This window comes from Puma concolor, chromosome B4, assembly GCF_028749965.1.
Source record: "Puma concolor isolate L17-30 chromosome B4, mPumCon1.1.hap2, whole genome shotgun sequence".
Classification (NCBI taxonomy): domain Eukaryota; kingdom Metazoa; phylum Chordata; class Mammalia; order Carnivora; family Felidae; genus Puma; species Puma concolor.
Genome location: NC_141673.1, coordinates 105,082,472 through 105,648,710, shown reverse-complemented (window position 1 = coordinate 105,648,710; position 566,239 = coordinate 105,082,472). Strand labels below are relative to the sequence as shown.

Below are 566,239 nucleotides of genomic sequence, written 5' to 3'. Positions count from 1 at the left end.
TGCTTAACCGACTGAGCCACCCAGGCACCCCTTGCTTAATACTTGTCTAGTTTTATTCTCTATACTAAATTTTTGTTCTATCCTGAATCAATTGGTGTGAGGAGTGTCACGTTTCTTTAGATTATTCCTCTGTTGGCTACATTTCTTAAATTTCTTATAGCATACTCATTCATTCTTCAAAGTATCTGAGCATCTATGCATATGTAAATATAGTCATTCCAAAACCTCTACTATGCAACCATAATTACTTATGAGGATATAGCTCATGTACTGGCTGTAATAATTTTCTATTGCTGTGTATCCATAATATCACAGTTTTAGCCATTTGGCACGGCACACATTTATCACCTCACCATTTCTGTTGGGCAGGAGACAGGGCACAACGTTGCTGGGTCCTCTGCTTCTGGGTCTCACTAAGGCTATAATCAAAAGTGGTGGTTGAGGTTGTGGTCTCATTTGAAGCTTAGCTGGGGAAGCTCATGTCGTTGTTGTAGCATTTAGTTCCTGTGGGTTGTTGGACTCAAGGCCTCCATTTTTGTTGGCTGCTGACAAGGGGTCATCCTAAGTTCCTTGGTGCATGGATTTTTCTAGCATGGCCAATTGTTTCCTCAAAGCCAGCCAGGGGAAGAGTTTACTAGCAAGACACATGTTACAATCTTATATAATCATGTGCACATAATCACATATATCCTGTCACCTTTGCTGTATTCTGTTGGTTAGAAGTAACAGGTCCTGCTTACACTCATGGGGAGAAGGTCACAGAGGGTGTGAATGCCAAGAGGCAGTGATTGTGGGGTGCGACCTTCCTTCCTACACACAGTCAGCATGAGTAATATGCTGTATCAGCCTAAGACCGAAGTGCCTGAGAAAATTAGCTAACTTCCTTAGGCTTAACAACATTCACAATTTCCGTACTTTCCCATTCAAATCAGATTGAAAAAAAAAAAGTGTAATGGCTTTTTTTCTAGTGTTCATGAGAAGAAAAGCAGTAACTTTTTTTTTTTTTTTCACTTGAGCTAAACTTCTATAAAACTACTCCAATTTGGGGTAATTATAATTGTCCTTTGGCCAATCCCCCTCTTACATTCAATGGAAGTGATCTTTTCTGCTTCTTAGAGAAAGAGAAACCTCCAAATCTCCTCACATCTACTACAGTGTGTTCTGAGTTACTTGGCCCTACTGGTAGTTCTCCTCTGAAAACATTCCAAATTGTTCCCATCTTTTTTATTGTGTATGCAAAGCATTCTTTTAGTCTTTAAGCTATAACTCTGGAGGAAGGAATCAAATCTCCTTGAATTTTTTAATTCATGAGATTCACAGTATGCATAGCGAAGAGTCTTTGCAAATTTGCTTCCTCTTCATTCATTTTCTTATCTTTGTAGCCTCATGCTTTTGGAAGCTGTCAGCAAAAATTGCTGTATTTTCCATTCCTAATTTTCATTCACAAATATGGAAATGTGAGGATTTCCTCATCATTGAAATTATGCTCTTATCTTTCCCATGTATCCTGAGAGTTTCTATTTTGTTTCTAGGGATGGATTAGTTGGGGATTTAGTAAGCTGATTTCTTGATATGTGGTAATAAAAGATAGGAGGCAAGAGACCAGAAGCAGAATTTAGAGTTTTAAAGTTTCATCCCAACTTTGTAAACTAATAATAATTTCTATTTATTTATTTATTTATTTATTTATTTATTTTCAATGTATGAAGTTTATTGTCAAATTGGTTTCCAAGCTAATAATAATTTCTATCCATAGCACCTGAGGGACTCAGTCAGTTGAGCATCTGACTCTTGATTTCCGTTCAGATCATGGTCCCAGGGTTGTGGGATTGAGCCCCACACTCAGAGCAGAGTCTGCTTGGAATTCTCTCTCTCTCTCTCTCTCTCTCTCTCTCTCTCTCTCCCTCTCTCCCCCTCCCTTCCTCGGCCCCTCTCCTGCTTGTGCACACTCTCTTTAAAAAAACAAAAGAAGAATGGGGTGCCTGGGTGGCTCAGTCAATTGAGCGTCCGACTTCAGCTCAGGTCAGGATCTCCTAGTTTGTGAGTTCGAGCCCCGCGTCAGGCTCTGTGCTGACAGCTCAGAGCCTGGAGCCTGCTTCAGGTCCTGTATCTCCCTCTCTCTCTGCCCCTCCCCTGCTCATTCTCTCTCTCTCTCTCTCTCTCTCTCTCTCAAAAATAAAATAAAAACAGATGCCTGGGGAAGATGGCGGCGTAGGAGGACGCTGGGCTCACCGTGCATCCTGCTGATCACTTAGATTCCACCTACACCTGCCTAAATAACCCAGAAAACCGCCAGAGGATTAGCAGAACAGAGTCGCCGGAGCCAAGCGCAGATGAGAGGCCCACGGAAGAGGGTAGGAAGGGCGGCGAGGCGGTGCGCGCTCCACGGAGGGGCGGGAGGGAGCCTGGGCGGAGGGGCGGCTCGCCGGCCAAGCAGAGCCCCCGAGTCTGGCTGGCAAAAGCGGAGGGGCCTGACAGACTGTGTTCCGACAGCAAGCGCGACTTAGCGTCTGGGAGGTCGTAAGTTAACAGCTCTGCTCGGAAAGCGGGAAGGCTGGAGGACAAAGGGAGGGAGAGCTGCTGAGCCCCCGGAGGACAGAGTTCAGTTTGGTGGGGAACAAAGGCGCTCGCCAGCGCCATCTCCCCCGCCCATCCCCCAGCCAAAATCCCAAAGAGAACCAGTTCCTGCCAGGGAACTTGCTTGCTCCACGCAAACACCCAACTCCGTGCTTCTGTGGAGCCAAACCTCCCGCAGCGGATCTGACTCCCTCCCGCTGCCACAGGGCCCCTCCTGAAGTGGATCACCTAAGGAGAAGCGAGCTAAGCCTGCCCCTCCTGCCCCTGTGCACCTTGCCTACCCACCCCAGCTAATACGCCAGATCCCCAGCATCACAAGCCTGGCAGTGTGCAAGTAGCACAGACGGGCCACGCCACCCCACAGTGAATCCCGCCTCTAGGAGAGGGGAAGAGAAGGCACACACCAGTCTGACTGTGGCCCCAGCGGTGGGCTGGGGGCAGACATCAGTCGGACTGCGGCCCCGCCCACCAACTCCAGTTATACACCACAGCACAGGGGAAGTGCCCTGCAGGTCCTCACCACGCCAGGGACTATCCAAAATGACCAAGCGGAAGAATTCCCCTCAGAAGAATCTCCAGGAAATAACAACAGCTAATGAGCTGATCAAAAAGGATTTAAATAATATAACAGAAAGTGAATTTAGAATAATAGTCATAAAATTAATCGCTGGGCTTGAAAACAGTATAGAGGACAGCAGAGAATCTCTTGCTACAGAGATCAAGGGACTAAGGAACAGTCACGAGGAGCTGAAAAACACTTTAAATGAAATGCAAAACAAAATGGAAACCACCACGGCTAGGATTGAAGAGGCAGAGGAGAGAATAGGTGAACTAGAAGATAAAGTTATGGAAAAAGAGGAAGCTGAGAAAAAGAGAGATAAAAAAATCCAGGAGTATGAGGGGAAAATTAGAGAACTAAGTGATACACTAAAAAGAAATAATCTACGCATAATTGGTATCCCAGAGGAGGAAGAGAGAGGGAAAGGTGCTGAAGGGGTACTTGAAGAAATAATAGCCGAGAACTTCCCTGAACTGGGGAAGGAAAAAGGCATTGAAATCCAAGAGGCACAGAGAACTCCCTTCAGACGTAACTTGAATCGATCTTCTGCACGACATATCATAGTGAAACTGGCAAAATACAAGGATGAAGAGAAAATTCTGAAAGCAGCAAGGGGTAAACGTGCCCTCACATATAAAGGGAGACCTATAAGACTCGTGACTGATCTCTCTTTTGAAACTTGGCAGGCCAGAAAGAATTGGCACGAGATTTTCAGTGTGCTAGACAGAAAAAATATGCAGCCGAGAATCCTTTATCCAGCAAGTCTGTCATTTAGAATAGAAGGAGAGATAAAGGTCTTCCCAAACAAACAAAAACTGAAGGAATTTGTCACCACTAAACCAGCCCTACAAGAGATCCTAAGGGGGACCCTGTGAGACAAAGTACCAGAGACATCACTACAAGCATAAAACATACAGACATCACAATGACTCTAAACCCGTATCTTTCTATAATAACACTGAATGTAAATGGATTAAATGCGCCAACCAAAAGACATAGGGTAACAGAATGGATAAAAAAACAAGACCCATCTATTTGCTGTCTACAAGAGACTCATTTTAGACCTGAGGACACCTTTAGATTGAGAGTGAGGGAATGGAGAACTATTTATCATGCTACTGGAAGCCAAAAGAAAGCTGGAGTAGCCATACTTATATCAGACAAACTAGACTTTAAATTAAAGGCTGTAACAAGAGATGAAGAAGGACATTATATAATAGTTACAGGGTCTATCCATCAGGAAGAGCTAATAATTATAAATGTCTATGCACCGAATACCGGAGCCCCCAAATATATAAAACAACTACTCATAAACATAAGCAACCTTATTGATAAGAATGTGGTAATTGCAGGGGACTTTAACACCCCACTTACAGAAATGGATAGATCATCTAGACACACGGTCAATAAAGAAACAAGGGCCCTGAATGAGACATTGGATCAGATGGACTTGACAGATATATTTAGAACTCTGCATCCCAAAGCAACAGAATATACTTTCTTCTCGAGTGCACATGGAACATTCTCCAAGATAGATCATATACTGGGTCACAAAACAGCCCTTCATAAGTTTACCAGAATTGAAATTATACCATGCATACTTTCAGACCACAATGCTATGAGGCTTGAAATCAACCACAGAAAAAAGTCTGGAAAACCTCCAAAAGCATGGACGTTAAAGAACACCCTACTAACGAATGAGTGGGTCAACCAGGCAATTAGAGAAGAAATTAAAAAATATATGGAAACAAACGAAAATGAAAATACAACAATCCAAATGCTTTGGGACGCAGCGAAGGCAGTCCTGAGAGGAAAATACATTGCAATCCAGGCCTATCTCAAGAAACAAGAAAAATCCCAAATACAAAATCTAACAGCACACCTAAAGGAAATAGAAGCAGAACAGCAAAGGCAGCCTAAACCCAGCAGAAGAAGAGAAATAATAAAGATCAGAGCAGAAATAAACAATATAGAATCTAAAAAGAGTGTAGAGCAGATCAACGAAACCAAGAGTTGGTTTTTTGAAAAAATAAACAAAATTGACAAACCTCTAGCCAGGCTCCTCAAAAAGAAAAGGGAGATGACCCAAATAGATAAAATCATGAATGAAAATGGAATTATTACAACCAATCCCTCAGAGATACAAACAATTATCAGGGAATACTATGAAAAATTATATGCCAACAAATTGGACAACCTGGAAGAAATGGACAAATTCCTGAACACCCACACTCTTCCAAAACTCAATCAGGAGGAAATAGAAAGCTTGAACAGACCCATAACCAGCGAAGAAATTGAATCGGTTATCAAAAATCTCCCAACAAATCAGAGTCCAGGACCAGATGGCTTCCCAGGGGAGTTCTACCAGACGTTTAAAGCAGAGATAATACCTATCCTTCTCAAGCTATTCCAAGAAATAGAAAGGGAAGGAAAACTTCCAGACTCATTCTATGAAGCCAGTATTACTTTGATTCCTAAACCAGACAGAGACCCAGTAAAAAAAGAGAACTACCGGCCAATATCCCTGATGAATATGGATGCAAAAATTCTCAATAAGATACTAGCAAATCGAATTCAACGGCATATAAAAAGAATTATTCACCATGATCAAGTGGGATTCATTCCTGGGATGCAGGGCTGGTTCAACATTCGCAAATCAATCAATGTGATACATCACATTAACAAAAAAAAAGAGAAGAACCATATGATCCTGTCAATCGATGCAGAAAAGGCCTTTGACAAAATCCAGCACCCTTTCTTAATAAAAACCCTTGAGAAAGTCGGGATAGAAGGAACATACTTAAAGATCATAAAAGCCATTTATGAAAAGCCCACAGCTAACATCATCCTCAACGGGGAAAAACTGAGAGCTTTTTCCCTGAGATCAGGAACACGACAGGGATGCCCACTCTCACCGCTGTTGTTTAACATAGTGCTGGAAGTTCTAGCATCAGCAATCAGACAACAAAAGGAAATCAAAGGCATCAAAATTGGCAAAGATGAAGTCAAGCTTTCGCTTTTTGCAGATGACATGATATTATACATGGAAAATCCGATAGACTCCACCAAAAGTCTGCTAGAACTGATACATGAATTCAGCAAAGTTGCAGGATACAAAATCAATGTACAGAAATCAGTTGCATTCTTATACACTAACAATGAAGCAACAGAAAGACAAATAAAGAAACTGATCCCATTCACAATTGCACCAAGAAGCATAAAATACCTAGGAATCAATCTAACCAAAGATGTAAAGGATCTGTATGCTGAAAACTATAGAAAGCTTATGAAGGTAATTGAAGAAGATTTAAAGAAATGGAAAGACATTCCCTGCTCATGGATTGGAAAAATAAATATTGTCAAAATGTCAATACTACCCAAAGCTATCTACACATTCAATGCAATCCCAATCAAAATTGCACCAGCATTCTTCTCGAAACTAGAACAAGCAATCCTAAAATTCATATGGAACCACAAAAGGCCCCGAATAGCCAAAGGAATTTTGAAGAAGAAGACCAAAGCAGGAGGCATCACAATCCCAGACTTTACCCTCTACTACAAAGCTGTCATCATCAAGACAGCATGGTATTGGCACAAAAACAGACACATAGACCAATGGAATAGAATAGAAACCCCAGAACTAGACCCACCAACGTATGGCCAACTCATCTTTGACAAAGCAGGAAAGAACATCCAATGGAAAAAAGACAGCCTCTTTAACAAATGGTGCTGGGAGAACTGGACAGCAACATGCAGAAGGTTGAAACTAGACCACTTTCTCACACCATTCACAAAAATAAACTCAAAATGGATAAAGGACCTGAATGTGAGACAGGAAACCATCAAAACCTTAGAGGAGAAAGCAGGAAAAGACCTCTCTGACCTCAGCCGTAGCAATCTCTTACTCGACACATCCCCAAAGGCAAGGGAATTAAAAGCAAAAGTGAATTACTGGGACCTTATGAAGATAAAAAGCTTCTGCACAGCAAAGGAAACAACCAACAAAACTAAAAGGCAACCAACGGAATGGGAAAAGATATTTGCAAATGACATATCGGACAAAGGGCTAGTATCCAAAATCTATAAAGAGCTCACCAAACTCCACACCCGAAAAACAAATAACCCAGTGAAGAAATGGGCAGAAAACATGAATAGACACTTCTCTAAAGAAGACATCCGGATGGCCAACAGGCACATGAAAAGATGTTCAGCGTCGCTCCTTATCAGGGAAATACAAATCAAAACCACACTCAGGTATCACCTCACGCCAGTCAGAGTGGCCAAAATGAACAAATCAGGAGACTATAGATGCTGGAGAGGATGTGGAGAAACGGGAACCCTCTTGCACTGTTGGTGGGAATGCAAATTGGTGCAGCCGCTCTGGAAAGCAGTGTGGAGTTTCCTCAGAAAATTAAAAATAGACCTACCCTATGACCCAGCAATAGCACTGCTAGGAATTTATCCAAGGGATACAAGAGTACTGATGCATAGGGGCACTTGTACCCCAATGTTCATAGCAGCACTCTCAACAATAGCCAAACTATGGAAAGAGCCTAAATGTCCATCAACTGATGAATGCATAAAGAAATTGTGGTTTATATACACAATGGAATACTACATGGCAATGAGAAAAAATGAAATATGGCCTTTTGTAGCAACGTGGATGGAACTGGAGAGTGTGATGCTAAGTGAAATAAGCCATACAGAGAAAGACGGATACCATATGGTTTCACTCTTATGTGGATCCTGAGAAACTTAACAGGAACCCATGGGGGAGGGGGAGGAAAAAAGAAAAAAAAAAAAAAAAAAGAGGTTAGAGTGGGAGAGAGCCAAAGCATAAGAGACTGTTAAAAACTGAGAACAGGGGCGCCTGGGTGGCGCAGTCGGTTAAGCGTCCGACTTCAGCCAGGTCACGATCTCGCGGTCCGTGAGTTCGAGCCCCGCGTCAGGCTCTGGGCTGATGGCTCGGAGCCTGGAGCCTGCTTCGGATTCTGTGACTCCCTCTCTCTCTGCCCCTCCCCCCTTCATGCTCTGTCTCTCTCTGTCCCAAAAATAAATAAACGTTGAAAAAAAAAATTTAAAAAAAAAAAAAAAACTGAGAACAAACTGAGGGTTGATGGGGGGTGGGAGGGAGGAGAGGGTGGGTGATGGGTATTGACAATAAATTGACATATATTAACAACAATTTGACATATATAACAACAACAATTTGACAATAAATTTCATATATTAAAAAAATAAATAAAATAAAAACATAAAAAAAGATTTAAAAAAATAAATAAATAAAAGAAGAAGAATAAGGATTACTGATAGATGAGTCCTATATATCCACTTGCCTATAGACCTGTTTACATCTCAGCAAGGGGTGCTGGCTTTGTGTGTTGTTTTACAGTTCTTTTCAGGGATATATTTAATATTCTGCTTTAAGTTCTGCTTTAAGTTCTATGTATATATGCACATATATATACATATATCCTATCATGTCTTAGAATGACATAGCCCTAAGATTTCCAGCTTTTCAAATGTCAACTTTTCCATGCTTCTTCTGCCAATAGACTAAATTGTTTCTAAAACATGGCTAATGCTTGCATGAAAAATGTGTCTGGGAAATATTATATATAAATAGTCTAGTTCTGCCTTGTTTTTTCTAGTAGTACTAATTAGGCTACCATTGCATAATAAATATTTGTTTACCAAGCAAAGGTTTGTCTGATTTGTGGGATGTGTTGAGGCTATGGGAGATGACGAGTGGACAGGTGGAGGGAGAAGGAGATACTGTGCTGACTTCACATGAAATTCCCAGTTTTGAAGGTGTTTCTCTGTTAAGCTGTATTTTTCTTTTCTTTAATTTTTTTTAATGTATTTATTTTTGAGACAGAGAGACCGAGCACGAGTGAGGGAGGGGCAGAAAGAGAGCGAGACACAGAATCTGAAGCAGGCTCCAGGCTTTGAACTGTCAGCACAGAGCACGATGTGGGGCTCAAACTCATGATCATGACCTGAGCTGAAATCAGCCTCTCAACCCACTGAGCCACCCCGGTGCCCCAAGCTGTGTATGTCAATAGTTGTTATCTTCACTCTCTCTGGTTTGCAGAAAGGGAGGAAAGAGAAAAACATTTGCATTAATCTCAAGGAGAACAGGTTTTTGATAACTAAGATCATGATGAAGGGAAGAACAGTAGATGAAAAATACAGTGTTAGAGTATTTTGATGTGGTTATAGAAGAAGCTAGAATGAAATGTGAAAAACCCTGGCATTAGGGCCTTTCTAATAGAAATTGAGGTATAAGGTGCTCCCTCTTCTGCCCCCCCCCCCCTCCTTTTCAAGGTACTCCTTTCCAAGTGATCAAGAAGCACTACTTTTCTGGCTAAAAAAGTAGAGCTGAAGCCCAATGCCAAAGCAACTGCAGGCTCTGGTCTGGAAAGCAGACTGAGAAAAAGGTGGCAGGAGGGGAAGGGCAGAGTCATTACCACAGATCAGGTGCAGAATGGAGATCTGTGAAAATCAGAATGGAGTGGCATGTCACAGGATGAGACTCATGCCATCAGGCCTGCCATAAGGGACAGAGGAAATCCACAGCCTGTCACGGGAGAAGGATACCACGGGTACAAAATAAAGTGGAGGAAGAATGAAGAGTGAGTGACCCATGTTAACACGGCACAAGGTGAAACCACAGTCCCTCATTTCTTTAAAGTAGCAGGATAGGTTCCTAGAGCAGAAAGCCAGCAAGCATTCCTCTTGAATTCATGTCTAAAACATATTCTCAGGGGCACCGGGGTGGCTCAGTCGGTTAAACGTACGACTTTGGCTCAGGTCATGATCTCACAGTCTGTGAGTTCGAGCCCCGCGTCGGGCTCTGTGCTGACAGCTTGGAGCCTGGAGCCTGCTTTGGATTCTGTGTCTCCCTCTCTTTCTGCCCCCCCTACTCATGCTCTGTCTCTCTCTGTCTCAAAAATAAATAAAAACATTAAAAAAATGTTAAAAAAAAAAAAGGCACCCGTGCAAGTGAGGGACCCCAAGACATCACTAGCTTCAAGGTGTACCTATCTCTGCTGGGTGAAACAGAGGGATCTGGGGGAGCCCTGGATTCAAATCCCAATTCTGTTACTTAGTAGCTTTGAAATCTTGGGCATTTACTTCTCTCTGAAGCTCTCTGAGGCTTACCTATAAAATAGGGATCATGCCAATCTTTCTGGTTTGTCAATGCAAACCAGGAGAATGTATGTTAAAGCGCCTGGCACAGTGCCACAACTGCTAATATTGATGACTCTATAGGGTGCTACATTTTGGTAGGTATAGTTGTTGATGAAGAAGTGAACACTGATTATTCTGGTCATTCTTGTTTAGAGCTCTAATTCTTAAACATGGAGGAATGTGTCTTTAACTCATTTCGATGTTTCAAGGATCAGCTGAGTGGACTGAATACTTTGAGACTGTTTTCTTTATTTAGAAGACGGCACTGTATCATCTTAGAGAAGCTTCCATTCTAGGGATGCTAGGTCTGCACTGTAATCCTTGATGTCAGGATTGGGAAAATAATAACTCTTGGAATGACTGGAGCTGCTGAGAGAAAGAACTGTGGGCAGATCAAGTAGAAGGGGAACCATGAGAGCCACTTTTTTCCATTATGGCCTGAGGTCAGCTGTGAAAGATGCAGAGCTGAAGTGAAGCCTAGACATGATCTGGGCTTACTCTCTGATTTTACACATGAGCAACTGGGGCCTAGAAAGGTGAAGTTCACTGCCCAAGGTTATGGGGCTGATTAGAATCATTTCCAGGACTGGGATCGTGAAGTTCTGCCTCCCACGTTATCTGTTTTTTTTTTTTTTTTTTGTTTGTTTGTTTGTTTTTTCCCACCACACTGAAATTTGCTCTTGCCTCATTCTGCACTTATGCCCTTTCTTTCTGCCTCCTCCATGCGCTACCCCCATTGGTCACCTTGGAGGACTTGCCACACAATTCCCATACTGACTTATTTAGGCTTCAGCTTCTAAGTCTGCGAGTGTGTATGTGGAATTCGCCAATTGGTGGATTTCTTGATTGGTGGAAACCAAGAACTGAATCAGCAGTGTGGAGCCACCGTTGAAGCAATCACAACATGGAACAGTCAACAACAATACGGCACGGCAGGGTCCGGAAGTTTTGAGCACTCCAGCTTGACAGAGATGTTAAGAACCTGGAGAGCATCCAGGGACAGCACTGAAAACAGTGGGTGGAGTAAGAAAGGAGGATTCTTAGAAGAGATAAAAGGGATTTGTGATTATTTATCTTGGAGAAGAAAAGGCTGAGGGTGGCTTTCCAAAAGAATTTCAAATATAAGGCATCTTTCCTGAGGATGGAATGAGAGCTAACTGCCACAAGAGCATTTAGGCTACAGAGGTTTTCAACTTCAGCTGCTCATTAGAGTCATCCAAGGAGCTTTTGAAAACAGTCAATGTCCAAGCTGCACTTCACAACAATAAAATCAGAAGCTTTAGTGTCGGGAGCCAAGTGTCAGTGATTTTTAAAATGCTTTCCAGGTGATTTCAATGGGCAAACAAGAACCTGGGCTAAGAGTGAAGACAAAAGCCCCTTACCTGCTAAGGGTTATGTGATTTTGGAGAGGCCCTGAGTGGAGTGTGTGATCTTCCTATTTGGAAATGGTTTAAATATATAATAGACCCTTAGCTTCTTGGAGTGTAGATAGATATAGATAAACACATCTGTAAATATAGCTGTCTGTATCTACATCTATCTGTCTGTCTATCTCTATACCCCTTAGAGATAGGTTTTGATGTGGTAGCCTTTTTCAGATGCAGTAGTTCTCAATCCTGGTTGTGCATCAAGTTTAATCTTTGTTAGAATCAAGATCATATTTGTGAGAATCAGGGTCAGTATGCATTAAGATCAAATTGTGGAGCTTTAAAAACACAGAGCTATCAGGGCACCTGGATGGCTCAGTCAGTTGAGTGTCTGACTCTTGATTTTGGCTCAGGTCATTATCCCAGAGTCATGGGATTGAGCCCCACATCAGGCTCTGAGCTGAGCGTGAAACCTGCTTAAGATTCTCCCGCTTTCTCCCTCCCTCTATCCCTCTCCCCTGTTCACACTCTTTCTGTCTTAAAAACAACTGCCCCCCAAAACCAGAGATATCTAGGTTCCACCCCAGAATAGTGAATCAAAATCTCTTAGGCAGGACCCAGACTATAAACTTATATATGTTATATATATAGTTAGCTAGATTTATATATAGTTAGCTAGACTAACTACATATAGATGTAGTTATATATAGATATATAAATCTAGCTAACTATATATATGTGGTTATTACATATAACTACATTATATATATGGAGTTATATATATGTATATATGTGTATATATATAGTTACTACATATAACTACATATACATAATGTAGTTATATACATATAACTACATATACATAATGTAGTTATATACAGCTATCTATAAATTTATGTAGCATAGCTCTATGGGTAATTCTGATGTACAGTCAGTGTTGGGAATCACTTTCTTTTTTTAAAAAAAATGTTTATTTATTTATTTTTGAGACAGGGTGAGCGGGGAGGGGCAGAGAGAGAGAGAGAATCCCAAGCAGGCTCTGCACTGTCAGCACAGAGCCCAAAGCGGGGCTCAAACCCACGAACTGTGAGAACATGACCTGAACTGAAGTTGAAAGTCAGACATTCAACCGACTGAGCCACCCAGGTGCTCTTTGAGGAAAAGTGTTTAACTGGAGAGGAGGAGCATGTTGGAAGGGAGAAGGGAGCAGAGTTGGCAGGGGTTCATGGGCCAGATTATCACGTGCACAGCCATCCACCTTAGTTTTAAACACTCTAACAGAGCAGGCAGCCTCCTGAGCTGCTGAGATCTTAGTGTAAAAAACAAGGGTTAGCGACACCTCAAGGAGGTCATGCTCTCATAATCCTTGCTTTCCTAGTTGCTCCAAGGCCCACTGAAGCAAGGTTTTCTCCAGACTCCATGTTCACGCATTGTGATTTCATATTCAGAAAAATTTACATATTAATCTGATAGAAGAGTTGAGAGGAGAATGGCCAGATGATGTCTATGTATTCCAGGAAATTTTTCTTTCCTTTTTTTAATGGAAGGAAGAGGAGAAAGATGCAACAAGAGTGAAGAATGTTGGGGTAGGGCTTCCTTCGAAGGCCAGAAAATTCCGGGAGATGGCAAGGGAGAAGCTGTGGCCAAGGCCTTTGAGAGGAAGGTGGGTTTCCTCCTCTCCACAGAGTTACCAGCTCCCGCTGTGTCATTTCAGCTCTGCGAGGCTCTGCATGTGGCTACCAGTGAGAAAAGAAGCCCCGTGACAGCTAAGACCTGCATTAGCACTGCCAGAACCTTGGCGTGGCTAGGCCTTGACACCCACAGTTGGGCCCCGTGTTCTCCTGTTGAACATAAGGCATTTCCCACATCATCATCAGACAAGGCCACTTTGTGATCATGATGGAAAAGACAAAAATAAGACCACTCTGTGATCATCTCTGAAAACAGACAAAAACATGAACGTTATCCAAATCACAAAAAATGGCCAAACGTCTCCCTATGCTGGCTAACACGAATGACCACTGCTTCCCTACAAATTCCCATTTTTAGCTTCGCTTCATTCTTCCTGCTTTCTAGATAAAATTTAGCAAGAAATCTGGTCAGAAAATGATCTCTGCTTCCTAATAGCAACCAATCCACAGCAAAGCTCTGCTTCCCGAACCATCCTCAAAATCACCTAACACAAATTCATTTTATAATCAATCCTCTCTAACACCCTCTTACTGAGATCTCCCACCATCCTGATGGAGCACATTCTCCCTTGTTGCAATGAGTAATCAACCTGTTTCACTACTGGTGTGTGCCTGGTGCCTTTGGCTGGTTGGTATTGCTACAACACAGTTTGGGTGTGGGCCCTATTCTTTTCTAGTTTGGGGGAATAAGGATGGAGGAGACCCATATAGTCACACTCCTTTTTGGGGCCCCTTCTCCCTCTCTGGACTAAGGAAAGAGTCATCAGCAGTGACACATGAGATTATAGGCAGTACCTTGAGTTCCATATCCTCCAACTAAGTGATCAGTGCATCAATATATGTTCTTGCCTATCGTAAATAAACTCCTGTGGTGGTATTTAAAAATGGTTAGCCTAAAAGACTGTCCAAAGGTTGAAACTGTCGTGTTAACACGTTGCCACTCTGCCCTCCCTCACCGTAGCTCTGGGCTGTAGTGTCAGTGTGTGGAATCTATGTTGAGAATTTCTCCATTCACTCAGAGCCCCTTATCGCTCACGGTTAATCAGCCAAGAGTTTCCTGCTGAGACTAGTTAGTTACATAAATGTTGCAAACTCTCCTCTCTATTCTGAGAACGAGACAAGAAAATCAGGGGAACAGAGATCAGAAGAAACTGCATACAACTAGAAAAGGACTACAATTAATTTTCTGGAGTTAAAGAGAAAAGTTATGATTTTCCTTCCTTGGTAGGGAAGGTAGAGTAGTGGGGCAGGATTGTCAACACGTCGGGATAGGAGACAGCCTCTAATTAGATTGTTAAAATAGTCTTCAGGTCTGATGAAATTTTCAGTTAAAGCAACAATTTTTCTTGTCATTTCATTATTCACCTCTTTCCTAAGAAAGCTATGTTTAATCCCATGGGCTAGCAACAGCCCAAATAAACACAGTGCTACAGCTGTGCTTGGTAGCCTTTTTCTTGTCTTTTTTTCCCACCCCTCCTGGAGTTAAAGTGTAGCATGGTATTTATAAGTAGTGGACTTTGAAATCTTGCAAGCCTGAGTTCAAATGCTGCCCCACCATTTTCTAGGTATGTGACCTTGAGTAAGTTATTTACTTCTCCCTAAGCCTATGTGTTCTCATTTTTAAGAAGTCATAATAGCTGTTTCTGTCGTTGTGTCTCTCCCCCAAATGTGGGGCAACCCGATGGGTGGAAGCTTGCAGCACGGGAGGTGAAAGAATTCACCCGAGGCAGAACAAGGGAGATAGAAGTTTGTTGAATGCACTGGAAGGGAGCTGCATGCAGGACAGCAGAGCAGAGACTGTTATGAGGCAGGGGTGTGGGCTGTATTTAAAGGGGAGGAGGAGGAGGTGTGGGAATATATGTAATTTTCCTTTTGTGTTACCTGTGTCTGGGTTTATGTAACCCATTGGTCAGCTAGGGATTATGGATACTTTGAGGTGGGTCACCTGATAGCCCTGTCTGTATTCAGCCAAGAGGCTGGGGTCACCTCACTCAGGCTTCCATCGGTCAAACCTGTTGCCCAAAAACGGCCTCTACATCTGTTTCATAGGCTTTCTCTGAGGGTAAAATGAGATGGTGCACGAATAGCACTTACACGGTGCCTGGCACACTGGAAGTGCCTGATACAACTAGTAATGGTGATGATTGACATTAATATTCTTTGTCATTAGTTTTATTTCTTTAAGACCTTGGGCTGACAGAAGTTAGGCTATCCCATGTGGAATCGAACCCAGCATAGTGAAGAGTCATCAACATTTTCAGTATTACCTGTGTTACCAGGGCTTTTCACAACAGGGTCAATCAAGTACTTGAAAAGCAGTAGTCAGGGAGCAAACGATAGTCTTTGGGAAAAAAAAAAAACAAACAAAAACAAGCTTTTTATATAAATTAGTTTTAGACTTAAAGAAACATTGCAAAAATAGTCCGGTTTCCCTTCACCCAGCTTTCCCTAATGTTAACATCCTACCAAACCGTAGTACGGTTGCCAGAATCGGGGACGTAACATCGGCAGAGCACATTCAAAACTAAGTCCTTCTTCATATGCCACCAGTGTTTACACTAATGTCCCTTTTCTGTTCTAGCATCCTACCTAGGATCCTATGTGGGATCCCAGGTTACATTTAGTTATTATTTCCTTCAGTCTCCTGCGGCCTAAGACAGTTCCTCAGTTTCCTTGTCTTTCGCGACTTCGATGCTTTTAAAGAGTAGTAGTCAGTTATTTTGTCCAGTGTCCCCCACTCTGGGGTTGTCTTATGTTTTCTCATGACCAGACTCAATCTTTGGTGAGGATACCACAGAAATGTGTTTTTCTTAGTACATCATCTCCTGTGGTTCGTGATGTGCTTATTGATAGGTCTTATTATGGGAGATGTTGACCTTGGTCACTTGGTTATGGTGGTTTCTGTCTGATTTCTCCACCATGAAGTTATTGCCTCTTAGTAGTTAATAAATATCTTGGAGGAGATACTTTGAGACTATGTAAACTCTGTTCCTCCTCAAATTCTCACCCACTAATTTTAGCATTCATTGGTGGATCTTTTCTCCAACAATTATTACAGTGGTATTTGCCTAATGGTGAGTTTCTATTTCTTGCTTTCCTTCTACTTTTATTAATTGGAATTCTACTGTATAGGAGAGCTCTCCTTTCTCCCCCATTTATTTACTTCATTGATTATATACTTATATTAGCATGGACTTGTGAATATATTTTTTCCTTTGGGTTAAAACCCATTATTATCCTTATTCATATTGTTGCTTGAATTGTTCCAGTTTTAAAAAAACATAATTTGTTGTCTAGTTTGTTCACTACTTCCTTTATTCCCTTTCAGGGTGATATTTGAAGACATCAAAGAGGTCAAACAGTTCCTCACCCCTGTGGTTAAACAGAACTAACTATGCCTATTAATTTAAAGATTTCCAGAGGAACCCACCACTTCCCTCACCAACCAATTCCAGTGTTGACACTGGAGTTGCTCAGAAATATTCTTTCTGAAATGAATCATTCTCCTAAAATTTATTTGCCCTTGTGTCACTCCTAGTAGAGACAAAAAATTGCTGGGGGAGTATATCATGGCATATTGGCATTTAAATATGCCCAGGTCAATTGGATAGAAGCCAAGACCTCCCAGGCCCACTTTCTCCATCGTTCACTTTATTTCATGCATCCTGTTTGGGGAGCACATCCTCCCATTTTCCTCACTAACAGGCCTGAGTGAGTCTTAGAACTTATGCAGACTCTTGAGTGAGAATTCTGGAGTACTGGTTCTAGTGTTACCTTTTCCCAGATTCTCTGACCCAGGAGACAAAAGGATAATGGCAATGTGAAGGAGATGCAAAGCTAGTCCTGCCTGATTTGTGCTTAACCCCAAACAGGGAGTTATGAAGAATTGTCATGAACACTCATTTTCCAGTGGTTTTCAAACTTTTTAAAACTTTGGTCAACCTAAACAAGGCAAATGACCTACAGCATTGGGGCGCCTGGTGACTCAGTTGGTTGAGTGTCTGACTCTTGATTTCAGCTCAGATTGTGATCCCAGGGTTATGGGATTGAGCCCTGCATGGGGCTCTGCACAGAGTGTAGGGTTTGCTTAAGATTCTCTCTCTCCCTCTCCATCTGTCCCTCTCCCTTGAGTGTATTCTTTCTCTCTCTTAAAAAAAAAAAAAGACCTACCACATCAATTCCTACTTTGTGGAACAAAAAGAAATTGAGGGTAACAAAGATTTTGAGAGGAATAAAATAGCAAAAGAGCAATCAAAATGGTAATACGTGGGGCGCTTGGCTGGCTTAGTCAGTGGAGCATGTGACTTTTGATCTCAGGGTTATAAGTTCAAGCCCCACATTGAGTGTAGAGATTATTTAAAAATAAAATTGAGGGGCGCCTGGGTGGCGCAGTCGGTTAAGCGTCCGACTTCAGCCAGGTCACGATCTCGCGGTCCGGGAGTTCGAGCCCCGCGTCGGGCTCTGGGCTGATGGCTCAGAGCCTGGAGCCTGTTTCCGATTCTGTGTCTCCCTCTCTCTCTGCCCCTCCCCCGTTCATGCTCTGTCTCTCTCTGTCCCAAAAATAAATAAAACGTTGAAGAAAAAAAAAAATTAAAAAAAAAATAAATAAAATTGAAAAAAATGGTAATATGCAAGTGGTTATGTAAAAACAATAGGATCAACCAGCAAAACAAAACATTCCTTAACATGAGAGCAGCAACTCAAAACTAGCTCAGCCTGATCTTAATGATGCCCTGATCCCTGACAGTCTTTCCTGGAAACTGGGAACGCCAATTTTTGCACATAGAGGACATAGGAGGGGCTGTGCAACATTGCTAAAGGCTGTATGGTATCTTTATATATGTGATGTATATATATATATATATATATATATATATATATATCTGAGGCCTCAGTAAACTCAAGTTATCTGGTCTTTTTTTTTTTTTTCTTTTAATTTAGAGAGAGTGTGAGTGAGGGAGAGAGGCAGAGGGAGAGAGAGAATCTTCAGCAGGCTCCACGCTCAGCACGGAGCCCATGTGGGGTTGGACCCTCTGGGACCATGACCTGAGCTGAAATCAAGAGTCAGACGCTCAACCCACTGAGCCACCCAGGCGCCCCTATCTGGTCATTTTTGAATACAAATACCAGAGTTTCCAACTTAACAGTTCAGTTACAAGGTCATTAGTAAGTACCACTCAATGGTAAATAAAAATAGAAGTTAACAGTGTTGGCTTTGAAGACAGACTTTTTTGCAACCTCTCTCAGAGAAGATATTTGGTCTCTTGTTTTACAGTTAAGTAAGATGGAGGGATGGTTAGAAGGGGAGAGGAGACGGAGCTGCTGAAATACAGGACTAATAATCTCTGTGAGGCTCCTTGGGTATTATCATAACGCGCTGCCGTGCCCCTTGCTGCCATCCCTGGAGGGGATGTCGCAGATGAGACAGAAGAGAAATAGAAACTGTGTTAGAATCTCGGATTTACCTTCTTTTCTACTCCTCTGTGTCCTTTCAGGCACATTTTTTTTGTTTTTAATCCCATTCAGTCATCCACCTCCACCACATGACTATTTCTTACTGTCTGCCCTGACATTCAAGGCTTGCTCTGTATTAGGCCCTTTACATATGCCCATTTTCTCCCGAAACCTCAACTCAACCCTGCAATGTAAGCACCTTTTCATAGATTTCTTGAAAACAAGGTTCGAGCAACAAGACCACAAACTGGAAAGTGATGGAGGCAGGACTCAGCCCTGGACCGTCTGGTCTCGGCGCCGAGGCGGTGTCCTGGCACTGCACTGCGCCCCAGCCGGTGGCTCTGGGGGGCTCTGCTGGCCAAAGAGGCAACCTGCCTTCACCACAGCCGGGCCCTGGGCTGCTCCTGCCCCGACACTGAGTGCCCGGGACAGCGCCCGCCCCCTCTTCACAGCCGGCTCTTTCACTTAGGAGGACTTTAAGGCTTTGCTTTGTTGGAAAGTTTGGCACTTTCTTTTCTTATTGGTTTAAAGAGTTATTTCAAAAAATCAATTCTAGCACGTTATTTAAACATTCAAACCGACCCCAAAGCTTAAAAATTTAAGCAGAAGTGGAAAATGTCCCTTACTTCATTTTTCATTTCCTGACCCCAACCCCTTCTCTCCAGATAGAGCTACTATTAATTGTTTAGTGAATGCTTTTTCTGACTTCTCTTTTTTTTTTTTTTAAGATTACTTACTTTGAGAGAGAGAGAGAGAACAAGTGGGGGAGGAGCAGAGAGAAGGAGAGACAGAATCCCAAGCAGGCCACCACACCACTGGCGCAGAGCTCGATGCGGGGCTCGAACTCATGAACCAGGAGATCATGACCTCACCTGAAATCAAGAGTCAGATGCTGAACCGACTGAGCCACCCAGACACTCCCAGCTTTTCTATATGTATATAAATGTGTGTGTGTGCATGTATGTGTGTTGAGGAAGTTTTCCTGGCTTCTTAGTTGTCTGTAATCTATATATCTTTACTTTTTTGTTTTCTAATGAAAGTTTTCTTTTATTGAACTTTATGCATGTAATTTTGCCAGTAAAACAAAAAGTACAAAATAAAAAATAGATAATATGGTACAACTTTCAATGATCGATAGTTTTTTCATTCTATCAATGTATTTTTTTTTAATTGAGGTGTAGTTGATTCACAGTATTACATTAGTTTCAGGTGTACATATGTATCTTTATTCTAATCACAGTCTACACCAAATCAGAACCTACAGAGGTGTAAGAGAAATGTACACTACAATTTTTTTCAATGTTTTTTTTTTTGTTTGTTTGTTTTTTTTTGGGAGAGAGAGAGAAACAGAGTGCCAACGGGGAAGGGACAGAGAGAGAGGGAGACAGAATTCCAAGCAGGCTCCAGGCTCTGTGCTGTCAGCACAGAGCCCGATGTGGGGCTTGAACTCACGAACCATGAGATCATGACCTGAGCCAAAAGCGGATGCTTAACCAACTGAGCCACCCAGGCACCTGAGAAATGTACATTTAATCTGCACAGCACCCAACCCAAGGGACACCTATTCCTGATGTGTGTATAGGAGTACAGGAGCACTGGGGCTGGAGAAAGGGTGGAAGGTGGGATCCCTCTAGGGTGACCTTGAGGTTGCCGGTGGGGAGGGGGCGGGCAAGAGCACATGAGCTCTGGGGGAGAAGACTAGCTGCCCAGCCTCACAAGCAACTGGCCTGACCTGCCAGGGTGTACTCGCACTCCCCAGGCTGTGAAATGACTCCGGTGTGTAAGTCTGCTGCTCAGGGGGAGGGAAAGTGGGGTGGGGAGGCAGGAGGAGGAATGTGGGCAGGGCCAAGTTTAGAATTACAAGTGCAAGTGCCGCAGAGGAGTTGGAACCATACTTTAAATAGCCAGCACCTTCCCCTTCCCCCTTAGATAATTCTTCTCCCCCTGACTGGACCTCTGGCAGCAGCTGCACTAAGGTTCGTAATATGTTCTCTCTCTCTCTCTCTCTCTCTCTCTCTCTCTCTCCCTCCCTCCCTCTCTCATTTTTCTGTTTCTGGGTCTCAGACTATAGGATGGGATCATAGGACTTACAACCAAAGGATTTTTTGATCCTCCTAGAATATATGTTTCTGACATTCATGTGTGTACATGCAAAGCCTAGATGCTATATTCTTGGCTTTCTGAAACTGCAGTGGCTGTTGACTTAAGGGACAATGTGATTTAGAGAAAGAGAGCCCTAGATTGAGCAGAAAGGAAAGCTTTTTTCTCTGTGAAATGAGACAATGAGCAACTCTTTGACAAGATTGAAAGAAACTACAAATTTGAGTACCTGTTATTCTGCTAAGTCCTTTACTTTATATGCATAACCTCATCTAATCCTCCCCACTTTTACAGATGAGTGAACGAAGGCTCAGAGTAATTAATTAACTTCTCTGAAGTTGGGCAGCGAGTGGTACAGCACAGACCTAAGATTTGTACCCGGCTTCTCTGATTCTACAACTCATGACCTTTTTGTTGCACCACACAACCTCTGAGAAACAGTACCCTAATGAGGCAAGGGACCCAGGATAGGGCTACTGTTTCTTCTAGGGTCTGAGAAGATGAAGGAGTGGAGGGAGATGGCGTGCCATCATCGGAAGACACCCATCGGATGGTAAAGGGAGGCTGAGAACCGGCACAAGACGTTAGACAACCTTCTCAAAAGGACTGAGGAAGCTTGCTTCTTGGGACCAGCTGCTTGGATTTCTCCTTCTCAGTGCACACTCTTTGGAGCCTATTCCCTAATTTATCAAATAAGCAAAGATCCCTACTGTTCCTTGACTTTCTCTCTAACTTTTTGAATCCTGAAGGTAGCCCCCGCTGGGGAAACTGAACCATAGGAGAGTCTGGCCAGATGGGGCTCCCAATGAGAAAGTTCTGTTAACATGAATTTTTCTTGAGGGGTACAAAAATGTCCATCTGCTTACTTCTCCGGAAAAGGGGCCACTGTGAAAAATCAGGGAGAGTCATTAGAAGATGCTTATTTAGACATGCTGAGAGACACCTGGGTGGCTCAGCTAGTTGAGCATCTGACTTGATTTCACCTCAGGTCATGATCCCAGGGTCATGGGATCGAGCCCCATGTAAGGCTTTGCACTGATCATGGAGCCTGCTTGTGAGGAGAGCCTCATTCTCTCTCTCTCTCTCTCCCTCCCTCTGCCCCTCTTCCCTGCTCATGTTTTCTCTGTCTCTCTAAAATAATTAAAAAAAAAAGAAGACATGCTGATAACCCTGGGCAGCCAATTAAATCGAGAGATTTAATTGAAAGAGCAGGGACAGAGTGGGTTCAAGTCCCACTTGTGCAATTTACTCGCTATATGACCACAGATATGTCATTTAACCTCTCTGAGCTGCACCTTCTTTATTTACAAAGCAGAACTAATACTGCTTACGTTTCAGGGTGGTTGTGTGGATTAAGTGAAATAAGTATATGTAAAGTGCTTTGTAGTAGTTACTCTTTACGTGTGAGCCATAGCAGATCTTATCTTCAATCTCAGTAAGAGTCTAGAATAGGGCAGGGGAACATTTGGAACTGTGGCCCTTTATTCATTTCATGTTGTCTTCTCTACTGAAATAGATTCCCACATGTTTCATCACCAACAAAGAAAAAGAGCCCATAGTTCATCTTTCTCTTATGTTGACTTCAGAGAGAGGTAGAAAGATAGCTGGGAAGGTCAATCCATCTTAATTCAGAATTCCAGGGCCCACTCAGCTTCTCCCATTCCTTTGGAAGGATTTCTTTTCTTTTTTTTTTTTTTTTTTTTTGAAAGAGAGCGAGAGTGCGCTTGAGGCGGGGGCAGAGAGAGGGAGAGAGAGAGAGAGAGAGAGAGAGAATCCCAAGCAGGCTCCTTGCTGACAGTAAAGAGCCCGACTCAGGGCTCAAACTCACAAACTGTGCGATCATGACCTGAGCTGAAATTAAGAGTTGGACACTTAACTGACTGAGCCGCCAGGAGCCCCTGGAAGGAGTTTTTTAAAACTTGCTTTTGGGGCGCCTGGGTGGCGCAGTCGGTTGAGAGTCCGACTTCAGCCAGGTCACGATCTCGCGGTCCGTGAGTTCGAGCCCCGCGTCAGGCTCTGGGCTGATGGCTCAGAGCCTGGAGCCTGCTTCCGATCCTGTGTCTCCCTCTCTCTCTGCTCCTCCCCCGTTCATGCTCTGTCTCTCTCTGTCCCAAAAATAAATAAACGTTGAAAAAAAAAAAATTAAAAAAAAAAAATAAAAAAAATAAAAACTTGCTTTTATTTTAATGTTACAAAATAAATCATGTTCTTTGATGAAAACATAGAAAATAGAAATAAGGAAAATATTCCTATAATCCAACCACTGAGCGAGAAACATTTTGGTGGATATCCTAGTCTTTTTTTTTAACGTTTATTTATTTTTGAGACAGAGAGAGACAGAGCATGAACGGGGGAGGGTCAGAGAGAGAGAGGGAGAGACAGAATCCGAAACAGGCTCCAGGCTCCAAGCTGTCAGCACAGAGCCCGATGCGGGGCTCGAACTCACGGACCGTGAGATCATGACCCGAGCCAAAGTTGGACGCTTAACCGACTGAGCCATTCAGGCGCCCCTATCCTAGTCTTTTGATGCATACACTTTATAAAATGTTTTCCAAGCATGATCATATCATATGTGCTATTTTATAATTTTTCACTGCACATATCGTGAACACTTTCATTTCATTACACTTTCTTCTGCAACACAATTTTTCATGATTATATATTAGTCCGTTGTATGTATGGGCCATAATTTCTTAACCTGTGTGTGTTTTCTAATTTTCTGCTGCTGTAAACAATGAACATCCTCAGTGCCAAATCTTTATCCACAGTCACAATTATTTCCCTAGAGTAAATTCCTACATGGGAGATTGGTGGGTTTGAGGATCTTTTCCGCTGTCCCCATACAGAATACAGACACTGGAGCACGTGCTAACACAGACAAAGCTGGTTGTAGGATGGCGTGGAGAACTTAGCCCAGGGGCCATGTGAACTCTTCCATGTCCACAAGCCCCAACCCAAGAGGCCCTCCCTAGTGGAAAGAATATCTATACGTCAGCATCAATGCTTTCTTCCTGAAGAGTAAAGGAATATACATTCTTAGCAGGTGTTACCCAGGCTTTACCAATACGAGATGCCAAGGAAGATGTGGGTCTATAGGCAAGGGGGTAGAAATTTACTTTCTCCTGGTGCACTTATTCCCTCGGGAGTTTGCTGGTGAAGGAAGGGGAAGGCTTTCCTCCCAAGGTTCCCAGCAGTAATAGAACACTCTGCTTGTTTTTCAGGTGGGATGGATAGCAGGATCTCGAGCACAGCCAGCAATGGGGAGACAAAACCAGTATACCCTGTCATGGAAAAGACGAAGGAAGATGGTACCCTGGAACGGGGGCACTGGAACAACAAGATGGAGTTTGTGCTGTCAGTAGCCGGGGAGATCATTGGCCTAGGCAACGTCTGGAGGTTTCCCTATCTCTGCTACAAAAATGGGGGAGGTGAGAGCTACTGCGCCACCCCACCCATCCCTGGAAGGAGGATGTCTCCATCTCCTGTAATTATTGCCCCTCTGGGGACTCCCATGGGTGCATAGAATGCTGGAGTTGGACAGCCCCTTACAAGTCAGTAAGGACACTGCAGGAGACTGAGACCTAGAGAGATTATGTAACTCTCCCAGGGGTCTTTCTAGAATGCTATGGCATCATAGACATATGAACATAGGTTTGGAACCAGATGTATCAGAATTTGGATTCTGGCTCTGCTACTTACTCTCTGTGTAGTCTTGGGCAAGTTATTGAGGCCCTCAGAGCCTCAGCTGCTGTTCCTGTAAATTCAGATAGTAGTACCTGCCTTTAAGTTGCTGTAAGGATGAGAGGTAATGTGTGTAAAGTGCTTAATAAATGGCAGCTGTGTTGAAGATGATGTTGATACTGAACTGTCCTGTGGTCTTGAGACTCCTTAGTCTTTGTGTTTTCCCTTTCTCTGCTGGCATTGTGACATTCTCTAAGCCAGTCATTACCCAACCCCTACCAGTGTCATAACCTTTGATACTAGTGGCTCTGCCTTCAAAACTTCCCACTGAAAGTTTGTGTGTATGCGGTATTAACTCTAACTCTTTCCTAGGGCTTTTTTGGCTTCTCATTCCTCCTATCCCTTCCAGCCTCCTAGAATAACTTTGCTACCCCACAGCAGTGGTGGTAATTTTCCAACCAGTAACTCACTTTCAGGGAATCCCAGACCTCTGTGGGACACCCTGGAGGGATTTCTCAGGTACTGAAGTGTTCTGGCTGAGCAGTAGGTTACGAACATCTCCTTGTTGATGGGTAAAGCTTATAGGTGTTGGGGCTCCCAGATCTGGTTTGGAAGTGAGGTTGCAGCCTGGGCTGCGGGAGGGGGAAGTGCAGAGGTAGGTAACACGGGGAAATGCTGAGGGCAGTGGTTATTCTGGGGCCATGAGGATTGGAGGGTACCCTAATGTGACACCCAGCCTTGTGCAGGGGAGTCGGAGCCTCCAAATGCATTGAGCTCAGTCTCCCGGTGGTTTCGGACAGTGGAGGTGGGAGGGCCAGAGAGGAGGGTACAGAGGTCCTCTGAGCCCATGGAGCCTATTCTCAGGATTGTGGCAATTGGAGGATTGGCCGTGGAGTTGGAAGTTAATTTGTATGTTTCCAGAGGGGTGGGTATGGGCTGATGCGTCCTTTCTCCCCAGGGATTTCTGGCCAGCAGCCTGAAATCACAGGACTTTGTTCCGTGTGCCCTGTGAGGGAAGGAAGGAGGTCTTCCCACTTTGAACCTAGTCCTGGACACTCCACACGCTTCCCTTCAGAGAACTGGGTGGAGGGACAAGGCTGGTCCAGGGAGGAGGAGGAATCTGGGGGCTAAAGCTGGCCACTGAGACTCTATATCTGGAGCCTAGTAACCAGCTTAGCTCCTCACATGGCAGGAAGATTAGGAGGTGAGCGGCTTTCCCCAAGCCTCTCTGGAATTGGGTAAAGGTTGGCCTGGGAATTAGCAGGAGTGGCATGAAGAGGTGGGAGGGAGTGATATCCAGGTCTGGCGCAAAACCCCTGGGCTGAGAAAGGTGAAGCGAAGGGAACAGTAATAGGAGCAGTGGGGGGTGTGGGCTCACCCTGTTGAGGGAGCTTGTCTGGCAGTGTTTGGATCTGAGCTCTGCCTTGGGACTCTGTGGTGAGTCTGTGTAGGCCTGGGAGTGTGTGACATTGTCTCCAGGGGAAATGCAGGCCCAAGAGGAGAAAAGAATCGGGGGCCCGTGGTTCTTGCTATGGGCTTGTGAGGGAAGAGGGTGGGTATGATGGCTGTGGCTGCTTCCTCCCTGGAGAGAGCCTGCCTTCCGGCATGCTGATTCCGATTGAGAGTGGAGACATTTTCAGGGGTCCCGGATCCAGTCAAACTCTCGGTTTAATCCCTAACACTGCCACCCACAATCTCTTCCCTTGATCAAGTGCAGGGTCTTAGGACTCCTCTTTTCCTTGATGGACGACAGCAGCTGGAGGGAAGTGTTCTGAGGGGCTTTGGAGCTAGAGACTGATGCCCAGGTTTGCTCTGAAGGGCATGAGTCACCCAGGGCCACCGGGGGAATTAATGGAAAGCCTCCTTTGCCAAGGTAAGGGGGACTAACCGAGGAGATGTGTGCTCGTGAGAGGGACCTAGATATGCCTGGGTTTTGGGGTTCCCAGCAGCTTAACCTTTCTGTCACCACTCAGCCCCCTTCATCTCCCAGCAAAACAAAGTTCCCACAGAGAATGGGTCCCGACACTTCCTCTTCTCACCCCCTTGTCTGTCAAGGAACAAACTGATGCCTCTTTCTGACCCTTTGCTACCAGTATGGGGAAGGAAGGTGAGGAGAATGGAGACCACTTACATTGATTTGACCCTTTTCCTCCTGCTTTAGTGATTTTATTTAAACCCATGGTCCTCCAACTGGGACCTGGACTCTCAGGGGATGAGAGGAATGTTCTGACCAAGTTCTGGAGAAGGATGCTGGGGTCCTCTGGGGTGTATCATGCTCAGGTAATGGACCCTATCGGCCTGCTTCTGGGCTTCTGGGCCCTTTCTTCAACTTCCTAGCTTTAAACAGCCACTTTTGTGCTTGGGGCAGGAGGGAAAGATAAGCTTGGCCCTTTATTATTATCAATATTTGTCTAGTGGTGAGGTCAGAGATTAAAAAAGTCCCTAAAATATAATTTTAGTTCCAAACTTAAGAAATACAAATGATGTCTTCTTGGGTTCCTTCTAGCTTTAACATTTGGTAGATCCAATTTGAAGTGAGTTCCAGAGCAGAGAAAGGGCTGAAGCAAGAAGATGATAGAAAAGAAGGTAAACTAGTTAAACACTAGAGTTGAAAACCAGAGAAGCTGAGACAGTGATTTAAAGAAGCCCATCTAAAATCAGAAGAAACTGGTAGGCTTTTCAGAGAGATGGATGAGCAAGATGCCTGCCTCAATCATCTCCTAGCTGAGCACAATCCCTGCTGTCCGGGACCTGTGGCCAATCCACCCCCAGATATCTTTTTGGAGTCTCCAGTCTCAGCCAGTTGCCCCAGCACACAGCCCACCAAGCCCCGACCCTGCCTAAGTCATTCAACAGCAGTTACAGGGTACAAACTATCTGCCTAGAATTATTCTAAGCTGTTGGGCTACATCTACAAACAGAACAGAACAATTCCCTGTCCTTGTGGGGCTTACATTCTTGAAGAGGGAGCCAGACAATAAACAATAAATGTAGTAAATAAGAAAATTATATATAGCATATCGGAAGTTAATGGGTGCTGTGGAAAATGACCAAGTAGAGCTGGGAAAAGAGGATCAGGAGTGTGTGTGTGTGGAGGGGGCACATCGAGAACATTTGAGCAAGGTTTGCCAGGAGTGAGAGGGCTGGTCATGTGGATATCGAGGGTAAAAGTGCTCCAAGCAGAGGACACAAAAGATTTAATAGTAGTAAAGCAAGAGGCTGACTGGCTTATTTGAGGAGTTGCAAGGAGGGGAGTAAATAGAAGCTGAGGTCAGAGAAGTAAATAGGACGAGGGTGGCAGATCATGTAGGTCCTTGTCAGCTATTGTAAGACTTTGGCTTTTGCTCTAGTGACATGGGGAGACAGGGCAGGGTTTTGAGCAGGAGCGGCATGATCTTACATTTTAAAATAATCTCTTTGGCTGCCGTTGAGAACTGATTGTACACGAGTCGGGGCAGAAGCAGACCAGTTACGAGGCTAAATATTTCGGAGTCATCCTTGAGTCCTTCCCTCCCGCTCCCAGACTGTTAGATCTACCTAATTACCCAGATTCTGGGGGCTTCAGAGCATGAGTCTTCAGCTGGAACCTCTCCAGCTCCCTGGACTCTGGCTGCCAACAGACTTGAGGAACCCAGAGTGCCTGGGACTGGAGACCCCACATGATGTATGCAGAATCTGACACCTCTTGTCACTTCCACTGCTGCTGCCTGGGCTTAGCGGTCCAAGGATTGCAGACTGAGCACTGCGAAGGAAGGAGTTGCCATTTACTGTGATGTGGAAGGCCATAAGAGGAGCAGGTTTTAAGAAGAAAATAAGGAGTTGACTTTGGGGAACACTGAGTGGAGATATCTGTCAGATATCAAGTGGAGATGTCGACTAAGCAGTAAAACATATGAGTCTGGAGTCTGTGAGAGAGATGTGGATGGGAGATATAAATTTGAGAGTGATTAGAATTTTGATGGTGATAAAAGAGAGCAAGGACTGGGGGGAAGGGGAGGGACCATCAGGAGACAGAGAAGGAGAAACCAGTGAAGAAAGATGATACCAGGATGATGAAGTGTTTTGGGAGGCAAGCATCAAATGCTGCAGATAGGTTAAGAAAGATATGGAGTGAGAATGAAGTGTTGGCTTTGGTGGCATGGAGGCCTTTGGTGACCTTGTAGGAGCAGTCCCAGTGGTATGGCGGGGCAAAGGCCGCTTGCAGTGGGTTCAAGATAATGGGGAAAGAAAATGATTAGAAATAGGAAATATGGGTGATTTGGGCAAAACTTGGGAGTGGGCAAAGTACATTTCTGCTGTCTGTGTTCTCCCTCCTGGGGAGGGATAAGACAATATGAGTGCCGCGTAGTAGTGACAGTGTGCCCGTATGTCTGGCGGTGGTGGGGATGGGTCTCCTGACTGGAGAAGTGGCCCAAGAACTATTTCTCAAGCTCTCCACCCTCAGTTCCCTGGAGGGAAAAGCAAACATGACCTTCCACCAGGGCCTATCCCTTAAAGTTCTAGCCATGCAGATGAAAAGTCTCTGGATAACTCAAAAGGCATGATGTTGGGGAAAGGTGGTAGGAGAGGGTTTTGGCAAGAGAATTCAACTCTACCACAAGGGAATTTAAGTTACTTGCCTGCCAATCTCAGCCCAGACAAAAAGACCATCTGCCAAACATTTTATGCTTAATTCCTTTTCTTTTGAAAGATTTTATTTTTAAGTAATCTCTACATTCAACATGAGGCTCAAACTCACAACCCCAAGATCAAGGGTCTCATGCTCCTCTGACTGAGCCAGCCAGGCGTCCCTATACTTAATTTCATTTTTTTAAAGTAGCTCCACACCGGCTGTGGAACCCAACACGGGGCTGAACTCACAACCCTGAGATCAAGACCTGAGCTGAGATCAAGAGTCAGACACTTAACCTACTGAGCCACCCAGGCACCCTCACCCCCCACACTTAATTTCTAAGTCCAGGTTGCTGAAAAACAGGGGCAGAGGTCACTTGTGCTAAGAATCGTTGGTTTTTGCTAGTCATAGAACAGCAGCTGGAGATCAGTTACCTTGTGCGAGGACAGGTGCTTCCTTCTTCCTTGTACCCCGCCTCCCCCCAAGCCCTCTCTGCTTCTGATCTTCAGTCCCCAGACACCCAGATCCTGGTGGCTTCAGAACATGGGCCTTCCACTAGGATCTCTCCAGCTCCCTAGACCTGGCTGCCAGCAGACTGAGTTTCTCAACACCTGGGATGCCTGGAGACTGCATGTGAGGCTACAGCAGAATGTCCCGCAACTGGATCTCTAGGAATGGGGATCTTAGAGGAGCAGGCTGTGGGGGAAGGGCAGCTCTAGACCATAGGGAGATGAAGGCAAAGAGGATTAAATGGTACCTGGCCTCAGGGAGAACTGGTCACCTTGCTGTTGCTTGTCAGTATGTAAGAACAGAGAGAAGAGAAGAACACTTTTTTCCTCCATGTAACAGTAATAGCTATTTTAGTAGTGTGTGATGATTTGTTACCATTTTCAGTTAATTACTCACCCCCCAGGAGTGGTCAGATTAGTGGTGACTGCAGCACATAACTGTTCATGTATGCTCACTGCTGTGTTGCTCATGTGGAATCTCATCTGTTTATGTTTTAAAATATTAGCTGGAACGTTACAGATGACACCACAGTGTGCTGCTTTTGTGAAGGGTGGCCTACAGAATGATTCCCCTCTAGGTTGGGCATGTGGCCTCTCCATCTCATGGGGGAACAGGCCAGGACCTTTTAGAATTTGGAGAAGGAGACTAACCCACAGGAATAGGGAGCAGGTAACTGAACTCCATCCTCCACCTCTAGGACTAGCTCCATCTTTTAATGGTGGTGACTGGGGCTGTGGGGAAAGAGGCAGAGTGCCCCCAAAGGACTCCCCAGTCTGCACCTGGCTCCCTCTGGGTCCCATCTCTCTCCTACCCCTTCCCTTTGTAGGACTAGTGGCTCTGCTTATTGAGTGTGAACCTTGCCCCTTGTGGCCAGCTGCCCACGTGCTCAAAGAGGCAGAGGAGGAGAGGCATAGAGCTGACCATGGAACCTACTGCAGTTAAACATTGGCTTGGTTTATTGGGAAAGAGCAGGTAGCATAAAGATAGGGAGGTGGGGCTTGAGCTGGGCAAAAATTCTCTTTCTCTCGGTCTTTCTGTCTCTCCCTCTTCTCTCTCCTTTTTTTCTGCCATGCTTTCAACTCTGAGCAGTAACTGTCCATATCAGCTACTAAGTTCTGTCTTCCCTTATTTTCCTTTCCTACTCAACAAGTCTTGGGTTGACTTATGGACTTATTAGGCTGAGGTGTTTATGATCTTTATTTCTTTGCCCTTCTGGTAATCAGGTGCCTTCCTCGGTGCCTGACTTATGGATGTGTAGACTACAGGCCAGAGATTTGAAAGGTGAAGGACTGGAGAGCTCTATTCCCCATTAACTTTCATTTTAAACCGTTTCATTTCCTCCATCCCCAGGTCTTTGGCAACCACCATTCTACCCTTTAATTCCACAGATTTGGCTTTTTAATTTTTATTTTAAGTTTGTTTGTTGTTTTAGTAATCTCTACACCCAACGTGGGGGTCGAACTCACAACTCCAAGATCAAGAGTCACATGCTCTTCTGACTGAGCCAGCCAGGCACTCCAAATTTGGCTTTTTTAGATTCCATACATGAGAACAATCAGTATTTGTTATTCTCTCTCTGAAAATGTAATGTCTTCGAGGTCTATTCATGTAATCTCAAAAGGCAGGATTTCCTTTTCATGTGTTGATATTTAAAGTGCATTTCTTTTAAGCAACATGTAGCTGAACCTTGTTTTTATTTTGAAGCCAATCTGACAATCTCTGCCATTTATTTGGGACATTTAGACTATTTACATTTAAAGCAATTATTCATACAGTTAAATTTAAATAAAATTATCTTGCTTTTTGTTTCCTACTTGTCTTATCAGTTCTTTGTTCCCCTTTTCCTATCCTTCTGCTTTCTTTTGAATTAATTGAATATTTTTTATTATTCCATTGTTGGCTTTCTTCCTTTGATGACTTATTAGCCATAAGCCTTTGTTATGTTAGTTGAATGATTGTTTTAGGTTTTGTAGCATACATTGGGTTTTTTTTTTTAATGTTTATTTTTGAGGGAGAGAGAATGGGAGTTGGGGAGGGGCAGAGAGAGAGAGAGAGAGAGAGAGAGAGAGAGAGAATCTGAATCAGGCTCTGCGGTGACAGCACAGAACCTGATGCAGGACTTGAATTCATGAACTGAGAGATCATGACCTGAGCTCAAGTCAACCAACTGGGCCACCCAGGTGCCCCTGTAGCATACATCTTCAATTTATCACAATTCACCCTCAAGTAATATTATACCACTTTACATATAAGAACCCTACAATAATACATTTCCATCTCTCTCCTCCTGACTTTTGTGCTCTTGTTGTTACACGTTTTACTTTTTCATCTGTTATAAACTCCACCTTACATTGTGTAACCAGTCAGTTAACTTTTCAAAGAGATTTGGGTGATAGGAAAAAAATTCTTATATGTTTACTTGTGTATGTAACATTTCTAACATTCTTCGTTCCTTTGTGTAGATTCATATATCTCTCTGGCATCATTTCCCTCTGGCTGAAGGTTTTTCTCTAACATCGCTTGTAGTACAGATCTTTTGGTGATGGATTCTTTCAAGTTTTGCTTGTCTTAAGAAGCATTACTTCACTTTCATTTCTGAACAGTGTTTTTATTGGGATTTTTATATTTCTATAAAAATTCTTGAACTTTGCTCGGGACCAGTGAAGTTATTTGATACCTTTGGGTTTTGCTTCTAAGATTTGTTAGGGAGCACCAGAGCTGTGCTCAATCTAGGGCTAATCATTCCCCACTTCTGAGGAAATACCTTCTCTTCCCAATGCCTTGAGAATTCTGGGACTATCCAGTCTGGCTAGTGGGAGCCAGCACTCTTCCCAGCCCTGTGTGAGCACCATTACTCTCAATCTTTCTGAATGGTTCTTTCCCTTAGTTCGGGTCATTTCCTCCTATGTAGATGCTGAGTGGCACTCAGTTGAAAGCTAGAAGGGGACTCTCCGCAGATATTTGGATCTCCTTCTGTGTGCAGTTCTCTCTTCCCTGGTACTCTGTGAACTGCCCTATCTACCTTGCCAACAGATAGAGGTCCACAGTGGAGAAAATGCCAGCATTTCCAGAATCAGTACACTTGTCTCAGCCAATAATTATGAAAAACAGAAGGAGAAAGGATTACTAAAGGGAAATCTGATTTCAGTCTGCTAAAAGTCTCTCTCTACCATTAAAAGCAGTCATTTCCTTGGAAAAAATTATAGTCTGTGGGCTGTGTTAATGCTCCTGGATGTCCATTATTCAATGAGCGCCTTGCTGTGGCCACAAGTTTTGTGTAATTAAAGTAATAATTGATGTTCGATGGGGAGCAAGCCTTGGTAGGTATAGATTGAAACTTTCAGTGATAAAAAGGGCTCGCTAGGTAACTTGGTGACTCTTGATTTCTGCTATGGTTCCAGATATCTGGACAGATGTCCCCTGCATTTTGCATGTCCTGCACCCCTGGGGATTCTGACTGGCAATGTGGGGTGGTGATGGGAGGAGATGAATGTGGACTATGAGGAGGGTGGTGCCAGGTAATGGAAAGCCTGTTTCCCACCCCACAGGTGCCTTTTTCATCCCCTACCTCATCTTCCTCTTTACCTGTGGCATTCCTGTCTTCCTCTTGGAGACAGCACTGGGCCAGTACACTAGCCAGGGAGGCATCACAGCCTGGAGGAAGATTTGCCCCATCTTTGAGGGTGAGTAGCCCTGTGCCTGATTCCAGGATATCTGCATACATGGTTATAAACCTTATTTGGAATGACTGGATTTAGTAGCCGTGCTACTAACTTGGGGTATATTAGAAATCTGCCAAGTAGGTCATGGAAATCTTGGGTCAAAGATCAGAGTGAGAATTCATCAGAATGGCAAGCAAAATGTCACAGACTTAAAGACTTTGTGTCTTTATGTTAAACCCCCCACTTGTGGATTTAGGGCTGAGCTAATCCCCTGGTCTCTGAGAGAATGGAGAAGATGGGGGTGAAGAAGGGAAAAAAGGCTTTAGATTAAATAAGTAGAGTGCAAAGCTATCTTAGCTATATAGTTTACACATGCATAACAATGATTTTGTATTTTTCAAAGCATATTTAATTAATTACAAAACAAATAAAGAGAATTTTAAATGGCAAAAAATATCATTAATAATTCTACTGTCTTGACACAATTGCTATTTAGACTTGAGGGTGTTTAATTTCAATATTTCTCTTTCTATAGGATTTTCTTTAAGTGTCTATTTTGAAATAATATATAGTCACAGAAAGTTGCAAAAATAGTATGGGGAGGTCATATGTACCCTTCACCCAACTTTCCCCAAGATGTTAAGATGTTACTTAACTATTAAAAAATATCAGGACCTGGAAGTTAACGTTGGTACTATCCACAGACCTTATTCAGATTTCCCCAATTTTCCAAGCACTCATTTATGTGTGTGTGTGTGTGTGTGTGTGTGTGCGTGTGTATAATTCTGTGTTATCTTATCACATACGTAGATTTGTGTGACCATCACTACAATCAATATACATACTCTTCCATTATCACAAAGATCTCTGTCATGCTACTCCTATGTAGTTACACCTACCCCTTCCTGCCCCATCCTTAGCCCCTGGCAACCACTAATTTGTTCTCTATATCTATAATTTTGTCATTTTGGGAATGTTATATAAATAGAATTGTGCAGTCTATAGTATTTTGAGATTAGCTTTTTTACTCAGCATGATGCCCTTGAGATCCATCCCAGTTCTTGTATAAAGAGTTCGTTTATTCTTTTTTAATGCTGAATAGTATTCCATGGTATGGATGTACCACAGTTCATTTAACCATCACCCACTGAAGAACATTTGTGTTGTTTCCAGTTTGGGGGGTTTATTTCATTCTTTCTGTCTCTCTGAATAGAGCTAACATATCTGTTAATCTGGAACATACACAGTTTATGTTTCCGCTTTTCAGTTTTTCCATCCTCTACCCAACAATTATTTTATTTTATTTTATTTTATTTTATTTTATTTTATTTTATTTATTTTATTTATTTTATTTTATTATTTTAGAGAGAGAAAACACATGAGTGAGGGAGACAGGGAGAGGTTGAGAGAGAGAGAGAGAGAGAGGGAGAGAGAGAGAATGACAAGCCGGCTCCACGCTCAGCATGAAGCCTGATGCAGGGCTTGATATCACAACCCTGGAATCATGACTTGTGCTGAAACCAAGAATCAGACATTCAATCAACTGAGCCACCCAGACGCCCCAACACAATAATAATTTAATGATTGCATAAACTTCAGTTGAGTGGGTATATCATAATTAACAGTTCTCTGGGGCTTTTTAATTATTTTCAATTACTTATAACATTTTTATATTCGGCTATCATGTGTATTTGTTGAGATAGCTTTCTGCTTCTTTTTGGGGAATTATTTCTTTGGGATACATTTCCAGGATGAGGATTGCTGGATCAAATGGACAATCAAGTTGATGTCCCTTGGTCTAGCTTATTAAATTGTTCTATGGAAATGTTATATTGACTTGCCATGTCATTAGATATGAGTAAGTATCTTTCCCCCTTATCTTTAATGACTCCAAGGTATTTGTGGTTCCCAAACTTGTCTGCAAGTTGGAATCACCTGGGGATCTTCAAAACATCCTGAGGCCTGTATCCCATCCCCAGAGATCGTGATTTAATTGGTCTGGAGTCTGGTCTAGACTTTGAAATTTTAAAAATATTCTCAGGTATTTCTAATATTTGGACAAATTTGGAAATCACTGAGTTACATCATTTGTAACAAATTTCATTACATCTGGCTATACAGAAAAGTACCTCATCATTGTTTCCTTTTGCATACCTGCAATTATTAGGAAAGATCTATTTGTATTTCTTCTTATGTGAATTGTCTATTCCTGCTCTTTTTTTTTCCCAAGTAGGCTCTACACTCAATGTGGGGCTTGAACTCATGACCCTGAGATCAAGAGTCTCATGGTCTATGAGATGAGCTCAGCCAGATGCCCCTGTTTCTGCTCTTAACATGTGTTTTTATATTTCAGAAATATATCAGCCTAATTCCAGGGAACATTAACTATTGAAAATCAGGGAATTTTCAGAACCGGTAAAGAAGAAAATTCACAGGAATCCAGGGCACAGCAATGGAAGGCAGAGAGAAAAGTCTCTCCTCACCTGCTGGGGAGATTGAGGAGAGAGTCAATGAGCCTGGACCCAGCAATGTTTAAGGGCCCTGACAGTGGAGTACAAACCCCTTCCTAAACTGGGAGGGGTGGCTTATGAGAAATCTGTCCACTGTCCTTAGCCCAATTCTGCAGTTTTCCCCTCCAGGCATCGGCTATGCCTCCCAGATGATTGTCATCCTCCTCAACATCTACTACATCATTGTCCTGGCCTGGGCCCTCTTCTACCTCTTTAGCAGCTTCACCATCGACCTTCCCTGGGGAAGCTGCCACCATGAGTGGAACACAGGTAAGGTCATCTCTAGAGAGTCCATTTCTAAAAATTTTTTTTTTCAACATTTATTTATTTTTGGGACAGAGAGAGACAGAGCATGAACGGGGGAGGGGCAGAGAGAGAGGGAGACACAGAATCCGAAACAGGCTCCAGGCTCTGAGCTGTCAACCCAGAGCCCGACGCGGGGCTCGAACTCACGGACCGCGAGATCGTGACCTGGCTGAAGTCGGACACTTAACCGACTGCGCCACCCAGGCGCCCCGAGAGTCCATTTCTAAACACCACATTAGCCAAGACTGAGATTATCCTTATGTCCTGAGTATCCCCAACCGTAACTTGGCACACACTAGAAGTCTGCCAAGTAGGTCATGGAAATCTTGGATCAGAAGTCAGAGTGAGAATTCACCAGCATCACAGGAAAAATGTCACAGACTTAAAAAAAAATTGTGTGTCAACTATACTCAAATTAAAAAAAATGATAATGGGGGCACCTGGGTGGCTCAGTTGGTTAAGCGTCTGACTTCGGCTCAGGTCATGATCTTGCGGTTCGTGAGTTCGAGCCCTGCGTCAGGCTCTGTGCTGATGCCTTGGAGCCTGGAGCCTGCTTTGGATTCTGTGTCTCCCTCTTTCTCTGCCCCTCCCCTGCTCATGCTCTGTCTCTCTCTGTCTCTAAAAAATAAATAAATGTTAAAAAAAAATTTTAAAAATAATGCATTCAACTCATGTATTATGAAAGCATGTGTTATGCAAATAGAATTGATTCCTTTCTATGTAGTTTAGCCATTTACTTATTTCAATTTGAAGTATGGTTACTTAGGTGTATATATGTATTGTTTGTCCATTAGTTTTCTTTCTCATGGCTTCTTTCTGATACTATCCTAGGTCTTTCTAACTCACAGGTCATCTGGACTTAACCAGAGAATAAACTGTTTTATATGTCTTCATTACAATTTGTAGTAACAATTAATTTCTCCTGTGCTTATAAGATTGCATGTGACTCTCTCGTAAGACAACAAGAACCACCTATGGCCATAGAACTGCTGAGTCTATTTGACTGAAAGTAACAACAATTAAAAATCCTTAGTGCTGTCCAAGAGAACTTATCGGTGATAATGACAGTGTTCTCTGTACTATCCAGCGTGGTGGGTGCTAGCTACGTGCGGTTATTGAGGACTTGAAATGTGCCTAGTGTGTGTGAGGAACCAAATTTTAAAACTTGTATTTAATTTTAATGAGCTTAAACGCGAACATCCACATGTAGCTGGAAAATACCCTATTGGACAGCACAGATGGAGAGCTGTCCTGCTTGGACCCTCAGCACTACAACTCTCAGTGCTGATCCATCACCAAGGCCCTATATGTGCCATGATTAATTTTTTGTTGTTATTCAGGTAAGGTAGTCAGTTCTGAACTGGAGTCTGAGTCTTTTTCTTGCCAGGGAGGCACATTTTGCAATGTTTAGCAAGGCCCCTCTTGTCCTCAAACTTTTGATCCCTTCCTAGGCATTCTTTTGCTGATCTCTGCCACCTTCATTCCACCATTTTGCAAGTGAAGAGTCAAATCTTGGAGCTTCCTCCCCTGATGCCCCAAGATTCAATAGGTTTCCTTTTTTCTTGGCCTTTAAAGTTAATTTATTTTTGAGAGAGAGAGACAGCAAGCGAGGAAGGGGCAGAGCAAGGAGGGGCTTGAGTGAATCCAAGGAGGCTCTATGCTGTGAGTGCAGACCCAGACACCAGCCTCGAACTCATGAACCATGAGATCATGACCTGAGTGGAAATCAAGAGTTGGCTGCCCAACCGACTGAGCCACGCAGGCACCCCATGTTCTTAAATACATGTAGTATTACCTGCACTGAGCCCTGACTCTACTGTGGCACTTGCCTTACTTTTGGGCTGTTGGTCTGGTTTTCCCACAGGTCAGCAAGATCTTGAGGACAGAAAAGGTATCTTTATCTCTGTATCCTTTGTGACTAGCACAGTGCTGCCTACCTCATAAGCACTTGAAAAAATATTCGTCAGATCACTCCAATTTTATTTTATTTTTTAAAGTTTATTTACTTATTTTGAGAGAGAGAGAGAGAGAGAGAGAGAGAGTGAGGTAGGGGCAGATAGAGAAGGAGAGAATCCCAAGCAGGCTCCAAATTGTCAGTGCAGAGCCTGATGTGGGGCTCAAACTCACAAATGGCAAGATCATGACCTGAGCTGAAATCAAGAGCTGGACCCTTAACCAAATGAGCCACCCAGGTGGCCGGATGAGTCCAATTTTAAAAACCTGTTTTATTCTAATATCTTCTTTATCATATATTTTTTCTTTCTTTCTTTCTTTCTTCCCTCCTCCCTTCTTTCCTTCAACCCTCATTCATTCATTCATTCATTCATATATTCTAATGATGCTGAAATCACCCTTGACAACCAGCTTGTCAGACAGTGATTTGATCCAGATTTCAGGGGAGTTCCTTTTGTAAAAATGTTGCAAATTTTTGGTGGCCTAGGGCTTTTGCTTCAGGGCACTTTTAGGCCTATATACCTTTGGGTTGATTGGAGGATCTCTGAGACAATTCTGAGGAAAATTCAATTCCTGAGCCTTTTGCTTGGCATTTTTGACATTTCTCCTAGTGAGCCTGGTTTTACTCAGAGCTAGCATCTTTCATATACAGGACATCTTGTCCTGTCAAGATGAAACAATACTTTTCTGGGTGTGCAGAAGCTTCAAGGAGAGAGAAAGGGTTTAGTGAAAAGAATGCTTGATTTACATTCATTCAACAGATATTTAATAGAGCTCCTACTATGTGCCAGGCTCTGTTCTAAGCAGTGGGGTTACGAAAATGCACAAAAACAAAGCTCCCTGCCCTCATGGAATTTTTGTTCTAGTGGCAAGACACATACCATAAACAAAATAAATGATTAATATGTATTATATTCAAAGAAGTGCTAGGGAGAAAAGTAAAACAGGGAGGAAGGATTGGGAGTTTTAGGGGTGGGAGTTGTCATTTTAAATAGAGTCATCAGGGAAGGTCATACTGAGAGGACATAGGACTAATGCTCTGAAGGAGGTGGGGGAATCAGCCACTCAGATTTTAGGGGCAAACACTAGGTAGAAGGACCAACCAGTGCAAAGGCCCTGAGGTGGCCCTGTGCCTATAGCATCCAGGGAACAGCAAGGGGGTCAGTGTAGCTGGAGCATTTGACTGGGGGAGAACTGGGAAAGGAGGACAGAAGTGATGGAGGTAGATTGAAAAGGGCCTTGGAGGCAATTATAGGGGTTATAGCTTTTTTCTCTGTATGGGATGAGAAGCTCATTGGAGAGCTTTAAAGTGAGACATGACATAAAGCCACTTAAATTTTAACAAAATCATTCTGGCTGCTGTGTGGAGATTTGGCTAAGGAGGCAGGAGTAGAAACTGAAGGCCAGTCTAGGAGCCAGGGAAGGATGAAAACCTGCAGGGTTTTCATAGGGTGCTGGTAGTGGTAATGAAAAAGGTCAGATTCTAGGTAAGATTTTGAAAGTAAAACATATAATTTGCTGAGCTGGATTCTAGCCCTTGCTTCGTCATTTATGAGCTGGAAATGGCCATTTCTAAGAAGATTCACTTTCTTCAGGTGTATGATGGGGAAACACTATCTATCTTAATATCTCTAGGATTATTATACTAACACAATGTATAAAAGAATGTGAGCCCCGTTGTGAAACTCCAATGTCAGATGCAGATAGTTAAGAACCACTACTTACTGGGCACTTTGCACTCATATTTTCATTTAGTCCCCTGTCAATCCCACAACTGGATATCACTACATGCATTCTAGAATTGAGGGAAGCGAAGTTAGAGAGCCACACGGCAAATAACCAGAGGGTCAGGATTCAAGCCAGAACTTTCTAACTTGTGTCTGTGCTCTTGGCCACTCTGCTCCATCTTTTCCCTAGAAAGCACTTTTATGATCCCTCAAAGGTTGTGACTTTACACAAGACAGTGACCTAGAAATATTTGTATACTTTGAAGAAGATGTCATGTGGAATATCTTTCCTGATGCCATCTGATCATGCTTTAGTAAGAATATGTACCCAAACGTTTAGAAGCCCACACGTACAGTCCTGTGGGGGAAGGTGAAGTAAGCTTGTTGAGTTCATCTTGTGTTCGAGGATGTTTTGTTTGGACAACTTCAGCCTGGTTCATTCCAAAGATCTTACCTTCCCCATGACTCTCTCTAGTCATGCCAAATATTCAATGATCTTTTTCTTGCTTCCTTCCCTGGGACCCACGGGTAGAATCCTGTGTAGAGTTCCAGAGGACCAATGGCTCCCTGAATGTGACCTCTGAGAATGCCACGTCTCCTGTCATCGAGTTCTGGGAGTAAGTGAGGCCCCTCTCCCCATCCCAGTGTGGGTTGTGTTCAAAAGAAGGGCACAGGGATGGGCTCATGCAGGGCTGACCCTCAGGGGACCGCAAGAGAAGAATTTCCACGTCCTTCTTTGGTGGCCTAAGTGGTCACCTAAGTGGCCTTTTTTCTGGTGTGCTTGTATTTGTGGTTAATGCAGAATTGGTTTCAGAGATGAGAATTTTGCAAGTCTCCTCAGGCTGTGCCTGCCTCTCCTCTCCCACGCGCCCATGTGCATGTTAGCACACATGCATGTGTGTGCACACTCCTAACACCTCCTCCCTTCTGCTGCATGCATATTGCCTCTTAGCCCCCCTCCCTAATGTTGATAATGACCTAGGACATGATTCCTAATATCAAAACATCCTGAAACCCTGGTTGAGAAGATGTGTGTTTGCACCTCCCTCTCTAGGTTAAATTGGTACTCAGCCTCCCAGAGCAAACTTACCTGGGAACAGTTTATATTTGCCTCCCTTTATATCTACCCCCATCTCTGGGCAAAGGAGAGCCTCATGGATCTGAGTGAAAAGAGCTGACAAGCCTTTGGACAAGAGCCTGGAGGCATGGCTCCACTGCCTGAGACACACGGGCTACAAAACTGAGGCTGGCAGCAAAAGTGGAGCCCGGCTCAACCTTCTCTCCCCAGGAGGCGGGTCCTGAAGATCTCCGATGGCATCCAACACCTGGGGGCCCTGCGTTGGGAGCTGGCCTTATGCCTCCTGCTCGCCTGGGTCATCTGCTACTTCTGCATCTGGAAGGGGGTCAAGTCCACGGGCAAGGTCCGTGCTGGAGAGCTCCTGGCCCCTCTCATCCCAGGACTCCCTGTCCTCCCTGGGGGCCTGGTCACCCAGGAGTTCTCCTAAGCTGTAACCTGGTCAGGGATGGGAGGGAATGATCTCGCCAAAATTTTGTGTGGCTCCCTTCCTTGATTCTGTGTCTCTCCTTGATTCAATCCTGTGGACTCTGGTACATGGGGAAATGGAATGGAAAGGAGGGGGAGAGGAAGGCAGGAAGGACACTTCCAGATCTGTGGAATGTGATCTTGCAATACACCACGTGTGGGAGCACATTGCAAACTGGACACAGTTCGTGGCTCTTGTTTCACCCAACAGTTCTTGGGAGAAAGAATCTGCCCGAGACTGTTAATCTCAAAACGATTCTCAACCACCCTGAGAACCTGGGGTGGGGGGCACTCTTTGCCTTGGGTGTACAAGGTATTGAGAGGGCTTTCTGAGTTCTTCTGGACTCTTGCCCTGGAGGCCTCCAACAAGGCTTCCTTCGTAATCTGGCTGCCCGGGTGTGCTAAGCTCGTAAGCTCTGTGAGGACAGGGATCATGTGTTACAGAGTTTTCATACCTGATAACCCTTGCCGTAATTCTAAGCACACTTGGTGGGAGAATGCCTGAGTTCATTCAGTCACTCGACAAGTATTTACTGGGTATGTGTCAGGAGGAGGGTGGGTGCTTTAAGTGGGAGGGAGAAAGGGATAAGGGAGGTTGCGGCTTACGGCAGAGGGCAGATGGAGCTGAACAGCTGCAGGGGTTGGGTGGGGGAGGAGAGAAACTCTCTTGACCTCTTCTGTGAGTGTGGGGGAGCTCCGGCCTCCTGACTCTGCTGCTGGATCGCCAGGTCCTTCCTTCCAAACTCACAGGTTCCTTGTGTTTCATCTGCCCTCTGGCCAGGTGGTGTACTTCACAGCCACATTCCCTTACCTCATGCTGGTGGTCCTGTTAATTCGAGGGGTGACGCTGCCTGGGGCAGCCCAAGGAATTCAGTTTTACCTGTACCCAAACCTCACGCGTCTGTGGGATCCCCAGGTAAGAAGCCACAGACAAGGGCCATCACGTGGCCCTGGAGGCTGTTTCCGTGCACTGTGGTCCGGAATCCCTGCTCCCGGCCCAAACCCCAAGGCATCCATGGTGGCGTAGGGGGGCTCCAGACATGTGTCAGCAGCTGTTTGTGGTCCCTGCTTGGCTCACACCTCTCAGGGCTGCCTGAGACGTGTCCCTCGGGGCCTTTTACTCACAGGTGGCGGCCCTTTCCCCACCGTCTACCCCGTCCCCTTTTTGCACTTTTTTTTCTCTTGGTGATCTTTCACACTGAGCTTCCTCTCTATTTGTTCACCCTCCACCAGCTCCTCTGGTTCCCTCCCTGTGGCCACGTGGCCCATTCTGAGGTGTCCCGGGCCCCTCCCAGCCAGCTGGGCTGGTATTGAGTTTCCTGTCAGTTGTCAAGAGGCCCCTGCCTCTTCCCTCCCCTTTGGCCCTTCCTTTGTGCCCACACTCTGTCTGCTTCAGCCAGTTTCCTCGTGGCTTGGCGCAGGGAGGGGGATGGTGCTGCTTGCTGACTGGAGGGGTTTGTAAAGCAGGGCCTGAAATAAGAAGCCACTGCCTCTGACGGGTTTCTTATCTTCTCATGTTTGGCAGCCATTTTGAAAGCTGGCAAAGCCAGGAGGTGTCGAGGGCCGGAGGGGAGCGTGGGTAAGCTCCACCCCAGAGCCCCTAAAATGTGTTGCCCAGCTACGTGCCCCGCCTCTGCCTCCCTGGCACGGAGGTCGCCCTCCCTGGGGAGCATGTACAATTTAGAGATCCTCCCCTTGGGTCCTGGAGGAGTTCTCTGAGTTTGGAAAGGGGCCCTGAGGAGACATAGGGCGGGAGGCTCCCAGCACAAAAAAGACTAACCGTTGTATGGCTTTGCAAACATCATAAATAATGTGGTACCAGCACATTCCCTGAAACTGCCCAGGGGGAATAAGAGCAAAGGGAGCGGCACACAGTTCCACACTTTCCTCTGGGGCTGGGCGCTCAGCCCATGCAGAAGCAATGGGTCCCCATGATACAGAATTTTGGGTGATCCAGCAGCTGAATTTTTCTTAGGCCTTCCAGCCACCCCAGCCGAGTTAAGTTCTCCCATCCCAAGTTCTACCGGGCCTGCTGTGGCTCCCAGAAGTAGCCAGAGCACTTGCATTCAAAACCTCCCCCAGGGAATCCATAGCCTTGCATCCTAGGTATTGCTCAGTGACCTGGGGGGATGTGGGCTTATCCCACCCTCCCCCATTTCTTAAACATAGTGGAGGTGCAGATTGCTGTGGCGTCAGCTTCACGTGACGCACAAAGGCTGTAGTCAGGCTTTGGAACAAACCATAAAACTGTAGGTGTTGGCGCTAAAAGGACCCCAGAGATCATCTAGTGCAAACTCCTCATTGAACAGATGAGCAAACAAGGCCCAAGGTCACACAGCAAGTAAGTGGCTGGCCAAACAAAGTGTATTTTTATTTTGTGAATCATAAGCACTTTGACTTATCTGGGACCAAAGTGTTGTGATGGAGAGTCCACAGCGAACAGGAGGTCATGGGGGCAGAGTTGAAGGACAGCTTTGAAGGCCAAGGGTAGACTCTGGCTTGGGTCTGTTGTGCAGGAGAGCTCCGTTGTCGTTCTGGAGCAGCAGAGGTGTGAACCAGTCATGAAACTGCAGTCTGCCTTTGTTGGGAGGTCAGGGTGGGAAGGAAGGGCTGTGTTCAGGCAGGGAGACAGGCAGGTAGGCTGACACAGAACTAACTAGGAGAGAGGGGTCTGGGATTTCTGGAATGGATTTATGGCTTCTGTGATCAGTGCCTCATTTGTCCTGATCAGCTATTTATAGCCAACAACTATTGAGTGCTAACTATATCCCTGTCATTGTTAAGAGGCTTACATCCATTATTATAGCTTATCCTCACAACAGATCAATGAAGTATCCTCATTTCATAGATAGGAAATGAAGGCTTAGAGAGTTTAATGAATTTTCCATCTTCATGTCTGCAACTGGAAGCTGGGCCTGAACGCTGACAAATCCCATATACTTTATGATCTCTCTTTTAAAAAAAAAATTGTTAATGTTTATTTATTTTTGAGAGAGACAGAGTGCAAGCAAGGGAGGGGCAGAGACAGAGGGAGACACAGAATCCAAAGTGGGCTCCAGGCTCCAAGCTGTCATCACAGAGTGGGGCTAGAACCCACAAACCGCGAGATCATGACCTGAGCGGAAGTCATACGCTTAACCGACTGAGCCACCCAGGTGCCCCTACTTTAGGATCTCTTGAAAGCAAAGTCCCGTCTGCACATCTTGGTTTTTCTCACAGCTCATTCATTCAGCAACAATTTCTTGAGCATTCATTATGCAGCAGGTCTGTTCTAGGTGTAGCGTTTGTTGTAGAGTAGCTTCTAGCAAACATGAAGAAGGTGGACCAGATAGCCTTCAACTCTGAGCGTTAATAAAGTCACGACTCCGGGTCTGGGTTACCGCAGGGAATAAAACCTCTTTTAATCTGCCTCTGGGATATTACCCTTCCAACCCCAGCCAGCTGTAGGCTGTGCAGATAGCATGTGTCTTCCTGGTCCTCTGAAGCCATGAGGAAGGAGATGTTTCAAGAGCCAGGCTTGGTCTGGGCTTCCCAGCAGCCTCACTGGCAGCCAGGTCCTGGTCTCATGCTGCAGGAAGCCTTTGTTGTCAGCGAACAGAGCAGCGGCCTGCAGGTGTGATGCTCCTGCCAGAGCCCTAATTGAATGTAGTTGGCACTCCCCAGGAAGTGCGATAATTCCAACTGGCATTTGCCTGGCACTTGAGAACGGTGCAAAATTCCTGCTAGCCAACACAAAGACCAAAGACATCTCTCTCTGCCAAGCAGTTGGTCTGGGAGTGGGGAGACAGGCAGAGACAATGCTGGGTTGATCTGGCTTTCTCCTCTCTTTCTGCCAGGCTTGCTGTGTGTCAGGCAGGTCACGGACTCTCTTCGTGTTCCCTGGGGCTCGTCTCTTTCACATTGAGGAGTGGATCTTTGAAACTCAGGACTCTACTGGGCGCTTGTTTCTTTCCCTCGCCTGGCCCTCTGTCTTGCTGCACTTCCATAGATGGATGGGGCAGCAGGCTGAGGGTACAGTGTCCAAAGAGCCCTTGTGGAGCCTTTTAAAGCCCTATGTTAAGCTATTCTAATGAAGGGTCTGTTAAGGGAAGAGGTTGGGTCCATTGATTAGAACGAGTCTTTTTATTTTGACATCGTACATTGAGATCTATGGGACCTCATCATTACTGAAAGGCGAGTTGCCTTTTTAAAATAACAACAACAACAACAACAACAACAAACAGCAGCAACAGCTAACACATTTATTATGTGCTTACTGTTTGCCAGGCACGTAACTGGTTACATGACACAGGGTGGTCCCCACACAACCCTGCGAGTTTGCCGTTAGCTTCATTTTGCTAAAGAAGAAATGGAAGCTAAGAAAACTTAACAAATTTGCCCTAACCCACAAAACTAGTGCATGGGGGAGCCTGGGTTTCATTTCAGGTACTCTAGAAGTCTGCTGTGTTGATGACCATGATATAAATCATCCAAAGAATATGAATTTGAGAGTTTTAAGGGATGCTTTTATTATTCCAGAAGGTGGGATAGGGAACTAATATTTATGTGTTAAGTATTTCATATATATTATTTTATTTGTTGTTATACCCATTGCCCTGATGAGAAAAGCAAGGTTCAGGGAGGTTAAGTGACTTGCCCAAGATCACATAGCTAGTAATGAATAGAGTTAAGAATTGAACCCAGTTCAATTTGACTCCAAAGCCCAGGCTTTTTCCATTGCACACTATTGCCGTCCTAAAAATACTGAATATAATAGTCCTTGGGATTGAACTCAAAGTTGGAAACGTCTCTCCTGGATCTTCTAGAGGTCTCTGTCTTTCTCTGCTCCCCCAAAGACCTCTTTTTTGCCCACATTCCACCAGGTGTTTTTCACACTTGTCTTATTCTCGATGAGACCTCTATTTCAACCAAAGACACACTGGGGTTTTGCTTTAGAAGCCAGGGCTGCTGGCGTGGTCAGGGAGCGGGTCGCCTGTGGCGGGGAACAGGACAGCTTGCTCTGCTTGTCCCTGTGGCCCTTCCTCTGACCCCACTGCTCTCCCCATCCCAGCAGGCCTGTCAGGCTGCAGCTGGGCCAAGAGCAGGGGGCTTGCCAAGCTCCCCAGGAGGGGGCTTTTGTCAGAGGCACCGGGTCTGCCCCTTGCCCTCCGAACTCTCAGACCTCCTGCTGCATTTTTTTCTGTGTTCTCATTAACCTCTGTTCCCACCCCAGTCTTAGTCTGTCCTCCTCAGGGCAGGGTGAACTGCCAAGGCACAATTTTTCTTATTTTTTTTTTCCCGAACCCAAGTTCGCGAAACCTCATCACCATGGGATCTGCAGCCCGTGCCTGTGTGTGGGCAGCTGCAGAATGTCTCTGAGGGCACTGGAGGGTTTCCCTGGTAACTTGTGGGTCAGTCTGCGCCCTGTGCACTGCCCGGCACAGGGAACAAACTTGGAAGATCTGACACTGGGCAGGCTCTCGGGCCATATCCTGGATGACCTGATGGGGAGAGATCGCGGGGGTCCGTGGCTGTGAGCCCCCGGGTAGATCAGGGCGTCTCCCAGCCCTCCATGTCTGTGCCTGGGTCAGGCCTCTCCCCACAGGCTCAGAGCCTCTTGCTGCAAGGCGCTGCGAATGACCTGCTGAGTGAACAGGAACGAAATAGAACAGAGCGACCTCCGGTCACTGAGTTTTCCTGCAGTGACCATTCTCACAGGCTCTGTGGGGGCACTTTTAGAAGAAAAAGCTTTGAGACATCTCAAAGGAGCAAATGGAGGACCCAAGGCACCCCCTCAAATGTCTGTGGCATCACACCGAATTTTGTGAGCCCCTCCTTCTCGTCCTCAGTTTCATTCCTAACTTTTCCTTCTCTAGCTTCTGAAATAAATCCCGAAACTGCCCCTCCTTTTCCCATTATAATTTGCTGTCAGGTTTAAAAAAGTTTTCCTGGTGTTTCCATCTTTGTGTGCTATTTCCTTGTTAGCCAGGGACCCTTCTGGATCTTCGACTGTGCCGCTTGCTGCTGACGCCTTTTCCCTGGTGGCAACTCCCACCTCGCGGAATACCTTGGGGACAGGGTTCACAGGGAGCAGAAGGGGCAGGAGACTGGAGATGGTCTCCCTTTTTCTTCACCGGCTTTCCCTGTGCTGTCCTGCTTCCCACAGAAATGGGACTATAACCAGAGGACTGAGTGCCCTGGATGGGTCCCTGATGCCAGTTCTCAGGGGCAGTGATTCCCACATCTGGCTGACATTAGGATCATTCAGGAAGCTCTGAAAATAACACAGATTTCTGAGTTCTCCTTCAGTCCTAGAGATCCAATATCTCAACTGGGGCTTGCCAAGGGGTCCCTGAGACCCACCACAATGCTGAGGAAAATGGGCACTTGGGTGGGGGTGAGTGTGACCAGAAAGCAAGGGAGGTTGGGGGCCGCGGAGATGGTTAGTGAGGCAGGGAGAGGTAGGTGAGGGACTGAGGAGCTTTGGACAGACAGAAGCTGAGGTTCTGGTGGATGTGGGCTTTGGGAGCTTGACATGGAGGTAAGGAGAGCAGGGGCCTACTTGGGAGCTGCTAGGGCAGGGCTGGGCAGAGACCAGAAATGGCGAACACAGAGATGGTAGGACACCTGCCTGGTGATTTCTGCGCCCGTAGCTTAGTGCTCCTTTGTGGTGCTCACATCCTCTGAAGATGGGAGGTGCCTGGGGAGGGTCTGTGGCCCCAGGACCCCACCTCCTGCAGATCTGCAGAGTTGCCTAGTTCTGTTCGCCTTGATGTTCTTTCTCTTTGGGATGTTATTGTAGCTGTTGAATCTAAATCATAACATGCCGGGGCTGGGTCAGCCAGCTGAGACAACAGTAACAACCATGCCTTATGTTTAGCCACAGAGCTCCTTCCCACCCCCACCCCCCACCCCCCACCCCCCCCACCGAGGAGTACAAAGCCCTTACAGATGCATTTCTATTCATCCTCTTGACTTGGTCAGCTGCGGACTACTTTCTGTTTTTCAGATAGCAGATTTTGAGGCACACAGGGGCAAAGCCATATCTCATGTTGGCATTGATATTAAGGGCCTATATCTGTCCTTGGATTCCTTCTGAACTGGTCACACTGCCAGGAGGGGCGAGGATAGGGGGGAAGTGCAGGCAGAACCCAGGGCTGTATTTCTGTTATACAAAAGTTGGTGCTGGGTCTAGCCTAGTCCTAGGGCTCCCTCCCAGCCTCCTCCATTAAGGGTCCATTAGTCTTTTCCAATGCCCAATGCCCACGCCATCCTGGTAGTGCCCAAGAAACTCCATCTAGGGGCCCAGGAAGTAGAGCCCATTGGGACAGCAGGGTCACAGGCTGAGAGCAGGGTTCTCACCATTGCTAGCCAGTGTCTGGCTCAGCCATGGGCCTGTGTGCCCCCATGGAGTCCAGATGGCCTGGCTCTCCTGGAGTGCAACTTTCTTGCCTTTTCCCCATGTAGGTATGGATGGACGCAGGCACCCAGATTTTCTTCTCCTTCGCCATCTGTCTAGGGTGCCTGACAGCCCTGGGCAGCTACAACAAGTACCACAACAACTGCTACAGGTGACTGGGGGCAGTGGGGCCCAGGCCACCAATCTGCCTCTCTCAACTGCCCCCCTCCAGCATGCTAGATCAAGGGTGATTTGGAGGGTGCACCAGCTCATGGATTCACCTTCCCCCTACTCGTCTTCACCCCATTTTCCAATGCCCCAGGGCCACAAGTTGCTGAAAGGAGCCAACTGCAGCACAGGCAGGGGGATTGCTTCCAAAGGCTGGGATAGTTGCAGTTGGCTGGGAAACCACAGCGAGGGCCCAACCCTCTGGCTAACGGAGAGGTTGGTGGGCTGAAGCCTAAGGAGTAATTCATCATATACAGTGGAACCTTGGCCTGACCTGCTTTGTACATTTGCCCCAACAAACACTGAATCTTTACCTATTTTTACCTCACTGCTCCCCTTCCCATGTCCCCCTCCCTCTGGTTCCCTACTTGGTTCATATCAGAGCATTCAAGCTAATTTCAGTCTTAGCTAAAAAAAAAAAAAAAAAAAAAAAATCATGTCATGAATTACGAAATCAAATTTGGGGGATGGGAGTTATTTGTTGCTTGGGATTGTCTATGTCCATACCCTCCATATTAGTACGCCAAACTGAATTGTGTCCGAGTGGTAGCGTCCCAAGCGGTGTGGTGGCAATATGGCAGGGAGGGGAGGCCGTGTGGCAGTTTGTAGTTTTTAGACTAGCATTTTACTTCCTTAGAGCCTTATTCTTTCATGACTACCTTGACTGACTCCAAGTCTCAGCTAATGGAGTGGGCAGGGGGAGAGCAGAAGCTAATCCTGGCGGGCAGCCCCTCTCTGGCCTGCGTGAAGGGCTGGGGTGAGTGTCTGCCTGTCTGAGGGGCAGTGCTCCCAGTTCCTGTTGGCAACCCCTCTCTGACCCTGCCTGTCTCCGCCTTCCCACCTGCCCCACAGGGACTGCATCGCCCTCTGCTTCCTCAACAGCGGCACCAGCTTTGTGGCCGGATTTGCCATCTTCTCTGTCCTGGGCTTCATGTCTCAGGAGCAAGGGGTGCCCATCTCTGAGGTGGCCGAGTCTGGTGAGTGTTGTGGGGAAGGGTGCCAGGGGCGGCTTCTGTGAGTTTTGCTTGAACCTTTGCCAAGCGGGATCTGTACACGTTTCTATTGTCGCCAACACTGGGGGTGAGCCATAGTCATCTTTCGGTGGACGTGTCCTGGGAAGACCTGGGGAGCACCCTGACCCCAGCTTCAAAGGGTAGAGGCATAGACAGTGAGCATTTCCCACAGCTGGCCTCCACGTCCTTGCCCTGGAGGCAACCAAGGTGATGAGGTTCATGTTTCTCCTTCCAGAAACAGTTTAGGCATATATGAGTAAAAAGTGCACACACACACACACACACACACACAAACATTCATACATGCCTAGCACATATTACTACTGCTATTTCTTACTCCCTTCAAAAAGCTAATTGATAATATACTATATACACTGTTCTGGGCTTTTTGTTTTACTCACTTTACTTTTTTTTAAGTTTATTTATTTATTTGGAGAGAGACAGAGACAGTGCAACGGAGGAGGGGCAGAGAGAGGGGGGGAGAGAATCCCAAGCAGGCTCCTCACTGTCAGCAGAGAGCACAGGGCTCGAACTCATGAACCATGAGATCATGACCTGAGCTGAAATCAGGAATTGGATGCATAACTGACTGAGCCACCCAGCTGCCCTTGTTTTGCTCATCTTAAACTGTATCTCGAAGATAAGTTTATGGTGGCACATAGTTTCCTCCTTTTCACCATGCAGTGCTATTGTTGCTTTTAAACAGAATCAAGGATTGGTCCCCTACCTGGGTAAGCTGTAAATGTCCCTTGCCCTTCCCCTACCCCTATTCTTGAGGGCCACCATCGTGCACTCACTAGCAAGGCAGTGTTTTATAACGTTCCCACAGCACATCCTGTCACGCAGAGTACCAAGCACAGGGATCCCACTGAGTCTTATTAAAAATCATAGCGTTTCACTTTTATTAAACATTTACTAAATGCCAGGCACTGTGCGAAGCATTTTGCCCGCACCATGCAGTGGAAAGCTTTGAGGCAGGTGCTAGAATTATCTCTCTCTCACCAGTGTGTGACACTGGGTCAGCTGCACGAATGTACCTGGCCTGCCGACCCCTTGGCTCTTAAGTTTGAAACCTCTGGTTTGGGGCAAGAGATCCTGAGAGTAAGCCTGAGGATTCAGGGTGGAGCTTGCAGGAACGCAGGTGATATGCCTGCTTTCCATTTTCCAAAGCCCTTCACACTCACAGTGTCTAGGTTCCATCCCTGCCAGTGAGAATACAGTGGGTGGTGCCTTGGAAATTTGGGACCCAGGTAGAGGTTTAGGTGGCTTCTCCTGGGTGAGTTTGGGGGTGATGATGGTAACTTTGGGGTCAAGTTTCCTCTGGCTCCTGTGATTCCATGGCCCCCGCTGGGAAGCCTTGGGATCAAACACGGCCTGGAGCCAGCCCAGGCACTGCTCTGTGTTCCTCTGCTTCTTGCTGTAGGCCCTGGCCTGGCTTTCATCGCCTACCCCCGGGCTGTGGCGATGCTGCCCTTCTCTCCTCTCTGGGCTTGCTGCTTCTTCTTCATGGTCGTCCTCCTGGGACTGGACAGCCAGGTACCAAGAACTGGCCAAGCAGAGCCTGAGAGATGGGTGGGTGTGTGGGGGCTGGAGAAGGGGGAGCAGGGGAAACGAGGCTGAGCCTGATGTCCCGAGGGGCCTTAAAACAGCCGGGGGCTGGGCGAATGTCAGAAGTGGATGCTCTTCTAGGGACCAACAAGAGCTCTGAAGGGGAGGTCCAGACTTAAGTGTACAGGACAGCTTTGGGGACCTGAGACAGGGATGCTGCAGGGCTGACGCTGGGAGCCAGAAGCCAGAGCTAGTTGGTGCAGTGTGTTTTGGGAGCTCTCTTTCCCTCCAATTCTTTTGCCCTCTCATCCAGTTTGTGTGCGTAGAAAGCCTGGTGACGGCGCTGGTGGACATGTACCCCCGTGTATTCCGCAAGAAGAACCGGAGGGAGCTTCTCATTCTCAGCGTGTCTGTCGTCTCCTTCTTTGTTGGGCTGGTCATGCTCACAGAGGTGAGGGTCTGGGAGGCTTGGAGGTGCGGACCGGGTGAGGAGGAGAAGCCAAGCTGGATGCTGCCACCTGTCAGGCGGAGCAGGCTGTGTGGGTTCAGGTCGCGGGGCAGGCCTTCCGGGCTTCAGGGCCCTGGGACGCCCTCCTTTCCCAGCCACAGGAAGCACAAAGCAGGCGGCACCTTCCTCTGGCCTTTGGACACTGGCCACCTACCTTTGGGGGTGGCCAAGGGGTCATTTGGCTCCAGGTAAGCTAAGAGGTGTGAAAAAGATGGTCAGAAAGTCCTGGATTAGGACTGCCTCTCCAGCAAGCTCCTGTGATTTCCCAGGCAACTGAACCAAGTTCCAGGGACAAACTTCAAAGGAAGAAAGGGAGCCCTGGGGAAGGGTGATATTTTCTGTTTTGTCTCAAGGGAGACGGAAGGAGATGGAGCTTGCCAGCTTGACAGTATCGAGGACAGCCCCTGTCCGAGCGTTTGCCAAAAAAGTACACGCTTTTTCTTAGACTTCCGGGTCAATCCCTAAATGTTCTCAGGGATGAGCTAACAGTAGCTGTCTATTTTAGCTTCCTTCCAAAAATCATAATAAAAAATAATTACTGTCTCATATCTGCCTAATGCCTTAGAGCTTACAGACTATGTTGTTTTAATATCTGTCTCCCATGATCCTCACCAGGTCTGCTCTGTGTCTGAGGGTGTGAGGCCGGAGGCCATGGGCCAATCTGTTTCCTCTGGATACATTTCATTTTTTTCTTTCTTTAATCTCTTCCTGGGCAGGGCGGTATGTATGTGTTTCAGCTCTTTGACTACTACGCAGCCAGTGGCATGTGTCTCCTGTTTGTGGCCATCTTTGAGTCCCTCTGCGTGGCTTGGGTCTATGGTGAGTGACTCTTCCCCCAGGTCCCAACCCCAGTACTCACTGTCACCTCAGGGCCTGAGAGCAAAAGACAGTCATCTCCTGCTCACATCCACCTTTTCCTGGGGCACCTCCCCTACTCAGGCTCAAAAATCTTCTGGTTGCTACTGCTACCATTGTCACTCTCCTGGTTATGACTGTACCCAGACCACCCCAAGTGGGTCCAAATCCTGTCCTATCCAAACCTTTTCAGCCCTTAACAGCCTTGGTAATCAGAAAGTTATTATCTTTGCCTAAGCCGAGTCCTGCCCACTGTTGTGCATGCCTATGAATTTCAGGGAAGAGATTCTCCCAGCAGCGATTTGGAAAGACAACCATGGTAGCTTCTGTTCATTGGCCTTTGCCCATCCTGCCTCTGCCTTCGATGCTAAAGAATGTCCTTTCTCCCCCTTCCTTCCTTCTCTTCTGCACGGTAGGAGCCGGGCGCTTCTACGACAACATTGAAGATATGATTGGGTACAGGCCATGGCCTCTTATCAAATATTGTTGGCTTTTCCTCACACCAGCCGTATGCACAGTAAGATAACCCTCAGGGGGTAAAACTACAGGAAGGCAAAGAAGGACGGTGGCCGTAGGAGGGTAGATAGGCTGTTAGCCCTGGAAAGGATGTGTCCATGAGGATTGAGAATCATTTTAGATTTTCACTCGTCCTCCTCTTGGATTCTAGAAAACGATTAGCGAGATAGATTCTTCTTTTCCATTTCACAGAAGGACAGACTGAGGTTCAGAGCTGTCAGATGGCTTGAACCCACACCACAGAGTGAGTCGAATGTCACAGGGCAAGAGCAAAACCCAAGTGTCCTGGGTTGCTCATAATAATACTATTAACCACAGCAATAATAACAGCACCGTCACAGGGCACTTACTTCGCGTTAGGCATAGAGCGTGGTACACATTTTAGCCCACTTTATCTGCACAAGAACCCCATGAAGCAAGAATTACCGTTAGATTCATTTTATAGGTGAAGCTGAAGCCAGAGAGGTGAAGCCATTTGCCCAAGTGAGAAAGTGGCCATGAGCTACTTTGGCAGCTTGGCTTCAGAGCCTGAACCATAAACCACTAAGTGCTGCTTCCTTGGGCTCTATCTTGTGTGTCAGCAGTCCCCCCACGCGCCCACTATAGGCAGGGCATAAATGAGGCCCAGGGGGAAGGAGGCATGACCCTTGCCCTTGAGGCCCTGGCAGCCCCTCCTGAAGGTGCAGGAGACTTAAGCAGCCGAAAACACCAGCAGCCATGTGACCATGTCCTAGCTGAGGGCCGGCCATGTGTATGGGTGCCCGGGGGTGCGGGGACCCTGCAGGAACAAGGTAGGTGCCCTGGAAATACTACTGGGGGTGTGGACTTTGAGTAGAATGTGGATGGGGATTGGGGGTTGATTGACCCAGTTGAGCCTGGAGGCAAATCCAGTCTTGCAAGGGGACTGGTCTCTGCCAGCTCTCCCAGGGGGGCCGAGGGCACAAGGCCCCTGCTCTCCCAGCCCCTTTCTCTTCTCCTCTCATCCTCAGGCCACCTTCCTCTTCTCCCTGATCAAGTACACGCCGCTGACCTACAACAAGAAGTACATGTACCCGTGGTGGGGTGACGCCCTGGGCTGGCTCCTGGCTCTGTCCTCCATGGTCTGCATTCCTGCCTGGGGCTTCTACAAGCTCGGCACCCTCAAGGGCTCCTTCAGAGAGGTAGAGAGCCAGTAGGGCGGGTAGGAGCCCTAGAGGGTGAGGTAGGGCCCCCATGATGATACACAGATGCCTGCCAGCAAAGGAGCCCAGTGAAGGTGCTGGGGAGGCACTGAGTGCTTCCGAGTCTCAGAAAGAGACTGGAAGCTTCCAAGTCACAGGCGGTGATGACAGGGCCGGCACCTGTAGGGCGCATTTGCCTGTGGGGGCAGCAGGCAGACGCTGGTGGTGAGGGAAGCTGGGACATATGCCCCTGACTCCAGCTCACCACCGCCACCTCCACGTTCCTTGCAGAGAATTCGCCAGCTCCTGTGCCCAGCTGAGGACCTGCCTGGATGGAACCGAGCAGAACCCTCTGCCCCCGCCACACCCAGGACATCACTGCTCATACTCACAGAAGTGGAGTCCCACTGCTAGGTCCGCAGGGCCTCGGATTGTGCCCGTGGGCCTGGCTGTGGGGACAGCTGCAGAAGGGGAGGGCAGAAGCAGCCCCGCTGTGCTCTGCCTCCTCCCGGGGCAGATGAGAAGGAGGGTTTGGAATCCACTTTGGGTTGGGCGCCTGCCACTGGAACGTCTCTGCTCCAGGGGTGGCTGTACAGGTGTGAGATGCTGGTATCGAAGGGCACCCCTTTCGCAACAGGCCTTGGGAAGCCGGATGAGGGCCGGTGGGTGGAGTGACAGCCCCGTCCCTCTTACCCTTCATTCCATTAAATCCATGCTCTTCCCACCAACTGCCAGAGGCTCTGCCTGGTTCCTGCCCCTCTGCCTTGCGGCCTTGGCCACTTCCTCACTTTACAGCTGTGGCCTTAGCGGCCCCTCCCTCCTCTCTGTCTCTCCCTGCCTCATTGAGTACTTGTGGACCATGAGCAGAGGGGACTGCGGTGGTGAGAAGGGCAGTGGGGCCCAGCTGAGACCCTCCATCCTCAGACACTCACACCAGAGGGGTCTGTCACATTCTGTCCATGCGTCTCCCACAGCCCCTTCCCTCCCTCCTTCGCTCGGTGGAATAAGCCCGGCAATGGAGGGAGGAACGAGGGCGGCCTGAGCCTTAGCTAGAGGAAAGCAGAGGAAAGTGTGGTTGGGCTTCTTCCCGCCCACATTCCCCTTACCATGTCCCTCCCTGACCCCACCTGCCAAACTTGTGAGTGCGAGCGCGAGCGCGGGTGCCTGCGGGGGGCGGGGGGGACGCGAGGGAGACAGCCAGGGACTGCAGCAGACCTGAGGCCGCAGGCATGAGAAGCCCGGACAGAACGGGCACTACTCCAGTTCAGCCAGCAGAGGGCGCCCACCTCCAGAGGACCACCTCGCTTTTCTGCTCAGCGGACAGATGCCAGGCGCGGCACCGCCGGACGTGGCCACCAGGGGGTGGCACTGCCATGACCACAGCTCGCGGTCAGGGCTGGAGCTGCGCAGATGAGCTCTTGGGGTCAGGCTGCAAAGAGAATGCAAGTGGAGGAAGGCAAAGCCTGTCCTACCTCGGGGTCAGTGGCGTGGCCTGGTCCCCAAGTTCTACCACAGGTGTCTGCAGCCTATACGTGTGGAGCTGCGTGGAGCTGGGGTGCACTTATCTCTCGGGGTGTGTGTGTGTAAGTGCCTGAACACACACAGCTGCATTTCTCCCTGAACATGTGGAGGCTTTGGGGTCGGCCGGTGTCCCCACCTCTGTTCAGATGGTCCTTCTGGCGTTGTTCTGGGGGAGTGCCTGGGATTCTTGGAGCTGCAGACTGAGGGCACACAGCGTCCCCTGGGTGATTTTCCTAGTTTGTTTTACAGGTCAGTTAGTGGGAAAATGCACCGGAATCTTTGCCAATCTTCAGTTTTTTATTTGTGGCTGTTGGGAGAACTCGTAAAAGTTGGTGATCGCGGCCCTCCTGTTGGTCGGTGTTGGCTGCTTCTTCCTGGACAATGGTTGGGCCTCCCTCAGGTGTGCCAGGTGGGAGAAGTCAGTCTGCTAGAGAAACATGCTGCAACTCGAGACACCACACCCCTGGCATCTCGCCCATCTGACGATATTTCCAGAACACCTACTATGTGGTGCTGTGCTATACTCGTGACACATGACACAGTGTCTTCAATAAGAACTTGTGACAGATGCTGTTTTTTTGAAGGAAAAGCAAACTGGGGTCTGGGAAGGAACTCGCTGGTTTAGATGGGGCGGGCTGCGAACCCCGTGCTGACAGTGTGACAGCTGTTTCTCCATCCATCCATGTGATCACAGCTGCAAGCATCTGAGGGAGGGGTGCCAGTGTTTCAGTAATGGCGATTTGAATCCTAGTTAGGAGATTCATTAGTGGTGGAATATGGTGTGAAAATAATCCGTTGGCCTGAGCATCAGGAGATGTGGGGTCCAGTCCTGACCTGCTTCTAACTTGTCTTTGTGGAACTTACCCGAGATCCAATTTTAGTATATGTGCTGCCAAAGTGAGCACAGGAACTTACTTGGGATTCAGATCTTCATGTTTTTCAGACGGAGGTAATACTGTGCACCCGCATGCACGCAGTCTTATTGTAGGGCTCAAATGATGTCACGGGTGTGAGAGCCCTTTCAGTCTTCAGTGCCAAATGGTGTGAGGTCATTAAGCCAGTTGGGGGGACAGATGAGGGGGATATGCTCTAATAACCCAGGGCATTGACAGGCAAAGACGTGAGAGAAAAGCCACTTGCCTGCGTCGGGGCCAGGAACAGGGGCAGGAACTCCTGAACGTCGCTTTAGCCGAGATGGTGGGGCAGGGCCTGCTATCTGTCCCATCTGCTTTCTCTCCCTGCAAGGCCAGATACCTGATCCTGCAGTTCTCCAAGGAAAAAGACACAAAAAGAAGGGGACCCCTCTTGTCTAGCAGCCACACCTGTTAGGGAAGAAAGACAGGCATGGGGAGCCCTGGGCAAGCGATGGCTGAATGGGGAGGGAGGAAGCCCAGCTTACTGGAGTTGTAAGCGGGGCCCTTACAGGCGGGGAAGCTGAGCCCACCAGGCTGCCTTGGAGCCTTGGATCCCACACCTCAGACCTGGCGCATGTCCCAGATCCATCCATGTGCACACAGACACCCAGTCCTCTGTTACCCTCAGATAAGTGTGCCCAACTGAGATACACCACAGTCAGCCCAGTCGCTGGGGTCTGAGCCTTCTTACTTACCAGCTCTGTGACCTTGGGCCGGTTCACTGTTCTGGACCTTCACTTTCTCCTCTGTAAAATGGAAATAATAATACCTAGATCAATGTGTTGTTGGAGTCCAGTGAAAGGTGTAGGGGAGAGCTGCCCCAGGGACACATTCGAGCAAATTCATCCTCTTTCCTGTGGCTCCAGCCCCACGACACTAGGCCAGGAAGAGTTCAGAGGCATCTTTGCTGTCCCTACCGCCTCTCCAGCCGCAGGCATCAAGTCGTACTGGGCCCAGAAAAAGGCTACACATTTATGGGGCTAGCCGTTTTGCAAGGGTGTAAGGGAGAGGTAGCCCTAGAAGAACTCTGCATCCCGTGGCCCCAGAGTCGGGCTTGGCACTAGCTGTATTGTTCAGGAAAAGCGGGACCTGAGTCCTTCAAGCCCTAATCTATCCCCTGGTTCCAGGAGAGCAATGGTTTTCCACAAAATGGAAAACTGGGATGGATTTTTTCCCTCAGCTTGCATCCATCCATCCATCCATCCATCCAATGAACACTGAGTGTCTGCTCTGAGCCAGCACTGCATTAAATGCTGGAGGCAAAAACAAGGAATTATGAAGCAGTCCCCACCCTTTAGATATTTATGCCCTAGGAAACAACACACTGCAGGAACAAAAGTTACATGCTCACACAGTAGGTGCCATGGCAGGCCTTCTAAAAGCATGCATGGGGTTAGATGAAGGTGGTGAGGAGAACATTTTATGGGGTTCACAGTTCTCACTGCTGCAAGATGACTGAGTCATTTAACTGTATTTCATCTTGTCTCTGGACCCTCCCCAGTGTGGACACAGTCTTAGGTAGGCTTTCCAAGTAATTTCAGGATTCCTACCTTTTGTAAAGATTGGGGTCTCTGGCCTCTGGGAGTTTACTAATTGGTCTGAATACCCAGTGGGGGTTGGAAGCTGCAGGGGCCAGGGTGGGCTTGAGTAAGGATGGGCTCAAAGTGAAAAGGAGGCCAGAGCAAACAAGGCAGCTGTTCTACAAGTTGAAGGTAAGGTAGTAAGACTGCCTGTCCGTGCATAGCCCCAGGTCCCTGCAGAAAGTCTGACACATTGTAGGTATGAAATAAAAAAAAAAATTTTTATTTAAAAATTTTGTTAATGTTTATTTTTGAGAGAGAGAGAGAGAGAGAGAGAGACAGAGCACGAGCTGGGGAGGGGCAGCGAGAGAGGGAGACACAGAATCCGAAGCAGGCTCCAGGTTCTGAGCTGTCAGCACAGAGTCCAATGTGGGGCTCAAACCCATGAACCGTGAGATCATGACCTGAGCTGAAGTCAGATGCTTAACCAACTGATCCACCCAGGCGCCCCCAATTTTTTAAGTTTATTTAGTTATTTTGAGAGAGAGAGAGAGATAGAGAGAGAGAGAGAAAGAGATAGAGAGAGAGCAGGAGCAGGGGAGGGGCAGAGAGAGGGAGAGAGAATCTCAAGCAGACTCCGCTGTCAGCACAGAGCCCGATGTGGGGCTTGAACTCACCAACTGTGAGATCGTGACCTGACCCGAAATCAAGAGTCGGCTGCTTAACCAACTAAGCCACCCAGGTGCCCCTGAAATAAAATTTTTGAATGAATGAATGAGCTAGGAAATCTAACCCCTGCCTCGTCTGATTCTCTTTCCTCTCGCTTCCGTTCATAGAGAGGCTGGGTATTTTGTTCTGGGACGGCTGTCGCCACTCTTCTGTAATCTCATGGACTTTGGTGTCCCTCTGCACTACGGTGGACCCAACACGCAGGGACAGGGCAGATGCAGCAATGCAGGTCACACCCTCCCAGCTGAGCCCAGGGGTAACAGGGGTGTGAATTCTGGTTGAGGCCGTGTGGCTCTGCCAGAGCTGACCTTCCGGTTTCACAGAGGCTAAGAGTCTGAGGCCGGAGACTCGCTCTAGCTTTCTCTTGCTGGGGATCCCCACAGGACATGCTGAGAGGGGCCTGAGAGACACCGAGTGGGGCTGCTTGATGGAAAACTACAGACCGAGATTCTCACTTCACACCCCAGCCCTGCTGGGAAGTTCTAAAATATGAAGGGGAAGTTCATGCAAAGGGAAATTTCCCTTGCTCCCCACAACTTCCCCTCCCTCTCAGCACCTGGGGCTGAAAAAGCACCTTCACTGTCTTGAAAGAGACACTGGCTGTTCTGAATGAATGACCGACCAGGGGACGGTCCTGTACCCAGCACCACGAGGGCATGCTCAGGAATAATGATAAGGACCCCGTTCTGGATGAATTCACTCATGGCGGGGGGCATACACATTTATTCAACAAATACCAATTCACCACTGACAGCTGCCAGGCTGTCTCAGCTGTGTGCCTTAGTGCTGAGAGGTCACCAGAACATAATTGCTGCTGCCTGGGCCCAGACACCCATCATCCCAGCCCCTGCGTCCCGAGGACACACAATAAACACCAATGACCGCCCCCACCCCCACTCGCCTTTAAGCACCTACAATATCCTAAGCAATTTACCATATTGTCTTTAACCCTGAAAAGTAGGTAGACATTGTTTTGTATCCTTTACAGATTGGAAGACTGAGGCTCAGATCCTTGCCTAGCTGCCCTGACTGGTGGAACAGAGGAGGGGTTCAAACTCAGGTCCGTCTGACTGTAAACCTGTGTCCTTTCTAGATTAGGTTTCTTGAAGTATGCTGTGGGCACTTTCTCTAGGAAAATCCCAGGGAATAGGGTAGTGGTTGTGAAGGTCCAGAGCCTTGCCTTGAAACCACAGAGGGCAGGTACTTGGTGGAAAACTCCAGTGCGTGATTCACCCTCCTCCTGAGCCCTCGTCACTGAGGCCAACTCCCCTCCTAAGGTTGTCAGTTTCCACCGTGGGGTTGGTGGCTCCCATCCTACTCCTCTGGCGAGAGAAGGCTGCTCCCTGACCTGTACATCTTCATTTCTTCCCTCAGAAGTTGCTGGTGCTGGAGGGGCACGGTGAGAAGGGGGAAGGCGGGAGGGACGAAAGAAAGGAGGGAGATGAGATTGGGTATGAGTCTCTGAGCTGGTCTGGAGGGACCGTCTTGGGACAGCACCCACTAGGAGGGCTGGGGGGGGGGTAGCCCACAGCAGGAGAGAGATGGGGGTGGGGGGCTGGGGACAGAGGACTTGGCTTCCTGAAGTCGGATGTTGTAATCCTGGTGCACAAACTTTTGGCTTCAGTCCCTCCTGTTGCTTGTGGTATTTCTCTGTCCCTTCACTTCCCAATACACTGGTGTGTGTGAGTGCGTGCACACACACACACACACACACACACACACACACACACACAGAGCTGCTTTCTGTCTGGGAGTCCCAGGACAACTTGGACGGGATTCTGAGCTGGGAGGAAAAGGGAAGGAGAAGAGGTGGACAGTTTCCCTCTCAGGTCCTGTCTTTCTGGGTATTCTTGCAAGCCGCTTCCCCGGGACTGTCCTGGGGACCCAAGGCATGGAGCTGAGCTGACCACGGGAGCGGAGATCGGGACTGAGGTGAGCAGGAAGTGGAGGACTGGATGTGCCTTCGCAGTGCCTTAGAGGTGCCTCAGAGGGGCTGGAGGGCTGAGTCCCAGGTGGCAAAGCTTTGCAGAAGTGTGTGTGTCTGTGGTACAAAAACCTGGGACTGGAGGAAAGTCTGATGCTTGGGACTCTTAGGACAAGGGGCATCACCCCAGCTTCCCCAAACCATGCTCAGGGACCATCCTGGGAAAGTACAGAGATCGGGGGCTGGCCCCAGATAAGCGGGGAGAGAGGGGTGGTCACCTGACTGACAGGGAGGGGAAGCAGACAGTGCCCAGCGATGTGGGAAGGGAGAGCAGACAGGAGAAAGCTTGGGCATTCCTGAGGGCCCATGACCTGCAATTAGCCACGCAGATGAGGGGTTTCTGCCCTCCCCCACAGGTGGGGCAGGGCAAGCAGGGAGCCAACTGTCTCCCAGAAGGAGGAAGCAGCCTCAGCTCGGGGTGCCGGGGAGGCATGAGCATGCTTGTGCCAGGGAAGGGCAACGAGGGAGCCGCCGGGAGGTGCAGGCGGCCACCAGCTGAAGCGAGCAGCCCACAGGGTGTGAAGGACTAGACGGAGTCAGGTTTTGGTGCCATGCACACAGGTATGTGTGTGCAAAGGGACGTGACGGGAACGGCACCAGTGTGTGTACGGAAAAAGGAACTGGTATGTGGGTGTGGGCTGCAGCAGGGGCTGGGGCATCCCATTTGCCCCCGTAGCCGGGGCTGGCCCGGGAGGGTGATGGGCTGCACTGGGATCCCGGCGGCACACGGGGGGCGGCATTTCCCCACCTGTCTGCTCCTCCGCTAGCCCCCGGCCAGGCCTCTGTCTTCATGCCCAGCTCCTGAACACGGTTAATTCTGGACTTGCTAGGCCTCTTGAAGATTTCCTCGATGGGCAGACTGAGCCCAGTGTGGGTGTAGGTGTCTTTGCTTCTGGAGGGCATGGATGTGCGGTGAGCTCCAATCCGTGCCCCGTGCCCTGCTCCAGCTTAGCGGGGGTGGGAAGGTGGTGCGAGCGGCTGGAGAGCTGACCGAAACGGGTGGACCCTTGGGAAGGGGGGGATCTCTGGAAGGCATCTCAACTGTGGATGACACCGTTGTTTATTCCTAGCACACAGCGGGGGGGCGGGTAGAAGGGTACCGTGGGGACGGGGTGAGGGAGGCGGAAAGGTGGGGCGTGCCATCCTCTTGGCTTCTTAAAAGTCACCCCAGAAGGAGAGCTCTGTACGGCTTGTTTTTGTGTCTGACATCCTCCTGGACACTTCTTCCCTGAGTCTAACTTGAATCGCACTTGCTGCACTGTCAGCCTGTTTCCCCTTGGCTTTGCCGTGGCTCTAGGCCAGCTTTCCTTCTCACATGCTCTTGCTTTCATTCTGCCATTCCGGTTTTTCATTCTAACACACAAATTATGATCTTCCCAGTAACCTTTAAACATTAAAAAAAAAATGTCATTATCAGCTCATCAATGTATGTTCTCTTGTCTCCCTTCCCCCATCCCGGTACAACCCAAACCTTGTGCCCGAGCCGGGCTCTCAGATTTGCTTCCTCATCCTGCACTCGCCTCTGGTTTTCCCTCCGTTTACTCCTTTGCCCCAGCAGGTCTCCCCTCCTTCAACTGTCCAGGACAGCTGGGCCCTGGAATAGCTGCTTTTGGTCTGCGAAGTAAGGCTTGTCCCTTGACCACCCCCTTGGTGACCTGTGTGCTCGGGCTCACCCTGAGCTGAGCTACACTATAGCTCTTGGTACTTGGTACTTGGTCAGGCAAAGGCAAAAATCTCTCCTTGTCTTTCATGGATCTTATTTTTACTCCCCACCCTCCCAATGCCCTTGTTGAACAGGGATCATTCTCTCTTCCAGGGAGACTTAAAGCCCAGAGAGGAGGTGTGATTTGCCTAAGGTCACACAGCAAGTTAGAGACTCAGCTCCACCGCTTAGTGTATTGGTAAGTTTATTCAAATCATTCAAAAATAGTTTTCCTGAACACCTGGTGGGTGTCAAGTCCTGTTCCTTAACCTCTCTGAGCTTCAATTCCTCATTTATAAAATGGAGTTAACAGTAATACCTACGTCAAAGATTTTAATGAAGATGAAATTCAGTAACGTACACAAAGAAGTGTATGTTTTTGGCACAACGTTAACTTTTGTTAATATTATTATTGGCTAGGTCTGGACTAGAACTTGGGTTTCATGTCTGGTGCTTTTCCATTAACATTTTTGAATTCATTCATTTATTCCTCCACTCATCCATTCATTTGTTTGATAATGAATTGGGGGCCATTGGTCAGGGTGCCCTAACCCCAGTTATGTAACAGCATCTACAGTTCGTTCAGGTACCCGCCAACTTTTCCCCCTGGGGCCAGACTGCCCTGTTTTTCCAACCTGACACTCTGGCTCTCAAAGCAAACCCCCCCCCCCCCCGCCACCTGAGGTCTGACAGTCTCCTCTGAACCTGGGAGCTTTCTTCCCCTCCTCCCTCTCCTCTTCCTCCCTTCCTTCCTCCTCCCTTCCCTCCTCCCTGACACCAGAGGCCCAAGACCTCTGATTTCCACTGGGTGCTTCTCCTCATCTCCTGTCCTGGGCTGCGATTGCAGTGGAACCCTCTGAGTCCCCATACCAGAATTTCCCCCTGCCAGGCTTTCCCATTCCTGGGATAACCTGTACCCTCGAAGTCACCTTCAAAAATTTCCATAACCTCAAATGGCTCCTGCCACGCCTTTCTAACTGACTTGGGCTTGGGCTGTTGCCTGGGTTAAAAGGACCAACAAATAAACACAGACACTTCTTTTAGTAAAAAGAATCCCTTGTGTTTGTCTAGAGCCTTGGAGAAGCATGGAGCACTTGGTAGCTTCTGGTCACTTTGATTCCCCCAGCGCCCCTGGAGGTGAGGGGCAGTGGGTGGGCGCTTCCCTCTGGAGCCCGGGCACCTCCTCTTGGCAGCTCACTGGGAGCCAAGGCGGAGGTGGCCTCAGGGCAGCTGTGTGTAGGGGAGGGAGGGGAAGGCAAACACGGATTCCAGGACAACACCGCAGTGCTGCAATTTATCTCCCGGGGGTTGACAAACGGATGATGACAGGCACAGAGTAAAGCTGAGAACGACCACGTCATTTTTCTGGCGGTTCAGGGAGCTTTGGGCTCTTTAGGGGAGCAGGGACTGAGGAAGAGCAGTGACCCGCTGTCATGGGCAGCCACTTCTGGGTCTCCCACGAGGGGCCACCTTGACCTGGAGATGACCACTACCCAAGTGAGTCTCGCCCTGGGATCTCCCAACAGGACCCCTTGCGTGTTCTCAGGACAGAGGTATGCCGGAGAGAAAAGGAGCCAGGTTTCCCTCGAAGGCTGTAGGTACTTGGTTCTGGTGCCGATTCCGGGTCTCACCTGGCCTTGCTCAGAGGCCCCACCTTCTCCTTCCCTCCCAATCAGACACCCAGGGCTAGCTGGCTCCCATGTTTACCCTGAGCCGATCAATGACCTGGCACAGGAGTGAGCACACAACCGCTAGGGGAAGACCATGCAGTCACCTAAGCCACACTTGCCCTTTGACCTCCTATCACCCCTGGCAGGCTTCGATCCCTCCTGGGCTGGAGGCCGGAGGCTGGGCTGGTGCCACTCAGTGGACCCTGTGGAGCTGGGCAGGTGGGCCCAGCGCGCATGGTGGCTGGCTGTAAAGCTCAAAAGGGACTCAGAATAAAAGACCCCGAGCCCTTTCCTCCCAGTCCACTCCTGCGTGGTCTTCATCTCTCGAGGCCTGGGTTTTTCCATCTGCAAAATGGACAAACTAAGATTGGCTCCCTATTTGGTCTCTGAGTTATGAGAGCAAAGTGTAACTTCAGGTGTAAAAGTCCTTGAGAGTTCGGGAAGAAAATCAACAGTCCGACAATATTAAACAATATTGCAACCATATGAGATATTACAGCAATGTTATACGGATGACAAAAGACGAGGATGGAGAAAGCAGGGGTGGCGGGGCACGCACTGGGGTTACACGGCTCACCCCTTGTCCTCCCACCAGGCGCGCCTGTCTCCCCATCCTGCCCGCTCCCGGCTCGGCGGCCCCCCCATCTACCCCGTGGCTATGGACAGAAAAATGGAAGTCCCCGAGGACGGGCCTCCTGTGGTCTCCTGGCTCCCTGAGGAGGGAGAGAAGCTGGACCAGGAAGGCGAGGACCAGGTGAAGGATCGGGGCCAATGGACCAACAAGATGGAGTTTGTGCTGTCAGTGGCCGGGGAGATCATTGGGCTGGGCAATGTCTGGAGGTTTCCCTATCTCTGCTACAAAAATGGAGGTGGTGAGTTCACTTTGAGGTAGGCGTGGTGGGGAGAGCCGTGCCTTGACTGCCAGGCAGGGCCCACCTGGGCGCCTCCTGCCTGGCGATGCGGTAAACCAGAAGGAGGCTGGAATGGAGTTTGGAGGGCTTGGGTCTGAGTTCTAGTTCCGCCTCAGGGTCTTCCTCTGTGAAATAGGGATGGTGCCTCCCAGGGCTCCGGTGAAGGTTAATCGAGGTAATGGGCAGGACCAAGGAATCTGAGTGTTTAGTAAGATACACTACTAACAATCCTTCATTATTCTGGACAGTGTCAGTGGCTGATAGGATTCGTTCATTCGACCTGTTACTGTGGACCTACCCTGGGCCAGGCAGTGTTCTAGATACAAAACAGAACATATTCCTAGTGCAAGGTGGCAGATGACAGACAAACAAGTAAAATGCGTGGTATGTTGAATGGCGAGTTGTGGAACGGTGAGAAGCAAAGCAGGGAAGGGGTGGGGCAAAGCTGGGTCATCGGTGGGGAGGGGGTGGGGTTGAAAATGTGGAGCAAGGTGACCTGCAAAGCTTTAGCTGAGGAGGTCACATTTGAGGAAAGACTTGAAGGAGGTAAAGGAGTGAATTGTATGGACAGTTCTCAGGTGAAGAACATTCCAAACAGAGCAAACAGCGAGTGCAAAGGTCCTGAGGTGAAAGTGCATCTGGCATGTTTGAAGAGGAGGGCAGAGACAGATGGGGGCAAGAGTAGGGGAAGGGATCAGAGAGGTAACAGGGCCCACATCTTGTAGCCTCTGCTCTGAGTGAGATGGGAACTGTAGAAGAATTTGATCAGAGAGGTGATATTACCTTGTTTATGATTTTTTTAATTGAAGGAACATTTTATTTTTCAGCACTGGTAATAAAAATGAGTAGGGGCATGGTGGGAAGGGGCCAGATTAATCTTTTTACGTGTACAGTTAAATGGTTTTAGCGTATTCACAGAACTGTGCAACCATCACCACAATTGATTTTAGAACATTTTCATCATTCCAGAAAGAAGCCCCGAAGCCATATGCAGTCACTGTATTCCGTGTCCCTGCCAACCCTTGGTGACAACTAATCTACTTTCTGTGGCTATAGATTTACCTACTTGGAATTTTCATACAAATGGAAGAATTCATTTATATGAATTTATTTGTGACTGGAGAGATTCTTTTTTTTTTAAGTTTTTAATTTTTATTTATTTTGAAAGAGAGATAGAGAGTGAGCGGGGGAAGGGACAGAGAGAGAGAGGGACACAGAGAATCCCAAGCAGGAACTGTGCTACCAGCACAGAGCCTGATTCAGGGCTCAAACCCATGAACCGTGAGATCATGACCTGAGCTGAAATCAAGAGTTGGACACTTAGCCGACTGAGCCACCCAGGCGCCCCTGTGACTGGACAGATTCATCTTTCCCTTTTGAAAATATCTTTATTCTTCTTGTGCAAATCGCATATGTATATTGTGAAATTAGAAACATTCCAGAAGGGTAAAAAGAAGAAACATTCCTATTTAAAGATAATCATTGTTTAGAAAATCCTTCTAAACACGATTCATATTTAATTTGACAAGTATTTACTGAGTATCTACTATGTAACTTGTTCTGTGTTTCAAAACTTACAGTTATTATTACAAGCTGCTTGAACTAATGGCTCCAAAGAAATAGCGTTGGGGTTTCCTGGCAGGTCAGGGATATGGAGCCAGGCCTGGGAGTGGGGGATGAATCCTGGCCAGAGATCAGGGGAAGCAAGAAGAACTTGCTTCTTTTCTTTTCTTTTTTTTAATGTTTATTTTTGAGAGAGAAAAAGAGAGAGGGAGCGAGCCAGAGAAAGAGAGAGAGAGCATGAGCAGGGGCGGGGCAGGGAGAGAGTGGGCCAGAGGATCTAAAGCTAGCTCTGCGGTGACAGCAGAGAACCGGATGTGGGGCTTGAACTCACGAACTGAACCGTCCTAGGCCAGTTTCACGGACACACAGGGCGTTAATGCTCCAGCTAAAGAGGACTTAGGCTGAGCCCTCATCTCATAGAGCACGTGGAGGCTCAGAATGTTTAGCGATTTGCCCAAGACCGTAGAACCAGCTGGTAGCTGGTAGCCTGCTTCGCAGGCTCCCGCATCCTCTCCCTGCCGTCCGAAAAGGAGACAGGTTTTCGGGTTCCAGGGCCCACGCTGCCTCGTCCCACCTGGTGGCTGCACTGTGGCTGTGGCCTCTGTACTGTGGGGCGGCCTGGGGAGACAAGCACCTGTGCCAGTGTGCAGTGACGCTGGGCTGAGCCTGGGTCATCTGCGAAGAGGCAGAACCAGACTGCATTTCCTGGCCAGGGTCTGTGTTCATTTCTGTCCCTTGTGTCCTCACTTGAGCTCTGCCCCAACCTAAGTACCTGGAGGAGGCACACTGCCCACCCCTCCGCCGGCCCTGGCGTGTTTCCCTCACCTTTAACAAGAGACGCTGAGCCAGATCAAAGGTCCCAATCTGAGGTCACTGGTGTGTGGGGGTCTAGGAAAGTAGTAACACATGTTCCTCATTGCAGACAACTTGATAATGGATCTGTGTGGGGGACATGACTTCACAGACCAACTCAAATGTCAACTCATTGCTTTAGGCTTTTACAATTGCACTAACTCATTGCGATAATAGGGTTTATCTCAAGCTGACCATAATTCTCAGTCGGCAGTTAAATATAGTTTTTACTGCTAAATGAATCAATTATTATTGCTTAATAGATAATTATTATTAGTTAATAAATAGTTTTGTAGAGAAAAATCTTTCCAAAGGGATAAGAAACAATGTTATTGGTATAATAATGTCTTTGGTCACAAAAAAGCAGGGAGTCACTAAACTAGATCATCTTCAAAAAATGGTTCACTCGGAGAGAGAATTTTATGAATTCTGAGTTTCCAGATGACAATGGAAACTCAGTGGTTCAGGAGTGTGTGCTTGGCAGAGGTAATAAGGCCTACCTTAGAGCAGAGGGAGGGAGATTATAAACACGTCTCAAGTTATCCTGTCTTCACAGATTCCTGTGGGGCATCATCAGGCCTCTGGTGCCCAGAGTCTGGGCAGATGCCAAGAGAAATGTGGGCCAGGGCAATCTCCCCAGGTGAGGATTCTCAGAAGTTCATTAGAGGGGAGTGTGTTTGCAGTGATAGTTCGTTGGAAACCCAGGGAGAAAGCCAAGGATGGAGGAACCATCCAGGCGGTCCAGGACCAACCTCCTCTCACTGCTGCCCATGGCCCAGGCCCTCACTGCCCTTCTGGGTGGACTCAGGCTGACGGCGGCCCATCTCCAGGCCTCCTGAGCTCTCCCCAGTTTCCGTGAGGCTGAAGTCTACATGCCAAGGGTAGAGCTGAGACTGTCTCCTTCAGTAGAGAGAAGGGCCTCCACACAAGCCAGCAGAAGGGGTCCATGGGTCACAGGCCGCCACAGACCAGACTTTGGGAAAGTGCCCTCTGGGAGAGCCCCCAGCCCAAACACTTCTGAACGCTGCCCCTCAGCCACCTAAGCCACATAAACTGGAGTCAGTGATGGTACCAGCACTGGGTTGAGGAATGTTCCAGCAGTACTCAGGATGTACCGGCAAACCTGGGGTTAAAAAAGACGTCAGGACTCACAGAGTTACTGGCTGTTATGGTTCTGTAGGGCCCAGAAGACTCGCAAATCCTTCTGTCTCACTCTCACATATCGCTACTGGCAGCACAGATTGGTATGAGAGTCTGGGAGGGCGATTTGGAAATGCACGTCAAAGACCTTAAAAAAATGTTCAAACCCCAAAGGTGGAAATCCACCCAAATGTCCCTCAATGGACAAATAGACAAACATGTGGTATATACACAAGAGGGAATACTGTTCAGCCTTAAAATGGCATGGATAAACCTTGAGGGCACAAGCACTGTATGATCCCTCTTTATGAGGTGTCTAGAATAGCAATTCACAGAGAAAAAGTAGAATCGTGGTTACCAGGGGCTGGGGAGAGGCAGAGAACAAGGAGTTCCTATTTAACGGCTACAGAATTTCAGATTGGGTTGGGTAAGAAGGTTCTGGAAATTGATGGTGGTGATGGTTGGATAATAATGTGAATGTACTTAATGCCATGAAACTGTACACTTAAAAATGGTTAAAAAGTAAAATTCATGTTATATATATTTTACCACAAAAAAAGCAAAAAAAATATGCATACCCTCTGACCTACAAATTTGTCTACTGGAAACTTATACTGAGGAGCAAATTAGGCAAGTGCACAAGGCTGTGGACAACGGATCACAGCAGAGTTTCCAATAAAACAACCAAAAATGTCAGTGAGAGTACTGATGGAATAAACTAGGGTAGATGCATAAGGCAGAATACTATATAGCCATTAAAATTATGACATATGTATTTATTGATATAATAGGTTCTTGATGTGTTTTTAAATGGTTATCAAGTGATTATAGTAGGTTCTCACTTTTGCAAAAAAAGAAGTATGTGTTTGTGTGTGTGTGTGTGTATAAAAAACTGAAAAGGTGTACAATGCTTTTTCCCTTTGCACTTTCTATTTTGTCTACAAAGTAAAGTGGATTACTTGAGAGGTCTTATGATGCAGTGGTTAAAAGCACAGGCTCGGGGTGCCTGGGTGGCTCAGTCGGTTGAGTCTCTGACTCTCGATTTCAGCTCAGGCCATGATCCCAGGGTTGTGGGATTGAGCTTCTCATTGGGCTCCATGCTGATTGTGGAGCCTGCTTGAAATTCTCTCTCTCTCTCTCTCTCTCTCTCTCTCTCTGCCCCTCTCCCCTACTCATACTTGAGCTCCCCTACCCTCTTCCCCTCTCCACTGCTCACACTTGAGCTCTTTCTCTTTCTCTTAAAAAAAAAAAAAAAGAGCACAGACTCAGGATCAGACCAGCTGGGTTTGCGTCTCAGTTTCCTCATCTGTGTCTTAGTTTTCCCATCTGTAAAATGGGGATAACAATAGTACCTACCCCACAGGAGGTGGCTTTGTTGAGGATTTTGATGCTGGTGAGGCATGTACAAGAATGCCTTACAAAGACACCTGGGTGCCTCAGTTGGTTGGGCGTCCAACGTCGGCTCAGGTCATGATCTCATGGATTGTGAATTCGCGCTGACAGCTCAGAGCCTGGAGGCTGCTTTGGATTCTGTGTCTCCCTCCCTCTCTGCCGCTCCCCTGCTCACATTCTCTCTCTCTCTCTCTCTTTCAAAAATAAATAAACATTAAAAAATTTTTAAAAAAGAATGCCTTATATACAGTAAGCAGCAAATAGGTGCTAAGTGTTATTATTGTACAGTAAACAATATTCCATTCACCCACAGATACACTTCTGAGGTGAGGTCACTATCTTAGTGACTGAAGTGGGCACTGATGGCTTAGGGTTATCTTCAAATTCCATAATTTATCAGATGATTTTTAGGCCTGGCCTCCTATGGGGGCCTGTAGGTCAGTGCTTTATCACATGGCTACTGAAACCCCAGTGCCCGGGAATCTGCCTGAGCAGAGGAAGGGCCTTGTCTGCTAAGACCCCAGTTCAGACCAGAGCCTGGTGGAGGGGAAAAAAAACCCTCTGAAAATTATTAGAGGGAAAATAATTTTTCCAAGGTGTTTTTGTTTGTTTTTCTCTAACATGTAACAAACTTGATAATTTAATAAGCATATCAAATTATACAGAACACATGTTTTTGTTCCAAAAATAATAAACTGACTGAGTTTGTGAAGCACACTGAGAAAATAAATAGTGCGTCTGTTAGGATTTCCACCTAAATTTTTACTCATTTTTCTTCAAAGGCCTTTCCTATCCTGAGTGGGGCTCAGACTGGAAAATTTCTGCCTGTCCCTGCCAGCAGATGGGAGGAAGCCAACTTGGGCCCCTGGGAGGGTGAGGAGGGTGACGAGCACTGGGGCACAGGTCTCCGAGGACTGAGGGCTCAGCTCCTGCCTCCTTCTTCCACAGGAGCCTTCTTCATCCCCTATTTCATCTTCTTCTTCACCTGTGGCATCCCAGTGTTCTTCTTGGAGGTGGCGTTGGGCCAGTACACCAGCCAAGGGAGCGTGACAGCCTGGAGGAAGATCTGCCCCCTTCTCCAGGGTGAGTGTTCCCTTTTGCCCACCTACCAGGGCCCCCAAGGGCCTCTATCCCTCCGTCACCCCATTCCCCTTCCTTTGGGGCCACCGCTTCCTAGTCATCTCCTCTCATCCCGTGCTAAGTGCTGTGGACGACCCAGGAAGTGTCGCCAGACTTTGTGGGGCCCAAAGCTTATAGATGCTGGGGAGGAAGGCATTCCTCAAGAAAGCACAAAATTGCAAGTGAAACTTCAGATGAGGAGCCTTGGAAGGGGTCCTTGCAAGTGAGGAATCCTGAGCTTCATCTTCCTTGGCTTCCTGGAAAGCTGTTCCTGGGTACATGGCGTGGTCCCAGAGTACATAACAATAGTCATGATGATGAAGATGATGTCGTCTAACATCTGCTCAGCCCTGCTATGTGTTAGGGCTCATGTAAGCGCTTTACATGCATTTCCTCATTGAATCCTCCAGTAATAACTCTCTTAGTTATTTGTATATGAGAAAATGAGGTCATTCGCTAAGGATTTGAACCCAGGCCTCCCTGAGCTGCAAATTCATGCTATTTCTTGTGTTCGGGATTATGTTAGGGACAGTTCCTGTTCCCTCTATGGAGTTGCTGGCACTAGTGTGAGCAGTTTGGAGTGTCCCTCCCTGACACCATCTTTAACTGATTGGACCAGTCCCCTGGGGGCCAGTGGGAAACCCAATCCTGGTCTCCGAGAGGTTTCTTGCATATTTGAAATGAGGAGAGGACTCTTTCCCTCATGTCAGTCCCTAAGGGAGCCCAGGGACTAGGCTATCTGGGGTTGCTGCCCAGCTTGGTAGGCTGGACGGGGGTGAGCATGGTAGAGAAACACTGGTTCCTGAGCAGGCCGGGTCCCTGACCACTGACTGGGGGTTTGGTTGGGGTACAAGGCTGGTCTGGTACTGATCCCTCTTGGGTGTCCATGGGGCCCCTGTAGCGGCAGCAGTGAGCGGCTGGGGCAGGGGGAAGCTTGGCCCACATGCATTTCTACTCATGAGTTCTGGCTGCTCCAGGAGTGCTGTGGCCTCAGCCGGAGCACAGAGTTTCTCAGTGCTCTGCTCCAGACCCCAGAGCAGCCTACTGTCCCAGCCAGTTGGGCTCTATCCCAAGGTCCACGCGAGCCCCTGGGTGTCCAAAACAGGGGCCGGCCTCTCTGGCACGCATGTACTAACTCTCCAAGGGAGTCACCACAGACAGGGGGAGCAGACTAAGCATTGGATGGGGGTTGTGGGGAGCGATTGCTGCTCCTTCTGTCTTTTCCAAGCTGAAGAGACTCCAAGGCCTGGGGTCTCAGGGAAAGGCTCACTCAAGGTGTGTGCACCTATGTTGGTGGGAGGGTCCAGGCTGCTTACTGCCTGCCTGCCACCTGCCTAACTGTACCCAGCCCACAGTTCACCTTCCAGGGAGCCTGGGCACACCCTGTGCTCGCCCACCCTCCCTCTTCAATTTGCACACAGGCACAAGCTTCTTCCTCTCAGAGAAGGGGCACCTCCCCTCCCCAGCCTGGCGCCCTGCCTTCTCCAGGGTCAGGTCGGTGTTTACGGGGCGGGTGGTGGGAGCACAGTGCGTTCCGGAGGGCGAGTGGCCGCACAGTGGCCCCTTGTTTGGGTGTGTGGGCGTCCGTGGGCACGCTCTGAATATCCCCACCACCGGCTCCCCCGGGGGACCCTCCTCACCATCAGCAGCCCCAGCCACTGCCCCTCCCGAGGACCAAGTTGCCCTGGCCACGGCCACTTTAGGGCTCCCGTCCCCCAGTGTCTGGATGCTCTGCAGGGACCCAGATGCAGGAAAACACGGATGGCCTCTGGTCGAGTTTGCCAGGCCAGCGGGAATAGACAATCGGGGTGGGCTTGCCTGGCCAAGGGGTGGTATTGTTGACAGTCAGCATTGATTCTCCAACCTGCCCTGGGGATGAGCTGGCCTTCCTTAAGTCGTTCTTGAGCCCGGGCGAGGACTCAGGACTCAGGACAAACAGGCCTGTGATCTGTCCTCTGCCCAGGTTTCACACCTCGGGACTAAGAGCCTCCCTGGCAACGTGCTACTTTTAAAATTACTGTGGCAAAGATCCCACGTTTGCAGGAGCAGACGGGCTGGGTGGGGGTGACTGTGCCTGCCCTTTGGTACCTCCCCCCCCCCCGATAGGGAGCCACAGCCAGCCTCCAGGCTGCTCCTGGGTGTGAGAACGCCTCTGCCAACACTCTGGCCCCGCACTCTGCAGCGAGGTGGCGTGTGGAGACTGACTCACGCTCCAGAGTTCTTGACAGTCAGCGACCACTTCTCCTTTCTTTTTTCCTTGCTGGTTTCTTTTGGTTTTTGCACTTATCTTTTGGTTTTGCACTTTTTATTTTACAAGTAATGCATGATTGTCACAGAAAAACTAGAAAATGCAGATGGACAAAAGGTAAAAAACAAACAAACTTTAAAAAATGAGCTGAAATCCTATCACCTAGATAGACCACCACCGTTAACTTTTGGATGACAATCCTTCCAGACTTTATCTCATCAGAAAAAAAAAAAAAAAAAAAAAAAAAGGTATACATTCAAATATATATTGCAAAAGTGGAAGAATGCCTGAGATGGTATTCTGTAACCTGCTTTTCTTACTTAGAAAAATATGCTGTGGGCATCTGGGTGTCCCAGGAGGTTGAGCGTCTGACTTCCGCTCAGGTCATGATCTCATGGTTCGTGAGTTCGAGCCCCGCGTGGGGCTGTGCTGACAGCTCAGAGCCTGGAGCCTGCTTCAGATTCTGTGTCTCCCTCTCTCTCTCTGCCCCTTCCCTTCTCGTGCTCTGTCTTTCTCTCAAAAATAAATTTAAAAACATTAAAAAATAAAAATAAATTTAAAAAGAAAAATATGCTGTAAATGGCTTCTGAGGCCAACAAGCAAACCACGGGTGTTCTGTTCGTTTAGTACCCAATGTCCTTCTAGCCACAGCTGGCAGCTTCTATGTGACTTTGTTGGGCTAACATTGATCTCTGATTCTATTTGTTGCTCCCCATGCCTGCCCTACTCCTGAAGGCATTGGTCTGGCGTCGGTGGTCATTGAGTCCTACCTGAACATCTACTACATCATCATCCTCGCCTGGGCTCTCTTCTACCTGTTCAGCTCCTTTACCTCTGAGCTGCCCTGGACAACCTGTACCAATACCTGGAACACAGGTATCCATCATTTCAGCCCCTGGGAGGGGGCCTCTCCTTAGGGGTTGGGCCTGTGGTGGCTGGTGATGGCGAACAATGACAGAGCACATGGTATAACTTGCCTCAAAGCCAAGTTCTGTGGCCTCTGGTGCAGTTTTGTGGGAGCCTAGGCTAGGTTCCCATTAGGAGAACCAAAAATCCAACAAGACTGTGAATGTTTTATATAACTGCAGGGGGTTATCCTCACTCCCTCTGTGCCAGGTGCTAGAGATCCAAGGGTGAGCACTGGCAACGTGGCCCCAGCCCTCCTTGAGTGTGTGGTCTAGTGATAGAGACAAGTTAATAAAACAATCACAAATTGCAATGGGTGAAAGAAACATTGCAGAAACTATACAGCAGTGGGAGGGAAAGAGCTAGCTGAGGCCTGAAGGATGAGAAGGACCCAAAATGTGAGCATAAGCCATGTGGGGGGAAGAGCAAGCCCAAGAACTCAGTCCATTCATCTGCTGAGTGGAGAGAGAGTGAGCAAGTTATAGGGGCAGAGGGGATCCGAGGTCTGTGTCAGAGGTTGGTGGGCGGGGTGGCCAGAGAAACAGCCAGATTCACTGGAACAAGAGCAGTGTGAGGCACATGAGGAGGGAGGCACATGGTCCCATGAACCACTTGAGTGGCTAACTCCTGGGAAATGGGGGCTCCAGGGGAAGCTCTTGGGACTGGGAATCATGGGGACTGCTGGGCTGCAAGGTCAGAGGGTTGGAGGGACTAGGATGTGAGGGCATCTCTCCCCATCTGGTCCCCAGCTGATGCACAGCCTCCCGCCCCACCCCTTGTTCCCAACAGAGCATTGCGTGGACTTTATGAACCATTCAGGAGCCCGCACAGCGACCCCGTCTGAGAACTTCACTTCACCTGTCATGGAATTCTGGGAGTAGGTCCTGGGCTTGGATGCCATGTGCTAAGGGCCCCAAGCAGGAAATTTGGATGTCTGAGGTCTGGGACTCGGAGTACAAGCTCAAGCCTTTCTGTGCATGCTTTTCAGCACTTACCCACCTCCCACCCCCACCTCGCACATCACTGAGCCATGAGGGAACACTCACATCAACCCACACGTGTCCACAGGTGCACGGCAAATAGTCTGTCCCAGCTAAGGAGAGCTGGTTGTGCACATTGCTCCCCAGCTTTGTGTTCAGTGATGTGTCATATTGGTGGCTTGAAACTGGCCAAGGAGGAAGCATTTGTACTGCAAAAACTGGCAAACACTATACTCACACCTCCACCCTTCCCCTGACTACACCCTTACATCTGCCCATGCCCACGTGTCCACCTTCGTTCTGACACAAGTATACCTGCACCCTCACTCTTACCTAAAACCCACACTTATTTACCAACACTCACATGTGTCTACCTACACTCTCACACATTTACGACCCCATGTCACCCAAACCTCACACATGTCCACCAATGCTTACGCACACACATTTCCACTACTCCCTACACCCTTTAGGTACTAAAACACATTCAGCCCCTCTGTTTGATACCCATGTAGTTGTGCATCAACCTGAATATCTACTCTCCATCTACTTATCCATTTATTATTTACCACCCTCACTCTCTCTCTCTCTCTCTCTCTCTATCTCTATCTCTCTGTACAACAGAGAAAGCTGGATGGTTAGAAAGACAAAGATACCTATGGGATTACGTGATTTGGTCTTCTAACGGCCAGGGGCATACAGACTACAGGTGGGAACATGGCATGGCCATAGGGGAGGTGCAGGGGGATGGGGTGGGGAAGCCTGGAACCTGAGATGTGTGGGGTCAGCTCTAAGAATCAAGAGACTTGAAGACAAAGGCGATTTGTGCCCCTGTAGCCTTTCACCTGGTTATTCATTTTTTCCATCCTCAGGAGACGTGTTTTGGGCATCACCTCAGGCATCCATGACCTGGGGGCCCTGCGTTGGGAGCTGGCCCTGTGCCTCCTGCTCGCCTGGGTCATCTGCTACTTCTGCATCTGGAAAGGGGTCAAGTCCACTGGCAAGGTGAGGTGTTCTGGCTCCTGGTAAGCTCTCTGCAGCCCCCAGAATCCATGGAGACACTCACAGAGTCCCTCTGGAGAACTGAAAGAGTAGTTTAGGGGAGAGGCATGGTGAGAGCAGGGGAAAATGGTAGGAAGAGTTTAGCTCAGCACAAGGAAAGACTTTCTCTTTCAATATTACTTTAAAAGACCTGTTTACATAAGAAACATGCAGAGCAAATTGAGAAGCATAAAAGTCCCCCTAATCACTGTTGGAGCCAGCATGGTGGCAGTTTGGATCTACTAATCCCTGTTAATGTTTTGCTGTATTGCCTTCTAGTTTCCTTTTTAAGTATGCTTGTGTATATCTGTATCTATTATGTGTGTATATTACACAATTAGGATCATACACTTTTATGACTTGCTGTTTGCACCTAACAACACAACAAGACAATGTTTGGTAAGAACTAGCACACAGAACTATCTTTGAGGTGGTGAGTTTCCAATAATCACGGGGGTTTAAGCCAAGAATGGATAAGAGTGGCTTATTGTATGTGTTGAGAGAGTTCAGACTTGAACACTTATTTTCAACCCAGGGAATCTGAGGTGGATGCCTCATGCTTTTTAAAGCCAGGAGTAGACGGGATGCTGACTTCTCTGATTAGCCTGTTCTTGGGGGGCAGCCTTGCCTTTCCATGGATTGTTGTAATTATAATAAAACTAGAAATAGTGATAATAACACAGATATTGCCATCCCCGTGGGTTAAGGAGCTAAACTTGGTCAGGGGCTGAGTAGACCCATCTGAGTGTCTCCATGTCCCAGAGCTCAGGCCACTGCTGCTTGCCCAACCCTAAGCCTGGAAAAGTGCAGTCTAAGTTTTGCCACAGGTCATTGCGGCGATCTGCTCCCCTCCCTCACCACATCCCACACTCACCAGGGGCATAGGGAGACCAGCTAGGGTGAGGGATTAAGAGAGAACAGATTCTGGATTCTATTTTTTTTTTCTACGCTTATTTATTTTTGAGACAAACAGAGAGAGTGAGTGGGGGAGGGACAGGGGTGGGTGATGGACAGAGGATGCCCGATGTGGGGCGCGAACTCATGAACTGGGAGATCGTGACCTGAGCTGAAGTCAGACGCTCAACCGACTGAGCCACCCAGGCGCCCCTGGATTCTAAAATAGTCTTCGAAATGTTATGGCTGCAAGCTTGTACCCCTCCCTGTCTTTGTTCCCTCTTTGCCCTGCTGATGTATATCTCACAGTCTGCCTGCCAGGGCACCTAAGACCCACTGGAATGTGTAAAGGAAGACAGGTGCTCACACGCTCTCAGCATCTCTAAGAAGGTGTCGGACCCTGAGCTGGGTGTGACTCATGCTGCCTGAGGAGGGGGTGACAGGAGGACCACTGCAGACTCCCTGGTACCTCCTGGCAGCTGTGTCCCCAACAGCAGTGACCTGGCCCTGCTTCCCCTCCAGGTTGTTTATTTCACAGCCACATTTCCCTACCTGATGCTGATCATCCTACTGATCCGAGGCATCACCCTTCCGGGAGCCTACGAGGGTGTCATCTATTACCTGAAGCCAGATTTGCTTCGCCTCAAGGACCCCCAGGTAGGGGTTGTGCTGGGGACCCTTTCCCAGATGCCTCCCACTCCAAACCAGAGCTGTACTTTTGAAAATCTGTAGTTGCTTTTCTCTTGGTTTAAAGGCAATATATTCCCCCCTGCAAAAAAATTAAAAAGGGGCGCCTGGGTGGCTCAGTCGGTTGAGCGTCTGACTTCAGCTCAGGTCATGATCTCGCGGTCTGAGTTTGAGCCCCGCAGCAGGCTCTGTGCTGACAGCTCGGAGCCTGGAGCCTGCTTGGGATTCTGTGTCTCCCTCTCTCTCTGCCCCTCCCCCCCTCATGCTCTGTCTCTCTCTCTGTCAAAAATAAATAAACATTTAAAAAAAAGATTAAAGGCAATATATCCCCACTGGAGAAAAATTAGATAAAGGTGTCTTGTAATCCCACCACTCAGGTATCATCTCTATGAGCATTTTAGTATATTTCCTTCCAACTCTTTTTCTAGTTGGTGTTGTGTATCTTTGTTTTAATGTATTTGAGATATTTATATACAGAGAGATGCATCTTTTTTCATTTAAATTCCACTGTAAGCATTTTTCATGCTATCACATTCATTTGTAGAAGTCATTTTAAATCCTTGCATAATATGTCCTCCATCCATCATCCATTCGGTCACTTATTCACCCAAAGTGTACTGAGGACCCGTTCAGTGCCAGGTGGCTCTCTGACCATGGAGTGGGGCAGTGGGCAAAGCAGACAAGGCCCCGTGTCCTCTGAACGCTCACCCCTGGGGTGGGGGTCCTCACTTTCTCAATCTCTGATTCTTGGACATTTAAGGTCATGTAGTTTTTTATGATCGTATATACAGCTGCATTGGACACCCCATATTTAAATCTCTTGCCACCTCTCTGATTATTTCCTGACGGCAGTCAGCCCTGGAATCACTAAGTCAAAGAGCATGTGCTTTTAAGGTTCTTGAAATGTACTGGCTTTAGAGAAACGTGGACTTTCTCCCCCAGTATTGGAGGGCACCCTTTTTTCTGCAGGGCCCATGAGAGATTCGATAATAATTTAACCTTTGGTAATTTGATAGATCAAAATAGTATCATTTTGTTGTCTTAATTTTTTTTTTATTTTTTACTGCTGTGAGGCTGGACATTTTCCCACAGATTTACTGGCCATTTGTATTTCCTCCTCTAGGACTTGTCTGAGCGCATTCTTTGCACCCCCTCCCCGTGGAGTCCTGGTGGTGTTTTTCTTTATATTTTAATGAAGTGGCCCGTGGCACTTGTTGAATGAGCCAGGTGCTCTCAGTTCTGCCCTGCAGGTAGGCTTTGCCTTCTCGGGGCACCGCCACTCCACCTGAGAAATTCAAGTACTTGGTGCCTACGAAGTGCCCCCAGAGGAAAATTTACTTAAAAAAAAATTTTTTTTAATGTTTATTTATTTTTGAGAGAGAGACAGAGAGTTGGGGAGGGGCAGAGAGAGAAGGAGACACAGAATCTAAAGCAGGCTCTAAGCTATCAGCACAGAGCCAGATGTGGGCCTTGAACTCAGGAACCATGAGATTATGACCTGAGCTGAAGTTGAATGCTCAACCGACTGAGCCATCCAGGAGCCTCTCCCCCAAAAGAGGCAAATTTAAACCTGGCCTGCCAGTGAAGAGATTGTGAGCAGAGAGTGGGGAATAAGCAACTCTGAGGGCACACCCAGGGGGGCCCGCTGGGGCTGAGGGGTGATGGGCGGGCACCCTCCCACTCCCTCTGCCACTTTCTTGGGGTCTCACGTAGGTGTGGATGGATGCGGGCACCCAGATCTTCTTCTCCTTCGCCATCTGCCAGGGGTGCCTGACAGCCCTGGGCAGCTACAACAAGTACCACAACAACTGCTACAGGTAGGGCTGGGCGGCGGGGACGCTGCGGGACCCCGGGGCACCAGACCTGCCTGCAGTGAGGTCGGGGAATCAGCTTCATCTTGCAGACTCAGTGTCTTCCTTCCCTCCTCTTCTTTCTTCCTCACGTTCTTCTCTCACCTTCCACTACGTGACCGTGGTCTTTCGCCCATTCTCTCTTCCATTTCTCTCCTCTCGCATATTTTGCCTTCCTGTTCCCTCTCCTCTCCCCGCTTGCTGTCTTTGGATCTCCCCTCCCTTGATGGATTTCTTCCTCATTTTCCTTCCTGGTTCCTCTGCATTGGCCCCGCCCCGCAGGGACTGCATCGCCCTCTGCTTCCTCAACAGCGCCACCAGCTTCGCGGCCGGGTTCGTGGTCTTCTCCATCCTGGGCTTCATGGCCCAGGAGCAGGGGATGCCCATCTCTGAAGTGGCCGAGTCTGGTAGGTACCACTTTGCTGTCTGGGCCCTGAGGGGAAGGGGGGTCAGGGAACACAGATCCCTCCTACAGGGTCCCAGGCCGGAGTCCCAGCAGCTGGCTTATGAGAACTTTTCAGCCTCTGGGGGCAGAGCTTGGGCCTTCTCATGGGAGGGAAGGAGGTGGGGGAGGGCACTGAGGGCGGGTAGCCCCACGGTTGTGTGCAGGGATGGATAAATGGATGAACCAATGCACAGCCAACTCCCCAGAACCAGAGAGCAGAGTAAGGGGTGAAACTACCCTGATCTCTTGAACCACTCCTCTAAACGCTTTCCCCCTTCCCCCTGCCCCTCCACACACACAGTGTCTTGGGAGAAGGCTCTTCGCCAGGGCAGTGAGAGCCAGGAGCTCTCCTGACTGTGCTGTGTGCCTGCAGGTCCTGGTCTAGCCTTCATCGCGTTCCCCAAGGCGGTGACTATGATGCCCTTATCCCAGCTGTGGTCCTGCCTTTTCTTCATCATGCTCATCTTCCTAGGGCTGGACAGCCAGGTTCGTCACCCCACCCCGACCCTCCCTGCCCTGGTGACCCTCTTGCCAGCTTCTGAGGTTCTGGGCTTTCCCTCCCCCCCCCCCCAACTCCTTTTCCCCTGACCTACATTCCAAGCCCCACTCCACTTTCCAGGGTTTGTCCTTGCAGTTGGTTGGGTGACCCTTGGCCTCAAGACCTTCTTCTGTGAGGGGGGCCACCTGCTTTCTCCCCCCACAGCCCCGCCCCCCATCCTGGGGATGGAACATATCTCCCCCTCCAACCCTCACTGCTGGGACCCTCGGTTGTAGAGATACGGCTGAGGGCAGGGCTGGCCACCCTGTTTCTGCCCCTGTGCCCCTTCCTGCGCTCCTGTGCATCAGCACGGGTGAGTGGGGTGCGAGGCGGCCAGGGCAAGGCCACGCCAGGCAAGGCCCATGGGCAGGCGGTGCCTCTCACCCCGGCTTCCCTCCTGCCTGCAGTTTGTCTGTGTGGAGTGCCTGGTGACAGCCTCTGTGGACATGTTCCCCGGTCAGCTCCGGAAGAGCGGGAGGCGAGAACTTCTCATTCTCACCATTGCCATCGTGTGCTACCTGCTAGGGCTCTTCCTGGTCACGGAGGTGAGCAGAGGGGGGTGGCCTGCAGGCGGGGCTCCAGGCTGAGGGAGCCGTGGGGTGCACTGGTGACCCTTCTCAGAGCCCACCTTCCTCACAGCAAGGTTGTGGGGACCACGAGGCAGAACCTACCTGTGTTAGTTAGCTGTCTTTCCGTGTCGGGTGACGGACACCAAATGCAAGCTAGCTTAAGCAGAAAAGGGAGCCTTGGGGGGGCCAGGAAACTGCAAAGTCTAGGGATATTTGGTTTCAGGCATGGTTGGATCCAGCTGGTCCAATGACATTGTCAGGAATGCCCTTCTTAGCCAGATTCCCCTCCTCATATTAAAGAAGGTGGGTGCAGCTTCAGGCTTACCTTCTGCCACCCACCCAACCCCACAGGAAAGAGAGGGACCTTCTCCAAGAACACAGTAAGTGTCTGGCCCTGGCTGTCCTTTGGGCCTGGAGAGGGGAGCGGAGCACTCTCAGAGTGAGGTGGGGCCAACTTCTAGGAGATACGATCCCGGGCAGGCAGTTCCCAGTGTCCCCGTAGCTGTCAGGTTGTTGTCCCGATGTTAAATGAAGGTCCTGTCTTGCCTGGCCAAACTGCCTTCAGATGCAAGGAACAATTTCCCATGGGCCGAGCAGGATGTGTGCCCAGATGGGTGTGCGCCCTGTCCCTGAGGAGCGGGTTCCCTCCCCCATTGGCCAAGGCCCAGCTCTCCCTGCCTCTCTGCAGGGCGGGATGTATATCTTCCAGCTGTTTGATTATTACGCTTCCAGTGGCATATGCCTGCTCTTCTTGGCAGTGTTTGAAGTGATCTGCATCAGCTGGGTGTATGGTAAGTGGAGGGGGGAGGTGGGGAGAGCCTACCCCTAAGGTTGTGAGAGGCGGGGTGTGCCAGCCCTCTGGTGTCTATAGGTCTTGGTGTTGCTGCCCTGGTTCTTTTCTCTGGGAACTTTGTCCGCCTCTGGGAACCCAGGCATTTCTCATTGTGGCAGACAGAGCTGCGGTAAGGACAAAACTGATTTCCTGCACTAGTGAGAGGAATCAGAAACAACAGTGTGCCGTTTTCTTGATGCGGAAACTGCTGGAGGCACTTCATCAGTGGGAGTCCTAGTCAGAAGAGATCTTCAGGGCCACGTAGTCTGAGCCTCCACACATTCCCACACTCCCTTTCTAGGTTACCACCCAGACCTTGCTTGAATACTTCCAGGAACAGAAAACTCGTTCCCACGTTTTTGAGGTAGCTTTTTTTGTTGTGGCTGTTATGCATTTCTTTCTTAAACTAAAGTGAGTTCTGCCTTCCATTGACTGCCCTCAACCTCCCTGACCCCCCTCAGTGCTGGGGCAACTGGCCAATGGTGCTGAGTGCTGTGACATCCATGCCATTGTTGTGCCTGATGACAATAGAGGAGAAATCTTTATGCATGGAGTCCGTGCACTGCTGAATGCCAAGCAACGTGATGATTGTATCATACATTCTCTCTCAACCCACACAACAGCCTGTGCAGGGGAGGTGAGGCTCAGAGAGGTAGGTCTCTTGCCTGAGCTCACACAGAGAGTAAGTGGGGGAGGCATCATCATACCCAAACCATCTGACTCCACTGCACCAGGTTGGGGGGGAACACATTGCTAGTGTAACAAGGCTCAGGGCAGAGAGGGTAGGTGGGTGCCGTGTAGTGGGCATAGGTAGGAAAGCCACGGGAAGGTTTTTATTTTGCTACCCTAGGCCTTCTTTTTTGGTGTCCTTTCCTTTCCTGGGACAGGTCACCTGTCTTCTCACCTCAAGCATCTGATGTCTTTCTGATTTTCCCCTACTGCTCCTCAGAACTTGTTCTCAAAGAAGATCTGATAAACTCAATCACAGAAAGGTATAAGTAGCTGAGAAACCTTAGTATGTTACTCCTTCCTAGTAACATCTGGTTTTTAACTGGGGGAAAAATTTAGAAGCCAAAGGAATGACTCCCTAATGGTGGCATTTCATACCCATCAGTGATCAGCGGAAAGTTCCTTTTTTTTTTTTTTTTTTTCTGAGGAAGGGCTAGGGGGCCCTCCAACTGTCTTTCCCAATCAGCGGTCCTTTTCTTCTTGGGAGACTGGCTGGATCTGGATCTGGAGCAAACGTGGAAACAGAAGGACAGTAAACAAATCCAGTCAGTGTTTCCACAAACACAAAGCGAGCCTCTTAGCAAGATTTTCTAAGAACACAGAGTGGCTCCTCCAGAGTGTCAAATCTAGACTGTTGTTCCATTCCCAGAGGCTTTCTGGCCTTATGTGAGTTCAGCATGCTATGCTTGGAACAGTGGGAACTTTGCTGTTTTGACTTGAAACTGAAGTCATATCTGAGGCATATATAAGTGAGCGTTTGCACAGTCATTGTGCCCATTTTAGGCTCACACCCACCTCTGTGGTTAGTAGGGTCTTCATTCCTAGACAAGGGGCCAAAGGATTTAACTGGGAGGTTAGGTGACTCTCTCAAGGGCACCTGGCTTTTTGGTGGCAGCCCCTTCTTCCTCCTCGCTCCCTGCCTTGTGGTTGGGGTGCCAGGGACCCATTTCATTCACGTGCCTGGATCCGGTTTCCCCTCATAGGGTAGGGGGAAGAGTGCAAAGCCAGGTGAGTCCTTCCCAGATACCGTGAGTTCTTCCCTTCCTCCTGTTCTCACACTCCCCTCCCACCTGGGCAGGGGCAGATCGGTTCTATGACAACGTTGAAGACATGATTGGCTACCGGCCATGGCCCTTGGTGAAGATCTCCTGGCTCTTTCTGACCCCTGGACTTTGCCTGGTATGTACCCACCCAACTACCCCTATATCTCCTCCTACATCCAGAAGACTCGGGGACAAGGAACAGGATGCCCGGGTTCTGGGGCTCTTTTCCTGCCTGTCCAGTTACCTTGGGAGGCTGGTCCATTTCCACTTCTGGGTTGGTTCTCCTGCCCTTCCTTCCTGGGACCATTTCATCTCTCTGCTTTACCATCATTACCCTCCAGTTTCTGCTCCCTTCCTTTCTCATAGCGCCTCCATCCAGCCGCCAGACTTCCCAGTTATGGTCTCTTTCTGTCTGCCTGCTCAGGGCTCCTCCTCCCTCCCCCCCCCCCCCCCACCTCCTGTCTCAGCCCTCCATGGAGTGATGCCTTGGCCCACAGCTTGTAATGGCTTTTACTATTCTACCTCATTGAAGCACCTCAGTGTATTTATTTATCTATCTGTGTATTCTTTTAAGTTGATTTATTTGAGAGAGAGAGAGAGAGTGAAAGAGAGAGGAACCAAGCAGGCTCCTCACTCCACGCTGAGCCCAATGCAGGGCTCGATCTTATGACTGAGATCGTGACCTGAACTAAAATCAAGAGTTGGATGCTTAACCACCTGAGACACCCAGGCGCCCCCACTTCAGTGTATTTTACTTGTCCTCTGTCACTGGATATTTAAGCAGCTAAAGAGAGGATTTCAAGGGCTCTCTGTCTAATCTGCATCCACCTCTCCCTCTTTCCAGGCCACCTTCCTCTTCTCCTTGAGCAAGTACACACCTCTCAAATACAACAACATCTATGTGTACCCTCCTTGGGGCTACTCCATCGGCTGGTTCTTGGCTCTGTCCTCCATGGTCTGCGTCCCTCTGTTCATCATCATCACCCTTCTGAAGACCCAGGGTTCCTTCAAGAAGGTAGGGGCCAGGGGAAGTGATATATTAAAGGGGGTTGCAGAGTGAGGTTGCAGGCAGGGCACGATGGGCAGGGCGCAGCTCTGAGTGTGGGACAGCTCTTTGGTCTGATGAAATCTCAAAGAGAAGGGTCTTTGAAGACCAGTCCAATGGCTTCATTTCCAGAAACACTCAAAAGACCTAGAGTCCTAGACCTTCAGAATCTGACCTCCAGCCAATCATGTGGGCAGGTTGACCATGGGTACACTGTCAAATGCTTATGGAGGAAACTGAGTCACAATAAGAACTTCAAGGTGCCCAGACAGAGATTTATAGGGCACAAATTCCTTTCTCCCAGGAAATTAATAACCAGCTATCATGGTTCATTCCTGATTTCTTTTCTTAATTCTGCCTGGGGAGGCATGGGCAAAAGCTCCCTGTTTAGAGTTTAAGACATGCCTTCCCAAAAGGGGATAGCGCATGCTCCACAAAGACATTACACTTGCAGAAATCTATCTGGCCTACAAGTAACAGAAAACCCGACCTGCAATAAGCAAATAGGCTTATTTTCTTTTTACATCAAGAGACCAGAGATGGGTGCTGCTGGTGTTTGATTCAGCTGCTGAAAAGAAGTTGTTAGGGCCAAACTCTTCCTCTATTTCTGCACCTCCATCCTGAGCACGTCTTTTTATCATCATGCTTACCACTTCATGGTCACAAGAAGGTTGTCATCATTCCAGTCATCACATCTGCATTCAAGGCAAGAAGGAGGGGAAGAAGATGGCACCAATAACAGTAATAATAGTAGTACTGCTCCTCATAAAAAATAATAGGCACTTATTGATCAACTGACCCTGTGCCAGGCACTATACTATGAGCTGTGTACTATTATTATCTTCGTTTTACAGATAAGGCACAGAGGGGTTAAATGGGTTGCCTAAAAGTTGCATAGGTAGTAACATAGCTGGGACTAGAACCCAGCCCATTCATGCTCTTAATCGCCACGGGATTGATCGTCTCTTCTCTCTTCTCAAAATATTTATTCATGTATTTACTCATATCGTGCTGGCTGCCCCCAGTGTGCCTGGCTCTGTACCAGGCCCTGGGGATACAACCAGGATGAAACAGCTTTGTCTTTCTCACCGGTAGCACCCACTCGTTCCTTCTTCTCTCCACAGCGCCTGCAACAGCTCACCACCCCCGACCCCAGCCTCCCGCAGCCCAAGCAACACCTGTGTCTGGACCGTGGTACCAGCCAGGACTGTGGGCCTTCCCCAACAAAGGAAGGACTAATCATTGGGGAGAAGGAGACCCACTTGTAGGACGTGGCCAGCAGCCAAGTGGCCATTGAGCCAGGAACCTCTGTCAGGGCCACTACAGCAAACAGCCTTTGCCTCTGTCCCTTACCACAGTCCTGCTGAGCACCTCTGTGATGTTCATGGGTGCCCCCGGCTAGAGGCCACGCTGCTCTCTCCTCAGTGAGGGCAGCTCCTTCTGGTGGGCTAGAGGCGGTCCCACTGCACCACGCCATACTGTTGGAACACACCTTCTTATTTATAAAGGAGGGTGGTCTTTTTTGAGTCCACCATCTGATTCTAACATATTACACTGTGTGGAACTCCCACTGTAGGGATGTTCCTGTATCTGGGGATGTTACAGCTTACTATATTTGTGCATTGGGAGGGTAGCACTGATGGGAATATGTATCATGCTTTGGCTTGGAGAGCCCAATGGAACACACCATGTTGGAAGTGACAACAAACACACTATTGGATTCTGACATTCCATTAGAGGGGTGCTTCATTAGGCTTAGTGTTCTGGAGTCAGTCCATGGGGAAGGAACTAGAGAAACAGCCAAGAGGCAAGCCTTCACAAGCCATCATTGTCTTAAGGTGTCCCTAGCTGCAGCCCTAGTTCCACATGCTTCCTGCAATGTTGTCCTCAACTCATGGAGCATTGGAATGGAAAGAACTTAGAGATGATCCCTAGACTGTGCAAATGCATGGTGAGGGTGTCTGTACTTTCCTATGCCTGCAACAGACATTGCTGATTGAGTCTTTCCCACCTCACAGTCCTTTCAAATACAGTGCTCCAGGTGCTCCAGTTGCCACTGTGCTTTTTTTGTCCAACCTCCTGACTTCATGGATGAGGAAACCAAGGACCAAAGAGAAAGTGACTCTTTCAAGTTCTGGCTCCTTAGGGCCAGAGATATGCCTAAAACCTGGTGTCCTTGTTCTCAGGCCGGTGTTCTTCCCCATTATACATATTTAACAAGCATGTATGGATTGCCTGCTACTGTGTGCTAGTTTTCTCTGCCTCACCCCATTTCTGTTTAGTTATGTTGTCTTGGGGTGGGAAGGAGAGTGGTCCCCTCTATAGAGGGGTGAGCAGCTCTCCCCAGATTGGCATCCTTACCTTGGCATTTTCTCTGCCATCCCATACTCATCTGGCCAAATTTCCTCTCTGGATCCTTTTGTTCTTGCCATTTTCCATCTCTCCTTCCCCCCTCCCCCCGCTTCCTTGGAGTCTGAAAGACCTCTGGTCTCCCACAGAGAGAGAGGTGTTGTGTTTGGGACGCTCCTTTCCCCATGTCCCTATAAAATTATGCCAGTTCCTGCCAAAGGCAAGGGAGGAGAAGGAGAAGAGGTGGGGTAGGCCACGCCAAGAGAGTTTCCTGGGGCAGGACCTGGGAGCTAGAAGAAGGGCAGCCACCTGTATAGATAGCCATCTGCAATGATGCACAGATAGATGTCACCCAGAGCCACTGCCCAGTGGCCAAAGTAAAAAGCCATGGTCCAGCCAGGGTGACTTCCATCTTCAGAGTGCCTGGCGTCCTTCATCCAGAGCTGTTAGGGCTTCTCCGCTTGTGAGAACAAGTACGTTGGCACGCTGGGCACAGGCAGATGTCCAGACCCCTGGGTTCTGCCTCCCTTTGACTGCTCTGCACATCTGTGCTTACTTTTGTTGGACTAGTTAGTGGGTGAAGAAGGAGGTCCAGGAGAAAGGGATAGAGAGAAACTGCTTCAGCCAGATTGCGCTCCTGTATGACCCTGGGGACATGTGAGGCAGGTTCAGTGCTTTTTGCTGCCACCTGGTGGTGGATGAGAGCAGTGCAGCCTCCCCTGGCCCTGCCTCCTCTGCCCTTGCAGGCTGGCTGGCTGTTTCTTCCCTGTATAAGCTCTCGCCCTCTGGAAACTAAATACTTCCTATACCCTCCTCCCATGGCCCAAGCAGGGCTCCCCATTACAGTTGGCTTGCCTTGGAACTGCCTAGCTGCAAGGGCATGGGGGGCGCTGAGGTCGGCCAGGCCTCTCAGCCCCCTGCCACCTCCCCATAGTGTGCTGTGTTTTTTAGCCTGGGCCCTTTCAGCCTGGAATATGGCATTTTCTATTGTAGGCGGTTGCCCTGTTCTGGACTCTGGCGGGGCACTCGCTTTCCCCAGCTTGTGGGGCCCTGAGCCTCAGCTTCTATCTCTGCAGACTGTTTGCAGACACCCATGGCCCTCACCCATTTTTCCTCTCTCCACATAAACTCACCAGGAGTTTCTGGTCCTCCGGGTTCCCTGGCTTTAAGCTCCCAGCCTGTCTGGGAAGGTTTCCGCTCTGGCTCGGGGGCCCCACTGGAGACAGCATGTCTGCAACCATTCCCCTCTCTCACTGCCTTTTCCACCCTGGCACCCAAGACAGAGCCTCTGTGATCTGCGGTGGGCGGGGCGTGTCAGAGGACCTTCATGGGGCGGTTGGGGCCGAGGGAACACTAAGGAAAAGAGACCTCAGACCGACTTCATAGCTTATGGAGTACCACTTATCGGGCCCACAACATGGGCAATGAGTAACAATATGACTCTTTTTTAAGTTTATTTATTTTGAGAGAGAGAGAGTGCACACGTGGAGTGGGGGGAGGGGCAGAGATAGAGGGGGAGAGAGAAAGAATGCCAAACAGGCTCCATGCCTCAGGGCTTGATCTCACAAACTGTGAGATCATGACCTGAGCCGAAACCAAGTCGGACGTTCAACCAACTGAGCCACACAGGCACCCCAACAATTTGACTCTTCAAAGTGTCCAGAGCACTTTACTTCAGGAGTTTGTGTGTATGTGTGTGTGTGTGTATGTGTATGTGCGTGTGTATGTGTGTGTATGTGTATATGTGTGTGTATGTGTATGTGTGTGTGTATGTGGGTGTGTGTGCATGCGCATATATGCATAAAGAGCAGATGCAGGGTTATAACTTGGGGTCTGATTTCATCTCATCTAGGCTGTTTGAGTTTTAAACTGGTGGCCTGATCTGGCAACTATGATTTGGCCAGTATGATATTTAAAGAACAACTCTTGAAGGTGAACGCCTCCAGGCACTGTCCAGTTTGCCACAGGCTCCCCCAGTCCCTATTATTCATACCTGACCTTTTCACATAATCTGTGCCGTGGGGGAAGAACTGAGAACTCTGCAAGGGAGGGCACGGGAACACTTGCTTTGAGCAGGATAGGGGACCAAAGGCAAGTGGTCTCAGGCGTCCCTGTGCCTAGAAAAGGGGTGGTTCATGGCTTGTTCACGTATGGATTTCCCATTCTGTAAACCCTCTGATGTAATTTATTGATCCTGGTCAACTCCCCCTCCCACCTGAGCTCTTCCCTTTCTCAAGGAAGGGGGATGGCTAAGTTTGATTTCAGAGATAGATATAAAGTGTCATGGGGCACATGGGTGGCTTAGTCAGTTGAGCATCTGACTCTTGATTTTGGCTCAGGCCATGATCTCAGAGTTGTGAGATCGAGTCCCGCATCGGGCTCCGCACTGAGCATGGAGCCTGCTTAGGATTCTCTCTCCCTCTTTCTCTGCCCCTCTCCCCACTCTCTCTCTCTCAAATAAAAAATAAAAAAAGTAAAAAAAAGAAAAAAATGCCAGGACACAGCAGCTCCCATGGTAGAGTGGACTCCGAAGCCAAAAAGGACAAGGTTAAGCTGGCTTTTCTGAAGTTTGGGGCCTCAGCTGCCTCCCCAGCCCACCAGCGCATCCAAATGTGCTTAGAAATCATCCTCCCCTTTACTGTAGGCAAAAGCATTTTTACCTGACTGGCACTCCTCCACTTTGTGAGGCTAAGACTGTCCCTGCTTTCTAGGCACCCTGAGTTCTTCCTGGGAATCCCTTCCCCACCTGAGGCTGGGCTTCCGGGGAGCCCACCTCCCAAGGCGGTGGTTTGCCATTCCCAGCTGCTCACTTTGCTTTCCCTGTATGTCCCCCTTGCTTGGCTGGACCTTGGTGCTGGCCTGGGATTGGCCCCTCCCCCTCTCATCCAGTGTGCTGCCCTGTGCACGAGCTGAGGAGTGGACTCAGGTGCGCTCAGTCCCCTCCAGCCAATCCCCCTAAGCTGGGAGAGCTCTGGGAGCTGAGGAAGCCTTGAACTCTGCTGACACTGGAGCCTCTGACCCCTGGGGTGTGGACTTCCCATTTGCAGGCTGTGGTCTGTGGGGAGAAACTGCTCCCCCATCTAGCCTGGCACCCTACTTTTGTAGTTCTCCCACCCCGCTCCCTGCAGAGCCCCATAAGGGAGGGCTGGCTTTGGTTTGGGGCCTCCAGGAACAGCCTGGGCTCCTCCTCCAGCTCACCTCCCAAATCCATCCTTCATGTAGAGGCCACCTGGAGGGAGACTCTTAACTTCTGGTTGGGTCCCTTGTGTCTGCTGTCCCTGTAGACAGGAAGCACAGCTGTGCCCTTCTGTTCCATCCCAGTGTGGCCCAGGGATGTGGGTTCTTGAGCCTCAGATCAGAACTCCCCCCACTCAGTCAGAGAGAGAGAGAGAGAGAGAGGGAGAGAGAGAATGCTTACAGAGAGAATGCTTGTCAGCCTTGTAAGCTTTTAGCTGTGGAGGTGAGGGGACAAGGTTATGGGAATGGGGGTTAGGGCAGGGGAAAGGAGCAGAATCAGATGGTGGGGGTGGGGGGAGCTTGAGGCAGAGGGGCACAGACTAATGAGATTTTGGAAGAAGGAGCCGGGACTGGGGTCTGTGGGGGAAATATCATAATCACAGGGCTTGAGCTCAGCTCACTGGAAAGGCTAGCACGTTGTCCTAAAATAGGCAGAGGCACAGAAGGCGCTCTCTGGATAAATCTTATAGTCCACCTCCTACCTCCTACTCCCCTAAGGGCCCTGGTAACCAGCCTCCAAGATGGTCCTTAGTGATCCCTACCTCCTGGCACCCACACCCTTGATCCACAGTGTATCTGATGGAGTGGTGGCAAAAACGGCTTCTTCTGCCTTGACCTCTTGTGTCATTTGGGAAAGCCAATGGCCATGCCATGTGGACACTCAAGCACCCAATGGAGAGGCCCATGTGGAAGGAGCCAAGGCCTCCAGCCAAGGGCCATCACTGATGTGTCAGCCAGGTGAATGGGCCACAGTGGAAGTGGATCCTGCAGTGCCACTCAAGCCTTCAGATGACCACAGGCCTGGCTGACACTGACTGTAACCTCCCGAGGGGCCCTGCGCCAAAAACATCCAGCCGGGTGGACTCTGATTTCCTGACCCACAGTGAGTGTTTTAAGCTGCTGAGTTTTGGAGTAGTTTATTAAGCACCAGCAGGTAACTACTATAGGCCCTTGGCTTCCCTGCATACGAGAATCCCCGTCTCCAAGGATCAGTTGTGGCCTCTTGTCAGAGGCATCCCTCAGCACTCCGGGAAGAAGATGCCTCACTGGTATTCCTCCTGAGTCCTTTGCCTTTCTCCCACATCCTCGCCACCTCTGGCCCTCCAAATCCATCCCCGGACCCTGGGCCTTGCCCTCTTCTCCCGGTTCTGAGGCAGGTGAGGCCTGCCTGCCACCCAGGTCCTCACGTGCCCACTCCCTGTTGACCACGGGCTGATTGGATCTGACAGGGAAGAAAAGCTGGTTAGCCAGTCATCAATACAGAGAGGCTGGGAGGACCACAAGCAGAGGGCTGCTGAGGGCCCGGCAGTTACGTGGGGCTGAGGTGGGTTGGTGCTGTGGGACCCGGCGTCCTGCATTCCAGCACTCTGTGCTTCTAGTGTGACCGCTGGCATGGTGGTCAGAGCTCACTCCCTGACAAGGCCAAGGCTGAGCCCCTCTGCAGGGTGAGCATCCAGCCCTGCTGATGTAACAAGAATCCAGCCCAAACTCCTGATGTGATCACGTCCTGAGGCTGTTTCTGCCCACACCACCTCACCAATCTGCTAAGGGCGTCCTCAGCGGCACCTGAGGGCCTGGCCCTGAGACCAGAGCTCGCACAGTCCACATCTGCAGTGGGTAGGCCCCCACAGAGAGACTCCGTGCCCTCCTCCCCACTTGGCTCCCGGCCTACCAGAGTGCGTGAAGGCAGCCTGCGCCCACCTGGCTGGTCCTCAGCAAGTGCAGTTGGGCTGGGTCTATTGGTGAGAGGAGGGGCCCCGTGAGAGGGTGGGGATGAGGCCAGAGAGTGGCCAGTGCAGGCTTGTGGGGCAGAGGAGAAACAGACCCTACCAGGCTGCAGGCTTTTCCTCTGAATTAATTCTAATGATTTTTTCCTCTTGATTCTTCAGGGCTTTTTACAAATAATTGGACTGTCTGGAAATAGTGACAATTTGATTTCTCCGACCATCATGCTTTCATTTTTCCTCCTTTTCCTTCACTTGGTGACTAACGATGGTGGGAGCAGGTACCGTCCCTTCCTTCCTAGTTATGAAAGGCGTTCTGATATTCCACGCCTAGGTGTGATGGCTGGTGTAGGTTTAGGTAGGTATCACTTATAAGGCCATGACATTTTCCTCTGTTCTAACGTTGCTGGTTTTGTTTGTTTATTTATTTATTAAAAAAATTTTTTTTAGTATTTATTTTTGAGAAAGAAAGAGAGCATGAGCAGGGGAGGGGCAGAGAGAGAAGGAGATGCAGAATCTGAAACAGGCTCCAGGCTCTGAGCTGTCAGCACAGAGCCCGACTCAGGGCTCGAACTCACGAGCTGTGAGAGCATGACATGAGCCAAAGCCATGCTCTCGGATACTTAACAGACTGAGCCACCTGGGTGCCTCAATGTTGAATTTTATTGATTGCCTTTTCTGCATCAATTGAAATGATCATATTGTTTTTCCCCTTTAATCTGTTAATGTAGTGAATTATATTAATGGGTTTTTCTAATATTTAACCATCTTTAATTCCTGGGACTAATCGAGTTCGGTCATGGTTTATCACATTCTTTGTTCTTCACTGCCAGATTCAGTATGTTATTTTGCCTCTACAAGTATTGTATTTATGCTCAGGAGCAAGAGTGGCCTGTAGTTTCTCTTTTCTCATATAAGCCTTGTCTGGTTTTGTTTTTGTTTTTAAGATGACTCCAGAAAAGGAGTTTGGGAAATTTCCTTCTTTTGTTCTCCTCTCTGAAAGAGTTAATGTAAGATTAGAACTATCTGTTCCTTCAGTGCGTGGTAGAATTTTGCAAAATCATTTGGCCTGGTTTTGTATCATTTTCATGGAGGGAGGTGATAGATTTTTAACTACCCATTCAAATTTCTTTAATGATTATACATCTCAAATTTTCTGTTTGTACTTGAGTGAGTTTTGGTAAGGTGTTTTTTTAGAATAGTATTCATTCTGTGAAGGTTTTCTTTCTTTCTTTCTTTCTTTCTTTCTTTCTTTCTTTCTTTCTTCCTTTTTTTATTTAAGAGAGAGACAGCACGAGCAGGGGAGAGGGGCAAAAGGAGAGAGAGGGAATCCCAAGATGGCTCCACGCTCAGCACAGAGCCTGACATGGGGCTCGTTCTCAGAACCCTGGGATCATGACCTGAGCTGAAACCAAGAATTGAACGCTCAACTGACTGAGCCACCCAGTCTCTCCCTGTGAAGGTTTTCAAATGTGTTGTAATACGGTGTATAGTTTGGAGTTTTTCTGGAGTAGTCTCTACTTAAAACCACATTTCTGCAGTGCGGGTAGTTCCAACCCTTGTTGCCTTAACGTACTTATCTGTGACGACTCTCATCTTCATGATCAGTAGTCAAATGGGAGCTTTGTCTATTTTATTAGTCATTTCTTAGAACTAACTTCTGGTTTTGTTAATTCTGTCTATTGTGTATGTCTTTCCTATTTCATTATTTCTGCTTTTGTCTTTGTTATTTCCTTCCCCCTACTGCCCGTAGGATTATTCTGTTGTTATTTTTGAGGCTTTAATTTAACGTCTTAAATGAAAGTCTCCTTATCCATAAAAGGAAGCAGTTGGACTGACTTACCTGTCTGCTTCCAGGTCGGATGTTCTGGGACCCTGTGCCTCCCTGTGATGGTGGCACAGGGGGTGGCACAACCCCCTTAAGCCTGGGGGTTGGTGGGGAGGCCACTTCCTAGCCCAGATGTCTTAGAAGGAAAAAGGATTGGGGGTGCTGGGGGGAGGGAAGTTGGGAATGTGGGAATAAGAGCCAGCTCTCCTGGTGGCTTCCTGCCTTCCCGCAGCTAGTTCCCACAACTTTTCCAGAGTCTGCCTTGAGGTTCTTCAGGGTCATGGAAGCAGGAAGCACCGAGGTGCTCAGGGCTGGCTAATGGGGTTAGGGCGCCTGGTTCCCTCGGGAAAGGAGCCACCCAGACCTGCAGGAGGGATGGAGGGACAGAGGAAAGAGTTTCCAGCCCTCCTCCTCATCTCCCGACCCAGTTCTCTCACCCTCCAGCCTCTTCCAGAATGGAATTTTCCCAGTGGAACCAGTTCTGACTCCAGGCTGGGACATGGGGCCTATCGCTGGGCCTGGCTCCTTCCTGGGAAGGGGAGGGGAGCACATAAGAGCTCAGCCTGTGACTCCAGGCCACTGGGCTCTGTCTGGGCCCCACGTGCTCCTGGAGGGAACACATTCCCCTGTCCTGTGAAGGGTCTCTCAAGGCCAGAAACGCCTGGTGGTGGCCTCTCCCAGCCATGCTTTGCCCAGGGATGGAGAGCTCTTCTGAGTTCTGTCCCCCCTGGCACTCCCCACCTGCATCTGTGACCCTGGCTGCTGTCTTGTACCTCAGTGGTTCACTCTGTGGGTCAGAGGAGAGAGGGAGCTGGTGGCCAGTGAGTAGAGGAGTGAGGGGACCTACTGGGCAGGGTGTTGACAGGGTGCTGGAGCGGTGTGGAGCCCCAAGAAAAGCGGTCCTGAGCATCAGACGGGCAGAGCATCGCTGAGCTAAGGAATAGTGAGGCATCCTCCCGAGCCATTTTCCACAGGCAATCTGACAACAGTGGGCACGAGCCCCTGCTGCTGGTGTTTGAGGAGACTTCCTCCCTGGGACCCAGAGTCTGGCTGGGCCTCTTGCTCTAAAACCCCCTCCATCCATGGGTTCCCTCAAGGTGGCTCCACAAGGACACCATGGGTGGCTGGTAACTGAATTTCATCCCAGGTGTCAACATTTGTTGACTGGTGGTGATTCCTGAAAAGCAGTGGTCAATTAGCCACATCTGTCAGGGCTGGGGAAGGAAGATAGGCTCGCCAAGGCGCACAGTGGTGTTCTGCCTGTCCTACTGGACGAGAAATCAACCCTACTACAGTTTTGTGAAATTCACTCTGAGGTCGGAAAAGGTGCCAATCCCAGGGCCTTGTGGGTAATGGGCCATGGAGTCCATGCAGTTATATTTTATTTATTTATTTATTTATTTATTTAATGTTTATCTATTTATTTTTGAGAGAAAGAGAGAGAACACAAGCAGGGGAGGGGCAGAGAGAGAGGGAGACACAGAATCCGAAACAGGCTCCAGGCTCTGAGCTGTCAGTGCAGAGGCCCACGATGGACTCAAAACCAAGAACCATGAGATCATGACCTGAGCCCAAGTCGGACACTTAACTGACTGAACCTCCCAGGCACCCCCTATTATATTTTAAATTGCAAACCTGAGTCCCCTTGGTTTGGGGTGACAGGGAAGACAGGGAGGGGGAAGAGTGCTGCCTGTGGGCTCATGGCGCCCTGGGGTGGGCTCCTCCCCATCAGGAGAACCATACGGGAGCCCTGGGTCTGGACAGTACTGCCCGCCGGCAGGACAGCATTTCCTCACTGTGGGTGTTTCTCTTCTGGGGCCTGCACTGGTGGCCTGGGTCCTCCTGCTACGGCCCAGCCCTTAACGCCACCCCTACCCGGCCTGCCTCTGGAACAGCCTGACAGCCTGCTTTCAACCCACCTCCTTTCCCGCTGATTATCATGCCCATCTGTCTGGAGTTTTCCAGGAGAAGCCTAATTTTATTATTTCCTCAGTATAAGTAGTTCTTCAAATGCATTTAAGTAAGAGATAGTAACGATTTTCATGTAAGTAAATTCATATATTAGGAAATATCTCGGTTTCTGCCTCAAAACACTGTGGCCATTCAACATTGTGGAGATGGTCTCTGAACTGCTCACCTGCCCTCAGACCTGACCTTGACCTTGTTGAATATGCCTCCCCGCAGAGGCCTTCCTTGACTGTTCACTCTGACACAGCCCTTCCCTGTCACCTCTAGCGTGCCAGCACTCACTATGTGAGAGTAATTGGTCTGTTTGTGTGTGACGGTACCACTCTGTGTGAGCTCCCGGAGGGCAGGAATTTTGTCCCATTCACTGTGTACCCCCCACCCCCAGGCGGGGGCCTGGTGCATGCTGGGGCTTCGCAGCCTTGCTGACTTTCCCTGGATTCTAGCGCTGGCATCTCGTTCTGGCCCATTGCTCTCAGCTACAAGCCTATCCATCCCTGTCTCCCTTATTGGAAACATTCTAAGTCAATGGCTGATGAGTTTGAGTTTCCCCCCAAAGGGTCACTACCAGGGAGAGTCACTGGCCCTGGCTCTCCAGCCCTGTGGAAGATGGATCCAGGGGCCTCTGTTAGAGACAATGGTCTTTCTCTCTTGCTGAGCCAGGAATGGCAGTTCCTTCCAGATGACCTCAGGGGCCGGCAGGCTTGGAGAATGGTGGCTAGCCTGTGTTCTCACACAGAAGCAGCCCTTTTGGCCTTTGGCCCTCTCCCAGGCCTGGGCTGAGCTGGGTCCCCTCAGGGGTGCTCTCGAGGGGCCTGTCCTCAGATTCTTGGGTCAGAGAGTTCCCAGGATGGGACAGGTCCTAGCTGGCCCCAGGCTGCTCCTGGAATTTCCCGTTTCCTGGAAGGAGGGTAGAGGTCATGTTCCTCTCCACTTTTACAGGGGATAATGGGACCCAACCTGGGGAGCTGTCTGGATTTCAGGGTGTTCAGAGTTCTGGTCACCAGGAGAGCTGGTTGCCCTCTTTGCAGGTGTCCCTGGCCCCGCCATCTTGGCTGGTTGCTTTTTTCCCATGGTGCAGTGCCTCTGATGCTTCAGCTTTGCTGGAAGGCTCTCTCCTCTCTCCTCTGCCAGGAGAAATCACTCTCTGTGAAGCCTCTGTCCATGGAGCCTGATGTGAGCATTGCGTGTAGCTGTGAATGCTGGCCCAAGTCCCTTGTGTCTCTCCCTAGCCCTGATTTTCTTGTTTTCTCCTGCATTACGCCAGCTTGTCTTCGTCTTATCCTGCCGCCACCAAATCTCAGCATCCCCTCCAGCAACCCACAGATGTTTGCACCCCCACACTCTGTGGTTCCGTGTACCTTCCCTGGTAGTGTTCCCTCAGTCCCTTCACTTGAGCCTGGTGCCCTCCACACAGGGCTTGTCAAAGCAGACCTGTGATTAGACAGGCTTTGGGGGGTTGACCATGGTCAGTGGGACCCTGGGTCCCCAACATGCCCCTGTTCTCCATTGCAGAAAGTCATGCAGGGCAGATGCGGTCCTGGTCCCTTGTCTCTCACTCTACTGAGATGCACACTGCCAGTCATGGGGCCTCCTCCCCCCAAAACTGCTCCGGTCTCCACGGTTAGGTGCTCTCTTACCTGGCTGACAGGTAAGTTGGTGGGGTCAGCTCCATGGCCCTGCATCCCCAGCTCTGACCCATCATATGACCCCCCACACCCAAGTCTCCTTTAGTTAAGTTGGGGCTTCCTAACCATGTCCCATGGTGGCACAGAGGTACCTCCTCCTGGGGTGAGGGGTGACATCACTGTGGCCAGAAGAGAGCAGACTGGCAGCCCAGTGCTCAAAGACCTCAGGTCGGAGGGCCTCAGAACAGCCTCTGGCTTTGGCCTCTGGACAATCAGACACTCTGATTTAAAGTGGGACTTCCCTCTGAGAGAACAAAACAAATGCAACCAACACAAAATTTGCTCAAGTGACATATTTCAATATAATCTCTAAAACTCTATGAATTGAACAGATAAAATACCTCTGGGCTATTTTGTTACAAAATATTTGCCATTTGGATTAGTCGCTGGGTGCAGCCACCCTGCCTTTCCCTAGAGAGGTTTCTCTCCAGCGGGGTGAAGGGGCATATGCAGGGAGGTGGGGTGCAGCAAGAAGGTATATACAGCAGAACACAGGGACAGATGGACGGATGGTTACCAGGGAAGCCTATTGGACACAAAGACACATTCTGGCAGGCTGTGGGGGCACAGGTGCAGGGGTGGGGGTGTCAAGGATCTCAGGGGTCAAGGGCTCAGGGCTGATCAATACGTGTGCCCTTGGAGGCAGGCAGGCTTCCAGCTCAAGCTGCCAGGGCGGGTCTTACTCCAGGTGTGGGGTGGGACTTGCCTGAAACCATGTGGGAAAGGGAGTTGTATTTCCCATTCTTGATTCTGGAGTTGGGGCCAGATGGATAAAATTGAGCAAGGGGCCCAGATCCTCTAAAATAAGGCCTAGAGAGTTGATAAAGTGGGGCCACCTTGGGGTAATCGGACATGTACCCAGGACGCTGTGTCTGGGGGCCCAGTCAGCCCTCCACTGCCCCCACCATCTTGGGAGCCAGGGGGAGCCGAGAGCATCTGCAGCTGGGCTCACTGGGAGAGCTGGAGGCTCTGCCACGGCTGCTGCCATGGGAGGAGCAGGAGGCTTATCCCAGGTCTTTGGGGATGAGGCTCTGGGGACAGGGACAGCGGTGGGTCTCAACTTTAGCCTGTTGGCTGATCAGGGGAGGGCGGTTATAGGCAATGGGAACTCTTGCTTCCCCAACAGTGAGGGGGCCCCATTGCACCCCGCTTCAGGCCATCAGGAATTAAAAGGTCCTCATAGCTCGGGCTTGGTGTCACGTGCTGCTGACCCAAGGCTGGTCCGCCTCCTAAGCCAGGCCTCCCAGTGCTGCCACTGCAGTGACGGGGGGGCGGGGAAGCCCCCACCTGGGGAAGGGGCCCTGAGATGCCTGAGCATCTGGGTCCTCAGAGAGAGGCTCCAGGCACATGTCAGCCCTGAGGCTGAGCCCTTCCAGGTTAGGGCTGTGGCAGAGGTGGGGGGAGGGGCCAGAGTTGGCACGCCCATCAACAGGGAGGTGGGCACTGTCAGCGAGAAGCACTATGTGAGTAGGTGACAAGGGGATCCGATGGCTGAGACCGTGTCCCTTCTCAGCAGCTCCGGCACTCATGGTCCCCACCCTATGAGCACACTTAGCCGCCTCACAGCCCCTCTTCCTCCCTGCTGCCTACACTCCCTTCCAGCATGGCTTCTCATTTGAGCTTCATCCACTCCCTCCTGAGTCCCCGACTCCTGCGGCCTAGGCCTGCACTTTTTAAGGGTGATCCCTGCCTTGGCCAAGGGCACCAGAGGGGACTGAATCCTTGTGCTCCGTCTGTCAGCCAGTCTGTTCCAAAAGGCTGTGGATTGGAGCCACCTGTTATAGGGAAGACCCAGGACAGGGGCCAGGGCAACAAGGACGGGGGACATTAGCTGGGCAGCCACCGAGGGAGGAGGCGGCAAATTGGTCACAAGTTATGGAAACCAGGCTGACAAAGACACAGCCAGAAATAAACTCACTGGGTGACATCATACTGACGTCTGGGTGACCACACACACACACACACACACGCACACGAAACTAGGTCATCTGGAACCTCCTAGAGTGGGGGAGGACTCTGTGCCTCCTAGCTGGCTCAGGGCACTCCCTTTAGGGCACAGGGTAGGCATCAGGAAGAAGCAGATTCACTTTAGACCTGCCCAATATTCACTGCCATCTCTTGGCATGCTTTGATAATGGGCTCCAAGTGGGACAGGATCTTAATGAAGGACAGCAACGAGCTCTTGGCACAGGACTGGAGAGTCCAGCCTGGTTTGGGACAGAACTTCCTTGAAAGGCCTGGGATTGGGGCAGGCTATGCTGCTGCCCCAGGTCTTTGGGGCTGGGCTGCCTGGGTTCCGTGGGGTCTCATAAAAGCTGACCTGGGAGGTCAGCGAGCCCAGCTTGGCTCTCCTTTGCAATTGTGAAGGCGAAGGGGTCTTTTAGCCACTCCTACTGGAGGCAGGTCTGGCACCTTCTGGGGTGGGGGAGGGGGGTCAGGGATTTAAAGGCTGAAGGGCTGGTTTGGGATGGCAGCAGGGGGCGTGCAAGCACCTCTGGACCACCTGCTCCTCTCACCCGTGGATGTGTGCAAACCTCTCCTGGAGGCCACAGAAATCATTCAAGAGGGAGTCTGGTCGTGGGTCCAAATTCTACCTCTGCTGGCTGCATTTGTCCCTGGGCAAATCACTGCTCCTTCTCCCTGTTTGTACTTCCACATTGGAAGAACCCGTGTGTGTTTAAGTCCAGGCCCTGGGCACTTTGCATTGGCCAGGTCATATCTGGGGCTAGAAAACGAAGAAACCCTTTTAAAAGTTGGATTTTATGGATGTAGGACCTCACAATTCCATGGCTCTGCCGACTTGATCTTTCCCTTTTAACCTTTCTCAAAACTTTCCTGAAGTCTGAGCAGCCCTGGGCAGGCAGGGCCCAGCTCCTGAGAAAGCAGGAAAAGGCCCTGGGAGGAGGCAGAGGGTGTGACCAAACTCCTGAGACTGCTGGGCTTCGGGGTGCAGCAGAGGAAGCCTCCTTACCTGGCCTGAGGCCTGGGACCTAACACACTCAAGACTCAGAAGCCGGTTAGGCCCTCAGCTCTTGCTTTCTTCAGTCCACGGCCCAAGTGGCCAGAGTGGTGGCAGGAGGAAGAGGAGGTCTGGACGTGCCTGGCTGTGTGGGGCCCCAGGAGAGTGAGGTGGTGTCTCCAGATTGGGGGGAAGGGGTGCTCAATGGAGTGAGGGGAGCAGGGTTGGGCGAGGCAAACCCAGGTGCCAGGGATTGGGATTCTCTTTCCAAAATGATGGTGATCAGTGACCAGTAGTGCATCGTGCCAGGGCATGGGGAGCAGCGAGCAAAGGGGCGGTGGGGGCTGCTGGGTGCAGCTGAGGGCCCCCCAGCGGCCAGCCCTCCTGGGACAGCAGCAGGGTGGGGGGGGGGGCAGAGCCTACACCAGGCTCCTGGAGCCGCTGGAGTAGCGGCGCCGGTGCAGCAGAGAGCCAGGCGGGCAGTACTGGTGAGGGTGGTTGTAGGGGGGTGGGGGCGGGGGCAGCGGAGGCTGGTGGATGACCTTGACCGGGGAGCCTGGGCCACCCAGGGGTGTGGAGCCACAGGAGTCGGAGGAGGACGAGGTGTAGCAGGAGAGAGCCTGGCTCAGCAGGGGCTCCATGCGGGCCAAACAGGGCTTGTCCAGGACAATGACCTTGACAATTTGTTGGCATTGCACCAGGGTCCCGGGGGGTGTGGGTGGCAGCGGCGGCAGCGGCGGGGGCTGCTCCCTCAAGGGGCTAGGCTGCGGGTCTGGCAGTGGCACCGGCGCTCCCCTCTCGGCCCCCAGCCCGGGGTTGTGCTGAGACGTTTGAAGCCTGTTGTGAATTGACACCTAGTTTAGAAACAGCCAGAGAAGCATGAAATGTTACAAAACTAATTCCCAGCTGCTAGGACTGGCTACCCTGAGCCTCCCTCCCCACCATTCCTGTCTCCTATGCCCCTAGGAGGCTCCCAGCCCTCACCTGAACCCGCCATCTCTCCACCCACCTGGAGGAAACCTGACTGCTGAACCCAAGTGCCGACCCTGGGTGGGGAAGGGAGAGCCCGTCTCCTCACCTGTGAGATGGGCACCTAGGCCAGCCGCCCCTAGGGTTCTGCAGTGCTCTGCAGTCACATTTCACAGGCAAACCTCTCTCTGCCTCCCTCTCTACCACCTCTGAGCTTGGAAAACAGGGGAAATTGTCTTTGCCCCCTCCTTGCCTCCCAGAGCTGTGTTGAGGGACAGTCAGTCATCTTTGAGCCTTTCAAGCCCCCTCCTCCCACCCGCTTTGTTAAAGGAGAAGCTTCATTGTTCTGTCGAATTACAAAGGTGCCCAAACCCAAAATGCCAGGGCCCCTTGAATACGTGATCTGGACCTACCGGATCCTCCTGGATCCCCAAGGCCAAAACCATGCATGTGAAAGCAGCCCAGACAGCCAAGGCCAGAGTGTGGTCCCAACTGCCTTTCTGGCCCAGCCTGCGTCCCAGTTAAACGTGTCCCGCTGCAGGAGAGGGTACCCAGAAAGGACTCTAATCTTCACCCCCTCTCTCAGCCCCTGGAAGTCACTGTGAACCAGCCTGGCCTCCTCTTGCTGGCAGGGGGAGGTTGAGGAAATGGGAGGAAGGGAGCTAGCACCTTCTGGGAGGGGAGGGGTTAATTCCTCACCCTCTAGCTCCCCAGCCTGTAGGTGCAACATGCCTCAGTCCCCTTCTAACACCTGGCCTTCTGGAGTGGCTGAGACCTTCACCCTGAGGACGCATCCTACTGCCCTTGGGCATCGTCACCGAGGATGGGCTGCCCAGAAGAGCACAGAGGGGGAAATCGATGCTGTAGGGGAGGGGCCTTGACCGCCAGGCCTAGACCAAGATGGCTCAGCTCAAAACTATCTCAGAGACCTAAACCAGCAGATCCTATTGTCAGCAGAAGGTGCAGTCTCTGGGCCTGTGCCCTCCCCTTGGGCTGCTCCACAGTTCCCCAAGCGCCGGCTCCGTCCGCCCCTTCAATATCCACATTGCAGGCTTTGCTCTTCCCTCTCAACCTCCAACTTTGGCAGCGTTTTCTAGGCCTGAGATTCCCCCCAATGAAATGAAGGAGCCCCTGAGTCCCTCAGTGCCCTGCCAGGACACAGGGCAGGCACAGGGCATTGCTGGGGGCCACCTTCCTCCTGGGGAGCCCTCTGTGGACCTCATTCTGGCAGAAGGCCTCTGCCCCCCGCTGCCGGAGGGCACTGGCTCCTTGCCCTGCCTGCATGGATTCTGAGTTATTCCCCACGAGAAAAGTGGCCTGAACGGTGGGTGCAGGCTTTCTGCCCTCCTGCTCCCCCAGACTGTACAGCAGAAGTCTGACCGCCCTAATCCAGACCCCCTGAGCCTGCCTTCTCTTCCCAGGGGCCGTGACCCTCCCGCCCACACAGCACCGCAGCTTTTGGCTCCTCCTCGCCTCTTCTTCACTTCTCGCTTCCTGATCCCCTCCACTGTCTGCACCTCCCTCATCTCCACCCCAGCCTGGATCCCGTATCTCTAATGGTAAGTGAGCAGCAGGAAGTGACAGCAAAACATTCATTTTGACCCCCTTCTCACCTTCCTGCTGATGAAGGGGAGAGAAAAGAGAGAGAAAGAGAGAGAAAGAAAGAGAGGAGATGGAACATGAGTAGCAGGTCAGAACAGCTCAGAGAAGATGGAGAAGCGCCTGCCAGAGGGGCTCGGCCAGGCAATGACGAGAGAGGGCAGAGGACAAGAGAGCTTGGGGTCCAGCTGAGAGGCCGGGAGCAGCGAGGCTGCCCTCCGTGCAGGGGAGCAGAGGCTGGCAGGGCCCTGGGGCTGGCTGGGGTGGCAGCCTTGCAGATAGCCACATGGCCCTCTGGCAGGGTGGGAGGGGAGAACGGGCCATCAGGTCACTTGTCCTCCCTGGGCAGGTCAGGCTAAGGCACGGGCAGAGCTGGTAGAACAAACCGGAAGGCTGGTAACTTTGTGTGTTTATCTGCAAGGCTAGAGAATGGGCAGCTGCAGGAAGATGGGGAGAAGAGGGGGCAGGGGATGGAATACCCACCCTGGGGGCTTGTCAGCTGCCGGGGCAGGAAGCTCCTCCGTGTAAAGGTGCCTCCTCCAGACACAGGTGTGTGGGGGGTGGGGGCCATGGGGAAAGAGGGAAGACATGGGGCTCCCCTGGGGCATCCTGGTGGGCAGGATCCTCCCTCAGACCTCTAAGTGGGGGCTCCTCCAGCTTGGGGTGGGGCTGGGAAAGGAGGTGTCTGTGTGAGAAGCTAGTAGTCCCTGGAAGCCTGGCAGAGGAGTGGGAGGGGAAGGCTCACTGGGGAGCAGTGGGGGAGGACTGGGCCCCAGCAAAGCTTGTAGGGGCCACTGAATGCCCCCCAGGTGACACTTGGGGGCCTGGCAAGGACCAGCTTCTGTGGCTACGTGGCTTGGGGATGGGCAACCCCCCTCCCACACGGACAGTCTTCAAATTTACGTGCTCCCCACCCCCAGTGAAATCCCTAGGATGACTCAACCCTGTTCTGCCTCATCAGCTCCTGCACACACCCCTACGCCATGGCCAGCTTTCCGAATGGACCAGCCGGTCCAGGGAGGAGCTCCACCCTCTCAGCTGCCCCCTCCAGTTCTCCACCTGCCCCAAGAGGCGGCTGAGGGCAGGATCCGGGGTGGAAGTGGTCACTGGGGCTGGACTTGAGGGGTGAGTCTCTGGAGGGGCCCAGGCTCCCTCCTATGGAGGATAGGGCAACTGAGGAAAAGGGAACAGTGGCTTCCCTGATAAAGCGGGTACTAGGGGGATCAGTGAGCGATCTGCTGGGGGAGTGGGTTGGGGGATGGGTGGGGTCGCTACGGAGGCGGCATGGGCATCTCTGCAGGTGTTGGTCTGGGAGCTCGGCCTCGGAGGGCACTCAGCTGGGGAGTGGGCAGAAAGTGCTGTGGCATTATTAGGTGCTGGAACAGTGGCATTACCCATGCTAGCAGTAACTTTTAATTGTATCTCTTGAAATTGGTAAAATGGTGAGTCGGGCTGGGGAGGCATTGATTAATACCTGAGAAGAGAAACAACAGAGACAGTGAGAAGAAGGACAAGCGGGGGTGCACGGAACCACTCACCTGGGCAACCAGGCCTCCACTTACCTCCACCGTGCTCTCCACCGGCTTCTCCCCCAGGGCAGCTTCCCTTTTGGCTTTGAATGCAAAGAGCACAGGGCTCACTCTCCAACCAGCCCGACACAAATCCCTGCCTCTCCCTCCCAGCCCCCACCCCACCCCTCCACCCCCAATACCAAGCATCCTTGCAGTTACACGTTGTGGCCAGAAGACTCTGGGTACCATGCCACTCCTGACGGAGGTGCAGCCCCAGGGCGGGGGCTAGAAGTCGGAGCCCAGTTCTGCCACTTAGTAGCTGTGCGACCTTGGGAGTCCAGCCTAGAAGATCTCTGAGGCTTTTTAAGCGAGCACTACTGAGTTTCAGCAAGCATTGCTCAGTCTTGACAGCCTGAGCCACTGTCAAAGGTTCCCCGGTATGGACTGTGGAAGTTGGTTTTGCGGTGGCATTGGTTCTTGGCTCTCAGAGACACCAGGAGGCTCTGTGTGTTTGTGGGAACTGCACTAACCTGCCTCTTTCAGCCACAGGCACCTTGAGGGAGGGGCCGTGTTCCTTTTGTGTTTCTACCCCTGCTACTTAGCTGAGTGGTGGGGATTCAATGAGCAGGGACCTGTAGAGCACTCACCACAGGGCTTGGCATGCTTAGTTTAAGCTTAGCTGATGACGGCTGTGTAACTGCTGCTGGGACATTCTGACTGGGCTGGCACAGCACCGGGGACCCTGCAGATCTCTAGGGACATCGTGGTAGCTTTTTCTGGCTCAGTCGCTCCTGGCTCCCACCCCTGCCCCCAGCAGGCCACCCAGAGCCCCTCTGCTGGAGCCCCTGTGACTTCTCAACACAGTGTGCATGTGTGTGTGTGTGTGTGTGTGCTCACGCATGAGCAAGTTCCCTTGCTGTGCTCATCGCCCTGCTTTCTGTAGCACAGAGGGAGCTCTGCCGTTATTTGGAACCTAGGAGAACCCCACTGGGGAGGTGACTGATGGACCAGGCCATGGAGACATGCATCCTGGTCTGATTGGGGGGTGCAGCTTCCAGAAGAGGCATGCTGGGATGCAGAGTGGGGTGGGGTGTCAAATGCTTAATCACAACTGAGGTTTGGCTCTGGAGTTTCAACAGCTGTGCAAACAAGCAGCGACTCGTATACTGTGACCTTACAGACATGAAGGGGCCGGCTGAAAAATCAGGCAGGGTGGAGAATTATGACTGCATGATGGCAGGTCAAACCCATACACAGAAGATGATATCAGAGTGAGAATCTCCATGCAGCTAAAACAGCCCCAGGTCTTGTCTGGAAAATGAATCTCATCTCCTAGCTGAGTGACCGGTGCTGTGATGCTGTCTGTCCCGGCATCACGGTGTCATGGCTGTAACTGAGGGTTGGGGACCAGCCTGAAACCCACCGGAGTGTCTCAGCTCAAGCTAATGTCTTGCTGGAACCCTGGTCTTCTAGTGCTTAGCAGGGGATACACAGCAGGCACCCAATAAATGTTGGTTAAGTGAAAGAATAAATGGCTGAATTAATTAATTAGTGAACAGTTCTGATGGTTTGCTGGGGGTTTGTTGGGATGGGAGTTAATTCTCACGCCATTTCGCCCTCTAATTTTTATTTGGGACTGCAGAGTGGGGGTGGAGGTAACTCTTCCCATGCCCCCTGTGGGTGGGGGTAAAGGTGAGGGGCAAGAGGTAGAAAGTAGGAAGATGTCCATGGAAGAAATAAAGCAGGTCTAGAAAACGTGGCCAAAAGTGGTAAAAAAAAAAAAATCTGTGGCTGGCTTGATGCGTCTGGAGTGCATAAGTCAATTTGAAGAAACCATTTGGGAAGTTAGGTTTGGAGGTTTATCTGGGTTTGGGGGCGGGCTGACTCTGGCCTGGGATAGGAACGCACTCGTGGCTCCTTAGGGAAAGGACTGGACGGGCAGATCAAGATTTCCAGACCCTCCTGGCCACTCTCCTTACCGGGCTCATGCTGCTTCTCTTTACTACACCTGTCACCCCCTCCAGTGAACCGGAGTCCCCAGACAGCCTGGGTGTGGGGTGGGAGGGGGTGGGTAGGAGGCTCCCCGACTGGGGTTAGGGCTGTCTTGGCCTGACTCCTCCAGGGAGAATGGTTGTTTTTCACAGGGACCCAGGGCCTCAGGACAGCATGTAAATCGACACATTCCTCTCACGCCTTCCTTCTCACTCGCACCACTAAGGCCCATGAGATTAAGCCTGGAGCTCCTAGCAGAAAGAAATGGCCATGGGAACGAGTACTTTCCTCACCCCAATTCCCCAGGAACCCCAGGCTAGGGGCAGAGGGTGGCCCCCGTGCAGGCCCAGGGCCATCGTAGGCCTGAGGCCTGGGACAACGGAGCAGAACCAGGGCTCACCTGTAGGCGATCCGTGCTTGGACTGTGGGTCCACCTGTGCCCCGCTGGACTTGAAGGACAGCGTCTTTGCTCCCTGCTGCTTCTCCAGCTCCCCTGCAGGACAGAGAGGCCCGTGAACAGAGAGGAACCCAGCCTCAAGCACAGTGAGGTGGAAGAGGAATGAGGAGAGAACAAGAAGAGGGGGGCTCCCTGACACGCTATAAAGTGTGGCCTGAGTCTGGCACCCCACTTCACAGCTAGAGCCTCGGTTTCTCCATCTCTGTGTGGGGGGAAGCTATTAGCTGCTTGAATGTCAGAGGCAAAAGAGAGGGCGGTGGGCTGCTTGGGTCTGAATCCTGGTTCTGGGGCTTCCTAGCTGTGTGGCTTTGGACAATTTACTTAACCTCTCCATGCCTTACCGGAGGGGACAGCGGTGCCCACTTCAAAGTGCTGTTAAGAGGATTACGTGAGGAAATACATCAAAGCCCTTGAGAACGAGGCCTGGCTGGAGGCAGGTGCTCAATAAATATTAGCTTTTATTATAGCAGAAACAAATTACTTGGACCAGCGGACCTCGGTGATGGCTGGTGACAGCCAGCCTGCCCACCTTGTGCCCAGAGGGACAGACCTTCCTCAGGGTTTCCAGAGCTCTCCCAGGGAGGAGATTCCCCACTGAGGGTGTCGGTGCGGTGCAGTCTGTGTGGCCAGGGCATCTGTCTTGTCCACAACCTTGACTCCTCTCCCTAGACTGTCAACCTGTTCCTTCTCGTTCTCTCGCGGTGTTAGAGAAGCGCCAGTTACCATCCTCAGAGGTTTGACGATTAAATCACTCCTTCAGTGTCTCTTTTCCAGGAGACATAACTCAAGTTCCTTTGATTAAGGCCGCTCTCCTGGGTCCCATTTTCTGTCTCTCTAGTTGTCAGGAAGCCAGGGACACTGGACTGCACACTCCAAACCAGAACAGTTTGTCCTGACTGCTTCAAGTACACCACCAGTCAATACTTGATACTTCTCCTGAATGGGGGGTCGTCCCTCCCTGGAAAAGGGCTGTCTTGGCTTTGGAGAAATTAGCATCGTAATTATAAGCACAGAGTCTGAGGACCTTGGTGCGAATCTTGCTTTGTCACCGACTGTGTGAACTTGGACAGCTTCCTTAAGCTCTGTTAGACTCTCCTTATTCGTAAAATGAGGACAATCCTACCTGCCTCACAGAAAATTGTCGCAGGGATTAAACAATATGATAGGTCTGGCATTCAGCCCAGTGCCGGGCATGTAACGCATGGTAGCTGTTACTGTTTTCACTTTCTTTTCTACTTCCTTCCCTCCCTGCCTCCCTCACCAGTACTTCATCTTTTCTCAGCTGTTACTTCCAGCCAGACGTGAGGCTCTCTCTCTGCTCCCCTGCCCTCTAGACAGCAGGAGATGATATTCACTCTTGATATACTGCTTCTGGCAATGTCTACTCCTTTGTACTTTGGAAGGGACAGGGATGTCGCTCCCGGGCTGATGGGGGAAAAGGGATCTCTTCCAGCAAGCATGGGGCCCATTGGTATGCTGTGCCTCCCCAGGGCTGTGCAGAGCCATCTGTAACATTTTGACAGTGACAGAAGTGACATTTGAGGGTGTGTCCTTGAGCATGTTCAAGATCAACAGCCAAGGTGGCGTCTCTGAGCATCCAGTCCAGCCGTTGAAGAGTCTGTCTGTTATCCTGCTGAGCTCGCGGTTGCCCCCAGAGCGCAGACAAAGGAATGTACACCCCTACCACCCAAGCAGTTACCGAGTTGTACGGTCTGGTCTGGTGGGTTTTTGTTTCAACCAGATTTAACGGTTTCCTGACGATATTATACACGGAACGTCTTCTGTCGTTCTCAGAGGAGAAAGTACATGAGCCTCAGAATCAGACTCAAATGCAAGCGCCACCTTCTCCACTTCTAATACGCACGCCCTTAAACACATCCCTCAGTGGCCCTGGGTCTCGTCTGTGAACTGCGGACAAGCACCTACCTTGCGACCTCACTGTGAATGCTGTAGGCAAACTGCCTGGCACGTAGTAGGTGTTCCAAAAACGCTGATTAAAAAGCACTGCCCTGTCATGTTGGTCCCTTGCTCCCAAAACTCCCACTGCCTTTCCTATTGCTTAATGGGTTTATATTAATTTAGAACCACTTCCCAACAGAGTGACCGTATAAGGCAGACCTGAAGTCTGTCTGTACTTTCCGGTTTCGTTTCTGAATCCATTCTTACTAAACTTCCCGATAAAGGCGATCTATGCTTAAGCAGCAAAAGCTTGCAAGTGGGCACAGCTTGCAGGCCACTGCCGCTCTTTTCCTAAACCACAAAGTAACTGGCAAACCACCCGGACCTACAAAGACCCCACATAGTTTCTACAATGCCTGAATTGGAACAATCAAGAATCAAGGCATTCCTTAGGGGAAAAAAAAGAAAACTCCTAGGTGAGGGATAGTCAGAAAAACAGGCTGGACTCTTCAAAAAGACCATCGCATGAAAAAACAAAGTCGGGGGGACTATGATTCTAGATTAAAAGAGATTAAGGAAAATGACACAACCAGATGTAATGCGTGAATGTGACTGGATCCAGGGGGAGGGGCTGTACAAGGCAGTTCGGTGGGAAGAGAAGCGCCTGGGTCCCCAGGCCTTTTGGGTTTGCCTCCTTGCCTTGGTCGGCTGGCTTGAATGTGTTGCTCAAACACCACAGAGTCCCCTGTTCCAAGGGGCACCCCCACAGCCCCACCGGAGCATGTGCACCTCGCTTTAACTGTGATGGTGCAGTGGGGCCGGGGTGGCCTCGGGATGGCAGGAGCGTCCTTGGCTCACCCCACACTCGCTCCACAGTGGGGCGAGGAGTCAGACTTGTGCCGCAAGCAGCCTGTGTTCCCCGCTGACCCTGAGCCCACCCGCCCACCCGGCCACCGCATCCTTACACTCTATCCGGATCTGCTCCAGCTCTGTCACCTCAGCGATGGATTCCTTCAGGTCCTCCACAAACTTCTGCATCTCGTCCGAGCCCAGGGCACAGAAATGCAGCACCTGCTTCTTCTCAGAGCCCGAAAGCGGGGTCACCAGGGTGATGCCATGAGAGTAATCTGGAAAGCAGACCCCAGGCCCCCATGGCCGTGAGCAGCAGTGAGTGAGACGGGAGCTGGCCCAGTGTGGAGAGTTGGATGGGGCTTTTGGGGTGCTTGCCCCTTTCCCCCTCCCTGTAGCTTCCAACTTCTCCCCAATACCCTTGGCCACATCTCCGGGGACGAGGGAGACTCACATTCATTCTCAAAGAGGTGGAACCCCATGCCCAGCAGGCCCACTGACTTGCAGAACGTGTATGTGGAGGAGCTCTTCTTCTTCGGGCAAAGTTTGAGAATCTGTTCAAGAGAGGGAGAGAGACATGCACTGAGCGTGTATACACATGTGTGCACACGCAGGCCCACGAGCACACAGGGACACAGGTGAGCACACACACAAAAAGAAACATGAACACACGTGCACGCTTATATACTTAGGGTACATTCACACGTTGACATCCACGCATACGTACACACACACACACACACACACACACACATATAACAGGTATATAAATACACATACCGTATCACAATATGGGGTTTCTTGTATTGCATAAAACCCCTCAGTGGCTGTTCCCACTGCACTTAGAAGTGCACATTGCCTGCCTCTCCCCATCTGGTCCCTGCCTCACTCTGGCTTCATGTTCAAGCCCTGCTGTCATCCTTTCCGTGGCCTGAATAGGGCCAGCTTGGTCCTGCTGCAGGCCCTTTGCACATGCTATCCCCATTCCGCACCTCTCCCTGCGGCTCTCTGCATGGCTGGATTGCTCTCATTACTTAGATCTGAACTCAGATGCCGCCTGCTTAGAGATCTCCTTGAGCAGCCCATGGAACAAACAAAAACAAACCAAACCACATTGGCCCTAACCCCAGCCCCTCCTTCCTCCCTATCCCGTCATTGGGTTTCATCGTCTTCACACCACCTTTTTCCCAATTTGATACTATCTGGTTTATTTGTTTCCTTCATTATTTCCTATCTCCCTCCCCAACTAAAATGGAAACTTAGCCAGTTGCTCAGTACTTAAACACTTCTTCAGCACCTTCTCCCAGCTGGGCCCTGGAGGCACAGGAGCGCAGAAGCCAGAGAGAGCCGTGCCCCCAGAGTGCCTAACAGAGCTGCGGAGCAAGACCGGTCAGGGGGTAAACCAATGGATTGATCCATAAAGCATAATAAGCAGAAGAAAACCAAAGTGAAGGAATAAATAAGGTAATTCCAGAAACTGACAAGTGTTTTGAAGAGAATGAAATAGGGAAGGAATAGAAGGTGACTGGGCAGGCTACCTTTCGAGGTGCACAGGGAGGGCCTCTGGGAGGAGGTGATGTTTGAATTGAGACCTGAATGAAGACAGGGAGGTGGCTGGGCAAAGTCTGGCAAGGTGGTGGCAAGAACAAAGGTCTGAGATGGAAGGAGCCTGGCCCTTGGGACTCAGCTCTCGAGACCAAGGTGCCAGCGCAGGCAAGCAGTGGAGTGGAGGGCGGGGAGGGGAGGTCAGAGATCCAGGAGGCCTCCAAGTGGGGGGTGCGGGCTTCCTTTGCCTGGCATGGGAAACATGGCAGATATGAGGCCCGATTTGTACTCTGGAAGGATCACTCTGTTGCTCTGTGCAAGGTGGAGCTCAGGGGTGGATGGTTAGATGTGGGATAATTTTAGAGATAGTGCCACCATGACTCATGGATAGAGAGGATGTGGGAGACGAGGGAAAGACAGAGACCCGATCGTGTTCACCGCTGTTTCCCGGCACTTACAAAAATGCCTGGTACATAGTTGACCCTCATTAAATATTGTGGAATGGATACCTATTCCAGAGAACAAAGAATGAGTACACCACAGACATGCACGCACACACGTGCACATACACACACATGCACGCATCCCCTGGGCCCCAGGCAGCGCAGGCCCCGCTCAGGCCCACCATCCCCCACTGGCTGTGGGACGAGAAGCACATCCTTGTCCTGTCCCGCCCCAGGTTTCTTGTACTGTGGGAGAGGCTCATGATCTGTGATCTGGTTCATTCCCACCATGACTGTGGAACCATAAACAAATCACTTGACCTCTCTGAGCCTCAGCTTCATAACTTACAAAGTAGCCCTATGTGGCTAAGCAACCTCACCCCCCATGATGGGACAGTGTCGTGCAAGAGGAATCAGCCCTTAACTGTGGCATTCTGAGTGGCCCTCCCCGCCCCTCTCTGGGGTCAGGGCTAAGGCTGAGCTGGGCAGCAGGTGGCCCCGGCCTGGCCCGTGTACTCACCACCAGCAGGTCGTTGAAGAGGAACACCTCCCTCTGATGCGCGGCCTGCTTCTGCAGCTTGTTGACATCTGTCACCTCAAAGAGCCGGCTGCAGCAGACCAGGCGGCGGTGGGGCACCGACAGCACCTTTGGTGGAGGCAGGAACTTAGGGGAGGAGCCCTGGAGCTCACAGTCCTCCCCACCCCATAGCACCCACTTTCCGGGAAAGCAGATGGAGGCCAAGGTTTCTACTGCAAGGCCTGAACTTGACCATAAACGTCCTCTCTCCTCACCGGGGCTCTTCCCTTGTCATGCTTCTTGGGGAGCAAGGCTTGGGGAGAAGCGTTCATCATGCTGGAGTAAGTGAGATGAAGGCACGGGGAATGGAAATTGAAAAGAGCTTCCAGATTGGTCAAATCTGGTTGCTGTCAACCCCCATGACCCAAGCTGCAGCCTGCAAGGTGGCCCCTTTGTCCCTTTCTCTACTGCACACCCAAATGCAAGTGTGCAAGAGGGAGGGGACTGCAGGGATACCTCAAATCTGCCGCGTGTAAAACGATCTACTGCAGGCCTCGGCAAGAAAGGCTCTGGGCAGAAAAGGGCCATCCCTGCAGAGAGGAGCTCAGTGTAGAGCTCAGACGACATCCTCAGACTGCTTCTTAGGTCAGCAATTTAGGGAGGAGAAACTGGAGACAAATACCAGAACCCACTCTACATGCTTTCAGTTTATGGCATGAAGAGTCTCTGCTGACATATGAGTAGTAAACTACAGAGAATCATTGCCAACATAGACCATATTGCCTGCGACACAGGTCACAACTAAGGGGCACACCAGTGGCTTACCACAGTCTAGAGCCTACTTCAGCCTCTTTCCTGTCTTCTATTCAGTAGGACCTTCCAGGAAAGCCCAGTATCCATCCCATCCTAAGTCTCCCCATCTGGCCATCCAGATGCTTCAACCCTAGACCACTGGGCAGCCTTTCCCAACATCTCACCTCAGCCTCTCTGCTGCCATAGCTGGTAGCACTGAGGAAGTGAGGTAAGGGAAAACGGAGGGTGCAGTGTATGGCACAGAGTAAGGACTCAATTACTATGAAGTGAGCAAATAATGGAAAAGTGTCCCTGAAAGGGAAGGAAGAGATTGGGAGGAGATGTCAGCTGGTCTTGAGACAAAGGCAGGTGCGAGATGGGGGGCGCCTGGCAGCCATGGGAGAGGAAGTGGCTCCCACGGGGTGAGTGCTCTTCTGTGGTGGGCACTTACCGTCTTCATGCCCACAATGGACTTCTCCACCTTGGTGACATACGTGACGTGGTCCTCATTGGACTTGAGCTCCTTCTGTTGTATCCTTTCATAGATGCCCACCACCAGCTCCCTGGGGATGTCGGCACCGTCATCCACACCTATCAACATGGCAAGGGAAGGGGAGGCGAAGGAGGCGGAGGACGGATGTGTCAGAGGCCTGCAGCCAGAGAGGGAAGCCCCCACCAGGCTGATGTTCCGCAGGGGTGGCCTTGATTTTGCCCTGTCCCTGTTGCAAAACCTTCAGTGACTGGCTTCCCAGCCCCACTGAATTAAGGACAGACTCCTTAGCCAGGCACCAGAACTACTACAATATGGTCCCAACACACATTTGCAGTCTCATCTCCTGCTGTTCCATAACCAGAACATCCACTCTCACCTCCCTGGTCTCTTTCCTCATCCTCAAATACAGCCTCCATGTTCCCACTCAGGGCCTCACTTCTGTAGTTCTTCTTGTCTACCCCCACCCCACTCCCTGTCCCCCATGAGAACTTGAAGGCTGATACTGTCTTTTTTTTTTTTAAGTTTTTTTTAAAAAATCCATTTTGAGAAAGAGAGAATCTCAAGCAGGCTCTACACTGACAGTGCAGACCCCAACATGGGGCTTGAACTCATGAATGGTGAGACCATGACCTGAGCCAAAACCAAGAGTCGCATGCTTAACTGACTGAACCACCCAGGTGCCCAGCTGATGTTCTGTCTTATTCTCTCTTGGATCTCCTCCCTCTCACACCTAATCCCCACCCCTGATTAGTTGTTAACTAAGAATGTGTGACAAGATTCTTCCTTCACTTGGAGCGTGGGGAGGTGGTGGTGGTGGTTACATGTTAGGTGAAGAGGAGCCGGACAGCCCCCTGTAGCAATGCAGGTAAGGACACTCTACTCCCATCTCTTACTTCATAGTAATAAAACTCCAGGAACAAAAAATACTGACTTGGAAACAAATTCTTTGGGAGGTAGAAAGAGAAGCCATAAAAAATTTCTTCATTCTACCTTTCCTAAATCTTTTTTTAATGACTATATGCTTCTCTTACAAGACAGAAGCATTCAAAATAAAGCAACTTTGGCAAGTGTCCTCAAAGGAGATTTCCTACCTAGTGAGAGGACATTATACCTTCTATGAGCAACTCTTTGTATCAATCCCATTTCTTCTACATCTGATCTTGGTTCTTCAAGTCAGGCAAATTAGCCCATGCAGCACCCCTGGGGGCCTAAAAGACACCAGGCTGGGGGCAAGAAAGAGCAGGGACCAGGACTGAACACACAGAGGCTCCCAGCCGAAATGGCAGGTTGCACACCTTTGCTCCTTCTGGATATTCTGGTCAAAGGGAATTTTTTAAAGAGGCATATACACACAAAGAGAAAGAGAATGGGGGAAGAAACAAGGGCACCATATGACCTGGAAAGTGGATGCATGAGCAGTCCTGAGAAAGTGGAAATTGAAGCCGGCCGAGAAGTTACAAGCTATTCAGCACACCACAGAACCACCAAAGGGCTCTGGAATGGGTGGCAACAGGAATCCCACTTTTAGTGGAGGTGAGGTCAGGCTGGAAACAGGAAAATAGGTTGATAATCAGTCTAAAAAGGATTTAGATCTCCCTGTCCCTTCCTCTGCTTCAGCAGCAGACTGAAGGTCAGTCCTCTGGAAGAGGTGAACCAGGAACTCTGGGGTGGGGGCACCCAAGCCCAGTCCAAGGTGGGAGTCTGTGCTGAAAACTGGAGCATGGAGTTGATGTCTATGTATTAAGAGACCCTCTCAATCCTTCTTATCCGAAAGATCTTAGAATATTGGCAGCCAGACTCATACCCTCTGGTCAACAGATCGGACATTTCTCTTCTGGGGAATCAACCAACACAAGAGAAAAATCTGAAGATACTGCAGTAAGGGTGTCCCAATGAAACAGCTCAATTTAATCACCGTATGAAAAAGCCCACCACTCAGAACCCCCCACCCATACTCACAGAGTTTTTAATCAGCCTTTTAGCTCACTCTTAAATATTTGAGAACAATCAAGTTTCATCAAGTATATATGGAAAGTCTATAACACAAGAGAGAAAGAAGTACGGGAAAAACAGAAAAAGGAAGCCAGAAGAAATAGAGGCAAGTAGGGAGTAACCAAAACAAACAGATACCATCAGAGATACATGAGAAGATAGTTGCATCTACAAAACAAGACTAAAATGCTATAAAAGGGGAATATTTACAGAAGAAAAGAGTTATTAAAAATGAAAAATATGACAGCAGAAATGAAAAAATTTGTAGGCAACTCACAAGATAAAGCCAAGGGACATCTTCAAGAAAGTCCAACCAGAAGACGAATATGGAAAATAGAAAACTGTAAAAATTAGAACATCAAACCAGGAGATCTAACATCTGAATAACATGAGTGCCAGAAAGTACAGAGAAGATGATATCTGCACCCTCATGTTCACTGTAGCATTACTTACAACAGCCAAGAGATGGAAGAAACCTATGTGTGTATTGAGAGATGATGGATAAAGAAGGTGTGTGTGTGTGTGTGTGTGTGTGTGTGTGTGTGTGTGTGTATAATGGAATATTAGTCATAAAAGAGAATGAAATCTTGCCATTTACAACAACATGGATGGAGCTAGAGGGTACTATGCTAAGTGAAACAACTCAGAAAGAAAAACACAGTATGACTTCACTTATATGTGGAATCTAAATGCAAAACAAATGGACAAAACAAAATAGAAACAGACTCATAAATACAGAGAACAAACTGTTGGTTGCCGGAGGGGAGGCAGGTTGGGGGTGGGAAAAATAAATGAAGGGGATTAAGAGGTACAAGCTTCCAATTATAAAATAAATTGAGTCATGGGGATATAATGTACAGCACAGGAAATACAGTCAATAATACCGTAATAACTTTGTATGGTGACAGATGGTAACCAGACTTATCATGGGGACCATTTCCCAATGTATAAAAATATCAAATCACTATGACATACACCTGAAACTAATAGGACATCAATTATACTTCAATTTAAAAAAGAACCATAATGAGGCGAAACATCAGGAAAATTTAGAAGACAAAGGAGAAAGAGAAGAGCCTGTACATTTTCAGAGAGAGAGAGAGAGAGAGAGAGAGAGAGAGAGAAATAATATGCAAAAGGTGAGGAATTGGAATGGCAGAGTAGCACTGTCCATTAAAAGACAATGGAGCAATGCCCTCAAAATTTTGAGTTCAGTGTTTCCAATCTGGAATTCTATGCCCAGCCAAACTCCCAATCAAGAGTGAAGGTAGAAAACAAATATCCAGACACACAAGTTCTCAAAAATTTGCGGCCAATGTACCTTTCGTATGGAAGAAAACTAAAAATGAGCCAGCTATGAAATCCAGGATACAGGAACCGAACACAGGAACAAGACAAAGGAGGTGCCCGGATGATGGTGGAGGGAATCCCAGGTGACTGCATGCAGCTGGCCCAGCCACCTGTCGAGATAGGAGCAGAGACTAGAGGCTCTTGGGAGAGAGACCCCAAAAAGAATACCTCTCCGTGTTCCACGTGCAGAGAGGAACTTGACACTTAGGTTGGGGAGTTTGGAGATAAATCAGTGGCAGGTATGTAGAGAGTTGAGCAAATGGGAAAAGAACACAAGTATTCACTCCATGGAAAGGAGAAATAGAAAGGGTTTGTAATCATGCTATACTTCAAGACTCAGCTTTGAACTGTGTTTACCTAGTCTTTTTTTTTTTTTTTTCAACGTTTATTTCTTTTTGGGACAGAGAGAGACAGAGCATGAACGGGAGGGGCAGAGAGAGAGGGAGACACAGAATCGGAAACAGGCTCCAGGCTCTGAGCCGTCAGCCCAGAGCCCGACGCGGGGCTCGAACTCACGGACCGCGAGATCGTGACCTGGCTGAAGTCGGACGCTCAACCGACTGCGCCACCCAGGCGCCCCTACCTAGTCTTAATACCATAAACACTGACGTCACAAAAAGAATGCTACAGCTGTAAGAAGATCATGGGGATTCAGGGTAGTTTTAGTGGGGGTGGGTTGGGGAAGGTGGATCAAAGAGGGCTAATGCTCATGTTCTATGAAATTGCTATGGTCTGAATGTCTGTGTTTCCCTTCCCCCTTTCATATGCTGAAACCCTAGCTCCCAAAACTGATAGTATTAGGAGGTGGGGCCTTTAGAAACCAAGTTATAAAGGTGGAGTCCCCGTGAATGGGGTCAGTGCCATGGAAAAAGGACCTCACAGAGCCCACTCCTTCCACCAGGCGAGTGCACTGTGAGAAAGCCCCAGCCGGAACCAGGAAGCGGGCTCTCACCAGACACCAAATCTGCCAGAACCTTCATCTCGGGCTTCCTGGCCTCCAGAACTGTGAGAAACACATGTCTGTTTATAAGCTACCCAGCCAGTAGTATTTTGTTATAACAACCTGAACGGATTAAGATATAAATTAATAGATAATGCTTAACATTTAAAAAAATGAACAAGTAGCAGTGTATAAAAGAAAGCAAAGTATAGATACTATTTCATCCCATCTATATGAAATTCAAGAGCTACACAACTAGTCAATGGGGACGGAAGGTCAGGAGCCTTGGCATTCTGACAGGGGCACTGACTGGGCCGGGACATGAGAGGATGTTCTGGGGCCAGGGGAATGATCTGGAACGAGAGCCGGCTGTGATCACACATGCATATGAACATAAACTTCATCATGCTTTCAGATTTGTACACCTTACAGTTTGCTTTCATAGCAATTTAAAAAAAGGAATAAGAACAAAAAGAAAAAGGAAGAAGAAGCACGTGGTTTCGCGATATAGAAGAAATACGATAAATGGCAAAAAGAACGTTGAGAGTGGCAGAAGAGTGGCGACAGGGGCAGGGACTAATTTTTTTTTGTAGCAAGAAGCCGTGTAGAATGATTTGACTTTATTAAATGATGTGCATGTATAGCTTCGATTCCTTAAGTGCTAAAGAAGAAAAAAAGCCAGTGAGTTGAGCACACATCACATCCTGCCAGTTTAGCTCTGATCCCTGCTAGGTGGTGCACTATGTCATTTAGAGAAGGACTTGGCTGCTGGGTGCCATGAAATTATATGCAAGGCTGATGGCCATGGACCCAAGACCTAAAAGCCTCCGTCTGTCGTGCGGTGGGAAGGGCTGGCACACATAGGCGCCAGCTGTGTGGCCGGGGCCTAGAAGTCAACCAATGGAGGACGTTCCACGGAGGGCAAGGGGCATTGCCCAGGGGCCCTTGCTGGTTGATGTAGGGCAGTGGCCATGACTCCTGGAAACTCCCCCAATGCCTGGCATGCAAGCAACTTTTCCAGATGGCTGTGTGTGACTGGGACCACAGAGCAGTGTCCAGTGCCCCTGGCTGCTAGGGTGACAATCTACAGTCAGCTCAGACACAGAATTCACACTGAATAGAACGGAGCCTGAGCAGCGGCCTCGGCCCTCCTTCCCGTCCTCCTTACCTCTCAGGTTTCGGATAAAGTCCTCTAGCATCATCTTCCGGTCGGGCTTGATGTTGGGGCTGTACATGTCGGTGTTGAGGAGGATGATGGCAAAGGCGAGGATGAAGATGGTGTCGGGGTTGTGGAACTGCTGCACCACCTCGGGGTTGCACATGCAGTAGCGCTGGCTGCAGTGGGGACACAAGCGGGGTGCTGAGGCCCTTCTCCCCCTTCCCTGGGCTCCAGAAGTGGGGGGTCGTGGGGGGGACAGATGCCACTTCTCTGAGGGCATTGGGTCCCTGTAGCCTGGCCCTCTTCCCCACTGAGGGGACAGGGTCCGGTGTCACACAGCCATGGAGCCCGTCACCGCACCCAGATGCTCACCAAAGACTTGCTGGTCCATGGGGATGGGTGGGATGCACCCTGTCTACCTGGAGGGCCCGGCGCTGCTCTAAGCCTAGAGAGCTCAAGGACTCCTGTCCCTTTTCTTTCCTTCCCTCCTCTGCAGCCAGCCCCCCACCCTTCCCGCCCCACCAGGAGGGCTTCTCCCAGCCCCAGACGGACCCCCCAGCATCTCTGGTGCCCCATATCCCAGGCGTGTGTTTTGAGGGCTGTGTGAGGGAAGGGGGATGGGGTCCTACCTGAAGGCCTCTATGAGTCGCTCTACCTTCTGGGCTTCCCCCTGCACGCGGATGTGGGCCTGGAACTTCCGCAGGGCCTCGTCCAGCTCCATGCTGGAGAAGTCCATCTCGTCCACCACACAGCTGAGGGCAGGTCGGGAGGGGGGGTTCTTGAGGAGAGAGGTCAGCCCCTAATCCTCTCTCAGCTAGAGGCAGCTGAGGAGTAGGGTGCAAGGTGTAGCCCCCTCTCCCACTGGACCGCCCACCCTGGTGGCCAGGATTCTCCCTCTGGTAACCTAAGAGGACCCTCCCTTACACCATCTTTCCTCCAGCACAAGAGCCCTGGGAGGCAGATGGCTGACTGCTGTCTCCATAGCTAAGAGCCTGAGACCCAGAGAGGCCAGGGCGGCTATCCAGAGCCACACAGCCAGAAGGAGGCTGATCTTCCACCTTTAGCTCCCAGCTCGTCTCCTCTCAGCCTCAGAGGGTCTCAGAGTCAGGCAAAGGTTTGAAATAGGAGTAAGTGCAATTTACTTATCTGCTCCTGTCCTGTTAGGAGCCTAGTTTCTCGTGCCCATTTGGGCTTCCGGGTGACGGACCCTTCCTCCCGTACCACCTCTCGGGGTCTGCCTCAGGCCAGATGGGAAAGGAGTGAGCTCATCCTAAGCTCCCTTGCAGACAAGGAGCCCTGAGCTCTCAGGGAAGCTGTGGCCTCTGAAGAGTAAATGACAAATCAGCCTAATGTGGGAGGGGAACAGTGTGACAAACACGGCCGGATTCTGAGCCTGGGCTTACCACTGAATTTTTTGTGTCTTTTGGTGAAGACTCATCTTTTAGGGCCTTGGTTTCTTTTTCTGAGGAGGAAGGAGGTCAGAGTCCTGCTCCCCAAGGGCCCTTCTACCTCTGAAATGCCACCTCTATCTAGCCCTGGAGAGTTTGCATCTGAATGTCTCCCTGCAGTGCCTGGGGAAATGGAGGTGGGGACGTGGTTCCAGTCACCCCTACGAGGCAGTGTCATTCCTCCCAGGGCCTCTCCTGTCCTCCTGCTGCCTTGCCCTCCTTTGGGGTGGCCTGTCCCCAGGGCCATGAGCAGCGGGCAGGGATCCAGGTCTGGCCAAGCAGCAGCCCTGATGTGCCTGAGAACTGCAGACGCTCCCATGTGCCACCAGGCTCCCAGAGCCGACTTCCCCCCTTTCTGCACCCATGCTGTGGTCCAGCCTCCTCTCTCCTGGTCGTTTCATACCCAGCACCACAATGCCTGCTGGGGTCAGCAGCCCCTCTGCTTCCACAGCCCCGGCCACCACCGCCACAGGGTCACGGCCTGGTCGCTGCCTTCCTTCCTGCCCAAAAAGGCGAGGCAAGCTCTGGGCTCGAGCCCAGTGTGTGGCTTGGTGCCCAGCATACCGGGGGACTCAGGGAACATTTGCCCAGTGACCGTGTGAGCAGAGGGACGAGCCCTAAGCAGGACCCACTTCCTCTGTGATGCCAGCGCCTGTGCAAGGCCCACCACCTAGGAGACTCAGAGATCCTGACTCAACCCTGGCTCTGGTGTCAGTTTTTAGAAGGAAGCAATGAGAGACAGCCACACAACAGTGGTCAGGGGCCTGGTGGCCCCTTTCAGGGGGGAACAGAGAGGAGAGAGCATCACTGAGACTTCTAGAAAGGGGAGGCTAGGAGCTCCCTCTTGGCTCCCACAGGGGAGATGGCCATCTTCAGGCTGGGAACCCATCCTCCTCATAGTCAAGCCCAGCCTCCTCTCAGACTTATCTGCCTGGATAGTGAGAGAGAGGGTGGCACTGGGGAGGCCAAGGCAAGAATGTGGCCCAAGTATGACAAGTGGCAATGTCAGTGTCTGGGTGTTTGAGATGGAAACTGGTGGTAGCAGCCCCCGGGTCCAGCCTGGAGAGAGGCCACTCTGACTTCTCAGCAGTTCTTGTCGTCCTCCCTGAGCATTCCCAGGCTGGCAAGTGAACCTCAGGAGCAGCATCATGGGGCCCACACCCATGTATCCCCTAGCCCAGCACAGCCAGGAGTTATGAATCGTGCATGACCGACCCAGACAGCGAGGCCGTCAGAGGAGGTGAACCAGTGTGGTCCTGCAGCAAGGGGACCGGAGCTAGAGCCGGGGAAGCAAGGATAGGGAGGGAGGAGACAGACGTAGAGGCAGTGAGAGACACAGAGGATACAGAGTCAGGTCAGAAAGACCAAGAGAACAGGGACAGAGAGAGAAGGCAAGAGAGACAGAAAAGGAGAGGCAAGGAGGCAAAGAGGAGAGAGAAAGACCCACAAAATGGGGGAGACGGAGACAGAGAACAAGAGACAAACAGAGACGAGGGGAGAGACAGAGACAGAAAGAGGAGAGAGAGGTGGAAAAGGACAGGAGATGGGTGTGGAGGACAGTACCACAGACTGGACAGGGGTGGGTGTTGCTAGGCATGGAGCAGAGGGCCCCCCCCCCCCCCCGCTCATCCTGGCCCCCGCCTAACTCGTCAAGGCCCAGGGGGAGGGCAGTGGGCCCCAGGCTGGCCAAGCCCAGAGGACCCCAGGATGGCCCCTGGCCTCCCAGCCTGGCGTCCAGCTGCTGCCCAGGACTCGCCCCATCAGCCTGTCCACCGCACCCCTACCTGGCCTCCATATCCCTCAGAGTCTCTGTCCTGTGCCCCCTGCCCCAGTGCTCCAAGGGCATGACCGCCTGAAGCCCGGGCACCGTGGTGGGGGCCGCCAAAGGAGGCAGAGGGGCAGCTGGGAGAAAGTAGGATCTGCTCGGCCAAGCACGATGGCCTAATTTCCAGGCCTTCGCTCAGGTGACACGCAGCCCGCACGCGCGTTCGCTCGCTGGCTCGCTTGGGGCTGCGGCTAAAAGCTCCAGTAACGAGCCCAGAGCCTGAGACTCAGCCAGGTGGAAACGCCAGTGCACAGACTGGGGAGTGCTGAGTGAATCAGTCACCGGCCACGGGGGCGGGAAGGACTTCATGGGAGGAAGTCCTTCCACATCCTCAAAGACCCCGTGTGAGAGTTGCGAAGTGGCTTGTTAAAATGCAGCTCCCTGAGCCCCACCCCAGATCTACCCACTCGAATATGTAGAGGCGGAGCCTGGGAATCCGCATTCTTCACCAGCTCTCCAGGCGATTCTTTTTTTTTTTTTTTTTAAATTTTTTTTTTTTTTTTTTTTTTCAACTTTTTTTTTATTTATTTTTGGGACAGAGAGAGAGACAGAGTATGAACGGGGGAGGGGCAGAGAGAGAGGGAGACACAGAATCAGAAACAGGCTCCAGGCTCTGAGCCATCAGCCCAGAGCCCGACGCGGGGCTCGAACTCACGGACCGCGAGATCGTGACCTGGCTGAAGTCGGACGCTCAACCGACCGCGCCACCCAGGCGCCCCTCCAGGCGATTCTTAAGAACTGAAAGCCAGTAGCTGAGCTGAGTGCAAGGGAAGGAGGCGGGTCCAGCCCAGGTGGAGCCTTTGCAAAGTGAGTCCAGCAACTCACGGGCCACCAGGGCAGCAGCTCAGGGGCACTCGTGCGTCCCTGGCAGGCTCTCAGAGGCTGCTTCTGCAGAGTGGTGAGGGAGGAAAAAGGTGGAGACGGATGCCGTGCCCCCTCCACACACACGTGGACACACACATGTATTCCTGCCTTACTCCCTGCAGTTGCCAGCTTGGGGCATCAGTGTTCAATGCGGGCAGTGTCCTGGGGCTCTCAGATCCTGGGGAACAAATCTGAATGTGTTCTGCAAAACCCGCAGACAGGAGGGAAGGAGATGTGTTGAGTGACGGCAGGGCACTACTGTCTCCAAGGAAACAAATGCCTTCTTCTCTGTAGAGTTGGGCTTTGGGCCAGGTGACCTCTCAGGACTGCTCCCGCTCTCTGAGAAGGGCCCAGAAGCAGAGCAGAGGGCTCCCGAACATCAGGTGGCCACAGCGCCATTTCTGGCTGGCTTTGGAATAGAGCTGGCAATGACCGATGACCGACTGCTTCTCTCCCTCCTCCCAGGGAACCACTGTATACCTTCCTGGTGGGGCCTGTGGTCTGGGCTGAGGCTGTGCTCTCTCCTGACAGGCCTGTCCCGGCAGCCCCTCACCTCAGGGGCCTCTGCCATCCTGCAATCATCCACAACTCTTTTGCTCCTCCACTCAGCCTGATTCTCTTTTCTCTCCTGAGGTACAAGCCCAGGCTGCACCGTGACCCACTCCCCGCTCCTCTTCTCTCACTCTTTCCCACGGCTTCTCTTATTATTATTTTTTTTTAATGTTTATTTTATTTTTGAGACAGAGAGACAGAGTGCGAGTGGGGGAGGGGCAGAGAGAGAGGGAGACACAGAACCAGAAGCAGGCTCCAGGCTCTGAGCTGCCAGCACAGAGCCTGACTCGGGGTTCCAACCCACAGACCTTGAGATCATGACCTGAGCCTAAGTCAGGCGCTCAATCGACTGAGCCATCCAGGCTCCACGCCGCCCCCCCCCCCCCCCCGCCCACGGCTTCTCTTATTTTGTTGTGTCTACCAGTATGTAAAATCTCCTCTTCCCCATCCTTCTTTGCCACCCTGGAATTGTGGTGGGGAGCAGATTGTTTGACAGTTTTCCAAATCCACCCTGTGGCCTCCACCCAGGACAGCCAAGGACATCAGTCCCTCTTTGATCATCTTTAAGGTGAAAAACATCACATGTTTCTGGGTGGTCTTTTCTGGTGTATAATCTCCCCATTTTGCAGAAGGCGAAACTGAGACCACAAAGGGGCTTGCGCCAGGTTTCCTGCTCTTGTGAGGCCTCTTCCCCCAGGGGGCCGTCTCCACTTCAACGGGGGTCCAACACTAGCGGGGGAAGCGCCCTCTGTGCTCATGTTACTGAGGATTGTCACTAAGTGCACCCTGACTTCATCTTCTCTCTCCATCCTGTGCGATATTAACCATTATCCTGTTATTTTGTATTCCATGTGAAGAAATCAGCTCACAAAAGAGCTGCCCCTGCAGGGGGAGCTGCACACATCACATGCCTTGCTGGCATCTCCTGGGCCAGGCAAGCCTGACTCCTTCCCCATCTAGTGTTAATGCCCTGGGAGCAGCTGTCTTACCCTGATGCCTGGCTGGAGCCAGTGGGGGGCCAAGGGGAGGGACAACTGGGCACCATCATGGTCACAGTCACGTGCTGGGAGTCACTTCACTATCGGCAGTCAGCACAGAAGCTGTGGGGCCATCCCTCAGTTTCAGAGCTGGCCTGGGCACCCAGAAGCCACAGCAGAAAGCAATCCCCAACCCCCTTTCTTCCCCCTTCCCCTCTCTGGTGCTTTCTCTGGCCCCTGGTGGTGACTTTTTTCTTTCTCCCCTCCCTCTCTCCCTCCCTCTCTTCTTTCCTTCCTTCCTTCCTTCCTTCCTTCCTTCCTTCCTTCCTTCTTTCCAACAAACATGCATTTCCTCCTGTATGCAAGACGCTGTGCTTGGGACCTGGTGTAAGTGGCAAACAACACAAACACAGACCCTATCCTGGTGAGAGAGAAACATTATACACAGAGTCAAAAATAATCATTTCATTGTAATTGTGGCAAATCCTATGTAGGCAAAGGACAGGCTTCCGTGAGAGGACAAAAGATGTATTTCATATTTTGGAAAGGCCCCTTTATGGACATGACATTGAGCTGAATGATGAGGAGCTGACCAAGGGAAAGGGAGGGGTGGGGGAGCTTTCAGGCAGAGGGGGGAAAGCATATGCCAAGGCCCTGTGGTAGGAAAGAACTTCCAAGGACCTAGAAAGGTCAATGAGTCTGCAATGCAGAGTAAAGGGGACAATGGAGAGTGGCAGGCTGTGGGGCTAGAGAGGCAGGCAGGGGTTTGACCAGACAGAGCTATGTGAGTCACAAGAGGATTTCGGAGTTTAGCCTGAATACAACGGGAGACAATAGGATATGATCAGAGGAGTGATACGAGCCAGTTTGTTTTATGAAGATTTCTCTGGCTATTGGGGGAGAATGAGTGGAAAAGGGACGGCAGGGAACAAGAATGAAGCAGGGGCCCTGTTAGGATGCTACTGCCAAGGCCCAAGTTAGGGCTGATGGAGCCTAGGCTAAGGTGCAGACCAAGTGGATGGGTGATCTGAGATACATCCTAGAGGAAGAACTGATGGGAGCGGGCAATGGAGGGAAGGTGGGAGGTGAGGAAAAGAGGAGTCAATGGTGAGTGTCCAAGCCCTGGCTTGAGCACCTGAGGGCCTGGTGGTGCTATTTTTTATGCCGAGTCCATGATGGGATGGACACCTATGCTGAAGGAGAGACCGAGACTGCAGATTTGGACACGTTATGTCTGAGATGCTCTTTCCTGTAGTACCAATTTAGTATCTACTAAACCATCGTCCTTAGCACCCAAAGTCTTGTCTTTCCTATTTTACAAATTATAACCCTGCCTGGACCCTTCTTTGCCTCGAGTCACTACCCCTTGCCTCTACTGTTCTTTGGAGCCAAACTGCTAGGTGGTCCCTATGCCTGCTGTCTCCACGTCCTCAATCCCATTCACCTTTCAATCCACTCCAGCCAAGCATCTACCTCCAGCATCCCACGGAAACTTTGCTTATCAAGGGCACGCCGGCCGACATGTTGCAAGTCCAATGGCACCAGCTTTTCATCCCAGCAGCCTCTGGGCAGCACCGACATGGCTAATCATTCCCTTCTTGAAACACTCCTCTCTCTTGCTTCCCTCACACCACCCTCCCCTAGGTTGACTCTTTCCTCCCTGAAGGTGCACCTCCTTCACGAAGGGCCTCCTTCTGCTGCACCTCTACCTTAGGACTAGACACCAGGCTCCTTTTCCCCTCTTTTTCTTAAATGACTTTTTAAAAGTTTATTTATTTATTTTGAGAGGGAGAGACACACGGGAGGGGCAGAGAGAGAGAGAGGGAGAGAGAGGGAGAGGGAGAGAGGTTAGAATCCCAAGCAGACTCCACACAGCAGAGAGCATGATGCAGGGCTCGAACTCACGAACTGTGACATCATGACCTGAGCCAAACCGGTAACCATCTGAGCCACCCAGGCACTCCTCCCTTCCTGCTCTTAACAACCTCTCTCTAGGTGGCCTTACCCAATTCACTGGCTCTGATTGTCCCCTTCAACAGCTCTTAAGTGTTTCTCTCGTGATGCATTCACCCTTTTAATTTTATTATTAGTCACCAACCAGTTAATTCTTTTTGGTTGATCTGTATTGTTTATAAAAGACAACGTTGCTGAGTCCAGAGGGCACACGTAAACCATAGACTCTGCATTTGGTTGGAAGTTGACCAACACATTTCTGAGTGCCTCGGTTGCTGAATTCCTCTGGGCACTCTGGTCTGAATGGCAGTCACGGGGGCAACACTCACAAGACCACAGGTTGTGCTGGCATCTCTTGCAGGGAAGTCAGGCTGCCCGTATTTCACCTTTCAGCTGCTATTTAATATTTTAACATGTTCTCAGTAAATACTTGACACTGTCTGATTTGAGGAATTCTTCAGATGAAATGTCCCCAAACCCAGCATCTCCCCTCCCAAACCGAATAATACATGCATGTTTATTTGGTATAATTTCACAAATTACCCTAGAGAGCCTGAGAGCACAAATATATTCACATGCAAAGACTGTTCCAAATCCTTAGCAGCTCAGGAGGCTGTTTCCTGCGATCTGGCTGCCTCTGCTCTCCTCCAGCCCATCACCTGCCTCACCATGCCTCCAGGCTCCGAGGACTCCTCCCTCCTGTGGCCACTGCCCAGGCTAAGGGTCTCCTCCTTCCTCGAATTTCTCCCCACGACTGTGACTGCAGTAGCCTCCCTAACTGGCCTCCCTGCCTCCAAGTCATGTTCCAGAACAATCCTTCCAGGACACCCATTTGGTCCTGCCACTCACTCCTTTGTTTATATTTTTCAAGGGCTTTCCACATCCCTAGCATGAAGCCCAAGTTTCTCAGCCGAGCAAGCAAGGCCCTGTTAGCCACTCAGCTTCTGCCCCTTTCACGTACTGCCTCCCCTCCTGCAGTCTGGCTCTCAAGCCTGCATGGTTTTGCACACAGTGTTCTTTCTTCTTGCCGCCCACCCCCTACCTGGAGGTCCCTGTTGAGCGATCTGTCTCTCTAGGAGTCCCCCTCGACCTCCATGCTATCTCAGACAGGCGTCTGTCCACCAGTGCAGGTGTCTCCTCTGTCATAACATTTACCTGCCTGTCTTCCCACTCGGCTCTGTGCTCTTTCCGGCACAGGCAGTTCTTTTCCCCTCTGCATGTCTGGCGCACATACGAATTCAGTAACTGTTCCCAGGATGAATGAATGCGTGAGTGAGAGACCAGCTGGGTGAATGAATGGGACCTTGAGCATGTGCTCGGCTGGGGAGGGAGCCCAGGGGCCTGAGCTTCTGGGAGCTCTGCCCGGCGGTCCAGGATTGCCAGGCCTGCTTTGCCAAGGTCATCTGGAGCTCACCCCGAGACTGGACGGAGCTGCCCAGGAAATGGCCCTGCAGATTCCAGACCGTGGGCGGTGAAGCAGGGTGGAGTACATGTGCTTCCCACTTCCTTCAGCCTCACGTGCAAGTGAGTGAGTGATGAGAGCCGGGGCTAACTGGTGCCCATTAAACCGCTTCCAACCGAGCACAGCTGCACCTGCCCAGGGAGGTGCCGCTGTGGATCCGCGAATGAGTGAATCAGGGGAGCGAAGCTTCTGTCCAGGCCTCCCTCTCTCTCTCTCTGTCCTGTGGCAAGTACCTCACAGGGGCTTGGCAAGCAGAAGCACAGATGTTCCCTGTGTCTGCATACACAGGTACGATCTGGCATAAAATTGTTTGTTAATACTGATCAATGCGTGGAGTCAGTGTGTTGCAGGGAAATGAAGCGTCATACACGACTGTGATCAAAATGAATTTCGTCATCTCAATTTTTTTAACCGATAGCAAGACAGCGTCTGGCAGACAAAGGAACTGACTGGGAGCTGAAAATAGGTAATGATAGCAGCAGGGATTTTTAATTGGCCAGAAGAGACAGCAAAGATCTGGAAGGTGAGGCGCACGCAGGCTGAGGCTCGGCAGAGGTGCGTGTGCCGCAGACGGCGGTGGGGCGGGAGGGCCCGGGTGGGGGCACTGTCACTCGGGGAGGAGACTAAGCCCGGGTTTCAGGATTAGGATGGAAAATGAAACCGCCTACTGCCATGGGATATAGGAACCTTGGTTTTATTTCTGCAGTTCTTGGCTCATACAATTCAATTAAAAATATCCCCATCCACCAGAGAGTTATTTTTGTTAGGCACAACTCATAACATGCCCAACAAAGGTCAAGGCTTTTTGGAAAAGTGCAACGTGGCTCAGAAAATAGAGCAGAAGGGAGCTGACGCAAGAGGACCTGCCAGCGTCCCTGATGGTGACATGGGAACAAAGAAAAATCTCGTCAGGGAGGGCCCCAGAAGGGATGGCTGCCAGTCACACCTTGAGGACTCAGGAACCAAAAGAACCAAGTTTAAACTACCCAAGTGATTAGAAGTCAATGCGGATGTCTGAGGTGATTTTCCCTTTGCTCGGCCTGGGGCAGCATCCCTGTCTGCTGGGGGTTCTCGAACTTGAGTGGGCATCAGAGCCCCCTGGCAGGCTTGTTAACCCACAGTTGCTGCCCCCAGAGTTCTGACTGAGCGGGTCTGGGCTGGAGTCTGAGAACTGACATTGCTAACAGCTTTTCAGGTGGTGATGCTGCTGCTGCCGTTCCGGGGACCACACTTGGAGAACCACTGCTCTGTGCCATTAACAGTGGGTGGAATGAGAAGTCAGCTGTTGGTGTCAGACACCCTTGGGGTTGATTCTGGCTCCCATCATTTAGCCTTTTTCAGTTCAGGTCCCTTAGCCTCTCCATGCCTCCCTTTTTCCATCTACAGAATGGAGCGGACAACTATAACATCTAGTGGGCAGGTGGTTATGAGTTTTGAAAGAGACATTTTATTATATTAAGTGCCTGGTCTGTAACAGACCTTAGGAAATGACAGTTTTCGTTAGGCACCTGGAGACCAAGTCTGAGTTGACATACCAAGTAAGTGAGGTTGAAGTCCATTCTAGCATAGGTATTAAGACCTTTCCCTCATGAACAGTTCCATCTGCCTGAAATTCCATCTCTAGACATTCATCTGACTCCTTAAAATGCCCATCTATCAGGGAGAGGGGAAACTGGTTCTAGCTCAGACCTCTTGAGATTTTATGAATCAGTTTCTCAGTCCCGCTTTCTTTTCAGATGAGCAGAGCGAGCAAAGGTGAGTCAAGGGACGGGATAGTACCTGATTTCGTTCAATCTGCCACTGGCCAGGGGATTAGTCATTTCTTCTCTCCCGGCCTCAGTTTCTGCCTGGGTGAGATGAGACGGCTGGACCAGCAGGCCATGCAAGGGGTCTTCCAGCACTACATTTCACCACTGGGGGGTCTGACAAAAACTACAAGGCATTTGGACCACACGTCCCTTGAGATAAGGCACAGGGGAGGACGGCTTGGGTTATAGAACCATTGTGCCTGCCATCATTGATCTCAGCCATTGGTTAGCTCTGTGATTGTGGGCAAGCTACCTAACATCTCTGTTCCTCTGCTCCCACGTTTGGCACAGATCAACGGCACTCACCTCACACAGCTGCTGTGAAGACCGAATGAGATTTTGCATATATGGGTCTTGGCGCAGTGCCTGCTGGCACACAGTGAATGCTTGATAGATGTGAGCTGTCAGTGTTATGTCTCACAGCCTGCTCAGTCGCAGCTGGCCCTCCTAAAAACCCCAGGAGAATGTAATCTCAGGAAGCCCCTTTCCTAGAATCCTGCTCCCAGGAAATCCCACTTCAACGAGTGGTGGGTTGAAGCCACACCTGAGAATCACATAGGGATGTCAAGAGCCCTACAGAGCCAGGACCCGAGCTATCAGGAAGGGGCTGGGTGGTAGGTCTTTGTATGAAAGCCCAACTTAGATGCTAACATGACCAAGCCAAAGGGAGTCTCCACTCTGGACTTGTTCACCCCATGCTTGGGGTCCAAAAAATCTCCACTATAGGAGTAAGTGGGTCTGAAATGTTCATGACTCTTTATTGTTAAGGAAAGTCTCTCATCTGTCAGTGTGTGTGTGTGTGTGTGTGTGTGTGTGTGTGTGTGTGTGCTGGGGGTGGTGGGGGCAAGGGGGAAGGGCACTGGAGAGGTGAGGGGTCAAGATCATAAACTTAAAGACTTCACTTTTAGAAGAGACTCCCGCCTTCCATCCCCTGGGCGGCCGCAGTGTCAAACTTTCAAAGCAGTGGAAATAACCCCAAAGTCTATCCCTGCCTACCCGGGGCCTCTTCCACCCTCCTCCAGACCCACAGGGGTCTGCATGGGCCCCAGCCTCCTCTCTCCTTCAGTGGAATTCTTCAGAAATAAAGTAACCATTCTGAGGTTACACGTGACACAATGGGCAGGATATTCTCAAGTAATTTCTTCCTAGCCATGAAAGGCTAGAGCCTTCCAGCCTGTTGAGTTTGACAGACAATCTGTCTTCATTTCTGAATGTCCCCTAAGAAGAACAAATCTGTTACACTCTGGCCAACACATTTCCAAGGAAATGAAATAATGCAATCTGACTAAAATGTCAAACTCTAATATTGAACAAAATATGGGAGTAGACACAGTGAGAGAAAGAACACCCAGGAAACTCTTCTGGCAACCCAACCCAAGAGCTGCCCTTCGCACACTGCTATGGAAAGGACAGACACTGCTGCCCTTCATGTGTATGTGATTCACGTTGGAAAAGATCACCCAGCCCAGAAAAGAGACCACTCACAGCCAGCGTGGAACATTCCCCCATCCACTGGCCTTCAAACCTGCTGAAGTGAACATTTCAGAAGGGAAATAGAGCAGAGTCAAATTTCCCAGCCATGTGAAAACAGAGAGTGAAGCTTCCAGCACCAACGGATCCTAACCCCAGCTGATGTCTGGCTCCCTTTGCTAAGCCAACACTGCCCCTCTCTCCTCGGCACCAGAGGGGGCTTCCCCAGAGTGCAGGATGGTCCCCAAAGGAGCTCTCCCTTCCCCAGCAAGCTTCAGCATGTTCTCGTTGTCCGGGGAACAGACCTGATCCAAAACCAGACATGGGGTGGTCTGAGGTTTCCCTGGCCAGGGTGGGGAGGTGTTCAATGCCTTGTGTTTTCAAGTGGGAGAAATAATAACAGAAATAGCTAATATTTATAAACAACTTCCTAAGCATCAGTCACTGACTTAAGCACTTTACATGCATTTAAAAATTTTAACTCATATGACATGGGTAATATTTTTCCCATTTGACAAGTGAGGAAACAGGCTGGTTTCTCCTTTAAAAACAAACCAAAGCTGGGGCGCCTGGATGGCTCAGGCGGTTAAGCATCCAACTCTTAATTTCCGCTCAAGTCATGATCTCAACATTCATGAGATCAAATCCCGCATCTGGCTCTGTGCTGACAGTGCAGAGACTGCTTGGGATTCTGTCTCTCCTTTTTTCCCTCTGCCCCTCCCACTCTCTCTCTCTCTCTCTCTCTCTCTCTCTCTCTCTCTCTCTCTCAGAATAAATAAATACACTTAAAAAAATAAGATAAAAAAACCCAAAACTTTCCTAGGTAACCAGTGGAATGGATGTGGCCCTTTGCGCTCAGAATGCCTTCTATTATTATCTGATAATTCCTGGTTAAATACATTCCTTCTTGGAGTGTATCTTCCATGGAAACAGGGTACTAAGCAGTGAAGAGATCAGCTTCCAAGGGCACCAAGGGTCAGATTCTGGAGGCAATGTCACCACATCAGATGTAGGTGCTCAGACATAAGTCAGCACCTGAGGTGGATTCTGCTCAGCCCCTTCTCTCTTCCCTTCCTCCACAGGCCCACAAGCAGTTGGTCGTGGTGGGGGTCCCACCCCATCCCCTCCTAGAAGCCTCTGCCCTCTCCTCTTCTTGCCTGGCTGCATCTTGGAGAGTGCTGGGGCTGGGGCTGTCTCAGTCTCCAAGGGGTTGGGTGATTTATGTCCTTTTATTCAGCAAGCAGCTTTGTACAGAACGGACGCGACATGCTGAATGTCACCAGGCGGGGGCAGGGAAGCTGTGTGGAATCCCAATGAAGCCTTTTCAGCCTGAGCAAAATGGCACTGGTGACTTTGTTACTGTGTGTTTTCTCTGGTGGGAGGAAGGAAGAGGTAGCAGACCCCGAGAGGGTGCAGGATAGCTGGCTTGGGTGGCAGGGAAACCCTCCGAACCCCAACGTCTGGCTCCCCGGCGAGTGCCTGCCCCTTCCTGGCTCTCCATCTCCTGTGGGCGCCCCACAGGAGACAAGCCAGCCGGTCAGCAACACGCACTTGGGTGAAGAGGCTCCTTTCTGTGGAGCTCTCACGTGTAGCGGCTGAGCATGCCAGGGTCTCAGCACCCGGGGCCTGCATGGCTGCAGAACAAAACATGAGGGGCTGAGGCACCCACTGGGGCAGACTGGGGCTTTGGTCTGTACTCCACTCTCCTGAAACCACAATGCCTGCTGGAGGTTCCTTGGCCCTTTGTCTCCTTTCCATACTCCTCCTCTCCTCTCTCCCCTTGACACCTGGGTCTGTAAGTTCCCCCCAGGCCACAGCCAAGCCTATTCCTCACTGCCCCCATCCCACATTCTCACGGGTGCCCAGCTCAGCCCCATTCCCAACACGGAGTAGGCACTCAACGTCTGTGGAACGAATGGAGAACTCTGGTCCCCCAGCACTGCTCTGGAGCCTGCGGGCTGCTCTGGGATGAGCCGGTAGCATGACAAAGCATGACCTAGATGTTTAGGGCAAACAATTCTGCATGATCCCAGTGTGCTACAAAGGCCCTGCGGAGTGGGAAAGACCACAGATTCGCAGGAGTCAAAGGGACCTCTGGGAGCACACAGCCTGACCCTCCCACTTTACAGGTGAGGAAACTGAGGCCCAGGGGAGGCCTCCCAGCATGCGAGGATCAGAGCCAGGGTTCAGAGCAAGCCCTCTCAGGCCTGGCTTTCTCCTGCCACCATACACTGCCCTCTCATCCAGAGCCAGATCCCCACCTCAGCTGCTAGCCGGGTCCCCAGCTCGGGCTGCAGTGCTGATCTGTCTCCAGCCCGCACACTCAGTCTCCGGGGGAGGATGGTAATCAGTTTGCACTGTGCTGTGGAGGCACCACCAGGGCTGGAGGAAAAGCATGTGTTCCTAGCATTCCAGGTCACTGTGGGCCTAGCAGGTCAGAATTTCAAGGCCAGACACACAGGGACTGGGGAAGGCAGAAGAAACAGCAGTCAGGGCCTGTGCCCCCAGAGCAGAGAGACAAAGCAGGGTCACCCAGGGGCGGGGGCAGCTGGGAAGAACTAAACGATGAGGCACAGCACCCCCCCCCCATGCCCCCTCCTAGGGAACGGAGGAGTAGAACGGGGACAATAGCCAATGAAAAGACCAGAGAGATGAGCCAGATAGGAGAAAACAAGGTGAGGAAAGAGACAAAGAAAACCTGATCTTTCTCCTCTTTCTATCATTTCCTCAGGGCATCCCCTCAGGGCCCCCTGCATAGCAGAGGTAGTGGTGGGGAGGAAGGGGAGCCCAAGGGAGAGGGAGAGGAAAGGAGGGGGAGAAGGAAACCCTGCACACTTATCAGTTTACTTTTCTTTGCAGGCACTCAGAGCATCTTAAGACCTAATGGAGGGGGGCGGGGTCGGAATGTCCAAAGCTGCCGAGAGTCAGAGGCAGGACCTGGGTTCGGTCAACTAAGGGGCATCCGGGGATTTCAAGGTCCCTCAGCTGGGTCCAAGCCCCTGCTCTTTGGACTGTACTCAGTGAAACAACTACCAGTGAATTTAGAAATGTGATAGGGATTCCAGAGGACAACTGGTCTACCCCTCATAATCCAAACCCTCCACTCTACAGGTGTGGAAATGCAGGCCCAGAGAGCAGAGACTTGTAGAAAGACACAGCACCAAAACTCCTTCATAAACAGAAGCCATGTCTCTGAGCTCCCACTCCAGGGACATGGACAACCCTGCCAGTCAGCCCATGCTCCCAAACCCTTGAGCAGGAGCCCCCTGCCCCCATGTAGCAGGCCCTTGCTGTTCTGAGAGCAAGTACAAAGGAAAGAGGTCTCTCAGGAACACTTCTGAGGAAACACTTCTGCTGACTACCCAAGAGAGAGGGGGGAAGTGGGGCGGCGGTGGGGGGGGTGCTTCTTACAGCATGGTGACCTTCAAGAAGGAAGTGAGGTTAAGGAGACTGGATCAGGCTTCATGGGGCCTCAACCTCTCTTTGCCAGGGGAGAGGTGGCTCCAAGGCCCCAGGGATGCCACCCCATGCCCTGTGGCTCCCAGGGTGGCGAGTGTGAAGAGACTCTCATGTGCTCAAGCCTCCACATGAACAAAGCTGAACGCGGCGGTCCCCTCATCCTGCCCCCATCTATTGATCTTGGTGGTAAACATATCTTTACAGAATCACTCTATTTCTTGCTCTAAAAACCCTCAGTCTAACTTCTTTGTTCTGCCTCCTGTTTGCCTCCGCCAATATGACACTGAGTCCATGTGGGGAGCAGGCCAGCCTCTGGGGGCTTGGAGGCGGGGCAGATGCCCGCTAGAGGGTGGGCTGAGGCCTTTCACCAGGTAGAGATGGCCCCAGTGCAGACATAGTCCCCTTCTTTTCCAGACTCATTCTCTTGCCCCCTGAGGGTAGCAGGGAGGGAGGCCTTTTTGTCTCCTTTGACCATTCCTGTACCCCTGGTTCCTTCAATGGTACCCTGCCAGAGGGCGCTCAGTAAATGTCTGCAGGACTTTGGAGGGGGAAACAGAGGCTGGTCAAGATTGGGCCAAGACTCCAGGGGTCCTGCTCACTCCCCTGCATCCTAGGGGACCCTAGGTGGATGGGCCAGGGAGAGGGGCACTCACTCCAGCACATCGCGGTTGAACTGCTTCTTGCTGTTACCCAGGAACTCCCCGATCATCTGCCGGCTGAGGCCCTTGCGCTGGAGCAGGAAGTGGGCCACTCCAATGGGGGTGTCAGGGATGAAGCCTCGGGAGATCAGGAACTGGATGCCTTTGTCAGGGTTTCTAGGGGTGCGGGCAGAAGTGGGAAGAAGGAGTAGAGAGTGAGCCAAGGCCATCCATGACTACTTTCTTCCAGCCCATGGAGCCCATAAAGGTGCCTGGAGGTTTCTGGGAAGAATTCCTATGAAATGCTAGGATTCCTTCCACTGCAGAGGGGCTCTGGATCCAAAACACCTCTCTCCACAGCCTCACCTTCCTGCACACCTCCCCCCCACCCACCACACACACACACCAGGAGTGAAGGTAGCATGGGGAGGGAAGGGGTTGGAGGAGGTCTGGCCAAAATGAGTGAATTCCGGAACAGGTGGAGAGGTGTTCTTCTGTGTTCCCTGAGGGCCCTGAGGCCTGCCCTTCCTCCCTGTCTGTATTCTGTTGTCTATACTCAGTTCCCAGCCTGGAATCTGGAAGGACGGTGAGACTGGGGGACTGAGGTGAGCTCTCCTACCACACTGTCCATAGTGTCCATAGACTCCTGCTCTCCACCAGCCTGCTCTCAGGCTCCAGTCTCTACATGTGGGTGTGGGTGCCGTGTCTTCAAGCAAATGTACTCACAGTATGGTCTGCACATCCATGCTGTTCCCTGAACTGTGTCTTATTGGTTCAGGAGAAGACAAGTACGGAGAGCGAGGGTAAGCATTTAGAACCTTTTATAGCACTTTGACATTTTCAGGATAACCAAGCATGTGATTGTTTTTCTAGCAGTTCATTTTTATTGCATTTTACAGAAGTATCAGCCCACAATATGTCAGGTAAAAACCCAAACTGGTCCTTCACCACAGATAGTTTGAGAACCACTATCTTGAGGGATCGCGGTATCTGTGTGCGTGTGAGCGTGCACGCAGAAGTCGTGCTGTGGAGGTGTGAGGGTGGGGGCTGGGCTCACCAGGGGGCAGCCTGACTTGGAGGAAAGAACGATGGACCAGCAGCCAGACCGGCCTGAAGCTCACCGGCTACGTAACCGTCACCATGTGCAACTCGCCTGACCTGTGTGAGCCTGTTTCTTTTCTATAAGATGGCACAGTAATGCTACCTGTAGATATTGTTCAGAAGTTAGCAAGATGTCTTATGCAAGGTGAGCCATGAACGGGCGCTATTCCCCCCCTCAAGCTTCTTGAGACCGGGGGATGCGTCCTACTCGTCTTTGTGGTCGCCATGTCATGGCACTCAATAGATAACAGCTGAGTGAATAGATGCACGTCCGTGTGGCTGGAAGGGGTGTTCTATTTCCTGGCTCAAGGCTCTGAGGAAGGGGTGAATGGAGGGTGGAGATGAGTGAACCTATACTCGAGGCTTCCATGGTAGCGACATGTGCTTGCCACCAGCTGCATACATTCTAGTTGCTAGGACAGTTTTGACTGGGTGTCTGGCTGGGGATGCCATTTTTCTGCTTCCATTCTCCTGTTCTCTTTCTGTCCCCCCTCTGTTTGCTTCACCCCAGCTTCCTTGTCTCCCCCTTTTATCCATGTCCCTCTCCTGCCTTTAATCTGTATTCCTTATTCTAGGTCACTCCTCTCCCACCCCACTGGCCTTTGCTCACTGCCTCCTCGCCCATCCTCTCCTGTCTCCTTGACATCCTCCCCAGAAGATAATGCTGTTTCCCTAACTCCGTGTCCTACCTGAATGATTTCTGCTCAATCCTCATACGACCAGTACTATTATTCACTGAATACTGTATTTTCTTTTAAATTCTCTCGCTTTTCAAGTCCTAGCTTCATCGTAAGCAGTAATAGTGGTGAAAGCACGGGGCTCGATGTGTCGTTTTGTCCCTAATCCTTAAAATACATTTGTGACAATGAAAAATAGAACGTGTATTCCTACACAGTGTCTCAAGGAGCAGGCAGGGCACAAACGCCACGTGGGGGGGAGGGAACTGGGATGATGAGGACAATTACTTGGCTCCCTGCTCACCTTTACAGGTCCTCCCCCTCCGGCCCCCGCCCCCGCCTCTCCTTTGGGGCCCGGGAGTCCCTTGAGCTCCAGGGCGGGTGCTCACTCACATGTTGAAAAGGTTGAGGCCGATGCGATAGAGCCGTTTGCGCAGCGTGTCTGTGGAGAGCGTGGGCGACTTGCAGCTGGCGGGGTTCTCGCAGTGGTAGCGCGGCAGGCTCAGGATCATGGCCTGCAGGGCCTCCTTGGAGGCTGAGGCTGATGCTTCCGAGCCCGACTTGGCCGACTTGGTGGACGTGCTGCTGCTACTCAGCTGCTCCGAGTTGTCGCCGGCCTCGGCCTCCGTCTCCTTCCCCGCCTCCCCGGCCTCCTCCTCCTCTGCCTCTGCCTCCGAGACCGCTACCGCGGCCCCCTCCACCACGGCCTGGGCAGCCCCAGGTGGGTGCGCGCCCAAGGCGGCGCTGGCTCCGGCCTCTGCGCCCGTGTTCTCGGCGGGAGCACCCCCCTGACCCGCGGTGGGGGCCTCGGGGGGCTCCTGCCCCGGGGCTTGGCCCTGCTCCGCTTTGCCCGCAGCCGCGGGCTCTGCCGGGGCCTGGGCGGTCTGCGCGCCCAAGCAGTTGGCCACCGACAGAGCCGTGGCGGAGGAGACAGAGATGTTCTGGTTGGCGATCTGCACGGTGACGTCCCGGAAAGCCATCATGAGGGTGCTGCTGTGGCCCTGGGGCAGGCCGGCGACCTCGGCGGCCTCTTCCCCGGGCGCCGGGCGGGCGCTGTTGAGCTCCCGCATCTCGGCCTCCAGGCCGGGTGGCCCCGCGCCCGCGTGCAGGGCCTGGTGGAGTTGGTAAGCGCCGCTCTCTTGCAGGGAGCACATGGTCTTGAGGCTCCAGGTGCTTAGGGCGTCGTCGATGGACTTGGCCAGGGACTGCACCTGCTCGGTGAAGGAGTCCTCCAGCTCGGTGAGCGTGCCCGCGAAGGTGGGCGGCAGGGAGGGCGAGCGCACCAGCGGCAGCCCCATGAGGCCGTAGCCCTCCATGAGCGCCTTCTCGGCCGCCAGGCTCTCGGCCGTGGGCGCCCGCACCTTGCGCAGGGAGATCCGCCGCGGCAGGCGGCTCTCCAGGAGGGAGTTGCGGATCTTCTCAAAGTTCTTGCTGAGCTGGTACTGGCGGAAGGCGGTTTGGATGGTGCAAGCGGCGCGCCGGGACACAAGGTGGCCCCCGTACTTGTGTTCTAGCATTTCAATCTGCGAAAAGAACCAGAGAGGAAGAGCGCAGTTAGGACTGGGAGTCACCGACTAAGCTTTGGCGGGGCCCGGCAGTGCACAGCTGGCGGGTACGGAAGGGCCAAGTCTGAGAACTCCCAGCGTGTCATGGATACTTGCCAAGATTCCTAGAGAGGTAGGATGTGGGACTGGCTTCCAGGGATTGGCCATGTCCCGGGGGGCAGGGGACAGGTGTGTTACTTCTGCTTGTTGTGGTGGTTACTTATTTTTTTTATTTACTTTTTTAAATGTTTATTTATTTTTGAGGGAGAGAGAGAGAGAGAGAGAGAGAGAGAGAGAGAGAGAACACATGGGGAAAGCAGAGAGAGAGGGAGACAGGCCGAAGCTGCCTTCAGGCTCTGAGCTGTCAGCACAGAGCCTGAGGCGGGGCTCAAAGTCATGAGCTGTGAGATCATGACCTGAGCCAAAGTCAAAGGCTTAACTGACTGAGCCACCCACGAGCCCCTGTGGTAGTCATTTTTAAATGCTCATATCAGAGATGCATATGGAAACACTTATGGGTGACACACAAGTTATCTTGAATTTGTATTAAAATACTTCATCAAAAAAATGGAACTGTTAGATGAAACAATGTTAATCGTAGTTATCTGGGAGTTTACTACAGTATTCTTTCTACTTGTGTGTACATTTAAAATAATAAAATAATACAAAATTAAAAATTAAAAAGAAATGCTAAAAAAAAACCCAACTCGCTGCTACACCTTGTTCACCTGCTTTCTTCCTCAGCATTCACATCTGTGCATTGAGGAAATCCCTGACCCTGGGATCATCATAACGGTTGGGACTGGGGTTTGATTAACGCTGTGTTCCTAGCAACCAGCCCTAGGGCTGGCACATAGTAGATGCTAACTAGATGAGATATGAGCGACCAATAATATTTCACCATGTTTCCCAGGGTCATGGAATGGGACAGATAGAAAGGCTAATTTTGTCCCTCAGTACCATGCTTCAACCTGCCTCCTGTTGAAGGAGGCTCACCAGGGACGGCAGCTGGAGTGACTGCCTCTCACAATGCCAACAATTTCCTGGGCTCCTTCCCTGTGGGTGCCCCCCACCGCTGGACCAGCAGAGGCACCCTTCTAGACCAGAAAATCTCATAGATACAACCCCAAACCCCAGGGATAATCCCAGGTAAAAGAAGATGACCTCAATCTTGCCTTCAGCTCTTCTGTCTTGCCATTCAGGGCCCTTCCCAACCCCAAACCTAGTGGCATTATGCTGTCTCTCTTGCCAAATCCAGCTGTCCTCTTGGAAGATAGTTGGGAAACTTCAGCTTATTGAGGTTTGAGTGGCCAATAAGGCCTCCTGTATGACTCCCCTCAGAAGTGTTTGCATGTCACGAGATACAAGGCCTTAAGCAGAATGTCTTCATGATCCTCATATTAAAGGGCTTTCAAGATACTCTTAAAACTCACACCAAGTGTATTAGTTAGCTATAGCTGCATAACAAATTACCACAAGCTCAGCAGCTTAAAACAATACCCACTTATTTTTTCATAGTTCTGTACGTTAGTAGTCTGGGCATGGCTCATCTGGGTTCTGTGCTTGAGATCTCACCTGGAAGAAATCAAATGTCAGCTGGGACTGCAGTCTCACACAAGGTTCAGGGTCCTCTTTCAAGCTCATTGCTGTTGGCAGAGTTCAGTTTCCTGAGATTCTAAGACTGAAGTTCTCACTTACAGCTGCCTGCTGTTCCTGGCCACACAGTAGTTTGGCCATTCAGGGCCAACCAGAGGAGTGGCTCTGAGGCTTCACCTCCTTTTAAAGGGTTCACCTGATTAGGTCAGGCCACCCAGAATGATTTCCTTTGGATTTGGTCAAGGTCAACTGCATGGTAACCTAATGACAGAGTGATATCCTATTATACGCCCTAGTCCCATCCCCACTCAAGGGAAGGGAACAATATAGGATGTGCACACCAGGGGGCAAGAATCTCAGAGAGGGGCATCAGGAATCTGGGGGACCATCAGAATTCTGCCTATGGGGTTTTATCAGGTACCCAGGATCTCCAGAGAAACATAGAAATTTCTGACAGAGGCATTTCATCACTGCTTTTGCAGAAATCATGTCAGAGGGGAGAGAGCTCAGCTCAGTCTCCCTGCAGAACCCTGCTAGGCTCCCTGAGGTCTGGAATGGAGATTGGCCTTGACTAGGCAGGAGAGCCCTCCAAGGGGGAAGTTATAGAGAGTGAGGGAAACTGACCACTTAACTTTCTCCTTCCGTCAATTTCTGTCACACTCTTATCCCTCCTCAAGTCCCATGAGAAACTGACACCAGGCAGGAATTCATATTTCTTTCCCACCTGGCCTATTCACATTTCAAGGGAAACCTTACACCCAAAAGCATTCTCTTCAGGTTATGAGATGCCATTGGCAACAGAGGGAAGGTATGAAATCCCATTGCCTGAAATGTTTCCAGAATGGTAAAGATGTCCATCCCCCTGGCATAGTTTCATCCTATCTGGAGGCAGAAGGCTGGCTGAACTAACCCTAGAAGACTTCTACTAGCCAATGTCCCCAGTGTCACCCAAGCAGAGAAGAAAACAAGATTTTAAATATCTTGAACCTGGTTCATCAAATCTTCCACTATACTGTAAGCCCCACGAAGGCAGAGACTTTGCCATGTTTACTGCTTTATCCCCAGTGCTTGGAGAATGCCCAGCACACAGGAGGCCTTCAAGGAATATTTATTGAATGGATTAAAGAATTAATTGCAAAGTTATCTTTGTGACTCTCAAAAACCACCCTAACTAACCCATAACTTTCTTTTCCTGGAGCGGATGCATTTCACTTGTGTTTCCAAACTCCACTGTGTCACTGGCCCCTTTCCACCTGCCTACAGACCCTCTCAGATCTCCCCAAGCTAAATCATAACTCCTCTTAACTCCCCAGCTCTGGGGCACTAGCCCAATATCTTTCTTTCTGTTTTCCACCAAACCTCTTGGAACACTAGTCTACACCCTCTGCCTCACTCCGTGAGCAAATGGCGAATGGCTGATCCAAGTTTATATGCCCTGAGCCCACAGCATCAGTCTTCTGCTCCCACTGGTTTTCTAAAATGACTCTTATGAAGGTAACCAGAGACCTTTCTTCATGAAACCTGAGGGTCCATCCTCAACCTTCCTCCTCCCTCTTTTCTGTAGCTCTTCATATTTTTATCACCTTGAAACTCGGACCTCGGCTCTCATGACCCAGTCTACCTTGGTTTGCCTGCTTCCATACAGCACTTCCATCCTATATTCTGACCTCAAAATCCCTAAGCATGCCAGTTACAAGTCATATGAGTGCCATCTTCCATTCTGCAGAGACATTTGAATTATTTTCCCATGCACTTCTGGACATCTTCCATGACTTTTACATTGGAGGTCATTAGAGCAGCCTCCAGTAGCTGATAATTAATAACTAATTAAGAGGGAAACTATCTCTGGCAGAGCCTTTGTGGCAACTCTAAGTTGTCCTGCAGGCTAGTATCTTCTCACCTCTTGTGTGAGAACCTTGTCCACTATCATAACTTCACTGTACTTTAATCGGCTGATGAACAAGCCTTAGGGGAGATAATCAGCCCCAGATCTGCTTCTTCTCTGCTGGTTGGCCTTGGACAAGTTTCCTAACATCTCCAACTCTCAGTTTTCTTATCTGTTATGAAGCTAATCCTGCAGACTCTGTAGCTTGTTATGAGAATTGAATCATTTCATATGAACTTGTCACATAATCAGTGTGCAGTAAGTGGTAGCTATTTGATGACAATGATGATTCGGTGAATGACTCTCAAATTTCAATTCCTAGGCTTGATCCTAGATCCCTCTGTTCACCTATATAAAGCCACTGCCTTGCCCCACCTCCCCGAATCAGCTCTCGATGATTTATTTGCCTTACAGCACTTTGGCTGTTATGCTATCCAGTCTGGGAACCTTGTATTTGTCCATGCATCCTCCTTTGCCCACCCTCTGCATTTGTCAGCCTCCAAGCCTTTATTCCACCACCTGCCCCACCCCCAAAACCTTTTGCATCATCCTGGCCTTTCCACCAAACTGTTGCCACATGGGGCTCTCTTCGACTCCCCCTTGGACCACCCTGGCAGCCTCCCTACTGCCTCCCTGCTCCCTTCTCACACCCACCCTCCATCCTACACTACATTACCCTGATGAAGGCCCTTGAGAAGCAGATGTGAATACAGACGTTCAGCTGCTTGAGAGCATTGCCCCAAATAAGTATATAAATGCTTCCTGCTGGCCTTCCGACACTGAGCAATCCGGCCTCAGCCTACCTCCCGTTTTTTACTACTACACCAAGCCTCTGTACATGCTGGCTCGACCTCTGCTCCTCCCCCAGCCACACTAGGCTTCCCTGCTCTGAGCATTTGCTCAGCCTTGTCCCTCAGCCCATGATGTTCTCTCCTTTCTTCAGGACCTGCCTCAAATGGGCATCCTCTGTGAAGCCTCCTCAGTTCCCCAACCAGACAGGGATCTTACCACTTTAGGTGCCTGTGGAGAACGTTGTTTCTTACTTCTCTTGGATGCCCAGTTTTCTCCACTAATCTTTGTGATATTTAACTAACCCACCCTTCCTTCTCTCCACACCCCCTACCCTGACTCCAACAGAGCATCAGTTATTCGAGGCCCCTGATCCATGGACAGCACCTAGCCCAGAGCCTAGCAAGGACCAAGTGCTCACTATGATATTTGAATTCAGTTGTTGGATCTTCTCCATTTGTTCCAGTGCATTTAACACAACCATCTCCCATTTATTCCAGCCTCGTGCCTGCTGCAACCCCAGCCTGCACTGTCCCCCACTGTTTCTTTCCATCCTTCGCAGCCACCCTCCATGCTCTCTGTATTCCCATGGACTGTATCTTACAGGAAGGATGGTATTATCTGTCTCTACATTCTTGGTGCCCAGTGTTGAGCCAGAGCCATGGTTAGGGCTTAATAAATGTTTGCGGACATGAACTAAACTGAACTCTGTCCTATGTCCCAGGGGAAATAAAAATCTAGGCTCTCTTCCGGATCCGGGCTTGGAGTCAAATGCTCCATCCTCCCCCTCCCCCACAACTCTCTCAGACACATACATATACATTTCCCTCCCATAGGGCTCGGGAACTTGGCAGCGTCCCAGGTCAGTTCTGTCCACCCAGCCTGGCCCTCCCAACAACCCTAACCCTTTTCTTTCTTTCTTTTTTTTTTTTTAATGTTTATTTATTTTTGAGACAGAGAGAGACAGAGCATGAACGGGGGAGGGTCAGAGAGAGGGAGACACAGAATCCAAAACAGGCTCCAGGCTCTGAGCTGTCAGCCCAGAGCCCGACGCGGGGCTTGAACTCACGGACCACGAGATCATGACCCGAGCCGAAGTCGGCCGCCCAACCGACTGAGTCACCCAGACGCCCCTAACCCTTTTCTTAACCAAGGCCAGGTCAGAGAGCTAAGAGAGTTGGATATGGGGGGAGGGTGGTCCCCAGGGTGGGGAGGGGTCTTTGGGCCCACAGGCCTAAGAACAGCTCATCTCACTTCTCCCTAAACCCCATGAATCATGGGTAATTGTAGCCTCGCTTCCTCCCAAGAGAGCAATCTCTCTGCTTCTGCCAGAAGAAGCTGTGGAGGGGGGCTCAGGGGGCTCTGTCTGCCTAACGAGCCTCTCAGTGTTAATTAGAACATGCTCCCTCTTTTCAGGTTGCTGCAGCAGCTGAGCCTGAGAAGGGCCGCTGAGAGATGGTCGCCAAGTCAGGGTGAGGGAGGAAGAGCAGCTAGCTGGGGGGCTGCAGTGCTGGGGAATGAGGGAGCCAGGTCGGGGTGGGGGTGGCTTTCACATGTGAGCAAGGATTTCCTCTGATCCAAGATTTCCCAGCTGAGAATGTTAAAGCATTACATGGAATGAGGCTGCAGAACTTGGCAAGGGAAGCCTTACATGAGGCTTAGGAGCAGACAGTCTAGGGTGGGGAGAGAGGAGCTTGGAGATGCTAAGAGCGGCCCCAAGGGAAGCCGGCCTGCACTGGGCAGGCTGTGAGCCCCGCGTCTTCCCTGTGTGCCCACCTCCCTGTCCAACTGTCCAAAATACAGCAAGCATTCAACACAGCAGGGCACTGAGGCCTGCCTAAGAGCAGGGCTGCTCTTGGGAACCTCTTCTGACTACAGCCAGCTAGGGGTAGGGGGTACGACAGCTCAGCTACTCCTGGATCACAGAGACTGTCTCAGGTAGAGCTGCTGCGGGGAGCCTGATTTGAACCCCGGGTTGGGCTCCTTGCTGTCTCCAGTGCTCCCACAGAACCCTGTGCACTGCTTCCTTGGAACCTACCCCTTCACTGGGATGAGGAGGCTGTGGAAGACTCTGGATAAAATCAAGGACTGTGGAGTCCCAGTCTTGGCTGCACCAGGAATGCACACCTAGGGATGTGTCTTTGGGCAGGTTACTTAATATTGCTAAGCCGTGATTTTCTCATTCTTAAAATGGAGATAGTCGTAGTACCTAGCTCACTGGGATATTATGCAGGTCTGGGGAGATATTGCATGGAAAATGTCTGGCACATAGTTAATGCTATTAGTGCTAGCTAGTACTGGTTACGAGTCAGTGCCCATCTCTGGAATGAGCTCCCTGACAACTGTGCTTGTGTCTTTTGTATTGTGGTGTCCCAAGCCTTGCACAGAACAGCAATGCAATTCTGTTCCCTGAACCAGATGCAAGTGAACAGAAGGACTATCCCTGATGAGCATTGCCTTCACCATCATGCTCTGGGGGTTGGTCCTCAGGTGCCCTCCATGCCCTGGTGGGATTCTTGCCTTCAGAGGAGAAAGGAGCCTTAGATATTCTGGTACAATCCCTCATTTCACAAGTGAAGAAACTGAGACCCAGAGAATTGGAAACATGGCCACCCTAACCCTAACCCTATTCTCTCCCCTTGAAGGTATCCCCTGGTGAGGCTGGACCCTGAGGCTTAGGTATGGGAGATCTGTTGTGGAAGGGTCTGCTCTCCAAAAAGAGAACATGGTTTCCACCCAGGACCTGACTTGGGTGGGGGGCAGGGCCTGGATGCTACTGACCATAGCTGCATGGTCCCCTGGCTTGGACAGCATACACAGTGATGCCATTTGGACAACCCACATGAGCTCCAGTGGGCTGTTCCTCAACGGTGGCACAGAACAGGATACAAACTCCCTAGAGAACCTGAATGAATTTGGAAACCACTCGGGTGCCCTATGTATCCTTGCCACACTGCTTTTCTAAAGGATCCTCCAAAGGAATCTACATGCTCCCTCCTTGTCCCCCTAGGTTGTAGCCCTGGGCTTACTGTGAGATGAAGTGAGGGAGCTGAGGGCAGAGGGAATGGAGGATGGAAAAGCTGTCCCAGAGAAGCTGGCACTTCTTCCCACTGTGATTGTGGGGCGAGGCCCTAGGGGCTGGGAGAACAGGGAAACCCAGAGGCGGGTTTTGTTCTTTCTTTCTTTTTCTCATGTGTTCCTCCAGTACAGAGCATGTCCTAGGCACCAGGGACTGTGCTGTGTGGGGAAACAAAGGTGAGCAGGAGTAGCATCATCACCTAACACAGAACCCTAGGGAGTGCTCACTCCTCACACAGACCATGAAGTAGCTGGCCACTCCGAAGGTGTTCTGTGCACAATCCGCTCAACTGTGTGACAGCCCTGAGAATGACATAGTCCTTGCCTGTACGAGTGGAACAGCTACCAGATGGCATGGAGTCAACAGTGGAGCACGCAGTGAAAGCACACACCCAGGCTTGGGGATGCTGACCTGAGACATGAAGTATGAGTAGAGATCACCCAGGTGAAGTGTGATGGGGGACAGGTGGTGAGTATTCCCAGCAGAAGAAATAAAATATGGCAAGGCCCAGAGGCAAACCATAGCACAGAGATCTGGAGAAAGGTGAGTGGGGATGGCAGGAACCCTGCGTGGCAGTGGGGCAGGATGTGGGGTTGTGTCAGGTGGTAGAAGAACCAGGAAAAATCTGTCCTACACACAGTGAGGAGCCATGGAAGGCTTTCACACACACAGGCTTTCATCTGATGTGCTGTCTATAAAGAGGGCTCAGCTACAGGGTGGAGATCAGGTTAGGAGAGGCACAGCTCCAAGTAGGGGAACCTGTGGGGGTTTCCCCAGGGGCTCAGGTGAGAAGTGATGGTGGCCTAGCCTGGGGTGGGGGCAGTGGGGTTAGTAGGAGAGGGTGGAATTTGGGAAATAGTAAAGAAGTAGCATCAGTGGGCTTGGGGATGGAGCAGATCTGGGGCGGGGGAGGGGTGTGGGGAGAGAAAGGAGCCACAGGCAGTGCCTGAGATTCTGGACTGGCTGATGGAGCAGGCCTGGCAGGTTGGTGGACTGGGGAGACAATGATTGCCCAAGATCTTTCTAGTGTAAGTACTATAGGATTTGCACAACTGGTGGAAATGACAGAATCAGATACTAAATCCTAGATCTTAAAGAAACCTATAGCAAAGTCAGGTCCGGGACCCAGGCTTCATTCGCCTCTCCCCCTTCAGGTCACTAACTTAGTATTTTTCCCTTTCCATCCCTGAGCATATCTTCTTCATGCCAGGGACAGTGTCAGGCATGATATAATGATGGGGATATAATGATGAATAATGAGTCATGGGCCCTGCCTTCTAGGAGGAGTCAAGTCAATAGGAAATGATGATACAGGGCTGAAGGGTGATGACAGCACCCCCTGGGTACTAGGGGATTTCTGGGAAGGGGCATCCAATGCAGCCTTGGGAGGGCAGGGAAAGCTGCCAGGGAGGAGGAGGGAGAACAAATTGAGGCTGAGTGCCAAGTGAGGGGGGGAGCAGGAATGTTAGTGGTAGAGGCACAGAGAATAGCGTGTATGAAGCCCCAAAGAGTTAAGAGACAACTGAGGCCTGGAGAACCTAAGCAACTTGTTCAAGATCACACAGTTCATTTGCAGAAGAGACAGGAGTTGAGCTCAGTCTCTTATAAATGTGTGTCGTATTTTTAATCACTTTTCTCTAGCCCCCTCACTTTTTGCCCTCTTCCTTCTGCCCCCAGCCTATGCTTGGCCTAGAGAGATACATGAGCCAGAGGAGATGCGCTATTCCCTGAAGCTGTATTCACTCAGCATAAAGGTGCCTGTCACACCCTCAACTTTCCCGCCCCACCCCTGCTGGCTTGACATGCAAACCCATCTCTCAGAATGGTGTCTACTATAAAAAGGCCCATGATGCCAATCAGAAGCCTGTATCGCTCTCCATATGCCACCTAGGCAGTCAGAATTAAACTAACTCTCCTGCCTAAGCTGAAGTACAGGTTTCTTTTGGTATTAGTCACCGGATATTCGTTAAATTGCACAGCAATTTTTTGGGGGGCAAGTAGGGAGCACTTTTTTCTCTTTGTTACCCCACTCTCTTATTGCTTTGCACATCATAGTTGTTCAAAAATTATTCACTCAGAGGGCTCTTACTATGTTCAAGAAACTCTGCTAGATGCTGGGGGAAGGGTACAAAGATGGGTAAGACATGATCTCTGTCCTCAAGGAGCATAGTCATGTGGAATTGAGAATACTTCTTATCTGGGCCAACTGACCACCCACATCACACTGTAGTGTTCCAGATGGACTGTCTTCCAGCCCCTGCCTGGGCATTCCCGGTAACACAGAACTCACTACCTCACAAGCAGGACTTTCTATATTTTTAACAGCTCTAATTGTTAATTGAGCTAAAAGCTTCCTTTTCTGTAGCTTTCATACGTTAGTACCACTATTTTTGACTGGAATGATAGAAAATATATCAAATCCGTTTTTCACATGCCAGCTCTTCCATATTTAAAACTTGTTTTCACGTCTACAATTTCTCCATATGACTCCAGCCAATCCTATTTTCCTTCTTAGGAGAACCTTGGAATCCTCACGATTCTTACTTCTGTCTTAAATGAAGCCCCAAGAACCAAGGGCAGGCTCCAGACAGGCCCTGACCAGAAACCAGTGTGGGGCTCCAGCCAGTGGCTCCCCTATACTGAGGCTTATCCACCCTCCTGTGAAGGCTGCTATACTCACTTCTCTGGCAGCCATTTCACTGGTTATTGATTCATCTTGAGCTTGCAGTCAACCAAAGCCACAAGTTCTCTCTCCCAGGACCAAGCCTGCCTATCTTATACTAATGCTGTGGGCTTTTCAAAGCTAAGAGCAGAACTTTAGCTCTTTCCCTGTTTCATTTAGACTTTTTCATTTAAATCTTTATGTCTGGATGAGATTTCTACAAAATCTTGGATTCTATCACCAAGGTATTAGCTGTTCCCTTTAGCTTTGTGTCACTAGAAAGTAGTGCCTTGTCAAAAATGGTTGAACTGAACAGGACCAAGGACAGTGCACCGCTCAAGGCACCAGGAAACGGCATGGATGGAAAAACCAACGTTTTTTGAGAATTCTGTTTGAAAACAACCCACCTGACTATAATTGTCATCCGATTCACTTCCTATCTTGTCCACATATATATCATGGGAGATTTTGTTAAATACTTTACTGAAAACCAGATGTTCCACCTCCAGCCGACCTTGATGCTGAAGGAAAGAAATGAAGTTGGTTTGGCCTGATTCAGTCTTAGGGACCTTTCTACTAGCTTTCCTTCCCCAAACTCACTTTGTCCATGGAGTTAAAGAATGTTTCTTTAAAACCTACACATTTGGAGATGATTCAAGGTCTAATTCCCAATTTCGAACCAGTGCCCAGAGTGCTTAACTGGCATTCCCAGTCACAGACTTAACTAGAGCAAGACCAAGGGGTGGATCCTATGTCTATGGCTCCAAGTTCAATGTTCTTTCTTAACAAAATTCAGTCATGATATCTTTCTCTAAGCATATGCACATGAGTATACACACACACACACACACACACACACACACACACACAAATGGAATTTGTTCTCCAATAGGGGACTTTGGTTTATCTTGGGAATCCTCAGTCTACCCAGAGGACACCACCATCTTTGCATCTCATTTGAACCTAAGTGTGCCTACACATGGGGCTTGCTCCTTGGGTGGACATGTGAGTGGGTTATCTCTTCTAAGCAGCAGTGGAGGTAGGGGCTTCCCCAGAGAACAGTGGGCCACCTGCCTAGACATTTGTGAGGGCAATTTAGGCATCCTGCACATGGCAAGAGGAGCAGACCTCTGGACACGCTGCCTAAGGGACAGGCATTGCAAGGGTGTGGCCCAGGCCCTGTTAAGGCTGCTTGCCTGACAAACTGGGCTACAGGGATGGGCAGAACACTTAGCTCAATTTGGAAGAACTAGTGGCAAAAGAGGCGTGCCTACAGCACAGCAGAGATGGGCCCAAGTGGGGAGATACCCTGGATAGCCCCCGAAGGCAGGGCCCCTTCACCACCCTCCCCGCCCCCCTTGGAGGCCCTGGGTACCTGTTTATTCTTTAGGTCAAGGGAGAGCTCGTAATCGGAGGCGTTAGGGGCGTGGGAGCAGAGCGCCGTCGCCAAGGCAGGCTGCTGCCGGCCGGGGGAGGCCGCGCGGTGGGAGCCAGCCCTCGGGGAGGCACCCCCCGCCCCCGGCCGCTCCTCCTCCTCCTGCAGCTCCTGGGCTTGAGCCTTCGGGGCATGGGCACTGGGTCTGCCGGCTGCCACCGCCGCCGCTGCCACCACGGAGTCCTCCATGCCCCCACCGGCCTGGGCACAGGAGCCATCGCTGTGAACAAAAGGCAACGGTGCTCGGTTGGGGGGGAGCGGGACAGGGTGCATGTGGGTGCGGGGTGAGGAGAGAGACTGGGCACTCTGGCCTGGCCTTTCAGGCAGCGATGGGCCTTCCTAGTGGTGGGGGCTTGGGGTGCCTCCTGAAGTCACCTCTAGGGAGGGGCTACCTTGGCAGGGAAGAGCTTCAGGCAAGGAAGAGAGCCTGAATTTGGAGAGGGTATCCCAGGCAGAGGAAAGGAGCAGCTATGATCAGAGCTCATGAACCTCTGCTTGCTTAGAACCTCTGCTCTGCAGTAAAGCAGAGTAGGTAGGAGTAGACTTCCTGGGTTGGAATCTGGACTCTGACTCTTATTAGTTATGGGAACCTGAACAGGCTGCTTAACCTCATTGTACCTCTGTTTTCCCATCTATAAAATGGTCACAGTAATAGTACCTCCTTCATAAGGATGTTGGAAGGCTTATATTAGCTAAAGTTAAGACAGTGCCTGGCTCAGGGTCCTTGCTAAATTTAAGTGTTAACTATCATCATTATCAGTGGTCTGGTTCCCTGGCCAGTGGCTTAGGCAGCTGGAAAGAAGCTGATCCACACACTGAACCAGCTCCATCTTTATGCTGCCCAAATGACTGTGGGGAAGGAGTGATGCTTACAGGCCTGGTCTGAGCATAAAGCCCCTCCAGGCCAGGCGGACACCAGCTTTTTAGGACTGGGTCTGTGAAGAGAAGGGTGGTTGCCCTGCTGGGTCTAGGGGAAGATCTGTCTTTGGCTCCTGGCCTCTCCTCCCCTCCCATGGAGCCCCCAGGAGGCTGAGCCATAGCTGCTGCCCACCTCCTTACCCTAAGGAGATACCTGCTAACTGGAGCCGTCATACCCCAGCCTGCCCTGGGGAATTAATACACTCAGGTTGCTCCCCTCCCTGGCCAGTCTCCTAGTTCCATCCCTCCCTCAAGGCCAAGTGCTAAGTCACCTGTCCATGAAGCCTTCCCAAGCAACTCCAGCTTTGACTGCTCCATCTGCTAGCATGCTAGGAGCTGCACTTAGAGAGTCTATCTCTATTTCCCAGGAGCAGAAGCATCATGGCTACAGCATGGGCTCAAATCCATACTCTACCACCGTGTGGCTTCAGTTAAGTTGCTTTTCCTCTGAGCCCATCTCTGGCTTCCTCATTTGTATGGTGGAGGTACTAGTACCTATTTTATCAGGTTATGGTGAGGGCAGAGGAGTCAGTATATATATGTGTTTAGCACACTGCCTGGCACAGAGTAAGTGCTCAGTCAGTGTTAACTCATGTCCCCCATCTATCGCCTCTTAGAGTCCAGGACCTATATTCTATTTTATCCCTGCTCCCCAGTTAATGCTGGGCAGATGATCAGTGCTCAGTTAATACTTGTTGATGGATGAATTGAAGGGAGAGCAAGAGTCAAGGGACAGCAGACAGAGATAGAAGATCAGGACTAGAAGGGACCCTAATGTCACCTAGTCCAGCCCTCCAATCTCCCTTTCTTATAGAAGGTGGGGTGACCCTGGCCCAAAAGCCAGGCAATACTTAGGGTTTTTTTTTTCCTCTATAGTTTTGCCTCCATGTAAGGTGCCCCCAAATCAACAGGCAGAAAAGAGACCTCTTCATGTTGCTTTCACCCAACTTTGGAGCCTCCTGGTACTAGAATAACCAAGGATGAGTGGTGAACCCTTCCACTCAATCTCCATCTATCCTCCCCATACTCCTGTCCTCATTGCTCCCATAAAGGAGAGTGCATTGGCTGGCCCTAGCAACAAGGAGCCCCAAACTCCCTAAGGAAACCCTCTATATGCATGATTCTTTCCTCCATCACTTTCTGTATGGCCATTAATCGAGTTGTATAGTTGGATGAGCTCTAGTTATCTGATATGGTTTTTTTTTTTTTTCACCAGTTTTCACTGGTTGAAGATCTGACTGCAACTCATCTTGTCATAAGACTTACCCATTCTTCCCATAGGGCACACAAATATAGCCCTTCCCTCTCCTATCACAACCTGCCTCCAGGGCCTGGGGGCACCATTCAGTGTCATACATACATCTCTTCTCCAGACTGTTCTTGGTGCTAATGCCCAAGCCTCTTCACCCTAAAAGGTTTTCCAGAATCTTTAGAGAACCGGTGGCTACTCAGGACTACAAACACCTTTAAAAATAGCCCTATGCTTTCTTTTACTGTGGGAGTCTGCTTGGCAAGAGGTTCTGGGGGAGTTGATACCCCCCAATAACAATACTCAACCAGTGATGATGAAGGCAGGTGAATAAATACTCTGGCCTCTCATCCCTTGAGCAGAATAACTCCAAAGCACATTCCATGCCATCTCCCAAAAATGCCCAGTGGCCAAAATCATGACCTGATCATTAATGAACATGTATTGGCTTCCTTCTCTTCTGTGTCTCATCCCCCACCCCCACACTGGCATTTCTTGGAGTCACCTTATCCCAAATAAACTACTTGTGTTAAACCAAAAAAGATTTTAAAAATAGCCTTCTTTGTGGTCCACCCCTCTGAATATAGTCAGACTCCAAGGCCTTGTCTCCTGAACTCATTCATAGTGCCTGGGAGTTAGGAGACCCCTCACTGTCATCTCTAGCACATGCACATGCATGCATGCACACACACACACACACACACACACACACACATCCCAATACACACACAGACACACACACACACACACACACACCAACGCATACACTGATGCATACATAATGCTTCTAACTAGCTCTGTGGCTTGGGTAATTTGTTCATCCTTCTGTGTCAGTTTTCCTTACTTGTCACATGATGAGAACTTACTTATCTCTAAGCTTGGAATTCTGCAAGCTTGGATTCCAGTGCCAAAGCCAGTCCACCAAGGCCCACCAGCCCCAAGGTTCCAGACTGTCTGGCTGATGGAACCAACTCTGCCTTTGCCCACCTCTATGCAAAGGGATCTGAGAGACTATGACACACCCCCCAATCCGAGTATATGATGAAAAGTATTAGAAAGAGGACTTTGTCCTTGCCTTCCCTCCTTAGATTTCTCCACTCACTTGTGTGGTATAAAGTAGCTATGGGAGACTCAAAACTAATGTCATCAATATGGCAAAGTTTAAGATTATACAGTACAGAGAAAAGAACATGGGCTTTGGTGTCAGGAAAACCTGGGTTAGAATCCTCTTTCTGCTACTTACTATGTGAACTTGGGCAAGTTGCCTAACCTCCTTGTGCCTCTATTTCCACAAAACAGGCATCCTAACTCCTTTGCAAGGTTGCTGTGAGGAATAAATATAGCTTGCAAAGAACTTAGTACAGTGCCTGGCACACAGTAGTCCTTGATAAATGATGACCACAGTGGTGGCAGTATTTGGAGCTGGAAACCTACAGCATGGAGTCTCAAAGGAATTCCCAGAAAAACAGCATGGAGAATTTCTATGTGGAAGGAGAAGGGGTTCTCAACATTTAGCCCTCTTCAACCTTCACAAAACAAACAGTAAGGTTTTTCCATCATAGCTCATGTTCCCAGACCTCCAGACTAACTCCCATGGTCTTTAGGGAGAGAAGCAAAGGCAAATTGGCTTACAGAGGCTTCCTCCCACCCTTGTTCTCCACCCACTGGAGCAACAACACGGTGAAGGACCTTGGTGTTGGGGATCACAAATCATGGGATCCATCACCTCTGATGAATCCATACACATCTACCACCTACAGGAAGTCTCCTTGGCTGTACCAGTCACAATATGAGGTATGCCCTAGGGAGACATTTGTCCAATGCTCCTTGTGTGGATCTGTGTTGTAGTCACTTTTCAGGGAGCTGTACAGGCCTGAGTACTTAAAACTTCTCATCAAAAGAATGTTCCCAGCCTCTCTTTCCCTCTCTGTACCCCATCTATAAAAATGGGCCAGTGAAAGAGTTTAGAATATTCATCCTAGCTGTTGCAGCTAGAAGGCCATATACTTCAACTTAGAGATCATCTACTTCAATCCCAGTCTCTTATGGAACCGTAAGCCCATTGTTCCAATGTCCAGAACATCACACTTTGCAAGACACAGGCTGTGCCCCCTTGAGTGTCTAGAGTTTACTGGGCTGACCTGATATCATGAAGCTGCTGTCCCCAGTGGGTCAGATTTCAGGCAGCCTGGCACTTGGACAGGAATCATGTGAATGGTATTCACTCCATGACCTGCATAGATTCTTGTAAGGAGAAGAGAGGGAGAGGACGGGAGAGAGAGGCTGGTGATGTTAGCTATCTTGGGCTCATTATCCAGCTGTATGGAAACAGATTCCTTGAATGGCAGCCCACTAGCCTAGAGATACTTAGTGTAACTGATGACATAAAGGAGATGCTAGTCACAAGAATCTTTCCTGGGTTGGGACACCCACTTGAGAAGGGAAAAAGAATGTAGGTGGCACCAAAACAAGAGGGTTCTGAGAAGGCTTTGGTGGCATCCATATGACATTAGACCAATAAAAATACAAGGACTCAGGCCATGAATGGGGGTTATTCCACACATGAGAAAAAGACAGGATTTGAGCATGGCAAATGAAAGTCTTTGAGAAATTGAGGGAATAGCAGTTGCTCAGAGGAATACTACATGTGCCCAAGACCAGAATGACCTGTGTGTTGGGACTGAACATCACATCAGAGAGTGTCACCTATGTGGGAAGCTGACTTGTGCTTGGAGGGATGATAGGGGCCCGGAGAGCATGGCATATATATGACTCCCCTGGAGTTCTAGTGACCACTCCATCCTATCATAGCTGCTATCAAAGCTGATTTCATAAAATGTAGATACTTTAATGTCAATACTTTGCTCAAAACCCATCAGTGACTTCCCAATACTCCTGAGATGAGGTCCACCAGCATGGACTTAGAAGCACTTGTGATCTTACTACAACCTCCCCTTCCAGCCACATTTCCACCAAGTGATCCACCCACTCTGTGCACACTGAAATTCTCCCCAAATCTGCCAAGCCCTATCAGACCACTATGTCTCTCAATAACCTTCTTCTGCCTTGAGATGTCTTCTCTCCATGATCCTAATCTCCCACCCCCATTTTCTCTGCTTTGTCAACTCTTTCAGGACGCACTCATTGCCCCTGGGAAGAATCAGTCCCACCCTCCAATGTGCTCTCATAATTCTTGGCACTCGCCTCTATTTCAGCAATGACCACTTTGTGTTCTAATTATTCATTGATGTGTCTCTCTCTATTAGACTATGCCATGTACACCTTTTTATCACCAGTGCAATCACAGCAGGCTGGCTCATAATACATGTTTAATAAATGTTAAATGAAAAGATAGATGGCTGGACAGGTCGATGGATGGACATCATTTAATCTCTACTACTTTCCCAAGGGCAGAGATACTGAGGTAGGGTCAGTGATGCACCACCCAGACTCTCCTTCAAGGAATGACTTGTTGCCCAGCTCTGGGAGACTGCCCTCTGCTGTCAGCCCCTTCAGCTCCTTCAGGGAGTGTCTCAAAGGCAGTGTCTCCTTGGCCCAAAGTCACGTCCTTCCCAGAGATGTCGGAATCCAGTGACTGATTGAGGCAGGGATATAAAGGCTCAGCCATTGTTACTTAACATGGGGCAAGTTGGTAGGTCATTCTCCCTCCAGAGCTCACCTGGGACTGGCTGAGGATTTTGTTGGACTTCTGTCACTTGGATTTTTCTTTTGCCCCATGCTATGTTCCTGCCCTCCTTTCCGTGTGTGTTGATCCCAAGCACATCCTCTAGGAAACATTCAGCACCCTCAACTCAGAGTCTGCTTCCCAGAGAACCAAATCAGTGACATAACCAGCTTTTCTTTCTTCTTCCTTCTTCTCTAGACAGCAAAGATTACCTGGGTCTGCCTGCCCACACACCTGTAGAACCTTTCTTGTTTCCCAACACCTTTGAAACACCTTGAAAGAGCTCTGGGCTCTCTTTCCAGAAAAATGCACATGATTTCATACATGCCAAATTTTACCTTCACATTCTGAGGCCTTAGAGACTCCATAGACCCAGGCTAAAAACACTATTCTGGAGAGATGATCACAGATTATCTGCCATATGCTGAAGACTGTGCCAAGGGCCATAGGCAGCTCTGGTCGTACAAAGTGTTTGGCTACAACCCACCTGGGAGCTTTCAGACACTGTTTACTGTTATCCTAGCACCGACGGCATCCTTGTTCACAAGTAAGAGAGCTTGAGTGGAGTGAGGCCCCTGGTTCTGCAACTTGTTCGTTAGCTGACTTGGGCAAAATACCTAACTTTTCTGTACCTCAGTTTGCTCATTTGCAAAGTGGGGATGTGAATATCTCCTTTCAAAGAGAGTGAGAAAGGTAAAATTAATTCATAGATAGGCTGGTATGCTGGCCACAATGGGAAATATGGCCTCTTTTTTTTTAAGTTTATTTATTTATTTGGGGGGGGGAGTGCACCCATGAGTGGGGGAGGGGTAGAGAGAGAGAGGGAGAGAGAATCCCAAGCAGGCTCTGTGCTGTCAGCACACAGCCGGATTCAGGGCTCAGTCTCAGCAACCATGAGATCGTGACTTGAGCCAAAATCAAGAATTGGACGCTTAGCTGACTGAGCCACCCAAGTATCCTGGAAATACAGTCTTTCTATGCACCTGGCAGGACCCTGTGCTCACACAGCCTCTGCCAGGGAGCTGACTCAGGTCAGTGAGTGTCCTCCCTGGGCTCCCAGGCAAGGCCATGTCGCCCCCTGCCAGGAGCTGGAAGGATGGAGGTAACTGGAGAACTGTGCAAGAGCCAGGAGAGGGCACTTAGGTCCATGCTGCCCTACTGGAGGCTGGCTTGAGTGATGGCCTTTGGCATGAAGGTGGAGAAAGGAATGAGGAGACACCTAGAGGCCCACCTCCTGAGGGGCTTGTTGGTGTTGGTGCTGGTGGGTGGCCGAGGGAGGCTGTTTTCCCATCTGTGCAAGGCTAAAGCAGTGATTACTAGAGACCTTGCCAGGAGGGTTTGGGGGGGCTAAAAGATTCCTCATGTGGGAAGAACCTCCAGAAGTCCTGTCCAATTGCACTACATTAGCCCAAACTCTGCCAGCCTTTCTTTTTTTTTTTTTTCAAGCTTATTTTTGAGAGAGAGAGAGAGAGAGAGAGAGAGAAAGAGAGTGAGTGGGGGGGGGAGGGGCAGAGAGAGGGAGACAGAGAATCTGAAGCAGGGTCCAGGCTCTGAGCTGTCAGTGCAGAGCCCAATACGGAGCTTGAACCCACAACCTGGCGAGATCATGACCTGAGCCAAAGTCAGATGCTTAACCAACTGATCCACCCAGGTGCCCCTGCCTGCCTTTCTTAAAGTGCTTTTGGGACAAAGAAACTAGGCATTTTGCAGAAAAAAGCTAACAACATGGCTCGCATCTGAAGATTTTTCAGCCTTTACTAAAACACTTCCTTATCTCCCATGTCTGAATCAATAAGGTGATCATAGATGGTCAGAATAAAGGCACCAAGCAAGGAAAGCCAAGCATCCTCTGGGTCCCAGATAGTACTGGGGAAATCTGAGGTGAACAGAGGGCCAGTGCTGGAAACAGAGTCACTCTGTACTCATTCTAAGGACAGGCTAGAAAATGCTACTCCAGGTGGTGGAAGGAACACTGGGCTGTGAGTCAAGGTCCAATCTGGCTTCTGCCCGCAGCATTTGGTATAACCTTGGGCATGCCACTTCTCTCTGGACCTCTGTCTCCTCATCATGAAATGGACAGTCTCTGCAAAATGCTTTGACATCTGGAAGGAAGGAGAGGCTCAGCTTTCTCCATTTCTCCTTTCCTCTCCATGGGCCCCAGGCCCACACTGCACCATCCCTGCCCAGTGGCTGGGCTCTGGCTCCTCTGCCCTCAACACCCAAGGACACAGCATAAGCCTCCCTTTACTTCCCTTACGTCATTTAATCCATGGCAGCACCTGCCCCAGCCCATGGCTCCTTGACCTCCATTATCCAAGCTGGAAGCCAGGTCTCAGAATAGAAACCCCTGGAGGAGGGCAGCTGTGGCTTTCTGGGGTTCATCCACTTGCAGAAACTGCCCTGGATTCATTGACTGTGACAGATGCTTCTCCTTCCCCTCTCCCAAGGGCCCTGAGAGAGTAAGTGATGCTCTCTCTTGTCAGCTCCTTGGAGACTCTGGGCTTTGGTCTCATAGCTGTTCCAAAAAAGTGCTGTCTGGTTTGCTTTGTCTGTAGGGGTTTCCTGTCAAAGGAACCACAGTCCTCTGGACTTGTGCCTTCCCCATATCCAGGCCCACAGTACCGTGGTGCTCACTCAAGGATGGTCACAGAAGCAGCCCAGGCAGACTGTCCCCAGATGTCCAGTGTGGGCATCAGCCTCCCCTACTCAGCCCACCCCACAAGGGAACAGCAGCACCTGGGCACATCAGAACCTGCTGTCCTCCAGGGAAATCTCATCTAGAAGTTTCCTCTGGACACCTCCCTCACAGGCTCCTAAACTGGCCACACTGATTAATGCCATCTTCTTGCCACTGGAATCCTAATATTTTGAGCATTTTATTTTCTCACAAATAGGCATAGATCTGGTAACAAAATCAGGCTCTAAGGACATCCTACCCGCTTTCTGCCCCTTCCCTGACACACAGCACACAATTTCACAAATGCATGTTTCTCTAAGCCCAGACACAGAACTCACTGTACCCCTAAATGCACCTCAGATTTCTTCACCGTTTATGTCTGCTTGTGTTATCGTCCCTAAGAGAAGATGTTTCCCATGCCTGACATCCTCGTGGCACCCAACCCTGCAAGGAAGCTCCAGAAACACTGCCTTTAAAACCATCTCTGGACACACAGCCTAAAGTCGTCACACAGCCAGTGCAGGGAACACTTCGTATTTACAGCCTAGTGAAACTCTGGATTTTATTTCATTTTTTCTCTTATTATGAGCCATTTTACATATGGAAATATGAGTAACATATGTAAAGTGTAAAGAAAAATCTTCACTTGTACCCAGCTCAAGAAATGGCACATTAGAAGCCTTTGACACCTCACATATTCCTTCTCCTCTTCTCAAAGGAATCTTTGTCCTGAATTTGTGTTTATTATTTCCTGCTTTTCCTTGGGGGCAAATTTCCTCCTTGTCCTTACGTAAGTGGCGGTGGCTGCTTTTGCAGCAGCACCAAGCCTGCATAGTGTGCTCACGGGGCAGGTCCGGGAACACTCGAGATCTTGCAGACCCCACACAGGTCAGGAGGCCCCTCTCCAAGGGCAATGGCCTGCAACTCCATGCTGGCAGGACAGAAAAGATGGCAGGGATCTGGCCTCAGCTGAGCTGCACCCATTGTCTCAGCAAGGAAGACTTTTAGTAAAGAAAATGGACTCATTCTTTAAGGACCTATTCCCCCGCCCCACCACCACCACCACCACCATGGTCTGGGTATGTTACCATGGGCCACGGTGACTCTCAGGAGCCACATAAGTGATGCTGGGAGAGGTGTACTCAAGAAAGACATCAGCCCATGAGCCAGCTGGGAGCCAGGTCCAGGATGTGAGTGCTTTGGGGTCCCTGAGAGGAGGGAACACAGGAGGCCACAGGCAATGTTGGCCAGTGCACAGATGGGGACAGCGCTGCAGCAGGTAGGACTCCATGCCAGACAGCCTGGCTTTGCACGCTGGCTCTGCCATCGACTTGCTGTGTGACCTTGGGCAAGTTGCTTAACCTTGTGCCTCGCTTTCTTCTCTATGGGAGAATTAAGGTAGAGAATTAAGGTGTGTAAAATGCTCAGTAAGCCCTATATAATGAACAACTATCTTTTTCCTTTTTAGGATTTCCAACATGCTATTCTGTTCAAACAAGAAAACAAAAAAGCAAAAACCTCATTCCGTTTCTGAATACGAAAAGGTAGGAAGGAAGTGACTTCAGAATAAAGAACAGTCCTTAACTTGAACTATCTTTCTCTCACGTTCTTGTGCGAGAGTTCTTTAAATGGAAAAGTAGTGCTCTTTTCTGCACAGCATAATTTCTGAAGCTCTGAGTTACAGAGGATGCCAAGAGAAGCCTGCCAGGAGGTATAAGGGCTGGGAGGCAGCAGGATATAACGAGTGGGAGATGAAGAACCAGACTGACCATGGTTTAAAATCTAACAACTCACTTGCTGTGTGGCCTTGGCTAGTTCTCTAACTTTTTGGAGCCTGTTTCCTCTTCTGTTGGGAGAGTTGACAAAACAATGTCCATAAAGCTTCTGGGACCTACTGATGCCCTGTAAATGTAGGTTTCCTTCCTTCATCTGGGCATGTCGCACTTCCTCACCTTCTGGCTCAAGAGCGATGACTCCCTGGAGAGCAAAGACCTCATCTAATCCTTCTTGGGTCCCTCTGAGGGATGGTAATGATCGCAACACACACAGTGCATCCCAGAGGCTGGGCCATGCCCAGCTATTTTGTTTCCTCATGGCTATAAAGTCCCTTTATTCCATCTTCCTCCCGTCCCACTCAGATCGGCCCTACCTCACCCCAGCAGAGCAGATGTTTTTTTGGATCTTGAGCTATTTCCAGGGAAAGACAGTCTCCCAGCTCCTCACAGACTCAGCTTCACCACAAGCCAGGGAAAAGGTCTCCGATGGCCTACAGGTGTCTGTGGCAGTCAGGTGTGTGCTGACCCCAAACAGGAGTCTTGTGACACAAGAGATGGAAATGGCAAATGCCCGGTAGTGTAGGACGCTGCTCTGGCCATCCATCCAGTTTCTACGGAACAAGATTATTGACCTATTTCCTTTCAGTCACCTTCATTATCTTTTGCTTTCCGACTTGAAGTTCTTCCTAATGTCTAGCTTCAGTCATTCTTGCTACCGAAGAAACCTTCACAAGCTCACAAGTATCAGAATGGCTGTGCTATTTTCTACATGTCTGCGGGTTTCACATGTCTCTCCAAACGTGTTTAGGATGAAGGGACAATGCATAGCACACTGGCTTTGGGAAGAAGCCTCAGAGATCCCAGCTTGGGGAACCACCCACCCCTCCAGGCAGGGCAGGGGTCAGTGCCAGGCCATAAACCTTTCCCTGAAAGGGTTCGACCATTTCCTCCTTTTTAAATAAAAAAATTTTTAATCTTTATTTATTTTTGAAAGACAGAGTGTGATCAGGGGAGGAGCAGAGAGACAGGGAGACACAGAATCCGAAGCAGGTTCCAGGCCCTGAGCTGTCAGCACAGAGCTCGACGCGGGGCTCGAACTCACCAACCATGAGATCATGACCTGAGCTGAAGTTGTACACTCAACCGACTGAGCCACCCAGGTGCTCCCATTTCCTCCTCTTAAGAGAACAGACAAACTGTTAGCTGGCAAGAATTTTCTGATAAAATGCCTCTGCTCTTAATCTCATCCTAGCCTGCACTGTGACAGCCTGGTGCTGGGTGAAATCATTTCCTCTCCTGCCCTGATGTCTAAAAAATCTCCTCTCTGGGCCCGTTGGCCCTACTGGATTGGCATTCATCTGGGTCTCTAGTTCCTTTGATCTTTTCCCCAAATTGGTCCCTTAATTCTGAGAGTCTCTCTTTCATTCAGATATTGGGCTCTTTCCAGCAGCCTATGTCCCAGGCTAGGCTTGAATAGAAACATCTGAAAGATGCCTCCTTCTCCGTGCCCATCACCTGCCATCCAAAGGAGGGACTAGACCCTCTTTCTGAAGGGCATGTCTCAATGACTCTGAACAACATTCCAGGTAGTGTGTCCCCTCCTACTTGCCATACCAGGGGCTCTGCCATTAGACCCTCAACTCCTAAAGTAGTCAGCCCATTCTTTCTAAACATTTCCTAGTCATACTTGAGTTTCTAGTCCCCTTCTCTGGGACTCCTGGATATTGATTGATTTCTCCCTCTTTGCTCCTGAAAAATCCAGCTTTCAAATAGTTAGCACTTACTGAGTGGTTCCTATATGCCAAGCACCTTTCCAGGAATCATCTCATTTAACCACCTCAACCACTGTAAGAGGTAACTGCTCCTGTTGTCCCCATTTTACAGGTAAGCAAATTGAGGATGAGAAGGTTTATGTAATTTAACCAAGGTAACAGAGTTTGTAAGTTGCCAAGCCAGGATTTAGACCTGGATTTGAGTTGCTCTGTCTGTGTTCTCTACCGCTCCACATTCTAGTACTTCCTTGAAGTCTTCCTGAATTTATCTGCGAGCCCAGGGTACTATTTTACTACCTTCCCACTTCTCAGATCTTCCTGTCCAACCTAGAAGGGCATCCACAAAACTCATCTGGCGCATCCCTCTGCACTTGGAGAAGAAAAGAGACTCTCATATTTTTAAGTTCGTTATTAATCAGTAATTGTGAGTATCCTGTTCACTGGTATCATTGCTCATTATGAATTAATAAATTCATAGTAATATACAAGTCTCTTATAATGCTGTTTCTGGTGAGCCAGGTCCCCTGAAATCCGAGGACCTCAGGGTCACCTAATCGCTTCTCCAAACCTGCCAACCTGCAGCCTAGACGTGGAACATGGGAACCACGCTGAGATCCTGCCAGTCTGTGTGGGTGGTGGAGCATGGCCGAGGCAGCGCATTCAAACAGTGACAGGCAGGAAGCAGGCTTTAATGCCCCCCGTTTGTTGCAGCCCCTCTCTTTATGCGAGCTTGTTTTGATCTGTCAGCTTCTTCCTTTGGAACCTGAACAAGTTGCTTCTTTCCCCTATTTCCCCAGCTGGAAAACGGACACAGTAATTCTTGCCCCTGTGGCCTTTAACAGGTTTGTGGTGAGGATCAGACGGGTGAACGGTTGGGAAGGAGTTTTACAACCCGGAGCACCCTGTACACATGTTAGTTAAGGTTATGACCAGCTTTCCACCGAAACTTCCTTCATTTTCCATCATTTCTGTCCTTGGAATGAAGGAAGCTGCATGCATGGCAGAAGGGAAGCGGGTATCGGGCTCTTTCCTGGAGCATCCTGGGGGACAAAGTCCAGCGCCCAGGCAGCACAGGCCCTTGGATGCAGAGAGTGGGGTGAGGACCAGGGAAAATGACAGAAGGTGGTTGTGAGAGCCTGGACAACTCAGAGCGAGGCGAGGCTTTCCTCCTTTTGAAAATTCCCTTTTGTGTTTTAACAATCAGTAGAATGGAGAAAGACAGAACCCGTGCACCGGCTCACTTGACGCTTCTCCTTTCTTATGTGTGCTCGCACGAGTTTGGATGTTGCCGTTCCCATCTGCTTCTTGGGTCCACTGTCCCCCATGTTCCTGTCACGCCACTTGCCCTTTGTTTTGCTTTGTAAACGCTCCCGGGTGCTCCTGCTGCCTCGGCCCAAGGCAGAGTGTCTTCTTACAGAATTACTGCCACAGGGACCCTGGGCATTAGACGGTTCACCCCCTTATGTAGTAGCTGGGGAAACTGAGTCATTGAGCTGGTGGTAGAAAGCCCCAGCTCTTCAGGAAGCCTGAGTTCTAGACCCTGTTGGGCACGTCACCAGCTGGGAGAGCTTGGGCAAGGCACCTTCCTCCGGTCCTCAGTCTCCTATCTGTGTGATAAAGAGTGGTGTATCACTTGGGTCCCTTCCATCCAGAAACCCTCCGTTTCAAAAGCAATAGCTCCTGCTAGCTCTTCTGCCTGTCAGGGACAGCATCATATGCCAGTCTTCCTTCACAGACAGCTGTCTTTCCTGGTTTTTGTTTTTGTTTTCTTTTTGTGGTTTTTTAATCATCATACACACACATACACACACACACAAAATCTCTAAGAATCTCCTTCCTTAAGCTGTTCCAAGGCCTCTGTCAAAGGCAGTAGAATCGTTAAGAATGCCTGGTCTGATTAAACCACTTGCTTCAGACTATGATGATCTCCTCTCTTTTGGTTTGATGAAACAGATTTAAAGCCCTTTTTGTCATATATCAGAAACACTCACTGAAATTATAAATTATTGTCATGGTCATGTTATTGGTTGAAAGACAAATGAATGGGTGAAGATGACTTTTCAGAGGAGAAAACAAACCCAAACCAAAAAGGCCTAAGAGTGAGGTTAGAAAAGTCTCTAGGCTTGGGGCGCCTTGGTGGCTCAGTCGGTTGGGTGGCTGACTACAGCTCAGGTTATGATCTCATGGTCTGTGAGTTCGAGCCCTGCGTCGGACTCTGTCCTGAGCGCTCAGAGCCTGAAGCCTGATTCCGATTCTGTGTCTCCCTCTCTCTCTGCCCCTTCCCTGTTTTCTCTCAGTCTCTCTCTCTCTCTCAAAAATAATAAACAATAAAAAAAATTAAAAAAAATAAAAATCTCTAGGCTTGCAAAGAGAGGTTACTCTTTCTGGGAATGAAAAAAAAAAAAGGAATACCCAAAAGACTCAAACAAGAAGTTTCTGGGAAATGAAAAAAAGAATCTCTTTCTCTAAATTGGACAAAACTGTGCATTAATGAACACCAGCGGAACAGAGATAGTTAGATGTTCCTTGTGGTGGCTTTCATTTTGTTGTTCTGGGAGTAGTATACTTAGTTATGTTTATTTCTTTAAATAATAAAGCCTGAAGCTTTTTCTCCCCCTGAAAATATTCTCCCAGTTATTCCTGTCTTCAGCTTGGTTGCTCTGATGTGTTTACCTCCAGGTGCCTAGAGTCCTCAAAGCCTCATTTGTAGGGTGGAGGGCCAGCCTTCACCGTCGCTGACCCACAAACCAGGCTTTCTTTGAGGAGCCCCCTCTAAGTAGCCCCCTTCCTGTGGCAGGAGAAGTAAGAGCCTGCTGTTCACTCCCCCACCATGCTTTCACTTCCTGTGCTTGAGAACACCCCCCCTTCTTTGGTCACCTGACTGGCGGCAGCACCTTCAATAGATTGGTTCAAATCCTAGTTCCGCCCTTTGCCAGGGATATGGCTCTTAGACAAGCCATTCATCAGCTCTGATCCTCACTCTGTCCTCGAACCTGGGACTGAAAGCAGTTCATGAACCTTTGGTGGGAATTAAGTAAGCTAATATCTGTCTAGCACGTAGCAAGTGCTCGCTAGCTGACAGCCAGTGTTCTCTTTCCCTCTCTCATGGGTAAGGGACACAAAATAGAAATATAGACTGAAGAGGAATTCTCTAATCATCTCTCAACACACTGCTGACAGAAAGCTGTCTGTCCTAACTCACAGCTCTTTGAAAGTGGGCCCAAGCCTGGCCTCATTCACATGACACAGCCCCAGCCCAGGCCTGTGGACAGGGAAGTTTGAAAATGCCCTTTGGTGACAACGGAGGTCTCATGAAGAGACTGGTCTTAGAGGATCACTGGGTGGAAAAAATACACGAGGAAATCGGCCTGGGCAAATACTTGACTCCAAACACAAGTTTCACGTTGCAGCTGAGGAAAACTCACTGAACAGAAAGCCAAAAACCATGACAAGACAAAGCTTTCCTAATACTCTCTGGAACTGGGGGTATGGGTGTGGGGGCCATCCCCTAGCAGGGTATCAAAGTATTCTGACATCTATTTTGTCCTTTGTGCCTCCTGAGTCTGGCAGGGAAGACACAGATGGGACAAAAAGCATGGACATGAAGGGACAGGCCACATGGTTGGTCAGGGAACAGGTTTCTCTAGCTCCAGGACCAAATTCTTCTGCCATTGCCTGTGGTTATCCTCAGGTGTAAAGCCCAGCCATAAAAGCAGATTCTGCCGTAACTACACAGAAATCCTCAGGACACTGGTGAGCAAACCTAACCTGCTCAGAAAGCCCAAATAAGAAGGAGCAGCCCCGCCCCTCCCCCTGCTGTTTGCCACTTGAGTCCAGGTTTGCTGTGTCCTGGGCCAGACTGATGTCCTCAATCCTCAGGAATCCCACCTGGGCCCCACAATCAGATGATCCATTCCAGGGCAGGTCATCATGGGAACTGTCAGAACACTGTGTTAGGTCACATGATCCCAACTCTTGCCAAGGCCTTTGGGAACTACCCGCGGGACGCTGAGGAGACCAGACAACTTCCCCTTGGCCTTGCCTGCTGCCCAGTGCCTTCCTGTTGTGCCGAGGCAGAGACCCCAGAGCCTAGGGGCTGGGCAGCTTAGGTGGGCCGACCCTCCAGCCCCACTCAGGCCTAGAAGGGAAGCATGTCTTCTCTGTGCTTCTCTAGGGAAGAGGGGACAGAGTTCCGCAGTCCCAGAATGAGCCCCTACCCTCTCCACTGTGGGTGGGGCAGGATTCCCGGCAGCCTCGGAGCCAGAGCTGGGGATGTGACTGATGGAGCTGGCGCGTGATGCCGAGGCTCCCTAGCCCAGCTGTTTGAAGACTAAACTGTATTGATTGAGAATTTAATTGCTCTGTAATCGCTGAGTAAACACTGGCTGGTCCATTGATCATGCCCCAGGCCAGCTGGGGAGAGCCAAGAGGCGGGATAGAGGCGCCAGCGATGCGAACGAAGGGCTCTCCCAGACAGCATCCTTGGAAGGAAATCCCTTCCTCAAGAATATAGTAGGGAGTGCAGCCTCCAGCAGAGCTCACGGCCACCTACCGCCCAGTCTGCGGGCTGGTTAGCAGGTGCAGACCAGCGCCAGGAAAGGATGGGGGCTTCAGAGGGGCTGCTTAGGGCGGGAGGTTCTCTCTGGACACCATATACTAAGTGGGAAGTGCAGGCTACAAAATCTTTTTTTTTTTTTTATGGGGGGTAAATGTAAAATACAGTGCTTAGAAAAATAAAACCCTGGAAGTTTGCACCCTAATATATTGACAGTGGTTAATTCTATATAACTGAATTCAATTATTTTCTTCTTTATATTTCTGTATTTTCCACATTTCCAACAACTAGCAAGTATAACTTATAATCAGAGAAAATAGATGTTATTTAAGATCAAAAGAAATGCCTAGAAGGGTTTCTCCTGTGCTCTGGAAGAAAGAAAGAAAGAAAGAAAGAAAGAAAGAAAGAAAGAAAGAAAGAAAGGGAAAAAACCCTAGCAGCAGCTCTGTGGAAAGTGGTTGCATTTTGGAGTTAGACCTGAGTTCACCTTCCAGTTCCAGAACTGATTAGCAAGGTCCCTCTGTCAAGACACGGGACTTCTCTCCACCTCAGATTCCTTATCTAAAACTTCAAATAACAGCTATCTCACAGAATTGAGATAAAATACTCAGAGTGCTTAGTGCAACATACCTGGCATGTTCAAGAAATATTAGTGTCTCTTCCATCCTGGAGGAAGGCTGGGCAGGTAGGACCGAATAACAGGGGTGAGTCATTGAGTTCACTGGGGCCGAGAGTACCTTCTTCCCCAGGGCTCCCCAGGGGAGGGAGTTGTTCTGTTTCCTCCCTATGCTTCCCTTAGCTGAGCCGCCACCCCACCCTTACAAGCCTCCTCTCATTACACTAATAGAAGGCAATCTTCCTCCACTCGGCCCCATTGCCACCCACAGAGACAAATGGGCTGCCATTCTGTTGGATGCTGCATGGTGGCTGGCCAGTTCCAGGGTCATTGTCAGGGAGAGCATGAGAGGGAGGAGAGGGATGGGACTGGAAGTAGGGCTGCAATTACTAGCCTATTCAGCTCCCTAGAATAAAGCCCTTGTCATTAGCTAGCAGCAAGAGGAGGTAGGGAAGGCGGAAGAAAGAGCCTGGCACACACTTACTGCACCCAGCTCTGGGTTCCACGCCGCCCCCCACCCAGCTCTCACCTGAGGGCCTAAGTGCCCTGGTAAGCACAGAGGGTTTGCCTGGGCGGGGGGTGGGGGGGGGTGGGGGGGGTGTGTGTGTGTGTGTGAACCCAGGCCCATTCCCTGGTGGTCTCACCATCCCCTCAGAGGCCTCTGCCAGCCCCATAACTATTCCATTGCCCCCCAGTCCCTGATGCCACCCCTTGGCTCCTTTCTTACAGAAACCCAGCTTTCAGACTTGCTCAACTTTGGGTGTTCCCACCTCCTGGGGTATCACTCCCTGGCAGGCTCCACATCCCAAGGTAGAGTTTCTCCTGACCCCATCCCTCAAGGCTTCTCTTCAGGTGGCTGGGGCAGGTTGTCCTAGCAACACCCACCCCCCAACCCAGGGCTGGGGCTTATCTGTCTCTTGGGGAGGGGTGAGGGTTTCTCCTGGCCCCTTAGTCTCTCCTCTGGGCTGAGGGTTTGCCTCGGGCTGTGGCAGCTCCTCTCCACTGGTCTGACCAATGGGGCTGTGGGTGATCAGCTGCCGTGAGGCCCCCATGGGATTCGTCCAGAGTTCTTAAGAAAGGGATTCTTGCTAAGTCCCACAGCTTGGAGTGGGGCAGGGAGAGGACAGACCCCTCAAGTTGGGCTGATCTTGATCACCACTGGCTTCAGCTGGGGTGCAGAGGAAGAATGTCAGGGAGCCAGCTCTGAGGTCACACACCAAAGGTCCCAGTGACCCTGAGACCTGATCAATTGGTTTAGATTTCTTATTGGGGTCTCCTGTGCAGACCAATGGGCTTATCCCCAGAAGATTCAGAGGCTGATTGGGCTGGAGCCTGGCTGAGCTGGTGGGAAGCCAGACTGACAAGAGCCTAGCTTGTCTCAGAGCCCTGCAACCCAGCCCAGGATCTCCCAGGGTGGCCCAGAGGGCTTTGTGACCCACCAACCCTGCGCTAGCCCTCAGCCCAATCTCTGACTTTGGCAGGTTCTCACAGAGAAATTCCTGGGGAGGTGTGGGCTATGCTCTGTGGAGGTGGGGCACCTGGTTAAAGGAAAGTGATAAGGGGGTGTAAAGGGGTCACAGATAGGGTTAGGAGCAAGGATGTGGGGGTCTAATGGGAGAAAACGTTCTTAGGATGCAATCCCCCCAGGAAGCCAGGAACAGACAGACTGACTGACACATACATTGTTGGACTGTCAGAAAATATCCAGAGGGCCTCCTCCCAGAGAAGCCAAGAAACTGACATCAGAAATAGACAGACGGACAGAGAGGCAGAAATACACTCTAGGAAACTACAAATGAAACAGAACAACTTGGAATAATTGGGAACAGAGGCAGACAACAGCTGAAGGTCTGGACCAACTGGGCGTAAGTCTCCCTGTCCCACCCAGAGGGGAGGGCTGCAGGAGGGTAGTCCCTCTATAACCGAACATCCCCCTACCCTCCCTCCCAGAGCACCTCTGTCCCCCACCTTGGCACCTGCCTTTTCAAGGGAAAACTAAGATAATAGATTTCCTACCCTCCCACCCCAAATCTTGAGAAAGAGCCCTATTCCCTTGGCAGCCATGATGGGGGAGCACCCCTCCCCTGCCCCACATACACTTGTCACTCTCTCCCACATGGCACACCAGCCCCTCCCATCCCTTCCCACCAGGGTTCAGGGCCACAGGGCAGGTGGGCAGGCAGAGGGGTGTGGGCATGAGAAGGAATAAGAGGGCTGAGAAGTGAGAGAAAGGATGACCATGGAAAATCCAAGGAAGGATTCCTGTTGCCACACCCCTAGGACTGAGCTTGAGGGCACCCTGTCATCCATCTTCACCGATGCCTTGTGCTTGGGTAGTAGCAATTAAATGCTTATTGAATGGAGCTGGATTGACAGGGTGGGAGGCAGACTAGACAGCCCTTCTCCCCGCCTGCCAAGGAGGAGATTTTTAGGAAGAAGACTCAGCTGTGTGTCTGAACAGTGACAGCCCATTGGAAGGAACCAGGACCCTCTGTCTCTTTCCTCGAAGATCATCCTGATGCCACTCCACTCTCTGTCCTCTTTTCTCTTCTCTCCTGCCCTCACATTCTCCCATTTCTGTCTACTTCCAGTTTCCAGGTGAGCCATTTCCAATTTGGAAATTGGAAACTAGATGGGGAGGTCCTCCAGAACTCAAGTGGCCTTACTTGTTCTTATGTCCCCGGGCACAGAACTTGACCCACAGACCACCCAGGGCATGGACACAGTGCTCCGTCCCTCTCTTTGCCTTCCATGATCCTACCTGGTCACCCTCGGAACAAGCACACCTCCCTCAGCCCTGGACTGAAGGATCCCAAAGTGCCACTTGCTTTGGCCTGACTCTGACACCTCAGAGTCCTGCCTACACCCCGGCCCTGACTTCCCTTTAAGGGAACATGAGTAGTGATGCCTTTCAGGGGTGATTTTGTGTCTTTGTGTCAATAGCTACCATCTCTGATGCCTACCTAGTGCTCTCCAAGGAATAAAGGAGGAAAGATCATGGAATCACTCAGTCTCAAACAAGGAAATGGTGAGCGGTAGGAGTGACATGCCTTCAGGGCAAGTCTGGGTGCTGGTACTTTCTGGCCACGTGATTATAGGCAGGGCCCTTGAGTGCTCTGAAACGTACTCTGCTCTCAAATAAGACAGGGACGAGAAAGCCTGGTCTAACCTCACTGAGCAGCTGAAAGACCCAATGAGATTATGCGTCAGTGTTACTTTCCTGACAGACCACCCTCTTGGGAAATTGAGGCCCAGGGGAGCTGAGCAACTTGCCCAAGTTCATCCCAACAACAGGAGACTGTAGATGAGGCCAAGTTCAGGCCAGAATCCAAGTATCTTGACTCCCAGTGACATAAGAAACAAGTAAAAAAAGAGAGAAATGTGCAGAACTAAGAAGAATTGGTGGAAAGAGAACAAAGCGTGACCAAGGCCCCGGGATGTAGACACAGGAGAGGAATTTGATGTGGGCCAGAAGGGGAGAGGTGAAGCAGAGAGACAGGTGAAGGTGGAAGACAGACAGAAGCACAGAAGTGCAAGGAGGAGGGGCCACAAAATGGGAGGTGGAGGGGAGAGGGACTGAGTTCAGCTACTCAGACTGACTCTCATTTCTCCTACCCTAGCTGAGGAAATGATCTGCGTGGTGCAGAATTATTTACCTATGCTTATGTTCCAGGGGAGTCTAGAGCTTAAGAAACCCAAAGAACTCTCTGAGCACCTGTTCAGGCGGCTGTTAGGTGTTAGTCCCACAATGTAAGACATCTGCAGCAAACAGCTGAGGAGAAGAGGGGCCACATTGTGGGAAGCAGGCGGTGCCCGCAGCCTTGCAGCGTTTCTGTATCCATTCAGCACTTTGTTACTCACCGCCCTTCCCGTGCAGGCTTTGCAAACGTGATGATAATTCCTCACAGAAACTTAGAGGTGGAGGTACTCCACGTTAAAAGGAAAAGTTTATAGGACACGTAAAAGCTAAACAAATAGGTTTTGTGATGACGATGACTACTCCCTGCGGAAGACAGCTATGTTGTTGGCATTATTGGAGAGACCCCAAATATGTGCTGTAAAATTCACATTTTCTGTCTGATTAGATTGGCATGCTGGGCCCGTTCCATCAAATATATGTATATATATTTAAGTTTTATTACCCTAAGATGTCATCAGTGACTAGGAAGTGATCTGATATTTTGCTAGTTAAAATAGTTAAATTAATTTAAAATTCTTTAATTAAAAAAATTAATAAACGAGAAAGGGACTATGACTAACCCACGACAAGATGAAGCGGGCCTGGGACAGTGACACCAACCCCTGACTCAACATTCTCCCCCTTCCTTCCCAGGTCAACAGCTAACTCAGTGAAAAGCCTGACAATTAAAACTCAGTCATCTTGGCTCTTTTATGGGAGGAGAAAGATTAGAAAGAAAAGAATAAATCTTTGCTACCATAGAAAAGGCAGGCAAAACCCTGGACTGAGCACCTGCTTAGTGCCAGACACCCTACCACGTGATTATATATTCTGTGTATAATCCAACTAACTTCCCTTGATTTCTAAAAAGATGATATTTTATGTAGGCTCTTTAGGGGAAGGAGCCTAAGTTTGGCATTTGAATATTAGGGTATAATGGCCTCCAGAGTTGGGAATGGCTCATCTGGGGACCAGAGGAAGGCAAGAGCAATAGAAGGCATGAGGCAGGAGGTAAAAACAGACAGACAGACAAAAACACAGGACTCAGAGGAAGAGGCCGAATGGCGCTGTGCAGTGTGCTTTGCTTCGAGGGGAAGGACAGTGGGGGTGGGGAAGGGAGGACGGCCACCAATGCATTCCCACCTTTGGGAGGCCAAGTCGGAGCAGGCGGGCTTCTGCTCGGCGTCAGCGGCTGGGCAGCAGAACTGGTGCAGCACGGTCTCATTCCTGAGGGCAGAGCAAGAGGGAGAAGGTCAGGGGCGGCCTTGACACATTGGGCCCAGCTGGCACTGACACATCCCCCACCACCTGACCCGAGAACCCTTCAACCTGTGTTAACATTACTCCAGGGAGGAGCTTCTGGCTCTTCTCCAACACGCAATAGGCCCAGTTCAAACACCACCTCCTGCTTGCAGTCCCCGGACCTCCCATCAACCACCTCCTCCTCCTCCTTCTGAGCACCCCCCACCCCCGGCTCTGTCCTCTGCATAGGATGTACCATTTATTCAGCCCTCCCGTTTATCATTACAGTTCTTTATGACCCCGTTCCCTACTATGATCTGGCAAGGCCAAACTAGGTCTATTCACCCATCATGCACAGAACTGTATGCAGGGAATGTGTTTAAGCTGATCGCATGTGAAGGTAGAAAGCACTCATACAGAGATTTTAGGGTTGCTGGCTGAAAATCCAAGGCACGGTGCTTGATGAGGGATTTGTTTGATGCAAATGAAAACGCTAACCCGGAGGTGGAGATAGAAATTCTAGTGCCAACTCTACAGCTAGCCAGATGTGTGATACCTCATCACCTTTTCCAGGCCGCAATTTGTTTACTAATGAAGTAAATGAGTTGAACCAGAGAAGTGGTTCTCAACCCTAGCTGCTTATTAGAATCACCAGGAGCTTTATTTTTTTTTTTTAACGTTTATTTATTTTTGGGACAGAGAGAGACAGAGCATGAATGGGGGAGGGGCAGAGAGAGAGGGAGACACAGAATCGGAAGCAGGCTCCAGGCTCTGAGCCATCAGCCCAGAGCCTGACGCGGGGCTCGAACTCACGGACCGTGAGATCGTAACCTGAGCCGAAGTCGGACGCTCAACCGACTGAGCCACCCAGGCGCCCCTCACCAGGAGCTTTAAAAACCATCAATGCCTGGGCCCTAACCCCCAGGGACTGATTCACTTGGTCTGGACTTTTATAAGGTCCAGGACTTTTTATAAGGACTTTTTATAAGGTCCCAGGTGATTCAAAAGGTAGTCAGAATTGAGAGCCATTAGACTAGATGATTTTCAAGGTGACTTCCATCTCTAAAACTCTGTGATTCTAATATCTACTTTGAGCCACCTTGGGATTTAACAGTAAAATTAATTTTGGATGAAGGTATGCTGACATGTGGTCTTCTCTCCCTTAGCAAGCATTCACCATCATGGAGTCAGAGAATGACAGACCTGGGAGGGCCCCCAAAGATTTCCCAAAAGACGTTTTGAAAACTTCCTTTAGCCTCAGAACACTTTGTCCAAACCCAATCTTTCCTGGAAGCCCATTTTGTAAAACAACGAAGGTGGTCCCTCTATGGTCAGGGAATTGGAGGTCTATGCCTCCTTGATCTGCTGGTCCCAGTCTTGGTAGCCACCTCCCATGTGTCTCTTGGGGGCCCCAGGATTATAAGAGCATAGATTAGAAACTGCTGTGTTTGGGGTGCCTAATGGTTAAGCATCTGACTACAGCTCAGGTCATGATCTCATGGTTTGTGAGTTCGAGTCCCACCTTGGGTGAACACAAGCCCAGCTTTAGGTGAACAGAGCCCAGCTTCAAGTAAGCTGGAGCCCCACTTCAGGTGAACATGAGTCTCACTTTGGGTAAAATATGAACCCCGCTTTGGGTAAGCCCAGCTTCTCTCTCCCTCTCTCTCTGCCCCTCATGGGATCCTCTCTCTCTCTCTCTGCCCCTTGCTCACTTGCTGTCACTTGTGCCCTCTCTCTCTCTCTCTCTCTCTCTCTCTCTAAGAAAGAAAGAAAGAAAGAAAGAAAGAAAGAAAGAAAGAAACTGCTGAGTTTATCTCTTCTCATGGAAGAAAATAATGTTGGAGCCTACCTTAATCTGACAAAAATAATTCCGGAAAGATTTCATGCTTAAGTGAGAAAACATAAAACAAGAGAAGATTTACAAGGAAACTTAGGAATACAGTTTATGTGTTGCGGAGACTTCAAAACAAAACAGGAAATTGAAACGCCATTAAGAAAAAGAAACATATCTGACTACATACAATGAAAACATCTTGTATGGAAAAAGATACTCTCATAAGCCAAACAACAAATGATAGAGTGGGAAAGTATATCTGCAACACATATGACAGAAGGCCATATCCTTCTGACAGAAGGCCTTCATATCCTACATTGAGATCCCACAAATTCATAATGCAAAGACAGACCCAGTAGAAAAAATGGGCAAAGATTAGGAATCCCAGTTGACAGAAGAGGAAATCCAAAGCGCTGGTAAATAGATGGAAAGATGCTCTACCTTACTAGTCAATAGGGAAGTGCAAATTAAAGCAGCACTGAGATGCCATTTGCCAACCACCATACTGGCAAACATTCAAAAGACTAGTTACAATAAGTGCTGGTGTGAATGTGGGGAGAAACATGCCCTTGTCTCCCACCTGTGTGGTTGTGAAGTTTTACAGCTGTTTTGGAAATTAAAAAGAACTCATGTCGGATACAAAATCAACGTACAGAAGTCAGTTGCATTCTTATACACTAACAATGAAGCAACAGAAAGACAAATAAAGAAACTGATCCCATTCACAATTGCACCAAGAAGCATAAAATACCTAGGAATAAAATACCTAGGAATACCTAGGAAGCATAAAATACCTAGGAAAATACCTAACCAAAGATGTAACAGATCTGTATGCTGAAAACTATAGAAAGCTTTTGAAGGTAATTGAAGAAGACATAAAGAAATGGAAAGACATTCCCTGCTTATGGATTGGAAGAATAAATATTGTCAAAATATCAATACTACCCAAAGCTATCTACACATTCAATGCAATCCCAATCAAAATTGCACCAGCATTCTTCTTGAAGCTAGAACAAGCAATCCTAAAATTCATATGGAACCACAAAAGGCCCCGAATAGCCAAAGTAATTTTGAAGAAGAAGACCAAAGCAGGAGGCATCACAATCCCAGACTTTAGCCTCTACTACAAAGGCATAATCATCAAGACAGCATGGTATTGGCACAAAAACAGACACATAGACCAATGGAATAGAATAGAAACCCCAGAACCAGACCCACCAACATATGGCCAACTAATCTTTGACAAAGCAGGAAAGAACATCCAATGGAAAAAAGACAGCCTCTTTAACAAATGGTGCTGGGAGAACTGGACAGCAACATGCAGAAGGTTGAAACTAGACCACGTTCTCACACCATTCACAAAAATAAACTCAAAATGGATAAAGGACCTGAATGTGAGACAGGAAACCATCAAAACCTTAGAGGAGAAAGCAGGAAAAGACCTCTCTGACCTCAGCCGTAGCAATCTCTTACTCGACACATCCCCAAAGGCAAGGGAATTAAAAGCAAAAATGAATTACTGGGACCTTATGAAGATAAAAAAGCTTCTGCACAGTAAAGGAAACAACCAACAAAACTAAAAGGCAACCAACGGAATGGGAAAAGATATTTGCAAATGACATATCGGACAAAGGGCTAGTATCCAAAATCTATATAGAGCTCACCAAACTCCACACCCGAAAAACAAATAACCCAGTGAAGAAATGGGCAGAAAACATGAATAGACACTTCTCTAAAGAAGACATCCGGATGGCCAACAGGCACATGAAAAGATGCTCCATGTCACTCCTCATCAGGGAAATACAAATCAAAACCACACTCAGATATCACCTCACGCCAGTCAGAGTGGCCAAAATGAACAAATCAGGAGACTATAGATGCTGGAGAGGATGTGGAGAAACGGGAACCCTGTTGCACTGTTGGTGGGAATGCAAACTGGTGCGGCCACTCTGGAAGACAGTGTGGAGGTTCCTCAGAAAATTAAAAATAGACCTACCCTATGACCCAGCAATAGCACTGCTAGGAATTTACCCAAGGGATACAGGAGTACTGATGCATAGGGGCACTTGTACCCCAATGTTTATAGCAGCACTCTCAACAATAGCCACATTATGGAAAGAGCCTAAATGTCCATCAACTGATGAATGGATAAAGAAATTGTGGTTTATATACACAATGAAGTACTACATGGCAATGAGAAAGAATGAAATATGGCCCTTTGTAGTGACGTGGATGGAACTGGAGAGTGTGATGCTAAGTGAAATAAGCCATACAGAGAAAGACAGATACCATATGTTTTCACTCTTATGTGGATCCTGAGAAACTTAACAGAAACCCATGGGGGAGGGGAAGGAAAAAAAAAAAAGAGGTTAGAGTGGGAGAGAGCCAAAGCATAAGAGACTCTTAAAAACTGAGAACAAACTGAGGGTTGATGGGGGGTGGGAGGGAGGGGAGGGTGGGTGATGGGTATTGAGGAGGCATCTTTTGGGATGAGCACTGGGTGTTGTATGGAAACCAATCTGACAATAAATTTCATATATTGAAAAAATAAAAAAATTAAAAAATTAAAAAATGTATCTTATATTACTGAAAAAAAAAGAAAAAAAGAAAAAAGAAAAAAAAAAGAACTCATGTCGGGCACCTGTGGGGCTCAGTCGGTTGAGCTTCTGACTCTTGATTCCGGCTCATGTCATGATCTCATGGTCATGAGATCAAGCCCCATGTCAGGCTCTGAGCTGAGTGTGGACCCAGCTTAAGATTCTCTCTCTCTCTCTCTCTAAAGGGTTAGTATTCAAAATCTATAAGGAACTTAGCAAACTCAACACCAAAAAAACAAAACAAAACAAAACAAATAATCCAGAGAAGAAATGGGCAGAAGACATAAATAGACACTTTTCCAAAGAAGACATCCAGATGGTCACAGACACGTGAAAAGATGCTCAACATCATTCATCATCAGGGAAATACAAATCAAAACCACAATGAGATACACCTCACACCAGTCAGAGTGGCTAAAATTATCAACTCAGGAAATAACAGATGTTGACTAGGATGTGGAGAAAGGGGAAACCTTTTGCACTGCAGGTGGGAATGCAAACTGGTGCAGCCACTCTGGAAGACAGTGTGGAGGTTCCTCAAAAAGTTGAAAATAGAACTAGCCTACAACCCAGCAGTTGCACTACTAGGAATTTATCCAAATGATACAACAATGCTAATTCAAAGGGTCACATGCACCCCAATGTTTATAGCAGCACTATCAACAATAGCCAAAGTATGGAAAGAGCCCAAATGTCCACTGACTGATGAATGGATAAAGAAGATGTGGAATATATATATACAGTGGAGTATTATTCAGCGATCAAAAAGAATAAAATCTTGCCATTTGCAGCAAAGTGAGTGGAACTAGAGGGTATTATGCTAAGCAAAATAAGTCAGTCAGAGAAAGACAAACATCATATGACTTCACCTGTGTGGAATTTGAGAAAGATAACAGATAAACATAGGAGAAGGGAAAGAAGATAAAAACAGCGAGGGAGGCAAACCTTAAAAGACTCTTAAATACAGAGAACAAACTGAGGGTTGCTAGAAGGCAGATGGGTGGGGGGATGGGCTAAATGGGTGATGGGCATTAAGGAGGGCACTTGTTGGGATGAGCACTGGGTGTTGTATGTAAGTGATGAATCACTGGGTTCTACTCCTGAAACCAATACTACACTGTATGTTAACTAACTTGAATTTAAATAAATAAATTTTTTTAAAAAATTCTCTCTCTCTCTCCCCCTCTCTCCACCCCACTGCTTGCTCTCTGTCTCTGTCTCTCTCTCAAAAAAAAAAAAAAAAAAAAAAAGAGCACATGTCTTCTGACCTGGCAATCCCACCTCTGTAATTTTATACCCTAGAAATGTAAGTAACCTGTTCACAAAAGTATTTGTACAAAATGTTGTGGCAGCATTGTTTTCAGTGGGGGAAACAAAACAACTGGAAATAACCCGAGTCCCCACCAATCAGGGCATGGTTGAATGAATTGGGATAGCTTCATTTATACCAGGGAGTTGTGCACTGTACCTCTATATGGAATTATGTGTGATATCTCTTGGCCTGGATGGATTTCCACACGTATGGCTAAATGAGAAAAGGAAGCTTCAGAGAAGCATATGTAGTTTTGTAAAATAAACAAGGACCCCTCTCCCTCAAATGCCTATTCTATACATTGCACTGTATTTCTACATATATATATGCATATATATATATATATATATATATATATATATGTGTGTGTGTGCATATATAACTAAGCTGTTCACACTGGCTACCTCAGCAAGAAGGCACTGGGACAGAGTAGGCAAAAAACGGAAAAGGAAAAAATATGCTTGGTGTAATGTTAGCTGAAAATGTTAAATATAAATTCCTACTCATGATATTATTGTAAATACATTAAAATTGGATATGTACCTGAACAAGGACTAGAAAGTTTCAGGAACCTACACAAATATTAATGTCATTTCAGGACAGATCATGGACATTTTTATCTTGGATTTGTGTTAATTTAATAAATTATTGCTTATGGATTACATATAATCTATAGATTATGGACTAATAATTAATGCAACTAATCTAGTTTTGTAAAAGGGCAATAAGGAAAATAATTGAATCTGACCCCTCATTTCCCAAATGAGAAAATTGAGGCATGGAGTGGGGAAGTAATTTGTCTAGAGTAGTTCCCTGACCAAAGTCCCAGCTCCGTCTTCTAGACACCCTCATCTCCCTCACTCCAGCCCTTGGTTCCTGGGGCAAATCAGAGTGTTCAGGGAATTGTCTGGATCTCAAATGTCTGATTATAGCCCCTAGGAATGAGGAGAAGGGGGAGGAGGAGGAAGGAGACAGGGAAGAAACCAGAAGGGCTCAGAGCCATGACCCAGGTATGCAGGTATGGCAGAGAATGTAACCCCCCCCCACCCCAGTTCCTGCCACCAGGTGTACCTGTGCCCTGGGGGTCAGGTTCAGAATTTCAACAAATGTCCCCGAGATCCTCAGCAAAGAGGCAGAGTGTGTTCACCACTCAGGGCACCAGCACTTAGCTAGGAGCTAATTAAAGCTTTAGCCAGGGCCAGGCCCTCGAAATTCTGGGACACTGTACACCTATCACTTTCCACATCTATATTCAGTTTGAGGCTCAGGATTCCACTGCATGGCCATAAAAATGGTGGAGTAGTTTGGAGGAACTAGTGGTGTGTACAACATCACAGTAAGTAGAGGCATGAAGAAGGGGGACTCCCAGTAGGAGAATCAAGGAAGCAAAACCAGTGTCCCAGAGGAGCAACTTTGAACGAGGAACCCCCTCCTCTCCTTCACTGAGGTGAACACAGCAGATCTAACCACCAGGGAACCTCTCCAAAGAAGATTCCTTGAGTTCCAGGAAAAGGCAGAAATTATAAAATCATTTCCCGTCACTTCCCTGACACCTACCCCTCCTGGTACCATCATCACTAGGGCTGGCAGAGCCTGAAGACTGAGCTCCTTTAATTTTTTTTCACTGTCTCTTAATTTTTTCACCTCCTCCAGGAAGTCTTCTCTATCTAAACATGAATAATAGGAGGAAAAGTTCACTCCCTTGCTCAGAGGTCACTCCTATTCCTGAGGGGTGGGAGAGGCTGAATAGCCAAAACAACTTTGAAAAACAAGAACGGGGCACCTGGGTGGCTCAGTCAGTTGGGCGTCTGACTTCAGCTCAGGTCATGATCTTGTGGTTCGTGAGCTTGAGCCCTGTGTCGGGTTCTGTGCTGGCAGCTCAGTCTGGAGCCTGCCTAGGATTCTGTGTCTCCCTCTCTCTCTGCCCCTCCCCTCTCATGCTCTGTCTCCCTCTTTCTCTCTCAAAAATAGACGTTAAAACATTTTAAAATAAAATAAAATTAACCTCATACCTTGTGCCATATTTATATATAAATTAATACAAAATGGAATATAGACCTAAAGTAGCAGATACCATTTAAAACTTCTCAAAGAAAACACAGGAGAAAATGTGTATCTTACAGTATGCAGAGATTTCCTAGCTAGGACACAAATAGCACAGATCATAAGAAAAAAATTAATAAATTAGACTTCATCAAAATAAGAAATATTCTCTTTGAAAGACACTGTTTAAAAAATGAATAATCCTTACAACTTAATAATAAGATCAAAAACCTTATGGAAAAAAAATGTACAAAAGATTTAAAATAGATACTCTGCCAAAGAAAATATACTAATGAAGTGGTTAGTTATTAGGGAAATGCACATTAAAACCTCCATGAGAAAGCATTCCACACTCACCAGAATTAGTAAAATTTAAAAGTCTGAAAATAGCAAGTGTTGAAAAGGGTGTGGAGCACCTGGAACTCTCACACACGTCTTTCTGCTGGAAATGTAAAATGGTGCAACACTTCAGAAAGCACTCTGGCAGTTTCTTACAAAGTTAAACATGCACTTACCACATGACCCTGTAATCACATTCCTAGGTATTTACCCAAGATAAATATAAACATAGATTGATAAAAACTATTCATAGCACCAAATGTTCACAGCAGTAAAATAAAACTGGGAATTCTATACATGTACATTCAATTAATCTTTGACAAAGGTGCAAAGAATGCACAACGGGGGAAAGAGGGTCTCTTCAACAAATGGGGTTCAGAAAAGTGGATATCCACATGCAAAATAATGAATTTGGATCTGTATCTTACTGTACACAAAAGCAGCTCAAAATGGATGAAAGACTTAAACATAAGACCTGAAACCATAAAACTCCTAGAAGGAAAAAAACACCGGGGGAAGATTCACGACATTGGCCTTGGCAATTGTTTCATGGATACGACACCTAAACCACAGGCAACAAAAACAGAAATACACAAGTGGGACTACATTAAGCCAGAAAGGAAACAACAGAGTGAAATGGTAACATACGGAATGGGAGAAAATATTTGCAAACCATGTATCAGATAAGCAATTAATTTCCAAAATATATAAGAAAGTCCTACAACTCAAGAGCAAAAAAAAAATAATAACTCAATTAAAAATGAGCTGAGTTGAGTTTACCTGAGTGAAACATTCCTCCAAAGAAGACAAACAAAAGGCCAACAGGTATATGAAAAGATGCTCAATGTGACTCATTACCAGGGAAATACAAATCAAAACCACAATGAGGTATCACCTCACCTGTTATGATGGCTATCATCAAAACATATGTATATGACAAGTGTTGAGGAGGATGTGTAGAAATTGGAATCTTTGTACACTGTTGGTGAGAATGCAAAATGTTGCTATGGAAAACAGTATGGACGTTTCTCAAAAAATTAAAAATAGAACTATCATATGATCCAGAAATCCCACTTCTGGGTATTTATCCAAAAGAACTGAAATCAGGATCTTGAAGTGATATTAGCACCCCAATATTCAATGCAACACTATTCACAATAGCCAAGATTATAAGCAATCTAAGTGTCCATCAATGAATAAATGGATAAAGAAAATGTGGTATATACATACAATGGAATACCATTCAGACTTTAAAAAGAAGGAAATCCTATAATACATGACCACATTGATGAACCTTGAAGACATTAAGTAAAATAAGTCAGTCAGAAAGACAAATACAGCATGATCCCACTTATGGAAGGTAACTAAAACAGTCAAACTCATAAAATCAGAGGCTAGAATGGTGGTTACCAGGGGCTGGGGAAGAGGGGGAAATGGGAAATTGCTAACCAGTGGGCATAGTTTTGATTACACATGATGAGTAAGTTCTAGAGATCTGCTGTACAACATTGTGCCTGTAGTTAACAAGGCTATATTGTACATTTAAAAACTGAAGAGAGTAGGTCTCATGTTAAGTGTTCTTACCAGAATAAAATAAAATACAATGAATAAAGTTAAACACCATATTTTGGTTTGAATATCCATGTCTTAAACCATGTGACTAAAATGAGTGGTTCCCACTTTGGGAGCATCTGCACCTTGGCCAGAGGAGTAGGAGGGAGTAGAACTGGCCCAGAGTTAATACAAGGAGGGCACAGGTACATGTCCTCACCAAGCACTGTCTATAAATTCAGGAAATGATCTATCCTGCACACATATGGTCCAGGTGTTCTAAGTGTATGTAGAGCCAGTTTTTATCAATAAAATAAAAATACATGTTTTAAAAAAAACCAGCAACAACCTAAATGTTCATTAACCAGTAAATGCAAATTGTGGTATATCTATACAATGGAATACTATTCAGCAATAAAATGAACAAGCTTACTCATATGTGCACCAACGTGGATGAATTTCAAAAGAGCATCATACTAAATGGAGGAAGCTGGACACAAAAGTCTACACATTGTATGACTTCCATTTGGATGACTTCTTAGAAAGAGCAATATAACAACAGTGACATCAGATCAGTCTCAGTGATAAGGGAGGGAGACGGTGAACTGCAAAAGGGAACAAGGAGTCCTCGGGGTGAGGGAAATGTTCTATAGCTTCATTGAGGTCATGGTTGCAGAACTGTAGATGGTTTGTCTAAACCCATACACTTGAAGTCAGTGAATTTCATTGTATGTAATTGTGCCTTAATACAGCTGGTGTTTTTAAGACTAAAATCTTTTTCTCCCCCTTCTCACCTCTTGATACTTCATCAAGAGGCTTTAGAATAATTTCTTTTCTAACTTTCTTCCTCCCATTGCCCCCAGATCACCTAATTATTAACTCCCCTCCAAGCAGCAATAAAAAACACCGGATTTTTCCTTTCCTTCAACCGCTAGATTGGATTTTCAGAGACCAGATGGCTCATGACTGAGCCAAAGGAGTCCAGGGGGCCAGAAACTAGGACAATGAGAAACTGGGGGTGGGGATGGTTGAATGGGGGAAATTTTGGAGCTGGGCCTGGGGCCGAGAGCCCCTGAGAAGTGCAGTGGTAACAGTGCTGAGCTGGAGACCCAGCTCCCCTTTCAAAACTGTGGGCCTTCTGGAAGGTCAAGTCATGGTAAATGAGGCTCTTATTCTTGCCCTGTTTATGTCACTGAATTATAGGGATTCAATAAGACTTTGAATGTGAAACTGCCTTGGGAGAAACATAATAAACCCTGCACAGATGCAAAATCTTATAATGACTATTATTGATATTATTAGTCCTCGTCACTGAGGAACTCAGCAACCACAGCGCTATTGCAAGCAGAGACCTACCAGGGTGCCATCTTGACTTCCTCTTCCTGGGCCCCCACCCCCTCTTCCAGGCATGGGGGCAATGGACGAAGGGGTAGATTTCCTTTGCTCATTGGTGCAATCTGCCACTGCACAGTCTTCCACAGAAGGCTTTGGAAAGATCTTACTAAGGCAAGTGCTTACAGATGATCCAGCAGCCAGGGGCAGAGAAAGGAAGTGGCTTGTAGTTACTTACATGTGGATTTTGCAAGTTTTTCACTCAATTCAAACGAGAAACAGTGGACCCCATCTCCCTTCACATCTCCTTAAAAAGGCATCAGGGTATTCTCTTCCTAACAGAAAGGGTCACCTCTCCTCCTTACTCTCCCCCACAGAGCTCAGAGCCAATAACACTCCATAACTGCTTGCTTGTTCATTTACTCATTGAGCTGTTCCTGCCTGCTAGAAACTTGATGTACGATAACCATGAAATGATGGACTGGAGAGGTAGATATTATTATTCCCATTTTACAGATGAATAGAGAAATTTAGTAACATGGCCAAAGTCACACCACTAGGAAGATGTTGAGGTAAGACTTGAACCCAGGCCTGGTTCCAGCCCCCAAGTTATTTTACTGCCACGGAAAGAGCTGGAGATGTGCAGTCGGCCAAATAGGAGGCCTGGGTGCGAGTTCCAGAAAGACATCCAGCTGTGTGGTTTGGGCAAGTCACTTGAGCTCTCTGAGCTTCTCCCCTTATCTGTGAAACCCATGACCTCACTGCGTTGCTTTGAATGTCGTAAGAGGCAACCGGCACAAAAGCTCCTTGTGCATGAGGCAGACCGAAGGCCACACCGGGGTGGGGCCGCTCATTGTTATGGCCTCCTGACTGCAGCTCCACCTCCCAGCCCATGTCTCAGACCACCACAGTGCCCTTCTGAAAAAGTGTTTTCATTTCGTGGAGGTGGCAGGCACAGGGGAAAGACTTTGGCTTGGAATCAGGAGGACTTGGACGTACATAGCTCCTTTGCCATTTACTAAGCTTTGTGACTTTGGGAAAGTCTCTTAACCACTCTGAACATCTTCCTTTATCACTCAAATGGACATAATAATAGTAGTACCTCACTGGATAGTTGAAGGAACTCAATGAGAAAATATACTTTAGGAATTTCGCCCATAGCCCACAGTAGCGTATAATAAATGGCAGTCGCTCCATTCTTGAATTAGTTGTTCCATTTTCCAGCCAAATGGCCAACTCTGGGCCCTGTGTGTGTCTATATCCCTATGCGCGTGCACAGGGCCTGCCACTGATTACCTGTTCATTGCTTGCTAAACCGACAGCAGAGTCGGCCTGGGTATAGTCACCATGTTTTACATGAGGTTCTCAGGCCTGATTCATCTTGCAGCTCAAAGGGTGTGCCCTTTTGCCAAACTCTCCCTATTTTCACCAGCCCCCCGCCCTTGGCAATCATCGTGCTACTCTTGAGTTTGACTTTTTTTTTTTTTTTAAAGATTCCATGCATAAGTGATACCATGCAGTATTTGTCTTTCTCTGTCTGGCTTATGTCACTCAGTGTAATACCCTCAAGGTCCATCCATGTCGTCTTAAATGACAGGATTCCCTTCTTTCTCATGGCTGAATAATATTTCAGTGTATATCTACAGCACACTCTTTATTCATTCATTTGTTGATGGACACTTAGGCTGTTTCCCTATCTTGGCTCCTATAAATAATGCTGCAATGAACAGGGGAGTGCAGATATTTCTTTCAGATTCAGTTTTAGTCTCCTTCAAGTAAATACCCAACGTGGGATCGCTGGATCATATGGTATGATATCTTTAAGGTTTTGAGAAAATGCTGTTTTCCATGGTGGATGCAGCCGATACCCCACCAACAGTGCACAGGGCCCCCTTTCCACCCTCAACCTCACCCACACTTGTTATTTCTTGCCTCTTTGGTGATGGCCATCCTAACAGCTATGAGGTGATGGGATACATTGGGGATTTGATGTCCATATCTCCGACAACTAGTGGTGCCAAGCATTTTTCTAATGTACCTGTTGGCTATTAATATGTCTTCTTTGGAAAATGTCTATTCAGGTCCTTTGCCCATTTTTTAGCCAGATGTTTGGGGATCTTTTCTATTGAGTTCCTTATAGATTTTGGATATTAACCCCTCATCAGACATATGTTTGGCAAGTATTTTCTCCCACTCTGTAGGTTGCCTTTTCCCTCTGTTGAGGGTTTTCTTTGCTGTGCAGAAGCGTTTTAGTCTGATGTGATCCCACTTGGTTATTTTTGCTGGTGTTGCCTTGTGCAGTCCTCATCAGTCACCTTCACCACAGTGATGGGCACACAGTGCTGCTGTCTCTTCCCTTCTTTACAGCACTTCACAGTTTATATAGCATTTTCTCACCTTTTACCCTTTGTACCACCTTGTGAGTTAGAGCCAGTTATTCCCCTTTGCGGATGAGGAACAGAGATGTGACCTGGTTTCCCTGAGGTCACACAGCCAGTAAGGGGTGGAATGAGTATTGAACTGAGGTCCTCGGGTCCTAGGGGTGCACCGGCATGGAGCAGTGAGGGAGCCACATACTCTAGGGAAGAATTCCATCAAGGCCCCTTAAACTACAGGAAGTAGCATGGTCCCATGGAAAGCAAGCAGGCTGGAGGTTTGGGAAGACGTACATTCAGGCCCTACCTTTCCACTGGGATGGCTGTGAGATCTTGGGCAGATCATCTGACCTTCTTCTGCCTCAGATTTTCAGCTGTGAGGAGGGAGGATCATAAAGGAAGCTACCTCATAGGGTTATTGTGAAGATCAAACAAAATAACCCATGTCATGCTAGTGCAATGCTTAGCAGAGAGTAGAGTCAAAATCGATGTCCGTACCATGCACCGATACGGGGACCATGCACCAATACAGGCCACGGCAAGTCCAGAGTCCAGAGTCTGGTTTTGCTACTTTCTAGTTAATAGGTTGGCCTGCCGGAGCCTCAGTTTCCTTAACTGTAAAATAGGATGCTAATGGCATCTACCTCAAGGGTTAGCATGAGGATTCAATGAACCAATATATCTAAAGAGCTCAGAAGTGTGCCTGGCCACGTCAATATGCCCCTGCTGTCCCTAGATCCAGAATTCCTCTCTCCCAGCCCTGGAGTTGCATGCAAAGTCTTGCAATAACAGCCCCTATCCATCTCTGAATTATATCATTAGGAAACAGAGTGAAATGCACGGACACCTCCACCAGAAATCCCAGGCTGCCTTGATCTCCAGATCTCCAGGTTCTGCCCACCCTCCAGGGCCCAGCACCCAGACCTCTGCAAAGCCTTCCCCTGTTGCTGCTGTGCCTGTACCCCAGCCCTGCTGGCCTCAGCTCCTGCCCCTGTCTGGGCTGGACCCTCTTATCTCTGGATTCCCATGCCAGCCTCCTTCCAACCCCAGTGGGCCGCACCATCAATTTTTTCCACGCTGCATCACCAGTGTTTATGTATATGCCTTTCCCTATACTAGAGTGAGTTCTACAGGGCAGAGCAGCTCCTGGGACCAATTAGCTTCTCCATCCAGGATGGCATGCAGTCTGGCTCGTGGCATGCAGTAGATATCATTTGCTGACTCAATGTGTGAATAAAGTCCCTATTACCGAGGGTGCTGGAGAAAAACAGGGAATTAAACATGCACATTCGTGAAACGCATACATATGTCAACAAAAGCCCAAGTACATGCCACAGAGACCTGTCCACCATTATTATCAAATGTGCAGCTGTACAAAGCCCTTTCCAGACGTTGCCTCAATTTAATGGCCATTTTACAGATGAGGAGGCTCAGAGAAACAGGATACTTGCTTAATATCACATAGCCTTGGCATCAACGTGGCAGTCTGGGGGAAGCCTAACTCAGACCAGGAAAGTCGGTCTCTCATTTGAGTATGCCAGGGGACCCCAACCTCCTCCTCCCTCCACGCTCACCAACCCAGCCACGCCTCAGGCATGAGGGCTTCCTCTGAGCCCCTGAGCTTCCTGCTGCCCTCTCTCCTTCCTGCCCATCACTGTGGCCCTGCCAGCAACCCCTGAGCCATTCAGTCGCCTATCTTGAAGCCTACTTGTTTCAAGTCCAGCCGTCTTTGTAGGGAGCCAGCCAGCAGAACTCCTGGTGCCAGGCTGGGCGGCTCAGCAAGAATTACAGAGCCAGGCGCTCGGCTGCATCCCACCAGCTCTTCTCATGAGAGATCTCTCTATTACCTGGCAGACAGGTGCCTGGCTACAGGGGACAGCCAGCTTGAGAGGACGGATTGGAGCCACCCAGCCCATGCCAGCCACAGAGGCTGCTTCACACCACATCCTGCCTCGTACCAGAGAAGCGCGCCTACACAGTGTTACTCACCCACCCTTAGTCAATTGTGGGCATTCACTGCTTTTTCCAGGAACGGTGAAGGCAGATCCTGGTCAATAACAATGGCTGCATTTGTCAGTGTTTCTGATTTACCGTAACATTTTTGAGTGCCCTATGAATAATCCCAGTGAATAATGGTAGTAAAAATAATCATAGTATGTAATTATAATAATAATTAATATTAATATTAATGCCATGTACCTGATGAGGAAATTAAGGCCAAGGGAGGTTTGATGACTCCTGAGACACAGCTAAGACTCCAGCCCCATGCCCCGCCACTGCTGTCTACTGCATCCTGGCACTCGCTCCTGCCTTGCCCTACAACCCCAAGGCAGGCATCGCAGGGGAGATGGCCTCTGGGCTATGACAGCAAGAGCCTTGATCTTGCCCTCTATAGCATAGTCAGATTTGGAGTTAGACAGAAACATAAAACCCCATCCAGCCAATCCCCAGTCCTGTACCTCAACTACCTCCTAGCCACCTGCCCTGCTCATGTGCTGCAACCCAATTCACAAACCCACAGAAACACTCACTGCTTCTGGGAACCAGCTACACACTAACACTCAGTGTGCTTACAGACACTTGCTTGGGAGTGCAGAGATTCATACACACATAAATATACATGCATGCTCCTCATTGCACACACACATATGTGCACACACTCCTTAACACACACACCTCATTTTGTGAACACACCCACAACTCTCACAAAAATGCACATGGTTCCTAAATATACTCCAAGTCTCACACTCAATAGAAACTCCCCAAACCTATGCACACACAAACCTATGCACACACAAACCTATGCACACACAATATGCGAATGCACATGCATTCACTCTTGCGTATGTAGACACACATATACATATATACATATTTTCACATACAACTCTGCATGTGCAGTCATGTGCGTGCACACACACACACCACAGAGCCCAAGGATTTTCTAGCCCCTACATGAACCCTCCTGACCATGTGGGTCCTGGAAGGATATGATGTTCCATGGGGACCTACAAATCATCCATCTGTGGCTATGTGTGGGTGGCATTCTGCCAGTCCTCTAGCCTAGTTCTGTGTGGCATGGCAGAGATGAGTGGGCCAAAGGCCAAGTTCAGAGCTGCAGCAACACGAACGGCTGTCACATGGGCATGGTGCCACCAACCTTTTTGTCCCTGAACATTGAGCCAGGTTCCCCATCAGGACTTGCCTAGGGGAAGCGCTTCTCATGCTGCAGAGGACTCCCCTAGAGTGGGGATGGCTATGTCAGGGTACGAGAGGCTAAAGCTTGCATGGGAATCTTGAAGACACCACCTTACTGTGTGACCTTGGGTGGGCCACCTTAACCTCTCTGAGCCTCAGTTATCACACTTGTGAAATAGGGATAATAATACCTTCCCATCAGGGGTGTGTGGATAAAATGAGGTGGTAGATGGACATAAATGCCGAGCACATAGCAGAAATTAGCACACGGATATTGAAAGAAAGACGGAATAAATGACTGAATAGCAGATGATTGGGAATGGCACTCTAGGGCTCTCTCTGCTGAACTGCTCTCCCTCTTCTGCCCTTTGAACTCCCAACTCAGTTTGCCACAGTAGTGCACCCTTCCCTGTTCAAAGTTCCACCCCCATGTCTTCCCGTTTGTCTCTCACCCCCCAGACTCCTCTGGAAGCCCCATCTGACCCTCCAACCCCATCTCTCCCACCCCCTTCCCTTCTTTTATTTTTTGAATACATGCATGTCTTCCAGCCCCAGGGCCTTTGCACAGAATGTTTTCCCTTCAGGTCTTCACATGGCTCTGTCCCTAGCTTTATTTAATCTCTAGGTGAGGTCTTGCCTAGCAAAACTACCCTCCCCCTCAGTCATCCCCTTATTATCCCTCAGAGTCCTTATGAGTTTATATGCACACACATATGGTCATTTTCTTGTTTAATACCTGTCTTCTCTTGAATATGAGCTCCGTGATGGCAGAGTCTTTGTCTGACTGTGAATTCCCAGCACCTGCAGCAGAGCCTGACACACAGTAGGTGCCCAATAAATATTTGCTAAATGAATATACAGATATGACTCCAGCCCTTGAGGCAACTAAATAAGATTTTTCCATCCCTAAGTAACAATAATGTGCTCAGCTCCCCTCTCTCCACCTTCCTCTTTCCTATACAGCATAGTTCATTATCTTTTAATATTTTCCCAGCCCCTAGCTAATTATTCACAGCACTCATGTGAATATTTGTGTATATGTGTTGATAAATGAGTGTGCTTGGGCCGATCTATTCTAATGGTTCTTAAGCAGGGAGCAGCATCAGAATCCTGAGAGTTTCATTTAAAAAACCTTTGGCTGCCCTCCCTCCACTAACCGCCTTGTGAATGACAGTCTCCAGGGCAGAGTCAGGGGCGAGTGCATCTCTTAGCCATCTGGATACCTGTTACTGCATCATCTGCAGGAAGGCAGTGGAGAGCAGAGATGAAGATACCAACTGCTGGAATCACACTGCCTGGGTCTGGGTGTGGACACCACCTCGTGACGGTTGCTTGCCCTAGGACAACTTACCTAACCTCTTTGGCCTCACCCCCCCACTGTAGCAGTCATCAGCACATATACAGGGATAAGTCTGTAAAGCACTTAACCCGGTGCCTAGCCCATAGCAAGCGCATGACAAAATGTTCACTTTCATTAAATTATTGTGGCTTCGCTCTAGGTAGTGATGCAGTCTTCCTCAGTTTCCCTACAGGGCTCAACTAAGGGCCATTCTGTGGCAGATGGTCAGCAAGTATAGTCGCCTGTTGTATGATGGAAACAAATGTGTGATTTCTCCCACCTTCCAGAGCGGTCTTCTGTCTTAAACCCATGTCCCCCTCCAGTTATCAACCCATTACTCTTCCTTATAAGAAAATTCATCAAAGACTTTTCTATACTCACTGTCTACTGTTCCTCTTGTTCTGTCATCCTTTAAAGTTCTTAGTAGGGAAATTTCAAACATACATTTTACCAATCTTTTACCCCAATAGTTTTTGCAGGAGTATTTTATTTTATTTTATTTTTGAGGGGAAGGGACAGAGAGATGGGGAGAGAGAGAATCCCAAGCAAGTTCCACGTCCAGAGCAGAGCACAACACAGGGTTCGATCTCATGACTGTGAGATCATGACTTGAGCCGAAATCAAGTCAGACTCCTAACCAACTGAGCCACCCAGGCACCCCAGCTGGAGGACTTTAAAGCATACCCCAGAAATAATATCATTTTAGACAGAATATATTTCTAACAAATAAGAACTTTAAAAAAGATACAATAAGAGGATCATTATTATACCTAACTAAATAATTCTCCATTATCTGTGTTCAAATTTCCCTGTTTGCCTTAAAAATGTCTTTTTAGAGTTGTTTGGCCTAAATTAGGACCTACTCAAGTTCCACACCTCACATTTGGTTGATTTGTCTCTTTTCCCTTCTTCCTTACACCCACACTAATCAAGCTCCCCCGTGGTGCTACCAAAGCTATGCTTTTCAAGGTCACTGATTACCTCAATACTGTTAAGGCTGACGGCAGTTCTGTCTCTCACCCTACTCCAGGGCTTGCCTCCACCTTCCTACCCTCCTGGTTGAAACACCTCTGTGCTAGCACACCGCACACTTCTCCAGCCTTTCTCTTGAAACTGGCGTGCTCCAAGGCTCCATCCCTAGTCCTCTTTAGTATTTTCTCGCTTCTTGGGGATGTCATCCAGTCTTAGGGCTTTCAAAGCCATCCCAAATTTATACATCCAGTCCGTTCCAAGTGCCTACTAATTGTCTCCACTTGGGCGTCTACATCCCAAACTTAACATGTCTGAGACCTCACCTTTCGTCTCTCCCTGTCCAGACTTCCCCATCTCCTCCTTCCAATAACTTTGGCCCAAACTCTTGGACTCACCCTCAAATCCTCTTTCTCTCACACACCGCATTGATCCTTCGGGAAATACTGCTGGTTCGACTGCTTGTCACCACCGTCACTGCTCCTACCCCAGGTTCACACCACTTCCATCTCTCGATTGGACCTTACCACAATGTCCTGCCTGTGTCCTTGCTTCTGGCTTTCTTCCTCTTCAGGCTATTCTCAACTGAAACTCAAGCCAGCAGCCAAGGTTCCTTTTAACCCAGTTTTTCTGAAAGTAAAAGCCAAACTCATCACAATGCACGTCAAGACCCTATCAGTGTTTCTCAACAAGAAACATTGGTATTTGGGGGCCCCTGGGTAGCTCAGCCGGTTAAGCATCCGACTCTTGGTTTGGGCTCAGGTCACGATCTCACAGTTCTTGGGTTTGAGCCCTGCATTAGGCCCTGTGCTGAGGGCGTGGAGCCTGCTTGGAAATGTCTCTCTTCCTCTCTCTCTCTGCCCCTCCCCCACTTGTGCTGTCCCTACCTCTCTCAAGATAAACTTTAAAGAAAAAAAAAGAAACATTGGTGTTTTGGGCAGGAACATACTTCACCATGGCAATGGTCTTGTGCACTATAGGATGTTAAGTGTATTCCTTGCCCCTCAGCACTTCCCCATCAACCCTGTCAGCCATTGTAACAACTAGAAGATTCCCACACATTTCCAAACAGCCTGATAGATCCCAGGTGAGCAGGATTTGCTGCACCCCTGCACTCTCCCACCTTCCCCACACCCCACCAACATTTCCGATGTTGCCTCAGACTACTCTCCCTGCAGTCCTTCTGCTCCTGTCTTACTTGAACAACCAGGTGGGTTCTCTCACCAGGACTCTGCCTCTGCTGTGAGCACTCACCCCACCCCCCAACCCGATGGCACAGAATCCCCTCCTCCAGGCCTTTTGCTCAGGTCTTATCTTCTCAGGGAGGCCTTCCCAGGGTCCCCTGTTTGAAATTGTAAACCCCCTTACTCCCAGGTCCCCTTCTCTGTTTTATTTTTCTCCAGAACACCCCTCCCATCAGATGTGCTGTATGGTTTCATTCTTAATCTTGCTTAGTTTTTGGTCTGTCAGCTTCACAAAGGGAGTTGAGGATATTTTGTTCACCACTGTACCCCAGTGCCTGGAACAGTAGTAACTGGCACACAGTAGACAATCAAATATTTTTTAAGTGAAAGAACACACATGCCATGAATATACACTTATGTAGAGAAGAAAACAAGCACTTTTAAACCAAGGAATAAAGAATTGATTTCATACTTTGCAAGGACTGGAGTATACTCAGTCAGGGGTGGGAGGTAGGGGGAGTGGTGATGAGAACCTCAGTTTCTTCCTCATATCAGTCCAGGAAGACTTCCTGAAGGAGGTGGAGCTTTAGGACTCACCTTCAGCTCATATGAAGGAGATTATAACACCCTGGCAGCTCTCCCAATCCTGATGGCCGTAGGCAACAAAGGGAGTCAAGCTAAAAGAGTGGTGAAGACTTTTCAGGTAAGGAAGTACACTTCCTGAATCTTATTTCCACCGCGATTTACCAATGTCTGCAGGAGACTACAGCAGCTGATGGAGGTCCAAGTTGAAATAGCCCTCCTAGGTAATGTGTGCCTACCCACCCACCTCTCAGAAAAACACACCCCAAAGAATTACACAGACGCAGGCTACCCAGAGCTTGCCTTCCAAACTTCAGCAGACAAGAAGAAAGAATTCAGATTCGCAGCCATGCAATGGCATATTTTACAGCTATTATAAAAGAATAAGGTGGCTCTTTTTATATTGAATATGGAAGGATCACCAAATGGATATTAGGCGGAGGAAGCAAGGTGCAGAACAGCATATAGCTTACTGTCATTTGTGTAAAAAGAAACACACACACATAAACACAAATATATACAAACATTTATGTATGTGTGTGTGTGTATTTGCTTGAATGTACATGGACTATCCGTGGAAGGACTCATGGGAAGCTGCTAACAGTAGTTTTTGGGGGTGGCGATGGGGATGAAGGGGTTGGAAACGGGGTGGGGAGACACTTCACTATCAACTCCTGCATTTTTAAATTTTGTGCTATGTATTATTTATTTGAAAAGCGTAATTTAAATTTAAGTTTTTTAATGTTTATTTTATTTTTGAGAGAGGGAGAGAGGGAGAGAGAGAGAGAGAGAGAGAGAGAGAGAGAGAATGAATGGGGGAGGGGCAGAGAGAGGGAGACAGAATCTGAAGCAGGCTCCAGGCTCTGAGCTGTCAGCACAGAGCCTGATACAGGGCCCCAACTCAGCAACCCGACAGATCGTGACCTCAGCCCAAATCTGACACTTAAGTGACTGAGTCACCCAGGAGCCCCAAGGGTAATTTAAATTTTAAAAAGAGCACAAATAAATTAACAAAATGAAAACCAACAGGGACAGGTGAAACGTTCAGCATTTTTGGTGTTAAAACGAAAGCCACTTGCACAAGTACAGGCCACCAGAAGTCTGAGGACAGAGTCCTTCAGCCCTCGCTGACCTCACTTGATAGGTCCCACTTGTGGCCAGGGGCTGAGAAAGCCAGTGGGTTCCCAGGTGCCATCCAAAGCTGGGCAGGATCCAGAACCTGCCCTGCTGGTACAGGGTGAGGGAGGGGCTCCCTGTGCCCAGGCTGGTCTGCCCATACCTCCTGGGCTAAGGACTCATTCCTAGCTCCTGTGTTCTAGAAAGCAGTGATGAGGTGGCCACACAGAGCGACCCACAAAGCCAGGTGGAACAGGAAGTGGTAGGCTTAGGTGTGTTCTTCTGAAAGGAAAAAAAAAAAAAAAAAAAAGACAGGCGTGGGGGGTAGGTGTGGATCATGGACAGGAAGGCAAGGAAAGGAAGAGATGACCCTTCTTCAAATGTTTGAGGGATTGTGAAGGAGAAGTCGTCCTGTTCTGCACCGTCTGGAAGCCACAGGGAGGTAAGGAAGAGCGCTCTACCTTCAAAAACCACTTTCTGACTCCAAAGGTCCTAAAATAACAGCAACTACTATGCTCTTTTGAGTCCTTACTGTGTGCCAGGCACTTGCCTTGCTTGGTGCTTTATTGGCATTTCCTCTTAATTTCCACAGCAATCCTATGAAGTTAGGACTATCCCTATCCGCATTTACAGATACGAAAACCAAGCCTGTCGCTACTGAGTATCAGCTCATGACGGAGTCAGGATTCAAACCTAGTGCTACAAATGAAGCCATATGCTTCATCATAGGTTGGGCCAGAATCCCAAGATTATGTGATCCTATAAAGCACAAATGTAAACACGGGAAGCTAAGTTACAGCCGGGATTCTCTCGCCGACATGTCTTGGGTACATGGGAAGCTAGGGGAGGTGGATGCTGTGCAGAAGTCGGACCTCGGTGGCACCATCCTGATCCCTGAAGCCGCCCCCGCCTTCTCCCCTTCTCCAAAGGGGATCCACTCACACCAGCCTGGGCTGGGGCCTACGGAGGGAGGCCTGGGAAAGGATCCGCACCCTCGTGCGGAGCGGTCATGGTCTGGGGCGGGAGGAGCCGGCAGGGCCGCGGGCGGCGGCAGCAGGAGCAGCAGCGGCCGCACGGTGACGCAGCACGGAGGCCCCCCGACCTCCCCCTCGGCTCCCGGGAAGGCGCGGGCGGCGGTGGCGCCGGGGGCGCTCCCAGACGCCGTGGGCGGGCGGCGGTGCGCTCGCCAGGCTGAGTCGGAGGGGGCCGCGGGGCGGAGAGATACCGAGGGGAACGGTCACACTCGAGAGACTGGCGGGGGCGCGGGGAGAGGGGACCAGGGAGAGGGGCAGGGCGGCCTCAGGCGGAGGCCGGCAGCGCGAGCGCGGCCAGGCCCCCGGAAGGCGGGCGGGGGCGCCGCGGGCCGGGCCGAGCCCGAGCGCACAGGTGCCAAGGCTGCGCCTCCGGAGCCGGTGACTCAGCGGCGCCGCGCCGGGCGGGGGAGGGCTGGGGGCGCGGGGCGCGTGCGCGCGGGAGGCGGGGGGCGCGCGGCTTCCCCCTGCCGGGGTGCCCGCCCCCGCGGGGGAGCGCAGAGCTAGGCGCGGGGCGGGGCGCGGCGCGGGGGGCGGAGGTTCCATCCTGCTGTCAGCAGCTCGCCAAGCCGCCCACGCAGCCGAAAGCCCGGCGGCACGCGCCCTCCCCATGGAGAAGCCCCCGGGGAAGCGGCCAGAGGAGGAAGGGCTTTCCCCAGGCTTTCCGAGCGAGTTCGGGGGGCAGAGGTTCCTGATTCCTGAGCTCTCCCCTCCAGCTGCTCCCGGTTTTCATGCAAAATCCAGAGGGAGCCCGGTGGAAATTCCTTGGGCACTTACAGCTGGTAGCCTCTGCAGCATTCACCTCGTTCCTCCCCGACCTGCAGGGAACGTCCTACACTGCAGGGGTCTCCTTTTTCTTCTTGAAAGGGAGAGTGAATTCAGTCTCCCTCTATCCCCCTTCCTGAGCTCCCTTCCTAAGGCTCCTATCATTTGGAAGCCACTTTTCACGTGTGAGCGAGGTCCTTCGTGCTGCAGCAACCTCCTAACAGCTCTCCTTTTCGTGGACTTGGCGAATCGAGGGGAGACAGAGTTGAAGAGCTGAGCAAAGAGTGATTGTTCCCTTTGATCAAAGAAAAAACCAAGGCCCAGAGAAGGGGAAGGATTTGCACCAAGCTTATACTTGGGGTCTGTGAGGGTGGGCACAGCATTCAGAACTCAGGGGTCCTGACTTCCCGGTCAGAGTCCAGCCTGCTTCTGGAATACCCTTGGGCCCCCGGCCCTCCCTGATTGCGTCTTAGCATTTAAGTTGCCCCAAGAATGTCAAAGATGCCAAATAAGGCGGTTCGGAAGCATCCAGGGTATCTCTGTAAAGACCAGACTGTGCACAGGAAATACTGAAACTAGACACAAACAAGAGATTCCCAACTGCTTTGCAGAGTTTGTGTTGCTGTTGCTGCTTTAAAATAATCATTGGGTTGAACTGATGTGTTGAATGAAAATCGTGGTGCATTGGAATCATTTATCAAGGAAGAAATCGTGGAATTCCCTTGCCTCTCTGCCTGGGATGGGGAGTGTATTCCTGGTTGGAGGCAGGGAGGCAGCTGGTTTGACCTGATGGCTCCAAAGCCCTGAGAGGTCATGTGGTGCCAGGCCCTGGCCGAAGCTACCCAAAGTCAGGTTCAGGGAAAACCACAGGGCAGCTTTCCATGTATCACACCGCTGCAGGCTACTTGAACTTCCAAACATGGTACCTCAATAGAGAGTCTCAGATCCCCAACCCCTGCACTTGCCCACCCTCCAGACAGCCTTCCTCTCAGGAGCTCACAGCCTTTGGAGGCCAGGTCTCTTTCACACCTGCAACAGAGTGAGGGAGTGGAGGCATTATAGACTCACCCCATTTTACAGAGGGGAAGACCCAGCAGAAACTAGCTAGCCAAGAGAGATGAAGTAAGTCATGCAGAGAAAGGAGATAGAACCCAGAGTTCTGACAGTATGACCAGAGCGGGGTGTCCTGGGGAAGTGGGGGGAAGACCCGCTGAGTCCTGCTGTGAGACCTGCATGTCTTTATATGGTGTCCGTTGTGGTCCATTTCCCCAGCCCAAGTAACCCACTCACCCATGCACAACTGCACCCACTCAGTCCCGCAAGCACGTCCACACCTTATACACATCCACTCACCCTCCCTGAAGTGTCCTGACATTTCCATCAACACAGCTGATACTGCCTGGTAGAGAAATAGGAGTAAAGAGGCCTGGAGCTTGAGACTGGTTCCCATTGCATTCTCCCAGGCCAGAATCCAGCTCTCTCTTCTCTTTCCACTTGGACACATGGCCACAGTTTGGGTTTCCTTTCTCTCCCATCATCATAGACCTTTTGCCTATTTCTTATACAGCCTTCTGACAAGGCCAAGGGCAGATCAGGGAGGTGGTGTGGGTGGCCCTGAGATGAAACACTCAAAGGGCTTTCTCATGCTTAACTCTTAACACAGCTTCCCAGGCTCAGGACCAGACTGGTCTGGGGTCAGAGGCTGGGGGCAGTGGGAGGGGAGGCTTCTCCATGCTCATGGATAGCTATGGGGGTGGGCTCAATTAGCTGGGAGGAGCCCTCATATGCCTCTCACTCCCCAACTGGCCTTAAGAGCTGAGCCACTGATCTAGGTTCTCATGCATACTAACTGCAGAAACTGGGCTGTTGGGCTTAAGTAGAACCTACTTCCCCTGTGGGGCCTGCCCTCCAGTTGAGATCTTCTTCAGCTTTGACACCATACCCTTGCCTCCCTCCACTCTGCAACTGCTGAGCCGGCCTGGATCGTACATATTAAGAGCTTATTTATTCAGGCAGTATTCATCAAGCACCTACGAGATGTTGAGGTAGCCTCTCATCCCCCATTTGTTCCAGGCCCATGAAGTACCAACCTCTCCTTCCTGTTAACCCTTCCTGTCCACAGGTTCCCACTGCATAGCAAACCCCAATAGAGTTGCCAACTAAAAAAGTATTTTAAGATCCTAAAAAGGATCAAAAGAGACTACCAAGTGTCAGGATCCTCCTTAAGTTCCTGCCTTATGACTTGCACATGAAGCTCACTGAGAAAGTATCCCTCTACGACCCAGATAATTACTTTTCCAAGACACGCCAGTGCAGGAGTGCCATGGGTCCCCCTACCCCTTTGCTTGCCAGATCCAGGCAAAGCAGTGCTGGTTCCCTGAAAAATACAGCAGAGCTGAAAATCATTTAGGCTTTCAACAGCCTCCCCCATGAGCCCTTCAACCTTTTGTGAGCCTCATGCCTGGTCCCTTAGTCAATCGGTGCCACCATGGCATCCTCCTTCCTTATCAAATCGGCTCTTGGACACTGCTCAAATAAAACCTCTTTCATGCTGAAGTGTGAAGGCTGATATAGCTAAATGTGTTGTTTTTCTCCTGTCCTAGGAGAATTTGCATTTTAACAAGGGGGATAACCTTGAAGTATCGTAAGGAATCTCTAATTGTGGAGTTGTTGGCACAGGCAAGCTAGTCTGAAGGCAGAGACCTCCCTGGGTCCCCTGAATCGCCATAACTAGCTGTAGATTTGGCCTTGTATGCCCACAGCCCATTACCGTATAGTGTCAGGAGAACCAGATGATGAGTTCTAGGCCCAGTTCTGCCACTGACGCATCTGGAAGCATCAGTCACCTCTCGGGCCACAGTTTTCTCATTTGCCAAATGAGAAGTCTGGACCAAAGGACTTTTTAGTACCTTTCCAGCTCTGACTCCCCCTAAGGGCAGGAGGACCCTGATCCAGCTCCTAAAGCCCTCCAGCCCCTACAGCTGTGGCCAGAGGGAATGGCCTGATGCCAGCACAGAGTGTGGGCAGGGACTTGGACAAGACTGCATGGCCTCTGTCCACAGTAGCCTGACTGCCTGCTGGTGACAAAAGGTACCACTCAGCACATACACTGGTCCTGCAGAGTTACATAACCCTCCCAGATGGGATATTCCAAACAAAGAGCAACAGCAGAACAGCCCATGCCCCCACGGTGCCCAGGGCCACACATAGCAGGCTTTGCCTGTGGTGGCTTCACTGTCACAACCACCCTGGGATGGAATTTCAGAAGCCCACTCTCTTTTCTGTTTATTTGTTTGCTTGTTTGTTTCTTCGTTTCTCCTAGATGTTATTTCATCTAAGAAAGTTCTTTTTTCTCTAGGCTTGATCAGAGAAAGTAAAGCCCTCCCCCAGCTCCCTGCCTTTCCCCTCAACCACCACCCCAAATCCCACAACACATCAGACTCTCCTTTTCTCAGTCAATCTCTGCTGTTGTTTGCAACTTTTTGACCTCAGAGGTAAGCAAAGAGCAGGTCTACCCTTCCATCCCCAGGATGGAAGAATTTGGAAGAATGGATATAGCTTTCATTCCAGGGAAGTTGCAAGCATTCTCCTGGTTCAGATTCCATTCCCCTCACCCTTTACTTTAATCCTTGACAAGTTCATATACTAGATGAGACTGTGGTTTCCCCACTTAGAAAATAGGCAAGGTCATTCTTATCACCATGGGGCACTGGGTGATAATTCAGATCCCTTTGATTTCCTTAGGAGAAGTGCAAATAATCTTACAATGATGCAACAGAAGACACTTAGTTGAGTTTAAGGAAGTATTTCCCAACTATAAAGTCATGGGACCTCATCACGGATCACCAAGGGTTAGAGGATTTGTCCTGCTTGGCTGCATTTCAGGGTAAGCTCCACATTCTCATATCTGCAATAGCTTGGGTATGCATTGTCCAAAGGTAGAAGGGTAGATGAGAAAAGGGCACAGGTGGAAAGCAGGCTTGGAAGGATGGAGGAATCCTGAACTTGGATTCTAGTCTTTCACTGTGGTCTGACTGTGGATGGGCCCTAGGCCCTGGTTTCTTTATCTGTAGAAATACTACAATGTATTGAGCACTTACTATGTGTCCTGAACAGTACTAACAAATGATACTATTTAACTTTTAGATTTTACAACAACTCTTCAACGTATATATTACTTCTCATTTTATAAATGAAAAAAACAGAGGCTTAAAGAGGGAAAATAATGAATGTAAAGTCTCGTAGATGTTAGAGCAGGATTCATACCCAGATTTGCTTAATTTCAAAGCCCATGTTCTTTTTGAAAATTTTTTTGTAAATGTTTATTTTGACAGAGCGCAGAGGAGGGACAGAGAGAGAGGGAGACAGAATCCCAAGCAGGCTCTGCATCGTCAACATGGAGCCGGATGCGGAGCACAAACCCACAAATTGTGAGATCATGACCTGAGCCAAAATCAAAAGTTGGACACTTAACCGACTGAGCCACCCAGGTGCCCCACAAAGGCCATGTTCTTAACCACCTAGGTCTTGAAAATTCTGTGATTCTGTGGTTTCCTTACGTTCTTTTTAGCCTGAAAAACCTAATTTCTCCCTCATTCTATTCCTGATCTTTGTTTGTTTGTTTGTTAATGCCCATGTTCCTTGAAATGGAGGTGACCACCTTCCTCCATGGAAACAAGAAACCCTTTCCAGCCTGTATGAGAACCTACACTTTGTGCTTTTCCAGAAGCAGAAGAGGAAGGTGCTGCAGTCACCCAAACCTTGGAAATCCTGCCAGATGGCCTTGCATTTGGGGATCTGCCAGGCGCAATGAGAGTGTCCCCAGGACTTCTTATAAAAACCCCCTTACTAAGCAGCTGCTTAGTGTTCAGGGCCATAGAGAGTCCGTTTGGGCCCCAGTGAAAATTTTTGAGGGTCCCCAACAAGGTCAGTCTGTCTAAAAATCTTTACACAGGATTTAAATTCAGGATCCAAGTCTCTTTCTGGACCACAGGTCCTACTGCTCATCCCACCTTTCCCCTCCTTTCCCATATCAGCCTCACTTTCATTAGCTCTCCACCCAGACCTGACCCCATCTGCCTTTTCTCGTAAGTGACCTTTGAAACTCAGGCTGCACAGATATTTGCTGAATCAGCAGAACCAACTGCTGCTCCTCTTGCTTGGTTTCAGGCCAATAGGAAAATGTTCCAGGATGCCTTTGTATGGGGCCCTTATGGTGCTAACTCTGTGGGCCTGGGAAGGGCTTGGGGATATGGAAGGACAGAGCAGGATGGAGCAAGGCACAGGGAGCTTGTGAGGAGGACAGAGACCACTGGGTTTTCCCTGAAGCAGGGGTAACTTGTTTCTCTTGAATTGTGTTCTTTTTGGATGAAAAATTGTAAAGAACAGTGGTCTGGGCTCTTGTACAAGCAGGGGACAGAGGATCTTTATAAGTGCCTACTTTGTGCCGGCTTCTAGGTGAGCAAAAAGACACACACTCCTTCCTCTTGGTGAGCCTTCACTCTGGCCCCATTTTCCAGCTGACCGGCAAGAAGTCCTCTTCTTGCTGGGGGTAGAGGAAGAAAAGGAGGATATGCAGTTTGGTGAGCACTGACCTTCTTGTTGCTTCCCCAGCAAAGCAGGCCTTCCAGCTACAGGTAGACAAGGACTCTGAGTATCAAGGCCCTTCTTACTCTGTTGAAAGGGTTTATCCTAGTAGGAGGTGATTAGGATAGGGGGGACTGTACTTTTAGGGGATGGGATGATGTTCATATGCAATACAGGTATCTCTGTGAATTGAATCTTCAGGGCTCTGTCCTCCTTCCAGCTACCCTTGGCTCTTACTCTTCCTGACATAAACCCTTGACTCCAACCAAGATAACCTCTCTGGGCTCTCAGTATGACTTATATGCTCCCCCTTTTCACCCTGTTCTCTTCTGATAGAGGGTGGCTCTAGGCAGCAGCAATCTGCTTATATTTGTTTAGATATTTCTTGATATAAGTCTCATGTATGTTGAACAAGTACTATTTGCTTCTTTCCTGTTTTTCCCCAGCACAGGTTGTACAGTTTTGAATGGACCAGACACTAGATAAAATACAGCTGACTGACTGACAGACCTTCACAATCTCTTAATAGCTCTCAGAATGGGCCAGACTTGAGCTGCCATCTCCAGGAGGACAACCCTGACTCAGTAGGAGCAGAGACACCTGCTCCAATCAGCATTTTAGACAACAGGCTAAGAAGCACATCTAATGACTTTCTAACTATCCTTCAGCCTCCAGTCAGTGTGATACCATGGAGCTCAAAAATTGACCTAAGATTTATTTCATGCTTAAAGGACGGGAGTAGAGAAGAGGAGACTTCCCTGGGCAGCTTACGTGGAACCAACGGATAGATAGAAGGAAGAAAATATGGGAGAGAGAAAGAGTTTGAGGGGAGAGAAGAAAGAGGAAAGAGAGAAGGAAGGACAAAGAGAAAGGAAAAAGTGGTGAGGAAGAGAAAGTATAAAAGGAAGACAAAGGACAAAGGAAGAGAAGAGAGGACAGGGGCTACTACTGAGCCACCCAGACTTCATGGCTACTTGGAGGTGGGTGTAGGAGCTGAATTTGATTCACAATTCAGGAATCTTACCCAGACTCTGGTAATCCTCTGCTTAAGGGTTGGGGAACACGGGAAAGCCCTGGGATCCACCAGCTCTAAATGCATGGCTGGGTGGGTGTGCAAGCATGTGCTCAGACAGAGGAGCTGTGGTCACACTGAAGCAGTAGCCTCAGGGAGGGTCATGTGCTTCCATGGCAAGAAGTAGACTTTGCCAGATCAGTCTGAGGCTCTGACTCCAGCCAGGAAAAGGGATAATCAATTCTGTAGATGCTGTGAGCCTTGATTGAAAAAATAAAGAGGAGGAAGCTAGATCACTGCTTTCATTAAGAGGCAAAAACAGTGGGGGCTGGAGCTTAGCAAGAGCCAGGAAGCATGCAGAGAAAGAACATTAACCCCTCCAGCATCTTTCTTCCATGGTATGTCTGCACTCACTCACCCCCTCATCACTGCTTCCTTGGCCTGACCTCCAGGGCCACCACCTTCCCATCTCCCTCAGCGAAGAAGGGTGAGAGGCCAGGCTGCATATTAATGCAGATCTGATGACAATTAAATGATCCATCATTTTTTGGTTCCAGGTTCCCCAAGGCTCTTGCCTCTCCTGGATTTGGGCAGGAAGAGGAGTTCTGAGGATAAGAGACAAACCGTGTGGGAAGATAATGCATCTAACACAATGCCTGGGCCCTTGTAACCCGCACTCAACCCTCAGCAACCTCACCAGGGCTGCATTCTTACTATAACGAGGCCAGAGAAGAACAAGTAAAAAATGAGAAAAGATTTCAGTAAAATTATGATCCAAAGACCTTATCTGCCATATCGTCTTCCTACTTCAGCACGCCCAGTAGAGAACTGATTCAGCAGGGAGCTCCCCAGGAGAAACACCAGGGAGAGGGCTGCTGGCTCTGCTCTTCTCCTCATCTCACCCTATCCATAAAGATCTCTCTCTCTCTCTCTCTCTCTCTCTCTCTCTCTCTCTCTCTGCCTGCTGGCTGCATCTAGCCCTGCACCATCGAGAGGTATGGGCAGAGGATGACAGCCATACAAAATGGGGGTCACGGGTAGAAAGCAAGGTGGGGCCAAACACGTAGTCAGCAACAATGATTTATTCCTGAGGTTCTGTGGGGGTGGAGGGGGACTTAGGTTGAAGTTAGGCAGAACCGTGGAAAGAAATGAGTGGCACAAAAGGCACAAAAGGCATTCAGCCAGCCAAGATGTCCATGATTCACACCCAAGGGGAGAGAGAGTTGCAGGGAGGAGGTAAGGCATTCTCTCTAAGTATCTTGGTATCCAGCCTCAGAGAGAGCAGAGGGAAAAGCTGGAGGATCTGGAGGAAGGAAGGAGCCACTTGTGGTATTAACCTCTTATTGCCTGGCACAACTTTCTAAGGGAAAGATTTTTAACAACTTCCACTCTCCTCCACCATTCTAATTACTTCTTATTTTTGTTTTGCTCCTATGGGAAGCAAAAGCAGGACAAAGGAGAAGAAAAGATGAGGACACTATGGTTTGTCTCTGGTTTTGACTTGTGAGGTTGGATAGGAATCCAAGTGATTCCTAAATCCCTGGTTTCCCAGCAAGAGCACCTGGGAAGGAGAGTTTGGGCTCTCTAAGCTACTTTGGGGACCACAGTAAAGTCCTTCTCCAAGAAAAATTAACTAAATCATTCTTGCTCATGCTTCCCTGAAGGGATGAAAAGAAAGTGTGAAAGAGAAGGGAGATATCAAAGGGCATGAGGAGAAGAATCAGGTGAAGAACGATAATTACCAGGAAACTGTGGCTGCCCCCAGGGAAATGAATGGACTAGTTCTTCCCCCCTCCCCCCCCCCATTTGGGGGAAAAGCCAGGCAATACCTTGTAAGAATATTATCTTTTTTGAACCATGGGCACTGAGGGAAAACTGACTTTCTGCTTTTTATGCCAGATAAGGAAAGAAAACCATGAAACTGAAGGAAGAGCAAATGGGCCATTGAGGGACCTGGGGAAGAAAGCCGCATTTTCTTGGGGCCTGAATCAAGTGCTATACATCTGCCAAGCCAGATCATCCTGGATCTTCACCCCTAAGAGCCCATGGTTCCAGTCAAATCTACCCTGTGAGCTAACATATCCTGACCCAACTTCTCTAACTATGTAGATGTGAGGAGAAAATGAGTTTTTAAGGAATACATCAAATCTTCACAAGTATCTGCAGACCTAAAACATGCTGAGACTGGATGAAGGTGGGATTCTTGGCTCTCCTCCTTCCTCTCCCCACCCCGCTCTTCCTTTAGCATCACCATTGTCAGGGGCAGGTGCTGACTAGGTACTGATTTCCCCTGAGCTGTTCTTCCATGCAGTTCTCCCATCACCTGTATAATCAGAGGAAGGAAGCTGATATGTAAAGTAAAGAGCTTGAGGTTCTAGAGTCCCTCCCTGGGGTTAATGAGTATATCTCTCTCAGGACCCAACATGAGGATTCCTATGATCACCAGATAACCAAGCGGAAACAAGATTTGCAGTCACCAGCCATAACAGAGAGATTTAAACATCCAAATACGAACAATTCCTTTTGTCAACTATCCCTTTCATCATCGTTCCCTTTCCACAATTGCCAACCACCCTACACAGAAATCCTCCTTGAGTCAGAGGAAAAAGCTATAGCCAGACTGAGACCTCAGGCTATAACACAGTCCTCCACCGGCTTGGTGGGATGTGTCTTTGCACCCCTTTAGTTCTATGGGGATTCAGAAGAAAGATGCCCACTCAGGTCAGAGCAGAGTAAGCTTCCCCCAAAGAGCCACTCCTGGCTTTGACTCCCACTGCATCACTTAAAGAGCCAGACTTGTTCCTCTGGGAAATGCTTTCTCTCACCCTTTATCTTCCTCTACCTCCAGCTCCCCTGCCTTCTCACATCATACCTGCTTTTCAACTGTATCCCCTGCATCCTAAATTTTCTCAGATTCCAATTCTACTCTGCCTAGACCCTAGCCGTTTTAAAGCTCTTAACATGTCTCTTTGCCAAGCCTCTGTCTTTTTCATATCTCACTCTCCATTCAAATAATTTTACTACCCAAACTCCCTTCCAAATTTTTCCTAACTTAAAAAAATTCAACTGTTCTTTTTTCTTTGGTTTAATTTTCACCAAAACTTCCTTCCAATCTTGTCGTCTTTAAAACCTCTTTAAAACCGGTATCCCCAATAACTTAAAACCCATTTCTTTCCTCCTTTGCCCCCAGTAATGGTCTGGATGCTCTCTTTTGCTCCAGCATCCCCTCAGCCCTCTCAAACACTGATATCAATCAATCCCTCTTTTCCCCCAAATCTCCTTGACACACTTCTACCTCCAAGCATCTGCTCATCTCTTCACTTCAGGTTACTCTAGTCCTTCAGACTCTTAGGTGCACCTGGTTTTCCCCTTATCTCCTCCTTTTACCCATTTGCTTCCCTGTCTGTCACAACAGTCCCCATCCCTTCTTCCCCACTCACTCGGGTCTCCTGCTCAGGACGCCCTTGCCGAGGGCGGCGGGGGATTTGTGCTGAAGGAGGGTTCCAGCGGCAGTGCAACAACTCGGGGGACGCTCTTTCTCCTTGTCGGCGACGGCCCCGGGCGCCACTGGGTGCTGGTGGGGAGACTGGGGTGCGTGAGCCCTGCTGCTGGGGCCCGGCTGGGGCTGCACCAGGAGCTGTCCGTGGTGCTGAAGCGGTGGCTGCTCCGGCGCAGGCTGCGGCGCGGCAGGCGAGAGCTGTCCGTGGTTCTGGAGCGGTTCCTGGGCCCCAGCGGCGGCGGCGGCGGCGGCTGTGGCCGGGGTGATGGGCAGCGGGGCTGGCGACGGAGGGACGAGCCCGGGCGGAGGTTGGGCTTGCAGCAGCTGCTGGTGCTCCCACAGGCTGCGGTTCTCGGCGCTTAGCTCGTCCAGCCGCCGCTCCAGCTCGTCGATGCGCTGGCGCTGGGTGTGGATGAGGCTCTGCTGGTTCTGCACGATGGCCGTGAGCTCCTTGAGGTAGAGCACGGCACGCACCGGGTTCTCCAGCAGGCTCTCCATGCCGCCCGCCGCCGCCTGCGCCCTGCCTGCGCCTCGGCGGGCGGCGGGGAGCGCGAGGGCGCGCAGGAGCCGAGCAGCCCCAGCGATCCGCTCACCTCCCTCTCCAGCGGGCCCAGCCTCCCTCCCAGCCGCCGGCGCCGCGTCACGGCCACACAGACATTCACACACGCACCGAGGGGCGGGACCGCGGCGCCAGGGCCCACCCACCCACCCTCCCACCTCCGGGCTTAGTGAGGAGTCTCAGCCTCCTGCAGGGCTGACAGGAGAAAAGGGAGACGACTGAGGGAGTCGGGCGAGGGGAGGGTGGCGCGGGGGCAGCATAAACGAGAGACTGGAGATAGATAAATCAGGGGAGAAAAGGAAAGCGGCTGAGGTAGATGTACCTGTGCTGTGAGAGTGCGGTGGGACGGGTAGGAAAAGAGAAGCAGATAAGGAAAGAGGGAAAGAAGAGGGAGACTGAGAGAATGTTGGGGGGCGGGGGAGAGAGAAAGTGGCAAAAGGAAAGAGAAATGTATTTAAAACGAGGAAGTCATGGGACTCTGAGAGGTCATGATTTCTGTTTCCTATGTCCAGCCATCCCAGAGGTTAAGGGTCATCTTAAACACCTTCTGGAATGCATGGGTGGCTTAGTAGGTTAAGCCTTGACTTTTGCTTTCGCCCAGGTCATGATCTCACAGCTCGTGAGATGGAGCCCTGCGTTGGGCTCTGCGCTGAGAGCAGGGAGCCTGCTAGAGATTCTGTCTCCTCTCTCTACTCCTTCCCCGCTCTCTCTCTCTCTCTCTTAAAATAAATAAATAAACATAAAAAGTATTTTTTAAAAATTTGAAAAAGACCTTCTAAGGAGAAGTCACACTTGCCCCTTTTGTACTAAACAATATATTCTTTTGGGGAATTCCCTGAGACACAAAAGTCATAGAACTATAGGGGACCCTAGAGAACATCTAGTCCTTCATTCAGCCAAGAGGAAACTTAGGGTGAGAAGTCTGTTTATGCTGGGTGTTCTCTGGACAAAACTGTCCTCAGGACAATTTTGGCCACTCTAATATGAACATGAACTAAATATACCAAACCCTGTGTGTCATGGGTTCATGCTTCCAGAAACTTCTGAAGAGATTATTCTGTGTGAAAAGCAATTATGGGGGCACCAGAGTGGCTCAGTCAGTTGAGCAGCTGACACTTGATTTTGGCTAAGGTCATGATCTCACGGTTCATAAGATCGAGCCCCACATTGGGCTCTGTGCTGACAGTGTGGAGCCTGCTTGGGATTCTCGCTCTCTCTCTCTCTCTCTCTCTCTCTCAAAATAAATGAATTAATTAAAAAAAGAAAAACATTTATGAAATGCATCCTCCTAACAAACACTGAGCTAGGTGATGGTAAGATCAAGATGACTAGGACGGAATCTTTGGCTTCTTGAAGCTTACAATTAAGTAGGTGAAACAGGTAGTAAATACTTAATTTTGATATATGATGGTGGTTGTATGTTATAAGATAGAGATATGCCCAGAGTGCTACAGGAGCTCAACAGCTTGGAGTATCTAGGAAAGTTTCTTGCAGAAAGTAACACTTAAAGTGGAAAGGATTTTCCAGAAAGGGGGAACAGAATGAACAAAAGATCAGAGATATGAATCAGCATGAACTGAATAATTCATAAGTTACTACAACAAATGTACATGAAACACCCATTAGTTGCTAAGTAATGTACTAGGAACTATGCAGGCTATACCTAGCATAGATAATAAATTTATGGTTTCTATAATCAAGGAGATTATAATCAAATACAATAGGTATGGTGTGCACATGAACAACTAAAACACAAATCAAAATTTCTGTGAGAGCTCTTCAAGCCAAGTGCCATAGGAGCTCAGGGGAGGAATAGATTGTGTTTGACTACGGTGATCTGATCAGGAAGAGGTGTTATTCAGCTAAGCTATGAAGGATGGAAAAGATTGCAACAGGTAGACAGAACGGGGGAGCGGGGCAGAAGATGGAGAAGATATGTGAGACAGCAGGAAGGACTCAGGAATGAAATAGAGCACTTTAATCTAATTTGGCAGAGAAATGACCTTTTCCTCTGGGCTATAAGTCCTCTTAGCATATCTGTTACTGTACTGCTCTACTCTCCACACAGGTTGTGTTCCCCCAAGGTAGGCCTATTTGTGAATACCATGTGTCCAGTGAGCTGGGCCAGCCAAGCCCATCTGGTGCCAGACTTGAATGACCTTATGGGAAAGGATATGTGCTCTGCAAATATATTGGTTTCTCTGCACCTGCAGTATGTTTTTATTTTGCTTTCCTCCCATTTATTTTCCTAAGAAATTTCCTTTTGTAAAGAATGAAGGAAGGAGGCTTATCCACAGCTGAGCCAACAGTTGGGAGAACAGAGTACCAGGAAGGATCCTTCGGTAATGATTCCCCCAACTAAAGAATGGGAGTTGAGGGATAGAACGAGGGTACACAAAAACTGAAACACTTTTCTTCTGAATTTTCTTTGCTTGTCTAGTTGATTTGTTCTTCATGAGTTGGGTGCTCATAGAGACAACACTATTTCTATAAGTAAAACAGCCTGCATTATTATCCATAGGACTTGTTGGAAATGCAGATTTCTGGGCCCCATGTTAGTCCTGCTGTGTTGGAATCACTAGGGATGTGATTCATTTTTTAATTTTAATTTTTTTCTTTTATTAAAAAATCCACTTTGTTGAGTTACAGCTTGCATGTAATAATATGCACCCACTTTGTAAGCACAGTTCAATGAGTTTTAACAAACATATACACCCATGTAATCAAAATTAACATCATTTAAAAAAGTAACCTCATGCCCCTTTGCAGTCAATTGCTCTTATCCTCAGTCCTGGTCTACCATTCATCTGCTTTTTGCCAAGATAAATTAGTTTTGCCTGTTCTAGAATTTCTTGTAAATGGCAATCATAGAGTATATACTCTTTTGTGTTTGTTTTTTTGTGCTCAGCATAATGCTTTTGAGGTTTATTTATTCTGTAATGGTATCAATAGTGTGTTCCTTTTTATTTATGAGTGGTCTTATGTGGTATGGATAAACCATAATTTATCTATTCACCTGAAAATGGACATTTTGGTTGTTTCTAGGTTTTGGTTATTTTGAATAAAGCTGTCTTTGTGTGAACATATGTTTTATTGGGAGGAAAAACCTAGAATTGGAATTACTGAGTCATATACTAAATATATATCTAACTTAATAAGAAACTCAAATTGTTTTCCAAAGTGGTTGTACTATTTTTTATTTTCACCAGAAATGTATGAGAGTTTCAGGTGTTTTTGCATCCTCACTAACACTTGGTAATTTTAGCCTTTTAAAACTTTATCACTTTGAGTGAGTAGTAGCTTTAAAATGGCTTTAATAGATATTTTTCTGACTAATGCTGTTGGGTATCTTCTCATGTGCTTATTAGCCATTTATCTATTTTGTCTGCCTACTCTTTCTATTGAATTGTTTCTCTTATGTATTGAGTTGTAAGAGTTCTTTATATATTCTGGAAAGCAGTCTTAGTCAGATGTATACATTACAAATATTTTCCCTAGTCAGTATCTTCCTTTTAATGTTCTTAACATTGTCTTTTGAAGAACAAAGGTTTTTATTTTGATGAAGAAAAACACTTGAAAAAGAAAAACATTTTCTTTTATACTTAATGTTTTTTGTGTCCTATCTAAATTTTTTTTTGCCTGTCCCAAGGCCAAAAACATGTTCTTCTGTATTCTCTTCTAGAAGTTTTATCTTTTTTGCTTTTAAGTTTAGGTCTGTGATCTATTTCAGGTTAATTTTTGTGTTTGCTATGAAGAGTCAAAGTTCATTTCTTCCTTAAATGTTTGATATAATTCATCATTGAAGCCAAACCTGGAGGGTTTTTTTGTGAGTAGATTTTTAACTACAAATTCAAGTTCTTTAATAGATACAGGGCCATTCAACCAATCAGTTTCTTTGTGTATTCATTTTGGTAATTTGTGCCTCTGGTAGGGAGAATGGCCACCCAAAGATGTCTCTGTCTTAGTCCCCAAAACCTGTGAATGTGCTACCTTACATGGCAAAAGCAACTTTAAATATGTGATTAAATTAATGATCTTGAAATAGAAAGATTATCCAGGATTATCTGGATGGGTCCAATGTAATCACAAGAGTCTTTGTAATGGGGCCGTGAGAGTGTCAGAAAGGAGATGTGACAACAGAAGCAGATGTCAGAATGGGGCATATGCTATCTGGGGAGAAGAATCCAGAAAATGCAGGTGGCATATAAAAGCTAGAAAAGGGAGGGAAACAGATTCTTCTCCAGAGCCTCCAGAAAGAATGCAATCACACCAATATCTCGATTTTAGCTAGGTGAAACGCATTTTGGACTTCTGACTTCTGGAACTGTAAGATAATAAATTTGTAAGATAATAAATTTGCTTTAAGTCACTATGTTTGTCATAATCTAACAGCAGCAATAAGAAATGAATACAAGTGTCTTTCAAGAATGTATCAATTTCATTTGAGTTGTCAAACTTGTTGGCACAAAGTTGTTTATAATATGTTCCTATTAGCCTTTTAATGTCTGTTGGCTGTGTAGTGATGGCTCCTGTTTCATTCCTGATATTGATAATTTGGGTATTTTTAAAAGTCAGTCTGGCTAGATATTTATCCATTTTTATATTTTCATATAACCAGTGTTTGGTGTCACTGATTTTTCTTTATTGTTTGTCCATTTGCTATTTCATTGATTTGCTCTCATGTTTCTTTTTTCTTTTTTCTACCTACTTTTGTTTCCATTTACTTTTTCAAAAAAATTTTTTGATGTTTATATTTGAGAGACAGAGACAGAGACAGAGACAGAAATTGAGTGGGGGAGAGGCAGAGAGACAGAGACAGAATCTGAAGCAGGATCCAGGCTCTGATCTGTGAGCTGTGAGTACAGAGCCCAATGTGGGGCTTGAACTCACAAACCATGAGGTCATGACCTTAACCAATGTCAGACACTTAACCGACTGAGCCACCCAGGCACCCCTCCATTTGCTTTTTTAAAACTAGCTTAAGATGCAAGCTTAGATTATTGACTTTAAGTCTTTCTTCTTTTTCAGTGTAAGTATTTAAAGCTCTGAAGTTCTCACCGGGCACTGTTTTATCTGTATCCTAAATTTTTCTTATTTATTCAGTGCAAAATATTTTTTAAATTTCTCTTAATATCTTCAAATCTTTCTATTATTCATTTCTAATTTAATTCTTTTATGGTAGGAGAACATATCCATAGGAGTTCAATCTTTTAAAATTTATTGAAAATTTTGGAACTTTTATATGGTCTAATTTATGGTCTATTTTGATGAATGTCTGTGTGCAATTGTCTGATAGCCACTCCAGCTTTCTCATTTAAAAAATTCTTTTAAACATTTATTCATTTTTGAGAGACAGAGTGCAAGCAGGGGTGGGGCAGAGAGAGAGAGAGAGAAAGAATCCAAAGCAGGCTTTAGGCTCTAAGCTGTCTGCATAGAGCCCGACATGGGGCTCAAATTCATGAGTCGTGAGATCATGATCTGAGCCAAAGTTAGACACTTAACTGACTGAGCCACCCAGGCGCCCCACAGCCTTCTCATTATTAATGTTTGCATGTGTGGTGGGCAGAAAAATGGCTTCCAAAAATGTCCATATACTGTCCCAGGAACCTGTGATTATGTTACCCTACATGACAAAAGAGATTTTGCAGATGCCATTAAAATTAAGGACCCTGAGATCGAGGAGATTGTCCTGGATTTTGCTCTGGGCACACCTGTGCCCAACATAACCACACGATTCCTTAAAGGCAGAAAATCATTTGTGGTTGTGGTCACAGGGAGATATGACTACAAAAGAATGGTCAGGGTAGTGTGATGTGAGAAGGACTAGACCTGCTTTGCTTGCTTTGAAGATGGAGGAAGGGACCATAAGCTAAGGACTATGAGTGGTCTCCAGAAGATGGAAAAGGCAAGCTAACTTGAGTTTTCCTTGAGTTTTCAAAAAGGAATGCAGCCTTGCTGACACCTTCATTTTAGCCTAGTAAGACCCATGTTAAATTTCTAACTTACAGAACTGTAAGATAATAAATTTGGACAGCCACAGAAACACAATACAGCATGTTACATCCCTCCCCCCCCATTCTTTTACTTTTAATCTATCTATATCTTCAAATTTAAAGTATTTTTTCTTATACATAACATGTATTTGGACTGGCTTTTTAAAAATCCAGCCTGACAATCTGTTTTTTAATTGGCATGCTTAGATCATTTGCATTTAATTTAATTATCAATATGGTTAGATTTATATCTACTGTATTGCTATTTTATTATGTGTTTCTTTTGTTCTTAGTTCTTTTTCATCTTTTTCCTGCCTTCATTTAGCTTGCATATTTTCTGGTACTCCATTTCATCTCTACTAGTGGCTTGTTGACACTACCTGCTCATTTATTTATTTAGTCATTGCTCTAGAGTTTACAATATTTGTTGTTTAAATTCCCATGATGTACTGATCTCACGGTCCGTGAGTTCGAGCCCCGCGTCGGGCTCTGTGCTGACAGCTCAGAGCCTGGAGCCTGTTTCAGATTCTGTGTCTCCCTCTCTCTCTGCCCCTCCCCTGTTCATGCTCTGTCTCTCTCTGTCTCAAAAATAAATAAGCGTTAAAAAAAATTTTTAAAATAAATTCCTATTATGTCCAAATATTGTATTTCACATATAATGTAAAAACATTACAACAGTTTGTTTCTATTTCTCTCACCCTTTGTGCTACTATTGTCATAGATTTACTTCTATATTTATTAGAAATTCCACAATACGTTGCTATCATTTTTACCTTAAGTCAATTATCTTTAAAAAACTTTTTAAAATTTTAATATCTTTTTAATTTACTCATACATATGCCATTTTGGCCACTTGCATTTCTTTATAGATTCAAGTTTCCATTTGGTATCGTTATCCTTCCACCTCAAGAACTTTAACATATTGTATAGTTGTATAGTCAGGTCTGTTGGTGACACATGCTGTTATGTTGCTGTGTTTTTGTTTTTGTTTTTGTTTTTGTTTTTTGCCAGGCAAATTATTTATGTCTCCTCAATTGTTGAAAATTTCCTTTTCATGGATATAGAATTTTTGACTTTGATTTTTTTTCCAACACTTTAAAGATATTGTTCCAGTGTCTTTTTGCTTACATTTTGTGGTAAGAAGTCAGTGATCATTCTTTTTGTTTTTTTTAAGTTTACTTATTTTTGAGGGATAGAGACAAAGCATGGGGAAGGGAGAGGCAGAGAGAGGGAGACACAGAATCCAAAGCAGGCCCCAGGCTCCATGCTGTTGGCACAGAGCCTGACACAGGGCTCGGACTCACAAACTGTGAGATCATGACTGGAGCCTTCAAGTCGGAGGCTTAACCAACTGAGCCACCCAGGCACTCCAGGGATCATTGGATATGATGATCATTGTTATCATCTAATCATTGTTATTATCTAATCATTTTATAATCTAATATGAGGAAAAGAAAAATCAGTAGAAACAACATGTGAAATGAAAGACAGGTGAAATTAGCAAAGATTTAAAAATAGCTGTCATAAATATGTGTAAGTATTTAAAGAAATACAATGAATACAATGAGGAAGGAAGTGAGAAATATAAAAAAATAAGTGGAACTTCTAGAGGTAAAAATACAATATTTGAAATGAAGGTTTTACTCGGGGGGCATTAACAGTTTCTTAAAATCAATAAACTTAAAGATATAGCAGCAAAAACTATCTAACCTGATCAATATTGATCCACAGATCAGTGGGCCTCAGTTTTTTGTGTGTGTTTTTTCTGTCTGTGCTTCAGTTTAGATAGCTTCACTTCTAGAAGTTTCATTTGGCTCTTTTTTATATATTCCATTTCTCATCTCATTATGTTTATGTTTTCTTCTAGTTTGAAGTCTTATTTTTCTGCCTCTTCACATATCTAGTGATTTTTTTCATTCTAAGCTGGATGGTTTGAATGTGAGTTTATTGAGTGCTGAATTTTGTTGTTTTCCTTTAAACAGTGTTGGACTTTGTTTTTGCAGGTAGTTGTTACTTGTGGACCCACTCAATCCTCTCAAAACTTGTTTTAAGCTTTATATAAGGCAAGTCTAAGAGTAATCATTACTCTTGTCTAATTTATCCTTACTACTATGATGTGATCATTCTATCAACTGATTGAACAGCATCAAGGTATTTGCAGTCTGGATGTTCAGAACTCTAATCTTTTCCAGTCTGTCCGAGCCCTGAAATTATTCACCTTAAACCCCCACAGTCATTAATTACTCAGTCACATAGAGTTTCACTCTGTGTATGTATGGCTTAGCAGACTCAAGAAGGCTATCTGCAGATTCCTGGAGCTCTTTCTTTATGTAACTCTCTCTTCTCTAGTACTCTGCCCTATAGATTCCAGCCACCCCAGCCTCCTCCACTCTCTGTGTCCTCAACTCAGAGAGACCATCATGTCCTGCTTTGGCTCCCTCTCCCTGCCCTACAATCTTGAAAGTTTCTCTAGGCGGTGAGTCAAGATGATTGTAGGGCTCACCTAGTTTGTTTTCCTTGTCTCAAGAATCATAATCCTGTGCTGATAGTTTTCCAATGTCTGGAAATTGGATTTCAAATATATGTTTATATTGGAATATAACAATTTTCTAATTATTGAGAGTAGGAGGGCGAGTGCAGTCCTAATTTTTGGCTTCTGTCCTTAAATAACTGGCCAGAAAAAAAATTTTTAACTGGCCAGAAGCCAAAAAACTACATTTTTAACAAGTACTCAGGTGATTCTGTTGTACTCTAAATGTGGAGGACTCCTGGACTAGAGGGAAATAAAAGTAATGCCTTACTTTTGTGTGGCACTTTCCAGGTTGCAAGACCTCTTCATATGCATTATCATTTGATCCTCACATCCACCCTCTGAGGAATGCAGGGTCAGGATTATGATTCCCCTCTTAGGACACAAAATTTGAGGCCCAAGGATGCTGTGACTTTTCTGAAGCAGGATGGTTATTAGATGGGACAGCTGCAGCTGGAACTTTGTCTTCAGACCCTAATGCACAGACTCATCTCTCATACATTGTGAGAAGTGAGGAACCTTGGATGAGACAGGCCTAAGAGTGAGCTTGGGATTACCCTTCCCTGAGCCATGCCATGTGTTTTCTCTCCAGTGCTCAGACTGTTCTTTCTCTGCCACTGCATTCTAGACTATCTTCCAGCATTATGTTCCGTCACTTCCAGGTAGGTTCCAGTCAAACTGGACCATTTACTCCTCCCCAAATCCAATAACACTCTTCTTTCTTGTACTTTCTACTCTGGCTAACGTGGCTTCCTCACCCTGAATCCCTGCATATCTAAATCCTGTCCCACCAAGTCTCAGTAAAAATGCCATTTACACCATGAGTATCTTCCGTTTCCTCTTCTTTCTTTAGATTCTCAAAACACCTTATTATGTGTCTCTTTCTGGCATTCACTGCTCTGTTATATAGCTATCTGTATAGGTGTCTTCTCCTCCTGGACTGCAATCTTGTGGAGGGCAAAAATTAGTGCCTTATAAATCTGAACACCCACCCCACATCTGCACTAATCCCAGGGCCTAGAGCACAATGGATGTTCAAATAATATGTTTAATGAATGAAGAAGTGCAGTTGGGGAGAAGATAATGACCAATTATGCTTACTTGTAGGGAAGAATTCCTAAAAGAGATGTCTCTCCTTTGAAATGACATGGTGGGACCTTGGTTAAATTGTGTGTTGTGTGTGTACTTGTCTACATGTATACGTAAACAACAATAAAAACGTATAAAAACAGACTGTAGAACAAAGTCATTTCTAGATTTCCTCTTAACTTTGACATATACATTTGTAAAGTCCTAATTCTAGGGCAGTTTTATGGGAGCAGAAGGGATATTTATGAGGTCTTTGATGATCAATGTCTCATTGCAGGAATAGCAAGGCATTTGGTTTTTCTGGTTCAGGGTACCTCTCTCCTTCCCCACCTACCTGACAAGAACAGAGGGTGTTGCCATGGCTGGTGACAAATCCTCTCCTATCAGCACAGAAGGCCCACAGATTTCACACCTCACTCTGACTGGACAGTTCTCCAGATGGGCAGGTGGGGCTGGGGGGCTGGGGTCGAAAGTGGCAGTATTGCTTTTGTCCAGAAGATTTGATGGATTATTAACAACTGGACAGGGCACTCAGGATCATTTCATCCAACCCTCTGCCTCCGGGCAGAAGAGCAACTAAGCCCCACAGACAAGAAGTTCTCCTGGCTCACATATATTTCTTATGTATTCTGTTGCCAGGGATAGAAATACATTAGGCTATCAGCCTACAGGGAAGTAAAGTAAATATGGTCTCTCCTTATAACCTTTTGGATCTGTTTTCACAGGTGTTGCCTTATTGTTGTATGATAATAGTGATGATAATTCTAGCTAACATTTATACTTCACTTTATGCTTTTAAGTATCTCTGGGCCTTGGTTTCCTCAACTATAAGGTGGAAATAATAACCAAATGTGTATCATAGGTTATTTTAAGGATAAGTAAACAGTGCATGTGCTGTGCAATAACACATATTCATTTTATTTGATTGACAGTGAGTGGTGAGCAAGATATGCATGTTTTTCAGATGTGGCAAACAAGGCTTAGAGAGGGTGGGTAGTTTTCTTGAAGTTACACAGCCAGTCAAGGCAGAAGCACGACTAGAACCCAAGTCTCCCATTCTAAGCTCCTACCCCTTTTCCTTTGCACCACATATTAGGACATCCAACGTGGAGACAATACTTTGGGGGAGTGTTGATCAGCAATGACCTTATGCTGTATGTGTGATTAAATGAAATAAAGCATGTGAAGCACTTAGAACAATGTCTGGCACAGAGCATGTGTCCAATAAAAATCAGCTTTATTACTAAGTAATTAACGCTATATTATGTATAAAGTACTTTCACAGATACACGATCTCATTTAGTCCGCACAATATGCCTATGGAATATTTTTATTAACCCGATTTTACAGGAAAGGGAACAGGGGCACAAAGAAATAGTGACTTTCCCAAGGCTAGTAAATAACAGAGCCAGAAATCCCCCTTCAGACAAAGCTGTTCTGGTTTTTTTTTCAGCCAGGGCTTCCTTTAAATGCAGCCTGAGAGGTGACTTTTTCCACATCTCACATAGCAAGGATCAGTTGAGGAGAAGCCGTTCATGGTACGGGCCTCAGAAGAAGTCTCTGAGGCCTTCTTGCTATCAGCTTTTGGGCTAGGGAAGCCCTATTCATCCCTAGTTGCCCACCTGATGGATTATGCTAGTCCTGCCAGGTCCTGAGACATTGTGGAGGCCTCCCAAGATTTCTGGCTTGAACAGACCCCTCATACCCTGCTCTCCCAAGATACCATTTTCTTGGGGCTTCTCTGGATTTAAGAATGAAATAGAGTCATGGAAAAGAACATAGGTTCTGGAAAAGGCAGATGTGGGTTTGAACTCCCATTCTTCCTTTTCCAATCAATGTGACCTTGGGGAAGTTATCTAACTGGTCTGAATCTCTATGCAATGGCTATCATGGGGTTGTTGTAGTAGGACAATATCAGGGACAGAGTAAATGCTTAATAGTTTTTAGCATTTAGGAGTGGCCCCTGGAGTCAGAAAACTGATTTTACCCCTCTGGTCATGGCACGTGTGTGAGTCACTCTCTCTGAGCTTCCCATCGTCATCTGTGAAATGGGTCAATGTTGGTATTCCCTGAGCTCATGACTATGAATGCTCTTATGAACTGAAAAGTAGTGAACAAATTGCTAGGGCAGTAAACCAAATGGAATCCGTGGGCTCAGCAGAAGGTAGGAACACCCCTCCCTTATTGTTCCCTATCTCTAGCCCCAGTAAATGGACTGTCTTAAATTTGGAGAAGGTCACAGCCTCTATGACAAGCACATTGAGACAATCCAGAAAGACCTACAGTGAGAAGGGCATAGAAATAATTTTCCTCCTTCTTTGAGGGGGACTTTTGTGGAGTGTCACTGAAAATACTTGAGGGGCACCTAGGTGGTTCAGTTGGTTAAGCATCTGACTTCAGCTCACATCATGATCTCATGGTTCATGGATTCAAGCCCTGCAATGGGCTTTATGCTGACAGCTCAGAGCCTGGAGGCTGCTTCAGATCCCCTGTCCCCCTTTCTCTCTGCTCCTCCCCCACTTGTGTGCTCGCTCTCACTCTTACTCTCTCAAAAATAAATAAACGAACTTAAAAAAAGAGAGAGAATACTTGAGAAAGCTTCGAGTTGGAGCTGCAGGTCTAGAATCCTGGTTACTGGTTTTAATCTGTTCTCTCTGCTCCTGATAAGCTTCCAGAGCTGGGGCCAAGGTGTGCCATTCTCTGGACCTCAGGAGTCCCACAGTAGAGTGAGGAGGTGGAGGTTGAGTCACTGGATCTAGGAGAAAGGACCTGGGAGCTTACCTACTCTAGCACACCCTTACACCCAAATGCAAGCATCCCCACCACATCATTCCTGATCACCAGTCTCTGCCCAAATTTTCCCACAACAGAGTCTCTGCATCACAAGATGGTTATCTAATTTTAGGATGGCAAAATGGCTAGGAAGATATTTCTTCTATTGAGCTGTGACATGCTTTCCTTTCCCTTTCTCCCACTGGTCTGAGTTCAGGCCTCTGAAGTTTCACTATACAAGTCAATCCCTAAACCCCTTCCAGCTCTATTTTCCCTGGAGAACAGGGGAGATAAGAAAGAAGGAAGGAGGGGGGAAGCCAGATCCAAACTGCCTGAGCTTTCTTACATAGCCTCTGTCTACACACAAGCTGTGGGTGTCACGTTTGACAAATTGTTTTAAAATATTCTCTGTTTCTGATTGCTGCCAACTCTTTCTCACCCCCAACCCACAGAAATTGCTCTAAGAATGACCCAGGAAGTGGGAAGCACCCCACCCTTTAGGGCTTCTCCAGTTTGAATGGTGATGTTCAGTAGTTTTCAAATTTTTATTATTTTTTAAATAATTTTTTCAGCAGAATCCTTTTTATCATATAAACTCTTACACAGAAATCAGATGAATGGGTGGATGGATTGATAGATGGATGGATGGATGCATTGGCGGATTGGTGGGTGGATGGATGGGCAGGTAGTTAGATAAAACGGGAAGAGTGTGGTTAAGTAAGTATACTCTAGGGCCAGGATTCAAATCCCTGCTCTGTCATTTACTAGCTATGTGACCCTGAGCAAGTCATTTAATTTAGATCCTCAGTTTCCTTATCTGAAAATGGGTAAAATCCATCTTATAGGAATATTGTGATGACTAAATGAGTTAATGCACGTAAGGCACTTAACACCTGGGGCCATAAGTACTCAGTAAGTGTCTGCCATTATTTTTGTTGCTGTCATTGTTGTTGTTGTTGTTGTTACCACTGACTGAAGTTGGGGAGACTCTCCCTTCTCCTAACCAGTGAAATTTTTGAGACATTGCAGGTTCTGGGAACTGCTTGTAGGTAACTTATCTAGTTCATTTTCTCATTGGACAGAGGAGAAAACAAGGCCCAGGAAGGAAATATCAGTTGCTTAAGGTCACACAACCGAGTGTGTAGAGTAAAGCCAGATCTGGAGCTGAGGTCTTCTACCTCTTGGCCTTTACAGTTCTCAGAGATCTTCCTTCATAGGCCAAACTGTGGACCAGAAGTCAAGGCCAGAGACAATTTGAGCATCCCCCAGCAGCCTGTGAGTCTAACCTTGGCTGAGCTTCTGTGCTCCCCATCCCCTCCAGGATGGGTCCCCTGCTAATGAAGGAGCATCTTCAGCTCTCTCTCTTGGAGCCAGGGTGGAGGCTGAAAGGGAGGGGAGGAAGTGGATGAAGGCAGTGAGCTGTGAAGCTTAATTCACACTTAGGCCATGTCATAAGAGCACAGGCTACAAGATGTTACATGCTGTATGTGCAAAGTGCAGTGATTAATTGACAGGCAAGACTTGTCAGGCTTTCTCTGCCCCCTCACTCCCTTTTCTCTTATTCCACTTGAAATATTAGAGGAAGTGTCTCTCCCCAAGACAGGGAATTCTAGGCAGTGGTGCCCATCTGAAGTTTGCCTTGACTCTCCAAGGTAGTAGAAGAGGGAGGTCCTTAATTTTATCAAAACCAAAGGAACTGTCTCTTGTATCAGGTGACAACCCTTCATTCATTCATGTGATGCGTATTTATTGACACTATGTATGTATGTTAGGAAGGGCCACCTTCATTAGAGTGTGATCTGTGCAGCCACGGGGTCCTGTGCTTGAGACTTGCACTAAGTATGATGCTCTGCTGTCCCCATCCTGAAGTCATTAATGGGAACAACTTGAAATTTGTGTTTTCTAACTGAAGTCCAGTGGGACAATGGAGCATGCACATAGACAGAGGACATGTATGAATGTCTGCCATTCCTTGCCACCCCATTCCCATTTAGCCTTTTCAGTGCCCCGGAAGCCCAGAATTCTGGTGAACCCACGCTATGGGCAGAGCACAAGGAAGGGATGTCCATGACTGATGAGCAGGGACACCCAAAAACCTGAGAGGCCATGCTTTCCATTCAAACCAGAACTTACACTGTACACAGAAAGAAAGCAATGACATTTGAGGATACACGAATGACCAAGGGAGCCTCTGATACCCTTTCCAACTGTTGTTACATCCCTATATTAGCCCATACTTAGGCTAAAAATGGTTACATACAAGGAGGGGATGACCTATAGCTCTTTTTCCTTTCAGACCTGACTTACTCATCAACAACTCAAAGGTAGAGCATGCGGGTAGAATGTGAGTGTGTCAAAAAGTGAAATAAAAACATTGGAGTTTATTTTGTGCAGCATTTCCATTGTTCTGTAAGAATGAAATTCATACACATGCACAAGCTACGAAATGTGAATCATAATTTTGGTGATTTCAAATATGAGTTAAATGCTCATATTTCCATTTAAAATTTACATTATATAATACAAAGATAAATGGTAATATTATAATAATAGCTTAAATTATTTTCTTTTATTTTTTTTAATTTTAATGTTTATTTTGAGAGATAAAGAGAGCAAGCAGGGAGGGGCAGAGAGAGATAGAGAGAGAGAGAGAGAGAGAGAGAGAGAGAGAATCCCAAGCAGGCTCCATGCTGTCAGCACAGAGCCCCATGCAGGGCTCAAACTCACAAACTGTGAGATCATGACCTGAGCCAAAATCAAGAGTCAAGCGCTTAACTGACTGAGCCACCCAAGTGCTCCAATAACTTAAATTATTATTAAACTTAAAATGACATTAACTAGAAAGTTAAAATGTCATATATATTTATAAGCTGTCATATATATTTATAAGCTAAGAAAATTATAGTGTTCTCTAAGGGCATATAGTAATAGGACTTCATCTAGCCTCAGAATTAGGGGACACTTCTCTGAGGAAGTGATGTCTGAACTGAAGAATAAGCAGGTGTTAGTGAGGTGAAGAAAAGGAAAGAGTGTTCCAGACAGAGGGGACAGAATGTGCAAAGGCCCTGAGATAGGAGAAAGCCTGGCCTAGTAGCTAAAAGAAAACCTACAAATCACATTAAAGAATTTATCTTTATCCTAGAAATTATGGGAAGGCATTAAGAATCTAAACATGAGAGTAATGTGATCAAATCTGTGTTTTAAAAAGGTCTGACACTAAGTGTCATATGTTAGAACAGCCTGAATAGAGGAAGACTCCTTAGAAAGGAGGCTCTTGCTGTAACTGGGTAAGAGATGGTGGCATAGACTGTAGTGGGGATAGAGAGATTGAATGTGCTAAGAGATAGGCAGAAAGAAAAGAGACAGAGCTGTTGGGGTCCGGAGAATAGAGGAGGAGAGATATCAGGAATGACCCCTAAGTGTCTGGTCTGTGCCACTGTGTGGAAAGTGAGGCTATTTCTTTTTTTTTTTTTAATTTTTTTCAACGTTTATTTATTTTTGGGACAGAGAGAGACAGAGCATGAATGGGGGAGGGGCACAGAGAGAGGGAGACACAGAATCAGAAACAGGCTCCAGGCTCTGAGCCATCAGCCCAGAGCCTGACGCGGGGCTCGAACTCACGGACCGCGAGATCGTGACCTGGCTGAAGTCGGACGCTTAACCGACTGCGCCACCCAGGCGCCCCTAAGTGAGGCTATTTCTAAAAGACGTTTCAGTTGGGGGACCAAGGCTGGAGAGTGAAGGAAGAGTAGGGGAGAAGGTCATGAGTTTAGCTTTTTGTTCAGCAGAGGTCTCTTTGAAACATCTAAGCAGAAGCATCAAGAATACCCTGGGCATATCTATCCAGAGCCCAGAAGTGCGTTTGGACAGAAGCAAACTGGCTAATAAAAAATTTCAGCCATGCAAAAGGCTAGAATAGGCACTTTACAAAACAGACTATCCAGACAGCTGGAAAGTACATAGAAAGTACTCGGTATTAGGGCACCTTTTTGGCTCAGTCGGCAAAGCATCCGACTCTTAATTTCAGGGTTGTGAGTTCAAGCCCTGTGTTGGGCTCTGTGCTGGGTGTGAAGCCTATTTAAAGAAAACAAAAGTGCTCGGTATCATTAGTCATTAAGGAAATGCAAAATGAAGACCACAGTGAGAGGCCATTTCACTACAAGAGCCCAAACTTTAAGAAATTGACAAAACAAAATGTTAGTCAGGATGTGGAATGACCAGAGCTCTGGTACGTTATTGGCAGACATGTAAAATTGTACGACCATCTTGGAAAACAGTAAGGCAGTTTCTTCAAAAGTTAAACAGACAACCCAGCAATTGCACTCCTTGATATTTACCCAAGAGAAATAAAACATTTGTCCTCACAAAGACTTGAAAAATAATGTTCATCGCAGCTTTATTCATAACAGCCCAAAATGGAAACAACTCAAATGTGCAGCGATTGATGGATGAACAAATCGTGCTATATCCATAAATACTGATTTTAACAAAAAGAAACAAACTACAGGTACCTGTAACAACGTGGATGGATGTCAAAAATATTAAGCTTAGTGAAAGATGTAACAGAGTGCATACGTATAATTCAATCTACGTGACATTCTAGAACAGGCAAAAATTATCATTAGTGATGGACATCAGGTCAGTGGTATGGGAGGGGGAGCGGGGTGGACTGACTGCCATGTGGTAGGAGGGCACAGATTTGGAAGTGGATGAGACTGCTCTATATCTTGATTGTGGTGGTGGTTACTTGACCACATGCATGTGTCAGAACTCAGAACTGGACACTGAAAACAGGAGAGCTTTACTTACGTGAATTATGCTTTAGTAAAAAAAAAAATTTTTTTTTAATTGAAGTCACAAGTATTGATAAGATTCACTAAGTGAAGAGGATAGAGAGAGAAAAAGAGAACCTGCGGCCGCTAATCTTATCAACGGGTAAGAGGTATGGTCGACCCCATCTTAACTATGAGGAAAACGGGGCTCAGAGAAGTGAAGTGACTTCCCCAAGATCACACAGCTATTAAGTAGTAAAACTGAGGCCTGGAGCCAAGCTATCTGGTATTAAGAAACATGTTCTTTTCAGTCTGCCCCATCCAGAGTCCTGGGTCAGGGGCTGAGCATAATGACAGCCCAGAGAATAGGACCCCAAGTCCTATTCTTTGAGGAAGACAGGCAGCAGTCAGAGGGCTGGGCCTGGATCTGAAAAACCATGTGGAAGAATGGAGAAGATTGCACACGTAGGTGGAGGGGATGGGGATCACCGTGAGGATGGCCTTCTGCCATATTGTCTCCGTCAGTCGTCACTGCGTCCAAGGGAAGCCCTAGCAAGATGACAGGCCGGGGTTGGGGGTTCTTCCTGGGCCGGCTGCACACCCAGAAGCCACCGTGAGATCTGCTCCAGGAGAACGATCGTCTCCTGCCCTCATCCTCCAGGGATTTCAACATGGCCACAGACAGCACTTCACACTTTCCAACTCCAGAAGTATGTGCTGAGGACAACTACATTCAAAGCTCTTTCCTGGGGCTCATTGATCAGTCCCAGCCCTGGTGATGTGCTCTCTCCTGGACAGTGACCATGGCCACATGATGGCTCACTCTGCCTCCTATCCCGCCCTTGCTCACCACTCCCCATACCACCACCAGACGGGGTTCCCAAAGGAAGTTGTGTCACTACCTTCTTACAAAATTTTCAATGGTTTCCCATTGCCTCGGCGGTACTTTGCAAAACTCGGGCAGTAGTGGGTCATGAAATCAATGTAATGGGTCATTTAAAAATATGAAATCAAAGGGGTGCCTGGGTGGCTCAGTCAGTTAAGCATCTGACTCTTGGTTTCAGGTCAGGTCATGATCTCACAGTTTGGGAGATCAAGCCCTGTGTCAGGCTTTACACTGAAAGCATGGAGTCTGCTTGGGATTCTCTCTCTCCCTCTTTCTCTGCCTCTTCCCCACTTGCACACACTCTCTCTCTCTCTCTCTCAAAATAAATAAATAAACATAAAAAAAAAGAAAGTAAATAGAACAGAAAAGAAAGTAGAGTATATAACATGTGCTAAGGTTAGATACTATCTCTTGAAATTTCTGATTCATTTAGGTCTATCTATACATAGATGTATATATTTATGTACTGACCAGAGATATAACATGGATTTCTTGCTGTGTATTACAATCAAAAGGTCTAAAAGCCTAAAAAATATTGGTACGATGGGACAGCAATTACCTTTCCTGTCTCTCACTATGTGTATAGGTTCCCATATCCTATATTCTACCCAAACCAGGACATTCCTCCAAACACTATCCCTCTTCATGCTTACATAGCTTGGCTCACATCCCTTCCTCGATCTTTGTCTTCCATCCCTCCCTTTGCCTATTGTGATTCTGTTTGACAAAACACCTCTGAAATACTCACCCTTCTCCCCAATCAGGGCTCATCACATATTCCTCTGTTCCCATAGTACATTTTCCTACACCTCTCTTTAGCGTTTTTCATTCTGCTTGAATAAAGCTTAATTCAAATGTCAGTTTCTCCCAATTGCCTTGAGTTTTGAGCGCATATCTAATCCATCTTTGTTTTCCTCTGCAACTAACATAGTGTCTGGCACATTGAAATTGCTAGGGAAATGCTTATTTGATTGAACTGAATCCTCAAAAAACCCACTGAGGTGGGTTATTATTTCTATTTTGCACATAAAGAAAGTGGGGCTCCGAGAAGTTAGGTGACTTCCTCAAAGTCACACAGCTCGATTAGGAGAGGAACAGGTTCATCGATTTTCCCACAATGCAGTCCTGACCTCTGGCTGTGACTGGTCTCTGAAGTGTAGACCCCAGTGCAGATGCCTCCGTCACTGACCTGGCTGGGAAGAAGTCGGAGCAAAGCATTCCCCATGCACAGGAATTACTTCAGTCCATTACTTCAGTCCATGTACACACATTCTCCACAGATTGACTGAAGCTCCCCGTAGACCACAACCAGCTCTGGGGTCTGGAGAGGGGTGTGCTGCCTCACAGAGACTGGGCTTGGAGGAGGCTGAGAAAGGCAGGAAGAGGGGCAGCAGAGGGAGCAGAAGGGAGGGACTGAGAAACCCAAGAGAAGAAGATAAAGAAGAGAGGAAACAAGAGAGAAGGAGGGACAGAGAGTCAAAGAGGAAGTCAGGCAGAAGGAGGAAGGAAGAGGAGAGAAGGAAGTGTAGAGGAAGATGGACAGAGGAAGGCCTGTGGAGGGCCCTGTGGTTTCCCCAGTTGCCTGCCTGTCTGGCCAGCTCCCAGAGGGCCCTGTTCCTCTGTGGGTCAGGGCTTCTTGCCTTTTCGTGTGTCTACATGGGGCTTCTAGCATCCGGCAAATGCAGCGCCCTCATCTTCTCTGTTTGGTCAGAAAGTGACCCGCCTTCAGCTCAGTGGGTAACATCAGCTTCTCTTCAGGTGGACAAAGCTTGACCAGGACATGGGGCACTTTGGTGGCAGAGCTGGATTTGAACTCACAGCTGCTGTGGGTTGACCCCTCCTAGGGAAGCTTTCCTGGTAAGCCACTTCTTCAACTGTGGACTGTGAGTCAGGAGAGTGCCTTTCTGGTTCCTAGATCTGGAATAAAATAAATGAGTGACCTTAGTCAACTTTACTGACTTCTCTGGATCTGGGTGTCCGCATGTGTACAATGGGTCAGATGACAGGCATATCCATCACTGCCAACCACTTACTAGGTGTTAATCCCTGGACATGCTTCAAGTAATTCGGTGTTTATAGCCATTGCTATTTTATAGGACATAGGGATAGACACACTGTCAGCTCCAACTTGCAGGATCAGATTTTCTATAATAGGGAGTATGTCCAGGGAAAGTACGTTAGAAGTTAGACTCAACAGAAATCTACCAGCTAGAAATGTCCTCCAGCCTTACGGTCTCTTCCTCTTCATTATCCTAACCATCCCCAACATCCACGAGTCCCTATGGTTCATTTATTTTCTCTCCTAGTACTTAATGAGCACATCCCATGATCTGGGAATGCTACAGTAAAAAATAAAACAAGCAAAAATGATGATAAAAAATAAAGAAAGGGAGGTAGGGAGTGTTGGGGACAGGTAGAGGTGTGCTACAATTTTTAAAGGGTGACAAAGGAAGACCTCACTGCAATGGTGAAATTTAGGCCATAATCTGAATGAGGCAAAGGAGTGAGTCATGTATTTATGTGCAGGAAGGGCATCCAGAAGAGGAAGAGCAAGTGCCAAGACCAGGACGCAGGTGTTTCCTGGTGGTTTTGAAGACCAGCAAGGGACCGTGTGGCTATGGTAGAGAGAACCTGGGGCCCAGTGGCACTCCTGCCCTGAGAAGGTGGGGGAGGCTCAGACTGAGAAGGGGCTGTAGGCTGTATCAGTGCTGTATTGCTGGGTTGCACAAATGTAGCAGCTTCAAACGACACACACCATCTCACAACTTCTGCAGGCTGGAAGTCTGGGCACAGCTTAACTGGATTCCCTGTAAGGTTGCAGTCAAAGTTTTGGGCAAAGCTGGGTTCTTTTTTTTTTTTTAAATGTTTATTCATTTTTTGAAAGAGAGAGAGGTGGGGGAGGGGCAGAGAGAGAGGGAGACACAGGATCGAAAGCAGGCTCCAGGCCCTGACTGTCAGAACAGAGCCCAACACAGGGCTTGAACTCATGAATCACAAAATTGTGACCTGAACTGAAGTCGGATGCTCAACTGAGCCCCCCAGGCGCCCCAGAGCTGGGTTCTTATATAGGGTTCAACTAAGGGAGGATCTGCTTCCAAGCTCATGTGGCAGCATTCAGTTGCTTGCAGACTGCTGAATGGAAGCCCTCAGTCAACTGGATATCTACTGGAGGCATCTCTTAGCTCCTTACTGTGTGGCCCTCACCATATGGCAGCTCCCAACAAAGAATCCTGCTTCTTCAAAGCCACTAAGGGAGTCAGGGCCCTGGCAAGACAGGTGTAGAATCTTATGTAATATAATCATGGATACATAATCACATATAAACTGTCACCTTTAGTGAACTTTATCAATTAGAAGCAAGGCACAGGTCCTGCCCATATACCTGAGGAAAGGGGATTATGCAATGGTGTGAATACAAAGAGGTGGGGGTTATGGGGGTCACCTCAGAGTCTGTCCACTTTGCCCTCTGTCCCCCAGTGACTCATGTCCATCGCATTTGCAAAATAAATTCATGCCTCCCCCCCAAGATCAAAGTCCAGAAACTCATCTAAAGCAGGTTTAGGTATAGATGAGCTTCCTTTAGGTGTTCCTCTTACTTGACTTGTAAAACGAAAGATAAAAGTTATCTGCCTCTGGGGTGCCTGGGTGGCTCAGTTGGTTAAGCATCCAACTCTTCGTTTTGGCTCAGGTCATGATCTCACAATTCGTATGTTTGAGCCCCTCATCGGGCTCTGTGCTGACATCTCAGAGCCTGCTTGGGATTCTCTCTCTCTCCCTCTCTCTCTCTGCCCCTCCCCTGCTTGTGCCCTCTCTCTCTCTCAAAATAAATAAACTTTAATAAAAAAACAAGTTATCTGCCTCCATAAACATAACATACAATGGTGGGATAACAGCTACTGACATTCTTGTTCAAAAAAGGGTAATGTAGGAGGTACAAAGGAATCACTGGTCCACAGCAGTTCTGAAATCCAGATGAGCAAATGCTGGGTGTTCCCTGATTAGGTTTTAAGACCTGAGAATAATCCATGTTTCTTGGCTCTGCTTTCTGGGTACTGTCCTCTGGGTCATCCTTCCTTTCTCATGAAAGTTCATATGCATTTGCTTCTGAATAGGTTTTTTTTTTTAAGTTTATTTATTTATTTTGAGGGAGGAGGGGCAAAGGAAGAGGGAGTGAGAGAATCCCAAGTAGGCTCCACGCTCAGCACACAGCCTGTTTCCAGGCTCAATCTCACAAACCATGAGATCATGACCTGAGCCAACCTACTGGGGCACGCAGATACCCCATGTACCTGAGTAGTTTTACGAGCTTTTTTTCTTGCCAGCAGAATTTGGAAGATCCTACAGCCCCCTCTCATTTTGCACTCTATTCCTTATAGTTCAAGCTGGCGGTGCACTTGCTGAAACAGCTTTCTCAAAAACTTTGTGTGTCTTCTGTGGATTTCAGTGGGGTTTATTCCATTAGGCAAAAGCTATATCCCAGATCTTTGTGAGATAAGCCCTTCTCTACCCAGCTCCTGCTCAGATGGCCATAGGATAACTCACTTAAGCTTCCTCAAGGCCCCATGGTTAGATTAAAAGGTTCTGGGAGGCACATCGTTAATCTCTTGAAACAGTCCTTTGTGTGACTCAATACTACTCTGATCCTTTGATCTTCATGATGTTCTAACAAAAGATGGTGTCCTCACACCTTCTGCCTTTTTTCTAAACCAGTGTTTATTTATTCCATGTGCATGGAGGCCATTTCTTAATTTTAGCACCTTTTGCTATGTAAGGAGGCCGAGAATTTTCCAAATCAAGTCCTGACATTCAACAGTTTTTAAACCATTTTCCGCCTCAACTTATCTCTCTGCTCTCACATTTTACTAGAAGTAGCTAGAAGCAACCTGGCAGCACCTCAGTGTTGTGCTTGTTAATCTCAGCTATATTAACCAATTTATCACTTACATGTTCTATTTTCCACAGAGCTGCAGGAGACAATGTTTGTAAACTTTCTGCCGCTACTTAATGAGGACCCCTTCCTCCAGTTGCTATCAATAAAATCCTCACTTCCTTTTAATCCTCACTGGCAAGCCCTCCAAGTCCACACTGCTGCTAACAGTCAAATCAAGGCAATCCTGGCTCCTTCTACCACCTCCTCAAAATTTCTCCCAGCTCTGCCCACCACACCCTTCCAAAGCCACTCCCACATTCCTCCGTTTTTTTGTTACTGCAGCATCCCCGTTCCAGCACCAAAATCGGTATTCCTTGTTTATTGCTGTGCAATAACTTTACCACAAATTTAGAGGCTATAAACACCACACATTTATTATCTCACAGTTTTTGGAAGGCAGAAGTCTGGGCTTGAGTGAACTGGGTCCTCTGTAAGGCAGCAGGAAAGATGTCCCCAGAGACAGGAAGGAAACCAGTGGTTTGCGGGAGGGGGGAGGCTGGGCAGGGGAGGAGAGAATGGGTAATGACCTCTGATGGGATGGATATAGAGTTTCCAGTGTGATGAAAATATTTTGGAACTAGATAGTGGTGATCGTTGCCCAATTTTCTAAATATACTATATACCCACTGGATTTTATACCTTAAAAGGGCTAATTATATGGTGTATTACATATTTTTAAAAATTATTTTTTTTTAATTTTTTTTTTCAACGTTTATTTTATTTTTGGGACAGAGAGAGACAGAGCATGAACGGGGGAGGGGCAGAGAGAGAGGGAGACACAGAATCAGAAACAGGCTCCAGGCTCCGAGCCATCAGCCCAGAGCCCGACGCAGGGCTCGAACTCACGGACAGCGAGATTGTGACCTGGCTGAAGTCGGGCGTCGGGCGCTTAACTGACTGCGCCACCCAGGCGCCCCTAAAAATTATTTCTTAAAATATTTTATTTTTATTTTTGAGAGAGAGAGAGAGAGCGTGAGCAAGGGAGGGGCAAAGAGAGAGGAGGATAGAGGATCCGAAGCAGGTCCCACACGTATAGAAGCGAGCCAGATGCAGGGCTCAAACCCACCAACTGAGAGATCATGACCTGAGCCGAAGTTGGCGCCCTTGTGAATTATATCTTAATTCAAAACAGAAAGTGTTGTCCAGGGCTGGGTTCTCATCCGGGGCCTGAATGGAGAAGAATCTGTTTCCAAGCTCACATGGCAGCATTCAGTTCCTTGCAGGCTGCTGGATGGAAATGGAAGGGCTCAGTTCTTGTGGAGGCAGACCGGAGGCTGCCTCAGCTCCTTGCTGCCCAGCCCTCTCGACACTCTCCATATGGCAGCTTGTAACACAGCAGCCCACTTCTTCAAAGGCAGCCAGGGCTTGCCCCTGTCAACATGTTATTACAATTTTGTATTCTTATATAATGTAATCAGGTACATGTAGTCACTCCTGTCCTGTCACCTTTGCTGTATTCTCTTGGTTAGAAGCAAGTCACAGGTTCTGTCCACGCTCAAGGGGCAGGAGTTGCACAGGGCATGAACACCAGGCAGTGGGGTCATGGGGGTCACCTCAGAGGCTGTTCCCACATAGGCAATTTTAAGAGTCTAGGGCTTTACTCTCAGATAAGGGTTTTGAACCGAGGAATCACATGACCTACCATGTTTCAAAAGGACACCTCTGGCTGCCATGTTGAGAACAGATTGAAGGTGTCAAGAGTGGAAGCAGAAGACCAGTTAGAAAGCTACTGCAAAAAAAAAAAAAAAATCCAGATGAAAGATGGGCTGGGAGGCTGTTATTAGACTGACACAGACACGGTCCTCTTCCACTTCCTAGGGCTCCCTGGAACTTCCCCAGGGGATGAGGACAGTCCTCCCCAAGCAGGCTCTGGCCCCTCTGCCTCCCATCTCTCAGGGCCCATCCTCCTCTTTACTTAAGGTCTCTTAAGCCCAGCACACACTGGTTAGTCCACTGAAGCGAACAGCAATTGGACTGTCATTCCATCTGTCAGCAAAATATTTGCTAAATGTCACTTGTAACTACGGTGTGATGTTAATACTGTGCCTACAAGGAGGAAGAAGCAATGATCCATGTGCTGGAAAAGCTTGTGGCCCAGTAATGGTTAGGCCACTATAGGTGGGACACACTCTGCCAGCACATGAACAAAGAATGGGGGAGGAGGCCACAGCGGCACTGAGGGGTATGGATCTAGGGGTATAGAGGTACCCAAGCCTCAGGATATAAACTAACAGACACGGCCCGCCTCCTGAAACGCATTTTTTTTTAAAGACTTTTTACAGTTTATTTATTTATTTTTGAGAGAGAGCGAGCGAGCCGTGGAGGAGCAGGGATAAGGGGAGACACAGAATCCAAAGCAGGCTCCAGGCTCTGAGCTGTCAGCACAGAGCCCGGCACAGGGCTCTAACTCACGAACCAAGAGATCATGACCTGAGCTGAAGTCGGATGCTTAATGGACTGAGCCACCCAGGTGCCCCTTGAAACACATTTTTAACATAGCCACATCAAGCTGTCTCTGTTCTCCCTTCTCCCCTACCACCCTGTTCCTACCACCAGGCTATCTTCGGCCCTGTCCTAGAAAGCCTTCTGCCCTTCTTTACTAATTTTTCTCTTCCATCTGAAGCCAGAGTTAACAGCCTTTACATCTGGGGAGGAGCTGTTCAATAGAAATATAATGTGAGTTAGGGCACCTGGGTGGCTCAGTCAGTTAGATATCTGACTTTGCTCAGGTCATGATCTCATGGTTCATGGGTTCGAGCCCCACATCGGACTCTGTGCTGACTGCTCAGAGCCTGGAGCCTGCTTCGGATTCTGTGTCTCCTTCTCTCGCTGCCCCTCCCCTACTTGCCCCTGTCTTTCTCTCTCAAAAAAAAAAAAATTTAAAAATTAAAAAAAAAAAGAAATATAATGTGAGCAAAATGTGTGACTTTGAAGCTTCTAGTAGCCACATTTTTGAAAGGTTTTTAAAAGTGGAATTAATTTTGGGGCACCTGCCTGACTCAGTTGGTGGAGCATGCAACTCTGGATTCTTGGAGTTGTGAGTTTGAGCCCCATGTTGGGCTTAGAGATTACTTAGAAAAAAAAATTGGGGGAAGAAAAAGTGAAATTATTTATATAATCTATATATCTAAACATATTAAAAATTATAAACGATAACTTGAAAATTTTCTTTTTTCAGGTTAAGTCCCAAAAGTTTATTGGTATTTTACACTTATACCACATTTCAGTTGGGATCCTCAATTTTTATTGGAAATACGCAGTCTGTATTTAGATTCCACAAAATTTAGGTTGAAAAAGTAAATTCACATACCCAGGTTGTCTCACACATTATTTAAGTTTTCCAATAACTGAATCCATTTTAAAATTAATGTTTAAGTTACTTAAAATTCAGTGCATTAACAGTTCAGTTCCTTAGTGGCACACACAAGCCACATTTCAAGTGCTCAATGCCCACAAATGACTGTTGTCTACCAAAGCATAGGCCTCTGCAGTCTGGGCCCCAGATCTACCACTCATCTTCTGCTTTCTCCAATCACCCAGATTTACCCAGACCCTCCTGTCCTCAGCATGTCCACCCAAACATTGAAACAACAGCCTCCCTTTCCCCCTGCACCCCCATCTCCAACCTGCGGGAGCCACCCATGACTCATACCCAATCCCTGGCTCTCCTAGCCCACTTTTTACCTGGTCCTTCTATCTGGATTATCATTTCTATGCATAAACATGAGCTTACCAGAAGGCCAATTTGCATAGTGATTAAGCGGATTCACACACTTTCAGGATCAGAAGGTATTTTCCCTACACTGAATTGGGCTCCAGAAAATTGGGGCTTGCCTTCTTTGTCATCTACTGGAGAAGACAGGATTTCAGTACTTGCTTGGTTTATGAGATGGTAAGAAAGAAAAGCTGCCAGAGCCTGAATGGTAGTTGAGGGGGCAGGAAAGGTGGGTGCCTTGGGTGTGTGTGGGTGGGGAGAGGACATTTCACATATGATTTATTGTGTCAGAATGACTTGGTTGTTAAATAAGTACTTTAAGGGATTATTTCATCTTTCATACTTTAAAATTTTTATAATTTAGGTTATTCCCCCCCTCCACCCCCCACCGCTGGATTTTTTTCAAGCTTCAGATCTCTGCCTGGAATTGTCTTGATTTGCATAATCTCACCTCTGAGGATTTAGCTCCACCCCTTAGGCCCCCCTTCTCGCAGTGCCCCATGCAGAACCTCTGCTGGGTTCCCTTCCTAGTCTTCCTACTTAGTCTACCTTCCCTAGTCTTCCTACTTTGGGCAGCCACCCTGCTCTGGCCTCCTCCTCCCTGGGGATGAGCCCGGCTGTGCAACCTGCTGCTGAGAGGCTGGGATAATCCTCCCTGAGCTATTTCAAGGATTAGTCCTGCTGCCCTATGTCCAGCTCCCACACAAGTGGGATTCCAGAGCTGTGGACACTGTTCCAGGAAAGGAGAGGTGCAGCTCCTGTAATGCAGATCCATGCAGGGCAGGGCACCAGGGTCCAGGGTGCAAGTTTCTTAGAGACTGTCGTGGTACGTGGAGTTCAGTGAGATGGACACTGGCAGCCTGTGACCATAAGTATGACTGTGAGTCTAAGAGCTGGAGACATGACAGCCCAAAACTCCAGGGCCTCAATCTGTGCCTTGAAACACACACACACACACACACACACACACACACACACACACACACCTCCCTGTCTCTCCATCACTTTCACCCACCAGCCTCATTATTACTTTCATAGACAGCACTTTTGCCTTCGTGAGGACCTTACTTCGTAAAAAAATATTAAAAATTAGGTTTTATGACTATGTTGGCATATAGATGAATATATTACTATATATTAAAATATCTTCCTGAATCTACAGTTCATTTTTCTCTTCTGATTTTAATTAAAATATTTTTGTGGTCCCTTGAAAGTATTGTTACTGTGCCTGGTGGGTAAGTTGGCCTTGCCTCTGGTCCCACTTACACTCCCCTCTCTCTTTTCGCTGGTGAGGAAGGTCTCCATTTTCAAAGGAAAGGCACAGAGAGTTCTGAGCCCAAAATGACTCACTCAAATACCTTACAGCTCTCCTACCACCCTCAATTCTGGCTTCTTCTACAGTATTGGTTGATAGGAGGACTACCTCTTTGGGCTCAGAGAGGGGCACTGAAGCTCCCTGTCCCCTCTGAAAATGGGGACCTTCCTCACCTGGGAGAGCCAGGTGCGGCCCCAAGAAGAACACATCCATGGTTTCATGAAGTCCTTCCTGCCCCTGCTGCCACTGATTATAGGTAAGTCTGAGCAATTCTGAGGGAGCCCAGTTTTGGCATCAGAATGAGATGGCTTTTTCCAGACCCAATGGCTATGGTCCCAAGGTTTTGACACATGCTGGCTCAAGTCCAGACTCCTTACTAGGACACATGAGACCCTCTTCGAGAGGTAATATAACATAGTGGATGAGAGTGCTTATTAAGAGGTGGATCTGTCTGACCTTGGACAAGTTCTTAAACCTCTCAAAGTCTCATTTTTCTCCAACACTTCAGGGGGATGATGGGAATATTTTCCTCACCAGATTCTTGTAAGTATTCAATATTGTACATGTACTTATGTTTTGCATACAATAAAGCTCTATACATTTTCTAGGAAATAGGATTGTTATGCAAGACAAATAAACATAGACCATCTCCCACCTCTTCTCCACAACTCAGATGCACCACATAACTGAGATTATATATGTAAAGTACCAAGTGTATTGCCTGGCATGGAGTAGGAGCTCCCAAAATGGTACCCAGTATTGTGGCCTGGTTCCCACTTACTTCTCAGTCTCATCCCCACCCCTCTCTGTCTTGAACTTCGGCGACATCAAACTGCTTATGGTCTTGTCTCCTATTTCCCATTCTGCTCCCAAGTGTACATTTTCTCACATCCTGATCATTGTTGCACAAACTGGTTACCTCTTCCTCTGGGGAGAATAGATAGACTGTATTTTCCAGCCTCCTCTGCAGTTACATGTGGCCACTTGAACAAGCCCTAGCCAATGGAATATGAGTAAGAGCGTTGTATGCTGCTTCCAGGCCTGTTCCTCCAAACCACCCACGTATTCTTCATGTTCTTTCTCCCCTTCTAAGGAAAGTTGCAAATTTGAAAGCCCTAGGTTGAAGATGGCAGAGCCAAAGGCGGAAAGCGCCCGTGTCCCTGAGTTAAAACATGAAGGAAAACCAGGCAACTGATTTGGACGTTCCATTAATTAGTGAGATGTTATGTAATTTGCGCTTTGTTGCAGTAGCTCAGCTTACCTTAATTGACACACTCCTGGTGTTTCGTGCCCCTGGAACGCCTTTAACTCCACCCTGCTTCACCGGAGTAACTCCTACTTATCCTCTAAACTTCATCTCTGGCATCACACGCTATAGAAAGACTTCCCTGGGCAACCCCCAACTCCCAGAATGAGCTCTAGGTCACTCTAGCAAACACTGCACAGTTGACTGCCCTCTGTTCATTCTCCCATTCTTCCTGGTACAATCTCAGTTTTGTTCAGGACAGTAATGTACCCAATGAAAAATACCCACTTCTCAAGACTCTCTTGGAGTTAGCAGAGCATACGATCCAGTCCTGGCCAATAAAATGTAAGAGGAAGTTGCTGGATAGAGATTCTTAGGGAAGCTTTCAAAAAATGGAACAGACATGCCTGGGTGGCTCATTCGGTTGAGCAGCTGACTTTGGCTCAGGTCATGATCTCATGGCTGGTGAGCTCAAGCCCCACATTAGGCTCACTGCTGTCAGTTCAGGGCCTGCTTTGGATCCTCTGTCCCCCTCCCTCTCTGCCCCTCCCCTGCTTGCACATGCTCTCTCTCAAAAATAAGTAAAGCTTAAAAAAGAGAGAGAGAGAGAGAGAGAGAGAGAATGAGAATGGACTGGGCTCATATCTGCCTTTTACCTTTTTGCTTTGTGCTTCCTGCCTTCCCACCTGGAACTCAGATGCAGTGCTGGGGAGTGGAACACACATTTTACACCCATAAGGATGACAGCCGTGTGCTAAGGGTAGAGCGGAAAGAAAATTCCAGGTTCCTCAATGAACCATGAAGCCATAGTATCAGCCCTGTGCTGCCTACGTCCGGTTTTCCTACAATGTGGAAAAGGAAACTCCTAACACTTAAACCCTGCAGGGAGGTTTCTATGTGGCACAACACAAAGCAATCTTAACTGGACACTCCAAGCCTCTGAGAGCCCGATGCTCCCTTCCACTGCTTGTGTGGAAACACGATCACACTCTGGCCATCATCTGCTCAAGTGTCTGTTTCCCTGACGTGTTTGTAGGCATGGGGCAAGCACTCAATAAGCGTGTGCTGAGAGAATGGTGACAAGGGACGCTGTTGTGTCTTTCCTGACACACAGGAAAGGCCTGCGGCCTATGGCCTCCTTGCCCCTTCTCTCCTCTGTTGGCGAACCATCATCTCTATGACCTGTGAGGTATTTTCAAGCTCTCAATTTCTCTGATTCCATCTCACATCCAGTACACTCTCCTCACAGAGGAGGCTACAAAAATATAAGACACAGGCTGGGCCCTCCTTTGGGGAAGTCGAGGAATGCATACTGGATAATAGCTAATGCTTACACAGCACTTCTTAGACCCCACTGTCATTTTTTTTAAGCGAGGCAAAAGGCATATAAAAGGGACCATTTTAAAGTGAAAAATTCAGTATAGTCAGTCAGAGAAAGACAAATATATGACTTCACTAGTATGAGGAATTTAAGATACAATACAGATGAACATAAAGGAAGGGAAGCAAAAATAATATAAAAACAGGGAGGGGACAAAACATAAGAGAATCTTAAATATAGAGAACAGAGGGTTGCTGGAGGCGTTGTGGGAGAGGGGATAGGCTAAATGGGCAAGGGGCATTAAGGAAGACACTTGTGGGGATGAGCACTGGGTGTTATACATAGGGGATGAATCTCCAGATTCTACTCCTGAAATCATTGTTGCATTATATGCTAACTAACTTGGATGTAAATTAAAAAACAAACTAAAAAAAATAAAATACAGTGAAAAATTCAGTGGCATTTAGTACATTCACAATGTTGTGCAATCAGCACTTTTATGTAACTCCAAAACCTTTCCATCACCCCAACATAAAAGTTTGCACCCATCAAGTTTGCAACTTCCCATTCTCCCTTCCCCCCAGCTCCCACCAGCCACCGATCTGCATTGTCTCTGTGGTTTCCCTATCCTGGATATCTCATATAAATGGAGTGACCCGGCAGGCCAACAAGGGCAGGTAGGGCCTCAGTGTTCACACATTAGGATGACAGTGGGTTTTCTTTGTCCAACCAACCTGAGGTCAAGGATTCCCACTGCAGCTCAAGTGGCTGAGATTAAATGTCTTTACAATCCAGCTCCTAGGAAACCTTTCAAATTAGGTGTGGGATGAGCCTCTCAGTAGATTAGGGAAAGAGCTTTTATGGAGTGTAAACAGAGGGTGAACTGGGTGGTCTGGGTTGGGGGCTATCTAGTAGCACTTTTGTGAGAAAACACACCCAGTTTTGATACGGTGGTGGTGGTGGTGTGTGTGTGTGTGTCTATGTGCGTGTCTGTGTCTGTATGTGTCTGCGTGTGTGTGTATGTGTCTGTGTATAGACAAACATCCTGGAGCACATAGGAATTTCCTTTCATGTACGAATAATCTTTATAGATCACTAGGTGCTTTGACATCCTTTCTCTGCAGTTCTCAAAAGGAGGCAGGGCAAGCACTCGCAAGCCCAATTTATAGATGAGTCAACTGAGGTCTCATTTAGATGACCTGCCCAAAGTTGCACAAAGAATGAATTGCAGAGTCCCAAGCTTGCATGCTCTCCTTTCTGAATGACACATTTCCCCTTCTTTGATGTGTTTTGAATATCTGAAAAGACCTTTAAAAACCTGCTCAGTAGGGCCGCCTGGGTGGCTTGGTCAGTTAAGCATCCGACTCTTGATTTCAGCTCAGGTCATGATCCTGACGTTCGTGAGATTGAGCCCCATGTCAGGCTCTGTGCTGTGAGATTGCTTGGGGTTCTCTCTCTGTCCCTGCCCTGCTTGTTCTCTTTTTCTCTCTCAAAATAAACAAATAAACATTAAAAATACCTGCTCATTGTTCGGGTGGAGTGAAGAGAAAATGTGTTTGCAGGTTGTATTAGTCAAAAACAAAATACCATAGACTGAGTGGCTTAAACACCATAAATCTATTTCTCACTGTTCCAGAGGCTGGAAGTCCAAAATCAAGGTGCCAGCATATTTGGTTCCTAGTGGAAACTCTCTTCCCAGCTTGCAGATGGCCATCTTCTGGCTATGTCCTTACATGGTGGAGAGAGAGAGCAACCTCTCTGGTGTCTTTTCTTTTAAGAGCTCTACTCTCATCATGAGGGCACCACCCTCATGACCTCACCTAACTCTAATTACTTCCCAAAGGCCTATCTCCAAATACCATCAAACCAGGGGTTAGTGCTTCAACGTATTAATTTGAGGGGGTGAGGACACATATTCAGTCTACAGTACAGGTGGAAACACATCTCTTTGTCATCATTGGTGGCGATCGTATGCTGCAGCCAGCAAGACATTGGAATGTTCTTGTCAAAAAAAGACAATATTTATCAGGTCATGATCTTGCGGTTCCTAAGTTCAAGCCCCGAATCAGGCTCTGTGCTGACAGCTAAGAGCCTGGAGCCTGCTTCAGATTGTGTCTCCCTCTCTCTCTGCCCCTATCCCTCTCACACTCTGACTCTCTCTCTCTCAAAAATAACTCTAGGATGGGGGTGGGCAGCAGGGAAGGAGGACAAAACTCAGAGAGTTTTAAGAAGAGAGTTAAGTTTGCCAGATTTAGCGGACAAAAACATCAAACATCTATTTAATTTTGAATTTCAAATAAACTAATTTTTTAAAGTGTGTCTCATGTTTAGTTTGGAATATCTATCTATATATCTATATATATATTCATTTCTTATCTGAAATTCAAACTTGGTGTTCTGTATTTTTATCAGGCAACCCTAAAAGAGAGGGGCCAAGAACTCTGAGACAAGGAGATAAATGTGGGGAGGGGCTGCTGCAGGATCTCTGGACTGATGCTTCTTTTATGCATTTAACTTTTTGTTTAATCTTTTAAAAATACTAACCAGCTTTGTTTTTTATTTTTGTAACACATGCATAACATAAATGTAATGTTTAAACTATTCTTAAGTATATGGTTCAGTGGCATTAAGTACGTTCACACTGTTGTACATCACTGCTACCAATCTCCAGAACTTTCTCCTCATCCCAAACTGACATGTCAAAGAAAACCAGAACTGCACAGTAGTTATAACAGTGAAAAAGACATTTATTCAGGACTTTGCAACAGGGGAAAAGAAGCCTCGGTATAGAAGCAGGGTCACTTGCAAATACAGCATGGATAAGTGGGGATTCAGAGTCAAGGAGCAGGTGGGGGCGGGGACGGGGGATGGAAAATCACTAACTGGATAGTCAATCTTTGCTCAACCGACGGAACAGGATTCTCGCTGAAGGCAGCCAGGGCGATGGGCTAGCACCGGAGGTTCTGGGGGCGGGCGGGGGAGGGGGGTGATCGTGGGGAATGAGGTACCTGGTCAGATATGGAGGGTGATCTGATGTAGAGACGAGGGGATTCCGGCTAAGGAGACTTAAGAGGGTTCTGGCTAACAACTGGGTGATGCAGGTCCAAGGGTAGAGAATTCAGAGGAGCCTGAGTCAGTTCTGGACAGAGAGACGGACAGAATGTCTGTGCTCATTAAACGGCCACCCCGCCCCACCGCACACCCACCGCTCTACCTTCTGTCTGTCTGAGTTCGACTGCCCCAGGCACTCACACAGTGGCGGTCCTTCTGCGTCTGCCTTACACGGTCACTCCTCAGTGACTCTGAGGGGACAGGTGCCCCCTGAGGCACAGCCCAGGCCACAGGGCGCGGGGGGAGCCGCGAACCCGCGATGAAGCGCATGGCTGGAGGAGGGAGGGCGGTTCTTGGACCCGGGTCGGGGGTCGCGCTCTGGGGCGGCGCTCCGGAGCGGAGGGGGCGGGCAATCGGCGGAAGGCGGCGGGGGACGGGGGGACTGGACGCCCGCCTGGAGTACGGCTCCGGGCTGCGGTGGGGGGCGGTTCCGAGCAGGGGCCCGCCACTGGCCTCCCAGAGCTCCACCAGCCGGCCGAGCGCCCCGAGAGGCGGAGCAGCGGCGTCGCGGTGGCGGCGGCGCCAGGACCCGGCGGAGCGGGCGCAGCGGAAGCGCGGCGGCCGGAGCGGCTGGCTGCGGGCGGCGCGCAGGTGAGGAACGGGCGCCCGGCGGGCGGGCCAGGGGAGGGCGCGGGCCCCAGGGCCGCGCGGGGACGTGGAGGGCGGGACGCAGAGGAGAGGCGGGAGGGAGGGGCTCCGGGAGGCGGGATCCGCTGCACCCCTTTCCCGGTGCCGACGCCAGCCGCCGCCCTCACAGGCCTGCGCCCGGCCTCACTTCCCACCCCGCCGCCCCGCGTGCTGCCAGCCCGGAAGCGGTGTCGGGCGTCGGCCCCCAGAAAGACTGCTCCTCCGCGCTCGCCTGCACTCGGGGCGCCGGTCTTCCCCCGGCCTGAGGCCCAGGCCGAGGCCGGGGCGCGGGCAGGGCCCTGCCGGCCCGCCGGACTCGCGGCCCCGGGCACCAGGCCTCCCTTCCTGTCGCGGCCCACCGCGCCCCGTGACCCTCACGTGCCTTTCCACACTCCGGGCGCTGGGCCCTGCGAGTGGGCCGAACTGAACCCCCGGACCCCTCTTTTGCAGCTCCCGTCCCTCCCCGGCCCCTCTTAGCTGACCTCCCACTGCTTTCCCCGGTTTTGCTTCCTGACTGCCCACAGCACTGGTTTTAACCTGGGCTGTAGACCCTGGGAGCCGGCTGTCCGGGGATGGTTTGCAGAAAAGACTTTATGCACTTCTGAAACTATAAACTGCACTGCGAGATGGGTTTGGTGTATGTTCATTTTCTGGGAGAGTCCATGGTTTTTATCAGATTCTGTATAAAATACGGTGTGAGCCACACATGTGTGAGCCACACATGTGATTTTACAAGTAAAAAGAAACAGGTGAGATGGATTTAGTAATAGGTTTTCTTTAACCTAATATATCTAAAATATGGTCATTTCAGCCTGTAATCAATATAAAAATTTTGATGAGATATTTTACATTTTTTTCGTAGTAAGTCTTTGAAATTTGGTGTACGTTTTACACTTACACTGCACCTCAACTTGGATTGGCCACATTTCAGATGGCCCATAGCCACATGCAGCTAGTGGCTACCATATTGGACAGCACAGGCCTAAGGGTTTCAGTCCAAACTTCTTGCCATGGTTTTCAGTGTTTATCACAGTCTGGCCTCTCCTTTTTTTTCCTGCTAATGGCCCAAGGAACGTTATACCCTTATCACTCAAGCCACTTGCCATTCCCTACACAGCTTTGTTCAAGCTGTTCTGCCTGGAATGTTCTCTCCTGCACTGCCTCTCCAGGCTTGGTAGGGAGATGCAGCTTCTGCTGAGAGGCTTTTCCTGACTCCCCTAACCTCTGGAGGGATTTATCACTGCTTCCTCAGTGCTTCCTCCCTACATTCCTGGCTGAATTAGACCGCTTAACACATGGTGTTTGTTTTGAGGCTGTCTCTATGACTAGCATAGTGTCCTATTCATCTTTTTGTGATCGTGGCTGGCATCTAATAGTTGATCAGTAGATGTTTGCAGACAGAAGGAGTAAGCCACTAACTAGCTATACTCAATCTCTTAATTCTTGAATGGACCTGTTACTTCCTTGTTTGGGAGATTTGTCCCTGTACTACCCCCTCACATTAATGTACACACACACACACACACACACACACACACACACAGAAGGGGTAACTTAGGAGGAATGCATCTCAAGATGTACACAGAAAGTATCTTCTACCTTTTACCCTCTCCTGATCTTAGGGATGGGAAAACTGAGGTACAGAATTAAGTTAGAATGGCCAGCAAATTTGCATCAATATGAATATAAATAGGGGGGTTCCTTGGAAGGAGGGCAGTGGTCTCAGAGTTAGGTTCCTCAGGCATCAGCTGGCCCCACTTTGGTCATTTGATAGGAGGGAAGAGAAGTGGGGAGGTGGGGAGTAACTCCTGGGCCCTGATGCCGATTCTAGGCAGCTTCAGGTCTGGGAAACTGAGGATTGTCACTGCTGGAGAAAAAGTTGAAGAGCAGACCCGTCATTTCAGATCATGAAGAGACCTGGCCTGGGCAGGGTAGGAGAGAACCTGTAGGGTAGAAGGAAGTGCTGGGGAAGCCAGCAGAGGGAGCAAAGGTGTAAACTCCTTGGAGAAGATGGTGTGACGTTGGGAATAACCACTTCTTCGGGAGTAGTGCCATTCTCCGTCTGCAGAACGGGAAATGGAAAAAATCAGAGATTCAGAGAAGGCAAGCAGCTTACCCGAAGTCACACAGTTCTTAAGCCTAAATGAAGCCTCCTGAACCCTCCCCATCACACTTACCCTGCCTCACCCACACCTCTATTGCAATCAGGGGCCCCAACATGGTGCCTGAGAGAACAGGTGTGCAGCGCAGTGCCAGGTCTGATTAATGTCTTCCTCGCCATCTTCTGCTGAGGGGCTGTGATTAGGCCTATTTATAGGGGCCCGGTGCCTTAATATTCTGCCTGGTACATCCCTTGCCAATCAAATCAGTGCTGTCTGCAGTGTGATTGCTGCTTTAGTGGCACCAGGGAGCGGAGTTAATTAAACCCAGTATAAATAGACTCTGCCCTCATCTTGCAATTCGAAGGAGTGTTTTTCCTTCTTGTCCCCCGCCCCCACATGTCCCTCCTTCCTCCCGGCCCCCCCTTAGCTCTAGCCTCGGGGAGCAGAGCCCAGACACTGGTGTACGCAGAGTCACCAGCCACTACCTATCCTGTCTCAGGAACAGGTCCTGAGTTCTTCGGGGTCAAAGTGGGAAGAATTCAGGAGTCCACATTTTCTGTGCTTTTCCAGACTTGGCTATCATTTGGCAGTTGACACAGGCATTTTTCCCCCAAAATCCATCCCTCTGCTCCCAGCCTCTTTTGAACTCTGCAGCCAGGGTTTCTTTCTTGTTCATCCAGGCTCAGGAGTTTGAAATGAGATAATGTACAGAAAGGGTGCCTAGCAGAGCAGCAAGCACCTTCTCTGACTGCTTCTCTTCAGCCTCCATTGTCCCTACCAATTTCCTTTCCTCATTCACGCAGCAAGCATCTACAGAGTACCAGCTCCTGGGAGCTCCTGGCCTCCCACCCAGTGCCCTGTCCTCCACTCCCCAGCCTGCACTGGCTGAACATGTGGCAGACAGTTGGGGTGGGGGGCTGGGCTCTCTTCTCCCAGCACTTTGCCCAGTGGTGGGTGAATGTGGGCGGTCCTCATGCTCTGGTTCCCTCCCGCAGGCACCATGACTCCCATGAGGACCCAGCACTCGTTGGCGGGGCAGACCTATGCAGTGCCGCTCATCCAGCCAGACCTGCGGCGAGAGGAGGCCATCCAGCAGGTGGCAGATGCCCTTCAGTACCTGCAGAAGGTCTCTGGAGACATCTTTAGCAGGTGGGTGCTGCCACCGACCCGCACTTGATTGGGGGCTGGGCGGTGGGAGTGCACCCTCTAGGAGCAGCCCTTTTGGTGATTCTTGGTCTTGGAGGGACCCAGCTGGCTTCCCTGTGCCCAGGGGGCCCAAGGTAGGAGCCCAGCTTAGAAACTTTTTCTCTTAAGTGCTCATAGGAACTCAGTGCATGCTATCCCACTGAGCCCCTGGGGGGCCTGTGCCCTCGCTCATTCCTGCAGTCAGCAAATATTTATTCAGTGCTTCTTATGTGTGCAAGGCACTGTGCTGCACTCTTTAGTTACTTACAGCAGTGGGTAAGGCAGTGTCCCTGTCCCAACCAGAGAGTGTGTGGGTTTCCCTCACTGTCTGAAAGGTCACGTTCTGCCACTTTGCTTTTATGAAGGACGTACGCTTGTACCTGTGTTTGCTAACGAAAGAAATCCAAAGTGGGTTCTCACTTGTATGAACTGGTAGTTGCTTCTTCGCTGCACACCTTTGCAGTTTCTGAAAGGTTTCACGGGATCACTACCTGTGGATGGTGATGGGGGGCGGGGAACCTGGACTCTGGCAGGAGAGACAGACTGTAACCAATTGTGTAATTAGTGATTTAATTACAATTGTGATGAAGACCTACTTATAGTGGTTTTGTAATAACTGATACTCATATGGCATTATCCATGTGCCACCATTGATCTGAGTGCATTAACTCAACCCTCAGAACAACTTTATGAGGACATGTGCTTGTTATCTCCATTTTACTGGAGGAGACTGAGGCACAGCTAAGAGACTTGCCCAAGTGGCAGAGCCAGGGGTCACACCCAGCTGTTATGGCTCTAGACTCCGGAATTATCACTGTCTCCCTGTGATGGGGAAATAGGGTGTGACAGGAGTTGGTAACAGGAGGCCTGATTTGGTCTGGGGGGGATCAGGGAAGACATATGTGAGGAAAAACATTTATGAGAAAATCTGAAGGGTGAGTAGGAGTTACTGTGAGTGGGTAGATTGAGAAGAAAATTCCAGAAAGAAAGAAGGACATGAGCTAAAGCCCCGAGATGGGAAGGACCCGAATGGAAGCCAATGTGGTTAGAGCAAGGAGAGTGAGAGACTGAGGGGGCCGAGAAGCCCCCGTGAGGTAGGCAGGGCCTTAGGGGTAGTTTATGGTTTTGAGTAGGAGTATTGCCAGTGCTTATCTAGCATAACCCTCGGCTATAATGATTTTCACTCAGTGGTTATTGACTGGTGTTTGCTGTTGCTTTGCAAAGGTCCCAGGTTTTGTCCTTTATGCAGGTCTTTGTCTTTTTCTGGCTAGAAGAAGCCTGAAATGGGGCTTAGATCTCCTTCCTGGTGCCCACATCATGCCTTCACATGGGGACCTTTTATCCCACCCAGTGTGAAGTATTTGATTGAGGTCCCTCCTGTGGTCCAAGTCACCCCCCCTCCCCTGCTTGTACCCCTGACCAGGAAACCCCTTCTCCTTCACCATGTAACCTCCCCCTTCATCACCTGGAAGCAGGCCTCCTCCTGGAAGCCTTCCCGAGTAGGGGCAGAAAATGGGAGGAGTTAGACTTGATATAAACACCAGATTCTCTTACTCTTCGGCCTCTGACCTGACCCCCAAATCACCTACCTGCCCCGAGCCTATACAGAAGGTAAATGTAACAAAAGGGTGGTGCCCCAAAGTGATGAAGGGGGGTTGCCTCTGGAGCAGCCTGCCCGGGCTCCATTCTGACTTCCCCATTTGCTTGCTTTATAAACTTGAGCAAGTTACGTAATCTCTCTAAGCCTCAGTGTTCTCATCTATAAAATGGCATCAATAATGCTGCCTTCCTCATAGGATTGTGGTAAAGATTAAATAGATTAAAACTTGCAAGGGAATTAAAGTACCTGGAGTATAGTAAGCATTCAGTTAAACATCCCCTCTTTTATCAGTTGCTGTCAGCTCTGCTCCTTTGCTGCCTATGGTGGCCCTCCATTAACTTGCTATCAATAGTTATGAAAAGTGTTATGTGCCCTTTTTGTGCCTATATTTGTGCTAAATATGCCTAAGGAATTTGCCTTTTGTGCCTATATTTGTGCTGAATATGTCTAAGGAATTTTTGCTAAATATGCCTAAGGAACACATAAGCGAAGGACACAGGCCTTTAAGAGCCATCAGTCCCAGATTATAGCCACCCCATGCCCAGTGACTGAAATGGATGCCAAAAACAATCCATCAGAAACATTTGTGTTTTCTCACCAGGATTGTGATTGTATGCTTGCCTTTCTCTAAGGGGAGCACTGGATTTTTAGTATGCTGCCCTTTCCCTTCCTGGTGTTTGACGCTGGTAGACAGTTTCGCTGTCCCTGTGCCCATGGATGGAATGAGGGGAGGGCGGGAAGTCTATCTCCTGGGAGAAAGTGGTGAAATATGGGCCCTCCCAAGTGGCTAGGCCTGGTCCAGAGAAGGTACGGTGCTTCTCAGGAGCCCAGGACCTAAGTCCAGGCTCCCCTCACAGCCAGGTGCCTGGTCACTCCATTAACTTCCAGCCATGTGCCAAATGTGCTGGACCCTGAGGGGTACCGATACGTGAGTGGTACAACGTGGTTCTTGTCCCCACGGATGTTATAGTCTAGAATGCTAACACAGTAAGTCTCTAGATGGATTCTTTTTTTTTTTTTTTTCTTTCCAAGATTTTATTTAAATTCAAGTTACTTAACATATAGTGTAGTACTGGTTTCAGGAGTAGAATTTAGTGATTCATCGCTTACATATAATACCTGGTACTCATTACAAGTGCCCTACAAACAACCCTCAGTTTGTTCTCTATAGTTAAGAGTCTCTTATGGTTTGTCTCCTTCTCTGTTTTTATCTTATTTTATTCTTCCTTCCCTTCCCTTTTGTTCATCTGTTTTGTTTCTTAAATTCTACATATGAGTGAAATCATATGGTATTTGTCTTTATCTGACTGACTTATTTTGCTTAGCATAATACACTGTAGCTCCGTCTACATTGTTGCAAATGGCAAGATTTCATTCTTTTTGATGGCTGAGAATATCCCATTGTGTATACACACACACACATACACACACACACACACACACTACATCCACTTTATCCATTGGTCAGTTGGTGGACGTTTGGGCTGTTTCCATAATTTGGCTGTTGTCAGTAATGCTGCTGTAAACATCGGTGTGCATATGCTTCTTCGAATCTGTATTTTTGTGTCCTCTGGATAAGTACCTACTAGTGCAATTGCTGGGTCGTAGGGTAGTTCTATCTTTAAATTTCTGAGGTAGTTCTATCTTTCTGTGTATCCTCCTAAATGTTTTCCAGAGTGGCTATACCAGTTTGCATTCCCACCAGCAGTGTAAGAGGGTGCCCCTTTCTCCGCATCCTCACCAACATCTGTTGTTTCCTGAGTTGTTAATTTTAGCCATTCTGATAGGTGTAAGGTGGTATCTCATTGTGGTTTTTATTCATATTTCCCTGATGATGGATGATGGTAGATGGAGTCTTGGTTGTATAACATTAATTGTGCAGGCTTCTAGGGATCTAGAGAAGGGAGAAATAAGTAAGAATTGGTGGCACATTGGGGCGCCTGGGTGGCTCTGGCAGTTGAATGTACAACTCTTGATTTTGGTTTGGGTCATGATCTCGAAGTTCATGGGATAAAGCCCCGCGTCAGGCTCTGCGCTGACAACACAAAGCCTGCTTGCAATCCTGTCTCTCTGCCTCTCCCCTGCTTGTGCTCTCTCTTTCTCTCTCTCAAAATAGTAAAAACTTAAATGTGCCACCATTTTTTTTTAATCAGTCAGAACTCCCTAAACCAGTTGAAGCAAACAGCAATCAATCAGTAGAGCAGGATTTGGAGTTGCAGGGCTTAAGTAATGTCATCAGTACCTGATGTTTCTTCCATTCCATCCCAGCTTGCTGCTTCTGGGTCGGTCCCATTCCCCACCAGGCTTCACTCTGCAATAGGGCCAGAAGCTTGTACACTCAGGTTCAGGTCCAGCAGGAAAGAGGGCTTTCCTCTGTGTCAGTATCTCCTCGGAAGGCCCGCTGGCCTGGCTGGGTTCTCCTGTCTATCCCAGAGCCCATTGTGGGGGCAGAGGGCATGACACGCCAATTGGCATAGACCCTGTTAAGGGTATTACTCCTACACCCTGGGTTTAGCCCCAGCTGAAGTGCAGGGACCCGGCCTATGGGAGCAGTGGATTCCTTACAGGAAATGAGGGCCCTTACTTGAGTAAGGAAGAAGTAGAGGAAACCCACATGCCTCCTACACATGGTCAGGGAAGGCCGGCCTCCTGAAGGAGGCCATAGGAGGGATAGGTTGTGTTTAGGCAGGGTAGGAATGTGCATGTACAGGTCCACAAACGGGTGCCAGAGGCTCAGAGTCCTGAATGGGGAGCATGGTGTATCCCAGGCTCCCCAGGGGAGGGTGGCCTGAACGGGGGGTGTTTTGTACTGGGAGTAGAGACATTACTGCTTGCCCCACACATTCAGTTCCTTCACTGCAGAACAGGATGTGAAAAGTCAACTGTCCCTGTGTCTGTGGGCCTCGCTTCCCCCTTAGATTGTGTGCCTTTGGGAGCTGGGCTGTCGCTTCTTCCTGTGCTCCGCATTGCTGTGGGAATGCACCATGGCAGGGGAGTGGGAGGGTGGAGGTGGGGGAGTGAACAGTTGAGATCAGAACCTTAGGGTCCAGGGGGCTTCTCCTAACAGGACGGGACTTTGCTCTTGGTTCAGGCCTTGTAGGGAGCCATAATAGGTTCTGGAGCCGGGAAGGGTGCCATAGAAGAGTTGAGAGAAGGCTCAGCAGGCAGCCCTCACAGAGTGGACAGGAAGGGGAGAGGGTGGCTTCCAGGGACCCACTGAGAGCTGTTGCTGCAGTCAGGGCAGGGAAGGGGTGAGGCTGCAGTCCAGGGGAGCTGCCGGCAGGGAGGGCTGGATGAGAGACATTTCAGAGGGAATGATGACAGATTGGGGTGAAGGAAAAGGAGGGGTCAAGGATAGTGTGGGGTGGGGGGTTGTACCCAGACCCAGCCTTATTTGCCTGCTCCTCCCACCCCCATCCTGCAGCAGTCAGCAAGTGTGTGCGCTTCTCATTTCTCATGGGCTTTTGCAGTGAATGTGACCCCCGCCTGGAATCTTCCCCCTTAAACTTATTCCACCTGCTTGGAAACTTCTTGCAAAGAAGAGACAGGCGGGTATCTGTCTCTCCTCCCCACTGTTCTGCCATTTCAGGCGCAGGCCCGTCAGCCCCAGGGGCGTCTGTGCCCAGTTCCGCAGGTAGGTGAGCTCATGGAAAATTAGCATTCTGAGCTGGCCTTCTTCCTCCTGCTCTGCCGCAGCGGGAGCCGCAGGGAGAATGGAGAGAATGACAAGCACCTCTCAGGCTCTCCTGGACCCGCTTCTCCTCCTGCCTGGCAGAGTGCCTGTCCCTCACCTGCCCTCATCTTCACCTGGGACGAGCCAGGCTCCAAAATAGCTGCCCAGAGACGTCAGTGGCTTCACATGACTTAGATGACAAGGCAGAGGGGGCTGGGGTGGCATAGGGAAGAGGAGCTGGACAGTGTGGAGGTTGGGGTCAAGTGCTGTCACTCGGTGTCCCCGTCAGCCCTAGTGCTGTGGCCACCTCACCGAGGAAGCCGCAGCCTGGGGAAGGGTTCCTTTTCTCTGCAGAGCTTTTCCCCTGCTTCTCTTTTGTCTTTCCAGCCCCTCCTTCCCTCTCTCCCCTTCCTCCTTTCCCATCCTTCCCCCTCTGCCTCATTTCCTCCAGACTACCCTCCCCTCCCCTCCCCTCCTTTCTTGGTCCTGATTGGCACCTGGTGACTCCCGAGGTTGGCAAGCACTCAGTCAGCCGCCTGCATAATTAGCAGATCATTCCTAATCATCCCAGTGAGTGGAGGAGGAGGAGGAGGAGGAGGAGAGAATGGCAAGAGCAGGTTCAGGGGGGTCTCAATGCCAAGGGGTGGGACAGGCGAGGGGAGAAGCAGAGACTCTGGGGCAGGAAGGGTGCTCCCTCCTCCCTCCTCCCCAGCAGTCTCTGCAGAAGGCAGGGTGGGAGTGCTGATGGCCAGGGGCCGTGGCAGGAAATCATTCCTGACAGAATGGGACTGGGCGTTGGAGGTAGGGGCCCCGGGCCCAAGCACTATCCTGGCCACCTGTCCCCAACCTCCCCCACACCAGGCGGGGAGTGGTCCCTAGGGCGCTTCCTTGAATCCCTCCCACACCAGCCAGAGGAGTCCTTGCTGTTGCCCAGCTCTCTGCTCCATGGTGTTCTTTCCTGGCCTGGAACTTCCTGCTTCACATCAGCTCAGCACCACCTCTTCTTGCTTTCATCTGAGTGCCTGGAGCCCCTCGTCCTTCCTAATCTCGGGGGTAGCAATAGCAAATGCTAACCGAGCACTTTGGATATAGCTACTAGTACAGGAACACTAGACATACAGGTGCTTGTTTTAACCTTTACAATAGTTCCATGATCTAGAAGTCACTGTCCCTGTTTTAGCTGAAGAAACCTGAGGCCGAGGCCAGCTGAGTGATTTGCTCAAGGTCACACTGCTGCTAACTGGATGTTAGACCCAGGTTTGTGGGGCATCGTAGTCACTTCTCTCCCTGGGAGAGGGGAATCTCCCTGAGGGCAGTTTTGCGTTACCTGATTCTTTTCTGTCCCAGGCTCTGAGCGGACCAACTAAGCCAGTTCCTTCCTGTCACTGCCAGCAGAAACAGCCCTGGTGTCTGGGCGAATGTGTTTTGAGGACATGACTTCCATGATAAGCTTGGAAACAGACCTGCCTTGAAGCAGACCATCAAGCCAGCGGGCATCAATTAGGAATGGCAGATCGCCCACTTGCCACTACCCCCCACCCTCACGGGGGACGCTGCTAATGGGTTGTGGCACTCCATCCCAGCTGCGTATGGCCTGCCAGTCCTTCCTAATGCAGCCTTCATACTGCCACTGCCCAGCAGTGAGAGCCCTTTCACCCATGGTCTGCACTGTCTTTGGCCCCATGGCTGTGACTGTGACAGATTAGATGGCGGCTTTGTCAACAAGCAGGCCATTACCTAGACCTGTAGGCTCTTGGATGCTTGTAAGCTCCTGTCCTCCTCTCCCCTGCCCTGCACAGCAGTCTCCCTTGGAGCATTCCTGACAGGTGGTCATCCTGCTGGACTCTGATTTTCAAAGCTGTGTAACTGTTTACTAAAAAGTTCTTGTGCAGAAGATCTGCACAAGAGGTCTGCTTCCTTATAACTCCACCCGCTGGTCCTTATGCAGCCTTCTGGGGTGACAGAATAAGTCTACTCGCTTCTCAGCCCAACAGCACTTGTGATAGTTTTGATATTTGAAGGGAATCACCATACTCCCTAAGTCATCTCACCTGTAGCCAGAACACCCTTCAGTCATCTTTGTATGACTCCTCGCTGTCCTCATCACCCTCCTTTGGACGTTAACTTGTCACTTTACATTCAGCTGGTATTCATTACATGTCAGGCACAGTCCCAGGTACTAGAGATACAGCAGTGAATGAAAACAGACCCTATAGTCTGGATGGAATTCAGAGGACTCTTAAAATGTGGATCCAGTATACGGGCACCTGGGAGGCTTTGGAGCTGAGCGTCCAACTCTTGATTTCAGTTCAGGTCATGATCCCAGGGTCATGGGATTGAGCCCTGTGTTGATAAGATTCTGTCTCTGCCCCTCTTCCCCCACTCGTGCTCTCTCTTCTCTAAAATAAATAAAAAATGTGGATCCAGTTTAAAGGGGACACAGCTGCAGAGAGGTTGGTGCCCAGCATAGGTTAGCTCATTAATCTGGGGTCTGTTTTCTCTATAGTGCCTCCAAGAGAGTGGATGTCCCCTGTTTACTGAAAGAAGGAAGGAGGGACAAGGAACTGTGTGCCCCAAGATCACATTTCCTTTTTAAGCTGCTTAACACACTTTTAGCTCATACTGAGCTATAGTTAACCAGAACCTCAGGCCTTGTTGCTAAACCTCCATCTTTTCTGTATTTGTGTACTTTTTAAACCTAAATGCTGGACTTCATCCCTTGTCAATTTCATCTTGTTGATTGCAGTTCATCTTTCCGGCCTCGCAAGATTATTTGCGTCTTGATTCTGCTATGTGGACCATTTTGACCCTCCTCCGTTCAGTACCCCCAGTTTACTAATCCAGTGTTACATGAGCTAGATGGGGCCCTGCCAGAGGCCTTTGTGCAAGGCTGAAATCATTTCGTTCTTCGGCAATGCCCTTTGGGTACTGTTGCTCATCTGGCTCTGATTTTTCCTAAATGTGCTCTCCTCCAACCCCCATAGCTCCATCTCGTCTACAGGATTTTGTGAGAAGCCGTCAGAATCCTTGCTGACTCAAGATGCACTGTGTTTAAGGCTTTCCCCTGATACACCAGTCTAATAACGCTGTCAAAAAAAGAAATGCTGTGAATTTAGAACAATGCTGGCCCCTGGGATCTGCCTCTTTCTCCTCGAAGTGCTTACAGACCCTCGATTTAATAATCCATTCTAGAAATTTGCCAGGGTTTATTGTTTAAGCTTTATGTTTGCAACTTGGAGAAACGGGTCCTTCTCTCCTTGATGGAAGAACTGGAACAGAATAGCCTTTGTCCTTCTCCAGTTCTGATGTCCCTCCCACTCTCCATGTTGACTTCAAGCCGAGTGGTTATGTAACCACTGACGTTGCTTCAGCACCCAGGGGCAGAATGTGGCTGGGTTGGGAATGGGAGGAAGTAGCTTGTGTGTGAGTAACCTTTCTCAGTGGATGGAAACCTTTCTTCCTGCCAGAAAAGATGGAACTCACGCAAGTCTGGTGATTTTGCATTCTCTCACTGGAAGGAAACTCTGTCCTCTGTTCTCTCTGTTACTGCCCCACTCAGACCAGTCTGTCAAGGAAGACTAAGCTGCTTTGGGTACCTGCTTGTACCCTAGCCCCCCACCTCATGTAGCTCCCTACACATAAGGAGCCAGGAGTAATCAGGGAGTTTGGGGAACAGAGACCCCTACGGTTGTGAAATTGGCTGATGGGGTTGGTTCTCTGGGGGACAGAATCCTCTAGAGTTGGTGGAGTTTGGTTGATTTAGGAAGATTGGTCCAGAGCTTTGACTGTTCAACTTTTAAAGAAATCCCAGAGTTCCCTGGCTGTATAGTCTCTGATCCCAGAGGCAGCGGGGCCCCTCTGCCATCCAATGTGTCCTCCTTCCCTCCCCTGCAAAGTAAACTTGCAGTTCTGCCTCTTTTGTTTTTCACTTGTGCACCCACTCCTGCCAGGTGAGTGCTTATATGAAACCCGGTGGTCGCAGGCAGGGACTGGTGTTCTTGGAGGTGGGGAAGCAACCGGGAGGAGGATGCCCTGGTGTCTCTGTCAACTCTGCGGTGAGAAGAAACTTGCCATTGCTCAATAATATGGGACAGCATAAGTGAGACTCACATGCATTTACATTTAGGGCATATGGGTACTGTCACTCAGCGAGCCCCTGCAGGTGCCAGCACTGGGAATGTAGTAGGGACCAAAGCAAAGCCCTTACCCCCTTGGAGCACTCATGCATAATGTCAAATGGCTCTGTGTTAAAGGGGGTTGGGAAGTGACAGGTGCATCTTTAAGAGTCCTTGGCCAGGAAGGCTTCCGCAAGGAGGGTGCTCAGCGAAGCAAAGAAGCCAGCCTTGTGGTTATCTGTGGGGACAGCACTCCATTTGATGCAAAGGCCATGCGATAATACATTTGGCATGTTTGGGGAATAGCAGGGCACTGGTGTCACTGGAGCCCACTGATCAGGGAAGGGTGAGTGGAAACCCAAGAGCACCCTGACCACAACCATGAGAACCACAGTGGGGACTTTCGATTTGCCCACACAAGCTGTTTATGATATGTTGGGGCAGCTCCCTGTGAACGGGTCTGGGACTTGAATTTAGACCCAGTCTTGCCCGTCACCCATCCTTGCCGAGCTCTAGTTTCCTCGTCTGGAAGTAGGTGATTACATACGTGAGTCATGATAGTTTTGTCTCTGCTTGCCCCTGCTTGAGGCTGTAAACTCCTGGAGGCAGGAGCCCTGTCCCTTAAGATGGCACATCCAGGCACCGACTTGAGGCCAGAGTGATTGCCCATTCCTACCCAGAGCTCCAAGGAATCCAGTGGAGTTCATTCATAGACTCTTCAGGTTAGACAAGCCTTGCAGAGGCCACCCGGGCAGTCCCAAGATCTGCTGTGACCAGCAGAGAACACTGTATTTTAAGGGCCCTTGCCTAAGCCCTTGGCTTTGCAGGTTTGCAGGAAGAAGCAGGTGTGCAGGAAGCTGTAGCCTTCTGGGGAGCGGCCCTCAGCCTGTGATTCTTTTTCCATGGCAGGATCTCCCAGCGAGTAGAGCTCAGCCGGAGGCAGCTGCAGGCCATTGGGGAGAGGGTCTCCTTGGCCCAGGCCAAGATTGAGAAGATTAAAGGCAGCAAGAAGGCCATCAAGGTAGCCCATGTGACCCTGAGTCCCTGTAGCTGGCAAGCAGTGCCAGAAATCCCATCCCCACACCTCTGAGGTTGCCCAGGTCCCTGCCCACCCTGTCCAGCCACCCCTCAAGCTTTCCTCCTGCTCAGAATCCACCCCTCCAACCCCACCCTAGGCTCTGGAGCATCTTGGGCCCCCTGAAGAATTGATCTAAGATTCTGTGTCCACAGGTGTTCTCCAGTGCCAAGTACCCAGCACCAGAGCGTCTGCAGGAGTATGGTTCCATCTTCACAGGTGCCCAGGACCCTGGCGTGCAGAGACGCCCCCGCCACAGGATCCAGAGCAAGCACCGCCCCCTGGATGAGTGGGCCCTGCAGGTCTGATGGGCTCATGCACTTGGAAGGGTGACCAGAGGTGGCCTTGGCTGTGGGGGAGGAACTGAGGGTTCTGTCCCCTCAGAGGATTTTGACTGGGATGGGTGGTCACTTTGACCCAGTACTGAAACCCACCATTCTTGTGTTACCACCCCTCATTCTGCCAGGAGAAGCTGAAATACTTCCCTGTGTGTGTGAACACCAAGCCAGAGCCTGAGGATGAGGCCGAGGAGGGGCTCGGGGGCCTTCCCAGCAACATCAGCTCCGTCAGCTCCTTGCTGCTGTTCAACACCACTGAGAACCTGTACGGCAGAGGGCAGGGCTCTGGAAGGGCGGCTGGGGGCCCAGCCTGGCTTTGTGGGGGATACAGGGGGCATCAGACTTGGGTGCAGAAGACTGCAGGCTTGGGGGGGGGGGGGCCAGGCGCTGAGCAGTTTGGTTTTTACCTTGTAAGGCCTCGGAGTCCATAGTACAAACCGTGGCCCTGAAGAAATAGGAAAGATGGGTCAGGACCATGGGCCTAGAGCAGATATGATGGACTGCCCCCCACCCATCCCACTTCTGCAGGTACAAAAAGTACGTCTTCCTGGACCCCCTGGCTGGTGCTGTAACGAAGACCCACGTGATGCTGGGGGCAGAGACAGAGGAGAAGCTGTTCGATGCCCCTTTGTCCATCAGCAAGAGGGAGCAGCTGGAGCAACAGGTGGAGATGGAGGGCGCGTGTCGGGGAGGGGTGCAGCGGAGAGTCTGCCAGCATCCTCAGGGTCTGCTGAGGCCCTGCTCCCGCCCTGCTGTACAGGGGTGTGCACGAGGCCCTGCTCGCTGCCCCAAGGTCAAACTACAGGGCACCGGTCCCCTGCAGCCCCTGACTCATACGCTCCCACCTAATCGTGCAGGTTCCAGAGAACTACTTCTATGTGCCTGACCTGGGCCAAGTGCCTGAGATCGACGTGCCATCCTACCTGCCTGACCTGCCAGGCATCGCTGATGACCTCATGTACAGTGCTGACCTGGGCCCCGGCATCGCCCCCTCCGCCCCTGGCACCATTCCAGAGCTGCCCACCTTCCACACAGAGGTGGCCGAGCCTTTCAAGCCAGGTGAGCTGGAAACAGGAGTTGGGCAGGAGCTCTCGGGCTCGGACACTTGCATCCTAGGAACATCACACCTTCCCACCTTTCCGTTGCAGACCCGGAAGATGGAGTGCTGATAGCACCCCCACCCCCACCCCCACCCCCGCCGCCTCCCCCAGCTCCAGCTGTGCTGGTCAGCGCTCCGCCACCCCCACCCCAGACCCTGGCCTCCCCAGGCCAAGGTGCCAGGGAAGAAGACCGCAGTGGTGGCTTGTCTCCAGGTAGAGCAGCAGCAGGGTGCCCCCGGGGTTGGGGGCGGGGAGGGGACATGTGTTCTGAGGATGCCTCTGATTTCCGGATTCCTGAAGGGTTTTCTGTAGGTTTATGTGGCCATAAGGTTCAGACTTTCAGAAGAATTCTAATTTCAAAATCTTGTTCCCCTGGGTACATGAAATAGTGGTTTTCAAACTGTAGCCTCCCAAAATTCTAATCTCCAGGGAGAGGGAGCCTAGACATGGAGGTGTGGTCCCTCATTTCTATTTAAAAAGGGGCTACTGAAAAAAATGGAAAAGTTCAGCAATAAAATATCCAAATCCTTACAATGGGGATTTTCGTTTTAGTATGACATCTGGTTTATCTCCAGAACCCACAGGTGGCACAAAAACTCCTTGTTGGTTCATGTGTCAAGTTCAGACACTGTCAGCAAACGGGTAGATTTGCAGCAAACGGGTAGTGGCGTTGGAAGGGAGCAGGGGTGCCTGCATACAGGACCTCCTGAGTGCAGGCAGACACAGTCAGCATTCAGGCTGCATATGGGCTCCCAAGGCTCGGCTTCACCCACTGGCTTCCTTTGTCAAGAGGAACAGCCTGTTCTCACCGCCAGGTTTGAGGGGAAGCCTCTGGACCCCCAGAACCTCCGGCTGGGCAAGGCTGTCCCATAGGGCGGCCTGCCTGAGCAGGCTTCTTCCTCACACCCTGCCCCTCCCAGCTACAGTCCAGGGAGCTCCCAAGGAAGTGGTGGACCCCTCCAGTGGCCGGGCCACTCTCCTGGAGTCCATCCGCCAGGCTGGGGGCATCGGCAAGGCCAAGCTACGCAGCGTCAAGGAGCGCAAGCTGGAGAAGAAGAAACAGAAGGAGCAGGAGCAAGGTGAGGGGATCCTAGGACCATTCCAGGAGGGCTCTAGGAAAGGGCCACCTTCTCTTGTAGCCATGACTCTAATAGGGTGCTCTCTGCCCACCCCAAAGGTGGTGCAGAAAGGCAGCACCTAGCCAACCTGCCTCATGCTTCTGCTGGAAGCCCTGGGTGGCCTAGGCTGTGGGATCCCTCCTGGTTTTGTAGCCTGCTTAGAACTTTCCTCGTTAAGCTAATAGGAGACAGAGCCTCACCCAGCTCAAACTATTACAACAGAGAATCTTCTTAGAATCTGCCAGGGGCTGTCCAAGGACATGGTTGGGGACCTGGAGGGTTAGCCCAGTCCTGCTTTGCTAAGCCTCTTGAGGCTGCAGGTTGCACCTGCTATGAATCTTAAATGCCGGCATGACTAGAACACCTGGGCACAAAGCAGCAATGCCCTGGAAGTCCTGAGTTTGAATCCCATCGCCAGTTTCTAAGTTCTGCTCTATGACCTCAGACAAATTGCCCGACCTCTTTGGGCCAGTTTCCTCATCCGTACAATGGGGCCACTCATACCTCCCCCTCTGTTTCAGGTGGCTGTGTTACTCAGTTTCATATTAGTGCCCCAGTGCTGGATCCAGTGCCAGCCTGAAGCTCCAAGACATGGTGGCTGTGGGAGGGGCTGGCATGTGTTGATAGGGAGCAAAAAATAAATAGATCCAAACCCTGAGAATGTCACCCCAGAGGCAGATATTCCCCTTGGTTCCTTCATCTTTCCTTACTAGTGGCTTTCCCATTACAGTGAGAGCCACAAGCCAAGGTGGGGACCTGATGTCGGATCTCTTTAACAAGCTGGTCATGAGGCGTAAAGGTAGGAAGCAGAGCCTGCTGCCTTCCCTTGGGCTGGGAGGCTCAGGATATTTTGTATCATGAACGTTTTGCCACTTTCTTCCTGTTAAGTCTCTAGGGGCTGCGTGAACTGGTATCCCACACCAACCCCCTCACCCTCCAACTCTGTCCCGCCAGGTATCTCTGGTAAAGGACCTGCAACGGGGACCGGTGAGGGGCCAGGAGGAGCCTTTGCCCGAATGTCAGACTCCATACCGCCTCTGCCTCCCCCACAGCAGCCACCTGGAGAAGAAGATGAGGACGACTGGGAATCCTAGGGGTTAGCCGTTCCTTCCCCACCAAAACCCAGATTTAGTTACTGCCCTCACATGGACATGGCTAGGAAGGGCTGCCTGGCCCGTGAGTCGCTCTGCCCCTGCTGCCCTTGGAGGAACAGGGATTGTGGAGGACTGCCCCCCTCCCAGGTCTGTGCCCGGAACCTTCTTCAAGGAGTGAGGTGGCCAGCTTCTGAGGCCAAATGGCTGGGAGGGGGGAGCCCCCTGCTCTCTGCCTGTGCTCTCCTCCAGCTACAGACTGAAATAAATACGTGGATCAATAAAGACATAATACCGCAAGAACCAAGCATAAACCAGTGGCGCACTTTTAATCATGGAACTATAGCTGTGCAGAGTGCAAGTGTCTCCTCCCAGCCGGTGTCTGTCCTCCTGTTCCCACCAGGCTCAAGCAATGGGGGCAGAGCACCTGGCGGACCGAGGCCCCTTCCTCTGGGTCAGGGAGAGAAGAGAGGTGCAGTCAACAAGGGAAGCTGGTGCAGACAGAGGCGGGGGTATTTTCACACAGGGAAAAATGTCTCCCTGATAGACACGGGGTCTCTAAAAATAGTCCTGCTGAGAGCCTAATGGCCCTCAGCATAATTGCTAAGTCAGGGGAGGAGGTGTCTTGGAGTTTGCTCAAGTAGCTGAGGGGGAAGGTGCCACTGACTTGGAGGAAGACCTGGAGCCAAGCCAAGGGAGCAAGAAATGCTGTGGAAGAGGTTAGGGACCAGCCCTATGGTTTAAAAACAAAGGCCCAGGACACTCTTCCCAGTTTGTTTGTTTTTAATGTTTGTTTATTTTTGAGACCGATCATAAGCAGGGGAAGGGCAGAGAGAGGGAAACACAGAATCCAAAGCAGGCTCCAGACTGTGAGCTGTCAGCACAGAGCCTGACATGGGGCTTGAACTCACGGACTGCGAGATCATGACCTGAGCCAAAGTCAGATGCTTAACTGACTGAGCCACCCAGGCGCCCCTTCTCAGTTCTTAACAACATAGAGAAAGAAGGTAGGGTTGAGGGGTGCAGAAAGAGCCCTATGGGCACCAGGAAGCTGGAAATAGGGAACATTCTTAGTTTTGAAGAGAGGGTGAAGGTCTAGAATAGCTAACTGTAGCCAGAATGGGGGAAAGGCAGGAGGGCCTGCCTGAGAAGGTGGCCACTGAGAGACTGCAAGGCCAGAGACAGTGCAGTGGAACAGGGCAGGAAGCTTGACTCTGGGCCATGCTGCATGGACAAACATTCAATTCCAGGGTGGGGAACAACTGCCCCCGGGTGGGCCCGAGGATGGCCAGGACCCACTGTTTCTTCAGATCGACTCGATTTTTCTCCTACTGGTTTTTCTACCTGTGCCCAGTCCTGGCAGCCCACTGACTCCAGAAAGGGGTTGGTCTGGTCTCCACCTGGGTATCACCTTCTTAGGCTGGCTCCCCACACTCCCCAACACTTCAAGTGGGCAGGGTGAAGGAAGAACCTGGCACTCAGGCAGTGGTGGGACATCCATCAGGAGGGGCCAGGCCTCTCGCGGTGAAACTGGGGAGACAGGCATAGGCAGTGAGACACTAGATCTCAGGGGTGGGGAGGCTCTCAGGGGGCAGGGTAAGGTAGGACTGACCTTCCTCATAGCAGCAAAGGCAGGGCCAAAGGTGGCTTTGACCTCTACGCGGTCTCGGATCCAGGCTGGCAGCTTTCCCAGGATAGGTGGGCGGGCATACCGGTGATCCAGGAGCACTATGCTGGCAAAATCCTTCTGGTGCCTGATGGCCCTGCCTAGATGGCAACAGAGGTTGGGGCTTCTTGGTTAAACCAGCCTCCACCACGGTGTCTATTGTGTCCCCCCAACCTCAAAGAGCAGTAAAATCCCTCTTCCCTGTCAACTCATTCTCCCACCATCCATCACCACTATCTGCAGGAACATTCCCCGGCCTACCTATAGATTGGTTGACAGCCTTCATACACAGATTCTCCACCAAAGCCTTCCCTGGTGGGGGCTGACCTGGGATTCTGGGCTGGGAAGGGCAGAGGAGATGATCTATCAGTATCTTCTTGCCTCCTTCTTAGTGTTCTGAGAAAATTATACTGCCAGGCTTTGGAGCAAGAACAGTAGTCTTCATGGGCACAATGCCAGCAGCTGATATAACGGATGAGATCACAGAGAAGCTCAAGAGGGTAAGGAGGTACATCCCATCCCCTGGAGCAAGGCAGGAAACACTGGCACACATCAGCGGGCAGTGGGAGGTCACAGCTGTACCGCCCTGGTATCACAGTCCTAGAGGCGACAGAACTTTCTCCCCAGCTGTCTCCTCCCATCCTTTGGCACGCTGAAGGTACTCACAAGAGTCTGATCCAGGTAGGCCATCTTCTCTTGTAGCTCTGGAGACTTGATGTTGGGGTAGGGCATGCCTACCATAACTACACACCTAGCATGGAGGGAACATGAGGCCATGGCATGTGGGCAGCCAGGCCTTCATCACATCTTCAAGGGCCAGAATATAGGACCCGGTCCTCACCACGCGTCCTCAGCTGCTATAACCAGCACACCTTTGCCCCCTCAAGCTGTGCTCACTGGCTCTGCCCCTCCCTCCCCACCCTGTACCTCCACCTCGAGTGCATTTTCTCAGCTAAGAAACCCAATGCAGGCCACGTGAATTGAACCCTGATGATCAGCCTAACTTCCACCTGGAAGCAAAGGGCCGAAACACCTCCCCATACAGCTGAGTGACCTGAGCAGTCAGCCAGGGTGCAGACTCAGATGGCATCGGCTTCCAGGCAGGGTCCCTGCTATTTGGAGTGAGGGGTGGTCGGTGTCAGAGCCCAGGAGACGAGAGACCCACAACTTACCGGCCAAGGTCGTCAGAGAAGTTAATGCCTTCACTCATCTTTCCTCCAACCACAGAGAGGAGCAGAGCACCTGTCACCACGCCTCCCGCATGGCCACAGCACTGCAGGAGACAACAGCCCAAGCTGTGGAGCCAGATCTTGGATGCCACCCAAAATATCTGCAGCTGCCAGCTCCAGATGTTCTCTGGGCCCAAGGCCTCAGTTACACCTCTCACCTTAATGCACCTGGAATACTCCAGCAGCACCTGCTCCACCTGGTTCGCTCTCTTGGGTTCCTGAAATATCTGAAGGAGAACAGACAATGTCTCCCAGGAAAAGGTTTCAGAATGCATAGGTCCCAGGTCTGCTCTCAGCCCTATGTTTTCCAGACTGGGAACCAGAGAACCCCACAGAGTAAGGGGCTAGAGAGAAATCCTGTGGGAGGTGACGAGGTGTTAGAAGTGGTGGGAGTAACTAACAGAAGCCCATATGTAAGCCTAACATTCTGGTCTGACATGCATGAGAAATCCTAGCAGGAACCCTGGGTACCACTGACCTCACAAGTGGGAGTCCCAGATGAGGGGGTCACTCACCTTTTTCCTGACAGCCAGGCGGGCCAGCAGACCACTCTTATCCCAGTGGGCATGGACCTGGCGTTGGTACTCATAGGAGGGGAAGAAACAGACCAACCCTCCAGGGACCACATTGCACAGGTTATAGAGAATACGACCCGTCTCATCCATCTAAGGAAAGAAGACAGAGCCCTCCCTGAAGCCATATCCGAACAATGCTTCCTAACCTTGGGACTCAAAACCAAGTACAGATCCAAGGGTGACTACGATCGGGGAAGAGAAGTGTGGGCCCAGAGGCCCCCGGGCAGAAATCAACAGACAGGAAGGTGCCACCCTCTCACCACACACACACACCCAGCTGATGCTTCTGGGGAGTGTACCACACACATCACAAGGCCAGCACTCCAGAGCTAATAACCCTGCTGCTAGTGTGTCATGTCCTCCCTGCTCCAACTCCCAATGCCCACTGCGCCATGAAAACCCCAGGCAGCCTCTAGTGACAAGCTCCTGACACCTGCATCCCTGCCCAAGGTGGGGACTGATGCAACCAAATGGCAAGAGAACGAAAGGAAATGAACAGCTTCCTCATCAGTTTCATCCTGAAGGAACACCTTGAGGTTTAAGAAAACTTATTTAACAGTCCAGGGAGTGAGGGGAGGGGAACGCTCAGACTTCCCCTGATAAGCATCTAGATGGACACCAGCCATTCTGTTCCAGCTCTGTGGTGGAAGACCCCAGACCTGGACACTAAGCACTGGTCAGAGCACCCACCACCCCAGAAACTGCTCTCCTGCCCTGGCAGAGGCTGTGGTAAGGCAAGCAGGCTGGTACAAACCATCTGAGGCAGTTCTCTCTTCTGGTATGTGAACTCCAACTGCTGGCTGGAGGGCCCGCTGCAGATGACGAGGGGCAGGATGTTGTCTGGAGGGATCACGTGACCTGCAGAGACCGAGGAGGGGCTATTCTACAAGGCAGTGTCCAGAAGGAGCATTCCGCAACCTTGTCTTCCATGCTAGGAGAACAATTCCAACACTCTGCCACCTGCCCTGCTTCCACAGCGCAGGTGGGCGGGACTCAGACCTCTCCCACATAGGCGGAGGGACACAGTGCAGAAGCACGGGGCTAAGTAAGCTCGCCAGAGAGCTGGCAAAGGGAGAAGGTCCCACCTCGTGGCCTCCTCAACTGTGACAATAAGCTGCCAGAGTGTGACACATGGCCCATTCCACCCTGGCCATGGATTCTCACCACAGGAAAACTCCACCACTCGCTCAGCTTCTACCCCAGCACATGCCAGCAGCTGCTCCCGAAAGTCAGACACCTGCAGACCACAACAGCAAGCCTCCATGAGCTCCCCGCAGGCCTGAGCAGGCAGGGGCCTTGACAGGGAGGGGGACAGAGAGAAACACTCCGGGGAAGACAGAAGTCTGGGCTCGAAGGCAGCAAATACATGGGAACAGAAAAAAGAGGTAAAACGTAAGGCAGATAACAAATTGGCAGATAACAAAAAGGAAAAAAAATTACTGATACCCAGTGTTGACAGTCTCACTTAAACTGTGGAAATACCAGGAACACCTGGGTGGCTCAGTCGGTTGGGCATCCAACTTCGGCTCAGGTGATGATCTTGCAGTTTGTGGGTTCAAGCCCCACATCAGGCCCTGTACTGACAGCTCAGGGCCTGGAGCCTGCTTCAGATTCTGTGTCTCCCTCTCTCTCTGCCCCTCCCATGCTCATGCTCTCTCTCTCTCTCTCTCTCAAAAAATAAACATTAAAAAAAAATTAAACTGTGGAAACACCAAAGGGAATCTGGTAAACTGGGCACAGTGGACCTTACCCTAGCCCATGCCCACAAGATCACCAGTGGGCATTCAAAACAAAATACACATGGCCAGGCCCCAGCCCACACCACTGAATAAGAACCTCTAAAGGGAAGATAACATGTATTGGCATTTCTAAAGAGCTCCAGGGTTTATTCAGTACTCACACTAAACGTCAATGGACTAAATGTTTCAATCAAAAGACACAGGATAACAGAATGGATAAGAAAACAAGATCCATCTATATGCTGTTTACAAGAGACCCACTTTAGACCTAAAGACACCTTCAGATTGAAAGTAAGGGGATGGAGAACAATCTATCATGCTAACGGTTGACAAAAGAAAGCCAGAGTAGCCATACTTCTATCAGACAATCTAGACTTTAAAATAAAGACTGTAACAAGAGATGAAGAAGGACATTATATCATAATTAAGGGGTCTATCCACCAACAAGATCTAACAATTGTAAACATTTATGTTCCAAATGTGGAAGCACCCAAATATATAAATCAATTAATCACAAACATAAAGAAACTCATTGATAATAATACCATAATAGTAGGAGACTTCAACACCCCACTCACAGCAATGGACAGATCATCTAATCAAAAAATCAACAAGGAAACAATGGCTTTGAATGACATACTGGACCAGATGGACTTAATAGATATATTCAGAACATTTCATCCTAAAGCACCAGAATATACACTCTGTTCAAGTGCACATGGAACATTCTCCAGAATAGATCACATACTGGGACACAAATCAGCCCTCAAGAAGTACAAAAAGATCAAGATCATACCGTGCATATTTTCAGACCACAACGCTAAGAAACTCAAAATCAACGAGAAAAAACTTGGAAAGATAACAAATATTTGGAGACTAAAGAACATCCTACTAAAGAACGAATGGGCTAACCAAGAAGTTAAAGAGGAAATGCAAAAGTACATGGAAGCCAATGAAAATGGTAACACCACAGCCCAAAACCTCTGGGATGCAATAAAGGCAGTCATAAGAGAGAAGTATATAGCAATCCAGGCCTTCCTAAATAAGGAAGAAAGGTCTCAGATACACAACCTAACATTACACCTTAAAGAGCTGGAAAAAGAAAAAATAAATTCTAAAACCAGCAGAAGACAGGAAATAATAAATATTAGAGGAGAAATCAATGCTATTGAACCCCCCCCCCAAAAAAACAGTAAAACAGATCAATGAAACCAGAAGCTGGTTCTTTAAAACAATTAACAAAATTGATAAACCACTAGTCAGTTTGATCAAAAAGAAAAAGGACCCAAATAAATAAAGTCAAGAATGAAAGAGGAGTGATCACAACCAACACAGCAGAAATAAAAACAATAAGGGAATATTATGAGCAATCATATGCCAATAAAATGGGCAATCTGGAAGAAATGGACAAATTCCTAGAAACATATAAACTACCAAAACTGAAACAGAAAGAAATAGAAATTTGAACAGACCCATAACCAGTAAAGAAATCGAAGTAGTAATCAAAAATCTCCCAAAAAACAAGAGTCCAGGGCCAGATGGCTTTCCAGGGGAATTCTACCAAACCTTTAAGGAAGAGTTAAAATCTATTCCCTTGAAGCTATTCCAAAAACTAGAAATGGAAGGAAAACTTCCAAACTCTTTCTATGAAGCCAGCATTACCTTGATTCCAAAACTAGACACAGACCCCACTAAAAAGGAGAACTACAGACCAATTTCCCTGATGAACGTGGATGCGAAAATCCTCAATAAGATATTAGCCAACCAGATCCAACAATACATTAAAAAAATTATTCACCACGACCAAGTGGGATTTATACCTGGGATGCAGGGCTGGTTCAATATCTGCAAAACAATCAATGCGATGCATCACATCAATAAAAGAAAAGGACAAGAACCATATGATCCTCTCAGTAGACGCAAAGAAAGCATTTGACAAAATACAGCATCCTTTCTTGATAAAAACCCTTAAGAAAGTAGGGATAGAAGGATTATACCTTGAGATCATAAAAGTCATATATGAAAGACCCAATGCTAATATCCTCCTCAGTGGGGAAAAACTGAGAGCTTTCCCCCTAAGGTCAGGAACAAGACAGAGATGTCCACTATCACCACTGTTATTCAACATGGTAGTGGAAATCTTAGCCTCTGCAATCAGACAACACAAAGAAATAAAGGTATCCAAATCGGCCAGGAGGAGGTCAAACTCTCACTCTTCGCAGATGACATGATACTCTATATGGAAAACCCAAAATTCCACCAAAAAATTGCTAGAACTGATCCAAGAATTCAGCAAAGTGGCAGGATATAAAATCAATGAACAGAAATCAGTTACATTCCAATACACCAACAATGAAGCAACAGAAAGAGAAATCAAGGAATCGATACCATTTACAATTGCACCAAAAACCATAAAATACCTAGGAATAAATCTAACCAAAGAGGTGAAAAATTTATACACTGAAAACTAGAGAAAGCTTATGAAAGAAATTGAAGAAGACACAAAAAAATGGAAAAAGATTCCATGCTCCTGGATAGGAAGAACAAATATTGTTAAAATGTCAATACTACCCAAAGCAATCTACATATTCAATGCAATACCTATCAAAATAACACCACCACTCTTCACAGAGCTAGAACAAACAATCCTAAAATCTGTGTGGAACCAGAAAAGACCCCGAACAGCCAAAGCGATCTTGAAAACCAAAGCAGGAGGCATCACGATCCTGACTTCACGTTGTATTGCAAAGCTGTAATCATAAAGACAGTATGGTACTGGCACAGGAACAGACACTCAGATCAATGGAACAGAATAGAGAACCCAGAAATGGATCTACAAATGCATGGCCAACTAATCTTTGACAAAGCAGGAAAGAATATCCAATGGAATAAAGACAAGTCTCTTCAAATCGTCTTGGGAAAACTGGACAGCATCATGCAGAAGAATGAACCAAGACCACTTTCTTACACCCTACACAGAAATAAACTCAAAGTAGATGAAAGACCTAAATCTAAGACAGGAGCCATCAAAATCCTGAAGGAGAAAGCAGGTGAAAACCTCTTTGACCTTGGCCGCAGCAACTTCTTACTCAACATGTCTTCAGAGGCAAGGGAAACAAAAGCAAAAATGAACTATTGGGACCTCACCAAAATAAAAAGCTTCAGCACAGCAAAGGAAACAATCAGCAAAACTAAAAGGCAACTGGATGAAATGAAAGAAGGTATTTGCAAATGACATATCAGATAAAGGGTTAGTATCCAAAATCTATAAAGAACTTATCAAATTCAATACCCAAAAAACAAATAATCCATTGAAGAAATAGGCAAAAGACATGAATAGACCTTCTCCAAAGAAAACATCCAGATGGCCAACCGACACATGAAAAAATGCTCAACTTCACTCATCATCAGGGAAATACAAATCAAAACCACAATGAGATACCACCATACACCTGTCAGAATGGCTAACATTAACAACTCAGGCAACAATAGATGTTGGCAAGGATGCAGAGAAAGAGGATCTCTTTTGCATTGTTGGGGGCAATGCAAGCTGGTGCAGCCCCTCTGGAAAACAGTATGGAGGTTCCTCAAAAAATTAAAAATAGAACCAGCCTATGACCCAGCAATTGCACTACTAGGTATTTATCCAAGGGATACAGGTATGCTGTTTCAAAGGGGCACATGCACCCCCATGTTTATAGCAGCACTATCAACAATAGCCAAGTATGGAAAGAGCCCAAGTGTCCATCAATGGATGAACGGATAGATGTGGTATATATATACAATAGAGTATTACTCGGCAATCAAAAAGAATGAAATCTTGCCATTTGCAACTACATGGATAGAACTAGAGGGTATTAGGGGCGCCTGGGTGGCTCAGTTGGTTGAGCGTCTGACTTTGGCTCAGGTCATGATCTCACAGCTCGTGAGTTCAAGCCCCGCGTCAGGCTCTGTGCTGACAGCTCAGAGCCTGGAGCCTGCTTCAGATTCTGGGTCTCCCTCTCTCTCTCTCCTGCTCATGCTGTCTCTGTCTCTCAAAAATAAGTAAAATAAACATTAAAAAAAAAAAAAACTAGAGGGTATTATGCTAAGCGAAATTAGTCAGAGAAAGACAAATATCATCTAACTTCACTCATATGAAGATTTTAAGATACAAAACAGGTGAACATAAGGGAAGGGTAGCAAAAATAATATAAAAACAGGGAGGGAGACAAAATATAAGAGACTCTTAAATATGGAGAACAAACAGAGGGTTACTGGAGGGGTTTTGGGAGGGGGGATGGGCTAAATGGGTAAGGGGCACTAAGGAATCTACTCCTGAAATCACTGTTGCACTGTATGCTAAGTTGGATGTAAATTAAAATAATTAATTAATTAAAAAATTAAAAAAAAAAAAAAAAGAGTTCCAGGGTTTTCACCTATTGAATTGGCAAAAATCCCAAAGTGTATCCCTCTGTAGGCACATACACACAGTACTGGTGGAAGAGAGAACAGTACAGCTCCAGCTGGGGGGGAACATAGCAATATTTAATAAATCAGATGTATTTTTATCTTTCAACCTGGCAGCCCCCCTACCTAGGAGTCCCCTCTGAGCATACAGCTCCACAAACCAACCCATGCACAAGGATACTTCCTGTGCAGTGATCCCCTTCAGGAGGGGTCAGCTGAAAGCATCACGCTGGATCCTGCCAGCGCAGAGCTCCGCGGCCAGCAAGAGGCGCACAGATGGCGCTGGCTACTGAATGGCGTGCCACAACACACTGGTGACTAAAAACCAGTTATGCTTTGATGTAAAAGACAAAGGAAAGGAAAAAATAAGTACATATATTTGCTTATTTCTGGAGAAAAATAAAATGAAAGCATAGAAAGACTAGGAGTAAGAAAAATGATAACCTATGGGCATGGGGAACAGGCTGGAAATGGATGGAAGTAAGACTTCCTGAATGCATCTTTTTTTTTTTTTTTAATGTTTGTTTATATTTGAGAGAGAAAGAGACAGAACATGAGCTGGGGAGGGGCAGCAAGAGAGGGAGACACAGAATCTGAAGCAGGCTCCAGGCTCTGAGCTGTCAGCACAGAGCCTAATGTGGGGCTCAAACCCATGGACCATGAGATCATGACCTGAGCAGAAGTCAGATGCTTAGCCAACTGAGCCACCCAGGCGCCCCTGAATGTATCTTCCATGCAGTTTTGACTTTTGAACCATACAGGTGTTTACTTATTTTAAAAATATAATTAAGTCTAGGGGCACCTGGGTGGCTCAGTTGGTTGAGCAACCGACTTTGGCTCAGGTCATCATCTCACAGCTTGTGAGTTCGAGCCCAGCGTCGGGCTCTGTGCTGACAGCTCAGAGCCTGGAGCCTGCTTCGGATTCTGTGTGTGTGTCTCTCTCTGCCCCTAACCCACTTGCATTCTGTCTCTCTCTCAAAAATAAGCATTAAAAAATATATATACATATATGTCTAAAATGAAAAATCAAACTCTAAAACTGAAAACACATGGCAACAAAGAAAGCCTAACTCTCTGTCACATTCACAACATAAGCACACAAAGCAACGCCTGACTTCAAGTGACTTCAGATCCTTAGTGACCATACATCCTTAGTAGGATATACCTAAGGGCAAAAAATAAATGCAAAGAAATGAAATTTTCATCAATAGTTTATTGTTAGAATAATACTGTATATGAAACTATGTTAGTATATCTTAAGTGTATTATGGGACATAGCAAATAAGTAGTTATGTCAATGTAATGAGAAACCAAACATTCAGCTCAAGAGAAAAGACATACAGTGTAAGGTCAAATAACTGACTGATGTTCATTTAGAAATATCAATATGGACTCATGGTTTTTTAAAACCATTTTCCCCAGTCTACAAGAAGGCCTAAAAACATTTATAATCCAGGGGTACCACAAACACCCCAATACCCAGATATTGGTTTTTAAACACCAATCCCCAATAAAAGAAACCAGGTTATCTTAGAAAAATGAATGATCCCAGATATGGGATAAAGAAGGCATAAGGTGGCTGGGATGTTTCATCTTGCCAGAAAGCAAGAAAGCATCCCAAGGCTAGTGGGGCCTCATCAAGGACCAGAGACAGCACGTTGGGCTCTGACAGGCCAAGTCTGAGACACCTGGGCATTGAAAGCAGCAATGACTATAGATGCTTTTAATACATGAACAAAAATATACAAGTCTATAGAAAAGACAGAAAAGTTGTAAACTAATAAAGCAATGGGGGATTCTAGCAGCTGAGGTTAGAAACGAATGACTGCGTGGGCGCTGAGAAGCCTTCCACCAAAGTCCTGGGCTAGGTGTACCTTAAGGACAGAACCGCTGTGCAGAGACGTGGTTCTGTTTGCCACTGTGTTGCTTAAAACAGAGAAAGACTGGAAATCACCTAAATATCTAACACACCTAAATATCTAACAAAAGAAGAGTTCTATAAGATATAACATATTCATGTAACAGAAAAAAACACAGCCAGAGCATGGTGGAATAAATACACACTGCTGACAAGGAAAAATGTCTATGACATTTGTTGCTGAGTGAAAAAAGCAAATCACAGCAACAGCATGTAGAGATACAGATTTTTGTTTTTAAAATATGTATGTATATTTGTAAAAATTATGCACACAAAGACTAGTATAATGATATACACTAAAATAAAATCTTTCGCTGGTGGAATTATCATCTATTTTTTTTTTCCTGCTTTTGCTGGTCTCAGCTTTCTACAACGAAAACATAATACTTTCCTAAATACGTGTGTGTGTATATAAATTTATAAAAGAAAGGAAAGGTCGTATCTATGGTGGGTATAAGGAGCGAATGGCACTAAAATGGGGGCCTGAAATTCCAGAACGGCTATCTTTGGGAGAAGTGCGGTACCTAACCTACAAAAGCACCAAATCAGCAGCCAAGTGCCTCCCTCCACCCCCACTGCCCACTCCACCCCTGCCCCAGGCTAAAGGCCCAGGCATGAGACAGCACAGCAATGCCACCTGGTGGATGCTGCTTGGCCTGTTCAAGCTGACCCCTTTCTGGTTTGGGGGCCCACTGGACAGCGCCTCTTCCCCCTGTCCCTGTCTCATCCCAGCACTCAGGGCACAAGAGGCTGGGTCTGGTTCCCTTACCGGCTGCATGGTGCCGCCTGCAATGACCACTGCCCGGCATTCCTTCACCACTTGGGCAAAGTGCACGGCTGGATTCAGGAGCAGGAATTTGAGGCTGCTCTGACTAAGACTTCCTGAAAAAAAGACAGAGCCAGCTGGGGAAGGAGGGGGTGGTTTGCAGGCAGGCCGAACAAAGACTTCCATGAGTCTGAGGCAAATGGGAGCTCAGTTGTGTCCATGAAGGAGCCACTAGAGATACCACTTTCCCTCTTGATTAGATTCCATTCAAAGTGCAGGACAAGCCCGAGGCAGACAGCACTACCAGCTCCTTTTGCACATGAAGACTGAGGTTCAGAGTGATAGACACAGCTTGGAGGTGACGGAATCAAGACTCAAACCAAAACTCACATACCTGTAACCAGTAGGCTATACAACTTCTCTCATAACCTGGCGTGAGATGCCATCCTCCCCAGTGCCTCACATCCCTCCTCACCGCACCTACACCAGCCCACCCAGGCTACAGAGGACCAGTTTTCACCACCTTGTCTCCTCGTCCTAACCCAGAGAGGTGCAAGGTAGAATCTTTTCATGCTTTGGTTTCCCGGCTCCATGCTGATTCCTCCTTGGACTACCTTGGCGGTTCAGGATGACCCTGCCATCCTGGTTGGCAGTGGTGAGGGCTGCAAGGAAGCCTTCGATGTGCATCAGCGGGGAAGCAGACCGTGGCACCCTGGCCTCTCCCTCATCTCCGTGGGGCACGGGAGCTGCACAGAGCAGAAGGAAGACAGTCTGGGACCACAGATGAGGCAGGAGAGGAGTCCACGCGTGAGGGATGGATATTCTTGGCCCCCACCTGCAGCCCTGTCTCCCCCTCTTGACTCACTCTCGGTCAATGCGGGCTGCAGGCTCTGTAGGAAGTGCTGGAACCCAGCCAGTCTGGACTGCTCCCTGGAGGATGCAAGGACCGTGCCATACCTTTCTGTGAAGCCAAAGAGCTGGGACGGGGAGAGAGAGCACAGGGAGGAATGAGGGTGCAGCAGTGGGAGCCCAGGCTGGAGGTTCTGCTGCACCCCACACAGCCCACAACTTGCCCCCCAACACAAGGCATCTTGGCACCCCCACCCGACACAGCAAGCAGCCCTGCAGTAAGAAGGGAGCAGGGGTGACTTGGGGCTCCAAAGGGCAGGGGAGAGCAAGGTACTGGGAGGGCAGGAGGTGGGGTGCTGTGGAGCCTGGCCAGACCCAGGAAAAGAGGCTGTACCTTTCTGCTGACCATGCTCTTTTCACAGTAGCGCCGCACCTGCAAAAGCAAACCACCGCAGGCACATGCAACAATTAGGCTGGAAAAAAAAAAAAACACCACCTTCCAAAACCCCAGGGAGCATGATTCATTGACAGCTCCTGAGGAACCCAGCCTCCTTGTGGCCAACCGGGTCAACCTCCTTTCTGAGGTCACTCCTCTCCCACCACCCCCACATACAACACAGCGCTCTCCCACAAGAGCAACCTTCATGCACATGGCCTCCTCACTAACGTCTGCATAGCCCCAACCCTCTCTAAAGGTTCCTGGTGACAGGTCTTCTGTGCTCTCCTTCAATATGACAGCACCTAAGATGAACCCTGAAAAGATTAAGAGTTTAAAAAAACACATACGAGCAAAGGCACAGAGAGGGTAAAGCTTGGGGCTTGTTCGGGGGCCCTCCAGTGTGTACAACATGTGCAGCGTGGAAAGGAAGACAGGGAGTTGAAGCCTTTGAAGATTTCTAAAAAGGGCACTATCTTCCAGTGAGGACTCACCAGATGACAGTGTAGGAAAGATCTGAGAAGGGACAGAGAGTGAAGCCAGGAAGAGCGGAAAGGAGGCGAGAGGAAACGAGCCGGCCCTGAAGTGGCAGCTGTGGGATTGGAAAAGCGGTGGGAGTTCGAGTGCTCCTTCCAGCTCTGAGGCCCAGCAACTGTTTGGATGCGGGACCCAAAGGGAGAAGAAAGGCATCAAAATGGCCTCAACCGGTCAGATGGGGTAATGGCAGTGACCGTGATCAAAACAGGTAAGCTGGTTTGAAGAAAAATGGGAAGGCAGGAGGGAAGCAAGCAGGGTCTCAAGGCCAAGCCAGGGCTCACATGCTGCCTCCCACACCAGGCACCATTTGCTCACTCATGTATGGCTAGTACATGTCGTCCTGGGGAAACTTCACCCAGCCCTGGTTTCCTCTGCTTCTGAATGGTGATGGTACCTCCTACCGTGGGGTCCCAGAACCTGGTGCACTGCCTTGGACACAGCAAGTGCTCTGTATTTTTAGTAATTTGGAATCGCTAAGTTGTGAGTCAAGTGATGGCAGCAGTACCCCGAACAGTAGGTCTGGAGCAGGCAGACACCTGCGGCTGGTGTGCAAGGATGGGGGCGGGTCACGCAGAGTGGCCCAGGGAGTGTTCTCAGCCACCTCAGCCCAATAGCAGGATGGTGCTCACAAAGCTGACCTGCTCTTTCTAGTCCAGGGCAAAGACTGGGCCAGAAGAAAGATGGAATGAGGTAAAGGACCTGGGAGTTTCTATCTGTGCTTACATGGTAAATGAAAGGCAGCTTTTCTCACCAATCCCTAGGACCCTTCACTCTGAATTGAAGATTTTTTTTTTTGCTGGCACTTTAAGGGTTAATTACAAACATCTATGCTGTAGATCCTCAGACTTCTAGACTGACTCACAACAGAAGAAATTTACTTTTTATTCCTTCCAGTCTTAACACAGTGCTCTGCTTGCAGGTGGCGGTAAGGATAAGGAAACTGGGCGCTGACACAGAAGGGGGAGAACCTCTACCTTGAACAAGTTGATGTTGTCGATCTGGCTCTGAAAGAGAAAGTCATTGATGGTCTTCAGCTCTGTCCCTAAGGATAAACAAAGAAGGGCCTTGGAATCCTTGCTCTGAAGACCACAGGCCCAGAGGTGAGCTCAGAAACGGCTCAGACCATCTCTGAGTCTCTGAAGGCCGCCCTCTTACCTGTTTGCGAAAGGCTCTGTGTGTTGGGATTTTGCTTAATGTTTCCTAAAACAGAATTCAAGCAGGTCAGGATGGGGATCCTCTGCCCCCCACCCCCATCCTCTCACACATTTTGTGTGTACGCTATTTGATGTACTCATCAAATAAGAGCATTCACATGTAAACAGGTTTTTTGCCATTTATGGCACCCAAAGAACCCACTGAGAGGGTGGGAAGCTCTAGGAAGCCTCAAAATCTAACCCACGTTTGCATATGGAGCCCAAAGCCTTGTTATCTCATTCTTTTCACACCTCCTCCAAGGAGGCTGGGGCCAAGGGACCACCCACTTTACGCAGGTGCAAAGAGTTGTCCAGGCTGCACAGTGGCCAGTGGCAAGGCAGAGGTGGAAGGGAGGAACACCGACATTAGACAAAATCCCTCCAGTGGGACGCCGCACTGGTTTTCCAGAACTTTGGCTTCTAGGAAAGCCTTCAAATGACAGCCATATATATAGCAAAGGAAAGGGTAGGTGACACAGAATTGTGCAAAGCAGTATGGAACCTAGAGCCGGAAGCCTCTAGTCTCTCCTACTAGGTTCATGAAGCAGAGGCAGGTCACATCTCTGAGCTTTAGTTGACTCCTCTGTCAACAACAGTGAGTGTGCCTGTGCAGCTCTCCTCATAGGAGCACTCCAAACTAACGTCACCCGTTTCTATTACACTATGCTGTTATTACTACCTGAGAAGTAAGGTCTAGCAAAATAAAAAGGACTCAGGGAAATATAAACTAGAAACCTAAAAAAGGATCTACGGTCAGACAATTCAACAAAGCTATGAAAAATAAGAATCTTCTAAATCAATGGCCAAGACAATTCTTGAGGACACAGAAATCCCAGGTGTCCTGACTGGCATCCAGAGAAGGGACTGCAGCAAGCTTAGCAGGCCAGGGGCTGGGGTGGGCATAGTGCTCCTTACCTCCCAACACAGTCACAAACTGCTCCAACAGATACAGGAGCTGTTTGATGTACATCAAGTTCTTGGCCTTCAGACGCTTCCTGAGGAGACACCAACGGACATCAAGTGGTAGCACTCCCCAAGCTGCTTCCCTTCCAAATAGCCCAAGTTGTGGCCTTTCTGTCCAGTGTCTTTCAAGGCAGACCACAGTGACAAATATGGTCCCAGAGAAAAAGGCTGGCCGTGGCCCAAGGCCTTCACAGCCAGCTGTTGTGTCCCAAGCACCCTCGGCCTATGTGGGGGTACACACCACTGTAAACAGGAGGTAAACAGCACCCTGGCCCACTCGGTGTGGTGCCTGGGCCAGAGATGGAGACCCAAGTGCCTTCTCCCAGAGACTGAGCAGGATTTCCCTTCCCCCTCAGGAGGCAGTGTCTTACCCATATCGTTCCATATACTGGAGCAACTGGGAATGGGCCTGGCAGAACTGGAGAGAACAGAGAACAGGTGTGAAGGCGGCCCAGGGTCTGAGCAAGCAGCCTAGGGCTGTGCCAATGATATCTTAGATCATGCCTAGAAGATGCCAGCCAGGACACCTCATGGGAAACAACCAAGGTGAAGAGAGCAGCACACTGCTTATGCCCCCCTGAATTTCAAGAGTTCTCAACATTAACTAGGAATACCAGCCTGCACAGAGGCAGCGTGGGGTTTCACAATACTGTGTATGCTGCATGGCACAGAGGAGATAATCGATAAATAGTGGCTTTCAGAAATACTGAGAACCCCTCAAAGCAACAATAATGATGTCCAACCATGTGAGGACCCTGCTCCCCTCACCCCACTGTCCTGGGTTATAGAGAACTGGCTGGTACCACCCTGGGCTGGAGGGACTCAGGATGACATATGCCAGTGAGGAACAAGGAAATGAGTCACCTTGTCTGCGCTGGGTGCCAGCATTTCTAAGATCTGGGTCCCCGTAGTTCTAGCCAGTCCGCCCCTGACGAGGCCACTGCCTCGACTCAGCGCACCCTTCCCCACGCCATTGCCAGACGAATTCCAGGTCTAGGCACTTGGAGAGATGATCCACATCCCCTCTTCCCCACAGCAGGCACTGGCCCAAGAAGGGAGAGGCCGACCCACCTGGGAACCGGTGACCTCTGCACTGTAGATGCCCGTGATGGTGTCAATCAGGTTGTGAGCCTCATCAATGACCACCACCTGTCCCTGCAGCCGGATCCCTGCGGCCTGGCGGGTGGCCCCGTGCAGCAGCATCTGGTAGGGCAGCACCACGAGCTGGGAGGAGGGGGTGGCCACCTGAGCAGGGCTGGGCTCCTTGCCACAACAGCCCCACCTGCTCTAAGCTCCTGGTGTGAGTGGTTTCATTTCCCAACCAGAATACGTGTAGGGGCATTCAAGAGTGAAAGCTCTAGCAAAGCCCTGTGCTTTTAGCAACAGACCCCCTCTTCAGGTTTTATGTGGAACATGAAATATGAAACAGACATAACTGGGGCCAATCTGAATCTGACTGAACCAAGAGTGGCGGTGGGCAGAGGGGAGCAGAGAGAAGCGTGGAACCCCTGCTTAGCCTTATCCATACCCCTGAGGTAGCCCCTGAGGCACCCAAGGTTCCTCAAAACACTGTGAAAACCAGTGGTGTACTAGTAGGTAGCCCTGGGTTCTGGTCTTAGAGCTGTTATTTCCCAGATAAATGACTCTGGAAGAGTGACTTAATCTTTCTGTGCCTCAATTTCTTCATCTGCAAAATGATAAACTCTATCTCAAATAAGGGCTAAGGGGTGGAGAGTAAACAAAAAAGCATTCCATGAATTTTTAGGTGCTCTCTGTGATGATGATTTTACAGTTAAAAGAATACGGATAGAGTGAAAATCCACAAAACTAGAAACTTAAGGCCCAGCTTTAATACTGGCTCCATTACTCACCCACTAAGAGAAAACAGATATATCACTTAACCTTTCTGGGCCTGTGTCCTCATACGGATATGAGAACATATGGATAATACTTGCCTTTGCTTTTTTAGTAGGATACTACAAAGCAAAAATGAGGTGAAAAGTATCTCAAAAAGTTAAGATCATGAAAATCTCAGGACATCTTACTATATTTGCACACAGGTATCTATGGCACTAATCTTGCAATGTGGCAAACAGACCCCAGGCACGGCATGCAACAATGCTGAGGGCTGGGAGGGTTCTGGAATTTAATTCTGAGCACCCACACAACACGGTTCAACGTAGTATATTAATGAGCACTTAACTGCCTTGTAAAATGATTACTCATGTTCCCTGAATCACTGAAAACCTACCTAATCTCTTCTTTCTTATATGGAAGTCTCCATAATCGAAACCCTATTTCCAAAAGCCATTCAAATTAAGAAGTGGCAGTTAGACAGTAAAATCGTACCAAATAACAATGGTATTTTTGATCTGGCAAACCGGCAGTTTTTCTGTTTAAAGATGACACCAAATGTGGCAAGTCTAGAGAAGACTGTCTTCTCACACACTGGTGGGTAGGTTCCTCCGAAAGGCCATCTGGGAACACGTTTCTGGTGCAGCACCCTTACTTCATCCCCTCAGCTTTCGCCCCCGACTCTGTGTTTTCACTAGGACTGCACACCCCTTCCTGGCTTTTATCTGCTGTCCCCAATAATGCCAACTATTCCTGCAACCCAGAGCCACAAGGCACCTGGGGCTGCCTCTGACCCTACGCACCAGGCGTGTGGGTGACAGGTCACCGGTGTGCAGTGTGTTGGTCAGTCCAACCATGGCCAGTGACATCCTCCCAAATTAAGAGGAATGAGGAAACTCCTTGGGGCTGAGGCCACAGTTAGAGCCAAGAGTGACTGCCCAACCCTCCAGGGTCTTCACCTGGGCTGCTGGAATGGCAAACCGGCTCCCGTAATAGGGACAGGCCCGAGCCTCCTTCCCCAGGGACACCAGCTGCTCGATGTCCTTCACCCCCACCAGGACCTCGTCTCGGAGAAGCTGCAGCTGCTCATAGCTGTAGAAGGGGCATGCGGCCCGGTGCTCCTGCCTTCTCCTCTTGGGCTTCTCATCCTCAGCTCTGCTCTTCTCTGAGGGGCACAGGCACAAGGGGGCAAAGGCAGAAAGAATGGTAAGTGTCCATGGGGTCAGGAGCCCAATTCCATAGGGTGGGGTCCGATAAACCCTTCCCAGTACTGCTCGGTACTCAGCACACCATTCTGGTATTTCACTTGGTGTTCGCTAGAAAAAGCCAGTAAAATCATCTCAGAGCCAGGGTTCTGAACTAGACACTGACCCAAAAAGCAAAACGCCTTTTCCCAAGGAGATGGTCTTTAGGAAGGACCCGGCCGTCTGCTCTGCCGTCACTGCCATTTAAGACACTATTTCCCACATCCTTGTCCACTTCTGCCCCACTCCCGACCCCTTCCCAGTACTGCCTGAGGCTACACGACAGTCCCAGAGCTCTTTGCTGCACAGCTCCAGGGTGCTGGCGGCTACCGTGTTTACTTCTCTGCATCTCCATGCAGCGGTCATTGATAAGCTGCGCAGAACCCAGGTTTTTCACATCTTCATTTATACAAAGATTCTAGAAGACAGAGGATAAAGAAAAAGTCAACACAATGGTCCTGGCTACGTGATACACAGCAACCCTCCAGAGCCTGCCTAGCCCCCCAAGGACCGGAAGAGGCCGATCCTCCCACCGCTCGGCCTGCCTCGGACCCACAATTCTTCTATGTCTGGAAGAAGAAGACGAAGGCCCAGGGAAGGGAGCAGGTTGGCACCCGAGCCAAGACCCACTGCCTCTGTTTACCTGCCGAGAGCCGAGGGAGACAAGCCGGGTGTCCTTGCCAAAGGGGCTTCTCTGCACTTCGTGCACAAACTGGGCCAGCTGGGAGTGCGTCCGACTGCAGTAGTAAATCTGCTCCGAGAAAAAGCAGGGCATTTCAAAGAGGAGACCACAATTTCTCCAAATATTGTCTGCACATCAAGGAATACATGGTCTAATAGGCTGAGGGACTGGGGAGAGTGGCCAAAAATACACAAACCTAAAGCAAGGGGATTCTGTCCCACAGCAGATCTCAGTTAACACAGGGCCGGGGCAGTCCCCACCATCCCCTCAGCTCCAGAAGGTCACGAGAACACCCACGACATGGAGCGCCTCCTATCAGTCCTGCTCAGCCGCTAATCCAGCCACTTTACAGGGCTTGTTCATCTCAGGACAGGCCGCCTCCCTGAGCCGTGGTTCCCAAATGGGAAAGAGTAGATTCTGGGGAGTGTGATGGGGGGTGGGCTGTCCACACACACCTCCCAAAGGGCTTGGAAGACAGGCGGGCAGTAAGGCAGGGGGGCACTGAGCTAAACTCTCTCTGTGCTCCTCTGAGATGGAGAACAGCGACAAAAGAAGAGAAAAATAGAGGCAAAATATCTACTTTTAACGGAGAAAACAAGAGTCTTACACAAATGAAACCAAATGATTTTAAACATGAGAGGTGTCAGAATCATATGTACCTCACAGAACTCCATGCCAATGAAAATACAAACCAGAGAAGAGGGAGCCAAAGGGCAGGGTGCTCTTGCTCTGGCCTGCCACCCCCCCTTTCCCCAGAGAGATACCACTGGTCCATGGCCCAGAACGGCAGCTCCTGGATGCCCTGGGGCACACAAGCCCAGGCTTCACTGCCAGGAGAGGCCTCTCCTCTGGGTGCCTAGCCCATCTGGCCAAGTAAGCACCGACACCAAGATCTGGGTCTGGGGAACCCCAGGAGAGTGAGAAGCAGCTAGGGGGATACAGCCCTGGACTGGGGACCAATCCCAGAATACCCAGGACACGATGTCTTACCTTAGTTACGTGTTCTTCCTCCAGGTCCTCCTCCTCCTCCTCCTCGTCCACTCTGAGAGAGAAAAATAACACGGAACAGTCTTCCCTGGGGACTCAGGTCAACTGAGATGCACTGTACCGAGCATGTGCCATGTATGGGAACTAGCTAAACAAGTAAGCTGTTCCCCGCATGGAGGCCAGCATTGCTGGGGTTGGAGCCCTCAGCCAAAGGGAGACAGACCATTCCAACAACCAGGTTCCACCAATGAGCAGGTGCTCATTCGCTCAGTCAGAGAGACACCCCCAGGATAACACCAACCCCATCCTCCCACTGCCGCTCAGGAGGGAAATGAGAAAGGGGCACAGTATGCCTGAAGCCTAGGTTCAGTGTCTGACTTGTCCCTCATCAAAGGCTACTCTGTCCTCACTGTCCACCCTCCAGAAAACTGGAATTCTCTCAGTTCCCCACAGAACTTTGCTCTTTGCCACCTCAGAGCCTTGGACATGCTGTTCTCTTTGCCTGGAATGCTCTCTCCCTTCACCTCCTCTTTTACCTAGCCAACTGTCAACTTTGAGATCCCCATATAAACATTGTCTCCTCTGTTCAGCCTTCTCCAACCTCCCCCATAGGCTTGGCTGGCCTCTGACACACTGCCATGGCCCCCCTGCACCTCATTCAAAATAACTTATTCTTGGTCTGTTTCCCCCTCCAGGCTGTCACGTCCACGGGCAGGACCTGGGAGTATCTAGCTTCTGTGAATGCCAGGGGTCCCACCAAGGCCTTGGCACACAGCAGGAATTCCACGCACATTTCCTGAGGGAAGTCACAACTGACTGCTGACTGACTGAATAAAAGATGCTGTCACTCAGAACCAGATAAATCTCTTCTCTCGCCAGCACCTCAGTCTACCATTCCCAGCAATGAATGAAGAGCCCATGTGCACTGGCAGATTGGTGGGGAGATAAATCCTGCATTACAAGGCTGAATGTTTGGTCAACATTATTAGTCTAGGTTCCTCAGAAAACACAAAATCTTTCACAGACACACTCTACCTACAGGGCCATCACTGGGATTCTTTTTACTCACCTGGCAAATTTTATTTTAAAAAAAAAGCAGAAATGCTAATTGCTTTGGGGGATTAGAAGAGGAGTTATAGGGTTGCCTTCCCGGTCAATAAATAAATCAATAATTGTTCAGTCAGCTTTGTCTGAAAGGCCTTGATTTAAATCACACAGTAAGCAAACTCAACCGAATCTAGTAAGAAGCTGGACATGTGAAGAAATGAAGAGCAAAAATTTTATATTCAGAATGAGTTGTGTTCTCAGAGAGGCTCATGTCTCTTGAAATGCCAGGGCACTGGAAGCTGTAGAAATCTGCAGGATTACTGGCTCAGGCCCAGACCCTAAGTAGCACTTTCTCTAATATTCACAAACTCCACTCAAGTTCTTTCTCTTGTTCCCAGGGGCCTCTTGAGGAGAAGTACAGGAGTGGGCAAGCAGTCTTGGAGGCAGGTGGCAAAGGGTTTACAGAGCCTCTCTGCCCTTATCTCTTCGAGATAGGATGCATAAAGAGGTCTGGACATCTCAGCCCTGGGCAGGGTCAAAAGTTTTGGTTCTAATCCAGATCCCAAAATCTGTGCTTCGGGGCAGGCCTCTGAGCACCAAAGGAAAAGCCCAGGACTAGATGATTTCAGAGGCAAATTCTACCAAATATTTAAAGAAATAATGCCAACCCTTCTCAACCTCTTCCAAAATACTGAAGAGGAGGGAACACTCCCAAACTCATTTTATGAGACCACCATTACCCTGATACCAAAGCCAGGTAAGAACACTACAAACACAGGAAACTACAGGCTAGCATATTTCCCTGATGAATACAGATGCAAAAATTCTCAACAAAACACTAACAAACTGAACTAAATAGCATATTAAAAGGATCATACTCCATGATCAAGTGGGATTTATCCCTAAAATATGATGGCTCATCATATGCAAATCAGTAAATGGGATACATCAATAAATAGAATGATATATAAAAGTCACATAATCATCTCAACACAGAAAAAAACATGACAAAATCCAACGCCTGTTCATGATAAAAACTCTCAATCAATTAGGTACAAATGAATGTACCTCAACATAATAAAGGCCATCTATTACAAGCCCACAGCTAACATCTGAACAGTAAAAGAGTGAAAGATTTTGCATCAAGACAAGGAAAAAGACAAAGTTGCCCACTCTCACCACTCCTATTCAACATAATACTGGAAGTCATAGCCAGACCAATCAGACAAGAAAAAGAAATAAAAAGCATCCAAACTGGAAAGGAAGAAGTAAACAACATGATTTTATTTACAAAAACCCTGAAGATAGCACCAAAAAACTGCTAGGACTAATAAATTCAGTGAAGCTGCAGGGCACATGACCAACACACAAAAATCAGGTACATTTCTGTACACTAATAATAAACTATCTGAAAAAGAAATAAAAGTCTAACTTATAAAGGCATCAAAAACAATAAAATACTGGGGCACCTGGGTGGCTAAGTCAGTTGAGTGTCTGACTCTTGATTTCAGCCCAGGTCACGTCTCACAGTTTGTGAGTTTGAGCCCCGCATTGGGCTCTGAGCTGACAGCTCGGAGCATCCTTGGGATTCTCTCTCTCCCTCTCCCTCTCCCTCCCCCTCCCCCACTCACACTCTTTCTTTCAAAATAAATTTTAAAAAACATTTAAAAAAAAACAATAAAATATTGGGGTGCCTGGGTGGCTCAGTTGGTTAAGCGTACAACTCTTGATTTCAGTCAGGACATGATCTGATCTCATGGTCTGTGATTCTGAGCCCTGCATCAGGCTGTGTTCTGACAGCAAGGGGCCTGCTTGGGACTCTCTTCTCTCCCCCTCTCTGCCCCTCCCCCACTCACCTGTTCTCTGTCTCTCTCAAAGTAAATAACTTAAAAAAAAAAAAAAACAATAAAATACTCAGGAATAAATTTAACCAAGGAGGTGAAAGACATATACTCAAAACTACAAGACTTTGATGAAGAAACTGGAGATGACACAGATGACAAAATGTCCCATGTTCATGGGTCACAAGAATTAACGTGGCTAAAATGTCCATACTACTCAAAGCTATCTATAGATTTAATGCAATTCCTTATCAAGATTCCAATGGCATTTTTTAGATATTGAAAAAGAATCCTAAAAATCATTAGGAACCACAAAAGACCCCAAACAGCCAAAGCAATCTTGAGAAAGAATAAAGCTGGAGGAATCACAATTCCTTATTTCAAACAGCATGGTAATCAAAACACTTTGGTACTGGCATAAAAACAGACACATAAGACCCGTGGAACAGAACAGAGCCCAAAAATAAACCCAGGTATATATAGTAAAGTACTATTGGACAAGGGAGCCAAGAATACTCAATGAGGAAAAGATGGCCTCTTCAACATGGTGCTGGGCAAACTGAATAGTCACAGGCAAAAGAACGAAATGGAACCCCTCTCCTACACCACTCACAAAAACTAAGTCAAAATGGATTAAAAACTTAAACGTAAGACCTAAAATCATAAAACTCCTAGAAGAAAACACAGGAAAAAGTTTCATGACATTGTTCTTCTCAATAATTTCTTAGATAGGACATCAAAAGTATAAGCAACAAAAGCAAAAATAAACAGGTGGGACTATGTCAAACTAAAAAGCTTCTGCACAGCAAAAGAAACAATCAACAAAATGAAAAGGCAACCAAGAAAGGAGAAAATATTTGCAAACCACCTATCTGATGATAAGGGGCTTATATCCAAAATATATAAGGGACTCATAGAACTCAACAGCAAAAAACAAGTAATCCAATTAAAAAATGGGCAGAGGTGGGGCGCCTGGGTGGCTCAGTTGGTTAAGCGTCCAACTTTGGCTCAGGTCACGATCTCATGGTTTGTGAGTTCAAGCCCAGCATCAGGCTCTGTGCTGACAGCTCAGAGCCTGGAGCCTGCTTCAGATTCTGTGTCTCCCTCTCTCTCTGCCCCTCCTCCACTCACATCCTGTCTCTTTCTCAAAAATAAACAGAAAAAAAATTTTTAAATGGGCAGAGGAACTGAATATACATTTTTCCAAAGACATACAAATAGCCAACAGGTACACGAAAAGATGCTCAACATCACTGATCCCCAAGGAAATGCAAATCAAAACTGCAATGAGATTTCACTTCACACCTGTTAGCATGGCTACCGCCAAAAAGATAAAAAGATGAGGTGCTTGGGTGGCTCAGCCCATTCAGCATCCAACTCTCGATTTCAGCTTGGGTCACGATCCCAGGGTCATAAGGATCAAGCCCCAGGTCAGGCGCTGCACTGAGAATGGAGCCTGCTTGGGATTTTCTCTCCCTCTGCCCTTCTCTCCTGCTTGTACTCTGAAAGACAAGGAACGGAACGGAACGGAACGGAACGGAACGGAAAGGAAAGGAAAGGAAAGGAAAGGAAAGGAAAGGAAAGGAAAGGAAAGGAATGGAACGGAAAGGAAAGGAAAGGAAGAAAGAGAAAGAAATGTTTGCAAGGATGTGGACAAAAGGGAACCCTTGCGCACTGTGGGTGGCAATGTAAATTGGTGCAGCCACTCTAGAAAACAGCACGGACATTCCTCAAAAAATTAGAAATATTAAGTAGCATATGACCCAGCAATCCCATTTCTGGGTATATATCTAGAGGAAATGAAATCACTATCTCATGGAGATCTCTGCATCCTCATGTTCAATGCAGCACTGATGAAAACAACCGAAGTATCCACTGACAGATGAATGAATAATGAAAATGTCTCTCTCTCTCTCTCTCTCTCTCTCTCTCTCTCTCTCTCACACACACACACACACACACACACACACACACACACACACACACACACACGGAAATATTCAGCCATAAAAAAGAAAGAAGTCTTGCCATTTGTGACAATATATATGGACCTTGAGGGCATTCTGCTAAGTGATGTAAGTCAGACAGAGAAGGACAATTCTGTGACATATCCTAAGTGGAATCTAAAAAAACCAAACTCCTAGAAACAGAGTAGATTGCTAGGGGCTGAAGAGGGACGTGAAAGTAGTCAAAAGGTAAAGGTACCATTATAAGATAATACGTTCTAGGGTCACAGCATGATGACTGTCATTAACTACACTGTATTGTACACCTGACAGCTGCTAGGAGAGCACATCTTTAAAGAAATGTTAAGTATGTGAGACGATGGATTTGTTAACTACCCTTATCATAGTGATTGTTTTGCAATGCATACATGTATCAGATATCAGATCATCATGGTATATATCTTAAACTTACACAATGTTATAACCCAATTATATCTCAATAAAGCTGAGGGGGAAAAGAAAGAAAAGTCAGGGCAGCTGGGACGCTGAGCACCCGATGGTGAAGTTAGAAGGTGCACTGCAGACACACTGAAGATTTTCTCCATCACAAAAGAGTCAACCAAAGGTTTCAGGCCTTGGAGTTACACTCTACACAGACATGGTGACCAGTGTCAATGAGAATGTAGAACACTGGAGTCACCTTTAGAGGAGCAGAAAACAATGCTTCCAAGTTGGGAGCCTAAGAGGGATGACCTCTAGGGGTACTTGTGACTTGGGGAAAGAACTGATACCAAAATGACTTTAATGCCCTAATGCCCAAATACAATCCTGTTACTCCCTTGTTTGAAACCCCACAGCCCCACTGCACTGAGAACACCCAAACCCTCAGTGGACCCATGAGGCCCAAACACACAGCTGCCTCTTCTTCCCCTCTCTCCCTCATTCGCTCTTGCTCAGCCCCTGGGCCTTCTCTGTGCCCCTTGAACTTACCAAACCTGTTCCCGTTTCCAGACCAGGGTACCTTCAGGCTACTGACTAGACCTCTCTTCTCCCAGGTCTCCCCATGGCTCTTTCTCATGCTTTGTCACCCCCTTGGAGGGCTCTCCTAGCTTCACCTGGAGGTGCGACCCCACACGCTACCCCTTTCACGTTTTATTCTCCTCCTGGGCAAATGTGCTCATTTCACAGTTCTGGTGTACATTCCCCACCCCCCGCCATCAACTACATGCAAGCTCCGGAGGGCAGGGGTCATGTCTGTTGTCTGTGGCATCTGGAGCCACGCCACACCTAGAGCAGACCCTCAAAGGTCATTTGTGCAACTAAAGCATGAATGAAAAAGGAGGCTCCCACTAGGGCAGTGTGGCCTCAGAACATCCTCACTGTCACCTTCAGTGTTTGTACTCCACCCAGCAGCTTAGGACTCACACATCAGAAACTCAGAAGCCAGAAGGCGAAAAGAACAAGTTGGGCTAAGGATACATTGATGATTTATATCATAAACCTCACAAGGTGTAGTCTAGGAGCTAAGAGCACATGATCAAAAGTGGCCTGGGTGCTGGGTGCAGGTCCCTGCTCCTCCCCTTCCTAGCCCTGTAGCCTAAGGCACAGCCCCCATTTATGAGGAACTTAAGGGATGGCATTCCATCCCTTCAGATGTCTCATGAGGGACACAGCAGGCTGCCTCTCTCTAGGCACAGGAGCTGCCTCCCTGGGAGCCCCCATGCAGACCAGCACAGGGGAGGTGGGTAAAGGAGAAGCACCATCTTACCCACGAGCTGCTCCCTTCTCCTCATCGCTCTCGTACTCGGCGAGGACCAGCTCCTCGTCCCCACATACCAGCTGCTCTAGGGGCTCGGTCCCTGTTCCTTCTGCTAGCATCTCCCTGCTGAGGTGGAGGAGACGCTCCATTTCTTCTTCTTCCCGTCTCTGTGTAAGAGCATTACAAGTGGGACAGAGGAATCTCAGTATGGGTGCCCCTGCCCCCTTGACGGAGTCAGCCTCGAAGTGGCTACCACCAAGGACAACACACATGCCATTTCGACAGGCCTCACTGTCCTACTGGTATCTACACCCCAGGCATCAATACCTCAGCTCAAGCTGCCAGCTTCCGGGTGATGAGGGGGTGGTCAGGGCAAGAATACTGAGGTCCTGACCACTCACCCAAAGGAGAAACTCCGTGAGGCCCCACGCAGTGGGACCGTGCCCATACACCATCCCTGCCACTCCGAGAGGACACTCACCATGCGCTTGGCTGCATACTTGAGCTGTGCATTGTGACGGATCTGCTGCAGGCGCTCTTCTCGCTTCTTCCGCCTGACCTGCTCCTCCTACAGGGTGAAGGAGCCACACAGGAAACTCCCGCAGGAGGCCCAAACCAGGCCCTCCTTAAAGAGTTGGGGCTTGGCCTCGTGCCTCTTCACACAGGGCGGTTCTCCCTTCCATGGGCAACTCTCAAGGGTGCAGCAGCATCCCTGACCCTCACTGGGTCCCAGCCCTATTGCTCACTGCAGGTCTACACACTCCCTCCCGAAGCCACAGACTCTCAATCAAATTCATTCCCTTAATGGAGTTTGCAGCCACTGAACCATGTTGCCAATGGCAACAGTGAGGTTCTTTTTCCAGGTGGGTAATGAATGGAACTGCCAATCCCTGGTCTAGAGAAGGCCCACTGACATCAGCTTTAAAAAGACAGAAAGCGGGATGCCTGGGTGGCTCAGTCAGTTGAGTGTCCAACTCTTGGTTTCAGCTCAGATCATGATCTCATGGTTCAAGAGTTCAAGCCTCGTGTCGGGCTCCGTGCTGACAGCGCAGAGCCTGCTTGGGATTCTCTCCTCCTCCTTCTCTCTCTGCCCCTCTCCCACTCTCCCTCTCTCAAAAATAAACAAATAAACTTTAAAAAGACAGCAAGGGCACAGTACCACTGGCTCAAGAAGGCACTGCAAAGGAGAAGGACACACTCATCAACCCCAAATTACCACCCAAACACTGTTTCCTGGATCATTCTCACCTCCCGTCACCCTAGGGCTCACCTTCAGCCGGTCCACCAGGTTCCTTTCTTCTTTCTTCTGCACAAACTGAGTCACCCAGTCAGGCTCTCCGGCAGGCCTCAGGGTGTCTGGGGTCTCTTTGCAGGAGGATGAAAGAAATGGGAGCTGATCCTTCTCATCACTTAAGGGGACAGTTCCAGTTTCAAGGAGACGTGCTTCTTCTTGATGTTTCTTCTGTTCAAAGTCACGGAGCCAGGAAAGGGCCCCACAAATCAGACTTAAAGATTTTCCCTACAGGAAGAAAAAGGTCTTCAGGAAAAGAGAACAAAAATTAAAGCTTTCCAGATGATGTTTCCCATTTTAATAAAGCCTTCAGGGAAGGTCTACCTTTAATTACTAGAAGGTAGTTTAAGACTGAGCTGGGAAAGGGCAGGAAAGGAATTAGCAAAAGGATAGCCAAGGAAAATATGAAAAAGGAAGAAATGAAAATGAAATTCATGGTTTAATTATACAGCTCATTGTTCCTAAAATAATTTAATGTGGCTTATCAGGCTACATATAAATACCGCGAGTTAACAAAATTAAAAGGTGAAGAATTTGGAGCACCTGAGTGGCTCAGTAGGTTAAGCGTCAGACTTCAGCTTGGGTCATGATCTCACGGTTCGTGAGTTCAAGCCCCACATGGGGCTCTGTGCTGACAGCTCGGAGCCTGCTTGGGATTCTCCCTTTCTCTCTGCCCCTCCCCCACTTGTACTCTCACTCTGTCTCTCTCTCTCAAAAATAAACATTAAAAAATTAAAAAAAAAAAAAAAAAAGGTGAAGAATTAGATAAATAGCCCCCAAAAAGAATTTAGGCCAAATAATATATAGCTTGAAATCCTATATCCTCACTAAGGGGGAGCCACCTTGGGCTCTCCACTTTAATACAGCCCCATGAGTCCTGGTCTTCAAAACACTTTAAAAGCAAACGAATTGCTCTGGAGAACACAATTCTTTACTTAAAGACCAGAATTTTCCCTGTGGGTTGAATTGGGAGGACCCTCCGCCCAAACTCTTGTGTTAAGTCCTAACCCTGAGTGTCTCAGAATGTGACCTTATTTGGAAACAGGGTCACTCCAGATGTATTTAGTTAAGATCAGGGCCCTGATCCAGTAAGACTGGTGTCCTTACAGAAAGGGGAAATTGGGACACCAAGGCATGCCCAGAGGGAAAGCGATGTGATAAAACACAGGGGGGCAGGCCAGAACAGTCTCTTCTTTCTCACCCTCAGAGAGACCCACCCCTGCCTACACTGTGATTCTGCATTTCTGGCCTCCAGAACTGTGAAGAGGAAGTTTCTATTACTGAAACCCCCAGCCTGTGAAACTCTGTTACGGCAGGGGGAGCACTAACACAGTCCTTCTGGGAGGCCACTGACATGGGTTTCTTAAGGCTGCTTCTTCTGGTGTCCAAAGGGCAGTTCAGTTCAGGCGAGTCTCTACAGGAACCTACACGTTCCAGGCAGGCAGTCAGCTCTCCGAGCCTGCTTAAACTAGGGGGTCCCAGAGTACCCAGAGGGGTTCTGAACCTAATTTGGGCTTAAACGAACTATAGGTAAAATGCACAGGTGTTCAGAGATGGGGAAAGAGCAGAGCACAGTGGCTAAGGCTCCAGAGTCTAGGCTGCTGGCCAAACACTGGCTCCTCCACTCACCAGCTGTGACCTGAGGCTAACCTTTCTAGGCTTCTTTGCTCCACACGTACAAACATGGGAAGTTGGAGAAAAAAAAAAAAAAGGTGGGGAGGGGGATAGTAATAGTACCTTCCTCAGAGAACTGCTGCAAGCATTAAGTTCCTACCCATAAAGGTTAATACCTACAGGGGCACCTGGGTGGCTCAGTGGCTTAAGCATCCGACTCCAGCTCAGGTCATGATCTCACAGGTTAAGCCCCGCATTGGGCTCTGTGCTGACACCTCAGAGCCTGAAGGCTGCTTCAGATTCTGTGTCTCCCTCTTTCTGCCCCTCCCCTGATTGAGCTCTGTCTCTCCCTCTCTCTCAAAGATAAATAACATGAAACATAACATCTCAAAGATAAATAAACATGAAAAAAAAATTTTTTGAAAGAAAAAGGTTAATACCTACACTAGGATTAGAACAATACGTGGTACATAAGTAAGCAGCTGGAGTTTTTTTTTTTTTTTTGCTATTATTAAGTAATAATAATACAATTATTACTGTCCTAGATTAAGAACCTATTTCATCAATTTTTGAAAGGCCCTATGATAGAATGGCACTTCTAACATATCTATGGAAAAGCCCCATATATACCATTTCTCTCAGCTTTTGAGAAATACTGAGTGGCAGAGACTTCCAGACAGCACTCCCCAGCAGAACCTGGAGAGCAGCCATTCTGTACTGCCAGTAAAATGGGGAGCTACTGCCTTTAGCCATCACCTGGCTAGCAGCAGGTGAGACATCCCCCTGTAACAATGGCCCAGGGGCAGACACCTGGTTAGAGAGCCAGCACTCTCCACTTCAAAGTGAGCTGAGGAAGTTCCTAAGGGGAAGGTCAAAGTTATCCTCCAGAAACAATTGTGAATACACTCTAACACAAAGAGAAAGGAGAACTAAGGTCCTGCAATTCTATACCTTCTAATAAGACAGCAAAAGTATTAATCGGAAAATGTTAAAAGGATGTATGACCAAATGCTTGCCTCAGTTATGAAATAAATCTAATAAAGTACCCACAATATACCTAGCTCTGAACAATGTTATTTCCTGGGGTACCATCCAAGATATCACAGTCATAAAATACATGCCAAGATAAGTAAATTCATTCATTCTAAACACCCACATTGTAGCAAGTGCTGGGCTTGATGCTGGGAAGCAGCTCCCTAAAAATCCCCACAGGCACAAACTTAACACAGGACCTGCAGGGCATCACAGTTCTCTGCGAAGCATGGACTCCAGGTTTTAGAGTGCCCAAAACTGCAATGTTACACAAGGCACAGGGGGCACAAGGTCAGAAGGTCAGCACAACGTGGTGGAGTCATGAAAGGCTAAAAAGGTGACATGTCCAAGTTTAGTAGGCATCATGAGGACCCAAGTGGGGAGGTGGCCACCCAGGGCAGAGGCCCAGCAGGTGAGGCCTGGCATGTAACAACATGGTGACAGGAGAAAGAGCTTACCAGAGGTGAGATGCAGACAGGGTCAGAATGTGATGGTAGCTGAAGACACAACAAAGATATGAGGACCTGGAATCCGAAACATCAACAACAAAGGGCTAAGAAGAGGAAGAGGATGTACGGAATGGGCAGAGGGCTGAGATGGGGACCTGAAGCCTTCAGATTAAACAGGGCAGAATAAATACATGCTCTTCTGTGTTCTTTTCTGAAACACACTAAATTTACACCAAAGGAAGAAGAGGCTTAAACCCCACAGAAAGAAAGTGGAAGAAGGGAGGGTAACAAGTTTTAGGAGAGATGAAAAGCAGAGAACTGGACGTGACAGAGTAAAGGACTGTAAGCCTAAGTGCCTGCAGAGATCTTCTCTGCAAAAGATAGGATGTGCACCCTCTGGAGGAGCTAAGCCAGGAGGGCCCCGGAGATAGCAGGTCAAGTGAAGGGTGGAGAAGGGAGTTGAAATCAAACCAGGACACTAAGCAAAAAACCATGCACCTGAAGCCACTTCCCCAGGACACCCTCGAGAATACTAACCATCAGCCTAGGACTAGAAGGCAAGAGTTTAGAGGAGCCTTCTCTGGAAAAACTGGATGGCTCAAGAGAAATCACACAGACACTGATCACTGGAGGCCCCAACAGAGAGGCCAGTTCAGTGGTCCACAGCCAGCTTGCACCACAGGCCTGTCCGTCAGCCCTGTGGTAGCTTTTTCTTGAACACCAATAGAAGACAGCCAAAGATCACCAGACAGTTGAGGAAAGCCTTTCAACAAAACACAGAACCAAAACTGGGGGAGGGAGGAGGCTGCATGACAAGATGATACAGGGGGGGACAAAAATTCAAAATACTGCTATAATTGATATCCTCACAAAGATATTATTTCCATGAAACAAAAATAGGATGCTATTTTTAAAAATCAAAGAATAAGAAAAGTTCTTGAATATTAAGGCTAGGATAATAAAAATAAACTGAATAGAAAGACTGGACAGCAAAGCCAAAGAAATCTTAAGTAGAATTTAAAGCAAAAAGAAAACAAAACAAAACCCAACCAGGATGCCCAAAGAGATGGGCAATTAGAAGAAAACATAATTACAGAATTAACCAGCAAGTCCAAAACTCAAAGAATGGGAGTACCAGGAAGATTATCAGATGTGAGAAAATGTCTCAGAATGGAAAGATAGAAGCCTCCAGGTGGAAAGAGCCCACCAAGTGGCCAACACAAGGAACTGAACACACACATCCGACCCATCAACATGAGATTTCAGAATACAAAAGATAGAGGAGATCCTGAAAACTTTGGAGGATGAGGTGGGTCAGGTCACCACCAAGAACTGGGGTGCAGGTTACACGGGACTTCTTAGTAGCCACAATGGAAACTAGAGAGGAAAGGGAGTAGTTGTGAGGGAAAAGTGTTCTGCAGCTAGAATTATATACCCAACCAAACTATCAGTATCAATCAAGAGAAAGGCAGATTAATACCCTTGCAGCAAGTCTCAAAATCTTACCTCCCATACAACCCTTCAGGAATGTTCTCTACCAAAACAAAGAAGATAACGAATCCAGGAAACAAGAGACTCAAACACAGAAAAAACTTAAGAATATGCACAACAACATAGATGAATCCCCAAAATATTACGCTGGCTGAGCATAAGAAGCTGGTCACAAAAGAGTACTTATGATATGATGCCATTTTCAAGAAATTTTAGAAAGTTAAAACTCATCTACAGAGATGGTAAATGATCACTGACTACCTGAGGCTGGGGCAGGGTGTGAGGGGAGGAACAGCAGCCAGGGGTACAACAAACTTTCTGGGCTGGTGGAAATGTTTGGCATTTTCATTGTGGCAGTGGTTATATGGGGGTTTCCATCTGTCAACACTCACTGAACTTGTGGACTTACAAGGGGTGTATTTTATTGTATGTCAATTATACTTCATAATGTTGCTTTTTTTTTTATTTTTTAAGGAGAGATGGGAAATCTTAGTATAATAGCTGTGAAGCAGAACGTAAGAACAAATGGGAGAATTTCAAGAAGGAAGTCTGCAGGGTAAAATGGAATTGGTAATTACTATAGACTGAATTATATTGCCCCAAATTCATGTTGAAGCCCTAATCCCCCATGTGACTGTATTGGAGAAAAGGCCTTCAAGGAGGTCCTAAGGACAGAGCCCCCTGATCCTATAGAACTGGTCTACTTATAAAAGGGGAGAGACACCAAAGATCTCTCTACCATGTGAGGACACAACAAGAAGGAGGCCCTCACAAGCCAGGAAGAGTCTCCACCAGAAGCTAGAGGCTGCCCAAACCTTGATCTTGCACTTCCCAGCCTCCTGAACTGTGAAAAATAAGTTTCTGTCATCTGAGCCACCCAATCTGTGGTATTTTGTTATGGCAGCTGAGGAGCCAGACTAAGCAGTAATTTTATGTATGGAATATCCTACGGAGGCCACTGGATGGTGTGAGAGAAAGTGGTGTAGGCATATTAGCTAGACATACTTTAAAAGGCATACTGGGAAAATAAAAATTATTCGAGACGAAAACCCATAATCAGAGCATACCGGCTTAGGAGAGGCTAACACTTTCCATCTAACTACAACAGGAGGATGGGGCGAGGGAAGGAAAAGAAATGGTAAGAAAGCTGCATCTTAGCTCTCACAAGAGGAAGGTACAATGATTAAAATCCATAAATCAAGAAATAGCACGAAGCTTACAATTTCAAATGTGCTATGCAAGTATATTTCTTAGTAAATAGTTAAAAGAATTATAAGTACCTGCCCAAAGAACCAAGTTTAATACATTTAACTTTTTAAATGACATGCATTATTTTTGATTCATGTTTTGGGATCACTTCACACAAAGGAGAGGGATATGTTCACCACCACCAACTGTTGCAGAATGGTCAAATAAGGACTCGAAACACCCAAATCTATTTACCAGGAAGCCTCTGCTGATACTAAGAACACCTCAGTGGACTGGTAGTGGACTGCTGCACTGGGTTAAGAACCTCCTGTGGGTCGAACATGCCGAGCTCCACCGGATGACAGAGACATGGAGGACGGCCTCCAGGAGGTCGCGGCCTCACTGGGGGACCTTCACATCAACGCAGGCATCTCACCATCACACGGTACTTTCTGAGCGGGAGGCAAGAGGCTGGGACTGCTTGCCATAGCCCTAATCCTCCTCAAGGCCACCCTCTGATAAATCCCTCTCTCATTCCAGTCCCAGAAGGAAAAACTCAGGGCCCTTTGATGGGAACCCTCAGCACTTAGTAACCTCGTTCCTAAAGACTAAACCGATAGGTTTAATCTGTGAAAAAGCCAAACTAATTTGTTTCTCAACATCAAAGCAGTTGTGTACCCAGAACAATCTGGAAAGTTTTAGTGCTACAGGTCTTGGTTTCTACTGGCATTCAAATTCTTTAGCCTAATTGTTCTCAGATTCTGGGGCTGTGTTTATTTATTTTTTTAAGTAGGCTTCACGCCCAGCACGGAGCCCAACACGGCTCAGCCAAACCCATGACCCTGAGACCAAGACCTGAGCTAAAATCAAGAGTCAGAGGCTCAACTGACTGAGCCACCCAGGTGCCCTTCTGTTTAACATTTTAATACAGGAAGTGACTATTACTCAGAAAGATAAACTGAGAGAACTACTTTGCCTGACGTCAAACCATGAAAATCTCTGCCTAGACTAACAAGCATGCTAGGTGGCCTCTGCAGTGTCGGAATCAGGGGTCTCTCAGGACACTTCTTAGCCCCTGATGATGCATACTTACAGTGCCAGTTGGACTCTCAAATATTCCAATCTTGCCAGCGTCCAACACCCGATAGAGCTCAGCCATGAAGTCTTTCTGGATGGAATAGGGTGTGAAGGGAAAAGGGAAATGGATGCCACCATCTTCCTGGGTTTTATTAGCCATGGTCCTAGGGGGGAAAAATAAACCTGGAAGTACTGGCTTGAAAGCTACAACAGTTCCTAAGAGCAGTCTCAATACTAGTTATGGAATTTCTCCTTAGGTTATACACTGTTTTGCAAGCAGAGACCACGTTCTCTCCATTCCAGGTATCGTCACGAAGCCATACCCAAATCATGTAATCCACTTGGTGACATTTATCAGAAATGGTTACACAAAAAGCAGCCTATTAAAGCCCCTGAACAGAAACCACCCTGCCATTTTACCTGGGATTATTTCGCTTTTTAGACACCCTTCTAATGCCTCCAGGAAAAGTGCACAGACTTCCTCTCAGAGACCTGTGCCCCTGATGTCAAGGATGTCGCTCCTGGCTACCTCTGCAGGACGGTTCTCTCACATCTCCACAGTGCAGCCTTTGCCTGGCACAGCTGCCTCACTGAAGCCTGCTGGGAAGGCTGGGAAGATCTGGAAGATCATGACGCACAGGCAGAGAATTACTGGTACGTTCTTTCCGAGGCACAGGTTCACGTATACATACATATTTCACAGGTATCTTTAATGTGCTTCTTAGTTCGTCCTAGCCTGCACTTCCAGTATAAACCAGAGCCTCCTCCTAAAACTTCTCCAGCTTTAAGAAATAAAGAGTTTTCTGTCTGGTTGCAGGCTGGGAGAAGCTCTCTTCACAGGGACTAAGACCTGGTTGCCAGAGCTTCCAATACTGAGACCACAGCATTTCTTGTTCCTTGCCAGGCCAAGGTCTAAGAACTCTGCGGCTCCTTTTTCCCTCCTCTTCTGAACCAAATTTCTCTGAGATAGCTTCTCCATACCCTTTCTTCCTTCATTACCATTTGGAGGACTGACTCTTCCATCCTGGTTCCCACTCTCTTTTTGGAAGTCACTGCTCCAAACTATTGGACAGGCCCATCTCTTCTAAATACAAATAATTATCAATCTGAAATCCACTTGCTATGTAACTGGCCTCAATAAGACTAATGACAGTGTCCATACATTTATGAAAGAAGGGTAGTTGCCATGATGTTCTTCCAGTTTAGGGACACCTAAAAGGACTACAGAGGTGAAAGAACTACAAGGAGGGTGACTTTGCGGGCACCTGAGTGGCTCAGTCAGTTAAGCGTCTGACTCGGTTTCAGCTCAGGTCATGATCTCACGGTTTGTGAGACAGAACCCCACACGGGGCTCTGCACTGATGGTGTGGAGCCTGCTTGGGATTCTCTGTCTCCTCTCTCTCCCTGCCCCTCCCCCACTTATGCATGCTCTCTCTCTCAAAATAAGTAAATAAACTTAAAAAAAGGGGGTGACTTTTAAAAACTAGGACAAGTCAATACTGAGAGGGAGGCATGTAATCAAAAAACCATTCAGATCAGAATAAAAGAGGAAGGTATCTAACAAATATTGATGAGTTCACAGGCCTTTTTACTACTATTATCTCAGTTAACCTGTACCACACTCTAAAGATACAGTTGCTGGATACTAATGCTTACAGAAATTAGTTTTCAAAGGCACAGCTAATAAGAGGAAAACCAGGGATCCAAACCAAGATCCATATGGCTCTTTTTTTTTTTTTTTAATTTTTTTTTCAACGTTTATTTATTTTTGGGACAGAGAGAGACAGAGCATGAACGGGCGAGGGGCAGAGAGAGAGGGAGACACAGAATCGGAAACAGGCTCCAGGCTCTGAGCCATCAGCCCAGAGCCCGACGCGGGGCTCGAACTCATGGACCGCGAGATCGCGACCTGGCTGAAGTCGGACGCTTAACCGACTGCGCCACCCAGGCGCCCCTCCATATGGCTCTTTTAGTAAGATTCGTCTGGCAAAAGATAACTAGCATAAGTAAAAGGGAGATCTACTGAAAATATACATATTGAGAAATTAAAAATTGAGACAACGTGCCAAAACCTAGAACCTAAGGCACTAGCAGAGTGTGATTTCTTGCAGACCACAACTACAAAGTAGTCTGGATTCTAAGAGGGCTCCAAGAACTTCACCAGCAAGTAAACACCCATGGATTGTCCTTCCCCCACTCAGTCACATGCCACATGGAGCCACTCATTGACCTCCTCTGCTTACTCATAGCTTCTGCTTACCCAAAACCTCAGCTTGCACAGGGCCTCTTCGCACCCTCTACCTTTCAGCTCCAACTCTCAATGCCAAGGGAAAAATCTTTCCATGTTTCTTAGTTCTAAATCCCAAGAGAAAAATCTAGTCAGCACTGCCTCTCCATTTAAAATAGATCACTCACTGGTCAGCCTATAGACTGATGAGTTACCCTGCCTGATATAATCAGCTTGGGCCTCGTGCTTACTGTCCACCACTCCCTTCCACCCCTGCGTGGGAAACAATGGACATTTAGGACTCCCCTTACCTCCTTAAAAATGACTCCCTCCCTATTTGGCCACCCCATGTGGGTCAAATAACACTCCCATCCAAACACACACCACCCTACTTTAAGTGACTCTTTTGTCTTATTACCCTGTATTTCATTTCTTCACAGCTCTTAGCACTAGCTGAACTTATTTTTTTTACAATCCTCCCCTACCAGAATATACACAGCATAAAAGGAGGAAACTTGTCTGTCTTGTTCTTCCCTGCCCCTAGCACCAGAATAGGTACTTTGGCACCTATTAGGTACTCAAATAAATCTTGATGAAATGAATGAATAGCCAGCTTGACATGGTGGCTGTAGGTAGAGGTTTCTGTTCTTCAGAGGTGTGGGTAGAATAGTCCCCATGACTAAAATATCTAGTCCAAGGGCCCGTTAATAATTTCAAACTGTTTTCACATAACCTCACAGCAACCCTGTGTGATATTTTTATTAGCTCTATTTTATAGATGAAAACGCTGAGACTCAGAAAGATTGAGACTTGCCCAGTCACTCAGCAAGTGCTTGAACTCAAGATGTGAACCCCCATCTGCCAGATCACCAAGCCCTTGGGCTTTATATTTCCTCCCTCTTCCTCCCACCAGGGCAAGCAGACTGAAAAGAAAGACTTGGTTACCAAACTTCAGAATGACAACATGAAACAATACAGAAGAAAAGCAATTATTATTTCACTTCCCTGTGGGTGGTAATTATGGATCTCATTATTCCCAAAGCAGCACAAGCCAAATCACAAGTTAAAGAAGGGTTTGCATAAATCCTTGAATAATGGATTCACTAAGCGCTATTAAGGTCATTTGGTGTAACTCTTTCTGACCTCTTCGGGTTGGTTTTGTGGAGGACAACCACGACCCCACACATGAGTTCTCCCTAGAAATCCCCACCAGTGCCAAGGCACATGCCATACACTTATAAAGGACATAAGATACATGAAAGCCCTCAGGGACATATTAATTCTGAGAGTTCATTTTCTCTGGTACCCAATTATCACTCATTATTTACCTGTGTATAAACTATTGCTATAGACTAAATTGTGTCCCCCCAAAATTTATGTATTAAAGGCCTAACCCCCCCTATAGACTGTATTTGAAGATAGGGCTTTTGGGGAAAACTGAGGTTAAACAAAATCTAAGAGTGGGGTCCTAATCCTTACTAGGAATGGTGGCCTTATAAGAAGAGGAAAGAGGGAGGAGCTCTCTTTCCACACCATATGAGGATAAGGAAGGAGGCCATCTGCAAGTCAGGAAAAGAGCTGTCACCAAGAACCAAATATGCCAGCACCTTAGAATTCCCAGACTCTGCCACAGTGAGAAAATAAATTTCGGCTGTTTAAGCTCCCTAGCCTCAAGTATTTTATTACAGCAACCTGACACAAGTACGTTCCAGGTACTATTGTGCTGTTAGGCTCCGAAAATACTTGAACTTCACACACCTGGGAGACAACACAGCCCCAAAAGAAAAGCTTTCCTGCACCTGCTGCTAATCCAAAGCCATAGCATGTTGCACAACGGCAATGCTCCAAGGCCCGGAGAGACAGCCTGGGCTGCAACTCCCACAGTGACACCTTGCTGGGGCCTTCTCTCTCTCTCTCTACTTGTATTTATTTCCACTTTCATGACACTTCCTCCAACAAGCTGGTCAATTCCATTCATCTCAGTCCTCTTGACTGGACTCTACTCCACCTTGATTCCTTGTAGATGGGCAGTGGAGCAGAGCCAGTAACAGTATGCGAACTGGGCTCGGGTGGCCAGGTCTGGGATCGCAGCTTATGTGAATATTCCTAAGCCTCAGTCTTCTCAGGTAACAGCACTTATTCACATGTGGTTGTAGTGACCACTGCATAAGGCAATTTATGAAAAGCGCTTAGCACAGCCGGGCTAATCTGAAGCCCCCAGACGCGTGCTAGCTAGTCTCACTCCAAAAGCGCTTGGGGCGTCAACTACAGGTCCCACCCTCCTTGGTAGGCCCTTACCCCTCCCATTGGTTTCTAGCCTGCCAATCATGCACTGGCCCCGCCCCCAGGTTCCAGAACTCTTTCCCGCTCCGACTCGCCCTGCCCCTTTGCACTACAGCTCGCCGTGTTTGCGTTTCCACCAGCGCCTGCCCTCTCTCCTCTCGCTTCGCCTTTTCACACGGCACCACGCTCACCGTCTTCGCCCGAGGGACTGCTCCACGAAGTCCAGACCAGGGAGGAGTTGAGGAGTCTGAGCATAACGCTACGGAATTTGAAATCGCGGCGCCTCTTCCTCAACGTCGGCCTCTGGGAGGAGCGTGCTGCGTTGCCACGCCCCCGCACCACTGCGCCTGCGCACCCCTGAACTCGAAGGGGTGGGTGGGAGTTGGTCTCCTTTTGCTCCACTGCGCTTGCGCGGCAGACTCAGGGCTGGGCTTTTTTTCTGGCGCTGGGAGTCCTGGTCATGACAGACCCCTAGAGGCTGTGGTCTGAAATGCTCGCTGGGTTTTGGCCCTATCGCTTCAAAGCTCCACCTCCCTCCTCCACCTCCCCCACCCCCCACTCCTGGTATGAAGCCTCTAATTTAAGAAGCACCATTGGAGAAATAGAAGATGATAAGACAGGAAGGTAAGTCGGGTCTGGTGGTAGAAGACTTTAAACAGCAAAATAGTACACTTAGACTTCATACTTGTTAAAAACAAACAAAATTCAAGTACATTTGGAGATCTAATTGGCTTTTTTAAACAGTTCTTGAATCCATAGCATCCCATCTAGGAAGCATAGGGGAGTTCCACTAAGTTAAACAAAAGAAAGGATTTTAAAGACAAAGAAGACTTTAAAAAAAAAAAGAATTTGGGGGCGCCTGGGTGGCTCAGTCGGTTAAGCGTCCGACTTCAGCTCAGGTCACGATCTCATGGTCCGTGAGTTCGAGCCCCGCGTCAGGCTCTGGGCTGATGGCTCAGAGCCTGGAGCCTGCTTCCGATTCTGTGTCTCCTTCTCTCTCTGCCCCTCCCCCATTCATGCTCTGTCTCTCTCTGTCTCAAAAATAAATAAAAACGTTAAAAAAATTAAAAAAAAAAATGAATTTGTTAGCCAGGAATTTGTTTAGGCAAGGTTGCCCACCACCATCCCCTTCCAACTGGAGCAGAAGGAGTATATCAGTAAATTTCCTAGTGGTTGACCAGGAAATTCCATACTGACTAATTAAAGGTTACAATTCCTGGAGGCTGAAACTGCAGTTAGGGTAGGTATTGAGTCTTGGTTTACTGACTTGGCCTAAGTGATGCATTTTGGGCCTGTGGTTTTCTTTTTAACATACTGTAGGCAACTTGCAAGTCACTAAAATGTTTTTAAACACAGAGGTTAAGTTGCAAAGGCAATGTCTTGGAAATATTAAACTGGAAGCAGTATGAAGGCGATGCCAACAGGCCAGGTCCAGGGACTCCGCAGTGCTGGTGGGCGGTGGGGGGGGTGGCTTATTTGGAGGTTCTAGCAGGGGAGTGCAGCTGCTTGTATACCCTTGACTGAAGAACGGTCCTCCTCTATCGGGGAAGGTTGTCCTCTTCGACCAAGGACGCATGCAAACTGGTGGAGCCGCTCTGGAAAACAGTGTGGAGGTTCCTCAAAAAATTTAAAAATTTAAAATAGAACTACCCTATGACCCAGCAATGGCACTACAAGGAATTTATCCAAAGGATACAGGAGTGCTGATTCAAAGGGGCACATGTACCCCAATGTTTATAGCAGTACTATCAACAGTAGTCAAAGTATAGAAAGAGCCCAAATGTACATGGATGAATGGATAAAGATGTGGTTTATATATACAATGGAATACTACTTGGCAATGAAAAAGAATGAAATCTTGCCATTGGTGACAACATGGATGGAACTGGAGGGTATTATGCTAAATGAAATAAGTCAGTCAGAGAAAGACAGATATCATGTGTTTTCATTCATACGTGGAATTTTGAGAAACTTAACAGAAGACCATAGGGGAAGGGAAGGAAAAATAAGTTACAGAGAGGGAGGCAAACCATGAGACTTTTTTTTTTTTTAAGTTTTTTTTTTTTTCAACGTTTTTTATTTATTTTTGGGACAGAGAGAGACAGAGCATGAACGGGGGAGGGGCAGAGAGAGAGGGAGACACAGAATCGGAAACAGGCTCCAGACTCTGAGCCATCAGCCCAGAGCTTGACGCGGGGCTCGAACTCACGGACCGCGAGATCATGACCTGGCTGAAGTCGGACGCTTAACTGACTGCGCCACCCAGGCGCCCCACCATGAGACTTTTAAATATAGAGAACAAACTGAAGGTTGATGGGGGTGGGGAATTGGGACAGGGGGGAAAATGGGTGATGGGCATTGAGGAGGGTACTTGTTTGGATGAGCACTGGGTGTTGTATGTAAGTGATGAATCACGAGAATCTACCCCTGAAGCCAAGACTACACTGTATACACTACTGTTAGCTAAGTTGACAATAAATTATTTTTTAAAAAAATCAAACCTGGGCCAGCGGGAAATGAAAGCAGAATTTATTGAAAGTATAGAAAGAGTACAGTTACAGACAAAGTGTCTGGGAGACTCAGAAAGGAAAGGAGAGAGAGTCTGGTCTATGTTTGGGGTCTGGGTTTTTATCCAGGAGTGTGGTCTGTTGTACATGTCCTCAGGCATCCAGGAACCAGTTAGAACAAAGAGGAGGGCCCAAGTGTTATTACGTGGAGCCAGAGGGTCTTGGTGTCATGATGTCTAGTGCCAGTGGAACACATAGGATGGCTTCCTCCCATCATTCGTGCCTGGTCCTTCCTTAGATGCTGTCTCTTATGAAGAAGACATACATTATTTGCACTATGAGGCATGTGTAAGGTGGGGGTGGGTGCAAGTCCTAGCAAGAATAGAAGCAGGAAAAGGAGAAAAAAAGCAGATTTTTATGAAGTCCTTCAGTTTCCCTATCTCAAAGGGTGTTTAGGAGGGAGAGAGACCAGAAGCAAGCAAAGAAGCCAGGTTAGGTAGAAAAGCAGACAATGCAATAGGGACATGGACTTCAAGAGTGCCAGCGGTAGGAACGGAGGGGATGGAGGCAGTTACTGCTAGGCCATAAACCTGCATATGACCCTCTGTCTTCCCCTCATCCTCACTCTATGGCTTATATACAAGATTGACACTCCTAATGTTGGACCCTGGGCTTTGTCCCAAAGGTAAAATCAAGACTGTTAGCCCTATGTAGACCACCTCTGCATTTCTTATTAAATAGCCTTAGATGGTGCCATTCACTGAATTAACTCCAAGACCTTCTTAACTCCTCTCAAAACTCAAATCCAGGGAGAAAAAATTGCCTATTCACGTACAAATACATTTTCTATAACTCAACAGTGAGAGCTGCTTAAGCCCATTATATATGCCTTTTTGCCTCTGCTGCTAAAAACCTCAAAGCTATATGTGTGCTATTTTAGTTTTTCATTGACCAGCATTTTTTGATACTTTCTTTTTCTGTTCTTATTACTTCTTGATCATTTTAAGTCCATGCTCTAGTAAGTCAGACCATCTGGATTCAGATCCCTGCTCCACTATTAACAACCTCAATGAACTTGCAAGCTGTTTAAGCACTCTGAGCCTTAGTGAGCCTCAGTTTTCTCAGCTCTAAAATGGAGATAGTGACAGAACCGACCTTACAGGATTCTTGTGAGATAAGGTGCTAAGGTACCTTGCATGCCACATTATAAAAGCTCAACAAAGGTTAGCTGTTACTAATATTAATTTAGCATTCCTGTGCTTTTTTTTTTAATGTTTATTTTTTGAGAGGGAGAGACAGAGCACAAGCAGGGGAGGGGCAGAAAGAGAGGGAGACACAGAATCCAAAGAGCTGTCAGCACAGAGCCCGACACCGGGCTCACAGGGCTCAAACTCATACAGACTGCGAGATGATGACCTGAGCCAAAGTCGGACACTTAACCCACTGAGCTACCCAGGCACCCCTAGCATTCCTATGCTTTTATTTTAAGTTTCCTTAGATCCCCTGTAGATACAGCTGTGCTCTAAATCTAACAGTAAATAAATAAAATCTAATAATAAGTAAACTTGGGTCCTAAGTGTAAATCAAACTTTGAGATTTAGGCTTTTGACAATTGGAAGTAGAGCAAAAATGAGGAGGTCAGGAGTGATGATGCATTTTGAAGGGGATAGGAATATTCTGTCTTTGTTATGCAGTTTCATGTGGTACACATTAGTTACATGCCATGCTGCAGGCAGAACCAGGATTTCTCAAAGGCATCTTTTTTCCAAGGTATAGCCTGGCCTTAACATTCATCCATTCAATAAATACCAACTGAGCATCAGTCCAGAAGCTGAATTATCTTAGTAAACTCAGAAAGTGTCAGATAACTGGGACGCCTGGGTGGCTCAGTCAGTTGTGCCCAACTCTTTTTTTTTTTAATTTTTTTTTTCAACGTTTATTTATTTTTGGGACAGAGACAGAGCATGAACAGGGGAGGGGCAGAGAGAGAGGGAGACACAGAATCGGAAACAGGCTCCAGGCTCCGAGCCATCAGCCCAGAGCCTGACGCGGGGCTCGAACTCCCGGACTGCGAGATCGTGACCTGGCTGAAGTCGGACGCTTAACCGACTGCGCCACCCAGGCGCCCCACCAACTCTTGATTTTGGCTTAGGTCATGATCTCCCTGTTCATGGGTTTGAGCCCCGCATCAGGCTCTGCACTGACAGTGTGGAGCCTTCTTGGGATTCTCTCTCTATCCCTCTCTCTCTGCCCCTCACCTGCTCATGCTCGCTCGCTCTCTCTCTCTCTCTCTCTCTCTCTCAAAATAAATTTTAAAAAAATGTCAAAGCGTCCGACTTCAGCCAGGTCACGATCTCGCGGTCCGTGAGTTCGAGCCCCGCGTCAGGCTCTGGGCTGATGGCTCGGAGCCTGGAGCCTGTTTCCGATTCTGTGTCTCCCTCTCTCTCTGCCCCTCCCCCGTTCATGCTCTGTCTCTCTCTGTCCCAAAAATAAATAAAAAACGTTGAAAAAAAAATTAAAAAAAAAAATGTCAGACTACAAATGCATGATCACTAAATTTACATCCATACCAATGGATTCCTTTATAGCGGAGCTGTTTCCAGTGAGGTGAGTGGAAGCTAATTTATCTCTTTCTATTCAGGAAGCCAATGTGAATTGGAAGATTTCTTGGTAAGCATAGAATCAGAACAAGGAAAACATAGAAATTTGAGTGAAATGTATCACCTACTTACTGGGAAAATCCCATGAAATGTGCCTGTCATCTAAGAGAAAAACTCTAGAGACCAGATTTCTCCCATCCCCAAGAATCCATGTGCCTCTCCTGGAACATTGGAAGATGCACCCTAATATTATTTTTCTGAGCCCTAGTTTATTTGATTACTATGTCCAGTGCATATCTAGGTGTATGACTTTTCCTCATTAAGCCACACTCTCGTGGACATGGGATACACTCTGTTTCCTTACATAATAGGTTGATCTAATTCATTGGACTGAATTTATAGGCTACCCCATCAATGTTTCCATGAGGTATTCATCAGTGTTTGAAAATGGAGGACTAGAGTTCAGGAAAGAGATAGAAGCTCGGTATATGGATTTGATCACCCCTGGGTAAAAGAACTAAAGCCTTGGTAAGTGATAAAATTTCTGAAGATGTGAACAGTTAAAATGCAGGGGGGAGGGGAGGCATTGACATGCAAAAAATGACGTCTGACCCTTACCTTATACCATATATAAAAATTAACACAAAATGGGGGCACCTGGGTGGCTCAATCAGTTGCACATCTGACTTTTGATTTCAGCTCAGGTCATGATGCCAGGTTCATGGGATCAACCCCTGCCACACTTGCTCACTCACTATCTCTCTTAAAAAAAAAAAAAGTTAAATTTTAACACAAAATGGATTTAAATGTAAAAGCTAAAAGTATAAAGCTCTTAGAAGAAAACAGAGGGGATTTGCATTTGGCAATGATTTCTTGGATAGGATACCAAAAGCATAGGCGCAACAGTAAAAATGGATAAATTGGACAACAATAAACATTAAAACTTCTGTACATCAAAAGACACAATCAACAGAGTGAAAAGGCCACCTACAGAATGAGAGAAGATATTTGCAAACCATGTATCTAATAAGGGGCTAATATTTACCATATGTAAAGAACTTCTGCAACTTAACAACAGCAAAGACAAAACAGCCCAGTTAAAAAGTGGGCAAAAGGAGGGGTGCCTGGGTGGCTCAGCTGGTTGAGCATCTGACTCTTGATTTTGGCTTAGGTCACAATTTCATGGTTTGTGAGATCGGGCCCCATATTGGGCCCCTCAATAATAGCATGGAGCCTGCTTGGAATTCATTCTCTCTCTCTCTCTCTCAAAATAAATAAACTTTATAAATAAGTAAAGAAATGAAGAAAGAAATAAATAAAAATGGGCAAAAGGATCTGAATAGACATTTTTCCGAAGAAAAAATATAGTTGGCCAACAAGCACATGAAAAAATCCTCAATATCACTCATCACAAGGGAAATGCAAACCAAAACCCCAATGACATACCACCTCATACCCATTAGGATGGTTACTATAAAACACACAGGAAAATAACAAGAGTTAGTAAGGGCATGAAAAAATTGGAACCCTTGTGCACTGCTAGTGGAAATGTAAAATGGTGTAGCTACTATGGAACACAGTATGGCGGGTCCTCAAACAATTAAAAATAGAATTAGCATATGATATAGCAGTTCCACTTCTGGGTGTCTACCCAAAAGTGGTGAAAGTAGGGAGTTGAACAGGTATTTGTACACGTTTATAGCCACATTATTCACAATAGCCAAAAGGTTGAAGCAGCCTGTGTCCATCAAGAGATGAATGAACAAAATGTGGTATTTATATACAATGGAGTATTTTTCAGCCTTAAAATGAAAGGAAATTCTGACATCTGCTACAACATGGATGAACCTTGAGGACATTATAGTCAGGGTTATCCAGAGAGATTCAATAGGATGCATATAGCAAAAGATTTATTTTAAGGAATTGGCTCACAAAGTGGAGGCTTTGCAGGCCCAAAATCTGGTGAGGTAAGCCAGCAGGCAGACTGGAGACTCAGGGAAGAGTTGCAGTTCAAGTACAAAGGGTGTCTGCTGGCAGAATCTCTTGCTCTGGGAATCCGTTGTTCTGTTAAGGCCTTCACCTGATTACATGCATTATGGAGAATAATCTGCTCTACTCAAAGTCCACTGATTTAAATGCTAATCTCATCTAAAAACCACCTTCACAGAAACATCCAGAATAATGTTTAATCAAATATTTGGGAACCATGGTCCATCCAAGTTGACACATAAAATTAACCATCATATCATGATAAGTGAAGTAAGCCAGTCACAAAGTATGATTCCACTTAAAGGAGGTACCTAGAGTAGTCAAATTCATAGAGACAGAAAGTAGAATGGAAATTACCAGGGACTGAGTCGAGTGGGAAATTGGGAATTGTTGTTTACTGGGTATAGAGTTTCAGTTTTATGAGAGGAAGAGAGTTCTGGACATTGGTTGCCAACAAAGTCAACATACTTGACACTAAACCACACACTTAAAAATGGTTAATATGGTTAATCTTATGTTATATATATTTTACCACACATTTTTTAAAGAGAAGAAAACAGCAGGGAATGACCTTTAAGAAATGGCCACATTTGGGGGAAAGGAAGGTGAGAGATTGATTAACTAGAGGAGTAGAATGCAAATTAGGGCCACCACGGAGCCAAAAGAGAAAATTATCAAAAATATTGGATACAGCAAGGTCAAGAAGGACAATAATTAGAAGGAAATTCCCTGGCAACTTAATAAGGGAGAGTCAGTACAGTAGTTTGAACAAAATCACTTTGCAAGGGTTAAGAAAAGTCTAAATGATGAGAAGGCTGGAGGAGCAGAAGTGCTCCACCCATTCAAAGAGTCTGGAGGGGAGGAGACAAGGGGGAGATGCGTGCTGGAAGGCAGAAGAAGGGGAAACCATGCAAAGGAAGACAGGGGGTGCTGATGTAAGGACCAAGTGAAAGGGCAACTCTTCCCTCTGCCATTGACCAGCTTCCTCTGCCAGGTAGCCTGATTTGGGCAAGATCTCCCCCAAATACAAGACTAAGGGCCCTACAGAATCCTGATACAGACAAGGCAGCTGTCTTAGTACAGAATGGGCAGCCAGGGAGTGGTGGCAAGAATTAGAGATCATGACAGGGTTGGGGGTATCCTGAGAAGTCCAAGTTTGAAGGAAATTGCAGTGAAAGTCAGAAAGCCAAAAACAGAACAAAAAGGTAGGCCAAAGGCCAGTGGGGCAAATGCCAATACACAAAGCAGGGAAAGTCTCAGTGCTTGGGTTCAGAAGCTAAGTCAGAGTAGTGTTTCTCCTTTAAAGTTTAGTTCTTCTGCCAACTCTCACCAACCACACCTATGTCATCCCAAATTGTTGATGCTGCTCTACTCATTCAGAGGAGACTGCCTAGTGTTAATTAGGGTTCTCCAGGGAAACAACCAATAGGGTGTGTGTGTGTGTGTGTGTGTGTGTGTGTGTAGAAAGAGAAAGATTGATTTAAGGAATTGCCAATTATGGAGGCCAGCAAGTCCAATATATATAGGGTGGCCCATTAGGCTGGAGACACAGGGAAGAGCTCATGTTCCAGTTCAAGTCCAAAGGTCATCTGCTGGTAGAATTCCTTCTAGCTCTCAGGAGGTCAGTTTTGTTTTGTTTTAAGTTTATTTATTTATTTTAAGAGAGAGAGAGAGAGAGAGAGAGAGAGAATCCTAAACAGTCTCCATGCCATCAGCATGGAGCCCCTCATAGGGCTCAGTCTCACAAACCATGAGATCATGACCTGAGCCAAAATCAAGAGTCAGATACTTAACCAACTGAGCCACCCAGGCGTCCCAGGAATTTATTCTGTTCAGGTCTTCAACTGATGGGATGAGGCCCACCCACATTATAGAGGGCAGTCTGATTAACTTATTTACAATTGCAATGTTAATCTCATCCAAAGGCATCCTCATAGAAACATCCAGAATAATGTTTAACCAAATATCTGGGAGCTATGGCTCAACCATGTTGACACATAAAATTAACCATCATACCCAGGTAATAATTATAGCCATTAGTAAACACTTATTTATATACAAAGTACACAGCCATCTCCTTTCAGTCCATAACACCCATAAGGTAAGTTTGATATTCTCATTTTTAAATAGGAGGAAAACAGTTTTAGAAAGATTTTATCGAAAAGTTCATAAAATTCAGAAGCAATCAAAACCATTCTCATCATGGTTAACTTCAAAGAAATTAATCAATTTGACCAGAGTGGGAACTAGTTCTTTGGTCTTTCCACATCTTTCAAACTTCAAAGAACCAAGTTCCAATACCTAACTGGCATGACCTTTGTCAAAAAAAAACAAACAAAAAAAATCATTGCCCTCTTACTTTGTGCCTGGCAAACTGCTAAGCACTTCATATTCATTACCCTCTTTAATCCCTACAGCAATGTTGAAAGTTTAAGTAAATCCATCAAGATTGGGTTTTGCCTGTGACAGAAAACTCAAATAGCATGGGGTAAGACAGATAAAATTTTACCTCTAACCCTCCAACCCCCCAGATAAAGTCTGAAGGTATCCAAACTGGTAAACAGCTCTACCGTCATAACTGGCCTAGGTTTTTTCTATCCTTGTGTTCTGCCATCTTCAGTGATCACTTCCTCCTGATGATCTGTGATAGCTATTTAGCTCCAACCATCATGCCTACGTTCCAGTCACCAGGGAGACATGACAAAGATGGATGGGCCCCTGCCCTTGAAGATCATGTCTTGGAAGTCATATATGCTACTTTCTCTTCCACCCACCTGGGTGGGTCAGACCTAGCAGCAAGGCAGGATAGGAAACATATTCATTTTTCTAGGCAACCAAACACACAGTTAAAAAAAAAAGAAGGGGAGAAACAATACTGGAGGATCCACAGGCAGTATTATCAAGGCCATTTCTAGATGAGACGTCAGACGCACAGCAGTGAAGTGCAGAGCTCTGAGGTAGGATAAAAGAACTAGTCACTAATAGTGGTTATGTGGGAGAGGGAGCAAGGATTCAAGTCTGGGTTTTAGAGTGATTTTTAAGTGTTGTTTTCTAAGTTAACTTATTTTGAGAGAGAGAAAGAGCATGAGCAGGAGAGAGGTAGAGAGAAGGATAGAGAGAATCCCAAGCAGGATCTGCACTGTCAGCACATAGCCCGATGCAGGGCTCGAACCCATGAAACTGTGAGATCATGACCTGAGCCCAAATCAAGAGCCAGATGTTTAAGTGACTGAGCCACTCAGGCACCCCAAGTGTGTGTGTGTTTTTTTTAATTTAAGTAATCTCTTCACCCTACATGGGGCTTGAATTCACAACTCCAAGGTCAAGAGTCACATGCTCTTTCAACTGAGCCAGCCAGGCACCCCTAGAGTGATTTTTAAAAACAAATTAGAATGGACTCAAACTTATCCCCACAAGAATGTCACTTACTCTGTTGCAATCTGATGTGCTTTTTTAAGTGAGAGAGATGGGGCTGGTGTTACTGCCACTCCACTGTTTACACCCACAGCCTACCTTTTTCTGTTCCAACCTGAAATCTGAATGTGCCCATATAAGTGTGTCAAGCCTGGGAATTTCATCCAAGGTGTGAGGCAGTGGGGGGCAAAGGATCAGAAACCAGGGGGTGTGCTGTTCCACCATTCTACTCCTCTTCACTCTCGTCATTTGGAATTTTACCTGAAGGTTGAAGGAGATACAAAGCTGTCCCTGTCACTCAGGTTTATCCCCAATCCCCCAAAACTAGGATGAAAGTCACCTTGTCTTAGGATGAGAAAATAAGTTTTATTGACAAATGTATATGCTGATAGCCAACAATCCCCTAGGGAGAGACACATACTGTGCCTTCTAGGATCAAAACGGCCTCCTTGGGTTTAATCCCAGGTAGCCCGTCCAGTTGGAAAAAGGTAGGAGAGCTACTGTGAATCAAAGTACTGCTTATCTGGACAACAAATGGAAAAGGCTTCAGTCCCAGAGCAATTAGGTGCAACTTATTTAGGGGCAGGCCCAGCTTCTGTAGGTGGACTTTCAGATGTTGGGACCTGTGACCATATTGATTATTTACCTGAATTGCCTATTATGAGTGGAGTAGTTTTCACTCTCCTATTGTGCCAGTTGCACAAGGAATTTAGAGGGCCTCGAAGCCAATTCCAGATATTCTTTTTCTGATTGTCATCATCATCTCTTTCCTGTTTGACAGTCTTAAACAGTCGCTTCTTTCTTTCTGAGGTTTTCATGCCAGTGACTTTGAAGATGTTATTGCTCAGCTGGCTCATCCTGGAAGCAGAGATAGACTCGGGATTAAGATATTCATCAAGGTTTTTCAGGGTAGTAGTGACCAAGGACTGGATAGATTCCACAGGATCATTCCTCAGACTTCCAATAGCTGAAACCAGAAAGGAGGTCAACTCAGATTCTCAATCTCCAAGGATGCCATTTTTTTCCACCCCACATGCCAGGTTATTATTCTATAACTTCATTTAGAATAATTTTTGTCACCGTAAAATACTTCTTTTACTGTAGAAAAAATGTTTAAATAGAAATCATTTTTTTAAAGGAAAGAAAGAAAAATCACTCACCCCTCGCCCAGAGATAAGACTGTTAATATTTTCGTTCCTATCTTTGCAGTATATATTTTTTAAGTAATCTCTGTGCCCAACATGGGGCTCACACTTATGACCACGAGATCAAGAGTTGCACACTGTGCTGACTAAGCCAGCCAGTCACGCCAGTAGTATTTTTTTAAATACCGAATATGGACACTTCTTTTTACAAAAATATGATTTACATTTTTTTCTTCCCACAAAATATTCTGCTATACACCGTAATATCCAATCACATGATTCTATCATAATTTCTTTGATGAACTCTCTATTAGTGAATAATTAGGTCATTTGCAATTTTTCACTGTTATAAACAATAACTATTAATTCTTTCAACAGCTGTTACTGAGCGCTTACTATCCACTCAGGTGCTAGGGATACAGTGGTGAACAAGAAAGATTCCCCACCCTCAAGAACTTAACATTCTAGTGGAGGAAAGACAAAACAAACAAGCAAACGTAAATGAAGTATGAGGAAGGGAATTTAACAGAGTAATGGCAGTGAATACCTGGGAAGGAGCTCTTTAGATAGGCCAGTCAGGGAATGCCTCTCTGAGAAGGCAACATTTGAGCTGAGAAGGAAGAAGCTACATGAAGAGAAAGGGCAGAAGCACTCCCGAAGGTTGAAGGTTGGGATGGGGGCTTCTATTCACAATGTAGAAAGTAGCCAGTGTAGCTGCACCTTCTAGTTGGGGGGGATGGTGCTATAGGCTAAGGGTGGAGAGACAGTCAGAAACCAGATCAGTCAGGGCCTCGTGGCCAAAGGTAAGGGACCAGACTTCGACCTGAAGAACAATGGAAAGCCACTGAAGGGTTTTAAGCAAGGGGCGACATGATTCAATGTACATGTTTCAAAGAGAATCTGGCTTCTGTGTAGAGAAGAGACAGGGGTGGGGGTTGTTAAAATGGTCCAGTTAGGGAATGGCCTACAGGGGGGCTTAGATCCAGGTGGGAACAGAGGGATGGAGACTGGAAATTACTTAGCATGCAAAGAATAAAGAGAATAGGACAGGTGTTGGCTCAAAAGGGCCTTCAAGCCCATCAAAGTCTACTGCTTCATGTTGATCTCATTTGTACTTAGCACAGGTGGAAGAACTGGGCTCAAGCTACACAGTAAATACATAAATCCTGTGAAGAGCCATCTCGTGATCACAAGGTTTGTTAGGCACTAGATATGGGTGTAAATGTAACCGGAATTACTTTTGTTGGGGAAAAAGGTCCCTCCTGTCTGCATCATTTAGGCAGTCTTTCTGAGAGGCTCGCTGGGATGAGGAAGGCAGTTCTCTGGTATGCTGAGGAGTCTAGGGTATTCATTCTAGGTGTACCTTCCCTGACATGCTCCAGTCACTGGGAATAGGGCTCTACTACCCAGTAGAGACCTCAGTTGTAAAAAAAAATGAGAAGGCAATAGAGGTACAAAACATTAGGGTCAGAAGCCAGGGTTAGAGCCCTAATGGGACAGATGCTGCTACCTGGTCACTGGGGGGCAGAAGGCATGGCTACTCTTAACAGCAGCTAACAAACTCATTCTTCCCTGACCAGAACTCTGAGCACCCTCTCTGCCAGCTGCTTCTGGCACCCTGCCTGGCCTCGGTCCAGAAGACTAAGCCAACTCAACACAAAGGTTCTGTGGGACACGTCTGTGCCCAGCAAAGCACAGGTCTTTACATGCATCTGTATCTGATACTTAAACAATGTTTAAGATCAGCACTATTATCCTCACGATACTGATGAAGAAACTGAGGGACAGAGACAGTAACTCGCTCAAATTCACACGGCTCGTTATTGAGAGAGCCAGTATTTGAAACTGGGCTAGCCGACATTGGAGCCTGTGTTTTTCATTACACATTGACTTGGAAGAAAAGACCCTTAAAACTCATTTACCTCACCACTTTTTACTCTCTAGATAAAGAGTAGTGAATAAGCCAGAACGGAAACAAAAACTTGTCTTTCTGCAGTGCCTGCTAGGCATTTCCTCTGAAAGATGAGCCACCATCCCTTTCTTTCTTTCTTTCTTTCTTTCTTTCTTTCTTTCTTTCTTTATTTTTTACATTTATTTATTTTTGAGAGACAGAAAGAGACAGAGTGCAAGCAGGGGAGGGGCAGAGAGAGAGGGAGACATAGAATCAGAAGCAGGCTCCAGGCTCTGAGCTGTCAGTACAGAGCCCGACACAGGGCTTGAACCCATGAACCGTGAGACCATGACCTGAGCTGAAATCAGACGCTTAACCGACTGAGCCACCCCGGCACCCCATAGCCACCATCCCTTTAAAAGCAGCATATCCAGAGTATTAGCTCGAAGCAGGTCCCAGGAAGGTAAGTGGGCTCCAACCAGAAGGCAGGTCCCTGAGGACAAGCATGTGCAGCACTAGAACAGTGACAACAGCAAAGCTGTGGTACTCGTGTCAGGCCGTTCTGACACGCACACCCACTCTTGTGTACACAAGGACCCACACACAGGGGCAGGGCTGTAAAAGCCAACATTCTCTCCATCTTGTCTCTGCATCAAAGGAAGCAAACTGTGGCATGGAAGAATTCAAGCATCATTTCCATTTGGCACTGGAATGAATCACACAGGCACCACTTAGCACAAGCACCCTGAATCCTTCCCACCCCACCCCCCACCTTGGAGGAGTTGAGAACTGTGTTTCCTGAAGTATCCCTACCACCCACAGCAAAGTCCTAAATCCTTACCATGGCCGAAAAGGCTGGCAGGATTCTGGCCCCACTGCTGTTCTCTGAGCTCATCTCCTGTTCTTCCTTTTGCTCATTCCACATGAACGCGCTGACTTCTTGTTCCTCCTTGAACATGCCAGGTGCTCTTCCCTCAGCTACTCAGATGGTTCACTCCCTCACTTCCTCCAGGTCTCCGCTCCAATGCCTCTTATCGGTGGGGGCACCCCTGCCCCGCCCTCTGACCCTTGGATCCCTGGTCCTGCCTCACCTTCTCCATAGTGCCTATCTAACACATATGTACTTGGTTAGGGCTCCTCCCCTACCCCACTGGAAGGAGTGCTGTAGCAGGGTGGGGACATCAGTTTTGTTCGCTGCAATTTCCCAGGGCTTAGAAGAATACCTGGTAGACAGCAGGTCTTTAATAATTAAGAAACTAATTTAATTGAGAGCAAGTGCAGAAGTACCTCCTATAGCAAACATAGGTATGGCTGTTTGGCTATTTTAGGGACCAAAGGATTTTGCAGGGGAGGTAAAATTTCTCTTCTGATATACGTTGGGAATCTCAGCTCTTCTTCCTCCACACCCCAACTCCTGTTCCCTCTTTTTCAGGACTTTGATGAAATTAAAGGACAATGGAGTGAGCATTCATTAGTGCAAAGGTCCCTGAATTTGGAGGTACCTGGGTGGCTCAGTCAGTTAAGCGTCTGACTTCGGCTCAGGTCATGATCTCACAGCTCACGGGATTGAGCCCTGCATGGAGCTCCATGCTGACAGTGTGAAGCCTGCTTCAGATTCTCTCTCACTCTCCTTCTCTCTCTACCCCTCCATTTCTCTCTCTCAAAATAAATAAATAAATAAACGTAAAAAAAAAAAAAGTTCCCTGAATTGGAAATTCTAGCTCTGGCTCTCCCAGTAATTCACTTCTATGATCGTGGACAAATGACTCAGCCTCTGAAATTAGGAGGGTTAGAGACTGGGACTAGGAAACACTTCTCTGAAGTACCCCTAACTTCAGAGGCAGAAGAGAATAAATGCATAGCCTCAAGGGTCTGGATGAATTACCTCAAATCTCATATACTCCACAAATCTTTAGAACCTCTTCATCTTAAAAATTCATGTATAATTTGCATTCTACTCCAAAACATGTCTATTATTAAAACAGTTGTTTAGTGTTTTAATTTTTAAAAGAGTCATTTAGAAATATATACTAAAATATATATAGATGAATAATATGAAGTCTGAGGTTTGGCTCAGAATAAGCTGGCAGGGAGGGGTGTAGGTAGAGAAACAGAGGAAACAAGGTAACCATGAGTTGATACTTGTTGAAGCTGGGGGACAGGGTTGGAGGGTTTATTATACTATTTGCTAGATTTTTTTTTAATGTTTAGCTATTTTTGAGAGAGCAGGTGGGGAAAGGGCAGAGAGAGAGAGGGGGACAGAGGATCAAAAGCCGGCTCCGTGCAGGGTTCAAACTCACAAACTGGGAGATTCTGACCTAAGCCAAAGTCAGATGCTTAACCAACAGAGCCACTCAGGTCCCCTATTTGCTATGCTAAAAACTAAAAGAAAAATCTTAAATTAGCTGGAGAAAAGGGATAGATTAACCTGCAAAGGAACAAAAATTAATGACAGCAGGCTCCTTTTAGCAGCAAAGAAAGCCAGAAGACAGTAGTATATCTTCAAAGTGCTGAGAAATAAACTGTTGGTCTCGAATTGTGTCACTATTAGGGGCACCTGGCTGGCTAAATCAGGGGAGTATGTGGCTCTTGATCTCCGGGTTGTGGGTTCTAGTTGCACATTGGATATAGAGATTACTTTTAAAAAATAAAATTGTTAATTAAAAAAAAAGAATTGTGCCACTAGTAAAGCTACCTTGCAAGAATGGTGATAAGAAAAAGTCATTACAAACAAGCAAAATCCAAGAGAGCATAACATCAAGATACTAGCACTAAAGAAACTTCTAAAAAGTGTACTTCAGGATGAAAAAAATGAAGGATGGTTAGAGATAGAGAAAGGAATGGAGAGCATATAACGCTGCAGTAAGCCCTCACTGTTTGTATAATGTAACAACAAGAATCATAGTATCTAAGTTCTGGGTTATAAAAAAAAGGAACTAAAATATTCAGTAACAAAAGCCTGTAAATTGGGAGGGGTGGTAATTGGAACTCATGTCAACACAGGAAGGAAGGTTAAAATGTTTTACTCTAAACCCTGTTAAGCTCAATATGCATGATAAAAGCCTACTCTCTGGTATCCAGCCCGGAGAAACACTTACACCTGTATACAAGGAGACATATGTGTATACACACACACACATACACACACACACACACACACACATATATATCTGTTGCAGAAAGTTATATATATATATATGTACATATGTATGTATGCATATATATAACATTGTATATCCTATAATATATTACAGTATATATTATATGTTACATAACATATATATTCTATGTGTACACAGCAAAAGCATAGAAGACTACATAACAAACAGGGGAAGAGGGTAGAGGAGCCAGACTTGAGGGTGAATAGAACTTTACCCCCCAAAAAAGAACTTTACCCTTATCAATAATGTTCCCTTTTTTTTTTTTTTTTGCTAACAGACTACATTCATGCATTTCTTCTGTAAGTAAAAATTAACTTTAAAATATTTTTACTGCAATAAAAAAGAGCACAAAACTGCAAGTTCTTTAGGGGACAGGGGGTGTCTCCCTTGAACACCACTGTAGCATCAGCAACTGACAGCACGTGATAAATTTTGAGGGACTGGAACATTTTGGTTAGCCTTGTTTTTCTCTAAGCAGCAACACAATGGATAACTTGTTTTCTTCCTCCTACTTCTCCCCATTTTCTCCTTGTCCATATAACATTTATAGCGGTAAAGACATACTTTATTTAAAGTAACAAAACATGTCCTTAAGGGATTCCCCTTTCTGTCTTGTCCCATGCCTTGTGGTACCCAGAACCCAGGTACAAGGCCCGGACTCACCATTCTGTAACAGCTCCACATCATCCTCATGAATTTGTTTCATGGTTAACCTCTTAATTGTTAATCCTAAGGATAGGACAGATGTAAAGTCCTTTCAGAATTCCAGACCTTTGGGCCACCCTTTCCCCCCCTCTAGCGAACAAGGAAGTGTGTAAACCAGTTCTAGCCAAGAAATGTTTCTCCAAGATTCCCTGTGGCCCACGTGTCAGTATTCTAGTGAAGCAATGCTCAGAGCAGCTGTGACCCAGGAAAATGTTGTTGGCAGATGACAAGTAGGGCATGAATCCAGGGTGTCAAACTCCATGGGGTTCCCACACCAATTGGAAAATGAACAAAGGGCATGAGGCAACTAACTAATCTGCAAAAATAAAATATGCATTGTCAGTAAACATGGGAAAAATGTTTAATCTCACTACTGGTAAAAAAAAAATATTAATCAGAACAACAGCAAGCTACTCTTTTCACCTATCAAATTGGTAATGAACGTTAAAGTACTACCCAGGGTTAGCAAATATCTGCAACATGGATACATACATGCAGTACTGGTAACAATGGGAAATGATTGCAACTTTTTAGACGGCAGTTTAAGCACCAAAATCCTTAAAATTGTGCCTACCCTTTGGGCCCAGCAATTCTACTTATTAAGAAATTTATCTTGGGGCGCCTGGACGGCTCAGTCCATTGAGCATCCAACTTCAGCTCAGATCATGATCTCACACTTCTTGGGTTTGAGCCCCGTGTCCTGCTCTGTGCTGACAGCTCAGAGCCTGAAGCCTGCTTCAAATTCTGTGTCTCCCTCTCTTTCTTCCTGCCCCTCACCTGCTTGTGCTTTCTCTCTCTCAAAAACAAACATTAAGAAAAAAAATTTTTTGAAGAAATTTATCTTAAAATAATCATGATGGCATGTAGAGATTTAAGCACTGTCTCTCTGCTTATAAAAACAAAAGATGACACAGTCTCAATATTCAAAAATAAGAACTGGTTAAATAGTTTCATAAATCTACCTGTAAAATGGAATTAATATTATGCAGTGATTTAAAAAAAAATGTTGAAGGGTATGTAATGGCATGTATTTGTGATAGGCAAGGGAAAAAACAGTATACCAAACTTCATGGTTTTTAAAATGGCTGTGTGTGTGTGTGTGTGTGTGTGTGTGTGTGTGTAGTATATTCTTAGGGGAAAATTCCAGAATGTTAGCAGTGGTTAAATCCAAATGGTAGAATTTCTGGCATTATTTATCTTCTTCTTTTTTGCCAATCTGAATTTTTTTAAGTTTTCTAACACAAACACACACTGTACTGCTATTATAATTTGAAACAAAAATATTTTTGAAAATTCATGGGGTTCCAGTGGAAGCAATAGTTGTTTCCTTTTCAAACATGTATGGTTCTTTTCCCCACAAAGCAGAGTGCAGTCAGTGTGAGTGGACCCACACAGAGTGGGGCAAAGGCACAGAGCCTTCTCTTCTTCCTCCAGCCTTTCTAACATGGATTTCTTTTCATGCTTATTTATTTATTTATTTTGAGAGAGAGAGAGAGCCGGTGAACTGTGGAGAGGAAGAGAGAGAGGGAGAGAGAGAATCCCAAGCAGGTTCTGTTCTGTCAGTACAGAGCCAACATGAGGCTCTATCTCACAAAGAGTGAGATCAGGGCCTGAGCCCAAATCAAGATTCGGATGCTCAACTGACTGAGCCACCCAGGTGCCCCTCTAACATGGACTTTGAGCCTGGGTCACAGGACAGCCTCTCTAATCAGGTCAGAGCTAGGAAAGGAAGTGACCTGTTTCACAGTACCATGGTTCGGGCTTAGCCCTTGTGGAAGGTCAAGGAGGGTTCCTTGCTGAAGACAAGAGGGAAAAGCTGCCAGGAGGAAGCATCTTACCTATGAAGTTGATGGCAGCTTCCCGTAGGAAGGACTGAGGGCTCGTCAGGAAGTCGAAGCTCTGGGACAGAAACTCCCCCACAAGCTGTATTTTTTTTGTGCCCGCCTGCGGAGCCAAAGAGGGGTGGTGCTGACCAGGAGCTGGGGGGGGGGGGCGCCTGGGAGCACCACTAGAGGTCCCCTCAACCCCCTCACTCTGTCCACAAGCAGCACTGTTCTGTCTTCAGTCAGCTGAAAGAGCTTCAATCTGGAGCCTCAGAGATCCCTACCCCAGTGACAGGGCAGACTTAGCAGGAAGTTCATAAAGAGGATTTTGCTGCTTCACACCAACATGATAAGGGGAAACACAACTGGTGTGGAGCCAGGAGACCCAGGGCTGAATACTGACTCTGACACTGGCTCCAGTTTTCTTTTCTTTTTTTTTTTTAATAGAATTTGTTGGCCAGTTGGCTAACGGCTAACGTACAGTATGTAGTGTGCTCTTGGTTTTGGGGGTAGATTCCCGTGATTCATCCCTTACATACAACACCCAGTGCTCATCCCAACAAGTGCCCTCCTCAATGCCCATCACCAACTTTCCCCTCTTCCCCACCCCCCCATCAACTCTCAGTTTGTCCTCTGTATTTAAGAGTCTCTTATGGTTTGCCTCCCTCCCTCTCTGTTTTAAACTATTTTTTCCCCTTCCCTTCCCCTATGGTCTTCTGTTAAGTTTCTCAAGTTCCACATATGAATGAAAACATATGGTATCTGTCTTTCTCTGACTAACTTATTTCACTTAGCATAATACCCTCCAGTTCCATCCATGTTGTTGCAAATGGCCCGATTTCATTCTTTCTCATTGCCAAGTAGTATTCCATTGTATTATACCCCATCTTCTTTATCCATTCATCAGTTGATGGACATTTGGGCTTTTTCCATGATTTGGCTATTGTTGAAAATGCTGCTATAAACATTGGGGTACATGTGCCCCTATGCATCACCACTCCTGTATCCCTTAGGTAAATTCCTAGCAGTGCTATTGCTGGGTCATAGGGTAGATCTATTTTTAACTTTTTGAGGAATCTCCACACTGTTTTCCAAAGTGGCTGCAACATCACTCATCATCAGGGAAATACAAATCAAAACCACATTGAGATACCACCTCACACCAGTCAGAGTGGCTAAAATTAACTCAGGAAACAACAGATGCTGGTGAGGATGTAGAGAAACGGGAACCCTCTTTGTGGGAATGCAAACTGGCTTCGGTTTTCTGATCTTTAAGAGTGGATATATAAGACCTGCCCATCCTTCCCAGAATTGCAAGGCTCCAGTGGGATAATTGATATAAAAGTGCTTTGTAAACCTAAAGTGGTCTACCTGTGTAAGGCAATAAGCACCCAAGTCCATAATATTAAAATTACTAATGTTAATTCCTAATCTACTTGCTTAGCCCTTAAATATTTACTTTTCAACAAGGATTCCTGACCTCATCCCTATTCTTGACTTTGTAGGAGCCACAGACCCTAACACCATGACCACTAAAGCCCTGATGACTCCTGCCTGCATCTCTTCCTGCCAAGTGTCACCAGAAAACCTCTGCCCCATTGCCATCTACTACCCTCACATGACCTCCCTAGCCTCTGAAAGCAGACACTGGGATGCTAAGAGAATCAAATATGAAGAACCAAGGACTGGCCTCCCAAATGTGTGTTCTCAGATTTTGCTGATGGTAAAGAATGAGAATTGAGGAAGAAAGAATGTATCTTCTGTCAGCCCTCCTCTCCTTAGCCTCTTAGCCTGCCTTTGGGTTCCTGACATGAGTATTGTGGCCTGGCTTCTCAGAGACTCTCACTCACCAGGTACTTGCACGTTTCTTCCAATACCTGGATGTGATCACTGAGGGTGGTGTGCTGGAATGTCTGTGTGAGTGATGACCAGCCAATCACCTTAGTCCACTCAGTCAGGGCCCCTCCACAGGCCTATGGGATGGAGAGAAGGGGATCCCCAAAGCCTCACTCCTATGGCTCTGTGGAGCCAGGGCAGGAGGCTAAGTGGAAGACCATGAAGGTAGCCCCCAGGGGGCTCAGTTGAGGGTTTGGAGCTGGAATCAGGTAAAACGTGGGACCTTGTTCAGGACATGGGACATAAATAGCTTCAGGGAACAGAACCATATCAGGATGAGATCAATAGCACCCAAAAGAGAGGGTAAAAGTGCTCAGAGCCAGCCCCGAGGATGACACCAAAGATGTGGACAGGAAATGTACAGCCAAGGCTGGGCTCATGAAATAGAGTCAAAGGGAAGGGGGCTCTGCTCTAGCAAAAAAAGGAGGGGTGGGAATCTGCCAGGACAAAGGTCGCCAGTACCTTGACTACCTCGGTGTTATTATCCTGAATGCTAAGCAGCAGCGGGACTAGAAAACTGTAGATCTCTCTTCGGGTGATGGCTCCCGGCTTGAATTTGTGAACTCGATGCAGCATGTGGCCCAGGGCAGAGGTGGCCGAGATCTTCACCAGGTCCCTCTCCTGCCACGAAGAGCAAAACGGAGATGGGCGGCTGTGCTTTCCCTCTGGCCCTGCCTCGCCTGGCTCCCTACTCCCACATCTCATTTCCACGTCCAAAGTACCCTGATGGCACTGTGTTTACCATGTAAAGGCAACACGGTTTGTGTATCTGAGTAATTCTCTTAGAGTCCAGAGCTAGTAAGTCCCTCTGTTAAGGCACAGGCTTAGAGAAGCCAAGATCATAGTTTCAGTTCTGCCCTGGGTCACAATGACAGCTTAATTTCTCTTCTAAGGATTTAGCTAAGGATTTGGCTAAAATTTTAGCCAAATTTTTAAAAATACCTATAGCTATCCTAGTTATACTGTGAATAAAATTGTTTAAATCAATATTAGCTTGTACTAATTAACAACGGTCATAAACAGCTAAACTGTACACTTTCAAGAGTATATTCTATGTTAATTGAATAAATGCTTATTGGGTAGCTCTCAGGAGCTAGGCATAGCACCAAATAACAGAGATGTGGTGGGACAAAACAGATAGTCCCTGAACTTGTAGGGTTTGGGAAGCAGACATTTTAACAAAATAGATATACATGTTGTTATTTTTTGCACAGTGAACATAATAACAAAACAGGTGATTCAGTGTTAGTACTTTAACTAAAAAGTATCACAGGCAGTTTGGCTCAAGATCAGTGATTGAGTACTGCTTCACTTATCCCTTCCTGCCCCAAATCCCTGAAATAGTAGAGACACGTCTCTTTAAATCCATAATGGTTCTGAAATAGTAGATGGGATCCTCCCTGACAGAGGACTAGAATGTCCCTGAAAGACACACAGCAAACAGGGTTGGAATTAAAGTTGAAACCACAGCCCAAAGTGTGGGCAAGAACAGACTGCTGGAGGAGGTGGGCATGTTCTGGGAATGCTCCAAGCTTAACAGCTCTGAATGTGAGGAGCAGAAGCGGATGCTGGGCAACTGACAGGGTGGTCATTTGGAGAGGGGTAGTCCAGGGGCACAGCACAGTGTCTCCTTCCGTGCTGCCCTCCCAGTATCCTCCTTGCTAAATAGCAAGCAGGAGGGAGACACACCACCCCCACAGAGCAGGGAGTGTGCTATCTCGACCAGAGAGAGGGGATGGGGCCCTGCGAGTCTGGCAACACCCAGGAAGAACAGGGAATCCCACAGTCAAAGACTGGCTATTGGTGCATCCTACTGGCCACATATCCCTGGACACGTCCCACAGTTACTGAAGCCAGGCTGCAGTCATAGGTATTACTTTCACAGAGGGCTGGCCAAGAGTCAGTAGTGTAAACTTTCCAGAACTCACCACCAAGACTCACCAAATGTTCAGGAAAACCAGGACCACAAGAGAAACAAACAAAAACCTGTACCACCCGAGGATACAATTAATAATACAATGTAGGGGCGCCTGGGTGGCTCAGTCGGTTGGGCGTCCGACTTCGGCTCAGGTCACAATTTCACTGTCCGTGAGTTCGAGCCCCACGTCAGGCTCTGTGCTGACTGCTCAGAGCCTGGAGCCTGTTTCAGATTCTGTGTCTCCCTCTCTCTCTGCTCCTCCCCCGTTCATGCTCTGTCTCTCTCTGTCTCAAAAATAAATAAACGTTAAAATAAATAAATAAATAAATAATACAATGTAAACAAAACCTTAGAGACAGTATAATTGAATCATCCAGAAGATTTTGTAATATCTATCTATATCTATCTATAGATAGTTTGAAATTATAAATAAATGAGTAAATAAACTTTGAAATTATAAATAAATGAGTAAATAAATAAATACAGGCAAAAGTAAGGTAGTGTCTCTATAGAATAATGTAATAGCTATTCAGATACCACACCATCAACTAGAAGAGAAAAATAAAGAGGAAGGACCTGCTTCATAAAAAAATATTAAATAAAAATTCAATAGGTGGGTTGGATAGCAGAATAACCACAGCCAAAGTGTGAGTTAGTAAGAGGAGAATCAGCCCAGAAATTCTTCCAAGGTGGACAAAGAGATGGGAAATATGAAAGAAAAATGAAGAAACATGGAGAATAAATCTAAAGAAATTACAAAGGACAGAACAGAAAGAAGAGAAAAAAAGAGGATATAGCAACAAAATAATAGAAGAAAATTTTACAAATGGTAAAACAACAGAGATTTACCTAAGTTCCTCTGGCTAAGTGAATCATAAAAGCAGCACCAGGAACCCAGATCCTATGACCCGAGGGTCAGTGTTCTTTTCATTCTGGCAGGTTGTCATTGTGTACATGATAACCGTTTACTATTTCTTGATTAGACCATAAATCTCAACTTTGCATTCTAGCAATATGGGAGAAAAGATAACCTGATAACTTTACCACTATAAATGCCTTTAAATGCTAGATAATAAATACCCCCAAAATTTTTAAAAAATTTTTTAATGTTTATTTATTTTTTCAGAGAGAGAGAGAGAGAGAGAGCGAGCATGAGTGGGGGAGGGGCAGAGAGAGAGGGAGACCCAGAATTCGAAGCAGGCTCCAGGCTCTGAGCTGTCAGCACAGAGCCCAACGTGGGGCTCAAACTCAGGAACTGCGAGATCATGACCTGAGCTGAAGTCAGACGCTCAACTGACTGAGCCACCCAGGTGCCCCTACCCCCCCTAAATTTTTTAATGTATAGCTAAGCTTTAAGGAAGTAAGAGAGATTCCCAGAAGCCAAAGATGAAGAGGTTCCTGACGCTCCAGCTACTGTGGGGGTAGGAGGATGCCACCAGTCTCAATAGCTGAGGGGCACATCTGTTCATACCAGCTGGTCTCCCTGGCTGGCCCACAAGGAAACCAGAAACTGGGAAGCAAGCACCCTGGGCAGACAGCTCCAAGAGAAGCCCTCTACTTAATGCACGAAGTTTCTTTTTCTTCCCTTGATTCTCTCATGTTACAGTTCCAAAACAAGCCCCATGGGAGTCTATAGGAGCCAAAACTCTGAGGGAGGGGAAGCTTACTCTCCATCTGAAGGAGCTGAGACCCCAAGAGGATGGATAAGCCCCCATTGCTTTATTTCCTCTGCCATCATGCCACTTGGCCCCGTTGTGGGCACATAGAGGTGCCTGGCACTGCAGAGTAACTAAAGTACCAGCTTTCTTGTGAGACAACTGGAAAAAGGGAGCCCCAAAGAACTGTAAAACCAGGGAGGTCACAGAGAGGGAGGAGCTAGGGAGAGTGACCCTATAAAGTTGTTTATGAACTCCTGTGTTCACTCCATGCATAGATCTGACCCTAAACCACATACCATAGACTTTGAAAACTGAACTACAGGACAGACAACAGTCCAGGTCCCAGGCCGAGATGTGAAATGGATTGGTATTGGTGTAGGCAGTTCAGATTCCTGAGCCTTTGAGTCCTTTTGACAAGGTTCCTAGCATTCTAAGGTTCCTGTGTTATCTGGGAGAAGGGTAAAGTTGTGACTTGTCTCCCCACACTTCACTCCAGAACCAATTTCATAGCAGGGTGCCATTTTTTTTTTCTCCTTCAGTGGCTCCTGGTGAGAGAATGGGTAGATAACTGTGTGCTAGGTCTGTCTGTAATGGAGAATGCACTGGGGACAACCCTATGCATGGCTTCAGGTAGCCAAGTATCCTTTTTGCTACCCCTTGGTGACTTCAGCCTTCTGCCACAGTCCCACAGCCCTGCCCCAGTACCCTCCGCTCAGTTTCCAGGGCTCATCCTCAGTCCCAGCCCATACTGTTTCCAACTGATCCTAGGAACTTTGGCCCGTACATCATTGATGAGTGGACGCAGCTGCTTGGAGATGCTGCAAAATACCACCTTGGTGTTCTGTTGCTTCCCAAAGCAGATGATGTTCCGTAGGCTCTTTACTGCCTGCATTGTCACTCGTGCCTCATTCTTCAGGAAGTCTCGCAAGAATGGAACCTGGCTCTTCAGAGATTCTGACTATTTGGAAGAAGGCAGAGATCACTCACCACCTGAGGATCCTGCAACACCCTAGGGACAGGAGTTTTAGAAAACACTGCCTAAGAGGAACAGACATGGGGAATCTGAGGGCCAGATGTGCCCAGGAAGTAGAAGGCTGGTGTTCACAGGGTTTAGGAGGTCTGATGGCCAGTCTATGTAAGTCTACAAACTGGATGTTGTGCTGTCCTTGGATGAGAGGTTGGGGAATGTACTATGCCCTGGGTAACTAAGAGAACCAAGAGGTAAGCCCAATTCTTCAGGGAGAAGAAGAATTGGGCTGAAGAGGTAAGCCCAATTCTTCAGGGAGTAGCACTCGATTCCCATTGGGTCCTCCCCACTCTTACTTGTCCTGGGTGCAATGCGAGGTTACTGATTCCACGGAGCCCAACTTCTTTCATAATGATGTTGGGCTCGTTGGTCCACTTGATTAGATTGCCCAAAAAGTCTTGCCCCACAGTCTGAGCCACTGATCGGTGCCAGAGCAGCTGTGGGTATGAGGAGACACAGCTATGGATGGAGAAAAGGTTATAAGTACCCAGTACTCCCTCAGTCCTCCCTTAGATCCCATACTCAGGTAATGTGTGTGTCCAGTTGAGCACAGTGGTAGATCTGTATACACGGGGTGGAGACTAAGTTTAGGAGGTAGAGGATAATGCTGAAAAGGTTTGAAGTTTGAGTCAAGTGCTAGGATCCATGGATCATTCTGGAGCACAAGCCGCTGGCCCCCTCCTCAGGCTTTCCTGCCTCCTTTAACCAGGCACCTGAAGTGCCAGAGAAGGGACCCCACTTTAAATGACTTAAGATTATCCTTTCTCTTTCTGGGGCTAGTTATTTAACATTTCCGTTAAATGTTCCTCAGCCCAGGATATGAATGGCTCAGGCTGTGGACCTTTCCCCACGCTTCACCTGTGCATAGAAAGTCCTGGCCAGAATCCTCCTGTGATAGTTGGAGCTATAGAGGATGTTCCTGATGAGGTTGAGGATTCGATGCAGGATGGCAGGTTCACAGTTCTTCACAATGCCACTGGGGTGGGACACAGGAAGCCAAGAGTTGCTGGTGGCGGGGGGGGGGGGGGGGCAGGTGGCAAGGGACCAGCATGCATGGAACAGGGAAGACACGAAGGCAGGAGACCAAAGGATTGGGAGGTGGGGAAGGGGCCACTAAAGGCTGGCACTAGAGCAGTACCAGGGTTACTGGGGAAATAGCCTCACCTTGTCAGGTCCATGATCCCTATGTAGTAAAACTTGGGGCTGGACAGAAGGTCCCAGCAGTGATGCTGATTTGCATGGACCACCACTCCTTCATATGCAGCTGCCACGAACACCAGCTTCACTACCTCCAAGGCACAACTGAAGGTCACCACCATTGGGTGTGTGAAAAGAAAGGGAGAGAAGGATGAACAAGGCATTATGCCCCGGTCTGCATCCTGTGCTTGCAAACCAGGAGACAGTTTCCTGCTTGGGTAGCTGGGTTCTCCTTTCCTGCTGACAAGAATCAATGGCTCTGTGAAAGCCATTTCCAAATGCCCATCCACTCCCTCAACTCTGGCCCTCATCTAACCACAGAGTCCTATGAAAGAGACTATAGAGATATCTGAGTGCTATGGTTTTCCAATTCTGCTCTCTGGGGCACAGAATGGGGTTAGGATATCTCTTCAACTCCACACCCACCTAATCAGTATGTGGTTTTATTTGGTTTTGGTTTTATTTGTTCTCATTTTATATAAGATTCCATATGGATAGAATGTCCTGAGGTTTAAAAGAAAAAAAAAAAAGCATGACAACCACGTATTTAGGAGTCCAGCCCCCATTTTTGAAATGAGAAAACAGAACTCCCAGTTGTGACTTGTGCAAGACAGCAAAGCTAGTGACAAAGCCAAGTCAAAGGTCATCCAGATTCGAATGCCACAACAGCATGGAGAGAATGACAAAGATGCGGGCTTGCCCTACCACCTACCATCTAGTTGAATCTCTTCATGGGCAGTTATGAATATGGACATGAACTACTGAGTGAATCAGCTGAAGAATGCATACAAGAAGATGATAAATGAGAAGCTTGAAAATATGTGAGAATATTCTAGCACATGTGACCACAGTACGCACACCCGTATTCTGTCTCCGCTCTTCTGTTCTCTTCCTTGGCATTCCTAGGGGGCCAGCATCCAGTTGTCCAGGGCCCTCTGGAATGGACTAGTCCCAGCTGTCTGTCACAAGGCTGTTGGGCTTACCCAGTAGGATCAAAGGGCTTGCTTTTGCGGCCTGGGCCCTCCTCCCTGTTGTAGACCACCATCTTCTGGGGGACGTTTTGTTCAATCACCCAGTAGAGATGATGCAGTATAGCCAGCAACAGCCGGGGGTAGAGCTCCTGGACAGCCTCCTGGCACAGGGACCCTGACAGCATCTCACACAAAGCACATGTCACCTGGCAGATGGTGGATGAAGACATAAAATGGTCCCACAGCCCCACACACTGAGTCCCACACCCTGCCCTCCCTATCACTGCCCAAAGGGCACAGCTCACTCTGACTCAGGCTTATAAGAAGCATCTAAGAACTGAAAGCCCACCACTCTTCCCTAGGAAAATAAGGGGGCCACACACAGGTAATCTGCTTTCTCTTCACTCTCTTGACATCAAAAACAAAATTGGAAGCAACTCTAACATTTTTAGGAGAAAAGGATTTGGGGAATACTTTGTCCATCCCTGGCAACCAAACCTCTTCTGCCTCTAACCCCCATGCCACACCCCAGGCCCTGGGAAAAGGAGTACCAGCCCCAGAATCAGGAGACAGAGAAAGCTGCTTAGCTTTAAACATCAGTTTCCTTGTCCATAAAATGGGATCAATCCCTGCTCTCTCTGCAACATGCAGTTCTTAGATATACAGGTACCAAGAGGGGGTACAAGTGTAAATCGAATGTACAGTATTAGTGATTGCTCCTCTAAGACCTGCTCCCACCCTGCAGCTCTTGACCTTCAGCTCTGCCCCCAAGTCCCAGAACAGGAAGTTCTCGGCTCCCCTGCTCCCATGCTGACCGCCACAGGCTGGAAGGCCATCTCCCTAGATTCCTCTCTGGAGTGGAGCTTTTCCAGGATGCCTATGAGCAGCTGCAGGACGCTGATTGTGGTCTCTCGCCGGGTGCCAAATGCCTTCCAAAGGGCCAGATTGGTTCTGCGGGACCAGGGGCAGCTATGTCACAGGCCCTGGTGACCAAGCTCCTAGGATTAGCCTGGTCTTGGGCCTTTGAAGGGCCAGTTCTCAGGGTCTAGACTTGGCCAGAGAACGCAGACAGGAAGTGTGATTGGTGTCAAAGAGAAAGCATCCCAATGCATTGATTTTTGGGCTGGGCTTGGGCTGAGGCAGGGGAGGGTGTACTGGGCTGGAGACTGTGTTCCCGGGCCATGAGAGGGGTACCTGTCCCAAGGCAGGGTCTTGTTGAGCAGCATGGGCACAACCCTGTGGGTGTTGTTGCCAGCCAGCAAGCACATGGCCCGCATTGTCTCCTCCTTCGTGTTGGGCTCCAGCTGTAAGTTGAGCCGTCCCACAATCCCCTCCACAATTTCTTCAATCTATAGGGAAGAGCCAAAAGAGTCTCAGCAAGTGTTTCCTTGCTACCTTCCCCCTTCCTTCCTACCTACCAACTCCCTGACTCAAGGGGCTACTTGCAATCCTGCCAGTGACTCTTAAGGCAGAATTCTAGGGTGCCAGAGGCTGGACCAGCAGGAGTGACAAAAGGAACTCCAGAAGCTGGCACCAATGTCCACTAGGACAGATGTCTGCCCACAGCCCAAAGTCCAGAGAGTTACTCCGAGGTTACTCAGGAGACACAAAAGGCTCTGGGAGGGAGACAAAAGCCCTATACACCCTTCAGGGCTTCTTCTCCCCACTGAGATCAACTTGAAACCCCTGAAACTGCAGGAACAGTTGGCATTGGATGTGGGGGTACCATAGACTCTCATCTGGCCCTTAGATTCCTAGTTTATGGCCCGCTGCCAAGTCCGTTTTATTGTAATACCTCAAGGACCCCCTCAGAAGTATCCTTCCATTTCTGGCACCTAGGCCAGGCAAGCCACATAAGTGAGTGAAGGCAATAGGTGTCAGGGGATTCAGAGATAGGAAGGTCTAGAGAGCCCATGCCATATATAAAAGGGACAGTGGCCACTCAAAGAATTGCCCTATGTGACCTCATTTAAAAGTTTTTCTCAATGAGGCGGGAAATGTGGATTTTTAGGCAAAACCTTCCTGTTTGTACACATTATCCTGAAAGAAAATGTGCTCAAAGGTCAGTCATTCCTTGAGCTTGCTAGTTTGCAATCCACAACCTTACCTTCACAGAAATCTAAGCCCCCTGACCCCCCCCTCCCTGGGAATCAGAGTGAATCCCCCCTTCAATGCTTCCTTGTGCTTCAGCCACTAGGCCCTGCAGCTGCCCACACCACTGCTTGTGGTTGTCTTTCTCTGAAGAACCAGCCCTGAGCTCAGAATTACAGATGTCCGAGCTCAGTGGGACCACAGAGTAAATCCAGCCCAAGCCTACATGTTAGAGGTGAGTGAATTAAGGCCTACGAGGAAAGAGACTCCCCAAGGCCCTTCAGCTGGTTTGGAATAGAGCCAGCAGAGAGCCCAGGCTCCTGGCGTGCATGACAGAGCTCCCACCACAGCACCACACTACCTTTATCATATCTCTGCCCCGTTCTTTCATGACAGCACTCATCAGCTGGGCTGCTGCCAGAGACACCGTGGCCTTGCTGTCAGTCAGACCCTCCATGGCCGTCAGCACCAGGTGGGTGAGCTGCATCTCGGTGAAGTACTCTGCAAATGCCTGTAAGGGTGGCATCAGGCCGCCTGCACCCAGGGCCTCCTGCTTGAGGTAGCCTGTGCCATCCTTCCTGGTTGGGGTAGGAGGAGAGACCTTCTCTTGGGAACATGATGTGCTTTTGTCCTAGGCCTGTGCTGTCTGCCTAGCTCCTAGAAGACCCTTTCACTGGGAATAGAGTCTTTGGGAATGGGAGGGAGAAAACACTGACCTCAGATGCACCGAGGGGCTCACAGGTCAGGGGCAGAGTGCTGGGAAAGAAGGGCTGAGACCAAGATCCTTAATGACATGTGTTTGAGGCATGGGCTGAGTCTACAAAAAGCATCATTAGTGTGAAGCAAACGCTTCTGGGTGACAGGTAAGAAAGAAGGATTAGGACCCATGATGCTTAAGAGGGAGCATACTGTAGCATGTTGAAAATTTCCCCAAAGTAAAAGTTCACAATCAGCAATGGAATGGGAAAGGGGATGGAATAAAGGAGTCCCACCGCAGGAATCTAAAATATGATGTAGGTTAGAGGTCCAGGCTCTTCCCAGTTTGTCTCTGGCCCTGCCTTCTCACCTTGGCAATCTCAAAGGTGTTGTTATAGAACACGTTGGCACTATAGACTTCACTCTTGCCCTCTTCTTCCCATAAGCCCTGTTTTTTCCTTTGCATCTCTGAAACAAAGACACCCGACCCCACCCCTCAGACACTCGAAAGGTGTCTTAGGTTCCCCTTAGGTTCCCATCTGCCCAACCCAAACCACCTACTGCACTAAATCAGCTTGGGGAGATGTTTATCCCATGGGGAAGGGGAATGGGCTGTAAGATAAGGAAAGGTGAGAGCTAATGTCAAAGGAACCCCCATGTTGCCTGCCTCAGAGCAGAGACAGAATAGGGTCAGAGTATGGTGCTCAGCCAGAGGGGGAGAAACTAATTCAAAAGAACTGTTTCCTGAGTAGCTATTTTGTCCCAAGAGGGTATAGGTAGATGTCTAAGGGGCAGGTTCCTCATTGGAAATGAGGTTGCTCAGGTAACTTCCTAGCTCTCACTCTTCCAGAACAGTATGTGGGTGGATGGCCAAACCTAAATGGGAGGCCAGAGCAGAAGTGAAAAGAGGAGATTCTCCCTACGCTTTTGCAGCAGGAGGATACGGTAGAGATTGTAGACTGCCTGTGAAGACAGGAAGCAGATGTTGTCCACTGGGTCCTGGCAGCGCATGGCCAGCAGCCTTACCAAGCACCCCAACCGAGAGAACTTGATCTCCACCTGGAGAGGAGAGCAGGAAGTCACAAGTTAACCCAGCCATTCCCTTAGGCTGAGTTGAAACGAGAGGAGGCGGGGATTCAGGAGAGATATGAAAGACTAGGTGAGGTTAACGGGAATGAAATTAGACAGGTGGGTTATAGCTATTAAAAAATTGTGGGATCATAGTTTTGGAATGAACTTACACTGTCCCTCTTCTTTGCCCCTTGATATTGTACTCATTGTTCAGGCCTAGCTCAAATGTCTCCTCCTCTATGAAGCTTTCCCTTCACTTACACTTCATTTGTGTTTTGATCTTTTATTCCTCCTAGATTTGGTTTGTACTTTCATAATTGCCTTCTATTTAAGTTTGTTCTATGCATGCTTCTCTCCCCAGTGGACTATAAGATCCATGAAAATAGAAAAACTGTCTTGGTCATCTATGTATCCACTGTAACGCTTAGCATGGTGCCTGGTGAGTATTCAGTAACTGCTTGTTGAGATAGCTGGAATCAAACTGAACCAAGTGAAATGGAATTGAATTGGTGGACAGGGAAAAAGACAAAGGGAGGAAAGAGAGAAGGTGGGGTGAGGGTGAGTAATTGAGGCTAGGTAATATGTGACCAAGTTTGACATAAGGGTAGAGATGAGGGCCCACGCTCCAGGGCAGGCTTCTGCTCACTCCAAAGTTGTTCCATTTTGCAGTGAAGCCAAGAATACGGGCAGCACACCACATGGCCCGTTCCCTCTCATTGTCGTTCTGGGAATTCAGCCATATGTTCAGATGCTAGAGGAAGAAGAGAATGAAGGGAGAGACCTGTTAAGCTGTATTCTGGAGGGTAGAAATGTAACCTGAACCTGGCTTCTGCACAGGATCAGGACAAGACTTCTGAGAACAGGACTTCTTTTGCTATCAGGCAGGTTATATGTGGCTCTGGCACCAGAAGCCCTCATACCTCCAGCCCCCAATTTACCTTATCTAAGTGCTAGAAACACCCTCATTTAACACCTCCTTTTTTTCAAATTAAATCAGTGGCTCTCAAATTATATTGACTATTATTCATTTCAATGGGGGTCAGTGTCCCCCAGGGTCCCCCAATAATGTTTTCCCAGTCTTCAATAGAAAGAGAACTTGGTAGTAACAAAAAAGAGTCACTATATTCACAGATTCCTAGCTGAATTATGTATAAACTTGCTTGAGAAATATAATTATGGATGATTCCTATTTGAAACATAGTATGTCAGTGTATCACTATTGGTAAATTATGGACCCAAAATACCACCGATCCAAAGACGCATTGTCAATCTACAATAATCAATCTGATATTAATGGAACTAAACAAACAGCAATTTATAACTAAAAAAAAGAAGGGCAACAGATGAAAAATCTACAAGCAATGGAAGAGAATACTGATGCTGCATTGATAAGAAAACAACATTCTTCTTGAAGATTGGAAGAATTCTAGTGGGAGATCTGCAAGTCTTCCTTGCAGCCAGACTCTGATGAAATAGCCCCGTGCCAAGACTGTGGTCTCTAAATACCATTTTTCACTAAGAGGAATCATTGGTCATTGGAGAAACAGTTTATCCCAGGAATGAGACAGGAAATATACAAGATAATATACTGGAGAGCAAGGAAGCCATGAAAGACTATTGGCATTATATTAGAGGGATTCAGGAGCTAACCTGAAGAGGCTCCCATTGACCAAAGAAGGGACAATTTAAGCATCCATAAGAATAATAGTTGTAATTGATCAAAACATATGAAGCATTTAAAAATCCATTTTAGGGGCGCCTGGGTGGCTCAGTCGGTTGAGCGTCCGACTTCGGCTCAGGTTATGATCTCGCAGTCTCTGAGTTTGAGCCCGGTGTTGGGCTCTGTGCTGACAGCTCAGAGCCTGGAGCCTGCTTCGGATTCTGTGTCTCCCTCTCTCTCTGCCCCTCCCCTGCTCATGCTCTGTCTCTCTCTGTCAAAAATAAAATAAACATTAAAAAAATTTTAATTCATTTTAAATTTATATGATACTAGAGAAATAACCCTCACTAGTTATCTTTGGATGACTAGGAAATAAATACTTACATTACCTTGACAGCTAATGAAGGGAAACCAGCATTTATCTTGTCTTTCCTATATGAGCTATACCTCAAAGTAACCAAACAGCTTATAAAGTCGATTTCTCTTTATAGAAGAATTCCAGGTAAAAATAAACAAGCAATGATAGAATTACAGTGTCATCACTTTGCAAAAATAATAGAAGTATATTGACTCAGTGGACTACTACATAGCAATAAAAAATGATCTGATGCTACATGTAACAACATGAGTGAATCTCACAGATAAAATGTTGAAGCAAAATGATATAGACAAAAAAAAGTGCATACTATAAAATTTCATTTATGTGAAGTTTAAAGAACAAGCTAAACTAATCTATGGTGATAGAAGTCAGAATAGTGGTTATCAGTGCTTATTCACTGGGAGAGGAAACTTTTGGGGGTCTTGGACATGTTCTATATCCTGATCTGATATTTACACAGATACATACATATATATACAAACATATATACATATATACATGTATATATGTATATATGTAAGAATGTATCTAAGTGTACACTTAAGACTTGTACACTTTATCATAGCAAGTGATATCTCAATAACAAGGTCTTTTTTTTTTTTAAAGAATGTCACCAGTTCTCAGCCATTAGTGAATCTAAGCAGTGATCATCAAAAGCTCTAAACACCACAAGACATCATGTGGCTGCTGATAGAAGAAGACAACACTACTTGTGAAGTAATCTTGCCAAAAATTGATCAGGTTCATGATCTAGATCCAACAATTACAATTAGAATCTAACAGATTCTAGGTCTCACAATTTATAGGACAGATTTAGACAGAGGAGTTTATTAAGTGGCCCCAAAAAGATGTAATTAGGACAACCCAGAATGTGGAAAATTTAGAGAACAAATAACTAGGTTTCTTCAACAAATAAATTTCAAGGAAAAAAATGATTGAAGGACAATATATAGATTAAAAGAATTAAGAGACAGGGGCGCATGGTGGCTCAGTCAGTTAAGTGTCCAACTTCGGCTCAGGTCATGGTCTCATGCGGTTCATGGGTTCCAGCCCCATGTTGGGCTCTGTGCTGACAGTGTGGAGCCTGGAGCCTAGAGCCTGCTTCAGATTCTGTGTCTCCCTCTCTCTCTCTTAAAAATAAACATTAAAAAAAATAAGAGAGACAAACCAACTGATTGGGATGTGTGAATGTTTAATGACACCAAGAAATGAAATTACTTTCTTTCATCAGTGTTTTATAGTTTTCAGAGTACAGGCCTTTCACCTCCTTGGTTACGTTTTTTCCTAAATATTTTATTATTTTTACTGCAATTGTAAGTGAGATTGTTTACTTAATTTCTCTTTCTGCTACTTTCTTATTAGTATATAGAAATGCAACTGATTTCTGTATATTAATTTTGTGTCCTGTAATTTTGCTGAATTCATTTATCAGTTCTAGTATTTTATTTTGGTGAGGTCTTTAAGGATTTCCATATATAGTATCATTTCATCTGCAAATAGTGAAAATTTTACTTCTTCCTTCCCAAATTGGATGCTTTTTATTTCTTTTGCCTCTCTGCTGTGGCTAGGACTTCCATACTATGTTGAATAAAAGTGGTGCGGGTGGATATCCTTGTGATATCCCTGATCTTAGAGGGAAAGCTTTCAGTTTGTTACCACGGAGTAATGTTAGCTGTGGATTTTCATGTATGGCCGTTATTATATTGAGGTATGTTCCCTGTAAACCTACTTTGTTGAGAGTTTTTATCATGAATGAGTTTGTGCTTTGTCATATGCTTTTTCTGCATCTATTAAGAGGATCATATGGTTTTATCCTTCCTTTTATAAATTAAATCTTGCCATTTGCAACAACATGGATAGAGCTAGAGAGTATTATGCTAAGTGAAATAAGCAAGTCAGAGAAAGACAAATACTATATGATTTCACTCATATGTGGAATTTTAAAAACCAAATAAACAAAAAGGAAAAAAAGAGAGAGGGAGGCAAACCAAGAAACACACTGATGGTTACCAGAGGGGAGGTGGATACAGAGATGGGTAAAACAGGTGATGAGGATTAAGGAGGCATTTGCTGTGAAGAGCACTGGGTGTTGTATGGAAGTGTTGAATCACTATATTGTACACCTAAAACTGATACTATACTGTGTGTTAACTAATTGGAATTTGTTTTATTTTATTTTACAGTGTATTTATTTATTCTGAGAGAGAGGGAGGGAGAAAAGGGGAGGGGCAGAGAGAAAGAGAATCCCAAGAAGGCTTCTCACTGACAGTGCAGAGCCTGATATGGGGCTTAAACATACGAACTGTGAGATCATGACCTGAGCTAAAACCAAGAGTTGGACGCTTAACTGACTGAACCATCCAGGAGCCCCTAACTGGAACTTAAATAAAAACTTTTAAAAAATTGAAATAAGGGGCACCTGGGTGGCTCAGTTGATTGTCCAACTTCAGCTCAGGTCATGATCTCATGGCTTGTGAGTTCGAGTCCCCCATCAGGCTCTGTGCTGACAGTGTGGAGCCTGGAGCCTGCTTCAGATTCTGTGTCTCCCTCTCTCTCTGCCCCTCCCCCACTCACACTCTGTCTCTTTCTCTCTCTCTCACTCAAAAACAAATAAACATTAAAAATAAATAAATAAAAATTTAAAAACTGAAATCAGTCTCCCAGAAATAATATATTCTAATCAGAAGAGCACCCTTTGGGGGCACCTGGGTGGCTCAGTTGGTTAAGCATCCAACTTCGGCCCAAGTCACGATCTCATGGTTTGTGGGTTCGAGCCCAGCATCGGGCTGTGTGCTGACAGCTCAGAGCCTGGAGCCTGCTTCAGATTCTGTGTCTCCCTCTCTCTCTGCCCCTCCCTCGCTCATGCTCTATCTCTTAAAAATAAATAAACATTAAAAAGAAGAAGAAGAACAACAACAACACCCTTTGGAAATTTCAAAGGAGTCCGACCTTGTGGTATATAATAAAAAGGATACATTGCCTTTCAAACTTATCAAACAAATTGATATTTTTTTCATTTCTTTGAGTTGCTAAGTATCATAGTAACTTTGTAGCTATCCTGCTGGATTACAAACAAAAACTCTGTGTGGTGGAATGGAGGGATGAATTTACACTAAAATGAAGTAGACTCATTCTGATTTATATGTAATGCACTAACGACACCAAAATGGAAGAAGCTAAGTGAATGCCAGTTATTGTTAAGCAATTTTATGGCCACTAACAGATGTTTCCATAATGTACTTCTCCAAAGTTCCAACAGGGCACATTCTAAAGAATACATCTTGCATGAATTATCTTTTACATAAATGTGTAATTAGCAAGGTTTAACAATGCATATGATTGAACCCTGCAGCATGATCTGTACTTGGCAATATTGTCAACTCAAATTACTGTGATTCTTGTGCTATTAATTAGGTGATAAATAAGCAAAGTGTTGCTAGGGAAAAGAAAGTTTTCTATCCGAAAAAAAAAAGTAAAATCATGTAAAAAGTATGTCTTAACCATAAAGGAATTAGACCAGAAATCAATAACCACAAGAGAATAGAAAATTCTCCAAACATTTGAAAATAACACGCTTCTAAATAATCCATTGGCCAAAGAAGAAGTTTTGAGAGAGATTACAAAATATTTTGAACTGAAATGATATTGGAGGTATATATTAAAATGTACAGGATGCTGCGAAAGTAGTGCTTAGAGGGAAATTTAGAAAACTGAATGTTTATATTAAAAAAGGAGAAAAGGGGCACCTGGGTGGCTCAGTCGGTTAAGCGGCCAACTTCGGCTCAGGTCATGATCTCGTGGTCCATGAGTTTGAGCCCCGCGTCGGGCTCTGTGCTGACAGCTCAGAGCCTGGAGCCTGTTTCAGATTCTGTGTTTCCCTCTCTCTGACCCTCCCCCGTTCATGCTCTGTCTCTCTCTGTCTCAAAAATAAATAAACGTTAAAAAAATTTTTTTTAAATAAAAAAGGAGAAAGGGGTGACTGAAGTGGCTCATACACTGGATTTCTGTACCATCTCCACTGCAGGAGGAAGTATAGGTGGCCTGATCCTTAGCCTCCAAGTGTCCCCTTCCTTCCCAGCAGTTGAAGTCCTGTGTTCCCTTCTTCCTGGAGGTATATTTTATTTTATTTTTTTTTTAATTTTTTTTCAACGTTTATTTACTTTTTGGGACAGAGAGAGACAGAGCATGAATGGGGGAGGGGCAGAGAGAGAGGGAGACACAGAATCAGAAACAGGCTCCAGGCTCTGAGCCATCAGCCCAGAGCCTGACGCGGGGCTGGAACTCACGGACCGTGAGATCGTGACCTGGCTGAAGTCGGACGCTTAACCGACTGCGCCACCCAGGCGCCCCCCTGGAGGTATATTTTAGAGGATTGCTGGGAAGATGGCTCACCTCGTTTCACAAATACAACTAGATAACACTCACCTCAGTGTAAATAACCTAGAAAATGACCTGAAGGCTGGCAGAACAAACTCCAAAAACTAAATGTAGAGAAGAGGGTAGGAAGGGGAGAGAGGTGGTGAGGAGCTAAACAGAGCTGGGGGACTGTCTGCCGAGAGGCTCATAGGCACAGGCAGGGGAGAGAAATAGTCTATCGATCTGGGAAGCCCACACAGTGAAGACAAATCCCTTTAACATTTGGCTGTGAAAACCAGAGGGGCCAAATTTCATCAGTTCTTACTGATGAATCCAGCAGACTCAAAACCTGGAATTTTATACATACATCAGCAGGCTTGGCTCTGGGAGAGCTGAGAGGGTGAGAGGAAACTGAGTCCCTGCCCTTAAAGAGACAGCACAAAAAAACAGCCCTTCAGAGATACAGCATAGAAGGAGCAGTTTGAAAAACATCTGGGGCATATGGCAGGGAAAGTTGTTTACTAATCTCAGAGTATGTCCTGGAGGGACAGAGATTGTTGGGAAGCTCCTCCAAGAACAAAAAGGAGCTGGCAGGTGCCCATGCCCCAGCATAAACACACAGCCATCTGTGGGAACCAAGGCAGCACCAAATCTCTACCTAACTTGCTAATACCATGAATCCTACACTGCCCCTCTCACATCTGCAGATCCATCCTCTCCAGCCAGGCCTGCCCTAGTCCCTGCACTGTGGGACCCCTCCCCCAGAGGACCAGCACACAAACCTTGCTAACACTGCACTTCCTGTCCCAAAACACATTGCAGATCCACCCCCTCCAATATGCTCTTGCCCTGAGCCTATCCAAAGCAGAGCCACAAGCCTAGCAGTGTGCAAGCAGCCCCAACAGGGACCACCACCACTCCAAAGTGACTCCTGCCCTAGGAAGAGGGAAAGATAACCAGACACACCAATCAAACTACTATCCCAGCAATGGGTTGGGGGCTAATGGTTAGCCCATCTAACTACAGGCCCTGCCCACCAATAAAACCTTCTTAGGGACAACCCAGGGAAAGTGCCTTGCAGTTTGGTGCTATTGTATTTCTGGAAAATGTCTGCTCTAACTCAGCTGAAGCCCAAGTTGGCCCCAGACTGATACAGTAACCACACAGGGACCAAACTCTGCCTTCAACAAGCAAAGAAAGCCACTGCAGATGATTGGATTGAAGGCAAGAGTGACTCAGCCACAATAGTCGGGTGCACACATCACACATAGGAGACACCCTTGAAGCACCAGGTTCTGGTGAACAGGAGATGTTGCACCTCAGGGCACTACAGGACCTCTTCTTCATAAGACTACTACTTTCAAGAGCAGGAGATGTAGCTGACTTTCCTAACACAGAAACAGACACAGCGAGTTATATACAAATGAAGAGACAGAGAAATATGTCCCAAATTAAAGAACAGGACATAATTACAGAAAGAGACCAAAGAAAAATGGAGATAGGTAATATGCCTGATAGAGAATTTAAAGCAATGCTCATAAAGATACTCACTAGACTTGAGAAAAGAGTGGAAGACATCAGTGAGACCTTTCATAAAGAAATAAAAGAGAAGTAATTAGAGATGAATAACATCATAGATGAAATTAAAAATACACTAGAGTGTATTTAATAGCAGACTAGGGGAAGCAGAATAAAATTGGTGACCTGGAGGACAGAATGATGAAAAATAATCAGTACAAATGGGTAAGAGGGGAAAAAAATTATACAAAATGAAAATAGAATAAAGGAACTCAGTGACAACATCAAATGTAATAACATTTGTATTATAGTAATCTCAGAAAGAAAAGAGAGAGAAAGGGGGGAAGAAAATTCATTTGAATAAATTAATAGCTGAAAACTTACCAAATCCAGGGAAAGAAACAGAAATCCAGATCGAGGAGGCACAGAGATCCCTCAACAAAATCAACCCAAGGAGGTACACACCAAGATACATAGTAATTAAAATGGCAAAAGTAGTGGTAAAGAGAGAATTTTTAAAACAGCAATAGACAAGAAAAGTAACATACAAGGGAAACCCTATAAAGCTATCAGAGTAGTTTTCAGCAGAAACTTTGTAGGCCAGAAGGAAGTGGCATGATATATTAAAAATGCTGAGAGGAAAAGATCTGCAGCCAAGAATGCTCTATCCAGCAAGGCTATCATTCAGAATAGAAGGAGAGATCATTTTCCAGACAAAAAAAAGTTAAAGGAATTCATGACCACTAAACCAGCCCCACAAGAAATGTTAAAGTAGACTCTTTGAGTGAAAAGGAAAGATCATAAGTAAGATCAAGAAAAGTAAGAAACACAAAAGCTGTAAAAATAAGTATATTTGAAAAAAAGAGTATATCTGTAAATCAGTCAAGGGACTCACAAAATAAAAGGATGCTAAATATGACACCATACACCTAAAGCATGGCGGGGAAAGCAGTAAAGAATAGGTTCAAACTTAAGCAACCAACAACTTAATATAGACTGCTATATGCAGATGTTATATACAAATCTAATGGTAACCACAAATCAAAAACCAGTAATAGATATGCAAAAATAAGGAGAAAAGAATCCAAGTATACCACTAAAGAAAGCCAACTTATTATGAGAGAAGAAAGCAAAAGAAAGGAACAGAGAAGAACTACAAAAACAACCATAAAACAAGTAACAAATGACAATAAGTACATAACTATCAATAATTACTTTGAATATAAATGAACTAAGTGCTCCAATCAAAGATATAAGGTGATAGAATGGTTAAAAAAACAAGAGTAGGGGCGCCTGGGTGGCTCAGTCGGTTGGGCGCCCAACTTTAGCTCAGGTCATGATTTCACGGTCTGTGAGTTCAAGCCCCACGTCGGGCTCTGTGCCAACAGCTCAGAGCCTGGAGCCTGCTTCGGATTCTGTGTCTCCCTCTCTCTCTGACCCTCCCCCGTTCATGCTGTGTCACTCTCTGTCTCAAAAATAAATAAACGTTAAAAATAAAATTAAAAAAAAAAAACAAGAGCAATCTGCATGCTGCCTATAGGAGGCTTGAGACTCATTTCAGACCTAAAGACAAATGCAGATACAGACTGAAAGTGAAAAGATGGAGAAACATTTATTATGTAAATGGATGTGAAACAAAAGCCAGAGTAGCATACTCATATTGCACAAATTAGACTCTTTTATGTGTGTGTGTGTGTGTGTGTGTGTGCGCGTGCCTGTGCGCACAAAATAGACTTTAAAACAAAGATTGTAACAAGAGGCAAAGAAGGACACTATATAATCACAAAGGGGACAATCCAACAAGAAGATATAACAATTGTAAATAGTCATGCACCCAACATGAAAGCACCCAAATACATAAAACTGTTAATAACAAACATAAAGGAAGTAATCACTAGTAATACAATAATAGTAGGGAACCTTAACACCCCACATATATCAATGAACAGATCATCCAAACACAAAATCAACAAGTAAACAATGGCTTTGAATGACACACTGGACAAGATGGATTTAATAGATGTATTCAGAACATTCCAGGGGCACTTGGGTGGCTCAGTCAGTTAAGCGTCTGACTTCAGCTCAGGTCATAATCTCACAGTTCATGAGTTTGAGCCCCACATCAGGCTCTGCACTGACAGTGAGGAGTCTGCTTGGATCCTCTGTCTCCCTTTCTCTCTGTCCCTCCCCTGCTTGTGCACACGCTCTCTCTCAAAAATAAATAAACATTTTTAAAAAGAACATTCCATCCTAAAACATAAGAATACACATTCTTTTCAAGTGCACATTGAACACTCCCCAGAATAGATAACATATTAGGCCACCAAATAAGCGTGAACAAATTCAAAAAGATTGAAGTCCTACCATGCATCTTTTCTGACTGTAATGCAACCTCAAGAAAAAATCTGGAAAGAGCACAAATACATAGAATTTAAATAACATGCTACTAAACAATGAATGATTCAACCAAGAAATCACAGAGAAAATCAGCAAACACATGGAGACAAATGAAAATGAAAATACAATGGCCCAAAATCTTTGGGATGCAGCAAAAACTATTCTAAGAGGGAAATTTATATCAATACAGACCTACCTCAAGAAGCAAGAAAAAAAATCTCAAATAAACAACCTAACCTTACACCTAAATAAGCTAGAAAAAGAACAAACCAAACCCCAAAACCAGTAGAGGGAAGGAACTATAAAGATTAGAGTAGAAATAAATGAAATATAAAAAAAAAAAAAAAAAAACCAGTAGAACAGATCAGTGAAACCAGGATCTAGCTCTTTGACAAGATCAACAAAATTGATCAACTTTTAACCAGATTCATAAAAAAAATTTTTTAATGTTTTTCAATTTAAGTTTTAGCTAGCATACAGTGCAATGTTGGTTTCAGGAGTAAAATTCAGTGATTCATCACTTACATACAACACACAGTGCTCATCACAACAAGTGCCCTCCTTAATACCCATCACCCATCTAGCCCATCTTCTACCCACCTCCCTCCATCAACCCTCAGTTTGTTCTCTATCATTAAGAGTCTCTTAGGAGCGCCTGGGTGGCTCAGTCGGTTGACCATCTGACTTCGGCTCAGGTCATGATCTCACAGCTCGTGAGTTCAAGCCCCATGTCAGGCTCTGTGCTGACAGCTCAGAGCCTGGAGTCCACTTCGGATTCTATGTCTCCCTCTCTCTGCCCCTAACCCACTCGCATTCTGTCTCTGTCTCTCTCAAAAACCACATTTAAAAAATCTTTTTTAAAAAAGAGTCTTTGTGGTTTGTTTCCCTCTTCTCTCTTCCCTCCTTTCCACGTGTTCATCTGTGTTGTTTCTGAAATTACACACAAGTGAAATCATATGCTATTTGTCTTTACCTGATTGACTTATTTCACTTAGCATAATACATTCAAGGTCCATCCATGTCTTTGCAAATGGCAAAATTTCATTCTTTTTGATGGTTGAGTAATATTCCATTGTGTGTGTGTGTGTGTGTGTGTGTGTGTACACCACATCTTCTTTATCCATTCATCAATTGATGGAAATTTGGGCTCTCTCCATAGTTTGGCTACTGTTGATAATGCTGCTATAAACATTGGGGTGCACGTACCCCTTCGAATCTGTATATTTTTTATCCTTTGGGTAAAAAACTAATAGTGCAATTGTTAGATCATAGGGTATTTCTATTTTTAGTTTTTTGAGGCAAAAAGTTTTTAAGAGAGAGAACTCAAACAAAATCAGAGGAGAAATAACAACCAACACCACAGAAATACAAAGGACTGTAAAAGAATATTATGAAAAATTATATGCCAACAAATTGGACACCTTAGAAGAAATGGATAAATTCCTAGAAACATGTAACTCCCAAAACTGAATCAGGAAGAAACAGAAAGTTTGAACAGACCGATTACCAGCAATGATATTGAATCAGTAATCAAAAACCCCTAACAAATGAAAGTCCAGGCCAAATGGCCTCACAGGTGAATTCTACCAAACATTTAAAGAAAATATTCCAGGGGCGCCTGGGTGGCGCAGTCGGTTAAGCGTCCGACTTCAGCCAGGTCACGATCTCGCGGTCCGTGAATTCGAGCCCCGCATCAGGCTCTGGGCTGATGGCTCAGAGCCTGGAGCCTGTTTCCGATTCTGTGTCTCCCTCTCTCTCTGACCCTCCCCCGTTCATGCTCTGTCTCTCTCTGTCCCAAAAATAAATAAACGTTGAAAAAAAGAAAATATTCCAAAAAATAGAAGAGAAAGGAAAATTTCCAAATTTATTACATGAGGCCAGCATTACAGATACCAAAACGACTACAAAAAAAAAAAAAAAAAAAAAAAAAAGAACTACAGGCCAGTATCTCTGAATATAGATGCAAAGATCCTCAACAAATATTAGCAAACTGAATCCAGCAATACATTGAAAAAAATCATTCACGGGGCGCCTGGGTGGCGCAGTCGGTTAAGCGTCCGACTTCAGCCAGGTCACAATCTCGCGGTCCGGGAGTTCGAGCCCTGCGTCGGGCTCTGGGCTGATGGCTCAGAGCCTGGAGCCTGTTTCCGATTCTGTGTCTCCCTCTCTCTCTGCCCCTCCCCCGTTCATGCTCTGTCTCTCTCTGTCCCAAAAATAAATAAACGTTGAAAAAAAAAAAATTAAAAAAAAAAATCATTCACTATGATCAAGTGGGATTTAGTCCCATGATGCAAGGATGGTTCAATATTTGCAAAAACATGTTTTCAATAAGATACATTTATTCAGCATCATGATCAGACAATTACATTTAGCAATCAGCAGCATGAGTACAAAAAAAATCTACATTAAAACTCTTTGTTTTGAATCCTTTTACTTTCCACAGAACAGAAACTAAGATAACCTGTTATACAATTAGTCACAAATACAGTCCTTGAGTTTTTTGTCCATACACATGAATTTGTCTAAAGCATGTCTGCTTTATAGCAGCTAGGCCCTGCCATCACTATGTTTGGCTGAGTTCACAAATCTGTTGTAACCTGTAGCTTCCTTGTCACTTCTCTGGCTCTCCTCTCCTGCTAAGCTTTATTTTCTGGAAGTAATTAAAACCTTCTGCCACTATCATAGCTACCACTGCTGCTGGAACCACCATAGCCACCTTGGTTTTGTGGTTTGGCAAAGTATTGGCCTCCACCACCACAGGGGCCAGAGCTTCTGCCTCCAAAACTTCCTCCTTTCATGGGTCCAAAAGTTGAAGATTGATTGTTGCAATTGCCAAAATCATTATAGCTTCCACCACCTCCAAAGTTGCTTCCATCATTACCAAATCCATTATAGCCATCCCCACTGCCACCATATCCACCACCATCTCTACTGCCACCAAAGCCACCTCACCCATAACGTTGTCATTCCCACCAAAACCACCTCCACAACCACCACCAAAGTTTCCAGAACTACTCTGACCTCTTTGGCTGGATGAAGCACTAGCCACCTCTTGCTTAGATAGAGCTTCCCTTACTTCAAAGTTGTGGCCATTCACAATATGGTATTTTTGAATGACAATCTTGTCTACAGGGTCATGGTCATCAAAGGTTACAAAAGCAAAGCCTCTCTCTTTGCCACTGCTTCAGTCAGTCATGATTTCAATCACTTCAATTTTCCGATACTGTTCAAAATAATCTCTTAGATGATGTTCTTCAGTGTCTTCTTTAATGCCACCCACAAAAATCTTTTTCACAGTTAAGTGGGCACCAGGTCTTTGAGAATCTTCTCTTGAGACAGCCTTCTTTGGTTCTACAACTCTTCCATCCACCTTGTGTGGCCTCACATTCATGGCTGCATCCACCTCTTCCACAGTGGCATATGTGACAAACCCAAAGCTTCTGGAGCTCTTGGTGTTTGGGCCTCTCCTTACCACACAGTCCATAAGTGTTCCCAATGCTCAAAATGGCTCCTCAGACACTCATCAGCTGTTTCAAAGCTCAAACCTCTGATGAAAAGCTTCTGCAGCTGTTCAGGCTCTTTGGGAGACTGACTTAGATATGATGGTGGTGGGAGGGGAGACTTCAACAATGCTTACTCCCAATATTTGCAAATTAATCAGTGTGATACATCACATCAACAAGAAAAAGGATAAAAACCATATGATCATTTCAACAGATGCAGACAAAGCATTTGACAAAGTATAACATCCATTCATGACAAAAACCTTCAACAAAGTAGGTTTAGAGGGAACATATGTCAACATAATTGAAAAATCCACGGCTAACATCATATGCAATGGTAAAAAACTAGTTTTCCCTTAACATCAGAAACAAGACAAGGATGTCTGCTCTCACCACTTTCATTCAACATAACTACTAGATGTCATAATCACAACAATCAGACAAAAAAAAAAAGGAATAAAAGTTTCACTATTTGCAGATGACATGATACTGTATATAGAAAACCCTTAAGACTCTACCAAAAAAAAAAAAAAACCCTACTAGAACTGATAAATGAATCCAGTAAGGCTGCAGAATACAAAATCAATGTACAGAAATCCATTGCATTTCTATACACTAACAATGAAGCATCAGAAGGAGAAATTAAGAAAAACTCACATTTACAATTGCACCAAAAATAATAAAATACCGAAGAATAAACTTATCCAAGGAGGTAAAAGACCTGTACTCTGAAAACTATAAAATACAGATGAAAGAAATTAAAAACAACACAAACATATGGAAAGATATTCTATGCTTATGTATTGGAAGAACCAACATTGTTAAAATGTCCATACTATTCAAAGCAATCTATAGATTTAATGCAATCCCTATCAAACACTAACAGCATTTTTCACAGAACTAAAACAAAGAATCCTGAAATTTATATCAAACCACAAAAGATGCCAAATAGCCAAAGCATGCTTGAAAAAGAAAAATAAAAATTGAAGTATCTTAATTTCAGATTTCAAGTTATACTACAAAGCTGTAGTTATCAAAACAGTATGGTACAGGCACAAAAATAGACACATAGATCAACAAAAGAGAATAGAAAGCCCAGAGATAAGCCCACAGTTATACAGTTAATTAATCTTTGACGAAGGAGAAAAGAATATGCAATAGGGAAAAGACAGTCTTTTCAACAAATGGTATTGGGAAAACTGGAGAGCAATGTGGAAAAGAATGAAACTGGACCACTTTCTTATACCATATATAAAAATAAACTCAAAATGGGTTAAGGACCTAAATGTGAGACCTGAATCACAAAAATCCTAGAAGAGAGTACTAGTAGTAATGTCTCTGACGTCAGCTATTACAATATTTTTCTAGATATGTCTCCTGAGGCAATGGAAACCAAAGCAAAATTAAGCTATTGGGACTATACCAACAAAACAAAACAAAGCAAAACAAAAAAACAAAACAAAACAAAACAAAACAACCTTCTCCACAGCAAAGGAAACAATCAAGAAAACTAAAAGGCAACTTGTGGAATGGGAGAAGACATTTGCAAATTACATATCTGATAAAAGGTTAGTCTCCAAAATTTATAAAGAACTTATACAACTTGATACATACAAAAAACAAATAATCCAATGAAAACTGGGCAGAAGACATGAACAGACATTTCCCCAAAGAAAACATGCAGATGGCCAACAGACACATGAAAAGATGCTCAAATCACTCATCATTAGTGAAATGCAACTTAAAACTACGATGAGATATTACCTCACACCTGTCAAAATGACTCAAATCAAAAAGACAAGGGGTGCCTGGGTGGCTCAGTCAGTTAAGTGTCCAACTTGGGCTCAGGTCATGATCTCACGATTCCTGAGTTTGAGCCCCTCATCGGCTCTATGCTGACAGCTCAGGGCCTGGAGCCTGCTTCGGATTCTATGTCTCCCTCTCTCTGCCTCTCACCTGCTCATTCTCTCTCTCTCAAAAATAAATACATATTTTTAAAAATTAAAAAAAAAAAGACTAGAGACAACAAGTGTTGGTGAAGAAAGGAACTCTCAAGTACTGTTGGTAGGAATGCAAATGGAGGTAGCCACTGTGGGAAACAATATGAAGATTCCTCAAAAAACTAAAACTAGAACTAACCTACAATCCAGTAATTACAACTGGGTATTTACCCCCAAATTACAAAAACACTAATGCAAAAGGATATATACACCCTTATATTTATTACAGTATTATTTACAATAGCCAAATTATGGACATAGCCCAAGTGTCCATCAATAGATGAGTGGATACAGAAAATGTACATGTATATGTATATGTATATGTATACGTATATGTATATGTATATGTATATGTATATGTATGTGTGTATACACACACACACACAATGAAATATTATTCAGCTGTAAAAAAGAATGAAATCTTGCTATCTGTAACAACATGGATGATCTAGAGTGTATAATACTAACCAAATTAAGTCAGTCAGAGAAAGGTAAATACCATATGATTTCACTCATACATGGACTTTAAGAAACAAAATGAGCAAAGGAAAAAAGAGAGATAAACCAAATAGCAGACTCTTAGCTATAGAGAACAAACAGATGCACACCAGAGGAGAGGTGAGTGGGGGGATGGGTGAAACAAGTGAAGGGAATTAAGAGTATACTTCTCTTGATGAGAACTGAGTAACATATAGAAGTGAATCACTATATTGTATACCTGAAACTATTATAACAATGTATGATAACTATACTAAGTTAAAATAAAATCAAAAGGAGAAAGGTTTCAAATTAAAAATCTAAGTTTCTACTTAAAAAAAAACCTAGATAAAGTGAAATAAATTCAAAGCTAACAGAAGGAAGAAAATACTACAGATAATAGCATCAAAGAATAAAATCATAAACAAAAACATAAAGATATGAAGAAAATTAATAGAGAAAAAATGAAACAAAAAGTGGTTCTTCAAGGAGGGCAATAAAACTGATAAACTTCTAGAAATATGGACAGAAGTAAAAAGAGAAAAGGCACAATAATGAAAGAAAGTTCACATTAAGAGCATAATAAGAGAATATTACAAACAACTCTCACATAAATTCAATAATTTAGATGAAATGGAAATGGACCAATTTTTCAAAAACTAAAACTCCCAAAAATGAAACAGATAACCTGAATAGTCCAAAACTATTTTTTAAATTGAATGCATAGTTTAAATACTTCCCCAAAAAAGAAATCTCTAAGTCAAGATGTTTTCAATGGTGAATTCTACCAAATACTTAAAAAGGAAATAACATAGATTATACATAGTCTCTTCCATAAGATAGAAGAAGATGCACTACCTAGCTCATTTTATGAGGCCAATCTTAAATTGATAACAAAATCAGACAAAGACAACAAAAAAGTAAAACCATAAGTCTGTCCCTCAGGAACATAGATACAAAAATTCTCAACAAAATATTAGCAAATTAAATTCAACAAAATACAAAAAAAAATAATACACCATGACAAAATGCAATTTATTCTGGGAACACAAGACTGCTTCAACACTTGAAAATCAATCTAATCTTCTATATTAATAGTCTAAAGAAGAAAATCAACATGATCATATCAATTGATACAGAAAGAGAATTTCACAGAATTCAGCATCTATTCATACTAAAATTTTTCAGCAAACTAGGAACAGAAGCAAACTTCCTAACTTCATAAATGGCACCTACAAAAAAAATCTATAGCAAATATCATACTTAGTAGTGTATAAGTGAATGCCTTCCCACCAAGACTAGGAATAAGGCAAGGATGTCTACTCTTAGCACTCCTATTCAATGTCATACTGGAAGTCCTAGCTAGTGCAATAAGGCATGAAAGTGAAATAAAAGGTATAAGATTTGAAATGAAGAAATAAAATTGTGCCTATTTATAAACAAGATGATTTCTACATAGAGAACTCCAAGGAATCCATATACCAAAAAAGTTCTAGAATACAAGTCAGTATTCAAAACTCAACTGAATTTCTATATGCTAACAATGAACAATTGAAAACTAAAAATTTTAAATAGTTGCAATTACAGTATCTCCTCAGAATGAAATACTTAGGTATATACAGGTTCTTCATGCTGAAAACTACAAAATGCTAGTGATTGAAAAAGAAGATCTAATAAATAAAGAGACATAACATGTTCATGGATTAGAAGACTCAACATAATAAAGCTTTCCATTTTTCCCAATGAATCTATAGATGTAATGCAACTCTATAAAAATCCAGCAGGATGTTTTATAGATATAGACAAGCTGATTCTAAATTAATATGCAAAGGTAAAAAGAAGAAGAAAGAGAAATTACATTATACAATTTTAAGACTTACTCTGAAGCTAGATTAATCAAGACAATGTGGTATTGGTAAAGGAATAGACACAGAAGTTAATAGAACAGAATACAGAGTCCAGAAATAGATCTATGCAAATATGGCCAATTGATTGTGACAAACATGTAAAGGCAATTCAATATATAAAGGATAGCATTAGAAGAACTGAACTTTCATGTGCAAAAAAATTGAACTTCAACCTAAAGCTCATACATTATACAAAAATTAATTCAAAATGGATCATAGATTTAAAGTAAAATGTAAAACTAAAAAGCTGTTAGAAGAAAACATGGAAGAAAATATTCATGACCTAGTTCTTAGACATGACACCAGTCATGATTCCACAGAGAAAAAAATATAAAATGGACTTCATCAAAATTTAGAATTTTGGGGGGCGCCTGGGTGGCTCAGTCGGTTAAGCGTCCGACTTGGCTCAGGTCACGATCTCACGGTCCGTGAGTTCGAGCCCTGCGACGGGCTCTGGGCTGATGGCTCAGAGCCTGGAGCCTGCTTCCGATTCTGTGTCTCCCTCTCTCTCTGCCCCTCTCCCATTCATGCTCTGTCTCTCTCTGTCTCAAAAATAAATAAACGTTAAAAAAATTTTTTTTTAAAATTTAGAATTTTTGCTCTGTGAAAGACCCTGTCAAGAGAATGAAAAGACAAGCTACACATAGCAAACCATAGATATGACAAGGGACTTTTATCTAAAATATATAAACAACTCTCAAAACTCAACAGTAAGAAAACAATCCCATTGGAAAATGGGCAAAAGACATGAACTGACATTTCACCAAAGATGTATATAGCAAATATGCACATGAAAATATGTTCAACATCATTAGCCATAAGGGAAACATAAATTAAAACCACAGTGAGGTAAAATTTAAAAATTATACCAAGGACTTTATTTTCCAGCAAGGATGGGAAGAAACTACACATCTCATACATTGTTGGTAAAAACATAAAATGGTTCAGTCACTCTGAGAAATAGTTTGGTAATTTTCAGATAAGACTAAACATGTACTCACCATGACTCAGCAATTACACTCTGGAATATTTATCCCAAACAGTGAAAATGTATATTCACACAAAAGACTGTACATGAATATTTACAGGAGTTTTTTTCATAATTGTCAAAAACTGGAAACTACCCAAATGTCTTTCAATGGGTGAACGGCTAAACAAACTCTAGTATCCATACCACGGAATACTACTCAGCAATAAAAAGGAATAAACTAATGATGCAGACAACAACTTAAAGGATCTTAAGAGCATTAAGCTAAATGAAAGAAGGCAATCTCATAAAATTTTATATACTATTTGATTCCATGTGCTTAACATCCTCAAAATGACAAAATTACAGAGATGGAAAACAGATTAATGGTTTCCAGGGAACAGGGACAAAGCGGGAGAAGATGTGACTATAAAGCGGCAGTACAAGAGTTTCTTTTAGTGAGGGAACATCGTATATCATGATGGTGGTGGTGGTGGTTTCACAATTTATACGTGAGATCAAATCTCATAGAAGACACAAATAAGTATGTGTAAAAACTGGCCAAAACTGAGTAAAGTCTGTAGTCAAGCAGTAATATACCGACAATTCCCTGGTTTTGATAGTTATTACTGTTATATACGATGTCACCATTAGGGGAAGCAGAGTAAAGCATTCAAGGGACTATATGTACTATTTTTTGCTACTTCCAATGAATCAACAATCATTGCAAAATAAAGTTAAGAAGAAAACTAGCAGTAGGGCGCCTGGGTGGCTCAGGCATTTAAGCATCCCACTTTGGCTCAGGTCAGGCTCAGGTCATGTTCTCAGTTCACAAGTTCCAGTCCCATGTTGGGCTCTGTGCTGACAGCTCAGAGCTTGGAGCCTGCTTCAGATTCTGTGTCTCCCTCTCTCTCTGCCTTTCCCCCTCTCGCATTCTGTGTGTGTGTGTGTGTGTGTGTGTGTGTGTGTGTCTCAAAAATAAATAATCATTTAAAATTTTTTTAAAAAGAAGAAAACTAACAGCAAAATGATTGGAAACAGCCCAATGTCCGTCCATAGGGAACTGGTTGAGTAAATTATAGTACATCCACACAATGTATAAAACCACAAAGAAAATAAGGACTGTATCTGTGAACTGATTGTGGATAAGAGAAAAAAGTAAGATCCAGAGCAGTGGATAAAATGTGCTACCTACAGCACAAGAAAGGCAGGAAAATAATAATAATATATCATAAACACAGGTTTGCTTATTTTCACAATAAGAAACACGGGAAGGTCAAACCAGAAGCCATTAAAAATGGTTATCTACAGGGGATAAGTGGGAATGAGGTTAAGAGAATCAGAGTAGGAGCAAGAATTCTTTGCATGAAACATTATAAAGTTTTAAGTTTTATTCTCTTCAATTAAATAAAATAAAGGAAGCCCTAAAATTTAACACAAACAAGTTTAAATTATCCCAATTTGATAATATAATCATATAGAAAATAATTATTTCAAGTAGCTTTTGAGCACAATAGTCTGACTATATTCCTTAGTGATCTATATTTTGACAACAAAAGAAACTACAAAGAAATTTTGAACCTCATGTGGTAGCTGGGGAACAGGATATTAGGAGAAGGCCAAAATATGATGACAATAGTATAAAGTAAATCAAATCAATTAAAAGACAAAATTTATTTTTTATTTTTATTTTTTAAATATAATTTATTGTCAAGTTAGCTAACATACAGTGTATACAGTGTGCTCTTGGCCCAGTGCTCATCCCAACAAATGCCCTCCTCAATGCCCATCACCCATTTGCCCCACTCCCCTATTCCCCCCATCAACCTTCAGTTTGTTCTCTGTATTTAAGAGTCTCTTCTGGTTTGTCTTCCTCTCTGTTTGAAACTATTTTTCCCCCATTCCTTCCCCCATGGTCCTCTGTTAAGTTTCTCAAATTCCACATATGAGTGAAAACATGATATCAAAAGACAAACAAATTTTAAATGAGCAGATGAGCCAAGCACTTTGTAAACATTATCTCATTCAGTTATCAAAATGACTATGTTAACTACTGTCATCTCATTTTCCATGAGAAAACTGAGGCAGATGGAAGTTAAATAATTCCCCAAGGCTATACTGTTAAGAGCAGAATCAGAATCTGGAATTGCAGCGTATGGCAGTCAAGAGCCCATGCTTTTAACCTTTAGCTCCCATGAGGGAGCAGAGGGAGCTGAGAAAGATGACCACAGCAATGACTGAAGGGGAAGAAAGAAGAAGGAAAAGATGTCCTCCAAAGAGCAGACCAATGTTATCTGGATCCTAGCTCTGGTTATCCTTTCCCTAAAAGGTCTGAATCCAACCTTCATCCTCAGACCTCTTACTTTCCCCCCCAACTGTTCTGCTGTTCTATTCCCAACTGTACTGCGTTGATAGAGTCCCCCCCAAATTCATGTGCACCCAGAACATCAGAATGTGACCTTGTTTGGAAAATAGTCACTGGCAGATGAATTCAAGTAAAGGTGAGTGCATATTGCATTTGGATTTGGATAGGCCCTAATCTTATGACTCCTGTCCTTATTAAGAAGAAAAGACAGAGAAACATACACACACACACACACACACACACACACACACACACACACATATCCTCCTGCACCCCACAAATGACCTGTGAAAATGGAGGCAGAGATTGCAATGGTAGGTCTATAAACCAAGGGACACCATGGGCCACCAGGAATCACCAAAAGCTAGGAGGGATGCATGGAACAGGTTGTCCCTCAGAGCCTCCAGTAGAAACCAACCCTGCTGATACCTTGATTTTGGACTTCCAGCCTTTACAACTGTGAAAGAATATATTTCTATTGTTTGAAGCTACTCAGTTGTGGTACTTTGTTATGGCAGCCCTAGAAAACCAATACACCAACTTCAGGGGCTCCTTCCCACTGACCTCCAAACAGTACTGGATCTGAGAAGGCATCTCAACAATAAGTGTCTCCATTAGCCTTAGGAGGGATTGAAGGGTCTCCATGAGCAAATCCTGAGGGAGAAAAGAGAGATCTCAAAGACTTGCTGAGATATCAGTCCCACCCCTCCTTCTAAACTTAGCTCAGTGCTCCAGCTCTCCCAGGAAGCCTTCCTTGGGAAGTTCTGCTCCGCAAGTTTCCCCCTAACATTTCAAGTGCCACTTGTCCATTACTAACTTGAAATTTTTCTGTTGTTTTCAGCAGAGGACAAATATCTGCTTGATACACGGTTTGTCCTAGTGGATGGGGAGATCCCAGCTTGCCCCAAACATGGGGAAATCCTGTCAAAACCTTCCCTCTTTAACCAGAGCTACACTGAATAAGGCCTCATGGGGGTACAAGCATAGGAAACCGACCTCAGCTTTCTCTGTATGTACCAGTCCTTCCTTCATAACATAAATAAATATGAACTGACAAAGAAGGACCACCAGACATCTGATGAAAAGGCCCAACTAAACAAATAGACCAAATGGTCCTAAAGAAAACCAAACTAATTCAGTAAGTAATAGAAACCTTTATTTTTAAAAATTCTTATTAATATCCTCAAAAAAAAGAAGCAGGAGATTGTGGTATCAGTAAAACAAGAACAATCAGTCAAAATAAAGGAGTAATCAGAGAACATGAAAGAATTCCTAGGAACTAAACATATAAATGCAAATTGGAAAACTGAATCCCTCTTCCTTCCTTCAAGGAAACACTACAGACCCTGTGGGAAATGGACTCAGCTCTCTTGCTGACTCTCTGAACTTATTTACCCATGGCCCTTTAGTAAAATCACGTTTGAAACCTTCCCGTCTGGTTTCAATTGTACAACAGTAAAAGGTAAAGAATTGAGTGTCCGCATCTGGGCCAGAATATTAAAGTGGTGACAGTGGCAATCAATGAGTGCTCTCAAGAAGGAAGTACTTCTCATGAGTAGTGTTCAGACTATATGACCTAGTAATCTCTGATGATTATCATGTTTTTATCAAAGAGGTCCTTACATATAACTGCTGAACTTATACTTCTCATCCTCTCAAAAGTAAAAAATAAAAACAAAGAGACAAACATCAAAGAGTTAGTTACTTCAGTGGCCTGGGCTTCCTGGGAACTGGATGCCTCCTTCTGCAAATCCTCTGTGGATGGCAGGCATAGCACACTCTGAAAGCACGTTTGGAGTAGCTCTGTTCTTTCTTCCACCTCTGTGAGGGGATGGAGCTTCCTAAGATCCAGGAGGAAGGAGCAAAAATGTAACCAGAGAGTAATGGCCAGGAATAACAGCTGAGGAAAATAAGAGAGAGGTGGTGGAGACAGAGGGAGAGGTGGGAGAAAGAAGATACCAAAAGAAAAGGTAACCAAAAGAAGAAAAGGAGGAAACAGTAAGAAAAGTTTTAAAATGCCAGGAATATGGAAAGAAAGGGATAAAGGGAAAGAGGAACTATTACAGAAAAGGGTACTAATATTTGGGGATGATATATTACTGTTTGGTTCCCCGGATATTTTGAGGGAATGGGGGAGGCAGTCAGTGATGGAGATGGAGGTGTTTAGTCAGGGACATCCCTGTGAGCAGAAGAAAGACTGGACCAGAAACAACAGCAAGTGCCTATGGAAGATGGGAGAGGTGGTCTCTGCCACATGCTCCAAAAATCCCATCCAAAAAATCTTGGTAAAAAGAGGTGGCATACATTGTCCAACAGATGTCTACAACTGCCTGGGGCCCCCATACTAAAAGCAGAGCAGAAAATAAGGTGGGGATAGATTAGGGAATAAAGAACTGAAATCCAGTCAGAGGAAGGAGGACAGAATGGCTGGAACATTGTTACCTGAAGTTAGTGATGAAGTTCATCGCCCTCTGCCTAATGGAACTGGAGATGGAATTCAATGGCTCCTCCCTGATTAACTCCTGTAACACACCCACCCCAATCCCCCACCCCAGAGAACAAGAGGATGTGAATATATCTTTCTTGCCTTCCTCCCCCTCCTCCCACCCAGGCTGTATTCACAGGAAACTGGGACCTAGAATTTTCAGAGACTTCCAAAGACTCTGAAGGATAGCACATCTCTCCTACTCCCAACCATACCTTCCCCACGGCACTCACCCCTACCTTGAGAATGGGAAAGGGAACAATAAGGTAGGAAAAAACAACCAGAAAATCTGGACTTTTATTCTCCAGGCCTAGTCTAGGAGCACTGCCAATGGTTTCCATGAATGAGGACCCATCCTCCCTCCTCTGTGCATTTCTACCTCCATCCTCCTGAGTTGTACTTACCATCATAAAGGTTACAATTTCTATTTTCTGAGGGAACTTGAATTGAAAGGCCATGGGCTGGCTGCTCAAGATGTTTATTAGCTTGGTCAGGGCATCCACGTACTCCAGCTTCAGGTTCTTATCCTGAACCAACCAGTATACTCAGAGATTTCCAAGGTAGGAATGATCCTGGGGCAAGGGAAAACTACCTACACAAAATCTGGGAGATGAGGTGCTAAGGCTTCCTTAGGCTAAAACCCTGCATCTTCCTTCTGAGGGCAGCTTAGGAAAGCAAATCTCCCAAAGCTTCCATGTCTCTTAAGTTATTGTCTTTTTACCAAATAAGTTCTTCTGAAGGATGTCTAGTTGGATGGTAAATGAATAGGGAATGAGAAAGGTTTCTTTTCCTACCCTAGGGATATATGCTCTGAACAAATAGCAAAGGCAGAAAAATTATTTGGGGCTCCCTCTTACCTCCCCTGAAACAACTGTGACCGCCCCACCCCCGAGTTCCATTCAAGGCCAGGCATCATTTTCTTGGAGGGGAAGGGTCAAAAAAGGCAGGGATGGGACACTGGAGAAGTGGAGAAAGCAGGAAGTACCTTTTCTACAATACAGTTGCGGTAGTGTTGCAGGACAATGGCCAGGATGTCATCTAAATGCATGAAGATGGCTCCCTTGCTCTCTGAAATAATCTTGCTATAGCTTAAGTAGATGATGTTACAGACCAGCCCCCATTCCCTTTGCTGATGTTCCTGTAGGGGGAAGGGGGAAACTTGCCTTCTCTTCATCTTATCCTCCTTGGCTGATGGGGAAATGGAGGTTCAGAGAGGAATGGATTGCCTGCATGACACGGAAGGGAAGATGGGGCTGTGGAATGGTGAACAGCTGGGAGGAAGGTGGTGCAGCTGGTGATACCAGGGCCTCATTCACAGCATAAAGGAGCACAGGAAAGGGACAAGAGGATGAAACTTCCCCACAGATGGCCGGAGAGAAATAGGAACATTTATAGGTGGGTCAGCACACCTCAGAGAAGTGGGGAGTCTGGGGTGACAGGGATGCCTTGGAAGGCTTTGTGTGGGAGGTTGGCAGAGCTCCCAGGAATGCCATCACCTTCATCAGTTTGAGGATGGATGATGAGTTCTTGTCAGTGAGTATAGCACTATATGCTTGCAGTTGGTCCAGGGTTACCTTCAGATGTTTCATGGACACGATACTGAGCGCCACAGCAATGCCCTGTAATAGGAATAGCCTCAACCTCATGCCGCAGCTCAAAGTGAGCCAGAACTTTATGTTCTCCCAGAACTATAGATTTAGAGAGAGGAAGAGAGAGGAATGGGAAAGAAAATAAATGGAAGGAAAATTTGGTTCCTCTGATTCAAATTACTTAAAATCAAGGGGGAGAACCAAAGTCCATACAAGAAATAATTTAAGAAGCAAATTACAAGAAACAGACTCTTAACTATAGAGAACAAACTGATGGTTACCAGAGTGGAGGTGGGTGGGAGGATGGGGGAAATAAGGGATGGGGATTAGAGAGTACAGTTATCATGATGGGGGAAAAAAAGAACTCTAAAAGATGATTGATTGATTGATTGATTGATTGATTGATTGATAGATGATAGAGTGGCATAGAGTTTATAAAAATTTAGGAGTCCTCATTTTTGTATTTTTCATACTAATTGACAACATCCAGAAAAGCCCTTCCTGAATATCATGGAGCAGAGGAACACCCCCCACACATACCCTGCCATAATATTTATGAACTGTGGGCCCTCATATGTACATGAATTCATTTGTGGATTCACTAGAGTTTTGGTGCCTAAGGCATGGGGGTGGGGAAGCAAATTAACTCAGATTATGAAAAATTAGAGTCACAGATTTACAAAATCTTGGGATTATCAAATCCAACATTGCAGAACAGAGAATACTTACATGCACTAGTAATTCAGAGAAGGGTGGTAAGGAGGGGGCAAAGGGGAAGAACAAATCCAAGGCACATTATTGACAGGATTGGATGGATAATCAGAGAAGAAACAGAAGAGAGAGACAACTAACAGACAGTGCCAATATTTCTAACCCTGAATAACAGGAAACAGCAGTAACTGACCAATAATGGGAAGGTGGAAAAGGGGGGCCTGTCTAGAGTTGGGGAGAGAGGAATGAGGAAAGTCCTGCATGTGTTTTGTAGGACATAGTAGAAGGACAACTAAGTGAAAATACTATCAGTGGTTAGTGGATCTGGGAACAGATGACTGAGTGGGAGACAAGAGCAAGGGAAACTTGGGGATTCTATAATTCCTGCCAGGAACAGCATTTAATTTAAATCCCTCTGCCTCATAACAGGCCTTTTGACTTAAGTGTCAGCCAAGTGTCTTCCAGAGCTTATTCAACAAGGATATCTGGGCACAGAGCTAAAGGAACATCTAACACAGACAAGCAGGTGCCAGCTATTTGCCAACTGGCTTGTTTATGCAGGACAGGCCACCGTTAAGATTCTGCAGTAGAGGAGGCAGAGTGACAGGGACCTGGGGACAGTTACAGTTGCTCCAGGACACAGATCTTCAAGAAAGGCTGAAGTATTAGTGGGACTTACAGACTTTTGACCTCCAAGTAGATGAAGGGAAAATTTTGCCTAGTTGTAAAGCAGGGACTACTTGAACATCAGAAAGGGGGTTTATTCTGTCCCTCTTCTTAGGCCATCCCTTATCCATGGCTTCCAGTCATCCTGGTCATTCATCATCATCATCATCATCATCATCATCATCATTATCCATCATCATCTTCTTCATCACTGACATAATCAGAGTATTTACTGCTTAGTTTTTACCAAACTTAACGCATGCTATCTCACTGATCCTAACCCTAAAGATTTGAGGTAAATATTACCAATCCTATTTTACAGAAAGGGACAATATAATTGTTCCCTAACGTAGCCATCCAGCCCAGATCTGAGCTCCAGATCTACATGGCTACTGAACATCTCCACCTGGCTATACCAAGGGCACCCTTTTCTCTCCTGATCAAAAACTGAATGCATCATCTTCCTCCCCATTTTGCCCTGCATTCCTGGTTTTAGTGAAGGATACTATTATCCTCCCAGCTGACCATGCCAGAAACCCAGGAAACATCCTGAACATCCTCTTCCCTCTTATCTTTATCCTTTGTATCCAGTCTGTCTCCAGGTGGCAGCAGAGGGGTCATTTTCACTTCCCGTCAAAGAATTCTGCATTCCAGTCCCACTACATGACTAACAGTTCTGTAGACATGCCCCCAAAAGTTCTTGCTACTGAGTCTTGTCTTGGAATATTATGTCAAGTGAGAATACCCACTTCACTCCTTCTCCTAATCTAGACCCAACTAGCCCAAGTCCCCACCACCCCACACAGCCACTGTATGTCTCTGTGACCACTCATGTAAGGCTATTCTGTGTAGTCAGCTGTTTTCTTCATATATGTGTCTGTCTCTTCAACGATACTGTTTGCATCTTGGGTTTGGTAAATACCTGATGATATAGTCATGATGATGGTGGATGCTCTGAGAATCTGGCAGGGAAGAGGCATTGGAGAGGGGAGGCCTGAGAACATGGGTACCAACTCTACCAGTAACCAACACCTAGAGAGTGCTTGTGTGCCAGGCATTGTTCTAGGAGCTTTTATATATTTAATCCTTAAAACCATCCTTTGACACACATACTCTGTGGTATTCCCACCAAAATACATAATTTAAACCTAATCATGAAGAAATATGAGACAAACCAAAAGTGCCATATATTCTACAAAATAAATGGTCTATACATTTAAAATGTCACGACTGCCTTTCGCATCTTTCCCAGACCCACGCCCTGTGGAGAGATTCTCTTCCCCCTTTGCCCCCTGTCTGGGCTACATCTGGCAGGAGGCTTCTTGGAAGTTGACACATCATCCCTAGGTACAAAGGAATCAGATTTCAGGAAGATCAATTCAAATATTTGTTTGGCATTTAAAGGAATTTCAAGAAAGTTGTTACAGCAAATACTTGGCACACAGGAAGAGACAAGCGACACGCACTCAGAGACTCAGAAAAAACTTTCTTTCACACCAGTGCCAGCCCAGCAGAGTCCTCTCCAAAGGTTGAGCCCCCCAGCCCTGGTGCTAGCCTACTTTTATGCCTGACCAGCTTTCAGGGCTGAATGAGTGCCCAATTTGCCCTTTAAAACCATCTCAGCCAGAGGAGGGAGGAAGATGGCGACATAGGAGGACACTGGGCTCACCGCATCCTGCTGATCACTCAGATTCCACCCACACCTGCCTAAATAACCCAAAAAACCACGAGAAGACTAGCAGAACAGATTCTCCAGAGCCAAGCATAGACGAGAGGCCCACAGAATTGGGTAGGAAGGGCGGAGAGGTGATGCGCGCTACACGGACTGGAGGGAGGGAGCTGGGGCAGAGGGGCAGCCTGCCGGCCAAGCAGAGCCCCCCCGAGTCTGGCTTGCAAAAGTGGAGGGGCCAGATGGAGTGTGTTCTGACAGCAAGCGGGACTTAACATCTGGAAGGTTATAAGTTAACAGCTCTGCTCAGAGAGCGGGAGGGCTGGAGGACAACGGGAGGGAGAGCTGTTGAGCCCCGGAAAACAGAGCTCAGCTTGGTGGGGAACAAAGGCACTCGCCAGCGCCATCTCCCTCACCCATCCCCCAGCCAAAATCCCAAAGGGAACCAGTTCCTGCCAGGGAACTTGCTTGCACCGCGCAAACACCCAACGCTGTGCTTCTGCGGATACAGCCCTCCTGCGGGTCTGACTCCTTCCCAGTGCCACAGGGCCCCTCCTGAAGTGGATCACTGAAGGAAAAGTGAGCTGAGCCTGCCCCTCCTACCCCTGTGCACCTTGCTGATCTACCCCAGCTAATACGCCAGATCCCCAGCACCACAAGCCTGGCAGTGTGCAAGTAGCCCAGATGGGCCACGCCACCCCACAGTGAATCCTGCTCCTAGGAGAGGGGAAGAGAAGGTACACACCAGTCTGACTGTGGCCCCAGCAGTGGGCTGGGGGCAGACATTAGGTGTGACTGCAGCCCCGCCCACCAACGCAAGTTTTTCAAGAGAGCACAGGGGAAGTGCCCTGCAGGTCCACACCACTCCAGGGACTATTCAAAATGACAAAACGGAAGAATTCCCCTCAAAAGAATCTCCAGGAAATAGCGACAGCTAACGAACTGATCAAAAACAATTTAAACAATATAACAGAAAATGAATTTAGAATAATAGTCATAAAATTAATTGCTGGGCTTGAAAACAGTATAGAAGACAGCAGAGAATCTATTGCTACAGAGATCAAGGGACTAAGGAACAGCCAGGAGGAGTTAAAAAATGCTATTAAGGAGCTGCAAAATAAAATGGAGGCAACCACAGCTCGGATTGAAGAGGCAGAGGAGAGAATAAGTGAACTAGAAGATAAAATTATGGAAAAAGAAGAAGCTGAGAAAAAGAGAGATAAAAAAATCCACGAGTATGAGGGGAAAATTAGAGAACTAAGTGATGCACTAAAGAGAAATAATCTACGCATAATTGGTATTCCAGAGGAGGAAGAGAGAGGGAAAGGTGCTGAAGGTGTACTTGAAGAAATAATAGCTGAGAACTTCCCTGATCTGGGGAAGGAAAAAGGCATTGAAATCCAAGAGGCACAGAGAACTCCCTTCAGATGTAACTTGAATCGATCTTCTGCACGACATATCATAGTGAAACTGGCAAAATACAAGGATAAAGAGAAAATTCTGAAAGCAGCTAGGGATAAACGTGCTCTAACATATAAAGGGAGACCAGTAAGACTCGTGATGGACCTCTCTACTGAAACTTGGGGGGCGCCTGGGTGGCGCAGTCAGTTAAGCGTCCAACTTCAGCCAGGTCACGATCTCGCGGTCCGTGAGTTCGAGCCCCGCGTCAGGCTCTGGGCTGATGGCTCAGAGCCTGGAGCCTGTTTCCGATTCTGTGTCTCCCTCTCTCTCTGCCCCTCCCCCGTTCATGCTCTGTCTCTCTCTGTCCCAAAAATAAATAAACGTTGAAAAAAAAAATTAAAAAAAAAAAAAAATGAAACTTGGCAGGCCAGAAAGGAATGTCAGGAAATCTTCAATGTGATGAACAGAAAAAATACACAGCCAAGAATCCTTTATCCAGCAAGTCTGTCATTTAGAATAGAAGGAGAGATACAGGTCTTCCCAAACAAACAAAAACTGAAGGAACTCGTCACCACTAAACCAGCCCTACAAGAGATCCTAAGGGGGATCCTTTGAGACAAAATACCAGAGACATCGCTACAAGCATGAAACCTACAGACATCACAATGACTCTAAACCCATATCTTTCTATAATAACACTGAATGTAGGGGCGCCTGGGTGGCTCAGTCAGTTGAGCATCTGACAGCTCAGGTCATGATCTCGCAGAATGTGAGTTCAAGCCCCACATCAGGCTCTGTGATGACAGCTCAGAGCCTGGAGCCTGCTTCAGATTCTGTGTCTCCCTCTCTCTCTGTCCCTCCCCTGCTCACATTCTGTCTCTCTCTCTCTCTCTCAAAAATAAAGATTAAAAAAAATTTTTTAAAAATAACACTGAATGTAAATGGACTAAATGCACCAATCAAAAGACATAGGGTATCATAATGGATAAAAAAACAAGACCCATCTATTTGCTGTCTATGAGAGACTCACATTAGACTTGAGGACACCTTCAGATTGAAAGTGAGGGGATGGCGAACTATTTATCATGCCACTGGAAGTCAAAAGAAAGCTGGAGTAGCCATACTTATATCAGACAAACTGGACTTTAAATTAAAGGCTGTAACAAGAGATGAAGAAGGGCATTATATAATAATTACAGGGTCTATCCATCAGGAAGAGCTAACAATTATAAATGTCTATGCGCTGAATATGGGAGCCCCCAAATATATAAAACAATTACTCACAAACATAAGCAACCTTATTGATAAGAATGTAGTAATTGCAGGGGACTTTAATACCCCACTTACAACAATGTATATTTCATCTAGACACATAGTCAATAAAGAAACAAGGGCCCTGAATGATACATTGGATCAGATGGACTTGACATATATATTTAGAACTCTGCATCCCAAACCAACAGAATATACTTTCTTCTCGAGTGCACATGGAACATTCTCCAAGATAGATCACATACTGGGTCACAAAACAGCCCTTCATAAGTATAGAAGAATTGAGATCATAGCATGCATACTTTCAGACCACAATGCTATGAAGCTTGAAATCAACCACAGGAAAAAGTCTGGAAAACCTCCAAAAGCATGGAGGTTAAAGAACACCCTACTAAAGAATGAATGGGTCAACCAGGCAATTAGAGAAGAAATTAAAAAATATATGGAAACAAATGAAAATGAAAATACAACAATCCAAACGCTTTGGGATGCAGCGAAGGCAGTCCTGAGAGGAAAATACATTGCAATCCAGGCCTATCTCAAGAAACAAGAAAAATCCCAAATACAAAATCTAACAGCACACCTAAAGGAAATAGGAGCAGAACAGCAAAGACACCCTAAACCCAGCAGAAGAAGAGAAATAATAAAGATCAGAGCAGAAATAAACAATATAGAATCTAAAAAAAACTGTAGAGCAGATCAAAGAAACCAAGAGTTGGTTTTTTGAAAAAATAAACAAAATTGATAAACTTCTAGCCAGGCTTCTCAAAAAGAAAAGGGAGATGACCCAAGTAGATAAAATCATGAATGAAAATGGAATTATTACAACCAATCCCTCAGAGATACAAACAATTATCAGGGAATACTATGAAAAATTATATGCCAACAAACTGGACAAACCTGGAAGAAATGGACAAATTCCTAAACACCCACACACTTCCAAAACTCAAACTGGAGGAAATAGAAAGCTTGAACACACCCATAACCAGCAAAGAAATTGAATCAGTTATCAAAAATCTCCCAACAAATAAGAGTCCAGGACCAGATGGCTTCCCAGGGGAGTTCTACCAGACGTTTAAAGTAGAGATAATACCTATCCTTCTCAAGCTATTCCAAAAAATAGAAAGGGAAGGAAAACTTCCAGACTCATTCTATGAAGCCAGTATTACTTTGATTCCTAAACCAGACAAAGACCCAGTAAAAAAAGAGAACTACAGGCCAATACCCCTGATGAATATGGATGCAAAAATTCTCAATAAGATACTAGCAAATCGAATTCAACAGCATATAAAAAGAATTATTCACCATGACCAAGTGGGATTCATTCCTGGGATGCAGGGCTGGTTCAACATTCGCAAATCAATCAACGTGATACATCACATGAATAAAAGAAAAGATAAGAACCATATGGTCCTGTCAATCGATGCAGACAAAGCATTTGACAAAATTCAGCATCCTTTCTTAATAAAAACACTTGAGAAAGTCGGGACAGAAGGAACATACTTAAACATCATAAAAGCCATTTATGAAAAGCCTACAGCTAACATCATCCTCAATGGGGAAAAACTGAGAGCTTTTTCCCTGAGATCAGGAACACGACAGGGATGTCCACTCTCACCGCTGTTGTTTAACATAGTGTTGCAAGTTCTAGCATCAGCAATCAGACAACAAAAGGAAATCAAAGGCATCAAAATTGGCAAAGATGAAGTTAAGCTTTCACTTTTTGCAGATGACATGATATTACACATGGAAAATCCAATAGACTCCACCAAAAGTCTGCTAGAACTGATACATGAATTAAGCAAAGTTGTAGGATACAAAATCAATGTACAGAAATCAGTTGCATTCTTATACACTAATAATGAAGCAACAGAAAGACAAATAAAGAAATTTATCCCATTCACAATTGCACCAAGAAGCATAAAATACCTAGGAATAAATCTAACCAAAGATGTAAAAGATCTGTATGCTGAAAACTATAGAAAGCTTATGAAGGAAACTGAAGAAGATATAAAGAAATGGAAAAACATTCTGTGCTTATAGGTTGGAAGAATAAATATTGTCAAAATGTCAATACTACCCAAAGCTATCTACACATTCAATGCAATCCCAATCAAAATTGCACCAGCATTCTTCTCGAAGCTAGAACAAGCAATCCTAAAATTCATATGGAGCCACAAAAGGCTCTGAATAGCCAAAATAATTTTGAAGAAGACCAAAGCAGGAGGCATCACAATCCCAGACTTTAGCCTCTACTACAAAGCCGTAATCATCAAGACAGCATGGTATTGGCACAAAAACAGACACATAGACCAATGGAATAGAATAGAAACCCCAGAAATAGATCCACAAAAGTATGGCCAACTAATCTTTGACAAAGCAGGAAAGAACATCCAATGGAAAAAAGACAGTCTCTAACAAATGGTGCTGGGAGAACTGGACAGCCACATGCAGAAGGTTGAAACTAGACCACTTTCTCACACCATTCACAAAAATAAACTCAAAATGGATAAAGGACCTGAATGTGAGACAGGAAACCATCAAAACCCTAGAGGAGAAAGCAGGAAAAGACCTCTCTGACCTCAGTCGTAGCAATTTCTTACTTGACACATCCCCAAAGGCAAGGGAATTAAAAGCAAAAATGAACTATTGGAACCTCATGAAGATAAAAAGCTTCTGCACAGCAAAGGAAACAATCAACAAAACTAAAAGGCAACCAACAAAATAGGAAAAGATATTTGCAAATGACATATCAGACAAAGGGCTAGTATCCAAAATCTATAAAGAGCTCGCCAACCTCCACACCCAAAAAACAAATAATACAGTGAAGAAACGGGCAGAAAACATGAATAGACACTTCTCTAAAGAAGACATCCGGATGGCCAACAGGCACATGAAAAGATGCTCCATGTCGCTCCTCATCAGGGAAATACAAATCAAAACCACACTCAGATATCACCTCACGCCAGTCAGAATGGCCAAAATGAACAAATCAGGAGACTATAGATGCTGGAGAGGATGTGGAGAAATGGGAACCCTCTTGCACTGTTGGTGGGAATGCAAACTGGTGCAGCTGCTCTGGAAGACAGTGTGGAGGTTCCTCAGAAAATTAAAAATAGACCTACCCTATGACCCAGCAGTAGCACTGCTGGAAATTTACCCAAGGGATACAGGAGTACTGATGCATAAGGGGCACATGTACCCCAATGTTCATAGCAGCACTCTCAACAATAGCCAAATTATGGAAAGAGCCTAAATGTCCATCAACTGATGAACGGATAAAGAAATTGTGGTTTATATACACAATGGAGTACTACATGGCAATGAGAAAGAATGAAATATGGCCCTTTGTAGCAATGTAGATGGAACTGGAGAGTGTTATGCTAAGTGAAATAAGCCATAGAGTGAAAGACAGATACCACATGTTTTCACTCTTATATGGATCCTGAGAAACTTAACAGAAACCCATGGGGGAGGGGAAGAAAAAAAAAAAGAGGTTAGAGTGGGAGAGAGCCAAAGCATAAGAGACCCTTAAAAACTGAGAACAAACTGAGGGTTGATGGCGGGTGGGAGGGAGTGGAGGGTGGGTGATGGGTATTGAGGAGGGCATCTTTTGGGATGAGCACTGGGTGTTGTATGGAAACCAATTTGACAATAAATGTCATATATTAAAAAAATAATAAATAAATAAAATAAATAAAATAAAATGTCAAGATCATGAAAGACAAAGACTGAGGAACTGTTCCATATTAAAAATTGTTAAAGATAATTGATAAATAAATGCACTATTTGATTCTAAATTAGATCCCAGACCAGAGGGGGGTAAAATGTTTTTCTTCTGCTCTAAAAAATGTTGGTGGGACAATTGGCCTTTTTCATAGATCAGCTGTATAAATTAGATAATTAGATAGATAATTTGCTAGTACTGTAGCAATGTCAACTTCCTAATTTTGATCACTGTGCTTTGATTATATAAGGGAATATTGTTATTTTTAGGTAGTACATCCTGAGGTATTTAGGGGTAAATATGCATGCATCATGACTGCAACTTCCTGAAGTGATTCAGAAAATAAAATAATAATAGTAAGTAACTTGCCCAAGGGCACACAGCTATAAAGTGGTAGAGCTAGGATTCCAGCCCAGGTTGTCTAGCTTGCCAGGTCCCAGCTTTTAACCACTTTGTCATCCTGCCTCTTAAAGTAAAAATGCTCCCCCCACCCACCCTGCTTTGCCAGTTCCTCCACCTCACCTCCCTCTCCTGCAGCTCTTCGTGGACAGTTTGTAGGATGGCGGAGAGCATCATCTGCACCATTTTTATATTCCTCGAGGTCCGCAGGGTGAAGCCAAAGAATTTATATAGAAAAGCCTAGGAGAGGTGAAAGGGTAGAGGTGAAAGGCTATGCATAGCTTGGAATAAGCTTAGGGTAGCCTGGGGAATAGACATTTCCCAAACTGGCTTTGTAACTGTCAGCCAGCACCTTCCCCCAATGCCCCATCCTCCACACAGGCCCTCTTGTTCGGTGGGGGGGGGGGGGGGGGGGGGGGGCATCTGGATAAGGTAGTAATCCTACAGAGCAGGGACTCAAGCTAGAGTTAAGAGAAAGCTGTATTTCTAATTTCTCAAACTCTTAGGGTATGGATCATCCCTTTAGGGACTTTCCCTGATCCACATACTTCCCATTTCCAGCTAGGAAATGAAAAGTTCCTTACTTCAATGTTTTACAGTTTTCACCTCCTTGGTTAAGTTTATTCCTAGCTATTTTATTATTTTTGGTGCAATTGTAAATGAGACTGTTTTCTTAATTTCTCTTTCTGATGCTTCATTAAGTGTATAGAAATGCAACAGATTTTTGTATATTACTTTTGTATCCTTTACTGATTTCATTTATCAGTTCTAGCAGTTTTTTGGTGGAGTCTTTAGGATTTTCTGTGCATAGTATTGTGTTATCTGCAAATAGTGAAAGTTTTACTACTTACTTGCCAATTTGGATGGCTTTTACTTCTTTTTCTTGTCTGGTTGCTGTGGCTAGAACTTCCAGTTCTAATGTTGAATAAAAGTGGTAAGAGTGGACATCCTTGTCTTATTCTTGATCTTAAGGTAAAAGCTCTCAGTTTTTCACCATTGAGTGTGATGTTAACTGTAGGTTTTTCATATATGGCTTTCATTATGTTGAGGTATATTCTCTCTAAACTTACTTCGTTGAGAGTTTTAGCCATGAATGGATATTGTACTTTGTCAAATGCTTTTTCTGCATGTATTGAGATGATCATATGGCTTTTATCTTTTCTTTTGTTAATGTGATGTATTGTTGATTGATTTGTGAATATTGAACCACTCTTGCATCCCTGCACTAAATCCTACTTGATCATGGTGAATGATTTTTTAAAATGTATTGTTGGATTCTGTTTGCTAATATTTTGTTGAGCATTTTTGCATCCATGGTCATCAGAGATATTGTCCTGTGGTTTTCCTTTTTTGTAATGCCTTTATCTAACTTTGGTATAAGGGCCACAAACAAATGGAAAGATCTTCCATGTTCATGGATTGGAAGAACCAATATTGTTAAAATGTCTATACTACCCAAAGCAACCTACAAATTTAATGCAACTCCCATCAAAGTACCAACAGCATTTTTCATAGAAGTAGAACAATCCTAAAAATTGTGTGGAATTATAAAAAACAAACAAGCCAAACCAAATAAAACAAAACCCTGAATAGGCAAAGCAATCTTGAAGAAGAAGAACAAAAGGTATTACAATCCCAGGTTTCAAACTTCACTACAAATCTGTAGTAACCAAAACAGCATGGTACTGGCACAAAAAGAGACACATAAATCAATGGAACAGAATATAGTCCGGAAATAAACCCATGCTTTTATGGTCAGTTAATCTATGACAAAGGAGACAGAAATATACAATGGGAAAAAGTCTCTTCAACACATGAAATTGGGGAAACTGGATAGCTACATGTAAAAGAATGAAACTGAACCACTTTCTTACACCATACACAAAAATAAAATAGGTTAAAGACATAAATGTGAGGGGCGCCTGGGTGGCGCAGTCGGTTAAGCGTCCGACTTCAGCCAGGTCACGATCTCACGGTCCGTGAGTTCGAGCCCCCCGTCGGGCTCTGGGCTGATGGCTCAGAGCCTGGAGCCTGTTTCCGATTCTGTGTCTCCCTCTCTCTCTGCCCCTCCCCCGTTCATGCTCTGTCTCTCTCTGTCCCAAAAATAAATAAACGCTGAAAAAAAAAAAATTAAAAAAAAAAAAAGACATAAATGTGAGAGTTGGAACCATAAAATTCCTAAAAGAAATAATAGGTAGCAATTTCTTTGACGTCAGCCATAGAAACATTTTTGTAGATAGGTCTCCTCAGGCAAAGGAAACAAAAGCAAAATTAATCTACTGGAAATACACCAAAACAAAAAGTTTCTGCAGAGTGAAAGAAACCATCAACAAAACAAAAATTCAACCTATTGAATGGGAGAAGATATTTGCAAATGATGTATTTGGTAAAGGGCTAATATCCAGAATATATAAAGAACTTATACAACTCGACATCAAAAAAGCAAATAATTCAATTAAAAAATGGTCAGACGACCTGAATAGACATCTTTCCTAAGAAGACATATAGATGGCAAGTAGACATATGAAAAGATGTTCAACATCACTAACTATCAGGGAAGTGAAAATTCAAAACCACAAAAAAATATCATTTTACACCTGCCAGAATGGCTAAAATAAAAAACACCAGGAATAACAAGAGTTTGTGGGGATGGCGGGGTGGGGGGGGAGAGAAGGAACCCTTGTGCACTGTTGGTGGGAATGCAAACTGGTGTAGCCACTGTGGAAAACAGTATGGAAGCTCCTCAAAAAATTAAAGATAGACTAACCATATGGTCCAGCAAGTCCACTCCTGGGTATTTACTGAAAGAAAATGAAAACACTAACTCAAAAAGATATATTCACTCCTATGTTTATTGCAGAATTATTTATAATAGCCAAGATATGGAAGCAACACTGTCCATTGATAGATGAATGGATAAAGATGTGGAATAGAATATTACTCAGTCATAAAAAGAATTAAATCTTGCCATTTGCAACAACATGGATGGACCTAGAGGGTATAATGTTAAATGAAATAGAGAAAGACAAATACCATATGATTTCACTCATATGTGGAATTTCAGAAACAGAACAAATGAACAAAGAAAAAGGAGACCAACAAAAAAAACAGACTCTTAAACACAGAGAACAAACTGCTGGTTGCCAGAGTGGGGATGGGTGGGTGGACAAAGTACACTTATTGTGATGAGGGCTGAGAAATGTATAGAATTGTTAAATCACTGTATTGTACACCTGCAACTAATACAACACTGTATGTCTATTATACTTGAATGAAAAAATAAATTAAAAAACAACAAACAAAAAATAAAATAAATTTTGATAACAAAGTCTCACTTGAAAAATTTTAAAAATAAAAAAAGTTCCTTAAATTTGTGTAATTTTAAAATTAACATAGCATAATCGAAAAAGTATCTTTATGTAATGTTTATCTCTCCCTCCTCTGAATTTCAGTAGTCTTTATCCTTGCTTACTGTGCATTGCCTTTGTCTACCTTGTAATACTCATATTTACATACTCACCCACTTTCCTGCCTCAGGGTTTCTATATTTCCTATTTCTCTGTCTGGAATCTTCCCTGGGCTCTTCAAAACGCTGTTTCATTCTCTTTCTGATCCTGGCTCAGTGAGCCTTCCCTGACCTCCTAAATTCCTCTCCAGCTCACCATCCTGCTTCTTTCGTTCAAAGCTTCATCACAACTGCTAATTATCTTGTTAATGTATTTGTTAGGTTAGCTCTTAACTTGCCCCATGCTCTCATCTCCAATGAGAATAAAGCTCAGGAGCAGTGCATGTCTGGTTCATTGCTCAACTCCAGTGCTAACACAGTGCCTGACACAGTAGACAAATAGGGTATACCAGATGTTCAGTGAATGTTTCAACTCTCCCCCTAAAACCTCCTGTCTGTGGGCACCTTTTCTTCCCCTAGCAAATGCCTTTAGTGCTTTGGCCAGACTCAAGGGTTCCTTCCCTTCCCTGACTGCAGGCACCATCATGAGCAGTTCCTACCTGCAGCCTTTTTGGGCCTCTTTGCCCGGAGGTGCCTGAGAGTTACATTCTTCTCTCTCCCATCCCTGCCCCATACCAACTATGGAAGTGACAGAGAGGTGGAGGGGTGGGGAAGTACAAAAGCCCCCCTCACCTGTCTCTAACAGGATAGACTCTGCAGTATAGTTTCCATCCAGGGCTCCCCATATCCTTACTTAGCCTCTCCCCTTCCTATCATGCTTCCTTTACTTTATCAGCTTCTCCTGAGAGCACTTTCTTGCTAACTCACTTGACAAGGACCCCCACCTTAGGCTCTGCTTCTCTGAAACCTGACCTAAGGTAAACTGCTTCTCTGCTCAGCTGACAAATGATTACTCTTCCTAGACCTATTTATTCTTCTCTAGAGTGATGATCTTCTCAGTTTTCCCAGGACTGAGGTATTTCCTAACATGCTGGACTTTCAGAGCTGAAACCAGAACAGTCATGAGCGAACTGAGATGGTGGACCGCCTTTGAGAAAGCTCCTCTGGCCAGTGCCCACAGGCCAAGTAAACAGCTGCCCTCTGTGTTCCCAAGCAAACAGTGCACATTTTGATCCTGATGCTTACCACACTTATTGTAATTGTCCACTCTGTCCTCTGTTTGCTCAAGCAGACAATGATTTTCTGAAGGCAGAGTCTGTGTCTTTTATATGAGTATTCTACGCCTGATTCATGCCTCCTGTGTTGTGAGCATTTAGTACATATTTTTAATAACTTTATTGATAAGATCAGAATTCCTGCTTGCTTCATTTTACCACCCACAAAGCTTTGCATATAGCAGGTGCTTCATAAATATTTATTAATAATTAGAGAGCTAATAATCAGTCTTGGAAATAGGGCCTCTTCCCTGGAGGCCCCCCAAAGCCCAAGTAAAGTGTTGCTCAGTGATAGGAAAATAAGATTAAAAATCAAGAAACCTGGAATCAGGTGCCAATTTTACCTATAATTTGTGTAAAACTCTGAGTCCCTCTGGATTGAGCTGTCTGGTTATTTGGTCTGTTGAATTTACAGAGCAACTGCACAGATGTTGTTGTCTATATTCACCCACTCTCCTGTGCTGTAGGAGTTATTGCTACTTCCCAAGTGAGTCAACTGAAATTTCACGAAGGCTGAAACACTTGACCCAGATTACACCCGGAACACAGGAAAAGCTGGCACAGAAACAAAGCCTTCACCAGCATAGACCTTGAACTCTGTGAGCAAAGGAGCCCTTCCTCCTTACTCAGCTCTGCAGCCCCAACATCATGCACAGTGCCTGATCTATGGTATGCCCTCAAATATTACTTGAATTAACTTGCTTAAATGTGACTGTTAGGTCAATAATCTTTCCACTGCACCCAAATACCAGATCTAATCTGTTACTTCTGAACTACTGGGAGGTTTCATTAAGACAACAAATGGCAAAGTTCTTAATAAAACCCAAAACACTAAGCAAATGTAAGACACTGATATTTCTGCTGTTCCTGTGTGACCACCAGCTCCATGTCCTCCCCAACCCTCCCTTCCCCAGGACCAAGAAACATGGGTTTGCTTTTCCCCCAAGACCTGTACTTCATGTACATTTCTGTATTCCCTCCCCCCAAGCTCCACCCCCCCATTTGTCTCTTTGCAACTACCACCCCCAGCCGTGTGGTGTGCCATGCACGCAGACACACACACACACACACACACACACACACACACACACACCCCTACCTTCTCCTCTTCATCATCATCGCTGAAATAATTTATCCTCTCCAAGACAACCTTAATGAGTTGCTCCAGCCAGCTGTCATCATCGATAGCCAATAATGACTGACTTGAAAACTGAGTAAAAAGGGAGAAAAGGACCACACAGAGCAGTGGCCGGGATTTTCTGCCTCATGGAAGTGGGTCAGAAAGAAGCAAGAGACAAGGGGACATGGTCTGTAAATATGAAAAAAGAGCTCAAGAAATGGGGAGGAGCTGAAATATACAGAGGGGGTTAGTCAGGACTGAGAATGACAATATAGCAACAATGATGGTAATGCCAATTATGTATGTGAAACTATAGTCTACAAGGCTCTCTCTCTCTCCTATATTATCCTATTCAATTATGAGAGATAGGAGTTATTTCTATTTTACAGATGAAGAAGCTGAGGCTGGCAAAGGCTAAATAACTTGCCCAAGATCACAAAGCTAGGGCCCCATTTCCTTACTCTCTCTTGACAGTCGGACTTTGAGGGTGTGGAAGGTAAATTAAGGTTTAGGATATAGTCAGAGACTCTGATGCAGAGGCCAGGAGCCAAGGATTCCCCAGAAATAGGTTTTCTTGAGTAGGGAGGTCTCTTGATCATGTCTCAGTCTCTGGGGGGTCTCCCTCAGGATTCTAAAGAGGAGAAAGAAGGCAAGTGTGGAGGGAGGAATGTCTCATAGGGTGCTCACCTGGAGCAGCCTGCCTTCCCACTCCTCCTGATTCAGGCTCTTCTCAGTGTGATCTAGGAAAGGAGAAAGCATGATCTGCCCGACCAGAAGGCCCCAGATAGGGAAAAAGAACCAACATCTGGACACTATTCCAGGGGCCTTATGCCCATCATCACATTTAATTTTCACCATGACCCACAATATAACTATTCTCCCACTTTACAGAGACTCCAGGAAATGTATGACTTTTCAAAGGTCAAACGTACCCAGCAGGCAAGTGTTAGAACAAGGATACCAACCTGGGTCTCTCTGGTTCCAAAGCCCACACTCTTCCCTGATCCTCTGCCCACAAGAAGGGGCATTCTGGGAACTCTGGAGCCACAGAATTCTGGACTGCATATCTACTCAGTGCAGAACATGGTCCAAGAAGCAGACCTACCCAATGGCATCTCAGAAAGACAGAGAGACTGGTCCTGGTTCTCCTCACCCCAAGGAAGATCCATCCTGTACCTCGGGACTTCATCTCTTCTGGAGTCTGCCCCCCTGCCCCAGCTCCATTTCTCCCACCTTGCAGCCAACCCCTCACCATCCAGCATCTGCAACATCTGTGGGATCTCCGTCATCCACAGCTGGCCCACATTCGAGTTGATAACGGGGTGCAGGGAGGTGATAGGATGCAGGGCATATAGTAGCCTTAGAGAGCTTACACCAAACTCCCCTTCTCTATAGGGCTTCAGGGAAAACATCTGAGAAACAAGAGAAGCGAGCAGAAGGCAGAGAATGGATTTAAGGGAAAAGAAGGAAGAAAATAAGAACAAATCCATTGAATGGTAGAGCTGAAGCTTAGACCTTCCCATTCTTTTCCACCTGTGAACTACATGTTCTGCAAGATGCTCTCAAAACGTTGCCTCCTCTATGATGCCTTCTTTGATTCCTGGAGACCAAATCAGCTCATCACTCTTCTAAGATCCCAATGCACCCCATGTATTCCTCTACTAACATTTATCACACTGCATTATGGGTAGTTATTCCCAGGCTTGTCTTTCCCACTAAGACTGTGAACACTTCAAGAGCAGTTCTACACCTTGTCTTTCCAAGTATACATAATGTCTATAACATAATGTCTGGGCAAATAGAGAAACTCAAAACATACTTGCTGAGAAAATGAGATCCAGAAAGCCATGTCTAAGATCAACAGAGAACAGCTCACAATAAGGCCACATAGAATACAGGCCAGGTCTTCTCCAACCCACATTCCTTCCCTCCTCCAAGCTGTTTGGCCTGGATCACCTCTCCCCAAAGTCTCTATGATCTTTGGCCCTACCCTTTATTCCTTGCCCAGCACAATGCCTGGAATAGAGTGGTACTCAACTATTTGTAGAATGGGGAGATGGACGGATAGATGGATGGATGGAAGGATGGATGGCAAGGTAGTATTCATCCCATTCATTCATCACTTACCACAAGATGGGTCAGGAGTTTCTGTGGGGAGATGAACTGGGTAGCTGAGTTAAAAGAGGATAAGAGAATAGGACAGAGTCAGTGCCAGCTCCAGGATGCCCAACTTCCAGCCCCCCATTCCCAGCAGCCCACCATCCATTCTTTAGTGGAGGACAAAAAGCAAAGTGGAGAGTGAGCGTTGGTGCCATTGCCATGGGGATTTTGACATTTTGACTCAGCCTCAAAACAAACCATTTCCAGCATAAAACAGATGTGTGCGCACGCGCGCACGCGTGCGCGCGCGCACACACACACAGGAATATTATTCAGCTATAAAAAAGAATGATTATCTCGCCATTTATGACAACATGGATGGACCTAGGGGGTATAACACTAAGTGAAATAAGTACAACAGAAAAAGACAAATACCATATGATTTCACTTTTATGTGGAATCTACAAAACAAATCAAATGAACAAAGAAAAATAGAAACAGAAACAGAATCATAAATACAGAGAACAAACAGATGGTTGCCAGAGGTGAGAGATGGGCAAGATAGGTGAAGGGGATGAAGAGGTACAAACTTCCAGTTATAAAAGAAATAAGTCATGGGGATGAAAAGTACAAAGTAGGGAATATAGTCAACAATATTGTAATCATACTTATGGTGACAGATGATAACTATACTTATCATGGTGAACATAATGTATAGAATTGTCACATCACTACATGGTACACTTGAAATTAATACAACACTGTATGTCACCTATATCACAATTTTAAAAGTTTTTTTTTTTTTTTGATAGAAAAAGAGAAACTAGGGAAGAAAGGCTGCTATGTCAGCCTGGCATTGTCCAGCCAGAGCATGGTAAATGGTCATTACCCATGAGTGTATTCTATTAGTGTACACCTTGAAAACATCTCCCACTATTCTAAGTTGTAATCCAGGTATACATTTTATTGAGCGTAGACTTTCATATTTGAAAATCCTAGGTCCATATTTTAAATATCTATTGTTCATATGGATTATAATCAGAACTCTCAACACTGGGAAAGTAATTTGTTACCTTTCCACCTTTAAAACCCTAATAAAGAATGCTTATTTTCCAAACACACAAGCACACATACATACCCCAAGTAATGTGCTGAACAGATATCCTCACCCCAACTCTGACTCCCACTGGGACTCAAGGTCAAGAAGGGGTGAACAAAGAGTAATGCTCAGAATTGGGGCAAAGGGTCAGGAATGTCTGTGTACACATTACTTTGTAATTAACAACAATATTCTTACATCTCTACTCCAGTGTTTCAAGATGAGGAATAAAGGCAAGAAGGATTTGTGTCTGGGGTTGCCTCTCTCCCAGAGAAATCCCCTTTTCATTCATGTGAAGGGCCAAATGGCATCAATCTGCTGTGCTAACCCTTTGCCTACCTCCTCCATCATGGCTCAGGCTCACAGCCATAGCCCTGCAGATCTGCACCCTGTCCCTACACCCACCGCCCCTTCAGAATCTCACCCTGTCTCCTGCCCCCACTCTCCCTGCCTGTGGCAGCCTGTGCTTTCACAGTTAACCTCTCTCCACAGTCTTCCCCACCGTGTACTTACGCCTGAGGTGAAAGCTGCTGAGGTAGGGAACCTGGCCCAGGGAACGGGCCCTCAGAGCCATTTTCGTGGCCATCTTACTCAGGGGCACGAAGGCCAAGGTGTTGCTGGGCTGGCATACCAAGGTGATCAGTTTGGGCAAGGTTACCTAGTAAGATGTGGCAAGGGATTCAATGTCAAGCCCCAAATTAGCCCCAACCATAAGTTCTCCAACCCCATGGCTTTGTCTTCCTTTCCTGGAGGGGCATTTGAGACCTTATATACACAGTCTGCCCATTCCCTGCCCTTCCCTCTCACCCTCTTTCCCTTTCCACTCCATGTTGGTAAAACATAACCAAGGTCCTGATTAAAATTACAGTAAGAAGGACTTGATTAGATAGAGGGGCTTCTTGAAATTTGGAATTGTGTGACTTGTAATCACCTTCACTGGGGAACATCCCAAGGGTAGAAGACATGCTAGTGATCAGGAGACAGCTTTGCTGGGAGAGGGGGACTCTGGGAGGGAGAGTAAATCACAGCTTTTCCTCCCATGGCCCCTGACTCAACTCTGACCCACACAGCAACCCGTAGGAGTCTTCAAGAATCCCTAGAGATTGCTAAGACCAGCAAGGGTGAATAATCACCAACTTTTTTACAGAAAGAGAAACTGCAACCTGGAGAGCAATTTACTCAAGATTTTACAGCCAGAAACTGGCTGAACAGGACCCAGGCTCAGGCCTCCAGGTTTACCATCCAGTGACCCTCTTCTGCTCCACTGAGCCACTTCTTAGAGAAGTCCCAGGCACTTGAGTGGTTTCAGACAGAGGTGGGGAGGGTGGAAGAGACGGTACAAGGGGTTATATGGAGTTGGGAGGGGGTGGAAGGCAGGCAGAGAGTATGCAATCTGGGTGTCAGGGTAGTGATCTGGGGAGTCAGGGGAGGAGGAGATGAAGGGGCCTCTTTGACCCTAGTTGTTTGTACCATCTGTAGGATTTTGGAACACGTTAGTTGGATGTCCTCTTCATTCTGGAATAAGAAAAGGAAATATTTTAATCTGAAACCAGTGCTAGCTGAGTCTTCTGGCTCAAGGCCTCCCCTGGCTCACCTCTCAGAGTTTAAGATGTCAAAGCCCATTCCCATTGTGCCAACCATACCCTCCTCTTCTTTCCCTTCTGCTCCCAACCTGCCCTTCTCTTGCTCCCACCCTCTGTCTGCTCTCTGCCTGGACCCTGCTCACTGAGCAGTCAGACTCGCTGAGCTTGATGACATAGTTGATGATGATGCTCCCCTGGGGCGGGGCCAAGTAGTCATGCTGGATCAGCATCTCGATGAAGTTCAGGAGGGCCCTTCGCACCTGTGGGAGTTATAGACCATCATGTGGCAACATAGGAAGGCACATCAGTATGACCCTTCGTATTCCAGGTGAGGACACAGAGGACCAGAGCAGGTGAGGGGTATCTTCAAGCGACTCAGATCTCCTGACTTCAAACCCAATGTGACTCTTCAGTGGGCTCCAGGGGATGACAGCCACTGACCCTGACCACCTTACTCCACCCTCAAATTCTAGCCCATTTCAGCTGCTACCAGGATGGACCATCCTCCTGAAGAACTGTAAGCACTTAGCTTGCCCACACCTTATATAAGATAAGAAATTGGCAGAAGTATTGGGTAGGGAGAAATCGGAGTCTAGGAAAAGTACCATGTTCTGGCCTTCGTTGAGAAAGCCAGGAATGAATCCCTCAAGTCCTGAGGGCCCAGCCCTCATGATCCCAGTCTCTCCATTAACCTTCTGAATATTTAGGACTTTTTTTTTAGGGATAGTGTCATTGTTGTCCATTTGGCACCCTAAACCACTGCTCCTCTTCTCCCTGTCCTGCGCGATTCAGAGCTGGGAGCAGTTTCTGCCTCTAAGCCTGGCAGAGCTTGTTAAAACCATGGCTTCTCAGACCCCATGCTAGATATAATGTTTGAGGTCTTCTTCCCCTCTGAATTTTTAGTATCCTTTAGAGCTCTGTGTCCCCACTGACAAGGCTCAGAAAATAGCTGGAACCACCTGTCCGCTTCTCAAATCCTTCTCAGGTTTGAAGAGCCCAAATGTAACCATGGGAATGTCTGAGGCCATGAAGAGCTTGGTAAGAGTGCCTTACCTCTCCCCTCATCCATGAACCTCCCCCTCTCCATTTTATACAACTTCGAGGTCTCATAAAACCAATTGCCCTCCCAGCCCAAACATTTAGCCTTTCTGCTCACTGGTTTGAGATCCTCCTGAATCATGATTATGACTGAATGCATCACCTCATTCTTCAGTTGCTCTGTCTGGGGCACTAGAGAAAAGACAGACATGCAGCTGGGGGTCAATTTCCACCCTTCTCTGTTGTTTTGGGAGGCACAAGAAGATAGACAGCTGGGAGGAATTCTAGGTACTGTCCTGGTATTCAAGGGCCAGTTAGAATCCCTAGAGGTTATTTCCACCATACTTTTGCTTCAAAGCAGACTGAAGAGTGACCTAAAACAGTATTTTCATCAAGCTGGCATTTGAGCTCCAGCCCTTTCCAGTTTCCTATGACTGCCCACACAAATCCACCTCTCCAGCTGCTCCCCCTGCCCCATATATATCTCAACCTTTAGAACTATGACCACTGTTCTTCTGTTCTTCTTTATGTGAATTCCCTCTCCTAACTTGCTGTTACAATCTCCTTGCCTGCATCTCCTGCACAGAGCCCATCTCATCTCTGGATTGACAAGCTTCTCTGTTTTCCTATTGCACATCACCATGCTCACATTTAAACAACCTATCACATATTATCTTGCATTGTTTCACTATCTGAACAGCTTTATATTCCCCGCTTGATAGTGAACTCTTTTGAGAGTAGAGACTATGTTTTATTTAAGTGTCTATTTTCAGTACCTTGCACCATGCTAGGCACAAAGCAAAGGTTTGGCAAACACTTGATTGGAGTTGAAGCCTATTCCCCCAAGATAACAATCATAGACTACATCACTATGAAACTGACTGCATAGTGGGAACTGGTCTAAGCACCTCGCATATGTTTTTCTCATTTAATCTTCACTAAAAACCCTGAAAGGTAGGTATTAATATTACCTCCATTTTCAGATGAGGAAATAGAGGTACAGACTAAAAGCAACCTGTTACAGTTTGCACGCTAATAAGAAGTGAAGCCAAGATTTAAACCTATTGAGTTTACTTTGAGTTTACATTGAGTTTAAAACCAAGTTTTTAACTACTACATGGGACTGTCTCCCAGAGAAAAGAGCTCTCATAGGAAAGAAGATCCATAGGACCAGGCCACTCACCTTTCTGGAGCACATCTGTGAAAATTTGAATGGTTGATACTATCTTGGCTGGATCCTTGGATTCCATGTTCTCTCGTATTAAGGTTACCACCCGATCATTATATAACTTGGCTATCAGAAGGGTGCGAATACAAGGGAATCAAGTGTATGTTTAAGTAGGAAGTGGTAAGTAGAAGTAAATCATGTTTAGCAAACCACTGATGCCATGAATTAGATAAACTAGTGTCCTTTAGGTTGGAGAAAGGAAAAAGGGAAAAAGAGAGCCAGTGTTTACTCAGCATTTACCATGTGCCAAGCACAGGGCCAGATCATTTTCCTGAGCTGGGCTCTGTCCCTCCACGGCCCCACCACATGCCCTCCCATAGGTCAGCACACTTTTCATGATGATTAGTGTTGTAATTACAGGATCACCTTTCTTTTTTTTTTTTTTTTATGTTTATTTATTTTTGAGAGAGAGAGAAACAGAGCATAAGTGGGGGAGGGGCAGAGAGAGAGGGAGACATAGAATCCAAACAAAGCAGGCTCCAGGCTCTGAGCTGTCAGCACAGAGCCCAATGCGGGGCTCAAACCCACAAACTGCAAGATCACAACCTGAGCCGAAGTCGGACCCTTAACTGACTGAGCCACACAGGAGCCCCTACAGGATCACCTTTCTGAGCTGGGAATCAGTGAAGGAGAAAGAGAAGTCAACTTCAGGTAAAGGGAATGGAGCTATGTCTATACCCTTCGAGATTCATTGAATTTCAGGCAAAGCTCACATGGATCACTTTGCATTTAATCTAGAAGAATGGGAGCCTCTTATGGGAACTTAGGCCCCTGCTCCAGTCCAAGGAGACAAAAAAATGATCCTGAGTGCCCACCCACACAAATACCTGGGGTTAGGGAACTGTGGTAACTTACTCAGGATATAGAAGGCCTTCAGGGCAAGGCTGTGGTCCTGTACAGAGTGATGATTTGAGTCCTCAACTGTTTCACTCAGCTGTGGGGAGACCAAGGCCATCAGACCCAGGAGGACTGAAACTAAGGGCCCTGAATGTGGATGAGGAAACCAAGGCATGTATCCATGGAAAGTGTGGTGCTTAGCCATAAGGAGAACAAGAAAACAGAACCCAGGAATCCACATTCCCAGCCCCAAAGGGAAGAAGACAGTGGGAAGCAAATTAAACATACAGAAGGTAACCCTTTTCTGAAAAATGTTCAGTTTTCCTCTTCCTACTCTAGGCTGCAAAACAGAGGGCCTGACATTTCGCACAGGTATTATGGAGTGGTTTGAACTTTCTGCCTTTTAACCAGAGATTAGGGGGAAGTAGCAAAGGTCTGTGACCTTCAAGAAACATGTAGAATGTACCCAATTTACCTCATGGAGAATATCCCACTCAGTTCCCGGAATCCAGGCATTTGCCTATTCCAGGGAAACCTGATGTGTATGGTTAAGGTCACCATGTGAAAGACACCTCCATCGTGTGGAGGTTGTGACCTGAGCTGGGGTAGCCATCACCTCCAAAGAAGAGAGAAAGCAAGCCCATAATCCTTCTAGCCCCATAACACTCACCTGTTTGAACAGCATGCCTATAATATTTCCCAGCTGGGATTCCAAGTTTATACCTCCACAGCCACTAAGAGCCAGAGCATCTATAAGTTGGAAGATACACTGTGTGCATAAGGACAGAATAAGTACAAGTCAGCTCAGACTTTCCACAGCCTCAAAAGAAATCCTCTGTCCTCACATCTACTCTTCAAGGATGGCCCAAGTCATCATTGTTTCACACTGCCCTCTTGGACATTTCCAAAAAAGGCTCAGGGTCTAGTTCTTTCATAGCCTAACACAGTCATGACCTGCCCTTCCACTTTGCTCAATAAGCTATACTTATTTTCATATAATCTCATTATTCCACAGAAACCTATAGGGAAATTCAACATTGCAAGTATTGGCTGCCTTCAAAGGAGCAGGATAAATTTTAAAAAGTCAACATTTCCTCTCCTTTGGTCTACCTGATGGATTCCCAGTTAGGGCCAGCTTGCTTAAATAGAGCTGGCTAGTGCTAGTTGATGTCCAAACAAAATTATACTGTGGGCTGATAACTATCTTGATTCTTGACCACCATTCCTTGGAGAGAGGGAGGAGGAGGAATGAGAAGGAGAAAGGAAGTAGTCAAAACATTTCCACTGTCAGCCAAGACATGAGGTGAAATTTCCACCTGAATAATCTTCAGACTAGTAGTTGGTATACAAATTTCAGCCTTCAACTGGCTAATTGGCTACATAGAGCAAACCTTTGTTCCAAATTCACAGACCGTACACCAGGCAACATGGAGACATGTGCCAGAAGGGAGATTAAACAAGAGATTGTGTGGCTGGTCCACTAATGTGGAAAACTCAGAGCATATGTGTGAGAAAGGCCATCCCTTTATATACCAAGGAAAGTGTATTTGAGGTGGTAGCATAACAGTAGACTGAACACTGTAGTCACTGGAAACTTGATGTTAATGTGTGTTGCACTCAAAAAAAAATCCTCCTCTTTGAAATTCACAAATGCACATTAGCATATTTAGTAACCCTGAAAAATATGCCTCTCAGATGCCTATTGGTGCATAATTGACCAATATGTGCAGCTACCATGCTCTAAAATCCATCACTGTGTTAAAACTGAAGTCAGATTCCCACAGGTTTGTCCCAGCCAATGACTGAATATGGCAGGTCCACTAAAGCGGGCCTATTAGTCCTTCAAGATATAGGACTTTTCTGATGGGTAACTTTGGTTCAGTGACTCCCTGTTGGCTTTACTAAAACTTTCTTACAACTGCACTGTAATCTAAAACCTTCCTCTCTTTCCTCTCCCCTTCCTTCCCTCCTTCTCCCTAGCCTTATCAAGGGTCAGACATACATCATAGTCTGATGGCTCTCCAAATCCTCTCTGTTTCTATCCCTGTTTTCTCTCACAGATGTTTCTCCAATAAATCTCTTGCACCTCTAATCACATGTTAGTATTTGCTTCTTGGAGGACCAGATTAGCCTACATACTGAAAGCTCTGAGAAGTCCTGCATTTAAGATATTTATTTAATTTTAACTCAGTATTTCCCACCCATTTTGCTAACTAACACATCTTCTTTTTGCAGAATCCCCATTAAAATTTGAAGGGAAATTGGCTTGAGGAATGCCATTGAAATGGAAGAAGGACTTAACAATCAGAAAATTTGGGTAGTGGTTCCGAGTCCTCTGCTCCTAAAAATATCTATTATTGGTGTAACAGTTCTAAGGTAGGCAGAATATAGCAATGGCCCCCCCAAATTCCAGGGCCTTTCTCCCAGTTATTCAATCAAGCAGTAACGTAGGTGTTTATATGTAGAGATTTTGCAGACATAATTAAAGTCCCATACCAGCTGACCTTAAAATAGGGACATTATCCAGGTGGGCTTGATCTACTCTGATGAGCCATTTAAATCTGAGAGAGATTCAAAGTGTGAGATGAATTCAAAATGGGAGTGGCAGAATTCCAACAAAACCTCACTTTACAAAAACAAGTTTCAGGCAGGATTTGGCCTGTGGGCCGTGCTCTGCCAACCCCAGCATTAATTACTCAGTAAACATGGAAAGCATAAACCCATTAAATTATCTTCTCACCCTATTCCAATCACCTGGGAAATGTAGAAAGGTGCCACTTTTGCAGACATCAAAGTCATTAACCATCGGGTTAAACGGTTCACTTGATTCTTGAGTTTGGATGGTGGAATGAGGAAGAAGAGATGACCAATTATCACCAGAGCTTCCTCTGTCACCTGTGCCCAAGGAAACACAACAAACTTGCCTCAGCTCAGGGATGAAGGCAAGATAATCCTTTAGAGGCTTTGCTTTAGTCCTCTTTGTATCTGCAAGGTTTAGCACAGTGCCTAGCAAATGATGGTAATCAGTAAATGTAAGGTTGCTTAATTGCATACATATCATGTGAACAGACAGTGGAGTTTTCTGATAGTACCCTTTTAAGGAGAATGGGAAGAGGAACCTGAGGAGAATCACCCTGCTCTTTTGGAAGAGCCATTTAAGTTATCCTCCCACCAATAAGTGGCTAGACATGGCCCTGTCCCATCTTTGATTCAAGACTTACTCCTTCAGCCCATGCATCCAGCCTCTGCTATCTACAATCCCACCTTGTTGTTGCTCCTCAGGGACCAACGATTGAAGAGAACCCGAAGGGTGAGGTAAGCCTTGATGGACAGCGCCTCTTGTGTGATGTCCATTATTTCATCATTCTTAGTACCCAGATCCAGATGTTTCCGGGCACTGATGACCAATCCTTTGAGCACTATGAGGGTTACAGGGAGTTTGAGCTGCACATCACCTTTCCTTTCCCACAAAACGAAACATACATACATGTGGGCACAGTCTTCTCATCCCCAACTCTAAAAGGGTCTGTGGTCGGGGCGCCTGGGTGGCGCAGTCGGTTAAAGCGTCCGACTTCAGCCAGGTCACGATCTTGCCGTCCGCGAGTTCGAGCCCCGCGTCAGGCTCTAGGCTGATGGCTCAGAGCCTGGAGCCTGTTTCCGATTCTGTGTCTCCCTCTCTCTCTGCCCCTCCCCCGTTCATGCTCTGTCTCTCTCTGTTGCAAAAATAAATAAACGTTGAAAAAAAATTAAAAAAAAAAAAATAAAAGGGTCTGTGGTGTCCTGTGCTGGGAAACACCAACCCATTCACCATCTCCCAACTATCTCTCTTTTCTGACCACACTTTGTCCACACAGCAGGGAAAGGGAAAGTGGTTGAGGCTGTCTACACCCACAGCATCCCTAATCAAACTTGGTCCTTGCCCCAGATCAGGTGAAGAAAAGTCAGATGGAGAAAAGCAGCTGCTCTCAGACATTTCCTGCCCCTCCCCAGCCTTCTGGGATCCATATTCAGAGGGACCCAGTCTCATTCTTCCCTTCTTTCCTCTCTCCCTTATTCGAGTAGAGTCTTCCCCAGACCCTCCTAATCCTCACCATGACATACTGCCAACATGTCATCCTCCTTTTGGGCCATCCTCAGAAGGTGCAGGATATATTCCCATGTGACACCAATGTAGGGGTCTGCACCTAAGAGAGAGAGTACAAGAAAAACATCCCTATCCCAGGGAGGGGTGCATCCTAGCCTTACTGTAGGAAACTCTATAGATTGGGAGGCAGGAGACCTGGGTTCTGATCCTAGCTCTGCCTCCAGAGTCTGGGCAACCTGGAGCAAGTTACTTAATTTATCTGAGTTTCAGCTTCTTCAACTGTTAAATAGGACTACAATTCCTGATGTGACTGCTGCACAGGGCTGCTGGAAAGATTAAGCTCAATAATGGATGTTAGCACAGCATACAGATACAAGATATTGGTACAGCCTAGGCATGAACAGTCCCTTCCAAGGACCCTTAAGGAAATAAAGAGCGATGATGTCTGAAGTGGATGTGAAAACATTTGTCCTGATTATATCAGGATACACATTTCCAATTTCTGTTACTGTGTCCTCTGAGCTTGCTGTGCAGCCTAAACCACATGCCTTGTCATTTTTATCTTAATGCCCAGAAGGTCAGCTGACTTCCCCCAGATTCTCTTTGGCCCCAGTTCCAAGTGGTAAAGGGAAGTCACTGTCATAGGCCGGTGACTTGATTATTTTTTCATACTTTGTGATTGGGAGAGGGGAGTGGAATGAGTAAGAGAGCCACTGCCATCACCAATAGCCACCAGGATAGAGATTGTATGATGATTCTTGGCCTCATCCTGCTACACTATTACCTTCCAAGCCTCTAATCAAATTCAAAACTTAAGGTTCCCTTAAGTAAACCACTCCTTGCTTCCTCCTTTGCCCCACCCCACCACTCTATTCTGCCTTCTCTCTCCACCTGGAGTCTTCTCTCCAGCTCCACAGTCTCTCATGCTCTAATATGTCCTACTCTGCCATTCTTGGTCTCCAGAAACTTCCTCCTGAGTTCCCAGCAGCCCAATAGGGACCTAGTTTGTCCCCTTCCCATCTACACATACACCCCATGACTAAACTAAATGGAGATGTCCAATGAGAGGAATCAGGAGGATAAAGCTAGTCTAGAATAAATACAATGCCCCCACCCCCTGCTGGCCCTATCCTCTTCTCAGACTAACTCTTCCACAATAGGGATCTATACCCTGGCAGAAGATGAGTCTCCCCACTGCAACCAGGAGACCGTTTGGGGGCAGGTTGTTCAAATGCCATCTGTCCCACAGCTTGAAGATGACTATTCCTGGAGACTGGAACCCCAGAGCCAATAGGACTTCAGTGCACAACTCCTCCAGTTCTCCCTCTGGCTTCTGAAAAGAGAAAGACTAACTGTTCCAAGGCTAATCCCCGAGATGAGTCCCACAGCTCTGAGAATCAGAGTTGGTCAATAAGTTATTCTCCTCCATCGAGTAGGCAGGAACTCACCTACCACCCATCCAACAGACACCTTCCCAGTGATGGAGGGCAAGAGCTTCCTAAAGTGTGCAAAGAACAGGAAGACAAGAAATCCGCACAAACTGTGTATTGGGGTGGGAGGGGGGATTAAGGTTTCCAAAGCACAGAGGTTTCACTGCAGCAGCAAGTGAATCATCAGGAAAGTGGGTAGATTACAGAAGCAACTTTGGAAGTCCCTGGAAGGTCAGTGGTCTTGATCAGAAGACAGGCCTGCCAAAGAAGGCAGGCAAACTGGAAGGAAGATACCCCATAGGTAGGTAGTTAACAAAGAAAATAAGGAACCAGATTAACCCAATGTCAGGGAAGTAAGTACAAAGTATGTGAATAGATGGATAAGTAGATATCATGAATGTTCAGTCTAAAGGTGGGTTAGCATACAGATATGTGGGTTTAAATAAGTTAGTAAATAGATTGAGATGCTTAGTTGAGTTGTAATAACAAAGGTGACCACCTAAGGAATCCCAGGACACAGTCTGAAAACCAGGTCAGACTCTGAGATCAACAGCCCAAATCCTTCCCCCTTTCCATTTCACTCCTCCTGCCTCACCACTTCACTTCACTACTGTATCTTCCAGTTCTGTCTATGTCACAGTTCTTGAGATAGGCTCACAGTACAAGATATGGACTCCAGCAAACTGTTTAGAAATGAGATACTCATATCCAAGTTCTCACATAGTTTAGTTTCCAAGTGTCATCATCCACCAGAAAGAACTCTTGGGCTCACACCTGGGTGCTTTCTTTCCCCAAAGCTCCCAACCCAGAGGCACAACTCCTCACCATGGTCTTCATGTAGTCAACGATGATATCTGTCACCTTCTGGCATCGTGGAGTTGCCATCTTGTTATTTAGGATTTTGACTTTCAGCAACTTGAGCGTTTGTAAGACATTATCTGCTGACAACTATAGGAGAGAGGGGACTCAAGGAGAAAGGAAGGTTGAAGGGTAAAGATAATAAAGAGAATAATGATCCCTGGTCAAGAAAGGAAGAGGAGGAGTGAATCTAGAAAGAGGATTAAAGCTGGATCAGAGGTTGAGGAGTGAAGAATATGGGTCAGACTAGGAACACTGGAACTAGACCTGGAGCTATGAATGGACTGGACCAAGTAGTGCTCTGCTGACTGGAAATTTTCCCACTCTCCTGGCACAATGGGTGTGTGCCCAACCAAATACCTTGATCGAGATGGTCTTATGCTGGGTGGAGCCAGGAAGATGTCTGAGATGTCCTCACCTGACCAGCAACTTGGAGTGCCTCCATAAAGTCCTTGATGTTCTTTTCTGAGACATCCAAGTTCCCGTCCGTGATCTCTGAAGAACCTACCATAACTATAAACATCTCTATAAGAAATAACAATGGTGAGGAGGGGGAGCTGTTTCTCTCTTGCTATAGGTGGGTATTTCATTACAGGTGGGTATCATGGTATGATGAAAACATGCAAAGAATAATTAAGAATCAGAAGACACAAGTTTGGCTCCTGACTCAGAGTCTGTCCCCCACTAGCAATATATCCTTAGGCAATTTATTTAACTCCTGGAGACTCTATTTATTCATATGTAAAATAAGTATAATAAAAATTAACATGAGAGTCAAAAAAGATGAGATAGGTACTATTAGGTATCACTTTCAGCATTTCAGCCTGCCCTTTGGATCACATCTTTTCCCTTGACATTATAAAGTGCTTTCTATGGGTGAGAGTTGGATAGAGATTTGGAGTAGGAGAGTACTTGTCTATAGGACTACAAAAATTTCATAGAAATAAAATAATTTCATATTAATAAAAATGACTATTATAAACTACAAACTTATATTCCAGTGACATATACCCATAGTTTTGGTTAATAATGATAGGGAAAAAAAGCCAGAAAATTAATTTGGTCTGAGTTCAGTCTATCTGCTACCAGCAACAATGGATTATTTATTCATTCATTCATTCATTCATTCATTCAAATGTTCTGGTTTGTCTTCACTAAGGGCATTATTTAACTTGCCTTAATTTACTCATTTGTAAAATGGTCATCATTGTGGTAGTGATAGTAGAAGTAATAGTCATAGTAGTCGTAGCAATAGTAGTAGTAGTATCTAACTCATAGAACTGTTAGGAACATTATATGAAATAATATATGTAGAATAGTGCCTGGCATATAGTATTAACTCAGTAAATATTGATTATTATTCTCAATTAGAAACTGTTGGCACTCTACCTGAATCCACAACATCCCCATATCTCTACAGGAGAAGAGCCACTTATTGTCATTTTAAGACCAGGTTCTGGACATTAGATCAGGAGTAGGGGTGCAAATGAGACAGTCACAAAAAGCAACTAGAAAGGAAGTGTTTTACACAGAAGGAGAGAAAGAGGGAAAGGAAGAGAAATAGAGAGATGCTACTTAAAATAAACAAACTCAAGTTCCCAAAGACATGTAGAAATCTAATGCTACAAAAGATAGACAACATAACAAAATCAACAATTGGAATAGGAAATTACTTCAGAGGAGATTAATTTTGTAAAACAGTCTCTCAAAGACTTTAATAAAATAATAATAATGATAATCATTGTCACCATCCTCTTCTCCTCCACCTCCTTCTCCTCATGATCATCAAATCAATGTGCTTAGGGTGCTAAAAAAGTGAAGAAATAATTTCCATCTTAAAAGAACAAATAAAGACAGAATGAAATAATTTATAGGTAGATATGAAAAGAACCAATTAGAAAACTTGGAAATGAAAAACATAGGCATCAAAATTTGAAATCCCAACAAATAATATATAATCAAGACTGAATACAGTTAAAGAATTAGTAAATTAGGGGTGCCTGGGTGGCTCAGTCAGTTAAGCGTCCGACTTCAGCTCAGGTCACGATCTCGTGGTCCGTGAGTTCGAGCCCTGCATCGGGCTCTGGGCTGATGGCTCAGAGCCTGGAGCCTGCTTCCGATTCTGTGTATCCCTCTCTCTCTGCCCCTCCCCCGTTCATGCTCTGTCTCTTTCTGTCCCAAAAATAAATAAACGTTAAAAAAAAAGTTAAAAAAAAAGAATTAGTAAATTAGAAAATAGTGAGGAATTCACCCAGTGTGCAATGTAGGAAAATAAAGAAAATAATTTTTAATAAAAGAACAAGTAGCAGGTGTGTTGGATGGACTGAGAGGAGTTCCAAAAGAATGGCAGGATGGTAACATATAAAGATAACTGAGACTTTTCTAGAATTGAAAAAAAAAAAGACAAGAATCCTCTGATGGGAAGTGTAACCCAAGTACTCACCAGGACAAATAAAGATAAACTGATGTTTCAGTGACACTGCAGAACATCAGGGATAAAAATTAAAATTCTAGAGCCACTAGAATAAAACACAAATTACCTACAAAGGAATAACAATCAGCTAGTTCCTTAACAGCAACAAGAGATGCTAAAAGATAGTAAAGAAATATCAAGATGGATGTTGTACTCTACCCTATAGAGTAAGAGTCTAAAATAATGACTGTAGGGGCACCTGGGTGGCTCAGTTGGTTAAGCGTCCAACTTCAGCTCAGGTCATGATCTCATGGTTCATGAGTTCAAGCCCCCTGTCAGGCTCTGTGCTGACAGCTCACAGTGTAGAGCCTACTTAGGATTCTGTGTCTCCCTCTCTCTGCCCTTCCCCTGCTTGCACTCTGTCTCTCTCTCCCTCAAAATAAATAAACATTAAATAAAGTTTTAAATAACCACTGTAGTAAATATAAAAGAATGTGTAAATAATTAGGTAATCGAAGGGGAAAATAGAATGATTTTTTTAAAAAATTCAATCCAGGGGCGCCTGGGTGGCTTGGTCGGTTAAGCGTCTGACTTCGGCTCAGGTCATGATCTCACAGTCTGTGAGTTCGAGCCCCGCATTGGGCTCTGTGCTGACAGCTCGGAGCCTGGAGCCTGTTTCGGATTCTGTGTCTCCCTCTCTCTCTGCCCCTCCCCTGTTCATGCTCTGTGTCTCTCTGTCTCAAAAATAAATAAACATTAAAAAAAAATTCAATCCAAATAAAGGCAAGAAAATAGAGAAATTAGAGACATATAACAGGTGACATATTCAGAAAATGCTTTTAAAGAGGGTAGATTTAAGCCCAGATATTAGTAATTACATTCAATGTAAATTTATTACATGTTCCAATTAAAAGAAAAAGATGTCTAAACTGAATTAACAAAACCAATCATATGCTATCTACAAGAGACACATCTCAAGCAAAGGATGCAGAAAGACTGAAAGAAAAGGAAAGGCAAAGATATATCAAGCAAACATGAATCCAAAAAAAAGCTAGTATAGCTAGATTAGCAGCAGATCTTCAATAGATCTTAAGGCAAAGAGCAGTACTAAAGAACATCATTTCATATTAATAAAAGATTTAGTTCACCAAGAAGATACACTCTTACATTGGATGAGTTTAATAACATAACCTCAAAATGTATAAAGCAAAAATTGATAGAACAAAAAGGAGAAACTGATAAACCCAGGTTTAAAATGTCAGGTTTTTTAACACCTATCAGAACTGATAGAACAAAAAGATAATCAGTAGGAATATAGATTTGGAAACTATTATTAACAAATTTATATAATGAACCTACAGAACACTGTCCCCAACAACTGCAGAATGTATATTCTCTTCAAGCATACATAAAACATATAAAAGTCGATTGTGTGCTGGGCAATACGGCAAGAATCCACAGATTTCAAACAACTAAGTTCATATACATGTTTTCTGTCCACATGTGATTAAGCTAGAAATAATAAAAATATAACCTTAAAATCTTCATATGTTTGAACATTAAGAAATATACTTCTAAATAAACAATGGAACAAAGAAGCAACCTCAATGGAAATTAGGAAATATTTCAACTGAATGACAAAAATATGACATGTCAAAATTACTATGAGGCAGCTAAAACTCTTTATAGGGGAGTTTACAGCATTAAATATAAACATTAATTTGAAATAAAGTAAATGTTTTGTATAAGTGAAAAGTACAAGTCAGAAATAGAGTAATCCTCAAAAATCGAAAACAAACTGAAACAAACAAAGCTCATTGCATATTGTTAGTGAAATCAGAAAGAAAAAAATCAGGAGAGAAATTATTTCAGGTGATTTTAAAATCCAGTATTTTGTTTGTACAATCATAATGGTGTATATTCTAAAGACAAAAAGAATCTTGAACTGCGTTCAATAGTCTCATTGTCAGTAATAATATTGGTATAACATTCCGAAAATGTCATATGTATATTTTTAGCTTAATGTAAATAAGACATGTTAAAAACTAAAGGAAGGGGCGCCTGGGTGGCGCAGTCGGTTGAGCGTCCGACTTCAGCCAGGTCACGATCTCGCGGTCCGTGAGTTCGAGCCCCGCGTCGGGCTCTGGGCTGATGGCTCGGAGCCTGGAGCCTGTTTCCGATTCTGTGTCTCCCTCTCTCTCTGACCCTCCCCCGTTCATGCTCTGTCTCTCTCTGTCCCAAAAATAAATAAACGTTGAAAAAAAAAATTTTTAAAAAAATAAATAAAATAAAAAAAAAAACTAAAGGAAGTAAAACCCTGTGTTCTAGTTATCAATTTGTTGCCTCTTAGCTTCAAATCTACCCCTTCATGCTTCACTCTGTAATACGGAAACTGGACCCTGAAACATTTCTTCTTTGCTAGTTGACATGATGATGTTAAGCTTTATTAGTAGACGGAGCTAGAAAAATCTGCAAGATGAGCCTCTACTCTTCCATTCCTGTGGCATGGTATGTTTGTGGGACATGCAGTGGTGCTCACTATCCAGAAAGTTTTGTTGCCAGTCTCACCCCCTCATTCCTTAATCACCATCCTTGGCTTGCCAGCAACCCAGCAAAAAAAAAAAAAAAAAAAAAAAAGAAAGAAAAAGTTCAAAAGAGTTTTATTAGTAACAGCCAAAATGTCCTCCAATACATGAATGGCTAAATAAACCATAGTACATCCATACCATAGAATACTACTCAGCAACTAAAAACAAAACAAAACAAAACAAAACAAAAAAATTATTGGGGCATCTGGGTGTTTCAGTCAATTAAGAGTCTGATTCTTGATTTCGCATTAGGTCATGATCTCACAGTTTGTGGAATCAAGGCCCACATCGGGTTCTGCGCTGACAGCACAGAGCATGCTTGGGATTCTCTCTCTCTTTGCCCCTCCCCCTGCCTCTCTCTGTCTTTCTCTCTCTCTCAAAATAAATAAACAGAAGAAAGAAAGAAAGAAAGAAAGAAAGAAAGAAAGAAAGAAAGAAGAAAGAAAGAAAGAAAGAAAGAAAGAAAGAAAGAAAGAAAGAAACTATTGATACATGCAACAACCTGGGTAGATCTCAAGAGTATTATGTTAAATGAAAAAATCAATCTCAAAAGGTCACAATGTTATGACAAATTTAAAGGTTTTCAGTAAATTGGACAAATTCCTAGAAAAAAAGGATGCTCTATTAAAACTGACATAAGTAGAAAAAACTGAATAGTCCCTGCTCCTAAAGAAATTTAACTTGGGGCGCCTGGGTGGCTCAGTCAATTGAGTGTCCAACTTTGGCTCAGGTCATGATTTTGCAGTTCATGAGTTCAAGCCCTGCATCAGGGTCTGTGCTGACAGCTCGGAGCCTGGGGCCTGCTTCAGATTCTGTGTCTCCCTCCCTCTGTGCCCCTCCCCCACTCATGCTCTGTCTCTCTCTCAAAAATAAATAAACATCAAAAAAAATTTTTAAGTATACAAAAAATTTAAAAAGAAAAAGAAATTTAACTCATAATTAATAGCTTTGCACAAAGACACTCCAGGCTTAAACAGCTTCATCAATAAATTCTACTAAACATTTAAAGAAAAAATAATTCCACTTATACACAAAATTTCCAGAAAATCAAAAAAAAAAAAAAAAAAAAGGGAAGGGAACATTACTCAACCTGCATTATGGTGATACTAAAACTTTAAAAAGATTGTACAAAAACAGAACACTGAGGCCAATCTTTCTCATGACTATAGATGTGAAAAACTTTTTTTTTAAGTAAAAAACTAAATCAAGCAATAATATATAAAAATTCGGGCACCTGGGTGGCTCAGTCGGTTAAATGTCTGGACTTCAGCTCAGGTCATGATCTCACTGTTTGTGGGTTCGAGCCCCACATCGGGCTCACTGCTGTCAGCACAGAGCCTGCTTCAGATCCTCTGTCCCCCTCTCTCTGCCCCTCCCCTGATTGCTTGTGTGCTCTCTCAAAAATAAATAAACATTTAAAAAATTAAATAATAATAATAATATATAAAAAATTATAACCCATAAAAACCCATAAAATACCTAGGAATAAATCTAACCAAAGAGGTGAAAAATCTATACACTGAAAACTATAGAAAGCTTATGAAAGAAATTGAAGAAGACACCAAAAAATGGGAAAAGATTCCATGCTCCTGGATAGGAAGAACAAATATTGTTAAAATGTTGATACTACCCAAAGCAATCTACATATTCAATACAATCCCTATCAAAATAACACCAGCATTCTTCACAGAGCTAGAACAAATAATCCTAAAATTTGTATGGAACCAGAAAAGGCCCTGAACAGCCAAAGCAATCTTGAAAAAGAAAACCAAAGCAGGAGGCATCACAATCCCAGACTTCGAGCTATACTAGAAAGCTGTAATCACCAAGACAGTATGGTGCCAGCACAAGAACAGACACTCAGAACAATAGAATAGAATAGAGAACCCAGAAATGGACCCACAAACGTATGGTCAACTAATCTTTGACAAAGCAGGAAAGAATATCCAATGGAATAAAGACAGTCTCTTCAGCAAGTGGTGCTGGGAAAACTGGACAGCGACATGCAGAAGAGTGAACCTGGACCACTGGTCTTACACCACACACAAAAATAAACTTAAAAAATGGATGAAAGGCCTAAATGTAAGACAGTAAGCCATCAAAATCCTTGAGGAGAAAGCAGGCAAAAACCTCTCTGATCTTAGCCACAGCAGCTTGTTACTCAACACGTCTCCAGAGGCAAGGGAAACAAAAGCAAAAATGAACTACTGGGACCTCATAAAAATAAAAACTTCTGCACAGCGAAGGAAACAATCAGCAAAACTAAATGGCAACCGACAGAATGGGAGAAGATATTTGCAAATTACATATCAGATAAAGGGTTAGTATCCAAAATCTATAAAGAACTTATCAAACTCAACACCCAAAAAACAAATAATCCAGTGAAGAAATGGGCAAAAGACATGAATAGACATTTCTCCAAAGGAGACATCCAGATGGCCAACTGACACATGAAAAATGCTCAACATCCCTCATCATCAGGGAAATACAAATCAAAACCACAATAAGATACCACCTTACACCTGTCAGAATGGCTAACATTAACAACTCAGGCAACAACAGATGTTGGCGAAGATGTGGAGAAAGAGGATCTCTTTTGCATTGTTGGTGGGAATGCAAGCTGGTGCAGCCACTCTGGAAAACAGTATGGAGGTTCCTCAAAAAACTAAAAATGGAACTACTCTACAACCCAACAATTGCACTACTAGGTATTTATCCAAGGGATACAGGTGTGCTGTTTCGAAGGGACATATGCACCCCAATGTTGATAGCAGCACTATCAACAATAGCCAAAGTATGGAAAGAGCCCAAATGTCCATTGAGGGATGAATGGATAAAGAAGATGCGGTATATATATACAATGGAGTATTACTCAGCAATCAAAAAGAATGAAATCTTGCCATTTGCAACTACGTGGATGGAACTAGAGGGTATTATGCTAAGTGAAATTAGTCAGAGAAAGACAAATATCATAGGACTTCACTCATATGAGGACTTTAAGATACAAAACAGATGAACATAAGGGAAGAGAAGCAAAAATAATAAAAAACAGGGAGGGGGACAAAACAGAAGAGACTCATAAATATGGAGAACAAATTGAGGGTTATGGGAGGGGTTGTGGGAGGGGGGATGGGCTAAATGGGTAAGGGGCACTAAGGAATCTACTCCTGAAATCATTGTTGCACTATATGCTAACTAATTTGGATGTAAATTTTAAAAAATAAAAAATAAAATTTAAAAAAATGTTAACCCATTACAAGGTCTACACACACACACACCAGCAACTTAAACCACACCAAGGGGGGCGCCTGGGTGGCTCAGTTGTTTAAATGTCTGACTCTTGGTTTTGGCTCATGGTTCATGGGTTCCAGCCCCACATCGAGCTCTGTGCTGGCAGCATGGAGCCTGCTTGGGATTCTGTCTCCCTCTCTCTCTCTCTGCCCCTCCTTTGCTTGCTCTCTCTCTCTCTCTCAGAAATAAATAAATAAACATTAATTAAAAAAAAAAAATTCCCCCAAATCCATTTCTCCCTTCATCAGATTGACAAAATTTTCAAAGCCAATAAAGCTTAGAAAAACAAACTCTGCCATACATTGCTGGTAGGTGTACAAAATGGCATGACCCCAATGGAGTGACGTATTGCAACATCTAATAAAATCACATACACATTAACTCTTTGCTCAGCAAATTCCATTTCTAAAATTTACCTGGAAGCTTCTCTTCTATAAATATGAAACAATATGTGGACAAAATCACTCATCGTAGTATTGCTTGTAACAGCAAAATACCGGAAACAAAATGCCTATCAATTGGAAACTGGATGAAGAAACTATGGTACCTTCCCCAGTGGGGGAATGTGCAGCTAAAATGTGAGGAAGATCTCCACAAAATGATATAAAATTATGCTACCTTTTGTGTAATAAAATGATAATATATGTGTACATTTTTGTGTATGTATATATTCTTATGTATGTCTATAGTTTTGCTTATTTTTTTAAATGTTTATTTATTTGCTTTTGAGAGAGAGAACATGGGGGGTGGGGGCAGAAAGAGAGGGAGACACAGAGTCCAAAGCAGGCTCCAGGCTCCGAGCTGTCAGCACAGAGCCTGACATGGGGCTCAAACCCACGAACAGTGAGATCATGACCTGAGCCAAAGTTGGACGCTTAACCAACTGAGCCACCCAGGTGCCCCTAAGTTTTGCTCCTTTTTGAAAAGAAAACGCAGAGAAAGGATAAAACCAGAAACTAATAGAAATGGTTACTTATTGGTGCGTGAGGGAAGAGAAAGAGAGAAATATGGGATCAAGACTCCTTCAGCTTGGAGCACATGGGTGGCTCAGTCGGAAGAGCCTGCAGCTCTTGATCTCAGGGTTGTGAGCTCAAGCTCCATGCTGGGTGTAGAAATTACTAAAAATAAATTAATAAGCTTAAAAAAAGACCTCTTTGGCTTTACCTCTTTATAAAGTTTTGACTTTTCAACCATGTAAATGATTCATGTATTCAAAAATAAGCTAAACCCAAAGGGGACAAAAAAGACAGACCCTATAAATGAATAAAACAGAAAGAAGTGAACCTAACTGCATATGAAAGTGATTATATAACTACACAGAAAAGTATTCCAGTAACTTTTAAACACAATACCTTAAGCATATGCCCTTATTGGGATATATTCTAAAGATAAAAAGACCTGCAAAGAAGCCTTGAACTTTACTTACTGAGTTTGTTATTGGTAGTGTTATTGGGGTAGTGATTCTGAAACTATTCTGTATATTGTAGGAAACAAATTGTTTTTCAGGAAACAGGACTGTTATCATGGAAAAAGGCAGATGCAAATATGGAATGGGAACCCATGATGTTCAAATTTTAATTAATTTTAAATAATTTAATTAATAATTCATGATTTAAAGTATCACTGTGTCCACTGAAGAGGCCTAGAAGCAATGACCACACCTACTACCTAAAATCTACTTTCTACATACCATTCATAGCCTGGTCTTAAAAAAAAAAAAAAAAAAAAAAAGCTTCTTGGAGAAATGGTTGATTACTGATTGGGAGTAGGAAAAGTACAAGATAAGTCTCTACCTTTTTGTGCCAGAAACAGGGAAGTGCTCAAAAACTAATGGGTATGCATTAAAAGGACAGAAGATCCAGATTAAAGGTTTCTCTCACTATCCAAATGAGCAGCAATTTGAACATCAAAAAAGAATGATAATAGATTTAAAATCCATTTAAGAGGGGCGCCTGGGTGGCTCTGTCGGTTAAGCGTCCGACTTCGGGTCAGGTCATGATCTCATACTTCCTGAGTTCGAGCCCCGCATCGGGCTCTGTGCTGACAGCTCAGAGCCTGGAGCCTGCTTCAGATTCTGTGTCTCCCTCTCTCTCTGCCCCTCCCCTGCTCATGCTCCGTGTCTCTCTGTCTCAAAAATAAATAAACATTAAAAAAAATTGTTTTTAAATAAATTAAATAAAATCCATTTAAGAAAAAAGAAAAAGGAAGGAATCCATGGACCCAAATTGGAGCTAAAAAATGCATGGTAGTTATAGTGGGGGAGAGAACGATAGAAATACAACTACAAATGAAATAATTGATGCAGTCAAGAAATATCAAGGAACAAAATATTGACAAGGCCTCAAAGCATCACCATACATGTCATGTATTAATTATAACAGGAAGAAAGTACTTTCACAATAGAGAGATCTGATGGATACCACTACACCAAATGATCAAACTTAAAATTATCAATAATACAACTGATGTTATGTGTTCCTGATGATGCCATGGGAAATGCATATCACCATGTAGTATTTTTGCCCACTATGTTTAACCTGAATCTAAAATGGGAAACAGTTAGTCAAATCCAGATTATGGGACATTCTACAAGACAAGTAAAGGCAAAAATGTTGAGTGGACTATTTTAGGTGAAAGGAGAATACGATGATCATCTTTTTTTTTTTTTTTTAATGTTTATTCACTTTTTGAGAGACAAAGACACACACAGCATGAGCAGCGGAGGGGCAGAGAGAGAGGGAGACACGGAATCTGAAGCAGGCTCCGTCCGACAGGAGGGCTCGAACTCACAGTGAGATCATGACCTGAGCCAAAATTAGACACTTAACTGACTGAGCCACCCAGGCGTCCCTGCAATAATCATCTTTGATTGGATCTTAGCTGGGGAGAAAAACAGCTAGAAAGGAAATTCTAGCTATAAAGAAAATTTCAAGGATACTTGGGGAAATTTGACCATAGGCTATATGACAATAATAATATTGTATCAATATTAAGTTCCTTGAGATAATAAGGTTATTAGAATTTCCTTTTTTTTAATGTTTACTTATTATTTTGTGAGAGAGAGAGAAAGAGGGAGTCAGCATGAGTAGGGAAGGGGCAGAGAACAGGAGACACAGAATCTGAAGCAGGCTTCAGGCTCTGAGCTGTTCAGAGCCCAATGCAGGGTTCGAACCCATGGACTGCGAGATTATGACTTGAGCCGAAGTTGGATGCTTAACTGACTGAGACACCCAGGCGCCCCCTCCTTTTTTTTTAAGGGGATACATGCTGTAATACTTAAAGTCTATAATATAAGTATGAAATTAATTTGGAATGATTCAGATCTTTATGTGTGCGTGTCTGTGTATGGATTGAGAGACAGAGACAGAGACAATATGAGATGAGCACAAATATGGCAAAATATTTTAGCAAACTGGTGAATGTAGGTTGAAGAATAATAAGTGTTCATTACATTATTCTTTCAACTTTTCTATAGGTTTGGTATTTTATTAAAATAAAATGTAAGAGAGAAATTAAAATTCACCAGTCATCAAAAGACACCATTAGGTGAGTAAAAATGGTAAAGCTCAGAGTGAAAAAAGATACATATCATCCATAAGATCAACATAGTAACCATATCCAAAATATATAACAATCTCCTGCAAATCAGAGAAAAACACAAATAAAAAAATAGGTAAGAGACTTAAGCGGAATTTATAAAAGAGGATATCCAAATGGTCCATAAACACATGTAAAGGTTCGGCTCAGCCTAACTAGGAATTGGGGAAGTAGAAGTTAAAACCACAAAAGTATATTGCAACACACCCACCAGAATGGCTTAAATTTAAAGGTTTACAATAACTAGTGTAGCAAGGATTGGAACAATGGGGATTTTCACATACTACTAGTGGGATGTAAAATAATACAGCCACTTTGGAAAACAATTTGTTATTACCTTCTAAAGCTTAAAATACACATACTCCATGATCCTTTCCTGGGTACACACCTAGTGGAATGCATGCTTACTAATAGCAACAGATATGTGCATAGCGACATAGCGCCATTATCCATAATAGCCCCCAACTGCAACTCATATGTCCAATATCATCCTAATGGATAAATTGTGATATATTCATACAAATTAATATAATAGAATGCTATATAACAATGCAAATAAACAAACCACAATCTCCTGCAACAATATGGGTAAATCTAACAAATACAAAATAAGTGAAAGATGCCAGAGACAAAATAATACATACTTCATTATTGTATTTATAAAAAACTCAAAACCAGACAAATATAAACTACTGTGTTTCAGGATGCAAATTTAGGTAGTAAAACTTTAAGGAAAAGCAAGAATGTGATTTTTATTTAAAAAAATAACCATTTCACTTCTATGTGGAATCTAAAAACCAAAACAAATGAACAAACAGAAACAGACTCATAAATACAGACAGCAAACTGGTGGTTGCCAGAGGGAAAGGGTGCAGGGGAAGGATGGGTGAAGTAGGTGAAGGGGATTAAGAGGTCCAAACTTCCAGTTATAAGATAAATAAGTCACAGAAATGAAAAGACAGCATAGGGATATAATCAATAATGTTGTAATAATGCTGTATGGTGACAGAAGGTAACTATACTTATTGTAATGAGCATTGCACAATATATTGAATTGTCAAATCATTCTGTTGTACACCTGAGATTAATATAACATTGTGTGTCAACTATAATTCAATAATAAAATGTTTTAAATTAATGATTATCTTGGAAGGGAGTAATGACTAGGAAGGATCACAATAGGGAGATCTGGATGGTGGTGACACAGATATTTGATTTGTGGTAAATCATTGACGTCTACTTACTCATTTCATGCACCTTTCTGTGTGTTTATTTAACAAAACAGGGTTTTTTTTTAATGTTTATTTATCTTTGAGAGAGAGAGACAGAGCGTGAGCAGGGGAGGGGCAGAGAGAGAGGGAGACACAGAATCAGAAGTAAGTTCCAAGCTCTGAACTGTCAGCACAGAGCCCCACACAGAGCTCAAACTCAGGAACCTGGAGATCATGATCTGAGCTGAAGTTGGATGCTTAACCAACTGGGCCACCCAGGTGCCCCAAGACAATAGTTTTTAAATTAAGAAACAGGAACTGTAAGGGATCCTGGGTGGCTCAGTCAGATAAGCATCTGACTTCAGGTCAGGTCATGATCTCTTGGTCATGGGTTCGAGCCCCATGTCGGGCTCTGTGCTGACAGCTCAGAGGCTGGAGCCTGCTTCAGATCCTGCATCTCCCTCTCTCTCTCTCTGCCCCTCCCCCACTCACTCATGCTCTCTCTCTCTCCCTCCCTCAAAAAGTAAACATTAAAAAAAATTGTTTAATAAAAAAATAGGAACTGTAAGAATACAGGGGGCGCCTGGGTGGCTCAGTTGGTTAAGCATCCAACTTCGGCTCAGGTCATGATCTCATGGTTCATGGGTGCAAGCTCTGCGTCGGGCTCTGTGCTGACAGCTCAGAGCCTGGAGCCTGTTTCAGATTCTGTGTCCCTCTCTCTCTCTCCGGCCCACCCCTGCTTTTGCTCTCTCTCTGTCTTTAAAAAATGTGTAAACATAAAAAAAATCTTTATAAAAAGAATACAGGGTTTTACACAAAAGAAACAAGAAGTTATATTTTTATTTTTTTTTTATTTATTTTTGCGACAGAGAGAGACACAGCATGAGCAGGGAAGGGGCAGAGAGAGAGGGAGACACAGAATCCGAAGTAGGCCCCAGGCTCTGAGCTGTCAGCACAGAGCCTGATGCAGGGCTCGAACCCACAGACTGTGAGATCATGACCTGAGCTGAAGTCGGACGCTTAATGGACTGAGCCACCCAGGCGCCCCAAGAAGTTATATTTTTAAAAGATAATGCATGGGGCGCCTGGGTGGCGCAGTCGGTTAAGCGTCCGACTTCAGCCAGGTCACGATCTCGCGGTCCGTGAGTTCGAGCCCCGCGTCAGGCTCTGGGCTGATGGCTCAGAGCCTGGAGCCTGTTTCCGATTCTGTGTCTCCCTCTCTCTCTGCCCCTCCCCCGTTCATGCTCTGTCTCTCTCTGTCCCCAAAAAAATAAACGTTGAAAAAAAATAAAATCAAATCAAAGATAATGCAGAAAGAAAAACATAGACATCAAACAACTCAGTAGATAGGTTTCATAGTAGACAAGATACTGCTAAAGAGTGAGTTAGTGAATTGGAAGAAAGAGTAGCAAAAGTGACCCAGAATATAGCACAGACATATAGAGAAGAAAATAAAAGAGAAGTTTAGAGAGATGGATGAAAAACTCCAATATACACTTAAAGGGAATTCCAAAAGAATAAACAGGCAAGAGCTAATAGTTGAAGTGAAAATGTCTGCAGTCTTTCAGAATTAAAGGAAATATGAATCCTCAGATTGAAAAAGAACACCAAGTCTTTCAAGGATAAAGAAAATCAATCCATATCTAGATGCACTGGAATAAAATAAAAGACCAGAGAAAGCAAAAGAATACTAAATGCTTCAGAGAAAAAAGATTAACTACAAAGGAAAGACTACCAGACAGGCTTCTCATGAGCAACAACAGAGAAGACAGTGCAATAATAGCTTCCAAGTTTTGAAGGAAAATAACCATGGGGCACCTGGGTGGCTCAATCAGTTAAGCATCCAACTCTTGATTTCAACTCAGGTCATGGTATCAGGGTCATGAGATTGAGCTCTGTGATATTCTCACTCTCTCTCTCTTTCTCTCTCTCTTCCTCTGCCCCACCCCTGCTCACTCACACACACACACTCTCTCTCTCTCAAATAAATAAATAAATAAATAAATAAATAAATAAGGTAAAATAACTATCAATCTAGAAATTTATACTCAACTATATCATGCAAGAATGAAAGCTAAATGAAGATATTTCCAGATAGGCTAAGAAATTTTTTATTTGTAAGCCCCCAATGAAAGAAATACAAGTATATTTCCTTATTTCAGCAAGGAATAAAATAAACCTGGAAAGGAGGAGGAGGATTCAAGAAATGTATTAGTTATGTACTAAGAATTAGTAAAACACTTGGTATCCTGAATATCTTCTGTTGGCTCTCCAGATCTTGCCTACACTCTTCTACACTCTGCTAAATGCTTTGGAGGCTACATCAAATAAACTCCCTTGTCCTCTGGCTTGGAACTGGGTTTTGCCAATGGGGAGCCCTAATAGTACACTGCAGAAAGAAAAGATGTTAGATCAGAGTATATATTTTTGTTTCCTCCTACCAAGGTAGTCTTTGGCTGGGTGTATACCTTGAGGTCACTATTTCTCTCAAGATAGCCCTATATGTATTACTCTCCTTTCAGCTTTTCATGATGGCTCCCTCCCCAGATCCCTTCGGGTCTAGGGTGATAAAACTCTGGTTGCTATCAGCTCCAGCATATTATACTATCTCTTGTGGGTTTCTTTCTTTCTTTCTTTCTTTCTTTCTTTCTTTCTTTCTTTCTTTCTTTCTTTTCTTTTCTTTTCTTTTTCTTTAAGAGAGGGAAGAGTACAAGCAGGGGGAAGGGGCAGAGAGAAAGAGAAAGAATTTTAAGCAGGCTCCACGCTCAGTGTGGAGCCCAACACAGGGCTTGATTCCACTACCTTGAGATCATGACCTGAGCCAAAATCAAGAGTCAGATGCTCCACTGACTGAGCCACACAGGTACCCTAATATCTTGCGGGTTTCTTAATCTCTATTCACACATACTCATTAGAAATAGTTGCTTTAATTTATTTGTTAAACTGTCCTTGAATTATCCTAATTTGAGTGTGTAATTTATTTTCTGTTAGGAGACTGAGAGGTTGGTAAGTTTAAATAAGTATTGACTATGAAATATAATAATAACCACTAATTTCAGGGAGTTAAAACCATGATGGAATGAAAACATTAGACAACACAGCTCAAAAGATGAGAAGGGTGAGGTTGCAGGCTAATTAAGGAGTTTAAGATCCTTATCTTCTTTAGAAGAAAAACAGAGAATTGGTGAATTTTAAACTTCGTTAGAAAAATATAGAGTAATTTCAGAGTAACAAAATCTGTCTCCCTAGGCCTTAAGTTGCAAATAGTTATTTCTATATTTTAGACTTCTTCATTTCTTGTAGTATTTAAAACTCAGCACATCCAACATTGAACATATTATCTTCTCTCCATCCCAAAATTAATCCCTATCTCTGGGCAGAGCTTAAGTCTCAGTCATCTTTGACTTCTCTCCCACACCATCCACAGCCCTGCCAGGACAGAGAATTTTACTTATTAAATGTCCCCTGAATGGGGCACCTGGGTGGCTCAGTCAGTTAAGCGGCCAACTCTTGGTTTCAGCTCAGGTTATGATCTCAACGGTTTATGGGTTCGAGCCCTGCACTGTCATCATGGAGTCTGCTTGGGATTCTCTCTCTTTCTCTCTCTCTCTGTCCTCTCCTGCTTATTCTCTCTCTCTCTCAAAATAAATAAATAAACTTTAACAAAAAGTCCCTTGAATCCATTCCTTTCCCACCCCTGTCTAGTTCATTTCTCATGTTCAGACTCACCTTCTCTCTAGGCCTGACCCTGCTCCAGTCCCTGTTTCTCTCCTTCTTGCCCACACCAGATGGACAACAGCACTATGAGGAAGCAGTTGAGATGGCATAGAAGTGTCTCCTGGGAATACTACCCAATTATTGAGAAATAATTACACCTTAGCAACCAAACCTAGAATGTGTACCCTGGAACTAACCACCAGCTCCTATTCTAAAGAACCGAAGGTAGAATAGAGCTTCCCCTCCCCCAATTATGACTCCTGGAGAGAAATGGATTTATTATAACTTCTTTACAATACCTGCTGCATAGTAACTATTCAATAAACTTGTTATGTTGAACCAAAGGTGTGCACAGGGTTTATATACAAAAATATTTACCATGGCATTATTCATCTATAAGTAAAATTTCAAAATTTTCTTGACACTCAACAATACATAGATATTTACATCACAGTACATACATATATGTACAATAATTAAAAATAACTTGGGGGGCACCTGGATGGCTCAGTCAGTTGAGCATCTGACATTGGCTCAGGTCATGATCTTACAGTTCATGAGTTTGAGCCCTGCATTGGGCTCTGTGTGGACAGCTCAGAACCTAGAGCCTATTTCAGATTCTGTGTCACCCTCTCTCTCTGCCCTTCCCCTGCTCACACTCTGTTTTTCTCTCAAAAGTAAATAAATATTAACAAAAAATTGTTTTAATAATTTAAAAAATATTTTAAAAAATTTTTGTAGGAGCCCCTGGCTGGCTTAATTGGTGGAGCATGCAACTCTTGATCTCAGAATTGTGAGCTCAAGTCCCACATTGGGTGTAAAGATTACTTAAAATAAAATAAAATCTTTAAAAAGTAATAATAATTTTGTAAAATAATATTTAGTGACATGATAAAACATTAATATTACATCCAGTTAAAAAAGACAGGCTACAAAAAGTATGTATCATACTGTTTTATATATATCCATATATATTCATATATATTACACATACACTATGTGTATACGTATATACATATATATATGTATGTATATGTGTAATATATATGAATATATACATATTTGTGTATATTATATCAACACACATGTAGGGGCACCTGAGTGGCTTAGTTGGTTGGGCGTCTGATTTCAGCTCAGGTCATGATCTCATGGGTTCGTGAATTCAATCCCCACATCGGCCTCTCTGCTGTCAGCACAGAGCCTGCTTTGGATCCTCTGTCCCCCTCTCTCTCTGCCCCTCCCCCGCTTGCACTCTCTCAAAATAAAAAATTAAAAACACACACATATATTATGCACACACACACACACACACACACACACATATATATACACAAACACATATGAGTCCACAGAAAAAACTGGAAGAGCTTACATCAAAATGGTAACATATCCAGATGGTAGATTTATAAAGAATTTTTATTTTCTTCTAAGGACTTTTTTATAAATACCATTCAGTTTAAATAAACATATGTTACTTTTCTCATCTTAAAAAATGTTATTTTTAAGTATGTTCTTTTGAAAATGTAAACAGTTTGACAATTTAGAAAATGGTCTATTAAAAGCAAGGTTTATAGAAAAAGCCTAATTCAAGTGAGCTCAACAAAAAATTTTTGGCATTGTCTATATGATAGGTATTGTGAGGGTATTCAAGATAAACCTAACATGATTACCGACCTCAAAGAACTTAGTAAAGAACACATGACAATTATAGGACAATACGTGCAATATTATAGGCATGTACAATGTTCTGAAAAAAAATAGAGATGAGCACATAATTAATTCTGTAAGAGTTAGAGAAGCTTTCAGAAAGAATGGGCTGGTGAGTGTGGTTTCTCAGGATGAAACAGAGTAGAGGGGATAATATGGAGGGAGAAGGAACAAGATACACAAAAAGCCCTGAGGCATGAGACAACATGATAGGTAAAGGGAAGTACACACAGAACCCATCAAAAATGTATAATATCTCCAAATGATGTAAGTGTCATGTAGCTGTTAAAATTGATATCTTAAAGTGCATTAATGAGTTCAATATTTGGTGGAAGTGTACAAAATGAAACTGAGGAGGAAAAACTTTGTTTGCCATGCTATGGCAATGGGGAATCTTTGAAGGGTTCACATATCAGAGGATCTGTGATTTAGAGAAATCACCCTTTGGGTAATGTGGAAGGTGGATTTGAGGAGGAGTGAGAAATAATAGTCACCTGATCTAAGGTAGTAGCAGTGGAGATGAAGAGAAAAGAACAGATTACAAAGATACTTTGGAGGCTAAAATAGGCAGAACTAGGCAGTTGATTAGAAAAGGCAACAGGAGGGGCGCCTGGGTGGCGCAGTCGGTTAAGCGTCCGACTTCAGCCAGGTCACGATCTCGCAGTCCGTGAGTTCGAGCCCCGCGTCAGGCTCTGGGCTGATAGCTCAGACCCTGGAGCCTGTTTCCGATTCTGTGTCTCCCTCTCTCTCTGTCCCTGCCCCGTTCATGCTCTGTCTCTCTCTGTCCCAAAAATAAATAAACGTTGAAAAAAAAAAAAATTAGAAAAGGCAACAGGAGTGGCGCCTGGGTGGCTCAGTCAGTTGGGTGGCTAACTCCGGCTCAGGTCATGATCTCACGGTCCGTGAGTTCGAGCCCCGTGTTGGGCTCTGTGCTGACAACTCAGAGCCTGGAGCCTGCTTTAGATTCTGTGTCTCCCTCTCTCTCTGCCTCTCCCCCATTTGCACTCTTTATCTCTCTCAAAAATAAATAAACATTTTTTTTTTATTTTTAAAAAAAGAAACAGAAAGAAAAGGCAAGAGGAAGGAGCACCTGGGTGGCTCGGTTGGTTAAGTGTCCCCACTGTTAATTTCGGCTCAGATCATGATCTCAAGGTTCATGAGATCGAGCCTTGTGTCAGGCTCTGCATTGACAGCATGGAGCCTGCTTGGGATTCTCTCTCCCTCTCTCTCTCTCTCTCTGTGCCTCCCCTGCCTGTGCATGCACAGGCATGGAAAATAAATAAACTTCAGTAAATAAACTTATTTTGCACATGCATGCAAAATAAATAAGTAAACTTAAAAAAAAATAAAAAGGAAAGGTGAGAGGAGGGGCCAAGGAGAAGCACTCCCAGGTTCAGACTTGAATAGGGTAAATGGAATGGAAGAAGTAAAACAGTCTTACCCACAAATGACATGATCTTGTATATTGAAAATCCTAAGAAATCCACTAAAAAAAAAAAAAAAAAAGCTAGAATTAATAAGCCAGTTTGGCAAGTTCACAAAATCAATATACAAAAACCAACTATATTTCTATACAGTAGCAATGGACAATCTGAAAATGAAATTAAGAAAATTAATCCATTCACAATAAGATAAAAAAGAATAAAATACTTAGGAATAAACTGAACAAAAGAAGAGTAAGACTTGTACAATGAAAACTATAAAACATTGCTGAAAGAAATTAAAGAAGACTTAAACAAATAGAAAGACATCCCATGTTCATGGATCAGAAGACTAAACATAATTGAGATGAATATTCTCCCCTAATTGTCTACAAATTCAACATAATCTCTATCAAAATCCCTGCTGTCTTTTTTGTGAAAACTGGCAAGCTAATCATAAAGTTCATATGGAAATGCAACGAATCCCAAAACAATCCTAAAAAGAAAGGTTGGGGCGCCTGGGTGGCTCAGTTGGTTAGTATCCAACTTTTGATTTTGGCTTAGGTCATGATCTCACAGTTCATGGTAACCCCACATTGGGCTCTGCACTAACAGCACAAAGCCTGCGTGGGATCCTCTCTGTCCTCTCTTTTTGCCCCTCCCCCTGCTCATGCTCACTCTCACAAAATAAATAAATAAACATTTGGGGCGCCTGGGTGGCACAGTCGGTTGAGCGTCCGACTTCAGCCAGGTCACGATCTCGCGGTCCGTGAGTTCGAGCCCCGCGTCAGGCTCTGGGCTGATGGCTCAGAGCCTGGAGCCTGTTTCCGATTCTGTGTCTCCCTCTCTCTCTGCCCCTCCCCCGTTCATGCTCTGTCTCTCTCTGTCCCAAAAATAAATAAACGTTGAAAAAAAAATTAAAAAATAAATAAATAAATAAATAAACATTTAAATAAATAAATAAATACATACATAAATAAATAAGAAGGGTTGGAAGACTTATACTTCTTGATTTCAAAACTTACTACAAAGATAATCAAGACAGTGTAGTACTGGCATAAATATAGACATACAGGTTAATGGAAATGGACTGAAAGTCCAGAAATAAACTTTTACATTTATAGTCAAGTGATTTTCTACAAAAGTACCAAAATTCAATGGGAAAGAAATCATCTTTTCAACAAACGGTGCTGGGACAATTGGATAACCTCAGAGGAAAAATAATTTGGGCCCCTACCTCACACCATACACAAAAACTAGCTCAAATAGGTTACATCTAACCTAAATGTTAGAACAAAAACTTAGGAGAAAACATAGGAGTCAATTTCTGTTGTCTTGTATTAGGCAAAAAGCAAAAGCACAAGGAGAAAACAAAATGACAAATTAAAAACTTTGGCACTTCAGGGGCGCCTGGGTGGCGCAGTCGGTTAGTTGTCCGACTTCAGCCAGGTCACGATCTCACGGTCCGTGAGTTCGAGCCCCGTGTCAGGCTCTGGGCTGATGGCTCAGAGCCTGGAGCCTGTTTCCGATTCTGTGTCTCCCTCTCTCTCTGCCCCTCCCCCGTTCATGCTCTGTCTCTTTCTGTCCCAAAAATAAATAAACGTTGAAAAAAAAAAATTAAAAAAAAAAAAAAACTTTGGCACTTCAAAAGACACATTAAGAAAGTGAAAAGATGATCCATAGAATGGGAGAACATATTTACAAATCATATAGATATATGTGACTTGTATCCTGAAGAACTCTTACAACTCAATAATAAATACATATAACTCAATTTAAAAATGGGCAAAGGATCTGAATACACGTTTCTCCAAAGAAGATATATTAGTGACCAATAAGCACATTAAAAAAAGCACTCAACATCATCAGTCACTAGAAATCAAGAAGAAAATAAAAATAACTCCTTCTGACCAAAGATGAGACATTTTGCATACTAACAAAGTTAATAATTGCAATGTATTAAAATACATCAAATGCATTTAAATTCCTGAGTTCATAATGATTCTTAAAGGGGGAAAAAAGTGGCCACCTTTGAAGGGCATAATAAAAAAAAATTATTTTGAAAAATGGTAATAAAAATCAAGCAATTATTCAGGCTTTTCTATATAAATTGTACCACTGGGTAACAAAAACAGTTTATAAAGAGCAGTATCTCTTTCCAGAAGTATACCAACTAATAAAGGGAGAAGCAATGATATAATAATGCCAACATTTAAAAAAAACTTTTTAAATGTTTATTTATTTTTTGAGAGAGGGAGAGAGAGAGACAGAGTGTGAGTGGGGGAGGGGCAGAGAGAAAGGGAGACACAGAATACAAAGCAGGTTCCAGGCTCTGAGCTGTCAGCACAGAGCCTGACACAGGGCTGGAACTCACAATCATGACCTGAGCTGAAGTTGGATGTTTAACCGACTGAGCTGCCCAGGCACCCTATGCCAACATTTTTCAATTCATAATTGATCAATAGCTGCTAACATACTAAAAAAAAAAAAGACATCCAGATATGATTGTCTCTGTTGCCCCCGGCATCTCTAACCAGAGTCTGATCAAGCCACCAGAACAAACTAATTTATAGTAAAAACAAAGAACAGAGGGACATGTAAAACAACATCATGAGGCTACAATTAGCAAAATCCAAAATATGGGAAAAACAGTCCTTTTTCTTCAACAAATAAATCACAAGGGAGAAAAAAAGAGGTGAAAGGGGAAATCAAAGTTCAAAAAAGCTAAGAGACAAATCAAACAATCATGAAGTGGGACTTTATTTGGATCCAGGTTCAAACAAACACATTATAAAAAAGATATATGAAACTGTAAATTTGGAGATAGCAGAATATTTGATGATATTGAAGAATCATTGTGTGGGGTGATTGGTGTGATAATGGTATTGTGCTTATGTTTTTTTAAAGAGACCTTATCTTTTACAGATACATACTGAATATTTATGGATGAAATTATGTAATGTCTGGGATTTGCTTCAAAATAATAAGCGAGGAAGAAATGGGTGGGAGTATATGTGAAACAAGAATGGCTATGAGCTAATAAACAGTACATTTAGTGATGGGTACAGGAAGGCTGACTACACTATTTTCTTGACTTCTGTATGATTAGAATTTTCCACAATAGAAAGTTTTTCTAAAAATCTACTTCATGACTTTGTAGTAATAATTATCTAGAGGGCTTATCACCATGGCTGACAGATAACCTCTAAACATTGTTTTTCACTTTTATATTCCCTTTCAATTAATTAATCACACCTAAAAGTACATTACTTAGACCAAGACCCATGGTTCATATGACTTTATCCACCGAGTAGTAATTTACTGAAGTTTCAAGTTTAGAATTAGGAAATGCCAACCTTCAGAGTCCCAAACCTACCCTACAACAGCAGAGGCAACAATCCCAAATGCCTCCCTATCACTACTAATAAATTATTGCTTTCCTCTCACCTTGTAGAAATACTTGCAATCATTCATTTAGTCATTATTTTTCATTAATTTATTATGTGTCCAGTATTAGGTGTAAGGATACAAATAAATACTAATATAGTAGACCCTTAGGGCACCTGGCTGGTTCAGTCAATAGAGCGACTCTTGATCTAGGGGTGGTGAGTTTGAGCCCCATGTTTGGCAGAGAGATTACTTTAAAAAAATACAGTAGCCCTTTGATTGAACGCTAGATGAATATTTTTGAGTGCCAAATGCATTCAAGAAACAGTGCTAAGTAACTGTAACAAATACACAACCTAACTCTCTCCTAAAAGGCAGCTCTACTGGGCACATAAAAATGAACAGAGATGGGAATGCAAGCTGGTGCAACCACTCTGGAAAACAGTATGGAGATTCCTCAAAAAACTAAAAATAGAACTACCCTATGACCCAGCAATTGCACTACTAGGCATTTATCCAAGGGATACAGGTGTGCTGTTTCAAAGGGACACATACACCCCCATGTTTATAGCAGCACTATCAACAATAGCCAAAGTATGGAAAGAGCCCAAACGTTCATCAATGGATGAATGGATAAAGAAGATGTGGTATGTGTGTGTGTGTGTGTATATATATGTACACACACACACACACACACACAATGGAGTATTACTCGGCAATCAAAAAGAATGAAATCTTGCCATTTGCAACTACATGGATGGAACTAGAGGGTATTATGCTAAGTGAAATTAGTCAGTCAGAGAAAGACAAAAATCATATGACTTCCCTCATATGAGGACTTGAAGAGACAAAGCAGATGAACATAAGGGAAGGGAAACAAAAATGATATAAAAACAGGGAGGGGGACAAAACAGAAGAGACTCATGGAGAACAAACTGAGGGTTACGGGAGGGGTTGTGGGAGGGGGGATGGGCTAAATGGGTAAGGGGCACTAAGGAATCTACTCCTGAAATCATTGTTGCACCATATGCTAATTTGGACGTAAATTTTTAAAAAAATTAAAATTAAAAAATAGAAAATAAAAAAAAAACTCTCAGTAAATTAGGAAAAGAAAAAGCTTTCTGATAAAGGGTATTTATGAAAAAATTATCACTGATGAGCACTGGAAAAATAAATAAACAAACAGAGATGTGGTACTCGCCCTCACATAGTTTAAAAACTGATAGAGCCCATGAGACAAGAACCCAAACAACCAAGAATAGAAAGCTGAATGTGATAAATGGTCACAAAATGATTCAGTCACCAAAGTGGGAAGTGGTGAGTAGTTAAGACTGGCGGGAGCATTTAAGTGTCTAGGTAGAGTTGGAAACTAAGGCTGGAACGGTACAATAGAACCATTATGTGGAGTTAGGTTAAGGGATCTGAATTTTATTAGGCAGCAACAGAGAATTGTTTAATGTTACTGAGCAGGGCATGACACGCACAGAACTGTGACTTGGAACAATGCCTCTCGCAGCAAGTGGCAGAGCCCACAGACCACTAGTGGAAGACCAGTTCAAGCCTGAACTACATCTCCAGGCTCACAGCACACTCCCACATACATGTGAACAAGCTTAATGACTAACAGATTTATAGCACCTGAGATGCACTTGAAGCTTTTGGAGACCTCGCTCCAGAGTACAGCACCCAGACCAGCACTGAACTGCCTCGGAGAAAACTTCCAGCCACAGCCTAGAGCAAAGCTTAGCAAACTTTTTTCCATAAAACGGTCAGATAGTAAGTGTCTCAGGTTTTGCAGGCCATGTGGTCTCTGTTGCAACTACTCAACTCACTAACACAACCAATGACAACAACATGTAGATGAAGGAGCTGAGTTGTGCTCTAATAACATAGGACTTGGCCCTTGAGCCATAGTTTGCCAACTCCTAGCCTAGAGTTTGGAGCCTCTTCCAGAACCCAAGTGACCAATCCAGTTACAGACCAACTCCAACTCCTTCCAGAAAACTAGCATCATTCATCAAAGACTAAGAAAGCTCCTTCAGAAGTACAATCCCTCTAGGCCTGAGAGTCCATCTGCCCACTGAAGAACCAGGAAAACTAATTCTCTGCCTAACCTTGTGACAGCTAAACCCCATCAGGCCCACACCACTGTTATCCTCGCTTACCCCCCAAGGATACAAGCCCCTCCAAACGTCTTACTCTCCCACATCCTCTTTGCCTTTGCTCTTACTGTCTCCTCTCCCTAGAAGGGATGCTCACCTCCTACTCAGCTCACGTGTCAATGCCACCTCCTCAGAGAGGTTTTCCCTGGTCCCCCAACCTATTAAAGCTCCCCTAGTCACTCTCAATTACATTTCCATTTTCCATTCTTCATAGCACTTTGTACTATCTGAAATTATCTTATTATATGTCTCCTCCCACAAAAATGTAAGTTCCATGAGATTGGGAAACTTGCTCATCTTGATCGCTACTGTATTTCTGGCCTAGTACCTGGTCCTCAGTACCTACTTATTAAATAAAATGAACAAATAAATGAGTTGCCCTATTTGCTCTGTGCTTCTTCCCTCCAACTACCCCTCTGCCTCCACCCCTTCCAACTTCTCTCCAACGCCTTTGGAAAAGCCTCTGTATTACAAAAACTTCCTTCTCTCCTCAACTCTTTTTTTTTTAAGTGTATTTTGAGAGAGAGAGAGAGAGAGAGAGAGAGCCCCAAGCAGGGATTCCACACTGACAGCGTGGAGCCTGACAAAGGGTCATGAGATCATGACCTGAGCTGAAATCAAAAGTCGGCCACTTAACCGACTGAGCCAGGATATGGACCACCCAGGTGTCCATATCCTCAAATGGAAACCTGAGAACATGATTTTTCCTGCATGCTCTCAAGTGGAGGCTGCTTGTTTTCTCCTGTGCTGCACACCTTAGGGTCAGACACCACACATACCCCCCCCCTTTTTATTTCCAGTCTTGTTTAAACACTTTCTCTCCAGTCCCACCCCCACTGCCACCCGCTCCCTCATTGGGTAAGTCTCTACTCATCCAGTTGAGCCCTGATGTCATTGCTCTAAAAACTCTGCCTGGGTACCTGGCCCACACTGCTGTCATCCAGATAATGTGCACCCCCCAGCCCCTGGAATGTTCTCATTTATGAGAGCATTTTTCATACTGTATTGCAACGATCAGCTTAAGGTATCTATCTCTTCCTTCACCCTATCCCCCAGAACTAGGCCATAAGCTCTGTGGGGGAAGGAACTTATCATCGTGCCTGAATGTAATGGGCTATCCATAAACATTTATTAAGTGAAAGAAGTCGTGGGGCACCTGGGTGGCTCAGTCAGTTGGGTATCTGATTCTTGATTTTGGCTCAGGTCATGATCCCAAGGTCATAGGATCAAGCCCCGCATCAGGCTCCATGATGAGCATAGAACCTACTTAAGATTCTCTCTGTTGGTTGGGGCACTTGAGTGGCTCAGTCAGTTAAATGTCCAATTTTGGCTCAGGTCATGATCTCACGGTTATGTGGGTCCAAACCCTACATTGGGCTCTGTGCTTACAGCTCAGAGTCTGGAGCCGGCTTCAGATTCTGTGTCTCCCTCTCTCTTTCTGTCCCTCCCCACTCACACTCTGTCTCTCTCTCTCTCTTTCAAAAATAAGTAAACATTTTTTAAAAATTAAAAAAAAAAAAAAGATTCTCTCTCTTGGGGCACCTAGGTGGCTCAGTCTGCCAAGCAGCCTACTCTTGATTTTGGCTCAGGTCTTGATCTCGTGGTTCTTGGGTTCGAGTCCGACATCTAGCTCTGTGGGATTTTCTGTCCCTCTCTCTTCCTTTCCCCCACTAATGCGCACTCTCTCTATATAAAATAATAAATAAATAAATAAATAAATAAATAAATAAATAAATAAATAAAAGAAGTCATAAGCTATTCCAACAGTGAGAGAAACTAAACATGGTGAGACCTAACAGGAAGCCTCTGCCAGTGAGAAATGCTAAGGGTCTAGATTGGGGAAGTATGGCAGGAATGAAATGTAGAGTGGGACATGATGCCCCATACTTGTCAATGACATGCCATCTTTCTCACCAGATCTCTCCTCCTCCCTTCTGTTCATCTCATCAGCTGCCACCAGCACTCACCCCTGCCACTGAAGCCAGAGAAACCTGGGAGACATCTGCCCCCAACCCACTCCATCTAATCAGAGACCAAACCTCATGTCCAACTCTCCTTCCCCACCCCACTGCTTCCATCTTTGTTCAGAGCACCATCATCTCGCACCCCTGCCTGTTTCAGGTAAATCAGTCTTCAGGTCTGCCCTTCCTACAACCCTACAGTATCCCTCCTCTGCAGACCTGGAAGGGTGAACTTTTTAATTAACTATTTATTTTTTATTAATTTTTATTTATTTTAAGAGAGAGAGTATGCACATACACACATAAGCAGGGGAGGGACAGTAGAAAGCAGGAGAGCGAGAACCCCAAGCAGCCTCCACACTGTCAGCACAGCACCTGACAGGGGCTCAATCTCATGAACCACGAGATCATGACCTGAGCTGAAATCAAGAGTTGGTCACTTACCCAACTGAGCCACCCAGGCACCCCTAAAACAGTGAACTTTTTTAAAGTGCAAATCTGAGTGTGTTATTCTCCTGATTAAACCCCTATGATGGCTTTCCATTTCCTTCATGGCTCTAGTTCAGGCTCCTTAGCATGGCAGCCAAGGATAGCACTGCATGATCCATCAGCTTCCAGAGGCTCTTCTCCTGCTCCCTCCCTAGCACCTTTTGCCCATAGTCAGTGTTATGCTCACCCTGGCTTCCCTGCCTGGGATGCCCTTCTTGGCTGTGTATGGACACATACATATGACTTCGTTCTTTCACTTATTTGTTTATTTATTTATTTACTTATTTGTTATTTTAGAGAGAGTGTGTGTGCATTAGTGGGGGAGAGGCAGAGAGAGAGGGACAGAGAATCCCAGAGAGACGTGGGGCTCGAACCCACAAACCATGAGATCATGGCCTGAGCCAAAATCAAGAGTAGGCTGCTTAACTGACTGAACCACCCAGGTGCCCATCATCTTTCAAGACCTAGTTCAAGCATCTCCTCTAAGGAGGTGCTTTGTAATGTCTCCCCATCCTTCCTTGAGACACTGCAGTCCTCCAAGCAGCCTTCTGCCTTAGCACCTCATGCCATATCTGGCACTTTATGTGTTTCCATTGGCTTCTCCAGAGCAGGGTCCCATATATATCTTAGTCAGCTTTGCATCCCCAGTGCCCAGCACATAGTGGGCAGTCAGTAACCATCTGAAAACTGAATGGAATCCAAGGAAGCTCTGGAGTGATCACCTGGGTGATGGGGGAAATGATCTGCTGCCCTCTCCTGACAACGTGAGGCATTGTCCTAACCACAGACACCATCCAACCTTGCAAAAAAATTAAAAAAAAAAAAAATTGGAGGAGGAGTAAGCTGGAAAAGGGGAGGATGGAGAATAGTATTAGATTGAGGTGTTGGTGGGACACCTTCGTCCACTCCCACACTGTTCCCATGTCCATGCAAGCTAGGGTGCAAAAGCCAGGTCAGTGCTTCCAAAGGAGGGCATATCCTTAGAATGGGTCTGTCCCTGAAACTGAACTGTAAACTCTAAATTATACTGTATTTGTTTTCCACTCTGTCCTGTTGTCATTGTTGTTGCTATTCCTGCTGTTTCCATTCATTTTAGTAGGCAATCACTAATTTTTTCCTCCATTGTTTTAAAACATGTTTTTTGGGGTGCATGGGTGGCTCAGTCAGTTAAGCATCCAACTTCAGCTCAGGTCATGATCTCACAGTTTGTGAGTTCGAGGCCAGCGTCAGGCTCTGTGCTGACAGCTCAGAGCCTGTAGCTGCTTCAGATTCTGTGTCTCCCTCTCTCTCTCTGCCCCTCCCCCGCTCGTGCTCTGTCTCTCTCACTCTCAAAAATAAATAATAAAACATTTTTAAAAATTAATAAATAAAACATGTGTTTTGTTCTTGTACATAGAAAGACTGAATTTGACCACTAGTTTCTCTTGATTTTAATTCAACTTCCCACTGGTCTAGTGTCTAGTGTTGTGTCTAGTGCTCTGGGTGTCTCTCCTTTCTGCCAAACTACAAACACCAGTTAGGATCCCCCACCCTTCACCCCTTCCCACAGCTTCAACAAGCCACGGAAGTCATGGCAGGGGAGGGTGGCTTTCGGCAAGGAGAATCATTACCTTGCTCCTCTTGGGGCCATAGTCTTATTGCCTGCATTTTGACATGTGGAAAATTGTCTAACACCTAACATGAGAAATCGACTTGGTGAAGGAGCTTGAGACTGGAGACAGAAGTTGGTGAGTGATGTGTATACCCAGATAGGTAAAGACTCAGAGCAGCTAAGATAGCCACCTGCAGAGAAACATCACCTCTTACTCATCTTTGAGTCCTTAATGTTTACCACACAAGGTACTCAGTAAATATCTAATGTTTGTTGAAATATTGAAAGGAGAGTACACACACACACACACACACACACACACACACACACGAAAGAAAAAAAGGGACAAGGATGAGAGGTCCAACTTTTTATAGTGTGAATGATTAGAGCTGCCTGATAGATTTGCCCTAAATTTAGGGATTTACCCCACTAGAAAGGAAATGCCTTTTTCAATAACAAATGATCTCTTCTGGGCTTCCAAAGAAGGCCTCCTCATCTCTTACTTAGTTCCAGTCCAATCATCCTACCCTTGAAGAGTTTACTGATTTTTATAGTGTGAATGATTAGAGCTGCCTGATAGATTTGCCCTAAATTTAGGGATTTACCCCACTAGAAAGGAAATGCCTTTTTCAATAACAAATGATCTCTTCTGGGCTTCCAAAGAAGGCCTCCTCATCTCTTACTTAGTTCCAGTCCAATCATCCTACCCTTGAAGAGTTTACTGAACAACTTTGGAATGGCATCATAAACATTGTCTCCACTTAAAATTGTACCTGCCTTCAAGTGGTTTACAATATACCTGGTGAGACGTAGCGCAAATGAAGAAAATTGTTCCCTGTCCTCAGGAAGGAAACAACTGAGTCACCAATTCCTAAGTCATCTCACTGGAACGCAAGGCGTCCATCTGCACCTGCCTTTTCAGAATAATTAGAGGACCCTATAATACAGGATGATATAGTCAACCAACAATCACTGGGCGCTGAAAACATGCACTGTAGAAAATAAGTAGTATTCAGGTGGAGCTACCAGGGAAAGCTTCCTGAAGGAGGCTGGGTTTGAACTCTCCTAGACTAGGTAGAAGTAGTAAAGAGAATGGAAAATTCCTTGTCCAGGGGTCTGGAGGCATCCTGGGTCTGAAGGACAGAAGTCTCATCAAAGCTCCAGAGGTGGGGAGACAGTGTAAGCCCGCCCGCGTTCTCAGCATGGAGTGTGCCACCAGGGCCAGAGAGAGAGGTGGAGAGGACAAGTGCATACCTCTCAAGATCCCAAATAGTGTGCTTTGGTGCCCTTTGAATATGGCCCCCCTCCAACAAAACCCATGCCCGTGCAGAGTGTAGTGAAGTGCTGGCCAGGCTGACAGCGTCACCTCAGAATGTCATCAGGGAGGTCTGCGTTAGTTCAGAGACGACCGACGGGGTGGGGCATGCTAGGCAATCTGGAGAGCCAGAGTGTCTCAGACAGATGAGGTGACCATGACTCCCAGACCCCCCAACCTTCATGAACAGAGTCTCTTTGATTCGCAGAACTGTGTGACGCTGTTCTGGAATAACAGTCAACAGCATGCCAGGTTCGCCCTCCCACCAGGTGGAGTGAGAGAGGCTGAGTCTTTTCTCCCCCTGCTCATTGCATCCCAGTCCAGCCAACACCCCCCCCCCAAACTTCCAATGAACCGCCTAAACACTCCAATCCGAGTGGTCTCTTATCAGCGGAGGGCCAAATTCCTCTGCTTCCACCTAATAATCTCATCTCCCGCTCTCCGGCACACTCTACCCCATCCGAGGCCCATCTACTCTGTGCAGCAGGTGCTCATGTCCATTTTAGGGCAGCTCTCTCATACTGTTCTCACCTCCTGAACACCCTGCCCCCTCCACTCAGAACAGTATGGCAGAAACAAAATCAAGACTGGACACGGAAGCAAAGAAAAAGGCTCTGAATCGTTCCATAGACACTGAGTGCCAATATACCTCTGCTCTAGCGAATCACCGCAGATGTGGGACTTCAAACAACACAAAGTGGTTATCTTACAGTGCGAGGTCAGAGGTCCAAAATCAGTCTCACTGAGCTAAAATCAAGATGTCAGCTGGGCCACATTCCTTCCGGAGGCTCCAGGGCGCCTGGGTGGCTCAGTCGGTTAAGCGTCAATTTCAGCTCAGGTCGTGATCTCACCGTTTGTGAGTTCAAGCCTCACATCAGGCTCTGGGCTGACAGTGTGGAGCCTGCTTGAGATTCTCTCTCTCCCTCTCTTTCTGCCCTCCCCCACTTGGCGTGCATGCGCTCCCTCTCTCTCTCTCTCTCAAAATGAATAAATAAAGTTAAAAAAATAAAAATAAAGCAGTGCCTGGGGGGCTCAATTGGTTAAGTCTCCAACTTCTGTTCAGGTCATGATCTCACAGTTCATAGGTTTGAGCCCCATGTTGGGGTCTGTGCTGACAGCTCAGAGCCTGGAGCCTGCTTTGGATTCTGTGTCTCCCTCTCTCTCTCTGCTCCTCCCCTACTCACACTCTGTCTCTCTGTCTCTGTCTCTCTCTCAAAAGTAAAAAAACAAAAACAAAAACAAAAAAAAAACATTTAAAAGAATTAAAAATAAATAAAAATAAAAATAGCATTTATCATAGCACCAAAACAAACAAAAAATTCCTAGGAATAAATCTAATAAAAGATGTGTCAGACCTCTATACTGAAAATAAAAAACACAAAACATTACTGAAATAAAAGTAAAGAATATCCAAATAAATGGAGGAATATATCATGTTCATGGGTTGGAAAACTCAGTATTAGATGTCAAATCTCCCTAATTTGATTTATAAATTCAATGAACTCTCAATCAAAATCCCAGCATTTTTTGAAGACATTGACAAGGTGACTATAAAATGTATATGAAAAAAATCAAAGAATAGAAAATCCAAGGCAATCTTGAAACAGAAGAACAAAACTGGAAGACTAGTACCACAAGATATGAAAACTTATTTTAAAGCTAGAGCAACTAAGATAGTGAGATATTGGCACAAGGATAGATTAACAGACCAATGGAACAAAATAGAGTACACAAACAGATATAAATATATGGTCACATGTGACAGATGACAAAGGAGCTATAGAGCTACAGTAGTAATCAGGACAGCGCGGTATTGACAAAGGAAAAGACAAACAGATCAATGGAACACAACAGAGTGTGCAGAAACAGATCCACATAAATACAGTCAACTGATTTTTCACAAAGGAGCAAAGGAGATACAACGGAGCAAAGACCGTCTTTTCAACAAACGGCACTGGAGCAATTGAACACCCCAGTGCAAAAAAAAGAATCCAGACACAGACCGTAACCCCTTCACAGAATTAACTCAAACTGGATCACAGACCTAAATGTCTATGGGCAGAACTACAAAATGCCTAGAAGGTAACACAGGAAAAAAACCTAGATGACCTTGGTCATGGCAGTGAGGTTTTAGATACAACACCAAAGTCACAATCCATGAAAGAAACAATGGATAAACTGGACTTCATTACAATTAAAAACTTCTGCTCTAAAAATCAATGTCAAGAGTATGGGAAGACAAGACACAGACAAGAAGGAAGTATTTGCAAAAGACACATCTGATAGTGGACTGCTGTCCAAAATATACAAAGAATTCTTAAGACTCAACAATAAGAAAACAAACAAATCTGATTTTTTTAATGTTTATTTATTTTTGACAGAGAGACAGAGTATGAATGGGGGAGGGGCAGAGGGAGAGAGGGAGACACAGAATCTGAAGCAGGCTCCAGGCTCTGAGCTGCCAGCATAGAGCCCGATGTGGGGCTTGAACTAACGGACCACGAGATCGTGACCTGAGCTGAAGTTGGATGCCCAACTTCAAACAAATGTGATTTAAAAATGGGCCCAAAACCTTGACAGATATCTCACGGAAGATACACAGATGGCAAATAAGCATACAAAAGGGTGTTCTACATCATACACCACAGGGAAAAGAAAATTAAAATGACAAGAAAACACTACACACCTACTAGAATGGCCAAAATCCGTAACACTGACAAAACCAAATGCTGATCAGGATGTGAAGTATTAGGAAAGAGAGTTCCTAACTGTCACTGGTGGGAAGGCAAAACACCCACTTTGCAATATAGTTTAGCGGTTTCGTACAAAACCAAACATACTCTTATCATACAATGGTTTACCCAAAGACGTCTAAAACTTATGTCCATACAAAAACCTGCACACAGGTGTTTGTAACAGCTTTATTCAGTTATTGGTATATGGTATGGTATATGGTACATACATGTCATTACAAATTTGTCCAAATCCATAGAATGTACTAGATAGACCAGGAGGGAACCTGGGGCGCCTGGATGGCTCAGTCGGTTAAGTGTCCAACTCTTGATTTCAACTCAAGTCCATCTCGTGAGTTTGAGCCCCACGTCAGGCTATTTGCTAACAGTGCAGAATCAGCTTGAGATTCTCTCCCTCTCTTTCTGCCCCTCCCATGCTCATGCACTCTCTCTCTCTCCTCTCCCCTTTCTCTTTCTCTCTCAAAATAAATAAACTTAAAAAAAAAAAAAAAAAAAAGACCAAGAGTGAACCCTTATGTAAACTATGGGCTTTGATTGGCGGTAATGTATTGATGCAGGTTCACTGATTTTAACAAATGTACTCCTCTGGTGGGGGGATGTTGATAATGGGGAGAGGCTATAGTGGGTGTGAGGGTAGGGTTCTAGGCGAAATCTCTGCGCCTTCTGCTCAGTTTTGCTTTGCACCTAAAACTGCTCTAAAAACTAAAGATTGGCTGCTTTTTATGACCTTAGGAGCAAAACAAAAAAATATATATTTATCTGTGGTGGGAAATTTTAGTTTTAAAAGGAAGAAAAAACTCTTTACTTAGCAGGATAACCACTAAATATCCTGTCCTCCAGTCCCCAGAGAGATCAGATAATGGTGGAGCCCAAGGAAATATTAGGACCAAATCTTTACCATCACAGGATTCCAGGTCTCTTTGGAATGACACATTATCAGCACACAAAGATACTATGAGTTAGAATTAGGTAGATTCATAATTGAGTGTTAAAGAGCAAAAGGTACAGATATGATTTAACATCAGGAGAGAGCACTCCTCTGGAAATGACAGAGCAAACCCAGTGGCTCTCAACCTAAAGGCCAGAGCCAGGGTCCTCCAGGGCTTCTATTCCATGGTCCAGCAATCGACAGGCTGAATCAATAAAACGGGGCACTAGGGTTATTACGACTTACTTATTACCGTGTGCCACGCACTGCTTTGAGTACTTCACACATAATAATTCATTTACTCCTCCCAGGAAAACCCCTATGAGGTAGGGACTATCACGATTCCCAATTTAGAGCTCAGGAAAACTTGCCCAAGGACCCACGATGTGTTCAGTGATGAAACCGAGATTTGAACCCAATCCAGAGCTCAAGAGCTTAACCTTTACACTATGCAGATCTCTCTTATGTGCAAACTTCACATAGACGTCTACCACTTTTCAAGTGTATGAAAATGGACCAGTAAATAAATAAGTAAATAAATGTATGCTTCATGAACTATGGAGCAGCTGTTTTGGTCAACAGTATAGTTTGTATTTTCTCAGTCAAAAGACACCGAAAGTAGCAAGAAATGATGTAAGTCCTTAACATTTTTAGTATTACATTTTTTAAATATTCCAATATAGTTAACATACAGTGTTATATTAGTTTCAGGTATACAATATAATGATTCAACAATTTTTTTTTAATGATTCAACAACTCTATACATTACTCTAAGAGTACTCAGCATACTCTTAATCCCCTTCACCTATTTCACTCATTCTCCCAACCCACCTCCCCTCTGGTAACCATGAGTTTGTTCACTATAGGTAAGAGTCTCTTCTTTGTTTTTTTTTCTGAAATCCCACATATGAGTGAAATCATCTGGCGTTTGTCTTTCTCTGACTTATTTCACTTAGCATTACACTCTCTAGATCCAGCCAGGTTGCTGATAATGGCAAGATTTCATTTTTTATGATTGAGTAATATTCCATTGTGTGCCTATACCACATCTCTACCCATTCATCTATCAATGGACACTTGGGTTGCTTCCATAATTTGACTATTGGAAATAATGCTACAATAAACATAGGGGTGCAAATATCCCTTCGAATTAGTGGTTTTGTATTCTTTGGGTAAATACCCAGTAGTGTTTGCTATTCTATTTTTAGCACAAATCATATTGGTGATATTCTAATTCTTAGCCTAAGTGGTATACTCCCAAGGTTCGTTATGTTGGTATGTTATATAAAGTGTGCATGTGTACATGTATAAACACACACACATACTCAACTCACATAATTTTAAGTGATCCATATGTGTGTGTGTGTGTGTGTGTGTGTGTGTGTGTGTGTGTGTATATATATATATATATACTTAACATTTAAGAGCATTGGCAGTCTAAGGTCAAAATAGCAACTTTAAAAAACAAGGGGAGTATTTGGGTACTTGGGTGGCTCAGTCGGTTGAGCATCCGACTTCAGCTCGGGTCATGATATCATGGTCCGTGAGTTCAAGCCTCGCGTCGGGCTCCGTGCTGACAGCTCAGAGCCTGTAGTCTGCTCAGATTCTGTGTCTCCCTCTCTCTCTGCCCCTCCCCTGCTCACGTTCTGTCTCTGAAAAATGAATAAACCTTAAAAAAATTTGTTTTAAATAACAGGGTCTTTATGTCTAAAGGATGGGCCTAGCATTACAAAGATGAACCAGATGAACTCAGGAAGGCTGATTTTGGTAATAACACAGCTTCTGACCACAGCATGAGTCATGTACAGTATAAAGTGGATTATTTAAAAAAAAAAAAAAAAAGTATGTTCTCTTCTTCAGCAATAGGGGAAAATTTTGGAAGGGTTTTGAATGAGTGAATAATACCAGTGAAAATAATTACACTGTTAAACATCTTTAATGGGAGTACTAATTTAAATGGGCTGGGACAAACGGGTAAGTCAGGGGAGGGAAAGAACAAAACGTCTGCACACTTTCTACATTAAGTATGTGTAAGTTTTACAATCAGAAGAATATAATGTAAAGGACTGGGGGAAAAAATCTAGAAACAATAAGGCTCTGGTCTGGGAATTCAAAAATCCAATGCCTATTGCTTCTCCCTTCTCCTTTCCATTCCCTAGCTCCTCTAATACTCAAAAGGGGCCAGAACTTTCTCACTGGAAACCTGTCCCTCCTATCCTTCCCCTTTCCCTTCCACCCCATCGTTCTCCTCTCTAATAGACCTCTGTATTCTTAGCACTCTGCCCCCATCTCTACCATTACACTTATCACATAATGAGCATTGTTTAGTAACCACCCACTTGAAGGCAGGCACTGTGCTAGACACCTGCCATGTGTTTCCTCTTTCCTAACCATCACAACTACTTCCATTGACCAATGTTACTATCCCTATAACCTGCCCCAAATCAGATAGTATGCCAGTGACCCAACTCTCTGCTTACTCCAAAGCACATGCTCTTTCTGTTATTATGTGTTCAGGCAATGGCAGGTGCATCTTAAGCACTCAATATGTACTGACAAGAACTAAAAGACGCAGACTTATGCTGTTTGCTTCCAATTAGGAAACAGATGCAAAAAGCAGTCCTCTAAAGGTGAACTTTTCTTTTCCATCCCAACTGGTTCTTCCAGATAATACCCAATGAACCCAGCATTAAAAGAAACTAGCACACGATGGGATAGCCCTGTGCATAAACCAACAGCAAGATAACTGCCAACCCAGCAAGCCAGCACCTTCCCCACCACCTCTGTCTCCCGGAGTTTTGGAGGACCTCTATTCACACTGTTATTTCCTCCTCTACTGAGGAAAAAAGAAAAAAAAAAATTTAACCCCCCATACCCTCCCGCTGAGGGTATCCCCAGTCATCTAATGAGAAATGTCTTAGTTGTGGCTAAAGTCATTTGCTGTAGGCATGCCTGGGTGGCTCAGTTCGTTAAGCGTCCGACTTCGGCTCAGGTCATGATCTCACCATTCCGGAGTTGAAGCCCCATATCTGACTCTGTGCTGACAGCTCAGAGCCTGGAGCCTGCTTCAGAGTCTATGTCTCCCTCTCTCTCTGCCTCTCCCACACACACCCCCCTCTAAAATAAATACACATTAAAGTCATTTGCTGTAAACTGCTGGAGGAGACGGTTTTATTTCTTCTGTATCCCCTTCCCCTCAAGTTCCATCAGAAAAGACTACAGTGAATTATCAAATTATGTTATGGTATTGAAATTTCATCTATAATAGGGCAAATTAAATTGCGTACCTAAATGGGAGAGTGTGCACAGGACCAGGCACATAGCAAGGACTCCAAAAAATAAATAAATAAATAATAATTATTGGAATACAAATTTATGCAGCCAATAACTGCTCACCAGGCACTATGTTAAACGGTTGAGTGCTGAGCAAAACCGACTCTCCCTAGATGGATCTTTTTGTCAAAGGCTATTTAGCTCTGACTTGCCACACAAATGCTCGGTACTCCACAGGCAGTCGCTAAATACTTCGGAACCAAGTATTAAGAAAAGATTCCTTCCCACGGGCCTTTGATAAGATGGAATGACTTTTTTCGTGACTTGAAACCATTCTTATTTTTAAATATTAACCTAAACGGTCGTTTTATTATTGCCGGGTTAGGTCCCTTTAATATGTGCCCCATTTAAAGAGCCCTCAGCTCAGCGGGTCATTTCTTGCAGATCTGCTGCTTGTAGCATTTTAAAGAGCTGAAGGCGGCACGTGTTGCCGGCTCTGGGGCAATCAAGGCTGCTTTCCCCAATTCTGTGCACTGGGGTTACATCTTTTCACTCACTTTCTCCCCAATTCGTTAAGTATATACACCGAGTAAAGATGGAGAGATCATGCCGTCCGCGCTTACGACCGGCTTTTATAAAAATGCGCGTCTCGGGTCCCGGGGAGACGGACGCGCTGCCACTCACATCCGGCTACAAGGCTCTAAGCAAACCACGCTGCAAGATGCAATGTATAGGGCGGATCTGGGGCGGCTGGTAGGCTCGGTATTGGAGTGATGTAGGGGGATGGAGAAGGATCTGGAAGAATCCGGTTAGACCGGGAAACGGACGGAGGAGGGCCGGGGAAGGGCGCTGGGCCGGAGGGGAGCAGGAGTAGTGTGCGGGGGAAACCCCCAGAGTCCTAGAGTTTCAGGAGTGGGGGCAGGGGAGAGCCAAGCAGCTAGGAGAAGGAATGACCCCCCCCCCCGTAAAAAAAAAAAAAAAAAATTAATATAAGCGCCCTTAGTACTACAGCCCGAACGGGCTTAGACGCCGCCGTCTCTAGAAAGTTCTCCACCTCCTCCCCCTCCGTCCGTCGCTCCCGCCCCAGCTCCTCCCAGCCCCTCCCTCCGCGGCGGGGTGGGACCAATCGCTCCCCGCGGCCGCTCATTACCCACCTACTCCTGCTCCCGCGCCCGATCCGCCGCGGGCTGCGAGCGCGCCGGTAGCCAGAGGTGCTCGAGCCTTCGACCGGTTCGCAGCTGGGTGGCCGCCGCGCTAGCGCCTTCCCGCCCGCACGCCCGTGCAGACAGGCCCGGACGAGAGGGCTTGGCTCGCGCCCAGTGCTCCCGGAGTAAACGGCGCACCGAGTGGCGATGACCGCTGAGGAGATGAAGGCGGCCGAGAGCGGGGCGCAGTCGGCGCCGCTGCCCCTCGAGGGGGTAGACATTAGCCCCAAGCAAGACGAAGGCGTGCTGAAGGTAGGGGGATGGGGGGCACGGCAGACGCCCATCGCAGCCGCCCTTCCCGCCGAGCCTGGGAGCCCCGGGCCGCCTCTGCAGCGTCCGGGCGGGTCGTTGAGCCGGGCCGGCGGCCGGTTGCATCGCCTTCCTGGATCTAGCTGCGTTGTTCGGGCTGGGAGGGCCGCCGCACGCTCGCAGCGGGTGGCCGATGTGCGCGGGCCTCCCCACGGCCGTTCTCCGGCCCCCTAGGGGGGGCCCGCGATGCGGGTGAGGCCCCGGCCCCCCAGCCTTGCGGCGCCCGGGCCCGGGACTGCAGCGCCAACTCCGGCGTGCGCGGTGCAGCGCGGAGGGAGGGGCGGGGCCGCAACGCTGCACGCGAGCTGCAGCTAGAGGGCCCCGGGCGGCATGCACCCGGGCCCGCTCCGGCTCCTTTCGCTCCCCTCAGCTCTCCGCGACCCTGCGTCCCCGGCCAGGCCGCCCACCGCAGCGGGAAGTCCCTGGCCGCCTTCGCTGGCGGTGCTGCGAGAGCTCGCCCACCCCACCCCCCGGGCAGTTAAACATTAGCTAGGACATGAAGCGGGTCACCAGAGTTATTTCCTGGCCCAGAGGCCTTTGTACGACTTGGTGTCCGGGGCCTCGCCGTGAAAGAGGTTCTGGTGCCCTCCGTCCCCTTGGTTACCCTCTTCCTAAAGGCTGGGACTCAGCTAGGTCACCCGCTCGGCCATGCTGCCCCCTTCCCCCCGGCCCCGGGAAAACCAGGGAGCAGTGCATGCCGGGACCTGTAGTTCCCCTCCCACCTCGCCCTCTGCCGTCTTGATTTGGGGCATGGGGTGTGGGGCCGGGAGGAGGTGCTTTGCTGGGAGCCTCGGAGGAGGGAAAGGGAGGGATCTGACATTCGGGGAAGGGCATCTTGACCTGGGTCTGAACGACTGATGGTGCTTCAGAGCAGGTTTTGCAGAGTACAGGATGACGAAATCAGCCTGGATTTCATACCTCCTCCTCAACCAGTGTTTCTTTTCGTCCTGGCCTCCCACTGCTCAGTTCCACGTGTGTGTGTGTGTGTGAGAGAGAGAGAGAGAGAGACAGAGACCTGAGCAAAGCTAGAGATCTCGGCGAGCCCTTATCTGGTCCAGAAACGCTCCTGGTTTTGCCCCACATGTTCGAATCTTAAGCTTTTCTCCCAGTGGGCATGTGGCTTCCCCTTCTTTCCAGCATTCTGGTGATTTCTACAAGGTTATTCATCCCAGAAGGGCCATTTCCCCTTTTTTTCCTCCAGTCCTTCCCCTTTGCCTTTCTATTCCTCAAGTCATTTGTCCTTTTCCTTAGAAGGTATACCTACCCAGGTGATCCATGGAGTCTCCTTGTCACCTCTTTTAAGTGTTAAAGAAGAGGAGCAGAACTTAAGTTCCTGAGAAATGCTCTTAGTCCAGAAATAAAAGACTTAATTAGCCTACCAGTCAGGAATGGTGGTGTCCCAAGTCAGTTTAAGGGCCCGAGTGAGAGCCCCTGTGCTTATCAGTGACCTGGTATTTTAGGACTGCTGCTATCCTGTTCATTATTCATATTCTCATCCTTGTCTTATCTGCAAACCAGATCTTGATCTGACGACCACTGGCATTTCTTTGCTGCTGCTGATAATCATCTTTAACTTTTTACCAATGTAATTCTCCAACCCTGATAGGGATTATTATTGCTAGTTTACAAATAAGGTCTAGAGAGTTGGACTTGTACAAGATCATACAGCAAAAACTTGAACCTCGGGTCTTTTGGCTCTAGTTTTCAAACCAAGTCGTTTTATGTTCCACCTCAAGTAAAATGGGGGGAGGGCGTGGGAGGTCAGTTGACTTCTAGCCAAACTCCATATCAGAATCATTTGAGGCTTAGTCCCTTGGCTTAAAAGGAAGCAGACGATTCCTTCTGGGTTTCCATCAGAAGTATGCAGGTAGTGTGGGTGCCTCTTTCTGCCCCCATGCCTGGGTACTCACCTTTTCCCCCTTCCTCCCAGGTCATCAAGCGAGAGGGCATGGGCACAGAGTTGCCCATGATTGGGGACCGAGTCTTTGTCCACTACACTGGCTGGCTGTTAGATGGCACTAAGTTTGACTCCAGTCTGGACCGCAAGGACAAATTCTCCTTTGACCTGGGCAAAGGTAGGCATGGTTAGTGGGTTGGTAGTGTAGGCTCTGTGGAGGGTATAAGCTGTCACAAACAGAAACTATACTCTCAGAAGTTTAAGGAGGAATGGTTTGTTACACGCTGTTAATTTTTCTTCTGTTACTTTTTTTTTTTCCTTCTACTCTTCTGTAACTATCGATCTCTGATCTCTATCTCACCTTCCCTGATCATCTCTGAACACCTCAGTTCCTGTTCAGGGATGGACTGCCTTATTCCTTAAACTCCTTTGTTCCAGAGTTGAGTGGGGGTTTTTTTGTTTTGTTTTTCCTTTACTTTTCTCTTTTTAAGAGGTCTGAGACCTGACAGCACTTATTGCAACTAAGTTTTCTACTTTTCTAAAGAGTGTCTAGCCTCCCCTTGGGCGTGGTATAATAAAAGTCTTTTGGAGCCAGTGTTTGAGCCCAGAGTCGGATCCCTGCCAAAGAGGACCTGTTTGCTTTCTATACCTACAGGGGAGGTCATTAAGGCTTGGGACATTGCTGTAGCAACCATGAAGGTGGGAGAAGTGTGCCACATCACGTGCAAACCCGAATATGCCTACGGTTCAGCAGGCAGCCCTCCAAAAATCCCCCCCAATGCCACACTTGTGTTTGAGGTGAGTGTCCAGGAGCAGAGAGCAAGGCGAAGAACCAGCCTTATCTCGCCTGGGTCCTGGCTGCCCTCCAGCCCTTCCTGCTGCTTGGAGACAATGTAGCCAAGGCTAAGGGCCTGGCCTTAGAGGAGGAAGAGACAGGGAGAGGGCAGCTCACTCTGCTGTGCACATAGCATGCTGCTGCCAGAGAGCAGCAGCTGATGGAGGTCTCGGGTGGAGAGAGGTGGCCACAAACCCCTCTTCGGACCTGAAGCAGGGTGAGGGTTGAGGCATATTTTATGTCAGGAGCAGCACCCAGAGATTGGTTATAATTTTGACTGGAAGAGGTCAGGAGGTCTATACATTCTAAATGACAGTATGGAATACCAGTGCTTTAGGATCAGAGGAGGGGAGGGATGCGCCCCGTGGGTCAAGGGGATGAGGAAAGCTTTCACTGAGAGGTGGAACTTCATTCATTCCGAGGATGGCTTAGCCCTCATTAGTGGATACTTGGAGAATGTTCAGAAGACTACTGAAAGATATTGGGTCATTTCCAATGCCTACCAGATTGGCCTTCTCAAGTAGCTGGATTAGGATAGGCTGGAACGTGGATAGGATAGGCTGGATCTTCTGAGGTCAACAAAAGCCGTGGGACGGGCCCACCCCTACCAGAGTTGAGACTAGAGCCCCCGGGACTTAGAACTTTTGCTAAGTGCCACTTTGTCCACTCCTGGTCTGGCAGTTACTAAGGACTGTTCTGAGTGAGGGAGAAGTTGCATCTCACTGCTGATGGAGTTAGTGCCCAAAGGAGTCGTGTTGCCTTATGTGTTGTCCCACAGGTGGAGCTCTTTGAGTTCAGGGGAGAGGACCTGACAGAAGAAGAAGATGGCGGAATCATCCGGAGAATACGGACTCGGGGTGAAGGCTATGCCAGGCCCAATGAGGGCGCTATCGTGGAGGGTGAGACAGTATAGTCTGGGATTTCCGTTCTGATTCTAGTACTTAGGCCCTGGGTGGTTCTGGGCAAGTCACTTCCTTTTTAATTTATTTATTTTTTTCAATGTTTATTTTTGAGGAAGAGACAGAAGATCGTGAGCGGGGGAGGGGCAGAGAGAGACAGAGGAGACAGACACTGAATCCCGAGCAGGCTCCAGGCTCTGAGCTATCAGCACAGAGCCTGACAGTGGGGCTCGAACCCACAAGCTATGAGATAATAACCTGAGCCTAAGTCGGATGCTCAACCAACTGGGCCACCCACGCACCCCATGTCACTTCCTTTTCTGATCCTAATTTCTTGTCTGAGAGACGAGGGATTGGACCATTTCCTCTTAACGTCCCTCCAGCTCTGAGAACACGACAAAGACATCTTGGGGGCAGGAAGTGATGAGGTGATAGAGGGAAGCCGGTGGCATCCTTCCTCAATCCCTTGCCTGCTCACATCCCTGACACATTGCCTCTTTTTCATACCAGTTACACTGGAAGGGTACTATAAGGACCAGATGTTCGACCAGCGGGAGCTCCGCTTTGAGGTTGGTGAGGGGGAGAGCCTGGACCTGCCTTGTGGGCTGGAGAAAGCCATTCAGCGCATGGAAAAAGGAGAACGTTCCATTGTGTACCTCAAGCCCAGGTGAGGAGTGGGTGCTTTGTTTTGTTTTTTTTTTTTTTTAATTTTTTTTTTTTCAACATTTATTTATTTTTGGAACAGAGAGAGACAGAGCATGAACAGGGGAGGGGCAGAGAGAGAGGGAGACACAGAATCGGAAACAGGCTCCAGGCTCTGAGCCATCAGCCCAGAGCCTGACGCGGGGCTCGAACTCACGGACCGCGAGATCGTGACCTGGCCGAAGTCGGACGCTTAACCGACTGCGCCACCCAGGCACCCCGAGGAGTGGGTGCTTTGTATAACAGATGGGTGATCAAAAGTCCGAGATCCACATGTCCACAGTTAGTTGTGTAACTGGACACTTGTATCTTTTCCTCTGTGTGTGTTCACTACTCCCACAGCCTCAGTAGAGGGCCCTGCAACTCTGCACAGCAAACGTGATCTCCATATTTAGGAGCACGGTCACAGTTGTCCACATCTCAAATCAAAGGCTAACCTTTTCAGTCAAGGCTGCTCAAGATTCCCTCCTTTACCAATGTCAAAATTTTTATTTTCCATTAATGTTCTCCATCATTGTGATATTTATTAAAACATGCCTATTATGTGCCAGGTATAATGCTGAAAATTCCCAGGTATTCAAAGACCTTATTCCTGCCTTCTAGTGACTCATTGCTCAGGGAGCTTTAGCAATTAGTAATTGAGTAATCATCCCAGTGTGTAGTGTGCGTGAGGAGGATGTGGAAGATGCTAAGAGACCAGCTAATTGTGTGAAGAGGTCAGGGAAGATTTTGCCAAACAGGAAACATTTGAACCAAGTCTCAAGGGATGGGAAGTTACTTTGCAGGAAACAGACAGGAAGCCTTTTCAGTAGGGAGCGGGTTAAGCATGGCAGCGGTGACCTAGATTTTTTTTGCCCCCCTCCTTCCCCCCAGCTATGCTTTTGGCAGTGTTGGGAAGGAAAAATTCCAAATCCCACCAAATGCTGAGCTGAAATACGAAGTACACCTCAAGAGTTTCGAGAAGGTGAGCTTGCTCGAGGTCTTCTCTGTCCCGGAATCTGGTCGCAGTAGGTGGCCTTGAGGTAGCTCACAGCTTTGTTTCTGTCTTGGGGTTAGGCCAAGGAGTCTTGGGAGATGAACTCCGAGGAGAAGCTGGAACAGAGCACCATAGTGAAAGAGCGGGGCACTATGTACTTCAAGGTGAGCCAGCATCTGGGGCCTGGTGGAAGGCCCCTCTGGGCCCAACCTTCCTCCTGATGCCTGAAGTCCTTTTCTGCCAGGGAGAGGATGGCGGCGGCGGGAATGCCTATAGTCTTCACCTAGTAGATCTAAGCTAGCTGCTCTTGCTGGAGGAGGAGGGGAGGCAGGACTTCTCATGCCCATACATCACTGGTGTCTACAGAGTCTGACAGCCTGGTGCCCCTGAACCTGTGTCTATTGCCTAAGCCTCCCTCCCTCTCTAGGAAGGCAAGTACAAGCAAGCTTTACTGCAGTACAAGAAGATTGTATCCTGGCTGGAATATGAGTCGAGTTTCTCTAATGAGGACGCACAGAAGGCACAGGCCCTTCGCCTGGCCTCCCACCTCAACTTGGCCATGTGTCATCTGAAACTACAGGCCTTCTCGGCTGCCATCGAAAGCTGTAACAAGGTGAGGCCCTTTTAGAGAGGGCATGGGTGCAATGTTCACGGATTTGGCTGGGTGAGCTGCCAGCAGGTCTGAAACTTGGTCTCAGTGACTAGGGTAGGGGTAGGATAGTAAGTGGGCTAGTGGAAGCTCAGAGATGAAGGGCCCAGAGGCAAGGGCTCTTGGCTTTAGTGGTAGGAGAAGCAAGCACCTTGGCTTTAGTGATAGGAGGCAGCTGACACAGGTAGAAGGTAACACTGGATGGGAAAAACCGCTATGGCATTTTCTCGGCCCTGGTTCCTAGTCTGTCCCTCTTCTATACCTGCTTTATTCTAGAGAAAACGAAAATGTTGTCACGGGTCTTTCTCTTTCACCTAAAGCTCTGTTTTCCCTTTGCTTCTTGGACTAACTGGGATTCTTTCTTAAACCTTGGTTTGTTCATTTAGTGCCCCGAAACTCCTTTCTGGGGTGGAGCCAGCCATTTCCATTCTGCCTCATCCTGCGGAGTGAGGACTACCTTTGGAACCCAGTCTTGGCCACAGGCTGCAGGGACTGACGTCTCACTGTTGCTTCCTTAGGCCCTGGAACTGGACAGCAACAACGAGAAGGGCCTTTTCCGCCGGGGAGAGGCCCACCTGGCGGTGAATGACTTTGACTTGGCACGGGCTGACTTCCAGAAGGTCCTGCAGCTCTACCCCAGCAACAAAGCCGCCAAGGCCCAGCTGGCTATCTGCCAGCAGCGGCTCCGCAAGCAGCTCGCTCGGGAGAAGAAGCTCTATGCCAACATGTTTGAGAGGCTAGCTGAGGAGGAGAGCAAGGTAAGGATTGGGACAGGGAACAGTTGGGATAGACAGAAGAGGAGGCTAGGCCTAACCCAAGTGCCGTGGCTGTTCATGCCTCTGGTTGTATGGGTCACTCCTGGAAACCAGAAGCTACCCTTGTCTCTGGAGGAAGAACATGTATGTTCCTTCACAGAACCCTGTTGTGGGGGCCACACTTCCTCAGTGATCAGGGCTAAAAACCCACTCACAAGCCCCAGAGGTGGGGAGTTGGTTACTGTGTGTGCTTCCCAACCTGTACCTTTTTAAAGCCTAGGTTTTATCTGTCTGTTTGTCTATCCATCTGTCTGTCTGAAAGAGAGAACATGGGGGGGGGGGGGAGCAGAGAAAAAGAGAGAGAGAATCTTAAGCAGGTTCCACACTCAGTGCATGACCCTGGGATCAAGACCCGAGCCGAAATCAACCAACTGAGCCACCCAGGCACCTGCTAAACCTAGGTTTTAAAAGCCCTATGTTTAAATAGATAATACAGTTACGTAGTTTTATTTAAACAGCGCAGAGGCACCTGGTTGGCTGGTTAAACATCTGACTCTTGATTTCAGCTCAGGTCATGATTTCACAGTTGTGGGATCAAGCCGCACTTCAGGCTCTGCATGGGCGTTGCCAAGCCTGCTTGGGATTCTCTCTCTCTCTCAAAATAAATAAACGTAAAAAAAAAAAAACTTTAAACAGCACAAAAGAACATGTAGTAAAAAGACTGCCACCCCCAGAAGCAATTGATATAACCAGTGCTTAGATCATTCGTACATGCACAAGTAGACCGTTTTCTCCTTTTTCCCTAAATAAAAGGCCACATGTTCCACCTCTTTTCTGCATTATGCTGTCTTCAGATCATATGTAGAAGATTGTTTTGTACCAACATAAAAAATAGCTTTCACATTCTTCGCTGCACTTAACATGGTGTAGCATTGGACACATAACCTATATCCTCTTACCCAGTCTGATTAGTCTTCCAGTGTTCTAAACCAGCTCTGTCTGATGGGAATATAACGCAGTCTACACAGCGATTTTAAGTTTTCTGGTGGCCGTGTTAAAGTGAACAGAAAAAATATAGCAGTGGGTAAATTTTTTTTAACTGCATTTGTTTGGGTTTTTTTTTCTTTTTTTTTTTTTTTTTTTTACAGACTAAGTAAATCTCTTAAATATCCACTGTTCTGTTATACTTAAAACCCATCCATTTGAACTAGCTGTATTTGAAGCACTCAGTAGCCAGTGTGGTAGTAACTGCCATGTTGGATGAGTACAGTTCTAAGTAGCACCATAGTGAACGATTTTGTAAATTTACAATTTCATGTGTGTGTGCCTTTAGGACATACCTGGAAAGGGAGTTGGCTGTGTTGGGGTAATTCTGTTGGAAGCTAGCATGTTTTGTTTTGTTTTTTTTAACTTGGGATGAGTATTTGTGGTACAGACCCAACACAGTGTCAGCATGGTGGTAGGTGAATATAGCTGTGTCCCCAGATCAGTGCAAGCAAGTGGGAGTGGGGACATGAAGTAAAAGTCCCCTTTCTCATCAGAGGGATTGGGCCAGATGAGAACTGGAACTCATCCCCTTCCTGTCTTCCTTTCCGCAGGCCAAGGCAGCAGTAGCTGCAGGAAACCATCATGCTGACATGGAGATGAAGGATGACCAGAAGAATGATGTGGCAGGGAGCCAGCCTCAGGTGGAGACGGAAGCATAGCCTCTACCCAGCCCTACTCCTGCGGCTGCCTGCCTCCCCTGCTCCCTCCCCTCCTCCACCCTGTTAGTTTTGTAAAAACTGAAGAATTTTGAGTGAATTAGACCTTTATTTTTCTATCTGGTTAGATGGTGGCTTTGGGGGAAGGGGGAAAGGAGTAGGCTGGGGGATCGGTTTAGGTGATGTCACCCCCTCTTCCCTTCCCCCTTCCCCCATTACATGTGAACGAATGTCCATCCACACGCACACTCATCAGAACGTTAATTTATTTTGCTGCTTCTGTTTGCTATGTCCATTTTTCAAATGGTAGAAGGGAGTGAGTGGTAGGGATACTTGCGGGGTCTGATGTGAAACCAGGGTGGAGAGGGAGACTCCTGGGCAGCCATTTTCCTTGTCCTTCCCTCCTCCCGGTCTGTTCCCAAACATGTGGCCTCCATGTGGGTGCTAGGGGCATGGGGAAAACCACTGCTGTGCCCGCTACTGCTCTCTGTTCCCGTCCTCGCCCCAGATGGTATGGCTGAGATGTCTTCTGGTGTCCTGATGACCGCCTCTGCTGCCCCCCCCCCCCAATGTTTCCCTTTGGATCTGTTTCCCTTCTCAGCCAGGTTGTGTCCCCAACCCCCTCAGCCTTTTCTCTGCACGTTGCTGAAGGTCCAGGCTTGCCTCAAGTTCTGTGCTTGAGCAATAAAGTGGAAACGAAACCTGAGTGTCAGGCAGCCTTTTTCTGTTTGGCCTCAGAGGGTGGGCATGGTGGCTGTGCAAGTGCAACAACGATAGAGGAGCATTCTTTGAGCATGGAGTGGTGCCCGCATACGGGGCCTCCTGGGTGCTGCCCAGACCACTGCCACCACCGCCACCCCACTCCCCACTCCACCCCCCACCCCCACAGCCTGGTGGGTTTTCATAGCTCTGCTTTTGTTCCCTAACACTTAGGAAAATATAAACATGTAAAATACTGGGACCAGTTGTGTGTGTTTTGGTTAGATTTGTCTACTTCTGCCTAAGTGATCTAGCAGAAAGCACAGCTTTCTTGGTTTCTTATCAAGGTAAAATTCCTGTTAGCCATCCCTCCAGTTAGACACCTTTTACACAATTAAGGTGAAGAACAGTAAAGCCAGGGAACATGCGCTCAGGCCCGCTTTCCAGCTTCCTCCTTGACCTTAATAGAAAAAAGCTTATGCTTATGCTTCTAACTATGTGTTGACCTTTGGCTCCTATAGCATTATGGGGCCCTCGGAGAAGCCAGGGGGCACAAATCTGTCATCTCCAGATGATCTTGCTTGTAGGCTAGAGCCTCTGTCTATAGCCTTACCCTCTTCTCTCCAATGTATGCTGGCCTGCACAGTGGTGGAGGTAGTCTGCCTACCTACATGCCTATACAGTTCCTCCCAGAAGAAATTTCTCCATGCTTTTCTATGGAAGATTCATTTCTGTGTGAAGATTTCACCCAAGTCCTACATCATGGTTGGTGCCAGAGCCAGAACTAATATTTGTTTTAGTCTCCTGAGTGCTCTTGCTGAGTTCACACAGTCCTGTGCCTCTGGGTCTTTTTGACATTTCAAGATCTGTCATGCCCCTATAGCCAACAACAGTAGCTAACTCACTAAGTCCCTAGAACATAAGCCTAGCATTAAACCAGGAACCTTGTGTGAATTAACCTTTTTTTCTTTTTTTTGAGAGCAAGCACACGTGTGCTTGCACGAGCGGGGGAGGGGGTGGGGGGGAATATAGGATCTGAAGTGGGCTATGCACTGACAGAAAGCCCCATGTGGGGTTTAAACCCATAAACCAGGAGATCATGACCTGAGCTGCAGTCAGACACTTGACTGAGCCACCCAAGTGCCCCTCATGTGAATTAACCTTAATCCTTGGCAAAGGAGTTAATGCCCCATTTTACATAAGAGGAAACCAAGGCTCAAGTTAAATAGAAAGGGGTCTGCCTGGAATAGGAGCTCTCTTGAACAAACCCAAACTCTTAAATATGAGGTTTACGTGACCTTGGGCAAGTTGAGATTTCCTTATCTGCAAAAATAGAGGAGTGGATGAAATGCACTCCTGAGGTTCCTAATACCCCTGAATGGTTCTGTGGGATTCCGGGAATTTCAAACAATTGCACTTCTATGGAACTGGACAAGTCTTTTATGTAACATTAAAACTGTCTTGTGAAGATGTTTAAGTGGCCAGAAGTCTTTAGGATTAAAAACAGACCCAGCATGTACTTACACTCTGCTCTGACCCACGTTCAAAGTTCATAACCTAGTCCATTGACCCTCACCAACCTTTAAAATCTTCCCATACGGAGACAATGCTTGAATAAAGGAAAACCAGTAGTGACCAGCACTGCTAGCTGTTCCTGCAGATTTGCAGTCTCTGGAAAATGTGAGATAGGGTTCATCTTGTCCTATTGCTGATCCTAATGTCAAGTTCTATACAGTTTATCTCCTGAGTATTTCCCATCTTCATTCCAGCAGCCCCTCCAACGTCACCAGGCACCTCCAGCCCACTCTCCTGTCCTGCAAAAGGTTCCTCCTGTCTTGCATCCTCTCTTGCCCCAGGTGCACTTGACTCTACACTGCATCCAAATCCTACCTCTCCAACTGCTTAAAATCCTTTCCTATCCCATTTAGTCTGAAGGTTACAAACTTTACTGTAGTCCACAGCCACTGTGGGACCCAGCACAACCTTGCCAACCTTACACCAGCATCAGAGCACTGGACTCCTTCACTCTACACTGGCCACACCACCTGAAGAGTAGAAGGGGGAAATTGTGCATGTCATTTCACTTACAAGAGTGGAATCTCACATCTTAGTCCTGTCTTCCATGTTTCTTCCATTCCCTTTCCAAGCGCAGATCATCTCAGAGCCTTGTAACCATTAAGCTGAAATGAAAGAGGCTAAGGGCAGTGCTGAATAAAGCCAAAGGAAAGATCTACGTAAGAGAACTTGTCCTCTTTCTGGAAATCACTATTGCTGACTTTATGGCTGTAGTTCCCCAGCTGCTTGCCAACCTCAGATAACTTGGATGCACCCACTATCCTCAACTATAAAATCTAAGGCTCATAATAAAACCTTGTTTAGCGTGTAATGACACAACACTAAATACACCAATTTGGGAGGCAAAGTAAGAATGAAAGATTCACAAAGTGGTTCTGAGGAGAGATGATCAAGAAAAAAAACAATGCCAGGGCACCTGGGTGGCTCAGTAAGTTAAGTCTCCGACTCTTGGTTTCTGCTCAAGTCATGATCTCACAGTTTGTGGGATAGAGCCCCCACAGCAGAGTCATGGTCTGCACTGACATCATGGAGCCTGCTTAGGATTCTCTCTCTCCCTCTCTCTCTCTGCCTCTCCCCTGCTTGCTGTCCCTCTCTTTCAAAATAAATAAACATTAAAAATAATAATAGTAGGGGCGGGTGGCTACTGGGTGGCTCAGTCAGTTAAGTGTCCAACTTTGGCTCAGGTCATGATCTCACAGTTCATGAGTTCGAGCCCCACATCAGGCTCTGTGTTGACAGCTCAGAGCCTGGAGCCTGCTTTGGATTCTGTGTCTCCCTCTCTGCCCCTCCCCTGCTCATGCTCTGTCCCTCTCTCAAAAATAAATAAACATAAAATAATAATAATATTAATAACGCCTTCATGAACTTTCAGACTTCTTTGGCTAGAAGAGAAGACTGGCCATACCCCATCCCCCTCCCCCAAGACATGTGGGCTCCAGGATCACCGTCTCCTGTGCCCCTGTTAGGAGTGCTTCACACATAAAATTGTTTGTATATATACATATTTTTTTTCTTAATTGAAGTGGAACTCACATAATATAAAATTAACCATTTTAATGTGAACAATTCAGTGGTATTTAGTCTAATTACAATGTTGTACAACTGCCACTTCTGTTTAGTTCTAAAACATTTTCATCATCCTTTGTGTTTGAAGCCCATGTCCTCATGTTTTGACTTCAGAGACCATGAAGGACCACTCTTCATCCTTAAGTGAATGGCCAGAAGAGTCTTTTAACAGGCAACAACCCTGGGGTGCCTGGCTGGCTCAGTTGGTAGAGCATGTGACTCTTGATCTCAGGGTTGTGACTGTGAGCCCCATGTTGGGTGTTGAGATTACTTAAAACATCAAAAAACAAAACAAAACAAAAACCAGACAACAACGCAGACAGGCTCTAGGATCAAAGCTTCCCAGAGTGGGTGGTCCCTTCTAATGGGCCAAACTTGTGAGGGAGGGGGTGGGACTCAAAAGGAGAGCAGCAAATAACAGCATTTCACTCAGAGCAGGGCTGCCCACACTGTTAATTCTACCTAATTTCTGGGTCAAGTCAGTCTGAGAAACAGGTTTCTGTCTTTGAGGACTTCTCAGAACCTTTAGTATGCTAAGGTGCACTGTAGATCACGAAGGAGAATGAGGAAGTCTCAAACTGAGCCCATTAGGAAGCCCTAGGCCCTGCCCCCCCAGGATGGTGAGTGACTCTGGACCTCACATATAGAAAGCTGTGTAGAAAGTTTTAAAGGTCCTATTTCTTACCTGGCCTTCCTAAGCAGACAGAACTTGGACCCCTCTACTGGGGTCTACTCCTGGAGGAAGAAGTGGACAAAGAATCTCCCTAGAAATCCTTCCCACCTAACACCTCCCCGCCACTCCCCACTCCCATAGCAGGTTTCTACTGAAGCTACCATTTGGCTGGTTGGTAAAGACATGCCACTACCCACACAACTGTACCATGTCATCTAACCAGGAAGATGGCCTGGTTAGGCAGTTCTGGGGAGTAAGCCAAAACTGATACTGGAAGAGTGCTTGACTTTAAAAAGGCGAGCTCTAGATGGTGCCGGTGGAGACCCACCAACCATCCCCCTAGAAAGGGTCAAGAACATGGATGCTCCTTGTGGAACCAGGGCTCTGTCCACATGGCTGTGCAACCCCTGTGTTCCACTTACTGTGAATATAACACAAGGCAGTTACAGTAATTGACACACAGTGGGGAGAGGGACTTGGTCCATGTCATATTTCCTGAAGACTTATCTTTCCTCCCTTTCTAAATTCATTTGGTTCTCTTGACAAAAGCTAAAAGGCATGGTATCCAAGTTGCCATGTAACATAATACCATAATGACATGACCTACAGGACAAACATTAGCAGGCGCCCCTTGGCACAGAAAGGTCAAGAACAAGAAACTCAAGTAATGGAGAAGATAAAACTGAGGCACTGCAAAGTGCTGGGTCAGGGTATAATTTCAGAGAACTGGGTCAGGCCAAGGCACTTGGTGGCAGAAGCAGTTTTGTCCTGGGTTATTTATGAATTTATTTATTTATTTTACAATTTCATTCAAAAGGCTGGAAGAAGAGAAAACAATGAAGAAATAACAGTAAGAAGAAACAGAACCCAAAACATTTTAACTTTACATTGAGAGGTAAACATTTTTAAATTGGCTTTTTATTTTCCTACCCCTTAAAACCAACAATGAAGCTTAAGGTTTCAGCTACAATGGGAGAAGGATAGAGACATGGTAGCCGGAGGTTGCATGCAGCCCCTCCGTAATTAGATAATATATTTAAAGCATTAGGTACACCTGTGTGACACAGTACCTTTGAATAGACCCGGCCAACCACACAGTATATGTATCACCAAAAACAGAAACATGAATGTATCTGCAGTCCCCAGCGTTTGTCTAGACTGCCTCCTGTTTACCGTTTTGTTTGCTCTTCCTTGTTTTCATCTTACCTGGCTGTCAGATCCATTGGGACCTCTGGGACAAAATGTCATCCCCCTCTCACACTCCCAGGCAAAAATGTCCTGCTTTTCAGTGCCTTCTCCCATCATGCTCAGATATAGAAAGCGGGACCAGCCCCTGGTCCAACATCCCCAGGTGAGGTAGATATTATTTTTACAATGTTGGCTCCTGAAAAACCAGTGCATAATTGGCCTAGAGCTGCAGATCTGAACTTTAAAGTGTATTGAACAACTACAGAATTTTGCAAATAATACTTCTGATGCCCTGATTGATGAGGCACCCCAAAGAAAGACTTACTTAATCTTGCTGAACCTGTTTTTCTCATCCAAAAATACTGAATAATAATACAAGCTCTCAGGGTTGTTGTGCTCATTACGTGAAACAATATACATGAAATGTGCTTTACAGCAAGTGTAACTAAGGACCTTTCTAACTAAGGACCACAAAAGCATACACACACCATTTAAAAAGTCATTTTCACGTGATAAGCCAGTATATAAAATATACATATATAACTATTTACAATTGAAACAAAGGTTTCACAAAAAGAATACTTACTACTCTAGAGTCACTTGGTATTTTCTATTCTATTGTTTTTTTTAAATGCTGGTTCAATTCACTACATTGTTTGCAGGGCTCCTAACAGGTAACTTATAGTTGTTTCAAAAAAAAAAAAAAAAACACAAAAACACTGTTGGAAACCATACAGTTGTCAATTATTACGATTATTATGATTCCCTGGTTTAGTCTAATGGCCTGGAGACTTCAATGCTAGGGCAACAAAGGAAGAGGTCAAGGTTATTAGGTCTAACCCCGGACAGCCTGTTGCCTGGGGAACAGATCGCCCCCCCACCCCCAATCAAGATTGGTCTACCCAGGCTAGGAGTGGCCCATGCCCCTGTCACTCACATCAGATAAGCCCGCCCCCAAGTTCAGAGGGCTAGGAAGACCCACCTCCTCTTTCAGGTTAAGCGAGAAAGGCCGCAATTGGAGGCTTGAGCGGTGACGTGACTTTCCGCTTTGGCTGGCCTTCCGCTTGGGCTGCTCTCAGGAGGGGCTCGGGGAACATTTAGCGGGCCTCCCAGGTCCCTCGGCCCGTGCAAGTGCGATGAGGTCGGTTAGCTACGTGCAACGCGTGGCCCTGGAATTTAGCGGGAGCCTCTTCCCGCACGCGATCTGCCTCGGAGACGTGGATAACGATACGGTCAGTGCATGCGCACTGCGAGAGACGCGACCTGGCTCTGCGCCAGGGTAGGGCGGGGCCGGGGAAATGGAGTAGCCGCCCTAGGCGTGCGGGGGGAGCGGAGCGCGTGCGCGGTGGGGCTGCGCGGTGACCTAAGGAGAACTTGGCAGATAGCTTACGTGCCTGGAAGTCAGGTCCGAATTGCACTGCTTCCCTGCCCTGGTGTTCTTTTAGGGACATAGATAACTGATCCTTTGCCTAAGTCAGTAACTGGTTCACAGTAGGAGCCTGGTAAACCGGTGGCCAGATATCCCGGCTCACTGCTTCCCTCCTTACGCAGGGGCATCACCTCAAATCACTTTGCCTTTCGAAGCCTCCATAGAAGCTTAAAACGCGCCTTTGCTGCTCTTACACGTGGCTCCTTGCGCCGGAACACACTGCTGTACTTTTCTGCCTCTCCACCCCACCACCCCATTCCTAATGCCGAGTTTCTGTAATGCCTGGTTTCTGTAATGCCTGCTGCATAGTACACCAAGCGTATGGCAACTTGAAAGCGCTACACCTTGGTTGGATTACAAAAACAATTGACATCTACCATCTCCGCAGCTGTTCTTTTTCTCGTTGTTGAAATGCATTAATACAGATAAAGCAGGTAGAACTATGCCTAGCCCACAGTTAACACCAAGTGTTAGTGTTGTTAGTATTTGATTCTGTTTCTGCAAATGTTTATTCAAGTGCCCATTGTGTGCGCCAAGGACTCTGCTATATTCTGGGAATTCCAAAATGAACAAGACAGTCCCAGCCCTCAGCTAGCTCACAGTCAGGTAGGGTGATAGTCACCAGAACAACGAAATGGAAGGAGGTGCACTGATGAAAATATGTAGAGTTTTGAGGTGGAGCATCAGAGGGGATGGGGGCTGTTGCTGGTGTGAGACACTCTTAACAGACTCTTTTCATTCATTATTCCCTATTTTTAATGCAAAGCACCTTATTGCCATCCTCTCCTACCCTCTGCCCCACCTTCCTATTCTGCTGGCTTCTCATCCTCACGTCCCTAACTGTTCTGTGCTCTCTTCCCTGGGGGAAAAAAGGGCTAAAACATACCCCTGCCCCCAGCCTCCTTTGTGCTGTGATAGAGAAGATATTTTATGAAGCCTCTTTTGGCTCTACTCCCTGTAGGGAGGAAGGAGTTATTCTCATAAATTTGTATTGTTTTTTTGGACTTTCACATTTCGTAATATGCCAAGCAGTACAATTTTATGAGAAAATCAAGAGAGGCATTTTCAAATAGTAAATTAACAGAGTGACTTTAGGCGTACATGATTTTCCGTGTTATCTGATGGTCTTCTTTGTTTAAAAGGGAAAAATACCTGCCTTTTTTCATAGCTTCATGGCATCAGCTTTTTTGGAAATTGTACTTTTCTGGGTATATTGCACCAATACACTCAGTTCTACAATATTAGATATATTGTACTACTTTTTTTTTTTAACCCTGAGTTGTAAGCCCCATAAGGCTGGGGATTTATCTGCTTTTTCACTGCTATATTCCCAACACTTAGAATTGTGCCTGGCACATAGTAGGTACTCAGATGTTTGTTGAGTAAATGAGGATTGTTATGGAAAGCAAATGTGATTATTTGTCTCAAAGCAATTTGAAGTGCTTTGCATGTTATTGATAAATATAATTGAAAGAAGGGCAAGTAGTTGAGATCGTTGCCTAGTGGTACATGTATGTATGCACGTGGTACATTCAGCCTGCATGAGTGTGGATAGAAACGCTGTTATTCAGCATTTGGGGCAGGAAAAAGACTTATTTCATCCTCATAAATCATTAGCCTAAAGTTCTTTGAAACTAATTTGTTTCCTGGTAAGTTGTGGGGGAGGGGAAGCCAGGAATAGAATGCACACCCTGTAGGACTGCCCATGGAAGCCTGGCTACACCAGGGGAAAATCTCTAGAAGGCTATAGCAGACCAGAGATCTCTCCTCCTGCCTCCTTTAGTATTATATGGCGACTGTACCCTCTAGCTGGGGTTTCTTAGCGTCCGTGAGTGACCTCCAGAGGCCAGAGCCAGGATCAGCCGCAGGGAAGCAGAACTGCTGGGAAGCATTATAGCTGCCGGGAAGCAGATGGGCTAGTTTGGAAATGTCCTCTTCCAGGAGGCCAGCCATTGCCTCAGTGTCATTGCTTGGTCTTGCTTGTCATTGCCTGGCTGGGCCACATCTACTTGGTCACTGCTCTTACCATACCCATGTCTGTGCCCTTGTTAAAACTGTAAGGTCCCCCTCAGTAGGGAGTCTGTGGCATTTATCTTTGTACCCCTAACTCACTATCTACCTTTACCTGGAAACTCAAGGGCTGACTGAGCATTCCGTTTCATTCTGATTTTTCTCTGTTTCTTAAAATCTTTTTTGTTAATTGTCTAGTAATTAAACATTTATCAGGGCACCTGGGTGGCTCAGTCAGTTGAGTGTCCAACTCTTGATTTCGGCTCAGGTCATGATCCCAGGGTCATGGGGTCAAGCCCTGTGCTGGGCTCCTCACTGAGCATGGAGCCTGCTCGGGATTCTCTCGCCCTCTGTCTCTCTGTCTCTGTCTCTCTGTGCCCCGCTCCCCCACTCGCACTCTCTCTCTCTCTCAGATTAAATTAAATTTGGGGCACCTGGATGGCTCAGTCAGATAAGTGTCTGATTTTAGCCCAGGTCATGAACTCATGCTTCATGAGTTCGAGCCCCATATTGGGCTCTTTGTGCTCAGCACAGAGCTCACTTCAGGTCCTCCGTCCTACTCTCTCTACCCCTCCCCTACATACGCTCTCTCTCAAAAATGAAAAAACAATTTTTTTTAAATCAAATTTAATTTAAAAGAAAAGCAAACATTTACTGAGGTGCTGGTATGGACTATGGCATTTGCTGAATGGATGTATAAAAAAAGAATAGATTGTGTGAAAGATACCAGGGTCCCTAGCCATGGAGGCCTTTTAACTAGAGGCTGAAAACCACCTGGTATTAGTGCTTGCTGTATGCCAGTCACTGGTTTGTTTGTTTGTTTGTTTGTTTGTTTGTTTTTTATTGTTTCTTCACTTTTGAGAGAGAGTGGGAGTGGGGCAGGGGCAGAGAGAGAGGGAGACACCGAATCTGAAACAGGCTCCAGGCTCTAAGCCATCAGCACAGTGCCCATGAACTGTGAGATCATGACCTGAACCAAAGTCGGACACTTAACTGACTGAGCCACCCAGGTGCCCCTGCCAGTCACTGTTTTAAAGGCCTTCCTCTGTTAGCTCAGTTCTTAGAACAACTTTATTCAGTAAATACCCTTATGATCTTTGTTTTATAGATGACAAAATTTAAGCATAGAGAGCTGGGTTCAAATCCAGGCAGCTGCACTGAGCCTCTGTGCTATGCAGCCTGCCCCTGGTGTGTCTACCAAAGTCCTCTGGAGCAGCCGAAATGGAAACATCAGGTGGAGAGAGTTTAATGTCAATAAACTTGTTTTATGCTTCTGTGATCTAATATTCCCACCAGATATAATATAATATAATATAATATAATATAATATAATTCCCATAACTATTAAAAAAATAAATCGAAGATTCAAATCAAGTAAATCATTGATAAATCCCAATTCATTTTTAACTTTACTTGTGACCTGTTATGTCTTTGTTGCCTTTAGAATTAAATCTCTTGAGAATCTGATATTCACTCTATTTTGAGAATAGGAAGGGGGTGTTGGCTGCCCACCCCTCCACCCCTTCCCTCCCCACCACCCTCCCACTCCTCAACAGGGGAAATCAGAAAGCTACTTGTGGAAACAGGGTTTGGTGCTACTTTGTTATCACTGTTTACCCCTAGAAAGGCAGGCAGCCTTTGCCGAATGACTGGGAAATGGAGTACCCAAATACAAATAGGAAGAGACTCCCTTCAGGGAACCCCCCTCCTGAGAGCTGAGCCACCACTTGGGGGCGCCAGAAGCCCAGAGCACAGAGGAGGCTGACACCAGCAACCCCTTCGTGCTGTCCCCTCCAGCACCTCCATCCCCTGTATATATTCACTCATACACACCAAGTTCAAAAGGTCCCCTTTTCTTTGCAGCTGACTTGTGTTGGGGTTGGAGATGTTTGTAGAGGAAGGAGGGCCCCCAGAGCTGACCTTGTCTTTTTATTTGGCCCTTTATTAAGTACGTGGTCTGAAGTTCAATTTTCCAAAAGTTCAATGTTCTAGGTTGTTATCAAAACATGTCCCATTGGCAATGGACAGATTGGAAGAGCTGAAATGAGGCAAGCGGGTCATGGAGCTATTCACTTGTCAGACTTTTCTGGGAAGAGTCATAGATTCCGTGTTGCCCCATTCTGCTATCCTCCTCTGACACACACACACACACACACACACACACACACACACACACACACACACACCCCGACAGGGAAAAAAAAGAAACTCTGGGAGGGGTGCCTGGTGGCTCGCTCAGTTAATTTCAGCTCTTGATTTCAGCTCAGGCCATGATCTCATGGTTCGTGAGTTCAAGCCCACATCAGGCTTATCAGGCTCCACGCTGATAATGTGGAGCCTGATTGGGATTTTTCTCTCCCCCTCTCTCTACCCCTCTCCTGCTCAAGGCCACGCTTGCTGTCTCAAAATAAATAAACTTAAAAAATTTTTTTAAATATGAAATTTATTGTCAAATTGGTTTCAATACAACACCCAATGCTTATCCCTAAAATTAAAAAAAAAAAAAAAAAAAAAAAGAAACTGGAAAACTGTGGCTTTGTTGGTTGCAAAAGATTTTTACTAAAGTTGGTGAAGATACAAATTAAGGTCTTATGATGTCCCCAGGATGGGCCTAGAAAAAAGCTTCAGGTGGTTCCATAGGATTCCATCCTAACACTGTCTTCTCTCTTCGTTTGAAGTTAAATGAATTGGTGGTGGGGGACACCAGCGGGAAGCTGTTTGTGTATAAGAATGATGACAGCCGGCCGTGGCTCACCTGTTCCTGCCAGGGCATGGTCAGTATTCAACTTCCTGGGGCGTAAGGGGCAGAAGGATCCTTTCTGTGCAGGGACTATCAAGGCTGAGCCATACAGAAACCCACCAGTGTGTCCCAGTTCACCAGCTATTCAGCCAGCCACTGCTTCAGGGTTCATTCAATTCAGGGAGGGAAGCCGCTGGGCAGTGCGCCTCCAGCTGGTGGGTTGTTTTTTATCTTCTGTTTCCGCGTGGCTCTCAGTACTTTAAAAACTGCCAAGGTCATCTGATCTCATAAAGTATAGTACAAAATGGGGGTAATACTTTGCATAAGTCTAGAAATATGATAGACTGGTTGTATTAGATGTATCTTTTGTTTTGTCTTGTTCAGCCCAGACAGACTTAACTACTTGAGGTCTCCCTACTGCTCTAGGTAAACCAGACTTAGAGCACAAGAACGCGATTAACACGAACTATCTGTGTAGGTCATGTGGCACAACTTTTCAGCAAATGATGGTAGTTAGCAAACCCTCTCCTTGCTTCACTGAGATTAGAGAGTACTGGTCTCCTTCAGCATGTCTCCCCTTTTCTTTGCAGCTGACTTGTGTTGGGGTTGGAGATGTTTGTAATAAAGGAAAGGTAAGAACTCTAAGGGACGTTGGGACTTCGGTAGAACTCCAAGGCTTTGCCTAGATTGCTCCCCCTCTCCTGGTGGAAATCAGTGGAGAGTTAAAGGCTTTAGCCCTCACTTCTGTCCTTTAACGACCAGGCTTGTGCCCAAACTTCCCTCCCCAGCCATCCCTCCTATGCCTCTGCCTCTCCCAGAACCTGGTGGTGGCGGTGAGTGCTGAGGGATGGTTTCACCTGTGTGACCTGACGCCTACCAAGGCCCTGGATGCTTCTGGGCACCACGAGACCCTAATGGGAGAGGAGCAGCATCCAGTCTTCAAGCAGCACATCCCTGCCAACACCAAGGTCATGCTGATCAGCGACATCGGTGGGCATGGCTCTCTCCGCAGGCAGCCAGGGGAATAGGAGTCAATGGGTAGTAGAGCAGATGTCACGGGATTCAGGGAGGTAGTTAGTATTCATGGGTGCAATTATTATGCATTTTATGTTGAGTTACTAAGCTCCCATTATAAACTAGTTATCATTCTAAGCACTGTGATTGCAGCAGTGAATAAAATGGACAAAAATCACTGCCTTCTTGGACCTTTCCTAGGAAGGACAGAAAATAAACAGTGTAAAATATTTTAAGAAGATTAAATAGTATATTAGAATGTAGTAAGTGCCGTGGAGAAAATAAACCACAGAAAGAGGCTAGGGAGAGTCAGGGTAGAGAAGTAGAGCTACCAATTCTAAATGGAGTTATCTGGAAAGTCCTTTCTGGGAAGGTGACATTTGATCAGACACTGTAAGTGGCAAGGGAGTGAGTCGTACAGATATAGGGCTGATGTTTCGGCCAGAAGCTGTCACGAAGGTGATGGTATGTTGGATGAATCAGGACACCCGAGTTTTGTGTCTGAGGGAAGAAGCACAGCACAAAGTGTGTGAGGGGACTAGCGCAGCTCTTGGGGTCTGAAGTTGTACCGGGTTTCGGCGCAAACGCTGGTGATGTTAGCAGGGGGCGGAGAGGACGTGTGTGTAGGATTCAAGCTGATGAACACGCATGTGGCTCCAAACTCGTCCTACTTCCTGGACCCACAGATGGAGATGGGTGTTGTGAGCTGGTGGTCGGTTACACGGACCGTGTGGTACGGGCTTTCCGCTGGGAAGATCTGGGTGAAGGCACTGAACATCCAACAGGGCAGCTGGTGTCACTCAAGAAGTGGACACTGGAGGGTCAGGTGAGAGGCTGAGCGGGGGGTGCTCAGGGAGCCCAGGGAGCAGGGAGGAAGCCCTCCTGTAGGGGCCCTCTTGAGAGAACAGTCGTGGGTCAGGGTTTAGAGTGGGAGGAAGGGAAAATCTCCTTGTTGAGAGAAATCCAAGGAAGAGAGTTTCAAATCAGGGTCTTCGGGGAAAATTACTAATAAGAGGCAAAGAGCACCAGGCTAAGAGTTAAGAGTGTGCTTGAGGGTGTGATGTGCTTTGTGTCAGAGTGTGGACCCTGGTTGAGGCATGCACAGTGGAAAGCAGATGGGCTATGTGGAGACGATGGCACGAGGCAGGAACCCTACAAACTCAAATTCCTCCTGCTGTTGCCCCCCAAGCCTGGGATGCTGTTCCCAGGGCCCCTGCCCCACTTCTCTCCCATGCTCTCGGCAGGGTCCCATTTCTGTCCCCAGCCCCCTTTAAGGCCTTGTTCCCTGGTGCAGGTGGACAGTCTTTCAGTGACTCCAGGGCCCTTGGGTGTTCCTGAACTGATGGTGTCTCAGCCGGGCTGTGCTTACGCCATTCTCCTGTGTACCTGGAACAAGGACGCCGGGCCCCCTCCCACCTCTGAGGGGGCCCCGGAGGGCAGCAGGTAAGGGCGCAGACCTGTGGATGGTGTGGTTGTGTGGAATCTAGATGGGCTCCTGGATGCACTGGCAGTGGACAGGACTGCAGTGGGCAGAGCTGCTTCGGCTGGGTCCTGGCACAGCACCTTTGCCCCATTAAGGAAAATGATTTCAGGACCCAGGAAATCCTGGGCTTTAACCTCGTAGCACCTGGAAAAGATTCCAAGATTCTAACTTGGCAGCTCTGTCCCTCTCTTTTCTACTCACCACATGGGCCAGACAGGGTCAGCAATAGATTTCCAGGCTGATTCACATCCTAGAAGCTCGTACAGAGATCGGGGCCACAAACGTCCTGCAGAACTAGGCTCATTTGGTCCCCACTTAGTATCCCTCCCACCCCATCCCCACACAGGGAGGCCCCGGCTGCCCGAGATGTCATGTTGCACCAGACTTCAGGCCGCATCCACAACAAGAATGTCTCCACCCACCTCATTGGCAACATCAAACGAGGTGAAGGTGGGGTGGGGACACAGGAGGGAGCTGAGGGGCAAGCATCAGTCCTGGGAGAGGGAAGATGCTGGGCCTTCCCTTCCTCCCTACCTTGGGCCGCCTCTCACCCCACCCTGTGTGCTCTGACCTTGCCCTACCCTTCACATTTTCTTATTCCTGTCCTTCTGTCTCTCCTGCAGGCCACAACTCTGAGATGGGCGGCTCCGGCCTCTTTGCCCTCTGCACCCTGGATGGTGAGTTCCTGCTGGGGCAGGAGGCTGTGTGCCTGTGGGGTGTGCTCAGGGGTCCTTGTCCTGCCCACCCCGGCCTGCCTGTCACCCTGCAGGGACGCTGAAGCTCATGGAGGAAGCGGACAAGCTGCTGTGGTCGGTGCAGGTGGATCATCAGCTTTTTGCCCTAGAGAAACTGGATGTCACGGTGAGAGGAACATTCTTACCTTCTTCACGTGGAGAGATGTGATGCAAATGAGTCCATTCTCACTTCACAGTTTGCTCTCGATGTTTATCTAAGTCTCTTCAGACAGACTCTTAACTGCGTCTCAAGTGAGTCTTTTTCCTAACTTCTCAGGGCTTAGTACCATCTCTGCACTGCCACGGAATCTCTCGGCGGCACCTTTTCCAGGAGTAATGGCTCCAAAGAGAAATAATTTATTAGGGTCCAGAAGTGAGTTTTTGGCCTCAACTCCAGATGTAATTCTGTAATTTTTTTTCTCGTCTATCTATGAGCCTCTCTTTACCAAGGCTGCAGCCCCATAATCTGCGACACGGGGGCATACTTTGCCATTGTGCATGTGTGACGGTAGGAGAAAAGGCACGAGGCTTTGAAGTCGGTAGAACAGGCCTGGGTTTGAGTCCTGATTCTGTGCTGCCTCCCTTCTATGCTGTGTGACCACGAGTGAGCAACTTCATTTCTATAAGCTGAAGTTTCCTCCATATAAAATTGGGAATAATGGTGTCTCCTTCATCAGTTGTTTGGTGACTGGCGCATGGAGGAAATTCAGTAAGAAACTTAGGGCTGCTTTCCTTCCCGGCTGTTGGTCACCCAGAACTAGGTCCACAAGTCCTTTACGTGCTATCCAGACCCATCGTTCGGGCTCTTCTATTTACCAGCTCCCCGCCACCCCTGCATCCTTGTCTCTGGCCTTTTTCAGGGCAATGGGCATGAGGAGGTGGTTGCCTGTGCCTGGGATGGACAGACATATATCATTGATCACAACCGCACCGTTGTCCGCTTCCAAGTGGACGAGAATATCCGAGCCTTCTGTGCAGGTGGGACCCCACCCCGTGGACCCTTTCTAACCACACTTGTCTGCCTCTCATTTCTACTCTCTCTGTGTCCCCTAACGTGCGTCTTCATAAACAAATGAGCTCTTCAGCACTTTTGTTAGAGGGTGATGGTGGGTACTGAATTACTGTCTGCACAGTTTTAAATAAGGAATGGGAGACAGTGACAGGTTCATCTCTCAATATCTTAAAGAATGGGATGAGTTCTTATCATCTGCCCGTCTGGGATGTGTGAAGGCATGGGAAAGTTCTCTCCCATCTGAGCATGTCAGAACTCTGTGAGGAGCATTCTCCCAGACAATTTGCATTTGTTCCAAATCAGGGACTTGGAAAACAGTCCTGGCTTTTTCAGGTGACATGGGGAGATCTTTGGTTGCTGAAATGGTAAGAATTGTACAGCGCTCTGGTGTACATACTCCAGTGACCCAGAAGGTTAAAATGCCTTTGAAGAAGGGACTGCCACCAAAGAGAAGCCTTAGTTTCTTTTCTTTTTCTTTCTTTTCTTTCTTCTCTTTTTCTTTTTTCTTTTCTTTCTTTCTTTCTTTCTTTCTTTCTTTCTTTCTTTCTTTCTTTTCTCTTTCTTTCTTTCTTACTTTCTTTGAGAGAGAGAGAGAGAGAGAGAGAGAGAGAGAATCCCAAGCAGGCTCTATGCTATCAGAGAGAGCTCACAAACTGTGAGATCATGACCTGAGCTGAAATTAAGAGTTGGGTCACTTAACCAACTGAGCAACCCAGGTGCCCAGCTTTAGTTTCTGATCGTGTTTTGCTAATCTACCCCTTGGACTACCAAGACTGTCCTTCATTCCTCCAAGGCTATCACTAAGATGGGAAAATCAGCAAAGCACTTTTGTGGGGCCATTCTGCCTTGTGGGTTTTTTTTTCTTTTTTTTTTTTAATTTATTAAGCCATTTTACCATAACTCAACACCTATTTTTTTTTTAATGTTTATTTATTTTTGAGAGAGAGACACAGTGCAAGCAGGGAAGGGGCAGAGAGAGAGGGAGACAGTATCTGAAGCAAGCTCCAGGCTCTGAGCTGTCAGCACAGAGCCCAACACGGGGCTGAGACTCACAAGCTGTGAGATTATGACCTGAGCCGAAGTCAGACGCTTAACCGACTGAGCCACCCAGGTGCCCCCCATGGTGTTTTCTCATATCTGAAACGGGGAGGTATTTTACCTATTTTACTGAGTTCCCAACACAAATGAATTAGAAAGAGGGCCTTTAGGGGCATCTGGGTGGCTCAGTCGGTTAAGCATCTGACTTTGGCTCAAGTCATGATCTCACAGTTTGGGAGTTTGAGTCCCGCAACAGGCTTGGAGCCTGTAGCCTGCTTCAGATTCTGTGTCTCCCTCTCTCTCGCTGCTCCCCCACTCATGCTTTGTCTCTCAAAAATAAATAAACATTTTTTTTAAATTAAAAAAAAAAGAGGGCCTTTAGCTTTCTGCTTGACGTCTGTGGGAGGGTCAAACTGCTGACTCCAAGGCCTGCATCTTGTTCTCTGCCCTTCCCCACTGGGACTGGAACTCTCTGACCTTTGTCTCACCCCCACACCCTGCAGGCCTATATGCCTGCAAGGAGGGCCGCAACAGCCCCTGCCTCGTGTACGTCACATTCAACCAGAAGATCTACGTGTACTGGGAGGTGCAGCTTGAGCGGATGGAGTCGACCAATCTGCTGAAACTGCTGGAGGCTGAGCCAGAGTTCCAGAGCCTGCTGCAGGAGCTGGGCGTGGGTGAGTCCCAGGAGTGCTTCGGGACCGAGAAGCCCCGTGCCAGGTGCCCAGGAGATCCACAGCCTCTGAACCGCCCCTTTCTTGCCTTCAGATCCTGATGACCTCCCAGCTGTCCGCGCCCTGCTTCACCAAACCCTCTACCATCCAGACCAGCCCCCACAGTGTGCTCCTGCAAGCCTCCACGATCCCACCTAGCTGGATTTGCCCTCTTAGCTGAAGAAGGAGCCTCCTGAACCAACCCACCCCCCAAGGTATCCATAGTGCTGGCAGGATTGGGAGTAGACATCACAGAGGAGCGTGGAAAGATGGCAGCAACCTTAGGGAAGCTGTGAACTATAGCCTTCATGGTCTCCTTGGTGAAAGAAGAGGCGAGTTGGCCCTCGGCCCTATTTCCTTATGTACCTCACCCATCACATCAGCAGAATCCTAGAACCCCAGCCTCATTCCACATCATCTGGGACTGCCCCCTTCCTAGACCCCGCCCCCCCCCCCCCCCCCCCCACTTCCAACTCTCATTGTGTGGAAAACAGACTTGTTCATGAGGAGGGAGCACAGATCCTTTGCATGGCTCCGATGCCTATAAGGAAACCAGGCTTCGGAGCCTGTAGGGCAATGAGATAAGGGCTCCCCGCATCCCAAGCTCCATCTTCCATGGCACAGCTCCAAGTCACTGACATTAGGGATTATTACAGGAATGGCACACTGTTTTGCTTTTGAAGTGGGGGTCTTTAATCATCTTACAGTCTGGTCTTAATTGTTCCCAGCAACGCTGAGATGATTGTCTTCTTTTTACCAAAGAAACTGGGCTAGCACTTTCTCATTTTGCCATGTTGCTTGTGCAACTTTGTGGGCCTTGCCCCCACATCCCCCCAAAACACCTTTAGAATCTGATGCGGGTTTATGATCCAGACCACAATCAGAATTCTATCTTGGACCATTTATATTCCTTCTGCTCTCGATTCTGTGCACCGTAAGTTAGTGTTTTTCACGTTACAGGCTGCGATTCTTTGATGGGTTGTGGTCAGCATAGTTTGAATAAATGAAATGGGGTAGAATAAAATAGAAGGAAAAATATCAGAGTGTCATACTCACAGCATAGGGAAGTATTGTTTTGTTATAACTGTACATGTGCATGTGCATGTGCGTGTGTATGCTAACTGCTCTGTAAAATGTATTTCCTGCTGTGAGTTGTGTTCAGAGGAGTCAGAAAGCCATTGCTCTCAATTATATTAACCCAGCCAGATGGGTCAATCTGGGGAAAGGTCCACATTCACATCACCTTTCTGTAAGGGAATAAGGGCAGAGTTACCAATTCGGACTCTGATCGACATGGAGGGAAACCAGAGAAGGACATGAGCATAGAGAAACAGGTGTTTATTCAAGCGGAGAAGCAGCTGGGCTGAAGGCCTGCCACTGGGTGTGGGGTCTGCGGTTATAGAAGCAGCAGGAGGCAGGAAGGAACAGGCAGAGCCAGGAAAGCAGGGGTTATGGGGCAAGGCAGTGAGGGACCAGGGTACCCACATTACACGCGGGGTAGTGAGCCCCCTCCTCTTGAGGTCAGGGGACTCAGCTGGGAAAGGCAAGACCAGATGTCACAGGGCAGCTGGTTCTCCTCTAATCTACCCCAGGCTCACAATGTTGTTTCCACCCCAAGGTCCTAGTTCCCTAGCTGAGGTTAGTTACACCAGTCTTCCTCTCCCCTTCGTCCGTGACTTGAGAGACTCAAACCTGCCAGAAAGATGCTCAGGGTGTCTGGCTCCTTAAGGTTTGGGTTCCTCTCTTTACAGTGAAGATGAAAAGCCTCCTTGTTTTTGTGCTTTGGCTCAGAGCCTGGCAAGGGATCAAAATAAGATTCCAAAATAAGACAAGCTCAAGCTCAGGAGGCCAGAGATGAGGGGAAGGAAGAACGTCTAATGAGGTGAGTAGTTCTAGAAATAAGAAAGACTACCGGTTAGGTTCCAAGTCTGAGTACAGCCAGGCCTTGCCATCCTGTCCACCTTGTGGGGGCAGTTCCCAACAGGGCTCCTTGCCATCCCCCTGAAGTGTAAAAAGGCAAGTGGAGGAGGAGAGACACCTGGAGCAATGCTAGAGGTACACCCAAGGTTTCGCACAGGGAAATCAAATAATAACTGACTTCCGACATTTGCAACCCCAGGAAAGGTAACTGAGAAAGCTTCTGAAGCTCCTCTGCCAACTCGCCTTTCTACTGTACCAGAGTATTCTGTTTCCTGTTTCTTCCCCCACTCAGCTGTGAGCAGATGTGCGCAGAATCAGAAAGGCAGGCGGCAGCAGGGACAGGACCCCTGGTGGGTGAGATGTGGCAGTCTAGTTGCAAAAGGTACTAAGCCCCAGGAGGGAAAGGGAGAGGCATGGGAGTGAAGGCCACCGAGGGGTGTGTGGGGTGGATCTGGAGGCAGGTAAAGGACAGTATGGGCTGCAGCCTTTGACTTGGGCCAGTTCCTACCACGCCATGCTTACACCCTTTTCCACAGTCCTGATTTAGAGGGGAACGGGGAGGCCAGTCCCCTGAGATCATGGGCCCTCTTTCTGGAAGTCTTCTGGAGGATTGGGCAGTTGCTGAGAAGCAGAGAGGAATGTGGCTGACTGAGGCCAATGGGACGGCAGGGTCAGGGTGGTGACAGAAGGGACAGACGTGGTAGTCCCAGGTACCTGGCTCTAGTAATGCCCCATTCCCCAACACGGCTCTTCCCCGAGGCAAGGTCCTTCCCCCGGGGAATGACTGGTTCATCAGTCACTGGCCAGGCTCTTGGTACAGAGGCAGGAAGGGCAGCTCTGGGAAGGGGGCCCTCAGCCGCAGCACTCCATGCTCGAGGTCGATGCAGCACTGTGGGGGGTGGGGAGAAATGTGTGCTTCTCTCAGCAGGTAGCCTCTCCCTCAGCCCTCCCCCCCCCCCCCCCCCACTTTCCACAGCCCCCAGCCTCCTGCTCCTTGCTCATCGTCTGTTTCCATTCACCTGGAACTCTGGGGTTGTGGGCAGTGGGATCTGGTTCTTATGTTTCACTTGTGGGCAAATAAGGAACCTCTAAGGAAGCAAGGTGAAATCCCACAACTCTGAGTCATTCTCATCAGAAGCTGGCCCACGCTTCCTCACCTGTGCCTTTTACCTCTTTATCCCAGCCCTTTGGGTCAGGCCCCAAATGTGGGTCAAGCGCCCGCATCCTTCTTACCTTGAGAGAAAGCAGAGTCTGCAGTCCAAGACAGAATTCAGGACTCTCAACATCTGCAGGAATCGTTTGAAAACAGAAGAGGCTGGAGGGCACCCAGGGGTCACAGTGCCCTGTGAGCACTCACTCCTTGTCTGCCCTCCCCACCCCCAGCTCTGAGGATCTGGGCCCAGAGATTGGGGGCACCTCATGGTGCCAGGAGAGGAAGGCGGAAGAGGAAGAAGAGGCTGTGAATGAAGGGAGGACTCACCCACAACCTGGGCTGAGCAGGCCACCGTCTCCTGGCCCAGCTGTAGCTCCAGCTGCTCCACCTGCGTGGGGGACCCAGGTGCCACGTCCCCACCTGGGGCTTTGAGGACCTTCTTCCCTAACCTGTGGTTGGGAAGCAAGGGTTATGGCCACCACAGCCCCCAACCCCAACGCCTTTGTCAGCTGACGCCCCTCCCCCTACACATGGGTTCTCATCCAATCCCTTGCCCCCACGTGGGGTCTGAATCCTTGTCTTCTCTACCAGAGCCCCCATCCAATCTTTTTTTTTTTTTCCAATTATAGCTCTATTGGTATATAGTTCATATACCGCAAAAGCTACCCTTTTATAAATGCAGAGGTTTTTAGTATATTCATAGAGTTATGCAACTACTACTACTATCTAATATCAGAATATTTTCATCACCCCCCCCCAAAGAAACCCCATCCCCCATCCATTCTTTTAGGCCACACTCTTACCCCAGGCGGCTGAGGCACCCAGCCGAGATCTGGTTGTGTTGGGTGCCTGTGTCCACGGCCACCCGAAGCTCCTGGTCTCGGCACTGAGAGAGAGGGTCGCAGGGAGTCAGTGAGAATGGATTGGGCTTGGATCCTTCACCTTTCCCAGCCCTTTGATGACTCCCTCTCAAAAACGAGTGAAGGGAATGAACCAAGCCTTTCAGAGTGATCTTTATGGCACTCATGCAGTTGAGGCAAAACTGGCTCTTAGATGGAGGAATCAAAAAAGGAAATAGAGCTGTCTATGGGGAGATCATACACTTGGGAACCACTTGACCAGAAATGGAGATCTGTTTGTGTAGAGGAATTCTTGGGAAGCTGGGGGCTTAGGTTAGAGAGGTCTAGGTGAGGGATACAGGAGGGGTGAGAAGACCAGGCTGTCTCGCCGGGAAGTTCAGATGAGGGTAAGCGACAGGTTTACCACGGAAACAGACGGGTTCACTTTCTTCTGGATATATACAGACATTTGTGGGTACACTTGGACATCCCAAATGCATGTCATTTTCTCAATCCAGACTTCTGCTGAGCACCTGCTATGTGCCAGAGATGTTGCTGGAAGGTACATCAATGAATGCTGTGCTCGGGTGTAGGGGAAGTGACATGTAACTAATGCATGGTAGAAAGTTTTAAGGTCTATGAAAGGGTTGTCAATAAAGTGTCCTGGATATTGAGAGAGAGGGGAGGCTCTTTCTCCCCTGGGGAAATCAGAAAAGGTTTCAAAGAAGAGGTAACATTTGAGGCTTTAAAAGGTTCTAGAATGTGGCCAGAGACTGGAGAGCAGGAAGAGGAAATGCCCCACAAAAGTGGTGGCAGAGGAGTGGTGGGTGTTCAGTACCGCTGGGGTGGTCAAATGGCTCCAGAGAGGACGAGGCTATCATCGGGAAACACCGGCAAGTATTTACACATGCGCATTTGGAGATTACATTTGATAAAAGGGTTGGCACGGACACGTGGAATTGCACGGAGGGAAGATGGGTTGAGGTAGAAAGTAGAGAATGTACAGGATCCCATTTTTAGGTCCAACCTCGGGGGAGAGGTGCTTTTTCTCCCTCCCTCCTTCCCTCACCACCCAGGGGAGGAAGGAGAGTGGCGGAAGTGAGCCGTTCACAGGATCATTCATGAAAGCCAGTGCCCTGGGAGGCCTCTCACCTTGCAGTTCACCAGAAGAGCAGGAATCTGTGTCTTGCTGGTCTTCCTCCTGCTCTCCTGGCTGTGAATCGGGGCCTGCGCGGGGGGAGACTCCCCCTGAAACCGACTCTGGTTTCCCTCCACCAGGCGTCTTTGGATCACACTGTGCGGCTGCTGGCTCCGTCACAAAACAAAGAAGGCAGACAGGTCTAAACCCAAGTATCCAGGCCACTCAGCTCTCCCACCTTAGATCTCCCACGATGTTCAACCCAACCCCACCCCAGTCCCGCGTCTCACGGGAGTAAGAAAGGGGCAGGATCTTACCCAAGTCCCAGCCGTCACATCATTATAGCAGAGTGAATCCTCATATCAAATCATACCCTTTTGCTGAGACCCCAATAGATTGCTCAGCAATGAAGAAATGAGAAAAGAACAGTCCATTCTAGGTTAGACCAACCTATTGACTGCCAAGACCTCTCAGGAGCTAGTATTATGCTTGGGGAACTTTTTGTCTCAGGTCTACAACACATTTTTAACATTTTTTTTCCCCTTTGTTTCCCCTTCTGACCCCATCCTTCAATGGGCTGCAGATCCCAGAGTTGATGTTGTGATGGAAGTCAGAGAAAAAAAGTCACATCTTCAAAACTAGGATGCTTGAACCATCCCTCGCCTGAAACCACCTTCACTCCATCTGGTCAATTTACTAAGTTCTGCCAGCTTTGTCTCCTGTATTTATAGAGTCCAACCCTGCTTTGTACTACTGCCTTTATTCAAGCCTCACCTCAGCTGTCCCGGATCACTGGACCACCTCCCTAAGTTCCTAAGAACTGGCCTCCAGTACTTCTGTCTCTCAGATACACCTGCTTGAAGCCAGTGATTATCTAAAACCCTTGCTACTCGGGTGCTTGAGTGGCTCAGTTGGTTAAGGGTCCAACTCTGGATTTCAGCTCAGGTCGTGATCTCACAGTTCATGAGTTCGAGCCCCATGTCAGACTGCACTGACGATGTGGAGCCTGCTTGGGATTCTTTCTCTCCCCCTCTCTCTACCCCTCCCCAGCTCAAGCTCACGCTCTCTCTCAGAATAAATGAATAAACTTAAGAAAAATAAAGCCCTTGCTACTCAAAGTGTGGTCCTCAGATATGTAGCTTTAACATCACTTGCCATCACTTGGAAGCTTGTTAGAAATGCAGAATCATGACCTACTGAATCAGAAGCTTCATTCTAATAAGATGCCCTGATGATTCGTGTGCATGTTAAAGTCTGAGAAGCAGAAAAGGAAAACAAAACTAACCATATTACTCCTGTTTAAACTCCCATCAAAGCATGCCTGCTTCCTGTTGCATGATAAAGCCCAAACTTTCAGGGGATGCACAGCCCAGATGACCTGGTCACGGCCTCGTCCTCAGCCTTGTCCTTCGCCCTGCCTATCTGCCCCCATTGACCCTACTTGTACCGCTTGTACCAGGCTGCTTGCTCCTGGCCTCCACACATTTGCTCCTGTTCAACCCCCTTCCTGAGACGACTCTCATTCTTCTGTGGGCCAGACTGGATGACTGGTTCAACGTACTTTGTTCCGGAGCTACTCTTTATTTGGGAGAGAGGTTTTTATCTAAGTCTGGAATTCCATGTGTGTCCTGTAATTAACACAGGAAGCCCTCTCTGACCTCTTTGTACTCTTCATTCCACACGCCAGGCTGGGGCCAGCATCCCTTCTCTTAGCTCCCTTTGTCATGCTTCTCACAGTTGTTATTTGTGGCTTTTACTCTCCCATTAGCCTGGAGAGCCTGTGACATCAGATCTTTATACCCCAAGGCTTAGCTTAACATATAGTAGGCACTCAATAAATGCTTGTTGAAGAATGACTCTATCTGTCCAGGCTCCACACATCCTTCTCCACCTGCCCTTTCTTCTTGGGAACGTGGGATTGTTTTTCTACCCTTGGTTTAATGAGCCCCTTGAGACTTGCTGCTCCCGCCAGCAAGGCTGCCAGCAGGAGACCCAGGTCTGGGAAAAGGGCAGTGAACTACAGGGCAGGCCGGAAAGAGCAGCTCTGCGGTTCCCAGCTCTCCTCCCACCTTTCCCACGATGGACACAGCCTTCAGGCCCCCACTGCTGTGAGGTTTGCTCCAGAGTTATCCTAAGGAGGGAGACGGTGGGGTCCCCCCAACCTGTTGTGTCTTCACTGCCAAAGCCACACAAGGTAACTGCTTGAGATCAATTTGGGACGTCCTGAGGCAGTGGGGTGAGGTGAAAAGCTCAGGACTTATCAGAAGGCTGGACCTGCCACGCTGGGATGGTAATGTTAACAGAGCCTCTAATCCAGAGCCAGATGGATGTAGGGTGGTCTCCAAACCATAGAGGCTCAGAGGTCCTAGCCACCGGGAGCCAAAGCACCAGCTTCCCTGCTGTCCCGTTTCTCCCTGTTTCTCAGCTGTGCTCTCTGTGTGTGTGCAAGAGCAGCCCCGAAGTTCCCTGAACTGAGATCTCGGTCTGGTCACTTTTCCTGTTTGGGAGCTGCTGGGATGAGGCTGGGAATCTGCTGGCCTCTGGGTTGGGTTCCTGGAGGAGGAACATTTCGTCTGAGAGGAATCTGGTAGGGCTGGGTCAGGAAAGGGAATGAGGGGCTGCGTTGGCTGAGGCCCCTAGAGTTGACTTCGTGCCCTTCAGGTTGGAAGAGTGTCCTCCTCTCAGACCTTCTGATGAGGAAATGGGTGAGGGAACAGAGTGCTTCCAAGCAAAAGCCTTCCTTTCTTCTAGAAGAGCCACAGGCCACAGAGGGTTCCATTTTCTCTGGGCCCTACAGAGCTTATTTTCTCCCTCAAGCTAAATGGAGTCGTAGCTGGAGGAACAATCATACTCAGACCTTAGATAATGCTCTCTATTTTCCAGGCTCTTTTCTAAGCCCCTTATAGGCATTAGTTCGTGCAACTCCCACAGCAACGCCATGAGGGAGATACTACTAATTTCGTCCTCATTTAGCAGATGAAGAAACAGGTTCAGAGACATCAAGCAATTTGCCTAAGGTAGTAAGTGGCAGGGCCAGGATCTGAACCCAAGCAGCGTGGCTCCAAAGCCCATGCTCTTCACCACTGTCTCGGTGGGGGCGGGGGAGGGATGAGTGTACACAGCTGCCCCTGACCCACTCACCTCCTTGTTACACCCCCACCCCATTCCCTCTGGAGGCCACGGAGGCCCTGCTGCAGGGAGATGGAAAGAAAGAAGCCTGGAAGGGCCATTGCCCCTACGAGGAAGTAAGGGGGCACTCAGGGGGCTGGTGGCCCAGGCAAGAGCCATATGAAACCCTGAGGCTCTGGAAAGGACAGAGGCCCTTAGTGCTTCCATTCTGGAGGGAAAAGGCAAATGGATGGTCAGAGCTGGTAGGAAGGAATCCGTTGTTTAGGGACAGGAGAGAAACCATAACCCTAAACTGGCCAGGCCTCCAGGCCCTCCCAGCAGTAAATGACTGCTCCAGAAGGTTCCTGTGTCCTTGTAAGCCTCTTCTCCTAGAGAGCACAGTTCCTCATCACCCCCAAGATAAGTCTTGGGCTGTGTGAGAGAAGCTGACTGAGCAAGGAGACTAGGCCCCCCAGAGCCACCGAGCCACGGGAGCACCCCCAGTGAAGAGTCTGAGGATGGTCGGGGTGGGGCCCCTCCACCTGGGACTACCTCTGCCCCACTCTCAGCAAGGGAGGGGGGATCTGAAGGTTAGGGTCTGCAGTTTCCGGCCCACCTCCCCCTCCCCAGGATATAGGAAGAGAGAGGGGAAGGGTGTGGAGAGGGCTGCCTCACCAAGTCCTTGGAGGTGCCGAGCCTCTTGAGGCTGTCCAGGGGGAGCAGGTCGGCAGAGTCCTTGTGCAGGAACTGGGTGGCCTGTCTGAGCCGGCGCTGCTGGCTCAGGGGGGCTCGGTCGCGAAGCGCTGCCTCCTGTCCCCTCCTCCTGGAGTCTCCCTCCACTCTTCTGGCCTCCTGCCGGGTGGCCCCTGCGGGGCTCCCGGAGCTTGATGAGCAGGGCAGGGGCTGCTGAACCGTCCTCGTCTCCATCCCCTCTGCCCCGCCACCCGTGGCCCCGCCGCTTCCCGCCTCCCTCAGTTCCGGGTCGCAGCTCTCCTGACAGGAGGGTCTCCCCGGGGGACAGAGTAAATCAATAAATAACGTGCTGGAGCAGCCGCATCAGACACCAATTTCCCCGAGATTGCAGTAGAGGGAGTGAGGCTCCGGCTGGAAAAACCCAGCACTCCAGGAGGAGGGGCGGGGGTGGGGGGTGGGGGTGGTGGTGGTAGGTTCTGCAGCGCGTCCAACTCTGGGGTCCTGGTGGGAGCGGTCGGTGGAAGGGGTGTGTGTGTGTGTGTGTGTGTGTGTGCGCGCGCGCGCGCGGGCGCCTGCAAGCACGAGGGGTGTGACGGTGTTGTAACTGTCAGGGTGTCCGTGCCAGCTTGTTTGAAAGGCAGTGCGTGGGTGTTGGGAGGGAGTCAGCCTGCGTGTGGGATGCGGGCACGTGCGGCCCTGTGCGTGTGCCCTCCCGTCTCCTCTTGGGCTGCCCCGCTCTTTTCTCCCCTGGGGCCCTCTGCAGTTTGGGCTTGGGGGGCAGGCCAACAGCCAGGTTCAGAACAGAGACGGGCGGCCTCAAAATGGTCTTCCCCCCTCTCCTTCTTGTCAACAGGAGAGGCTTCACCCTTCTGGGTCTCGACCTTTCGGATGTGGCGGATGTCAGAGTCTTATTTATTCTGGGTTCTGGATTCCAGGGGGGCAGCAAGAGCAGCTCTGAATCTCCTCACAAGCAGCACCCCAGCATCTCCCTCTTCTTCTTCTTCTTCTTTTTTAAAGTTTATTTATTTATTTATTTATTTTGGGAGACAGAGACAGAGCACACAAGCGGGGGAGGGGCAGAGAGAAAGGGAGAGAATTCCAAACGGGCTCTGCACTGCCATGTGGGGCCCGAACCCACCAACCGTGAGATCAAGGCCCTAGCTGAAGTCAAGAGCCGTTGCTTAAGTGACTGAGCCACCCAGGCGCCCCTCCCTCTTCTTTATTTAAGGCTTCTGGAGTCCTGGCTCTTTAAAAAGTATTATAATTCAAACATGCAGAAAGTTGTAAAGAATAACCTTTACCTTTTGCTGGCCACCCCAGTTAAAAAAAAATAACCAAACTATTGTAAATATAATCGAAACTCCCCTTGCACCACTCCTTCTCCCCAAATAACATCCTTTTCTCAATTTGGCATTTTAGCATTCCCACATTTGTTCACTCTTTATGCATGTACGTATATGTGTATCCGAAGCAACATATCATTTAGTTTTGCCTGACACATTATATATGACCTTCTGCAGCTTGTTCTTTTTTGCACAATACTTTATTCGTGAGATTCATCCCTGAGCTATGCATTCTCTTTAACAGCTGTATGTTTTTCCTTTATATGAATACATCACACTTAGGAAATTTAGATTATTTTTCTACAAACAATGGTGTTTTGAACATTTTTACACTTGTGCCCCGGGCACACATATGAGCATTTCTCTAGAGGACATACCTAGGTGTGGAATGGCCAGGGCATCAGCTCACAGCTTTCCCCCTTTGGCATAATGCCACCTTGCCCTCCAGAGGATTTATACCAGGGTGCGCCCCAGGCAGCAGTGTCCGGGGGTTCCACACCCTCCCCTTCCTCACCAGCACTTGGAATCAAACTTTTTTATAGCCTGGGCTCACCTGTCATCAGATATTTCTCTCCAGCCTTTTATCTTCACCATCATCAAAAGGCATTGGTCAAGCACCTGTTTACTTGTGTTGGACACTTACAGGCTGGGAGCCCCGACTGAGCCCTGCTCCTTAGAGGCATAGTCTGATCCAGACATCCACAAGGCACACACACGTTCAGACAGACAAGATGTCCTCTGGCCTCCTGCAGACCCAGCCTTTTTCAGGTATTTTCACAGCCATGACAATTATATGAGGAAGAATTGTGTTGTGATCCCTGTTTACAGATGGGAAAAGTAGTTAAGGTGTACAGGTTAAATTGTGTCCCCCATAAATCTGTACGTTAAAGTCCCAACTCCCAGCACCTCAGAATGTGACCTTATTTGGAGACAGGGTCTTTAAAGACATAATCAAGCTAAGATAAGGTCACTAGGGTGGACCCTAATCCAATATGACCGTATCCTTGCTAAAAGGGGAAATTTGGACACAGAGGTACACACAGGAAGAACACCATGTAAACATGAAGGCCGAGTGTGAGTGATGCATATACAAGCTAAGGGACACCAAAGGTTGCCAGCACCACCAGAAGCTGGGAGAAGGGCCTAGGCCAAATTCTTCCTCAGCCCCCTCAGAAAGAACCAACCTTGCCAGCACCTTGATCTTGGACTTCTAGTCCCCAGAACTGTGAGACAATAATCTTCTATTGTTAAAGCCATCCAGTTTGTTATACTTTGTTATGGCACCCCTGGGAAGCTAATACTGAGACTTAGAAATCTCACCTAACATTCAGTTACTGTATGGCAGAGCCAGGAATCAGCCCCTCATGTTCTGTCTCCCAAGTCCTGCTCAGTGTCCACTATGCCGTAAAGAGAAGACTGACAGAGGTGAAAATCATGGAATGAAAACTAAGCTATAGTATGATTCCATTGATTGAGTTCTGGACCACCCACAACCTGGCTTCATCTAAACACAGTTTCAGTGGACTATTCCAGCCCCTTCCCATGCCTTGGCATCCTTTACCACCACACATTTGCCTGGGATAGAGATCGAGGAGGGGCCACTGACATGTTGCACTGGTTCCTGTGATTGTTTCGATAGGATCAACTGTACGCATTGATGGATGAGTGAGTGGCCTACATACTATGATGCTGGGCAGGCCAACACTAAAAGGTATCTCCTTCAACTTTATTCTTGGCAATTCATTCTTTAGGTTTGAAAAATCCTTCAACATCTTCAAGAGTCCTTCATTAATCCATTTCTTGGAAAAGTAATGCTATCGATGAACAAGAATGAGATGATTCCAGAGCACTTAGCAAAGTTGCGTTGGGCCAGGCTGACGACATGGATGGGATGTCTCCAAACTCATCAGTGCACTTAGGTCTGCAGACAAAACCCGAGGGAGGAGTAAACATACCTGTGGTGTAGAATGGAGCCTTTGGAGTTTACAGTTTGGATGCAGTGAGGTTGGGGACGGCATCACCTCTTTTCCAGTTCTGACAAGGCTTTTGTTGCCTGGCGCTCAGAACCACTAGTGCTCAGGAAATGCCATTCTTTGGAATATACTTGTGCAAAAAGAGTCAAATTGGTCCCTGTGTTCTGTGACCCAAACTAATACTGTCTCATTCATTATCTAGCACACCATCTTTGAGTGGGGCTAAGGGGTAAAAAAACTCTCTTTTGCCTTTTTTGTATTCTTTGTTTTCTTTCTTTGTAAATTTGCTTTTCCTCAAATTGTAGGGAGAATGAGAATGTTTTGGCAACGGAAAGCCGAGTTTTTTTAAGGAGCTGAAGAACTCCCTTTGGTAAGATGATGAACCCAATGCAATCCACAGATCCAGTGAAATTCGTATCAAAACACCAGTGGTATTTTTCACAGAACTAGAACAAGCAATCCTAAAATTTGTATGGAACCACAAAAGACACTGAATAGCCAAAGCAAGCTTGAAAAAGAAAACCAAAGCTGGAGGCATCACAATTCCAGATTTCAAGTTATACTGCAAAGCTGTAGTAAACAAAACAGGATGGTACTGGCACAAAAATAGACACATAGATAAATGGAACAAAATAGAGAGAGCCCAGAAATAAACCCATGGTCAGTGAATCTACAACAAAGGAAACAACACACAGTGGGGAAAAGACAGTCTCTTCAACAAATGGTGCTAGGAAAACTGGACAGCCACACGCAAAACAATGAAACTGGACCACTTTTTCATACCATCCACAAAAATAAACTCAAAATGGATTAATGACATAAATGTAAGACTTGAAACCATTAAAATTTTAAAAGAAGACAAGGCAGTAAACTCATGGACATCGACCTTAACAATACTTTTATGGATCTGACTCCAAAGGTAATGGCAACAAAAGCAAAAATAAACAATTAGGAATACACCAAAATAAAAAGCTTCTGCATAGCAAAGGAAACCATCAATAAAACAAAAAGGCAACCTACTGAATAGACTTTTTTCCAGAGACATACAGATGGCCAACAGACACATGAAAAGGTGCTTAACATCACTTATTATCAGGGAAATGCAAATAAGAACTGTAATGAGATATCACCTCACACCTGTCAGAATGGTTAAAATCAACAGTACGAGAACAACAGATGTTGTGAGGATGTGGAGAAAGGGGAACCCTCTTGCACTGTTTGTGGGAATGCAAACTGGTGCAGCCAGTCTGAAAACAGTATGGCGTCTCCTCAAAAAACTAAAAATAGACCTATCATATGATCCAGTAATCCTACTTTTAGGTATTTACCCAAAGAAAATAAAAACACTAACTCAAGGGGCATCAGTTAAGCGTCTGACTCTTGATTTCAGCTCAGGTCATGATACCATTCATGAGTTTGAGCCCTGCATCGGGCTCTGTGCTGACAGTGTGGAGCCTGCTTGGGATCTGTCTCTCCCTGTCTCTCCCTGCCTCTCCACCACTTGCATGTTCACTCTCTCCCTCTCTCTCAAAGTAAATAAATAAACTTAAAAAAAAACACTAACTCAAAAAGATATATGCACTCTATGTTTATTGCAGTGTTATTTATAATAGCCAAGATATGGAAGCAACCTAAATGTCCATCAATAGACGTATGGATAAAGATGTGGTATAAAATCTCACTACTGGGTATTTATGCACAGAAAATGAAAACACTAATTTGAAAAGATATATATACCCTTATACATATTACAACACTAACTACAATAGCCAAGATATGGAAGCAATCCAAGTGTCTACCCACAGATGAATAAAGATGTAGTACACACACACACACACACACACACACACACACACACACTGGAATACTACTCAGCCATAAAAAGGATGAGATCTTGCCATTTTCAGCCACATGGATGGACCAAGAGGGTAGTATGCTAAATGAATTAAGTCAAAGGCAAATGTCACATGATTTCATCTGTATGTGGAATCTAAAAAACAAAACAAATGAATAAACAAAAAGCAGGAACAGACCCATAAATACAGAGAACAAACTGATGGTTGCCAGAGGGAAGGAATTAGGGGGATAGGCAAAACAGGTACAGGGGATCAAGAGGTGCAAACTTTTTTTAAATGTTTTATTTATTTTTTTGAGAGAGAGAGTACAAGGGGGAAGGGGCTGAAGGAGAGGGGGACAGAGGATCTGAAGCGGGCTCTGTGCTGACAGCAGCAAGCCCAATATGGGGCTTGAACTCACAAACCATGAGACAATGACCTGAGTTGAAGTCAGATGCTCAGCAGACTGAGCCACCCAGTCACCCCAAGAGATACACTTCTAACTATAAAAAATAATTCATGAGGGTGAAAATTATCTCCTAGGGAATATAGTCCATAATATTTTAAGACTTTGTAGGGTGACTGATGGTAACCACACTCACAATAGCAAGCACTGCATGATGTATATAATTGTCAAATCACTATGTAGTACACCTGGAACTAATAGTATATGCCAACTATACTTTGGCTTAAAAAAATCTAGCCTCGTCTAACTCTAAAAAAAAAAAATGATGGTGGAGAGTGCCAGGGAATGTTCTGAGGTCACTTTGTATCCTTAGCTGGGTGTTCTGTGTCTTTGCCAATAATTTACCTCACTCCCCTCCCCTGGTCATTTTTTTAGCTTATTTATTTTAAGTAATCTCTACATCCAACATGGGGCCTGAACCCACAATCAAGAGTCACACACTCTTCCAATGAGCCAGCCAGATGCTCATCCCCTGGTCATTTTTTTTAACCTAAAGATTATAGAGTTCAACAAACCAATTCATTAACAAGGGATAACTACATTGAGGTCTAATGATGAGACACAGGGGGAGAAAACTTCCAGGAGCACTATTCAGGAAGATTAAACCAGTCTTCTACAGTGAGGAACAGAGGAAGTGGAGATATTCCCTTCCAAGATACTTGGGAAATATCTGTAATTTCTCTCATTTATTTCGTCTTGTGGTTCACATAGATGTTGAAGTGAATGGATCCAGATTCAGAAATTTCATGAGGAGAAAAATGGAAGTGTGAGATTTGGCTCCCTCACTGCACTGGTTCTCCTCTGAATTATAGCAAGTTTTCCTTTCATTCAGTCAAAAAAAATATTTATTGAGCACCTACTATGTGCCAGACACTGAGGTAGGCTCTGGGCCTATGATGGTGAACCAAATGAAGGCCCCACCCTCATGGGGTTCACATTGTAACGTGGAAGGCAGACAAGGAAGAATGACATTTATAATGTCAGGTTGTGGTAAATGCTGAACAAAACTAGAGCAGGATGAGAGGAGAGAGAGTGATGGGGGTAGGGTGGTGGGTGGATGACACTGTGCCGAGATGAGAACAAGGTGAAGGCTGTGCACATACCTGGAGGAAGGGTGTCTCAGACAGAGAACTTAGAATATTGCAGGTAAGATAAGGTAGGCTGAGACAGTGCTTGTCCCCACATACACCCCAGACAGGGTAGATTTACACCTGTCCATCCTTTCTGTCCAGCCTGGCTCCTCTGGTGACCAGTCACTTGCACCAAGAAGACTGACTGAGGTATGGAGCATTGTCTCCTGCCATGGAGAGAATAGAGCTACCTTGTCTACCCCAGGATGAACCCTTTTCCTTGCCCTGCTTGGCGCAGTGCTCTTCCCATTTGGGTTGACTAGCCGCCAAACCCCAAGTCCAACAGACCTGAGGAAGTTGGGATTCCCTCTACTGAAAGAGAACCCAGAACACTGCTGTGTGGGTTCTAAGAACAGCCAGAGGGTGATGGGTCTTTGTATTTCTGGCAATGAGGAAGGCTGAGAGGGGCTCCTAAGTTAAGGCTTTCTTGACTTTTACCCTCAGAGGCTCTCAGGTCTCTAGAGAACTTTCTGCCTTCAGATAAAACCAGATCACACCTTATACTTGCCATTGGGTGTCAGACAACCCTTAGCAAGTCTAGATTTGTGCTGACCAATATAGCAGTCACCAGCTACATACAGTTATTGAGCACTTGAGGTGTGGTTAGGCTGAAGAGAGCTTTGCTGTAAGTGTAAAATATACACCAGATTTTGAAAACAGTACAACAATGTGAAATATCTCAACTATTTTTACATGGATTACATTATTTTATATTCATAATATTTCAGATCTATTGTATTAAATAAAATATAGTACATTATAAAAATCAACTTCACTGGTTTATTTTTACCTTTTTTAATATGGCAACTAACAAATTTAAAGTTACATATACCGGTCTATTATATTTCTATTGGATGGCACTGGCCCAAATAGATTCACAGCTGGTTCCTTGAACCTGATCTAATCTATGCCAGCAACTCTCCACTGACTCAGGAAGTTCTTTATATCTAATCTAAATCCCTGTACCTATATTCAGAATCCCTGCCTTCCTGTCCAAGCCTTAGTAGAGATGGAGATGAACTGGTTCCCACCTTCCTTGTGATACACTTTCATGCCTCTGAATATCTTTATACCTCTTCTTGTAACCTTTTTTCTTCAAGGCTGACTAGTACCAATTCTTATCTCTGATGGTAGGGATGGGGAGGAGAGCTCATTTGGCACAGTGAAATCACCCAGACATTGCTCTGCCACATAAGGAAATTCCCAGAATATTCTTCATAGAATGGGTTATTCAGAGCTAGACAAACAGCTCCCTTGAGCCCGTGGAAGGTTAAAGGCAGCCAGTTCTATTTCAGTCTTTATCCTCTGGCCCTGTCAGATCTGCTGAGGACAGGAATGAAGCTGTTTTCCAGAATTCTCCTGTCCAGCAAAGGTCCCAGGAGATCATACCAGTTTTGAAATGTATCACCCTACCTCCACCCCAAAAACTACCAGGCTAAGACATTAGTTGAATGCATTGGGCAGCAGGACTCCAGTGGACACAGGAGGAAACATGTTGTTATTACCCCATCTACGCAGGTGATGAGACACCAGAACAGCCTGTCGAGTTCCCCACCTGAATTTTTCAGCCGCAGAATCCAACTAATGCCCTAGGGGATCATTCAAAACCCTATTCTACTCATCCCCTCTTTCCTTTGCACGCATAGGATTTATTTGCCAACTCTTCTCACCGCGGGGGTCTTTGTCAAAATCTGGATCCTGCAAATAACCTCAGAGAATCTGACCAAGCTGCCCAAAGCCACCAAATATTCTGGACCTCTGAGCTTCAGAGACTCCTGTTTTGCCTTTCCTCTGGCTTCAATATTTCTCTTCCTCCCTCTTGTGTTTATCTGCTTCCTTTCTTGCTTCCATTTCCCTCCATTTCCCCCTTCCTCCTTGCCTAAGCTTTGGGCCTGCCCTTGGCACCCCTAGACATGACCTCCATTTCCTAGTGACATTCATGCTAACGAAGTCAGCGACTATTCTCTAAGAACCATATATGATACCTAGTGTCAGTGTTCAGTGGACATCCAGTGGGAGTGATGGTGGGCCGAGGGGAGCGACCCAGCAAAACCTTTGCCTCTGAACAATGGCAAGATGCAATAGCATTAGCTTACAAGCATGGAGGCATTTGTGAGGTTCTGTCCTGGGACCTACAGAGTGTGTGTTGGCTTGAGACTACCATGAGATGGGGAACTGTATGAGTGGCCACAGAAAACCACTAAATATGATAAATAGGAAGAAGCAATTATTTACATTGTAAATAAATATATATATGTGGTTCAGCAGACAGTACAAATAGGAGAGGGCTTGGAGGTGGAAGAGAAGCAAGAAGACAAAGGGCTTGGAGTAAGCAAGTCAGTGATGAGTAGAAATGACAGGGAAGAGGGCCCTAAGGAAGGTGGGAAGTGAATCTGGGGAAGCCTGGAGAGAGGATGTCTGATGTGTCACATTGGGGAGCAGCAATGGGGCTTTTTGAGGGATGGCAATTAGACAGGACAACACTGGCAGAGAGCCAGATGAAGAATGAAGACTGAAGACCATGGTTGGCAAAACCCCTGCATCTCCTTCAGGGGTTCCCAGTCCCTCCAGCACTCACTGACCCCCAACCATCCCTCAGGCCCTGGTAACTCAGGGACCTGAACTGGCCTTGGCCATCCAGCTCATGAGACTATACCTGGCTTACGGATAAGGTGGTTGAGGAAGGGGAGGTGTTGACCCGGAAGCGGCTCTGAGGCCTCCATGCTGGGTGAGATTAATCAGTTTCCATGAGGCTGGTGGCATTCAGCAGGTCTTAAGGTGTCCCATGGGGTTGGTGATATGTCGAGGGAGGGATGCTCACCCTGCTTCCCGTCAAAAGTTGTGGTAGGACAGTAGATATCTAAGGCAGGTCTGGGTTACAGGAATCCCCCACTCCACCCCAACAGAGGCTTTCGAGGATGCCATATTTATTAGTGAATGCGGGGTTGGGGGATGAGGGATGTTCATGGTTGCCAGCAGGTTGAGCTGGGGCTTGCCTTGGAAGAGACCCCAGGACCAGGAGGGTGTATGGATGCTATCATTGTCCCTCAGATCTCCACGGCCCACTGCATCAGGAATTTCCAGGGTGTTGCTTCTGCAGTTTAGGGTGGCCAGTGGACAAGAAGGCCTCTGATAATGCTGTGGTCTCCCTGCCAGCAGGAAAAAGACTGCTATCCAGAGAACAGAGCAAACAGCTGGTGGGAAGGGTGGAAGTCCTTCTGACATGAGGCTAGCAACCTCTTGAGTGGTCTTGGTCGGCCAAGGCAGGAGTCTGTGTAAGTGCACCTTACCATTCTGTTTTCCTGCACCTTCCAGGCCAGGGGGTAGGCAGCCTTCTCTGAAGAACGCCAATGGCCTACTTCCTCCCACCCCCCAAACCTTCATACCAACCTTCTAAGTTTCCCCAGGGCCTTTCATTGTGGAGGTGACAAAATCCATGCATCATGGGCAGAAGTAGAATAACGGAAGAGAGGCTGGATGAGAAAACAAGCCCCCGAGTCCTAGCAACCAGCCTCCTTTCTACTGCCAGGAGGGGCAGGGACTCCTTGGCTTTGTGGCCCCGAGCAAGTCACTTGCCCATGGGCCTCGGTTGGCCACCTAAACACTGAGGGGATTCGACTTGTGTCCTCATGGCCTGCCCAGCTCTGACATGTTAGGATCCTAGGTGAGGGGACCCCCTGCTTTCCACCATTATTCCTAACCCAGAGTGGGGAGAATGGGCACATTCCCAGAGCTCTGGCAAGCCCCTGGAGTACTGAGAGAATTCTCCTTCACCCTTTGGCTCTGGTCGCCCCCACCCATCCCCCATACATATCAGGGGGAGAAGTGTTAAGGAGAAGAACTATTAATAGAACTTTAGATTTGGAACTAGAAGAAAATTTGGAAACTCACTATATCACACCCTACTTATTGTAATCATTTTAATTTTATTTTTAATATTTATTTACTTTTGAGAGAGAGAGAGAAAGAGAGAGAGAGAGTACAAGTGGGGGAGGGGCAGAGATAGAGGGAGACACAGAATCAGAAGCAGGCTCCAGGCTCTAAGCTGTCAGCACAGAACCCGACACGGGGCTCTAACTCACAGGAGCTGTGAGATCATGACCTGAGCAGAAGTCGGACGCTTAACCGACTGAGCCACCCAGGCTCCCTGAGCAATTACCATTTTTAAAGTATACAATCCAGTGGCATTTTGTTCATTTGTGATGTTGCGCAACCACCACTTCTATTTAGTTCTGAAATATTTTCACCACCCTAAAAGAAAACCCTGTACCCACTGAGCAGTCAGTCCCCATTTCCCCCACCCCCAGCACTTGGCAATTTACCTTCTGTCTTTATGGATTTGCCGATTCTAGATATTTCATGTAAATAGAATCATACCATATACAGCTTTTTGTGTCTGGCTCCTTTCCCTCAGTGTGATATTGTCGAGGTTCATCTACACTGTAGCAGGTATGAGTACTTCATTCCTTTTTATGACTGTATAATAGCCCATCCATTGTTTTCATCCCATGAGTAATGATTGGTTGATAACTTCGTTTATGGAGGGCCTCCAATGTTCAGACACTTCGCGGGTACTTCACTTATTTTATTTATTCCCCTTAGTTGTACCCTCGTAACTCCCACTGTGCCGAGGAAGAAACTGAAAGCCTGAGGTCATATAGCTGGTCAGTGGTTAAACCAGGGCAAGAACCCTGGTGGGGTTTTGATACCCGGGTACCTAGGGGGCTCGAGAAAAGTGGGTGAGAGGGCAGTGGCCAGCAGGCTAGGAGAATCCCAGCCAAGGAAGACGACCAACTTGGGGTGTCACAGGGGCAAGAGGAGGTGAGGTAGGCCCCCACCATACAACTTCTCCCCTTCCAGCCACCTCCCCGCTGCCCCTTCTACTGGGTTTCCCATACCCAATCTCCACCCCAGCTGGGGTTAGCACATTTCTGACCAACCCGATTTGCCTGTCTCTACTCTAGGCCTTTTGTCTCTGGCCCCCCATGACAAAAGCTGAGGCATTTGGGGTCAACCACAACATAGGCCCAAGGCCCTGACATTATGCTCTGGGGTGACTACTATTTTGCCTTGAATCTCCATTTTGTTGTACTCTTGTTCCTCCACAGAGACCTGGTCAGCCTTCCTCAGACCTGACTTTTCCATCTTCCAGCACCAGCCTTGGCCTGACCTCTGCTCCCCCAGACCCTGCATGGGAACTGCAACCCAGCAGAGTTGCTTCTGGTCTCTGTCCAACATTAAAATGGTCTAGGGAGGTGTGGAATTGAGGTTATTTTGTCTAAGAAGCTTCCTGTACCTTGACCAATCCCAGTTTTGTTCCAAATGGATTATGGGAGTAAAGGTAATTTCTTATTCACATTTCTTACAGTGCCTTTCCCCCCACCCCAACACACACACACACACACACACACACACACACACACACACACCTTCTTCCTCCCCACTCCTCATTCTGTCCCTAAAAACTGTATCCTCCTCTGCTCTCTCTGCTCTACCTGATTCAATCCTCCCACCTGCTATGAGAGCATCCTCCAAGGAAGACAGATAATCATTTAGAGTTTAAGTAGAGTCTCTAGAAGCCTGGGGGACAGAGGTGGCCTGAAGCTGGAGGGATGGTGCAGAGGTTCTGTTCTGCAGAAGCTTCTTGTTGAAGGTGCATTGGTTGAGAACGCTGTAGCCCACAGTGGTCCCTGCCCAGCTGGAGGCTTTTCTAGCTCTGTCCAGGTCTTCTCTTGGTCTTCCTCACTAAGGTTTTACCAGGTTGTGCCTTGGAAAGTTGATAGAGGGACAAGGCAACCCGGTTCTCTATCAGGGTTTGGTAATTCCTCAGGAGGTCCTGGCTCAGAGGTGCACTAGGCAGGAAGGCCAGTTTTAGCGCCTTCTCCTGGTAATGAGGCAGAGGGTTTGGGCAGGGCCAGCCCCTGGCGAAATCATTGGGAAGTGGGTTGGGCATGAGCTGGAGGCCTCCAGGCTCAAACCTTCCACCAGCTGAGATGTGCCGGTACGTGTTGGGGGAAAGGGGTGTGGAGAGAACAAAGAGGTCAAAAGAGGGATGCAGCCATGGTGGAAGGAGTAAGAAGGAAAAGTTTGATGCTTTTTTCATAGCTTACTCAAAGTTTATTTTCACAATGCTACAAAGGTAAGCCCCCAAATTTATAATTCTTCATGTTCCTCTTGAAAAAAAATTTTTTTTAAAAGCCTTAGTATTAAATATCAAATCATGCTTAAAAATTCTATGGACTTGGGAAGCCTGGCTGGCTCAGCCGGTAGAGCATCCGACTTTTGATCTCAGGGTTGTGAGTTCGAGCCTTACACTGGATGTAGAGAATACTTTTAAAAATTCTGTAGGCTTTTTAAAAAATCTGAATCATTTCAACTTATGACAATGATAAAATGCTAACCAATCATGATCCCAAACTGAAATCATTCAAAATAAGAAAGAATCATCATTGGGATCCTGTTAGATTTTTGATGGTGGCAAAGGGTGACCAACTGTTGTCATTGATGTGAGTGCCACAAGAAAATAATGCATTTGTATTCTGAAAGTATATTTGTCGTGCGCATCCTGAGACTGAGGTATAAAGCCATGTTTTGCCAATATGTTTCTATTAAGCTAACACAAGCTAACGAATGATCAGGTTGTAGGGAATCACTTCTGTCTCTCCTCCTGATTGGATATTGGCCTATCCAGATAGCATGCACCCTGTGTGTGTGTTTGGTGTTAAGATGGTGAAATTATGTTGTTTAGATGGTCAGTCTCCTATCCTTTTTACATATTGTATCTCATTATCCAGATTTTGTCTTTCAGTCCCACTTCCTCTGCTAACACAGTGCCAGCAGGAAGAAGAGAGAATGAAACACAAGGGCCCCTTCTCATCTGGTGAACTTGATGAGGTCTCAGAGCCCTTCCTGCTCTGACCTGCTGCCATATGACACCTGATCTGATGGCTCCCTCTTCTACAGGCCTGTAGTGTTAGGTTCAACCGAGAGAAATGGACCTTTTAAAAAACATAGTTGAATAGTGGCAAATTTCCTGTTTCAACATGCTTTGCACCTCGTCCAGTAGATGTCCTCCTGTTTACTGTCTTTGGTTTACATCAGACATTCTCAGGCCCGGCTGCACATTAGAATCACTCCTAGGAGCCTTTTGCAAATTCCGGTGCTCAAGCTGCACACCCCCCAGGCCAAGTAAATTAGAATCTCATGGGTGGGTCTCACACATTTTTTTAAAAGACCCAGGTGATTGTATGTACCATCAACCAGAGTTGATGTATGTATAAATGGGTTTATGTATATGTACAAATGTTCTATTTATGTATAAATGTTTTATTTCTCAACATCATGGGTTTATGTATAAATGTTCTATTTCTCAGCAATATCATGAGTTTATGTATAAATGTTCTATTTCTCACCAATATCATGGACTTCTTGAAGCTTAGACCTGTCTGAAGTCCTTTCTGGGTCTCTCATGTTCAAAATGTGCTTGGTCGCTGATCTAGAGACATTTTTAACTATATTTTAATGCCTTAGAGAACTGCTCGAAAGGAATAACAGGACTGGATGGGCCTTTCTTACCACCATCCTGTCTGGTTCCCACCTGGTGAATTTGTACACATTCTTCAAGGTCCACGTAGCTCAGGTACCACGTCCTCCGTGAACAGCAAAACCTTGCCTGGGACTCTTTCATTCCTGGCTCCAGGGACTGGGCCTCCAGCAGCAAACAGAGGGAAACAAGGATCCTTCTCTCATGGGGACAGTGTACTAATGACACGATTTACTGAGCCCCCTTCTCTACACCAGGCACTGTGCCTTTTTGTCTTCTAACAACCCTGCAAGGTACCAGGTACATCTCCAATCCAGACTTGAGGAAGTCAGGCTTAAAGAAAGTCAAGTTTCTTTGTTGTATAGTAAGTTTGGGATTGAGCTGGGGAGACTGCAACCTAAGATGTGTTTGGCTCTTGAACCCACAAGGCTTCCACCATCACACACAGGTTTCCTGTTTGCTGAGCATTGTGCTAAGCTCTTTATATGGATAATTGTATTTCTCTTATGCTGTCTTTATAGAACATTATATCACATCAGGAGTAGCTGTGAACTTGTTTGATTCCCCAGGTAGACAGGAGGGGAAGTGGAGCACAGAGGTTAAGAACACAGTTCTGAAACTGAGCTCTCTAGGTTCCAATCCCAGCTCTGCCACTTACTGGCCATATGAACTTGGGCGAAATAAGTGACCTTTCCGTTTCAGATGCCCCCTCTGTAAAATGGAGTTGATAGTAATAGTTTCTATCTGGGGTAGTGGGAGGGTATAAGTAATATAACTCAAGTGATTAGAACATCTGGCGCTATTATTTCACTGAAGTTTATTTTTATTTTTTGAGGAGTGATCTAAGTCTTATCACCTTTGTATCCCTAGTGTTAGCACATACTAGCAACCAATAATCTGTACTGCGAGGGCTGCAGAGAGAAGCCAAGGTCCTGAATAATCTTCTCTCAAAATCACCAACTGTTGGCATTAAAAAAAAAAATCAAAAATCTCCACAGCCTCCCCTCCAACCCTTTAGTGCTTCTGTTAATGCCCTTGGGATTGGAATTTGAGATATTCTGTCCTTATTCCCCACCCCATTTCCTGACTCTTATCCCCTTGACTAGACTGGAGATTTGTGTGTGCTCCCACAGTGGCAGGGAGGGAGGGCTGTTGGGTACTCCAGTAACTCCTTCCACACTGCTGTCTCTTCTCAGACCAGTCAATCCTCTACCCCCTTCTTTCTACCTTTCTGAGGGCTTCCTACCCTTCCAGCCTTTACCTGGTTTCCCCACAAAGCCTTCCTGGGGGAATGCTCCAGCCCACAGCACCCCCTCCTTCTTCTGAATTTCTGTAGTAACATGTTTTTTTGTATAGTGCTCTCATATATTCATTACCCATTTTCTCTTCACCGAGGTTGGAAGACATGGTGTTTACTGTCCCCATTTTATCAAGGATGGAATTGAGTCTGGAAAAACGAAACAATTTGCCTAGTCTGGACTTTAACCTAAACCTCTGACTCCAGATCTCAGGACTTTCCACTAGTAATTGATGTTCTTACCACACTCTCTATCCGTGTCACATTTTGGGCACGTAGCACGCGTGGGCTTGAATGGTCAGCTGCCTTTCCATGCATGTAGGTAGGTCTCTGCCTTTCATAAGCTCCCTGTAGGAAGGGACTGGATGACATCTCTCTGTACTGCCAGGGCCTAGCAGGTGTTAAGCACCTAGTTGTATCCCCTGCATTCTAGTTAAACGGTTAAGCCTCTCCCCTGGCTGTCCCCTCTCTTGCTCCCAACACCTTCCTTCCAGCTACACTCAGAACAGAGTTTAGTTGTCAGATGCCCAAAGGCGTGAAGGTCAGAGTACCAAGGTAGGCGTCATCAGAAAACAGGAATCAGAGAGAGGAAGGAGCTCCTCTTACTTCTTGAACTTCTTCGAGGGCAGGATGTTGCCCTTGGCGTCGAGGGGAGGTGCCCTTGCTTCACTCCTCAGCTTGAGTTTCTCCAGCTCCCTCAGTTCCTGCACCGTCCTGACGGTCACCTGGTTCTTCCTGTTGTCGTCCGCGAAGATGGGAGTACAGCAGGTGAAGGTCAGAAAGCTGTTGGGACCCATCCAGGAGGGAGGAGGGATGGGAGGCTCCGCTGGGGGGCGGCCATGGGCCCCGGAGTCCGTCAGCCAGCGCCACACGTTGCTGTCGTAGGGCCTGTCGGGCCTGGTGGGAAAGGTGGCTGGCAAACGGCCCACATCGAGCCACGTGTGAAAGCCCCACGTGTGCGGCGCCGCGTCCTTCCAAGGGCAGATCAGTCGGCGGCGCACCTCGGATTTCGTTTCGGTGCAAGGCGGCGGCTTCAGGGCCAGCCGGTGGTAGGCCTGCCGGGTGAAGCCGGGCCACTCCCCGGGCTCACTGGGGAGGAGGAACTCACGCCGGGCCAGCGGTTGGTGGGTCAGGAGGGGCTCTCGGGCGTGGGCCATCTAGGGAGAGACAAAAGGGTGCCGGGGGGACCGCTCGGCCTCTCTTTTCAGGAGCAGCCGCAGAGACAAGTTGCCGGCCTCCTCGGACCCCGGACTCTCATCAGGACACGGTGGCCTGGCCGGAACCCTTCTCTCCGCGCCTGCCCTGCCGTCAGAAGTTATGTCCGCTCTGTAGGATTCCTCAGCTTTCGCTCTCTCTCCGTCTGTTGGGTTTTGATTTCCCTCCTCTCCACTCTTTACTCCACATCCTCCGCGCTCTGGCTCTCCCGCGCCCCTGCCTGGAGCTGGTGATCCTAAGCCTGAGGATACTGAGGGGTGGGGGTGGGGATGGGGTGGGGGGGGTGGAGTGAGGGGTAGTGCCCATTACCGGGCAACGCGCATAGAAGGAAAAGCTTTCTCGGGAGAATGCAGCCCAGGTGCTCTTCTCTCCCGGACTTGACCTGTTACTGTCATTGGTGCATTTCCCTCACTTCTCATCCAAATGCAAGCAAGTATGGAAAACATCTAGAAGGCTGCCTCCTTCCCTTTTCTGTGTCCCACCTCCCGTGAAATAAACAGTAGCAAATATGTATTGACACTGTGGTAAATACATCTACAACTCAGTTAACCCTATAACCCTGTGAGCAAGCGTTGTTACTGTCCTATCTCAAAGATGCAAAAAGCAAGACACAATGAGGGCAAATAGCTCACCCAAGTGGCAGAGCTGGGACTTGAGCCATCTGTCTGCACTGCTTATCACATATGCTCTTCTAAAGTGCTTCTCCCTCCTTTCCACCCTAGGACTTTATTGATCCTAAAAGCTCACCTGTCTCTTGGGCCCACTCCTCTGTCATTTCCACAGCATCACCCTAGTAGGTGTATTAACCAGGCACCTCCTTTCCTCTGTTCTGAGCTCTGTGTTCACAGTAGTACAGGATTAAGAGAGGAAGTAAGTGGAGAGCTCTGGGCCAATCTACTGACCAGAGGAAAGTATGGCCCATCCCAGGGGGAGGCCTTAGTCCAGCAGGGTGCAAACAGATAGGCTGTGGAGATGGGGCCCCACCTCCTACCTGCAAGAAAGGTTCTTGGACATGGAGTGGATTATTCCGCCCTCTGGGTTGTCTCTGTGGGCTACTGGCCATTCCTCTTCTGGGCCTGACTGCCAGGAGGAGCAGCTTGGTAAGGGAAGACTTTCCTGGCAGCATTGTTTGCTGTTGGGGTTGCTATGGTGATGTTTCTTGGATGGTGTCGCAGGAGGAGGCCCTTACCTCTCCCTGGGAGCACTCATCAGTCCCCTGGGCCCTGGCTGCCTTTCAGGCGAGACAGGCATGGGATAGGACTCCTAAGTTTTGACTGCAAAAGATGGTAACCAGAGGGGCTTCTGGGAAGGGCTTGCCTAGAAGGGCAGGAAGAGAAAAGAAGCAGAGCCGGCTGACCTGGATTAGGGTGGAGGTGGCCATGAGGCATCTAAAACTGTGCTCATCCTTCCCTAATCCTGCAGGAGGGGATGGTCCTGCCCCTCTGCAGGCCTTTCCCTTACAGGGATCTCTAAAAGGCCTAAGTTAACCATCAGTTTCAGGGGTTCTAAAGAGAAAGCTGGCAGTTTCTGTGCTAAAAATGTGTGCCTGTGCAGTGTGGGAGGCAGTCCAGGCCAAAGCCCTTAGCACTCTCCTTCACCTGCTTCTTCTCAGCTTCAGGCCTTACCTCTTCTTTGTCACCACCATGTCCAATATTTCTCACATTCTTCTCCAACCCCTCCTTACGCCTCAGGGACCAGACACTGATGCACCAGAGACCACACTTCCACCCTGGATTTTATTGAGTTATGGTAGTGTTCTTGAGCTGGCTCACATGCATGTGGTCAGCTGGGGCCTAGGGTGGCTCTTTGCAAAGCTGAGGTGTGAGTGAGCTAAGGAAGCTAGGCAGGGCAGGATAGGGCCCTTTTAGTCTTCTCAAGCCTTGGGCCAAGTTCTTGGCAATGCTAGTCTCTCTGGCGTGATTAGGGATATTATCAGAGAAACATCTCTTGGGAGCACATCTGGACACCCATTCTTTGCTTCAGATGCATCCATTCCCCCACCCCCAATTCAACTCTTGACCCATTAGACCTTTTAACCTTTTACCAGGATTTCTTTGTGCAGGAAAGCTGACTTGGAAATGTGGGAAGGTGGGAGGGAGGGGCAATAAGAGGGACCCTAGGAAGCAGATCTGCTTGTCTGGGTGCCTACAGTAAAGAGCCCTTGAGGCAAGTACCCCAGGCCTGGAAGAAACCATGCACTGCAGGTCCTCCCTTCTCTGGGAATTAAAAGCAAGGAACAGAAGCAAACTGAAACCCCTTGTCACTTTACCCACCTTCTGGCAGTCTCTAGATAATGATCTAAGGAAATAAGCTTATATTTATAATTAGAGGTTAATTTGGAGAATATACACTATTTACAAGGAGCAAGGAAGGTGGGGGACTGCTGGGCACAGGCACAGTTTGGGGGGGGTTCCTAATCTCTTTCATCCTTTCTTTTGCTGTTCTCACCCTTCAGCTCCTAGCAGGGAGAGTGAGGAGTCAGATTTTCTTGGGGAGCATCAGGTGGCCCAGGGACCAGTCACCAGGCCCTCGCGGCTTGCAGAGGGCCCAGTGGCGGCCACGGCGGGACATCTGCCTTGGCATAAGCAGGCAAAGTGGAGCTAGAGGAGCTGACAGTCCCTGCCTGCTGTCCTCACTCAGAGGGCTTGGATGGCCCAGGTGCACGAGCTCCTGGAAGTGCGGAGGGCTTGGGCAGCAAGGGTAAGGTCAGGCCTCTACCGCAGCTCGGGAATGAACTGAGCCCAGTTGATGCTGTCAGGGCCCAGAGGGTCCTCCTCCAGGCCAGGGAAGCTGATGTCCAGGAGGACCTTGCTGAGGCTGTCATTCATTGTGTCCAGAACCAGGCCTTCCGTCAGAGAACGGTTGGCTGAAAGGCTGGCAACCTGTGACCTGGGGGAGCCCGGCTTGGGGACTTCCATATCTGAGGGGGAAGGGCTGCTGAAGGGGTCAGAGGTGAGGTCAAAGGGCTCTGAATTGAGGAGCTCTCGGGGTGAGTCAAAGAGTGGGATACTTTTCAGCGGGGTGGTGCTAAAATCCGTTAGCCCCAGGGAATCAGGCAGGGGGCCAAAGGCAGCCTGGGGGGCTTGTACCGGACTGAAATCCAGGCCCCCTACTTTGGCTGGGGGTGTGAGCCTCCAGGATTCAGGGGTCACGGGGAGGGCAGACTTGCTCGGGGTGGAGGAGATGGGCGGTGTCTCCTTAATGGGTGTCTTAAAGGGTCCTCCCTCTTCCTGGCAGGAGCCAAGCCGGGAGGTGGGCTCGGAGGACACTGCGGGCAAAGTGAGCTCTGTGGCTCGCTGGGAAGCCCCGGGGCCCTCGGAGAAGAGTAGCTCAGGCTCATCCAGACAGGGAGGCAGGAGGTGCTGTTTTCTGCGAGACCGACTCATCTCCCGTCCCTCCCTGCGTTTGATCACGAGCATTTCCGAGACACATCGGGCTGGGGACTTGAGCCCGCTGTAGGACTTCTTGGGCCTCGGGGTGGGAGAGTGGGACGAACCCTCCCAGGAGTGCGACAGTTCCTCTTTGACAGATGGGCATGGTGAAGGCCACTCCTCCAAGGGCGGGCTCTCTACTTTGATGGGTCTCCCCAAGAGTGGCATTTCCTCCCCGGGCTGGATTTCTTCCTCCTTGATGGACTGAACTGGAAGCAGAGGAGACAGCCTTTCTCCAAGCAGGAATTTGTCCTCTTGCACAGGCCCTGCGGTGGGCAGAGGGGCCACCCCATCATCAGCTAGCAGCACCTGCAAGCGAAGCAGGGATACGGTGAGACAGAGCTCTCCAGGCCTTGAGATTCAACCTGGTCACCAGGCGGGACACAAGATCCTGGCTAAAGCAAGCCACATGCTGGTGCTGTTCCTCTTTTTTGTCTTTTTAAACTTTTACAGACTATTAAATAGGAGAATATAGGATGAAGGCGGTGGTTCAATTCCGGGGAGTAAAAGTGCATTTAATATGGTGCTGGTATAATTAGTACCCATCGGAGAGAAAATAAAATTGGATGCCTGTTTCATACCATGTACAAAGACTTAAACAGAAGAAGTAAAACCATACAAATCCTGAAAGAGAATCTAGGAGACTACATGTACAATCTGAGGGTGGGTGCGACCTTCTTAAGCAAGACTGGAAACCCAGAAGCTGTAAAAGAGAAGAGAGACATATTTGACTACATAAAAACTTAAAATCTTACTGTGGCAAGAGATTCCATAAACAAAGAAACAAACAACAGAAGTAAAAGAAGTATCTTCAGCATAAAAGCCTGAAGTTAGTATTTTAATAACAAAGAATTTTCACATATTATCAAAACCCCATAGAAAGATGGGCCAAGCCCATAAATAAGTATCTGATAGAGAACAATTCCAAGTGACCCAACATAATAAGAAGGTACTCACACTTACCGATAAGCAACAAAAGATAAAATGAAACAAGGAGATATCATTTATATATAGCAGATGGGCAAATATTTAAAAGACTATACCGACTGCTGGCAAAGATATAGGTCTTGTCATATATTGCTGGTAGAAATGTAAAATACTGTATATGATTTTGGAAACCAATATCTAGCAAATATTTAATAAAATTGGTAACACGTTTCCACTCAGGAATTTTGTGCCTGGTTTTCTATCCCATGGAAATACAAGCACTTGTAAGAAAGATACTTGCAAAGATATTTACTGCAGTGTTGTTCATAGGGCAAAAAAAAAAAACTAGAAGCAAAATGTACCCATAAAAGCGGAATGGCTGGAAAATTTTTGGCATAGCCACACAGTGGAATGTTAGGTGGCCATTAAAAAACAATGAATTAGAGCCAATGCCAAGTGAATTGGAAGAATTTCCATGTGGCAGAAAAGTGCAACGAGGTCCCGTTTTTAATGTTCTGCGTGTTGTATGTGCCTATATAAAATGGCTATGGCAAGATGTATGTATAGTACACTAAGAGCACGGATAAATTATAAAAGCAAGCATACTAAATTGTCAACGGGGGGGATGTCAGCAGGGGGGATGTGGGTGAAGAAAAAAAGACTGCATTAAAACAAGAACAGTATATGTGCTACAGTCATATGGATACATTTAGGTAAAATGACTTATGGTAGTATGTATAATTTTATGTATATTTAAAAAGTATTTTTTAAATAAAAAAAAATAGGGGCACCTGTGTGGCTCAGTTGGTGGAGTCTGACTCTTGATTTCAGGTCAGCTCACGATCTCACGGTTTGTGAGATCAAGCCCTGAGTCAGGCTCCACGCTGACAGCACAGAGCCTGCTTGGGATCCTCAGTCTCCCTCTCTCTCTGTTCCTCCCACGCTCGCACATGCATTCTCTCTCTCTCTCTCTCTCTCAAAATAAAGTTAAAAAAAATAAAAAAACAAAAACAAAACTAAAGCAAAGCCAAGTCTCTCTGAACTCCAGAGCCCATGCTGTTGCCATCTCAGTGGAGGAGGCAGGGAGGGCCTTTTCTTCTGCTCTATTAAAGGAGAGCTCTTGCTCACAAATCCTTCTCTATGTCCACACTTGATAGCCCATCAAGATATGGCTCCTCACCTTCTCCTCAAGCTAGACCACTGATGCTCAGCCAGGGGCCATATCTGCACTCTTCCGCTCCCTATGGGATATTTGGCAATGTCCAGACACATTTTAGTGGGGAGAGACACGGGGTGCTGCTAAAGATCCCTCAGCACACAGGACCACGCCTGTCCACCCCCAACAAAGAATGATCCATCCCTAAATGTCAATAGTACCAAGGATGAAAACCTGACCCAATCACTCTGCTGTTACTAGGTATAAACTGGCATCTCCTGCCTCCATGGCACTGCCAATTAGAATGCTCTTGCTACACCTGTTTATCCAAATGTACGTCTTTCTAAAACCTACTTCCTGTGTGAACTCTTCCTTACCCATCCCAGCCCATCTATCATCATCCCCCTGGTCTGTATTCTTATAAACTCATTAGGTATTCATGGGTCTTCTGACACCACTCATATTGTAATCCAAGTTCTTTTTTAGCTCTTCTAATGCTCTTGAATTTTCCTTTGTATTTATGCCTTGTCTACCCATATAGATTTACAAACTTCTCAAGGAACACTTAGCAGAGTGCTTTGCAAACTAGAGGTCCAACACTTTTAATTGACTGCGGTCTCTCCTTGGAGAAAAACCGAAGCCACTCACCTTGGGGGCAATACGGACCCGCTTGCTATGGCGGGCAAGCTCTGAGCTCATGAGTGAAGCTGCCAGGGGCAATGGCACCTTTACTGAGGGCTGCAACACCAGCGACTGGTTCACCGGGAACTGGATAGGTACCAGGTATGAGCTGACCCGTGGCAGCAGTGGTTTCATCTTCCGCCCTAAGAGGAAACAGGGGAGATCAGGAGCAGGGGTCCAGGGATAAACCCCTTCTCAATCCCAGGAGCTTTGCTCTCCTTCTCTGGGCTCAGACTCAAAACACGCCCCCAGAGCAAGGACTAGCCTGATGCCCACTCTCCCATACTAACGTGCGCCCAGTGGGAGTTCAGTTTTGATGGTCACGTTCCGGCGGAGCTCAGGATTGGGTCGTTTCTGCTGCTGCTTGTGGCAGATGGGGAGAGAAAGAAACCTGGGTTAATAAGGCAGGGGGAGAAGGCAGGAGAACCCACCAGCTGCTCTGGGACTGTGCACCGAGCTAACCGATGGCCCAGAAAGAAAAGGCCGTCTGGGGCAGATGCAGGTGAGCACTGTCTCCAAAGCCTGGTTAGTGGGAAGAGGTGGACGGCACACAGATCTATGATGGCAGGACAGTCCTACCACCTCATCTGGGTGTCCTCACCACCCCCGGGGGATGCTAACGCGTGTTGTTCTAGGAGCGACAAAGAAAAGCTAGGTAGAAAAGGAAGAGAGAAAACTGCCACCTGCCAGGCCCATGCCATGCACTTGTGGTTGCCATCTCGCACGAAGCCCGTGGCATGTCCTGCTGCCACACCCCGCTCTGCTCAGTGAACCTTCGTCATGCCCAGAGCGTGGGGTGCGGGGAGGGGAGGGAAGTGGGCAGAAGCTGGTGGGGGAATGAGGTGGCAGTATAAATTTCCTTACTCCCAGAAGCTCAGGGGTGCTCTGCCTTCAGGGCTGGAAGTCACACAGCCCCAGGCTCCCTTCCCCTGTCCACTAAAGTCATGCTGAGCAGTGAAAGGAAAACAAGGCCAAGCCCCGAGCCAGGAGGAAAAGAATCTTACTGATTCCAAGTGCTCAGGCGATTGTGGAGACCCTGGGTCCAGTGGCTGGTGGCGGTCAGGCATTGTGGGAAAGAAATGAAATGAAGTTACCACCAGCGTGGCCAATCTGACCAGGTCGGGAAAAACAGCTATTTCTGTTTGATGCTGAGGGCCACCCGGGACAACTTCCCCTCCCAGGAGAACAGTTACAGCTGATAGCGGCCTTATGGGCACCCTGAAATCCCCAAACAATCATTTCTGAAAAGAGGTTCTGATGGCTCAATTTCTGGTCTCCAGGCTAAAGAAGGGCTCTTTTAAAATGGTTTTCCAGACTTTCTCTGTAAGAATCACCCAAGATGCCTGTTAAAAATATGTATTCCTGGCCCCGTTCCAGACCCACTGAGTCAGAAGCCCCCAGGGAGGGACCTGGGAAGCTGTATTTTTTTAACAGGTGGCAGGCAATTCTTATCTGCAAGGCAGTTAGGGAAACACTGCCCAGAGTAGTCCTCTGTTTGGATCAAAGCGGTCTCCTCCACGGCCTGGTCTGGCACAGAAGTGTGTCATTTGGTATCTGTCAACTGTACTGAATTCAGCTAGTTTTATACAGCTCATCTCTGGGCTGGCTGGCTTTTAACTCGGCCCTGGCCGGGTAAGATCATCACAAGGAGGACTTGTTTCCTTTTGAGATGGATATTATGATGACCAACTCTGGCCCTATTGAGATGAAGCCAGGACACTCACCTTAAATACCTGGTCCAATGTCAAATAGCGATTGGCACTGGGGTGGATAGTCCAAAAGGAGACTTTGCCATTGGCAGATGTCTCCCGAACAAACATGTCATGGAGAGAAAGGTTGTGGCGGATGGAATTCTGGAAGGAGAGAAAGGCAACTAGTTACCAGCTACTTCAGCTTCTGAATTATCACCTTTGATGTTTCCTGAGGCTGAAAGCAGCCTCAGGCCTCCCCGACTGTGGCCAGCAGGATCCTCATGATCTCGCCTATTGGCGACTCTCTCCCCTGCCGCTCCACACTGCAGAGCTGGCAAGCTGGGCCATCAAGCCATCAGTCCATAAAGCCATCAGCTGGTGATAAAGGAAAGAACTGGATGGCTGTCAGCAGCAAGGAAAGGGTACGGAGGCTATGAAGCAATCAGTAGCAAGATAGGTAAGTAAAGCAACTAAGAAACTAGGAAATTTCTTTGAGGTAAGACAGTGCAGTTAAGAATTCTACTGTGGAGGAAACAAAACAAAAAACCCTTGCTTGGAGTTGCCCACCTGTCAGAAAATCAACACTGTAGCTCTGACAGTGTGGAGTGAGCTACAGCAACTCCAAAGGACCTCAGTGTTCCCACAAGTACAATGAAGAGAAAGTCCCTGCCTTCTGGAGATGACATGTGACATTATAGGAGGTGAATCTCAGGTCACGAGGCTCAAAGACAGCATTTTTTCATTGCTACTTAGTCACTCCAGCTGCCTTTCAATGTAGCGCAAAAGTAGGCTTAGTGTTACACTGGAGAGACTCCATTTAGGTAGGGACCAATGAAGTGCTTTGCAGAGCTGTTGTTGACCATTTTTTGCCTGGATTCAGCAGGATCAAGTCACAGTCTAAAAGATGCAATTGTTTATAATTCCAGCTTCCTTTGCATTTAACTGCTTCCTCAGAGTACCAGACACAGAACTGCTGCACATCTGTGTAGACAAACTGCGGGGTCAGAGTGACCTTGACTTTGGTTGCTATGGGTTGTCATGGGTTGTTATGTACCTTCCAGCCTGGCTTGGCAATGTGCTTAAAATAGGGGAAGTGGTCCTCAATCCAAGTATAGATGTCTTTCAAGGTCATGCGTTTCCTCTCGGTGCTATTGATGGCGAACTGTATCATGGCCATGTAAGAATACGGTGGCCGCTCAGACACAGAGTCCTGCCAGGAAGTTGATGCTCCCGGGGGCTCCTCAACCTGAGGGTTATGAGAAGCCAAAGGCAAGGAGAAAAAGGAATGACATGGAAGAGTTCATAAGACCTCCCCGGGGCCCCTTAAGAACATTCCCTAGAGAAAACTTTAACCTGCAGAATTATACTAGAAACCAACTCATCTGAGACCACTATTCCATAGAATCAAATTTTAGGATTAGGAACGGTAGCGATGTCCCTAGACAATGTGGAGCCATTTCTCTGTCACTGTTCATTTTGTCGAATATACTGTCCAATAATAAGTGGAAGCCCAGTACCCATTTTTCAGACCTGGGGGGTCAGGAGACCAAGGTCTTCGTCTGCATTCTACTAATGTGATGTGAATAAAACTGTCTCTTTTCAGTGTTTCTATGAGAGACATATTCCCAAGAGCATGGGACAGACAAACGTCTGCAAAACACACATCTGGCTAAGTCTTAGGCAAAAAGCTGATCATTTACATTTTAAAAAATGGAGGTCTAACTTTAGAAAGTGCACAAGTTTGAAGCAAACAGCTGAGTTTTTACTTATGCACACATCCATGCAAATTTTCACTTTCATAAAGGTTGTTGAATGAATGATTTAAGGATGTATGCAACAGTGTGGTAACTGTGAAAAACAAGCCTGGGCCAAATCAAATTTGATTGCTGGGGAAGTATTTAAAATTCACACCTCAGTCACTTTATTTGCTATTTACTGTATCTTCTAATAAATCTATCTTGTTAAAAATGCTCCATTCCTTTCATGCTGTTGGGGGTGTCTCTTTAAAGTTCAAGTGGCTTTCCACACTAAGATCTCTTCATCATTTCGTGAATACCTACTAAGTACCTGCTAAGGGCAGAGTACTAAACTTTGTGTTAATGGAATACAGAGTGAGCCAGGGGAATCTGCCCTCAAGGAAATTTCAGAGACCGGGCAAAAAAAAAAAAAAAGATTCCAGGCAGAAAGGTAGGTAGCTCAAAAGTTATGTAGAATCACAGTAAGTGAAGTGCTAATACCGGAACCTGGAAATTCTCCTCCACAGGCCACTTGATCCATTTCCCTTCTTAGAAATTTCCTGCACTGGCCCTGACTTCCCTAGTGAGTGACAGAACTGTTCACCTTTACCTGACTCTGCTCCAGGTGACGATTCTCCTTTTCCTCCGTCTCTTGCTTGATGCTGCTGGAGCCCAGTCCATCAGAACTCACCTTTCTGAGCCACTGGATGTTGGTCAAGCTGTTGTCGAGAGTGCAGCCTGCTGCCTCACCGCCAGCTAGAGGGGAAACAATGCGAGATGCCACTTAGCTGCCCGGTCCACTGCCTGGCAGGCCCACTGAAATCGGTGGTTAGGGAGCAGCTCTCTAAGACCTCTACCCTTAGGGACAGGGAACACATGCTCAATCTAATGTGGCCCTCAGATACTCTGCCCCATTATGGATTTCAGGAGAAATTCAGGAGCATTGCTCCAGCTGCATTTCAGTGAGCCTTACGATCAGTCAAGGTAACCTTACAAAAGAGTTACTGGGTATTGGCACAAAGAAAGTCACTTTTCCTCCTCATGCTTCAGTTTTCTCCTTTATTAAAATGGAGAAAGATTCTTATTTCCTTATATGGTCAATGGGAAAGATAACTAGAAAAAATAAACATCCTTTTCTAATATGAAGAAAGTAGTAGAAATGCTAAATTATACTTGGGGCACTTTCGATGGCACCCAAAGGATCTGGGTCAAGGATTCGAGATGAAGAAAGACAAGACGTTCCCCTGGTTCAGGCTAGGTGCCTGTTAGGTATCAACGTGACGGACTGTGGTCCTTGCTACCAGAAAGGAAAGGCTGGGCTCCTCACTCCTTTGCCTTGCAGGCCACGTACCACAGCTCTCCCATCTCTGCCCAGGTAGGGCTCCAAGTGGTCTAGGTAGATTCACATCCCTAGTTGCAGGCTTTGGTCCCAGGGTCTCAGTGACCACTTCTGTCCTCCTGGGATCATTGCTGGTTTGGGCTTGAGGCTGGTGTCCTGAAGGGTGCGTGGGGGCTCCCCCAAAGCTGATGAGGATGAATTTGTTGGGCCCACTGCTGCCACTCTCTTTTCCTTTGGCGGTCAATGCTGTGATGATGCTCTGGATATTGGCATTATTAGGGATGGCCACCACTTGGGTGTTGGGCATGGTGGGGTGGTTAATAATCTTGATCCCAGCTGGAAACTTGCAAGAGTTGGAGTCTGCCGCCTCCTTGGAGGCCTGTGCTTGACCAGGCTCTTGCTGGGCAGGGGGCCTCTTAGGTTCCTCTCCTGATGTTTCACCTGGGGCATTCTGAACAGGAAGGGGCAGCCTCCGTCTTTTCAGAATCAGTGGCCGACGGGGGCTGGTTTTCATTATGAATCTGTGCTTTCACTCTCCATTGAGAATCACAAGTATAGACCCTGGAAAGTGCAAGGAACAGCAGGATGTCAGAGATTTGTTAGGCTGAGAAGGAGGTTCTGTTAGAGAAAGGCGTTTTCCTCTTTCCATGACGAGAAACATGAGCCCATGTGCCCAGGTTAATGATCTCTGGGCCTCATAAAGACCTCAGACAACGAGGAGATGAGTTGTATGACAAAACAAGGCTAAAACTGAAGCATTTCAAAAGGGGAAAGTGGGATTGGGTTGAATGTAGGTCAACATGGCCAAAAGTCTTCTGGAAGCTTAAGAATGTTTGGCTACAGAAACGAGTGGGACAGTTACAAAAATGTGGAAGTTCCTATCACTGCCTCCTATAATACAGATCACTTGTAGTGACTGTAGGGACAGGAATGCTGGAATAGGAGGACATTGGCAATTTTAGGAGTCCTGACAAAACTCTGCTCCCATAATCTATTTTAGGGTTGATAAAGCCGGTATATGTTTATAGCATCTTAATTATAAATAAAAGGATCAGTGCCCATACAGGAAAGGAGGGGAAGCGAAGGGAGGGGAGGGGAGGGGAGAGAAAGGCAGATTGTAATCTTGCTCTCATGCCATCACCTCCTTCACAAAATCTCAAGACGAAACTGCTCTATTCAAGGCCCATGGTGTTATTCATTTCCCAGGCCATTATCCTTGCATTTATAAAAAGTTCATCTTTCTTTCACAATTTACGATTTATTTATTTATTTATTTATTTATTTATTGTACTTTTATTTTTTATTGAGATAGAATTGACACATAACATATTAGTTTCAGGTGCACAACATAATGATTTGATATTTGTGTGTATTCTGAAATGATCACCACAGTAAGTCTAGTTAACATCCATCACCACACACAGTTACAATTTTTTTTTCTTGTGATGAGAAATTTTAAGGTCTACTCTCTTAGCAACTTTCAAATATACAATATAGTATTATTAAGTATATAATCACCATGTTGTACCAATTTACAAATTATTTATATAGTGACATTTTAGTACTTGCATGTGCTTATTCATATTTTAACTTTCTAAGCATGTTACTGTATTGCTTAATTTCTCTTCCAGAACTAAGACTATAATCCATTATCTCCTGACCGATAGAATGCGCTATCATCAATATGCTAAGGTGATTTTGCAATGTTAAGGAAAATAGATAGATACACAGGATACTCTGCTATCATGTACCATTGTGCAATCCTATTTAGAGGCACTTTGACAGAGGAATGGGTTGTTTTAGGACATCTATCTCCCTGAAAATGACTGTGACACCCCTATGACATTTGCTGTCTGCTTAGAGCTCATAGGCCCTCTCCGCTCTGCCCCCCTCCCTTTCCTTTATAACCAGGTTTCCTCTACTTTAAAATCTCAGTTTTACTTCTACCTCCTATCTCTTCAGGCCTCCCTCTCCCCCCTGCCAAACAGTAGATACTATTATTCCTTCCCCATCCCCAAAAGATATCTTCCTGGTCTAAGGCTTAATTTTGCCTCCTACTCTCTGACCAGTCTTTTCTTATCATTGCCAACACTTTATCTAACCTAGGGGACTTCCAGAGTGACCCCTCCGACACCACTGCCCATCCGGACCAGAGAAACCTTGCAGGTTCTCAGGATCCAGGAGAAGGGCCCTGGAAAAGGGTGGAGCGGAGGCAGTGTTGCTTAGTGGTGAGAGCGCCTGGGAGCAGGGGAGGGTGTGGACAGGTTTGTCTTTGACTTAATGCAGAATAAAGCCAGTCTTCATCCCAGCCAGTCTGCCTAGAAAGGTAGGCCACCCCAGCAGCCCTCTCAAGGTTGTGGGCAGGGTGCAGAGGTCAAACTTCCAGGGAAGGCCAAAAGGTGCTTTGAGAAAGGAGTGAGGACTAGGCCAGGAGGTTGGATGCAGAAAAAGTTTGCACCCTCTCTCAGCCCTGGTTTCCGTGTGGCCCCAAACCTCCACTCGGGTCGCGTGCCCTGCTACTAGACCCCCTGACCTCGGCGCCCGGGCCGGGTCTCCCTGCCTCTGCCCGGGCCGGGCCTCAGACTCCATTCCTCCGCCCCCCGCTCACCTCCCGACTGCAGCAGCCGCCGCTGCTGGGCTGTGGCTCCAAGGGCGGGCTCCGGGCTCCTCCAACCTGGGGGCCGAGCCAGGGGCCCGGACAGGGACTCGCGCCAGGCCGGCCGGGTCCCCGGCGGTGCGGGAGGGGTGGGGAATCCCGGGGGATCCCGGGAGGGGAGGGGTCCCGGGCCGGGGGGCCGGGGGTGGGGTCGGGCACCGGAGCTTTCAGTTTGTTCCGCTGTTTGAAATTGGCGCCGGCGGAGCGTTGCGGTCACGTGACGGAGCGTCGCCAATCGGCGGCCGCCCTTGTCTCCGCGTTCCGGGCTCGAACGTCGCGGCGGCTGAGTGGAGCTGAAGCCGGGAAGCCGCCGGGCGGGTAAGGCGGGCAGGCTACCGGCTCGTGGGGAGGGAGCGGCCGTGGGCGGCCCGGAGGGCTCAGGGGGGCTCCCGCGGCGGGGGGCGGGCGGGGACAGCCGGGGCCCTCGGCCTGCGCTCCCTCGCGTGTTCCCGGTCCCTACCTGATCCCGCCCCCGACGCCGCTCCTCCCGCCTCCCTCTGGCCTTTTCCAAAATCTCTGAGGCCTTTGGCTTCCCCGTCAGGGGACACCGTACTCCATTCACCTAACGATCGGCTAGCTATCTCGACTAGTCGCCTAGCCTATCATCTCGTTTCAGCTTCCAACATCTTAAATTCCACACCATAAAGCTCTTTGACTAATGTAGTCAAGAAATTTTGTTGAGCACCTACTATGTGCCAGGACCTGCTAGGATACAGTGGCCGCGGAGATTCTTTTCTTACCCTGGGTACCTGTAATGGGAAGAGAGGACAGAACAGACGGTTTTGAAGAATCAAATAAGCAAAAGGAGAATTACAGCTGTGAAGGGATAAATTAGAGGTCACTGATAACTGAGTATCTACAATAAGATCTTACCTTAGGTAGGTCAGGAAAGGCTTTTCCAAACTGAAGCTTGTTGGGAGATCTGATGTCTTTGTGCAAAGAAAGGAGTGAAACCCTCAAAGCAAAAGGATTAAGGTGTGCAAGGAGGTTGTGGGAGGAAGATTGGTAGGTACAAAGGCTGAAGACCATCTGAGGAGTCTGAGCTAAGAGGCCTGAGTGGAGTGTGGTGTGAGATGAAGCTGGAGCCACAGGAAGTAGGACCTTAGCTGTAACTAGGGGAATTTGGTCCTTATCCAGAAATCAAACATTTTAAGCAGAAGTGAGTCAAGATCAGATGACGCATTTTCAGGGCATTTTGGAGTGGATTAGGGTAGACCACTTAGGCTATTACAATACTCCGGATCAGAATTGTTGGAATTGAAGGGTGGTGGGGAGAGAAAGAGAGTGACAGGGGAGAAAGGGGCATTATTGAAGACCTACTTAAGAGATAAAATCGTCAGGGCTTGGTGCTGTTGGATGGGGAGACAGGAGGGAAATGTCAAGGTTTCTGGCTGCATCACTACATGAAGGGTGGTACCATTCCCTGAGCAAGGGCCTTGGAAGGTAATCACCTGTGGAGCGGGTGCAGGGGAAATGATCACGAATTCAGTTTTAAACGTATTGGGTTTTGAGGTGCACTTGAGTCCTCTGGTTGCTGTCAAGTAGGCAGCAGGTATATGGGTCCTGAGCGTGGAGAACTCTAGGCTGAATATATAAATACTTAAGTCACCTACTTTTAGGTGTGAACCGATTGCCTAAGAAAGGTGTAGAGTAAGGAATGCTCTGAGGCACAGCCAGAGGGCAAGGTGTTAGATAGTGAAGGGAGTGATCTGTGATTGTCACATAAAGAGGATGGATACGGATCTATATAGGTTTGTATGTTTGGTTTCTGGAAAGTGAGAATATTTTCTTTGGTGTCTCCCGGCTTCCTTGGAAGTAGGAAGTAAGGTCATTTGTTAAGAGAGAAGGGAAATGCCACTTGGGTGGCTCAGTTAAGCACCCGACTCTTGATTTTGGCTCAGGTCATGATCTCATGGTTCCTGGGATTAAACCCCCTGATGGGGCCCTTGAGTGCAGAGCCTCCTTGAGGACTCTCTCTCTCCTCTCTCTCTGCCCCTACCCCCTCTCGTGCTCTTTCTCTCAAAATAAATAAGCATTTATTTATTTTTTTTAAAAGAGGATGGGAGTTCTGAAGTTTTAAGAAAGTGGAAACATCTTTTTTTTTTTAATGTTTATTTTAATTTTTAACAGAGAAAGAGCATGAGCAGGGGAGGGGCAGAGAGAGAGGGAGACACAGAATCCGAAGCAGGCTCCAGGGTCCAAGCTGTTAGCACAGAGCCTGACATGGGGCTCGAACTCACAGACCGCGAGATCATGACCTGAGCCAAAGTAGGATGCTCAACCGACTGAGCCACCTAAGTGCCCCTGAAAGTGGAAACATCTTAGGATAATCATTGCGGATAATGAGCTGATGAAGGAAACATAATAGGGTTGCTGTTGAGCACCGTAGTGTCCATTGCAGGCTGGCTAATGTCACCACTTTTGACTGGAGCCATTGCTATTGCTGTCAACTCTCCCCTGAACTCCCGTAGCAACTCTTTAGGTTGTCCTGCTGCCTTTCTCCACGCCCGCACTCCCCAACACACCTTTTCTCACAAACCACCTCACGTTATCTTTGAAAAGTATAAATCATATTATGTCCCTTACCTGTCCAGGGCCTTGTGGTGGCTTCCTATCTAGGAATAATTCAATCTGGAGTCCTTAACCTTGCCTGTGAACCCATTCACATCTGTTACTGCTCTCCAGTTCAGCCATGCTGACCTTACTGTTTCTTGAACAAATCAGACATATTCTCACCTTGTGATTTTTGGATTTACTGTTCTCGAAGCCTGCAGTATTCTTCACTCTGCCTTTCTGTTGATTGCTTATTCTCCTTTTTTCATTTCAGGTATTTGCTCAAATATCACCTTTTTTTTTTTTTTAAAGTTTATTTATTTTGAGAGAAACAGACAGTGCAAATCGGGGAGGGACAGAGAGAGATGGGGAGAGAGAGAATCCTAAGCAGGTTCCGCACTGTCACCACAGAACCCGATGCAGGGCTTGAACTCACTAAGCTGTGAGGTCATGACCTGAGCTGAAACCAAGAGTTGGACGCTTAACTGACTGAGCCATCCAGGCACCTCTCAAATATCACCTTTTCAGTTACCTTCCCTGACAACCCTGTCTAAAGGAGCACTAAGTAGGCTCAACCCCTTATCCTGTTTGACTTTTCTCCATAGTCACTTCCCAACTAGGATGTAAGCACCATGAGGGCGGGATTTCATTTTGTTCTCTGGCATATATTTCCAGCACCAGGAGCACTGTTGGTACTCAGTAAATATTTGTTGAGTGGCTGAATGAACAAGTAGATGTGTGTATTACCTGTGTTCTCCCTAAAAATGTTTAGCTGCTGAGGTAGAGAGTTTGTCCTTCCTTTTTTCTTTCCCTATATTTCCACGGCCTAGTGACATAAATCAGAGCAGGTTACTTTTGATTGTTGGCTGTATGAATGCATCACGAATGGCCAGTCTGCCCTGTTGCCAGACTTTCTAGGATGCCCGGCTGTTCCTCCCATTCACTGCTGTGTTGAATTCAAACATCTTTCCCACTCTTCCACTGATGAAGTTCTTATTAAAGTTGATCTGGTTACTAGAGTCCGTGGACACTTTTTTTAGACTTTTTATTACTCTGTGGGTCCTTGATCCTTGATCCTGCCTCTGTCTCTAGCCTCCCATCTCCACTGACACAGCCCAGATTCAGGCCTCATCGTTTCTCACTTAAGTAACATAGCAAAACCTCCTAAACTGGTCCCTGTATTTCCAGGGTACTTCTCTCCTTTCCCACAGTTGCCAGGATGATCTGTCTAAAAGACAACAACCAACTGTGACATTTATGAAACTGCTGAAAAAATTGAACATGTCTGGATATGTAATAATGTTAAAGAATACATATATGTAAGGTTTATTCATGGGAATGGTACAAAGACTGGGAATGTCATATTTTCTTCAAAATAATACAGGTGTAGGGAGGTGATTAAAGGGTGTGGATGCATCCAGATTGGCTATGGGTTAATGGTTGTTGGAGGCTCATTATATTATTCATTCTGCCTTTGTGTGTGTTCAAAATTATCTGGAGTAAAAAGTTAAAGAAAAAAATCCAGGTGTGATCACATCCTTCTGCTTGAAAATCTTTGGTGATTCCTTAGGCTAACGTCCAAACTCCTATGGCACTCCTGGCTTTTCTTATCTGACCCTGACACCAGGTCTAGCCTCTCAGTTCCTATATTCATCTTTTCATACCCTGTGTCTGGCTACATAGTCTGCAATACCCTGAATTCACAGTGCCCTTTCAAGTCTCTGGGCCTTTGTATGTGTTGCTTCGCAGGCCAGAGGGCCTTGCCCTCTCAGCTTTTTGGCTTTCTGTAGCCCTTTCATACTAGGTCAGATATCATCCTCTCTAGAAAGTCTAAAAGCCTCCTCTGGAATGAGTGGAAGCATTCTCCTCATTATTGTAATTGTCTCTCTCCCCCTGCTGGACTCTCAGCTCATTGAAGAAAGGGACAGTCTCACCTATGAGTCCCTGCAAGTACTTGGCACTTGATAAATGCTTGTAGAATCAATGGTTCTTCATCTTTAAATTCCCAGCACCCAGCATGGCACTCAACAATTGTTCATTGACTGAATGTTGTTGAATGTGAACTACCGTGTTTTTACTTGGTGTAGGAATAGGAAGCTGTGCCCCCCAAAGTATTGAGGTAGGAATGGTGGTTGATAGAACTGGCTGGCAGAGTATGAGGAAGAGCTGGGGACGGAATCATCGGAATTATTTTTTCCCAGCTTTTGTTTCTTCTCTGCAGGCATGGGTTGGAATCGGAGCCTGTACCCCGACCTGACTACAGCTAGCATGATGTGGTTATTAACCGCTCTTCATTCACCTATTGATGCCTCCCAGAAAAAAACGCCGCCAAGGGTTCCAGAAAGCCCAGCTGCTATTCCAACAACCACCACTGGAGGGCCCCAAACACCACTATGGATCTGCACAGCTTCCCATCACTCACACTAGACAGGTGGCCAGCAAGCCCATTGACCACAACACCATCACTTCCTGGGTAGGCCATGGGATTCTAACTTTGACTTTTGCTCATTTAGGCTTCTCAGGATGCTGACTCTTCTGCCCCTTGAACCAGGGCCTCCAAAGAATAAGATTTATGGGGCAGGGACAAGGAGGCAATGTACTCTTTTTGTCATCAGCCATCTTCTCTGGTATATATCTTTTCTAAGTTCAAGCTAGGGCTGGTTGGAATTGGAGTCTTTCCCCCCACATTCTTCTTAAACAGTTCAGTATAAAAGTTTCATTAACCAGTAGCTGGGTGAAAAAGCCAGACAAATGGCAGGATGAGTAAACAATGAGATTATTCCCTGAGCTTCATGTGAGAGGTAAAATATTTAGCTAGGCACTATATTTACTGTTTCATAGAAAATGGCATGTCCTATTTTTTGTTTTTAAATATTTGTTTATTTTTGAGAGAGAGAGAGAGAGTATGAGTAGGGGAGGGGCAGAGAGAGAGGGGGACAGAGAATCTGAAGCCGGCACTGTGCTGACAGCAGTGAGCCTGATTGGGGCTCAGACTCACAAACTGTGAAATCCTGTCCTGACCCAAAGTTGGATGCTCAACCGACTGAGCCACCCAGGTGCACCATGGCATGTTGTGTTTTGACAGTTTCGAAGCGCTGGGAAGAGAACAGAACTACTATATTTCAGAGAGGTGGTATAGCCAAGGGCCAGACAAAAGCAAAAATCTCCATGTAAGAGTGCTTGATTAATAAAACTTGTTCAGGATTGCTAGGAAGAACCATAATACTTGCTTCGGAATTGTAGAAGAAACTGAAATGCTAGAATCCTGTGGATGAGAAGAGGAGTGAGCATTTATTGAGAACTCATCACGTGCCAGGTCTTAGGCCAGTTGCTGTCCATATGTGATCTACTCCCGATTCTTGCATCCATCCATTCACTTTCCTGGGGGCCTTCTTGGTGCCAGGCACTCTGCTGGGTGCTGGGGATCAAAGGCGAAGAACACTGCCCGTCTCTGCCCTCAAGGTTTAAAGATAATTAAGCAAATTGCAGCCATGTGGTGTGATAACGTGAAGGTGGCATTGTCCCCTTTCTTACACATGAGGAAATGGAAAACCAGATTGAGTAACTTGCCCACAGCTCCTATCCCTTTCTCTTAATGTCCCATTAGACAGATGTTTTGTTTTGTGTCCATTACTATAATGGGCCCCCATTTAGATTCTGGTCTTTGGATGTAGTTTCCTCCTTCAGGTTCATACCTGGTACCTAGCCCTCCTCACTTCTTTTTGGTTTTTGTTTTTGATTCTTACTTAGGTTTCACCTCAGTTTGATACAACAGGAGAAAGCTGGTTCCCAATGAACCAGAAACACCATCGCCGAAACCAGGCAAGACTTTCAAGTCGAAAATCCATCACCTCCAAGTTTCCACATCTAACATTTGAGAGCCCCCCGTCTTCCAGTTCAGCCACACTTGGGATCCCCTTAACCAGGGAGTGCGCCAATCAGTCAGAAAAGTGCATTTCTGGAAGGCCCTTAGTTCCAGTGCTCAGTCCTCAAAGCTGTGGGGAGCTGTCCACACATACACTTCAAAACTTACCTTACGTGTTCATTCCACCTGATATTCAGACCCCAGAGTCTTCGTTTGTGAAGGAGGGGCCCATTCCCCCAGATCAGAGGGAAGATAGCCTTCCAAGTGGCTCCTTTCACACCAGTACTCCCAAGACCCCAGGGCCTGGGCCTGTTCTAGTTAAAGACACTCCTGAGGAGAAGTATGGGATCAAGGTCACATGGAGGAGACGACGCCACTTGTTTACTTACCTCAGGGAGAGAGGGAAGCTGAATAAAAACCAATTCCTTGTGAAAAGTTCACTGGATTTCTCAGACAGCAGCAATCTCAAGAAATTTTCATAGAGTTGCTAAATTACTTTTCTGGCTCACAGAAGTGTATGTCAGAAGAATAAAATGCAAATACTGCCAGTAACATCAACAGAAAAAAGATAGTTTAACTAGAGACTTGGAGTCATAAGGGAATTTGATTCCCAGCTTTGCTTTTTAAAATGTCTTTTCCTAAAAAGTTTTTAGTGTCATAAACAGTTCACTTCAAATTTTTCTTCTATTAACTGTTTAAAATTTTAAAGTATCTTATAGTAACTGTTTAAAATGTTTGTAAATAAATGGTTGCAGAAAGGTTTTAGAGAACCCTGCTCCTGATTACTGATCATGCAGCAATACTGCCTTCTCCACAAAAGGTCTTCATTGTTTTTTTAAGCCACTAATTAATCCTCTAATCACCCCATTCAACCTAATTCATTCCACATTTTTGAGTACCAACTCTTGTGTCAGGCTCAGCGGCAGCTTCCTTTGTGGCATGGTGGATGGAAAAATCAAAGCAACCTTTTTAGAGCTGAGCAACCTTTTTAGACCTCTGCAACCTTGCTCATCTGCTAAAAAGTCAGGATGAGGAAAGGTGCCAAGCCCTGTGTTAGTGAATACAGTGGGATCAGGGGCAAAAAAAGGGGACAGAGATGTTACTTAAGCTTGCTGTGTTTTGGTTATATTTCCATTCAAACAAATCTGAAAATACCACACAGGGTGGGAAAATGATTTCTTGTAATGATTGTTTAAAATATGTAATTAAATATGGAAACTTTTCAGAGAAGACTGCTTACCATAACTAATGCGAAACTACCCAGTCAAAAACTGCCTCCGTTGCCCTTTCGCCAACACAGCGTCTCCTTCAACTGCAGCCATTCAGCTTTAAGAACCTACTCTGTTCAGCCCAAGCTAAACAAGCAGGGATTATTTCGTTTTATTTTATAGATGGGGATCTGAAGCCAAGATAATGAACTGTGTTTAGGGTCACACAGTGAGTGGAGGCTGACACATCAAGGCGATGCTCTGCTCTCCCGGCTTGTGCCAAGTCCTGTGCCTCTTAAGCGAACCCGATGTGGAAACAGCTGACCTCGCAATGCTATAAAATGCGATAACTTTTGCCAGGATATTTTGTAGAGGCTATAATGATATGTATAAGTTGGTGGTGAGAAGGAGGTGATGGTTGGCGACAACGTTTATTGGAAAGGAGAGTACATATTTAGATAGCGGATCTCACGGGATGTGAATGTTTGAAGATCGTTCATAGGCTGTAGAGAAAGATAAATGGGAAAGGTTCCTAGAGTCTGTAGAGTCGGTCTAGCAATGCTCTAAAAGTTTGGGCTGGAGGAAGGGGGGCTGAAGTTTTGTTCAATTGGAGTGAGAGACCAGGTAACTATGAAAGATGCATTTACCCGGGAATGACTGCCGTAGTGGGTACAAGTGTTCCCGGAAGGCTCTGGTGTCAGGGAGGGGCCGGACTGTGACGGAGTCGGCGGAGGTCTATGAGTCCTAACATTACATAGACCTCTGGAAGCGCTCTGGGTGGTCTTTGAGTAGACACTGCTGGGATGTGGGGAAGCCGCTCCGTGGGTGGCGGTTAGGGGGATGGGCCGCTCCTCCGACGAAGTGACTTCGCAGCTGGAAGCCAACACTGCTGAAGCGAACACATCCCTCCGCCCTCGGCCCCTTCCCGGTGCCGCGGTCCATGGACCCAGCCCTACTGGCGCGTCACCAGAGCTCCCGCGCAGGCGTCTTTAACTCCTAGCGCCTCCGCCCCTTAGAAACCCTCCCGCATCTTGGGGCGGCAGCAATAGCCAATGAGAGAAGAGCGGTGGACACGAGGGCCAATAGGCGGTGGCGACAGTGCAGAGTGTGGTTGCCAGGGGGCGGGGCCCGGATGCCTGCCAGCCTTGCCACCCTAGCAGCAGAGTCGGGGATTGTGGACGTGGTCGCCACTTCCTGAGCTGCGGGGATGGAGGCGTCGCGCTGCCGACTCGGACCCCGCGGGGACAGGTCCGAGAGGGGTGGTGGCTGGTTTCGTCTCGAGCGGGGCGGAAGAATGGAGTGAGACTGTGGCGCTCCTCTCTGGGAGCTTTGAAGAGAGAAGGCGGTGGGCTTGGGTTGGGGAGGTAGGGACAGATTTGGCGGCAGGAGGCGAATCCCCTATCCCCTACTCGACGGTGGAGGATCCCCTTTTTATCGGTGGGCGGTAGGAGGCAGCGGTTCTGCAGCCGGTACTGAGAGCAAAGACTTTGTGTTCTGGTCCCTGCTTGGGAAACTCTTGGAGTTTTGGTTACGAGCTCGCCTTGCTCTCTGTGGGCCTCGCTTACTCAAAATGTTCGGTATTATTGCTTCTCACGCACTGCCGAGCAGTGTCATCATAATTGAAGTGGATGAAGTCTTTTCTCGGGGTGTCGCAGGGGAAGGCTGTGGGTGATATTTAATCATTTGCTCTAATGCCATTGTTTTGGGCAGGCGGTGCTGAATTCTAGAACAGAGTCCGAGAACTGAAAGTGCAAAACTGTTCTTTAGCTTCTATCTATCTGCTTTACAGTAATTCTTATTTAGGATTGTTCGTCTTATTTGTTATCTACCATACCCCTTGTTTGTGCTTCTTTTTCTCTGCGGTGCCCTTTTTTCCTGCCTCCGCCAGAGGGAGAGCCTGGGAAATACAACAATCTGAAATCTCAGTCTGTCAATTTCTTGTTAGCTAGGTTAATGAAAAGTTAACAGGGAGCGGCATGAAATCATTGGCTTCAAACTTTGGTATTGTCTGAGGATTGAAATCATACACGCCAACTGTATTCCCTGCTTTTTATTCCATTACCAAAGCAAATAAAGATGTAGCGTGTAATGATTTAGTCTGATGTTTAGATTAGTAGATATTTAAGCAATTCTAAATCATTTAAAAAGTCACGAAGGAGGCGTTGGGGATAGAGAACGCCCATTTTCCTCTTTTATCTTTTTATTTACGTGATAGCTGCTCTCTGAGAAATTTCTTTGCTACGCTTTCTTTTTTTCAAGATGAGAGAAAAATAACCCACGTTTTCCGACATAAATATGGAAGTGCTAGGAGGAGGTAGAGCTAAAAATCAGCGTCTTCGTCGAATTCAGATGGTATTTGTTCACTTGTGGGCATTCAATAAATTAATTAAATGAATTTGCGGAAGTAAATTTCATGGGTACCAGATGATATATGACTCATGATTTTGGGGGGGAAAAAGGAATTGACTTAGAAACCGAGACCATGAGGCAAAATGGTTTTTAATTTATTGGACCTGAAGTTTAAAGGGATAATTTTAAAGTTTCCCTCCTTTTTCTTCCCAAAGAAAACAGCTCTTTAATTTAAAAGCAGACATCAAAGGAGAGTGAGTCACCAAATGTGTCTCCTGCCCTAGGTAATTTTAAGTGCAGTTTCTATCACTACTTAACTCAGTTGTTGCTGAGAGGGAGTGGAACATCTCTTCTATTTTGGCTTCAGGTTGTGTGTTTAATGGTTTCAATGAGTTTTTGGTATTAATACATTTCAGTGTGAAGTATAACATCTGACTTTTAAGTTTCCTGTGGTTTTTTTTTTTTCTTTGAATTATGTGACTGTTTTCCCATGAAACAGATTTCTTTTTTTTTTTCTAATTTTTTTTAATGTTCATTTATTTTTGAAAAGAGAGAGAGACACACAGTGTGAGCAGGGGAGGAGCAGAGAGACAGGGAGACACAGAATCTGAAGCACGCTCCAGGCTCCAAGCTGTTAGCACAGAGCCCAATGCAGGGCTGTAACCCACGAGCTGTGAGATCATGACCTGAGCTGAAGTTGGATGCCCAACTAACCAAGCCACCCAGGCCCCCCCCCCTTTTATTTTTAAATTTTTTTAAAGATTTCTTTTCAACAAAATGGAAAAATTACTAACCCCAAATATTTCCTATTTCTGAAATATTTAGTGAAAATTGGAGATGGAATTTGAAACAAAACTCAGGACCTTTGGTGAAGCTAGGCATTTTATAGTCTAGATTCCTTGGAGATGCTTGTGGTTGGTTGGTGCTAGAACTTGAGCTCTTTCTGGCCTTTTATTCCTGATAGATAATTGAAGGTATGGCGAGAGATTTCTTGGTGTGATGTGACCTTGCTGCCCTGTTGATTTAGAAAGTCATCTGTGGTTTATCCACACGCCATGCTTTCTCTTTAGAAATATGAACAGTAGTAGCTGGAGGTTATGTATCATCCAGGCTTGGTATCCTCTCTCATGTTCTTTCTTTTTTAAATGTTTCATCGGATCAACTACTTGTTGACAAATAAAGAGACTTACTCAGGGCTTAAAGATACTCAGATTATCTAATACAGGACTGCAGTATGTTTGGTAAATATTAAAAGCTCCCAATATCAATCATGAATGTATTTTTCCAAATGTGAAAGCTAAATACAGACTTAGAAAGGAGAGAATAATCCCTGCAGTAAATTCTCTTTTTTCTAAGATCCTTCTGTTCCAAGCAGACAATTCAGACAGTTTTTGGAATAGTTTTTATTTCTGATTTCTCTTATTTTTTCCTATGGAAACTCTGCTGTTTTCCCTGCATTTGTGCCTGTTGAAAGAAAATGGTAACGTTTCTGCTTACTAAGGGGAAAAGTATGCTTGAAATTACTCAGAGGAGGAGTTGAAGTTGCTTGCTTGAGGATTTTAGGACTAGAAGGGGACTTGATAATTCCCCTAGATCTCCTGTTTGAGAATAGTGGAATTATTATGGCTTCTTTAAAACTAGAATTTCTTGCAGTCTGCTTTTGCTTTATTTTCTCTGAATCAATTCACTAGAAATAAGCTCTTTGTTCTACTGAATCTGTTCTGCCTCATCAGACATCCTTACTGTTAGTAATAATGAAAGCTGCAAAATTTTCCTGGCCTGGTTACAACTTAAATCCACTTATGCTTGAGAAAAGACGCCCTATCCACATGCCGATTGATGTGCTGTCTTTATTCACTTACTTTAATACCTGGTATGAGGCTTGATAATGAAGATCGCCATCTCTGTCTCTGCCTTAGAACTTCTGTGAAAACACGAATGATGAGCATTGTGTCATATGCGTCACCAGAACCCCCTGGAAGACCACAGTTCTGAAGAGGGTTAGAGTAATGCTTTTATTTTTTATAAGATGGCATTTGCTGTTTGACCGCATGGTATTGTGGGAGGCACTGGAAACTTCCTCTGTGTTCCTGAGTTCTAATCCCAGCCTTTTCCCTCTCTAGCAGTGTGATGTTGAGCCGCACATCTCCTTCTTTGGCTTCAGTTTTCTCCTCTGGAAAATGAGGGCTTCCTTGGATGCCCTAAGTGATTTATAACGAATTAATAAATAGCAAATATATATATATTTAACAGCACATGGCTCAAATTTCAAAAGGTACAAAATGATTTTCAGTGAAAAATGTGTCTTTTCTTATTGTCTTCATGTCACCTAGTTCATTGATGGGCGTCTTATGGGACCTTTCAAAGATATTATATTAAAAAATCTTCAAATATTCTTTCCCCACTGCTAATACTGGATGATTTTGAGTTTTAGGGTAAAATATAATTAACTAAACTCAGATTTCTACTTTCATCATGGGCAAGATGTATTTTTAGAATATACCAGGGCACCTGGGTGGCTCAGTCGGTTAAGCATCTGATTCTTGATTTCAGCTCAGGTCATGATCTCACAGTTTGTGGGATTGAGCCCCGAGTTGGTGGAGCCTGCTTGGAATTCTCTCTCCCTCTCTCTCTGCCCCTCCCCTGCTTGCACTCTCTCTCTCTCTCTCTCTCTCTCTCTCTCAAAATAAATAAACGAAAGCACTAAAATAAAATTTTAAAAAATGACCACATTAAAAAAAAATAATATGAACTATATAGTTACTGCAAGTTTTAATTTTTTTCCTGTAGTAATTAAAGTATGGAAAATAGAACTGTAAGAAGAAAACAAAGATTATTTTTCAGTCTTCAGGAAGAATAAATCATTGCTATTCAGCTTTTCAGGAAGAAACTTCAATAAATCTGCAGTTTGCCTTTGATTTTAGGTTTTAGAATGAAACAAATTTAATAGAGGATTGACCTGTTTCCTTATTCTAACAGTTTAATTTTGTTACAGCAATGCCATATGAGCCAGAGACAAAGTAGAAAAGAGTGTTTTGGCTGAGTAAAGTTCTTAAGCTGTGCATTAAGGGAAGATCTGTCAAGATAAAATTATCAGTAATAAGGGCTTACATTTGGGTAGCTTTTGCAGCCTTCATAGTGTTTCACTCATTTGATCTCTTTTGAGCTTCATAGCCCTGAATAAAGCAGGGCTGTCGTTGTTATCTTCATTTTATAGATGGGGAAGTTTAGGCTCAGAAAGGATGTGATGTACCTAAGGTCACATGACCAGTAAATGATGTAGTCAAAGGTAAAATTCAGAAGTAAAATCCAGGCTTTTGATTTCTTCTTCTTTTTTTTTTTAATATTTTAATTTATGTTTGAGAGAGAGCAAGCATGGAAGGGACAGAGAGAGGGGGAGAAAGGATCAGAAGCAGGGTCTGTGCTGATAGCAGCAAGCCTGATGCAGGGCTGGAACCCATGAACTGTGAGGTCATGACTTGAGCTGAAGTCAGCCACTCAATCTGAGCCACCCAGGTGCCCCTGAGGGAAGTCTCCTCTTCCCTCCCCACCCTCCATCCCCCACCACTTTTCAAAATATCTATTCCAAATATTCTGGATGCCATTTTTACATATAAATGATAACAACAGATACTGATTACATTCTGATTATTTTTAGGATGAACAGTTGAAATCAGATGTTTTAGTGGAGTACAAATGAGTATTAATTTCATCCATTGTAAAGGGAATAGAAATACTTCTTTGGTATTGTTAGACACACACACACACACACACACACACACACACACACACACACACGAATGCACTTTCATCTCTACCCAAGAAATAGAAGGGAAATAAGTAACATTCCTGAAGAGAGAAATGTAGCCCCCGAGGAAAGGAGAATCAGGCAAAAGGTAGAATGAACTTAGATTCTGAGTAACATGCCTTTTTAAATCTAGAAAGAAGAAATGAAGTTTTTTGACTTCTGAATCAAATTATGCATTTAAAATAACCTTTCTGATTGGTTCACTCGAAAGAATGTTGTTGCTTTTGTTCTGTGGAACATGCAAACGGAGAGGGTTCATTCTGAAGTAATTTTCCTTGCTGCATTATTTGGGGACAAACTGATGATTTAATCAGCTGCCAACTTTTCCTTCTCGTTGCCTCTATCCCCAAACAATTCCCCCTTCTTTCTGAAGGAAAGAAATGGGCCCCACTAAATGGGCCTCTTAGGAAATGGATTTTCATTCCCTAGGTTCAATTAAGTTAGTTCCAGATTGTGGCAGTCATTCAAGTAGAAGACAGCTGAGACTAGAATACTAACATTCGTCCTCAGAGGAGGAAGGATAGCTTTCAAAGGAGTCTTTTCTAGCAGTTCTAATTTGACCTTTACATACCTTTCCCCGGAAGCAATGTTTTGTTAGAGCCAGAGGTATTCTTGATGTCTCAGTACATGTGAAAATGTGGCCTTCCAATATTAACATTTGGGATTTGGACAAGGCGAATCTATTTGTCAGTTGACTTAGAGAAAATTACTTTATTGATAGCTCTTGCCCCAACTACCTGTCACCGTAATCAGTTCAGACCATGAAATCTGATGACTCTTTTTCACTTGTATATACTATAATCCATTCCTCCCATGGGTTTCTTCAGCATGCATACACTGGGTTGGAAATTCTGCTACCTAACAATTCAAATGAACTGGCATTTTGACTGAAAAGATTCTTGGCAGACTTATTGAAATACCATGGTAGTGAAATTCCAGACTCTGCTGACCGTTTGAGTGTGTGTGGTCGGGGTGTGGGTTAGCATGCTGAGTTGTTCCACTTTTTGACCGTTTTGAATAATACTGCTATGAACATTAGTGTCCAAGTCTTTGTGTGGACATATATTTTTATTTCTTCTGCATATATACCTAAGTCGAGTTATTGGGTTGTATGGTAACTCTATGTTCTATAACTTGAGGGGCTATCAGACTTGTTTTCCCAAAAGGCTGCAACATTTTACATTCCCACCAGCAGTGTGTTAGGGTTCCAATGTCTCTACATCCTCAGCATTACTTGTTATTGCTATCTTTTTGATTATAGCTATCCTAGTGGATGTGAAGTAGCATCTCATTGTGCTTTTTTGGATTTGCATTTCTCTAATGATGAATAATGTTGAGCATTTTTTCGTGTGCTTATTGGTCATTCCTATATTTTTAGAGAAATATCTGTTCATTTACTTTGTAAACTTTTAAATTGGGTTGTCTTTTTATTACTTAGTTGTAAGAGTTCTTTATATGTATTCTGGATGTGATTCCCTATCAAATAAATGATTTACAGATATTACCTCTTGGTCAGTGGATTGCCTTTTCACTTTCTTTTTTAAAAAAATTTTTTAGGGGCGCCTGGGTGGCTCAGTCAGTTAAGCATCTGACTTCGGCCCAGGTCGTGGTGTCACAGTTCGTGAGTTCAAGCCCCGCATCAGGCTGTGTGCTGACAGCTCGGAGCCTGGATCCTGCTTTAGATTCTCATTCTCCCTCTTTCTCTGCCCCTCCCCCGCTCATGCTCTGTCTCTCTCTCTCTGTCTTTCTCTCTGTCTCCCTCCCTCAGAAATAAAAGATTTTTTTTTTAATTAAAAAAAAATTTTTTTTTTCAACGTTTTTTTATTTATTTTTGGGACAGACAGAGACAGAGCATGAACGGGGGAGGGGCAGAGAGAGAGACACACACAGAATCGGAAACAGGCTCCAGGCTCCGAGCCATCAGCCCAGAGCCTGACGCGGGGCTCGAACTCACGGACCGCGAGATCGTGACCTGGCTGAAGTCGGACGCTTAACCGACTGCGCCACCCAGGCGCCCCTAAAAGATTTTTAAAAAATTTAAAAAAATAACTGCTTCCAGCTTTTCTGATATAGAATAATGATCTCAGACTGAGTAATCTTGGTCTGCTATGTGCTAGACATATTGTCCCATTTAAGCACATAACTAAGAGGAAATTTAGATGAGAAAACCAAAGAATAGAGCAGAAGTCTTTATCATCTCTGGTAATGTGTAAAGCCAATAGGGTAGGTACTATTTTATTAAGTCTGTGAAAAGTTCATACACAGTTTTAAACTAAAAATAAAGGTTTTTTTTTTCCATTAAAAATGATTTTAAGTTTACAGTAACTTCTGTTCAGAATATTTCTCATGGTTAGGCAGGGTAACTTAGTGATCCTTTCTCAGTTTCTTAATTATTTTCCATAGCCATACAACTATAAAATGGGGACAGTAGTATCTAATTTTTACCTACTTTGGAAAGTCCAAAAGTAAGAGATAATGAATTAGAATATTTCTTTAAGGCATACTTAAAAGGAGTTTTTTCATCTAACTTTAAAATTAATTTATTTATAAACATCTGTTTCATGCCTTCCATGTTCTAGACATCATGTGCCATTGCCAATGTTGAGTAATGTTAGAAAGTACTGGTGTTCATTAAGTTTCTTTTGTAATTTTGCTTTTCTTTTGAGTGTTCGAAGTGGTCTCTCAAAAGTCATAAAAGAAATTACTGTGGGTGTCACTTAGCTTAGCAGAGGCACTGTTTTGGCAGTTGTTCTGTTGTAGTGAAAACAAGAGAATTCCCAGGGAAGTGTAGAGTGCGTCTCTTGGCAGCACAGCCATAGCATAAACACCCTATAATTGACACTAATGTGGATAAATTTAGCTTCAGTACTCACAAGCTTGCACTTGAACCAGAAGTATGCACACATTCCCTTAACAGATCTCTCCTAAAAGCGTCAACTGTATTGCTAACACAGCACGGTGCTCCTGTGGTTGTTCTGGGGGTTCATGTTGCTAACTGGGATAATGGCATCAGTTTTGATTTCTAGTTGAAAAATAATCAACAAAAATTCTCAGGGTCATGAGTTCAAGTCCCACATTGGGCATAGAGCTTACTTTAAAAAAAAAAAAAAATTAGGGCTGACTGGCTGGCTCAGTCAGTAAAGCATGCAACTCTTTATCTTGGGGTTGTGAGTTTAAGACCCACATTGAATGTAGAGATTACTTAAAAAATAAAAATAAATAACAACATTTACAGTCTTTTTTTTTTTCATTTTAAAATGCAGCCATTTAAGAACCTTCAAGCATATTTTGAGTGAACACATGTAGCAATTAGTGGAGATCAGACCAGTGTGCTTATAATTGAGACATGGGGTTGAGTAATACATAGCAGAACTTTGCTGGATCCTATATTAATTTCAACCATTTATAGTTTCAAATTGTTTTATTCTTAGTTACACCTAATGAGCTAAGAAGTTGACTTAATAGGGTTACCTCGGTGGCTCAGTCAGGTTGTGATCTCATGGTTTGTGAGTTCAAGCCCTGCGTCAGGCTCTCTGCTGTTAGTACAGAACTCGCTTCAGATCCTGTGTCCGTCTCTTTCTCTGCGTCTTCCTCGCTTGTGCATACACGTGCTCTCTGAAAAGTAAATAAACATTAAAAAAAAAGTTGACTTAATATATATTTTTAAAATGCCTTTACATGGTACTGTTACAGAAAAATTCAGCTTTTTCCTTTCCAGGTAGGGGAAAACCCAGTCCTTTCCTACTGTGTGTTTCTTCCCTGTTGTGTCTCCTCAGCTACTCACACAGAACACTTCTGACATTTCTGATCCCCAAATGTGGGGGGTTTTGTCCGTACAAAAAGCAATTTCCCTGTGATACCAGGTGGGTTCCCTACAATTCAACTAAATTCTGACACTGTCTACCCAAGGTAGTGTCTGATCCCACAGATTTAAGGGCTGGGTCCCACAAGACTGTCCCCCCCACCCCTAGTTTCAGATGTCATTCACAAGCCCCGGTTATCACCTGTGCTTCTGACCAACTGGCTGTAGACTGTATGTTCCAAAGACCTCTTCCTTGGGTTCAATTAATTTTTTAGAACAGCTCACAGAACTCAGGGAAACACTTAACATTTACCGGCTTATTAAAGGATATGATAAAGGATGTGGAAGAACAGCCAGATCAAGAGATACGTAGGGCAAGGCCTGGGAGGGTCCCAAGCGCAGGAACTTCTGTCCCCATGGAGTTGGGGTATATCACCCTCCCAGTGTGGATGTGTTTGCCAACCTGGAAGCTCTCCAAACTCTCTACTTGTGGAATTTAATGGAGGCTTCATCAGATAGGCATTATCAGTCATGAATTCCATTCTCAGCCCTTCCTCTTCAAGAGAATGAGTAGCCGAGCTGAAAATTTCAAGCTTCTTATCAGGGCTTGATCTTTCCAAGCTTCTTACCAGGTGATCTGCCCTTCACAGGTACAAAATTCAAAAGGAGGAAAAGAGCACATAATGAAAAGTAAGAATACTTCCCATCCCCTACCTATTTAGTTTTCCTCCCTGAAGGCAACACCGAAACCAGCTTACTGTGTATCCTTCCACAGATATTTTCTGCATTTCAGATGAAATATCTGTATATATATTTTTCTTTCATAAATGATGGTAAATACTCCCCAATTTTCTGCACCTTGCCTTTTTCAATTAATAAAACATTCTTGGAAATTGTTCCAAGTTAGTATCCCTATGTTTCTATATATTTCCATATTTTATTTATATCAGTGCTTTTTTTTTTTAAACAGCTGCATGGTATTGATTGTATGGATATGGTATACTTTATCTAATTAGTCCCTACAGATGAACATTAGATTGTGCTATCTTTTGCTGTTACAAATAGTGCTGCAAAGTCATGTAAAGTTTATAATCATACTGGACAGTTGGCTAAAGTTGGGAAATAATAAGTTAATAAGGAGCATATATTTCCCTAAAGATGAGTTTCTCTAAGAGTATAAGTTGAATTCATTAGTGATCAGAAATTTTACATTTCATACCAACATATTTTTTAATATTTCAAAAACTAATGTTAGAACAAATATGTAATCATTATCCACAGCTGAGCTTATTTGTTGAGCTTATTTGTTAAAGAAATAATGGAACTGTGGGAGCTATTGGAAGGTTCGAGTGGGGGGAGGGAAAGAGTGGGAACTTGTGTCTGTTACTTTTTTTTCTTACTTCATTGACACTAGGGGCGCCGGGGTAGCTCAGTCGTTGAGCGTCCGACTTCGGCTCAGGTCATGATCTCGTGGTCTGTGTGTTTGAGCCCCACGTCGGGCTCTGTGCTGAGGCTCAGAGCCTGGAGCCTGCTTCAGATTCTGTGTCTCCCTCTCTCTCTGACCCTCCCCCATTCATGCTCTGTGTCTCTCTGTCTCAAAAATAAATAAACATTAAAAAAAAATTACTTCATTGACACTATGATAATTCCTTATGGAAGGTTCAGAGTAAAAATCACTGCTCCCTCTTTCATGCATTATATTAACAGAGGCCACACATTTTATTTGTAGCTGCTTGAATTTATTGAGTGCCCATTATTGTTTTATAAGTAGTAGGCCATTTTATTTTAACACAAAAATTTTCTTTAACATTTAATAATGTTAGTGTCATTAACTATATCTTTAACTCTTAACAAAACACATAGGCAAGTTAGAGATTCAGAAAATAATACAGATTTAATGCATGCTTCCTATGTACCTGACACTATTCTAATCATTTTCTATTTATTATTTTGTCTAAATTTTATATAGTCATAGGAGATAAAAATTATTATTATCCTTATGGTGTGCATGAGGTGGGCACAGGTGAAATAACATCAGAGGTAGTAAGGAGCCATGATATTAAAAAGCCAGGGAATCTGGAGTCTGGATCCAGAGCCTGTCCTTAGTTTATTCTTCTGTAAAGCTGATTGACTTTACTTTCATTCTTAAATGTTTTATGAGATCGTTATTATTATCCCTTTTATTAGGGAAGGAAAATGTAGAAAAGTAAGATTGTTTGCTTCCATGTTTATGGAAGGCCTAAGGTTAGTGCTTTCAATTTAAGAGTATTGATAGGTGGGGCGCCTGGATGGCTCAGTCAGTTGAGCATCTGGTTGAGCATCTGACTTCGACTCAGGTCATGATGTCACAGTTCTGAGTTCAAACCCCACGTTAGGCTCAGCTGACACCTCAGAGCCTGGGGCCTGCTTGGGATTCTGTGCCTCCCTGTCTCTTTGTGCCCCTTCTCTGCTCGTGCTCTGTCTCCTTGTATCTCAAAAATAAATAAATGTTCAAAAAATTAAAAAAAAAAAGAGTATTGATAGGTAAAGATCCTAGGGGGAAGATGATAGGTTTTTCCTCCTGGACTTTGAATAGCATAGCTGTTGAGCAATCACTGGTTTGACTATGGCTAAGACAGCAATTTATATGTTTAAACAGATTGTTCTTGTCCTTTCTGTTTATCTGTCAACTAAGAAGCTTTTTTATATTTACATTAACAAAACAATTCACAAGGAAGGGTGTGTGGCTTAAAAATATAATAGAATTGAGGTAGCAGGAAACAAGAAATGATCATTCGCTCTGCTCTGTAGAGAGGAATTGTTTTATGTTTCCATGACAGCTCCAGAAGGAACTTTCCAGGAGTCATGAGAATTATGGTCTGTGAATTTCACTGGTTTTTAAATTCAACTTTGGGATTCTTGTAAATATATTGCAGTCTTGAAATGCCCTTTCTCTTTGGTATTTTGTCATTTGATGTCCCATACAAAGGGGTAAAATTCAGTATGATGTTGATCATTGAAAGAATTGGTCAAGGGGCACCTGGGTGGCTCAGTCAGTTAAACGTCTGACTTTGGCTCAGGTCATGATCTCAGTGGTTGGTGAGTTCGAGCCCCACATTGGGCTCTGTGCTGGCATCTCAGAGCCTGGAGCCTTCAGATTCTGTGTGTCTCCCCGCCCTCCGTCCCTCTCTCTGCCCCTCCCCCGCGCTGTCTCTCTCTCAAAAATAAACAAACATAAAAATTAAAAAAAGAAAGAAAGAAAGAAAGAAAGAAAGAAAGAAAGAAAGAAAGAAAGAAAGAATTGGTCAGGAAAAAAGAGAAGGAAGCCTCAAGAAACAAAGACCAGGCACTACATTTGGGGGCAAAGGGGATCTCTTCATTGGTGTTAGTAAAGGTCTGATATTTATTAAAGTAAATGTTTGCGGAGCAACTCTAGGGATGTGGGTAAAATGGGGACTTGGGGGCGGATACGGCAGCGCAGCGGGGAGGGAATGCTTCCTTGTTCCCTTTTCATTGACTTTCCTAGTCCCTGATTCATCTACATCTTTTCAGAAGTTTATCAATTCACATCCATATTCACATTTAAAAATGTTTATCATATGCATATAAAACAATGAAAATAACTTACATATAGTTCATTAAAAGTATTCTGATTTCTTTGTTACAAATGCTGTGTATAATCTCACAGGTACACATGCCAAAATTCCTTGGCAGTGGGAAATAAGGAAGCGAAGGATGTCACAATATGACAAAATATTATGACTCAGTGATTGGGAATAAATGTATTAAAATATCAGGTGCTTTCATTTGAAAGGCATATGGGAAATTTAGACTTTTCAAAGGAGTTCTAAAGGAAAAAAATTTTAGAATTGTATTTTGAAAGGGTCTAAAAAATATGGAGTACAAAACCTTACTTTGCATTGGTTGATGGTATCATTGAAGGTAATGCCAAGAGGGTAAAAGGCAGTATCAATTCTCCTAAAGAAAATTACCTGTTTATGAATGTTTATATATATCCATATTTTTTTCTTAGATCTCAATTCTGTGTCCTTTCTAAAAGAAAGTTTGAATTAGAGATGGCAGTTGTAACTGACCTATCAATTTGTGTCAGATCCAGTTTTAGGTGTCCTAGTATTCTTGGTTACAAATAAAATGTAAAGTAAAATATTCTTTCATATAAGGGTTGAGAGCATAAGCTTTGGAACTAGGCTTCCTGGGTTTGGATCCTGGCACTCTTATTTACTGATTGTGGGACCACATAATTTAGCTGTGCCTCAGTTTCTCCAACTGTAAAATAAAGGTTGAATTACTTTTTGAAAGGTTGAATTACAAGAAAATAGCCTATACCGAACTCAGATCTCAGATCTCTCAGAGCCAATTAAAAATCCCAGGAGAGTCTGATTACTTCAGCCTTTATCAGGTGTGTATTCCAGTCTGTCAGTTTATGGCCGTGGAAACAGGCCTATACAGAATAATAAGCCGTATAAACATGTTCCAAACGTCCAGTCTTGTCAGAAATAGGGGATTATTTTGGGCAAGGCAGGAACTTAAAAGCACAGTATTGATACTATCATTTTTTTTAATTAATAGATTTTACTTTTTAGTGCAGTTTTATATTTATAGAAAAATAAATGGAAGTACAGAGAGTTCCCATATAGTCCCTTACCCACTCACCCCATTTCCACTGTTATTAACATTTTGCATTAGTGTGATACATTTTTTATAATTGATGAGCCAATATTGATATGTTATTATTAACTAAAGTCTGTAGTTTACATTAGGGTTCACTCTTTGTATTGTGCATCCTGTGAGTTTTGACAAACGTATAATGGCATGTATCTACCATTACAGTATCATAAGAATAGTTTCACTGCCCTAAAAATCCTCTGTACTCTACTTATTCATCTCTCCACTGATCTTTTTGTTGTTATTTATTTTATTTTTTAAAATTCAAGTATAGTTAACATACAGTGTTGTGTTAGTTTCAGATATACAATATACTGATTCAACAATTCTATACGTTTCTCAGTGCTCATCAAGATGTGTATAGTTAATCTCCTTATTTTTTTTCATCCATACCCCTACTCACCTCCCCTCTGGCAACCACCAGTTGGTTCTCTGCATTTAAGAGTCTGGTTTTTTTGTTTGTTTCTTTTGTTGTTGTTGTTGTTCATTTGTTTTGATTCTTAAATTACACGTAAGAATGGGATCATATGGTATTTGTCTTTCTCTGGCCGACTTCACTTAGCGTTATACCCTCTAGGTCTGTTTTTACTATCTCTGTAGTGTTGCCTTTTCCAGAATTTCATGTGGTTGGAATCATAAAGTATATACAGTTTTTTTAGATTGGTGTCTTTTAGCGGTGCCTGGGTGGCTCAGTTGGTTAAGCATCCGACTTCAGCTCAGGTCATGATCTCACAGTTTGTGGGTTCGAACCCTGTGTTGGGCTCTGTGCTGACAGCTCAGAGCCTGGAGCCTGCTTTGGATTCTGTGTTTCCATCTCTCTCTACCCCTCCCCTGCTTGCTCTCTATCTCTCTGTGCCTCTCAAAAATAAAGAAATGTAATAACAAAAAAAAATATGGGTGTCTTTCACTTATCACTAGACCTCCATGTCTTTTTTTTTCTGTGGCTTGATAGCTCATTTCCTTTTATCACTGAATAATAATCTATTGTGTGGATATACCACAGTTTGTCCATTCACCTATTGAAGGACATCTTGGTTGCTTCCAGTTTTTGGCAATTATGAATAAAGCTACTGTAACCACAATGAAAATATTCATGTGCAAGTTTTTGTGTGGACAAAAGTTTACCACTCATTTGGGTAAATACTAAGAGCACAATTGCTGGATCGTATGATGAGAGTAGGTTTAGTTTTGTTAGAAACTACCAAACTGTCTTCCAACGCTGCTGTGCCATTTCGTATGCCCACCAGCAATAAACGAGATTTCTCATTGCCCCACATCTTTGCCAGCATTTGGTGTTGTCAGTGTTTTGGATTTTAGCCATTACAAAATAGGGATGCAGTGGCAACTCATTGTTTTGTTTTTGTTAATTTGCCATTCCCTAACGGCATAAGATGTGGAACATCTTTTCATATGCTTATTTGACATCTGTATATCTTCTTCGGCAAGGAGTCTGTTTAGATCATTTGCCCATTTTTTAATTGGGTTGTTTTCTTATTGATGAGTTTTAAGAGTTCTCTGTATATTTTGGATATGACTCCTTTATCAGATATGTGTTTTGTAAATATTTTCTCTCAGTTGGCATTATTTTTCACCTCTCCTGGCCTCTGCTTTTCTATGGTGATTTCCTAGCTGGCAGGGCTACACAATGCCTTATACTGTTGGTTAGCGAGGCTCCATATCACCAGCAAGTGGTGATACTAACATTAGGCTTCCTAGCAAAATCCTTACATATGTATCACAGGATATATAGGAAGTTGTAAACTTCCTTTTTCTAATATTCGCCCCCTCCCCGACATAACAGAAGAACAAGAAAAAAGGAAAGGTTACTCCCAATTCTAATATCTCTTTTTCCTGCGTTCTCTTCACTTTTCCATATGGGAAGTAGTAAACTTGATGATCTTTTGAGGCTACCACAACAATTTGCCACCTTTAAAATTTATTTTCATATATTCTTAGCTAGTTAAATAAGAAATCCATATTTTTGTGTTTCTTTTATTAGTAAGATGGAGGTTTTGAAAGATTGTGGGAAATAACTCACTTTGTCAATAGCAGAGTAGAAAAGAGGCTCTCTTCTCTCTCTTCTCTCTACTCACTATTCTGTTGTCACATCCATTAGAATTACTGTTACTGTTACATTAACACCCTGTCCTTGCTGTAAATGCTGATGCTGTCTGGAGTGGACTATATTGCCATTGTAGCCTCTGGTACTTTTTTTAAGCATGAACTTTGGTACTTCAGGTGAGTTTATAAAGATACACGGGTAGGGTTGTCTGGGTGACTCAGTTGGTTAAGCATTCGACTTTTGATTTCAGCTCAGGTCATGATCTCACAGTTTCACACGTTCAAGTCCTGCATTGGGCTTTGTGCTGACCCTGCAGAGCCTGCTTGGGATTCTCTCTCTCTCTGTCTCTCCCCTGCTCATGCTCTCTCCGTCTCTCTCAAAATAAATAAATTAATTTAAAAAAAAAAGGATATACAGATAGTTCCCCAATTTATAGCCGTATTTATGTTCCAAATGTTAGTATGAATTGGTTGTTTGGCATTTAGGATGTTTTCCTATAGAAAAATCTTTCAAATGAAATTGGATTTCCAGAGCAATACATAAAAGTAAATATAACTCAACTCAAGTTTATGAAACAATTACGTGATTGGGGCACCTGGGTGGCTCAATTGGTTAAGCTTTTGACTCTTGGTTTCAGCTCAGGTCATGATCTCATGGTTCTGTGGGTTCAAGCCCCACATCAGGCTCTGTGCTGGCAGCACGGAGCCTGCTTGGGATTCTCTGTCTCCCTCTCTCTCTCCTCTTTCCCCACTTGCTCTGTCTCTCTCGAAATAAATAAATAAACTTAAAAACCCAATTGATTATTTATTTACCATGGTTTGAGGCCTTTCTGAGCTTGACTGGAAACCTAAACATTAATTATAAGAATTTTTATGGAGGGGCACCTGAATGGCTCAGTCGGTTAAGTGTCCAACTTCAGCTCAGGTCATGATCTCATGGTTCCTGGGTTCGGGCCCTGCATCGGCTCTGTGCTGACAGCTTGGAACCTGGAGTCTGCTTTGGATTCTCTGTCTGTCTGTCTCTCTCAAAAATAAATAAACATTAAAAAAATTTTTTTTGAGAATTTTTATGGAGAAAATTATTCTATAATTGACTTAGATCATGGTAGATAAAGGCATATTGTTCATTTTTTACATTACTCATCTAGGATTACCTACTCTGAGAATGATTTTGTCATTTGTATGTATAGATGTTCCAAAGTTGAGGATGCCTGTCTAATCGCCTAAGGGGAGGAAATGCCACTAAACTTCTACTGGGTAGATTGTACCTATGTTAATGTATTTTTCACAGGGTATTGCAACCATCCAACTATATTTGGTACTCTCATCAGACTTTGACTAGTCAGTACTCAGTAGACTGGTCTCACCAGACTCACTGGTCTTCTTTCCTCTGTATCACCAGGGTACTCTATGGTCTTTTTTATATTATGCTCAGTATTGTCAGAATTGAAGAGTGAATTCACTGTACTGGCCTGTGGCCTACCTTTGGAGCAGTGAACAAAGTGGATGCTTTAGCAGCCAATTTCCAAAGCACTTTTATGTATGTCTATACTTTCACACATAACTATCTGATACTTATAAACAACGTGAGGTAGATATTACTGTCCACATTTCATAATTGAGGCAACTAGGGCTTAGGTGTATGAACTGATTGTTGAAGATTAAACAGTGAGGAAGTACCAGAATCAGAATTTGAACCCAGATTTTCAGACTTCAAACACTAAGCTTTTACTACTACTATTATCCTTCAAAACCATTGATTTTTATTCTCCTCAAATAAAGATGTAGAAAGCATCAGGATTATTTTGGATAATCTGGGCTATTTGGTCATTGTGGTGTCATGGAGCATTGCTTGAATTAAAAAGCAATGCAGTATTATTTTAAAAATGAGAAAATAATGACACTTTAAAGAGCTGCTGGTTGTACCTGTTACATTTTTTCCCCCTACAGTAGTCCTTGGCTTTTATTTTATTTTATTTACTAATTTTTAGCATTCAGGTTTAAAATTTTTATGTAATAAAATCTATCAGTTGTTTCCTTGATACTTTCTGGGCTTTATGTCTTGCTGTGACTTTTCTATAGTTCACACTATAAAAACATTAGCCTATATTTTCTCAAATTTATGTTTAGTGTTTTTTTCTTTTTTTATTGTGTTAATATATACATAGCATAAAATTTACCATTAGGCTTTTCTCTTTTTTTGCCATTAACCATTTTTAAGTGTGCTGTTCACTGGAATTATATTCATTCACGTTCTTGTGCAACCACCCCCGGCCGCCCTCCATCACCAGAACTCTGTTCATCTTGTAAAACTGAATGAAACTCTACCTGTAAGACAGTACCTTCTCATTCTCCCCTCCCCCCACACACCCCACCCCCAGCCCCTGGCAACCACTATTCTTTCTGTCTCTATAATTTAGACTATTCTAGATAACTGCTATAAATGGAGTCATATAGTACTTGTCTTTCTATAACTTTGTGTAGCATGTGTCAGAATTTCCTTCCTTTTTTAAGGCTGTATAATATCCCACTGTTTGTATATGCCACATTTTGCTTATCCGTTTGAATGTTGATGGCCACTTGGGTTGCATCTGCACTTTAGCTATTGTGAATAATACTGCTGTGAACATGAATGTACAAATATCTCTTTAAGACCCTGCTTCTTTAGGGTAAATACTGAGAAGTGGAATTGCTGGTTTACATGGTAATTCTGTTTTTAATGTTTTGAGGAATGTCTGTACTGTTTTCCACCATGGCTGTACCATTTTACATTTCTACAAGTGGTGTACAAGGGTTCTGAGTTTTTTACATCCTTGCCAACTTTTGTTTTCTGCTTTTTGGATAGTAGTCCTCCTCATATGTAGGAAGTGGTATCTCACTGTAGTTTTGATTTGAATTTCCCTAATGATCTGTGCTGTTGAAGATCTTTTCATGTGCTTATTGGCCATTTGTATATCTTTGGAGAAATGTCTTGCCCATTTTTGAATTAGACTGTTGAGTTGTTGTTGGTAATTGTTGACATTTAGGAGTTCTCTATATATTTTTGGTATTAATCCCTTATCAGATATATAATTTGCCAATATTATCTCCTATTCTGTGGGATGCCTTTTTATTCTGTGTATAGTCTCTTTTGATATACAAATTAAAAAATTTGTCATGAAGTCCATTTTGTCTATTCTTTTGTTACCTGTGCCCTTGGTGTCACATCCAAGGAATCATTGCCAAGTCCAATGTTGTGAAGATTTTGTCCTGTTCTAAGAATTATTGTTTTAGGTCTTATGTTTAGGCTCTTGATCTTTTTAAGTTAATATTTGTATGTGGTGTTAGGTAAGGTCCAAATTTATTATTATTATTATTATTATTATTATTATTATTATTTGCATTTGGATATTAAGTTTTCCAGCACCATTTGTTGAAAGACTATCCTTTCTCCACTAGAATGGTCTTGACACCCTTGTCAAAATCATTTGACTGTATATTTGAGGGTTTATTTCTGGGGTCTCTATTCTATTCCTTTGGTCTGTATGTGTCTTCTAGCAATACCACACTAGTTAGCTTTGTGTAGTAAGTTTTGAAATCAGGAAATGTGAATCCTCCAGTTTTGTTCTTCTTTTTCAGGATTATTTTGACTATTCAGAGCCTCTTGAGATTCTTTATGAATTTTAGAATGGGTTTTTCTATTTCTGCAAAAAACATCATTGTGATTTTGACAGGGATTACTTTGGGTAATATTGACATTTGAACTATACTGTCTTCCAACCAATGAACATGGGATGCATTTCCATTTATTTATGTCTCCTTTAATTTCTTTCAGCAATGTTTTGTAGTTTTATTTGTACAAATCTTTCACCTCTTTGGTTAAGTTAATTCCTAAATATTTTATTCTTTTTGATGCTGTTGTAAATGGAATTATTTTTATAATTTCCTTTTAGGTTGCTTATTGTTTGTGTATAGAAATGTAATTGATTTGTGTGTGTTGACTTTGTATCCTGCTACTTTGCTGAGTTCACTTATTAGGTCTAACAGGGTCTCTTTTGTGTGAGGTCTTTAGAATACTCGGTGTTTAAGATCATATCATCTGCAAACAGAAGTAATTTTACTTATTTCATTACAGTTTGGATGCCTTTTATTTCTTTTTCTTGCCTAATTGCTTTGGTTAGAACTTTCAGTACCATGTTGAATAAATGTGATGAAAGGGTCGTCCTTGCCTTGTCCCAGATCTTAGAGGAAATGCTTCACCATTGTGTATTGTTTGCTGTAGATTTTCATGTATGGCTTTTAGTATATGGAGGTAGTTTCCTTCTATTTTTATTCTGTTGAGTGTTTTTATCTTGAAAGGATCTTGAATTTTGTCAAATGCTTTTTATACATCAATTTTTTTTTTTTTTACTTTATTGATGTGTGCCTGTTTTTGAAAAGCAGGATGATGGAAAGAACATGGAATTTGGTGTCTGACATATTTGCATTAAAATTTGCTTTGTTTTTTCTAATTTATATGACCTTAAGCTTGGCTTAGTGAGTAACTTAATCTCCTGGGCCACCGTTTTTTCACCTATAAAATAATATCAACCTTCATGGTTCAGATGAATAGTAAATAAGGTTTATATGTATAAAGCCCCTTAGCACTCTCCCTAGCAAATAGTAGAACCTCTGTCTTACCCTTTACCCCAGTGACATGTGATTATTATTATTGTATTTCTGTTGTTGATAGGCTTTTGTTATACTTGGCATTGGTTGGGCATTGGTTAAAATTATAGACAGTTTTTTTTTTTTACTTTTATTTTAAGGAGAATTGTGAAGTTATAGTAGACTTAATAAGAACCAGATGGCTAAGTAAATTTAAAACTATTTTTAAAGGTAAAGTTAAAATATCTATGGTGTTAGGATACATATGGTCAAGGTATTTTTTTTTAATACCTGTAAACAGGTTATCTAAATTGGACTACCAAGAAAGATAATTTTCACTTTATGTGTGATCCGCAGTGCACTGCTGGTGGAGTGTGAATTGATGTAGTTTGTTTGGGAAGCTATTTGGCAATAAAACTAGTCATAGCTTTTGACCAGTCTTCTCATTCCACAAAGGATTTAGATCCACCCTGTAACTTAGTAAGCCTATTTCTGGGAATCTGTGTCAAGAAAAAACCTTGAGGAAGAAAAAAAAAGAAGAAGAAACCTTGAGGGGTGCCTGGGTGGCTCAGTCGGTTGAGCATCCAACTCTTGGTCTCAGCTCAGGTCTTGATCTCAAGGTTGTGAGTTCAAGCCCTGCCTTGGGCTCTGTTTTGGGCATGAAGCCTACTTAAAAAAGGAGAAAGAAATTTTGAAATGCAGATATAAACTGTACATTTTATTTATTTATTTATTTATTTATTATTGAAGTATAATCTATATACAGTAAAGTACACATTTTAAGTGTACAGCTCAATGACTATTTTACCTATGTAGATATAGAACATTTCTGTCACCCAGAAAGTTTCCTTTACCCTCTTTCTGGTTATACTCTACCTGTCACCCCACAATGGTAACCACTGCTCTGACTTCTATCACCATATATGCTTTTGCTGGTTCTTGAACTTAATATAAGTGAAACCATGCAGTGTATACTCTTTTGTGCAGGGCTGTTTTCAATCAGCCATAATGTTTTTGAGATTTAACGATGTCGTTGTGTATATTACCAGTTTGTTCTTTTTATTGCTGAGTAGTGTTCCATTAAATGAATATGCTACAATTTGCTTATTTGTTCTCCTGTTCATAGATATATGATTCTAGTTTTTGGCTTTATGAACATTCATGTATAGGTCGTTTTGAGGACGTATCTGCTAATTTCTCCTGGATACATACCTGTAACACTTATTGTTATTAAATTTAAAACAACATAAGTATCCAACAATGGAGAATAGATTGGTGTAGATCAGCATGTAATCCTGACTACAATAATGGTCAGTGGAAGAGGACGAAAAATACAGGTGTGAAAGTATTGTGAAGGCTGAGGTGAATTCCTTGTTCATTCCTGTATCCTTAGTGCCTACCTCTCAGTGCCTGATACGTAGGACATGCTTAATATTTGCTGACTGAATTTAATGAAAGGAGACTAAGCAGCAGCTAGGTAAGGGTGGAACCAAGGAGTTTTCAAGAAAACAAGGGAGGAACGTGTTTCAGTAAGGAGCCTGTGGTTATTTTTGTCAAATACTTTAGGCAAATCAAGGAAGAATGAAGGGTGAAAACAAAGTGTTATTTTTGGCAATCAGAGAAAGAGTTTCAGGAAAATGAGAGAATAGAGCCAGGCTGCAGCGAGTTGAGAAGTGAATTATAGTTAAAAAAGTGACAGTGAGTGTTGATAATCCTGAAGTTATTTAATGATGATGGGAAGTGGAGATAGATTCATAGCTTTATAGATAGATAAGGTCTAGGAAGGTATCTTTTTAAAGAAAGATTGTGAGCTGAGGAAAGGCACTACTAGAGATCGAAAGACGGAGGATACAGGAGCAATATGCATTGTTAATTCTGGGGAAACAGGACAGAATCAATTCACCAGTATCAGAGTTCACTTTAGAGAGAAGAACATCTTCCTCTGTGATAGGAAGAGAGAGTGTGTTTTTATGAGTAAGGTTGGAGAAGATGATGAAAATTTGCTTCTCAAATTGTTACCTCACCTAAGTAAAGAGGAGCTATGTGGCCCTTGGGCCCTCTTGGGAGAAGAATAACAGACTGGCTGAAACCTAATTCACATGGTATGTTTCATTCTCCAACTTACATGCTTTAAAAAAAATTTTTTTTAAGTTTATTTATTTAAGTAATCTCTACACCCAACGTGGGGCTTCGATTCCTGACCCTGAAATCAAGAATTGCTTGCTTTTCCAACTGAGCCAGCCAGGCGCGCCTCCAATTTACATGCTTATTTATTGTGTGAATTTTTGTGGCAAGCCTGACCTTAGATCTTTATGTCCAAATATTTATAAAATGTCTGAAGTATGTGCATGGGAACACATTTAATATATTGGAGATATATTTAATATGTTGGAGATTTTTCATCATGATAGTTTGCAAAAGCTTAAAATATATGGTTTGCATTGATTTAACACTCTATTGATACTCATACTGTAGTTGGAACTGGATTGTGAATTATTTACTTGTTTAATTCCCTTTGTAGGTGGATTTAAAAAATAGCTTTATTGAGGTATAATTGATATACGTCAAACCCCACATTTAAACTGTATGTGTTGATGAGTTTTGACATATGTATACACCTGTGAAATCACTACAGTCAAGATAATGAACCCCAAAAGTTTCCTTTTGCCCTATTATAATCCAATTCTTCTCACTCTCAGAAACCCACTCCTTTTTGTCACTACTGATTTAGTATCTTTTAGAATTTTATGTAAATGTCATCTTATAGTATATTCTCTTTTTTGTACTTAGCAGAATGATGTTGATATTCATCCATTTTGTTTGTGTGTCAATAGCTTTTTCCTATTTATTTCCAAACGGCATCCCACATTAAATTTGTGTATCTATTCATCTGATGAGGGACATTTGGGTTGTTTACACTTTTTGGCTATTGCAAATAAAGCTGCTATGAACATGCATATGTAGACATTTTTTGTGGACATATGCTTTCATTTCTTAGGTAGATTTCAGAGTGGAGTGGTTGGATTAAATAGTTGGTATAATTTGACTTTTGTTTTTAATGTTTATTTATTTTTGAGAGAGAAAGAGAGAGTGCAAGCAGGGGAAGGACAGAGAGAGAGGGGGACAGAGGATCCGAAGCAGATTCTGTGCTGATAGCATAGAGCCTGATATGGGGCTTGAACTCACGAGCCAGGATATCAGGACCTGAGCCGAAGTCGAATACTTAACCGACTGAGCCACCCAGTTTGACGTTTGATGTTTTAAAAAATTACCTGGAAGTGGTTGCACATTTTGCACACAAATACTGGTTGACCAGCAATGTGAGTTCAAGGTGCTCTACGTCTTCACCAACGCGTGGTATGGTCTGTCTTTTAATTTTTAGCTTTTCCAGTGGTTATGTATTGATATCTCATTTTGGTTTTTTTTTTTAAGTTTATTTCTGAGAGAGAGACAGTGAGAGTGAGCAGCAGAGGAACAGAAAGAGAGAGGGAGAGAGAGAATCCCAAGCAGGCTCCATGCTGTCAGTGCGAAGCCCATTGTGGGCCTCCAGCTCATGAACCGTGAGATCACAAGATCATGACCCAAGCTGAAACCAAGAGTTGGGGACTTAACCAACTGAACCACCCAGGCGCCCCAATCTCATTGTGGTTTGAATATGCATTTTCCTAATGACTATTCATAGTGATCATCTTTCCAAATACTTATTGACCATTTATAGATCTTATTTTATGAAATGAATGTTGAAACATTTGTCCAATTTTTAATTGGGTTGTCTTCTGAGTAAACTGGTAAGACTACCTTTGATTTTAAATATAAATCCTTTGTTGGATATGTATTTTGCAAAAATTTTCTCCTCATCTGAGTCTTGTCCTTTAATTTTCATAACAATATCTTTTTGTACAACAAAAGCCACAGATGAGGAGAACATATTTTTTATTGAAGTATAATTGACATATAACATTATATTAGTTTCAGGTGTACAACATAATGATTCAATATTTGTATATATTGTGAAATGAACACCACAGTGAGTCTAGTTAATGTTCATAACTATTTATAGTTATAAAATTTGTTTTTTCATGTGATGAAAGCTTTAACGATCTCTCTTGGCAACTTTCAAATATTCAATACTTTATTATTAACTATACCCTAAATCTCCATCACTTATTTTGTAACTGGTTTATTTTATAACCTTTTGACCTCCTTCACCCATTTTGCCTAGCCCCCACCCGCTTCTGGTGACCACCAATCTGTAAGCTTGTTTCCACAGATAAGTGAGATACAATATTTGTCTTTTCTCTGATTTACTTCACTTAGCATAATGCCCTCAAGGTTCATCTATGTTGTTGCAAGTGGCAAGATTTCATTCTTTTTATGGTTGGATAATATTCCATATTACATCTTTATTCATTCATCCATTGATGGACACTTATGTTACTTCCATGTCTCGGCTGTTGTAAATAATGCTGCAGTGAACATGGGGGTGCAGATATCTTTTCAAGTTAGGGTTTTCGTTTTCTTCAGATAAATGCTAGAAATAGACTTACTGGATCATATGGAAGTTCTATTTTTAATTTTTTTGAGGAACCTCCATACTGTCTTCCATAGTGGCTGTACCAGTTTACATTCTCACTAACAGTGTACAGGTTCCCTTTTCTCCACATCCTCAACGACACTAGTTTTTTTTTTTTGATAATAGCCATTCTGACAGATGTGAGGTGATATCTCATTGTGGTTTTGATTTGCATTTCCCTGATGGTTAGTGATATTGAGCACCTTTTTATGTATCTGTTGGTCATCTGTCTGTCTTTGGAAAAGTGTCTATTCAGATCCTCTGCCTATTTTCAAATTGGATTGTTGGGGGGAGGTTGCTATTGATTTGTATGAGTTCTTTATATATTTTGGGTTTTAACGCCTTATCAGATATATGATTTGCAAATATTTTCTCCCATTTAGTAGGTTACCTGTTGATTTGGTTTATAGTTTCCTTTCTGTGCAGAAACTTTTTAGTTTGATGTACTCTTTCTAAAAGTTTCCTTTTAAAAAATATATTTTTTTTACATTTTATTTATTTTTAGAGAGAGAGACAGAGCACAAGTGGGGGAGGAGCAGAGAGAGAGGGAGACACAGAATCCGAAGCAGGCTCCAGGCTCTGAGCTGTCAGCACAGCACCCAGTGCGGGGCTCGAACTCACAAACCGTGAGATCATGACCTGAACCGAAGTCAAACGCTTAACTGACTGAGCCACCCAGGCGCCCCTAAAAGTTTCTTTTTGATGAAGTCTAATTTGTTGATTTTATTGATTTTTAGTATGTGCATTTAAGTGAAAGGCATAATAAAAATGTACAGTTTTTCTCCCAGAAGTAGGAGTCAGATCTTTTATTAAGTATGAATAATGGACTAGATTTAAGAATTAAAAAATTACATTGCTTTATGTAGTTATTTGTCTTCAGGTAAACCTTTCTTCCTTCATTTTTCCTGTAATATCATCTAATAGTTCGTTGTCACACATAGTGCATTTATTTCTGATTGAGTTGAACCAAATTTTCATAAATTGCTTTATTGTAACTTCACACAGGCAGCTAATTACTAACAATTTACAATTTTGAATTCCTCTAACTAAAATGAATAAATTGCCTTCGAAGTTGCTCCTTTATCAATCCCCATTGGCATTTATTGAATTTATGTAATAAAGCAGGGTAAGCCTTTCCTTGTTTCTTAACTAATTCCTGAGATTAAAAACGATCATTTGTGATGTTATGAAGCAATATTGCAATCAGTAAAGGAAGTACTCACTCAAGTTACTATTAGAAGAGCCGTGGACTGTTCATACCCTTCATTTTTGCAAGTCTTAGCCTGCTGTGCTCCTGGCAAGAATGGTGTTTATTCCCTCCAGCACCGCAGAAGGAGCTGTTTAGCCACCTGCATCCCTGGCCAAATTGCAGCGAAGTGCTGATTACAGCATCCTTATTATCTGGCACCGTGTGGGAGGCGGCAAGAAGCACTCCCTGACTGTATTGTAGCAATGGATTTTGTGTTAGAAAAAATTATCCTTTTTTTTTTTTTTTGTATGCATAGAGAACTTGACAGGAATGCTAAAAGTGTAATCATAGAATCTAGCATGTCATTGATACATTATTAAATGCTTCAAACTATTTGGCAACATGGTCTGTTGGGTACAGCTCTAGACTAGTAGCAATTCAGTGAATAACATTTTAAGGTGGGCTCTTGAGTGTCTCAGATATTTGATCTTGGGCAAAGTTCTTTATTGTTCATACCATCTCCATTCCTTAGAAACACTGTGCATGTAAATTAGACCCTCGACTAAGGGGCATGTGGATTTTTTTTTTTTTTTAATTATTTTGAGGGAGGAGGAGGGGCAGAGACAGAGGGAGAGAGAATCCCAAGCAAGCTCCTCACTGTCAGCATGGAGGCCAATGCGGGGCTCAATGTGGGGATCAAACTCACAAACCATGATGAGATCCTAACCTGAGCTGAAATCAAGAGTCAGACACTCAACTGGCTGAGCCACCACGTGCCCCGGGGCATGTGGATTTTTAAGTGTACACATTTAGGAAAATGTCTGGTTTTTTGTTTTTTCCCCTCAAATTTCTTATTTTGAAAAAATTTTAATATACTGAAATCAAGCAAGGAAAATAAACCGATAACCTATGACTTTCACCTAGAGTCATTACTTATTAACATTATCTCTTAGTATCTCACTTTTAAAAATCTTTTAAATGAGACTTAAAAAACAGTTGTAAAAACGTAAGAGAATTCCCTGGCTGAGCTTCCCCTAATGTTAATATCTTACATAATCATAGTAAATTATCAAAACCAGGACATTAATACTGATTCAGTACCATTAGCTAATCCATAGGTCTTCTTGGAGTTTTACCAGTTTTCCCACTAATGTCTCTTAATAATTTGGGATCCAAATCCAGGATCCTGTAGTCTACTTAGTCATCATATCTCTTTAGTGTTCTCCAACTTGCTCAGTCTTTCTTTGCCTTTCCTTTTTTTTTTTTTTTAATGTTTATTTATTTTGAGAAAGAGATGGTAAGCAAGCGAGTGGGGGTGGGGCAGAGAAAGAGGGAGAGAGAATCTCAAGCAGGATCTGCACTGACAGTGGAGCCCCGACGTGGGACTTCATCCCATGAACTGCAAGATCATGACCTGAGCTGAAATCAAGAGTCAAACACTCAACTGACTGAGCCACCCAGGTGCCCCTTTGCCTTTCCTTTTTTAAAAATCAAAGTATAGTTGACATACAGTGTTACATTAGTTTCAGGTGTTCAACATAGTGATTCAGCAAGTCTATACTTTATGCCATGCTCACCATAAGTGTACCTACCATATGTTGGCATACAAGGCTATTCTAGTATCATTGACTACATGCCCTATGCTGTACCTTTTATCTTTGTGACTTATTCATCACATAATTGGAAGCTCGTACCTCCCATTCTCCTTCATCCCTTCTGATCTTGACAGTTTCGAAGAGTACTGGCCTTTTATTTTGTAGTGTGTTTCTCAGTTTGGGCTCCTCTGTTGTTTCCTCATGATTAAATTAAGGCTGTGCACTTCTGGCGAGAGTGCCACAAAAAAATGATGCTGTACCTTTCTCAGCACATCATATCAGGAGGAGCGTGATGTTGCTGTGTCTTCTTACTGGTGATGTTAATCTTAATCATTTAGTTAACGTGCTGTCTTCCAGGTTTCTCCATTATAAAGTTACTCTTTTTCCCTTTGCAATCAGTAATTATCCTGTGGACAGATACTTTGAGACTATGCAAATATCTAGTTCCCATCATACTTACACCTACTAATTTTAGTGTCCATTTATGGTTCTTGTCTACAATGGTTATTACTGTGTTTGCCTTTGGTGACTTTCTATTTCCATCATTCCTTTTATCTCTTTTTTATTAGAAAATTTTTTAACATCTATTTATTATTGAGAGACAGAGAGAGACAGAGCATGAGCATGGGAGGGGCAGAGAGAGAAGGAGACACAGAATCCGAAGCAGGCTCCAGGCTCTGAGCTGTCAGCACAGAGCCTGACGCAGGGCTCGAACTCACAAACCAGGAGATCATGACCTGAGCTGAAGTCGGATGCTTAACCCACTGAGCCACCCAGGTGCCTCCCTTTTATCTTTTTTAATTGGATTTTTTTTTTCTGTAAGGAAGAGGTGTACCTTCTTCATTTATTTATTCATTCATTCATTGATTCATATCATTATGGACTCATGGATACTCAGAGAAATGTGGCTCCCCCCCTCCATACTACCCTGTTCCATTATTATTTCCACCTTATTCCCACGCCTACATGGCCACAATACTATTATCACATTAATATGCTAATACTCTTATTTAAAGCACAGTTCAGAGTCAAATATCCTTAGTGCACCCATAATAGTCTTTACTGTGTGTATGTTATGATTAATATTCAAAGATTATGTGTTATATTTTCTTGCCAGAAATCTCTTAAGTCTCTCCACTTTAATCTAGAAAAAATTTTTTTTGGTCTCTCTTAATAAGGATGTTTTTCTCAAGAATTCTGAGAGTTGTCTTGCAGAATTTCCCTCCATTTGGTTTGTTTCCTCTTGAATAGATTTAGGACAAACATTGTTGGCAGGAATATTGCATACGTGATATTGTTTTCTTCTCGATACATCACATCAGGAAATACCTTATGTCAGTCTATCCCATTGCTGAATCTGTTCATTTGGTTAAGGTGATATCTGCTAGATTTTCTCATTGTAAGGTTACCTTTCCCTCTTTGTAACTAATATAATCTGTGGGGAGATACTTGAGATTATGTTGAATATCTTATTTTACTCAATGGTTGTAGGATCCATCAATGTTTCTTGCAAGAGTCAATTATTAATATGGTGGTTATAAAATGGTGACATTCTACTTCCATTATTCATTCTGTATTTATTAGTTGGTTATTCTGTAAAGATCTTTGTTGTGCCATTTATTTAGAATTAGTATAGACTCATGAATTTTTTAATAATAACAGCCTTATTGAATGAAATATAATTCATATACCATACAATACAGCCATTTAAATTATACACACTTCAGTGCTTATTGGTATATTCATAGAAATGTGCAATCATCACCACAGTGAATTTTAGGATGTTTTCATCCCATGCCCTTTAGCTATCATCCCTCAACTTTGATCCCCACAAGGCCCTAAGCAATCACTTACGTACTTTCTGCCTCTATGCATTTGCCTATTCTGGACATTTCATAAAAACAGCATATAATATGTGGTCTTTTGTTGATTGGCTTCTTTCATGTAGCACAATGCTTTCAAGCTCTTCTACTTATGGCGGAATAAGTCCCATTATATAGATAAATCAGACTTGTTTACCTATTTATTAGTTGATGGACCCTTGAGATGTTTCCACTTTTGGGCCCTTGTGAATAATGCTGCTATAAAAAATTGTATGCAAACAGCCATGTAAATATACTTAACACTACTGAACTGTCCACTTAAAAATGGTTAAGGTATTACATTTTATGATACATGTTTTTACCACAATAAAAAATTTATGGAATGTCCATATTTTAGAATACTAGCCATTTAATATTATATTTCAAAAACCTATATAACATAAAAGATGCTTATGATATAATCTTGAGTTAAAATGATATAAAAATCATAAATTTTATTTCAAATATATAAAAATTACTAGAAATATTTGTAAAGATATTTTCTTGTTAGCAGGGATTATTATCTCATGATGGTAGGATTATGAAGAGACTATTTTTTTTCTTTATAAATTTTTACAAAATCTATAAGATGAATATGCTTTATTTTTACAACCAATGAAGAAAAAAACTAGAAAGAAAAAAATCATACAAAAAGAGTTTGTTACCAGCAATCTTCTTGTAACACATATATTATCTCAAAAATCCTTTCAATTAAAGAAATAATAGGGTGAATAGGTGAAGGGCATTAAGGGGCATTAAGCTTCCAGTTATAAAATAAGTCATGAGGATGAAAAGTATGGCACAGGGAATATAGTCAATAATATTGTAATCATGTTTCAAGGTGACAGATATGGTGACTACACTTATTGTGGTGAGCATTGTGTCTGTGTGTGTGTGTGTGCGTGCGTGCGTGTGTGTGTGTGTATAATGCACATATATATAATGGAGAGTAGTTCAAGAGAATGGCGTTCTGTGGGTATTATTCTATATTGCACTTCAATGTTGGATCTATGTTGTTTTTATAAGATGTATATTTAGGGTTTTCCCTGTTTATATCCAGTAAATAGGAAATTTTCCATGAGAAAAATGGGAGGAAATATAGTACGTAATTCCATTTCTTTTACACTGTAGGAATTCTTCTTGTTTTATGTTGATTTATGAACCAGGCTTGGTTAGGCCTGCCATTAAACAACTTTGTTTTAAAGGAAGGCGAGAGTATTGAAGGAAAAATGCAAATTTAGTAAGATCATGTTCCAGTTTAGACCAGAAATTCTAGTTCAGATTAATGTAAGTATATAAAATATGTTATTTCTGGTAAATTACGATTTAAAACTAGAGCTCAAAGGAAGCATAGCTCTTGATGTATAGGAGGTATCTAAATGTTATAATTATATAGCATATTTTTAGTGCTTCTTTTGTTAAGGTCAAAACAAAACCTGTTCAGCTTGCTCAGTCTTGATGAAAGGAATTACGTGGTGTCGAGATTGGCATTGAAGATACACCTGGTTTCCTCACTCTTAGCGTCTTTAACAGAAGTGTTTGAGGACTTTAGATGTGTGTGAGAATTTAGCATGAGTGAGATTTTAGCCGTGTGTGTGTGTGTGTGTGTGTGTGTGTGTGTGTAGAGGTGGGGTTGGGGGTGGGATAGGATGATTTATTTTCTATGCCAGGGGGTTTTGCAATTCTAGTTTAGTGTTGAAGCAAAGTGAGTTAGAGGAGAAGCAGGATTCATAGCAGTAGCTGTTGAAAATACCAGCACGTAACAGTGCATTTTTTTTACCATGTTACCTGTTCCTGTGTATTCATACTTTTTTCCCTATATATCCTAATATTCTTAATTTTTTGTCTTAGTTGCTTTATAGAGTTTTTAAATTTATACTAATATCCACTAAATACTAATAATATTCTAGTACTGTACTCATAAAGCTAGGATTTAAAAATATGTGAATGAATATTAAAAATATTAAGGAAAACAGGAACATGTCTAGGAGAACTGTTAGGGACCTACAAAGTCAAGGCCTGAATACATCATATCTGACATTTTTGTTTGTTTGCTTGTCCCTCCCTCTTTTGAACTGGGATAAAGGAGATGATTTATTTTAAATACCCAACAGGTTTTTAAGCATATAGTTTAGAAGGAAATTAATAGAGGGAAACTGTCAGAGAACCAGGATGTCATCTATATCTAAGGGGTTATGAAATATGCTTACAGGTTCAGGCTGTAAGCTTGGGTGGCTCAGTCGATTAAGTGTCCGGCTTCAGCTCAGGTCGTGATCTCACTGTTGGGCTCGAGCCCTGCGTCAGCGCAGAGCCTGCTTGAGATCCTCTGTCTCCTTCTGTCTCTGCCCCTTCCCTGCTCACGCATGTGCTCTCTCTCTTTCTCTCTCAAAAATAAACATTAAAAAAAATCTGCTTACAGGTTAGTAGGCAGGAGGAGTCTTGGAGATAGTACACAAATTCCAAGTTGTTATGCATTATTAAAATGCATGAAACCTTCTAAAATGTGTGAAGGTAGTGGTAAACCACTAAGGTGTGGGTAGATGCTTTGGTATTTTTACCTCAAATGCAGGAAAAGCCATGCTTCCCTTGGTAACCATGGAATTTATCTTCTCAAATAGATTCTGATAGTAAGCTCCAGAAAAAATTATAATTAAATAATAATTACTATTATTATAAATAATAATAACTGAGAACCATTTCTGCCTTGTTTCATTCTCTACTGTTACCAAGAATTCTGAGTCACAAAATAAAATCTTAAGTTAGAAAATTTTCAAAAATAGAAATGGCTTCAGAGAGAGTTTTTTTTAAAGTTCAAAAGCATTTGGTTTATCAGTTGAAAACAGTCATTGGATTCCATTTTTGTTGTTGTTTTCTTCCATCAAAGAAATCTGTCTCCTAGTGGTGTTAAGTCTTGTCTGTTCAACTGTACTTATAGTCTCCTTCCATGACTGGCATCATATTTTATTAATGGCAAACTTGCAAAGTAAGTTAAATGACTTGCCTAAATCTTTTTATGTTTATTTTTATTTTTGAGTAAGAAAGAGTGCAAGCTGGGAAGGGGTGGCGGGGCGGCGGGGGGGGGGGTTGTGGACAGAGGATCCGAAGTGGGCTCTGCTCTAATAGCAGTGAGCCTGGAGGAGCCCAATGCAGGGCTCGATGTGGGGCTTGAACTTACGAACCATGAGATCATGACCTGTGCCAAAGTCGGACACTCAACCAGCTGAGCCACCCAGGTGCCCAACTTGCCTAGATCTTAAGGAAATCAGTAGGCTGTAGTCAGATGCTATACACAGTTGTTGGGGGTGGGGAAAATTCCCCCTACTAATCTTGGTTCTTTGGGCTGGTCTAACAATTAAAATGACCCAAAATAGATTAATGGGAAGAAAAATTAATTTTGTACATAGGGAGGTCTCATAGATGTGGAACCTAAGAAATGACCAAAGCAGGCAGTTTATATACCTTTTAGAGAAAGAAACAATAAATTTGTGAAGAAATGACAAGACAAAGAACCTTAGTCTTGGCTACTAATTAGTGAAGAACTTAAGCAGAGTTTGTGTACATTGACTTCTAGGCCTTGAATTCTCTATCTCTGGTGATAAATGTTTTTTTACCTCCTGGTACAGGAAGAGTACCTTTCACATGGGAAATTGACTTCCTGCTTCTGGGGGACAGAAAGGAGGGTCAGAATGTGCTTGCATTGGCTGTTTCTCAAGTAAACTTTAATTCAGAATTATCAGTGTGCTACTTTGACGTATTTGGGGGCAGCCTGCCACAATCCCCATCTAGTCTAATTCTCTATTTCCTAGAACTAGCTCCAAAAAAGAAGAAAAATATATTGGATTTTTAGGTGGAATTTAGACTCTGGAAAGAGACCTGGATTAGAGTCTGTTTCTGCTGTTTAACCTTATGCATAGCCCTCTGTTTCTCCATGTTCAAAGTGTGAAGAATAATAGTGCCTACTTTGTAGGATTGTTTTGAGGAATAAATAAAATAATGCATGTCAGATACTTAGCACTGTGTCTGGGCTATAGTTAGTACCCAACATACGGTTTAAAAAAAAAAAATTCCTGCATGCATGTGAGTCTATGTTCTACATCTTTTTTTTTTTTTTTTTTTCTTTTTACTCTTTGGGTACTTCAGTCTCCTGAGGTTTTCCATAGAATAAGCGTGGCAAGTCCTGCTGAAGCCAGTGTCAGGTAACATCTAGAAACTTTCCCTAAGGCAGAATCATTTGGCTGAAAATAGCCCAGGGGAGTAGATACATGGAGAATACGAAATTGACATGTTTTTAACAGAATTTTCTCTTTACATGCTTTTTTTTTCTCCTTTTTAAATAGTGCCTTTGAAGATGAGACAATGAAGCTTCGACAGCTGAAACTAGATAATCAGGTGAGCAAATCAGGAGTCTCCCTCCTGTTTTGAAATAAGTGAACAGCTATACTGACCATGATGATGATGCATCTGCTGATGCAGAGTCTTGAACTCTGAAGTCTTGGCAGGGTCATGGAAAGAAGACAGGAAAGGGAAAGGTTCTGATGTTGTAACTAAGCAGTGCTGAACCAAGGCCCTGAGCTCTGGCAAGACCCAACTGCCTTCAGGAGCACAGTGATAAAACTTGCCTTGGATTTATAGTCACTGGAAATTCCTTGGCACCTTTCCTAAGAATTAGAAGAATGTTAACATTGCATTTCTGTATAGTAATTTGGTCCTGCTGCCTTTAATATGTCTCTACATTGTACTTTCATTGAACTACAAGAATGAACTACAATTTCACGGAATTTTATTCAATTTCATTGAACTACAATGTTTTTCTCATTCTCAAATACAGATCTGAGCATGCTGCTGTGCTTGCTTAAAGCCCCGATTGCTTACAGCACAGTTTTCTTCACAGCACTGGTCCCAATGTCCAGTTACACATTCATTCTTTTCTTCAGTGATTTGATTTATGTTTGTTTCCTCCACTAGGCTAAGCTCCATGAGAATAGGAGTCAAGTCTGTTTATGATGACCAGAAGTTCCCAGCATAGGGCTGGGCACATAATAATCCTTCGTTAAATATTTGAAGGAAGGAAGGAATAAATGGACACTTGTGTGTCGTTATATGCTATGATCATCATTGTTAGTCAGCTTAGAACCTATGCCCAACATATTTTGCTTTCATTTGGGCATGTTTTCTAATTTAGGACATTCTATAGCTCTAGTCTTCCCATGTAGTGTCTAGACTCTAGGTGACTAAACATACCTCTAAAGTTTTGCCTATTTATGTTAATGTTGGAATTAATAATGGGACTTCTAGTGTAATAAGTTGCTTTAAAGGTGGACTCATTAAAAACTGGGGAAGAGGTCTCTTTGGGGCATGTGGGGATGTGCAGGCCTACTCTCCATAGGGCAAGGCCCCTGTGGGTTGGAACGCCATGCTGGCCCCAGAAACGGCACTGGTGCTTGTGCTCATGTGTGGCCACCCCTGAATGGCACCTTCTGAGTCTTTTATGGTGATGGCAGAAACTGTCATCACATTCCACTGACACTCAAGTCACCAAATGTTGCGGTCTAGTCTCCTCACGTGCAGCTGGAAGGGAAATGTTGCCCAGTGGTCTTCAGAGACCCCCTGCATGCAAGCCTGTGCCACCATAGGAGACATTTGGCTTCTAGGTGGCCGTGGTGGCCTCCATCATCAGCTGTGCCATCATCCTGCTTAGGCCCTAGCCCTCTTCACATGCTGCATCGTGAAGTATGCAGAGAGGAGCAGCCACGGTTCTTGGACAGGGTGGCCCGGCTGTGGCTCCACCCATCTAGTTCTGTCACCTTCAAGGTCTAAATAGCAACAGAGGCCTGTCTGGAGCCACCTGGCTAGGCACAGGACAACCACAGCTTCTCCACCCCTGGCAAGGGCCCCAGAGGGCTGGCTGGCAGGGACAAGTACCACTGGGCCTAGTGCTCTGGGCCCCAGCTGTCCTGGGCTCTCCCTGCACCCAGGTGAACACACGACAGAGCTTGCCTGTCCCTGGGCCATTGTGGGAGTGCTTGTGCAGCCTGATATTCAGAGCCCACCCTCCACGTGCGGAGGGCCAAGTGAACCCCAACAGCCTGGCACCTGTATCTTGGCATGTGTCGGTGAAATCCACTTTGGGGCTTAGGGATCCCCAGGGCACGTGGGCTTGGAAGGCTGGGGACCCCAACATGAGTGACCTGTCCTGGGGGAGCCTGGCTGTAGCACTTTTTATAAGTAGGCTTCCTTGAAACCACTGCTGAGGTTAATATACCAGCTGTATCCTCCCTCCAACCTGCTTCCTTTAAAGAGACACAGGGACATCTTAAGCAAGTCTAGTTTTGCACAGCCAAGCAGGAAAATGGCAAAAAAAACTTCTCAGCAATTATAGGTGGTTGTCTCAGCATTTTCCTTTGCGAGGCAGGCTGCCTCTAAACAGAGACCCATCTAGTGTTGTGCACACATCTGTAAAGTTGCCGGGTAAAGGGTGTGAAATAAACAATCCTTTCAAATACTGGGAAAACACAAACTAAAACTAGGAAGGAAACTAATCTAACTGGGATCATGGGGAAAATTCTGATTATATATATATATATTTCTACTTATACTTACCTCCCCACCACACACAAAAGAGATTGAAATACTTGAGATGGGCCCTTTATTTTCTATATTCCATTGCGTAGCAAACTCTATTTAGGGAGATGTGCCCATAAAATTGTAGATCTTTGTTTGATTTATTTTTATAAGGCTAACTGGTACATACTGTGCTAGCATCTAAAATCTATGGTCATCTATGAAATAACATAGTAGATGTAAGTTTTTGAATTTTGAAGTTTTTGAATTTTGTATAGAGATATATTTTCTTTTATTTTAAAAATATGGATTCCGGTAATACAGAAAAGATATTTCATGAACAGTCTCTCCCTCTCTATATGGCTTAGTTCTTTACCAGAGGCTGTCACTAACTTCTAATGTATCTTTCCAGAGGTGGTCAATGAATATCAAGACATAAAATTTTGTAGGAGTATTTTAAAATTCAAAAAATGTCCAGGCCTGATGTACAAATGGTGTTAAATAGTGTGCGAGAATACTGTAAGGGGCCTGAAATGCTGCCTTGGACATAAGAAGGAGGTTGCTCAGCAGGGGGCAAGGGAATTTCCACAAATGCAAACTGAGTGTTCAAATGGCCTGTAACAAAGGCAGCACTACAGAATGAGTAAAACATAGGGCTGGGAATCAGAAGCCTTTGGTTCTAGTTTTTAGTCTGCCATTAATTAGCTATGTGATCTTAGAGAAGATTCTTTTTAATACTTTTTTAGTGTTTATTTTTGAGAGAGAGAAAGAGAGAGACAGAGCATGAGCAGGCGAGGGACAGAAAGAGGGAGACACAGAATCTGAAGCAGGCTCCAGGCTCTGAGCCGTCAGTACAGAGCTTGACACGGGGCTCAAACTCACGAACTGTGAGATCATGACCTGAGCTGAAGTCGGACCCTTAACTGACTGAGCCACCCAGGTGCTCCTGATTTTAGGTAAGATTCTTAAACTCTGGGGCCCACTATTTTATCTGTAGAGTGGGGTCAGACTGGATAACAGAATGTTAGATAGGATCTTAGACTAAGTTAGAGCTGAGATGGAAGTACATTGAGGAAGGCTAGGTTGCTGCTCGCTCTGGGCCTCGCAGGCTGGTAGGATCTTGATGGCTCACAGTCCAGGGCCTGCCAACCTACCTGAGGTGTACCATGTGCTCCCATCCATGACAGTGGCTTACTGTGGCAGTGATTACCAGTGGAGGTGGGAGAGCCTAGGGAACCTTATTCTCCCCACACCTGCCTGAAGTATACAGTAGATTAACCTCTTAGGAGTCCTGCTTTGGGAATGTTCCCATGGTTGAGTCATTGGTCATGAATTTTGTAGGATGAGAGATAGTTTGATAAGAGCAGCCAGAGGTCATAAGTCTCATGAGAATTGGTTCATACTAACCAATTTCATAAGTGATGAACCTAAGCCAGGGGATTAATTTATTAATTTCTAATGAACTATATACCAGAATCAGCTGGTCATCACATTCCTATCTGCGGGAGGTTTGCAATTATTAAAGTGGCCTGGTAAGTTTGAAATCAGAGCAAGTGGAGTCTGTAAAATGATATCTACAGTAAACATCATTGTGTGAAGGTATAATTAATTCATCTCTACTAAAGGGATACACCTGCCAACAGAATGAGATATGTGAGTATCTGGCCAGGCCACTTGCTGCCTTGTATAGTACGAGAGATACAAGGTAACTCTTGCTCTAAGTTTTATCCTACCTTATTTCCACACTGACCATTTTCCTTCTCTTAACTCATTCTTTCATCATCCATGTTTCAGCAGTACTGAGCAGGTTTGCTTCTTTCATATCTGTCTTTTTTCCCTGATAGTATAATCTTAGTATTTAATGTTTGAAAATCCTAGATTCACAGATAATTTACACATGGCTGTTTTTGTCCTATATAGGTTTTTGAACAGCTTTATTGAGGTCTAATTCACACACGGTAAATATACACCCAGTTAAAGTGTACACATGAAGGTTGCCTGGGTGGCTCAGTTGATCATCTGGCTCTTGATCTTGGCTCAGGTCATGAGCTCACGGTTTGTGGGTTCAAGCCCCGTGTCGAGCTCTGTGCTGGTGGTATGGAGCTGCTTGGGTTCTCTTTCTCTCCTGCTCTCTCTGCCCTTCCCCCACTCACACACACCCTCTCTCTCTCAAAATAAATAAACTTTGAGAAAAAAGTGTACAAATGATTTTTAGACCTCATATAAAATGGAATCATATAATATGTAGTCATTTGTGTCTGGCCGCTTTACTTAGGAAAATGTTCATCCATGTTATCACATGTATCACTGCTGCAGTCCTTTTTATTGTTGAATAACATTCCTAGTTGTGGATACTCCACATTTCATTTATCTATTCATCAGATGATGGACATTTGCATTATTTTCACTCTTGGGCTATTACAAATAATGCTGCTCTGAACCTGTGTCTAAGTTTCTGTACAGACATACTTTCATCTCTCTTGTCTGATATACCTCAGGTAATAGGAGTGAGAGAATTCCTGGGTCATATGGTAACTCTGTTTAACATGTTAAGGAACTGCCAGACTGTCTTCAAAAGTCACTGAACCATTTTACACATTCCCACCAGCAATGTCTGGGGCCTCCAGCATCTCCACATCCTTGTCTCCTTGTCAGCACTTATTATTTTCTGTCTTTGATTACAGCCATTTGAGTTGCATTTCCCTAATGACTAATGATGTTGAGCATTAAAATGTACTTAGTGGCTCTTTGTATGTCCTCTTTGGAGACATGGAGAAATGGAGAAAACCCATTTTTAAATTGGGTTATTGTCTTTTTGTTGTTAAATTATAAGAGTTCTTTATATAGTCTAGATCCAAGTTCTTTATCAGAAGTATCATTTGTGAATACTTTCTGCAGTTTTTACTTTCTTAATGGTATTGGTTTCAGCATAAAGTTTTCATTTATTTTTTCTCCTGTCTCTTGCACTTTTGGTGTCATATCTAAGAAACCATTGCTTACCCAAGATTACCAAGATTTGCTCCTATGTTTTCTTCTAAGAGTCTTACACTTCCTATGATTTGCTTTGAGATAATTTTTATATATGGTGTAAGATGAGAGTCCAACTTTATTCTTTTGCATGTGGATATCCAGTTGTCCCAGTACCATTTATTGAAAAGGTATTCTTTCTCATTGAGTATATTTTGTTTTTATTTTTACTTGTTTCTCTAGGGTACTCACTTTTTTTTTCAGGGTATGTGAACTCCTTAGCTGGCTACAGATTGTAAAGATTTTTAGATTCTTCCAGGGATGTTACTCAGCCACAGATGCACATTAGGTGGAGAACATTTATGCCATCTGGTGGACAAGGGGTTGAAGTACAACATAGTCCCTTTTGGTCAGGTTGCTCATCTGTTTGTTCCTATCATTATAACAGAGGTGGTCATTCGCACACTGAATTGATATTTTAAGAAGTGTGATTTAGGGATTCCTGGGTGGCTCAGTTGGTTGAGCACCTGACTCTTGATTTTGGCTCAGGTCATGATCCCAGGGTCGTGGGATTTAGTTCTGCATTGGGCTCTGTGCTGAGCATGGAGCCTTCTTAGGATTCTTTCACTCTCCCCCTTAGCCCTACTCTCTCTCTCTCTCTCTCTCTCTCTCTCTCTCTCTCTTTAAAATAAAAAAAAGAAAGAAGTGTGATTTAAAAATTTTAGTCTCTTCTTCTTTTGATCTCACTTTGTGTGCTAGGGAGATTAGTTATGTTTAGCCAAACTGTTAGATTGCAGGCAACCATTCTGATATTGCTGGTTGCCCCTTGTGGTCAGCCGGTCTGTTCCAGAAGTGTCATACTGTAACCAGCCCATCACTTCTAGGGAGTCTTTCTGGAAAATTGAGCATCAGTGAAGTCAGACTCTTACTAATTTGAGGCTTGCCTGAGCTTTATTATTTTATTGCATGAAGCCATTTGATGGAATCCCCCCTCCATCTAATCTCCTTTATTTCCTCATTTATTTTGGAATTACCATCCAATATTTTGCTCCCAGGGAGTGATAATAGGACATACCACTGCATTCTGGAAAAGATGGATTCTTTGAGTTATTCTTCAGTTTCCAAGGGAATTGGGAAATTTAAAGGTTTGGCTTATGTGACACTGAAGGTCCTGAAAGCAACGTATTTTAATTGCATATAGGGTAACAATCAGTCACCTGTGGCTCTCTTCCTGACTACCCATCCTTCTTTTAATATTGTAAAGAATCCTTTGTTCATGCAGCCTCATTTACAGCTTTTTAGGGAAGGTAAAACAAATGAAATATGAGTTGACATTGTTGCATTGAAGCTCAATTAACACCTATCTTCCTCCTCCAAACTGTGTGAGGATGATAAGAATGCTAAATCAGGAGACACTTTTCACCAAAATAGCAATTTGCCCGCCAATATTTTATGATTTTTTTCTCGTTTAAAAATTTGGACAAGTGCTCACTTCGGCAGCACATATACTAAAAATTTGGACAATAGTAGGTTATATTCAGTGCTATAATGTAGTAGTGGTGGCTACTACAATCTACAGTTGGTGTATTTCCCTCAAGTTGCTGATCTAAATAAGTGTGACTTGTGTTGAAGTTGATAGAGAAAGGCTTCACCAGATACACTGGTAGGATCACTGTGGCCAGGAGTCTGGTCTGCCCTTTACAGGTCTAAAAACTGGGTTTTGTCAGTGAACCTAATATAACCAGGTCCTTTGGCACAAACTCACACTGTTCAAACTCGCGACAGTCAGGTATGAAACCAGACACCAATTTATTAATATACAATGGGAACTCCAGCTCTTCCCGTGTATATTCATCTCTGCTGCTCATGCTTCCCTGCTCTGGGAACATGATACCTAAGAAATTAATTGAAAATTAGAATGCTGGTTGGTAAGAAGGGAATTTGAGGAAATGAAATTAGTAGTCCCAAGGGACATTTCATCAAGGCCATGAAGAAGCCCTTATATGGTTTCCTGTCCACAAACAGACTAAGGTCTCCCAGGAAATTGGATACTCTTCTCTACCAGATTCAACATTTCTCTGTCTTGGGACAGGTCGGATAACCTCTTTCAAATTCTTGGTCTTTGGCTGCTCTTTTCTGGACCACCAGCAGAATACCCCTTTCCTGTAGAGCATTTTTTCTTTACATATGTTAACAGAATGGATTGGTTGTGGCTTGCATCTTTGCTTCATCAATTGTTGCCAGTTATGAGACTATATGAGACTAGATAACTGTGGCCACATAGATGCAGCAGTTTCTCATGTCTGTTATGTTTCATGTCCCATTTCTTCAGCCGGCTTACTTCTGATCCACTACGTAAGACTTCTTAGTTGCTAGAAGCAGCTCATTAGGGCCTCTTATGTATTTAGTGTTCCTTTTACATTAAGGTCCATCTATTCATATGAATTCATGAGTCTCAAAATAATCTGAGAAACTTCAGTTATTCCTTCCCAGCCTGCTCTAACCTTTATTCATTCTTGATGGAATAGTCCATTTTGGCACATTATCTTCGCTCCCTAGTCTTTTTTCTTATTCACGGGGTTGGGTAAAGAGTAGTTCTGTTTCTTCTGTGTCCTCTGAATTTATCTACAAGCTTTCATCAGCCCAGTTGAGGGAAAACATACATCCTTTTCTACTGATTGTCTCACCCCGTGGAGTAACTCTTTTTCTCGTGGCACTTTTTAAAAGCAGTATCAGTGAAAAAAAGTAAATAGACAGCTTTCTGCCTAAGAAACAATAAAGTAGGTTATAATATCTTTGCTTTAAAATCATGGTTTAGTTTTTTTAGCTTGGGGCTTAGCACTTTCCTATTCTGAGATATCCCAGATCCATAATAATTTCCAGGTATTATAATCTCTTATTTGTCAAAGCTTAAAAATAATATATGTGCTAGTATCTTCCTTTTCATCATGTTGGGTTTTTTTCTCAGAGTTTCTCGTACTTTTTTCCTGACTTTCCTTGCTACCATATTCTCTATCACTTTTATCCATAAAATTGATTGCTTTCTATTTAGAATGTCCCGACTGAAAGTTTTCTTCCCCCTCTTTATCCTTGGTTCTGATTTGTTTTATTTCTAATTATGTAAAAATGAGCAAGAAAGGAAAAGCCACTGCTCCGTAGTTGATTAAAATATGGAAATAATTTGAAGTTTAGAGGATACGAAGTTTTATGTTTTTTCAATTATAAAAGTTAGAAAATTTAGAAAATACAAAAACTAGAAAAAGGAAAAAAAATCCATAATCTACCACCCAAAGAAATCACCATTACTATGTTTCTTTATCTTTTCTCCTATGCACGTTTATGTATTTTAAACTTGTGATCGTGCTTTGATAATAATATGATAATTACTATAAATATTTTATATTTATTTTTGAGAAACAGAGTGAGACAAAGCATGAGCGGGGGAGGGGCAGAGAGAGAAGGAGACACAGAATCTGAAGTAGGCTCCGGGCTCTGAGCAAGTGGTCAGCACAGAGCCTGATGCGGAGCTCGAACCCACAAACTGTGAGATCATGACCTGAGCCGAAGTCGGATGCTCAACCAACTGTCACCCAGGTGCCCCATAATTACTATAAATATTTTAAATAGACTTGGATCACCGCCTCAGCTTGGCTAGAAATGCATTTGTATCATTTTAAATAGATCTTTAAAGGTGTTTGGTAAATATATAGTAAACAAAATGAGTGACTTATTGTCCTTCTCTGTGCCTCAGTGTTGCCATGTCTCAAGCAGGAGAAATTAATTCACAAGAGGTTTGTGAGGATTAGTGAAAACTGTAACTGTTTGAAGCAGCTAGGTCCTGTCATAACTCTTCTGGCTATAATATCACAATTTTTTCCTAGAGAGCACTGCTGGAGAAGAAGCAGAGAAAAAAGCGCCTTGAGCCACTCATGGTACAGCCAAATCCAGAAGCAAGGCTACGTCGATCAAAGCCAAGAGGTAGCGAGGAGCAAACTCCTTTGGTGGAACCTCATACCCCACAGAATGATGTCATCCTACATGGTGTGTGTTTAGGCAGCACCTCTTCCCACTAGGGTATAGTTTTCACAAACCTAGGAGAAGGCAGGAGGATTTTCAGATGGACCAGAGGGACAATTATTAGCATCGTTACTAGGTACCTTCATAAATCTTTTAATTACATTCTGAATCTTTGAGTTAAAATAAAAGCCATAGATTAATCAGTGGAAGATACGTTGAAGTTCGTGTCCACCCTAGAACTGTTGCTTTCATTGCCAAATGAATTAGTCCAGAATGGCCTATTTGAGGAAGGGATTGTCTTGATTGTTGCATCATGACAGAGTTAACCATGAAGCCAGGAGTAGTAGAGACCATCCATTCTTCCAATAGATAGGACTCAACGGACCATGTGAGATGGTGAGCTATTGACTTGGACAGGATCTGAACTTTGGAGGACCTACTTTGTTTTCATGGTCTCGTTCTTTAGTTTCTAAAGCATACAACCAAGTACATTTTATTTAGTGACAGTCACAATGTTAATAACTTAAACACCAGTCCTGAGTTACTTTATTAACAAATATCTGTGTGAATGTTAAGGAAGGAGAAGCGAAATGGTTTGATGGTTCTTAATTCGATCACATACACCAAAACCACCAGCTGAATAATGGATAATATTTTCCTCTTTTTTCCTTTCTTTTGGACCATAGGCATTGATGGTCCAGCTGCCTTTTTGAAGCCAGATGCTCAAGATTTGGAAACCAAACTTCATGTTCTTTCAGTAGGCTCTTCTGCTACAGAAGAGGATACCGAAGGAAGTGTTGATGGGGAAAGCACTATGGATACTGTGCCTAAGCCAGATCTCCAGGAGATTCTCCAAAAACATGGTGAGGATTGGTAATGATTGTAAGGCAGTCAATCACCTTAGCCACGTATAACTTTTCCTTTCCTTTTTTTCATTGTTGGTTAACAATCTACATGATTCAAAACTGCTTGGGGGGCGAATGGGTGGCTCAGTTGGTTAAGTGTCTGACTCTTGATTTCAGCTCAGGTCATGATCCCAGGGCCATGGGATCAAGCCCCACGTTGGGCTCTGTGCTGATGGTCATCAGCCTGCTTGGGATCCTTTCTGCCCCTCCCCTGCTTATGCTCGCTCACTCTCTCTCTCAAAATAAATAAATAAACATTTTTTTAAAAAACAAAAAACAAAATTGCTTGGAATGTGGCTTCTGGCTTTACAGAGGTAATATCTGAGAACTGACCATTGTCAACCATAGTATTTATCCTGTTGCTTGAGAAAAATAAAATAATTAAATATATATTAGAAGCATTAGCTACTATATGTGACTATTTCTTTTTGATATTTTATTTTTAAGATTTTATTTATTTTTAAAGTAGCAACAAAAATTTATTAAAAAAATTTTTTTTTCATATATAATTTATTGTCAAATTGGTTTCCATGCAACACCCAGTGTTGGTTTCCATACAACACCCAACAGGTGCCCTCCTCAATGCCCATCACCCACTTTCCCCTCTCCCCCACCCCTCATTAACCCTCAGTTTGTTCTCAGTATTTAAGAGTCTCTTATGGATTGCCTCCTTCCCTCTCTGTAACTATTTTTTCTCCCCTCCCCTCTCCCCTCCCCCATGGTCTTCTGTTAAATTTCTCAGGATCCACATAAGAGTGAAAACATATGTTAAATCTTTCTCTGCCTGACTTATTTCACTTAGCATAATACTCTCCAGTTCCATCCACATTGCTACAAATGGCCAGATTTCATTCTTTCTCATTGCCAAGTAGTATTCCATTATATATATAAACCACATCTTCTTTATTCATTCATCAGTTGATGGACATTTAGGCTCTTTCCATAATTTGGCTATTGTTGAAAGTGCTGCTATAAACATTGGAGTACAAGTGCCCCTATGCATCAGCACTCTTGTATCCCTTGGGTAAATTCCTAGCAGTGCTATTGCCGGGTCATAGGGTAGATCTATTTTTAATTTTTTGAGGAACCTCCACATTGTTTTCCAGAATGGCTGCACCAGTTTCTATTCCCACCAACAGTACAAGAGGGTTCCCATTTCTCCACATCCTCTTCAGCATCTATGGTCTCCTGATTTGTTCATTTTAACCACTCTGACGGGTGTGAGGTGGTATCTCATTATGGTTTTGATTTGTATTTCCCTGATGAGTAGTGACGTTGATCATCTTTTCATGAGCCCGTTGGCCATCTGGATGTCTTCTTTAGAAAAGTGTCTATTCATGTCTTCTGCCCATTTCTTCACTGGATTGTTTTTTGGGTGTGGAGTTTGGTGAGTTCTTTATAGATTTTGGATAATAACCCTTTATCTGTTATGTCATTTGCAAATATCTTTTCCCATTCCATCAGTTTCCTTTTATTTTTTTGATTGTTTCCTTTGCAGTGCAGAAGCTTTTTGTCTTGATGAGATCCCAATAGTTCATTTTTGCTTTTAATTCCCTTGCCTTTGGAGATGTGTCGAGTAAGAAATTGATGTGGCTGAGGTCACAGAGGTTTTTTCCTGCTTTCTTCTCTAGGGTTTTGATGGTTTCCTGTCTCACATTCAGGTCCTTCATCCACTTTGAGTTTATTTTTGTGTATGGTGTAAGAAAATGGTCTAGTTTCACTCTTCTGCATGTTGCTGTCAAGTTCTCCCAGCACCATTTGTTAAAGAGGCTGTCTTTTTTCCACTGGATATTCTTTCCTGCTTTGTCAAACATTAGTTGGCCATACATTTGTGGGTCCAATTCTGGAGTCTCTATTCTATTCCATTGGTCTATGTGTCTGTCTTTGTGTCAAAACCATACTGTCTTGATGATTACAGCTTTGTAGTAGAGGCTAAAGGCTGGGATTGTGATGCCTCCTGCTTTCATTTTCTTTTTCAATATTACTTTGGCTATTTGGGGTCTTTTGTGGTTCCATACAAATTTTAGGATTGCTTGTTCTAGCTTTGAGAAGAATGCCAATGCAATTTTGATTGGGATTGCATTGAATGTGTAGATTGCTTTGGGTAGTATTGACATTTTAACAATATTTATTCTTCCAATCCATGAGTATGGAATATTTTTCCATTTCTTTGTATCTTTTTCAATTTCCTTCATAAGCTTTCTATAGTTTTCAGCATACAGATCTTTTACATCTTTGGTTAGGTTTATTCCTAGATATTTTATGATTTCTGGTGCAGTTGTGAATGGGATCAGTTTCTTTATTTGTCTTTCTGTTGCTTCATTATCAGTGTGTAAAAATGCAACTGATATCTGTACATTAATTTTGTATCCTGCGACTTTGCTGAATTCATGCATTAGTTCTAGCAGACTTTTGGTGGAGTCTATCGGGTTTTCCATGCATAGTATCATGTCATCTGCAAAAAGTGAAAGCTTGACTTCATCTTTGCCAATTTTGATGCCTTTGATTTCATTTTGTTGTCTGATTGCTGATGCTAGAACTTCCAACACTATGTTAAACAACAGCGGTGAGAGTGGACATCCCTGTCGTGTTCCTGATCTCAGGGGGAAAGCTCTCAGTTTTTCCCCATTGAGGATGATATTAGCTGTGGGCTTTTCATAAATGGCTTTTATGATGTTTAAGTATGTTCCTTCTATCCCGACTTTCTTGAGGGTCTTTATTAAGAAAGGATGCTGTATTTTGTTAAATGCTTTTTCTGTATCAATTGACAGGATCATATGGTTCTTTTGTTTTATTCATGTGATGTATCACATTGATTGATTTGCGAATGTTGAACCAGCCCTGCAGCCCAGGAATGAATCCCATTTGATCATGGTGAATAATTCTTATATGTGTTGAATTCAATTTGCTAGTATCTTGTTGAGAATTTTTGCATTCATATTCATCAGGGAGATTGGCCTGTAGTTCTCTTTTTTTGCTGGGTCTCTAGTTTGGGAATCAAAGTAATGCTGGCTTCATAGAATGAGTCTGGAAGTTTTCATTCCCCTTCTATTTTTTGGAACAGCTTGAGAAGGATAGGTATTATCTTTGCTTTAAATGTCTGGTAGAATTCCCCAGGGAAGCCATCTGGTCCTGGACTCTTATTTGTTGGGAGATTTTTGATAACTGATTCGATTTCTTCACTAGTTATGGGTCTGTTCAAATTTTCTATTTATTCCTGTTTGAGTTTTGGAAGTGTGGAATTTTTTTTCATTTATTTATTTTTGAGAGACAGAGTGTGAGCGGGGGAGGGGCAGAGAGAGAAGGAGACACAGAATCTGAAGCAGGCTTCAGGCTCTGAGCTGTCAGCACAGAGCCCTATACAGGGCTTGAACTCACAAACCATAGGATCATGACCTGAGCTGAAGTCGGACACTTAACCAACTGAGCCACCCAGGTGCCCCTTTAAAATTTTTTTTTAATATTTATTTTTGAAAGAGAGAGACAGAATATGAGTGGGAGAGGGGCAAAGACACACACACACACACACACACACACACACACACACACAGAATCCAAAGCAGGATCAAGGCTCTGAGCTGTCAACACAGAGCCGGATGCAGGACTTGAGCCCACGAACTGCAAGATCATGACCTGAGCTGAAGCTGGACACTTAGCCAGCTGAGCCACCCAGGCTCCCTTTAAGATATTATTTTTAAGTAATCTCTACACCCAGTGTTGGGCTCGAACTCACAACCCCGAGATCAAGAATTGCATGCTCTACTGACTGAGCCAGCCAGGCAACATGACGTTTTATTTGTAGTTCCCACTCCCTTCTTTTGACAAAGTTGCCACTCAGCACCCCTACTTGGCCTCCATTTCAGTTTATATTGATCTAGTGATAAGGGGAAAAACAAGTAACAGCTGAGCAGAAATACAAATTGTATCAAAATATCCTTAAGCTAATACTTTACTAGAGCTAATACTTTTACTAGAGGCTACTTTCTGCTAGTTGGAGTTATCATTTCCATGGATATTCCCATACATTTTGGAGATCTCTTGTAGTTTATTTTCCTTCTTAGAAAAATAATTTTATAGTGGAAGGAATTAAGTGTCCTTTTTTTCTGCTAAGAAGACTGAAATCGGTATGAATACATGTTTATCAGGTCCCTACTTTGTAATAGATGGACATCGTAGGTCCTGGGATGTGTGAAGCAGGAGATTCTATCACACAGTAGTAGAACAGATGTACACGCAAACAAATTCACATACTCATCTAAGAAACATGTATTGAGTATATACTATATATTAGGCATTGTTCTAGACACTTGGGCTACAATAGTAAACAAGGTTCCTGTCCTCCTGAAGTGTGTATTCTAATTGAGGCATCATGTACATAAATAGCCAACGGAGCATTGAGAGGGGTACCTAACCCAGAGCTGAAGGTTTGGAAAGCTTCCCAGAGAAAATGATGTCCAAGCTAGAGCATGATGCAGGAAGAGGTACTGGCCAGTTCAGAATGGCTAGAGCAGAGTATGAGGGGATAAGATGTGGGCAGAGGGATTAGAGAGGTGAGCCTGGAGGACGGGTAAGTGGGCTCTGATCATATAGACCAGACTTATGTTCATATAAGCTGAGTTCTTTCTATAAAAATGGAATTTGCAAACATAGTACTAACGGAAGACATCCATATGATGGTGAGATCTGAAGAGTTTTACGCCTTTTTGCTACAAAAGAGAAAAAGGGTTAACATTTTAGAAAACAAAAGAAAAAATCCCCTTCACAAACTGAAGAATTTTTTAAATAATAGCCTTATTGAGATATACTTAACATGCCATACTATTGACCCATTTAAAGTGAACAGTGGGTATGGAGGGGGAAGATGGCAGTGGATTTGGAGTACCCTAGGCTCACTTCGCCCTTTGAACACAACTAGATAACTATGAAATCATCCTGAATACTCCAGAAATGGACCTGAAGACTGGCAGAACATACTTCACAACTAAAGGTAGAGAAGAGGCCATATTGAAGAAGTTAGGAAGTATGGAGATAAAGTTTGGGAAGGAAATGAATCATGGCTGCTACAGTGGGGAGGGAGCTGCAGTTGCAGAGAAGGGTGAGAGACAGACTAACACAGAGGGAAGCGCATGGAGAAAATAAATCCCCATAGTGATTGATTTAGAAAGTGAGAGGGGCTGAATTGCGTGTTTTTGCAACCAGTGGGGCTTAAAGCCTAGAGTTCTAAATGTCAGCGGGCTTGGCTCAGGGAGAGCCCAGAGGGCATTGCACTGCTCTTGGAGAGAAGGCAGGCAAACAACCTGTGGACATAGAGTATGGAAGCAGTGATCTGAAGAGAGCCTAGGACACACAGTGGGGAGGTTAGTTGCTCATCTTGGAGCATGCCCCAGAGAGACAGCATTCACAGAGAGACCCCCTCCAGGAACAAAGGAACTGGCAGGCACCAATTCTCTCCCCCATCCCTCAGCAAAAGCACACAGCCACCTGCAGGAACCAGTGCAGCGCTGACACTCACTACCTAACTTGCTTACACTAAACCCCACCTGCCCCCATGCTTGGGTGGAATTGCCTTTCTCAGTCATGCATGCCTCAGTCCTGGCATGACAAGTCTCCTCCCCCAGAAGACCAGCCCAAACCCTGCCCACACCATATCTCCCTGACCAGAAGTTTGGTGAGGCTTCGATTCCAGTAGTGGTGGCAACAGGACTCATTTCACAAGCAGACCAGAGCATATCTAGTTAAGATGCATCTCGTTCAGGCCAGGGACCAAACATTGCCCATAACAGGAGCCTCTTCAGAGGACTGGCCAGAGGATAAAATGGCTAAGACACAACAGTGGGGCACATGTAGGACACATTTGAGACACTCCTAGAGGCACCAGGCCCTGGGGAAGAGGGGGCGGTACACTGCAGGGCACTAGAGGATCTCTTCTTCATAAAGCCATTACCTTCAAGAACAGGAGACATCGATGACTTTCCTAACACAGAGAAACAGGCACAGAGATTTAGACAAAATGAGAAGACAGGAATTTGTCCCAAATGAAAGAACAGAACAAGGCCAAGCAAGAGATCTAAGTGAAATAGGTGTAAGTAACATGCCTGATGGAGAATTTAAAGCAATGATCATAAGAATATTCACTGGACTTGAGAAAAGAGTGGAGGACATCAGTGAGACCATTAACACAGAGATAAGGAATAGCATAGCAGATATAAAGGGCTCAATAAATGAAATGAGAAACATGCTTGTTGGAATGAAAAGCAGGCTAGAAGAAGCAGAGGAACAAATTAATGACCTAGAAGACAGAATAAACAAAAGAGAGAAAAAAGAATTATGCAGAATGAGAATAGACTTGGGAACTCAGTGACTCCATCAAACATAATAACATTTGTATTATAGGAGTCCCAGAAGAAGAAGAAAGAGGGAAAGGGGCAGAGAATTTATCTGAAGAAATAATGGCTGAAAACTTCCCTAATCTGGGGAAGGAAACAAATATCTAGACCCAGGAAGCACACAGATCCCCCAACAAAAAGCAGATCCACACCAAGATATGTTGCAATTAAAATGGCAAATATATTGGGGCGCCTGGGTGGCTTGGTTGGTTAAGCGTCCGACTTCAGCTCAGGTCATGATCTCATGGTCCGTGAGTTCGAGCCCCGCGTCGGGCTCTGTGCTGACAGCTCAGAGCCTGGAGCCTGTGTCAGATTCTGTGTCTCCCTCTCTCTCTGCTCCTCCCCTGTTCATGCTCTGTCTCTCTCTGTCTCAAAAATAAATAAACGTTAAAAAAAATTTTTTTTTAATTAAAAAAATGGCAAATATAGTGATAACAAAAATATGTTAAAAGCCACAAGACAAAAACAGTTGCATACAAAGGAAACCCCATAAGGATATTCAGTGAAGTTTTCAGCAGAAACTTTCCAAGCCAGAAAAGAGTGGCATGAATGGGAAAAACCTACAGCCAAGAATACTCTATCCAGCAAGGCTATCATTCAGAATAGAAGGAGAGATAGAGTTTCCCAGAAAAATAAAAACTAAAGTACCTCATGACCACTAAACCAGCCATGCAAGAAATATTAAAGAGGACTCCTTGAATGGAAAGGAAAGACCAAAAATGACAATATTAAGGTAGGAAACATTTAAAAGCAGTAAAAATGAATTTTTCTGTAAAAAATCAGTCAAGGAACTCACAAAATAAAATGATGTAAAATATAACATCATATACCTAGAGTGGGGAAGAGAGGAGTAAGGAATGGGTTCAAACTTAAATGATCATCAACTTAATATAGACTATATAGGCTGCTACATGCAGAAGAGGTTATATGCAAACCTAATACTAACCACAAATCAAAAACCACTAATAAATATGCAAAGAATAAAGAGAAAGAAATCCAAATATATTATTAAAAACCCCAGCACCATGAAAGAAAGACAAGAAAGGATCAGAGAAAATCTTCAGAAACAACCACACAGCAAGTAATAAAATGGCAATGAAGACAAATCTATCAATAATTACTTCAAATATAAATAGTAAACACTCCAATCAAAAGACAAGGTGACAGAATAGATTAAAAAAAAAAAAAAGGCCTATCCATATGCTGTTTAAAGAGACTCGTTTTATACCTAAAGGTACCTGCAGATTGAAAGTGAGGGAATGGAGAAACATTTATCATCCAAATGGATGTCAAAAGAAAGCTAGAGTAGCAATACTTATTTAGACAAAATAAAGGCTATAGGACCCGGGTGGCCCAGTTGGTTAAGCATCTGAATCTTGATTTCAGCCCAGGTCATGACCTCACTTTTCATGAGATCGAGTGCTGCATCAAACTTTGTGCTAACAGTGCAGAGCCTGCTTGGGATTCATTCTCCCTCTCTCACTCTCCCTCTCTCTGTCTCTGTCCCTCCCCCACTCATATGTGCTCTCTCAAATAAATGCATTTTTAAAAAATCCTTTAAAAAAAAGACTGTAACAAGACAAAAGAAGGACACTATATAATCATAAAGGGGACAGTACAACAAGAAAATAATAACAATTGTAGGGGTGCCTGGGTGGCTCAGTCAGTTGAGTGTCCAACTCTTGATTTCAGCTTAGGTCATGATCCTAGGGTCGTGTGATTGAGCCCTATGTTGGGCTCCATGCTGAGCGTAGAGCCTGCTTAAGATTCTGTCTCCCTCTCCCCCTGTCCCCTGCTTGTGCTCCCTCTCTGTAAAATTAAAAAAAAAAAAAAAAAAAAGGATATAACAATTGTAAATATGCACCCACATTGGAGTACCCAAATATATAAAACAGTTAATAACAAACATAGAGGAACTAATCAATAGTAATACAATACTAGTAGGGGACTTTAACACCCCACTTATATCAATAGACAGATCATCCAAACAAAATCAATAAGGAAACAATGACTTTGAATGACACAATGTACCAGATGGGTTTCACAGATGTATTCAAAACATTCCATCCTAAAACAGCAGAATACACATTCTTTTCAAGTGTACATAGAATATTCTCCAGAATAGATCACATATTAGGCCACAAAACAAACCCCAACAAATTCAAAAAGATTGAAGTCATACTGTGCATTTCTTTTTTTTTTTTTTTTTTTTTAATTTTTTTTTTCAACGTTTATTTATTTTTGGGACAGAGAGAGACAGAGCATGAACGGGGGAGGGGCAGAGAGAGAGGGAGACACAGAATCGGAAACAGGCTCCAGGCTCTGAGACATCAGCCCAGAGCCTGACGCGGGGCTCGAACTCATGGACCGCGAGATCGTGACCTGGCTGTAGTCGGACGCTTAACCGACTGCGCCACCCAGGCGCCCCGCATTTCTTTTTTTTAGAGAGGGAGAGGTTCAAAACCTTTGGGATGCAGCAAAAACCATTCCAAGAGAGAAGTGTATAGCAATACAGGACTACCTCAAGAAGCAAGAAAAGTATCAAATAACCTAACCTTATACCTAAAGGAGCTAGAAAAAGAACAACAAACAAAGCCTAATAACCATCACAAGGAAAGAAATAATAAAGATTAGAGCAGAAATAAATGATACAGAAACTAAAAAAAATAATAGAACAGATCAATGAAACCAGGAGCTGGTTCTTTGAAAAAAGTCAATAAAATTGATAAACCTCTAGCCAGACTTATCAAGAAAAAAAAGACAATTCAAATAAATGAGAGGAGAAATAGCAACCAACCCCACAGAAATACAATTAGAATATTATGAAAAACTATATGCCAACTAATTGGACAGAAAAGTGGGTACATTCCTAGAAACATATAACCTACCAAAACTGAAACAGGAAGAAATAGAAAATTTGAACAGATTGGTTACCAGAAAATAAATAGAATCAGTAATTTAAAAAAACTCCCCAACAAACAAAAGTCCAGGACCAGATGGTTTCAGAAGCGAATTCTACCAAACATTTAAAGAAGAGTTAATGCCTATTCTTCTCGAACTATTCCAAAAAATAGAAGAGGAAGGAAAACTTACAAATTCATTCTATGAGACCAGCATTACCCTGGTTCCAAAACCAGATAAAGATATCACAAAAAAAGAAAACTACAAGCCAGTATCTCCAATGAACATGGGTGCAAAGATCCTCAACAAAATACTCGCAAACCAAATCCAACAACACCTTAAAAAATTATCCACCACAATCAAGTGGAATTTATTCCTAGGTTGCAAGGGTGGCTCAATATTTGCAAATCAATCCACATCACATCAATAAGAGAAACAATAAGAACCATATGATCATTTCAATAGATGCAGAAAACTCTCAACATGATAAAAACTCTCAACAAAGTAGGTTTAGAGGGAACATACCTAAACATAATAAAGGCCATATATGAAAAACCTATAGCTAACATCATCTTTAATGGGGAAAAACTGAGAGCTTTTCCCCTAAGGTCAGGAACAAGACAATGATATCCACTCTCACCACTTTTATTCAACATGCCACTGAAAGTCATAATGCGAACTGAATAGATCATAGTTGTCCGTCCTCTGAGATGGTTGAATGTAAGCAGAAATGGTTTGAGAAAAAAGCCACACTGCTTATTTTTAAGTCTACTTATAAATTCATAATTTGGATATGAGGGATAACTTTATCCTAAAGAGAAAAGGGAATTTAGTTTCAGTCTTGGCTCTGCGTCTTTCTCTTGGGCAAATGATTCTTCCTCAGCCTGATATTATCACGTATGAATTTGAGTACTATACTTCTCTTACAACACACATCACACTTTATTTTATGTCTGTGTTCCTCCCTAGATATGATCCATAAACAAGAAACAAAACAAGAAAGACTACCAGTATCTCCTCTTTGAACTCATATAAATGTGAGGATAAAATGAGAAAATAGTTTTTAATCAAATAGTTTTTAATTTTTCATAAAAGATGCTTCATAAAAAAATAAAAAATGGAATACTACGTGGCAAAGAGAAAGAATGAAATATGGCCTTTTGTAGCAACGTGGATGGAACTGAAGAGTATTATGCTAAGTGAAATAAGTCATACAGAGAAAGACAGATACCATGTGTTTTCACTCTTATGTGGATCCTGAGAAACTTAACTGAAGACCATGGGGGAGAGGAAGAAAAAAAAAAAAAAAGAGAGGGAGGGAGCCAAAACATAAGACACTCTTTTTTTTTTTTTTTTCAACGTTTATTTATTTTTGGGACAGAGAGAGACAGAGCATGAACGGGGGAGGGGCAGAGAGAGAGGGAGACACAGAATCGGAAACAGGCTCCAGGCTCCGAGCCATCAGCCCAGAGCCTGACGTGGGGCTCGAACTCACGGACCGCGAGATCGTGACCTGGCTGAAGTCGGACGCTTAACCGACTGCGCCACCCAGGCGCCCCTAAGACACTCTTAAAAACAGAGAAAAACTGAGGGTTGATGGGGGGTGGGAGGGAGGGGAGGGTGGGTGAGGGGTACTGAGGAGGGCACCTGTTGGGATGAGCACTGAGTGTTGTATGGAAACCAATTTGACAATAAATTTCATCTTAACAAAAAATTAAATTAAAAAATTAAAATTAAAAAAAGATGCTTCATAAATCGAAGGCATTTCAAACATTCCCAACTCAAATTAGTTAACTAGACTTAGAGATGAACAAAATTCTGGAAAACGAAAAAGTAACTGGTGTAGTAGAGAACAATAGATTATTTATTTATATATTTTTTTATTCATATTTTAATTTTTTTAAGTTTATTTATTTTTGAGAGAGAGACAGAGGGCAAGCGGGAGAGGGGCAGGGAGAGAGGGAGACACAGAACCTGAAGCAGGCTCCAGGCTCTCAGCTGTCAGCACAGAGCCCAACATGGGGCTTGAACCCACGGACCGCGAGATCATGACCTGAGCCGAAGTCAGACGCTTAACTGACTGAGCCGCCCAGACGCCCCTCTTTTATTTACTTTTTAACGTTTATTTATTATTGAGAGACAAAAAGAGACAGAGCATGAGCAGGGGAGGGGCAGAGAGAGAGGGATACACAGAATCTGAAGCAGGCTCCAGGCTCTGAGCTGTCAGCACAGAGCCCAACACAGGGCTTGAACTCACAAACTGCAAGATCATGACCTGAGCTGAAGTCGGACGCTTAACCAACTGAGCCACACAGGTGCCCCTAGATCATTGAATTTTTAAAACTGTGGTAAAATACACATAACGTAAAATTTATTATTTTACCCATTTTTAAGTGTACAGGTCAGTGACATTAAGTACAGTCACATTGTTGTGCAACTATCACCACCATCCATCTCCAGAACTTTTTCATCTTCCCATAAAACTCTATGTCATTAAATAATAACTCCCCATTCTTCTATGCCCTGCATCCCAGGTAACCACTATTCTACTTTCTGTCTCTATGAGTTTGACTACTCTAGATTTCTCATATAAGTGGAATCATAAAATATTTGTCCTTTTTTTTTTAATATTTGTCCTTTTGTGACTGGCATATTTCACTTAGCAGTGAGCATCTTTTCATGGGCTTATTGGCCACTTACATATCTGCTTTGAAGAAATGTGTATTCATGTTCTTTACCTATTTCTGAATTGGGTTGTTTGTTTTGCTATTGTTATAGGAGTGCTTTATGTATTCTGGATATTAATTCTGTATCAGATACATGACAACAGTGGAAACGGAAAACAAGGGATAGATCTGAGTGAGAATATGAAGAAAGAGCTGTCAAAATTTGGATAAAATAGCTACATTTTAAGTCAGAATAGCTGGGATGTTTTAAGCAAGAAAATTAAAATTATTTTGATTTGAAGATTTAGTTTTTAAACCAGTGTTGGCAGTTTTGACAGTTCTTCCTTTCTTCCAGGTATCTCAGGTAGTTTGAACTTTGATGAAGAGGAGACTGATGGGGAAGAAGAAGGAAAGAAATTATGTCATTCGCCATATTCAGATGCAGAGAGACCCAATTCTGCATCCAGCCAGAAATCAACCACAGTATGTAGTTCTGAAACTTCTTCCTTTGGAACTTATTTAACTATTTCCCAAATGCATCTCTAATATTTAAACAGGATTACTGAATGAGGGTTCCTTCAAAAGATTTTTAAAAATGTTTTATTTTTGAGAGAGAGAAGGAGAGAGTGCATGCACATGCGCGTGTAGGAAATGGGCAGAGAAGGGGAGGGACAAAGGACTCAAAGTGGGCTCTGTGCTAAGAGTGGAGAGCCTGATGCGGGGCTTGAACTTATGAACCATGAGATCATGACCTGAGCCTGTCAGATGTTTAACCAACTGAGCCACCCAGGTGCCCCTCTTTCAAAAGATTTAAGCTCAAATTTAGTCTTAAAGTTCATGACCCCCCCCCCTAAATTTCTTGTGTCTCAAGCCAGCTATTGTGAAGTTATATCCCACTTTTGTACTTGGCTCCTTCATTATTCCCAATATTCATATGCCTATTTCACTTCTCAGAGTTTCCCTTTATTTTGTCAGAAGACTAGAGACATAGGGATAAGTCACTAAATTATTTTGTATGTTGTTTCTTGACAAGAATAACAAGTTTTCTGATCCAACCTCTATCGCTCACGTGTGGCTGTTCTTTCAGGATACAGGAGCTTATGGTACTGCAGCCCAACAAAGTGATAACCAGCTGGGAGAAGTGGAGAATTTGGAGGACTTTGCATATAGTCCTGCCCCTCGGGGTATTACAGTAAAGTGTCGGATAACCAGGGATAAAAAAGGAATGGATCGGGGTCTCTTCCCCACTTACTATATGCACTTGGAAAAAGATGAAAATCGGAAGGTATGAGAAATGATTCTTTAAAAAAATTTTTTTTTTTTTTTTGTTTAGGGGTGCCTGGGTGGCTTGGTTGGTTAAGTGAATGACTTTGGCTCAGGTCCTGATCTCAGAGTCCCGCATTAGACTTGGTGCTGTCAGCCTGTCAGCATGGAGCCCACTTTGGATCCTCTGTCCCCCTCTCTTTCTGCCCCTCCCCCGCTCACGCTGTCTCAAAAAATAAATAAAACACTAAAAACATTTTTTTAAATATTTTTCTTTTATTTATTTGGGAGAGTGAGTGTGGGAGAGAGGGACAGGGGGGAGAGTGAGAGAGAGAGAGAGAGACAGAGAGAGAGAATCCCAAGCAGACTCCACACTCAGCACAGAGCCTGACATGGGCTCAATCCCACGACTCCAGGATCATGACCTGAGCCAAAACCAAGAGCTGGACGCTCAACCTACTTAGCCACCTGGGCACCCTGAGAATTGATTCTTTGTTTTTTAAATATGAAATTTATTGTCAAATTGGTTTCCATACAACACCCAGTGCTCATCCCAACAGGTGCCCTCCTCAATGCCCATCACTCACTTTCCCCTCCCTCCCACCCTCCATCAACCCTGTTTATTCTCAGGTTTTTTTTTTTAATTTTTTTTTCAACGTTTATTTATTTTTGGGACAGAGAGAGACAGAGCATGAACGGGGGAGGGGCAGAGAGAGAGGGAGACACAGAATCGGAAACAGGCTCCAGGCTCCGAGCCATCAGCCCAGAGCCCGACGCGGGGCTCGAACTCACGGACAGCGAGATCGTGACCTGGCTGAAGTCGGACGCTTAACCGACTGCGCCACCTAGGCGCCCCAATTCTCAGTTTTTAAGAGTCTCTTATGGTTTGCCTCCCTCCCTCTCTAATTTTTTTTTTCCTTCCTCTCCCCCATGGTCTTCTGTTAAGTTTCTCAGGATCCACATAAGAGTGAAAACATATGGTATCTGTCTTTCTCTGTATGACTTATTTCACTTAGCATAACACTCTCCAGTTCCATCCATGTTGCTACAAAAGGCCATATTTCATTCTTTCTCATTGCCAGGTAGTATTCCATTGTGTATATAAACCATAATTTCTTTATCCATTCATCAGTTGATGGACATTTAGGCTCTTTCCATAATTTGGCTATTGTTGAGAGTGCTGCTATAAACATTGGGGTACATGTGCCCCTATGCATCAGGACTCCTGTTTCCCTTGGGTAAATTCCTAGCAGTGCTATTGCTGGGTCATAGGGTAGATCTATTTTTAATTTTTTGAGGAACCTCCACACTGTTTTCCAGTTTGCATTCCCACCAACAGTGCAAGAGGGTTCCCATTTCTCCACATCCTCTCCAGCATCTATAGTCTCCTGATTTGTTCATTTTAGCCACCCTAAGAATTGATTCTTAAGACAAACCTTGAAATAGAGGGGAAGAATGTTGTGGGAATAGATTGTTGAAGGGCCTTAGGATAGAGGAACAGCACTGGTAACAGACTAAGTCATCTGGAAGCAGATTGTACTTCCTAACTCCCAGGTGCTGTGTTCTGTCTTCAAAGAAAGAGCTCATAGTCTCATAGGCAAAATCTGTTCCACCCCAAAGAAAAAAGTTTTATCCAGAATATAGGAAAGTAGAGGAGAATATTTGAATGTAATTATTTGCACCTCTATCCAACTTTTTGGCAGGGGGAAGGTGTTACTGTGTGCTCTTTGGTTTTTATTTTAATTATGGTAGAACATGACATTGTGGAAGAAAGAGCAAGCTTTAGGGGATAGGAGGAAGTGGAAATACGGAACAGCATGCAAGTGAAATGTCTTATTTCTCACTTTAGGAATTCTATTTACTTTAAATACAAATTTGAGGCAATTTAATACTTGCTAATGAACAATGTATTTTGTATTGCTGCTGCCAGATCTAAGTGGATGATTTTAACAGCACAGAAATGAGATGATGATTTATATCATTGTTGTTATAACCACTACTTATTGTTTATGCTGTATCAGGCATGTGCTAAATGCTTCATGTATATAATATCTCCTATAATCCTTATCACAATCTTGTGAGATAGGATTTCTTATCCCTGCTTCATAGATGAGTAACTGGGGCATAGAGAGTGACATACCCGCCTCAAGTCACACTAATACGTGGCAGAGCCAGACTCAAACCTGTGTTTGATTTCAAAGTCCCTTCCTTAGCTACTGCCATTCTCCTGCTTCCCTGTCATTGTCCAAGTCTAGTGGGATTTAGGAAGGATGCATAAATACGACAGTATTCATATCACTGAAGATACAAAAAGGAATATGAGGAAAGCAGCTGCAGTAAAGAATTGGAAGGATGGGATGGGGCACCTGGGTGGCTCAGTCGGTTAAGTGCCTGACTTCAGCCCAGGTCAGGATCTCATGGTTCATGAGCTCGAGCCCTGCATCAGGTTTGGTGCTGACAACGCGGAGCCTGCTTGGAATCCTCTGTCTCCCTCTCTCCCTGCCCCTTCCCCACTCATGCTGTCTCTCTCTCAAAAATAAATAAACTTAAAAAAAAAAAAGGAATAAGCCACGGTGGTTCTCTTGACATTTTTGACTGACATTTTTTTCTTTTTCCAGATATTTCTTCTTGCAGGTAGAAAGCGGAAAAAGAGCAAAACATCCAACTATCTTATCTCCACTGATCCAACAGATTTATCTCGTGAAGGGGAAAGTTACATTGGCAAACTCAGGTGAGTGCAGCCTTGTTTTACTGATCTATTCTTTCTGATACTTTTATTCCTGTTGTTTTAGAACAATTTCTTTTTTTCTTTTTTTTTTTTTAATGTTTATTCATTATTGAGAGAGAGAGAGAGTATGAGCAGGGGAGGGGCAGAGAGAGAGGGGACAGAGGATCCCAAGCAGGCTCTGAGCTGACAGCAGAGAGCCTGATGCAGGGCTCGAACTCAATGAACTGTGAGATTGTGACATGAGCCGAAGTCGGACACTCAAGAGACTGAGCCACCCAGGTGACCCAAAATAATCCATATCTTCTTTGCAATGAGCATGTACTGATGTTGTAATCTTAAAAAAACATAGAAGTTAACAGAAAATCTAAGTCCCTTCCTTATTTAATGAGTGATCTTTGAAAAAGTAGTGATGAACATTTGGAGAACAGGCAAATGGACTTCCACTCTGTTACATACCTGTCCTAGATTTGTATTTGTGTAGGAGCAAAAATATAGATCATTAATGGCGACTTTTTCCTCTTGATTCTAGATCCAACCTCATGGGGACCAAGTTTACAGTTTACGATCACGGTGTCAGCCCAGCCAAGGCCCAGGGTCTGGTAGAGAAGGCCTATACCCGGCAGGAGCTGGCAGCCATCTGTTACGTACGTGCCAGTCTCAGAACACACTCTTTTCCTGAGTCTTTTCCTTAATCTCCTGGGTGTCCTGCTGGCCCTTTAAACCTAACCAATACTGAACTCACTATCTTCCCTCCCAAGCTTGTTTCTATCTCTGTGATCCCCCTTTTCTGTTGCTGGTATCGTTTTTTCTGTGTATTCATTTTAATTATTTATGAATTACCAAGTTTGGTTGTTTTTAATTTTTTAAAAACATTTCTTGTCTGCTCTTTTATTTCCTAATGCCATTGTATTAACTCAGTCCTTTATTATCTCTTACCCACTGGCCAGAGGTTACAACAAAGTAGAAACTGATCTCTCCTTACTTTTAGTGTTTCCCTGATTCACTCTATACTGCTGCCAGATGGATCTTTCTAAAACACAGTGCCAGTAAATCCTGTGGTTCTCTTGCTTCACAGCATTTAGTGACTACCTACTGCATACAGAATAAAGCCCTAATGCTTTGGCCTTTCCTCCAGACTCTTCTAACGGCCCTGGCCCTGTCCTGTTCCCATAATGGGAGACATAACAGCCCCGTCATTGCCTTGCTGCACCATGTGATCTTTCCTTACCTGAGAGCCTCTCCTTTCCCCCTCCTTGTCCTTTGTCTAACCAACTGATGCCATCGGAGAAGTCTTTTCTGACCATTTGATAGAGTTGACCTTTGTATGTATACATCCCCATGGCCCCTGTGCTTCCTCTAGTAACTTACACGTTATACTTGTTACTGCTTGTGCCACACGAACCTTCTCTTGTAAACTCTTATTCTCTGCTACATCCCCACTAGCACAGGGCCCGGTGCATGGTAAGCACTCAAAAGTCATTGAGTAAAAGAAAATAAGAAGCAATTAACCTGACTTAACCTGTTGCTTTGATCCCAAAGTCACAACTTTTTCATAAATTGGAATTAATCTCATCATTTCCCATGAAATGTTGTGAAATTAAATGGCTAACTTAATATTTTTATAATGTATAGTGTTTTTTTCTCCTAGCTTCATTTCTCCATTACATGTTTTAACTATGCATAACTTCCAAATATATGTATGTACATGTGTACATGTATATATGTATAGGTATACATACAAACGTGTATATTTACCTTTTTAATGTGCTTATTTTATTCATATATAATCTGCCTGGCCTGACAGGCATTTAAGGTTTTTTAGGTTTTTTTTTTTTTCATTTTTAGTTTTCGTTTTATTTATTTTAGAGAGAAAGTATGAGTTTAGAGAGAAAGCGGGAGAGAGAGTTAGAGGGAGAGAGAAAGAATCCCAAGCAGGCTGTACCCTCACCCACCCAGGTGCTCCTAAGTTTATTGTTTTTTTTTAATTGAGGTGTAATTGGCATATTAGTTTCATATGTATAATGTAATGATTTTATATATATGTATATATTGCAAAATGATCATCACATTCAGTTAATAAGTTTAGATATTAAGTTTAGTTAATATCCATCACCACGCATGGTTACAGCTGTTTTTCTTATAAGAACTTTTAAGATCTACTCTCTTAGCAACTTGCAAATATACAGTATAGTATTATGATCATTATTTTTTATTTATATAGGTGACACATAATGTTACATTAATTTCAGGTATACAACTTAGTGATTGACAAGTTTATACATTATGCTATGTTCACAACAAATGTGGCTACCATCTGTCCTGAATATATGGCTATTACAATACCACTGATTATATTCCTAATGTGGATACAGGCATTTGAAGTTTTTACTTCCTGGTACATTCCCTATATAATTTAAGCTGTAATTCTCATTGTATATCATATGTCCTCATTGGGAAATAAATATTTATTGATGATGACAAAATTAAAAAATAAAATATTTTTTAGTTTATTTATTTATTTTGAGAGAGAGAGCAAGTGGGTTAGGGGCAGAGAGAGAGAATTCCAAACAGGCTCTGTACTGTCAGCACAGAGCTTGATGTGGGGCCTGAACTCACAACTGTGACATCATGACCTTAGCTGAAACCAAGGGCCGGATGCTTAACTGACTGAGCCACTCAGGCGCCCCCAAAATTAGTTTTTTTAAGTTTATTTATTTATTTTGAGAGAGAGCATGTGCTCATGAATGAGGGAGGGGCAGAGAGAGAGGGAGAGAGAGAATCCCTAGCTGGCTCTGCACTGGATCTCACTACTGTGAGATTATAAGCGGAGCTGAAATCAAGAGTCAGACATTTAACTGACTGAGCCACCCAGGCGCCCCTGTGTTGAGGACAAAATTGGAAAGTGCTCACAGTTGTCTCAAGTTTCACTTAAGAGTAAAGAGAATAAAGTTTCAAGCCAATAGAATCTGTTTTAAATTCAAGTGTTCAAATTAGGTTTAAAAGGAAGTACAGTATTACCTTCCTTGTTTTGACTCTGTCTCTTTGTTCACCTACAGTAAAGTAATAAAATAGTTTTTAGTGTTTTTGACATCATCACTGGACATTTTACATGCCCAAGAAAGTCATGTGTTTTTCCTTTCTGTTTTCAAATTCCTGCCTTATTCTGTCTTCCAGGAAACAAATGTACTTGGATTTAAAGGTCCTAGGAAAATGTCTGTGATCATTCCAGGAATGAATATGAATCACGAACGGATCCCATTTCGGCCACGAAATGTAAGTAAGAACGTATTTAATCAACAAAAGAACCTCAAAGACAAGAATACAGTACAGATGAGATCAATACAAAAAAGTATTGATTCTTACAGAATCCCAAAGTGGAGTGTGGCTCATACCGTTCTTCACGAGAGTGATCAGTCCCGAACCTCAGGATGAGGGCCGTTGCAGCAGAATTACGAAAGTGGTTGATTTGAAACCGCTTGGTCTGCCAAGAGCAATGCTAGATAATCTACCACAATTTGTAAAAGCTGCCTTCACTGTGGGCTTTCTTTGTTTCTGTTGTACTCTTTCTGCAATGGAGGAAATACTCTCCTACTCTACCTTCTACTTCACAGAGCTGAAAGTGAATGATTTCCTGTGGTTCTCAGTACAAAGCAGTGATTTTTCTCTTCCAACAGGACCACGAGAGCTTGCTTTCCAAATGGCAGAACAAAACCATGGAAAACTTGATTGAACTGCACAACAAGTCCCCAGTCTGGAATGACGACACACAGTCTTATGTCCTGAACTTCCACGGCCGGGTCACTCAGGCATCTGTGAAGAACTTTCAGATAGTCCACGAGAATGACCGTGAGCCTGCAGGAAGGGTTGGGTGGGAATAGGAGGAAAGATGCTCTTACACGGTGGGGAAATGAGCACTTCCTATCATTGACAGGAAGTTCTGCCCAGGGGAGAATTATTGTTATTATTAGTTAAATGTTTATTTATTTTTGAGAGAGATAGCATGAGCTGGGGAGGGGCAGAAAGAGAGGGGAGACAGAGGATCTGAAGTGGGCTCCGTGCTGACAGCAGCAAGCCTGATGCAGGGCTCAAACTCACAACCCATGAGATCATAACTTCAGCTAAAGTTGGTTGCTCAACCGCCTGAGTCACCCAGGTGCCCCCCCACCCACCCCCAGGGGAAAATTATTTAAGAAAGAAATGATTTCTTTGGAAAGATTGAAGTGTAGTTTAAAATAAAACTTCTTTTTAAAAAAAAAAAGTTTATTTTTGAGAGAGAGCACACAAGAGAGAATCTCAAGCAGGCTCTGTGTGCTGACAGCTTGGAGTCCTATGTGGGGCTCAATCTCATGAACCTTGAGGTCATGACCCGAGCTGAAATCAACAGTCAGAAGATGCTTAACCGATGGAGCCACCCAGGCAGCCCTTTAGAGTAATACTTCTGAACCACTGTTTGGGAAGCAGATGCAAATGACCCTCATTCAAACTCTGGTCCGTGGAGCTTGTACTGTTCCCTCCTCTTGTCCTGTCATGCTAGTCATGAGTGGTCTCCTGCTGTCTGTATTTGAGAGGAATAGTAATAGAAGCTTGGCTCATGGTTAGCAGATACTCTTGTCAATGCCTCTTTCCATCCTTCTCAAAGTTTCCCATTTTAAAGAGACTTGATGATTAACTTATCGATTTGAAGGATTTTTTTCCCTGTATCTTTCATAGGCTTTTCCCCAGTACAGCCCCACTATTTTCTAATGTCCTAATTTCTTTCTTTTCCTAGCTGACTACATAGTCATGCAGTTTGGACGTGTGGCAGATGATGTGTTCACCCTGGACTACAACTACCCACTGTGTGCACTTCAGGCCTTTGCCATTGGACTTTCCAGCTTTGACAGCAAGCTAGCATGTGAATAAGAGAAAGAAAAAGGGCTGAGTTTTCTCACTCACAGCTTTGAGTCACTTCCTTTGCTTTTGCCCCAGGACTGAAGAGTGACTGCCTGCCCCTTTGGGAGTAATCCCTGTATGTATGTATGTGTACATACACGTGTGCATGTGTACATAGGTACATGTGCATACACATGCGTATATGTACACATGCACCCAACTTCTCTGGGTTTCACGGACCTGGTCAGGGATCACAGCTTAACGTGGGGGACAGACTGTTCAAAGCACAGAGAGCTTCTTGTTCAGGGCACATTGGCGACTCCGGAAGTTATTGCCCAACAGATTCTGTGCCCTCAAGAGTCCGATTTCCTGTTCTTGGAAATGTACAGCTAGAATCAGGTTCTAATGAGTAAATACTTGGGTCTTTTTTCTTGAAGACCTTTCCTGAGTGGGATAGTTCCCTAAATTGCCTTCGGTCTTCAGTCTGCAAACTGTTTTTGTAAATGGTCAGAGAGGCTCTCACAGCTGCTCAGTTCTGTTGTTGTATTGCAAACACAGCCATGGCCAGCTCATAAACGAATGAGTGCAGCTGTGTTCCACTGAAACATCATTAACAAAAACAGGCAGCAGGCCAGATTTGGCCTGTGGGCCATAGTTTGCTGACCCCTGCTCCAGGTATATTTCTGTAAGTTACCTGGGCATCTTCCAGAATGGGCCTGTGGTCATGACACCATATGAGTGGGAAATGCATATCTCTGGGAAGCAACGGTCCCATAAATTGGATCTGAAAAGGCTACATCCATATAGCTTTCACCTGTTTTTTATTTTTCTATTTTTTATTTTTTAAGTAAGTTTTACGCCCAACATGAGGCTTAAACTCATGACCCTGAGATCAAAAGTCACATGCTCTACCGACTAAGCCAGCCAGGTACCCCTTAAAAATTTATTAAAAAAAATTTTTTTTCAAATAAGTATTATGCCCAACGTGGGACTTAAAAATTTTTTTATTTTACCTTTTGTTGTTGTTATTAAGTAAGCCTTGCTTTTACCTTGTTTTGGTGACAGTGGTTTCCAGAGCATCATTTACCCTCAGAACTGGGAAAACCCCCCATCAGTGATCATTTTGAGTCCACACAGGTGGCTTAATTCTGCTGTCCTACCTGAAGTACCCATGGGGGAAGCCAGTGCCAGCCACTTTACCCTCCCTATGGGAAGAAGTTCTGCTCACTAGGAAATAAATCGGGCATTGCACTGCCTTTATCAGAGGGAGTGTGGTATTTCTTTGGTGGGGCTAGCTTACTTTCCCCGTGGGGCTTGGAAGGCACTGATGTCACAGTCCCCCTCTTCCC

General features: G+C 45.8%; 13 protein-coding genes, 5 long non-coding RNA genes, 1 other non-coding gene and 1 pseudogene across 59 annotated transcripts; 9 read left to right on the top strand and 11 right to left on the bottom strand.

Moving 5' to 3' along the window:
* Positions 1-20,711: 20,711 nt before the first annotated feature.
* On the top strand, positions 20,712-55,202 carry SLC6A13 (solute carrier family 6 member 13). Of its 3 annotated transcripts, XM_086714361.1 has the most exons (16): positions 25,634-25,827; positions 26,336-26,496; positions 26,785-26,903; positions 33,294-33,428; positions 36,034-36,187; positions 40,436-40,520; positions 41,192-41,324; positions 42,228-42,362; positions 48,893-48,996; positions 49,905-50,029; positions 51,489-51,601; positions 51,927-52,064; positions 52,838-52,940; positions 53,393-53,493; positions 54,482-54,652; positions 54,944-55,202. In XM_086714361.1, exons 2-16 carry the CDS (start codon positions 26,421-26,423, stop codon positions 55,064-55,066), a joined length of 1,815 nt encoding a protein of 604 aa, XP_086570487.1. In that variant the 5' UTR covers positions 25,634-25,827; positions 26,336-26,420; the 3' UTR covers positions 55,067-55,202. The 3 variants fall into 3 exon arrangements, 2 of the variants coding, with proteins under 2 accessions (XP_025786405.1, XP_086570487.1); XM_025930620.2 differs by lacking the exons at positions 25,634-25,827; positions 26,336-26,496; positions 26,785-26,903 and adding exons at positions 20,712-20,818; positions 24,164-24,370 and having other exon boundaries at positions 36,047-36,187; XR_015253884.1 differs by lacking the exon at positions 53,393-53,493 and having other exon boundaries at positions 25,606-25,827; positions 54,944-55,080.
* A 5,411-nt stretch (positions 55,203-60,613) lies between these two features.
* Positions 60,614-87,525, top strand: SLC6A12 (solute carrier family 6 member 12). Of its 7 annotated transcripts, XM_086714356.1 has the most exons (17): positions 60,614-60,735; positions 61,166-61,268; positions 63,137-63,221; positions 65,288-65,564; positions 71,499-71,633; positions 74,653-74,793; positions 75,613-75,700; positions 76,676-76,808; positions 78,261-78,395; positions 80,139-80,242; positions 80,558-80,682; positions 81,094-81,206; positions 81,666-81,803; positions 82,516-82,618; positions 84,467-84,567; positions 85,276-85,446; positions 86,601-87,525. In XM_086714356.1, exons 4-17 carry the CDS (start codon positions 65,351-65,353, stop codon positions 86,742-86,744), a joined length of 1,845 nt encoding a protein of 614 aa, XP_086570482.1. In that variant the 5' UTR covers positions 60,614-60,735; positions 61,166-61,268; positions 63,137-63,221; positions 65,288-65,350; the 3' UTR covers positions 86,745-87,525. The 7 variants fall into 7 exon arrangements, with proteins under 7 accessions (XP_086570482.1, XP_086570483.1, XP_086570486.1 ...); XM_086714357.1 differs by lacking the exon at positions 61,166-61,268 and having other exon boundaries at positions 60,621-60,735; XM_086714359.1 differs by lacking the exon at positions 60,614-60,735 and having other exon boundaries at positions 60,942-61,268; positions 80,588-80,682.
* Positions 87,526-98,545: 11,020 nt separating this feature from the next.
* On the bottom strand, positions 98,546-207,386 carry IQSEC3 (IQ motif and Sec7 domain ArfGEF 3). 10 transcript variants are annotated; one of them, XM_025930352.2, is made up of 16 exons: positions 206,731-207,386; positions 202,133-202,237; positions 173,027-173,110; positions 150,898-151,177; positions 138,361-139,490; positions 136,205-136,366; positions 120,363-120,485; positions 119,743-119,909; positions 114,251-114,390; positions 113,011-113,136; positions 110,957-111,056; positions 110,619-110,780; positions 107,698-107,790; positions 105,357-105,406; positions 105,189-105,268; positions 101,968-102,080 (listed from the first exon to the last, which is right to left on the bottom strand). In XM_025930352.2, the coding sequence occupies exons 1-15, from the start codon at positions 207,285-207,287 to the stop codon at positions 105,194-105,196; spliced, it is 3,354 nt and encodes a 1,117-aa protein (XP_025786137.2). In that variant the 5' UTR covers positions 207,288-207,386; the 3' UTR covers positions 101,968-102,080; positions 105,189-105,193. The 10 variants fall into 10 exon arrangements, with proteins under 10 accessions (XP_086570471.1, XP_086570472.1, XP_086570473.1 ...); XM_086714349.1 differs by having other exon boundaries at positions 101,993-102,063; XM_086714345.1 differs by lacking the exon at positions 105,189-105,268 and having other exon boundaries at positions 98,546-102,080; positions 206,731-207,385.
* Positions 207,387-240,643: 33,257 nt separating this feature from the next.
* On the bottom strand, positions 240,644-241,597 carry LOC147579394 (uncharacterized). The gene is made up of 2 exons (XR_015253882.1): positions 241,170-241,597; positions 240,644-241,056 (listed from the first exon to the last, which is right to left on the bottom strand). It is a non-coding gene; the product is annotated as an uncharacterized LOC147579394 (long non-coding RNA).
* On the top strand, positions 241,435-259,366 carry WASHC1 (WASH complex subunit 1). 2 transcript variants are annotated; one of them, XM_086714335.1, is made up of 11 exons: positions 241,435-241,619; positions 244,753-244,906; positions 255,240-255,351; positions 255,561-255,707; positions 255,872-256,008; positions 256,272-256,407; positions 256,601-256,802; positions 256,892-257,056; positions 257,764-257,922; positions 258,692-258,760; positions 258,916-259,366. In XM_086714335.1, the coding sequence occupies exons 2-11, from the start codon at positions 244,758-244,760 to the stop codon at positions 259,053-259,055; spliced, it is 1,416 nt and encodes a 471-aa protein (XP_086570461.1). In that variant the 5' UTR covers positions 241,435-241,619; positions 244,753-244,757; the 3' UTR covers positions 259,056-259,366. The 2 variants fall into 2 exon arrangements, with proteins under 2 accessions (XP_086570461.1, XP_086570463.1); XM_086714337.1 differs by lacking the exon at positions 241,435-241,619 and adding an exon at positions 242,374-242,404.
* A 1,052-nt stretch (positions 259,367-260,418) lies between these two features.
* On the bottom strand, positions 260,419-299,719 carry DDX11 (DEAD/H-box helicase 11). Of its 6 annotated transcripts, XM_086714331.1 has the most exons (27): positions 295,295-296,019; positions 294,891-295,038; positions 288,003-288,251; positions 287,214-287,300; positions 286,742-286,899; positions 280,143-280,194; positions 279,114-279,221; positions 278,801-278,888; positions 278,186-278,391; positions 276,444-276,596; positions 275,744-275,790; positions 275,325-275,404; positions 274,372-274,416; positions 274,191-274,258; positions 272,638-272,676; positions 272,260-272,371; positions 272,009-272,140; positions 271,398-271,510; positions 263,687-263,759; positions 263,277-263,380; positions 262,463-262,612; positions 262,106-262,174; positions 261,891-261,991; positions 261,385-261,469; positions 260,980-261,058; positions 260,665-260,819; positions 260,419-260,582 (listed from the first exon to the last, which is right to left on the bottom strand). In XM_086714331.1, exons 2-27 carry the CDS (start codon positions 295,032-295,034, stop codon positions 260,553-260,555), a joined length of 2,727 nt encoding a protein of 908 aa, XP_086570457.1. In that variant the 5' UTR covers positions 295,035-295,038; positions 295,295-296,019; the 3' UTR covers positions 260,419-260,552. The 6 variants fall into 6 exon arrangements, with proteins under 6 accessions (XP_086570457.1, XP_086570456.1, XP_086570455.1 ...); XM_086714330.1 differs by lacking the exon at positions 295,295-296,019 and adding an exon at positions 299,576-299,719 and having other exon boundaries at positions 261,891-262,174; XM_086714329.1 differs by having other exon boundaries at positions 261,891-262,174; positions 295,295-296,228.
* Positions 299,720-299,722: 3 nt separating this feature from the next.
* LOC147579393 (uncharacterized) lies at positions 299,723-329,844 on the top strand. The gene is made up of 3 exons (XR_015253881.1): positions 299,723-300,008; positions 320,125-320,472; positions 329,774-329,844. It is a non-coding gene; the product is annotated as an uncharacterized LOC147579393 (long non-coding RNA).
* On the bottom strand, positions 309,941-425,686 carry LOC112867338 (maestro heat-like repeat-containing protein family member 1). The gene is made up of 41 exons (XM_086714328.1): positions 425,549-425,686; positions 406,555-406,599; positions 387,008-387,102; positions 386,557-386,679; positions 385,472-385,634; positions 384,309-384,401; positions 383,482-383,636; positions 382,972-383,112; positions 380,888-380,986; positions 380,236-380,314; positions 379,336-379,446; positions 378,271-378,344; positions 377,258-377,374; positions 377,002-377,046; positions 376,045-376,189; positions 374,460-374,503; positions 373,585-373,744; positions 373,020-373,072; positions 366,716-366,832; positions 356,655-356,777; positions 356,144-356,296; positions 355,563-355,685; positions 355,116-355,195; positions 354,379-354,514; positions 353,238-353,327; positions 331,791-331,895; positions 330,997-331,132; positions 330,444-330,541; positions 329,739-329,888; positions 328,481-328,635; positions 328,102-328,237; positions 327,299-327,492; positions 326,283-326,420; positions 325,977-326,094; positions 325,415-325,555; positions 324,876-325,049; positions 320,978-321,136; positions 320,470-320,592; positions 318,635-318,740; positions 316,755-316,820; positions 309,941-310,861 (listed from the first exon to the last, which is right to left on the bottom strand). Exons 2-41 carry the CDS (start codon positions 406,565-406,567, stop codon positions 310,533-310,535), a joined length of 4,860 nt encoding a protein of 1,619 aa, XP_086570454.1. The 5' UTR covers positions 406,568-406,599; positions 425,549-425,686; the 3' UTR covers positions 309,941-310,532.
* LOC112867430 (heterogeneous nuclear ribonucleoprotein A1 pseudogene) lies at positions 343,734-345,414 on the bottom strand (annotated as a pseudogene).
* A 26-nt stretch (positions 425,687-425,712) lies between the features above and the next one.
* FKBP4 (FKBP prolyl isomerase 4) lies at positions 425,713-435,030 on the top strand. The gene is made up of 10 exons (XM_025930351.2): positions 425,713-425,851; positions 427,839-427,983; positions 428,461-428,603; positions 429,419-429,539; positions 430,050-430,206; positions 431,115-431,205; positions 431,298-431,381; positions 431,645-431,830; positions 432,385-432,624; positions 434,220-435,030. The coding sequence occupies exons 1-10, from the start codon at positions 425,747-425,749 to the stop codon at positions 434,325-434,327; spliced, it is 1,380 nt and encodes a 459-aa protein (XP_025786136.1). The 5' UTR covers positions 425,713-425,746; the 3' UTR covers positions 434,328-435,030.
* LOC147579392 (uncharacterized) lies at positions 434,769-441,112 on the bottom strand. Its single transcript, XR_015253883.1, has 2 exons — positions 441,008-441,112; positions 434,769-437,203 (listed from the first exon to the last, which is right to left on the bottom strand). It is a non-coding gene; the product is annotated as an uncharacterized LOC147579392 (long non-coding RNA).
* Positions 441,038-458,366, top strand: ITFG2 (integrin alpha FG-GAP repeat containing 2). 3 transcript variants are annotated; one of them, XM_086714338.1, is made up of 13 exons: positions 441,038-441,257; positions 446,143-446,238; positions 446,795-446,836; positions 446,993-447,194; positions 447,905-448,044; positions 448,513-448,661; positions 449,048-449,145; positions 449,325-449,378; positions 449,471-449,562; positions 450,296-450,413; positions 451,989-452,162; positions 452,254-452,413; positions 457,832-458,366. In XM_086714338.1, exons 1-12 carry the CDS (start codon positions 441,162-441,164, stop codon positions 452,355-452,357), a joined length of 1,365 nt encoding a protein of 454 aa, XP_086570464.1. In that variant the 5' UTR covers positions 441,038-441,161; the 3' UTR covers positions 452,358-452,413; positions 457,832-458,366. The 3 variants fall into 3 exon arrangements, with proteins under 3 accessions (XP_086570464.1, XP_025786358.1, XP_086570466.1); XM_025930573.2 differs by having other exon boundaries at positions 441,040-441,257; positions 447,023-447,194; XM_086714340.1 differs by having other exon boundaries at positions 441,251-441,304.
* NRIP2 (nuclear receptor interacting protein 2) lies at positions 453,516-461,774 on the bottom strand. Of its 3 annotated transcripts, none has more exons than XM_086714341.1 (7): positions 461,032-461,503; positions 457,263-457,415; positions 456,080-456,157; positions 455,599-455,722; positions 455,352-455,369; positions 454,833-455,007; positions 453,516-454,739 (listed from the first exon to the last, which is right to left on the bottom strand). In XM_086714341.1, the coding sequence occupies exons 1-7, from the start codon at positions 461,281-461,283 to the stop codon at positions 454,637-454,639; spliced, it is 903 nt and encodes a 300-aa protein (XP_086570467.1). In that variant the 5' UTR covers positions 461,284-461,503; the 3' UTR covers positions 453,516-454,636. The 3 variants fall into 3 exon arrangements, with proteins under 3 accessions (XP_086570467.1, XP_086570469.1, XP_086570468.1); XM_086714343.1 differs by having other exon boundaries at positions 455,352-455,404; positions 461,032-461,500; XM_086714342.1 differs by lacking the exons at positions 453,516-454,739; positions 454,833-455,007 and having other exon boundaries at positions 455,130-455,404; positions 461,032-461,774.
* Positions 461,775-467,712: 5,938 nt separating this feature from the next.
* Positions 467,713-478,091, top strand: LOC147579391 (uncharacterized). 2 transcript variants are annotated; one of them, XR_015253879.1, is made up of 6 exons: positions 467,713-467,812; positions 470,953-471,071; positions 472,399-472,460; positions 472,905-473,137; positions 476,735-477,410; positions 477,845-478,091. It is a non-coding gene; the product is annotated as an uncharacterized LOC147579391 (long non-coding RNA). The 2 variants fall into 2 exon arrangements; XR_015253880.1 differs by having other exon boundaries at positions 467,724-467,812; positions 470,956-471,071.
* TEX52 (testis expressed 52) lies at positions 473,336-479,256 on the bottom strand. The gene is made up of 3 exons (XM_025930862.2): positions 478,843-479,256; positions 477,243-477,793; positions 473,336-473,801 (listed from the first exon to the last, which is right to left on the bottom strand). The coding sequence occupies exons 1-3, from the start codon at positions 478,975-478,977 to the stop codon at positions 473,507-473,509; spliced, it is 981 nt and encodes a 326-aa protein (XP_025786647.1). The 5' UTR covers positions 478,978-479,256; the 3' UTR covers positions 473,336-473,506.
* Positions 479,257-479,568: 312 nt separating this feature from the next.
* FOXM1 (forkhead box M1) lies at positions 479,569-491,588 on the bottom strand. Of its 4 annotated transcripts, none has more exons than XM_086714311.1 (9): positions 491,421-491,585; positions 488,825-489,373; positions 488,084-488,229; positions 486,792-486,983; positions 485,771-485,899; positions 485,051-485,095; positions 484,337-484,409; positions 484,014-484,189; positions 479,569-481,591 (listed from the first exon to the last, which is right to left on the bottom strand). In XM_086714311.1, the coding sequence occupies exons 2-9, from the start codon at positions 489,324-489,326 to the stop codon at positions 480,566-480,568; spliced, it is 2,289 nt and encodes a 762-aa protein (XP_086570437.1). In that variant the 5' UTR covers positions 489,327-489,373; positions 491,421-491,585; the 3' UTR covers positions 479,569-480,565. The 4 variants fall into 4 exon arrangements, with proteins under 4 accessions (XP_086570437.1, XP_086570439.1, XP_086570441.1 ...); XM_086714313.1 differs by having other exon boundaries at positions 484,337-484,406; positions 491,421-491,583; XM_086714315.1 differs by lacking the exon at positions 486,792-486,983 and having other exon boundaries at positions 491,421-491,588.
* Positions 491,589-491,702: 114 nt separating this feature from the next.
* Positions 491,703-499,116, top strand: RHNO1 (RAD9-HUS1-RAD1 interacting nuclear orphan 1). Of its 3 annotated transcripts, none has more exons than XM_025930746.2 (3): positions 491,703-491,786; positions 496,243-496,494; positions 497,772-499,116. In XM_025930746.2, the coding sequence occupies exons 2-3, from the start codon at positions 496,327-496,329 to the stop codon at positions 498,366-498,368; spliced, it is 765 nt and encodes a 254-aa protein (XP_025786531.1). In that variant the 5' UTR covers positions 491,703-491,786; positions 496,243-496,326; the 3' UTR covers positions 498,369-499,116. The 3 variants fall into 3 exon arrangements, with proteins under 3 accessions (XP_025786531.1, XP_086570451.1, XP_086570452.1); XM_086714325.1 differs by having other exon boundaries at positions 491,744-491,786; positions 496,223-496,494; XM_086714326.1 differs by lacking the exon at positions 491,703-491,786 and adding an exon at positions 491,934-492,346.
* Positions 499,117-499,506: 390 nt separating this feature from the next.
* On the bottom strand, positions 499,507-500,115 carry LOC147579390 (uncharacterized). Its single transcript, XR_015253878.1, has 2 exons — positions 499,742-500,115; positions 499,507-499,597 (listed from the first exon to the last, which is right to left on the bottom strand). It is a non-coding gene; the product is annotated as an uncharacterized LOC147579390 (long non-coding RNA).
* A 5-nt stretch (positions 500,116-500,120) lies between these two features.
* On the top strand, positions 500,121-564,954 carry TULP3 (TUB like protein 3). 8 transcript variants are annotated; one of them, XM_086714317.1, is made up of 12 exons: positions 500,135-500,342; positions 516,970-517,036; positions 533,962-534,013; positions 543,034-543,193; positions 543,856-544,032; positions 556,383-556,510; positions 557,115-557,312; positions 559,909-560,021; positions 560,548-560,662; positions 563,193-563,291; positions 563,693-563,864; positions 564,787-564,954. In XM_086714317.1, exons 3-12 carry the CDS (start codon positions 533,981-533,983, stop codon positions 564,918-564,920), a joined length of 1,329 nt encoding a protein of 442 aa, XP_086570443.1. In that variant the 5' UTR covers positions 500,135-500,342; positions 516,970-517,036; positions 533,962-533,980; the 3' UTR covers positions 564,921-564,954. The 8 variants fall into 8 exon arrangements, with proteins under 8 accessions (XP_086570450.1, XP_086570444.1, XP_086570446.1 ...); XM_086714318.1 differs by lacking the exon at positions 516,970-517,036 and having other exon boundaries at positions 500,132-500,342; positions 543,034-543,130; XM_086714320.1 differs by lacking the exon at positions 516,970-517,036 and having other exon boundaries at positions 500,133-500,342; positions 543,931-544,032.
* Positions 564,955-565,747: 793 nt separating this feature from the next.
* TRNAK-UUU (transfer RNA lysine (anticodon UUU)) lies at positions 565,748-565,820 on the bottom strand. Its single transcript has one exon. It is a non-coding gene; the product is annotated as a tRNA-Lys (tRNA).
* Positions 565,821-566,239: the final 419 nt, after the last annotated feature.

Excerpts from the sequence above, each read along its gene's own strand:
- NRIP2 (XM_086714341.1), bottom strand. The coding sequence starts at position 461,283 with ATGGAGACGAGGACGGTTCAGCAGCCCCTGCCCTGCTCATCAAGCTCC. Across the intron at positions 456,158-457,262 it reads CTCTTCTGGTGAACTGCAAG|TGCCGAGACCAGGAGCTTCG; the intron begins GTGAGAGGCCTC and ends CCTCTCTCTCAG. Across the intron at positions 455,723-456,079 it reads CGGCTGGGTGCCTCAGCCGC|AGGTTAGGGAAGAAGGTCCT; the intron begins CTGGGGTAAGAG and ends CTTCCCAACCAC.
- SLC6A12 (XM_086714356.1), top strand. The coding sequence starts at position 65,351 with ATGGACAGAAAAATGGAAGTCCCCGAGGACGGGCCTCCTGTGGTCTCC. Across the intron at positions 76,809-78,260 it reads GGGTCAAGTCCACTGGCAAG|GTTGTTTATTTCACAGCCAC; the intron begins GTGAGGTGTTCT and ends CTTCCCCTCCAG. Across the intron at positions 82,619-84,466 it reads CTGCATCAGCTGGGTGTATG|GGGCAGATCGGTTCTATGAC; the intron begins GTAAGTGGAGGG and ends CCACCTGGGCAG.
- TULP3 (XM_086714316.1), top strand. The coding sequence starts at position 500,302 with ATGGAGGCGTCGCGCTGCCGACTCGGACCCCGCGGGGACAG. Across the intron at positions 534,014-543,033 it reads AGCTGAAACTAGATAATCAG|AGAGCACTGCTGGAGAAGAA; the intron begins GTGAGCAAATCA and ends ATTTTTTCCTAG. Across the intron at positions 557,313-559,908 it reads AAAAAGATGAAAATCGGAAG|ATATTTCTTCTTGCAGGTAG; the intron begins GTATGAGAAATG and ends TTCTTTTTCCAG.
- RHNO1 (XM_025930746.2), top strand. The coding sequence starts at position 496,327 with ATGCCTCCCAGAAAAAAACGCCGCCAAGGGTTCCAGAAAGCCCAGCTG. Across the intron at positions 496,495-497,771 it reads ACAACACCATCACTTCCTGG|GTTTCACCTCAGTTTGATAC; the intron begins GTAGGCCATGGG and ends ATTCTTACTTAG.
- LOC112867338 (XM_086714328.1), bottom strand. Across the intron at positions 331,896-353,237 it reads AGATCCAGTACTGTTTGGAG|CATCTGAACATATGGCTGAA; the intron begins GTCAGTGGGAAG and ends TTCTTCCTCTAG. Across the intron at positions 330,542-330,996 it reads TATCCTCCTGCTGCAAAAGC|AGATGCAAAGGAAAAAACAG; the intron begins GTAGGGAGAATC and ends TCTTTGTTTCAG.
- ITFG2 (XM_086714338.1), top strand. The coding sequence starts at position 441,162 with ATGAGGTCGGTTAGCTACGTGCAACGCGTGGCCCTGGAATTTAGCGGG. Across the intron at positions 446,239-446,794 it reads CCTGTTCCTGCCAGGGCATG|CTGACTTGTGTTGGGGTTGG; the intron begins GTCAGTATTCAA and ends TTTTCTTTGCAG. Across the intron at positions 448,045-448,512 it reads AGTGGACACTGGAGGGTCAG|GTGGACAGTCTTTCAGTGAC; the intron begins GTGAGAGGCTGA and ends TCCCTGGTGCAG.
- TEX52 (XM_025930862.2), bottom strand. The coding sequence starts at position 478,977 with ATGCTGCCAGGAAAGTCTTCCCTTACCAAGCTGCTCCTCCTGGCAGTC. Across the intron at positions 477,794-478,842 it reads TCCAAGAACCTTTCTTGCAG|ATGGCCCACGCCCGAGAGCC; the intron begins GTAGGAGGTGGG and ends GTCTCTCCCTAG. Across the intron at positions 473,802-477,242 it reads CCCTCGAAGAAGTTCAAGAA|GTACCGGCACATCTCAGCTG; the intron begins GTAAGAGGAGCT and ends TTCCCCCAACAC.
- IQSEC3 (XM_086714345.1), bottom strand. The coding sequence starts at position 207,287 with ATGGAGAGCCTGCTGGAGAACCCGGTGCGTGCCGTGCTCTACCTCAAG. Across the intron at positions 173,111-202,132 it reads CACCTAGAAGCCGGCACAAA|GAATGAGACCGTGCTGCACC; the intron begins GTAGGCACTTAT and ends CTCTGCCCTCAG. Across the intron at positions 136,367-138,360 it reads GGCCTCAACCTTTTCAACAT|AAACCCTGACAAAGGCATCC; the intron begins GTGAGTGAGCAC and ends CCGCACCCCTAG.
- WASHC1 (XM_086714335.1), top strand. The coding sequence starts at position 244,758 with ATGACTCCCATGAGGACCCAGCACTCGTTGGCGGGGCAGACCTATGCA. Across the intron at positions 244,907-255,239 it reads TCTGGAGACATCTTTAGCAG|GATCTCCCAGCGAGTAGAGC; the intron begins GTGGGTGCTGCC and ends TTTCCATGGCAG. Across the intron at positions 258,761-258,915 it reads GCTGGTCATGAGGCGTAAAG|GTATCTCTGGTAAAGGACCT; the intron begins GTAGGAAGCAGA and ends CTGTCCCGCCAG.
- FOXM1 (XM_086714311.1), bottom strand. The coding sequence starts at position 489,326 with ATGAAAACCAGCCCCCGTCGGCCACTGATTCTGAAAAGACGGAGGCTG. Across the intron at positions 486,984-488,083 it reads GTCACCTGGAGCAGAGTCAG|GTTGAGGAGCCCCCGGGAGC; the intron begins GTAAAGGTGAAC and ends CATAACCCTCAG. Across the intron at positions 485,096-485,770 it reads CATTGGACCAGGTATTTAAG|CCACTGGACCCAGGGTCTCC; the intron begins GTGAGTGTCCTG and ends GACCGCCACCAG.
- FKBP4 (XM_025930351.2), top strand. The coding sequence starts at position 425,747 with ATGACCGCTGAGGAGATGAAGGCGGCCGAGAGCGGGGCGCAGTCGGCG. Across the intron at positions 427,984-428,460 it reads CTCCTTTGACCTGGGCAAAG|GGGAGGTCATTAAGGCTTGG; the intron begins GTAGGCATGGTT and ends CTATACCTACAG. Across the intron at positions 430,207-431,114 it reads ATTGTGTACCTCAAGCCCAG|CTATGCTTTTGGCAGTGTTG; the intron begins GTGAGGAGTGGG and ends CCTTCCCCCCAG.
- DDX11 (XM_086714330.1), bottom strand. The coding sequence starts at position 295,034 with ATGGCTAATAAAACCCAGGAAGATGGTGGCATCCATTTCCCTTTTCCC. Across the intron at positions 262,175-262,462 it reads GCCTGGCTGTCAGGAAAAAG|ATATTTCAGGAACCCAAGAG; the intron begins GTGAGTGACCCC and ends GTTCTCCTTCAG. Across the intron at positions 261,059-261,384 it reads CCTACCTGGATCAGACTCTT|CCCAGAATCCCAGGTCAGCC; the intron begins GTGAGTACCTTC and ends TGCCCTTCCCAG.
- SLC6A13 (XM_086714361.1), top strand. The coding sequence starts at position 26,421 with ATGCCCAGGTTTGCTCTGAAGGGCATGAGTCACCCAGGGCCACCGGGG. Across the intron at positions 51,602-51,926 it reads TCCTGGGACTGGACAGCCAG|TTTGTGTGCGTAGAAAGCCT; the intron begins GTACCAAGAACT and ends CCTCTCATCCAG. Across the intron at positions 54,653-54,943 it reads TCAAGGGCTCCTTCAGAGAG|AGAATTCGCCAGCTCCTGTG; the intron begins GTAGAGAGCCAG and ends CGTTCCTTGCAG.